This window comes from Doryrhamphus excisus, linkage group LG1 (genome assembly GCF_037039965.1).
Source record: "Doryrhamphus excisus strain RoL-2023G ecotype Guam linkage group LG1, RoL_Dexc_Guam_v1.1, whole genome shotgun sequence".
NCBI lineage: Eukaryota > Metazoa > Chordata > Actinopteri > Syngnathiformes > Syngnathidae > Doryrhamphus > Doryrhamphus excisus.
In genome coordinates this window covers 6,957,597-7,527,309 of record NC_136357.1, presented here as the reverse complement: position 1 = coordinate 7,527,309, position 569,713 = coordinate 6,957,597, and the positions used below count along the sequence as shown (strand labels likewise).

General features: G+C 41.1%; 39 protein-coding genes, 1 long non-coding RNA gene, 1 other non-coding gene and 1 pseudogene across 75 annotated transcripts; 21 read left to right on the top strand and 21 right to left on the bottom strand.

Moving 5' to 3' along the window:
* Positions 1-2,795: 2,795 nt before the first annotated feature.
* Positions 2,796-11,344, bottom strand: kif23 (kinesin family member 23). Of its 2 annotated transcripts, XM_058076161.2 has the most exons (23): positions 11,203-11,344; positions 10,940-11,006; positions 10,733-10,861; positions 10,416-10,521; positions 10,156-10,292; positions 9,971-10,083; positions 9,413-9,583; positions 9,243-9,287; positions 7,311-7,423; positions 6,990-7,111; positions 6,811-6,907; positions 6,654-6,733; positions 6,459-6,578; positions 6,095-6,254; positions 5,197-5,358; positions 4,954-5,120; positions 4,697-4,870; positions 4,412-4,621; positions 3,825-4,058; positions 3,654-3,742; positions 3,492-3,564; positions 3,063-3,133; positions 2,796-2,968 (listed from the first exon to the last, which is right to left on the bottom strand). In XM_058076161.2, the coding sequence occupies exons 1-23, from the start codon at positions 11,214-11,216 to the stop codon at positions 2,953-2,955; spliced, it is 2,670 nt and encodes an 889-aa protein (XP_057932144.2). In that variant the 5' UTR covers positions 11,217-11,344; the 3' UTR covers positions 2,796-2,952. The 2 variants fall into 2 exon arrangements, with proteins under 2 accessions (XP_057932144.2, XP_057932145.2); XM_058076162.2 differs by lacking the exon at positions 9,243-9,287.
* On the bottom strand, positions 7,185-7,270 carry LOC131131743 (Z30 small nucleolar RNA). The gene has a single exon (XR_009130247.1). It is a non-coding gene; the product is annotated as a Z30 small nucleolar RNA (small nucleolar RNA).
* Positions 11,345-11,599: 255 nt separating the features above from the next.
* ddb2 (damage-specific DNA binding protein 2) lies at positions 11,600-14,981 on the top strand. 2 transcript variants are annotated; one of them, XM_058076165.2, is made up of 11 exons: positions 11,600-11,814; positions 11,900-12,028; positions 12,104-12,213; positions 12,428-12,619; positions 12,699-12,844; positions 13,295-13,394; positions 13,480-13,657; positions 13,809-13,954; positions 14,024-14,179; positions 14,490-14,535; positions 14,618-14,981. In XM_058076165.2, the coding sequence occupies exons 2-11, from the start codon at positions 11,902-11,904 to the stop codon at positions 14,851-14,853; spliced, it is 1,437 nt and encodes a 478-aa protein (XP_057932148.2). In that variant the 5' UTR covers positions 11,600-11,814; positions 11,900-11,901; the 3' UTR covers positions 14,854-14,981. The 2 variants fall into 2 exon arrangements, with proteins under 2 accessions (XP_057932148.2, XP_057932146.2); XM_058076163.2 differs by lacking the exon at positions 12,699-12,844 and adding an exon at positions 13,037-13,203 and having other exon boundaries at positions 11,604-11,814.
* Positions 14,982-16,071: 1,090 nt separating this feature from the next.
* On the top strand, positions 16,072-19,545 carry LOC131131449 (zinc-binding protein A33-like). The gene is made up of 6 exons (XM_058076166.2): positions 16,072-16,547; positions 16,609-16,704; positions 16,782-17,012; positions 17,086-17,108; positions 17,196-17,314; positions 18,649-19,545. The coding sequence occupies exons 1-6, from the start codon at positions 16,158-16,160 to the stop codon at positions 19,206-19,208; spliced, it is 1,419 nt and encodes a 472-aa protein (XP_057932149.2). The 5' UTR covers positions 16,072-16,157; the 3' UTR covers positions 19,209-19,545.
* Positions 19,546-20,228: 683 nt separating this feature from the next.
* Positions 20,229-24,874, top strand: chid1 (chitinase domain containing 1). The gene is made up of 12 exons (XM_058075959.2): positions 20,229-20,583; positions 20,662-20,805; positions 22,227-22,359; positions 22,466-22,510; positions 22,582-22,688; positions 22,761-22,822; positions 22,892-22,981; positions 23,054-23,155; positions 23,600-23,749; positions 23,833-23,913; positions 23,978-24,020; positions 24,155-24,874. Exons 1-12 carry the CDS (start codon positions 20,476-20,478, stop codon positions 24,251-24,253), a joined length of 1,164 nt encoding a protein of 387 aa, XP_057931942.2. The 5' UTR covers positions 20,229-20,475; the 3' UTR covers positions 24,254-24,874.
* On the bottom strand, positions 24,393-26,236 carry gatd1 (glutamine amidotransferase class 1 domain containing 1). Its single transcript, XM_058075963.2, has 7 exons — positions 26,075-26,236; positions 25,912-25,988; positions 25,501-25,606; positions 25,323-25,430; positions 25,154-25,245; positions 24,715-24,808; positions 24,393-24,645 (listed from the first exon to the last, which is right to left on the bottom strand). The coding sequence occupies exons 1-7, from the start codon at positions 26,121-26,123 to the stop codon at positions 24,530-24,532; spliced, it is 642 nt and encodes a 213-aa protein (XP_057931946.1). The 5' UTR covers positions 26,124-26,236; the 3' UTR covers positions 24,393-24,529.
* Positions 26,237-26,342: 106 nt separating this feature from the next.
* Positions 26,343-29,838, bottom strand: cd151 (CD151 molecule). Its single transcript, XM_058075961.2, has 9 exons — positions 29,689-29,838; positions 28,907-28,991; positions 28,508-28,699; positions 27,954-28,028; positions 27,691-27,711; positions 27,362-27,466; positions 27,118-27,267; positions 26,954-27,040; positions 26,343-26,863 (listed from the first exon to the last, which is right to left on the bottom strand). The coding sequence occupies exons 2-9, from the start codon at positions 28,988-28,990 to the stop codon at positions 26,804-26,806; spliced, it is 774 nt and encodes a 257-aa protein (XP_057931944.2). The 5' UTR covers position 28,991; positions 29,689-29,838; the 3' UTR covers positions 26,343-26,803.
* A 262-nt stretch (positions 29,839-30,100) lies between these two features.
* Positions 30,101-38,567, bottom strand: cracr2b (calcium release activated channel regulator 2B). Of its 2 annotated transcripts, none has more exons than XM_058075957.2 (18): positions 38,490-38,567; positions 36,907-37,209; positions 36,734-36,845; positions 36,287-36,434; positions 35,747-35,893; positions 35,570-35,660; positions 35,411-35,506; positions 35,151-35,338; positions 33,705-33,776; positions 33,525-33,579; positions 32,753-32,832; positions 32,549-32,663; positions 32,323-32,449; positions 32,171-32,252; positions 31,984-32,098; positions 30,761-30,871; positions 30,602-30,678; positions 30,101-30,250 (listed from the first exon to the last, which is right to left on the bottom strand). In XM_058075957.2, the coding sequence occupies exons 2-18, from the start codon at positions 37,162-37,164 to the stop codon at positions 30,166-30,168; spliced, it is 1,959 nt and encodes a 652-aa protein (XP_057931940.2). In that variant the 5' UTR covers positions 37,165-37,209; positions 38,490-38,567; the 3' UTR covers positions 30,101-30,165. The 2 variants fall into 2 exon arrangements, with proteins under 2 accessions (XP_057931940.2, XP_057931941.2); XM_058075958.2 differs by having other exon boundaries at positions 36,907-37,172.
* Positions 38,568-38,828: 261 nt separating this feature from the next.
* tmem138 (transmembrane protein 138) lies at positions 38,829-41,638 on the top strand. The gene is made up of 5 exons (XM_058075477.2): positions 38,829-38,971; positions 39,424-39,825; positions 40,730-40,901; positions 40,976-41,051; positions 41,127-41,638. Exons 2-5 carry the CDS (start codon positions 39,698-39,700, stop codon positions 41,237-41,239), a joined length of 489 nt encoding a protein of 162 aa, XP_057931460.1. The 5' UTR covers positions 38,829-38,971; positions 39,424-39,697; the 3' UTR covers positions 41,240-41,638.
* Positions 41,639-42,109: 471 nt separating this feature from the next.
* tmem258 (transmembrane protein 258) lies at positions 42,110-44,334 on the bottom strand. Its single transcript, XM_058075478.2, has 4 exons — positions 44,196-44,334; positions 43,824-43,933; positions 42,312-42,440; positions 42,110-42,238 (listed from the first exon to the last, which is right to left on the bottom strand). The coding sequence occupies exons 1-3, from the start codon at positions 44,196-44,198 to the stop codon at positions 42,314-42,316; spliced, it is 240 nt and encodes a 79-aa protein (XP_057931461.1). The 5' UTR covers positions 44,199-44,334; the 3' UTR covers positions 42,110-42,238; positions 42,312-42,313.
* Positions 44,335-44,559: 225 nt separating this feature from the next.
* Positions 44,560-66,054, bottom strand: myrf (myelin regulatory factor). Of its 7 annotated transcripts, XM_078789104.1 has the most exons (28): positions 65,574-66,054; positions 60,438-60,481; positions 55,856-55,946; positions 55,443-55,712; positions 55,150-55,211; positions 54,022-54,244; positions 53,844-53,944; positions 53,575-53,689; positions 52,363-52,558; positions 52,194-52,279; positions 51,955-52,065; positions 51,774-51,879; positions 51,150-51,350; positions 50,907-51,015; positions 50,671-50,780; positions 49,781-49,941; positions 49,618-49,690; positions 49,433-49,515; positions 49,275-49,343; positions 49,100-49,183; positions 48,879-48,946; positions 48,731-48,805; positions 48,422-48,646; positions 48,204-48,294; positions 48,021-48,083; positions 46,666-46,771; positions 46,493-46,567; positions 44,560-46,225 (listed from the first exon to the last, which is right to left on the bottom strand). In XM_078789104.1, exons 2-28 carry the CDS (start codon positions 60,454-60,456, stop codon positions 46,145-46,147), a joined length of 3,054 nt encoding a protein of 1,017 aa, XP_078645230.1. In that variant the 5' UTR covers positions 60,457-60,481; positions 65,574-66,054; the 3' UTR covers positions 44,560-46,144. The 7 variants fall into 7 exon arrangements, with proteins under 7 accessions (XP_078645230.1, XP_078645220.1, XP_078645226.1 ...); XM_078789094.1 differs by lacking the exon at positions 60,438-60,481; XM_078789100.1 differs by lacking the exon at positions 60,438-60,481 and having other exon boundaries at positions 51,789-51,879.
* A 5,263-nt stretch (positions 66,055-71,317) lies between these two features.
* On the top strand, positions 71,318-92,556 carry eps8l2 (EPS8 signaling adaptor L2). 3 transcript variants are annotated; one of them, XM_058075948.2, is made up of 21 exons: positions 71,318-71,526; positions 76,413-76,463; positions 76,893-76,939; positions 83,148-83,212; positions 83,992-84,153; positions 84,389-84,538; positions 84,711-84,790; positions 84,855-84,961; positions 85,509-85,579; positions 86,478-86,604; positions 87,572-87,660; positions 87,747-87,821; positions 88,707-88,855; positions 88,944-89,112; positions 89,225-89,259; positions 89,348-89,453; positions 89,571-89,690; positions 90,483-90,558; positions 90,638-90,809; positions 90,893-91,025; positions 91,547-92,556. In XM_058075948.2, the coding sequence occupies exons 2-21, from the start codon at positions 76,429-76,431 to the stop codon at positions 91,622-91,624; spliced, it is 2,046 nt and encodes a 681-aa protein (XP_057931931.2). In that variant the 5' UTR covers positions 71,318-71,526; positions 76,413-76,428; the 3' UTR covers positions 91,625-92,556. The 3 variants fall into 3 exon arrangements, with proteins under 3 accessions (XP_057931931.2, XP_057931930.2, XP_057931934.2); XM_058075947.2 differs by lacking the exons at positions 71,318-71,526; positions 76,413-76,463 and having other exon boundaries at positions 76,701-76,939; XM_058075951.2 differs by lacking the exons at positions 71,318-71,526; positions 76,413-76,463; positions 76,893-76,939 and adding an exon at positions 83,004-83,071.
* A 200-nt stretch (positions 92,557-92,756) lies between these two features.
* Positions 92,757-97,947, bottom strand: fads2 (fatty acid desaturase 2). The gene is made up of 12 exons (XM_078789091.1): positions 97,759-97,947; positions 97,577-97,687; positions 96,783-96,980; positions 96,409-96,510; positions 96,223-96,348; positions 95,815-95,875; positions 95,665-95,741; positions 94,354-94,451; positions 93,534-93,630; positions 93,384-93,463; positions 93,194-93,319; positions 92,757-93,121 (listed from the first exon to the last, which is right to left on the bottom strand). The coding sequence occupies exons 1-12, from the start codon at positions 97,945-97,947 to the stop codon at positions 93,070-93,072; spliced, it is 1,317 nt and encodes a 438-aa protein (XP_078645217.1). The 3' UTR covers positions 92,757-93,069.
* Positions 97,948-100,581: 2,634 nt separating this feature from the next.
* Positions 100,582-102,661, top strand: lrrc10b (leucine rich repeat containing 10B). Its single transcript, XM_058075953.2, has one exon. The coding sequence runs from the start codon at positions 101,225-101,227 to the stop codon at positions 102,347-102,349; it is 1,125 nt and encodes a 374-aa protein (XP_057931936.2). The 5' UTR covers positions 100,582-101,224; the 3' UTR covers positions 102,350-102,661.
* An 18,650-nt stretch (positions 102,662-121,311) lies between these two features.
* On the bottom strand, positions 121,312-220,108 carry syt7a (synaptotagmin VIIa). Of its 3 annotated transcripts, XM_058075952.2 has the most exons (13): positions 219,830-220,108; positions 174,483-174,586; positions 162,313-162,392; positions 159,968-160,102; positions 154,811-154,978; positions 152,607-153,026; positions 147,165-147,296; positions 131,839-131,941; positions 129,776-130,043; positions 128,307-128,476; positions 127,935-128,049; positions 125,857-126,056; positions 121,312-124,228 (listed from the first exon to the last, which is right to left on the bottom strand). In XM_058075952.2, the coding sequence occupies exons 1-13, from the start codon at positions 219,861-219,863 to the stop codon at positions 124,124-124,126; spliced, it is 2,034 nt and encodes a 677-aa protein (XP_057931935.2). In that variant the 5' UTR covers positions 219,864-220,108; the 3' UTR covers positions 121,312-124,123. The 3 variants fall into 3 exon arrangements, with proteins under 3 accessions (XP_057931935.2, XP_078645213.1, XP_078645207.1); XM_078789087.1 differs by lacking the exon at positions 154,811-154,978; XM_078789081.1 differs by lacking the exons at positions 154,811-154,978; positions 159,968-160,102; positions 162,313-162,392; positions 174,483-174,586; positions 219,830-220,108 and having other exon boundaries at positions 152,607-154,564.
* Positions 220,109-227,668: 7,560 nt separating this feature from the next.
* On the bottom strand, positions 227,669-246,355 carry slc25a22a (solute carrier family 25 member 22a). Its single transcript, XM_058075562.2, has 12 exons — positions 246,193-246,355; positions 242,737-242,859; positions 238,930-239,128; positions 238,703-238,828; positions 238,569-238,624; positions 237,712-237,802; positions 237,097-237,151; positions 235,560-235,620; positions 234,321-234,465; positions 234,088-234,242; positions 233,931-234,006; positions 227,669-233,019 (listed from the first exon to the last, which is right to left on the bottom strand). Exons 3-12 carry the CDS (start codon positions 238,947-238,949, stop codon positions 232,866-232,868), a joined length of 939 nt encoding a protein of 312 aa, XP_057931545.2. The 5' UTR covers positions 238,950-239,128; positions 242,737-242,859; positions 246,193-246,355; the 3' UTR covers positions 227,669-232,865.
* Positions 246,356-248,271: 1,916 nt separating this feature from the next.
* Positions 248,272-256,998, bottom strand: pidd1 (p53-induced death domain protein 1). 2 transcript variants are annotated; one of them, XM_078789072.1, is made up of 16 exons: positions 256,812-256,998; positions 256,065-256,682; positions 254,919-255,332; positions 254,697-254,849; positions 254,560-254,608; positions 254,275-254,476; positions 254,046-254,189; positions 253,807-253,980; positions 253,582-253,729; positions 252,420-252,555; positions 252,176-252,326; positions 251,813-251,936; positions 251,559-251,674; positions 250,542-250,649; positions 249,805-250,001; positions 248,272-248,614 (listed from the first exon to the last, which is right to left on the bottom strand). In XM_078789072.1, the coding sequence occupies exons 2-16, from the start codon at positions 256,660-256,662 to the stop codon at positions 248,392-248,394; spliced, it is 2,937 nt and encodes a 978-aa protein (XP_078645198.1). In that variant the 5' UTR covers positions 256,663-256,682; positions 256,812-256,998; the 3' UTR covers positions 248,272-248,391. The 2 variants fall into 2 exon arrangements, with proteins under 2 accessions (XP_078645198.1, XP_078645196.1); XM_078789070.1 differs by having other exon boundaries at positions 256,065-256,998.
* Positions 256,999-259,611: 2,613 nt separating this feature from the next.
* pnpla2 (patatin-like phospholipase domain containing 2) lies at positions 259,612-267,857 on the top strand. Of its 2 annotated transcripts, XM_058076311.2 has the most exons (10): positions 259,612-260,162; positions 261,802-262,034; positions 262,107-262,172; positions 265,197-265,406; positions 265,509-265,569; positions 265,725-265,886; positions 266,060-266,192; positions 266,272-266,394; positions 267,175-267,326; positions 267,417-267,857. In XM_058076311.2, exons 1-10 carry the CDS (start codon positions 259,976-259,978, stop codon positions 267,542-267,544), a joined length of 1,455 nt encoding a protein of 484 aa, XP_057932294.1. In that variant the 5' UTR covers positions 259,612-259,975; the 3' UTR covers positions 267,545-267,857. The 2 variants fall into 2 exon arrangements, with proteins under 2 accessions (XP_057932294.1, XP_057932293.1); XM_058076310.2 differs by having other exon boundaries at positions 259,613-260,162; positions 267,175-267,857.
* Positions 267,858-269,850: 1,993 nt separating this feature from the next.
* LOC131131352 (protein phosphatase 1 regulatory subunit 12A) lies at positions 269,851-287,603 on the top strand. 3 transcript variants are annotated; one of them, XM_058076001.2, is made up of 25 exons: positions 269,852-270,219; positions 275,103-275,233; positions 275,402-275,520; positions 276,145-276,301; positions 276,375-276,519; positions 276,602-276,676; positions 276,795-276,874; positions 279,253-279,458; positions 279,562-279,671; positions 279,737-279,931; positions 280,757-280,839; positions 280,920-281,009; positions 281,127-281,228; positions 282,141-282,221; positions 282,302-282,392; positions 282,478-282,600; positions 282,687-282,789; positions 282,857-282,960; positions 283,038-283,097; positions 283,183-283,205; positions 283,293-283,341; positions 283,420-283,524; positions 284,697-284,747; positions 285,421-285,471; positions 287,062-287,603. In XM_058076001.2, exons 1-25 carry the CDS (start codon positions 269,944-269,946, stop codon positions 287,146-287,148), a joined length of 2,697 nt encoding a protein of 898 aa, XP_057931984.2. In that variant the 5' UTR covers positions 269,852-269,943; the 3' UTR covers positions 287,149-287,603. The 3 variants fall into 3 exon arrangements, with proteins under 3 accessions (XP_057931986.2, XP_057931985.2, XP_057931984.2); XM_058076003.2 differs by lacking the exon at positions 280,920-281,009 and having other exon boundaries at positions 269,851-270,219; XM_058076002.2 differs by lacking the exon at positions 285,421-285,471 and having other exon boundaries at positions 269,851-270,219.
* Positions 287,604-291,022: 3,419 nt separating this feature from the next.
* pgghg (protein-glucosylgalactosylhydroxylysine glucosidase) lies at positions 291,023-298,949 on the top strand. Of its 2 annotated transcripts, XM_078789076.1 has the most exons (15): positions 291,023-291,086; positions 291,215-291,255; positions 291,992-292,259; positions 293,398-293,608; positions 293,684-294,119; positions 294,201-294,320; positions 295,152-295,283; positions 295,354-295,465; positions 296,409-296,481; positions 296,555-296,691; positions 296,763-296,896; positions 297,794-297,889; positions 297,978-298,075; positions 298,137-298,363; positions 298,733-298,949. In XM_078789076.1, exons 1-15 carry the CDS (start codon positions 291,038-291,040, stop codon positions 298,807-298,809), a joined length of 2,211 nt encoding a protein of 736 aa, XP_078645202.1. In that variant the 5' UTR covers positions 291,023-291,037; the 3' UTR covers positions 298,810-298,949. The 2 variants fall into 2 exon arrangements, with proteins under 2 accessions (XP_078645202.1, XP_057931527.2); XM_058075544.2 differs by lacking the exons at positions 291,023-291,086; positions 291,215-291,255 and adding an exon at positions 291,437-291,679.
* Positions 298,950-299,422: 473 nt separating this feature from the next.
* On the top strand, positions 299,423-312,039 carry LOC131131070 (inner centromere protein A-like). Of its 3 annotated transcripts, none has more exons than XM_058075397.2 (21): positions 299,423-299,577; positions 300,554-300,723; positions 301,585-301,695; positions 301,806-302,383; positions 303,747-303,786; positions 303,872-303,938; positions 304,009-304,144; positions 304,384-304,423; positions 305,104-305,188; positions 305,274-305,414; positions 305,908-305,925; positions 307,605-307,714; positions 307,804-307,924; positions 308,002-308,112; positions 308,370-308,527; positions 308,781-308,901; positions 309,512-309,607; positions 309,818-309,853; positions 310,085-310,147; positions 310,932-311,082; positions 311,780-312,039. In XM_058075397.2, the coding sequence occupies exons 2-21, from the start codon at positions 300,584-300,586 to the stop codon at positions 311,953-311,955; spliced, it is 2,499 nt and encodes an 832-aa protein (XP_057931380.2). In that variant the 5' UTR covers positions 299,423-299,577; positions 300,554-300,583; the 3' UTR covers positions 311,956-312,039. The 3 variants fall into 3 exon arrangements, with proteins under 3 accessions (XP_057931380.2, XP_057931379.2, XP_057931381.2); XM_058075396.2 differs by having other exon boundaries at positions 301,806-302,392; XM_058075398.2 differs by lacking the exon at positions 305,908-305,925 and having other exon boundaries at positions 301,806-302,392.
* A 1,130-nt stretch (positions 312,040-313,169) lies between these two features.
* LOC131130943 (inner centromere protein B-like) lies at positions 313,170-319,893 on the top strand (annotated as a pseudogene). Its single transcript, XR_013627021.1, has 18 exons — positions 313,170-313,234; positions 314,089-314,250; positions 314,987-315,094; positions 315,219-315,724; positions 315,788-315,827; positions 315,925-315,976; positions 316,060-316,162; positions 316,245-316,275; positions 316,834-316,894; positions 316,999-317,139; positions 317,264-317,281; positions 317,670-317,779; positions 317,865-317,985; positions 318,055-318,165; positions 318,242-318,360; positions 318,832-318,937; positions 319,022-319,367; positions 319,501-319,893. The product of XR_013627021.1 is annotated as an inner centromere protein B-like (transcript).
* A 349-nt stretch (positions 319,894-320,242) lies between these two features.
* On the top strand, positions 320,243-324,169 carry fth1b (ferritin, heavy polypeptide 1b). 2 transcript variants are annotated; one of them, XM_058075182.2, is made up of 5 exons: positions 320,243-320,405; positions 321,730-321,844; positions 322,474-322,620; positions 322,833-322,958; positions 323,231-324,169. In XM_058075182.2, exons 2-5 carry the CDS (start codon positions 321,743-321,745, stop codon positions 323,396-323,398), a joined length of 543 nt encoding a protein of 180 aa, XP_057931165.2. In that variant the 5' UTR covers positions 320,243-320,405; positions 321,730-321,742; the 3' UTR covers positions 323,399-324,169. The 2 variants fall into 2 exon arrangements, with proteins under 2 accessions (XP_057931165.2, XP_057931166.2); XM_058075183.2 differs by having other exon boundaries at positions 320,267-320,391.
* On the bottom strand, positions 324,028-332,586 carry best1 (bestrophin 1). Its single transcript, XM_058075130.2, has 10 exons — positions 332,483-332,586; positions 332,101-332,358; positions 330,500-330,594; positions 328,671-328,904; positions 328,048-328,202; positions 327,894-327,971; positions 327,639-327,791; positions 327,493-327,573; positions 327,270-327,421; positions 324,028-325,461 (listed from the first exon to the last, which is right to left on the bottom strand). The coding sequence occupies exons 2-10, from the start codon at positions 332,250-332,252 to the stop codon at positions 324,408-324,410; spliced, it is 2,154 nt and encodes a 717-aa protein (XP_057931113.2). The 5' UTR covers positions 332,253-332,358; positions 332,483-332,586; the 3' UTR covers positions 324,028-324,407.
* Positions 332,587-332,850: 264 nt separating this feature from the next.
* rab3il1 (RAB3A interacting protein (rabin3)-like 1) lies at positions 332,851-339,766 on the top strand. 2 transcript variants are annotated; one of them, XM_078789025.1, is made up of 11 exons: positions 332,852-333,498; positions 335,500-335,683; positions 335,761-335,856; positions 335,939-336,016; positions 336,862-337,098; positions 337,491-337,619; positions 337,698-337,810; positions 338,536-338,559; positions 339,169-339,268; positions 339,347-339,413; positions 339,488-339,766. In XM_078789025.1, exons 1-11 carry the CDS (start codon positions 333,278-333,280, stop codon positions 339,565-339,567), a joined length of 1,329 nt encoding a protein of 442 aa, XP_078645151.1. In that variant the 5' UTR covers positions 332,852-333,277; the 3' UTR covers positions 339,568-339,766. The 2 variants fall into 2 exon arrangements, with proteins under 2 accessions (XP_078645155.1, XP_078645151.1); XM_078789029.1 differs by lacking the exon at positions 338,536-338,559 and having other exon boundaries at positions 332,851-333,498.
* A 1,781-nt stretch (positions 339,767-341,547) lies between these two features.
* Positions 341,548-349,090, bottom strand: epx (eosinophil peroxidase). Its single transcript, XM_078792916.1, is given in 17 exon segments — positions 341,548-341,608; positions 344,107-344,203; positions 344,396-344,479; positions 344,573-344,804; positions 344,807-345,026; positions 345,089-345,326; positions 345,401-345,571; positions 345,688-345,946; positions 346,078-346,238; positions 346,299-346,641; positions 346,715-346,921; positions 347,000-347,129; positions 347,593-347,725; positions 348,539-348,723; positions 348,795-348,879; positions 348,954-349,011; positions 349,073-349,090. Coding segments are annotated over 17 exon segments (2,682 nt in total).
* A 1,594-nt stretch (positions 349,091-350,684) lies between these two features.
* Positions 350,685-362,022, bottom strand: hps5 (HPS5 biogenesis of lysosomal organelles complex 2 subunit 2). The gene is made up of 23 exons (XM_058075115.2): positions 361,879-362,022; positions 360,544-360,670; positions 360,360-360,470; positions 360,232-360,296; positions 359,952-360,144; positions 359,725-359,855; positions 358,595-358,813; positions 358,445-358,516; positions 358,243-358,331; positions 357,987-358,165; positions 357,758-357,916; positions 357,460-357,619; positions 356,932-357,049; positions 356,455-356,601; positions 356,302-356,370; positions 354,655-355,181; positions 353,426-353,546; positions 353,208-353,357; positions 353,012-353,131; positions 352,781-352,894; positions 352,584-352,690; positions 351,127-351,412; positions 350,685-350,988 (listed from the first exon to the last, which is right to left on the bottom strand). The coding sequence occupies exons 2-23, from the start codon at positions 360,646-360,648 to the stop codon at positions 350,928-350,930; spliced, it is 3,303 nt and encodes a 1,100-aa protein (XP_057931098.2). The 5' UTR covers positions 360,649-360,670; positions 361,879-362,022; the 3' UTR covers positions 350,685-350,927.
* Positions 362,023-362,594: 572 nt separating this feature from the next.
* gtf2h1 (general transcription factor IIH, polypeptide 1) lies at positions 362,595-368,284 on the bottom strand. Of its 3 annotated transcripts, none has more exons than XM_058075148.2 (15): positions 368,182-368,284; positions 366,994-367,162; positions 366,722-366,914; positions 366,455-366,620; positions 366,274-366,367; positions 366,037-366,186; positions 365,711-365,790; positions 365,304-365,437; positions 365,149-365,230; positions 364,979-365,067; positions 364,772-364,889; positions 364,506-364,596; positions 363,597-363,712; positions 363,380-363,472; positions 362,595-363,222 (listed from the first exon to the last, which is right to left on the bottom strand). In XM_058075148.2, exons 2-15 carry the CDS (start codon positions 367,145-367,147, stop codon positions 363,136-363,138), a joined length of 1,647 nt encoding a protein of 548 aa, XP_057931131.1. In that variant the 5' UTR covers positions 367,148-367,162; positions 368,182-368,284; the 3' UTR covers positions 362,595-363,135. The 3 variants fall into 3 exon arrangements, with proteins under 3 accessions (XP_057931131.1, XP_057931130.1, XP_057931129.1); XM_058075147.2 differs by lacking the exon at positions 368,182-368,284 and adding an exon at positions 367,525-367,738; XM_058075146.2 differs by lacking the exon at positions 368,182-368,284 and adding an exon at positions 367,530-367,737.
* LOC131130973 (uncharacterized) lies at positions 362,951-383,830 on the top strand. 2 transcript variants are annotated; one of them, XR_013627003.1, is made up of 4 exons: positions 362,951-363,248; positions 371,016-371,195; positions 374,159-374,287; positions 383,769-383,830. It is a non-coding gene; the product is annotated as an uncharacterized LOC131130973 (long non-coding RNA). The 2 variants fall into 2 exon arrangements; XR_013627001.1 differs by lacking the exon at positions 362,951-363,248 and adding an exon at positions 368,516-368,674.
* On the bottom strand, positions 369,271-392,465 carry LOC131130933 (uncharacterized). Its single transcript, XM_058075107.2, has 46 exons — positions 392,257-392,465; positions 392,056-392,170; positions 391,026-391,098; positions 390,851-390,951; positions 390,565-390,772; positions 390,170-390,298; positions 389,146-389,263; positions 388,920-389,058; positions 388,056-388,160; positions 387,910-387,979; positions 387,690-387,827; positions 387,443-387,607; positions 386,605-386,699; positions 385,790-385,916; positions 385,431-385,686; positions 385,287-385,336; positions 385,058-385,158; positions 384,374-384,525; positions 384,159-384,297; positions 383,974-384,081; positions 383,720-383,899; positions 383,028-383,267; positions 382,748-382,904; positions 382,535-382,663; positions 382,257-382,407; positions 382,117-382,160; positions 381,795-381,980; positions 376,097-381,703; positions 375,675-375,898; positions 375,331-375,502; positions 375,010-375,254; positions 374,684-374,867; positions 374,402-374,603; positions 374,141-374,319; positions 373,330-373,399; positions 373,096-373,235; positions 372,988-373,019; positions 372,689-372,857; positions 371,753-371,857; positions 371,623-371,663; positions 371,435-371,557; positions 371,219-371,317; positions 371,014-371,142; positions 370,819-370,858; positions 369,656-369,779; positions 369,271-369,567 (listed from the first exon to the last, which is right to left on the bottom strand). The coding sequence occupies exons 1-46, from the start codon at positions 392,316-392,318 to the stop codon at positions 369,399-369,401; spliced, it is 11,592 nt and encodes a 3,863-aa protein (XP_057931090.2). The 5' UTR covers positions 392,319-392,465; the 3' UTR covers positions 369,271-369,398.
* Positions 392,466-396,073: 3,608 nt separating this feature from the next.
* Positions 396,074-397,676, bottom strand: LOC131130931 (intestinal mucin-like protein). The gene is made up of 6 exons (XM_078789012.1): positions 397,641-397,676; positions 397,285-397,407; positions 396,692-396,790; positions 396,448-396,576; positions 396,333-396,372; positions 396,074-396,239 (listed from the first exon to the last, which is right to left on the bottom strand). Exons 2-6 carry the CDS (start codon positions 397,396-397,398, stop codon positions 396,112-396,114), a joined length of 510 nt encoding a protein of 169 aa, XP_078645138.1. The 5' UTR covers positions 397,399-397,407; positions 397,641-397,676; the 3' UTR covers positions 396,074-396,111.
* On the bottom strand, positions 397,400-420,914 carry muc2.1 (mucin 2.1). Its single transcript, XM_078792876.1, has 50 exons — positions 420,806-420,914; positions 420,431-420,521; positions 420,221-420,354; positions 419,918-420,134; positions 419,062-419,217; positions 418,969-418,977; positions 418,239-418,353; positions 418,016-418,166; positions 417,823-417,936; positions 417,669-417,738; positions 417,446-417,583; positions 416,736-416,900; positions 416,543-416,637; positions 416,250-416,376; positions 414,984-415,239; positions 414,813-414,865; positions 414,631-414,734; positions 414,373-414,524; positions 413,806-413,944; positions 413,561-413,671; positions 413,275-413,454; positions 412,871-413,110; positions 412,637-412,793; positions 412,348-412,476; positions 411,159-412,175; positions 410,230-411,101; positions 409,245-409,965; positions 409,065-409,166; positions 408,585-408,806; positions 408,285-408,386; positions 407,688-408,068; positions 406,848-407,069; positions 405,987-406,790; positions 405,087-405,710; positions 404,667-405,026; positions 403,767-404,390; positions 402,639-403,706; positions 401,586-402,560; positions 401,335-401,495; positions 401,056-401,230; positions 400,723-400,970; positions 400,396-400,579; positions 400,051-400,261; positions 399,797-399,972; positions 398,849-398,918; positions 398,320-398,420; positions 398,212-398,243; positions 397,962-398,139; positions 397,768-397,872; positions 397,400-397,407 (listed from the first exon to the last, which is right to left on the bottom strand). Exons 1-50 carry the CDS (start codon positions 420,911-420,913, stop codon positions 397,400-397,402), a joined length of 12,954 nt encoding a protein of 4,317 aa, XP_078649002.1. The 5' UTR covers position 420,914.
* Positions 420,915-425,067: 4,153 nt separating this feature from the next.
* saal1 (serum amyloid A-like 1) lies at positions 425,068-429,590 on the top strand. The gene is made up of 13 exons (XM_058075155.2): positions 425,068-425,187; positions 425,539-425,720; positions 425,836-425,937; positions 426,443-426,526; positions 426,606-426,685; positions 426,771-426,830; positions 426,915-427,030; positions 427,550-427,712; positions 428,043-428,125; positions 428,228-428,413; positions 428,538-428,698; positions 428,797-428,889; positions 429,334-429,590. Exons 1-13 carry the CDS (start codon positions 425,184-425,186, stop codon positions 429,409-429,411), a joined length of 1,392 nt encoding a protein of 463 aa, XP_057931138.2. The 5' UTR covers positions 425,068-425,183; the 3' UTR covers positions 429,412-429,590.
* Positions 429,591-435,321: 5,731 nt separating this feature from the next.
* On the top strand, positions 435,322-444,819 carry tph1a (tryptophan hydroxylase 1 (tryptophan 5-monooxygenase) a). Its single transcript, XM_058075151.2, has 11 exons — positions 435,322-436,504; positions 438,498-438,629; positions 438,774-438,957; positions 439,035-439,135; positions 439,221-439,288; positions 440,546-440,742; positions 440,813-440,948; positions 441,037-441,163; positions 441,238-441,333; positions 443,082-443,215; positions 443,301-444,819. Exons 1-11 carry the CDS (start codon positions 436,415-436,417, stop codon positions 443,473-443,475), a joined length of 1,440 nt encoding a protein of 479 aa, XP_057931134.1. The 5' UTR covers positions 435,322-436,414; the 3' UTR covers positions 443,476-444,819.
* A 153-nt stretch (positions 444,820-444,972) lies between these two features.
* Positions 444,973-453,241, top strand: sergef (secretion regulating guanine nucleotide exchange factor). Its single transcript, XM_058075161.2, has 11 exons — positions 444,973-445,038; positions 445,292-445,430; positions 445,978-446,130; positions 446,324-446,418; positions 447,609-447,669; positions 447,762-447,875; positions 447,951-448,013; positions 448,248-448,406; positions 448,475-448,626; positions 449,700-449,736; positions 451,634-453,241. Exons 1-11 carry the CDS (start codon positions 444,997-444,999, stop codon positions 451,840-451,842), a joined length of 1,224 nt encoding a protein of 407 aa, XP_057931144.2. The 5' UTR covers positions 444,973-444,996; the 3' UTR covers positions 451,843-453,241.
* On the bottom strand, positions 452,556-468,024 carry kcnc1b (potassium voltage-gated channel, Shaw-related subfamily, member 1b). Of its 3 annotated transcripts, none has more exons than XM_058075143.2 (4): positions 466,793-468,009; positions 460,644-461,559; positions 459,241-459,414; positions 452,556-456,010 (listed from the first exon to the last, which is right to left on the bottom strand). In XM_058075143.2, exons 1-4 carry the CDS (start codon positions 467,354-467,356, stop codon positions 455,901-455,903), a joined length of 1,764 nt encoding a protein of 587 aa, XP_057931126.2. In that variant the 5' UTR covers positions 467,357-468,009; the 3' UTR covers positions 452,556-455,900. The 3 variants fall into 3 exon arrangements, with proteins under 3 accessions (XP_057931126.2, XP_057931125.1, XP_057931127.1); XM_058075142.2 differs by lacking the exon at positions 452,556-456,010 and adding an exon at positions 456,439-458,318 and having other exon boundaries at positions 466,793-468,012; XM_058075144.2 differs by lacking the exons at positions 452,556-456,010; positions 459,241-459,414 and adding an exon at positions 456,439-458,343 and having other exon boundaries at positions 460,666-461,559; positions 466,793-468,024.
* LOC131130966 (CD81 antigen-like) lies at positions 458,367-480,365 on the top strand. Of its 2 annotated transcripts, none has more exons than XM_058075180.2 (8): positions 458,367-458,584; positions 470,560-470,674; positions 476,581-476,678; positions 476,859-476,933; positions 476,997-477,110; positions 478,785-478,883; positions 479,708-479,791; positions 479,861-480,365. In XM_058075180.2, exons 3-8 carry the CDS (start codon positions 476,613-476,615, stop codon positions 479,924-479,926), a joined length of 504 nt encoding a protein of 167 aa, XP_057931163.1. In that variant the 5' UTR covers positions 458,367-458,584; positions 470,560-470,674; positions 476,581-476,612; the 3' UTR covers positions 479,927-480,365. The 2 variants fall into 2 exon arrangements, with proteins under 2 accessions (XP_057931163.1, XP_057931162.1); XM_058075179.2 differs by lacking the exon at positions 458,367-458,584 and adding an exon at positions 469,356-469,511.
* Positions 480,366-483,585: 3,220 nt separating this feature from the next.
* Positions 483,586-503,041, top strand: pkp3a (plakophilin 3a). 2 transcript variants are annotated; one of them, XM_058075123.2, is made up of 14 exons: positions 483,586-483,724; positions 486,128-486,305; positions 490,946-491,037; positions 491,480-492,237; positions 493,310-493,433; positions 493,838-494,042; positions 495,217-495,391; positions 496,235-496,352; positions 496,443-496,607; positions 497,174-497,356; positions 497,443-497,596; positions 499,513-499,708; positions 499,810-499,897; positions 501,769-503,041. In XM_058075123.2, exons 1-14 carry the CDS (start codon positions 483,722-483,724, stop codon positions 501,808-501,810), a joined length of 2,481 nt encoding a protein of 826 aa, XP_057931106.2. In that variant the 5' UTR covers positions 483,586-483,721; the 3' UTR covers positions 501,811-503,041. The 2 variants fall into 2 exon arrangements, with proteins under 2 accessions (XP_057931106.2, XP_057931105.2); XM_058075122.2 differs by lacking the exon at positions 483,586-483,724 and having other exon boundaries at positions 485,974-486,305.
* Positions 503,042-503,460: 419 nt separating this feature from the next.
* sigirr (single immunoglobulin and toll-interleukin 1 receptor (TIR) domain) lies at positions 503,461-510,601 on the bottom strand. The gene is made up of 10 exons (XM_058075149.2): positions 510,362-510,601; positions 509,298-509,579; positions 508,801-509,002; positions 508,605-508,732; positions 506,944-507,084; positions 506,721-506,864; positions 505,296-505,398; positions 505,054-505,207; positions 504,101-504,278; positions 503,461-503,793 (listed from the first exon to the last, which is right to left on the bottom strand). Exons 1-10 carry the CDS (start codon positions 510,429-510,431, stop codon positions 503,621-503,623), a joined length of 1,575 nt encoding a protein of 524 aa, XP_057931132.2. The 5' UTR covers positions 510,432-510,601; the 3' UTR covers positions 503,461-503,620.
* Positions 510,602-511,103: 502 nt separating this feature from the next.
* Positions 511,104-527,183, bottom strand: LOC131130942 (anoctamin-9). 4 transcript variants are annotated; one of them, XM_058075124.2, is made up of 24 exons: positions 526,777-527,183; positions 524,642-524,716; positions 523,010-523,138; positions 522,771-522,907; positions 521,837-521,886; positions 521,699-521,757; positions 521,050-521,129; positions 519,614-519,748; positions 519,437-519,530; positions 519,306-519,366; positions 517,988-518,070; positions 517,788-517,892; positions 517,550-517,714; positions 517,422-517,458; positions 515,392-515,503; positions 514,698-514,755; positions 514,540-514,637; positions 514,250-514,437; positions 514,018-514,170; positions 513,573-513,720; positions 513,369-513,491; positions 513,010-513,103; positions 512,777-512,889; positions 511,104-511,614 (listed from the first exon to the last, which is right to left on the bottom strand). In XM_058075124.2, the coding sequence occupies exons 1-24, from the start codon at positions 526,795-526,797 to the stop codon at positions 511,590-511,592; spliced, it is 2,343 nt and encodes a 780-aa protein (XP_057931107.2). In that variant the 5' UTR covers positions 526,798-527,183; the 3' UTR covers positions 511,104-511,589. The 4 variants fall into 4 exon arrangements, with proteins under 4 accessions (XP_057931107.2, XP_057931108.2, XP_057931110.2 ...); XM_058075125.2 differs by having other exon boundaries at positions 523,010-523,132; XM_058075127.2 differs by lacking the exon at positions 524,642-524,716.
* Positions 527,184-531,865: 4,682 nt separating this feature from the next.
* ano5a (anoctamin 5a) lies at positions 531,866-549,804 on the top strand. Of its 2 annotated transcripts, XM_078788879.1 has the most exons (20): positions 531,866-532,211; positions 533,231-533,277; positions 538,671-538,769; positions 539,842-539,910; positions 540,003-540,281; positions 541,011-541,127; positions 541,260-541,376; positions 541,455-541,588; positions 541,691-541,796; positions 541,913-541,973; positions 542,689-542,840; positions 544,016-544,090; positions 544,321-544,534; positions 544,610-544,788; positions 544,861-544,958; positions 545,118-545,248; positions 546,075-546,280; positions 546,613-546,803; positions 546,908-547,013; positions 548,450-549,804. In XM_078788879.1, the coding sequence occupies exons 1-20, from the start codon at positions 532,148-532,150 to the stop codon at positions 548,615-548,617; spliced, it is 2,613 nt and encodes an 870-aa protein (XP_078645005.1). In that variant the 5' UTR covers positions 531,866-532,147; the 3' UTR covers positions 548,618-549,804. The 2 variants fall into 2 exon arrangements, with proteins under 2 accessions (XP_078645005.1, XP_078645009.1); XM_078788883.1 differs by lacking the exons at positions 531,866-532,211; positions 533,231-533,277 and adding an exon at positions 537,494-537,657.
* A 1,590-nt stretch (positions 549,805-551,394) lies between these two features.
* slc17a6a (solute carrier family 17 member 6a) lies at positions 551,395-567,751 on the top strand. Its single transcript, XM_058075145.2, has 12 exons — positions 551,395-551,934; positions 552,926-553,181; positions 553,283-553,401; positions 556,869-556,983; positions 558,940-559,027; positions 559,165-559,251; positions 560,624-560,766; positions 560,841-560,990; positions 562,545-562,677; positions 562,751-562,861; positions 562,936-563,063; positions 564,624-567,751. Exons 1-12 carry the CDS (start codon positions 551,849-551,851, stop codon positions 564,951-564,953), a joined length of 1,746 nt encoding a protein of 581 aa, XP_057931128.1. The 5' UTR covers positions 551,395-551,848; the 3' UTR covers positions 564,954-567,751.
* Positions 567,752-569,713: the final 1,962 nt, after the last annotated feature.

Below are 569,713 nucleotides of genomic sequence, written 5' to 3'. Positions count from 1 at the left end.
TTGGTGATGAGGAACTTAGTTCTTAGTTTAGTTGCTGGGGACATTTAAGTAAAGTTCGGCTCTTCAAAACAATATGAGGATTGAGCCACGTCTGAGTAGCATGGGGGGGGAGTGTCCCGCCTATAAAGGGCACCCATCAGCCACACATACTGTATCCTGACTTGATGAGTGCTAATAAATAGGATATTTTTGGCACCCCATAGAAAATGCCACCCCAGGCAATTGCCCATATGGCCCATCGCTAGAACTGCCACTGAGTACGGCCTACGTAACACACACACACGCATTACTTGTTTGTTGTCAGCTAATGATAGCAATTTGGCAAAGTTTAGCAACTAACATTACACTATGTATTCAGTGATGGCGATCATAGCAACATACTGTAAATGTGAATTGCTGAGACTGCTGTATGTACTTATTCAAGGTTAACAGTAGGGTGCATTTTCCGTACACATTTTCTGAGTTGGGGTTGAAAAGGTGGAGATGCAACGCAGATGGTTTGAGACTGTCTGAGACACTAATCAATTCAATTTGACTTTATTAATACAGCGCCAAATCACAACATCGTTATAGTTATCTCATGGCACTTTACACATGAAGGTCACAAATGAAGACAGAGAACCAACTGAAAGCCCAGTTTGTTCAAGTGCAAAGTTTACCCTCATGAGTCTGGATAATTCCTGGGAGGTTTGGAGTGGGCTGAATGACAATTGTCTGTCAGCGCTCATTTTCCATTGTCATGTTTTTGTAGATTATTGAGCTGGCGGGCAGCCACAGCCTTGACAAGCCACGATGTAGACACCGCTCAAAGTTCTGCTCTCATGCACTATTTACACATTTCCGCACTAATTGACTTTCATTGTTGAGGATTGTTATCTCTGCCACTGAACCGCTGAATGCTCATCGTGAATTCTGGTGGGGTCGTGGTTGAGGTTCTTGCTCCAGCAAGTCCTTTAAATCGTTATGAAATCGTTAGGCGGCAGCTTATGATAGCAAGAGCATCCCTGGATGTGCAGCCAAGTTTAACGTAACTGAATAACACAGTTATTGAAAGTCATCTTCACTTTTCACTGCTTGATTTAGCACTGAGCCATCAATAATAAGTTGCCAGCCGCACACTTTGTGGAAAAATAAAGTTTAATGACTGTTTACTATATATGCAGAAAAGGAGTCACCGTCAATTACGTGTATCTGAAACGCAGTTCTCTACAGAAACAGCTTTACTGTTGAAATATGGCAGGTGCAACGTCATTGTTTTTGTTCATAGTAGCAAAGTATTTTTATTAAATGAATGGCTGAAATATCCTACTACATTTTGTTTGCTAAAATTCCACATTTTGGTTACTGGAATTCTACATCTTGTTACTGTATTTTGAACAGCACCTGCAACTTTTATATTTATATTGTTATTCCTCGTTTTATTTTTATCCTTTCTTTATTCTTATTTTTACTTTAGACAAAATGCACCGTGGAGTTGCACTCAAATTTCATTGTATGCAATACAATGACAATAAAGGCGATTCCGATTCTCACTTTTTGGGGAATCTGGAGACAGTTGACCAACTTGGCATTAAATACTGAAAACTATTTTGTCAAGTACTATTTTACTAGTACGCAGGGGCGTCAAATGGCAGCTCATGAAGTGATTGATGATGAAGTGACTCATGACTGAAAGTACCCCCGCCTGTGTGGCAATGGCTTTTTTTTTTTGACAGCAGATCACAATGCCCGAATGACTTCTTCCAGAGGAATAACATCACTCTTTTGGACTGGGCTTCCTTTCCCCAATCTATCCAGCTAACTTTGGGAAAGCGGTGCGGTTCAGCCCGCTGTTTTCACCAGTCAATCACAGCAGTATTTTAAGTGTGTGTGTGTGTGTGTGTGTGTGTGTGTGTGTGTGTGTGTGTGTGTGTGTGTGTGTGTGTGTGCTTATTGCAGACCCCCGTGTGCAGCTCTCACCGATTCTCCTCAAGAGTCTCTTTTGAAAATTGTAATGCTGATTAGGGGCACAAACGTAATAACATTTCTATGATGCTCATGCCACTTGGCTTGGAGGGTTTGCAAACCATAATAGTGCGGTGCAGCACCACATCGAGCCGCCTGGTCAAAAAGCAAATCACTCAGAATCTCATAGGAGTGAATTTAATGGCTGCTGGTTGCTCTCGGCTCTTGACCTTCGCCAAGAGGCTCTGTGTTAGTCACTCTTCAGTGCCTTCCAATTGAAACTCAGCCAGATGAGATTTCAACTGTCTCTAGAACACTGGAATGAGCTTCATCACATGCTCACACAATGCTTTTTGTTTAAATCAGTAGACCAGCATTTGATACAGGTGTATCAGTGATGATTGATATTCAGATCAATAGTTATGGTAAACATAAGTCTACTACCCATTTCATACATCTACTTTATCTGAAGGTATATATTAAGCTGTATTAAAGAGAACACATTATGTGCTTATTACAACTATTGCAAAATCTCAGAAATGGTGTACTAAGCCCCATATACCAAACCTGCTTTGTCCCCAATAATGTGTGGTCTTGTGCTGCCATCCGGTGGTTTGTTGGTGTACTGCACCAGGCAGTGTGACATGACAAAAGACAAGCTAGTGTCTAAGGAATTTTCTTCCTGAATACACAATTTATCAATGCCAGATTAAATGGATTTTTTCAGAACTACTCCAGCCAAAAAACAAAACAAAAAAAAACGATACATATGTGGTAGACAATATTGCAGAACAATTACGCTCCTTCAGAATGTTTACATCTAATGTACACACATTCCGTTGGATCATACACAACATAAAATATTTTTTATAAAACAGCTTTGGCGTGATTTGAGGGTACACACTTGCATATTTAAAAGCATCAACAATTGTTAAATATCATACGAAAAACAGATAAAGTTGGACTATTGCACAACAGTCAGGTGAAAAAAAAGAGCGCCTGCCGTGTTCAGGGTTTCCTGCGCCTGAAAATATAATATGAAAGTATAAATTGGTTGGTCTTTCAGTTCTGTATTTACACAAAAAAAACAAAACAACAACATATAAAGAACATCTTACTTGGTGATGCAATGATGTTCCAAACTAGGTCCCAAGGTGGTACCAGCCCTCATCTCCATGGCTACAGAGCACTGTAGAGAAATGACACATTGAGGCCCAAATGTGCAATGAAACCACTATTTATAGATCATTCTAAATGAGGTTGTCAGCCGGAGGTAATTACTGTACCTGCAAAACTAACCTTACGCTTTATAAAGCTAAATATTTACTTCCCCTGCTGGGCTCAGACACTCAGATGATAAATTTGTGAGAAAAATGTTTGCAGTAAATCAGATACGGGTAGCTCTCTGCTGCAATAAAAAGTGTGCTCACATCGTGCAGCTTTTTCTTGTCCAGGTGCTATAATATATAGTATGGTGTACAATGACATTCAGCACAAACTGGTTACAACACATTAATTAAGAATGAATCTGATTGTCATTATCATACCCTTGTCTCCACATCAGTAACAGCTCCATCTTGATGGTCTCCGCTAGTGCCTTCTGAAGACTTCCTCTTACGCCTTTGGAGACACATTTCAAGTGACGCCTTGTTAAAACCTCATAACATTCAGTGATTTAAGTTCAGTAGTTGAGAATTGACAAGAGATACCCTGGGGCTGCAGTGAGCTGCTGTTTGAGAATCTCGATGTCAGTGAATTGGACGGCTTGTCCTCCTCCTCTGGTCTTCATCACTTCGCCCTAAACGTAACATAAACATGTAGCGGTCAACACACGTGGAAATTATGGAAGTGAGTATCTGCTTTGGTAGGAGATATGTTACCTTAACAAGTTTGGTCTGTATCTCCCCATCGGAGGCGATCTCCTGATGCGTTAACACGTAGCGATCACACTTTGACAGCACCTTCTCGCTGGGGGCTGACACTTGGATGGCGTTGGGAATGACGGGCTGCAGCACCGTTCCCAAGTCCAGGCTCGAGGCAGGCTTGTGGTCCACCCACTTCTCTCCACCAGCTGAGCGGGATCGTCGATGCAAGGGACGAACCGGTGTTGATGTCTAGTTCGATCACAAAGATATGCAGAAACATGCACGGGTGAGTTTGTTTCATTCTGAGAACGGGTTCCCAAATTGTGGCCTGGGTTCCATTTGGAGCCCAACGCTCATTCTTTTATTGGCTCTTGACACAGGTTGAAATAAAATTTTACAAAAAACTGCAAAATTTTGAAAATCAACTTCCAACATAAAAGGCTGCAATGTTGGTACACATTACTTTGCCTTTAAACACACTTAAGTTCTCGATTGGATTCAGGTTAGGACTCTGACTTGGCCCTCTCATTCTGAGTAGTTTCAGTTAGTTTCATTTATGCCCACTAGTGGTTTAATATAAGAGTATTGACATCATTGCGTACCGGAACAGGTGAGGGCGAGGCGGATCTCTTTGCAGGTGTAGGGAGGCGCTCCTCTCTCGAAGGCCTCTTGGGTTGTGTCTGACGGGGTGGAGGATCAGGGCGACCTGGCGTCTTGCTCTCAGTCACGATGGCTTTAAGCTGCTTCAGCTTCTCGTCCTTCACCCACAGTTTGTTTTGCATCTGCTGCTGCATCGCATTCACACGGCGCACCTGCAAAAAGGGAGAGGGGTTGCCAACATGGTAGTACTCACTTTTCCAACTTAGCTTTCAAGGAGAGATACTCACGCATTCTTTTTCCCACTTGTGCTGCGTGTCTGTGACTGCGCCGTGCATGCGCTGCTCCATGCGTCTCTTCTCAGACAGCTCCCTCTGCAGCCTTTGTTCTCTCGTTTCCAGCTCATGCTGCAGGGAACGCTTGTCGTCCTCGTATATTTTGGTGGTTTTCTGAAGGATGTCGATCTAGGGTGGAAATGTGAAGGATACTTTAAGAAACATCAAAGTCTCAGCCACAAATTCCGGACAAAGTTTGGACATAAACGCACCTTGTGTTCAAGCATCTTTGTTTTTTTCTCCAGTCTCACAATCTCTGCCTTGTTGTTTTGAATAATGTTATCCCTCTCCAAGAGTTTGCCGTTCTGCTCATGAATGTAATTCTCCTTGGAATTAGCATTGCTGTCAAGCTCATTGAGCAGTGATGTCATCGTGTTGGCTAAAAGACAAAAAATAAATAAAAGCGGGGTCAAGAAGGCTCTCGATAAAGAGAAAGACCGAAAGTGAGCAGGTACCTGCTTTGTTGTAGTCTTCTAACATGGTCTGTCTGATTCTTTGTCTATTCTGTAGAGCTTCAATCAGCCTGGGCAGGGTGATATCATCATGAGCGTCTGTAACCTCAGACGTTGGGAGTGGAGGGAAGCTATGTACCGCCGGGCGTAATGCAACAGGTACATCTATGGGAAAAAAAACATGACAAACATAGGTGTTTATATTGTGCGACATAAATATGACCTCAATTTGCACTTTTGATGCTTAGCAGTATCTTCTATGTGCTAGCATGTCAACTGTTAGCCAGTATGTTAATATTAAACTGCAGACATTGATGTGGTATTATGTAAAATCACTTACAGCTGCTGCTTTCTGTACCAAATGCAATCCTGCCAGTTGCTACCATGCTAACTTATCTTACTCAGGTCAAATTGCATCTATTTACATTGCATTATGTAACAACACTATGGAACTGCTTTTGTACTGTCGAATTATTTTGGTCAATATCCTTGGATTCAATTGCATACACATTTACGTGGCATGATGTAAAATCATTATAGAACTGCACTTTTACTTTTGCATTTTAGCATGTTGCATATCACACTGACATTTTGCAGTTTAACAACCACCGATTGTAACAAGAGAAGTTCCAACCTTATCACAATATATGTACTACACTGGTTGTTAGCATGTTAGCTGCTGGTATTGTTCTCATTTCCATTTTTTTTAATAATTACAAGACAAATCCAGAATGCCGCCATGTCATTCACTCCGACGTTAGCAACCAGGAGCAGGCCCATTCGAAATTTCCCCAATCTTCTAGTTCAGGTAGTGTATATGGAGTTTATCTACAGATTTAATGTCAGTATAGCAGTACGCTCATGTAAAGGCTGTACATGTCATGCATTTACAAAAAGCTACCTCTGTATACCGGACCGCCACGTTCCTCCAACTTGCGTGACAGCTCATCTTTAAAGGCCTGGTTTCTGTGGCGACGGCCTGGCGTGAACCCGCAAATGGGCCTGTCCACTGGCCGAGCCACTTCCACTTCCTGTGTCATCTCTGCGAAGCGCATCACCAGCTGTACAATGACAGAAAATTCAGTGTTTCTCAAGGAGGAACTCACATTGTAATTAGAGCCTGACCGATATGGGATTTTTGGAGTATATACTAGTAACATTATTGGAGTATATTATTGGGTATATTTTCACCAATATTGATTAATCTAATTAACCTGATGTATGGGCCAGGCTCCAATTCTAATGTTAGCAGACGTAATGCTCACCAAAGTTTCTTCGTAGTCTTCAGCTTTTGGGTTAACGCAGACAATCATTTTGACTTTGCCTTCTCCGTCAAAGTAGTTTTTGAAAAGATGTGTGACTTTAGAGTCTCTGTACGGAACCATCTATAACAGAAATATTAAACAGTCAGTCACATTGTGGACTAAAGTGTATAAGTTAAAGTACCGAGAAAAACAAACCCGATTTGTGCCGCACATCTGGTTCTCTCGAAGGATCTCGATACACGTCCGCAGGTTCAGCAGGGACTGATTGATGTTTCCTGCAAGGCAACATGCTATTAGATGCTACATGAATTAAAGTAAGAGTAAGTGTAAAAAAAGAGGTCACATTCCCAACCTGCTTCGCGTATACGAGTACCCTCCGCCCCTGTCCTGCCTGTTCGCTCGCTTCCTGCCAAGTCCACTAGACAAAGCTGACTGACAGCCACCTGGTTCTTCTCATTCAAACAAGTTGGAATTAAAAATGAAACCAGTTATTAATCCAGTCCTGCAAATGTTGCCTTAGTTTCAACTCACTTGTAGGATGTTATCCCCATCTGCATCCAGAGGGGCCTGAGCCAGTTTGATGATGAACACGCCGTGGGAGCGGCTTGATTCTAGATTTAGTCGGGTGTTGGCCACCTTTCTCCTCTTCTGTCCTGGAATGACATCAACCAACATACTCTTTACAAATAGAGATAACATAACCTAAAATGACATGAAAAACATGGTCTGCTCAGAGAGAAGATTAAGTGAAGTCATTTCTTGGTCAGAGGCGAGCAATACCAAGTCAGTCAAATCTAAGCTCATCAGCGCAGGAAGGACTAAACTTTACATTTATATATTTCCACAACTCACCTCTCCAAAATACTTGAAAAGCCTCCTCTGCAGACTTGACTTCCACCTCCATACAACCAGCAACGTACATGTTGTGGTTCTGATCCTCTCTGAGAATTCTAGACTGGGGTGGCCTACATTATGGAACAAAAACTGTTAAACTCTAAATACACCAGATTTCATTTGACGTTTAGTTGAGGGCAGGCATGTCATAAATTATTACACCAAGGGCTGCAAAGTGACTGGCAACATCAACTAGGATGCCATCACTGGAGTCATATACAGTTCATCCGGAAAGTATTCACAGCGCTTCACTTTTTCTACATTTTGTCATGTTACAGCCTCATTCCAAACTGAATTAAATTAATCTCTTACCTCAAAATACTCCATTATGACAATGTGAAAAAGGTTTTGTGTTTGAATGTTGTTATGTTATGTTATGTTTTGAATTTATTAAAAATAGAAAACAAAAAAAATCACATTTACATAAGTATTCACAGCCTTTGCTTAATACTTTGTTGATCCAACTTTGGCAGCAATTACAGCCTCAAGTCTTTTTGAATATGATCCCACAAGTTTAGCACACCTATCTTTAGGCAGTTTTGCCCATTCTTCTTTGCAATAAGTCTCAAGCTCCATCAGGTTGGATGGGAGACGTCTGTGCACAGCCATTTTCAGATCTCTCCAGAGATGTTCCATCGGATTCAAGTCTGGACTCTGGCTGGGCCACTCCAGGACATTCACGGAGTGGTTCTGAAGCCAATCTTTTGAGATCTTGGCTGTGTGCTAATGTCTACTGTCTATATGGTCAAGGTACATGACCAGTCTACTGAGGTCAAGAGCGCTCTGGAGCAGGTTTTCATCCAGGATATCTCTATATATTGCTGTATTCATTTTTCCTTCTATCCTGACTAGTCTGCCAGTTCCTGCTGCAGAAAAACATCCCCACAACACGATGCTGCCACCACCATGCTTCACTGTAGGGATGGTATTGGCCTGGTGATGAGCAGTGCCTGGTTTCCTCCAAACATGGCGCCTGGCATTCACACCAAAGAGTTCAATCTTTGTCTCATCAGACCAGAGAATTTTGTTTCTCATGGTCTGAGAGTCATTCAGGTGCTTTTTGGCAAATTCCAGACAGGCTGCCATGTTCCTTTTACTAAGGAGTGGCTTTCGTCTGGCCACTCTACCATACAGGCCTGATTGGTGGATTGCTGCAGAGATGGTTGTCCTTCTGGAAGGCTCTCCTCTCTCCACAGAGGAACGCTGGAGCTCTGACAGAGTGACCATCGGGGCCTTGGTCACCTCCCTGACTAAGGCCCTTCTTCCCCAATCGCTCAGTTTAGAAGGCCGGCCAGCTCTAGGAAGAGTCCTGGTGGTTCCAAACGTCTTCTATTTACGAATAATGGAGGCCACTGTGCTCATTGGGACCTTCAAAGCAGCAGAAATTTTTCTGTATCCTTCCCCAGATTTGTGCCTCAAGACAATCCTGTCTCGCAGGTCTACAGACAGTTCTTTTGACTTCATGCTTGGTGTTTGTGCTCTGACATGCACAGTCAACTGTGGGACCTTATATAGACAGTTATTTCCAAATCATGTCCAATCAACTGAATTTACTGCAGGTGGACTCCACTTAAGCTGTAGAAAGATCTCAAGGATGATCAGTGGAAAAAAGATGCACCTGAGCTCAATTTTGAGCTTCATGGCAAAGGCTGTGAATACTTATGTAAATGTGATTTTTTTGTTTTCTATTTTTAATAAATTCAAAACGTGTAAAAAAAAACAAAACCTTTTTTCACATTGTCATAATGGAGTATTTTGTGTAGAATTTTGAGGTAAGAGATTAATTTAATTCAGTTTGGAATGAGGCTGTAACATGACAAAATGTAGAAAAAGTGAAGCGCTGTGAATACTTTCCGGATGCACTGTATAAGGTGCTCACTGGTCACGTACATGAAGTCAGTATTCTGGCGCACAGGTGTACCCCCACCATTCCACCTAGTAAGACGAAAACAGAATAACTTGATTTCCAACTACTCTGAAAATTTATTTCTAGAGCAAATATCTAAAAGTTTAGATTATTACATATACGTATCTAATAACTTTTAAGTCCGGGTACTTACTTTGGTCTGATTGCATCCTCCTGATTTTCTTCCAGAAGATCATAGATATAATTGTTGTAGATTTCAATGTATGACACGAAGACACTGTAGCTGCTGTCCTCGTCCACCTCGTCCGCTTTACAGGCCTCTTCCGATGTAATCATATCAGCAATTTCTGGATCAATCTTCTGTCTAAAGTCCAAGTACAAATTTGTACATTAATTTACATAGAAGCAGGTTTTAATTCAACTCAATTGATTTATATAGTGCCAAATCACAACAGCAGTTACAGTATCTCATGGCACTTTACATATGAAGGTCACAAATGAACCCCCACATGAGCAAGCACTTGGCAATGGCAACAAGGAAAAACTCCCTCTGGGGAAGAAACCTAGGACAGAACCCAGAGTCTGCGGGGCCGGCGTCTGTCTCAATTAAAAGTCCTCAACTTGCTTCTATTGTCACTCTATACTCAAAATTAAATTAACTTGACCTTGCGAGGGTGGGGGTCGGGTGGGGTTACGTCCACAATGTAATGACAGGGAAATTGTTCTCTGAATGGAGAACAATTATATGTACCTGGCTGATGAGGCTGATTTTGAAACACATGAATTGTCTCTCCTTTGGCGCTCCAGCAGGGCATCAACTTCATTCTGGACCTCTATGCCATTTTTATCATCTGTCCTGAAAACCTAAAGAATCAGAATGATATTTATTTTATATTCACTGTCATCATGTTTGCAAAAGCAGCCGATGTTGCTTACATATCGTTTGGCCTGGTAGGGCCCAATGCTGTTAAAAATCATGTCAAGGGAGCGAGGCAGAAGTCCACCCAGGCCAGGAGAGCCAGTCATGGTGAAAGTCTTACCACTTCCTGTCACTCCATATGTAAAGAGTAGGCCTGCAATAACAAGTAAAGACGATCAACTGCTACATTCACGTCAACATTGGATCGAACCTAAAAGGTAACATCAACAAATAGAGAAAAGCGAATTAAAAATGTGAAGATAACCACTGTCCTTACCATTTTTTCCACGGATGAGGTCATCAACGAGAGGTCTGGCAACACTCTCAAACAGCTCAGGTTGAGATACTAATACTCCAAATACTTTCTTGAAAGAGTACTGAGTCTGTTGGTCAAAGAAGATTGAACACATATTTATGTAAACTCCAAAGGAGGCAGGTTATAAACCCCAACTCATTCAATTGTGAAGCTACTAAAGTCAACTGATTTCTCCTACTTTGAAGTTCAATGTTTACCATGATCAGAAATTCAGAATTATATAGAGTTTGATTTCCGCAGTTAAACCAGATAGGCTACCCCTGACTGCAATATCTCACCTCTTTGTATTCTCCATTACGGTTTGTTTTGAAGCCTTCAGGCGCATGTAGTTGTATGGTGGTAGTGCTGATCACATCAATGCAACATTCTTCATTTTCTGCTCCGAGAGGTCGCACACGGCAGTATACCTTCGGTGAAATAAAACATGGTTGCTTCAGTACCACGGAGCTCGAACGTTAAAGACAAACTACCTAAGTAACACTTACCCCAACTGGGTCTTTCTCGTTGCTAGAGTTTTTTTTCGGCGGCAGACGGTGGGGCCTTTTGCCTTTGCTGAAATAATAATTTTCAAAAAATGAACATCATTGCTAGTCAGCAAAGGAAAACAAAGTCAGATGCTAGTTAGTTAACCGGCGGGCAACAGCAACTAAAGTGGCGAACCTCCACTATATTTAATACCATGCAAGTTACCAACATTACTTTTCTCTGAGAAAATACAATTGAAATCAATTCATTAATCTTTACTTACGCGTGTCTGATCATTTTGGCTTGTACCCTCGGTTTAACGTTCTTATTTTTTTGCCGTTTCTCCCTCTCCTGTGTTCAAACAAGAGGACGGTTTCAAAATGTGCCGGCCAATCGGAGTAATGTGTTTCAATGACGCATTTCCGCTTCCTGTTTGGGCAATTACGTCACCAGACAGCGCCACAGAGTAACATTTCCCGAATTGTTAACGTAAATATATTTCCACGTAAAAGTTTTCACTAAAATCTGGTTGAGATTTCACCAAGCTTGACTCATACTGTTTTATATAATATTGGTTGTACGTGTTTAATTATGAGTGAGTAAATAAATAAATGAAGTTAGTTCATAAAATTGATGAACGTATTGTTTTTTTTACTATCAATTTGGTTGGTAATACATTGCGTTCATGACCTTTTCTAGAGAAACCTTCACTGTGTTATGCTTATAACAGCAACCGACATTTATTTGTTCATGGTTCCACACTGCCATCTATCGTTCAAACACGGAAGCGTACATGTTACAAAACAGCCATTGGAGTGAAGTGACATGTGAGTGCTGTTATGCAAACGCCTCTGGTTTCCTCTTAAATTTCCACGCCGAGCGCTAACCATCACAGGTGAGCCGTCAGTGGTCATGTGTACAAAATGCGCCATGTTGTGTTTGTGATCGTGTTAAATTAACGTCTTTTTTTTTAACCGTAGACATGAAAAGCAGACCGTCGAAGTCGCACGCCCCTGAATCCAGAAAAGCTCAGGTGAAGAAACGGCCTGGAGAGAACTCTGGTGCAACTCTTTCCAAAAAATTACGAGACAAGAAAGATGCAGAAACAGGTTTGGGACGCCGTTGAGCAGGCCAGGTATTGGTGGACTGTGAGTAACGTGTTTTTTTGGGGTTTTTTTTTGCAGGTTCAGCAGTCAAGTCCACAGCATTCCAGAGTAAAAGAACACATGGAAGCATATTGCACTACATCTACAAAAACACCCTGGGACAAAGTCTGCACTCTCAGATGAGACAGGTGTGACAGCTATTTACATGGAATGCAACTATGTTACTTTTCTTACAAATTCTTTGAAGTCTTTGCCATATTAAGTCAATGCTCTCATTAAGTGTTTGTTGTTCTATTGACCTGATCTGATTTCAGATCAGATTTCAGTCTTGCCTGTCTGCAACTGTACTCCCACAACAGAGTGGAAAATCTCTAACATCCTATTCTCGTTTCTTCGTTTCAGTGTCTCCAGGAGCCATTTGTTCGCTCTCTGTCATCATACCGTTTCTGCGCAGCCACCAGCCCCTTTGACCGCAGAATCACTTCCTTGGAGTGGCATCCCATTCATTCCACCACGCTGGCTGTGGCATCCAAAGGTGGCGACATTAACCTCTGGGACTATGAGCTCCCTGCCAGAAAGATGTTCATACAAGGGGTAAGCAATATTATTGGAATTATTACTTTTATTATCAGACCGTGTATGATTGACAGCCTGCTGCTCGTTCTCTGCTCAGATGGGCGCTGGAGACTCAGTTACCGATATGAAGTTTAACCCATTAAACCCCACTCAGCTTTTCACTTCATCTATGGGGGGTACCACAGTACTCCGTGATTTCAGTGGAAGGACTCTAACAGTGTTTGCCTTCCCAGACGCAATAAAGTAAGGACACAGTCCCGAGGTTGTCGGTCTGATCTGTCAATCATCAGTCTTCTTCTAAGGTGGTCCTTACGGGTTTAATTAAGACTTCATTGATTATAATTAGAGAACATTTATGAATAAGGGTCAATCCAATCATTCTCCTTTTTAATAACAAGTACCCAATGAAAGGTCTGCATGTGTTTGTGTGCACAGAATGGTGCTGGTGACTTCATTGGAGGGATGAAGTTTTGCCCCATGGACCACTCCAGACTTTATGTGGCCTCTGGTGAGGGAACACTGACCATGCAGAGCTTTGAGGGCCACCCAGCCACCGTTCTATCTAAAACCAGCGACTGTGGCCACGACCACCACAATGTTTGGTGAGGAAAAGTTGCAAAGAAGACTGATGAGAGACGTTCGAGCTTGTGTGTATTTGTCAATACCTCATACATCGCAATGTTGTCCTTCCAGTTACTGGTACTGCTGTGTAGATGTGTCCATCAGCAGACAGATGCTTGTGACCGGAGACAATGTTGGACAGCTCTTACTTGTGGGTTTGGACGGTCAAAAGGTGCATGGTCCTTTTTAACATTAGAATACAGTATGTGTCATCAGAATTAGTTAGTATTAACACATTATTATTGTCAATATTTCAGATTTTCAGTGACAAGTTACACAAAGCCAAAGTCAGCCATGCTGAATTCAACCCTCGCTGTGATTGGCTGCTGGCAACGGCGTCGGTGGACCACACGGTGAAGCTATGGGACCTGAGGAACATGAAGGACAAGAAGAGCTTCCTCCATGATATGCCTCACCAAAAGGCCGTCAACTCAGGTGTCGCTCTCACTTCTTACACCATTAATGGACAGATTCTGTTTTTTTTTCCACTGTTTGTAAGAGGATGAGAAATTAATACCTGGTTTACATTGCATCTGGTTCCACTACATTGTGAGGTGATGATTCAGTTTCTGTTGTATCTTCACAGCCTATTTTAATCCCCTGGACGGGTCCAAGTTGCTCACAACTGATCAGTACGACCAGATTCGTGTCTATTCGTCCTGTGATTGGTCCAAACCTCAGCACATCATCCAGCATCCACACAGACAGTTCCAGCATCTCACACCCATCAAGGTTGTTTGACACAGCACAGTGGCATCAACTCAGATGTTAGCACTAAGCCAACTTGTTTTGTCTTTGCAGGCCACATGGCATCCTGTCTATGACCTCATAGTGGTGGGTCGTTACCCTGACGACAGGGTTTTCCTCGGAGACCAGAGGACTATTGACATCTTTGATTCCAACACAGCGGAGCTTGTGTGTCAGCTGCAGGATCCCACAGTGGCTGGAATCAAATCTGTGAGTAAAGGATACATTTACGTACATGACATTTGACATCACATCAGTTATATTATTTACAGATGTGGAATTTTATCATTCAAGTTTTTATACACTAAAGCAGGGGTCCTTACCTACCGGGCCATGGCCTGGTACCGGCCACATTAGTTGTGGGGATGAACTCTGAATGCTCACTAACCGATTTTAGTTTTGTGAAGAATATTTGACAGCGATAGGCCTTTTGTGTACATAGAAACTTTTCTACAAGGGACTAAAACAAAAGTGTTGCATTTGTTGTTGATTGTATGATGTTGGAAATCTGTCTTCACAGATTAACAAATTTAATCCAATGGGAGAAGTAATTGGCTCTGGAACGGGTGAGTAGATCAAAGTAACAAAACAGTTTGAGTGTCTTGCTGGCTTAAGGCTCTTCCAAACCATCCTTTTTTTGACTGACAGGTGTAACAGTGTTAATTTGGGACAGAAATAAGGTCTTAAAAGACGGGCAAACAGATCAAGAGGAAACATCAACCTCGGCGGAGAGTTCCAGGAGTCAACGTCGTGGTCAGCAGCGACCTGCCAGGAACAGGAGAGCTGCTGGTGTGGATGCCAAGGTCAGGAAAAAACTGCTTTCTCTGGAGGACACTGAGACAAAAAACAAGACAAAGAGAACCAAGCAGTCGAGAAATCACTGAACTCAACTTGTGTATAGTTTTTTGTTCTTTACTATTGTGTGTCTGACTTCAAAGCACTTAAGATTATTACAGTTTTGCATATATTGTTTTTTGTACTTGAATTGTAATAAAAATGTTCTTGTCGTTAATTATTGAATATGACGATTTAAGATATTGAGTGACAACCTTTCTGGTCCAGTACTTATAAGTTTATGTCTGCCTGTAACGACTTGCCGTTCTATTTGGCATGTAAAATATGCAACACCCGTTTTGCAGGTTCTAATATGACCTTAAGTGTGATTTGTGAAAATCATTGTAGTATGAGTGTGACGATCCAACTATGACCACTACACACTTTTGGCTTGTCTTGGGTACAAAACAGTGTGATTGCCTCTAGTCAGGCTGTAAGACTAGTCTGCAAGCACAGAGGGATAGTTTGCATTTCTACATAACTGCAATGCTCTGATGGAACTATTCCTCATGCTCATCACTTCCTCTTGCTCGTTATCTGAATGGATAGAGAAGGATTTCGTTGGCGCTGGAAAAAGCATGTTCTTTGTATGAGATATTTACATAACCAACAGTCATTTTGATAAAACTACAGTATAAACCTTGGGACAAAAATCTGGTTTCAATCAATGCAACTGAAAACAACTGTGAAGTCCACATAAGGAGACAACAGGGGCATCCATGTTGGTGTTTACAGAAAAGCCACACACACTGACCAAGGCATACAACACAAAACGTTATCAGAACCCTACAACACAGAGCCGATAATCTTCCCACCGGCCAAAAAGAAAGCATAAGCACCAGAGGAATTCCCTCAAAACCTGTGGTTACCCCTGCTAGTCGTTTGTAAAAAAGTGCATCTTTGGATGTGGATGAGGAAGAACAGAATAGCAGATCCTGTATGTCTCAGGTCTATCTGAGAAACCGAGAAGCATTGTTAATAAGTCTACCAGTACCAGTACACTTCTGGTTTAGTAGGGTTGGTTATCAAGTCGCAAGGGATCGTTTACATTTTTAATTTCAATTCCTAGTTCCGACGCTCATTTCACTGACCAAATAAATCCAAAGAAGAGGCCAGCGAGCACCAGTGAAGGGGGACGACTATTTCATTTCCATGACAAATTAAAGTAAACATGCTTCACAAGCAGGCTGTCTTTCATGTGCATGACAGGAAAATGTGCATTCAACCAGTCTTACAAGTTTGCCAGCATTTACTGTAGCTGCTGCGAGTGTGGTGGAACGAAGCGTGAGCACTCATTACACCGGAAGAGCAGGACAAAGCAACACTTGGCACATTCACCATTTTCTTCAATCTGATGGCAGCACATGTATTCAGCAGAGAGGACCTCATTTGTCCACAGTGTACTGGAATCTACTGCTTCCCCGTTCTCCTCCAGTGTGGACATAATGTTTGTAAAGTTTGCCTGCAGACGTTCTGGGAATGGAAAGGATGTCAAGAATGTCCAGTGTGTTCTGTCGTGTCTGTTCCCAAAAGGCCTCCAATTAATTTACCACTGAAGATCGCCGCGGACCAGTACCACTTGGAACAAAGCAGGAATAGCGGAGAACTTTGCAAAATACACAAAGAGAAGCTGAGTATTTTCTGTCAGAATGATGAAGAACCCATCTGTCTGCTGTGCCAAACTTCTAAACAGCATAAAATCCACAAGTGCTGCCCATTGGAGGAAGCCGCCAAGCAGAAAAAGGTACCAATTCTATCAGTCTTAACAGTGACTTCCAAAGACTAATATAGTGTGAATATGCCAGGGAAATATTGCAGTCAGGCTGGAGTTGCTGAAAAAAAAGCTCCAGACTCTGACCAAGACAAAAGAAACCTGGGAAGGAACCCGAAAATTCATCCAGGTTGAAATGAAAACATGAAATGATGTTTTTTTATGTGTGTGTGGTCATGTGTCTAAGCAGCTGTGCTAACCTTCCAGAGCCAAGCAGAAGCAAACCACAGAGCCATCAAGGAGGAGTTTCAGAGGTTGCACTTGTTCCTTTTTGAGGAAGAAAACTCCAGACTTCAGGTACTCAAACAGGAGGAAGATGTGAAAGTAAAAGTGATGAGTCTCAAGCTGGAGTACATGGAGAAGCAGATCAAGAACCTTTCTTCTACCATCAGTGATATTGAGACAAAACTCCAAGGCGCTGATTTACCCTTCTTGATGGTACACGACACAAAAACCTTCTTTGAATCTTAAATCTGGTTCTACTTTTGATTCATATTGTCTTTGTGTGTAGGATTACAAAGAAAAAAAGAAAAAGTAAGTGTTGCGGTCCAAGTTTTCATGACAACATTGGTATAGTCCCACGTGAAAGCAACACTGTGATCATCGGCAATGCGTTTGTAGGCTTAAATGCAACATTGGGGAGCCAGAAATTATACGAGACATCCTGATTAACTCTGCAAGTCATCTGGGATCCCTCAAGTTTAAAGTGTGGAGGAAGATGGAGGGCGTTGTCAAAAGTGGTGAGTGGACACGACACAGTTCATATTTGGGGTTGAGGTTGAGGTGAGGTTTAGCGTTGGGGTTTAGGATCCGGTTGGGGTTCAGCTTTTGGTTAGGGTTGGTTTAGGTTTATGGGTTAGGGTAGATATTGATTGGGGTTTTGGTTAGGATTAGAGATGTGGTTGGGGTTAAGGGTGGTATTTAGTGTTAGAGTTCAGGGTTTGGTTTTGGGATCGGGTTGGGTTTGATTTAGGGCTTTAGATTTGGTTTGGGAGTTAAATGTGTGTTTGGGTTGGTGCAGGGTTTTGATTAGGGTTTTAGTTAAAGCTACGGTTGGGGTTAGGGGTTGGGCTTAGTGTTAGGATTCAGGTTTTGGTTTTGGGATCAGGTTGGGTTTGATTTAGGGCTTTAGATTTTGTTTGGGAGTTAAATGTGTGTTTGGGTTGGTGCAGGGTTTTGATTAGGGTTTTAGTTAAAGCTACGGTTGGGGATGTGGTTGGGGTTAGGGGTTGGGCTTAGTGTTAGGATTCAGGTTTTGGTTTTGGGATCAGGTTGGGTTTGATTTAGGGCTTTAGATTTTGTTTGGGAGTTAAATGTGTGTTTGGGTTGGTGCAGGGTTTTGATTAGGGTTTTAGTTAAAGCTACGGTTGGGGATGTGGTTGGGATTAGGGGTTGGGTTTGGTGTTAGGATTCAGGTTTTGGTTTTGGGATCAGGTTGGGTTTGATTTAGGGCTTTAGATTTTGTTTGGGAGTTAAATGTGTGTTTGGGTTGGTGTAGGGTTTTGATTAGGGTTTTAGGTGAGGCTACAGTTGGGGATGTGGTTGGGTTTAGTGTTAGGATTCAGGTTTTGGTTTTGGGATCAGGTTGGGTTTTATTTCGGGCTTTAGATTTTGTTTGGGAGTTAAATGTGTGTTTAGGTTGGTGTAGGGTTTTGATTAGGGTTTTAGGTGAGGCTACGGTTGGGGATGTGGTTGGGTTTAGTGTTAGGATTCAGGTTTTGGTTTCGGGATCGGGTTGGGTTTGATTTCAGGCTTTAGATTTTGTTTGGGAGTTGAATGTATGTTAGGGTTGGGGTAGGGTTTTAGTTAAAGCTACGGTTGGGGATGTGGTTCGGGGTTAAGGGTTGGGTTTTCGTTAGGTTTCTGGTTTAGAGTTAGGGTTATGGTTTAAATTAGGGTTTAGATTAAAGTTAGGGTTAGAATAAGGGCTTGGGCTAGGGTGGGCTTAGTGTTAGTATTATGGTAGACCAGTCCAAGGTGTACCCCCGTAGGGGACAGGCTCCAACTCACCCGTGACCCTGAACAGGATGAGAAGTCAAACTTGAAAGAATGAACTGATGTATATCTCTTCCAGTTCCCATCACGTTGGATCCAAATACGGCCCACGCCAACTTGGAGCTCTCAGATGAGCTGAGCTGTGTGCAGTACAGCAGCCAGCAGACGCTCCCTAACAACCCAGAACGCTGCACAGGTAGTGTATGCGTCCTGGGAGCCACCGGTTTTGTTTCTGGAAAACACAGCTGGACTGTAGATGTAACGCGGGGTAGAGACTGGTATATCGGGGTGGCCCGGGAGTCCATCCAAAGGAAGGGAGCTTTGTTCCTCGAGCCTTCTGAAGGCGTCTGGATCATTGGTGGGAGTACGGGGGATGCCATGTGGGCTCAGACCTCGCCTAGGACCAAGCTGGACTTGAAGCAGAAGCTTGAGAGGATTACTGTGGAGCTAGACTACGACAAAGGGAAAATAGCTTTCATCAATGCTGCAGATTCAAAGATGATCTACACATTTAAAGACAAGTTCACCGAGAGAATCTTCCCTTACTTTCACCCTGGCATCTACGAGGAGGGCAGTGGCTCCTACCCCCTCGCCATTTGTCCGCAGACCATCTCTGTGACCGTCACAGACCACAAGTGAAGAACTATTAACTTATGTTGATACCAAAGCACTTGCCAGCTCTTTTGCACTAGTTATTTTTCCTAGTTGTTACAAAACTCTCTTTTGTTGTCAACTTGTGTGACAACATACAACATACATGTTGTAGATCTGGAAAAGAGCGTTCATTTGTCAGTTGCCGCTAGTACAATGCTGTAAATCATGCCCGACATGTTCAATCACTTCACATGCTTGTGGTTTATTTTTGTCTTATCTTGTCACTACTTGTGTTCCACAATGGAAACTAATAAAAATCCATCAGCTGTCTGTTGTTAACAACTTTGCAACACATCGGATGTTGTTCTTCAGAATAAAATGTTTTTGTACATAAGGGAGTTGGGGTTGGTTGACAATTTCAAGGTGCTATTTTTAGCTACAGTTTTTATTGGAGCAAGAATAGAATAGAACAGACCACCCCCAAAAGTTTTGGAGGGGTTTGTTTTTAGAATGGGGTCATGTGCTATATCTCAGCCAATCAACCAAGAGAGCTAATTATCATAATGCAAAAGTTATACAGAATTATAATGGAAGAAAATTACGTCATATTTATATTCATTTTCTACCGCTTATCATCACAAGGGTCCCGGGGGTGCTGGAGCCTATCCCAGCTGTCTTCCGGCGAGAGGCGAGTACACCCTGGACTGGTGGCCAGCCAATCACAGGGCACATATAGACAAACAACCATTCACACTCACATTCATACCTATGGACAATTTGGAGTCGCCAATTAACCTAGCATGTTTTTGGAATGTGGGAGAAAACCGGAGTCCCCGGAGAAAACCCACGCATGCACGGGGAGAACATGCAAACTCCACACAGAGAATCGAACCCCAATCTCATCATACTTATATAATTAACAAAATGGTAACTAATGATCAAGTCACAAAGTGTTTTAAAAATACAACTATTTTATTATAATTATTTGGGACTACAACTTTGAATTTAATTGAGTAGTCTGTCTTGACACTACCTTTATTTTGAAAATAATACAATGCGGAAGTAGCCGAGCTGCAAGACACGTTGTTATTGAAGCTCCCCTTACAATACACAAAAATTCATTATTGCTGACAATTCGTTGCTGTTATTTGTTGTAGTTACTTGAATTAATTTGTCGTTACTGGTTCTTTTGACGTGACGAATGCAACCGGAAATGTTATTTCGGTTGTGAGACTTAAGCTAACACGAGTTAACTGAGGCGTTCTTTTCCCCGCCAATGTGTTGATTATTTTGCTTATTTTTTGGTTTGGCAATGACAACAACGGTATTTGTGTTGTTCGCTGTGGTGTGCTGCTGCCGCTCGGTAACTTGTACTCTGTCTAAAACGGATGCAAAGAGATCTAGCAAAGTGGAGACTCAGGTGAGCAACTCTTACTTTGACAGTCTACCTGCCAAAAGGTGAAATAAGTATGTTATGTATTTACAACGTGTTGTCCAGGCATCCCCAGCACAAGTGTCAGTGTTGGAGAGAGGACTAGTGCTGTCAGAGGTCCACTGGAAGGATATTGTGAAGGAAGAGAAGAGATACTGGTCTCACATCAAGAGAACTTTCCCTGGAGCAGTTCTTGGCTATGTTACGCCTGTAAGTCTCATTCATTACTACTGATGCTGTTGTTCAACTGGCCCCATTGGTAGATGTGAGGTTGGGATTTGCAGTGGCAGTGAACTGCACTGCATCACATTGTAATACTTTGGCTGCCTAGTTATATGCACATCTAACAAATTTGTGTCACTATTTGTGTCACTCATTTCAGAAGTGAAACCTTTTATGCAAGTTTGATGATTATGACTAACAAGACAGTTAGCCAGAAAGCGATGGGTCAGGGCAGATCCTATGAAGCTATGAAGTTGTATTAAAGGGGACCTATTATGCTCATTTTTCATTCATAGACTCTTATAGAGCAGCTACACATGACAACCACACAGAAAGCTTTTTAGATCTTACAGAATCTACACCTATTCCAACTGTATTACCTTATATTTTCAAAACAGCCTGTTTTAATTTATTCCATCCACTGCCGGCCTCCAGGCACACCCACTCTGCTGTGATTGGTCACACTGTGCTAACATGTAGTAAATTTGATCATTATTTTGTAAATTAGGAGTGTTTAATTTAGATTTTTTGTAGAGCAACGTGGTTATTGTTTTAACAAAAAGGGACACAAAAAACAGCAAGAAAACAAGTAAAAAGGTGTTTTTGTGCAAGTAAGACTGTTTTTTTGTTTGTTAAAAAATAAAACAGCTTGACTGAAAACACAATTTGACTTAAAACATAATTTTACTACTCTACTACTACACTACTCTGGGATCTTTCTCAGCACATCCAGCAAAACTGAGGCAAACCTTCTTTGTTCTGTGTCCACGTATGAAACTGAGAATCTCTTGCTCGTCTGCCATTTTTTTTCCCGTGTCTCCATCCGTCTAGTTCGAAAAATGTGGAGGTGCACGGAGCAGATGTTTTAACTGCCATAGTGAAATTCTTGCCCTCTTTCATCTTAATGTTTTCATCTTAGGTTGAATCATTTGGTTTCAAAGTCCTTCAAATTGCCACAAACATGATAAGGAGAGCATAGTATCACATTAGTAATATCATGTTTTGCTAGAAGTCATATGCGGCGATTATGTTTTGAGCTGACAAATCTTAAACAAGTTTGATCACATGTAGAATTACTACAGCTTCTGTTTGGACATTAACACAGCACAGCTGTTGAACTGTTGAGAGTGACGATGAGTGACGCTGGGAACGCCAAGGTCGGTTGGATTGCAAGGTTTAAAGAGTGTGTTAAGTATTTAACATCTGGTTCCAATCCTGCCTATAGAGCACTACCACTTCCATATAACATGTATTACCATCATCATAGTAGTGAAGCCATAGTTCAGTGAGATTGGCTCCCGGCTGCCCTCTTCTCGCAAGACACCGTTTTAAAGAGAAATATTGTCACCCATATTGTGACACCCCAAATGACTACTACACTGTGGTCCACTGTGTTTTTTTCCCCCCAGTGGAACTCTCACGGTTATGATGTTGCCAAGCTGTTTGGGCCCAAGTTAACTTCTGTATCTCCAGTGTGGCTTCAGCTTCGCCGGCGAGGAACTGAGATCTTTGAGGTGACGGGCCTCCACGACCATGACCTAGGTAGACCACTCGGAAATAATTTGTGTGGTTTGTCTTTCCACTACACTTCAAAGTCACATAAAAATGGACAAATCAAATCAGGCTGATGATACATGTGTCTTTCCAGGCTGGGTCAAAGCTGTCCGCAAGACCAACAAAAAAGTCAAGATGGGTGAGTTGATGTAGTCACATGACCCGGTATTTGTTTTCCCAGATTAAAAAAAAACTGCCATATGTTGTCAGTGCCAAGGCTGCTGTTTGATGACTGGTCCTACCAGGACTACATGAGCGTGCTGGCCAGTGAAGATGAGATTGAGGAGCTGGGAAGTGAACTTGTGCAAGTTGGAAAGGTAAAGTGGACTAGGACTTCTACCCAATACTTGAGGATACTGAACTTGTGTAATTATTTTGTTGTGCTACAGACTGAGAGATTTGATGGTTTCACATTGGAGCTATGGAGCCAGTTGGCGGGCAACAAAAGAAAGTAAGTCACTGTGGAGGGTTTGTATTTTATCCTGATCGACATGCTACAGTAGTGTGACGTGTCCCACAGGGAGCTGATCCATTTGGTAAAACACATATGTGAAATGTTGAAAGCCAAGAAATTAGACTGCATCCTCGTCATTCCTCCTGCTGTGACAAGGTGAGTGAAGAGGAACTCTGAGTAACACCAGTAAAGTTAGTGTCTTCACTTTTGATTTCCTGTCCTCATCAGCATTGGGCAGCCTGGTATGTTTGGAAGGGAGGATTTTGAGCAACTTGCTCCTGTCGTGGATGGCTTTAGTCTCATGACTTATGACTACTCCAGTGGTGCCAGGTAAAGAGACAAACACAAGCTTATTTTTCCACATTATGTAGCAGTTGACCAATTAGATAGCTCTAAAAGCCCACAAAACCACAAAGATAGATTCGGAACATTTACAATGGGATTCTACATTTTAAATTATGCTTAAGCTAACATTATGGCCTTTGACCCTACATGCATACATATACACATTTAGCTCAAATCTCATAACATTTGACTATATCACTTTTTTGCATAATAAAACTGTTTATTACAGTATAGTTGTAGTGGTCAAAAACTGCATTTTGCCCCTTTCATGTAGTTAAATACTACAACTACATTGTTTGTATATTTTTGTGTTTGTTGTATATGGAGCGTTTAATAGCACAAAAAAAAAAAAAAATGGAGTTTATTTTGAAGAAAGTGAAAGATGTTGCTGACTGTTAATGTTGACGCATTGTGGGTGTTTGTTGCCAGGCCGGGCCCGAGCGCCCCTCTACCCTGGGTCAAAGACTGTGTCCTCCAGCTAGCACCCAACACAAAGTGGAGGTCAAAGATCCTGCTTGGACTCAACTTGTACGGCTTGGACTTTGTCAATCAGGGGACCGAACCAATCCTCGGGGGGAGGTAAGTCAACAATTGCTGGATTCCTTTTTTTATTCTTGACATATTAGTGGATGAAAGCATCACACTTGGCTATGTGTGGGCAGGTATATAGACATTTTACGTGAACACCGGCCAAAACTCCTGTGGGATGAATATTCTGCTGAACATTACTTCACATACAAGAGGTAAAGATGGACACGATCATACTTTCAATGGGATTATTACAATTATGTCCTATCTTCATTTCAGGAGCAATGGGGTTAAGCATGTGGTTTACTATCCATCATTGAAGGTAAATCTTTTACTATGAAAATGTGTTTTAATCATTCATAGTTTATCACATAGGCAACACATTTAAAAGGCTAGTTGTCCCATTATTCATTGGTGATGAAGGGAAATGCATGTTTCTTTACTTCCATTTTCTAGTCACTGCACCTGAGGATTTCTCTGGCAAAGGAACTGGGTACTGGTATCTCCCTATGGGAACTGGGACAAGGCCTGGACTACTTCTATGACCTGCTATGAGGACTTTGAATCATCTGCACATGGACATGTGCATGATCATTTTGCACTACAAAGACAAGTGCTGTATGGACTGATTTGGTTTTTGAAGTGGCATGAACTCTAAAATGAGCCATTAACAGGATTTAAGTAATGTTTGACGTGCTAAGAAATTACTTACTGGCAAAGAAAGGTACTTTTGTTTTTTCATGGTTGACAATACACTTGTGTGGTTCTGTCTAAATGCAGTACATCTTTAGATTTGTTCAAGATGAATGGAATTGTGAAACAACTACTAGCTTACTTTGCACTAGTGAGCAGAATTAAATTGTTGACAGCGAGCCAGGTGGACTGCATGTTCTGTCCGGTGATCAGGTGTCTGTCTGTGACAACGTGCACGGCATCTTCTTGGCTCGCTGAGGAACAAAGAGGGCATTAGTTTGACAAATAAAGTTCCTGTCAGGGCATCTGCTCATCACGCTCACCTGTGTATGAGCCACCGCTGTCTTTCACAAAGTCTTCCACAATCAGAGGCAGGTTTGCAAAGTCAGACAGCCGCACCAGTTCAAACACTGACGGCTTTGACATATTAAAAAATTTCAGGATTTGGCAAGCTTTCCATTGGAAATAGTCACAGGTGGACACAAATCTGACTCATATTCATTGGTAACAACAAATCAGATATATTTATACCACTAACACTGAACACTTACGTCACTGGTCGTTGTCATGGGGTTGAATTGTGGCCTAAATAGTCCTGCTGTAGCATACAGTATTTTACAAATATCTACATGTGATGGAGGGTTGCCAGCTGTGCACCAGGAAGTAGTTGGAAACGCAACCAAATTTCTACTAAAATGTAAACTATTTTCCAGAATGCAGTTGCCCACTTCCCCTCATGGCGTACAGTGAAGTGAAACATACCCCAGTCAAACTGTAGCCATTGAAGATCCACCTGTGACCCTCTGTGGCACAACAGAGTGCAGACACTCCCTGTCCCACTGCACACACAGGCTCTGCACACAACACAATCTGTATACATACACTGTACACACACGGATTGTGACACACTTTTACAAGACTCTTCACTGACTTTGCTGGGAGATGAAGTGTGACAGAATACGGTGCAGAGAGCCGCTATGTGCCAGGTCATTGGGCGCTCCAGGGCAGTCGGGGATGAGCAGAGCCTGGTAGCGGGCCCCTGGACGAGGTCATGGGGACACAATGACATGGCAGGCAAGAAAAGCAAACACACCGTGAAGGCTTCTCACCATCAATAGATTCAAGTTTGGCAGGAGTAGCATAGGGCTTTATGTTGAAGTCCTGCACCCATCTCGACGTGCTTTCATCAACGCCACAAAATTCTATAGGCTTCCCCTGTCAATAGACACAATCAGCTTTGTGTCATGTGTTTTTTAATAGAAGGAAATGCCACCACAATATATATATATATATATATATATATATATTTTAATGTGACCCAGCATATAACAAATGTTATAAATTAAGAACGCCAAAGTAATAGTGTGCATACAAAAATATATTTCCCCCCTTCAACACTTCTAAAGCCACTAATGTAAATGATGAATGAATGGTAGACACGTTATGTATTTTCTCCCTCAAATACGTTTTATATACAGTAGCCGTTTTCCACGTATTTTGTTGAACTGTAAGAGTCTTACCGCAGGCGTGGCAGTCTGGAGGTTAAAGACGGAGGCGCAAAGACTGAAGCACTGATGGAGAGACTTTGCTGACACCCCTACAATAAACAAAAACACGTTAGCAACATTTGCATACATGGTTAAACGTTAACAGAATGTTTTTGTCATACGTCCAACAACGCACCCTGAGAAGAAGCGCTCAACACAATCAAACAAGTCGGCTTTGCAGACATTTTTATTTCAATAATTAGCTTGGGAAGTTAAAATTGGAATAAAATGTTGGAAACAAACCGGAAGTTGTAAAGGGGAAGTGTGGTCACCTGACGACAACATCCGCCTGACGGATTTTCATAATAAAGGTACTTAAACTTACCAGAATGACGAATAGGGTAGAAGTTAATTTATCTCGGTCAGCAGGGGGTGCAAATGAGACGAATACGCGTAATCTTCGAAACATTTATTGTCAAATGTGATTTTTCGTCAACAAGACAATCGACTGGCTTTATGTTGTGGCTTGTGTGTACATAATATTTACTGCATGACATGCATGCACTGTAACATGCACGGTCAACAATAAACTGCAAATATATTTAATTGGCAGGCCAACATTCAAATTCTAAATGTATACTTTATTATATAGCATTTATTAAACCACACAACACAAGAACAGTACTTTGAAAATATTGCCACACCATGCTAATGCATTTGTCTGCTTCAACAGCATTATCTTTGACATGACAAGACTGTAGGAAAAATGATGACATTTAGTTAAGTGCTGCCCAGCAGCATAACAGAATCTCATGTATGGGTATTGTATTGACTTAAAAGTCCAGCAGGGTTTAATTATGCGAACTGAATGCACTTAAGTCTCAAACCACACATTTAGTAATGCCACTTAAAGAACAGTCCAACATCAGTATGGCTCATCTTTCAAGCTTTGATAAAGGCAGCAAGTAAACATCATCCCAAATAGCTGAAATTGAAAAGATATAAAGTGTTAGTTGAATACAACAGGACATTGGTCATATTGCATAAAAATGTCTATTCTGCTGAGGAACTTTACCTGTAAAAAGGCAATCCCAATGCCCAATGCACCCAGAATGTAGAGCTGACACAGAATGAAGTCCTCTAATTTCACGATGCAGCCTCCCTGGCAGCACAAACACAGTAACAACATTCCAGTCATGTTGAAATGTACATTTGGAGCACATCTGTGTGCACCTCCACCTTGTAAATATTGGAAGGATGGTCTCTGCGGCCACAGAGGCTGCTGGGAGTCTTGCAGCAGCTGTCAGGAATGAGTTGCTCGTCCTGTGCTTCCTGGATCCAAACACTGTCTCTCCAGTCTGAGGAGCTGTTACTTCCACAGCACTGGAACTGAGTGGAAAGAACTCACACGGATGATTGACTTTGAATGGAAATTGAGCTTACTCCAAATGTGAGACTGTTCAGATTGCATTGTAATGCAAACCTCCTGATGGAGCTTGTCCACAACATGTGTGACACTGTCTTCTCCAGGTTGTTGGTATTTCTGCTGCATGGTCACCTTCAGATTCTGTCTCAGCTCCTCGTCCAACTGTGAAGCAGACACAGAATATGAGCGCACACTCCTCCACAATATAAAATGCTTGTATCATCACATTCCTTTTCTGTAATCATTGTACCATGACTTCAAAATTCCACATTAAAACAGGATGACTAAGCTCATCAAAGTATTTTCAAATGACTTGACAGAATTCAGGTACTACAGGCATTTCATATCCTGGAACAGAGCATGTTGATATAAAGTTGAAAAATTACCTGATGGCAGAAAGGGAAACACTGGAGCAAAAAAAGGGGGGGGGGGAAGACATGAGTGAGAAGGATGCAACATCAAGCCCAATGCAGATATACATAAACAGACATGCCATCAGTCTTTAACAGGCACCTTCATTCATTTATGGTCTCATTTAAAATAAACACGGACAGGGGTGGAGGTGGCGAAAACATGCATGAAGGAAACAAAGTGGCATATAAATCTAAGTTGGCAGGAAGTTAAGACTAGAATTAAAAGGGTCTTGCACCTCTTGGTAGATGATAAACGCCATGACACCTGCAATGATTTCCAGCAGGAAAACGCACAGTAACAAGACCAAGTACTGAAAGACAGATACAAAATATAAACAAATAGAGCTGTCAATCATAAGGTATATGCATTTAAAATCAGTAGTAATAGTAGAGATAAAATAGCTAAGCACTTTCAAGCCAACAGGAAGTTGTTCATCTGTTGCCATGGTAATAAGGTCACCAAGGTCGCTCACATTAACTTCTATATTACAGCACATGTATCCTCTGGCTGCGTCTGCATGTCTGCTGCACACGGCCGCTTGTGATTCTCCTCATTCCTCTGACATTAGTCAAACTCTAAATGTAAACTCCTAAAGACACACGCTGCTCCACTCAGCCTGTCATAGGTACAGTTACAGCCGGCCAGTCGCAGTGAGTTACAGGGAGACACAAGGTCACAGAGGATCAACTTTCAATCCCCACTAGACTCGTTTGTAAACAGGATTTGGAACAGCCCTGTCCTTCTTTTTATGCAACTGTGAGTGAAATTATTTTTCACATGCAGTCTCACCACAATCAAAAGACTCTTGGTCTCACTCATGGTGGCACAGCATCCAATGATGCCAGTCACGATCACAATGACTCCAGCAGCAATCAGGATGTAAGCAGACGTTGAGTAGAAGCTGGAGTTCAGTAGACTGATGTAGTCGCTCTTCTCCACTAGAGTCCACACACCCACGGCCAGCACTGCACCCCCAGCCAGCTAAAAGAAGGCACCCAATTCAAATGTTTGGTTTTCAACAATATCAAGCTGAGACCAAATGAATATCTTACTGTAGCTTTAGTGGCTAAAGGACAGAAAATATTTAGCTTATGTAAGCCCAGTGTGCATTTTATGTCTCATCACTTTTATCTGCATCATCTCGAGCAAAACATGCATTTACTAAAGGAACCATTGAGATCAACTTACCCAAAAAAGAATGTTAAATATAAAGAGCACATACTTCAGACAGATTGTCCCACAGGCGTTGGTGTTTTCACGACTAGCTTCCATTCTAAAATAAACATGGAGAGGTGAGTGCCCTATGTTGCTATACAGTTTGATAGTAACTGGATTTGCAGACATTGAAAAGGCTTTGGAGTCATGGATTTAGAGTGGAGATTCATGGAGAAACACAGAATACCGTATTTTGTAGTCATTGTATTTAACAATCATGTTTAGAATAAAATTATTAGTAATAGTATTTTGATGGCCCATGTCTCTTCTGATCTGGTAATGCTCCTGCACGAAAATGAAATGGAAATATGAAGTAGATGTCATCCGACACATGCTACCAGTCTAGAATACTACTAGTCTGGAAGGTATTCGCCTTGAGTAAATATGAACAGTGATGCCTCCCAGTGTGCAAACATTAGACAAAGATACTTAACAGCTTGTGTCACGTGACATGCAGCAAATGTGCCTGTCAACCTAAATATTACTTTCAGTATTTGATTTTTAATGGAATTGAGGCATGAATGAAATGTTGGTGCTGAGCATCATGTAAGACTGTCACATTTTAGACATAACTTATCTATGGGATGACAACTTAAAACTATAATCCTATAAATACAAATACATAGAAAATGTGCTTTTCCTGACAAAGGTGCAAGCAGTGGTCAAAGCAAAACACTTGCCCGTTGGAGTTATTTTTAACTATTGTGTCATGGAAAAAAGTGCTCCAGCTTTCAAGCGAAGCCAAACACTCGTACCTGATTCAGGATCACAGTGGCAATGTCTTTCAGGATCAGCCCACAGCCCACTTGTGGAGGTAGTACTTGGAGGTCTTGTTGACAAATCTGTAACACAGTAGTGTGTCCTCTTGGAGCTGCTCGCCCAACCAAACGCTTTGCTAAAGTGCGTGTCTGCCCCCCACTGGTGTCTCTCTCACACACACGATGGCTTCAGGTGGCCACAATGTGTGGGGAACCTGGAGGAAATCTTCAGGAAATACACAATGACAAGAGGTGGGAACAACTACGTATATTTAAGTGAATCAGTGCACAAAGAGGTTTACAGTAAACCCACCTTTGATCAACCAGAAAAATACACAATAGGTGCGAGTCATGGAAAGAAAGTGCTGCTGGACCTCATTTTAACCTGTAGCTCAAACTCAACTTACAACTGTCCCATCTAACAAACTGCAAGGCCACCAAATTATGCCCTTCAAAATGGTTTTCCTTTGGTGATCATGCACAGCAACCTCTTCGTGCAGCACACTGTACCAGGGAAAGTGTGTGCTCACACTGTCGATCAAGCTGGGCAACCAAAGTCCTGAAAAAAAAATGGCTATATTAGGTATAAATGCACAATAAAAGTAACAATAAAATAATAATGCCCGGTCTAGTGGCTGTGTAGAATTGCACTGCATCCTTCTGAGAGACATTTCCAATACTTGTGAGTGTACATATACACCTAATGTTGTGACTGATAAGTGTGTGCAGAAAAAATGCTCAACTGTGATGAAACCACTGAAAGAGGCCTACTGATAAAATAAATGAAAATTACAATCTGAATCAAAGTGTCTTAAAAAAACGAAAAAAGCAATGTCACATAACAAATGACCTCAGAGCCTCTAAGAAATATTGGCTATTGTAGTAGGAACAAATATAAATGAGTCCATACTGAGCCAGGTGAGTCATCAGCTCCTCTATATTGTATCCAGTTTTGGCACTGCACTCGTAAAACAAAGCCTGGTGCTGCTGCTTGGACCAAAGGAAAACAGATTATACTTCATTTGCTTAGCAGAGGCAGAAAGTTCTTAAATGATGAATTGGACCTCACCTGTGCTAACTTCTCCCCATCTCTTGTTATCACTTTCCTACTTTCCTGAGTGTCAGCCAGGTCCACCTTGTTTCCAAGCAGCATCAGCACTGCACCATCGCACATCTTCTCCTGAGACACAGATTACTCTACTTACACTAATGCAGGGGTGGACGAACAACTGCTCGAAGGCCAAATTCGGCTCGTATTTAACCATTTTAGTCCCATGACGTCCAAAGACCTCTTTTCACAATGTAACGTTGACTGCCAAAGATGTCTGTGTGAATTTCAGACTTGGAAGTAAACAACTGTTCAGATGTTTGAAGTGGGTCTTCAAAGTTCAGCAAAAATGCCAAAAAACTGGCCGTATGGAGCTCTCTTCTTTGAAAATGTCTGGCACCGAATAAGTGAATATAAAAGTTCTAACATACAAGCTGGCAACATGACTTTCAAGTTAGGGTTTAAGTAGCTACCTCACCCACAGTGCCAAATAAACACAAGTCAACACATTTGTGAGACAATTTAACCTACCCACTGCACTGTATGGGAAGTTAAAAAGGAGGGACTTTCACACACGCTTTAACTCATTCCCTACCAAAAATGTAGTTATGTTTTTTTCAACCCAAACCCGAAGACATATTTATATATCTTTTTTGTCATGAGAGGCAAAAAATGGTGATGATGCAACTGTACAATACAATAAAAAGCATTGAGCTCTGCAGCCTGGGCCAGCTTACGCATTGAAGGGACATTTTACTATTTTTACAGCCAGCTCAGTTCCAAATGTAAAAATTGTAAATAGTTCATTTTATATTTGTAAATACATTGCTATTTCCTTGTAAAAGATTGTTTGCTATAGTGGTTTAGATATTTTGGCTAAATATACATGCCTAAATGTGTGTGAGTGAAATATATATATATATATTTTTTTTTTTAAAAAGCTGTTTTTTTCCCTTTTTTTAACAAAAAAAACATAATATTTTGCCAAAACTTACCTATGTTCTACTGCTGATTACTATAGAACAGAAAAAGGTACAAACAATTTTTTTTTTCTGATGCAAGCCTAATCATTCATTTGGCAGGTAACCTCTTTATATAGCCGTAGAACCCAATATTCTGTGTGCCTTGAAAATAATAAAAAATGGTCTGCCTGCCCCTGCTCTAAAGTGTGAGAGTTGAAGACCAATGATAGCTATGTCAAGGAGAATGGTGAAGTATGGCTGGTTTTGCATCCACCTACTCACTTCCACTGAGTCCATCCACCCTCTCACAGCGGTGAAGGAGGCTGCACAAGTGATGTCATACACAACCAAAACGGCATCGGCCTTGCGGTAGTACTGTTCTGTGATGCTGCGAAACCTGCAAACGTGTGGGATAAGTAAAGAGGGTCATATGTTGAGAAGTAGCAGACTTAACGGGCAGCGGACTGACCTCTCTTGGCCTGCAGTATCCCATAACTGGAGGGTGATGGAGGTGGAACCCAGAGTGATGGTCTTCATCTGGAAGTCTATACCTAGGAGCAAACAAGCTCATAAACAAGCACGAGACGTGTTACAGGTGGTAAAAGGTTGATAAAAGCTTACCAGCAGTAGCGCTCATAGGACTGTAGAAATGTCCTGTGCAATAGTGCTGGATGAAGGAGCTCTTGCCCACCCCTGTGCTACCCAAGAATACCACCTTGAACACCTGTTGAGGACTCACAAGTCTGCTCTAAAAAGTAACATGTCCTTGCTGTAAGGAAGGTGTTTGGACTCACTGCTGCGTCTGATTCAGATAATAATACATTTGATGGTGCATTATTTTTCCTACCTGTCCAACTTTCTCACAACTGTCTCTACATGATGGCTGGCAACTCTGAGATGTGTTTGATTTAATTGCTTTTTTCTCTTTGACCTGGTCCAACCCATCACATGAGCATGCGTGTCTTCAGCACAGACAAGCCAGTACACAAAATGAGTTATTTCTGCCTCAGAAGGCTGTGAAGACAGTGGATGTAGACTGGCTTACACAAACCTTTTCAATGGCTTGTCTTGTAGAAAGTAGTGCCCTATGACTGACCCTCTCTTCTGCAAAGTCTGTGCCATATTCGGACTCTGAAAAATGGTTTGGTGGGAAGTGAGAAAGAGGGAATTAGCTGTAATATAATGTGAAATATTAGTTAACACCATCAACACACGCTGGCAGCTTTACCAATACAGTCCTCTACAATATATAATACACAATATGTATTCTACTGTGTGTACATAAAAAAAGAACCCAGTGCTCAGGAGTGACATTTATTCTGTGGTACAAATAACTTCACAGCATAAACACACTCGCTTCATTTTATCTGATGCAGGGCAGTACAAGATGGTTATTAACAAGTGATGTTTTATGCCATTTTGTGAGCATTTCCGGCATGGTTGTTTGTTGTGGTGAACTGCCCTGATTTTTACCCCACAAACAGCACAAGGAATGGAGATGTAATAAAGGGACTTAATGCCTTGAATTGAGATACGGCTTTCTGTCTTTGCAAGAAGCCCCAATGTTTAGAATAACATAAACCCCTCAAGGCAATCCTTCAGTTCAACCATTGCATCCACACACGCACAAGATGCTGACTGAGTTCCATCAGTAACAAGATGCCGTATAAAGAATCATGGCCAGGAGGTGGGAAGGAAGCAATGTACTGTTCTCCAGACTTAGCTTAGGGAGGATAAATGTGCTGTGTCCATGCGGTGTAGAAGTCTGCACTGAGGTCATAGGTTAGCGGCAGAGGAGGAAGGAGCGGCCGTCTGTGACTAACCCTCTTTTTTGTCAGCTGGGCATCTTTCTCGTCTCGCAGGGTTTTATTCATATCTCTACAGATGGAAGGAACAGTGGTTACTGGGTCACACAAAGTAAATGCTCGGTTTTGATCAGCATAGTCAAAACAAATTTGTATTATGTTCATTACTGTGGTTGGAGTTTGTAGTGATGAACTTGCCTCAACAACTCCAGCTGTCTCAAGAGACTTTCCTTCTCTTTCTGCATGTTTCTTGACACTTTCATCACGTTTCTGTGGTGAAACAAGAGATTATTAAAAATCACTGTACTGTAGTGTACAGACTGAACTGAAATCAGCGAAATGCAACAAAATGGAGAGCAGTGATGCAAACAAGCGTGATCAACAGTCATATTACATGCAGAGTATGACAAATGTTGTACATGTTGGCAGGTCTGCACTAAAATGAAAGTCAGCTGGCATAGGTTCCAGCTTACCTGAGGTCCTCATGTGGACAGAAAAAGATCCAATGTAATATCAATACAAGCAATATAATATCCAAGTGAAAGCCCTAGTCATTTATCCACAATAAGATTATATTGACAATGCAGTCTACAAAAAAAACCCTAAATCTTTAACTTCAAATTACTTAAAAAAAACGCATCATTCTCTTGTTTGCACCTGCTAAAATGTCTGCAGTGGCAAACCCTACCTACGTACATGTCTGCTGTCATGTAGGGTTGCCAACACCCGTATTGAGCTGACAGGGTGCACTTTGTACTGTATTGCCACAAGAATCAACACTAGTCTGTGTTGATTCTAGTCAACACTGTTCATTCCTTCTCAGTTTGACACAGTCTATGCCAATCGAAGCCAGTGTGTATGATCATTCCCTAATCAAACCTATTGCTGTGCGGCTTTTCTTGTATCTTTGTTTACACGCTTTGCCTAGCCGTCACTGGTGTCAGTGAGTTATCTGCCACCCTCTCACCTCACCCTCTGACTCCAAAACATTTTACCACAGTGACAGTTTGTTTTTAAAACAAACAAACAGAGCTCATGTTTGTGGGGTACTAACTTTTTGATGTGTCACTGAACAATTTTGCTCTCTTGTATTTATACTAAATACTGCATGTCTTGTCCTCAAAGCACCATTTGTACGTATGTCGTTGTTTCATGAACATAAACAGTGTGTCCAGCCTTATGACAGGGATCTCCCGGCTCACCAGTGGATTTTCAGTAGTTCACAAAAGCGTCAAAATATTTGCTTCAACTTTTAGTAGATTTTGTTTAATTATAACTGTTGAATTGTCATTTTATAAAATTCACCACAAAATAGCATGACACCAATGGCCATACCCAGTGGAGATTGTTGATTGCTTGTTTCACAAAAATAAAAAAGGCAAAAAACCCAAACTATTCACCCAAAGTCTTTTTTTTTTTTTTTTTAATAATTACACCCATTTACGAGGGGTCCTTGGAATTTTATAACGGCGCGCCCTGGCTCATAGCACCACGATACATAACCGGTATCGGTTTTGGCCTCACTCAAGGATGACCCGTATCGCAATCTGACTCAGCAGCATGAAACCCTGATCTGAGCATGCCTAGTTTGGATTGAATGATTCATTTCGCACTTCAAATAAACCTAAAGGAGGTGCATCTTACTGCTGTCTGGCCACTTGCTCCTTGGCGGCACTGAGCTGCAGCTGGGCCAGCTGCCCCAAAGCGGCCTGTAGCTGCTCTCTGCTGCTCTCCGCCTGCTCCTGGAGCTGCTTGTTGAGACTGCGCAGCTGCTGGTTCTTCTCCCTCATGTTTACCTGCTCATAGATCAGCTGCTGCATTCTGTTGTCCAGCTTTAAGAGAAGAAAGGTTCTGGTGGCTCCCTTGTTATGTTGACATTCTAAAGCAGTAACATCCTTACACACCTCTTTCTGTCTGCTCAGCATGATCTCCAATTCTTCATCCCGCATCTTCAACTCCTCTTCAACCTGTAAGCCTCTCTTCTTTTGTTTGATGCTCTCCTATGTACATTTAATTAGTAAGATCACCGTCTTAACATTCAAACTAATAATGCACGTCTGTACCTGAGCAAGGCGTTTGTCTTGTTCTTCACGGATTTGGTTGTCCATTTCTTCATATATGGACCTAACAACTTGGTTATGTTCACTCTCGCGTCTAAAAAGCAACAAAGTGGAATTGATTTCAAAACTCGCCTCAATGTTTGGGCCCACTGACCAGAATAAAGCAAGTAGGTTTGCTACCTGAGCAGAGCTTGTTCTAGATTGTCTCTCTCTCTCATGGAGTCTTGCAAATGGGTCACGGCATGGAGCAGGATGCCTTCCAGGAGACTCAGCAGATCTGGACGGTCTCTCTGAAGTTCACACCAGAGAGAACAGAGCTCCTGCTGACTGGCACACAACAGCAAAACACAGTCAAATTTCATAACCATATTCTGTAGAAGAATACTAAGGAAACCTGATAAAAAAATTTTTTTGAGCAGAGCAATGCACTTGTCATAAGGCAGCCGTATTTATAGACTGTGGGACATGGACCTTTTTTTTTTTTATTTTACATAGGAGGAAATGTGCATTCTACATTAATTCCTGCTTGAAATATATATCGTTTCAATAAAGTGATTGTTGACCACCTCTTTTTCATTCTCTCAATGTTGGAGTTGATATCAACACAAAAACATCACAATCTGCAATCATGTTTTTGCAGCAACAATGTACAATAGATTCTTCAAGCAATAGATATGTTACTGCATTTGTGCAGATGTTTCTTAGCAGCAAACATCTCACCTGTCAAATAGTTTGTTTGCGCCAAGCTCATGGAGTATGTTTGTGAGTCTAATTGCGGCCGAATCCTCAGACCAGTCCACCTGATCTCTGTCCTTGTGTGTAAAGTCTTGATTTTGCTCCGTCATGTCATACTGCCCCATCAGCTCACCTGCATAGTGAATATTTAAGAGTTGTTAAAAGACATATTTCACCATTACATGTGCAGTTCTGTGAAGAAAAGAAGGATACCCCATGTGCTTGTCAGTCCCCTAAAGGTGTGCAGTGAATTTTGTGGTGATTCAGTCTGACTTATGGTGTGTATTTTTTTAGAAGCAATAGTACAGACAACACATATTATGTACATATTATGCCAAATGTTCACCCCTTTGTGAAAATACAGCTCAGGAGTAAAGGGATTAGACCAAGGGGTGTGCTTTTTCCACAGGACTGTATGTGCAGTATGATCACCAAGTCCTGTGCTGAACTCCACCGGTGTAAGGAACCCATTGCTCTCACGGTCCAGACTCTCAAACACCGTCTCCAGCTGTTCGGGCGACAGAGGCAACTCCATCTGCAGCCTCTGTGGAAGGGATGTGAAAATCAAAGACCTTAACTTGTATACTACCAAACCAGCTACTCACCTGCATGTCCCGCTTTGTGATGAAGCCTTTCCCTTCTTTGTCACAGAGCACAAACAGCTCCTTCGCCTTGCTCATGGTCTCTGCCTGCGGACTTGATGCTCTCGCTTCCTTTCTAGTGGTGGGTGAGCCCAGCGGGCTACGACCTCTGCCTGGTCTGGGGCTCCCGGCCGACAGCCCCTGAGGTCGTGGGCTTACAGGTACTGCCTCGCCACTCCCGAGACTTTCAAGCACCTCACCATCCTTCAGCCACTTAGACATCGTAGGAGCTGTGCTGCGACAGAGACGAAGGAGCAGGGACTGAATCTTTAAAAGTGAATAGAAAAGTACACACCTGTGTATCAACAGACAGCTCGCTTTTGGCTACAACATCCCTCAGGGTTCCTCCCTTGTCAAACAAGAACAACAAACTCTGCTGGGACTGTAGACATTATCTCCAGCTGCTCTGTCAAAACACAGCCACGTCTGCATTGGAAACGTTAAAGCATACACTATGACATTTTATACTAGCTCAAGTTTAGTGTACTGGTTCAAAGTTAGGAATTTATTTCTCTCCATCAAATACCACAAAGGCATAATTACTGGACTTGGGAACACATGTTTATAATATCTATCCAGGTTTATTGAAAGACGAAAATAAATATTCCGCATATATGATCAATGCACCAGGATGTGTAGAGAATAAGGCCCGGGACGCAGTCATGTGAGGTTTGTGTGTTCTTCTTGGGCAGACAACCAGGAGTGAGGATATGCAAATATTCTGTGTCCTCTTATTTGCATTATGAGAGCTACCACAATTGCTGGAAAATTGTCCTCCAAAAAACACAGGTAAATTATGTCACTCTTTCTTTTAGCTCTGAGTGATTTATGACCGTGAGACTCCATACAGTGTTAAAACAATGAAGATAATGGGTGACATTTAAAGTAAAGCAGAAAACACTACCTTACCCAGCTACCAAGCTTCTACAAACTCTACAATGTTTCCAGATCCATTTAAAATATATATCTATAGAGTGGCTACTGATAAAGCTCTGGGGAGATGATCTATGGAGTCTTCAGAACTTCCTCCTGGGTAGGAGGTAGGAGGTAAGCGGAATTCCAGCGTGAAAACTTATGTCAACAATATACTGGAGCGTGTTTATGTTTAGGGCAAAGGTGAAAAACGCTTAAATAGCCAAACATATTTTAATGAGTGTTTTCTCCCAGAAAGGGAAAGTGAAGAAAGAGGTTCCAACTTATGATGGCAAAAAAAAAGCCTTACCCAAAATATGACTGTACACATTTACGGACAGCTCTAGCAAAGGAATGTTATAAAATTATAGCGTAAGCTTAGGTTGTACAATTCTATACAAATGTTATACAAATATGTCGAGTCTTAAAACAAAACAACAGTCATTTTGGTAACGTTAGCTAACTTAGCTAACCAATGTAACGCAACATAATGTAGCAATTAAAATTATTCATAAACAGAAGCAAATACGCTTTATTCATGATGGCGAACATCAGTTCTTTTGTGAAACAAATCATACACGAAAGTTATAACAATTCACATTAGTCAAGTTAAAAAAGTTTCAATGAAAACATACCTTGGCTGCGTTGGCCGCAGGTGTCCCCTACCTTTGATCACTTCTCAGCAGTCCAGTCAAGTACTGACTGCAGCCGCTTGATGGCAGTGAAGATCATTTCTACGGAGCTTTACCGTAAAGCCTAGTATAGTATGCAGCAGGAAATTCGTGCAAGTACTAGTGAGTTTTTAACGCTGCTCTTTAATGTTATTTAAGATTATATTAAAAAAAATAAAAACAAACCACAAACGTTACTTACGATATGCTTGTATCTACGAGGTGAAATTCGTATGTGAAAATTTACAGGAACTACTATAGTGTTCATTATAGTAAAAGGCGCCGTTACCATGGAGGATACGGAAATGCATGCATGGCTTACTGCTAGAGAGCATTTAGGCGCTTCAAGTGGGTATTGTCTCCAAATAATCGCGGATCACAAGGCGTTTGCTGTTTTCCCCCCCGCTTTTCGAGTCTCCTTTTTGTTTCCCAAATGCTTTATATCGGTAAGTACTTGAAGTACATTAGGTGTCTTCCGTTACGTTAGAAAAGACAAATATAACAACATAAGAGCTTGTTGTAGTAGTAAACATGTCTGGGCGGAATTCCTGGAAGTTACCACACCGGTGTGGATGTCTGCCAAACTACCGATTGTTATGGAGATAAAATGTATATTTTCAGACCATTATTTGTCTCTTGACGACAGACATCGCAAAGGGTAGACATTATTAAAATACAGTTAACGGTAAAGTATGGCGAGTACTACAAATCAAGTCCATTTCGGTAAAATCTACAATTCCGAGGACGGGACTTGTGTAACATTCTGAGTACGTTGACTATATAATGCTGGCTCTCCTTTCCGTGATCTAGCATCCAGTGGCATCTGGATGCAGGTACAAAATCACAGTTTGTCCTCTGAGAAAGCACAGACTCACAATTACTTTGTGTTTTCTTGCAGGTCATTCACTATAAGGAGAAATTCAATCAAAGATGCCACATGTAAACAGCTGCTGTGATTTCTTGGACTTCCTGCAATCATCATAAAATATCTCATCCTCGAGGAGCTAACACAGGATGTTTCTGAACAGAGATGTCACTGGACTACCAGATTGCTGCAAGAATACAGTATTTTTGGAAGAATACGACAGGACCTAACCATGTGAATTAATGGATGCTCGTAGGCCATCACCATCGAGAAGCTTTTGTGTATAACAGTACAAAAGTATTGAAAGATGCTGCAGACCGGCAACTACTCGCTGGTGCTGCTGATCCAGCTGACACTACTGGCCTTTGACCTTTTCGTCAACTCCTTTAGTGAACTGTTGAGAGGAGCGGCCGTCATCCAGCTTGTGCTCTTCATGTAAGTTATTTGCTTGTATGAAAGCATGTTACTCAGAGGTTTAATGAGTATAGCTAAAGACTAAGGCCTGCCTGTGTATGGGCAAAATGAGTACTCATGTGTGTACATGAATCCCATTTCAGCAATCATTTCAATATATCTTTTCAAGGGACAATACTACAGAAATGTAATTTGTATATACTGTACCTTAGAGTAGTCGGTGTACAGCTTGTATAGCATATAGATTTACTATGGAGCGAAAATGACACAACACAGCTATTATCATCTAAATAGCTGGCACCACAAGTGAGTACACATATTCATATTGTCAATATATTTTTAAAAAATTGTCTGAGCACCATTGTTATCAATTAGTGCTCAATTAGGTTGAGGTTTATTTATTTGTTTGTTTTATTATTCAATTTATTACAAATTATTTAAATTATTTGTGCAATTTACTGTTTACGCTGTACATTGTTGTTCATATTTGATGTCATCTATTCACCACATTATTGTTAATTATTATTATACGGGAGCCAGGCAAAGACATTTTGTTGGCAATTTCACTGCTGTTATTGTGCAATGACAATAAAGAAAGTCTATCTATCTATCTATCTATCTATCTATCTTATCTATCTTATCTATCCATCTAATCTCCTTTCTCAGCAAGGCAGTTGTCAGTTGTTTGGTCTTAAGTTGGAAAATATCGATGCAGCCCAGCTTCCCAAGGGATTGTGCTCTTCTTCAGAATGTACATTTTGGAATTTATGTTTACTTCAATGATCCCCTGCTGCCAACCCTGAAATATCCAAGTTACTTTATTCTATAGTATTGTACCTTGAGAATATATGCTGTCATAAAAATGGTTGCTGAAATGTGAGGGTTGTACTCACTTTTGCGAGATGCTGTATGCTCTTGTTTGCAGCATCCAGGACATCGCCATCTTGTTCAACGTGATCATCGTCCTCCTGATGATGTTCAACACCTACGTGTTCCAGGTGGGCCTGATGTCGCTGCTGTTGGAGCGCTTCAGGGCTCTGCTTTTGTTCTCCGCGCTGTACCTAACCCTCAGTATCTGCCTCCATAGCTGGGTGATGGTATGTCATACAACATGTATATGCAACAATGGCGTTGTACACCGTGTTTACTGAAGTGCTTCCTTTTTTGATAGAATCTAAGATGGAGAGAATCTAATCGCTTTGTTTGGACAGACGGCCTTCAAGCTCTGTTTGTGTTCCAGAGGACAGGTAATTAGCATCAATAGTATGTTTCTTTCCAGCTCAAGTATTTGCTTTATTCAGCAAATATATTTCTGCTTACAGTGGCAGTGTTGTATTACTACTTCTACAAACGCACAGCAGAGTACATGGGAGACCCAAGGCTCTATGTGGACTCTCTTTGGCTGCGTGATGCCTTTGCCAAAGCTCGTCAGTAGTTTCACAGCTATTGAGCAACAACTGCAGCCCTGCTGTTGGTGAACATTTATGTAGCGGATTCCTCTCTACACTGAACATAATTTCATGCTTTTGTTCTTTATTCATAAAGTGATCATCTTGTTAAAGACACTCGTATGTCAGAAGAGGAACAGGGAATCACAACTTAAGCCCATTTATGGCAGCTTCCTGTTTTTAAACCGATGGCATGACTAGAGGAGTGCACCACACTATTTGTTTACTGTTGCCAAGTGGGCAGTCGCTTTAAAGCTTTCCAAGGACGGGTAAACTAGGCTGGCATATTGTATTAATCAGGATTGAGCCTGGTAATCTATGAGGCCTTTGTAGTACACTCTACACAGTGATGCTGTATGACATTCAAGTGCTGTCAAGATTTAAGATGAATGTTTAACTGTTTTAGTACATATAGAACACAATGTTATGTTTGATGTTGTGTTTGTCATGCCGATGGAGATCCCTGTTGGTTCATTAAGCCTTAAGGCTTTGTAGTGGTTTACATGACGCCAACAAATGATTACGATGAAGTCCATTCACCTGTTTCAGTTCATGCTTTTTTTTTTTTTTAATTAAACTATCCTCCAATCCTGTTGTAATCCATCACTAGGCTACTCTGCATTACCTTAAGAGACAAGGTGAAACAGACTGCTCTATTTATAACACAAAGATTAATCAGGGGATTGGAGGTTTTAGACGCCACTAGCGCAACAAACCATAAATAGCTGTCTGAGTGTTAGAAATAACCTTCTCGGCACAGGTTAAGTTGCTGTGCACTTTCACGCCTGGTTCTTGGAGCTGCACTAACATAACCATAATTACAAACACTGCATCTCCCATGCTGAACAAACGAAAAGTTGTACAAACCCGCCATTTATTGTGAAAACAATTCAAAATATTGTCAGTGCATCCAATCATGCTTGAGAAGCCAGTTACGTGTGTGTATGTCTGTCCCACTGGAATGCGTCATCTTTAAAGTCATCTACCTGAAATGACATCAGAAACAATTAAGCTGCAACCAAACATAAATCCTGATGAGGTTTTCATCTATAAACATACCTTCATACGTAGATGCCAACCCACAGGAGCAAGAAGAGCACACCGAAGCCCATAAAAAGCGAAGCCACCAGTGAGATGAGCAACTCCTTGTAGACGTCTCTGGTGTATTTGGTTGAAGTTACCTCATAGCTGATGAGGAGTCAAGGCTGAACTCATTTAAAAACATACAACCATAACTATAGATCCCACCAGGGATGCTACGATCGATTGGCCACTGCGTGAAAAAGCATGTGATCGATATATGCTGATAAATGCCTTTCAACGCTGATCACACAAGCCGTTGACCTGTTACTCGTACTATTGCAGCCTGTAGCAATGCCTGAATGTAGTGTAGCCTCTTTCCCTAACGTCTTAAATAGCATTTTCCTTGCGCTTTCTTCATCACGTCTGCCATGTGGAACTTACCTGCCAAAACATGTCACACAAATCTTGTGTTGAGGAGCTTTGATTTAATACAGAATTGAAGGACACTTGGAGTATGATGAATTTTAGGAGTCAGTCTCCTTCAAGAATGCATTTCATCCACCACAAGTTTCACGATCTATATGCAGTCATTGAAAAAAAATATTAGACAAGCCTTATTTCTTCAATTTTTCTTTTATGTTCTCTTTAATGCCTAGCACAACTAATAGATACATTTGTTTTGACAAATATGACAACAAAAAATAGCTTGTAAGAGCGTAATTTAAAAGGCATGTATATCTAGCCATTTCCATGGTTTTCAAAATCACTTAAATTCTTACATCAATAGTTATGGCATTGTACTGCAAAAAAACCCCGTGTTTTTAGGTACTCCATGTTGTCGTTCATTGTATTCTTCAGGTTGCATACTTGTAGTAGTGCCAGCCATTACAATTTACAAGAAATTGAAGAAATAAGACTGGTTTAACATTTTTTTCCATGGCTGTATGTTCTCTTTTAAGTCAAATATGAAATATTACAATAAGATCATTTCACTGTTTCTTTTTTCAAATCACATAACCAATAACAGGGGTGCAGCCGGGAATTCTGGGCCCCATGAAACTATGATTAGTAATGGCCTATTTTTTGTGGAATTGTCCTGACTTTTTCCTTTTTATGACACCCCTGGCCAACAGCAGCCATCATACATAAATTGAATTATAATCGCTGTGATTGGAATAGTAGGTATTGGTTCATGGATGATCAGAATCGGCAGCATAAAACCCTGATCAGAGCATCCCTAGTTCTTACTTAGAGAGGACATTTTGAAATGAAGTCATGAAATATGTATCCGCAGCAAGCAAAACATTGCAACCTTTCTTCTTTTATTTGACACATTAAGTAGCAAATGTATCATAGTTCCTGTAAATCTTCATTAAAATTCAAACTTTTGACTATTGGTGGTAATGTTAGGGGAAGGTATTTTTATATGAGTTGGAGTGCATATTCTTGCAGGCATTATACTGGGAAGAGAATCAATCTCCGGTATGATTTTTTTCTGTCACACTTACTCCGTGTATAGTATTTTAAACAAGTGTTTTGTAAGGATACACGAAGAACCAAGCGGTGAAGAACATGCCGATGGCCAACAAGACCACTGTGAGGTGGGGGAACACAGCCGGGTTCACCGGGCTGGTGTATCTTGTCATCGCCTCAAGTTCCTGCAGCAAAAACATCACACGAATGTTATAATTTACATTACATGCACATGCATTTGTTATCAATCGACCAGTTTGTGTTTACTATTCATTGGGTTGTAATACATGAGAGTTTGACACGAGAGGCTAACGTCGCTATGCTAGCTAATCAGCATCTCTTTTCTAAATAGATAATACAGAGATAATACAGCTACTATGTGGTTTGGCGGTGTAATTTGCAGTTATTGCAAACACATATTTGAAGAATAAAAAGCAGAAAATATACCATTTCGAGTGAAGCGGAGCTGCTACCTCTAAGGTCTACGATGGTAAAGCCACGTACTGCCTCGCTCTTCCGGGTTTAAGTGACATAGACTGAACTTCGAAAAAATGTACGCCCTCGGTTTCGTCTTTCAGGTTTCTCCGATTGCGATTGAGTATGCCGTATATCGTTTTTGTTAACAAAAGAGGCCAAAACTTAAAATTTTAGCATAATACAAGTCCTTCATCGTCAAAGAAATATCGGTCTAGATGTATTTCAGCGAGAGCGTTTTATAGTACCTGAGAAATAGTCCTCAGGGCAAAAGCATAAATGGCTACTTTCCTTTGCTGTCACCTGCTGGCCAAAATGAAGACACACATCCTTCTTGCACCACACTTATTTATTTAATGACTTAATTGTTTTTATACAGTATTACACCTCTGGAAGTGTGAGGACAAAGTGGACTCCAAATTAAATGTAGTGAAATTCAAGCATGAGTGTTATGGTATTTTGACTTTATATTTTAGAAATGAACAGAATGTTTTCATACGTCATACACTTTTCATGAATAGCTAAATGTTAATATATTATTGATACAAAAACACAACCTATAAAAACAACAGGATAAAAACGAGCATCAGCTTTAAACACAATGCTACTACACAACTATGTAATTACTATATGTAAGTATATTTCTATACAGTTCTACCAGAGGATGTGAAGTAGATGGACAGAGCAGAAAGGGCTTATATGTATACATACATACATATATATTTATATATATGTGTGTGTGCGTGTATTTATATATGTATATATACACACACATATACAGTGTGAAAAGTGCGACAGTGGTTCAATTTATGTTAGTAGGTGCATTATAAATAAATAAGCAAGAATACTATGCAGCCTGTATGTAACAGTTATGGTAAAGCAGCTTTGAGTCTTATTATGATATTTTATATACATTTTTTTCTGATGGCTGTCTTTCCTATGTAATGAAATTGCGAAACATATGTATGGGCAACAAAAACACAACTGAGAACAAGACAAGAAATCAAAAAACTAACAGTATATTCAACAATACATCACATGCTGTATATTAAAATCATGACATGACTGCATATTATTTATTATAACATTGGAGGACAAATCTTTCAAACAGTGTTGTTATTCACAAGTCTGGAGTGTGAAATGAAACTCCCTTGCAGCTTTATGATTCATTATTTTAAAAAGTGAGTTTCAAGGTGAGGCAGCAATGAGTTGCAATGGATAATTAGGGAGCAAATGATTGGAAAAGCAACTTTCTTATTCACCTTACCAGCATAAGCAAAATACAGTGTAAGCTATTCCAGTGTTTTCTTGAAATATTGTCAGTGTTGGACATAATGCATTATATTCCCTTATGGGATTTCCAGTTATTACTTGTTTATTCATCCAGTCTGTAAATCTGTAGAAATGCACATGACTTGGCCCCGCCACAGGAATATGTAGTATTGTATTTGTAACAGGGATGCTCTGATCGATCGGCCACCGAGCAGTTTTGGGCGATTTACATGAAAAACCCCACAATCGGCATATGCTGTGTTGCAATAGAGGCCAAGAAAGTACCAGTGTGGACCATTGAGTACCTGCAACAATGAACTTGACTCCAGTGTATGATTGGGTTCATGTTTTGAAGTGACAGTAGATTGTATAATATGATGGGCCTATTTCTTCATGAGTAATGTCAAGTCACAAACATTATTTCACAATGGCATTCAACTCAACACAGTTTACAGTGATCAAAAAAATGTTCAGTGACAAACAACAGTGTGGACCACAGCAAAAACAGATGTCTTAAAGATAGCATATAGTTTGACATCACTTACTTTGAAAATAATGTATGATAAGGACACATAATGCACATTAAAGTGCACATCACCCCGAAAGGAGAGGATGTGGCTTGCTGTAAAGGCACAGGGGAGGCACTCTTCTCACATGCAGCTGCTTGCAATGACAAAGTGGTAGTCTGAGAAGGAGGATGTTTCTTTCTCAGTGGTGCAACTCATTTCATTCTGTTGGCGGGGTACAAAAATACAAATGAATACAAAAAAAAACATATTTTTCAAACCATTCTTCCATTTTCTTATCCTCACTAAGATCACATGGGTATGATGCAGCCTAATCCAACTGACTCCGGTGAGAGGTAGGGTACACCCTGGACTGGTCGCCACCCAATCACAGGGCACATATACAGTCAGCTGGGATAGGCTCCGGCAACCCCCCGTGACTCTAGTGAGGATAAGCGGCATAGAAAATGAATGGAAGTTAAGGGTACTTACAGAGGAGGAAACCCGAAAGTGATAGGTGATGTCCTGGAAGGACAACAGAGGCAAGGACCACAGGTGATCAGTCCCCTTGAAGAAGAAAGTCAACAGTCAGTGAAAAAGCAAAATAATATGCAGATCACAATTGTAATTGCAGAAAACAAATGTGTTTTGATTTTACAGGGTACCTTTGTTGACGTTCTTTGTTCACCATACAGTTCCGTTTCAGTATGATTTGGACATAGACGTCCTTTGGTGGTTGTACATTGTTGAACCCACACACTGTCTGTGGACCTGAAATTATGAAAATGATTTTATCAAGTTTGTTACCAATGGTATTTTTGTTTTTGGATAATTATTCGTTAAAAGTCAAAAGTGCTCACAATTCATATTGAACTAACGCCTTCTCCATCAGTGCCTCGTTTACATGATATACAGTTTCTTTGTCAGGGTTACTACAAAGACGCCCTTTCAGTTAGTGGCAGCTGACGACTGACTCAGTATTAGCCACCTATCTTCTCTTGTTTCATACTGCATCAAATAAAATGTTGTACGATTTTGTAAATGAAGGAAAACAGGAAGGACGAGAATGTGGAAGAGACCCAGGAACCAGGTAGAACATGAGAGATACTGGTCATGTTGAGTGACATGAGGAAGGAGAACTCTTTAAATAGCATGGAACCCCCCCTAAATGAATGACTTGTCCCCAGAAAGCAACATTTTAGAAGTGTAGAAAAAAAGCACAAGACAGCTCCGCTCATCGCTTATCTCCGTGGCTGTGCTGAATGCCCGCCAGATCGCCCCTCCCCCTCCCCGAGAGGCGTTCATTGATTGATTAAAATTACACTCGGCTGTGTTAAACCCTGTCGTGTGTTCTCTCCTCCCTCTTTGCCGCTTGCGCCGGTGGAAGCATGGGTGCGTGGCGCTGCGCCAGACTGCGCTGCTCATGCTGGCCACACCCTACGCCGCGCTTGGTCTACAAAATTAGAGCCCAATGACTTGATTGTTATACCGTTATACTATACTACTTTATTCTCGTAAAATTGCTTGTCTTTTGCCATTTTGTTGGTTGTGTTTGTTACTTTTCTTGTTTTATTGTGCTGGATTTTTAATATACGCAGAGGGTCGCAAGTCATTCCCAGTCTACATTTTGCCCCCCCGTGCTAAAAAAAAAAGTGGATGTTTTAAAAAAAAGAAAATGATGAAAAGGATCACATTATATCCCAAATCATGTGCAGCAGTGATGATTGCCTGTCCACGCACATGAACAATGTGATTGTGACCAGGCTCCACATACGATAACATGCAGGTATTACGACATGATGAATTGTGCAAATGTAACAAAGTAAAGTTCATTAATGTAACTTGTTAAGCATGCTTTAAACTATACTTACCATACCATACTATGCATACTGTACTCATCACTATATTGCTTTATGTATACGGAGAACACAGTACATATATGGGTCATATAAAGGTCATTTCAGACAACAGATGCTTGTACCATAGCTTTGTATATTGTGGGATTTGTTGATATACTCACATCATGTGCAAAGTAAGTTGCGAGAGCGAGGAATTTGTGTTTCCCTGCAGAGATATTGTGTAGCTAGAGTCGACACAGGAAAAAAAAGCAGCATCACTACACAAGATCTCCATTTGAACTCTCAAAACACAGAAATAACTCATGCTTATAATAATAACACTAAAATGATTTGTATGTCTGCACCTGCAGCTCTTGGAGGGTTTGCAATGTTGTGTTGTGATTTCTTGGTCTGTCTCCACAATATGAAGACGAGTCAGAGATGGAGTTGATCTTCCTGTTGTGAAAGGTGAGAAAAGTTGCGATGAGAGTGTCCGCACTCCCAGCATTGTGATGTATAGCTTTGTTTATGACTTTGTTTGCTTGCTGGGCTTGTGTCTACCGTGATATGCATGTCCATTTACCTTTTAAATATATACTTCGCTGTCTGCGTGGTGTTGGCTGCTGACCACCAGGGAGACGATTGGGTGTTTCTGCCCCATCAAGATCTGTTGATGCAGGCCTTTTGGACTTGGCAAAGTACAGTGGAGCTGACGTGTGACTGAGACGGTTTCTGTTGCGTCCATCCTTGTCCATTATTCTGGACTTGGCCTTCTTATTAATGGTCCCTGGTGTGGGAACCAGGTTATCTGAGGAAATTATGTTAGCAATCTCATTGTTGTGTCTAGTGTGTGTTTATGGGAAAATATCAGATACATATATGGCTTGCCTACCTGCTGTAGATTGGTTGGTATTTAATGTCACAATTGTAGATGATTGGTTATTCAAAGTTATGGTTGAGCAGCAAGCTGTCAATGACACCATTTACATTACAGTATTAAGTATTCCCACAACAAATATTTATTTTCAAATATTGTTTACCTGGCGCAGGAGTTGTGGGCAATGGAGCAAATGGACTCTTGTGTGAGGATCCCAATGCAGCTCTGGACCTGCACCATTCACATTAAATGAGACAACACTTTAAACCAAACTTGGGTTTATCATAACAACAGTTTGAAGAACCATGTGGCAATCAAAGATGTGATTAAAAAGATGGCTCAGAAAGTCAGACAAATAGCAGGAAAGAGAGGCATGTGCCGTACCATGAACATGCAGATGGACAGAAAGTAACAGTGGCAGTGATGAAGGGCATCCAAGAGATGTAGAGACCACACGGGTGAACAAAGCTACAGCACAGTTCATGCAGTAAGGAGAAAAATGATTAAAAAGAGAAGAGAATTTGCACCGGAAAGTTTGTTTCTGAAACGCAGGACATACCCATCTTTCTCTATGACATCTTCTCGATGGTGAAGAGTCAGTACATAAAGAATGGACATGGAAATGACACTGTGGAAGGAGGAAAAAAGTCATGAAAATGTAAAAAATGGATGATAAAAATAAAATAAAAATAAAAATGGATATGGACATTGTCTAACCTGAAAGTCATGACAATGACGAGGGCCAGAATGGTCCCCTGCATGAACCTCTGACTGATACAGCCTTGGTCTGAAAGTGAGCTCTGTGGCAGGACACATACAGAAAAATAAACATGCTGCTGTTCGGCCTCATGTACTATATTGTTTGCATGGCACACAATAAATGAGTTCACATCACAGCAGACCTTGCCCCCAGGTTTGACTGTCTTCTTCTTCAGTGGTCCACTTCCTGTCCTGCTAAAATAACTTCCTGACTGGCTACAGAGATAAGAACACATGGCTGATCAAATGTTGTATTCTTAAACACATCATAATAAAAACTCCTCCATGCAACAATTCTGCCCTTACCTGACAGTGCCTCCACTCACTGTGCTCTTCATGCTGTCAAGACGACGCAGCTTGGCCAGTTTGCGGCTCCAGCGCTCTAGTTCGTCAATTCGAGTCTCCAGGTTGTCGGTCAGCTTGCACAGTTCTTTTACTGCTCCCACATTCTCCATGAAGATACGCTCCTTCAGTGAGCATGCAGAATATTATTAGGATTTTTTAATTGTTTACAATTATCAGCATTTATGGGTGTTTTTCTACACTGTGTTTTGTCCCTCAGTAGTTGGTGGTTCATGTTTTTTATAGTGTTTTCAATAATAGTGAAACAACAACTTGTTGACTGCAATAATCACAGTTATCTTAAAATTAATATCATAATTTCTCCTCTTCTTCTTTTTCTTTCAGCTTTTCCTTTCAGGGATCATCCTCCTTTATTACATCCATAAACCTCGTCTTTGGCCTTCGTCTGCGCCTCCTACCTCGCAGCTTTAAACGCAGCATCCTTCTACCAATATATTCACTATCTCTCCTCTGGACATGTCCCAACCATCTCAGTCTGGCCTCTCTGACTTTATCTCCAAGGCCTCTAAACATGTAATGTCCCTCTGATGTACTCGTTCTTGATCCTATCCATCCTGGTCACTCCCAATGAGAACCTAAGCATCCGCATCTTTGCTACCTCCTGTTCTGCTTCCTGTCTTTTACTTCTCCTCTGTTCTTTGCTAACTTGTCCAATCTTTGAGACACTTTTTCCAGAGAGTCGCTGTTTGGTGCCACATGCTGGTCTTCATATACAAATCTCTAGATCCCAAATATAAGGCAATACATCTTTCAGACTTTATTCAAGGACAATAACAACATCTTATATCAGTATGGTAATAATATGAAAAACAAAAATCATTTGTGTTGGTTACCTTGTTAACGACCAAAAGGTTAGGAATGGTTTCACCGTTGGCGCACACCACATCTCCCCCCTCCTTGACTGCTTCAGGTAAGATTTGCTGGACCTCCTGAGCGATCACTCCTGAAGAACAGTGTGACATAAAGTTATGTACACATCTCCAATGTGGATGACCACAAAAGAGAAATTAGGACAGTAAAAGTGATATCAAGAAAGTGGCAAATGAGATGAGTGACAGATGTCTATTACCGGTCTCTGCGGTGTTCTCTATGCCGACGGTGGCAGCAAATTCAGGCTTATATTGATAATGGACCAGCCTCATCTGAGAAATCCGTTTCAAATTGTCTGTGGTGTCCACCTACATGCACCACACAAATGAATGACACACAAGCAGATGCCAATATGACCAAAACAGATGAAAATGACTAAATTAAGAATGATGAAGAGCGGCTATCATTTGAATGACATGATGGCAAACACACACATCCTAACCTCTTGCACATTCTCTTTGGCTCGGATGTCAGACGGATGCACCAGGGAGCCCATGACTTTGACGTTGCCATGGACAACGAGGGCCTCGTCGGGCCGGTCTGTGTTGACGCCAACTCTCCCGTGATGGTACACTGAATCGGGTAATTGGCCTCTCTGCCACAGCACCTCGTTGTCACTTTCAAACTGGCCTGGGTTGGATGCCTGTGACCGCCAGACATGGAAGAAGTGCAAAGACGCTGTTGCAGCTTTTAAAATCAAAGTCTAAATATGCACACAAGTTTTGGCACACGGCTAATAATCAACAGGTTAACCAATCAGGGCCTTCCCCTGAATCTTCCCAAGACAATCCTATGCTTCAATCTTTGTGGGGATAGTTTGGGGAAGAACCCTCTCTGTTCATAAAGAAGAACCTCAATCCCATCATTTGGGATGATCTCATGTTTTTGTATTGGCGCCCCCGATACTTGTGTCCATATACACAAATCATTTACTATATAATTAATTGAAATTTGGTATTAAATGTTGTTTATTTATTTGTCTAAGAGAGAAACCGTCAAAGACAGAAAGACAAGAGAAAGGTGTAACATTCGCAACTGATAAGATTGCTGTAGGAGGCAGACAGACATGGCTGGACGTTACCCTGACGATGATCCTCTCAGACACATGAGCAGCCACAGTGTAGCTCTGACTGTGGGACTGAGCGTGCAGCGCCACCACCAGCATGAAATACCTGCCAGGACAAAATCAGCAGCTTCAATTAGCATGAATGCAGAACTAAATTGCCATGTGTGTGCACGTGTTTCACCTCTGGTCAGGGTTGGGTTTGCCCTTCTTTCTCATGTTGTTTGCTGTGGTTTCACTAAAGTGGAGTCGCCCCACTGTGACCTTTGTGACCTGCTCTGGGGGCAACGTGACCCTGGAGGGAGAGGAAATTCATGAAGACATCATATTGGAACACATTATTTATTATCTCTGTCAATGTTATGCGTTGAATTTAATGAATTGATCATTGATAATTGTTAATGCAAAGACTTCCACACTCACAACACTGGCTTGAAAGGTCTCTTGCTGCGATCCGACTGCGACTGCTCCACACTGATGGACTGGTTCATGGCCTCCACCTTGCAATCCAAAACGACCACAACAACACACTAAATAAACATACTGTGGGGGCCCCCATGACAGGACATCATCAATCCCTACGGTCCCTCACTTTTACTCCGTTGAGTTTGAGATAGAAGCAGTCGATGGGCTGCAGGCCTTCACTTGTCTTGACATACTTGGGGTCCCCCAGCATGCCTACGTATACTGTCACCTGGAAGTGGTTCTTCTTCTGGCATACAAATGCATCATCAGCCAAGGAGAAGTTGAAGCCTTTGTCAGCATCGACCCGGTAGGTTGGCATGGGACTAAAGACAAGAGAAGGTGGCATTTAATGGAGACATATTGTATTATCGACAGTGTTGTGCATGAACAAGTTCAAAAGACCATGTCTGTTGAACACATTCATTTTTCGAACGATGTTGAACTGAACGTCTTTGTAAATAAACAACATGTTATTGCATATTTTACTAGTTTCAATTGACTTCCTGATTCCGACTCAAACGGCCAACTTAATTTACTCCACACTTACATGACCATTAAGAAGTGTTCATTCAAATAAAAATCATTTACCTCTTCAATTAATTAATTTTCTACCGCTTATCCTCACGAGGGGGTGCTGGAGCCTATCCCAGCTGTCTCTGGGCAAGCAGCGGGTACACCTTGGACTGGTCGCCAGCCAATCACAGGGCACATATAGACAAACAACCATTCACACTCACATTCATACCTATGGACAATTTGGAGTCGCCAATTAACCTAGCATGTTTTTGGAATGTGGGAGGAAACCGGAGTACCCGGAAAAAACCCATGCATGCACGGGGAGAACATGCAAACTCCACACAGAGATGGCCATGGGTGGAATTGAACTCGGGTCTCCTAGCTGTGAGACCTGCGCACTAACCACTCGGTTATTTTATTATTTAAAAATAATAAGATCCCACTGTATTGTCAATCCTTAAACTACGTACGACATCTTTTCCCTTGTGTTGACGTTTCCTATTGAAAGGTCTGGTGAAGTCATCTTTACTCATTACTCTCTGTTTCCAACATTGACTACGTACATGCGCATTCTTTTCTCCCTTCACCCTCCTCCTCCTCACCTAGATTTTCTTAGCCGAAACCCTGGACTTGATCACTCCCCCTCACAGCTCACCTCTGAGGAATTTATATTGTAAACCTCTGCAACCTTTCCACATCAATTCTGTGGTTGAATTAACTTCCTAAACAATTATTACTCTTTTCATTTTTAGCTCTTGGGGAACTGCCTTTAGTTTTTACAGTGGGCCTTAAATAAAGATTTGCCAAAACACGTTCCACCCACAGCTCTTTGCAGTTTGCGTCATAAAGTGGCGTCCACTTGTTCTGCTGGTGAGGTTGCCACTTGATGCACTGATAGTTGGGGTCCAAGTAGCCATTGTCTGCATCCTGCATCAAGCCTGTAATAAACCAATAAAATATAAGGATTTAAGCACAGATGCTAAAACCAGCGGACTGCTCAAACTACACTGTTTTGTCTTTGTGCAGAGTTAAAAATGAAGAATGGGCGAGTTAATGGGTAGAGGTGAGGAAGACAGAAGGATGCCTGCCTACCTGGTTCTTGTTTGATGATACCTGTGAGGATTTGGGAATTGAGGGTGCTGTTTGGTGAGTCGGAGTGCTTCCTCTTTTTGGCCTGGTGAACAGGAATCCCGCTGTTGAAGCAAATACAAACATAAATGACATCCAATCATACAGTAAAGGAACAAAACATCTTTTCATCGTCACTCACTCTTGCCCCTGCGGATGCTGCAGGAGCTGGTGGAGCATCTGTGTCTGCTGCAGGTCTCCACCTGCACTTGTGGCGGGACCGATGGGATACTGGGATATTATTGGCTCAGGCTTCAGGTACATGTCCCGGTGCATGCTGGGATAGTGGCCATGTGGTGGAAGGGGTGGCGTTGGTGTCATGTGACACATGTTTTCCGGTGTCATGGTCCTTATCATGTTGGGATCTAAAAGACAATGTTTAATGAATTAATTCAGATAATTGATTTATTGATTAGGAAGCACAGTGACACAGTAACTCAGACGTGAACATTATATGAATTGAATCCCAACAGTCGATTATCCCCATTTTGTAGTGTGTTTCTTGGCTGCAGTGTCAGTCATCCATGGCGTATCCGACATGATAAAGTGAAAAAAAGCTTCTCCTCTCATTCCGTGTGGACATGGTAAGCTTTCAGCTTACTTTCTTACTTTGTCCTTCTTTCCCACTCTGCTACGAGCAAGACGTGTAATGGTGTATTCCCAGAAATAGTGACACACTGACTTTTGGTATTGATATTATGGTATATTGTTGTTTCTAATCACTTTGAAACAATAAAATCTTCACTCTGTGAGGAAACACTTAAAATAAAGCTTTGAAAGTTTATGCTTCTTCTGGCTAATCAATGACAGAGCCTGTGTCTAGTGTCTTGAATATCGATTTAGTTGCACTAAATTTTTGTCTTTGTCTTTAAACTCTGCTGAATACAGTAAAGTGATGAGTAACACATTTATTGATTTTAGTGCGAACCTCAGGGTTTTCCTGTGTGAAAAAACATCAGCATTTCCGAGTATTATATGCATTCTTGCCATGCCTTCTTACAATCATATAATCAATTAGGAGATAAACGATGCTACTTTTAGAGGTTTAAATTTAAATTCTGAGCATATTCTGCTGTAAATATTGTACCCCATATAACTCATTAAAATTTATATCAGTACAGTGTCAGTGCACTTTGCTTTACATTATGTACAAAACTTTCACGAGTCCTTTTCCTGGCAAAGCAAGCATGAATATACATATTGTTTGTGTTTTCTGTCTTACCAGTTTCTGTTTTGTAACTGGCCATTAAAGATGATTGTGTTGACTCACCATTCACCTGCTGAGGAGAGTACGGCTCTGAGCTTGAGTCTGGGGGAGACTCAGGTAGTGTTCTAAAGAAAGAAAAAGAACAGACACACTGTATGCTAGACCGGCAAGTTTTTCAGTTTTTTGTATAAGATTGTGGGTTCCTTTTGGTAGACTGATCTGTATATCTGTTATTTGTATAAAAGAAGCTTATGCATGAATGACTACAGTACTAAGGCAAAGTCCTGCATCATTACCCTTGACTTTTGTCTTAACAAGTGTCTGCTTTTGACTCCACTCATCTCCAGTGTGCTCACCCAGGGACGTAATGGCCTCTGTGCTCAGGCTTGACGTGAGCCTGTTGCTGGTGGTGTTGCTGCTGACCCAGGCAGGGGTAGCTATGTCGGAGGCTCAGGGATGGACCTGGAGGGTACGCGTTTGGACAATTAGGGGGTCCAGGCGGAGGGGCTCCCTGGCGAAGGGGAATAGGAGGGCTCACTCCACACACCAACCCCCCTGAGGAAGACACTCCTGCTTGGGGAGATGAGTAATTTGGTCCTGGGGTGCTGTGGACCTCTGAGAAGCAGCTGGGAGACGGAAGAGAAGAAAAAACAAGGGGGGTTGGGGATTAGCCTTATCAGAAAAAACAAATTCCTTTGTAACAACATGATCTGCATCGGCAGCGTGTGTTGTTTTGACGTTGCTGGGTTGGTGTGTAGTCTCTACTGACATGTCAGTGCTATCGTCCTCCTTGCTGATGTACTCTTCCAGGATACTGGTGTCGATGTTGGCTGGCTCCAGAGAACTGGTAATATCATGACCTGGGATAAAGGGGGAGGGGGTCAGACAGGGAAGACAGAGAGCATCTGGCAATTAATAACAGGAATGTTTCAGCAAGTCCATACACACTCCAGTTTCCACATAATCTCACTGTAAATAATAAGGAACCCAGTTTATTTTCCTGCAAATCACAAATTAATTGATTACGTTGCATGTTCCATGTTTTTCAAAATAGATAATTGTGTGTGTAAAAGAAAAGCGATGATTTGCTTACTGGGAAAGAAAAAGTTAAAGATTACATGCATGACCAACTGTCTAACTATGTTAGTAGTAACGTTTACCAACGGTTACACTGCTACTACCACTTGACTGCATTCACATTTCCTTAAATATCTTATACCGTAAAAAACATATATCATGTCACCTAATAATTCCGTGCTCCCCCTGAGTTCAGGTTCTTTTTTTCACCCTTTGTGAGCCAAAGCCTCCCAAATCCTGAACACATGACCTCACTAAATCTTTAAAACAAGCTTATTCCTATATTTACATCAACTGCACACAGAAACATTCAGGTATAGGCTAAATATGAGAGCCAGAGTGAGGATTTATGATGCTATTTTCATTCTGTGAAAGAGCATTTGGGAGTTTAGCTTGACTGCATGTGTGTGTGTGACCTGGTATACACTGGATGGGCAACAACCGAGATTCCATTTTCCTTTTCGTACACACGCATTTTATGATAGATAAAGCATTTCCTTGGGAGGAGTTGCATGGAATTTGTGTGTTAACATCAGAAAAATGCTATTTATTCCTCATTATATCCTCCACAAATTCTGTTCTTCTTGTTTGAATTCAAGATAAAAATGCCTCTCAACAACAGAACAGTAATGTTTAAGTTAAAGTTAAGCTCAAACCAGCCGTCAAAAGCCAGACCACATGTATGTAACCAGATTAGAGACACTGCATTTTATTGTGCCACATCAATCTTCACATTGCAATGTCCTCAGCAACCTTTAACATGTTTACACTGTCGTCAGTGGATGGAAGCAGATGGTAAATGTCTCTTTCTAATGCGTGCCAGTGCAGCTGGAGAAAAGCAGTATGGTTCCCCTTGAAATAAGTTCCAGATGTGCACCCCACCCACAACAGCCGTAAATCTAAAGTGGCAGGCCTGATAACGAAATGCTGAAGGGAGAGGAGAGGCTGGATGGATGGATGGAGGGTAGGGATGAGAATGGGGGCAAGGAAGTCAACATACAAGTACGACAACGTCCAAGGATGGAATGATAAGAAATGAGAAACAAAGGACAACTGCAAAGGGAGGATGAAACAGGACTTGAGTTGTCGCTATCTTTACGTTCACATTCATGCTCAAGTCCAGAGTGGAAGAACTGAGGATGTCTCCAAAAGCTACTATTTAGCTGTCATTAAACATGTCACAATGATGAGGACTGTGGCAAGTGTAATTGACAAAGGTATGTAATTAACTGCTTTGTAATTAGTCCAAGCGTTCAGATACATCAAAATGAATTCACTGCAAATCCATAGTGTTGATGCTGAACACTTTCTGCAATGACACAAATAAACTAACAGTACTCTGAAACAAACTTGCGTGTTGTGTTTTGTAACAACCATACATTATGCAACTACTGCAAATCTACTTATCTGAAGAAAAAAAAAAAAACTACAGTCTCATACAGCAATGGCTTATAATAGGGAGAATAGTGTGGCAACCCGATATCTTGCCAGGATGCTTCTTTGGGTGAAAGGCAGAGTGGGCATCACTCAATCACAAGGCACATAAACAGGAGACACTGACATTCACACCTATGGACAATCTTCAAAAAGGGGGTTCAACCTGGCTATGAGACAGATGTGCTAACCACATACGTCACTATACTGCGGACACACAACAAACATTGTTCGATTCTGCCAAATTCTTCACCAACTAATATTTATTAACAGTAAGACTTGATGGACAACATGATTTCATTAGCGTCTAAATCCAATCCCCCAATGAGTCAAGTTGAAAAGATGCAATGTATGCGTGAGTTTGCCACTGCTCTGTGTTTATTCTCAGTCCAGCTGTGTCCAGCAAGAAACAGTGAAATTATTGTCAGACTCACTTCGATACAGACTGGTCTTTTCATTGAATGGAGGGGGTGGGTGTGGATGTATATGTGGATGACTGCGTGTGTGTGTGTGTGTGTTATGACAGTTTTTCAAAGCCTGGCTGTCAGCAGAGCATTAATCTAAATTACACACAAACATTAAGAGTGTGTGTGTACATAAGATCATAGACACACATTCCTATTTTCCTTCCTCCTTTTGTACAATATATGGTGGAACCTCTGCGGTCAAACACCCCTGAGGCAATACATTCACAATTCTGTGAATACTACAGTGAATGTTTGAATGGATGGATGGATGACTTCATAGGAGACTTCAGCATACCTCGCGAGACCTTCACTTCAATGCGAGATCAGCAATCAGCGTAGAATGAATATACTCAATGAGGAGACAAGGGGTGTCCAAACTGGGGCATTTTTGTCCCACAGCTCAATTTGTATTGGCCCCAACATTAGACATTATGAAGAAGGATATTATGTATCATCTTACATATGGTATTATGTAAGAATTTGAGTCAAGGTCTACAACCATGCTTCCATTTGTTGTGGAGCCACCTCCATCTCCCTCAAAAGCAGCAAGCAGTGGTACCTGGCTTGGGTCATTCTTCCTAGCTGTTGGAGAAGGCCTTTCTCTAAGCAACGTCTACATAATCCACACTGTTTCCCTGTTGTAATTCCAGTAATCAATCATACACTATATGAACTTGTGTCCACCTTGTTGCAAGTTTTGAGGCCAGATTTCAAGAAAGTTGCAGCCCTAGTCCACACACAGGGTGCCAACATGCAACTTGCAATGACGATACGGTACCAGTCCTATTTCGTTTTCATACACACACATGTCATTTAAGCTTTAAATTCAGCAAATTCATCAATTAGCTAGTTTCAAGTGTTTGTCAAATACACAGAATTAATGATACAGGAGCTCAATTAGGTCCTTCAAAATACAATCTAAACCTAAATAGTCTACTTAATTATTGGAGACCTTGATAACTATTAATGACATTTCCAGGATAAAGTGTAAACAAAGTAAACAATGGCGTCAAAAAGGGTTTCCTCCCTTCCTGATTGTTTTTTTTTTGCACGTTTGTCACACTTAAATGATTCAGATAATCAAACAAATGAAAATATTAGTCAATGATAAACAACTGAACACAAAATGCAACTTTTTATTCAGAAGTGGGAGAAAAAAACTAAAACCTACAGGGCCCTGAGTGAAAAAGTGATTGACCCCAGGCGTGTTGGTCACCCTTAGCAGCAACAACTGCAATCAAGCGTTAAAACTTGCAAGGAGTTTCTTTTGGCCCACTCATCTTTTCAGAATTGTTGTAATTCAGCCACATTGGCAGGTTTTCCAGCATTAACCTCCTTTTTAAGGTCAAGCCACAGCATCTCAATAGGATTCAGGTCAGGAGTTTGACTAGGCCACTTCAAAGTCTTCATTTTGTTTTTCTTCCGCCATTCAGAGGTGGACTTGCTGGTGTGTTTGGGATCATTGCCCTGCTACAGAACCCAAGTTGGTTGTCACAAACAAATGGCCGGACATTCTCCTACAGGATAGTTTGGTATACAGCAGAGTCCGTGTTTCCATTTATCACAGCAACCACCATATTTTACCGTTGTAATGTAATGGGACACACACCTTCCAAAAGTATGGTAAAGTTTGTCTCTTCCTGGGGTATCTGGCGATCAAGATGTTTCTCGCAAAATTGCCTTTAATGTTCTTTTTGTTCAGCAGTTGTTTTCGTCACAGGACTCTCCCACGCAGGAAATTTGTCTTTCTTATAATGGAGTCATGAACACTGACCTTAATTGAAGCTTAAGCTTCTTCGCGTGTTGCTGTGGGGTCTTTTGTGACCTGTTGTATGGATTTTTTTTCTCATTTAATAATAAAATGTTTTATTTTAAAAAATGTGTTCAGTTGGGTTGTCACTGACTAATATTTACATTTGTTTTATTATCTGAAACATTTAAGTGTGACAAATAAGCCAAAAAAAAATCAGGAAACCTGTATCTAAGCAAATACAAGTGTCGAGTATAGATGAAGATACTACCCAAAGCCATTGAACATGTGCGGGTACAATATGTATTTTTTCGGAGAATGTACATTCTTCGAAGACAAATTAAGAATCAGTTTCTGTATTTGTTTTAGGATATTAAAAGGCTCTGAATCACCAGAATTAGTTGCCATAACCAACACATTTGAACAGAAACAGACATAAACTCTGCATTTTCTGTAAATATGCATAATATAAAAATACTTCTAACCTACATCACAAGTGTTAGACAAGTCTGCTATATCTCCTGAGAATTCTGTTTCCTACACAAACACACAGACAATCAAGAGGAGAAAGCCTCTCATTGTGCAGAGAGCACTCAATCACACAAGGCAAGCAAACAGAGTACCTGGGCGTAGCCAAAGCATGTTGATGTCCTTGAGATGCAAACACCTGAAAAAGAAGATGAGAAGAACAAATCCACTCTGTTTTCACATGATTCACTAATGAAGCAAGAAGACTTTCTCCAGCAGACTCCAGAGCCACTCAAAGACCAAAGTGTGTATGTGCGATGCTACGTGTGCACGCCTTGTGCAAAACATTGTGTGTATGTGTGTGCGTGTGAATTGCTTTGGGGGGGTGTTATAATGAGGATTATTCCCCCGGTCATGAGAAAGGGCTGTACCAGGCTACCACACACAGCCCTTGTCGCTCACAAGCACTGGTCGCGCTGGTGGACCTGGCTCAGGAGATTAGTGACAAGGCTGGGGCCGAGACACGCAGCTAGCTTTGAAAAATTTTTTGAAATACTGCAAATAAGAGAGTGAGTGCAAGACAGACAAAAAAAAAAACAAGGGAAACCGAACATTTTAAAAAGAGAAACAAGGTTTGGTCGAATTAGGATGTTTTTGAAAGTGTACTTTTTTCATTCATTCTTGGTTTGGGAAGAGATTAAGCAAAAACTATAAAAAAAAAATTTCCATACAACTTTGGGTAGGGTGCCACGTACATATGAGGTTTCTAATAAAGGATCGAATAAAAAAAGATGCACTCCACTTGCATTGGGGTCCATGTGGGGCAGTGACAAACAACACTCAGCAGATGGAGCTGCAGAAGAATAGTGTATTCGCAAGGCAGGATGATGCTTCTGCGTAGTTATTCTGCCGTCTCCTCCAAAGGCGATCTTTTTGATTCATCGGGTTTGAGCGTGTAGTGTGCAAATCTCTGCCGAAATGCTAGGAGTGGTGTTTTCTTTTGTTTTGGTGGCTTTAAAAACAGCTTTTTGGAGGAGCAAGCCAGTGTGTGCTGGCACCTTGGTGCAGGAGCATACACAAGGTTTTATGTGCCATAAATCTTTAACATGTCAGGTAAACATGTTCAGAATAGTTTTTTTTCTGTGTTCTACCGACTGTTATTTTACAACTATACTATTATTTTACAACTACACTAGCATGAAGTTCAAATGTGACTGCAATGTTAGAACTGCAGCTCACCTAGCTATCTAGCGTTGCTAGCATTTGTGTCCCGCTCCTTAATGTTACGTTGTTGTATGTGATATATGGCAGCTATTACTTTGTACAACGGGCTGCATGGTGGACAAGTGGTTAGCGCGCAGGCCTCACAGCTAGGAGACTGGTGTTCAATTCCAGCCTCGGCCATCTCTGTGTGGAGTTTGCATGTTCTCCCCGTGCATGTGTGGGTTTTCTCCGGGTACTCCGGTTTCCTCCCACATTCCAAAAACATGGTAGGCTAATTGGCGACTCCAAATTGTCCATAGGTATGAATGTGAATGGTTGTTTGTCTATATGTGCCCTGTGATTGGCTGGCGACCAGTCCAGGGTGTACCCCGCCTCTTGTCCGAAGACAGCTGGAATAGGTTCCAGCACCCCCGCGACCTTCGTGAGGATAAGCGGTAGAAAATGAATGAATGAATACTTTGTACAACTGCAGAGGTAGATTGTACGGTATACTTACCCAACATAGTAGACATAATAAGAACAAATGTATTTAAGACTATATAAGATTCATGATTGTGTTTTGCAAGGGGAACTGAGTGAGGGCGGACAGGAAGTGACGTTAAGTGTGACGTGACTCTATATGTAAAAAGGGTACAGTAGAGCTTCTTGGAGCAACACGCTCCAAAACAGACACAGCTCATTAGCATTAAAGCTACAGTCTAAATTCCAGCATCAAGGCGAGACTTTGACATTGCGTTCATTCATATTCAAATAGTATAGTTTGATTCAAGTAGTCTAAAAATCATTGTATACACGCCCATAGAGGCAATCGGGTCAGCTAGGCCTGCCAACAAGGTGTCCCTTATTTGGTTTTCAGGGATTTGGAAACCCTACACACACACCACACACACAAGGATACATACTATATAGTCACTGGCTGAGGATGACTCCACTGGCCCTCATGACAAAGGTGAACAATGAAAAGTGAGCCCCGCAAGCCTGGGTGCTCTCAAACAATACATTCCTCTTAAAGCAAATCACCACTGAACCAGTAAATCACAGACCACTGGCAAGCATTTGGCTTTTAATCAACCTTTCCAACCATGATTCACAATCGTCTTGGGAGTACAGCGGCACTTAATAGGAATTTTGATACAGAGACATAAGTAATGAGCTGTAATATTTTTTCTCTGGACTAAAGACCAAGACAATGATATACACACCGCTATAGATGTCAGTGCTCATCAGTTGGTCTGATGTGAAACACTTTATCCGTATAACATAAAAGTTGTGATAATTCATGGTGAGAGATTTTTTTTTCTGAATGCCAACTGCAAGCCTTTCATTCAACTATTGGCACATCCGTGTTTCTGGGTGGAGAAATGACATGAACATCACTGATTACTGACCATGAAGTGCATTTCTGTGTAACAACAGACAGACAATTCATACAGTAGAGAGTAGACAAGTAGACCAAGTGATGGTGTAGTTCAAAGAAGCCTTGCACCCTTGAGCAATTCAATGCTTTACTTAATTAAACCCTGGGACTTTTTTTTTTTTTAGACTTGTTCGACTAGTTTTACTCAGCATCTACAAAGTCTACATGGATGATCTGCATACCAGACTTGCTAATTGTACATGTGAAAATGCACATAGTATATATGCTATTGAGTAAGTGTACATTTATGCTTAAAAGTATGGAAGAAAATACGGTACTTTGCAGCGTTTTCTTCCCACCACAGAGTCCGTTTGTTTGCTCACTGAAACTAAAAGACATTTATTTTTTTCTTTGACATAATGAAAGATAGTTAAGCAGATTTGAAAAAGATGTTCTGCTTTATTTTTTTCATGCTGCTGCACCTCCCAGGGAACATCTGTCTTATACTCTGAAAACCACTGAGCAAGAAAATACAGTATGAAAAATGTTAAAATTTTTTAACCAGAGATCATGGTTATTGCGCTAAAATTACAGTGTACGACTAGTAGAAACAGTCATGACTCTGTAAATGAAATCCACATGTGGATGGTCTACTTCAATCAATTGGTCAGTTTACTTAGAAGGGATTGTTCCTTGAGATGAATCAACACAGCAGCAATAAATGTCACTAACCTTAGTGTGTGTCTGTGTGAGTGTGAGCAACTGTTTATTGTCTAAGTGAGTCAGAGATGAGAAGGTCAAGTTATGGTAAAGGAAGGGGGTGTTCCAGTGGAGATTTGCTTGGCGTTCTCCCAACGGGTGAGTCTCTCAGCACTGTGAGTCTGCTCTGTCTCACCTCCTCACCCTATCTGCACACTGTTACTCTAATGGAGGCAGAGGGAGCGACAGCCAACGCTGAGGAGAAACACCAGTCTCACCTCATTGTGTTTTAACAAGCACTGACGCTATGCCTGGAATGCATGCTGTGCATTAGGGTGATGTATACATATTGCAGTAATCCTATTAAAACATAGCTTACCAGTGAGATCCATCACTGAGATGGGTCAAAGTGTGCTACTGGATAAAGGCCACTAACTGAAGTATTATGCAAAACAAAAGTACAGTACAATGCTACAAAAGTGGAGCAACAGAGTCAATACAGCAAAATAATTGACAGGATTTATGCGACTACAAAATTCAAACTAAACAAAAATACAGTATGTTTTTTGTATATTAGGCGTTATGTCAACACAAGCATGGGAAAACCTCAGATATACGACCACAATGTGTACGACAAATACATATCTCGAACTGTATCGATTATGAAAAATTATGGTCTCAGGGGAAGTTGCCAACGTTACTCACCTTTTACTTACTATATTTGGCCTCTGACCGATGTTGATATCACTTATGTTTCTGTATAACAGCAGGTTGTGGCTTACCTGCCTTTTGGGCATGTGGATCATTTTAGGTGTTGTAAATATAAACACAGTGATAATAGATATGCGTCACTTGACGTTCATGTAACTAGACAGTTAAACTAACTGGAAAATCTGAAATTTAAACATTAAATCAAGTCACAGCAATTCCTAGGTACTATGCAAATAAGGCGGCAGGTACTATGCAAATAATTAAAGTCTTATTAGAAGCTCGAACATCATTACCACAGCATTGCTTTTAGGTCCATGAGCCTGACACGAAAAAAAAAAAAAATATCAAGAATTTGCCATTTCACCATCTTCAAAATCATGAGCAATTCTTCAAAGCCAACATCTGACACAGTGCAGCACAATGCATCAAAAACAAGCGCCTACTATTTACTTTTCATGGCCAAGCTGACATTTCAGTGCAAGCAAGCGTGGCTGACATAAAACCAAAGAGTGAGAACATATCTTTTACTCCCAAAGCAAGAATGTAAACACACTAAATTCCTGTCAAAATGACACAGAAAACTCTTGACAGTCAAGGATGGTTGTGTATATAAGTTTACATTATGTCACAAGCGTAGAGTGTGTCTTTATGTGCACTTGACTTCTTTTGGGGGACACTTGACACTGACTTTCTCTTAAGTAGTGAGCTGTGATTGTATGTGTACCAAGGCAGTCAGATTTATGTGACAAAATGTGTTTTCTTGCATATTTGTTGAAAGCAAAACATCAGTGCCGTGCACCTGCTATATAACAAAAACACTTACAGCACAAAAATGCCTTCATACACTCATTTGTGTTTTCAAACAAATTCCAGGGATCAAAAGTGCACTTCAACAACATTTTACACATAGAACATTATAACTAAATGAGAATCCTGCACAGCTCCTGTCCCATGCAGTACCTTTGCAACACACACCATTTATCTTCTTAACTTGAATCCCAACAATTTCCAACACTCAAGCTCACCCTCCTCCATCCCGTTTCCCTCCTAAGAGTTTAACTTGATCTGTTACCCATCACTAGCACTTTTGCACTGCTGCTGCTGCACCCTTGAACCCCTCCAGCATTCTTGCATTTTTGGGGTTTTATATGAAAAAGTCAGCTGCATGGACACAATAAAATGTAGACATTGTGAAAAATAACTAGTTCGTTTTAAAATCCAAAACGTTTGCATTAGAAATCTGTTTTTAATGTTTAACAGTTTTGATTTAACACAATAATTTACGAGTGAGACGGCTTACCTTCAAAAAATCTCTGTAAAGCTTCGGTTTCATCTACCACGTCCATCCTAGCGGGTCCCACATAAAAAATCCATTAAAACTTTCCCCCTGGTCCGAACGACGGCAATTCGGATAGGGGAAACTTTCACAGACGCATCACAAGTGTTTACTGGCTGAAAGTACAATTTTTAGCTACAAATCAGGTCCTTCATGTGGTCAGATTTTCTTAATTCGAACGCAACCCTATGGTCAAACTCAGCTAGAGACGCGAAGGTATGCTAACATTCAAATTCGCTTCTTTTTTTTAAAAACAAAACAAAAACAAATCCACGTGCGCGGCATAAATTAATTTCATTTCAGGTCCCAAAAGCCATTTTCACCCCCAACCACATAAATATTGAATATAGTGGGGGGAAAGATGTCAAATTGTCAGCGTAAAAGCTACTTCCACGTCAGTGAAGTTCGCTGCCCTCCTCTCGCCTCTCCTTCTCGGGTAGGATGTGTGGGGAGAGGTCGGAGGAGAGGAGCTGAGGAGGCAGGTGAGGGATGGGCTGCTAACAGACCCCGGACAGGGGGAAAAAAAAGAAAAGTACACGTTCAATGTATATGAAATGATCATTTTGAATCTTCATGACTACCAGATTTACAGATCTCATTGTTTAATCATACCACAAAAACACGTTGTATTAATTGAGTTAATAAAGGGTAGTGATTGGTATAAAACATCTACTGTATATCATAATCATGCTGAATATATTTCAAGAAGACCACAATAAAATTATACAGTGTAAATTGGAAATACATCAAAAATGTATGCTATTTCATACACTGCAATAAATGCATCCATTTGTTTTCTATGCCGCTTATCCTCACAAGGGTTGCTAGGTAGATCATTAATTTATCACATATTTTATACAAGAATATATTTGTGTTTCTTGCGCCTTGAGTTGTGTTTTTTTAAAGGCACTATTTTGTGCTCTAGAACTGATGTAATGTGAATTATTACTACAGGTACTGTGTGGGATCAATAAAGTTCTTATCTTAACCATCTGAGAAAATCAAATACATCTTGTATTTGTAACTGTTCCTGAAATATATTGGTTTGTGTGTGAATTTATAAACGAGCGGCATTCACTTAAAGTTACATCTCGATGTACATGTTTCCATACACATGGACGCTGCAATTTTTGGGAAATATTTGGTCATGGGGCTGCACGGTGAACGAGTGGTTAGCGCGCAGGCCACACATCTTGGGGACTGGAGTTCGATTCCACCCTCGGCCATCTCTGTGTGAAGTTTGCATGTTCTCCCCGTGCATGTGTGGGTTTTCTCCGGGTACTCCGGTTTCCTCCCACATTCCAAAAACATGCTAGGTTAATTGTCTATAGGTATGAATGTGAGTGTGAATGGTTGTTTGTCTATATGTGCCCTGTGATTGGCTGGCAACCAGTCCAGGGTGTGCCCCGCCTCTCGTCCGAAGGCTGATATCAGGCCGATAATAACAAAATGATGTCTCAAAATAAACATTTTTATCATTTTGTAATTATAGTTTTACATGCACAAAACAATTCTAAATGCATATACATTACAAAGGAAGGGGCTAAATGAACATTCAAGGTTACAGACTCCAAAATAGTTAGTTCTTGAATTTAATTTAGTTTTTCACTTTCTCCTTCTTCTTTATCAAAATGCTGGCTGTTTCATTGGCTCTATTTTGGGTTACAGTATCGAGGGAATGAACAACTCATGCCAAAACAGGAGGTTGAGCCTCCTGCCACATCGTGTAAAGAATCATGTCTTCAATGAAGGTAAAAGTAGCCTTTTGATTAGAGTCTAGAATGGATTCATAACGCTAACCAAGTGTGGATGCCGCTACAGAACACACTTATTTGTCACATCTGTTGTTTATACTTGGAGAGTATGCACTGAAATGTACCTCAATGCCCCGCCTCTCCAAAACCTAAATGGAATGTCATTGCTAGGCATAATTTTCTGCTTAACTATTTCAATATGACTTGTGAGAAGGGTAAGAAAAAACACTTGTAGCATTATTAGTATTGATGCATGGATTTACCCTGTTATTTTAAAGTTTTAAACTAGTGTGTGATACTTCCATTTTTGCATTTGCTATGTTTGGCTTTGCAAAAAAAAAAAGTTTGTCTTTGCTAGCACTATTGTAAGTAATTGTGTAGTACTGATCGTACTTTTCATTCATTAATTTTGTACCGCTTATCCTCACGAGGGTCGCGGGGGTGCTGGAGCCTATCCCAGCTGTCTTTGGGCAAGAGGCGGGGTACACCCTCGACTGGTCGCCAGCCAATCACAGGGCACATATAGACAAACAACCATTCACACTCACATTCATACCTATGGACAATTTGGAGTCGCCAATTAACCTAGCATGTTTTTGGAATGTGGGAGGAAACCGGAGCATCCGGAGAAAACCCACAGATGCACGGGGAGAACATGCAAACTCCACACAGAGATGGCCGAGGGTGGGCCGATCGTACTTGTTTTAGTATTATTCTGTGTGGCCCATATGGCCTTGACTTTATTGTCCTTTGCATTTTGTTTATTTTTGTCTCAGCTTCATCTTTTTGCCAGTGATACCTTTTGTTCCACTGTTAACAGTTCCATTTTTCCTTTTTTTTCTTTTGTCTGTCTTTGGCTTGGGGGTCTAGAGATTATCAGTTGGTGATATTTTCCCACCCAATGAGAAGGATTTATATTGCTCCAAGAGAACGTTCTCATTGTTTAATAATGTACTTTTTACTATCCTTTTCAAGTTGTGTTAAGCAAGTTCAACTGACTTATGTTGTAAATTTTTCCACCCGTCACATCTGGAGGAGGGCATGCACAAGACTTTAACTGTTACTGCAAGTTACGTTTCAGCAGTGAATTCATTGGTTTCACTAGATAAGAATGTGTTGTAATAAAAAGTCACTATTCTTTTATCTATTTTCATGATTTAAAACATATCTGTGGAGCCTCCACATAAGCTTACATCATCAGGAGTGTTTTGCATTAAGGCTTCCCGGGTGGGGGGGGGGGGTGATTTAAAGGGAATGATCCATTTCTCTCACTCTTATCAGCAACACTCCCACCCCCTCATAACAATGCCACTGTGTGTCGCCCCCACAGCCTGGACACCCACCTCCCCCTTTGCCACATGTGAGATGCTGTTGTGTTGTCCTGTCCCCCCCCCCCACAGCTGGAGCATCTCCCTCTGCACCCCCTCTTCACTGCTTTTCCTCCATTCAGAGCAAACAACGCCTTCGTTCTTGCAGCTACACTATGCAGATTGTTTGAGAGGACAAGCGAGACAGAGAGCCAGATAGATGCTGAGGGGGACAATGAAACAGCTGGCCATGTTAAGACAGTTCATTTAGCTATTCTATATCTCTTATCTTATATAACCACATATGCATATGTGGGTATATAGGTGACTTATATACAAAAAAAATTTATCATGGGAGAAGTAAAAGGTCTTTTAAATAGCTGCAAAATGTGTGGACGCCATAGCAGCAGTTTTATCACAATTAGATGAGCCTTCATTAAACGATGCTGAGAGAAATATTCAACTTGCAAATGTAATTTCTAATTTTATTTATTGTAAATACACCACGGACAAACTTAAGGGGACCAAGGGTATGATGTCTATCACAGAGGTGAAAAAGGAAGAATACCAAGACCACTATTAAATTCAAGAAGGAAGTCATCGCAAAGTCTGAGAATGGCGTCTACGTTGCCAATTATGCCAGGATGATGTTTTCTAAGCCCTCATCAACAATAAGTAGAACATATCGATAAGAATAACAATAAAAACAACATGCAAACCCCCCACAGAGCTGCTCAAGCACAGATTTGTACCCAGGTCTTCCCGATCGCCTGACTGTGTGGCCAGCATGCTAACTACTAACCATGCAGACGTTTATTCCCTTACTTTTACATAATCTTATACATATAAAACTATCATTACTGTCTAGAAAATGTGTTTTTACATTTTTGGAATGGAATGGATTAATTGGATTTCCAATAGGGAAAACTTGCCTTGGTTAAAGTCAGTTTTGGTTAAAGTCAGTTTTTGGTTACCTTCTGTAACGGATTAACGATGCTAACCAAGGGACAACTGTATTAAGAAACTGTGAAAATTATTATTATTAATAATTATTATTTTGGGGAAACTATGTGTGTAGGGATGAGCCAGATACTCCTTATAAATGAGTATCCGTTACAGATTGTGCATTTTTGCTGGATATGAGTTTGAAACTAGTACATTTCGTCATTATCCGTATTCGTGTTTAAAGCCACAGAGCAGCTCAGCAGTGCCTCATTCATGTGCAATTGTGAAGTTGAAAACTGCTCAGCGTTTGTCACAATGCCTCCACTTTATTAGGTTTTCTTGGTGTATGGAAAATGTGATGCATGCCACTTTAAATATCACACGCAAAAGGTTGAATCGCAAATGTATTCTTCTTGTTGAAGACATTTGGGCTATAATCCAAGACGCTTTTTCAGTTCTAAATTTAAACAACTCATTCATTCATTCATTTTCTACCGCTTATCTTCACGAGGGTCGTGGGGGATGCTGGAGCCTATCCCAGCTGTCTTCGGGCGAGATGCGGGGTACACCCTGGACTGGTCGCCAGCCAATCACATATAGATATAACATGTAGACAAACAACCATTCACACTCAGATTAATTCACAAATTCTAGATAGGACCGCTTGAAAGCAGCTTAAGGAAGCCATCCACTTCAAACTTGAAAGGCCCTCCCTCAACAGGAGTAGGTTTACGCCATCATCTATCATTTGCTTATAAATGTCCTGACACCTTTACACCGAATTGTTGTTTTGCCATCGGCCAGGCGAACAACCTACTGCTATGCAAGATGGTGGTTGACATGGATGAGTACTGACACACTTCCTCCAATAGAGGGTGTCGTTGCTTTGATTGAGACTGGAGTAGTACTTCCACAGAGGACCGAATATTTATTAGGATGTGGTTACGGTTAAGTATTTTATTACTATATTTCATTACGTATTTTAACAAAATGTAGCTCCTATTGGCATGTCACATAATACAATATATATTTATATAAATATCACACAGTATATGTGATGTTGCCATTCATTTGTGTAAAGTGTTACTCAACACTAATTACTCAGGTATTTCCTGTAGGTTACTTATGTTGTAAGACTCTTTCCAACCACCATTCCTCAAACAGGTGATTTCTCAGGTCTGACAGCTTCAGTTAATGATCAAACCCTCATGGTAAAGTTTCCATAGCAACCGCCATTAAAACAAATCACATATCAGGAATTCAACAGCCAAGCATACATGTCAGAGTTTTGTTTAGACAAGACTTTCATCACATTCTCCCCCCACCCCCCCTTTTACCTGGCCCCTCACTGCTGGTATGAACACAATGTATGAGAGTAGATGGCCTAAAGGTTCAGCATTTTACAAAAAGACCACAGGAACTGCACTTTTTGTGAGACTGAAACATGCTCAAATGTATGCACCGTGCGTCAAATCAATAGCTTATGGAGGATGTATTATATCGATAACTGGAATATGCCAGGCTGCTTATATGGAACAGGTAAGGAAGCTGTCATGCAAATTTACCATGAAACCTGTGGCTAGCTGATGCACTGTGACCCCCCCCCCCCCTCCCTCTGTCAAGTGTGTATGAAGCTCCTCCCCTCACATATTGAGTTACCTGGGAGGCATCTGTCACTCACCTGCTCCCACACTCCCTCCTCGGCAATTGCTCCTGGGAACCAGCAACAATTCTCCGTGTCTGTGTGTGGTGCTAAGGCAGCAACAGGAACACTCGCAGGTTTGGGATTAAACTCTCCGATACAAACTTCTGCACCATTCCTGGTGCGGGTGTCTGCTGATCCGTGGCAGGTTGATGCTTCTGTCCCGCCCATGTTGGTCACCTTGAGCATCCTGTGCGGAAAACACCAAAGTAAGTTTCTTTCTTTGTACATACATACTTCTTCTGCTATCTCCATGGTGGCTTATTTGGTAATTATTTGCAACATATATTTTAATTTTAAAAATATGAGAAAGATTCTCAGAGTACATTAGAGTACATTGAAATGATAAAACTGTCAAGTAATACCATTAAAGTGTCAATATACATAACTCTGCATTATCTTTTTAAAGCTAAACTTTCTTGATAAAACTCTCAGATGTTCCTTGTGAAGAAATGACATATTTCTATGTAATCATTCTGAAATTACACAGATATCCACTTAGTTTTGTTGTGTATTGTATCGGCTATCCATAGAGTTAGGTTGCTCCACTTTAAATATGGACAGGAAGTGTTTTACAGCTTCTATATCATTTGCCTGAATAACCTCATAATGTGCTACACATTAACAGTGAAATGATAAACACTGATTTGCTAATTTGTTTAAATCCCAGCACAGGATTGTACTCCACTGATGACAAATGTAAAAAAATAGGCTGTGTTGTGTTGTGTTTGAGAATACAGTTGTTATGAATCCAACAGCACCAGCTGGGATAAGTTTGCATGCAAAGATATAAAACCAGATAAGTCTTATCTCTCCGAAAAGGCTTAGTCAGGTACCGCGGGTAAAGTCCACATTGCTCAAGCTTATAATTTCTCCAGAGATATTGTATAAGCAGTCCATGTTAACACTTTGTCCGCACGCTGTTTTGATACATCAAATCTTTGAGCTATTGTGTTACCACGGTAACAATCAGTCCAACTTGACACATGAGGTCATTGGTAAATAGTATTACAGCCTGGATTATTTAACTATTAATGCACTAAACAAGCGCATCCTGAACAGGTCATGCATATTCAATGTTGTATTGCAGCTATGGAGCGCTATTTAATGCAAGTGGCGTCCAAAGTGCAGCCTAGGGGCCATTTGTAGTCATTTGTGGTCATTTGTGGTCATTTGTGGTCATTTGTTACCTCCGAGGTTATGTTTTTGTCGGCATTCTGTTTCTCTGTTTGTGTTCAAAATACCAAAAGTTCTCAATGGATTTGGATTAAATTTTCAGGAATTGTTGGAAATGGGGGTCGAGTGGTTAACGCGCAGGCCACACAGTTGAGTTTGCATGTTCTCCCTGTGCATGCGTGGGTTTTCTCCGGGTACTCCGGTTTCCTCCCACATTCCAAAAACATGCTAAGTTAATTGGCGACTCCAAATTGTCCATAGGTATGAATGTGAGTGTGAATGGTTGTTTGTCTATATGTGCCCTGTGATTGGCTGGCGTCCAGTCCAGGGTGTACCCCTCCTCTCGCCTGAAGACAGCTCGGATAGGCTCCAGCACCTCCGCCACCCTCCTGATGACAAGCAGTAGAAAATGAATGAATGAATTAATGTTGGAAATGGCATATGAAAGAACTGATGACATTTTGGGGGTGATACCAAATTCCAAATTTTCCCAAAATTCACCCTTTTCCCTAAAACTAATTGCCTGCCACATTTCTCAACACTCAACACTTTCAGGACATTCAGGATAACTATATTTATTACTACCTACTGTATATTTAGCATAGTACAATTTCTAGCCATTGTCATAGCTAGACACTTGCCACTATTATGTTAGGTGTGCCTAGCATGCCAACGTTAGCAATTAAAATATGTAGATAAAATAAATATTCATAATATGGGTGGAACTAAGGTGGTTTCTGCTTTTCTACTAGTTTAATTCATAGATATGATGTGGATAAACTCGAATCAATTAAAGTCAAATTGCTAACTCGAAAATACACTCTAAGTGACACAATTCTCAATGATCATAATTGTGGTAGGATAGTGTAGGTTGCATCTTGAGGGGGGCAGAAACTGAACCAGATTATGTTAAAGCTAATCCAACATTTGAGCAAATCAGAGGCCACTTGAGTGATACAACAGCCGCAGACATGAAACGCAACAAGAAAAGGCTCGCCTTAGCGACGGGGCTGCGAGACAGTTGTCTAACATCATTCCCGCAGATTTGAATATGAAAACATTCAGTAGCTTTTGAAAAGGGTGCAATGGAGACACATGAGCACTCAGATGGCTTTTTTGTGCAAATACAGATATGATTACCTCTGTGGCTGGCATTGTTAAACCAAAATCACCTTGGGTTTTGTCGAGGGGAATAGTGCAGAGGACCTCTTGACAACACCTGACACCTAAGCTGTCCTCCTCCACCTTCACCTCCCCTCCGAAACCTGGCATTGTGCCTGGGGCGGGAACAAAAGAGCTAAGAGACATAGAGAGATAAGGTGACTAACGTAAATAAAGTAACTTTGCTTTAATAAAAAATAGTGATTTTCTGGGGGTAAGGAGCTACTTTAGAGCAAAGTGTTCTCAGAAATGTAGGTTGCGGCAGTGAAAGTTTGGCTTTGTTCTTTGTGTGCTTTGTATAATCTGTCATCCACACAATGCGGCCATGTGAATGGCGGCCATCTTTTAATGGGAAATGTTTAATGGGGAATGTTTGCATGGCACAGGACCAAATATTTCAATTACTTCACAAGTAGGTAAGTCAACTTCACAGGTAACAGAGGTTCAAAATTATACAGTCAATTTGGCAATTCATTTTGTGAAATAATTGAAGTAAGTATGAGGTTCTGTTCTCATATTAGCTTGAGAAAAAAAATTGCTACATCAATGTAATTTCTCACACGTGTCACAATGGAAGTATTGTCTATTTTGTTTTATGGACGTCCTAGTTTGTTTGTTTGTTAACAGCAAGGGTACTTATTAAGAATACTATGTCTTTTGTTGCATATTTCACATAGTATTTTAATACTAAAATGAACCCTGTACATTTTATCCTGTCTTGTTAACTTACACTAAACAATTCAGAAGTGTACAGTGCACAACAAAGACAAAACAATAGCATTGACGCGCTGTACAATAAAATTGACTCTTATTGAACTTGGTAATAGTAATGGTTTTATTTCATTTCAATCAATCATCAATGATTGATTGATTGATTTCATTTGAACATGCATCAGATTACAATTGAGTGATCACATAATCAGTTCACAGTTCCACATGTCGAAAAGGAGTAGGAAGAAGCAAAGCTTATTAAATCCTACCCCTCCATCTGTTACTTTTACAATCGGTAACTGTTACATTTGTTCACTTCCTGCATTCAAATTTGCTTATGAAGCGACTATTATTGCACTTTTCCACAATGAACAACAGTGTTGCATTCATCAAATATGTTTACTAAACTACCAGCATGACAACGCTACAGATCTTTGTAAAATTCATCAAAGAAACAACAACGAAGACCAAAAACGGCCATGATCATGACCATGACATCAGAGCATCATCATCACTGCATTACCTGTTGTGTCTGATGTAGTGGTGCAGTGCATTTTCAAAGTCAGTGTCAAAGAGAAACAAACAACCCGTTTTGTTGTGTAACAGCTCGTTAGGGTCCACGGTGAGAGGAGCCTGTGTGTGTGCTGGTATGTGTTATGTAACATCATGAGGGCAAGCCTTGACAGACAACGTGGAGGCTCCACGCTCAGCGTTTACTTCTCTCATTTCCTACTCCTGTTAATCACCCTGATTTGTCTACTCGGGGGCCATAATTGTCAACAATTCGGCTGACTGGATATGAAACCAAATGAAAATAATAAATGTGTTTATAGTTGTACTGTTTGCAATTTAGGAGACAGCAGGCTGACGTTCCTGCTGTCTGCTATTGTGACAGATGTGTCCCCTTAACTATACAAACTGCACAAGCGGTTCTGGAGCTGGGTCAGCTCAGAGGGAGAACAGACTTTTTTAGCAGATGACACCTTACATTTTTACGACATGTTTGGGAACAGAAGGGGGATATCAGATTCAAAGATTTGCAAGAATACATATTTATATTGATGGAAAAACCTGTTTGTTCCTTCATCCAATTTTTTCTGCAAAAATCGACAATGCACTTTTTAATCCGGTGCGCCTTATGTGGCACTGAGTTCCAAAATATGCTACTTGAGTAAGCACTCCGCTTGATTGTGGGACCATTCTCCATTGACACAGAGATGCAATATGTACTTTGCAGCGATAAACCAATTAGAAAACAATACGTAATATGTGCAGTACATATGCAATGCCATCATTGCTGCACAGCCACCTGACTACAAGACTGACTCCGACAATGATGAGAGGGAACCCGGAAACTCTGTTTTGCGTCCATAGGCTTTTTTTGTGGACTGTTTAGTGGTGGTTCCTACACTAAGGTGGGTCGAGTGGTTAGCGCGCAGACCTCACAGCTAGGAGACCAGGGTTCAATTCCACATTCCAAAAACATGCTAGGTTAATTGGCGACTCCAAATTGTCCATAGGTATGAATGTGAGTGTGAATGGTTGTTTGTCTATATGTGCCCTGTGATTGGCTGGCGACCAGTCCAGGGTGTACCCCGCCTCTCGCCCGAAGACAGCTGGGATAGGCTCCAGCACCCCCGCGACCCTCGTGAGGAAAAAGCGGTAGAAAATGAATGAATGAATGAAAGTTGAAGGTGTTGCCGAACAGTTCAGGAAGTAAGAAGAACCATTTTGTTACAGTTTTTTTTAAATAAAGTATTCTTTACACCTTAGACTCCTTTCAACCGTATGTTTTAGCATGTGCCTTAAACTACATTGCACCTTGTGAATGTGTTAAGTACAGCAATAGACCCTATTGAGAAACATTATGGATAGTTTTATGATGTGCACATCATAAGGGTTTTGCAGGGGGAGGAGTGCACCATTGGAATGTATGCTGGTGCCTCAACACAGAGCATCAATCCGATTTTCGAGACTACACAAATGCATGTCAAGTATGAAAAATGTCATGTATCCAACTTCTCATCATGTCCCTGTACTTCTTCAGGTGGATGTCTTGAACCATGAATGTCTTGGGATCTCCAACAAGGCAATCCAAGTGAGTGTGGTTCACATTCCGGCCTCTCCTTACATATTTACCTTTCCCTCCGTTAGCTCTTTAGTGCAGGTGACTGTCACAGCAGCCCCAGAATCACTAACCCAGTATGTACAAGGTGGTGCAGGTCATGGACCTTGGGCACAGAGCGCCTCTGTTGAGAATTATTTGCTTTGCCTCGGCTCTTGGCTCCAGCTTCCCACCAGGGCCCTCCCTCCTCCTCATCCCCCCTCTCTCCCTTTTCCACTCTCCCTCTTGCTTCCTGGCTGGTCCATATGGTCGGAATCTCAGGCTAATCTCACGGACACTCTCCATATATGTCACTAATGTTTTGTGGTCTTGAGCTTATGAAGAAGTAAAAGTGTAGTAGTTTGAGTGGGGCAAGATGAAGGGAATGCAGCGTAATCCTGTCTCCTCTTCTTGCCATTGCAGTGGAGTGGCTAGATCGGACAGCAAGATCAGCGCCAAAGCCCTCTTTGGTAAGTGATAGCATTCTTTACCTCCACCAAGGCACCTATAATTGGGTTTGACTTGTTTGTATGAAATGTACCGTTTTTGATGTATTTTATATATAAACCTGTATTTTATATGTTTTTTTTCCCTTTAATCTTTTAAATTTTTGGTGACAACTCCATTTAGTCACACATACATTCATTTTCTACCGCTTATCCTGTTAAGTGTCAAAGTTGAGCTGAAGTCTATCAGAGCTGACTATGAGCGAGAGGCAGGGGTACAACCTAGACCAGGGGTGGGCAAACTACAGCCCGGGGGTCACAACCTGGCATCATGGCTTGGGCCAAACTTTTGATGGTTTAAGTAGTTGTTTTATTATTATTGTTATTTGATATGGTCTGCTGTTTTAAAAGTGCTCCTGAAAAAGGGACCCAAGCACATATAGCAGATTGCATGACACTTTTACAGATGCAATCGTTCCTAGACTGATCACCAGCCAATCACATGGCACATATAGACAACCATGCACATTCACATTAATACCTGGGCATAACAGGTTATGAATTGTGTTAAATAAATTATATTACATATCCTCTTCTGTTTGGGTTCAACTTGACCCCCAGTCCAGATGGTCGACATTCCATCAGCGATTTCACAAGAGTCAAATGTTTACTTTGGTGGAATTTATACTTTACAGTATTTCAGGAGTGATTCATTAATGGCCTCTTTATAATTCTTGCTTTTATTCCACTACAGAGAATAAGTCTCAAAATCGTATTGGTCACCGTTTCTTTTCAAGAGAGTACTTGAATAAAAATAATTGTCCCATGCTATTATTAGCATGTGGTGTTTAGGAGATGTACTTTATGTCAGTAACACAATGCAGGCAATAATATCACGGGAGCACAAATTATATGCAGGAGTTGAATCACAACTTGCAAATGCAAATGACTTTTGCAGGAAATCTGTCGCTGACATTAAGGTGCGTGTTATTGTAACCTCAGTGTTGCTGTGCGACAATAACATTTGTTTCCATGCATGCTGGAAATGACTTGTTGTTGATTATAGAGTTGGTAGCTGGGGCCTACCCCAGCTGACTTTGGACTTTTCACTGATAACCAGTCAATCACAGCGCACATACAACCTTTTACAGTCATGGCTGGAAGTTTTGACAATGCCTCATATTAATTTCCACAAAAGTCTACTGCCTCAGTTTTGATCATGGAAATTTTATACTCCATATATAAAGACTGACAAAATGAATGGCCCTCTTAGTCATGAAGATAATGTTAATCCCCAAAACACTATTTCCACTGCATTTCAGTCCTGCCACAAAAGTTGATTATCTGGTTGCAAGTGCATCTGTTTGCGCAGTGAGGCAAATACTTTTGTAACATGGCCTAGTATCAGGAAGGACGGCAAAAAAAACACTTCTCTCCAGGAAAAACATCAGTGACAGACTAGTATTGACAAAATGTCCAGGGTATGAGCTCCTGAAGACTGGGGTGAAGTCATTTTTTTCTGGTGAATGCCATTTCTGATCGTTTGGGGCATCCGGAAAAAAGTAGAGTGCTACCATCAGTCCTGTGTGATGCCAAGAATAAACCGTCTTAGAGTCATAATCACCACCTAGATTAATAGAAAAATTGCCCAAAATGTCTTGTTATGATGGCAATAAGGCGTCTATTCCAAGCTTAAGTGTGTCTGTCTATATAGTGGCTGTTATTTGGCATTAGCAGAGTGTTCCTGTTTTTAAAGTCTGCTTGGAACAGGGTGGGGATGCCCACGTCCTGCAGGTGAATAAAAGCCTCATTGAAAAAGGGGAAAAGACGAGGCAGACTCTGCCTCTTTCTCACCTCTCTTTCAGCCCACTCCGCCTCAGACTTTTGCTCACTGTGGTCCCTGCCAGCACTGCCCCTCCACACTGTGGATAAAGAGGAGTGTTGTACTGCACATGACTGGGAAACATGCCCCATTTCATAACATGACAATTTATTTCCATGCTTGGCCTTTCTAAATTTAGAGTGTTGTCTATGACCGTAATACTGGCATGCAAGATGCTCCCACACCGTTTGGCTGCACCTTGCCATCTGTTAAGGCACTAAGTCATCCAAAAATCCACAGAATGTGTAAGTGTGGTGATGAGGTATGTTGTTGTCCTTTGGAGCTTGTGTGGCAGATGGTTGCCACAACATTCTGTCTGCAGGAAGAGAGCAGCATGCCTGTCCTATTGTGTATTATCAACAACAGCGTATATTCACCTGCTGTTATACACAAAGTGCAAAGTTCTAGTTTCAGTTTGTTGTATGCAAAACTTGACACAGCAATGCAAATGATGCTTTATCACTCACCCCTTGTGGGACAGAGCAAGGAGGCAGATACAAGCCAAGTATCTGCCATGCAGGATATTCACCTCTGGTCTGAAAGCTCTAAAACCTCCACAATGCACCCCAACAAAGACAGACATACCCCTTCGGCTGGCAGCACCTTGTCTTGCTGGTAAAACGCACATGGGTGTCCAAAGCGTGGCACAGGGGCCATCTGTGGAACGTGACTTATTGCAGAAATTCATTCATTTTCTACCGCTTATCCTCACAAAGGTCGCGGGGGGTGCTGGAGCCTATCCCGGTTGTCTTCGGCCGAGAGGCGGGGTACACCCCGGACTGGTCACCAGCCAATCACAGGGCACATATAGACAAACAACCATTCACACTCACATTCATACCTATGGACAATTTGGAGCCGCCAATTAACCTAGCATGTTTTTGGAATGTGGGAGGAAAACGGAGTACCCGGAGAAAACCCACGCATGCAAACTCCACACAGAGATGGCCGAGAGTGGGATTGAACTCTGGTCTCCTAGCTGTGGTCTGCACGCTAACCACTCGACCGCCGTGCAGCCCCTATTGCAGAAATAAAATAAGATAATAATAACAGCCTGTGACACAATACATGCCAATTCCACAACTTTACAGAGTGAAAGATGAAATATTAAAGTAAATATTGCATGTGGACATAACCACACATCAACACATCTTAATGTTGCTAAGCCATAAAAACAAAAGGCATCTGTTGCCACATCAGGTAATGTGGGTCACTGGGCTGCTTAAGCCATTGGATAGTGACATAAAATCGGAATCAAATCAAAAACAATCTCTGGCAGTTTATTTGCATTCAATAAATGTGGGCCACATCAGATTGATCCCAGCCAAAGTATCATTTTGATCATCTGCCCAGCAGCCATGTTTATCACCGGTCATTGACTGTTGGCTGCTGTGAGGATCCGTCCTTCTTCCCTGCTAAGTGGCTCTGTGAATTGATTGCCATAAACGGCATTAATAAGACATGGCGGCCAGCTCGACTTTCAGAAAGACATCTGATACTTTTCTTTCAACTGTGTTGAAGCAAGCAGGAAGGAATCAGCTGAGAGGGATTGGCAGGAGGTTAAATGCTGACGTCATTTGCACATGATGGCATGGACGTGAGTTGTCCCTTTCAGCTTTTGTTGACGTCACAGAGTCTGCAACAAGGTGTACTGTAGGGGTGTAATGGTACACCATAACCAGGGTTCGGTACCGATCTCCCTTTTAAGGTCACGGTTTGGGGTCATATTTGGAACAGTAGGAAGAAATTGCAAAAATTGGTAATAGTAATGGTAATGGTAATGGTTTTATTTCATTTGAACATGCATCAGATTACAATTGAATGCATCACATAATCAGTTCACAGTTTCACATGTCCAAAAGGAGTAGGAAGAAGCAAAGCTTATTAAATCCTACCCCTCCATCTGGTACTTTTACAATCAGTAGCTGTTACATTTGTTCACTTCCTGCTTTCCTAATATAGTTTAAGTTTTTTTTTATTAATTTATTTTTTTATTTTATATTTGTTATGTACCAAAGTACGAGTTGATTTGACCATACAGTGACATAATCGGGACCATAAGAACTGTCAATATAGTGATATATATAGCACATCATGACTGGTTCAAGACTCTTCATCCTTGTATTTAGCAAACACCAACTACTTAAACTGCTTAACGTTTGAGCTTTAATAATTTTTTTGTTATGTTTTTAATAAGTTATATAAGCTTTGTTTTATAGGTACAAATACATGTACCGTTACACCCCGACTGGAACCAAACACTTTTCGTGAAGCACCGATTTCGTGAAGTGTTGTTCAAACTCAGCCGCTTTGTGTCACATTCAACATAAAGTGCAGCATGTGCTGGGAATCGTGCGGTATCCAAGTGTTTGCTCTGCTGGGTGGGGAGAAAAGACATCTGGCACCGTGATCTTGATAGCAACATGCTCTCATTTAACTGTAATGGTTACCTGCAGGCTATTCACCTGGTAAATAGGTCAGCGAGCACACTGGCACGCTCATGTGCCACTTTAAAAACAATGCAGTCACATAAGCGCAACTCTTTTGGTTGTGGCTACGACACGAGACGTGGGAATTCTAATTTCACAACAATAATTAGGAAGGAACGTTTCTTTCTGATGATTTTAGGTTCTATTTTGATGCATAGAAATATGAGGCATTTTATTGCTGGAATTAAAGTGCGTAGTGTGTATGACAAGGATATTCATTTGTTTTGCTCATGTTCTATGTTTTTTGTTCACTTTTTGTTTTTGCCATTACTATTACATTGCTATTAAATGAAAAGATACAAAACCTGCTCAGCTAACTTCAGTTCTATTTTAAGGCAAAATAAATAGTTTTTCATTCCTATGGCAAAAGAGTGAACAGAGTCTGGGACTCCCCAAAATAACCTACCCTAACCATGAACGGAGGTTCACTGTGCCATAGCACTGGTTTAAAACATTTTTCTCTTTACCAGTGAGAACCTCTGACGTATACTATTGTATTCTGTAGAATGTTAACTTAACTCATTGGCATAATGTACTGTATACACTAATATACCTGTACAAACAGTATGCTAGTACCTTTAAACCTCGGTTTTCGGACGGCCAAACATTGGTTGAATACCCAAACAAAGCATCCACATGTTGGTCACTCAGAATGGGTTGTTGTTCTTTTACAGATGAGACACTATAGACAGATTTTAGACCAATGATTATTATGGTAATGGTAATGGTAATGGTTTAATTTCATTTGAACATGCATCAGATTACAATTGAATGCATCACATAATCAGTTCACAGTTCCACATGTCCAAAAGGAGTAGGAAGAAGCAAAGCTTATTAAATCCTACCCCTCCATCTGGTACTTTTACAATCAGTAACTGTTACATTTGTTCACTTCCTGCTTTCCTAATATAGTTTTTTTTTGTCATGTATCAAAGTACAAGGTGATATGACCATACAATGACATAATGGGTACCATAGTAAGTGTCAATATAGTGATATGTATATATAGCACATAATGACTGGTTCAAGACTCTTCATCCTTGTATTTAGCAAACATGGAGTATGGTAGTTTATTTGTTCATGGAACGTACACAGAACAATGAACAACGTATTTGTCCAGCCAATCATAGGGAACATATATTTTTCCTCCAAATAAGCACAGTGTGCCGTTTCCTAATGGTGCGCTCAAGTGCTGTTCTTTTATAGTGGTCCACATGATCATTAGATGTGCCACCTCTATCTGGGGCATTGCAAGGTGTAGCACTTTATTGTTGGCATTAATAACATGCCTGTGATGATAACAATGAGGAAGCTTGCGCCGTGCCGCTGTTGTGTAGTGACCATCAGTGATCTCTGACTCCGCCATAAAACCCTTCCTGTTTTTGAATGCTTTAATGGAGCACTGATGTCGGCTTGAACAACATGATATAAAGTGTGAGGGCATATCAGGTTACACCACTCTTTGATAGCACATTTAATAATTAACTTGTCTGATGTGCATTTCACAACTCCTTTGGGAGTTGACTTTTTGTAGAAAATAAGTCTTTTAATTGGTTTAGTTATATGAAATAATTAATACTGAATTGTTACAAAATGATATTGTTTGAAACATGTGATGTCCCTACCGAAAGTGATCTTCACATTTTCCATTAAGTGTACATGACAAAAATAAATATTCACAGAGTGGGTGTTCTTCCTTATTGCCCTGCTGGTCTTCTCCGCCCACACACTTGCGTCTTTTCTTCATTCATTCTATTGCAGATTGGTGCAACATGTGGTACCCAGGCAAGTGTTGTTGTTATTAATGTTACTGTAATTAATGTTATTTTTTTACATGGATTTTTATTCTTTTTTTTTACAGAGCAGAGGAAAAAGTATTCCAACTCCAATTTTATTATGCATGAGACGTCCCAGTATCATGTTGAGGTAAGACCACCTGTGTTTGTGTTGAATTTAAAGGGACTGAAGTTAAGAGAGGGTCAACAATTTTATATCACGATTGAGGCTTTATAAATATCACAAAGGACGGACAGTTACTGCCCGGTACTATATATGACTGATGAAACTAAGGATGCAAAATATGATGTTTTTATGCTGTACTTGAATGGGTTGTTTACTATATGTTTTTTTCTATATTGTATATTAGATATTTATAATTTAGATTTTTATATATATATTTTACAACAATATTTTTATATGCATTTGTGGACCTTGTAAGTGTTTAGGCTTTTAGATGTTTAAGACATTTTAGATGTTGTGTTGTTGGTATTGTCGCACACTGTCGACACCATTGCTTGCAATATTTTCCGATCATTCAAGTCTAGAAAAATATAATTCATAGATTAATATATATTTTTTAAATGAAACATATATTTTATATATTTCATGTCATGCAGCCATCCAGATCTATAATCTGCTATATTTTATACATTGATATTCTCTTTGTATTTATTTGTGGATAATGACTCTCACTGTGGTTAGCTTAAGTCCCAAAGCTGGAGAAATGGCTTCATAACCTTTTCCAGACCGATAGATGTAAATTAAGTTAATAATAAATGTTTCATTTAAAAACTGCATTTTATTTTCAGCCATGTTGTCACTGACGAATATTTCAAATAGTTTGATGATCTGATTTAACAGTGACAAACTAAATGAAGAAATCACGCCATTGTATGTTTCTTCTACACTACCCTTTCTGTCCTCAGCATCTCTCCACCTTTATCATGGACAAGACCGAGTCCATCGTTACTGTGGACGACGCCATCAAGAAACTTGCCCTTCTTGATTCAAAAGACAAAATTTGGACCCAGGAAATGCTCCTGCAAGTCACTGATAAGGCAGTCAGGTTGCTGGACTGTGATACACAGGTGGAGCATGGTTACATAAAGTGCAATTAAGAAGTTAATGAACACTATGTGCGTTGTAAATGAGAAAATATACTGATGTATGTAATAGCTATGAAGCCACGAGTACTGTAATTGATATGCTGTCGTACATCCTTATTATATATTTATGGCCACGTTTCAATGTGTGTTTCTAATAAATCTCTTTGTAAACAAGGGGTGTTTAGAATATTCCAACAAATCTCTTTTCTCTCTACAGGAAGAGCTGGAAAACTTCCCCCTTACTACAATCCAAATGTGTCAGGCCGTGCTGAATCAGACACGATACCCCTCCGTGTTGCTACTGGTGTGTCAGGACAAAGAGCAGCACAAGCCTGACATTCACTTTTTCCACTGTGACCAGGTGGAGGTGGGTGTTGCCTTGAATGCGTCACCATTTGCATCCTTTATTATCTGTGCCAAACGAAGGGGCCAGTGCTGAAAACATGACATTTCTTTCTTTCTTTCTTTCTAAATTGTTGGTCTATGCTGACTGCAATGTTTAAAAATAATTAGCTCCACTGTGTTTCTCTCTGACCTAGGCTGAATTGGTTCATGCAGATATAGACAGTGCCCTCGGAGACAACAAATATGGCAAGAAAATGAGGCTGCAGACACTCAAGTGAGAGACACGCACATAGAGCTATAACGTATCAGAAGGTCTTCACGTTTTCTTCCTCCTCCAGAATTAACCAGGAGAAAATGAAGAGTCACAGAGAGACCATCCTTCCCCAGTCGCCCCATAAGGGCCCCCCTCTTGCGAAGGGACGCGTTGCTGCTCCAAACCCACAAGGTGAGACTAAAGGATCTATACTATAATGGTCTAAATATACATGTTTAAATAAAATGTATGAATAGTATGAAATAGGATGAATGGTGTTTATGTATGAACAAGCTTGATGTGAATTACTGTAGCATGAAGCTTGATAGTATATTTTTATAAACAGGTTTGCACCAGATCTTGTTTGTATCTGTGTTTTGAGGTTACAATGAATGTTAGATGTATTTGATGTTTTACAATACAACTGTAATGAATCAGATTTTAATTGAGCTTTTATTAAAGTTGAAAGTAGGTGATTCTAAACAGAAAAGCTACTAACAGCGTCTAATGTTTTGTTATGTTCGGTCATGTTTTCTGGTCTGAATGCTCCATCTAAACTAGTAAAGCACATCCTTCAAATGTATTTGACATTGTGTGCAAGTTAATTGTAGTTGGGTATAGACAAACCATACATGCACTACAATACATTGTATTGAATAACAACATGATTAGAGACCTTTCATTATGTATATTATGTATAATATAATTCATGAGTACTTGTTTTGGTTTTCGGGTGCAGACAGACGATCTTCTGGACACAATGACCCAGAGACGCATGAAAGGTTGGCCCAACGCATTGAGAAGGATGTGGTGAGTCTTTTCTCCATCACCAGGATGTTGTGGGCTTAAAAAAATGATTATAGAAATGCCTTAGTTCACTTACTCTCTTTTAACTCACAGTTACCTTTATGTGTCCCGACTTTTGATTCTTTGTTTATGTTTTACAATAAAGGAAGTGAGGACATAGGTGGACACATTTGATTGGACAATTGACATGAGTTTAGCACTACTCAAGGACAAATGATGATGATGATGATTGGCCAAAATTTGCAGGAAAGTTGCAGGGATTGAACAAAATTGAGGGGTTGCGCAAAAGAGATTGGTAGATTTTTGTGTGAATTGCTGTGATCACAATAGTAAATTCAATGCACCGGACACTCGAATAACTGTAAATTAATAATACAATAGATCGAGTGGTTAGCGCACAAGCCACACAGCTAGGAGACCCGAGTTCGATTCCACCCTCGGCCAACTCTGTGGAGTTTGCATGTTCTCCCCGTGCATGCATGGGATTTTTACGGGCACTCCGGTTTCCTCCCACATTCCAAAAACATGCTAGGTTAATTGGCGACTCCAAATTGTCCATAGGTATGAATGTGAGTGTGAATGGTTGTTTGTCTATATGTGCCATGTGATTGGCTGGCCACCAGTCCAGGGTGTACCCCGCCTCTCGTGCCACGACAGCTGGGATAGACTCCAGCACCCCGACGACCCTCGTGAGGATAAGCAGTAGAAAATGAATGAATGAATGTTGCATTCACAAAGACAACAATGATCAGTTTTGATTGACTAAGCGGTATTCATTATTTATTATTATTATTATTATTGTGGTTGTCGTTAGCAGTGGTGTATAGCTGTACTACATCAAATTGTTTTGTACATTTTTTCACAAGTGTCTCCATCACTTCATCATCATCCTCTTCTGTAGCAAATCCTCAACTGTGCCCTGGATGATATTGAGATTTTTGTGGCGCGGGTGCAAAAAGCAGCTGAAGCCTTTTCCCAGCTCAACCAGCGCAACAAGAGTAAGAAGAATAAGAAGAAAGGACCAGCAGGTCTGTCTCCCTTTCTTCTTCTGTGGCGACAACAATGAAGTGACAATATGTCTGATATTGCTCACGCTGCCATGTTTGTATCTCTTTGTGTTCTGGGACCGTCATCCAGTGATGTATGTGATGGTGGGAAACACCAGAATGGCTTTTGTCTGAAAATGCTCTGTTTTCATTGAGGGGGGTATTATTATTACTCATTGTTGGTAAATTTCCATTGGGGAGGACCTGATGTGTACAGTGTATTTTAAACATTTTGTACACAAATTGGTGCAAAAAGGCAAAAAGGTGCAATGTAATAATAATACCTTACCACGCTGAGTAATGTTTTAACTCTCTGACAGTAGCATATTTTGTCATAAGACCTTGTTTTCTGCATGCCTCATCAGTGACCCACTAATATTTGATGTTATTTGAACACATCAATTTGTACCAACATTGCAAAGCAAGACACATATGCTGCACAATGTCATTTTCTCTACTCTGGAGCATCATGGATTTGTCGATTTTAAAGATTTTGTGGGGGACCAAAATGAGTTGAAAGTGGAACATTTTAAAGATTTTTTTGTGGGGTGTAATTGAATTGAAAGTGGATATTATTGATGAACAGATTACTCTTGTCTGGGATAGGTGTAGCTCACTTGTGACCCAAAATGAGGACAAGTGGTAGAATAGATCGTAAACTCCTCATATTCAAACAATATTTCTGTATCCCTGCATGATAGGCTCCAAGTTGAGAAATCTTGATTGTGGCACATTCTTGCTTGTGTTACCAGCAGCCAACAATAGTAAAGCTAAGTACTTAGTATTACTCACAGGTTACTGGAGAGACCTAAGCTTTAGCAGAGATGGTAACACGGTGTTTAGGTTCATGTGGTTTCCTTCAACAATGTAACTTTAACCCTTCCCCGAGACTGCTGGTAACACTGTATTGAAGTGTTCATTGTTTGTGGTCTTCTGTGCTTGTTCACAGAGGGCATGTTGACCCTGCGAGCCAAGCCCCCCACTGAGGAAGAGTTCATTGATAGCCTGCAGAAACTCAAGCTAGCCTTCAACCTCTTGGTGAGATATCACAACTCCTAAGCCACCCTCCCTTTTCTCCTCATGACCTCTAGTGCTCATTGGCTCTGTTACTGGATCCCCTGCAGGCCAAACTGAAGAAACACATCCAGAACCCAAGTGCATCAGAGTTGGTACATTTCCTCTTTGGCCCTTTGGAACTGGTAAGAACTACACATCTATGTTGATACTATTCCATGCTATTCTTTAGAAGAATACATTTTTAAAATCCTGGCACCACCAACTCCTCCCCAAACCGCAGCAATAGTTAACACACAGGTGCAGCTGCACTTACATAACATTGGTTTCTCAAGCTGCAACCACACCTTGCTGGATAGAAGCAGGCTGCAGTGATTGACGGTGTCAGCAGTTTGAAGCTGAATATACTCAAGCAGTGTTTTGCCAACTGGTCTGGCTGCAGGACTCACCATCACCCACGACACAAATTGTGGGATTTTTTCTTGTCATATCTAATATTTAATGAAAAAACTGTACAGTTTGAATTAGGGTGGTGCAAAATAAGTAAATGGGTCAAGTTTAATATCATTTCAAATATAATTTCATGATCAAGGCTGCACGTTGGACAAGTGGTTAGCACGCCCGACTCACAACTAGGAGATCCGAGATCAATTCCACCCTCTGCCATTTCTGTGTGGTTATCTCCGGTTTCCTCCCACATTCCAAAAACATGCTAGGTTAATTGGCGACTCCAAATTGTCCATAGGTATGAATGTGAGTGTGAATGGTTGTTTGGCTATATGTGCCCTGTGATTGGCTGGCGACCAGTCCAGGGTGTACCCCGCCTCTCGCCTGAAGACAGCTGGGATAGGCTCCAGCAGCCCCCGCGACCCTCGTGAGGATAAGCGGTAGAAAATGAATGAATTAATATCTTACAATACTAATCAATTACGGAATAATAAAGAAATATCTGGGAAAGGCTGCCAGATTGGGAAAATTGTCATTTGACTGTACAACAAATATATTTAATGTTCTAAAAACAAAACGACACATTTGAACACTAATAATAATCCATTTACCTGAGTGTACAGGTGCTGCAAAGTTGTGGAAGTCCTGAGCTGGCGCGTTCGATCATCTCTCCCCACCTCTCCAAAGACGCTGTTGACTTCTTGCGCGGTCACCTGACCCCAAAAGAAGCCACCATCTTTGAGCTTCTTGGGGAAGGCTGGACCAAACCAAGGTTTTTAGTCAATATTGTACTCATGTTTAATAAATATGTATGTTTAGTCACGTTTAGAATAAACATTCTTGTTTATTCACTCATTCAGAGCTGAATGGCCGAGGGATCAGTGTGCTCCTCCTTACTATCCCAAGTTCCGCAATGGTTGGGAACCTCCAGCTGAGCTCTTCAAGTCGGCCCCATGGGAAACAGAGGGTCCCAATGGGCCTCTGGGTTCCCCCATCAGCCCTGACTACAGGAAGCACTCAGCTGAAGATGTAAGAATACAAGAGTGGATTATGGGTGAATGCATGGGATGTAATGAATGAATATGGGAATACAATCTTAAATGTACATCTAAAAGTGATAACAATTTATTTGGTTTTGCAGTTTTATGGAACACATTCCTCAAACTCATCCAATGGGTAAGAAATGAAGTCCTTTACAGATTTCATAAATGTAAACCAACATAGGCGAGGCAACTAATGTACAGTACATCTTATCTCTCAATAGATCATATAATGGGATGCCCCCCACCCGAAAATATGCCAAAATCCGCTACCACTTTGTAGCGCGGAATGCCAACGAGCTGTCAGTGCTGCAGGATGAAATTCTAGAGGTAATAATGGTGGCATTTCCACATTGTGCATGTCTACATAGAACCACTGTAATTATACAATGTCGGCACTGTTTCTGTCAGGCAGCATAGCTAAATTGTGAGAGGTGTGTCTCTCAGGTGATAGAGGATGACAAACAGTGGTGGAAACTACGGAATCGTAGCGGCCAAGCAGGCTACGTCCCCTACAACATCCTGGATGTTGTCAAGATAGAAGAGCCTGATGGCATTTACAGCCAGGTAACTTGGAACAAACACACCTGAACCTGTATTTATTGCTCATATTCCATTTGCTTAGAACTTTTTATTGCCTGTAAAATGTAGCATTCGGTGCATCTAATGAGGTACGATCTAATGAGATCCAATGCAGCCGTTGTATGAACTGTCACTGTAAAAGTGGTGCTAATTATAATTATTATGTTGATTATTGTGGTGTACAATGGCACTGCATTATATTGACAGATGTTTCCATTATTTTGCCACTCATAACCGAATAAGATAACCAAGATATTACAAAGATCTTCTACCGTAAGAAGGATCTTGTGACTGTATACACAACAGCAAATCACAGTAACATTCATTCATTAATTAATTTTCTACCGCTTTTCCTCACGAGGGTCGCGGGGATGCTGGAGCCTATCCCAGCTGTCTTCGGGCGAGAGGCGGGGTACACCATGGACAGCCAATCACAGGGCACATATAGACAAACAACCATTCACACTCACATTCATACCTATGGACAATTAACCTAGCATGTTTTTGGAATGTGGGAGGAAACCGGAGTACCTGGAGAAAACCCACGCATGCACGGGGAGAACATGCAAACTCCACACAGAGATGGCCGAGGGTGGAATTGAACCCTGGTCTTCTAGCTGTGAGGTCTGCGCGCTAACCACTCGACCACCGTGCCGCCTCATAGTAACATGTTTATGGATTTTGCAACATGACTGCACATGTATTTAGCACATATTTCAGACCATCAGAGTAGCACCAAATCAGTAGTTAATGAAGCAAAATGATGTCTATTTGCAGCATGGCTATAGTGCATCATCCCCAGGTTCCCTCAGCCCAAGTGATAGTTTCAGCAAAGGTCGACACAAAGACAAAAGTGAGTAATGTCCCAAAATTCAATTTGACTTAAACCAACAGACACTCATGTCTTCCGTATGTGTCCCTACATGTTTCAGTGATGGATGAGGTCAACAATGAGCTTCTCATGATGATCACCGCTAACAAAAGCCAGCCACCCACCAGGAAGTTTCGTGTGGAGCGAGCAGCCGCCAGTCAAGTGCCACTCACCTACAACTCCAGTCCAGAACAAGTCAAGACTTGGCTCAGCGAAAAGGGATTTTCTAAGCCGTACGTCTTCTGCAGCACTCGTGCAACACGAAAACTTAACAATGTTTTAAATTACTCTTACCTTGTTGACCATCCGAAAACAGGACAGTGGAATGTTTGGGCATCCTGACTGGAGCTCAGCTCTTTTCTCTCAACAAAGATGAGCTGAAGGCGGTGTGTGGTGACGAAGGTGGTCGCGTCTACTGTCAGATCACTGTGCAGAAAACACAAATAGAGGTCAGTCATTGAAATCCGGGCGTAGCCTTTAGCCATAGCCAAAAAATACCACACTATTTCATTCATCCATCCATCCATTTTCTGCACCGCTTAATCTCTTGAGGGTCACAGGTATGCTGGAGCCTATCCCAGCTGTCTTCGGGCGAGAGGCGGGGTACACCCTGGATTGGTCGCCAGCCAATCACAGGGCACATATAGACAAACAACCATTCACACTCACATTCATACCTATGGACAATACTAATGTAATTAAAAATATACAACTGGCTATCCAATTATAAGCTGTTTCCTAAAAATATCTTTTTACAAAATAATGTTGTTTTGATCATTGGTGAGGTAGTGAGTGCTATGCTGAAACAAGATGTTTTTAATTTCAGAGTAATTACACAGTAATTGCACAGTAATTTGCTGTTTCCTCTTGTGGAGCATAATCCTAACGACAGTAGCTCTAAGATACAGAATGATTTTGTGGATGACAGTATTTTGCTCCATTACTTAACTGTGTTGTGGCATCTTTGCAGAAGACGAATGGGGACTCTGAGCTTCAGGAGATCATGAAACGCAGACAGGAGCGTATTGACTCAGGCAGCACAGACTGAAGCTTCACAACATCCTCCCTTACAATTTCATAATCAATCTGCTGCATTAGGACATACATAACAGAGCATATTCACATGTTGTACACATTTTAATTGTATATTTATTTTCTATCTCTCAATGTGGATGTATTCAAACTAATTTGTTGTCGCTAATGTTTCAATGTGTGTGGACAAACAAATGTCTTATGTACAGTTTTATGTGTGTGTGTGTGTGTGTGTGTGTGTGGGACATGCATGTGCAGTACAGTATGTGATTGTAGAAGCATTGTGGTCCATGTTGATGCTTTTTTTGTCCATATCGCTAATGGTACAGTTTACTTTGAACATGCAAACAATTTACATAGCAGTACATCACGTTTACACTTGCACAATTCAACATGTCTGAGAAGTAATATTGCAGCTGTTAAGTAAATAGGAGCTTGTTGCATAATTTGTGCCAGGATGTTTGACATTTTCTGCGATGTAGCCAATGATTTGAATATTAGTGTTTACAGTGGGAATACATGAAACACTGCTAACAGAAATATTATCATCCTTCTTATTATTATTATCCCTTTTGACAACCTGACTTAGTGTTGACTAAGGATGTATTATGTCTATGTTGTCCAAGTGTTGCAGAGTGGACAGGAAGGGTCAGGGTTGCCACAATTACCCTTTTTGTTTTTTGTGAAAGTTAAAATACGGGAAATTTACAGGAAATTAATAAAGCGGTAAACCAAGCGTTGACAGGTGTGACCCAAATTCAAGTCCATAATCACAGAGAAATGTACAACAATTCTGAATGGAGTGTAAAATCTTGTGAAATTGTGGTTATCATTGTTGTGTTGTATTTAGGGAACCAAAATATCAAAATACATTTTCCCAAAACTGGACTAAAATGGACTGTACATATGATGCAAAATGACCTGATTAAAAGTTGGTAAATGTGTGATACCAAATAGTAGTCTTCATGTTTTTCACTGAATAAATAGTATAACTAAAGGTAGACAAAATGCATTTAAGAGACTAACAATAATGACACACATTTAACACTAAACAGTATTTAAAATAATTTTCAAACCACCTTGTTATATTATTTACAAACAATTAGTGGCATTATGTTGTTTGTGTCTCCAACTCGAATCAGTCAGTCACATAAGCTGCAAATAACAGCAAAACAAGTATATGAAAAGCTCGGGATGAAAAACAGAGTCCATTATATTCATTCAAAATACATTAGTGGGCTGCAATATTACATTGATTGTTGATTACATATAGTGACGAAATTGTCACATTCAATTGTTGTTCCATGGAGTAGGACAGGAGGAGTAATGCTAAGCATGTGCAACTTGTTAGCTGTCTTTGTTGGTATGGACAGCAAAAACAATGTGATTTGACCAGAACAGTAATAATAATTTACAATGAACAAATCAATCAATCACATATCCTTAAATGCAAGAATACAATCATTTATAAAGATACGCGTCAAGCCAGAGTTCCCCCGATGTTTTCAATGACCTGGAAAAAGAAGTTTTTTCTATCATTAATTATTATTTAGAAAATGCACGTGGGAATTAGTATCAGACTTACTTGATGACATCAGCCAGGCCTTGCCTCAGGGACTTCACTTGGTAAGGAATCTTGTGTTTTTTACAGAGAGCATGCACCAGCGGCGCCACCCGGTGGAAGTTGTGACGCGGCATTGTTGGGAAAAGACTTGCAACATAGAAAAGACACTTCATTCAATCCTTTTAATGAATATATACCTTGTATGACTCACTGGTGTTCAATCTGGAAGTTGAGATGTCCACTGAACCAGTCATTGAAGAAGGACTTCTCGATGTTGCAGGTGGCTTGTAGCTACATCCCATAAGAAACATGATGAGCATGATGCAGCAAGTGGAGGTGATGTTGATTTCTCAGCAGGTACCTGCATGGTGAGCCAGTCCTGATGCTTCTCATGGTCGATATCCATTGGCAGGTGATTCATCTGAGTCACCCACACAAACCAGTGGCTCTCCAGAAACCTGTCAAACACAGAAACACAGCTCAAGTATTTTACTATGTCATACAATCCAGATTTTAGTGCATTTTATTTTACATGAATGAATGAATGAATGAACCTATTCTAGGCAAATAAACGCCTAGTTCAGACTACAAATTGGGAGGTGAGCAGTAGTGGCCTCTGCAGGCAAATGTGGTAATTACAGGACCCAGGCTATTATTACTGTTCCAAAATTCGGGCCTCGGGTATGCTGGAGCCTATCCCAGCTGTCTTTGGGCAAGAGGTGGGGTACACCCCAGACTGGTCGCCAGCCAATCACAGGACACATATAGACAAACAACCATTCACACTCACATTCATACCTATGGACAATTTGGAGTCGCTAATTAACCTAACATGGTTTTGAAATGTGGGAGGAAACCGGAGTACCCGGAGAAAACCCACGGATGCACTGGGAGAACATGCAAATTCCACACAGAAATGCCCAAGCGCAGAATCTAAGTGTTTAAGATGAATAATGACATTTGAAGAGCTGTCATGTAAGGCCTTGTCAGCACAGTATGTTGCTTTTGCTAGCTACTAAATAGTTTTCTTAATGTAATTAAAGCTTCCTTTAGGAGAGCTTCAGGCTTCAATACTACTGATGATTTAAAGTCATGGCACCCAGTGGCTACAGTACATTAACTGGCCATAAAACAAGTCCTTTTAAAAAGCGTGACCCTCATTGAGTGACTAAATCACTTACCTGACAAAGATGATGAGCACTATTGAGCCCAGAAGACCATAAAGGGGAACATAACAGCTGAAGTAGCGAAGGTAGTAAGACACTGACCAAGCCATATCCTGAACGAAAAGGAAAGCTGCTTAATGTGATGGTTACAAGGCTCATTGACACTTATTATATATAACCATTATGAAATATTATATTATGCATTTAAAGCAATACAGGACAATGCAGTATTATTGTAGTTTAGCAATGTTACTTGCCAAGGTCTGTGAGTCCATCACAGCTTTTGTCTTGACTCATTGTTAAAGCAATGGGGACCGAAGGCATTATTGTCCGTGTTAAAATCTGCTCTAACTTCATTAATATTTATAGTTTATAATAGTGTGCTAAGAAGTTAACTACCGTTCTAAAATGCTAAATAAAATGCTAACTTGCTAATTACAGTTCTAGAGAGCTAAAATCCTTGCTAGCTAGCTAGTTGACATTGTTTAGCTAACTGATAATTCACATTCTAAAAAGTGAACTTGTATGCTAATTTCCCAACATTGTAAATTGGGTTCTTATGTGTTATATAACATGGTAATTAGCTAGGGTGACCATTGTATCCTTGTTCAAACATATTGGTCCTTTCGTCACATTTCTATGTATCTATTTCTATGTATTTTCCTCCTCCTTCCTTCCCCCTTTCCATAATGGCGCCCCACAGCCGCACCTTGATGATGCACAACGTTTTGTCAACATTGTGGGTGTTGTTGGGGATCAAACTTGCAGACACTCAGCATTTCCGAGTCAGAAAGGTAGTGAACAAACATTTATGTAAATTTGAATGCATTCTGTACAGCATAGGAAGGCACAGAAGAGCTGACAATGATCTACAGTCCCTTATCCAATCAGGATGCACAACACAATGTGTAGGTTCTCCCTTAACCAATCAGGACGCAGATACAACACATGGGTTCACCCTTCACTGGTGGGCTAACTAACAAACATGCCAACTAACTACAACACTTATGAACTAACTACATAGCTAAGCTGCTAATAGGCTATTGTTCTAACGAGCCAATAAACAAAACATGCTAATGAGCCAACTAACTACCGTGCTAATGGGCCAAATAAGTAACCAACAAATGCTAATGACCTTTTTAACTAAAATGCTTGTGAAAGTGAAATAAGGTGCTAATGTAATTTAATAATGTGAAAATCACTCCACCAATGAGCTAATTAACTCATCAATGTGCTAATACGTGAACTAATATTCTCATGAGGTAAGTAAAAGATCCTAATGACTCTAGAAAATATAAGAGAAATGAATGAGAATGAGTATCTTACCACCCAGTCACGTCGAGATATCATACCACGGATTATTTGAATGTGGAAATAAACTGGAATTAACAGTGGCGGTCCAACTAAAAAACACAAAAACTTGTCATTGGTTCATTCTTGACTATGATAGTTATTGGAAAGAATACAAAAGCATACCCAGAAAAAAGTAATGATGCTGATGGTTGTAGGGCATACGTTTGATCTTTTTGGTGCCATACTGTGGAAGACAAGAGTGTTCAGTTAGGATGGTAAATGATAAAGGTGTGGTACTCTATTTGGAGTGTATGTTAAGGTGTGTTTCGGTATTAAGCCTGTATGTTAATGTGTTACTGCATACCAGGGGTGCCCATTACCTTGATTGGGATTGAGGCCCATTGTGTGTCCCCTCCTGATTCATCGTGTGAACACCCCTACTGTATATGGATATTATGTTAAAGTGCACTACTGTATAAGGATTGTGTGTTAAGGAGCGTTACTGTATATAGGCTGTATGGGAAGGTGCATTACTGTCTACTGACTGTATGTTAAGGTGTTTTCTATATATGATCTGTACGTTGAGCATGCCTCCACAGGCTGGGTGGCTCCAACAACAAAGATGCGCAGCATGTTGACATCAGGGTCCTTGCTAAAGACGTTGGGTTTAGCATGATGCTGGAAATGTCGATGATTCCACCAGTTTGCAGAAGCTCCCTAATGCAAAAAAAAGTATTTGATTTCACTTCATTGGATTTGTAAGAACAGATGTGTTACCTTTAAGTGTCCAATGAGAAACTTGTGGGCGATACGATTCCATGTGGACTTTTTGAATACAGACAGGTGACCAAAATCATGCTGCAACCACCCTGCCTGGGACTTAAAGTGGAAATAATAAAGACAAAATTAAGTGTTGCATAAAAAAAGTAATTTGAAAAAAATTACAATTTCAATCAAACTTAAGTGGTCTAACTTTCGGACATGTGCCAACATGTGATGTATCTGTCAGAAAAATAAAAGCACGGCCAACACAGTATGGGTGCATGTTTTGACATACATTCACCATTTTATGTGCAGCGATGCACCATGGTGTGTGCTAATGTATTCACATGAATATACATTAATCAGTAAGATCACATTCCTCCTCTCACCTGTGCAATTGCCAATAAGACAGCACAGAACAGTGTTAGGGGCCAACGGGTGCCCCAGAACCACACCAGCATCCAGGCCAGGATCTCCAGCAGTAGGATGTGAACCAGGTGGGCTAGGAAGAAGACGGGCTGGGCTCGAAACAGACCTTGGTACTCTGCTTGAGCACGTAAAGCCTGGAAGTCCTTTATGACTGTAGCCTAAGAGAATGGAGCACAGAATACTGTACAGATGCATTATTCCGAAGTTACCGCTGCTTAACATCAGTTTATCTTTCTGTTCCCGTACTGTCAAAGCATTAATTCTGCCTAGCAACAAGTGAACAGTAACCAGCAACAATAAATGAGCACTTCTGTTGATCTACTTTTCCTGTACTTGCTATGCCCCTTTTCCACTGCAAGGTACCAGTGGGCCTGAAGGCATCAGTGGGAAGGAGACATGTTAACAACAGTAGTGAAGGAGAACAAATGTCTACTGTATTTACATTTCAGACATGCTAAGAGGTTTATTTTATTCAAGAGGAGACAGAGAGGGAAGCCACATCAAAGTAGAGACTGTGGAGTGTACCGCGGCAGCTTGGAAAAGAAAAGAAGTGTACCATGCAGTGGAAATAGGGCATAGGTTGATAAATGACTGATTTGGTGTTTGTGTCGTTCCTCTTCTATATTAGAACAGCACAGGGAAAAATAGGTCAACAGGTAAGCTAGTGTCACCAAAAAGTGCTAATTAATAATGCAGCAGATTTGTATGTGTTTGTTGTGTTGTAATAATTCTAAAAGTCAAAGATAATTCCTACATTTTTCTGTCTGTCCTGACTGGGCTCTGTCTCCACCAGCTCTCCAACCAGCAGTGGCTTCAGAAAGCGTTGCACAAACTTCTTATCGGAATGAAAAGCAGTGAATGCATCCTGGACACGGGGGGCGTAAACAATGAGAAGATCGTTAATCGGAAATCAAGATATGAGCAAAGCATGTGTACCGTTGCATCCTCTCCAGCATAATGGTGGATGACCTGAAAACCTCCAGGGTGCCGCCTGGCCCACTGTGTGATGTTGTAAACCTTTCGATCAATGACCAACCACTGATCATTCCTGCTGCAGTGTCTCTGGATCTCCTCCCAGGTGTAAACCCTCTTCCCCATCTCCGTCAGCTGGCCACTCATCCTCATTGTCTCTACACAAAACAGCTCAAGTCAACACTCTAAAAAGCCAAATATTCCAAGAAAAAGAAGCAACAAGGAGCTTGCTTGACTTGTTGCTGTGCGCACTAGTTTGTAACATAAGTGAAGAAGGACAAAGAATAGAACAGGCACACAAATAATTCATGCAGAATTGGATATGCAGGTTGGTGATCAGTCGTCTGTGACAAAATGACTAGAAATGCATCTGAAAGCTCTTCTTAATGGATTAAAGGGCACCTATTATGGTCTGCTTTTTCCACTTTTCTGACCTATAGTAAATGCAGTCAGAGCAAACGATGCCAAAGTTTCAGATAATGAGGTTTGCACATTTGGAAGGGAGCCTTGAAATAAGTTTTAGAGAGTTTTTCCTAACACTGACTCCCTGTGACATCACAAGAAGCCCAACTTCTTTATGTGGGCATGCTCTGTAGGCCAGATATGCGCTAGAACTGCCCTCCTGACAGATCTTCTTTGCTCTGGCTCCCAGGATAATCTGAGGCAAGCTCAGGCAGAAGTGGTTGGAGTTGGTGATTCTCAAAAAGAAAAAAATATTTTCATCTGTTTTTGTGAACACAAAGGTGAAATACCGCAAAACTGTTGCTGAAGCCAGAAGCAGTGCGCTCTCGCTGGGAAAGGTGCATTCATTTCAGACACACTATGCCGCTCTGAGTCCGCAGAGGTGTGGAGAACCGCAGCGATGGCCAGGAGACGCCAACTGTGCTCACCGGAAAGGTGCATTAATGTATGTCAAACTTGTACAAACTAAAGTACTTGGGAGTATGACCAATCACAGCGGAGTGGGCATGCTCAGAAGCGGGTCGTGGGTGGAATAAATTAAAACAGACCGTTTTGGAAATCCTAAGGAGATACAGCTGAAATAGGTGGAAGATTCTGGAAGATCTAGAAAGTTTTCTGTGCGGTTTATTGTGTGTGCCACAACTCAATTCAAAGGGCCGAATAATGAGCATAATAGGTCCCCTTTCGCTTAAAAACCATTGATGCAGTGCAGCGCTACACTGCTCACAGTGAAGTGAAGTTAATACTTTTCCAACAATATCAAGATAAACACCATTGTTTTTGTAAAGGCATCATTGTGAGGGTGTAACTTCAGTCATTTCTTTATGTGTAGATAAGAATAAGATCGGATTGTGCCTTTTAGGATTTATGTTAAATAAAGAGCTACGACTTCAAAATAGAGATTGCAATACCGTCTTGTACCAGCAGGAAGTGCAAACGAGCAGCTCAAGCAAACAACTTGTCCTCACGTGACCCTAAAGAACAACATGGTAGCTTTCTCTCATTAATCATTGAAAAAGTAGAACTACCCCTAATATATTAGATGTATATATTTTGGAAATAGCATAAGATACGACATGTTCCACTATTGTGTCATCGCATTACAGTCTGGGTCATTCATTCGCCTCATCAGTCGCAATCACCAGCCTCTCCACCTCTCCTGTCTGTCTAAAGTCAAATGTCCACTGTGTCATTTCAGGGTCGTTTCAAAGTAGTGCAGAAATGTGCAGATCAGCCTTTTGGTCTGCAGCATATCAGCCAGGATTATCCTCAAGCAGCCATGAGGCCTGTCAACCCCCTTCTCCTTGTTTGCATCTAAAGACAGGCCCAATGACCCCAGCAGGTTTGAAATGCTTTTTATTTTAAGTCCTAACTCATTTTCACAGTAATCTGAAACATATCACATTGTACAAAGGTCTCAGTCCGTCACTATAGCTTTTATGGGCTTTTACACAAGAGCCATTGTGACATCATAACACAGCACAAGAGCTCTTAGCAAGGACTTCATTCAATTTAGGTTTTATAAAGATGACAGCATGCAGTTGTCTATTTCATATATTATAATTTTTCTTTAATTGTGTAACATATCTGACAATAAAAACGTAAAGAATAAATGGACGTCACATAATGTTTTCTGATTGTATTCAAATGAACATAGTGAAAATGATTATATATGGTCATGATTCATAAATTTGATGATGTCCCACAAACTTTTGCACTGCATTGTATTTGTGCGCCTGCTTTGTGTCTCAGCTGAAAGTCAAACACGGTTTTTAACTGGTCAATAAAAACCTGTGGAAAAAAAGCACAAGGCATCTTTGGAGGTCTTTTTTCTAACCCAACTATTGCTATACTACTATATGTTATATACTGCTGCATGAGCATATATGTGTATATATATGTCAACCCATAATATATGTAAATTGATTAAATATTTAATCATGATTAATCACGTTTTGTCCTGAGTTGATAAATTTACAATTAATCACAGAAAGAAAAAAAGTTTTTATCTATAATAAGTATGGATGTAAATCTCTTTGTGGTCAATGATTCGATACATTAATTGGTCATTTAATTAGGTACACCTGTACAATCTGGTGGGATCGAAGAGCTATACCAAAGTGCCTGTCTTTTGTAAAGTAGAAATAACAGTAATAAGAAATGATTATTAGTATTGTTAAAAGGTGAGGGAGGGAAAAGAGTTTTTGGAATGAGAAGACACTCCAGTACATCCACACACATACTGTATCCACTCACACTTGACCATGTGATGTGATGCCACATGTTCCAGTTACACAGGGAGGAGGGAGGGGGGAGGCAGCAGTTTGAATGTAAACCTCCTCACTGATGGCGACACCCAGACAACATCGGAACTACAGAGTCAGTACGCTTTGTACTGTTGCTAAAATGTGTATTAGTTCTTCCATCGGGGATCAGACCTTTGAAAGGACCTGGTCCTCTTTCTAATGGCAACTGCATTAACTTCCTTTACGTGCTTTTTTTTTTTTTTGCTGCAGGCCAAGTCATCCAGCAGAGCACACGTAGGGCTCATCATCCAGAGAAGAGCAGGAAGATGGAAATGAGTGACAATTTACCAGGCTAAAGGGCCAGTTTTGTACCTGCCTTAATGGAGCATGTGGATCATGGGACCTTAACCTTAACCACAGAGGAATGCAAAGAGAAGAGAGAAGGGTAAGAACTGCAAAAAGTCAACGCAAAGTTGAGCTCTATACAGTGGACTACCAGCATTACTGTTACTACTACTACTACTATTACTATTATTACTATTACTACTACTACTATTTGCACTATTCTACATTGTGCTAAATGGCTGCAGGATGGCGACGGTTATAGGCCTGAGGCATGATGTGTTTTGCAGCTGCAAGCTCAAAACAAGAGTCTAAGTTAGTCTGTCATCACATCACATGACTCTGCTCTGACTCAAGTCAAGGAGTCAGGGGGCCACAGCATGGGAAACTCCTCCGGGAAGGGCGAGGGAGACGAAGAGGAAGAGGAGATTATGCAAAAGAATAAGAAGAACCAAGATGAGGAAGTTGAAGAGGAGCTTCCGCTCGGTGTGGAGGAGTTGTTGGAGAGTGGGGATCCAGTGTTGGACCTCAGCTACCGTAGATTTAAGCGTTTACCTGCACGGGTTTATGGCCTGACGCACGTAGAGAAGCTCTACGTTTGTGGAAACAGCCTGCGCACTCTTCCTGAAAGCATCGCCCAGCTACAAGGCCTGCGGATCCTTGCCCTGGACTTCAACAAGATGGAGGATGTTCCTCTCGCCATCTGCCAGCTGGCCCACCTCACCCGCCTCTACCTGGGCAGCAACCGCCTCATGACGCTCCCGCCTGAGCTGAAGAACCTGCAGAGTCTGCGCTGTTTGTGGATGGAGAGCAACTACTTCCAGTGGTTCCCCAGAGAGCTGTATGAACTCCCCAACCTCAGGTCTCTGCAAATGGGAGACAACCGGCTCAAGACCTTGCCTCCTGACCTGACCCGCATGGAGACTCTGAGGGGACTGTGGCTCTATGGGAATCGCTTCCAAACCTTCCCAAAAGTCCTCCTAAGCATGGACAGCTTGGAAATCCTGGACCTGGACCGCAACAAGATAACCGAGTTCCCCAGCTTGAAGCGCCTCAGATCCCTTCGCCTCTTCTCCTATGACCACAATCCTGTCAAGGAGCCTCCTAAAGTGGGCGAGGAGGTGACAGTAGTTGGGGAAGGTGCTGCAGAGTTCTTGGAGGAGCGTGAGGCCAGGAAGGAGAGGCAACGGAAGGCTGAGGAGCAAGAGGCAGAGGAGTCAGCTATGGCGGGAGAGGAGCCCGTCATTCACGGCATCTTGAAGAACAGCAGCTCCAACCGACCATCAAGCGAGGTGGACCTCAAGGAAGAGGAAGACATTAGCGCCCCAATGGCAGAATACGATGGCGGTGAGTTGGAGTATGACGAAGAAGCGTTTGAGTATGAGACGGAAGAGCTGATCTGTGAGGGAGAGGGATTTGAGTATGAAGGAGAGGAGCTGGAGTATGACAGGGCTCACATGGACTATGAGTATGAGGAGGAGATGGAGTCCAAGGAAGAGGCATAACAGACTGAGATGATCTGCAGGCTGGTGGCCCACCAGATGCATTTATCTTATCTTTAACTCTGCTGCTAATTAAAAAATTCTCATTAACTGTGAAAATGAAAAGTTTCATCTCGGCCCTCTGTCAATCAGAGCAGGACTCGAAAAGAGTGTGTGTGGATATGTGTGTGTGTGAGTACAGTATTATTAAATTGCCACCCACCTGTTGAAGTCGGTGTATGTCATTCCTGGTAAAAGAAGGCTAACCACTAATCAATACACTTTGGGGAGGTATTGTTTTACATTACATTATTTAATTAATTTTATTGAAAAACCCTTAACAATCCAATTACAATGTTAAATACTTATATTATACTCATAATACTTCAATTAAACTGTATTGCTTTTGATGTGGTGTACTTGCATTTTATCATTACATTAATGAAAAATATGATAAGCACATCTCTAGCATATATATGTCATCATGTTTCGTATCTGTTTTATGTACCGAGTGGTGCAGCCATGTAAAAGTGCATGTTGGATTTAGAGATACAAAATATTTATGTCGTTCTAAACACACGAGTCACTTCCCAGTGTCAGCGTTGTGTAAGCAGTCCTGTGAGGCCGTCCAAACATTATTGGATGTTGTCTCATAACCATAAAAGGCTGGTCCACATGGAGGGATGGTTTCAAACATGAGATTTTGTATTTTAATCACTAAGCTGCACCTTCTTGTAGGTCACAGCCTTAGCTCCGTCATCAACTTTGTGTACTGTACTATGCCCACCCCCCCCCCCCCTCCACTTTGACGACACCCTTGTGTCCACACCTCCTCCACCTGTGTCTCTGAACGTGAACATGTCCTTCCTCTCATCTCAGCGAGTCATTATTCATGTAGGGCTCGAAGTGTAACGCAATCCTCGCATCTTTTTTCACTTCTCATTGAAAGAGTGAAATATTCATCCCCCACGCTGAAATATTCATGCAGCCGCATACTCTCATATGTCTGTCTTTCTTCGCCGCTAGTGTTCACGAGCACACTCAATCTGGTGATTTCTTTACGTCAGTTGCAATATTTAACATCCGAGGAGCACAACATGTTACACATTAAAGGGGAGGTGCATTTGTTTTTATTTTTGCCCATTATTCATACTCACACTACATGCGTCTAGCTATGACATTTTTTTTTGTTGGGTTGAGTCATAGTACTATATTGACACAAATATATGTTTGTTTGTTTTTTACTAGAAAAAAAGGTCTGAAAAGACAGGTCATCTAAGGTACATATATACAATAGGTGGCGCCCAAAATTGACTGGTTCCTGCCGGCCTGTGTCTGTCAGCAGCACAAAATAGATGCTTTCACTGTTGAGTCCCCAAATACCAAAAACCTCCCTCACAACGTCAGCAAAAAGTGGCTATATTTGTCACTAGTCAAAAATTGTTTGGAATGTCGCCAGATCTAATGACTAAATCGCCAAGTTGGCAGTTGATTAGGAGGGAACCCACAGCACAGCAGACAACACACAAATATAGAGCCATAACAGTCCTTATTTGCTATGGGAGAACCACCCCATTCTGTTCTGAATCCTGATTGGCTGCACACAATTGTCAACCAATCTCCTTTGTGCCGTCCCTAGCAAACTACCTTACCACATCAGCTACGTGCTAACCGCCAATGAGCAACAGAAGAAGCAGCTAAACCGCCTAAATTCGGTTCAAGGAGTAGGATGATGGCAGGAAGAATATGTTTAACAAGGATACAAAAACGCTATGGCCACACCAGGGCGAACCATGACCCAAGCAGTGAATATGGTCAGTAACTTCAAAACTTATTGTGTCCAATTGACTAAATTGACATTAAAATTCAAACGAAATTAGAACTGTTTAGTGCCTGTCTGAGACACGTGTATAAAGTGTGTTGTGAGGGGATGTACAGCCTTTAAACATTTATAATAATAGTGACCAAATTAATCTGGCTGCTTCACAGATTTCACTTATGGTATCCCCTGCGATAAACAAGGGAAGACTGTTAACAGTATATATATATATATTATTAGATCCACATGAATCCCTTATGTGTACAGACAGTACAAGTCTCTATTTGACTTTTGAGTGTATGATGTAACACCAGTGCATTTCTTTCACCCTCAGTATAGCGGGACGACACATGGCAGTAAAGAAAACACAAGCTCAGTCCGGGTTCAGCTAAACAGCCACAGACAGTCTGTGGGAATCTGTGTCTGTATTTCGTTTACCCTCCTCTCATCGGTCTGTATGTAGGTCAGTAAACACAAGCAAATGGCTCCCTTGCTTTACATTATTGTATGGCTGCATTCTGACCTGACAGCCCCACTGCACAATATAATGTCCTCAATTACAAGGATCATATTGTTATCATTTGTGACACAGCATAGGTTTGCTTTCTGTTGACTGTCCACCATAAGAGGATCATGAAGGTTGTTGGTGGGCAGTCCTGGCCTCTCAGTCATCACCACTGTCCCCTCTTGCTCAGCCATGTGAGACCACAGTAATGGAAACGTCACTAGAAACACTGATGGATGACAAAATCCTCAGCGCACACAACTAGGGCTGTAAGCACAAATATAAGAAGCAAACAATGTCTCCACGGCGTTCCTTTAAATTTAATGGAACACAACTCAACTGGAAGTTCTGAAAAGATGTGACTCGCAGTGGATAGTCAATAATGTAATGCTTCTCTTGTTAAATGAGTGCAGAAGAGGTTATGTGAACGCATTTCAGATACTCTGACTTGGGAATAATTGGAAAAAAAACATACAGTATCTCCCTGAACCATCTTAACAATATCCACTAGGTGCTATACACAATTACAAAGTAAAACCACAATAATAACCATACATTACATATCATGCATTAGATGAGTGATTGTGTCAAGGGATTCAACCAATATCTCAATGCATCGGTGCTAGCCTATTATACAAGGAGCGTCCTGCAATTTACGTCATCTTATAAAATTATAATTATGGGTGTCTCCAGCAACAAGATTAATTGAATTCAACAGGCAGTTCCGGAAAGCAACCACTGGAGGGCAGTGTGACGCCACAATGACAGTAATGAATACACTCTTGGTTATGTAAAAAAAAAAATGATGGATGGCTTGAAATTTACATTGACATCTTGATAAAAAACGTCCTGCAGAGATATGATGATAACTTCCACCTCTTTTAGCAGAAGAAAATGTCCAGACACCATCTGTATAGATGCATCTACATGCAAATCACATTATAATGTGAGACACCCGCTGGTGTTTTAAGGACTTAAATTCGAGGAAAAAAGAACAGTGAGCAGCTCAGCGTGATCGTTCAGACAATCTAATTCCCTCCTTCTTCCAAATTAATTCATCCAAGTAGAATACTCCTGAAACTATTACAGCGAGCTGCTTTAATGCTTCTGTGTGAAATCTAACATGGACAAATCACAGCATGACAACTTCACTGAGACTTGACTAGACAAGCAAGCCTCTGTGGCACAGTCTGACTTTGTTTCTCTATGACAGCCTGCTCATCCTTTGCATTCGTCCATCAGAAAATGTGACAGTGATTCTCACACCCATTCCACACCTATCTTTTCATTCTCCTTGGACTCCTTCCTCCTTGCATTTCCTTTTTTCCTCATGCAGCATCCTCACCTCTGTCACGTCACTTTTTTGCTCCTCTTCCTCCCTCCCATCTGTCCAAGGCTGCCAGTCTGCAGGGCCTATCTTTACCAAGCTGTTGCTTTCATTGCAGTCCCACTGCTTTTTTTTTTTTTTGGCTTGACATGCTGTCATGCCAAGACTGGAGCGTTTCATTATCCCCCAACCCCCCCCAAAAAATAACTTCAGGGAAACGCCTGCATCATTGAAAGTGACAGTCTCATTTCCTCCTTCTTTTCTCTTAAACACAATGTGCATATCACTGGCATATTTCTAATTATACCTTCATGTGGGTTCATATGACTGGAGTAGGGCAGGCAGATGAGTTGGGTTCCAGTTAAAGTCACAGCAGTGCTCTGGCACCTGCTGCTGTTACACGTGAATGTAGCCATCTGTATTTGCTGTGACTTGCATGGTGCATCCTTTCAATAAAAGCTAAAATAAATATCCATCAATATACACTCACTTGCCAAAACCTGTACAAGAAAACCACCACAACATATACCACTAGGTATCATAAAGGTACCAGAAAGAAAACACAAATAACTGTCAACATGGTTATTTGTGAATAAATAAATAGAATATAAGTCTTACGTGTTGACATAATTTGAACATGTTACATTACCTCCAAATTGTCCATAGGTATGAATGTGAGTGTGAATGGTTGTTTGTCTATATGTGCCCTGTGATTGGCTGGTGATCAGTCCAGGGTGTACACCGCCTCTCGCCCAAAGACAGCTGGGATAAGCTCCAGCACCCCCGCGACCCTCGTGAGGATAAGTGGTAGAAAATTAATGAATGAATGAATTAATGTTACATTAGTTGACTATTGGTAATGACTATTTTGTTGAAACAAAATGATTAAAATACATTTGGCATTACTTTGCATATCGCAGTATTTGTCTTATATTGTGTTTACAGTCGTCCCTCGTTTGGAGCAGTTAATTGGACCTGGCCACATGAAATTAATTTCTGCACTATAGGATTCAATGTTAATAAATGGAATACTTACACTAGTAGTGAGGGCATAGACTTTGTACGTTTTTTTAATCATTATCAGAGCCCTATTGACATGAACTAACACCCCTATAGTCACCTTTACACTCCTATTATTCATTGTTTACAACACATTGTAACTCTTATGCTGCAGGGACTCGAGACAGATGCTAGTTAGAAGACAGTTAGCTCGCTAGCTTATTAGCCTCATTTACATATTTCTTTGAAACTTACCACTTCCACACATGATTGGAGGAAATGGGTTTTGACTCTGTGATGTCGGACATGGCATGGCTGACTTCCTGCACTGTTAAAATAATGTAATGTAAGGTAAGGTAATATCTCAACTAATAGACCATAGTCTACCACAATATAGCAGTCATTTCTTAATCATTTGCTGAGAAAACACGATAATCCCGATATTGTGAAAGACGACTGATATGTGAAATGCATCCAGAGATGAGACCTGACAGTTTAAGGGAAGAGCTGCAGCCTATATTGCCATTAGTTAATGTTAATATCATTATCTCGTTATAAAGATGTGCTGGACAATATCGGTATATCTGAGTAAGAAAGCCAATGGCATCTCCAATCTTGAGATTCTGGCACACTGTGGGGAATACCCAATGATGATTTTGACGAATAATCCTATCACAACCAGACTTAAAGCTTGGCAAAGAACAACAATTAAAGCAATTACACTAGCTACCTGCCAGAGAAGACTAGTCTGCTATGATGCATTATCACAAATTGTGTTTCAATGCCAATGTAATCATATCATATACAAGTGTACCTAATGATGTGGGCAGTGAAAATGAGGGTGCAACAGTTTGCACTTGAGACAACAGCAAGATGGCTTCAAAGATGAGAAAGGGTGGGTGCTCTGTTCTAAAAATAGATGGAGGTGATGCAAGCGAGGCTCTCCTGTTGAGTAGCTAAGCGTTTTGGCTCGCCCGCAGCCGTTTGCTTTAGTTCAGAGAGGGATTGACGCTCGAACCCAGGCTCCAGCAGCCGTACCTTGTGTCCTGGCCCAGCTGTCGTGTCCGCAGAAGCTGGCTGTATTTGAGCCATGGGGTGGATGATATTTAAAGGAACATAAAGAGACAGCTGAGAAGACCCTGCTTTGTGTGTCAGCTCTCTGAGGCGCTTTCTCTCTGCCTCGCTGCACCACTGTTCACTCTCTTATCTCCTTCCTGCTTCATTTGGACTTCTACACTTTAATTGGCCAATCTGGCACATACAGCCTGGAGTCAAATACACTCCAATATTTTCTGCCAGCCCTGGAACGGAGTGAGAGCAATTCAACATGAAGGCCTCAGTGTGAGCTCAGTTGCAATGCAGTTCTACACCACTTCAAACCCCAAGTATATAATACATGTGCACCACATCATACATTCATAACTACAATAAAAAAAACAATTAATTAACACCTCTGTGACAAGTTGAAACAGTAATTCCTTCTTTATTGTGGTTAATTGGTTCCAGACCTATGAATTTCCATCTTAAAGTGGAATATTTTTGTGGTTATAACATAGAAAACCTGTTCATGACCTTCTAAATACAGTCTTAACATTATGAGAACCCTCTAGACACAAAATAACACACCCTATATACCCAATATAGTAGACCAGTGGTCAAACATCTTTGACATATTATTAAATATATTATGACATTATATTAAAAATAGCAGAACTGGAGGTAGCAGAGATGAGGATGCTGAGATTCTCATTGGGAGTGACCAGGATGGATAGGATCAGGAACAAGTACATCAGAGGGACATTACATGTTAGAGATAAAGTCAGAGAGGCCAGACTGAGATGGTTGGGACATGACCAGAGGAGAGATAGTGAATATATTGGTAGAAGGATGCTGCGTTTAGAGCTGCCAGGTAGGAGGCGTAGAGGAAGACCAAAGAGGAGGTTTATGGATGAAGTGGTTGGTAGTTGGTGTGAGAGAGACAGATGCAGACAGGGTTAGATGGAGGAGATTGATTTGCAGGGGTCGAAAAGCCCAAAGAGAAAGACGAAGAAGAAGAAGATGCCATAGACGCCCGACACTGCTCCCTATTTTGTGGAAAAATATGGACTAACAGTAGGGACATGACGCATTAACTAAAAATCCTACAAAAGTTTTCCGTGCCTGATTCCACATGTCTCGTTTCCGTGCGGTGTGTCAAGAACAACCCAAGCTTTAGTCTCAATCTGCATCACACATGATGTGTTCAAGGATCACCGAAGAAAGTGGTCGCAACGCCAGAAGAAGACACATTATTCATGAAAGCATAAATGTACTTCTGCATGCAACTAGTCAGTGCATCCAGTCAATAAACCAATGAGAAAAGTCACTAATTAGTCACAGCACCACATGGGAAGGCCAGCTCTAATTTAGAACACAATATCAATCATCTTAAAAAATCTTCAAGATTCAATGCACAACATCATCATCAAAATGATTTATTTGTTCATCTAACGCACATAGAACAATGATCAACTTCATGCTGTCACCTTTCTTCTGCACTGTACTACCGGCTGTGGCTATTCACATGAGGCGTTGGAGCGCAAATCTCAGTGTTCAGTGCTAATGTTGTCAAACCTTTTTACATTTGTTTTTACATACCACCTATGGCAATCTGCATAGCCTTTGGGGTACGCGGACCCCACTTTGGGAACCTAGGTTTTGGACATAATAATAGAAAACAAGCCATTTAAAACATAATGCTCGTGTGTATTTGTATAAATGTGTACTGGTGCTATGGGGAGCTGAGTGACGGGTGGACAGGAAGTGAGGGTTCAGAGTGGAGTTTTAGCTTGGCCTGATTTACAGCTACAATGATGAGAGGTTTTTATCAGGGATTATTACACCTGCTGTGTGATAATTCAAACCTGCAATCAAGGGCTGTTGTTCCATAATGGTGTGTCGGTCCTGAACGAACGAGTCAAAAGAACTAGTTCTTTTTTGTGAACGGAATGAACAAGATCACTGCCCCTAAAATACCAGTTCAGTCTGTTCAGTTGCAAATGCATTTTTGTGATTGGCTGGAGAGTCAGTTCACCGTTCCTTTTGCAGGGCGGGACTGTCTACGTGCTTGCCTGTCTTATCCTATCGTCGCGCCTTGCTCTGTGGGTGGGTGGGGTTAGCTGACTGAAAGACCGAGACGGAGAGATTGACCGACACTATCGGTGACCTCGTTCATTCCGTTCACAAAAAAGGACTAGTTGTTTTGACCCATTCATTCATGACCGACACATCACTATTCATCACGTGTTGTTACGCTGTTGAGTCGGAACGAACGTGAACATGAGTGAATGGACTGACCAATTGACCCGAAATGAACGGATCATTTTACTGAATGAACCAGAATGATCCAGTTCACTGAAATGAACGGTTTTGCCCACCACTATTGTTCCAGTCGTAAAATCTTTAATTCTTTTAAATGTCTTATATTTGTATTTTGTTAATTTTCAAGCCATTTTTATGCTTGAAAATGCTTCATTTAGATCAAATCCGATTGCGTCCTAAAACTTGTTTAACAGTACTCTGTATGCTATACTGAATGAATTTGTTTATTTTGTCAGACTTTTGTGCAAAAATGAGCTCTTAATTGTGACATAAAATATTCAAAAAGTATAATCAATGTCTCCAACATAATCATCACTCATAGAGCAAAGTTTATGATCATAATCATTACACACAAGCACCCGCCACAATAAATAACAAGCATGGGTGTAATTAAAATGCAATTAGTTGGACGTTACATTCAAAATAGCTCAACAGTATGAAAAACAACTCACCTCAGGCTCCTCCCTTTGAGATCATACGACTGTGGCAAGTCACATTTCTTGATTGGGGCACTTTCACTAGAAATAAAATGAAATTTAAAAAATGACTTCCAAACAGATTAGGAAGAGTCGAGGGGGATCCAGGCAGGAAATAAGACATTTAGATGTCAAAACAAGTATGTGAAGCTCCCACTAACTTGACAAGACTAAATCTTTTTCAATGACTTTCAGAGACATGTGCATTGGAGTGTAAATGCAGTGTGCTGGGTTGAACCTGAAACACACACATGCAGTACCAATGTGAGTATAAATGCGATACACATGAGCGGTATGAACAATGCATGAGCTCATTAAGCTACATGGGCAAATCTGACATCTTGTTTGGAAACAGAATGGAAAATTCCATCACAGTGTTACGGTCACTATGTCGCTGACTAATGTGTTGCTCGGAGCAACACGTTTTCTATTAGCCTCCAATGCAAAAACAAGGCCTGCGAGTGGCCATCGTTATCACTAACAAAGCACACGCTTAATCAGTGTTGACATTAGTTTGTAATTATTCATATGGTAGTGTTATTACCCTGCATGTTCAAGGAGGACCATTTTGACTAAGAGTTAAAAGACAGGCATGTCAATGTGCATGCCCTGTGATTGGCTGGAGACCAGTCCAGAGTGTATCCCGCCTCTCGCCTGACTTCAGCTGGTATAGGCTCCAGCATACCCCTGCGACTCTAGTGAGGGAAAGCTGCATAGAAAATGAATGTATGTCAATGTACTCTTGCTCACGTTTAACATGTGACAAAAATCGTATTAAAGCTCCTTAACAATGGGATTGACGTGCACATCCACAACGTTTATGTCTTTCGCAACATCCCTTGTGTTATTTGGCCCCCAACTCCTCCACTTCCTCCTTAGCTATAGCCAAACTCTGCCCTTCTTTGTCCCCTCAGCCTGTTCTTTGATGGTTTTCCCACACCCTGCTCCTCCTGTGCATCCGATGTCAGCATCCAATGTCACAAAGTAGGCGGACATGAAAGTTCTCCAGCCAACCTCTCAAAGCAGTCTTCCTCCAAGTCTGCATACTTTGCACTTGGCTGCTCATTTGCTCTCTATACCTTCTTCCCGACGACAGTGAGCTCAAGAACTATTTTAAAAAATATTTCTCTCCATGACCGATGTGTTTTTTAGTCGGTCTAACAATATCTCACATGAAGAGAACCTCATATTTCAGCCTCATATATCATATATACTATATATATATATACCTACTATAGCGAAGAGAGGCCTGCCATCAATGATTGGTGGTCCTCAGCTGATGACCAACATAAGAATGTGACAACAGCAGGTAGACCGTAAACCTGGATTTTCTTAAGTTAGCATCAGTGGGCACAAAATAAAATTAACAGTAAAGCTAATGTCAAAACATTTTTTGGAGTTTACCTTCATGAAAACCTTTAATGTTAAGCTGGTGAAACCATGTTTTTGTTGAATTGTATTCATTGTTGTGCTGAAAAGGATTTCTTTTTAAGTGAACTGCACAATAGATATAACAGTTTTTTTTACAAGTTTCCAGGTATGCAGTGCATAAAAAGGTTGGTCTATGGCTTTTATTTGTGTTGGCATGCAGACATGTTGTTTAGACCAAGGGTCAATTAAATATTAACACTGTATAGATTTAATTGATTTCATTAATTTGTTTTCAATAATAAATCAAATCCACTCACAGTTTAACGAGCTAAAAACTTCCTCCATTGAGACTGGCACCGCTTTTGTCTTCATTTTTACGTTTCAAAAACGTATCCATTGCTAGCTGTAGTTGTTGAATGTCTTCTTCCGATCTTCTGCGAGCTTGTTAAACAACTGACTGAGACATTACCACCACCATCTGGTCGGAAGCTGCACTGCAACTGAGCATCCCATGGATTACATACAGTAGCATAGCAGCTAGCCTATATATGGTGTCTACAGTTGATACTGGTGCAAAACTCAAAGTTCTTTTGCGGCCCTATAGGTGGCGCTTGAGGCCCAAGTTTAGTTAAGAATCACTGGTTTAGACAAGGTAACCAAAAAATACCATTAAATCAGGACAATTTACAACTATATTAGAAGACGCTGCTGTTTTAACAAAGCCAATGAATCCCAGCAGTCCAAAGTAGTAAAAATGATTCTTTAATGTGGAACAAAATCAGAGCTCAGCTCCATGGCTCAATCCGCCCATCACACTCTGTAACACTGATGGGAGGAGGAGAACGACAACAACCAGTAAGATCACAGTCTGCTCGGCCAAAAAACAGGAGAGGCTGAAAAAAAAAACATGGAACGCCAAACCAAAGTGCTACTGGGTTGTGACCTTCAGACGCCCCCACTCTTTGCTCCTTGATCCATGATGGGACACACAGCAAGCCGCCACTCTGCTTTCTCACTGGGCTCTTCCAAAGCTCTGCTTCCCTCTCCTATTTCCACCACCTCAGCACCGGAGGAAGCGTCGGTGAGGTCAGCATGCCGGCAGGTTTAGAGCAGCAGAGTAGCGTTTGTGAACGGACTCTGATTATAGTCGAGGTTTTCAGAGCAGGAGACGGAGGACGTCTGTGGAGGTTTCCCCAGTAAGAACCCGATGCTACGCTAACACAGGGACATCAACAGAAGCACTACACAGATATGTACAGAGCAACACATCAGAGCACTTCGTCGTAAATTGAGAGTGGGATAAAGGGATGGGTAATAATGGGTTCCACTACAAAGTATCCCACTAGAGAGCGGGAGCAATCTTTAAGGCTGTTCTTGCTACAAACCAGGTGACAAGCAGCTTCTGTGCTTGACCTTTTGAATATGGCTGCTTTTTCAGTTCGTGGAGGCTGTGCTGTGACGGCTGCTCTTCTTCTGTTTCTCAAGCATGACCACTTTTAAATGACAAATATGTGTCGACACATTTACATGCGTGGGCAGGCATCTTCAGGGATGAAATGATGCAATTCGATATTAAGCAGTAATCTCAAATTCTTAGTTTGCATTACTAATCCATGCACATAATAATATTATTTCATGGGTACCATTTACAATATCACTTGTAAATGCTTGACTAGTTCAAGATACTATTTTAAAATCCTGAGGTCGCTATTTAGCTTTGGCCATGTATAACGTGCAAAAATGAGACCCCATAGGAAATATCGTTAATAAGCTGCAGCCACTTTTAATGGACCAAGAAGTTATAGTTTATTAGCAAATACCATATTTTCTGGACTATAACTTTTTTAATAGTTTGCCTGGTCCTGTGACTTATAGTCTGGTGGACTTGAGTAACTTGAATTTTGTGCATTAAATAAACCAGAGAGCAGTGTATTATTTCATGTTTTAATGTTCATAATAATGGTAAACTTGTATTTAGAAAGTCATTTTCTATGCTCAAACTACAAAAATATTCAATTTATTAATGTAATCCGACTTAATCTGTTGCGGTCCTGTCTGGACTGCGGTAAACAAAGGATTGGAAAAATGCTGATTTAATGTTTCAGGCCTTTTTGTTGCGTTAACTTCATTTTTGGCTCTAAGATTTGTGCAAAATGTGGGCAAGGGTTGCCTTAAATTGCTTTACATTAAATAATGCATTTAACTGGTACAATTTGGTCCAACAAATGTTATATTTTTGGACAATTTTTTGGGTCTAAAAGTCCTAAAAAATTAAAAACTGACCTCTTGGAAGCACAGTTTTACGCATGTGGCCCTAGAGAGAAAGTGTTTTTTTTGTGCTTGATCCATGTCTGGTCCACAGAGCACTGCATGAAAAATAACAAGGTGGAAGAATAAGAGGCGCTAATGGACACGGAATCCCGGATAGATGAGGGAGCATGGATTACCGGTAAATTAGACTCTTGAGGTGTATGCATTACCGTCTGAATGGGACACTAAATGAACAATCCAGTGAAGGAAGTGGAAATCTATACGTGGTGGAGGATTAAAATGAAGCGTTGTAATGAAGCAGCCGAGTGGTCATGCAGGGGGGGGGGGCTTCTGTCAGCTTCTGTACCTGAACACACACCAAGTCACGTGACATCAGAGAAAGAAAGGGAAGGCGGGGCATCGCACAGAGAGCACTAGCACTAGCGTGGACGGACACACACCTAATACACACATCACTGCATTGGGTTCCAGTCTGCGTTCCACTGCACTCTCCTGGCTGCCAGAACCTTGCTGTGTCTTGTCAAGAAAAAGAGAAACGAAAAAAGAACCAACTAACAAACAGACAAAAAAGAACAACACATTTTGGATCCCACTGGCAAGAATAAAAAAAACCAATCAGAACCAAAACTTAGGATAGAAAAAGCGCCAGTGGCACCGAGTTACAGAGAGAATGTCAGTAACTGGCTTTTGAACAGCTCTACGCTTCTTCTTTTAGTCTACCAAGTATATACTAGGAACCTTACCAGGCAGCTAAAATCTATACAGTACTGTCTTCTTCATATATTTATATATATTTATACACTTTACAAAGTTGGCAAAAAAATACATACATAAATAAATACATGGAATTAGATTGTACACATCACAATTGTGTGTTTTGAAGTTGGAGCAGTCTTGGCAGAAGAGGTGAGAGAATATGGCGAGCTCAGAGAGGAGCTAAAGGATGAGGAGTGCTGGCCGGCACTAAAAGATCCCAAACGAGTCCGCAGGTTAAGTGATATTTTTGGGTTGGCAAATGATAAATTACCCATGCTAATTCCCCCACCTGATCACGCATGATGGCCGTGGACCACGGTTGCTCGAGACAAATCACATCCACCGGTAGAGTCGGAGATAAGTACTCCGAGGGCAGAGGATTTGGAGTAAAAGATTATTTTTAGAGCATCGATAAATGAGTGTTTTCTGTCGGGCCCGGCCCCCTCGGGATGCCAGTTATGGGATGGCATTACAAATGAAGGTAGGAGTGTATCCGCTGTCCTTCCTGCAGGCTGCTGGAGTAACTGTAGCAGTTCTGTGGTGGGGGGGGGGGGGGTCAGTATGAAAATGAAATGTGAAACCATCAAGGCATGGACATACAGTAAATATAAGGCCATAGAGACATGGAAGAGGGAGTGGAGGCGTGGGAATACGTAAATACCAGCCAGACTGTGAGAAAGGCACAGGGCATGTTTTGGATACAGTGGAACCTTGAAGGTCCAAAACAATCTAGTCCTGGTTGCTAGTTAACCTTCCATTGGTTTTTTTTTTAATTACATTTTTAATTTTAATGTAATTTTTTAAAATAGGTTTTAATACAAATGGATACAACCTGTTGTAGTAATACTGGCACCACCATGAAGACTTCTCTTAGCTGTACTGCCAGTTTTAATTACATAAAAATAATAATATAAAGAAAATTCAAGGATAAAAAATTAACAACTATTAAAAATAAAACTATTAAACCTTTGGCGAGATGTGACAAAAGTGTACTGTGTCTTCTTCTACTATTCATGTTGCTTTGTTTGTACTGATCAGCCTGGACAGAAGTACCACTTTTGCTACTATGTTGCCACAACATATTTCTGTGTATTCATTTTGTTTTGTCATACTTGTGTAACATTTTTTAACACAAAGAATTGCATGTTTTCTAACTGTATGACCTTAAAGTCATTCCATTTTGGAGCGTTCGAAATGTCAGTTCTTTCATTTACTATTAAAGCATCTGAATTATGTTCAGCAGGGGCGTCCAAAGTATTTACACTCACATACTGAAACAGGATGCCAGGGCCACTTTGCTATTTTATAAACCAACACATGTACGTAGATGTGCTAAAAAATATGCTTTATATATTTTAGAGAAAGACGTATTTTGATATAGATGAAAAAATGTATTACTATGAATTTTGCTTTTTCCCCATTTTTACTGTTGTAAAATATTTATAGCAAATTTCTTTTGGTAATATTACAACTTTATTCCCATAATATTTTGACTTTATTCTCATTCTCGTTTACAATGGTTAATTGGTTCCAGGCCCGACCACGTTAAAAGAATTTCCGTGATATTTGAATGTTAATGTGCAATGTTAATAAATGAAATATTTTTTATAGTTACAACATAGAAAACCTATTTATGACTTTGTAAATACAGTTTTTAATATTTTAGAGACCTGTAGACATGAAAAAACACTCCTAAAAACAATCCTATTAATTATTGTTTATGCCACACTGCAACTGGTGCAAGGACTCGACACTGACGCTAGCTCTCAAGCTAACCAGTTAGCCTCTAATTTAGTTCTTCTAAAATTTACCACTTCCACACAGGAGGGGAGTCTTTTTTTCCCACTCTATCATGTTAGACATGTCATGGCTGACTTCAAGCAGTGTTAAGGTAATATAATGTAAGGTAATGGCATTAAGTGAATTAATTCATAAATTTCTGCTTTTTTCTTGTTAAATTACATTTTTAGATTGTACAGTGGGGCAATTAAAAAAACAGCTGTGGGCCACACTTTGGACACCCCTGCAATAAAGCTTTCTGTCTTTTTGTCTGTTCATGCACTAACCAACATGAGCTCCTTTTGTGATGAACTCCCAGCAGCCAATTGTGCTTCATCATGAGTGGAAAACAAGGCTGAAACCCATGTAAGCGAATAGTCTAGTAAATGTAGAGTTCAAGGCACCCCCACCCCACCTCCGCGTATGGCCTCAAGCCTGGCTCCAAAATTCGGCGGCATCATCTATGTCAGAGTGGGGTCAATCCTGTCCAACACAATGGCATTACAGTAAATCCCAAAGCCCATAAGACGACAGGCAGAGGCGTCGCCAAAAAGACGGGGACAGACTCCTTTTTGATGCTTCTCATGAAAATACATACACTTCTGTGCAATTTGTGCCACAGACTATTTCCTTGAAGAATGAAAGAGGGTGAGGGAAGGGGGGCGGAGGGGAGTAAAGCTACGTGGCAGTGTTGCTACAGTGGGCCCAGGATGTGTTGGCCAGCGCTCCTTTCCCTTTTTAATCCTTCTCTGACCTCACAACCCCTCCGACAAAATACAGCGGACATCAAAAGCCCTTATTCAAGAAGGGCGGTTATAATCAGCATTGTCAACATCACCACTGTTATCATGAATGTCGTTTTCTTCATCATTTCAAGTGATAAAGGAAAACCTGTTGCACAACAAATGTTCATTTCCACCAACGATATTTACATAAAGTTCTCAAAAACTGAAAGATTTTCTTATCACATTTGTAAAGAAATAAACCCAACACAAGAACACCAAAGCACACACATACCGACCAACAATCAGATGTAAACAAAAGAAAAATAAACATATTCATTATTGTTCTTCATATTTGTTACAATTCAAATAATGCTTACTTGAACCCTGATTGGGAGAAGTCACACCGGTTTTGAACAAAGGGTGAGTTTGGGGGGTGGAGACAATGTCTGCCTGTGCAAGGTGAAGCTCACAAAGTGACAAAGGTCACCCAAACCAGTAACAACAACAACAACTGGGCTGATTCAGCCATTACACTGTGATTCAGCAGAATACAAGCTCCCCAATGAGATCACGACAACCCAATTTCCATCCACACACGTTCAGCACAGCGTAGCTTTAATTTAATATTGCACAACTGCAGCAGAGCAGGCACCTTTCCAAAGAAGTGAGTCAGTGACGCCCCATCCATCAAGGGAAAACCTGCGTTATACAATAAGGAAGGACACGCTATGACAAGGACAAACAATATTATCCGGCATGGATAACTTTCTTACTCAGCCAATGAAGAGTTAAATTGGTCCCTCCTTTACTTGTTTACCTGTGTAACAAAAGTGTGACACTGTATAGATGTCATTTTCTTACATATGAAGTTTGCAATTGTGTACTAAAAGATTTATATGTGTGCTCGCAGCAATGCTAATGTCTTTGTGTGAGAACAGGTTGCATAAATCAGTGGTTCTCAATTATTTTCTGTCATGCACCAAAGTGTTTTTATCCCCCATGTCTGATTTGTAAATAGAAAATGTTTGATCCCAATATTGTAGCCAATATGTGAAATTTTACAGTATTTGATGCATATCATTATATACAGGCACATCTCAATGAATTACAATATTTTTGAAAGCTAATGCATTTCAGTAGTTCAATTCAAAAATAAAACTCTTATTCTGTAGATAACACAGAGAGTATAAATATTTCAAGAGTATATTTCTCAATAATTATGATGATTATGACAATTATGATGATTATCCTGACTCCGTAGTCAGGAAAACGACAAAAGAAACAAAGTTTAACTGTGATAAGTGAATCTCTGCTAAGTAGGATTCCTGATTTATAAATTAAATACTAATTCCAATTACTCATATAACCCAAAATCAAAAATAAGACATAATATAGACTCATGTTAGCATTGGGACAGTTCCTTGTTGCTGTCGGGTTCTTTTACTTCCTGTGGTGGCTATTCAATGTAACATAATGGAACATTACTGACTCCTAGTGACCAGTGTAGAGTACTACACATCAAAAGGACTTAATGTATTTTCTGAATGCCTGGTTTATGTTAGTTAAAAGTAAATACATTTTGCTTAAATATGCATATTTTCTGACTAATAATAGATCCTAGTAAACCACAAAACAGCGATCAATTATTAATTTATAATTAATATACATTTGGAAAAAACCTGATAGAGTATATGATATTCATATGAAATATCATATACAATTGGAGTGTACCCAGTGGGATACACTGTAGTTGTCTATGTCTGTGTATTGCTGGTTTACAAATTATGCTTCACTGCAAGTATAATTAAAAGATATTTTTTGGCACCATGATCATTCCTATCCAATTTACTAACAACCTAATTATTTTATTTGGAACAAGAAGAAACCTAACCCAAAATAAAACTATGGAGTAAGGTACTGTGATACTTAGCTACTACTACCTCTACTCCAACCACCTGCATCTCCGCCTAGCAACAGAGTCGTGATGAAGGAAACAACTGAGCATGTGGACCGAGTGGCTACCAAAAAATAAATAAATAACAATAAAAAATGTGAGCATCTGCAACATTGCTGTGCAATATTCATGAGCTCTGTGTTTGTTGAAGGTCGTTGCTGACAGTTTTGGTGCCAACAAATCTCTCAGTAAAGAGGCACGAGACAGGTGGTGGTTGAATAAAATTCTGCTTTCTCTTTTATTCTGTTTAACTTAGCCTTCACTGTATTGGTGTTTGTTTTCCGGCTGTTGGCAAGGAGACGGTGTTTGTTACACAATTTTTTTTAGATAATCATATGAAAGTGCAGATGAAAAAGCAAACCTTATTTAAATGTTTATTCGCTATTTGACCTTGAGCGCGACCGTTCATGTGGTTTACACTAGATGTAATCACGGAAATATCATAGCAGATCATTATCATAAACTGTCTTGGCTCGAGGGGTAGTTTAGTTCAAACGAAGGTTATACAGCGGAGCGCTGATATTGCGTATTTGCATTTGGGACAATAAAAGCACTCAGTGGTGTTTTGTTTTAAATGTGCCACCAAGCAACCTGTCTGCCTCCAAGCTTGCTTGCACCAGCAGCAGAAACATGCCTGCTGTTACTAAGAATAACACCATTATTCTGCCAGTTTACTGGGTCAAGTGAGGTGATACGGCCCTCCTTGAGCACCATGTAATCATGATGAAAGGAATCATCATTTTGGGACTATTCTCCGCAATTGTATCCCTTCACAGTATCTTCATTGTTACTAATGAGGACGCACTGGGTTTTTTGGGGTTTTTTTTTTCGCTTGTGAGTGTTGCCTCAGCAAACCCGCAGTGTGATTCCATGCTAGCTGAGAAACACACTTGAGTATTAATCTTTTTTTTTGTATAGATCATCACCTGGTAATTATGTTATCCTGGACGTGGGTTCACAAAGGCCAACTTGCCTCTTGCATTAGGATGACGTGAGCCTCTCTACCTGATGCATGCGTGCCAAGGTATGTGCAATACAAAAAAAAAGGAATGACTGAATCCAAATGGCGGCACGGTGGTTGAGTGGAGACCAGGGTTCAATTCCACCCTCGGCCATCTCTGTGTGGAGTTTGCATGTTCTCCCCGTGCATGCGTGGGTTTTCTCCGGGTACTCCGGTTTCCTCCCACATTCCAAAAACATGCTAGGTTAATTGGCGACTCCAAATTGTATAGGTATGAATGTGAGTGTGAATGGTTGTTTGTCTATATGTGCCCTGTGATTGGCTGGTGACCAGTCCAGGGTGTACTGTGTGTACGTACTCTCGCCCGAAGACAGCTGGGATAGGCTCCAGCACCCCGCAACCCTCGTGAGGAAAAGCGGAAGAAAATGAATGAATGAATGAAAAAAAATTGACTCTGTGCTGTATCGTTCTGAGCAATCAAACACCCAAACAAAGCACCCTACACAGAAAGCAACATACTTGTAAATAAAGAATTTCAACATGAACTCGTTCAGATTATGAGAGAATCACAGGGCACATATAGACAAACAACCATTCACACTCACATTCATACCTATGGACAATTTGGAGTCGCCAATTAACCTAGCATGTTTTTGGAATGTGGGAGGAAACCGGAGTACCCGGAGTAAACTCCATACAGAGATGGCCGAGGGTGGAATCGTAGCTAAACTTAAGAAGGCAAAAATGTACCACTTCCACATGGGATGGGAGGATAAAATTTTTTCACTCTATCATGCCAGTCATGCCATGGCTGACTTCATGCAGTATTAAGGTAGCGTAAGGTAATGTCTCAATGTTGTGTGTTATTACCCCCATGACAAAAATACTACATACGTATCGCTTATATTTCAATATGTTTTGACTAATAATATACGGAGCGATCATTTACTTTGTGGAAAAAACGCGATATAGTAAGGGATGACAGTACATGCTCTCTCACACCTGCTCTCTCTCCTCCAGACACCAACAAGTGGACCTGTCAGATTTGCCTGGTTGGCCACGTCTAGAAATTACAGCTGATAAGCGGCACGTCACACTCGCCAGCTGACCCTTCTGAAGACTGCAGACGTAAAATTTCCACTCAACCTACCTTAAAAAAGAAATTGAACATTCATTTTACAAGAAGCCAAATCAAGCTTAACATAATCCAACTACAACTGTGACATAAAAACTATGCTCAAACCTATCATTAATAATGAAATAACAGTTTCTGTAGTCAAACTGAACAGCTGACAGGACCATGCCTCAGGGGACTTTCACGACTGAAATTTAAGTGCAGTGCTTTTGAGCAAGTAGCTCCTAAAAAACTGTGATGCTGTCAATGTGATGCTGTTTGATTTACTGTGAGGGAATTTCAGCTGACAAACAAAGCAGCCGCTAAAACAACCGCGCTGGTCGGCAGCACCCGGGGAAATGATTATCTGCTTGTACAATATCTCACAGTCACAGATCAGTCCTACTTCAAAAATCACACCCACAGAGTGTGAAACACAGCGATACAGTATGTGGAGAGACATCAAATTCTCTATTATCCTGGGTCACAACCAAAGCTAAAATCCACTCCATATTGGATGCTTGCAGCATCGGGAAGAACATATAGAAGCTGTCAGTCACTCAGCTGCTTCTCTGATCATGCTTTACACTTTGTGTCATAACAATGCCAGCTTGGCAAGCCTCCATGTGACACGCAAAGCTCTCCTTTCTGCCAACAGGAATCCACCACACACATGCCGGTGAACATGCACAGAAAAAAACAAGAGGCACAAAAAGAGGAGGATGAGAGCCCTTCATGCGTCCTCTGTGTTGTCCTCTTCATCTCGACACCCTCAAGTCACAAAGCAGAGGAAGCCTCACACCCCAATCTCCCCTTTCATACATTTCTCCCTTCATAATCATCATCAAAACCATCCTTAAGGTTATTATTGTTAATACAGTTCGAAAAAGTGCAGATAGAACTTCCCCGCGCCCTTGTTAAGAAGGCAGGGCAGTAGAGGATGGGGAAAAGATGGCAGTAAGAAGATAGAAAGAGAAAAGAGAAGACTGCTGCGTCAGAGTTGTGTTGCTCCTGTATGCACATCTGTCTCTGTCTCTCTCTCTCACACACACACACACACACACACACACATATATATAGACAAACACAGCATACAGTACTTGCACCGGCAGACACACATTAATACAGATGTGCCACAGAGAAAAGAGGTTGAGAAGATGGAGAGGTTCTCTGAGATCTTCAGCACAACATGGCAAAACAAGAGCACAGGGCAGCACTAAGAATTCATAGGCTCAATACACAAATAGAAGTGAGCGCGCATGACGGACCGCATGCACACAAAACAGCACAAACTTTGCGTTGCCTTTGTCGCAAGAAGATTTGAAATCGCTTCCCTCCGTTGTTGTGAAAAATGACATCATCGTAATGTCTTGGGTTTTGAGTTGTTGTTTTTTGTTGTTTTTTTTCCCTTCAGTCTTCTTTTTTCTCTCTCCATGTCAATTCCTTTTTCATTTGTCTGGAAAAAATCAGGAGCGATCCATCTGGTGAGTTTGTTGTGTTCCTGCTTTCCCAGCTTCAGAAAGTTCAGTACATATACAGTATATCTTTTAACCTCTATTGTTGTTGGAGCTACAGCACAGCACCCACAGCACACGGACAACAGGTGGAGGGGGAGGCAAGGGTAAGGTTGCTGGGGGGAACGGAAATTCGGATGGGTCCACTATAATATGCCAGAGGGTGAGAAAGAGGGAACGATAAAGAGGACATGAGCGAATAGACGGGGAACGAGGAGATCATCAACAGTATCTTGACTTGAGCTGGTTTCTTCACAAACCAAGTATTGATTGCTTTCTGCGACTTCCGCCAAACTTAAGTTAAAAGGAAGCAGCAACATAATGGAAGATATAGCACACTGGAGACAGTGGTGGGGAGGGAATAGTACGCATTTGTATGGAGGGGTTCTGCCAATCTACAGCCTAATATACTAATGTGTTTATGTACTAGTACATACAGTACACACTGTATAGAATTGTGTACCTGGAATTATTATTATACACTAGGATTATATGTCACTTAATTAACATTCCCTGTGATTCCACGGGACTGGCACCTTCAGTGGGTCAGGCTGCAGTGCAGTTCAGGGCCGAGAAGGTCCACGCATAGAAACAAGAAGCCCCCACAAAGTGCAAAGGGACGTACGGGCAGTTAAAAATAAGAGAGAAGCGGCGAGACATAGAAATGTATATGAGAAGAGGAACAAGATGAGCTGGCGGGAACAAGAAAAAAAAAAAGTTTAAAGGTTTACGAGAGCAGATGGCTAATTGTACCCGTGTTTCGCAGCCTGGCAGCAAGTCAGTCTTGTGCATAAGGATGGGATTGGAAGGGAGAGGGAGGACGGGGGGGGAAAGAAGGGCGGCCATGAAGGAAGGTAGGCGGTGACATCAGGCCTTGAGAGCGTGCCACTGGGCCACGTTGGTGCGCGGCCGAGCTAGCATGTCTTTCCAGTGCTTCACCTCCGCTGGTCCACTCTTCCACGACAGGTAAATCTGACAAGATGAAGCACAATAATAAGCACATTGTTAAATTAAAACCTCTCCGGTATTGATTGTTTTTCTCACTCCGATATCAGTTATAGAATAACTTCTCAGTTATGACCGGGACTTTATAGGAAGTACTGTTCAACACCTGGTACCGTGCACACAACAGGGAAGAAAGCTGTAATGCTATGAAATAGACCAAGCTCTATCACAGGCTGCATAATAGATGGGCTTTAAAATGTATTTTGACGCTAAAGCCATACTTGACTGTCAGCACGGCTCTATTCCCCTATGGCGATAGTAGAAGTTTTGCACCGACAGCTTTCTGCACGAAAGCCTTTCTAACATTAAAGACTTCAGGATGTCAAGTGCAGTTTAAAGTATAAATAGCTACAAAATCCATTTAGTGAGTATAGTTCATGGCGGATGAAGGGGTTAACTACAGGTCTTATTCAGGACTTAATATTTCAGTTTTGTGTCATAGTTTGGTCAGTCTCTTTTTACTACACAGGTGGTCAAAATTACATTTATAATGTTTATAATTACCTTTATTATGAGAGGAGGGCTGCAGTGGTTAGTGTGCAGGCCACACAGCTAGAAGACCCAAGTTCGATTCCACCTTTGGGTATCTCAAAAGCAACATACTGTGCTGACAAGGCCTTACATGACAGCTCTTCAAATGTCATTATTCATCTTAAACACTTAGATTCTGCGCTTGGGCATCTCTGTGTGGAATTTGCATGTTCTCCCTGTACGTGTGTGGGTTTTCTCCGGGTACTCCGGTTTCCTCCCACATTCCAAAAACATGCTAGGTTAATTGGCGACTCCAAATTGTCCATAGGTATGAATGTGAGTGTGAATGGTTGTTTGTCTATATGTGCCCTGTGATTGGCTGGCAACCAGTCCAGCCTCTCGCCCGAAAACAGCTGGGATAGGTTCCAGCACGCCTGTGACCCTCGTGAGGATAAGTGGTATAAAATGAATGAATGAATGAACTAATGGTATATTTGTGTGGAAAAAATGTAATGATGACAATAAAAACAGCTCATAAGAGTTTAATTTAAAAATTCACATGTAACCATTTCCATGGTTTTCTTGACAATAACCAAAATCGATGTTCTTCCATCAATAGCGATGGCATTATACTCCCAAAAAACTGAAGAAGTTGGTTGAATATTTTTTTCTCTACCCAGCTAAAGTCCAACTAAGTACCTAACTAAACAGCTCCAGCTCCAGTTTTACCATGAATAGTAAAAACCAGTCAAAGGACTTGAAATCATTTACATGATACATGCAAATGTGGCTTAATACTAAATTCCTACGGTGACATGTGCTCTAGAAAAGTCAGCCTATTTATTTATCATTAAAAAGGCATAGAGCGCGGCGGAAAAAGTGCAGTGAGTAAATGTGTTATATTAATTAAAACGAAGAGATTTTCAATTAAAATAACCACTGATGCCTGATGATATGTGTCTATGTTATGTATGGAGTGTAAATATGGATGAGAGACAGTGTCATTAATCATTGGATGTATTCATATTTGCATCTAACCCGAGATGAACGCCTGAAGGGGACTTGTAGGTGGCAACATTTGCAAAGAGCAACAACAAAAAAAAAAGCCTCCACCCAAACGTTACCTTGCCGATAACATCATTGCGGCTGAGTCTGTCCTTGTCCATGACAGTGATGATGATGGTAGTCTCCCTCAGCACATGGGCGGGTACATCGAAGGGGAAGGACTCGTTGAAGACGGGATTGAGACAGCGCTTCATCGTCACCGTCTTTTTCTTTTCTACACGTCTGTCTTTGTGCATCAGCCACACCTTCACGTAGGGATCTACAATGAGAATAAAAAAAGGTTGCTTGTGAGCAATGATCAAGCTGAATAGTCCGGACCGGACTAAATAGAATACTTTGTGTACAGCAGTGTACTGCAACAAATATGACAATGCAAGGTCATTTTTGGACGGGCGTAGGACAGTTTTGCAGTTACCCTCAATCGCTGATGAAAAGGGATGGGAGGGGTGCCGTTGGCGGGATAGATACAGTTTGAGCACAAGGTCAACTTATTCCCCGAGCATGGGGGACATAACATATAAACAAGTGAATTTATGGATATAAAAACTGGGAGCGGTCATACTAATAACACATGTATACGTACTCTGACAAGACATTTTGGACGTGTGTCACATTACATCTGGCATAAAAGTATCACCACATTTCACTAAAAGAAAAATATGATGGTGGTAGTATGATGGTCTGGGGTGGCTGTTTTCCTGCCTCACCACCGAATAATTGATAAATGGAACATTGCGGTCTAAAGAGACAAAAGTTGAACTTTTTGGAAGGTGTGTGTCCCATTACATCTGGCATAAAAGTAACACCACATCATACCAACAGTAAAATATGGTGGTGGTAGTGTGATGGTCTGGGGCTGTTTTGCTGCTTCAGGACATGGAAGACGTGCTGGGATAAATGGAACCATGAATTCTGCCCCCTCACGTTAAATCCTGAGGGAGAATGTCCAGCCATCTGTTGGTGACTTCAAGCTGAAGCCAACTTGGGTTGCAAGTCCACCACTGAACGGCTGAAGAAACACAAAATGAAGACCTTGGAGTGTCCTAGTCAAGGTTCAGACCTGAATCCGATTGAGATACTATGGCATGACCTTAAAAAGCAGTTCATGCTCCTACTCTACTGTGATTGATCACACTCCAGAGGACTTCCAAACTACTGCCGAACCCCACTTTTTAATATTGTCGGTACAGGAATTGATAATAAATGAATAAAGCCTTTGGAAAGCTACTTGAAAAGTGGTTAGGAGACCTCTGATTTACCGTGTATGAACTCAAACAGTGGTAACATAGGTTTTCTACAACATCGGTAGTGGAAATGTGGTCAGTACATTTTTTTGCAGGACTACGCTTATCTGCAAAAACTGCTCCCACCTCATTGGTGGAAACATTGTATTGGGATTGGGTAGTACGAGCATAAAGGTCACTATAATGGAGTTATTTCATGTCCAGAATGCTCTAATAACCTTAAAACTACAAAAATAACTATGAAATAATTACAAAAACCTATGAAATAAGAAAACATTCAATGTATAATTTATTTTCACTTTTTTAGGGTCAGGCGTTGGCTGGAGCCTTTCTCTACAACACTGACTGGTCACAAGTCAATTACAAGACATACAGTATAGAAACCACCATTCACACTCACATTCACTTGATCTATAGGTCATTTAGAGTCTCCAACTAACCTAACATGCAAAAAAAAAAGTTTCCGGGAAGAAAATTGACAGCAACAGTCGTAATTCGTTATAAGGTAACTGTGTTGTTCTGTTTAAAAAAGAAAAAGAAACCTTTTCCACAGTGAGGCTTGATACTTTGAAAACTAGCATTAGACTGACCTGACCCAATTTTAGCTGGGATGCTGAGAGTCCTCTTAAGTATACAAGAGAGACAAAGACCAAGGGAGCAAGGTAAGACGCTTGATGTAATGTCACCTTGCAATGTAGCTATCTATGTCATAACCCTGCTCAGAAGTCAGGCGGCACGTGTCCTTTGAACAGAGCGGGTCAATGAATGTTTAAATATGGAGCTGGCGCGTGGCACAATGTCACATAGGATGCAAAGTCGCAAAAGACACTGCAGACTGCTGAGCAAGGTTTAGCAAGAGAAGAGGAAAACACCAAGCAATGAGAAAACGTTACCTGAGGTGCCCCCGATATCCATGGCTTTGAGATTACGAGCTTTGATGATGTTCACAGTGATGGTGTTGGCAGTGGGATTATAGCACAGAGACACCAGCAAGTCCCCTCGTCTCCCCTGAGGACACACACACACACACAAATACACAATGTGGCATGAATCATCTGAGCTAATATCATATTTCACTAGAAAATATCAAATTTCAGATTGCTCACTATCATGTAATCTTAAATCATTGCTCTAATTCCTGATGTAGAACACAACAAGACCAAACCATTTGGTCAAGCCAAAATTACTTCAGTGAAAAACTGCAATTAAAACATTGCAATTGATTCATCATCATGCACCCCAGTGGTTGTCCCTCCCCCTCTTACACTGCCATCACTGCAGGGCTTGAGCTCCTTCCAGAAGGTCTTTATCTGGCCCAATTCCACCTTATTAAGGGGGATTGAGACCTCTCCAATAGGGTCATTCCTGCTGAAGCGGTCATAGTCCAACACCTGAAGGTAGAGTGTGCGCTCTCTCACCTTCTCATAGGGGAAACCTAAAATGGAGGCAAAATGAGATAAAGCGAGTGTATTTCTTACAGTACAGTTACTTTTTCATAACGTAGCAAAAGAGATACTTTAATTTTTCAAGTGCAAAAATGTTCATTTTGCGCCGTGACTCAACTTTGTCATTGCCACACATTCAGTTCCATTAAAAGGCGGTTCAGCAACACTTCACTCAAATTGCTTGAAAGTGAATCTAAATAGATTTTACAGTGATGCCAAGCACCCATAATGAGGATCATAGCACTTTAGTAGGCAAAGAAAAAAAACAATACTGCTTCAACAAGGCATTTCAACATGGCAGCTCAGTTTGATAAGTGGCAAATAAGGCAATACCACACCAGCTCCAACAGATGGCGCTGTGGTGAAATAAGCTTTTACTTTAATGATTTCATTTTAACTTGTGTATAAACAATTGTGTCATGTATCCATCCATTTTCTGTACCGCTTATCCTGACAAGGGTCACAGAGAATGCTGGAGCCTATCCCAGCTGGACACCCTGGATTGTTCACCAGCCAATCACAGGGCACATATAGACAAACAACCATTCACACTCACATTCATACCTATGGACAATTTGGAGTCGCCAATTAACCTAGCATGTTTTTGGAATGTGGGAGGAAACCGGAATACCCAAAGAAAACCCACGCATGCACAGGGAGAACATGCAATCTCCACACAGAGATGCCCGAACGGGGAATCAAATCTGGGTCTCCTAGCTGTGTGGCCTGCTCACTAACACAATGGTGTCATAATCCTTATAGAGGTAGTTTTCAAGGGTTTTCCCAAGTGTGTGAATTTCCATGTGTCTTCTCCCTGATGAATGATGTAGCATGCCGTCTGCATCAAGTTGCCATGGAAACAGCATAGTGACAGGTCTTTTTCCATACAAACCACTATTTGCATCCTATTGCTAACTTAGATACCACAATTTTGATCAAATATGTATTTGATTACCACCCTCGGCCATCTCTGTGTGGAGTTTGCATGTTCTCCCCGTGCGTGTGTGGGTTTTCTCCGGGTACTCCGGTTTCCTCCCACATTCCAAAAACATGCTAGGTTAATTGGCGACTCCAAATTGTCCATAGGTATGAATGTGAGTATGAATGGTTGTTTGTCTATATGTGCCTTGTGATTGGCTGGCCACCAGTCCAGCCCGAAGACAGTTGGGATAGACTCCAGCACCCCCAATGTATTTAATTAAGCTTGTTTGTCATCCTACTTGACAAGCCACTCTTGATCAAATGGATCTATACTCCTTTATACTACTATATACAAAAATGACACAAACCTTCAAACAAGAAGGTTTCATTCCAGTGGGGGTTGAGGTTCTTCCTCTTGACCTTGGTCTCCAGTTTGTGCTTCTTATCAGGCAGCAGGTATATTTTAACAAAGGGATCTGAGGTACCAGAGAAGTCCTTGGCTGGTAATTCCTGGCCCCTGAGAACTTTCACCGTAAGGGTTGTGTTCTGGAAGCTGTAGCCTATGCTGAACTGGATGCGGCCCAGCTTCTCACTGATAGGCCCCTCTCCGTCGTCATCCTCTGAACCTGGAGACAACTACAGGGACAAGGAGCGGAGTGAAATGAAAAACGAAGACATGCTACAGCAGCAGAAAAGTTCAGGCACAGGGCAAACGCTCAGTGGTGTAAGTATGTGTATGCCTGACCTGCACAAAGTGTGCAAGGAGGAGGATTTAGCTGCAGTTGTCTCACGTTGCACTAAATCAGCAGCTCAAAGTCAGGGATTGGTGTGACATTAAGCGGACTGACATAGTTTAATTTCCTTACTAATGTTCTTAAGGGACAGGAGGTGCTCAGATTAAAGATAGGGGAGCTTCTGGACAACCATTCTCTTTCACAGACTGCTTTATCGCTGCTGTGTACTAAAAGGCTACTATCTGATAGAATGCAGTAGATTGGAAGAGAGAGCAAAGAGAAACAGTGAATTTCATTGGCTGCACAAAGACAACGGAAGAGGGTGGCCCTGCTCAAGGTTGCCGTTTAACAATTTTAGCATTCTTTATGGTCACTTCTTTTCTTTCGGTGGCTTCAATTTTAGTGCCGTTATACATCAATTTTCTACTTTCCTTCACTCGCAAATATCAGAGCGGAGTCTTTGTTGAGGCCATGCCTTCGCTAATGGCTTTTTTCTACAGAAAAGCTAGGATGCCTCTACTGTAATTCAGTCCAGACAAATAAGTGACTTTTCAATCTGATACCAGGCGCTTCCTTTAAATGTAACCAGCTTTTATTGACGTATCTTATCTAAATGGAACATCAGACCTTTCCTGACAACATACTTGGTAATAGATTTGACTCATAACTCCATGTAAGCAACTAGAGTGGGGCTTCGGTTTTCGTAGGATTCTGTTTTTGGATAAAATTATTGTTAAAAATATATTTCATCCTTCTTCTATTGCTTCTAGTGCCAAACAAAGCATCCCCACATTGGTGACTCAAGTCTCTGTAAAGAACAGTTCTTTTACAGTTGGGGCACTATAGACAGATTCCGGCCAGCGAATCATTTAATCATGTCTATTACTCTGCACTGATTATGCATTCAAGCGCACTGCGTGTTTTGTGTGCATTTTCGGCCGCACAATAACCACCCAAAATGACAAAGAAAGTAGCAAGTAGTTGGTAGAAAGTAGTTAGAATGTGATTCCTGATTCCTGTTGGAATGGATTAATAACAAAAACTGAGGTTCCACTCTATATGGTAAAGTATAATCTAACATTGAGATTTCCCTTGACACTGAACAGACCGACAGTCGATCGTGGTTTTATATCTAATAGTGATACACTATTAGATTCATTCATTTTCTACCGCTTATCCTCACAAAGGTTGCAGGATTGCTGGAGCCTATCCCAGCTCTCTTTGGGCGAGAGGCAGGGGTACACCCTGGACTGGTCGCCAGCCAATCACAGGGCACATATAGACAAACAACCATTCACACTCACATTCATACCTATGGACAATTTGGAATCACCAATTAACCTAGCATGTTTTTGGAATGTGGGAGGAAACTGGAGTACCCGGAGAAAACCCACGCATTCACGGGGAGAACATGCAAAATCCACACAGAGATGGCCGAGGGTGGAATTGAACCCTCGGCTCCTAGCTGTGAGGTCTGCACGCTAACCACTCGACCGCCGCCCCGCCCTCAGTTACTATTCAATTGACTCTAATTTACTCAAAAAGGCTTATTATCCAACTCGAGCATGTAAACCTTCTGAGAGCCTAAAGGTACACGACTATATCAGCAAGCTGCTGCTGTAAGACCATACAAAGGGCTTTATTTGGATGAGTAGACCGTAACAATGTTCTTTGTGTGCCGTGAGCGTTGCGCTTACCATCACCATGTCTCCAGTTAGAGAGTTGGCCAGGTCAGCAACGGAGGAGTGGCCGTCAGCATCAGGGGGTTGGCCTTTGGGGCTGTTGGCTGGCTTGTTGCCCCTGGAAGCACAAACACACATTGACCAAAAGAACAAGACACAACCTCGTCTCCAGAAAGACAGAATGTCTGAGCACACGGGGGGAGTCCAACCTCCACCTGTTTGGCACATGAAAACTGCCTATCAGGAACATCCAACTGAGTCCAAGTTTGCTTTTACTGTAGATAGATGCCATTTCAAAAAAAGGTGGCTGTGCTTTCTCTAAGCTTTGTACGAGCAGAGCCAAATCAGATCTGCCAAGAAATCCACAGATAAACAGCAGGTGCTAGAACTAAGGATATTTGATGCAGGGGGTTGTGTCTGATGGAACTTGGAATCTGAAATGTATGTAAATATGTCCAGTGTGGCAAACATCCATGTCTCTACAAGAAATTCACCTCCAGTAACATAAAACAGAACCACTATATTTAAATTCATTAGCCAACCATGAATTCCCTGGGTGGACACTGACAAGACACCCACATATATATATACATATATATTACATAAAGGCAACAAGACATTACAAAGAACACAATGGACAAACATGTATAGCAACACATACAAAACGAGACATTGAACAGGACAGTGGACATTTTGTGTAGTGTCTAATTAATCTACTAAGAGTTTGCATCACCATGAACAAAAACATGAACAAAATCGTTAAAGTTTTGTTCCTTCACATGAGAATTTTTGAGAATAATGCGGGCTAAACATTGTGTCAGAAATACGTCAATGTTCAAATAAAACAATGCGTACTGAATGAAAGTAGAAAAAGACAATAAAATGAATATATGGGATGAAATAAAGCATGTAATAGAATAAGACAATCCAAAAGTCCTGGCCAGTGCAATATGACACATTAGAAATACTCCATACACGGACAGGTTGAACATCAAAACACTGTTAGGCAGTAAATGAGCAATAGAGAATAGAAAAAGCACAGAGAAAAATGACAAGAGTGAAATCAACCAAGAAGATGCTGAATGTTACAGACACAAACTTGACAGAAATCATAAAGATTACTAATACGATAGAAGGTCCAACAAGTAATGTAAGAAAGAGGAAAGCAAGCAAGGAACCATTTATCTGTATAGAAGAGATAACAAGTATTAATAGCATGAACACTGAGGTCACAAGAAAAAAAAAAACAAAACCAAAAGAGTGAAAGAGATTGTTACAAACAACAGCACATTAGATAGAAAAAAAAGAGAGCTGCAAGAAAAAGATAGGGAATGAAGGAAGGAAATAAGGAAGGAAGGAAAGCCTGGAAACACAAGAGAGGCTTAGTTTGGTCAGTCTGATAAGTATCAAAGAAGAAGATATAAAAATAAAGAGTTCTGAACACACAGTCTAACAGTAGACAAAGAGAGAAGAGAACCGTGAAGAAAAGAAAATATAATTGATTACCAGCAAAAAATAGATCAACATAAATTATAATGGGATCGTATAAAAGGGAGATGAATTGTAGTTATACTAAAAACAAAATGAGACATACTTTGGAAAGAACATGACGATTGCACATTTAGAGTGTTACAAAAGAGGGTGTTGCTTGAGATGAAGTAATGCCAACTTTACAATCTAAACCTGATTTCCCAAACATTTGGCAACACTCTAAAAGTGAGGACTGGGATCACAAGGGCCAAAGCACAAACGGGCATTGGCTACATGTGCATATATAAGACATATGCAAGTAGGTGTCACTCAAAGAGTGACAGGGCAATGCCTTGGACAGGCAGGAAACAAGGAGCCCATAAACAAGTCTGTCTGTCTGGCCAGCTTCTGTCACGTTTTTTTTTCTATTGATGTTTCATGGATTTTTGGAATGCCAAATTTTGAGATGAGTACATTATTATTTTATTTTTTTGCTGAGGACATGGACAGAACTGTGGGGAATATACTGACAAAAAGACAGACAGAAAAAGCGAGCAAACGGGACAAGCAAACAATCACAATCACTTCGACCAGCAAAGGAATTTGGGAGTAAAATGTGGGGGGGAGGAGGGACGTCATCAATTAGTGTTCCATTTTCAGGGGCCTCTTTTTGTCTTTTAAACTGCAGGCAAGGCGGCTCAAGATTTAAAACAAACTGTTCAAAGGAGCTCTGAAACATAAGGTGTAACTTCAACTTCAAGGGACCTCCCTCCTCCTCCAACTCCCAAGTATCGATGGGGGGGGGGGAGTGAACATCTTTAATTATTCATTCTCCTTCATGCTTCACTCAGGGGTTCATTGCATTCTCAGGTAAGAGCTCCTGCAGCCATTGGAATGGCTTTCCTACCAGGACTGCTCTATTGCACCTCATGTGGTCCTCCGCTGCTGGGATGTCTTCTGATTCTTTTAACAAAGCGGCACATTTGCACCAGAAGATACTTTAATCCCTCCATGAATCCATGAATGTGGATTGGTTTCATTCATTCATTCATTCATTCATTCATTTTCTACCGCTTTTCCTCACAAGGGTCGCGGGGGCTGCTGGAGCCTATCCCAGCTGTCTTTGGGCCAGAGGCGGGGTACACCCTGGACTGATTGCCAGCCAATCACAGGGCACATATAGACAAACAACCATTCACACTCACATTCATACCTATGGACAATTTGGAGTCGCCAATTAACCTAGCATGTTTTTGGAATGTGGGAGGAAACCGGAGTACCCGGAGAAAACCCACATATGCACGGGGAGAACATGCAAACTCCACACAGAGATGGCCAAGGGTGGAATTGAACCCTGGTCTCCTAGCTGTGAGGTCTGCGCGCTAACCACTAGACCTCCGTGCCGCTGGATTGGTTTCATGTTTATCTAAAAAAAAAAAACATTTTGGTGCTATTGCAATCTTGACTAGAAGTTCTTGAAGCCTGCATTTGCCTACAGTATCCAGTAGGAGGCAGAGCTGACTTGAATTCATATCAGATTCTTCTGCAGCTCAGAAAGTGGGCTGTTGGCATAGCAACGGCTTTTTAGAAACATAGATCATACATATTGGGATTTAGGGTATGTGAGGGAGTGGGTGCGAGGGCAGGTGTGTTAAAAGAGGTGTAACAAACAGGCAAACACAATGAGAACATGAGAGTTTAGGATATATGACAGGTACGGGTGAGAGCCTCGCAGACGCACACATTGACATGAACACACATATGGAGGCAGGCGGGGCCACTGTGGGTTTCACCGTCCTGTGATACTATCCTGTTTTGTTACCTGACCGAGGGGCAGCAGCTCGAAGAGAGGGGTGGGGGGGGATTTGAGAGGGGGAAAGACACTCCACTTCAAGGCTGGAGAGAGACGCGAGAAAGAAAGCCCTTTTCCCCCCACCCACCACCCCAACCCCTGCAAACAAGACACACTCAAACATGCCTGAGACCATGGGATGATGTATTTCTATCTCATAGCCGCCCCCAACTCATCTATGCTTCTTTAGAGGCCAAGTGTACGCTCCCTAGGATCACACACACACACACACACACACACACACACAGTCACAGAAATGCTTACATAACTCATTCACATGAAACACATGAACGTTCAGTCAGTCATCCCTGCTGTTTGACCCCCTCCCCAACCCTTCACTCCACCCCCCCTAACCAAAACTGTGACGCTTTCACTGTTAACTAATTGCTCCCTGCATGTTGCGGCTGGAAACGTGACTTAAATAGCAACATTTGCTGAAAGAAGAGAAGAGGCAGTAAATGTCGTGTTGCCTTCAGTGTCTTTGCCTCAGCCACAAAGCACCAGACTGGAAAACACGGGGAAGGAGTTACTAATCATTTTGAAGGTCCTAAAAGCTGTTTCAAAAAATCGCTCTTGTCGATTTCACTCCTGTCGCTATGGCAAATATGATTAGGTTGTCCGAAGCTAATTGTCCAGCCAATCGATAATGTTACAGAGCCACACCTCTTTATTGCATCCCAATATGCTCTGTAATTTTCCATTTGAAGCCAAAGAGCTCCATTAAAATCACCAGTTTTATTCTTCCACCCTCGGCCATCTCTGTGTGGAGTTTGCATGTTCTCCCCGTGCATGCGTGGGTTTTCTCCGGGTACTCCGGTTTCCTCCCACATTCCAAAAACATGCTAGGTTAATTGGCGACTCCAAATTGTCCATAGGTATGAATGTGAGTGTGAATGGTTGTTTGTCTATATGTGCCCTGTGATTGGCTGGCGACTAGTTCAGGGTGTACCCCGTTTCTCGCCCGAAGACAGCTGGGATAGGCTCCAGCACCCCCGTGACCCTCGTGAGGAAAAGCGGTAGAAAATGAATGAATGAATGAATAGTAACTGGGCTGCACAGCGACCGAGTGGCGACTCCAAATTGTCCATAGGTATGAATGTGAGTGTGAATGGTTGTTTGTCTATATGTGCCCTGTGATTGGCTGGCGACTAGTTCAGGATGTACCCCGCCTCTCGCCCGAAGACAGCTGGGATAGGCTCCAGCACCCCCGCGACCCTTGTGAGGAAAAAGCGGTAGAAAATGAATGAATGAATGAATGAATGTTTTATTCTTGTAGGGATTTCTCAAACATAGACTGATCACAACATGTTTTTTAATAAAAAGTCTATTAAAATTACAATCACGAAGCCACCGAATGTTCTGAATGCAGATTCAAATGGGGAGGGGGGGAGGGGGGGTGACTCTGAGGTGTAAGCAGCAGCAAATGAGCCACCTGTTCCGAGAGCAGGATGCAGTTGAATCCCATCTTAAAACCCTTAATAGCTCATCTCTCCTTCCATTTATTTGAGGAGCACATGTGTACCAGCGTGTACCTGCTGCCTCCAGTGCTGCTGTCAGGCCCCACATAATGCATGGATGTGCAGAGGACACAGAGTACACTCTCCATTTGTTCTATATTGGAAGATGGACTTTACCCCACTCCTCGCTTGACACACAGTATGAATAGATGGATGGATGGATGGAAGAATACAACCCCCACCCTACAACCCATACTTTTGTGATCCTACTTTACTTAGCCAGTAATTATAATGCACATTCCTCTAAGATGCACGGTGGACATGGCGAGGGGATTCCTCAGAGGCTACCTTCACTAGACCCTCTAAAGAGGCGACAGATTAGTTAGGCCCCAAAGCTCCATGCCACAGGAGGGATATCGTGTCGGAGTAGCAGAGCAAAGCCTAATTAATTCACGCTGATGTTCAAGCAAACAGGCAGGTCACACGATTTGGGACCACTGGGATGAAAATACCCAATGTATCATCCTGATAATGACCCACCACTGGATGAAATAACGCTTTGGTGTTAAATAGATACGGTTTCCTCCCACATTCCAAAAACATGCTAGGTTAATTGGCGACTCCAAATTGTCCATAGGTATGAATGTGAGTGTGGATGGTTGTTTGTCTATATGTGCCCTGTGATTGGCTGGCGACCAGTCCAGGGTGTACCCCGCCTTTCGCCCCAAGACAGCTGGGATAGGCTCCAGCACCCCCCTGCAACCCTCGTGGAGATAAGTGATTGAAAATGAATGAAGTTTAGCTACATATCCAGAAGTCCTTGGGAGCGCATGGTAGTGTGACCAATCACAACAGAGTGGGCGTACCTAGAGGAGGACCAGGGCAATTATTATTATTAACTTTTCGGATTTCGACTTTACATCTTTATGTGAAAGGGGGCTGGGATAGGCTCCAGCATGCCCGCGACCCCCGTGAGGATAAGTAGTAGAAATGAATGAATGAATGAATTATTATTAACTTTTCGGATTTCGACTTTACGTCTTCATCTGAAAGGGGGTGAAAACAGCTGGGATAGGCTCCAGCATGCCCGCGACCCTCGTGAGGATAAGTAGTAGAAATTAATGAATGAATGAATGAATTATTATTATTAACTTTTCAGATTTTGACTTTACGTCTTCATCTGAAAGAGGGCGAAAACAGCTGCGATAGGCTCCAGCATGCCCGCGACCCTCATGAGGATAAGTAGTAGAAATTAATGAATTAATGAATTAATTATTATTATTAACTTTTCAGATTTCGACTTTACGTCTTCATCTAAAAAAGGGCAAAAACAGCTGGGATAGGCTCCAGCATGCCCGCGACCCTCGTGAAGATAAGTAGTAGAAATGAATGAATGAATGAATGAATTATTATTATTAACTTTTCAGATTTTGACTTTACGTCTTCATCTGAAAGAGGGCGAAAACAGCTGGGATAGGCTCCAGCATGCCTGCAACCCTCGTGAGGATAAGTAGTAGAAATGAATGAATGAATGAATGAATTAATTAATTATTATTATTAACTTTTCGAATTTCGACTTTACGTCTTCATCTGAAAGGGGGCGGAAACAGCTGGGATAGGCTCCAGCATGCCCGCGACCCTCATGAGGATAAGTAGTAGAAATTAATGAATTAATGAATTAATTATTATTATTAACTTTTCAGATTTCGACTTTACGTCTTCATCTAAAAAAGGGCAAAAACAGCTGGGATAGGCTCCAGCATGCCCGCGACCCTCGTGAAGATAAGTAGTAGAAATGAATGAATGAATGAATGAATTATTATTATTAACTTTTCAGATTTTGACTTTACGTCTTCATCTGAAAGAGGGCGAAAACAGCTGGGATAGGCTCCAGCATGCCTGCAACCCTCGTGAGGATAAGTAGTAGAAATGAATGAATGAATGAATGAATGAATTAATTATTATTATTAACTTTTCGAATTTCGACTTTACGTCTTCATCTGAAAGGGGGCGGAAACAGCTGGGATAGGCTCCAGCATGCCTGCGACCCTCATGAGGATAAGCAGAAAATGGATGGGTATTAAATACAATTATATTTTTTAATACTTTTAAGCTGAAGGTCATAACCTCCATGTCTGATTTTGCCTTTCACACGCAGCCACTAAATAAGCATCGCAATCATCTCATAAAATATGAAGCAATATTATAGCCCACTTGGCTATATGGACAGACACTCCCGCATGAGAGTGCACGCCATCTTTCAAGCTAGGAAATTTGCATCTATCTATTAATATCTCCCACATGTATTCTAAAACAAGCACCAACTCTACTGGCTAACACAAAATGATGCAACATCCATGGATGAATAATTGAAAGGCCACAGGCAAGTGGATTGAATGTTAATGTGGCACAAGTATACATCCCGCCTCCTCTGTTGTGAGCCTCTGTCTTCATTGGGTGGCCGGGTTGCTGCTCACACGGAGATCTAGATTCAAAGCTCTTGGGGAACGGGGCTTCTCTTTATAGCAACACTGAAGGAGCGTGTACTGTATAGGTTCACTGAATCGGAACAGAATTGTGTGAGTGAGGACCAATGAGGCATTAACAAGCCACTCTAACATTCTAATTAAGCTTCCTGAAATCCGTAGCCTATGGATGCCTGGGACGAACGCATCTCAGTGCACTTGGCCCCAATCTGAGCAATAAAAGATGTTGTAATCTGACTCAACCTGTCTGCACGAAAAGGGGCGTATGCTGGGGTATGTGGAAAGAGCATACAGCAGGCATATACCTGCTCTGCACCAGTAAGATTCTGCAAGACACACGAAAACCACCCATAAAACCGTTTTTTAGAGGTGGGTCTAATTCTTCAGTCTCAAAAGTAACAAATAGAGTCTTTTCACGAGGACTGGAAGGGGAAATAAAGGGCAAAACAAGGAAAAAACTGCACTAGTTCAGTAAGTAACAATTATTGTAACTCTTATATTATCTAAAAAACTTTGCATGTTCTCCCCGTGCATGCGTGGGTTTTCTCCGGGTACTCCGGTTTCCTCCCACATTCCAAAAACATTCTAGGTTAACATTCTAGGTATGAATGTGAGTGTGAATGGTTGTTTGTCTATATGTGCCCTGTGATTGGCTGGTGACCAGTCCAGGGTGTACCCCGCCTCTTGCCCCAAAAGACAGCTGGGATAGGCTCCAGCACTCCCCGCGACCGTTGCGAGGATAAGCGGTACAAAATGAATGAATGAATTATTATTAACTTTTCGGATTTTGACTTTGCATCTCCACGTGAAAGGGGGCGTTTAACATCATATTATTTTATTTCCGCTGAAATATGAAGTGATCCCAGCCAGTGTAAATTATCATGCGGCGTTATTCGGAGTTCCCAAAAGATTATGACTGCTAAAAGCAACACTTGCTTTTTTGTACTGATTATTATAAAAACTATCCCCTACTAGACTTTTCATTTAGCAACGCTCAACATTGCACAACTTTGACATATATGGTTACCATAGCTTCATAGTGTGTGTTTTGTGGTGACTTAAATGACTTTAAAAGTGTTTCAATGCAGTCGATTGATGCCTCAGAGTGTTTATTCCTCCAGATAATATTCTAATATAAGAAGATTAACGGCCTGAATACTCACAAAACGACATTAATAATTAATATTTCATATTGCATTTTATTTCGAGTGCCCTAGTGCTTTCTAGTGTTATAAATAAACGGACGCCATCTCCGAATGTGTTACACAGTGAATGTTTGTCCCACAACCATTCCTCCCCTTCTCCTACGTGCAACCTATATTCCAATGCCCCTTGTGTATCTCAAGCATGCTAACTTCAAACTGTTTATCTACCAGAGCTCCATCTCATAAATTCATGGTCATGTGGAAAGCTTTTATGGCGTTTTTTATCGTGTGATCGCACATACACAAGGTCAGTGACAGTGCCTAATGAATAAAGCTGCGTATATGGCCTTCTTATGGCCAGTGGGGATGATGCTGTGTTTGTTCGGCTCGTTTTCAAGCTCAGCAAAGGAACAATTAAGCATTAGCCCACTGCTGAAGGGCAAGTAGAAGGCCCATATGGTATCTGACCCTTTGATACTTCACATACATGAACACTTAATCACGACGCAAGGTCAAGAGTGTCGAGGAAAAAAAATCCATCTTGAGATCAAATACAGATCAATTAGTAAGTACATTTGAATCTGAAACTGAATTAAATGATCAGTGCTGGTCATATGGAGGTGGTGTCTTATGTGGATACAATTGGGTTGGAAAGGTAATCAAATATGTACTTTGTTCTTGTCATCCCAAATTTATGAGGTGAAGAGTGTGTTTCAATACTGTAATCCTGTTAAGTATATTATACTGTTAAGTACAGTAAAGTCTCGTTATATCGATATTCTTGGGAGTCGGAAAAAATACCGATATAACCGAACTATCCATATATCCGATCCTGCGCCGAACTGCATTAAAAGTGGGCAATAATGCACTTGACATTGTTCTATAGTATAGAACAATGTCGAGCAGCTTAAATCAATCTTTGCTTAAGGATTTCAATACCAAAAAAGAACACGGCGAACGGCTGCTTCCAGTCAACTTTATTTTTCACACTTCCACCACCAGAGCACAGCACACACACCGATTCCCGCACTTCCTGGTTCACAGGTCATGCTCAACCCGTCCCACATAGCTGGCCAAACACATGCCTGTATAGAATCTATACACACGAGAGAAACCACAAACGCAGTTGGTTCTTCTGTTGCAGGCATGTGTTTGGCCAGCTATGTGGGGCGGGTTGAGCATGACCTGTGAACCAGGAAGTGCGGGAATCGGTGTGTGTGCTGTGCTCTGGTGGTGGAAGTGTGAAAAACAAAGCTGTTCGCCGTGTTCTTTTTTGGTATTGAAATCCTTAAGCAAAGATTGATTTAAGCTGCTTTTGTATCGATATAAGCAGACCAAATTGGCTGGCGGGAGATGAAAAGGGCATCGTAGTAACCGGATTATCATAATAACCGGGTATCGTACTAACGGAACTAATTATATCATAAAAGACTAGAAATTTGCCAGGAAATGAAAATAGTATCGTAATAAGTAGTAATTCGTTATAACCGATATCGATATAACGAGACTTTACTGTATGTTATACTGTTAAGTGTATATGGATAAGAGATGGACACGTGAAGAGAATGTTTGATCTCCATACACAGGATGTTATGAAGGTGAAATGAATAAAAGCATGAGGCGTGAGGCTGCTTCCAGATGATAATAAACTGTAGGAAAATTTCAGTAGACATTTTAAATGGTTCCTCTGACATTGCATCCTTGCAGGTCACTATGTTATTAGATTTGACGTGGCAGTTATCGGTGAGCATTGTGTTCCTCACTAACTACTCTGTCAAAGTAGTTTTATGGACAAGGAGGGCATCACTGTAGCACACTGCTAATTTTACTTCACTGTGTGCATTTTAAAATTCAACAATACTCAATGAGAAATATGATTGTTTCATTGCCGAAAAATCAAACACATTAAAATATTAGTCAATCATAACACAACTGAACACAAAATTCTGTTTTAAAATTACACTTATTATGGGGGGAAAAAAAATCCTGTGTGAACAAGTGATTGACCCCATAGCAGCAACAACTGCAATCAAGCATTTGCAATAACTTGCACTCTCTTACTTTCTTACAGCGCTGTGGAGAAATTCTGCCCCACTCATCTTTGCAGAATTGTTGTAATTCAGTCACATTTTAGGGTTTTCCAACATGAAATGCCTTTTGAAGGTCATACCACAGCATCTCAATAGGATCCAGGTCAGGACTTGGTCTCGGTTGTTTTGTTTTTCTTTTGCTTCTTCTTCTTTTTGGGTCATTGTCCTGCTGCAGAACCAAAGTTGGTTTCAGCTTAAAGTCACCAACAGATGGCCGGACATTCTCCTTCAGGATTTAACGTGAGGGAGCAGAATTCATGGTTCCATTTTCCACTCTTCCAGGTCCTGAGGCAGCCAACCAGCCCCAGACCATCACACTACCACCACCATATTTTACTGTTGGTATGATGTGGTGTTACTTTTACACCAGATGTAATGGGACACACACCTTCCAAAAAGTTCAACTTTTGTCTCTTTAGACAACAGAGTATCTTCTCAAAGGTCTTGAGGATCGTCAAGATGTTTTCTGGCAAAACTCAGACAAAACTTCTTTTTGTTCTTTTTGGTCAGCAGTGGTTTTTGTCATAGAGCTCTACTATGCAAGCTGTTTTTGCCCAGTGTCCTTTTTTATGGTGGATTCATGAACACTGACCTTGACTGAGACATGTGAGGCCTGCAGTTCTTTGGATGTTGTTGTGGGGTCTTTTGTGACCTCTTGGCTGAGTCATTACTGTGCAGTTGGGATCATTTTGATTGGCCAGTTACTCCTGGGAAGGTTTACCACTGTTCCATGTTGTCACCATTTCTGTATAAAGGCTCTCACTGCGGTATGCTGCAGTCCCAAAACTTTAGAAATGACTTCATGACCTTTTACAGACTGATAGATATCAATTAATATAAGTTAAGTTGTGTTTTAATGGGGGTCAATCACTTTTGCAAACAGCGTCGTGCCAATTTTAATAATAAAAAGTTAAAAACTGCATTTTCTGTTCGGTTGTTTTGTCATTGACTAACTTAAAAATAAACACGTTTGCTAATCTGATACATTTCATTGTGACAAACTGGCAAAAAAATTAGATAACACTATTTCACACCGCGGTATTGTAAAAAAAAATTCCCCAAGACCAGGGATCTTGGGCTCAAAAAGGTTAGTGACAACTACTTTAGCTTGTAATTTGTCAACAGACATACAAAACAATAGGTGGCTCAAGTGGAATTAGTTAACAGCGCTGGTGGGGGATGGACAGGTGCTCAGCAAAAAGGTTAAGTCTTTCAAGTCTTTCATTATAGCTAAATACTACTTTACCTTTTTTTTATTATATTTCCAAGAAATTACATGAACCTTAGGTTAATCTACAAAAATAACACAGTGAACTCAATCACAGCTAATCGAGGTGAGCAGTTGTGGCTGTGCGCTGGACCGAGCAGCCTTGCAGCACCCGCCTGTTGTTGAGCCTATTAGTGAATTTCACAAGCCATTAAATGAGGTTTCCAGGTGAGCACAAAAACTGGACAAGCCAGACATAATATGCAGGAAACGGTCGAAAGGGGTAATTCTCTGAATTTCTTTGAATTCGCTGAATTTCATCCTGGGCAACTGAGGTAGTTTTTGATGTTCATAAAAGATGTTTTCTTCCACAAAGGACACTTTCATACTAGAATTAACCCAACAAGGTACGTAAACATGGCTCTTTGATGACTAATACATGACGATTCGTGTGTGATTTTTTCTTGACAAGATTAGACTGGACGGAAATATTAGTTGGGTGGTCTATCTCAGTGGTCCTCAAACACTTTTCGGTCCAGAGTGCTAGCATAAGCAAATCGCGCATAGCGGAGTTAACTTGAGGTTGCGCACCAACAAATATGCACATTATCAAAACTTACTTTTATGCATTCCCACATAGTATCAGCATTTGGGACCAAATATGAGGTGAAAGAAAAACAGGAAAAATATAATATAGTGGTTTATTAGCACACGCACTAGCTTCAAGCGCCATCGAACAAACTGGGACGGGTCAACAAACATGCATTTTCTGCATTTACATAAAATTCTATGTAGTTATTTACAACTTTATATACTTTAAATTGTATTTTTTTTTAATCATTGCACATGAAAGTTTCACCACACATTGGTGGTTGCATGACAATTCAGCTTATTGTGTGGGTATTATGTTTTTTTTAAGGTATGATATACATTTACTACATTTGATTGTGACTTTTACAGTTGTACTTTGTATACAGAAAGAGTAACTGTATCCCGTCTTGGTTTTGCACGGGGAGAACATGCATTTCAATATTTATTGACATAAATTGTTTTGTAATTTAAAAAAAATGTAAGTAAAACTGACTAAAACGTTTTTTAGTTTTCTGTGATTACAGTAAATCTGGATTAAAACTATCGTGCATAGAAATGACTAAAATGTGACTAAAACAAGAAACCTTTGCACTTCTAATACAATACCTGTATTGCAGTCTTAAATATCTAATAATGTTAGAAACGGCTTGATGGAGTCATATTACTCAAATACATCATGTAAAAATAGTCTGCAACAAAAGGTAGAAAAATGAGAAAAGGTCACCCATTTACTTGATTATGCATATGAGATACGTATACAGTAGATTAATCCACATGGTAGTGGCACTTTGGCATAATATAGTGGAGCACGATTCAATGACGCAATTACCCACCACCGAGAGAGCCTTGCTCTTTTCTGTCACAGCTAATATTTTTTTGCCATTCTGTGGGATTTTGCTGTGTGATGCCGCTTTATATGCGCAACGAGGTTGGTTGTATTAAACTTCCCCGGTTCTGTGCCACCATAGGAAACTTGTACACTCCTTGCTACTTTGTTAGCATGTTAGCAAACACGGTCGTTGTGGTCACATCGCTGCTGGATAGACGTGCTAGGGTGGGTTTTTAATTTTTTTTACATAAACGCAACCCCCGCCCCCCTCACAATTAGGGGTGTTTTGACCACCCGCCACATCCCCCTCCTGCTACCCTAAACATGGTTAAGCAAAGCATCTGTGAAGTATATGCTGTAAATGCTGCGCAGATTAAAGTTATGATTGCCATCTCCTGATGTAAAGTATTAAGTAAGTTAAGTTGTATTAAGTTGTTAAATTCAGTAATGTTGCTTGTCATAATTTTGCGACTTTCGCACTTGGTTAATTGAATATTTTTGTAGTTAGAGCCCAGAAAACCTGTTCATGAGCTTCTAAATATGGGTTTTTACCATTATTAGAGCCCTGAGGACATGAAATAGCACCCCTATATTCACATTAATACTCCTAGTACATAATATAGTAGATGTGAAAAGTAATAATAAGGCATAATTACTAAGGTTGGACAACATCTAAATCTGAAAGATTTGGGTTCTCTTCCTTGTTTCGATTCCAGTTTCTAAAGATTCTCGATTACGATGCTTTTAAGACGCAGGGTCATAAAAGGTGATAAAATCTGATGTGTCTTATAAACAAAACAAAAGGCATTCAAGGTGTTCCCATCCTAATTAATGCATGTGTACTTCTTGTACTTCATCAATGTTACCTCTGTAGCAGATGTTGTGTGTGTATTCAGCCAACAGCACATCAGTACCACTGAAAATTATTTTACAGAATGTAAATTATTTAATATCAGAGAACACAAAAAAAACAACATGATATTCCTGTCCGGTTTTTGTGTCCTTTTTTTTCTCCCCAATATCCATAATTAATCATCTATCCAAAAGGACCAAACGTGATCCAAGGTCCACTACGACTCAGTAATGTAACAATTACAAGCATGGAATTTCCATTAAACCTACAACTTCAAAATATGGAGAATGAGAAGTGAAGATAAAATTAGGACCTCGGAGGGGGAAACCGAGTGTGTCACCAATGCCAAGCGTTGTATAAAAATAGAATTCCAAGGTGGTACAAAGCACCACCGCATTCTATGACTGTCGTGCACAACACCAACACGGTGCTCTTTGATTGGCTTGTTTCACAAGAAAGAACCACTGTTGTCATTTGTAATTCACACCCCCCAAAACTCCTCATCAGAATGTAAACCCAATTATTTTGGGAGATGAGTGTAATGGATCCTAATAAATGAGCGGATTTTTTTTTTTTTGGCTTCGAGTGAGTAAGGTGGCAGGCGAGGAAAAAAGTTTATTTTTAGCAGTATATTTATGTAAGCGACGAACACGTTGTGGAATAATGAGAAGGCTCTGTGGGCCCTTGGTGGAGCTACAGAGACGGGACTCTCTGAGCAGCAGAGGATGATTGAAGGCAGCTAATGAGCATGAGGAGAAAAAAAAAGACAGGAGTAGAAGAGACCAGAATAATAAAAGCATGAAAATACAAAGGGAATGGGATAACTAAGGTGGGTAGATGGCAGGAGTGAAATGACAAACAAAAAAGGGATGGAAACAGTGGAGAAGAATGTCATTGTGGTGCACAGGAGATGATTAGATGATTATCATCACCAGATAAAAAAGGATCTACAGCTTGAGAACACAAGTTTATTTGATTTAGCAAAATGTGTGTGTGTGGGGGACGACGCATAGCGCACCAGTGGGTTCAAATGATTGCGATGCTGTGATGTATGATTTCATTAATGCTTTTATAGCTAACATCCAAATAGCCTTTTTAGCTATTTCGAAATTGCAGACATTTTTTTCCCTACATGTGGTCATCTATCGTTAACTCTTTTTATGTCATTTCAGCTACAGTCTTTATCACAAAGCATTTAAGTGTTGTGACTCACCGCTAAAGCAAACGACTTTTCTCGAACTTGCTGCAAAAATCCTCCCTAAGCTTGTTCTACGATATCATACCCATCCCATCTTTTCATTTAACACTCTCCCTAACACACACACACACACACACAAGCACTCCCATACATTATCTGGTACCTCTTCTCAAGGGGGGGCTCTTGACTGGCTGCTGGGGCTGCCTGCGCTGTTTCTTGCAGGTCAGGGATATTGGCAAAGTCGTCTTGCTCGGCCACACCGATGGCCAAAGACAGGACCACCAGCTTTCCTTCACTGGCTCCCCAAAAAACAAAGTTTTAGTTAAGAGAAAGACACAAAAATGGGAAGAGAAACAGAAAGGAGAGAATCAAAGGGGAAAGAAATCGAGCACAAAAAAGGAGCGGTGCGGATGGGGAAAAAGAGAAAGAAATAAATTAGAGGTCATTTAAATAGAGAACAAACAGCAACAATATGATAGGACACTTCAGAATCTCACGAGAAGGAAGAGGAAACCATCAGAAAGAAAATGCTCATTAATAGAAACAACACCAGAGAACAGTCACGCTTTGTCCAGAGAAGGATATTTAAAACTAACTTGAAATGAGACCAAATTCCAAACTAAAAAGTTGATGCTGGATTAAAATGCTGTACTGTGGGGAACAATGAACAATAATTTAATCATCCATCCATTTTCTATACCGCTTATCCTCACGGGTTGCAGGCGTGCTGGAGCCTATCCCAGCTATCTTCAAGCGAGAGGCGGGTACACCCTGGACTGGTCGCCAGCCAATGACAGGGCATCCATCCCCAGAGGGGCATCATCCATCCATACATTTTCTGTATCGCTTATCCTGACAAGGGTCACAGAGAATGCTGGAGCCTATCCCAGCTGGACACCCTAGACTGGTCGCCAGCCAATCACAGGGCACATATAGACAAACAACCATTCACACTCACATTCATACCTATGGACAATTTGGAGTCGGCAATTAACCTAGCATGTTTTTGGAATGTGGGAGGAAACCGGAGTACCCGGAGAAAACCCACACATGCACGGGGAGAACATGCAAACTCCACACAGAGGGTGGAATTGAACCCTGGTCTCCCAGCTGTGAGGTCTGCGCGCTAACAACTCCACTGCCATGCAGCCCATATTAACCTATCATTGGCATATTTATCCAATATTTGTTCTCCATTTTCTGATTGAGTGATGTGATTTGACCAATTACCTTCACTAACAATATGGGAAAAGGTGGGAATCCATCCTGATTGTCCCTAATCTCCGATGGTTACATTTGAAAGGAAGTTGGAAGCCAATACTACTGATGGGATGCGGCCCAATAATCCTCAAGTTGTTTTAGGTTTCTTGTTGTACTTAGTTGGACGTTATTAGGTTACCAAGAGCTTCTCATATTTGGGAAATAAGCCACCAAAGAATATGGGATGAAATTATAACCCCACATTTACAATCTACTGGGATGACAGATTAGGTGGGGAACTACTCTTATACGTACAAAAATATAAATACAGCAAGAAATGATTAAACAGAGCTTAATCATTCCGCAAGGAAAGCTCAGAATTGAATGTAAGAATAAAAATTGCAAAGCAAAAGGGGATATATTTCTACATCCTGACAGTACCATATATTCTAAGCGGGGGTACAGTAGCGACGTCATATGCTTAAGCTATAGAAGCATCGGGGGGGGGGGGGTGTGACAGGCGGTCGGGAGCGATGAGGAGGCGGGAGGTTTTAAGACGAAGGGGATAGGGATTTGTGGGATTTGTGGAGGGAAGTGTGCCTGAATAGTAAAGCCCGAGTGTGAGAAGTGCAGCATGGCGGGTGAGAGAGCAGTGACCCAGAAACGGTGGCACACTGCGAGCACCTCTCAACACGGTGTCACTCAAATAGAAACAATTAGTCCAGATCCTGGTAATGAGGCTTAATTCAATATTAACTCAGGAGAAGTTAGACATTGGCCATGTTGGGTGCATGAGGTGTTTGGCAGTGATGTGTTCCTGCACCCTCATCTTACTTTTCACACTGTAAAACATTTTTTCAATGTGCTAAATGTCATATTCATGATTTAGTTTTCTTTAAATAGTTCATATCTCTGAAGTAAGTTGCCACTACCTCATGTAAGTCATGACCTCCACTAAGAAGGTCATTTACTTCAGTGTTTATGTCAGGGGGATCAGCGGAAAGGAAACAAATAAACATTTTTTGGCCTTCACGTTCACTTGCAAATATCCTTAAAAATAAGCTTCTGGAAGGCCGTTATAGGCTTCATAGGACGCCGCTGCTGTTTGGACTGGACTTAATATATTGTGTAATACAAGTGTAAAGGGGGCTGCACGGTGGAAGAGTGGTTAGTGTGCAGACCTCACAGCTAGGAGACCATGGTTCAATTCCACCCTCGGCCATGTCTGTGTGGAGTTTGCATGTTCTCCCTGTGCATGCGTGGGTTTTCTCCGGGTACTCCGGTTTCCTCCCACATTCCAAAAACATGCTAGGTTAATTGGCGACTCCAAATTGTCCATAGGTATGAATGTGAGTGTGAATGGTTGTTTGTCTATATGTGCCCTGTGATTGGCTGTTGACCAGTCCAGGGTGTACCCCGCCTCGCCTGAAGACACCTGGGATAGGCTCCAGCACCCCCCGCGACCCTCGTGAGGATAAGCGGTTGAAAATGAATGAATGAATGAATGAATAGGTTAATATAGCACATTCTGTTGACCAAACAGGGTTAGCTGTTAGCAATCTCAGTTAGCATTGTTTTTGAGAGGTTATTGAAATAAAAAATGTCTATTCTCTGCCAATTTTTAAATATACTGGTTCCCTTTTTGGCGGCACGGAGCTCGAGTGGTTAGCACGCAGACCTCACAGCTAGGAGACCAGGGTTCGATTCCACCCTCGGCCATGTCTGTGTGGAGTTAGCATGTTCTCCCCGTGTATGCGTGGGGGTTTTCTCTGGGTACTCCGGTTTCCTCCCACATTCCAAAAACCTGCTAGGTTAATTAGCGACTCCAAATTGTCCATAGCTATGAATGTATGAATATGAGTGTGAATGGTTGTTTGTCTATATGTGCCAAACAGGGTTAGCTGTTAGCAATCTCAGTTAGCATTGTTTTTGAGAGGTTTTTCGAATAAAAAATGTCTATTCTCTGCCAATTTTTAAATATACTGGTTCCCTCTTTTCTCATCACATGTTAATAAGGGATTTACACTGCATAGAATATTGGTAAAAGACTTAAAGTCGATATTGTGTGAACCAAGGGAAATGAAGGGAGTGTGGAAACAGAACAGACATTAATAACAAACACACAAACAAAAAATTCATACTTCATGCCAAAAAGCAACCCTGGAGATCAATTTGGTAAAACCGCTCAAAGACTAGATATCTGCGACAAGACATTGACAGTTTCACACAGCAATGATTCAGTGGGATTGTAAAATTGTCACTTTGAGATTAAGTATCTCGAACGGCAGCGCTCTGTCATCAATCCTGCGAGGTGTTGCTGTTGCAGAGAAATGACAACAACAATGACCTCTCACTCATATTCATAATGATGAGAGCTACAGTTGACTATAATGGGCTGTTCACCCGATGACCTTGCTGCTTGCATGTGCTACAATGCTAATGCTCAGTGAGCTGGAGGCATTAGTACAGCTGTGTCGCTCACGTATGCCCGCAGAAGCTTAAAACTCACATAAAAAAAAAGAGGCAAGATAATGTTAAAACAGCCATTGTAGCATTGGAATCAGGGCAGAGGCACATAAAAGACATGCTGTACCTTGGCAGTGTCCTTCCTCAATCCTTCATCACCCCTCCTGCCCCATGTGAGTCTATCCTCTTATGGCCTGAAGCAACAATATATTGGAGATGTAATGGTGCTGCTGACATAAGATCAATTCTTCAGCTGCTTAACCCTTGCTCTTATACTGATGCACCGTGACACACGACCTGTGTGATACGCACATGCAAGACACATGTCTATCAGTCCGGGTGCGATGCTCAAAATAAAATATAAATTAGGCTTACTAGTGTGCCTCCTAAGCAGGACGTTGAATAGTTATTCCAGGGGACGATACAGAAATAACATCATGTAACTGAGTGGGACTGTATGAATCCAACAAGACATTCTCCATGACACCTCATGAATATTGTCAACTTGTAGCACTGCACTGTGAACACAATTGCACGAGACAGGCTGAATTGCATCCAAACAGATGTTACGGTTTAGCAGAGCATATAGCATAAACAACTTATCACGGAATAAGATAGCAATAGCTAAAACCACCCTGGCAGTCCCAAAGCTTGCGATGACATTTAAATTAAAAGCTAGGAAAGAATTTTGTGACAGATAAAAAGCAATAGCACGTCATCTTACCGATAAGGCAGCGTGCATTCATGGGCAATTGTGTATTATTTTATTAATCCCTCATTTTCAACTGTGCTAAAGGTGCTGAGCCTATCCCGGCTGGCAAGGTACACCCTGGACTGGTGGCCAGCCAATCACAGGGCACATATAGACAAACAACCATTCACACTCAAATTGGCGTACCCCCATTTGGGAACCTAGGATCTATTGTTAGCCATTTGAATGTCATCTATCTTGTTTTAATGACATCTTTCTGTAAGCTTTGTTACAAATATATTCTAAGTCACTATGACGCTGTTGCACAGTTCCGCCATAAGGGGGCCACGTCCTGGTTGGTTGGTTAGGGAAGCCACACACAGCAGAGAAGAAGCCAACTACTTCCTATGCCGCATCGATCGCTGAGCTGTACATCAACGTCGCCGCCATTTTGAATGTGTCAAGGCTGTATACCTCTATATCACCTCCTTTCATGGTTTGAGATTGTGGCAGTTATTAGTTACTATTATGTTGCTTACTAATTACTCTATCAAAGTTATTTTACGGACAGACAAAAACGCTCTTATTTAAGGTAGGTTGAGCTTGGTTCATTCATTTACCCTGGATGTCTCAAATCTCAATCCTACTTTTGTCGGAACGAAAGTAAAAGCATCTTGATAAAACAACAATAAATACTTTGTATAAAAAAGCCAATACAGTATATGAGTCAATATAGTTACATCATTTTAAAAACCTGTTAAAAGTTGGATGTAAATTCATTGGCTTACTGTATCGACTGAAATGTGTTGACACTTATTTTGAAAGAGTAATAACCCATGTGACTAGCAAGAGCCAATGTGTTGGATGTAACTTAAAATACACACAAACACTTAGAGCATTATTGTTATATTTTCATGTGTAATATAATATGTATATATGTATGTGTTACAGGTGCTTGTGGCGTTCAGTGTGGCAACATATTTACGTCACGTTATGGTATACGTGCGTTAAATACCGCTAGATTCGGTATCGATACGATATGTTTGCATATCACTTACTGCGTGTAAAGATGTAATATCCTTCTCTGGACAAGTTAAATTAAAGTAATACCGGAACGCAGATACTGTCAAAATGAAAAACAGATTAGTAAGTAATTAAATATAATACATGCATATAATCCTTGAGAATGACATGCAAATATATGCACCAAACAGGCAATACTCCACAAACATACATGTACTAACTTACAGGAAGGATTTGACGTCCAAGCCACGATTCCGGATTTGGTCCATCATGTAATCCCAGCTGCCAGGATTGCCACGTGAGCGGCCTCCTGCACCTCCTCCCCTATAGCGAGAGGCACCCGCTCCTGCGGGGCCGCCCCGTGTGGCCCGTGGAGTAGCTCTTTTACCTGCACCCCCACCATCACCACCGCCATCACCACCTCCCTCTGCTCTCCCAGCAGCCCCGCCTCCCCCGGGCTGTCCAGGTGCTGTGTGTAATTGTCCCAAACTCTGGGATGTGGTGGGAGGATGGCCGAAACCAGAGCCCGGTGGGTGGATGAGGGGCTGCTGGAGACTCTGTTGGCGTAGCAACGTCCGTGGGCGGGCAGGGCCGGTGGGGATGTGCTCCAGGGTGGAAGTGTAGGATAAGACGGGATCCCCAAAGCTGGGAGGGCAGAGGAGCAGGGAAGAAGGAAAACGAGAAGATGGCCATGGCCGGCAGAAAGCAGGACGATGGGGAGGTAAGGAAGAAGTAGAGGAGGAGGCGTGGAGGAGGGCAACAGAACCATCAGAGTTGAGGCAAGGTGACACAGGGCAGGAGGGAGACAAGACAGAAACAGTCAGGTTGACATCAGGATGGATCGAAAGTTCATCCACACAGGAAGTTAATGTTAGCGAGGCGGAAGAGGAAGTAGGAGGAAAGGTGGTGGATGAGGACAAAGTAAAGGAGTCAGAGGGCGGAGCATGGGGAGTTGGAGACAAGAGGAAGAGGAGAGAGAAGGAGAGCAATGTAAGGCAGCAGCAGTAACAGCCGTAGCAGAAATAGCAGTAGAAGGTGCAGCTCAAGTGAGCTCCCTGTGACGCCTGCTGCTCGTACGCCGGCGTCTGCCAACCATGCGCCATCTGGCCGCTCGCCCTGCGTGCCTGTGTCACGTGCCAGTGCGTCTTGCGTGTCTGCGCGGCGTGAGCGTGTTGTTGTCTGCGTGGAGGAATGTTTCGAGGTGGCGGCGGTCGGGTACGCGCGGTCCGAACGGGCAACGTTTGGCTTGTGGCTTTGCAGATTCCATGCCTTCCCGGTGAGGTTTTTTTGCTCTGATGAGAGATCCCCATTTCCTCCACTCACTAAAAAAATTCTCATCTCTGACAGCCTGTCATCCTTTCTCTCTGAGTCTTTTTAGGTCTTTTAAACACATGCTACATCTCTAGAGACATCCGTTAGCCAACCAAGGCCTACAGTAGGTCTCCCTCCCTCTGTCAACTTCTCATTTTCCACTCCCCTTTTAAGATTGTCTTTATTGCTATGCTTCTCTTAATGAGTACACATAAAGCAGTGTGACACTTATTTATGTACACATCACAAGTATCACTCACATTGCAATCTTTTTAAAAAAAAACATACATTTTTGCCGCCGACTATGTATACCCTTCACTCTCCGCTGACTACATAACCCATATGACCAGAATTAGGTCATGAGAGAGCTATTGACATCAGTTTGCATTACTTCACCCGGCGTTATTTTGCAATTTTGGTCTTCAGTGTGCTGTTAATCATATTTAATGGGTAGACATTAAAGATAAAAAGGGGTAATAATGTCAGGTTGTGCTGAAATGAAACACAAGATTTAGAGACTTGGAGGAGTGGTTGTACATGGAGACAGAAAGATGGAGAGGATAACGGCAGAGGTTGATGGAGGAGAGTCGGAAAATGGGGTGTGAGACACAAACACAAGAGACACAGACTCTTATGGATGCTCAAAAATAGAAACCAATTACAGAGAAGGGGTAAAAAGGAACCATGAGGAGGAGGGGGGTTGGGGGGTTGGCGTGGAGTGACGAGCGTGAATGTGTTGTGGGGGAAGAAAATCAAAAGGTGCTAAAGGAAGGTGCAAAAAATCACGTCCAACTGAAAATTAACAACCTCATACCCGCTGAATATAGACTGTGGATGATGTCATACAGCACGGGAGATGGCACATTATTTCAGCCATGCGGTGTTATATTATTTTTATATTATTTTATGTGTATTCTCGTGCCAGTTTGGTCACATTGTGCTGTTGAGCTGCACGCTTGAGTCAGCTAGAGCTCCTACGGGACGGCACCTTGATCACCATGACATTGAGCCCAACCCCCCTCCTTGGAGATCTCCGCTCGCTTAGTCGGAACTCACTCAATGGATCTAAACATTGCTGCTGCTGATTTAAAAACTCTCTCCCCGAGTTCTGAACTCACTTGCTGGGTTTGAATCCTCCAGACTGCACGTGGCCCTGGACAGTCTGCCATCTCCCAGCCTTTGCTCCCTCCGTCATCATGCTCTTCATGCTGTCACTGCGATAAGGCCCACCCCCATCATCCCCATGTCCCGTCGCTGCACCTTTCTGACACCCCGACACTGCCCCACTAAGGGAGACAGACAGGGCGCAGAGGTATAGCAGCAGAGAGAGGGTACAGACAGGGACAGCAATGACAGGCAGGGGAAAAAAAGACCAGAGTGAGAGGAAGAGAGCGAGAGAGAGAGAGACGCACACAACATACACACAGGAAAAGAGGTTGAGCAACCACATGGCTAAGTAGGTGAGACATATTAGTGGAGTGCTTGAGGAGACAGCCTTCCAAGCCAAGGGAGCCAAGCAGGTAGATGAAAAGGTCTGGAGTCCAGTGCGTTCAAACACAGGGATGGAGAGCAGAGAGCAGGGAAGAGGAGAAGCATTTGCCTGTGAAAGGTGGAAAACCAAAAAGGTCCCTTTGTCTGGGCCTTCATTCACCACCAGCAGCAGCAGTGTGTGTGTGTGTGTGTGTGTGTGTGGACGCTGGTCGTTAAACTCTCATCCCGCCTTCATTTAGGTTTCGGGGGCTTGAGACGTGTATAAGACCATATGAGGCAGTTCTATGGTGGCAACACATCGCCATAGTTTGTAGTTGACTTCAAATAAACCACTCATTTGAGGAGCCACGGAAAGTGACATTTAGCTTAACAGCGTTCCAGTAAAACACTGATTACTTTTCTTTTTCTAGACAGGAAAATTATATTTTAACTTATGAGAGCTCTTATCTGAAAATGCTGTCTGCCTTGGTTAGATACCACACAAGGGTGCGAGCCCTTCCTGCTCTGATGCTGAAAGCAACACACACGCACGTTGGCCAACAATAGTGATTTAGCAAAGTTTGGCTACTAACATTAGCCATTCGGGATGTCACAAGACACTCAACTTACAAGACGGGACAATACACAAGATGCTAAATGATATAAGCATTGCTATATTCTTCCACCTATGCCAGGGGTCTCCAACACGCGACCCGCGGGCCAAATGTTTGAGGCCCCTGCCTTGATATGAAAGTTTAATGTTAGTGCGGCCCGCGCAAGTTTGATATGGATGCTGTATGGTATCATGTACCCAGAAAAAATTATTACGTTTGATTAATGTTCATGTTAAAGGTTAAATTACTGTTAATAGTTATCCTCCCTGTCCGTGTGGAAGTGGTAAGTTTTTGGCTATTTAAGTTTAAAGGAAATAACTTGAAGGCTACCGTTTAGGTCGCTAGCTCTCTAGTTTGCGAGTTAGCATGTGTCTCAAGACCCTGCAGTTGCGCAATATGTTGTAAATAAAAAGAGTATAAATGTGACTATAGTCGTGTTTTGTCATGTCTACAAGGCTGTAATAATGCTTTGTTAATTTTAATCTGAAAAAAAATAATTTGTCTACCCACCAACTATATGTGGTTTCTTAAGTTTTTATTATTTGCCATTTTATTATTATTATTATATTTATTTATTTATTACTGATTGATTTTCTTTATTCTTGATTTGTTTATTTATTTTTCATTTTATTTTGTGTAGAAAAATAAAAAGTAAGATATTTGAGAACAGTGGAATGTTTTATCAGAGCTTTTCTTGTAGAAAATTGGAACCAAAGCAAAGTTTTTTTTTATTTTTTTGTTTTTAATAAATGCGTTTTTTGGGGGGGGGAGGGTTTTTTTTTTTTTTTTTTTAAACCTGATTCGGCCCAGTCTCACCCAGACCCGAGCTGCAGTGTTTTGTTTATTTTATTTATTCAATGAGCCGCACAGATGCCCGTGTCACACTTTGGACACCCATGCATGCTTTTGCCAAGCAATGGAGGACCGTGTCCACACTCGGCCTTCTTGGCTTAAGTTGCATTTCGTTTCGGAGGGTTTTATGCAGCTGGCACACCTGCATTACATAGCGCTACAAAGGTGGAGGTCTACTCCAGCTCGCCTGGGCGAGGACACTTGACCGTTGATGCTTGTATGGAAGAAACACTTACTAAACATAGCAACCGTGCCACAAATTGTCAACTCTTCTACGTATGAGGTGTGTTATGAAGTCGGAGCTCATTCGAAGCCTCGTGGACGACGCTGGGAGCAGGTAAGTTGGATTACAAAGTCAAGCATTTGATGTTCGGTTCCAATAATGCCTTGCACGCTGCCACTGCTGTATTAGTGTTTTATCATTCATACAGCAGCAATGCCATAGTTCACAATCTGATCTGTTTCTCACTGCCCTGTTCTGTGGGAGATCTCCAAACGAGAAATCTGATCACATTTTAATCTCCTATAAGCTATAATTGAATGTATAGCCTACAAATTGTTATTATAGAGTTATTGTATATGTGCACGTCATGGACATTTACCAGTCTGTGGTGAGAGAAAGCCATATACGCCATTATATATTATATTGGTGAAATGATACTTTTTCGAAGTTTAACTTTGAATTGTGACAAATATCGACATGTATTTGTTCAATCTGTTCTTTTATACCATTACTAGTTATGTTTTAGTACACTTTGGGCCAAAAAAGAGATACATCAAAGACACTAAATGGACAAAAATATAGAGGTAGACCACATTCATTTTAAACCACTTGATGTGGTTACCCACTGAGATTCAGTGAGGTGTTAAATAGGAGCAAGAAGCCAGGTCATTTTTTCCCCCCTCAAAATACTCCAAGACCAAGTAAGTTATTATTAAGTGGAAGTGTTTTAGGACACAACATCAACTCAACCATAAGATGTCTCTAAGTGTGCTTACTTCAGTCTTGTATGTATTGTCGTCAATTCAAATTACAGCTCAACACTTTTTGGGAATTAAACATGTCCCATCTTTGAAAACAGGGATAATCAAAAACAGAGCACAGTAGTGCCCTCTGGTGACATGAATATATTTCATTAGCAAGCATGTAGAGGCTCAACATGCTGCGTTCAGGGTGGGAGTCGGGAAGGGGGGTGATATTTGTGTTGAGTCCCTAAGAAGGTCACCTTTCAGATTTGATTGTGACCTGACTGCGCAGATAGATAAGTCATCAATCATGACAGCAGCATGGATGACACTGTTGGAGCAACGGTTGACACAGCAGACACGAGGCCTCATTTATCGAGCTGAACGCAAAGGTGGACAAGGTCTTTACTTATACTAAAAGTAGGAACACATAAATAAACGGGGCCATAAATCAACACAAGTATTTACAGGAATGTGCAGGATAGTCAGACATCCCTTTATTGCCTGAGTTTCACTGGGAGTTAAAATGATTTATAAAAGAATCCTTATCCTTGACAGTTTCTTGCCTCTGATACACCAGATTGATAAGATGAAAGTATCATATACGGTAAATACATTCCACCAGTCTCACCGCGAACATTTGACTAATGATTCCTGTCAATTCAGAGATTTTTACGATTGTGTTTTTCGACGGTTAAATAAATATATGGAAAATATATGAAAAATGATAGTATTGACATTCAACTGCAGTAATCCCATAACGATGGAGACTGATCACACACAGCATGGTAGCTTATTTGATAAATGAGGCCCATGTCATAGCTGTCAAAGCTACTGATCTCATGAGAATCCTAAACAGGAAATGATTTTGCTGCCGTCCGCTTGAGGATCATATAAAGAGTCAAAAGGTCATCCCCCTGCCACCTCCTTATAATAACAAATTGCAATGCCTATATATTTTCCGGCACAATTTTGCACTGAAATTGTCCATTACTATGAGTGGACTAAAGAATAACTGGAGCATAAAGCAGCTTTATGGACAATAAATGCCAACCTTGAGGGTTATTTTTTTTTAAATATGAACTTTCAAAATACAAGCACTGCGGGCTTGTTTAAGGCTGCTTCACCAGAATCAGCAGCCATCATCTTCTGGTGGATTTTAAGACAGGAAGCCATGTACTGTATCCACCGCGCTCACCAGCATATTAACCGCTTCATCTCTCCAGGCCATTTAGCGCAAATTTCTTAACAGCTCAGCCTATTAAAGATGACCAGTCATAAGACAGTTTATCTGACAGATTCCTGGTTGCAGGATGTCTACGCTTACATCCCTCATACTGCCTGGAGGGGAGATAAGTGTGACCTTGCTGGAGCTTTTACTGAATTCAAGTGTTTTCTGAGTGAAAACATTACTTTTATTGCATCAGGTTAAAATGCCATATCTCTCATTGTGATAGACAGTAGATGGAGTTCAAGTGTTACTGTGTTAGTGTCGTTCACATTATAGATAGAATCAGAGGAAAGCCACAGATGAATGTCAACCACAAGTGAACACTGGCATCACACGGCAACCTGGTGTAACGGTCAACCCTCCAGAACAACAACAACACCACCACAACCACCACACCGAGGGAAAGAATTGGGGAGATACAGCAATTACAGAGATGGGTTAAAGTACTGTATATGCATCATCGTTTAGAGAGGAAAGCTACGAGGGTTGTCCGTCTCCATGGTTACACTCCATGGGAGAGAGGTGAGAAGTTAGAGGTCAGGAGTTAGTATGACCTGCAGGGCTGTAGGGAGTAGAGCGGGCATGGGAACATGTGCCTGGGTGTTCATTAAAAGGTGACAGGAAGTGAGGAGGAGCAGCCAAAAGGAGCCGGAGGGAGTTGCAAGGCTGTGCCGCTTTGCTCCACGGTAATAATGGAATGGCTGTCACGGGGGAGGCTGTAATGTGCATGTATGACATTTTACCCACTCACATTTCCAGAGCAGATTATTATGAGTAATCATTAGTAACCATTTATGCCCTCCGGTGTGGTTACATTGGGTGTGTATGTTTTTCTTGACGTTCTTATGGTTCATTAAAATCATAATCAAGAATGACACTTGAAATCCCCAGTTTGAATTCATTTCTACAATCGCTAAATATGACTGGGTATTCATGTGAAGAAAGTTCTCCTGACGATGTAATGGAAGTGTCGATTCGGTAAGTGGCGGTGATTGTGTAGCCAAAAGGGAAGGAAAGGTAAGAAGAAAGGAAAGGAAGGAAAGAGAAGGAAAATGAAAGGAAAGGAGTAGTGGTGCCCCTGTCTCATTACAGCCCTGCTCAAGGGGGAGGAGGACTCTTACCAGCCTTGGCCCGAGACTCACTTGAGTGTGAGGCGAGGATCTCCATATGGGGCATAGGGAGAAATGTTAAGTACGAACTCCTTTGGCGGATAGGAGCTCCACTTCTGCTGCACTGTGCTGCTGTCATTGTTATTCCAAAAGTCTCTGTCTAGATCACTGTGGCCAAAGAGAAAAACAGGTCAGAGCAACACAACTGTGGAAGTCCTCGACACCAACCAACCATTTGCAACAGGCGGGGCCCTCCGCTGGAGATGAAGCCGGGTGCTCGGTTTGAGAAAGAGAGTTGAGCTGCATGAAATGAGCGATTTTTTTTTTTCAGAGTCACCACAGCGTTTGAAGAAGATAGGTAGCAAGGAAAGAGTACAACAGCATGTGATGACGTTCTGTTCACGTAGCATGATGCTGCTAATGAAGCACAATCCGCTACCCACCCCATCCTTGGTGTAAAAAGAAGACATGAATGCATGAGTCACAAAGGTAGAGCGATAAATCACAGACAAAGTCAAAGTAGAGGAGGAAAAGGTGAGCTGGATCACTGATGTCATACGAGTCACAAAGCTACACAGCAAGAGACAAAGGCAACGCACAGAGAAGAGTTGGAAGCTGAGATGAACAACAGAGCACATCAATGCTGCTTGAGCTCGGAAGAAAGAGAGGAAAATGTAAAACATTAAGTCACTTGAGTCACAAAAAAACATTCACCTGACCATCTTTAAACCGTTAAATAAAAGGGAAAGAGTGACATTCAGAAAAAAAAGCAGCACAGAAAAAGAGAGTGGTGATGAGCAGGTTAAAAAACACATTTGTGGAATTAAGAATTGTACTTAGCGTTACAGAGATGACATTTCCCAGTAGTGACCTATTGCCTCATTTCATTACAGTAGAAAAGCAGCGTAAAATTCACTTTATACTCTGACAGCTGCCTGGAAAAAATGAATAATACCAACCTACCACACATTATCCCAACTTATCACATACTACAGTATTAATTGGCCCTGTACCCTAGAAACCGCCCATGAATGATACGGGAAAAGGCCGAAATGATACTGTGTCAAAGCCCAGGGCAGTGATACTGATAAAATATAGAGTTTAACCATGTCCAGTATCAGCCCCCGTAGCTGTCCACTCAGAGCGCGCTGCTCTGGTATCGTGCCCGTGAAACAACCAATCAGAGAACAGCGCACAAGTGCTTAGTGCCTAGTTCTTCTCCAGTCACCAAAAACCCCAAATTTGATTAATGAAACTTTAATTGTCAGACATTGATAAGATAAGACTGTTGATAAAATATTATTGTTGAAATATTTTTGCAATTGTTGTGTTTACACTGTTTAGATATAATTATAGGTTATCACCTATAATTATAATCAATTATAGGTTATTATAGGGGGCATGATACTGGGCCTGATACCAGACAAACCATGTGATGATCTTATTATCACATTCTATTTAATCATGAGCTTATTATCACGTACTATTTAATCAAAAGACCATTTTGTTTCCAGAAAATGTTCAGTTTATTACATGTATTATATCTAAAAAGTGTAAACACAACAATTGCAAAAATATTTCAACAATAATATTTTATCAACAGTCTTATCTTATCAATGTCTGACAATTAAAGTTCCATTAATCAAGTTTGGGTTTTTTGGTGACTGGAGAAGCACTAGGCACCAAGCACTCGTGCGCTGTTCTCTGATTGGTTGTTTCACGGGCACGATACCAGAGCAGCGCGCTCTGAGTGGACAGCTACGGGGGCTGATACTGGACATGGTTAAACTCTATATTTTATCAGTATCACTGCCCTGGGCTTTGACACAGTATCATTTCGGCCTTTTCCCGTATCATTCATGGGCGGTTTCTAGGGTACAGGGCCAATTAATGCTGTAGTATGTGATAATACATGTAATAAACTGAAAATTTTCTGGAAACAAATGGTCTTTTGATTAAATAGTATGTGATAATAAGCTCATGATTAAATAGTATGTGATAATAAGAATATCACCTTCGGTCTCGGGCTGATACTGGCACGCGGGGACATGATACTGGGTCTGATACCAGACAAACCATGTGATAACCTATAAATATCATAGGTGTGGCACACTCTCTGCACTTAGCAACAGTAGCCATAACATACTAAGCGCATGTAGCAGCACCAAGAAAAAAAAAAGCCTCCCAGTCAAGATGATGCACATGTAATCTATGATGATGAAATGGCTAAGATTTCATTCCACAGCCGCCTGAACAAACTCTTGGCCTTGTTTTCCGCCTGGTTTGTCCAATATTTACATTGAGAGCCTTAAAGCGTAACCAAATGACGTTCATTATCACCAGATTATTTAAGCCCAACCAGCTATAGAGGCACTTACTTGATGGCTTTCTTCTCCCCTCGCCCACGTGCTGAGTCTGGAGTGTCTGCCGTTTCCACTCCTGGCTTATTTCTCTTCCCCTAGAGCCAAGCGCATGGACGAGAAGACAGGAAAAAGCAGAGAATAATAAAAAGGTTAGCGTCAATTTGTCCATTTGAAGCGGTATTTTTGCTGGGCTGACAACAAGTATAGATGCCAAGCCTATTATATCAGGAACGCCGGTCCTTTACCTGATGGTCCCCTGATTATACTCATCACAGTCGAATCACATCTGCGCTGGAGTGCCATTTGTGGCTGTGATTATCAATTGCAACCACCCTGAAATTTACATGGCAATTCTATCTTTAACCCATTAACATTCCAACAGTCCAACATAGTCTCGTGACAAAACCAGGGTTTTACAGCGCTGATATCCGACTGATACACATCATTCCAATACAGTTATATACAATATAGTTCCAACTACAAATACATTCATTCATTCATTTTCTACCACTTGTCCTCACAAGGGTCGTGGTGGGGTGCTGGAGCCTATCCCAGCTGTCTTCGGGCAAGAGGCGGGGTACACCCAGGACTAATCGCCAGCCAATCACAGGGCACATATAGACAAACAACCATTCACACTCACATTCATACCTATAGACAATTTGGAGTCGCCAATTAACCTAGCATGTTTTTGGAATGTGGGAGGAAACCGGAGTACCCGGAGAAAACCCACGCATACACAGGGAGAACATGCAAACTCCACACAGAGATGGCCGAGGGTGGAATTGAACTCGGGTCTCCTCGCTGTGAGGCCTGTGTGCTAACCACTCGTCCAACTGCAAATTTATTTCCAACATAATTATGACCAAGGGTCTCCAAATGGCCCATCACTGGAACACCCGATTCAATCCTTGTGTAGAATTGTCACAGTTTTTAGTATTATTGTAACATTGGAGGGCTGCACGGCGGGGGAGTGGTTAGCGCACTGACCTCACAGCTAGGAGACCAGGGTTCAATTCCACCCTCGGCCATCTCTGTGTGGAGTTTGCATGTTCTCCCCGTGCATGCGTGGGTTTTCTCCGGGTACTCCGGTTTCCAAAAACATGCTAGGTTAATTGGTGACTCCAAATTGTCCATAGGTATGAATGTGAGTGTGAATGGTTGTTTGTCTATATGTGCCCTGTGATTGGCTGGCGACCAGTCCAGGGTGTACCAAGCCTCTCGCCCAAGACAGCTGGGACAGGCTCCAGCACCCCCGCGACCCTTGTGAGGAAAAGCGGTAGAAAATGAATGAATGAATGAATGAATGAATGTAACATTGGAAATGGGTTTAGGTCATGACCCAAGCCATAATTGTGTTTTCCAATCCATTCCTCCTAATGTGTTGATTTGAAGACATAGACATAGACACAGACAAGACATATACTGTATAGAATACGCAAATCTAAAAAAAATCCTTAATTTTCAACCCATCGCAGTAGCACTTACACTGATTCGGATAAATTCATCCTGTTAGCTTTCAAAAGAGCCCCAAACTTCAAATAGTTCAAGGACACCTTCTCATTTACTTTGGTGTGACTTTTTTTACGCATTTGGGTTTTAAAAAAAGTGCCGGAATACTTGGGGGCTATGGTAATTTTATGACCACTGGAGAAAAGACTCCTGCCCCATTCTACATTCCTCTTAATACGTTTTCAATGAGGTGATTGCCCGCGACCTGCAGGTGGTGGTCCCCCCGAGGGGAGGCAGCCTGCTCACTAACCACTTGTCCACCGTGCAGCCACTTACAGTATATTTTCTTTTTAAATTGTAATGTCGGCTTACTATTTCAAGCTATCAAGCAACCTGATTTGTACCACACACTTGCAATATACGTACAATGAACAAAAATAAAACATAATTTTGAAGATCTGGAGCTTTTTCTATGTACACAAGAGGCCTATATCTCAAATATTGTTCGCAAATGTGTCTAAATCTACTGTATGTTAGATTATGTTTGATGTTGTATGTTAGATTTTAAACACAAGTTGTTTTTCACAATGTATTTCATGGCAAAAGAAACGTGGAACATTAGGAACGTGTACCTACCAACACAAATGATTCTGATTCCAAACAGCTAGACCATGACTTGACGTAACCATGGCAATAATAGCGATTGAAAAGGCTTTAAAAAGTTAGGTCTGCTGGGTGCATTCTTCCAGAAAAGCTCATTGGTATTGAAGATGTTTCACCATCATCACAATGCAAGTAATCTCCATTGACACTTGGCAATAAGTGAGGCAAAGAGGAGATAAGTTAAAGGCCGCCCTGCCTCCTAAAATGAATGAATGCCCACCTGATCGCAATGCTCCGATACACAGAGGGTAAGCGAGAATTCTTCATCCTAGAAATTGAGTGGGAAGAACACACAGAAACATGCCACCATGGGGTGGCGTGTATGAGTTCATCTAAAGAAAGCTGCAGGCTTGGTGGGGGTGGAACATGGATCACCGCACTGGAGAACGACGGGTCTGCATGGACTGCGGCAACACTTACATCACAAGCCTAGTGATGCTGTGACTTTAAGGGAAGCTGCGACTCAATACACAAATAATGTAAACAAAGCAAATATTGTATAGATGTCAGGGCTGTAACGGTACTCTGTATTTGTAATATTCGGTTTGGTTGACATGAAGTGGACACAATGGGCTTGCCGAATACTATCCATCGTGCGTTTGCGCCTTCCGTTCCTCCAAGCTAGAAATCGACTGGAAACACTGGCAGTACTCAATACAGTGCTTATGTATGCATTTCTGTGATACATGCATCTATTTATGATTCATTCACTGTTCATAAATGAAAAGACTACATAGAAATGTAAATAGCTTCTAAGCCCACTTACAATAGTGCACCATGCAAACTGTTGGCTGGCTTAGATAATTCGATATCATTTCAAACTATAGCCCACATTTTGAATATTGCGGCTTTACCAGCCTTAGAACGGCTAAAAAGAAAACACTGGAAACAATAGAATGTTAGAGTGTTGATTGTTTATCATTAAATGAGCAGTTATGGAGGAGTACCTGCTGGAGTAACGACAGATCCCTAAACAGACAAAATGCGTACATCCAGAGGTACCCATGAGGCTGTCCAGAATACTGGCATTGGTTCCCTTTTAACGCAAGTATGCGTTCTACAACATCGGTTGTTCATTACTTGTTTTTTACTGGACTCTCAGTGTTCAAAAAACTCAGGTAGACCCACTGATTTTGATGAGAAATGGCTATTAGGAACTCCAGACTCGTTCAGCTTGTAATGTGTACCCTGCTCCCTGTATGCACACTCTATAATGCTACACAGACAACCGTTTTTGTTCCATGACTTACACAAAATAAACAGTTAGGACACTGATAAATTATTATTTACAGCTTGCTTTTCCGACACTTGGACACAACCAAGTAACTGTTGGTTACTGTAATAACGTATAATTTGTAGGCTAGTCCAGCTGCATACTAGCCCATGTTCACAAAACACATCCAGTGTGAAATGCCGTTGACAGATTTAAAATATTTTTCTTTTCCTGGGAGGGAATCAACCACTTCAACCACTTCTGCCTGATGCTTGCCTCGTTAGGAATTGTAAACAAAGCTTTACAAGCTAGCTTTCCCTTACACCCAAAGAAACACTTTAACACTGTGAAAGGAGAAGCAGAGCTTGGGGGAGGGCAGAGAGTGTATCTGGCCTACAGTGCATGCCCATATAAGGAAGCCCTGCACTCTATGACGTCACAGAAAGTCATTGTTAGAAAAAAGTGTTCAGAGCCATCCCAACCCTCACTTCCAAATGCGTGAACCTCTTTTCCTGAAGTTTTGGCATCGTTTAACACGAGAATACAACATTTTAACTACATTTACAGGTCAGAAAAGTGTGAAAAGCATAATAGGTCCCTTTTACGGCTTTAAAAATCTTGCAATCTTGCAAAACGTTCTTGAGATCTGGGACTTTAGCTTTTTTTTTGTTTACTATACTACCAAAAATGTTCAACAAATCCATAACCATAAGAGTATCAATGTCATAATATCATCAACATTAAAGATATACCTGTTTTGAGATCTATGTTGAGCTTTGCTATTAACATAAAACCCGAATGTGATCTAAATAAACACATAGATCGATGACTATGAATCCAATGTTGTGCAACCCCCATGGGATACATCAATCGAGCATGCCACCTACACAGTAATAACTATAATCTTTCATGTGTATTTACTGGGGGGAGGGAGGGGAATACTCATATCTGCCAGGCAAGCTTTCAAAAGAAACTCATGTATCATTCAATGGTGTTGTAAAAATTTCAGAAGATGAGTGAGAGTCTAGTGCAGGCAGAGAGATAAAAATAGATATCATATTTCTAAATAAGTCAATCAATCAATAAATGTGTCTGCCAAAGGGGAGGAAAAAATATAAGGGACAGCATAGGGCATGCGAGGGGTGGGACAGGTGCAAAGTGACAGAAGCAATGAGTGGCAGGAAGTGTCAAGTGTACCGATAGTGAAAATAAGCACAGACAAAAAACATGCAGCTGTGTGTACTAGCTTGAGTCCTGCGGCGCTCATTTCCACGTGTACATACACGCCTGATGCAACAGTTTGACAAAAGCCACCTTCCTCCAGCTTCAGATCGGGTAACAAACTCTTCTTTATTCACGGGAGATGAACAAATGCTGCGGGGATCCATCGCAATGAATATGACAAAGCTCTAACGACATGAGGCATAATACAGAAAAAATCAGCTCAGTGCACAAAATGAGGGTAGAAGCAAACCAAATGGAAGAGTGAGCAATTTCACCCTAATCCTCCACTCAAATACCCTTGAAAATACTTAAGTCTAATTTAAACATGCTGCTTTTTGGTCACACGACAAAGGAGTTTCACGATTACAATGCTGCTTTGGCTCTGAGGCACAAGTTCAAAATAGCTCCAACATGATGCAAGGGACCAATTATGATTGCAGCTGAAATTGCGGCTCCCCAGCGTGTTTTAATAACATGAGGTCACACGAAGTAGATGGAGACTGTTGATGCTGGACTTCCTGCGGTAATGCTGAGCTTTTTTTTTTTCTGAAGGTTCCAAATGAAAGAAACAAGCATTTTTTGTGCCTCAGTTGCCAGTGCACTGTCCTTGCAACACCCAGCTGTGTTTGTTTGAATTGGCAGGCATCATGAGTCCACATGCTCACTCGGTATTAACAACATCACACCATAATTAGAAATTAACGATCATTCTTCTTTAAGTTTCAGTCACAACAGGATTCATTCATTCATTCATTTTCTACCGCTTTTTCCTCACAGGGGTGCTGGAGCCTATCCCAGCTGTCTTTGGGCGAGAGGCGGGGTACACCCTGGACTGGTCGCCAGTCAATCACAGGGCACATATAGACAAACAACCATTCATGCCAACCATGCCAAAGTACTTAAAGTGAAACTGTGCAAAAATGTCAAAAGAGATTTCCATTAAAACAGCAGAGGGTTGGTTCATAGTCCAAGGAGGAAGCATTTTATGTTTTTGTGAGAATCTGGATAAAGATGTGGATACAAGATTTGTTTTTCATGTGGCATCAACATCAACAACATCCAGACTCACAAATGTGACCATTCCTGCATAACACTGTAGTCATGCTCTGCATGGTCATTCATTCATTCATTCTACTGCTTTTCCTCACGAAGGTCGCGGGGGGTGCTGGAGCCTATCCCAGCTGTCTTCGGGCGAGAGGCGGGGTACACCCTGGACCGGTCACCAGCCAATCACAGGGCACATATAGACAAACAACCATTCATACTCACATTCATACCTATGGACAATTTGGAGTCGCCAATTAACCTAGCATGTTTTTGGAATATGGGAGGAAACCGGAGTACCCGGAGAAAACCCACACATGCACGGGAGAACATGCAAACTCCACACAGAGATGGCCGAGGGTGGATCTGAACCCTGGTCTCCTCGCTGTGAGACCTAACCACTAGCGCACCGTGCCGCCCACAACAGGATTGTTAACCTGAATTAAGCAAACGGCTTCCGAATTACTCAAATCACTGACAACATTACAGTTTTAGATAATGGCTGGTTATTATAACACTCATGCCTTTATTTAAGCTCTGCTGTTATTGATGCCCACATGTATGTTGATTGGCCTCATTGTTTTCTTCCGCCTGCGACACCGAATATAAAATTATAGAACTCCAACAGGGCTGTAAATACGGTCAGGTCCAATCCCAGGCTAGACTCACAACAATGTCACAGATCAAACAGCACAGCGCTCACAGGAGCAGCGAGAGAGCGCCCGTGAATGTCAAACAGCCACTGGTGCTCCAACAGATGTTAGCAGCATCAACATTGATATCTAGAAATCCCACTCAACACCCACAACATGATCCCACCCCATGCAGAGAACCTGCAGCTCCACAACAAAAGGAGTTTACTATGCACTTGACTTCTATGGTTATGTTCCATAATACACCTTTGTCAGCAATTATAAAGAGAGTTTGGATTTGAATAATCAGGAGAATAAAACGAGAAAATGATACAGCGTTTTAATTTTAGATTAAATAGGTCTAAAAAACAAAGTGTCTAGTCAGACTTTAATGTCCCTCACTAGATTTAGTTCAGCGTACAACAAATATTTAACTACATTTGTGTGCCTTGGATCTATTCGCTTGCATCACATTGTATAGGAGATCATTGCTTTTTGTGTGCCTCAGTATCCTGAGGGTTCGGTTTCCGACAAAAATACCGCCAAAATTTTTGTCAAAGAAAGTCCTAACTAGGAATCCAATGCCCAAAAAAAGCATCCATGTGTTGGTGACTCAGTCCCTGTCAAGAATCAGTAGTGGTTCTTTTAAAGTAAGGACACAATAGACAGGTTCTGCCCAGGGAATCCTTTAATCATTTTTATTATTTGTGTAACTCCGTGTCTGTCTCCTTTCTTCCTGTCAGAGCAGGATCTACTGAGCATTCTGCTCCCTGAGCTGACAATACGGTTATTCAAGCACACTGCCTCACTCTTTGAGCATTAGAATCAATATTTCAGACAGTCTCTGTCTTTTTTTATTGCTCATGGTTGTAAAATAACCCACAATGAAGGAAAAGAAGGTTTCAAATTCTTGCATACTGCTGTGCGCGTGTGACATGACGCAGTGTGACGTGTTATGTCGTAAAGCGCGTGATTGCATCAGTTATGTGAGCGCACGGCCATTGTCTATGCATTCTTGGAGTGTGAGCACTTTGATAAAGAAGGTGAGAAACACTATTAATTCAAAAAGTCGTAGCAAATGACCTTGGTGGTTCGCTCCTGCCTGCATTGTTTGTATTGTTTTCTGGATGTAAAACTAGAATTGTTCTGTATTAGCATAGCATTAGCATGGTGTGTAAGTGGTTAGCATGCAGGCCTCACAGCTAGGAAACCCGAGTTCAAGTCCACCCTCAGCCATCTCTGGGTGGAGTTTGCATGTTCTCCGCGTGCATGCGTGGGTTTTCTCCGGGTACTCCGGTTTCCTCCCACATTCCAAAAACATGTTAGAGTCCAAATTGTCCATAGGTATGAATGTGAGTGTGAATGGTTGTTTGTCTATATGTGGCCTGTGATTGGCTGGCGACCAGTCCAGGGTGTACCCCGCCTCTCGCCCGAAGACAGCTGGGATAGGCTCCAGCACCCCCTCGACCATTGTGAGGATAAACGGTAGAAAATGAATGAATGTTCTGTATTAAAAGTGTTTGTGTTGTTTGTGTGTTTCTGGTTATTTAATATGGGGAAAATTATTTTCGTTTTCCCACAATTTGGTTTAAAATAGATTGATCATGAAAACCGAGGTGCCGCTGTACTTGTATGATGCTTTAGAATTTCAAGTTCAATGATGCCCGCATCCCTGGTCATCAAAAATATGTAACTCATTTTTACACTTGTTTGGTAATTACGGATGTAACATTACTTCAAATGTTACCTATATCGTAGCTAAGTAATATTTTATGAAGGGGCAGCTTGACCTTGGAACAGATTAATGAACTAATTCAATCGCAGTCTTTTTTCAAAAGCCGTCCCTCTCAGTTCTGGCCATTTTTGATGATTTTGACTGATTTTTCAAGGCACATTTGGGCTATATAGACATGGTATATACAAAAAGAAAGATGAGACTCTCATCTTTCATAGGATTTATTTTTATTATTCTTTTTCCCTTCTTTAGTAATCAGTAGGAGAACATAGGTAAGTTTCAAGAAAAAAAAACAGTTCTCAACTAAAAAAGAAGAAAATGTTTTTTTTTGTGAAAAAATAAATTACTTTAATTTTCACTTTTTCAATTGTTTTTAAATTAGCCAAAGTGTCTAAACAATGGTACCACAAAATAAAAATGTTATTTCACATTAAATTAATTTTTTAAACAATTTTTTTAAACAAACATAACTTGTTTAGTATAACAAGTGTAGATTTACCCTCAGTGCGCCTTTTCACTTCCTGGTTGCTGCGCAGCCTGTATTTGATTGGAAGAGACTTTCAGTGAAAGATGTATAAATACATCATTGGTAGCGAATGCGTTCATTCCATTATTTCGTATGTTTCCAAGTCCAGCAAGGCTACTCTGGGGTGAAAAATCAGACAGAAAACACCAGCCAAAACTGGTGCTGCCTTTAATTACAAGTTTAATACAATTGGTTTTTATACAAGCTTGTCATTTGAGTCTATAGTGGAAATATAGTAACAATGTCCAATATGGTGACTTCCAGACGGCAATATAAAGGAATGAGCAAGAAGGAGGTCACTCCACACAAAGATTTTAAAAATAAAACCTTTTGCACTGGTTGTCAAAGCTAAAACACCAAAAGCAACACTTAGTCCAAATGTCTTGTCTATTAACCTATGAATCATAAGCAAAAGTGGCATGGGCCTCCTCATTACTGACACGTGAAGCTGCAGGCAAACATTTGCTCTTATAAAAGCTGACGCCATCAAACAGACTTTTTTTCCAGAAAGAAAAGGAAGGTTTGAGACATGGACAAGCCGGTGGTATGCAAGAAAAAAAGAAACTTCCTCCCACATGAATATACAGCACATAGCTATAAAAAGCGTACATGGGAATCTGCTTCCTGCAAATAACAGTTTGCATTCTAATGCTGACTTCAGGGAATATAAGATTCCCAAAGAAAACAAGAGATCAAGGAAGTATGGATTGTATGGCTGCTAAACCATAATGAGTCACATGATGAAAATGATAATATTGTGTTAGACAGCTACTGCTCTGGTGGGGTTGCCATAAAGCGAGTTGTAGATGTTACCTAGCGTAAGAAGATGGACAGGAAGCCGCGGAGATGTTTAAACTATATTCCGACCAACTGAAACCATCATCACGGCGCCATGCCTCTTTTGCATCTTTTTATGAAGGGAAATTAAATAAAAGCGCTCAACAAAGGTAAAGTATCTACCACGCCATCGAGCGGGAATGTATCGCCACCATTGTGAAGAAGTGCCAGCATGCAATGCGGGTCTGAAAGCGGCATAAACTCCTCCACAATGCAACACAGTGACAGAGCCAAGTCGGCAGGACTTTGCACACTCCTTCGTCGCTTCGCAGCATCTCGCCTTCCGGGTAAAACCATGACAGTCTAACTCACCAAACACGCATTGGGTGTCCAACATGTGGCGCAGGGGCCATTTGTGGGATGTGACTCATTGCAGAAATGAAATAAAACGCGGACAAATACAGCAAAAGGCATAATGTAACCAGAAAAAAATAAAATGTTGATATTATTAACTAAAATGACAAGATAATATATCTTGATAATATAGAATAATATATAAGATAATATATAGCCTAAAAATCTCATATCAGGTGATATCTGGATCAGATCTCCCCTTCAGTGTGAACCGATGAATTTTCATCAAATACAATGCGCTGTACTGCTTAAACATTCTGTGGGGACGTAATAACATTCCACAACATCAGAGCTCACTGTCAGCCTACCCACTTCATGGAAATCGCGGACGGGTTAATATTCCACAAACTATTCTTACTTGCGACGTCTCAAAGTTCTAAAACATCATACAGCAATGTAATAAGTAAATAACAACAGACAAGACACTACCAACAAATAATGCAGAATAACGAACAACTAAACATGTCACTTATTATATTATTATAACTATTTACAGCAAAGTACACTGGCGCCGAGCGTACGGATGCCCTGTAAATGTACTTACTTTTATTAGCGCCTTTCTACAAAGAAATTTAAGAATTTAAGGGGGAGTTTCATTCCGCACAAATTTTTAAACCAGCAGACAGCACGTAAAGTAGGAAGAAAATTGGGATGCAAATAATAAGTTTAAAAGTACATTGTGTACTTCTTGTGAACCCATAATCCTGCAGCGGGAAACGCATAGCGGCATGGCATATCCGATATTAATACCCCTTCTCTGGCCACTGTGGGCGGCTTCTACCGGTCAACACTGTGGCTCTCCCCACCTCCGTGGACATACAGCGGGATAGCATATCCGACATTAATGCCCCTCGCCCAGCTGTACACTCTGATTCTGCCGTAGAAAGCCAGTACATCCAACCTGCAATGGATGTGAGTGGGCTGCCCAAGCCTCCTATGATGCCCACACAGGTACGCCCCCGATGTGTGAAACATAATTATAAATTCCCCAAAAACCACATGCACACGGTGCCTGTGAAAGAAGTAAACACTACAAACCTGGTGAAACGACTGAAGTACCATAACTTGTTTAAATTCAAGGAGTGTGGTTTTGTGTCACTTATAAACTTATTTATTTAACCTACAAATGTGTCAGATCATTTTGCCTGACCCTGTTTAATGAAGTAATACAAACAATAAGAAATGGAGACAAGATTAATAACGCCTACACTTAGTCTTAAATAACCTGTTTAATTGTGTATTCCCATTCATAACAGTTGCATTGGATTACCCTGCTTGTAAAGTCTTAAAAGTGCTTAATGTGCTTTCACACCAGTGGGAGGCTAACACTTTCTCAAGGAAAATGGTTGAAAGACGACATTGAGCTTAATCGACGTCTACGTTAGTCTCACCGCCGCCGTCATCATCGCCGCCGCCGCGTCACACAGACCGAGAAAGAAGCAAGGCGTGTGCACGCAGACGCTTGGCAGGGTCACACAAACAACATCCGTGCAGCCTTTGTTGTAATCCACTGCTGGTGACTGCAACTGCTGTCACAAGATGGAAATAAGATCCATTTACAGCAGAGCTCCCGGAGAGAGCCGTAGGGACTTTCCAAAGAGCTGGTGGCGAGACGCCCTCGCTCCACAACAGGAAATCAAGAGCCATTCCCTGCTCCATTTACTTCCAGGTTGAATATCTCATATAACGTGTTCCAGTGAAAGAAGCAAGCAAGAGGGAGCGACCGTGTGGTGCTGGGATCATTACCTTCCGGCTTTATATACGATATAATGGAGTAATCTAGTTACAATCCCATTACTGGTGTGTCTTTAATGCAAACATTATGTAGAGAAGCTTGTTGTTTGCAGAGCCTGCTGGGATGCCAAGTCGTGCCATCTGTGCACCAATAGGTTTCACAGCAGTGTGATGTTGAGCTGCAAGAACTGGAGCCAACGTTGAACAGGTGACCTTTGTTCATGTAAGGTGGGGGAGGCCCAGGCTGGAATGAGAACTCCCACACACACACACAAAAAAAAGGCCGCTGTGACGAACTAATCAGTGGTCGCCTCCCTTTTAATCAATCATATTTCATAGCATATAATCACAATGATGTGCCCTTAATAGAGGTCACCGTGGTCAGTCGGTGTTGTCTTCTTACCGAGGCTGTGTCAGCACACTTTGCTAATGTTGTATTCTCTGAATGAATTAGAGTCTCCAAGCTGCTGGGGTTTTTGGAAAGTGACGCAACACCGGTCCGTATTTCAGCTTCTCTAATATGTTTTCATTAATCACTGTCTAACAAGACAAGGATTTCACTTCAATATGCATGCGCATCTTGGGTTTCGGATTAGGGATTCCCATAAATGTTTGCACACATTGCTATTTTGTAAGATTAATTACCATTTTTATTTTTAAATTCACAGCACACAGTGACATTTAAAAGCCTCTGATTATGCACAAATGTGACTGGAAGCTACACTGTGTGTGTGTGTGTGTGTGTGTGTGTGTGTGTGTGTAGAAACTCACCAGCTTGCGTTGACACCAACCACAGACGCCACAAAGAGCCACTAGCCAAACAGCACACACTGTCACTGCTAGGGAGACCAGGAACACACTGAGGGACACCGAGCCTGGGCACACAAAGGAAGAACGAGTCAGTAAGGCCTTTAGAGCATTCATTAGTGGTGTGCCTAATGTTGTGGCCAGTGGGTGTGGCCAAGCATGGTGTCTTCTTCTGTGCGGTTTGTAGAGAGGCAATGCTTTGTGTAGGTACACATCAGATATGAGGTTAAAAAAATAGGAAGCTGAATGGTGGACAAGTGGTTAGCATGTAGGCCACACAGTCATGAGATTGGGAAGATCTGGGTTCGATTCTCCGTTTGGGCATGTTTGTTAGCATGTTCTCCCCGGGTACTCCAGTTTCCTCCCACATTCCAAAAAACATTCTAGGTTAATTGGCGACTCCAAATTGTCCATAGGTATGAATGTGAGTGTGAATGGTTGTTTGTCTATATGTGCCCTGTGATTGGCTGGCGACCATTACAGCTGGGATAGGCTCCACCACAAGAAAGTCCAGCAATGTCAGACTTCAAACGTCTTGTTATCAAACATTCATTCATTTTCTACCGCTTTTTCCTCACGAGGGTCGTGGGGGTGCTGGAGCCTATCCCAGCTGTCTTTGGGAGAGAGGCGGGGTACACCCATGGTATCAAACATGAGTAGCTAAACTTTGTCAAATCGCCGCACTGTAGAAAAAGTGGTTTGAATGTAGATCACACAGTCAGGAAATTGAGAACACCTGGGTTCGATTCTCCGAGTTTACATGTTCTACTCCGATTTCCTCCCACATTCCAAAAACATGCATGTTAGCTTAATTGGCAAGCAACCAGTCCAGGGTGTACCCCGCCTCTCGCCCACAGACAGCTGGGATAGGCTCCAGCATACCGGTGACCCTAGTGAGGATAAGCGGCATAGAAAATGGATGAACATACAGTTTTCAAAATAAAGGCTGTAAAATGGAACTCAACTGGAGTCTTTACTGAGAGCGTGTTATCTGTCTGCTGACCTAGCAAGTAAACACCAGTCATTTTAATAAACATCCATACATTTTCTATACCGCTTATCCTCAACCAGTCCTTTTTTTTTTAGCATGAGGCGTATGTTGTTTTTTCATTGTTGAGGGAGCTGATTTTGCACCACAGTAACCAATCAAACTTGCACTTATAGGTGTACCTAACATTGTGGTAACATGCGTTCTTGCTGAATAGTCCTGTCAAAAGGATTAAATAAATGTGTAAAACAACCATGCAGTTTTTTTTTCTTTCCAGGAAGCTGATTCTACACCGGTAGCCCATCTTGCCAGTCGGTGGCCTTGCAGTTCAGTTGCGTCTTCTCCCACTGGGTTTAATTGAAAAACAGGACCACACTGCTGCCATTTTTACATTCTGTCATAAGCAGCCGGGAAATACAATCTCATCCCGATACCCTCCCCCAACAGCGCAGCGCCAGAGCATTTCAATACCTTTCCAATAAGGACTGCAGTCAGGCATCACTCAGAGGTGCACGCATCACTGTCATGTGTCACAGCTTGTTAACTGACAGGCTGTAAGCGAAGGGGTGGGCATGGGGGGGGGGGGGGGACTGACAATACAACAGCCCTCATGATTAATGGGTATCAGTGCCCGGGGAGAGATGCTGCACCGGGAGAGAGTCCTAGAAGGAAAATTTCTTGTCACATGGGTCTCTGTGTGTGAGAAGACTCACAAACACACCTGAGTCACGCTGGTTTTAACAATAAGTGCATCCACCCCGGCGAGCCATTTAACCAGCTCAATGGCCTTTACTTAGAAAGACAAGGAACTAAAGCCTCATTGAGCTGTGATATTTGCACAGCAGGGGGCCATGCTAATGTATTCAGATTTGTGATTCCCTCCTAATATTTCTCATTCCCAGATCTCCGACCATAAGCAGGTGTCAGGATGCATTTCCAAGCCGCTGACTGACAACCGCCTTTACTTTGCCTCCAATAAGTAGATTTGTTTTCTCCCCAGTCGCTGTCTCCTCGCTTGTCACGGCTGGCCTTTTTATCCGGGGCTGTCCGTCATATCTTTGTCTTCTTTTTCCTTCTTCTCCTACACTCCGCCGTCTCCTCTGGGAAGAGATGAGCTCAGCAAGGAGGAGCAGCAGCGGCAGGTAAACATTTCTTCATATGGAAAATCAGGATGGGATAGCACAACCTTCCCTTGCCTTCCAGCTACTGCTTTGAGGTCAATGTGACACCTGAGGCCTCTTCAAGTTGGAACGAGTATGCACACACACACACACACACACACATAGGAAGAGCAGCTTGGGCAGCAAACAGCTTGATGATGACTCGACTTCTTGCACTGCACAATCCTCAAAAATCAGGTCACGACACAATTTGGTGAAGAAATATGAAATATATTAGGTCATAATTGGCAAAATTAGCGTTAGAAGTGAGTATGAAGGGAAGTAGTCATATACAAGCAGGCGTTAGATTTGTATTTTATCATGACCATGTAGTGGCTAGCGCGCAGACCTCACAGTTAGGAGACCGGGGTTCAATTCCACCCTTGGCCCGTGTTCTCCCTGTGCATGCGTGGGTTTTCTCTGGGTACTCCGGTTTCCTCCCACATTCCAAAAACATGCTAGGTTAATTGGCGACTCCAAATTGTCCATAGGTATGAATGTGAGTGTGAATGGTTGTTTGTCTATATGTGCCCTGTGATTGGCTGGCGACCAGTCCAGGGTGTACCCCGCCTCTCGCCCGAAGACAGCTGGGATAGGCTCCAGCACCCCCTGCAACCCTTGTGAGGAAAAGCAGTAGAAAATGAATGAATGAATGAATGAATGAATGAATGAATGACCATGTAGAGAATGACTACAGTTATGCAGGAATGGTCACATTTGTAAGCTAGATGTTGTTATTGATGCCAGATGAAAAACAAATCTTGTATCCACACATTTATCCAGATTCTCACAAAAACACTAAATGCTTCCTCCTTGGACTATGAATCATCCCTCTGCTGTTTTTAATGGAAATCTCTTTTGACATTTTTGCACAGTTTCACTTTAAGTACTTTGGCATCCATCCACATTCCAAAAACATACATCTTAGGTTAACTCTACAGCCAAAAAAGGTGTATAGGTTTGAATATGAGTGTGAATGGTTGTTGGGATATACAATCTATACAGTATGGGACAGACTCACGCTCATGGATGCTCTTAACAATATGACTTTTTTTTTCTTGCTAGCAGGCTTCTTGTCCATGAATGATGCTACTTTTATTTTACCACATCAGCAAAACATATGGACCAGCTAAGTGGTGTGACATTCAAAGACGTTGGTGAACACATGCATCTTAATCATAGAGACACTGGAGGTAAAAGCAAATTAAATAGCTACAAGGTGGAAAGTTCTGCTGCTGCCATGTGACGCTACTTGCAATGAAATTATATACTGTATGTTCTATGCATTCATGCAAGGCAGTGTTCAAGAGCAATTGGAGCACATGATAAATTAGGGATTACTTTCTTTAATAATTCCTTATTTTATTCGCTTCTATCCAATACGGGTTTCGGGATGAATCATCTTCTTGCTGCAGCCAACATATTGACTACATCCTCAACATCTCAATCATCCCACCCCGTAAGATTTTATGTCCAGACATCTGCCTGGCCTCCACTTGATTAATCTTGTTCCGATCGTAAAGATGTGGATATAAACCTTGCGAGCATGTTGCCCCTCTCACCCGCTCATATTTATCTGCACTCAAAGAGGCTCTTAATGGCAAAAGGCGCATTGGTGTCCTCCTGACCAGCAGAAGGTTGCACAGGGTTCATGTTTACCGTGCACTGAATGTCTCCACTCAAAGACGTAAGGAGTCTCCTCTCCCATATGCTGGGGGATGACTAACGATGAGTCCATTAGATGTACAACGTCAACATGAGGATCAAAGGTTCTTAAATAAGCAGCTCAACGTGGCTCACTGATAGAGGTTGCACCATTTCAGTGAACGTTCTTCCTAGATGTGTGACAAAATATCGACAGGGCCAATTACTGCGATATTTATCCTTATGATAGATTATTGTTTTATTATTAATTATTCTGAGAATATAGCAGTCACGATTTTGCCTGTCATGTAGAATTTGTCTCACTAGCACCCTCATTTAAATGCAAAATATAACATTTTGTTATGTTTCTAGATTTGACCTACTTCAGAGCCATGAGATGATGTGTTTTTTAAATGTTTACTGCTTGTCAGACACCTACAATAACATCTTCTTTGCTTATGTTGCAGTAAAACATTGCAATTTTTACTATTTTCGCATGGATGCTGGAGCCTATCCCAGCTGACTTCTGGCGAGAGGCAGGGTACACCCTGGACTGGTCGCTAGCCAATCACAGGGCACATATAGACAAACAACCATTCACACTCATGTGGGAGGAAATCGGAGTAGAACATGTAAACTCCACACAGAGATGCCCAAGCGGAGAATCGAACCCAGGTCTTCCCAATTTCCTGACTGTGTGGTCTACATGCTAACCACTCTTCTCCCGTGCGGTGATTGTACAAAGTTTAGCTACTCATGTTTGATAACAAGACAGGATGTCTGACATTGCTGGACTTTCTTGTGGTGGAGCCTATCCCAGCTGGACTGGTCGCCAGCCAATCACAGGGCACATATAGACAAACAACCATTCACACTCACATTCATACCTATGGACAATTTGGAGTCGGCAATTAACCTAGCATGCTTTTGGAATGTGGGAGGAAACCGGAGTACCCGGAGAAAACCTGTGTACGCACTTGTGGCCTGCGCGCTCACCACTCGTCCACCATGCGGCCCCCTATTGCTGTTTGTGCAGCAAAATATATGAAATTGTTTTTTATGTTTGTTTTTGATTGTGAGCCACGTATGGCAAATCATATCATGATTCTGCCTGAAGGACAAAGAAAAGTGTTGGTGGGACACTGTTTTATAGCCTGTGTCCGTTTATGGCATAAAATGTGGCAACCAAACAGGTTAGATTACAGCTCTCACTCATAAACACCTGCATCCTGGTGCCTGATTGTTAAAATATGATTTCATTTTTGCCTGGTGTGCAATAGAATAAAAAGAAGGAAATACACGCTGCGAAAATATGCAAATCCTCCACATTGGAGCAGCATCATTGCCTCCATCGAGGAGGATGTCTTTGGTTGTTTGTTTGGCAGCAGCAGGATTACGCAAACACTACCAAGCTCATTTTCATAAAACCTCATGATAAAGAGAAGCATATTCGAAGGAAAATGCACAAATACCACATTCTCATATGCAAAAATTTCCACAGGAGGACAGTATTTTTTTTACAGGCATATACCCGGACTCAACAGGTTGTGGTCCTAATTCGTGACCATTATCGGGTGGTACACGCCCTTGTTTGCCATTTATTTAATCTGCACAGATGGGACACGGTATGACTGATGAGCAAATGTAAGTCAAGCATTCTCATTATCCTTCATTTGTTGTTGGGCTGTTTTTGCTGTGCTGCTTGACTGATGTGATAAACCTCATAACAACACCATCAGTTATGCTTGATGGTAAATTTAATATTGTATGTTTCTATGATCATGTCAGATGCTAATAGCCACCCCCTGCATTAACCAAAGGAGCTAAATGATCATTTGCAGCTTTCACAGAACAGAGTACCATTTCAACAGTCTTAACGATTCTAAACCCGGACTACAAAAGGGAAATGAATTATTTCCTCATTGAGCATAAGTGACAAATGACTAGAGCAGGGGTCTCAAACTCAATTTACCTGGGGGCCACTGGAGCTAGGGTCTGGGCAAGGCTGGGCCGCATCAGGTTTTCCAAAAAAAAAAAAAACGCATTTATTAAAAACAGAAAAATATACAAACTTTTTCAGTGCTTTGGTTCCGATTTTCAATAAAAGCTCTGATAAAACATTCCACCGTTCTCAAATATCTTAATTTTTATTTTTCTGCACAAAATAAGATGAAAAATAAAGAAACAAATCAAGAATAAAGAAAATCAATCATTGGTGGGTAGACAAATTATTTTTTTCAGATTAAAATGAACAAAGCATTATTAGAGCCCTGTAGACATGACAAAACACGACTATAGTCACATTTATACTCTTTTTATTTACAACATATTGCGCAACCGCAGGGTCTTGAGACACATGCTAACTCGCAAACTAGAGAGCTAGCAACCTAAACGGTAGCCTTCAGGTTATTTCCTTTAAACTTAAATAGCCCAAAACTTACCACTTCCACACGGATAGGGAGGATAACTATTATCAGTTATTTAACCTTTAACATGAACATTAATCAAACGTAATATTTTTTTCTGTGTACATACCATACAGCATCCATACCAAACTTGCGCGGGCATTAAACTTTTAAACATTAAACTTTCATATCAAGGCAGGGGCCTCAAGCTACTGTCATGCGCGCCACATTTGGCCCGCGGGCCGCGTGTTTGAGACCCCTGAACTAGAGGTAGCCATTGAGCCATTTGATCAGAATTTTTAGAAGTCACACACCTCTTGGCACTGGTTTCAGTGTCCACTTCTTTCAAACACACATAAATCAAAAAATAAATGCATGCAAGTGCTTTATGCACAACATGCCAGATGTGTAGACATTAAAATTAAGATATCATATGAAAAGGTCCAACGACCAATAGCGCTACTACACCTGCAGATGAGGTGGCTCACATGCAGGGAGCTAAGCAATGCAGATAGGCACCAATTCACAAGGGTAAGTGACACTGCTAATTGGACAGGCTGATCTGGAGCGGTGTCCAGTCAGCAAAGCTGCCACAACGTGTGAGACAACATATCTTTATGGGTTAGGGCCAACGTCTCGGAGGTACTGTGGTCCATATGCCTAAAGGCATCTTTACATGTATACTGTAACTTGTCAAAACATCTGAAAATGCATATGAATATGAATGAATGTGCATGTCAGGACTGTAGTTGGCAATATCCTATTATAGATACAGTGTCCATGCACACAAACCCCTGGCACAATTGTATTAGGATGTGTTTATATATTTACCAGGTATACCTTTTGAGTGTTAAATTGCTGTGTGATGAGTTTAGTTTTATTCATAAGATCACACAGTTATATTGTTATACTGTTCTATCTACTAACCTGCAATTTGTTGACAAGTTTGTTGTGAGTGGACAAAGTCATTTCCCCATTGACTTCAGAGTGGCACAGTATTTAAACAATTAGTATTAGTTCTGAAGTGAAGGCGATGTCATGAGATTAGAATTCAGCCATAAATTAGCCGCACAGCTCAAAGTTTAAGAAAACAGTAGCAGTTTATAAACCGGAATTTACAGTATATCCAATTTCATATATGCAGTATTGCTCCTTTGAGCAATTTGTAATAGAAATGGTTGCTAAAATGTGAGGTGTATACTCATTTTTGTGGTTGTCAGGCTCCAAAATGACATTTTGTATCAGTTAAAAACAGCCTCTGCCCAGAGCAGAGATGAGGTTCAGCCCGGTGCAGATCTTTAGGTAGTCCTCAGGTGTCATGGTCATGTCTTCTGTGGCGGAATCTGAGCACAGTTTAAGAGAATGCTATTTACTGAGGATTTCCAAATCCTTCTGTCTGCCTTTGTGCTTTAATTAAATGTCGCATTTGGGAGCTTTTGTCTGACAGTTATCACGCAGCACAATAGAGAGTAAACTGCAATCATTTAAACGCATTCAAGCTAAACATTTCTCCTGTGCTCAGGTGCAGGAAATAATTTGTGCGAGAAGACCATAAAATGGATTCTAAGCGCTGAAACGTAGATAAAACGAATAATAGCTGCGTCCATGTGAATAATGTCATTGTGACTTCGAGAGCTGAGAGGACATTTCACACAGTGAGAACAGAACGGGCACGCCGGAAGGATTTTGAGATGTTTTGGACTCACATGAAAGCATTCATAGTGCGATGGAGGACAGATGATTGACTGGTGACTATGAAATGCCCTTCATGGACACATTCGTGTCTGTATGTGAACAAACACCCACTTAAATGTCATTTTAATAATCCTTAATATGTACCTGCCTGTTTATGTAAAGCTCTAATATTTAGACACAACCAAAATAAATATAACACATTTGATAAGCTTTTTTCTACAGACACCAAATTCATATTTCTGTCAAATGTTGTTCACAAATCTGTGCTCGTAAGCACTTCACCTTTGCCGAGATAACCCATGCACCTCACAGTTGTGGCATATCAAGATGCTGATTGGACAGCATGATTAGTACACAGACATGCCTTAGGGTGGCCACAATTAAAGGCCACGGCAAAACGTGCCAGTTTATCACACAGCAAAATACCACAGATGCGGTAATAGTTGAAGGAGCATGCAGTAAGCATGTTGACTGCAGGAATGCTTTCTATACCATAAGCGTTCTTCAAAAAGACATTTCACAGAATATCCAACCGCCCTCACAAACACAGACCACGTGTAAACACACTACCGGGACATTGTCACTTCCAAGATGGTGTTGACCAATCACAATCTGCTTGCATAACCAAAGGATTTCTGTCACAAACTGTCAGAAACCATCTCATCTGCATTGTCGTCATCCTCATCAGGTTCTCAAACTGAATGCAGTATGTTGTTGTGACCAACTTGAGTGGGCAGATGCTCACATTCGGTGGCGTCTGGCACTTTGGAGAGGTGTGTCGCTTTTTGCGGATGAATCCTGCTTTTCGCTGTACAGAACAAATGGCAGTCTCAATGAACACAGATGCGTTTTATTGATGGCATTTTGAATGCACAGAGATACCGTGGTGAGATCCTGAGGCCATCTGCAGCATGATAATGCACGGGCCTATGTTAAAAGGATCTGGAAACAATTCCTGGAACCTGAAAGCATCCCAATTCTTGCATGGCCAGCAGAGTGGACTAACGTTCCACAGGACATAATCAATAATTAGGTACTGACTAGTTTTCTAACATACACAACAGGAACCACTGCAGACAAGAAACACCTACAGAAATGAAGATAATAGATTTCTGGGAATAAATTAGTATAATTTCATGAAACAAATACTACAATTGAACTTTTGAAATGTACATTGGTGATGGTTAGTTCACTGGCCCTGACTGCACACCACTGCTTGATATGCCACACCTGTAAGGTGTATGGATTATTTCAGTAAAGGAGAAGTGGCCATAAATACAGATTTAGACATATTTGTGAACAATATTTGAAGTCAATATGCCTTTTTTCGCAGTTAATAAAAAAACAAAAAGCTATTTAGGTTCATTTTTGTTGTGTGTATTGAGCATATAAGATGTATATTTTGCATCACTGTCACCACACTCCCTGAGGAAAAAGCTCATCACTGTCAGTCTTCATGTTGAAAGCAACTCTTTAATTTTGTTGCGCAAACATTAAACTATTAGCGAATGACATTCTTGCACATTTAAATGCATTTAAATGAACCTGAAATACATTTCAGTCTGTGTTTCATTATCAAGTGAATGGTGAGCGACAAGATTCTGTCTGTATTTTCTCCACCATTGCACACACTCGTGATGAGAACTGCATGTTAGCTTTTGTCATTCTGCTGCAAAATGATCATTATGAGAAAAAAAACACCTTGATGGGTTCACTGAAGTCCTGAAGAATTGATGATGTACGTAAATAATTTCTGTAAGAGGAACAACCGGGGAAAATAAAATATTTCAGTTCATTTAAAAAACTGTAAAGCGCATGGCAAACCAACAGGGGTCACTATAAACCCCTAAGTCAAGTTCCTCAAAAAAGCATACTAATTAATTGAAGATAAGGTGAATAAAATAGACTTGTTATGTATTGGGAGTCTATGTTATGTCTAATATCTATTATATTAGATACTATGTGTGTAAAGATGACTGTAGGGGTGTTATTTTATGTCGAGAGGGCTCTAATAATGTTAAAAAAAGTATTTAGAGGTCATAAACAGGGTTTGATGCTCTAAATCAGGGGTCTCAAACACGCGGCCCGCGGGCCAAATGTGGCCCGTTGGACACTAGTTTGAGGCCCCCGCCTTGATATGAAAGTTTAATGTTTAATGATATGGATGCTGTATGGTATCATGTACCCAGAAAAAATTATTACGTTTGATTAATGTTCATGTGAAAGGTTAAATAACTGTTAATAGTTATCCTCTCTATCCGTGTGGAAGTGGTAAGTTATTTGGCTTTTTTAAGTTTAAAGGAAATAACTTGGAGGCTACCGTTTAGGTCGCTAGATCTCTAGTTTGCGAGTTAGCATGTGTCTCAAGACCCTGCAGTTGCGCAATATGTTGTAAATAAAGAGTATAAATGTGACTATAGTCGTGTTGTGTCATGTCTACAGGGCTCTAATAATGCTTTGTTAATTTTAATCGGAAAAAAATAATTTGTCTACCCACCAACTATATGTGGTTTCTTAAGTTTTTATTATTTGCTGTTTTATTATTATTATTATATTTATTTATTACTGATTGATTGATTTTCTTTATTCTTGATTTGTTTATTTCTCTTATCTTCTTATCTTATTTTGTGCAGAAAAATAAAATTAAGATATTTGAGAACAGTGGAATGTTTTATGAGCGGTTTTATTGTAGAAAATCGGAACCAAAGCACTGAAAAAGTTTGTATATTTTTCTGTTTTTAATAAATGCGTTTTTTGTTTTTTTTTTGTTTTGGAAAACCTGATGTGTCCCAGTCTCACCCAGACCCTAGCTCCAGTGGCCCCCAAGTAAATTGAGTTTGAGACCCCTGCTCTAAATACAAAAATATTTACGCATAAGGAATCTCACTTTGTGGAAATTCACTTACGGTTACAGTTGGGAATGGAACCAATTAACCACAACCAACGGGGGATTACTGTATAAGAACATTTTTCAGGTTACAGTTATCCAAAGAGTTTATTTACTAAAATGCATTGGTGTGTCCACATAATTCCATACAAAAAGAATCGACATTTTTAAACATTGCCACGCTCCATTAAGAAAAAGCTCATTTGAGCGCAGTATGTTGCACATCACCGGTCCGAGTTCTACCTATCAGGCGGTCGACTGTTGGCAGGTGGAGAGCACCTGCGGTTTAAAGCGACGGACCCCGGAGACTATATGAAGTGTTGCCTCATCTCTGTCCTCGTGTCCTCCCTGTGGCTCAGCTGCATCCGCCACACAGGCCGCATGGTTCACAGCAAGAGTAAGAGAGCCGCCGCCCACGTCCTGTCTGCTCTCAAATGAGGGATAAGATCCATCTCTGCTCCAGTGACAAGCTTGGCTGAAGTTAGATTGGCAAGACATCATGTGATGCATCACCTATCACGGCACCATCTTCTCGTTAGCACATCTGCTACAGATATCACAAAATCATTTATGATCATGCATGCTAAACACATAAGACTATGATCAAGCGGATAAAGAGCATATGCATTGCAGGGAATTATTATGGAAACATACATATTTGGGTCTCTGGGGTGCCTTCCCAAGTGTGAAATGCCACAACCAAGTAATTTATGCTAGCTACCTATGTCAGAAAATGTGTCTTTCAGGCATCTGTTTAGCCTCCAGACCAGGAAGAAGTGACAATTTTTTTAATGGGAAATATTGCAATATTGGGGCTGCACGGCAGTCGAGTGGTTAGCGCGCAGACCTCACAGCTAGGTGGCCAGGGTTCAATTCCACCCTCGGCCATCTCTGTGTGGAGTTTGCATGTTCTTGCATGTATGAATGTGAGTGTGAATGGTTGCTTGTCTATATGTGCCCTGTGATTGGCTGGTGACCAGTCCAGGGCGTACCCCCCTCTCGCCCGAAGACAGCTGGGATAGGCTCCAGCACCCCCGTGACCCTCGTGAGGATAAGTGGTAGAAAATGAATGAATGAATGAATGAGAAATTCAATAGTCGAGCACACATCTAACATAGCAAATATGCCTTTAAATGTAATTTTTCATGTTTTTTTCATGTTTTGGTGTCATGAACACTTCAAGTTTCTCCCATGTATCAAACAGCAAACGGATTAAGTAGACTGTAACACATCCATTGTCTGGATGGACCCTGATTAGGGTAGCGGGGGTATGCTGGAGCTTATCCCAACTGACTTTGGGCGAAGGTACCAGGGTGCCAGGGCAACTCCGTGGTTGCCAGCCAGACACACCATTCACACTCACATCCATACCTACAGACAACCGAACATGCATGGTTTTGGAGAACATGCAAACTCCACACAGAGATGCCCAAGCGGAGAATCGAACCCAGATGTCCTGACTGTGTGGCCAGTTGAGGTGGCTCGGGCATCTAGTCTGGATGCCTCCCGGATGGACGCCTCCCTGCTAAGGTGTTCCGGGAATGCCAAGCCGGGAGAAGACACCGGGGCAGACCTAGGACACGCTGGAGGGATTATGTCTCACAGCTGGCCATTGGTGTCCTCCCAGTGGAGCTGGAGGAGGTGACCGGGGATCGGGATGTTTAAGCTTCCCTACTGAGACTGCTGCCCCCGCGACCCGGACCCGGATAAATGGAGGAGAATTGAATGGATGGAATAGAAAGGAAGGTTATTTAAGGTACAAAAGACTCACCAGTCAGTCATTTACTTTACAAACTGGTTTCCATATTATAAGTCTGCACCTATACTTCATCAATAAACAATCCAACCGCAGCAAAACCGCATCAGAGCCCCATCGCCAAACACAACCCGTCACCAAATTTCCATGAAAATTGAGAGGTGTGATTAAAACCATTGTATTTCATCATTATCATCATCATCATCATTGTCATTACATTGTACATTTGGCAGAATATACATAACTAAGTAACTAAAACAACTTTAGTAAGCATATTGCTGCTTTCTCTCCCTGTCCTGTTCCTCTTCTGGCAACCACATTTTTTTCTTTGTGGGGGGCTGCTCAGAGCATTGTATATGAATGAGTTGCTTAATAGGCTGCAATAGCAACCCTTTGAGCAACCTTTACAGTTTGTGAGTCCTCCCCGGTGGAATGAACCATTATGCATTTTTGCACTGTGGGTAAAAAAAAATTAAAGAAATTCCAGACTGGTCAAAGTCTAAAAATATAACAGACAATGGCCCATATTAAAATATGTACATACAGTATAATATGTATGCACTGTATATATGAGGTGTGCATGGCAGACGAGTGGTTAGCACACAGGCCTCACAGCTAGAAGACCCGAGTTCAATTCCATCCTCTGCCATCTCTGTGTGGACTTTGCATGCGTGGGTTTTCTCCAGGTACTCCGGTTTCCTCCCACATTCCAAAAACATGCTAGGTTAATTGGCGACTCCAAATTGTCCATAGGTATGAATGTGAGTGTGAATGGTTGTTTGTCTATATGTGCCCTGTGATTGGCTGGCGACCAGTCCAGGGTGTACCCCGCCTCTCGCCCGAAGTCAGCTGGGATAGGCTCCAGCACCCCCGCGACCCTCGTGAGGAAAAAGCGGTAGAAAATGAATGAATGGTGTGTAGCAGTGTGCAGCATAACAGTCCTTCCATTCATTCATTTCCTCACAAGGGTCGCGGGGGTGCTGGAGCCTATCCCAGCTGGTGATGGTTATCTATACATCATATACACGGAAACATGGCTCCGACCAACACCAAACATTCAAACACAAGCGTGGGCATCAGTGGAGGAAAGGTGAGTGAAATGTCGACAGTGACTGTATGGAAGAAGCAAGGATCAACCCGCCAACCTTTCAGGACAGTCGCCCCTGTGTGACTAGTCTAGTGTGAATCAGACTAGTGTGAACACAACCTTCATAAAAAGATTGCGAAAAAAGGGTGGGAAAATAAAGAGTGTCTAGATTCCATTCTGCCTGAATAGGCTATAGCAATGATGTTTTGTTCACATTTATTTCCGTCTGTGGCATGTTTCAAAAAGGACTTTATAAAGTATGCATGGTCTTGATCTATCACATCATTTCTCAAAGTCTGAGCCTCTGGGAGACTGAATGAACAGGTCAACTTGAAATGGATAACTTTCATATGAAGACCGCTGGATATTTACGAACAACATCTAACGGAATGATTTGTTCTCCCATTGCTACGAGCCTTCATGAATGTTGCATTAATGAAAGATTACAGTCATTTATTCCACACCACTTCTTGTTATCCATCAGGATGGTAAATTAGATTCACAGTCATGATCATTGATTAAGCCTCTCATAGCTCCGTGTCGCCAGTGGAAACTCTCCTTGCTTTATTTCTCACTTTGAATTTCCTGAGTGTCACACCCGGGGCTGGTGGCTTTTCCAGAAAAACCTGATCGAGCCGGGGCGCAGACCTTTGGGATGCTACTCTGGCTTCACACGGTTACAAACAAGCCATTAGTCACTGGGCCCCCACTCATGCCCTTGACTTTATTGACTCAAGTCAGCGAGGTGGCTGTTGGTACTCAGGAGGTAGACAAGTGTCCATCTTGGTAATGAGTCTGTGAGCTGTAAACTAAGTCATCCATGACTAACATTATTCCACATTCAGGGGACATTAAATTGCCGGTGTAGCCTTATTCATTAGTGATGAACAGTGCAATAAAGTGGGACTGTTTTACTATTCTTTATCGGTTTCTACACTTTAGCTTTTTTTTTTAGTATGATCAACACAACAACATCTTTAGCCCTAGGCACCGTCACTTCTCAAGCTTTATTTTCACAGAGCACCTCTGCAGCTGGGATTGATGCTGTGTCTCAACACAGATATTTCTCATCTCCAATAGTGCCTGAGGTTTACCAGAGTACTGTTTTCTCAAAAGGAACATAGCCATGAATTGGACTAGGTACCCGTGTACTGGAACTTTCACAGTTGGAACCAGTGCAGCTAGTTCTTATGAAGGTGATCACAGGGAAGAAGAGTATTGCCTTAGTTTCATCCTAGTGTGAATATTCATCAGTGTGAAAGGACTCTCACTGTCAAGGGCAAGGGGATTATGAAACTTCATACACAGTATGACACCAATTCCTACTGTAGTTTGTATATTTTAGAAGTTATCATACAATGAAAGAAGAAAGAAACCAGCTATATTAGCGTTTAATTGGAATACTACTCCAGAATTGGCCAAAGCCCAAGTGCTGTATTGTAGTGATTGGATTGCAACAAAAAGCAATCCAAACATGTTCATATCTGGTAATGGTAATGGTTTTATTTCATTAGAAAGTTCCACATGTCCAAAAGGAGTAGGAAGAAGCAAAGCTTATTAAATCCTACCGCTCCATCTGGTACTTTTACAATCAGTAACTGTTACATTTGTTCACTTCCTGCTTTCCTAATATAGTTTAAGTTTTTGTAATTTTTTTTTTTTTAATAATTTTATTTTTGTCACGTACCAAAGTAGGAGGTGATATGACCATCCAATGACATAATGGGTACCATAGTAAGTGTCAATATAGTGATATATGTATATAGCACATCATGACTGGTTCAAGACTCTTCATCCTTGTATTTAGCAAACATCAACTGCTTGTATTGTTTCGCTCATCGTTGTGCATTGTTTGAGGGTCTTAATCTAATTAACAAATGAACATATGAGGTTTAATTCTTGAGGGTATAATAACATAATACAAGATGTTTTGTTCAAATGCATTGGGCTACGTATATGTTTTTGTGCTGTGGCTTGAGAGATTGTCCAGATAATCACCAAAGATATTTGCTCCATGTTTTAATTGACACTCTTCACTCGCTAGAATGTAAAACAAACATTCTTCATGTGGTCTGATAATGACTAACTTCATCCAAAATTGGATGGATGGGTTCGTTCTTTGTGGGGGTTTTCTCCATAATTCAACTAACATATACTGGTGGTTAAAAGTCGTGTTTTTGATCTGCATAGAAGAGTGGAGGTTTGCCCTGGAAAGGAGAGGAATGAAGATTAGCCGAGTATATACACAGAGTATATGTGTGTGAATGAGAGGGACCCAAGTGGAAGAGTGAGGTTACAAGGAGAAGAGATACAAAAGGTGGAGAATTTCAAGTAGTTGGGGTCACCAATTCAGAACAATGTAGATTGTGAAAAGGAGGTGAAGCAGCGTGTGCGGGCGGGATGGAACGGGTGGAGAAAAGTGTCAGGCGTGATATGTGATAGAATCGTTTCAGCCAAAATGAAAGGAAAGGTATACAAAACTGGTGAGAACAGCCATGTTGTTTGGTCTAGAGACAGTGCCACTGAGGAAAAGACAAGAAGCAGAACTGGAGGTAGCAGAAATGAGGATGCTGAGGTTCTCATTGGGAGTGACCAGGATGGATAGGATCAGGAACGAGTATATCAGAGGGACATTACATGTTTAGAGGCCTTGGAGATGGAGATGGTTGGGACATGTCCAGAGGAGAGATAGTGAATATATTGGTAGAAGGATGCTGAGTTTAGAGCTGTCAGGTAGGAGGAGGTTTATGGATGAAGTGAAGGAGGACATGAAGGTAGTTGGTGTAAGAGAGAGAGACAGATGCAAAAGACAGGGTTGGATGGAGGAGATTGATTTGCTGTGGCGACCCCTGAAGAGAAAAACCCCAAAGAGAAAGAAGCACTGGTAGTTAGAAATTATTACAAAACGAGATTTTTGTCTGTTTAAGAAGATTTCTACACTTTATTCTTGAATGTAGCTTGTGCCTCTGTCAGGTAAACATGCTCTAATCCATTTGTTACACTTTTGCTCTTGAATATGTCATTTTAAGAAGGCCAAAATAATGTATTAAACGCCGATATCTCCCTCAGGACAGACACACTTGCAGTGCCTTGTCACGCAAACGTTCAAAGTTTTACAGTCATTTAGTAAAGCATATTTGTTCCCCTTTTATCAAAACGTCATCCACGCTGACGCCCAGTATGCTAATAGTTTCTTCATCCCCTCACCATCTGTGTTGAGCTGTTTTCTTTGCAAATGATCACACGCTAATAAACACATTTTTCCGCTTGACATAGCTTAAGCGTGTTGACATGAGACCGTGCCGTGTGCTTAGAGATGTTAAGACACCCGAAAAAATGGAATTGAAGTGAAAAAGTGGGAGTAAAGGAAAAGGGGTGATTCTATGAAGGATAATTCTATTGAGGAGCATTTTGTGCATATGCATACAGGCCTACAGCTCCCATGTGTCCACATCATCAGCTCACTGCCGGTGACATAAAGCAAGACAAAGAGGTCTCAGGTGCTCCAGATGTATTATGTGGGTGGCATTATAAAATCCAATCCACGTCTATTATATTTGCCTAAGGATACGTGGCACTTGTATGCCATAACGGAATGCCTCTGTTTGTGTGTGCTTTCTTTTCATACTGTATGTCCAATCTCCCACTCTCCTTTTCACAGTCGGTCTTGTAGCTCCTTCAAAAGTGGGAAAACAATTATTGAGAGTGTAATTAAAATATGGGTAGGACAAGTGCAAGTGTAATTGAATGACAGCTAAATGACAGCTCATGAAGGCACCTTTTTGTAAAAAAAATACAAATAAAAATCTCATTACCTGCAAAAACAGAATTAACTTAACTAGACAACATTTGCAATAGTACGGCACAAGAAAAACACAGTGGTGAAGTAAAAAAAAAAAAAGACGCCTGTATTTTTTGAATGAAGGAAATAATTAAGATTCAACACAGCCTGGAGGCCTTCAGCTATGCTTAAAACTGTTTGTGAAATATTCTTCTAAAAATATTCTTACCTGTCTGTACCAAATAAAAAATAACTGTATTAACTTGGCTACAATACAGACCAGCCATTAAAAACCAAACCTCGTGCAACCTGTTGTCATCCCCCTTCAGTGTGTCTCTTTTTTATGCATGCCTCTCCTTTCATTGGTTTGTTGCTCCATCCAGCCGTCCTCATACAATTTATACACGGTGTGTACAATATAGTCTTCCCACTTTATCACAGTTTTTCAAGCATACAGTGGTATGAAAAAGTGTTTTTCCAGAAAGTCGTTTATCATACCTGAGTTCAAGTGGTGCTATAATGTAATTTCTAAAGCTTTGGGACTCCAGCAAACCACAGTAAGAGCCACTATCCACAAACGGCACAAACAAGGAATTATGGTGAATCTTCCCAGGAGTGGCCAGCCGAACTAAAATGACCCCCTTACATTTTAGTGAAATACAACGTGATGAAAATATACCCATTGAGCCCGAGCTAACTCCTGCTGGCATTCGGTTCATCTATCGCCTTGGTGCCTTCATTCATGTTCTCATCTGCTTGCTAACTGCTAGGACTCTGTGTAGCCTCCGCTTCCACGAAGAGGCTTAATAGTTGAAAGGATGCTCACTCTCGTTTGTGTTCTTTTCATATCGAGCCAATGTGCACAGACACATGCAGAGTGAAACCTCTTCTCATCCAGCCAGTATACCACAGGAAGATACAGCAGAGGTGCACACACTGTTTTTTTTCTTTAGCTTTTGATAAATTACCATATCCATTATTGTGACAGGCTTAGGTAATATTAATGTAAAGATGACTATATTGGTGGTATTTCATTGTTAAAGGACTCTAACACTGTTGAATCTTGCATTTGGAAGCCTGTAAACTGATTTTGTATGCCATAACTAAATAATGAGTCTTATACTTTGCACAAATTCACTTATCACGACCCAGCCATGAACCAATTGGCAATAAAAGAGGCATTACTGTAATTCTAAGAGGGGAAACATGGAGCGACGTTTGATGATGTGTTCAAAATAAAGCAATTTGCAGAAATAGAAGCTCAGCATTTGAAGCGATTAAAATGCACCTTTAGTACCCTTTCTCCTTTTTGGTTGCCAGATTGCAGCTATGCATTTGTCTGTGATTCAGTTGTTTGCTTACATAACCATAGTGCTCTCATACAGTACCTAACATCCTGTTTTTTCTTCACTTTGCAGTGCTAAACTGACATTAATAGTATGCTACACTGCAGCAAGTCTGTATTGCTGTTCTTAGCCTTTTCTCAATACAATTCCAACAAGCACAGTTGCTGTTCCTGAGAGATACACTGGAAGGTATAAAGTCAAAGTCAACGCCATACTATTTAGAATTGGAGCAGAATTTTAGGAAAAAATACAACATCAAAAGTCAAGCATCACAAGAAGCAACATAATATTGTACACATTGCACCAAATGAGTTCATTTGGAGTATAAAAGGATTAATTTGCCTTTTGAAAACCTGTTCCAAATGAGGGAAGGTTTGAGGAACATTTGAGGTGACATGCAGTAAAACCAGCTAAACCCAGTACAGTCATGTCTCGCTACATCACTGTTCGAGCGTTGCATCCGCACTCTAGTTCACTGTCCTTTTTGAAAAGATTATTTAATTCAGGGTTTCCCCTTGGATTTGTTGAAGCTGTGGTGGTGGGCTGCATGGGAGGGCGGACACGCTACTGCTGCATTGACAAAAAAATAAAATCTGACTTACGTATTGACTTGTTTTTTTAACTTTTATCACCAACAAGAACATTGTGAAACTGTTCATTTGCTGATATATTAACAAAATGACAATTTAAATATTTTTGTGATAGAAAATTAGAAAATTATAAATTCAGAGTAGCACAGATGTGACCAACTACGCTCTGACTACAAAAATGTTCCTATTTCATTCATTCATTTTCTACCTTACGAGGGTCGCGGGCGTGATGGAGCCTATCCCAGCTGTCTTCGGGCGAGAGGCGGTGTACACCCTGGACTGGTGGCCAGCCAATCACAGGGCACATATAGACAAACAACCATTCACACTCACATTAATACCTATAAACAATTTGGAGTCGCCAATTAACCTAGCATGTTTTTGGAATGTGGGAGGAAACACAGGGAGAACATGCAAACTCCCCACAGAGATGCACAAGGGTGGCATCGAACTCCGTGCTAACCAACCAATGTTCCATTTATTAATATTGAATCATTCATTCATTCATTCATTCATTAATTCATTCATTCATTTTCTACCGCTTATCCTCACGAGGGTCGCGGGCGTGCTGGAGCCTATCCCAGCTGTCTTCGGGCGAGAGGCGGTGTACACCCTGGACTAATGGCCAGCCAATCACAGGGCACATATAGACAAAACAACCATACACACTCACATTCATACCTATGGACAATTTGTAGTCGCCAATTAACCTAGCATGTTTTTGGAATGTGGGAGGAAACACAGGGAGAACATGCAAACTCCACACAGAGATGCCCGAGGGTGGAATCGAACTCCGTGCTAACCAACCAATGTTCCATTTATTAATATTGAATCATATGATGAACACGGGGCAACTGTGTTGCCATTTCATAATATACTGTAAACACTGTTAGAATTCCTCACAATCAACACACTTCTGCAGAATCGCTTCAATTACTTGGTAAAAACAAAGGAGCATCCCAGAAAAGATTGTGCTCAACTTCAGTCTCGTCTCTAACAGTCTGTGTCTAGTCTCATGTCATTGTGAGGTTTTTGAATGAACGCCCACTGAATTCTTGAGATAAAAACACGGCCTCTACTCTGTCCGTAAAATCTTCAAATAAGTGTTGACCGTGCGAACAAAGAGTGAGGATATGTACTAGTAAGGCGCTCTTTGATGTTACACTGGAAGGAGTAATAGTTGTGATCCTGTCTTTGTATGAGCAACAGGCTTCTTTATCACTATCATTTACACTGTCAAAGAGTGCAGAAGGAAAACAGAGTAACTCCCCAGCAGAGGCTGCATTATATTTGTTCAGAGGCTGCTGCTCACATTAGATGGAACAAAGCATCCCATCTCGCCAGTGACCACCTTTCTCCCCAGGTGACCTCTTTCATCAGCGGCGGTGCATTAACGGCAAACCTCCGGAATGGGGCTGCTGATCTTGTCCCCTTAAGCCGAGTATAGCAAAAAGGCTCTTGGGAAGACACTACATTGGCTGTGCGTCAGGAAGAGGTTGAAACGCGCCTCTGCTTTTAGACTCCTGCTGGACACACGGCACCAAAAATAACCCTCATTAGCATCAGTCAATGTCAATGGAAGGACAAATCAAAGTAATGAAATACATCATTTAGCATCAGCTCTACATGAAATGCTCGTCTTCTTCATTCAATAATACACATTTAGCAATTCATGATGCTGTTTAATATGCAGCAACAGAATGACGTTTTTGTTTTAGCTCCCAGCCAGCACTATATAAACATCATTTGCTCTCCATAAGCACACACATGCCCTCAACACTGCTGTCTGTTGCTTGACTGCCCATTGATGTGTTTGCTTGTAGAACTGTCAACAATTTACAGCGGCGTAACACCCAGCAGACTGAGACTTATTGACGACGACGCGCAGCTGCTCACTCTCAGCACGATGGAGACGGTGGCTCATGGGAAATATAGTTTTCCCCCCACTGGTCCATGTGGCTTTCATTCCGCCAAAGCGCAGACTGTAATTTTCCTTTTGCATTAAACTCAATTACACAACACCTGGAGATATTTTAGCCGTCTTAATTCTAATTCACAAGTATATTAACGCTCTTATAGAGCTGTGATTCTTGACACTCCCAATCACATGGCGTACGTGCATTACCTGCATCACCAAGAGGGATGTCACTGTTTGTCAAATCAACTAATAAGGCAGCACATTCTATCTGACAAGCAATCTGGCATGGAGTAAATGACACGTTTGGTGGCTTCCATTAGACAGTCACACACACACACAGACACCCACTCTGTGCTCTATCACCTACTTCAGACACCGACGCCACAAAATCAGGACAAGGATGTAATTTGGCTAACTACTGCAGACATAGCTGAGGCAGGCAAATAATAGGAGTGTGAGGCTAAGCTGAAGAGGATTTAACAGTGAGAAAGAGTGGAGAGATTTAAGTTATTAGCAGCGCTGATGTCTCTTTCACTGTTTTTCCACGATAGGATGACCATTAGGGAGGGGCAGTGGACTTAATTTCCTTGATTGACTATCAGGAAGATTAACAATGATGGGAGAATCATCCGAATAATGCTGCTTAAAGTTGTGACATGTAGTCTGCATTAATGTAGTTCAACTTTCCAAAGCTGGTGTCATGTTATTTAGGGACCAATGATTTCTGCTTTATCGGAATCACGGAATTGGCCAATAAAAACAAAATTGACTGTTTAATGCGAAATCTTGCTGCAATTGATGGAAGATGAGTGAATTTTGTCATCGTGAGGAGATGGAACATTCATGTGGGGGAGTACCAACCATGGGTTGGCCCCCATCTCAACCCTCATCATGTTGAAATGGCGATAAACACCGGCGAAAGGTGGCGAAACAGTAGCTTAGTTTAGCATGCTGGTGTGATTGTGTGTATGCGACTGGATGCCGGATGAGCATATGACCATTTTGAAGGTTCTCAGTGAAAGCATAGGACAAGCACATTTATTTATGCATCCGGTTCGTCTTAACCGAAAAGAGGCATTCTGTACACAATAAGAACACAATTTTTTCACTTTTCACAATCACTTTTCACAGCCTTGTTGATGACCACTGCTTTAGACCACAAATTAGTTCAGACAGATTGTCTCATGATAATCAATAAATCGATTAATCAAACAAGTGGTTAGCGCGCAATTCGATTCTCTGTGTGGAGTTTGCATGTTCTCCCCGAGCATGCGTGGGTTTTCTCCGGGTACTCCGGTTTCCTCCCACATTCCAAAAACATGCTGGGGTAATTGGCGACTCCAAATTGTATAGGTATGAATGTGAGTGTGAATGGTTGTTTGTCTATATGTGCCCTGTGATTGGCTGGCAACCACTCCAGGGTGTACCCCGCCTCTCGCCCGAAGACAGCTGGGATAGGCTCCAGCACACCTGCGAGCCTAATGAGGATGAGCAGTATAGAAAAGGAATGAATGATTAATCAAACGATAAATAAAAAGTTGAGAATTTTGCCAGCCTTGATAAACATCCAGGGTGTATCCCGCCTCTCGCCCGAAGACAGCTGGGATAGGCTCAAGCACCCCCGCGACCCATGTGAGGATAAGCGGTAGAAAATGAATGATAAACTAGGTAGTCAGTGACTGAATATAAACTGACTGAATCAACCAATGGTATACGTGTCTAGAGAGTAAATTGTCAGCCAATGACGTTTAGGTGGGATCCAAAGAGAAACACCAAACACATCACAGCAAAAAAAAATGTGGCTATATCCAGGTAAAAAATGATTGAGCACCCTCATATTTCCAACAAATGTATAATAACATAGTGCTGAGTGATGTTTTTCCATTGTTTACACCTTTTCCCTCTCATCTCTCTTGAGAGCGCACAGCACTGACCAGGGCACATGCATGCTAAATTACCCCAAACAATCTCACTGGTATTACACACATTATTTATTGAGATTGGATTGGAAAAACAAAGAGGCAGAACTAACCTGATCAAAGTTGATTTATTAACTGGCTTAGAGAGAGCTATAACTCCCTTCACGTGTCACGGCACAGATGGAAGAGGCGAGGAGTACCAAACGCTGAGATGCAGCCCCTCAGCCTCCTTCTCTGTGAGCTTTGTTAAATTACCAAAAGGACAAATGCGGCAGTTGTGCTATTTGTATGCAACCTGACCTTTAAGACGATTGAGGTGCTCTTGAGAGCACAACACTCTGTAGAAAAAGCTTACGGTACAGTTTTATTGTCTTTACTTTAAAGAGTGTTGCATTTGTTTGCGTAGGAATTTGTTTATAACATCATTAAAAAGTCAATCCTGCAAAATAGGGGGCCTTTAATCCACAGTACAGTAAAATAGGAAGTGTTTGTGTGTGTGTGTGTGTGCATGCCATGGTGGGAACTGTTGTAGCGTTCATAACCTGTGGATGCGGACTCTGGAGGATTGCTGACAGTCCTGGAGGTTTGGACCTGAGACAATGATGCAATGGGGGAGGAGCAGTCCACCACAAGGGACCCTGGTGCACATGTGCTTGTGGACTGGTGAAATGACAAGTGTCACTTCCACAGTATTTCTGGCTGATGTACTGTATGGTTGAATGGTTGAGTGGTTCCAAACAGATGATGTAATAATGTGTGTGTGGGGAGGGGGTTCACCCCCCCCCCATCTGGTCCAGTGAGATAATGCCAACCGTTTCTCAAAACACAGTCTCCTAAATAGGTTCAGGCGGGCCACAGTACCAAAAAAAAATTCAGAGAGACCTACTTGCATGTCCTATGTTCGCTGCAGGCTGACTGGGGGGGGCACGTGCGGTCGGATGTGCAAGCGACTTGAAGAAGACAGTGAGTGAACGAGCAAGTGCGGGCAAGCAGTTGCTCACGGCACTTTCACCGTGAAGCCAAAAAAAGGACAAGGCAGGACTTTCTCAATTGCTCACATCACTAATTTCCCCTTTGAAGAACATCCCTGCATGTTGTCAGCGATGCTTGCCAACTGGGTTACAGGTTGATGAAAGGCTGTGTCTTCATTGAGCTGCAAAGTCACAAGACTCCACTTCATCCTTTGATACTGCCGCCACCGAAACACAAATAACCATTTTATATTCCTAACCAGGCTGCATGGTGCACGAGTGATTAGCACGCAGGCTTCACAGCTAGGAGACGTGAGTTCAATTCCACCCTCGGCCATTTCTGTGTGGAGTTTGCATGTTTTCTCCGGGTACTCCGGTTTCCTCCCACATTCCAAAAACATGCTAGGTTAATTGGCGACTCCAAATTGTCCATCGGTATGAATGTGAGTGTGAATGGTTGTTTGTCTATATGTGCCCTGTGATTGGCTGGCGACCAGTCCAGCTGGGATAGGCTCCACGACAAGAAAGTCCAGCAATGTCAGACATCCTGTCTTTGGTCTCGGGCTGATAGTGACACTTGGGGGCATGATACCTGGCCTGATACCAGACAAACCATGTGATAACCTATAATTATCAACTTCATTCATTTTCTACCGCTTTTAACTCATGAGGGTCGCGGGGGTGCTGGAGCCTATCCCAGCTGTCTTTGGGCAAGAGGCGGGGTACACCCTGGACTGTTCGCCAGCCAATCACAGGGCACATATATAAACAAACAACCATTCACATTCATACCTATGGACAATTTGGAGTCGCCAATAAACCTAGCATGTTTGCATGTTTTTGGAATGCGGGAGGAAACCGGAGTACCCGGAGAAAACCCGGGGAGAACATGCAAACTCCACACAGAGATGGCCGAGGGTGGAATTGGGTGGAATAGAACCCTAGTCTCCTAGCTGTGAGGTCTGCGCGCTAACCACTAGACCGCCGTGCCGCCCTTATTATCAACTTTAAAAGGAATAAATAGTCAACCATGTGCAAAACATTTGTCGTAATTTAAATGTATCTAGCATTGATGTGATGACTGTAAGGTGTAAAAAGCAAGCTAATTCTCGTACTTGTGAAAATGCGCCCTTGAGGTGATCCTTGATGTGTGGGGGCGGGGTACCAAGACTGTGTGTGTTGCGGGGTCCTCTGCTGCCCCTGCGGATGCCTGACTGGAAATCAGCGGAAAATGCAGCGGAAAAATATATCGGCGAACGCACGCGCATATCGGCCGATACCGATTCAAGGAAAAAACACAAATATCGGCCCGATATATCGGCCGGCCGATGTATCGGTCGATCCTTACTCTGGAGTATAAGTCGCAGGAACCGCCAACCTATGAAAAAAAGTCCGGAAAATACGGTACTTGTAAGAATTAAGAGCTAACAATCGATAGCCAGTGTAGTTGGCTTGAACACTAAAAGACCATACATTTGTTTGATAAAATATGATACTCTACTGTATATAATATGTGCTAATATGATGACATCCTATTTAGTGATGCGGCAGCATGAAGGCAGATTGGGTGACAAATCACACCTGGCATGAGTACGTGTCTAAATGACTACATGGCATCCCGCCTTGTTCGCATGAGATAAAGCATGCAAGGAAGCAGCAGCTGCGGGTGAGAAGAAGCAGGCTTGTATTCAGTCATAGCGAGATGCTGCCTGGAACCTCCCTCATGGATACGCTCCAAAAGTTGTTGTCTGTCTAATTATTCCTTGTTAAATAATATCAAGTATTATGTCCCATTTTATTTCCAGTGAATATATTAATTCATGTTTGGAAAAACCACGATAGAGTAATGAGGGAGTGAAGTTCGAATCGCGATGTAGCGAGAGTGACAACTGTTTTGTCATGTTTGTGCACTGTTGAGAATGTCTGTTGACGGGTAAAACAAGATGGAAGCAAGAATAAACATTTTGTCTTATTTCTATAACCCAGATAGCTTCCAGGTTTTCCAGCAACTTTCAGGTGTGTTTCAGGCTGCCGTATCAATATGTTTCATTTAGGAGGGGAAGGGGGGGGTTAGTGTTTGTGATGACATTCCACCATGATTGAGCGGCCTACCGCAGGAATACTTCCCCATAAAACCATTTGGGTATGTGTGTGGGATGGCATCAGGTGTACACCCTCAAATGCACTACACATGGGTAGCAGGACGGGGGGGGCAGACGGAGGGACAGTTTATGGGGCACACAGTCCTTTGAAGCATGGCTTCTCTGAAGATCAGAGCGTTCTGCGTGCTCCCAGTGCCTACGCTCCCTTGGCCAGATAGAGTGGAGCACACCGGGTCTTAAAAAGATGATGAGGTTACGTTACCTGCATCAGAGTCATGTGGACAACCCGGAAAACACCATCCTAGCCTAGCCCCCAGGCTCACATGGAAAACATTCCGCAAGATTGAAATTCTTGTAGGTTCACACTAGCAGCTCCAACTGCAGCGGAACGGAAATAATCCCTCATTGGCACAATTTGGCTCGCGCCATTACATTCCAGTGGATTCCAATAGAATCAGTCAGGAAATGCACAAATTCTGTGATTTTTACTTAAGATACTGTTAGAAACTACTGAACTCACAGTTCAATGAACAAAAATTTATATTTATTTTATGTTATCACTATTCACAACTTGGCTCGCGCCATTACATTCCAGTGGATTCCAATAGAATCAGTCAGGAAATGCACAAATTCTGTGATTTTTACTTAAGATACTGTTAGAAACTACTGAACTCACAGTTCAATGAAGAAAAATTTATATTTATTTTATGATATCACTATTCACAACTTGGCTCGCGCCATTACATTCCAGTGGATTCCAATAGGCGGATTGTTTGTGACATTTGGTTCACATTGGTCAGGCAATTGCATCAAGTTTAAAAAAGATTTTAAACATTTTGCAATCCCTGATCTACATGTTATAGAACTACACTATACACAGAACTAGTGTGAAATTGCGGCTTTGTACTGAAATGTCCTTTTTTTCATCATAATCTGTCTTTACTGTTGTAACTGCACGTTTTTATAACCCTTTGTAGTGCACCATAAAGCTGTTGTGACAACAAAGTGGCAAAAAATGAAACATTTAGAATGAACTTTATGTAGCCAGTGTCTCTTTTTAAAATCAGTGTAAATCATCCCATAGAGTGGTTCTTTGAAAGAAAAACAGTGTGGCCCTATCACACAACAATGGTCACATGCATTCCAAGATAGTTCCACGCTACCAATGCTGCACACATAAATAAGCGGTGCTCTTACAGTGACTCACGTACAGCACCTCTAAAAAGCAAAAGAACTGCTACTATGCCATTACCAACTACAACTATTCAAATTTTTATTCAACGTTTCATTCTTATCTCTAATTAAGTGCTATTTCCCGATTATCTACTGCTCTATGTTTAAAATCAAAAGATATTCATGGTGAGAAATGGAGTTCTTTCCTGAAGAAAATGGGATAAATTCCCCTGAGGCAGTCATTTTAAAATCAGAGGGAAACCTTCAAACCCTCATTTGCATCTCTGCAGCTTCACCTGGCCCTTGTGTCCTCAAGCCGTACTTCCATTCTATCCACATTTTTTAAAAAAATCTTCCTTACTCTTCCCCTAAAGCCTGAACCTCTAAGTATGGCCAGGTTGGATAGTGCTCCAGCAATAGATGTTTTATAGTCTATGTCCAGTACATCAGACAAAGTGCTGTAGCAAACAGTGGCTAGTAAACAGAAGAAGACATATGGGAGGCTTTTATTGGGTTTTACAGGTAGTAGTAGTGGAGGAGGGGGGAAGGGCGGGAAAGAAATAGAGCAGACGCAAGAAGCTTTTTCTATGAACCTCCTCAAGGGATTTTGAAGTCACGCTTCTTTCTTGTGCTATTTTAATTCCGTACAAGACTTTTTTACAGTACAGTTCATCCGCCTCACAGCGAGGATGTTCGGGGTTCAAATCTCAGCTTCGTGTGGGGTTTTCCTCTATGCTGGCATGCTTCTCAATATGCAACTGGGGACTTCAAATTGACTATATAGTAGCCTCTTGGCCAAAGTCAGCTGGGATAGACTCCAGCTAACCATTAAATTATGTCATTGTATGGTCATATTACCTAGTACTTCGGTACGTGAAAAAAAAAACACACACAAAAAAAACGTAAATCATATTAGGAAAGCGGGGCGGCACGGCAGTCGAGTTAGTTGGTTAGCGCGCAGACCTCACAGCTAGGAGAGCAGGGTTCAATTCCACCCTCGGCCCTCTCTGTGTGGAGTTTGCAAGTTCTCCCTGTGCATTTGTGGGTTTTCTCCGGGTACTCCGGTTTCCTCCCACATTCCAAAAACATGCTAGGTTAATTGGTGACTCCAAATTGTCCATAGGTATGAATGTGAGTGTGAATGGTTGTTTGTCTATATGTGTCCTGTGATTGGCTGGCCACCAGCCCAGGGTGTACCCTGCCTAGGCTCCAGCACCCCCCGCGACCCTCGTGAGGAAAAAAGTGGTAGAAAATTAATGAATGAATATTAGGAAAGCAGGAAGTGAACAAATGTAGCAGTTACTGATTGTTAAAGTACCAGATGGAGGGGTAGGATTTAATAAGCTTTGCTTCTTCCTACTCCTTTTGGACATGCGGAACTGTGAACTGATTATGTGATGCATTCAATTGTAATCTGATGCATGTTCAAATGAAATAAAACCATTATTACCATTACCAAATACACTATGCGCCACATAGCTATTAATTACTATGTTTGCTTAAACATAAGCTGTGTTGTATAACCTTAGGTGATCTGTGTTTTAATATATACACCTTCCTCATGTCAATAGGGTCTGTGAAGCGTCTTTAATGAGCTTTATTAGAGAGGGCACGAGAGGGACGTAAGATTGTCGGGAAAAGCCGGCAGCCACATGCCTGTCAGTGCTCGGCTTCATCCAATGTGCAATGGGTTTGCCTCGCAGTCAGCTCAGTGTTCACCAAGGCTAACCGGGAGTATTAAAAAGATGTTTAAAAACAACCCCTTATTGTGGGTTATCGCCGTATGTTGTGTTTGGTTGTCACAGCTGCTGCCATGTGTCCATTTTACACAAGCTCATCCATATTTGTCTTGTCCTCACCTCCTCCGTCTGCTGCTCTGTAATTAAGCAAGTGTGTTTGAGAGGGCAGTGAACTCTTGAGACGAGAGAGGAACGGATATACTCCAGGGAGAGATGGTATGAGAATTTGATACGACATCATCCTATGCATGCATTATCCCTCTAGGATGGCTCAATTAACAAGTTAAAAGGCCTGTCGTTAAGACAGATCTGAATACCACCGATGGGCAAACAAAACACTTTCCCGATGTATAATCACATAGCAGACATCATAATTTATCAGCGTGAGTCTTATTTACTGTAGCACCCAGGAAGGAATATCACCACAGGCAGGATGATAGCATGACAATTATCATATACTGCAGTTCTTGTTTTTATTATGTAATCAACATGCTTTTTTTCGTGATGGTGACTGAGCCGAGCTGAATCACGGCTGCATTCTGGGAGCTCTCTGTTTGACCTGTGTGTTTGTTTTTGCGGACTGTGCAGCAGGATTGTGCCAGTGACCACACATCCAAGTGCATGGAACTCACAGCGGGACTATGGAGTCCAGATTTGACTTGTTTGTCCGCGCAAATGCAATCAGAGGGCATTTGACTGCCTTCCATCTCTGTGGGAAAACACACTTCAACAGCTAGTGACCAAACATTGAAATACCCAACAATGTCAAGACAATTTGGGGTGCATCTAATTCTGTGCCTTTTATGGGTTATCAATGGTGTTAACAGCCCCCTCCCAAGAATGACTGCCACAATAACTAAGAGGTACGGGTGTAAGCACATGTATTTGTATCTTGATAAAGATGCTGTGGTTCGGTACAGCTGCAAACTCACATGGTGCACATTACAGCTGACGGAAAGGGAGTGTAGATGGTGGGTAGTGATGTGCTTCCACAATATTGAATGATCAATATTATTCATTCATTCATTTTCTACCGCTCATCCTCACGAGGGTCGCGGGGGTGCTGGAGCCTATCCCAGCAGTCTTCGGGCGAGAGTTCGGGGTTCACCCTGGACTGGTCGCCAGCCAATCACAGGGCACATATAGACAAACAACCATTCACACTCACATTCATACCTACGAACAATTTGGAGTCGCCAATTGACCTAGCATGCTTCTGGAATGTGGGAGGAAGCCGGAGTACCCGCATGCACAGGGAGAACACAAACTTCACACAGAGATGGCCGAGGGTGGAATTGAACTCAGGTCTCCGCACTGTGAGGCCTGCGTGCCTGATGAATATTATCATTCATCCAATTCATTGTATTCTCAGGTTGTCTAGAAGACATTGTCTCTAATGCTCAAAGACTAGATAGGACAGCTCAAGACCAGCCTTTGGCAAGTAGGAGTTTTGGCCAGTGATAGCGTATCCGACATTAATGCGCCTTGCCATGCCATGGCGGGCAGCTTCTCCCGGCTAACACTGTGGACACTCCATAGACACACAGAGGCGTAGCGTATCCGACATTAATGCGCCTTGCCCGGCCATGGCGGGCGGCTTCTACCATTGTACACTCTGGTTCTACCAGTCATGATCGCCATAGGTGCTGTAGGAAGGCACGGTAGCCGCGGTGATGAGCTGGAGGAATGACATGAGTCCCTGAAAGTGTGCCACTGTGTTAAAATATTGTTCGATAACCATAAGTACCGAACTGTATTGAACGGTTTGATACAAATACACATATTGTTGCACCCCTGATGTACAGTATACTGTATATACATATGTAGTATATATATTCACAGCTCGTAATGTGTGTGGAATAGTGGCACAAAAGGGGCAATTTCAGCTTTGTGGCCCAAACCAATGCAAAATGCATTGCCTGGCCAATCTGTTATGTTTCAGCACGGTCCATGCCTGAGCTCATTCACTCACTCCCAGGCATGCACAATTGCTTGCCTCCAACTCATTGTGCTCCTCCAGATGCACAAATTGCCCATGCTGCCAAGGAAAACACAGGATGATACGCTTACAAAAGTTAGATGACTGATGGGCAATCAAAACCAATAAAAGTGATCATTCTTTGAAGTGGGAGGAAGCAAGAACAATAACAGTGTATTCCAACCATCAGCGATATGATTTTTTTTCTTTTGTTTTTTGTTTTTTTTTGGCTTAGTCATAACAAGCGCAATCACCCTCGTTCCCATGAGTCTGTTTCCCCCCCCCAGAGCAGATTTTAAATTTCCCAATCAGCCCAGTAAATGCACATTTCAGTTCAGAGACGTGACTGTGTATTTCTGTCCCTCCTGCATTGGCTCATTACTCCCCACTTGCTCCTCCTTCTCCTCTCCACCTCACTCACTCCATCTCCACATGGCACTCCATGCAGCCAGCAAAAGGCCAAAAGGACGATGGTTCAAAGCCTGAGATTTTCAAATGCATGTAAACCTGCAGGTTATGATCTGCTGGATAATGCCACCCAATTCACAAAAATGTCACATTTAGAAATATTCGATTTAGACGCAGGAGTGCAGGAGGAGGGAGCTCTGTTGAAGCCAACAGGCTACTGTATCTGCAATGGAAAATGCCGACAAGAAATAAGCAGTAACTCAGTAATATGGAGATACTCCATATAATCCATGGCATTAAAAAAAATCATTGTTTTTGAGTCTCGAATAGACTGCTTGTATCAGAGTGCCAATATCAGAGTTTAGGTGCAGGCCAATATAATTCAATACTCACTTTTTTTTCTTATATCAGACGGATATCCAATATCAATATGAAATCAGGACACCCCTACACCAAACTGAACTAAACCATACTACCTGACAAAAGATGTCTTATGTTTCAAGTCTCGCCTGGAACTCCGAAGACAGGGAAATTTGAACTTCCCTGTTCAAACATCTACCCTTGGGACCAGAACGTACATGAGTAGAAGAAAGTATGAAAAGATGCCGCTGTCTTCCATTGATTCCTGGATCACATTCCTCTGTTTTTGTTTGTATTGGCTTACGCTGTGTGCCCCTGTATGATGTCACACTGGTTACGTAATGGCTCGGGTTATCGCCATCCACATCATACACAAACATGGCTGCAAACACAAGTCAAATCAATGTTAACTAAAGTGGTAAACTACCGCTTTGTGGCTCTATATATAGCTTAATGAGGACAGGACTATTAAGTGAAAAATCCAAATAAATAGTAATAAATATAAAAAACGGTGCACAGGGGTGAAACAGTATATCTAAAGGCTGATGCAAGGACATACAAAGCATGCAACATTTGAACCACACATGGTGTTTAAAGCACATGGATGGATGCTGCTGACCCATCAGGTATTGTCACCACGGTCATGGAACAGTGAGTGGACTTAATCCCAGGAGAGGGTCTAGCTCGATAACGTGAGCAAAATGTCCCCTGCCCTGCTGGCCACCACCGAAGCAGGCTAATAGCGAGATGAGATGGAGCGAGGAGGGAAGAACGAGGGAGAAACGTTCATGCAGCCAAGCTGACGAGATGGCACTCACACAGCCCAATCTGTTAGTCGCACTACCTTGCCAGATACTGCAGTGGGAGTGTGGTGGGGGTCTTGCACAAAACCACACACACTTTAACAAACATCAAGTGATACAACACACAAAACCACAAATTGGAGTCCGAGCAGCACACTAAGTTTGGGAACAAACTGTACTAAAACACCACCAAAACATCTTCCGCCAGGATTTTCTTTTTCATGTCGTGCTTAATATGAATTGCTAAGTTCAATGACATCCGTTTGACTAAGATAAAGTTAGTTCCTGGATTTACAAAAGCACAGTTCCCTTTCTGCTGTTGCTGTTCATCTGTTCTTTCTTTTCAAGCCAAAAGTATCAAACCGCATGACTCTCCTTTGAAAGACGATGGAGCTTTCCAGTCAATTAAAGTTAAGACGACCTTTTGATGGATGAACGGCGTTGCGTCAATGCAGCCATTCACATCCAGCCAAGTGTCTCTCTTATATGTCACATCTCATGTCTCTTCCAACCACCCATCTTCTTGTCTATAAGGGTCACCCCCATCACAGCTTTTTAAGAATAGTCAAATTACAACTTTGAACTTGCAGCTGTATGAAATCATAGCATGGAAAATCATTAATTACTCCTCGGAATGGTAATGATGTCTGTCAACAGGATAATTTGCTGGGAGATTTAAACCGAGAGTGATTGTGTGACCACAAGAGGTTTCACGTGGATTAGTGATGCTGATTGCCTTTTATAGGATAACAGAGCACCAAAGGGGACAGTTCTCCAACAAGAAAAACCAGAACAAGAATACATTCAACAAAAGAGGAGCTGCTGGTGACCTTGAGGGTGGAGAGAGGAACCCGAAAAGGAGACCTTTCGACCTCCTGCAAATGAAGTCGTCATATGTTATGACAACTCCACACACCCCGGTTCTGCAACAGATAGCATCACATCAGTGACTGAGCAACATCAGATCTTTCACATCAGCCCCTTGGTGCTGTGAACCACTCACGCCATCTCTCCTGGGTGTGACATGCAAACAAGTCTAATGTGTTTGTGGAGGCAGCTATTACTGGCTCCTTGAATCAAGCCAGTAAGAAACAGCAAACACAAATTTAATAGAAAATACTATATAATGGGGCTGCACGGCGGAAGAGCGGTTAGCGCGCAGGCCTCATAGCTAGGGGAGTTCCATTCCACCCTCGGCCATCTCTGTGTGGAGTTTGCAAGTTCTCTAAAATATACATTGGGACTGAAACTATGCCCATAGAACTACACTTCCACAGCTACAATAATATAATATAATAATTAGAGGTAGCCAATATTTTTTGTACACTGAGAACTAAGCTCGGCACATGTTTTGTATAGAAATGTATTTTCTTTTTTAATAAAACTGGACTTGTGAATGGCGTATAGAAGGGTTTAGATTCTGTTCCACAGATGGCGCTAATGCACACAAAAACCACAGAAGAAGAAAAACACACAAAGAAGAACGCACCCTGACAACTTTCCGATTGAGCGGGTACAAGATACCTCAATCGGATTGGGGAAAGGAATATTCCACCCCTGTGAATCCGATTATATATTCATTCGGATTGGCACTTTTCTTTCGGAATGAGGTGTATACAAATGTTAGATTCTTTCCGTTTAAGCAAATAACCCGAATGGAATTGGAATATTTAGGTCCATGTAAACGTGGCTAATGATAACAAAATAACTTGTGCCGGTATAAATGATCAATGTAAACAAGCCAAGTTAATGACGGATATATAAGATGAATCAAGTGTTGTCATCGTGAGGAGAAGGACCATGGCACAAAATCATGATAAACACTGAACAATCCTCTCCCGACCTAAAGAGGTTGAAATGTTGGCTGGAACGTTGACTGGATCTCCTTTGGCAGAGTGAATGGAAGCTAGCTTTTGTGGTTGCATGTGCGCGACTCAGCCTCGATAAGTATATTTTCACCACGTTGTATTTTACAGCAGGCAGGTTCTGAGTGAAAAGGTATGAGAAGCCATAAATTCTCCATACACACACGGCACTGTCTCATCCGTGGCCGTCCTTCAAAATAAGATTGCCATTTGCCGCGTGTCTGCGCATACAAAACAAGAGCCAAAATAAAACAAAATATCTTCCATATGCAGTTGGAATTGCATGGGTGACTACATCTTCCTTAATCACAAGCAAAAGCATTTTGTACCAATGTGTGCAGAGGCTGACATCCCATTAGAAAAGTTTGCCAGATTGTTATAGATGTGCTTTACAAATTGAGTCAAGTGGATTCCATTATAGGCTACACAGCGGCCTAGTGGTTAGCAGGCCTCACAGCTAGGAGACACAAGTTCAATTTCACCCTCTGCCATCTCTGTGTGAAGTTTGCATGTTCTCTCCGTGCATGCGTGGGTTTTCTCCGGGTACTCCGGTTTCCTCCCACATTCCAAAATAACATGCTAGGTTAATTGGCGACTCCAAATTGTCCATAGGTATGAATGTGAGTGTGAATGGTTGTTTGTCTATATGTGCCCTGTGATTGGCTGGAGACCAGTCCAGGGTGTCCAGGGTGAATTAATGAATTCCATTACATGGCTTAGGAATGAGCCTTAAAAAAAAATCACCATTCTCATACTGTTAGTCCTTCAAATGCTGTATTGAATTCAAGCTAATGTGCCCCCCTTTTCGGGGATGAAACTTTTAAATGGTCCTCTAAAAGTGTTTCATTCAAGTGAATCATCACAAAACACTTTAAGGGAACTGACAAGATTGGCCGCCATCAAGCAAAAGTGAATGCATGCAAAGAGAATGCAGCTAGTCATAAATGGTGATCTCAACTCAAATCTACACCTGCGGAGCAACAGACATTAAATTGATGAAGATGGTGATGTGAGATGTGGCAGCAGAGGTCAACAATGGTAAAGAAAGCGACAGACAATGAAAGGGACTGCACAAGATTCCCAGTTCCAGGCGTTATTTAAATAAAACATATTTACTCACACGCTAAATACAAGGCATTAGAAAATGGTTACACATTCCAAAGGCATCCCAGTTGTACAACTAAAATGGTTGTTAAATATGACGGACGTGTTGTGGATCCACATTACAAGCTATTTTCATCTTTTACTCTTGCTTCATTTCTCCACCCTCCCTCCCCATCTCAGACTGAACCAATCCCTTTTTTCTGTCCTATGTAGGCCCCCTATTCCTGTACTTTTTCCTTTTTTACACACACACACACACACACACACATAGACACAAACACACAAGGCCTCCTCCCTCCTCCTCTATGTGACCTTGACTAGCTAGCACTCCAGGGCTCGTTCTTTGCTTCTCCCTCTCCCTCGTCCCTCCCTCCATCTTTACACACTCGCTCCCGCTCCATCGTCTGCCTCTCATCCGCTTCCTTTCTGTCACTCTCTCCCCAGTCAGCTGATGTTAAGAAGCACCCCCCCCCAACTTTCTCCATTCCCAAGACACACATGAGGAAGGGACAGAAGATGGCAGAAAAGGGAGTACAGAGAGAGTCCTCCTCCCTCCCCGCTCCTCTGCAATCAAGTCAGCAGTGAGAGTCAGCTGTAAAAATAACTCGCTCCGAAACCCCTTTATCAACAAGTCTTATTTCTTTTCTGAATGGACTCCCTGCGTCAACTTAATATGCGGGCAAAATACTGAAACATTTATATGATCTATTAAAAATCTCAAATACAGACCTATTTCACATAGTCCTATTTCAGGCTGCTTCGACATCAATTCTATCTTCTATGGCATTTTTATGAATCCAATTTTACCTCGTTACAAGCACGTTTTACATGAAATCAATATAACTTCCTGTTCCAATGATGGATGATGAGGTTCGGATCAGTATTTCTCTGCAGGTGTTCCGACAAAGGTGTCTAATTGGCTCCTTGGCGCCATTGTAGCCCAACTCCAAAATGTCTCTTGAGGTTCTCTCAATGGCTTAGCAAGCGAACATCCATCTGTATAATAAATTGGAGCCGTTTAACCATTCTGACTATGCATTCAAAGCTTAAATAAACCGACGTACTGAACTGATGGAAGGGGATCTCTTAAATGTCAGGGTGATTCAATGATTATACACTACCTGAATTTACACTATCCCTGTGCCAAATTCCTGGTGCCTTGCACGTGTGAAGGTCTCTGTAGCAATCTTGTTTGCAAATGTGAGACACAAACTCTATCTAATATATTTCCTTCAGCCTGCTGTTGTGTGAGATGACATTTTCTAGTGCACATCTGATATCAATACAGCAAATCGGACACGAACGAAGCAGCGTTAGGTAAACAAGGAGAGGTGAGGAAAAACAAAGTCGAGAATGTCTTCAGTAATATTGATACCTTCTTTTTTATTTCATTTAAGAGGTATATATATTCCTGCCTTGGGCGGCACGGCGGTCGAGTGGTTAGCGCGCAGACCTAACAGCTAGGAGGACTAGGGTTCGATTCCACCCTCGGGCATCTGTGTGTGGAGTTTGCATGTACTCCTGTTTCCTCCCACATTCCAAAAAACATGCTAGGTTAATTGGCGACTCCAAATTGTCCATAGGTATGAATGTGAGTGTGAATGGTTGTTTGTCTATATGTGCCCTGTGATTGGCTGGCGACCAGTCCCGCGACCCTCGTGCGAAAAAAGCGGTAGAAAATGAATGAATGAATATTCCGGCCTTATCTTACAATATTTATTACTACATATTTAGACTCAAAAGTCCAACCGTTAGCTTCTTAATGATGGAGCCCATTAGGGCCCATATGGCCAGAAGCCCTTACCCAAAATGTTGTTATGTTCATTAGCTTATCAAAGTGTCAGCTAGGGAAGGTCATAATAACCCATTAGTCCATCACCTCCTTAATGTTACGTTATTGTTCAGAATACAGGCCATGGTGTGGAATTAGTTGCTGAGTTATCACAAACTGCAAAGAGCAGAGACCCTGCTGATTCATTCGCAACTGCAGTAGAACCTCAACTCTCGACCCCTATAAGCCCATAAATGTACAGTTTACAGAAGTTGTAAGAGATAATATGTCTTAAAAGTTGTCCAAATTATGGGCTTGATCCAATGTTAAGCACTGTTACTTATTTCTATTCTGACCAGAATCTCAGCTGGTCAGTAAATGAGCAACTATGATTTGGATAACTTCTTTGACTAGAGCAAGCCGACTGTATTATATTGGATTATGTGTGTGTGTTGTTGTTGTTTGAACACCCGTTTTACATGACATTGTGCATTCATTCAATAATTCATTCATTCATTTTCTACCGCTTATCCTCACGAGGGTCGCGGGGGTGCTGGAGCCTATCCCAGCTGTCTTCGGGCAAGAGGCGGGGTACAGAGCGGGGTACACATATAGACAAACAACCATTCACGCCAATGGACAATTTGGAGTAGCCAATTAACCTAGCACACGGAGATGCCCGAGGGTGGAATCGAACCTGGATCTCCTAGCTGTGAGGCTTGCACGCTAACCACTCACCACCCTGCAGCCACAACATTGGACATGTATTTTATTATTAACAGTATATACCTAGCTATGTGAGCCACAGTGTTAGCATTATAGTCTCATTAGCCAAATATAGAAACACACTCTAGCCAATTTGTACAACTAAAATCATAACTGATATCAATTTCCCCATAGTCAAATTCCCATCCCTATTGTTAGATCCATTGTTAAGAAACTAAATCTGAATATAATCACAATTTGGTATTCCCATGTTGTTAAAGTCTCTCGGGAGAAAGGAATAATTAATATAAAAATGTATTCAATGTTTAATCAGGTAAGGGTGCTTCCGGTATCCGGAAGACGACCCTTGAGTAGCACTGACAGCACTTTTGCTAGTTTTGATCCAAGTTGAGTTGCTAGTTGAGTATGAAGTGTCCATTATCTGACTGGAATAGTTCAATGGTGTCCCAACTCTAAAAGAACCTCTACCTCCATCTTAATAGTATCTATAATATAAAAATACATACGACAATCAATAAAGCCTCATTTCCGAATCTCCACTCAAGTTTTCACCGCTGCGCCGTGCAGGGATAAATTGGAACGCCAATATACACGGTATCTTCAAGATGAAACACTCTAAATGCACAAAATAATCATTCAAACTTACTTATTTGTTGATATGATGCACAATGACATAGGAACAACTTTAGGAACATAGGGACAGGTCTCCTTCCTGCTGCGGTCTCGTCGCCATGTGAGGCATTCAAGTACACTCGTAATTTTTAGTGTTAGACGCTAATCGTTTTTTATTTTTATTCTCGTGTCCCCTATGGCAATTGACGTACCCGTGTGGGTACTATATCCCTAACTTTGGGAACCACTGACCTATGACCTAGACTTTGTCTCAATTTGCACAATTTCATACTTATAATTAGCATTTTGAGTGCGTACTTAGAAGTGCTCTTACAGTGTGCCCTCATTGATAGAATGCATATAGACATGCTATGTAAATCCTGTCAGGTTTCTAGCCTCTCCTGCTGACCAACATTACATTAACATAATGAGTGTCTTCATGAAAAGCTAAGGGATCAAGCAAATTAGAATAATGTATACTAATTAGACTGAGAATTCTCCACAAAACCTGTCAAAAGTGTATGCATTGGTCGACATGGTACTTGGTTTTAGCTCGAAATGGTTTTACAAAGCCAGCAAATCTATATGCCAAAAGGCAAAAATAATATAGTGTGTCGGAGGAGCTGTCTTAGTGCAGGTACCGCATGCCAAAAAGAAGTCATTTAGATCAGAACCCCTTGCTGGAGGCTTGGAACCAAGCCCATATCTATGGCTCGTGTCAACTTAAATCAACAAGAAACCTGACAGAATTAAAAATAAATCATATTCAACAGGTAGATAATGCAGGGTGCCATAGCACTCATCTAATAAAGCTAAAGTAATTTGTTCCCAAAAGCGCCACCACTGTCTGAGATAACAAAATGAAAGCCACAAAACAGTGTGGTGGACTGGCTTCTGCTGGAAAAAAACAAAAAAACAAATGGGAACAGAAGTCCTGCAGACTTTTCACAAGCAGGGAAGGTCTTATGATTGTTCTTGTGCTGGTAATGATTTCTCACACGCTGCTGAGTGAAGAAACGCAGACAAGAAATAAAAGTCACAAATAAATCCAGCCATTCATTAACCCAATTCATATGCTGTGTCCGACACTGTAAATGCCAGCATAAAAATTCATAAATAAGATCAGTTTCCATCAACTTGTTATGAACATTAATTTTAAATAGGGTTGGAAAACATGCTTAACTTGATTTATACCAGTTAAGTCATTCATTCATTCATTTTCTAGCACTTATCAGGCGTGCTGGAGCCTATCCTACCCTGGACTGGTCACCAGCCAATCACAGGGCACATATAGACTTTCAAACTAAATGTCTGACTGATTTACAGCCACCCTTATGTGGTGTCATTCAGCTCCCATTCATTACATTGATGAGACAATACACAGAAAACAACAATATGTTCGTAGATATAGCATTAAAAAAACTATTTCTACCATTACTGGAGACCTACAGACATGCTATAACACCCCTATAGTCATGTAGTTACTCTTTGTTTACAACACATTGGCTATGGTATCACTGGAGGGACAGTTCAGGTCAATTTATTTGTCTCCCTAGGGAGAAATTTGGTTTAGAGGCAGGGTACAGCTGCATACAACCAACATAGACATACAGTATATGACAGACATGGAAAAAAAAAACGACATAGTAAAACCATATACACAAGAAACAGACACCATATATCAAGCTACCGAGTTAACTGATTAGACTCCAAAATGTTTATTCTAAACTTAAGAAATGGTTTGAAGCGGAAAAACAAAGTAAGAAGCCAAAAAACATACCACTTCCACACAAAACGGGAGCCATCTTTGTCAGATCGAATCTAATGTAATATAATGTCATGTCTCATCAATGTAACATTACTGACGCCTAGTAACCAGATTGCTACGTATGACTTATCTTTCACTATTTTTTGACTAATTGTACTCCATAATCAACAATGAAACAGCAGCCATTTTTTTGTTAATTAATTTTCTGAAAACTGTGGTGCAGTGAGGGGCCGGTATTCAAAGCACAATGTAGCAAGAGGCGACCGTTTATTTATTTTTCATCCTACAGGGATGGCTTCATCTGTCTCATTGAGTTCACCCATCAGGCCCTAAGGCATTAACATACTGTATCCCATTGACAAACATTTAAAACAAGCTGCTAATAGCCCCCCGCTTAAGAGCTGTACTTAGATTTGTTGTCAGGCACCAATCTATCGCAAGTATTCTAAGAACACAATTACTAATGGTTGCTTTAAGGCAAACAAACCCTGCATTTTGAACATCAGCCAGTAGTCCAAATAGTTGTTGATTGTTTCCCAGTGGGAGTAAATAAGAAGCCATTAAGCTGTCAGACTATAGAGATAAGAATGTGCCACATTATGCTCAGATTCATTTATTTTATTATTAACACATCCTATGATATTTCACTTATATATTTGACCCTGTGTGGTTGTCAGGCTCACATATGATCACCGTCATTGTCCTCAATCCCCCTTTAATTCTCAGAAGGCTATAATCAATACGTCCCGAGCGGACCTTTCGCTGTCTCCATGCCACTCCACCTTGAGACGCAGGATGAATTTAAAAGAGCCGACAAGGGAAACACCCACAACATAAGAACGCCTTCTTAACTGAGTCAATTAGCCACATGTCAATCATGTATTGAGTCCCCGTGCCTTGGAAGAGGAGCCCCAACCTTGTCATAACCTTATTGCTTTAATTGGCAGCTAGAGTATTTGTTTTGGACTCCCTTGAAAAAAAATGATGGACTCTTTTAACAAAATCACACATAAACACTCCTAATTATCATCCATGGCTGAGGAAGAGGTGTTTAACCTTTTAGTTTGCACTTAAGGGTGCAAACTAAACTGAAATGATCATAAATGCATAATCACAAATTGTCCCGCTTGTTCTATCCTCTATCACATTTCTATTGGGAACGCTGCTGCTGAAGGTGTACCAGGAACGCAAGCATTCATTGTTTAAACTAAACCAAATTTCACACCAATTGGTTTCACATTTGTGTGGGGATGTCAGCAGGGGACCACCTGACCAACATTGTTATTGTTAAAGCCACAAAAGTGCGGTTATTGCATCCAGTGAAGTAAAGACATTTGGGTAGCTCTCAGTTTCCAAGTGAAAAAATAATGCCTTTTAAATTCTCATCCATATAAGTAGTTAGGAGTGCAAATTTATGAACCTACATACATAAATGTATGGCTCACATTTTTGTTATTAAGTGTGGATTTGTGAGTTGTGGCTTTATTTAGAATAAGATGAATAATAACTTTGTGCTGAGCCTTTTTCATGGCAGTGTTGTATTGTATTGAGCTGAATAGTTCTGCTATAGTGACGTAACAGCGCCTCTACTGGTTGCAGCTAAGTAGTGCACTCTATTTTGCCTGGAATACCATCCATTTTCCCATTTTCAGACAGGTATTTTGGAGCCTATCCCAGCTGTCTTGGGGCGAAAGGCGGGGTACACCCTGGACTGGTCACCAGCCAATCACAGGGCACAGAAGACAAACAACCATTCACACTCACATTCATACCTATGGACAATTTGGAGTCGCCAATTAACCTAGCATGTTTTTGGAGAAACCAACGCATGCACGCAGATTTGAACCCAGATATCCTCGATCCCCGGAATGTGTGCAACTTTTAAAATATGTCAAGAAGAAATTAATCAGAATTCTTAACAATCAATTAAATTATTATTATTTCCAATCCTGAGTCTTTGTTATTCAGCACCTTGAAATACTATGAGCTCCGAACTACAAAGGACTATGATGACGTTCCAGACTGCTGGGAAATATCACGGAAATATCCCACTTGGAGTTTACAAGATCTGACCATTTGTAGTCAAACGTAAACAAAAAAACGTAATGTGCTTTAAGTGCTTCCATGGATACCTCCATTGTTGTGTTACATCAGCTTATTGTGTTCAGTGTAATCAATGCGGCTGCACGGCGTTCGAGTGGTTAGCTAGGTTAGCACAGCTAGGAGACCCGAGTTCAATCCCATCGTCGGTTATTTCTGTGTGGAGTTTGCATGTTCTCCCCGTGCATGCGTGGGTTTTCTCCGGGTACTCCAACATTCCAAAAACATGCTAGGTTAATTGGCGACTCCAAATTGTCCATAGGTATGAATGTGAGTGTGAATGGTTGTTTGTCTATATGTGCCCTGTGATTGGCTGGCGACCAGTCCAGGGTGTACCCAGCCTCTCGCCCGAGAGTTGTACAAATTGGCAAGAGTGTGTTTCTATATTTGGCTAATTAGACTATAATGCTAACACTGTGGCTCACATAGCTAAGTATATACTGTTAATAATAAAATACATGTCCAATGTCGTGGCTGCAGGGTGGACGAGTGGTTAGAGTGGACGAGTGGTTAGCGTGCACGAGTGGTTAGCGTGCACGAGTGGTTAGCGTGCATGAATGGTTAGCGTGCAAGCCTCACAGCTCGGAGATCCAGGTTCGATTCCACCCTCGGGCATCTCCGTGTGCTAGGTTAATTGGCTACTCCAAATTGTCCATTGGTGTGAATGGTTGTTTGTCTATATGTGTACCCCGCTCCGTACCCCGCCTCTTGCCCGAAAACAGCTGGGATAGGCTCCAGCACGCCCCGCGACCTTGTGAGGATAAGTGGTCGAAAATGAATGAATGAAATCTATATAAAAAACTGTAAAGAAAAAAATGCTTGTTTTTTGTGTTTATATGAGCTGTTATTCTGAATGACACGCCATAAAAGACAGTGTTGACTTATGACTACAGATTAAAATATGTTATATAGACAAACACATTCTTCTTATGCCATTCATCCATCAACCGTGGTTTGGGGACGATCTCTTCATTCTGAAATCGCCATCTGACAAAGACATTTTGAACAAACTCCATTATGGCTGTGCCTCAGGTCGGATGAGTTTGGAGCGGAAGAAGATTTTAAACACCAGCCGCCTCTCTTAGACGCTACATCATTGACCTCTGACTCAAAAACCCACAATGCAACATTTTCTAGGAAGTAGTCCCATATAGTGCAGGATCTTTCATTCATTCATTCATTCATTTTCTACCGCTTTTTCCTCACAAGGGTCAGCTATCCCAGCTGTCTTTGGGCGAGAGGCGGGGTACACCCTGGACTGGTCGCCAGCCAATCACAGGGCACATATAGACAAACAACCATTCACACTCATACCTATGGACAATTTGGAGTCACCAATTAACCTAGCATGTTTTTGGAATGTGGGAGGAAACCGGAGTACCCGGAGAAAACCCACGCATGCACGGGGAGAACATGCAAACTCCACACAGAGATGGCCGAGGGTGGAATTGAACCCCGGTCTTAGCTGCGCTCTAACCACTCGACCGCCGTGCCGCCCCTCATAGTAACATGTTTAACTTAAAACATGCATACTTTTATTATACAAGAATGCTTTGGTTTTGCAGTAAAACTGGGCATATGGGCTACAATTTCAGAGTTTTTAGAGTCGTCAGTCTCCCAACCCGGAGGTTGAGGGTTCAATCCTCCGTCCTGCTGTGGTCATGTCGAAGTATCCTTGGGCAAGATACTGCGTCATCAGTAGGTAAATGTACATGTAAAACAGTGTATACAAGTAGTATACAAGTAAAAGACCATTCACCAGTTTACTTCCTGTAGGTGTAAGCATCACATGATCACAGAGGTCATGTTTAAAAGTGACCTTCCGTGGATTATTATGTAAAAAATGTCACATTTCCACACCTTCAGTATACCAAAATAGACCTCATCTTTCTTGCATCACGGCTTCCTGCACGTTCCGTGTACAGTACACTGCTGCTGTCCAGTGAAATGGACAAAAACAGCTCCTCCCACTCTGCCTCTTTGCTCTTTTTTTTACACCCTCCTTTCTCCTCGCCTTCCTCCTTTTGCTCCACGGCAGCAGCAGGTGTTATTAGAACCAGAAGATTCTGGACTGTAATTAGCATTATGTGCAGCATTCTAGCAACAGGGGCCACTAGTGGTGTGTGATGAGAGGAGAAATCACGCCTCAAAAACACGTGGGAGAGATTACTCAAATATGCCCCCCCCTTATTCCACCCTCCTTCCACTTCCACGCACACACACATAGTCCCGTCAACCACCAGGTCTGCTGCACTGTTATCTCCCTTCTAGTAAAACAAGATGCATTTGCAGTATCTTACAAGCTACAAAAAGCAGCACACTGTGGCTTCTATTGTTGTAAAAAAAGGGGGGGGACTGGGGGGATTTGACCTTGTGCAGTCCTGTCCTTAAATGTCCAATCACACGCACACATACACACACACTCCACAATAGGTTCACACGCACGTACGTATATAATGATAAGTACGGTGCCATATTACATAATAAGATCCCGCACTTTGGCGCCAACATGGTGTCAAAGGACGCCGAAGAGGATGCACGCCTTGCACGTCCCTCCTCTTGTTTGCACTCCGTCAGTCAGTCACCTCCACTATGGGAGCGCAAACACCTTGAAAGTGGCAACCTAGCCCACGATAGGAGAGTGCCACAGCTTACCTTTGCTATTGTTCTCCTCCCTGTTGAGATACATGGCTCTTCTTAGTTTAGCGGCACAGGCGATTGGTGAGGAGGAGGATGATGATGATGATGGTGATGGTCTTGGTGCTGATGCTGATGTTGTTGCCGAGCTCGCAAAAGGTGTCAGTGTACTCCTCAACTCCTCCTCCGGTGGAGTTGAAGCTGTTTTATTGTTGTCTTGCTCCTGCACTGCCTCTCGCTCTCTCTCTCTCTCTCGCTCTCCTCCTCAAAGTCAGTAGGTAGAAGCTGGAGACTCCCCCTATCTCTCCCCCTGTGTCTCTGTCTCTCTCTCTCTAGCTCTCCATCCTTCTTTCCTTACCGCTAATAACCAGCCTATGTATGTGTGTGTGTGTGTGTGTGTGTGTGTCTCACATGACAAAATAGAGAAGTGATGCTATATTTTTTGTCACATTCCCACAGTTGGTTTGCATTCATTTCCTATACATTGTGCAAGAGCTTCATGACAAAATGGTGAGAATTTGTTTGGTTTCATTAGCAGATCTTTATGACGTGCATTTCAATTACTATTGATGGAAACTATTTTGTTATGAGCGTTTGTCGTCTTGCTCAAGGGCACCTTGACAGTACACAGCAGGTGAGTATTTCTGCAGCAGGACCACCCTCTTTTTCACAACCAGTTTTTGGAAAAATTCATTCATTCATTTTCTACCGCTTATCCTAACGAGTGTCACAGTGGGTGCTGGAGCCTATCCCAGCCCCCCCTCCCCCTCCCGTGCATGTGTGGGTTGTCTCTTGAAACTGCGGTCATGCTAGGTAAATTGGCGACTCCAAATTGTCCATAGGTATGAATGTGAGTGTGAATGGTTGTTTGTCTATATGTGCCCTGTGATTGGCTGGCGACCAGTCCAGCTGGGATAGGCTCCACCACAAGAAAGTCCAGCAATGTCAGACATCCTGTCTTATTATCAAACATGAGTAGCTAAACTTTGTACAATCACCGCACGGGAGAACAGTGGTTAGCATGTAGGCCACACAGTCAGGAAATTGGGAAGACCTGGGTTTGATTCTCGGCTTGGGCATCTCTGTGTGGAGTTTACATGTTCTACTCCGATTTCCTCCCACATTCCAAAAACATGCATGTTAGCTTAATTGGCCGGCGACCAGTCCAGGGTGTACCCCGCCTCTCGCCCTAAGACAGCTGGGATAGGCTCCAGCACCCACCGCGACCTTCATGACGATAAGCGGTAGAAAATGAATGAATGTATAGGAGGCGCCACAAATGTCATTTACAGTCATGCAAAAAAATAGGACACCCAACTGGGTTCTTTTTATAGAACTAGGAAACAATTACACTGGAGTCCAGTGATTAATAATAACAGTGTAGGAATAGTCTACTGCAGGGGTGGGCAAAGTACAGCTCGGGTGCCAAATGCAGCCCGCCAAGCTTTTAAATCCGGCCCACAAGTTGCTTCCAAAATAAACTTTCAGAGTCAATGGAGACAATTTTTGATGGTTTAAGTAGATTTTCATATTTTGTGCAAAGAGCCACATTTCCACATGACATCCCCTCTTAGCAGCCATGACTGTTTGATTTGGAAAAGCATGCTGGACAGTACAATGCCACTAATGGGGAAAATAAAGGTGGCACCCATCTGCCCCACCTGCTGCATATCAATATCTCATCTTTACCCAGATGGCGCTCAGATGGCCTCACGTTCAAGACAGGCCGTCGTCGACCACTTTATTAAGATGGACCACAGATGAAAAGATCTCCAAGTATAATCAGCTGTGTAATCTGCTACTTCTTTGGTGCAAGGTGACATGACTGCTAATATTTTAGGGCCAAGTGAGCTAAGAAGGACATGGTATTGATTGAATCCCGCCAAATAACCATGGAAAGGTAATGGAAACATTGTCGTGCAATTATATATCTAACCCAGGGGTCTCAAACTCAATTTACCTGGGGGCCACTGGAGCTAGGGTCTGGGTGAGACTGGGTCGTATCAGGTTTTCCAAAAAAAAAAAAAAACGCATTTATTAAAAACAGAAAAATGAATAAACTTTGCTTTGGTTCCGATTTTCTACAAGAAAAGCTCTGATAAAATGTTCCACTGTTCTCAAATATCTTAATTTTTATTTTTCTACACAAAATAAGATGAAAAATAAATAAACAAATCAAGAATAAAGAAAATCAATCAATCAGTAATAAATAAATATAATAATAATAATAATAATAATAAAACGGCAAATAATAAAAACTTAAGAAACCACATATAGTTGGTGGGTAGACAAATTATTTTTTTCAGATTAAAATGAACAAAGCATTATTAGAGCCCTGTAGATATGACAAAACACAACTATAGTCACATTTATACTCTTTTTATTTACAACATATTGCGCAACTGCAGGGTCTTGAGACACATGCTAACTCGCAAACTAGAGAGCTAGCGACCTAAACGGTAGCCTTCAAGTTATTTCCTTTAAACTTAAATAGCCAAAAACTTACCACTTCCACATGGATAGGGAGGATAACTATTAACAGTTATTTAACCTTTAACATGAACATTAATCAAACGTAATCATTTTTTCTGGGTACATGATACCATACAGCATCCATATCAAACTTGCACATTAAACTTTCATATCAAGGCGGGGGCCTCAAACTAGTGTCCAGCGGGCCACATTTGGCCCGCGGGCCGCTTGTTTGAGACCCCTGATTTAGAGCATCAAACCCTGTTTATGACCTCTAAAGACTTTTTTTAACATTATCAGAGCCCTCTCGACACCCCTACAGTCATCTTTACACACATAGTATCTAATATAATAGATATTAGACATCAATAAGACATAACATAGACTCCCAATACATAACAAGTCTATTTTATTCACCGTATCTTCAATTAATTAGTGTGCTTTTTTGAGCAACTTGACTTAGGGGTTTATAGTGCCCCCTGATTCCAAAACAGATGGAATGAAAGCAAACCTTCACACTGCAGCATGTCTGCATCATGACATTTAAAAATAAAGGTTTTATGATGAATCCATGATATTAAAATGTGCATCTCATATAGGTGATATTTCCATGGTGTCCAGTGTGCTGTGTGTGTGTGTGTGTGTGTGTGTAAATACTGCAGCTTCTTCCTTACAAGGCTTTGCAAAGCTAATATTGCATTCAATCACGTTGCTCCTTTCTCTCTGATATTGCAGATTACGATTGAATAGGATATGAACAGAGCTGCACGGTATGGATGCAAATGCTTTTGATGATTTGAAAATAGCACAACTAACAGTGAGCTGGCGCCTTGTCAATAGAGATGAGAAGGTCGTTTGCGCCAAGTATCCCGCAGTGATTTCCATTTGATAATACATTGTTTTGCGGCGCTTGCTGTGCCTTTAGAGTGAGAATCCTCGGCTATTTGTAATGTGAATTCTCTGCAGAATAATTTCAACGCGTACGCATCCCCTTGCCACATTTTCCTCCAGCGTGATGGTGCCTGTCACTGGTGCAGCCATCTCCACTGCCCCTCTATAAATACCCACTTCTCTCCCGCCTCTCTAAAAACTTGATTCCCATTGATTTAGTGACCTATATAGCCATCAACACTAGCGCCTCCTTTTGCCTGTTGATGCTCTTTGTCTGTCTGCTCCTCTTCATTTTCGTTCATTTTCTCCTTTAAAACTCGTTAACTACCTCATACCCTCAAACTGCGCCGTCCGCAGTAATTGACACAATGTGACATCCACTTAGACCAGAATTTTCTCACCATTTAGGAGCTTCTTGTGTTTTAGCTCCAAGAATTGGGTCATTTATTTTGATTGTATTTACATAGCTCTTTTCCACACAATGTAATGTCTTTGCATGCTATTTTGCTCTTAAAGGGACCTGTTGTGCTGCTTTTCAGCTCTTTTTTATTGAGTTGTGGACTCTATAGAGCAGCTACACACAATAACCTTTCTAGACCTTCCAGAATCTGCACCTATTCCATCTGTATTTCCTTGTATTTACAAAATGGTCTGTTTTCATTTATTCCACTTACAGTCCACCTCTGGGCACGGCCACTCTGCTGTGATTAGTCACATTCCCAAGCACTCCTGAGGACTTCCGGACTACTGCCGAACCCCACTTTCTAATTTTGTCAGTATGGGAGTTGATAATATATTAATAAACTTTTTGGAGAGCTACTTAAAAAGGGGTTAGGTGCTACTGGTAGTTTATGAGGTACTGGTCAGAGCCCCCGACTTACCTTAACTCAACGATGTAACGTAGGTTTTCTACAACATCGGTAGTAGAAATGTGGTCATTACACATTTTTTGTAGGACTATGTGTGTTTAAAAAACGGAGTGTTGTGGGAAAAGGCTACTAGCAACTGCAGACATCGATGAGCTTGTAATTTGCACCCTGCTCCCTGTATATACACTCTACTTACACAAAATAAACACAGTTCGGAACACAGTTTGTTACTTACAACTTGTGTTTCTGAGTCTTCAACATGACCTAGTAATGTTGGAAAGGCATCGAACTTCAGCAACAGTTTGGCGGATAGTCCAGCTTCGCCAATGCAAAGCCTACAGCTTGTACCCGGGCATGCTCGTATGAGGAAGCCCGGCTAACTGTGACATCACAGTTAGTGGGCTATATGCAACCGAGTGTTCAGAGCCGTCCCAAACTTGTTTCAGGGCTCACTTCCGATTGCACAAACCTGATTATCTGAGACTGTGGTATGGTTTAACACGAGAATACAACATTCTAACAACATTTATAGGTCAGAGAAGTGGAAAATACATAATAGTTCGCCTTGAAAAATGTTGTCTGTGTCTGTGTTATCTACCTGTTGGGTGTCAATTTGCTGTGTGATGGTTACAGTGTTTGTTTGGTTTTTATGACACTGTGACTCAGACTGAGTAATGACTAATGACCTCCTGTTCGTTGACAAGTTAGTCACTTGGTTGAAATGTGATTCCCGACTTGGTACTCGATGTAGTACTCACTGCACTAATATTCACCAAGACTCTACCTCCAACTGCCTCCAGTTGAGTTGAGTTTGAGACCCTTACTTGAGACAAATCTGACCACAAAACATGCAAAATACACACCGGCTTTGTCTTACAGCCGTGCAGCGCTGATGGCACTGCATTTTTGATACGACACAATAGCAAGAAGACAAAATAAACAAAACAAAAATAAACTGGAAATTGAGTTAAGAGATGTTGCTGTCGGAAATACCAGGCTACAAAAAAAAGCTTGATAATAATGAATTACATGGGCTGCATGGTGACCAAGTGGTTAGCGCGCAGGGCATACAGCTAGGAGACCTGAGTTCGATTCCATTGCCATCTCTGTGTTTGCATGTTCTCCCCGTGCATGCATGGGTTTTCTCCGGCGACTCCAAATTGTCCATAGGTATGAATGTGAGTGTGAATGGTTGTTTGTCTATATGTGCCTTGTGATTGGCTAGCGACCAGTCCAGGGTGTACCCCGAATGTTGCCTGAAGACAGCTGGGATAGGCTCCAGCACCCCTTGTGCCCCTCTTGAGGATAAGGATTTGCATAGCGCTTATCAAGGCACCCAAAGCCTATAATTCATTCATTCCAAAATCCCACATTGGTGGTGGTAAACTACATCTGTATCCACAGCTGCCCTGGGATAGTATGATGGAAACATGGCTGCCACTTTATGCCTACAGTGCGGGCAGCACAAGATGGCTGTCGGGTCCTCAGCAGGGTGACGCAAAGTCATACCTAATGTTGAATATGGTGCAAACAGCAGGAGATTAATAATATATCACCCTCTGCCATAACATCACGTCTGCTGAATGTCGGATGGATTTACCGACCCTCCCAAAAAAACACTACACGGAAGCACATGTGCCAACATTGTGAGCATTAAACTGTGTTATCTAGTGCAACCTGCAGGGATGGGGAGCATAATCACTACTGGATGAGTACGATAGCAGGAGGAAGAGTGGGATGGGAGCAAATGAAGCTCAGCAATACACCTGTAGTGCAAATATGACGCCTCTCTCATCACAAGCTATTTCTCTCCCAGGTGGAACTGGAGCTCTAATACAGCACTACACTGACATCTGGTGGCGGTGCGGGTTACTTACATCATCAGCATCTAATGGTATCTGCAAACATTGTCAATTTATTGATGTAATCATTTTAACTTATGATTCATTAGTTCAGTCAAATTTGATTTATTTGAAACTAAACTGTTAAATGTAAAACACCACATGACTACACTAATTGATACCAATTTTTTATTTATATTATTTTTTTTATTATGTAACTGATTTTATAAACCTGATACTAATACGACATGTTTGGATGCGGTAACTCTTTTTTATTGGCATACTTTTAATATTTAAGCTCACTTTTCTCACAATTCAACAGTTGTTTTCTTTACATTTCAGAAAGAAAGTAAATTGTTGTTTTTTTATTTTTTTAAATTGAGCTAAATGGTAAATCTAAAACTAAATACTAAACCTAAATGTTTGAGTTAAATCTAAATAATGCATTTACATTTTAAATCTTAAATATAAATGATACAAATAAATCTTAAATTATCGACCAATCGAACTCGACCTATAGTGTTTCAAGATTTAAGGCATATTTATATTTAGCATGTAAATTTTTATTTTATACATAGTATATATACATATAACATTTGTATTTGTTTTTACCATTTATTAGCCATTTATTTGCATTATTTTTAACATTTAAATGTACACATATTAGATTTAAATGAAACATTTAGAGTTTACATTTTGTTTTAAATCTACCATTTATTTTTTTACTTTTTTTTTTACAAATGACTTGAAAGGACTTGAATGTCAGAAAAGTGACCTAAATATACAAATTATGAAGACATAAAAAGTGGGATTTCATTTTTTTTTTTACATTTTTGCATATGTTTGACATGCATGAAATGAAGAAAGCTGTAAAACATATTATATTATATTATATTGTAAAAGAGAGGCTACTGGTATAACCTCTAAGATAGTTTGAGACGGAAATGCTAATTTACTCCATGATTTTATCAGCCTTTTCTAGTTAAGGCAAGCTAAAGAAAAAAAACAAAAACAATAAATGCTCACAAGCCTGACATACATGTGCAATTTTGCAGTTTGCACATAAGTTATATACTGAATTATAGTGAATCTGTGCACCATGTCCAAGGACTTGCAAGGAATTTTGAAGGCTTTCCAACAGTAAATGTGTTGCAAAGCACATACAATATTTATGCAAATATGTGCTTACTACATTATGCAAAGTTATGCATACTCAAAATATTAATCTGAAACTGCTTTTTTTTTCATCTCAAAGTGCACCATGTGTTTTATTCTACTGTATACTAAAAGGGTGGTTATTTATGCCGTAAACACACCATTCTGTTTGATTATTTTAAAAGGGGTTGGAAAAAAAACCTGTAAATAAAATATAACCGTAAATTCATGCACATCTTTCATTTAATTACTTGTAAATATTTGCTGTCTACAATTGAAGCACATTTCAGTTTGAGATGCAGTATTACACATTAATCAGGAGAGGAATTTTCAGCACCTGAAGAATCCTTCCAAGTGACCACACAAAACAAAATGAAGGTCAGAAATACTTTTGACTGACAAGATATTTTCTTCCAGTTCGACCAATTATTTTAAATAACATGTATTAAAAACAGATACAGGTATAATATAATAAGCAAGCAGTCAAAGTCTTATTTTGTTGGCAGATGAGTTTACGTATTGGTCTTACTTTGCATTCATTCATTCATTTTTTACCGCTTTTCCTCACGAGAGTCGCCGGGGTGCTGGAGCCTATCCCAGCTGTCTTCGGGGCGAGAGGCGGGGTACACCCTGGACTGGTCACCAGCCAATCACAGGGCACATATAGACAAACAACCATTCACACTCACATTCATACCTATGGACAATTTGGAGTCGCCAATTAACCTAGCATGTTTTTGGAATGTGGGAGGAAACCGGAGTACCCGGAGAAAACCCACACATGCACGGGGAGAACATGCAAACTCCACACAGAGATGCCCAAGGGTGGAATTGAACCCTGGTCTCCTAGCTGTGAGGTCTGCGCGCTAACCACTCGACCGCCGTGCCGCCTGTCTCACTTTACAATCAGGTACAAAAAATTATTATAATAAAAATGATTAGTTGTAGTGAGTAGTGGTTAGGATTAGGGTTTAGTAGGTTTATTCTTCATTAACTACTCTCATGTAAAGCATTATTTAATATATCTCAGATTTTAGTCCATATTACTTAACATCTTACATCCAAGACAGAAACTGCCTAGTAAGAAAAACTGTCTTGCAAAACTGCATTTCTACTCTGAAATTGTAGCGGCAGTATAAAAAGAAGCGTGACCCTTACTGATTTCGGGACAGTCAGTTTATTGAACAGCAAATTGTGACATGGAACACAATATTTTTTTTTTTTCTTTTTTTTTTCCGATGGCATTGTAAACAATGCATAGGATGTACATGTGTGTGTATGTCATTCACTGCACAGAATTCTAAACACCCTGTAGGGTGAGAGGTGATGGGGGGATGGGGGGGTTGTTGTTTTAAAGTGCTGTCTAATGCAAAATTCCTCTCAGAGGAATTGGGCAAGAGGTCGTGAAGAGGGCTCGGGCTCCAAAAAAAAAGGCTCTGAAGGTCTCCGATCACATTGTTTAAACATTATTGTTATGCTGACAGACATGTTCTGTTGCTTGTGTGTGCGCTTTCTACTTATTGCATATCAGTGAGCTGGTTTGTGTGTCTGTGTGGTTTTTTTTTTAGGTGTAAAGCATAAATCTTTAGATTCATAAATAAATTATTCACTAAATAATACATCTTATAATATCTAAGTTACATTCTTATATCTGATTCATTTAGAATATGTAGGCAATATACATTTTGTGGATAACTGCATATAGTGCACACCATCACATGGGGTCTCTGTACGTTATAGAGACCGTCTACGATTTATATTAAATACATTTCCCATTGGAATCTGTGTCTGCACACTCTGGGGACAGTCGGACTGACCCCGTGTGTTATCTCATGTGCCTTAATCATCCGATGTGCTTTCCTTGGAAAAAAAAAAAAAAGACGGATGGCACAGGAGTGTGACAGACAGACAGACAGAAATAAGCAAAAAAAAAAAATGCTGACAATCAAAGAGAACAACTACACATCAGCTACACCACTACATCGTCTGGACACACGCACGTACTCCAAATTCACAACGTCAGCTAAATTCATAGCGGAGTAAAGCTAGTAAAGGAATTGCACAACATTGTCAAAGCGTCAAATAAAGCAGAGGAACAATTTCATACAATCATGACAATAATCATCAATAACGTTAAAAATAGATCACAGGAATAGCAAATGAAAACGATATTTGGAATGTTGAGAGGTTGATGACGATGAGCTTACATTACAGTCGGACATGCATTACAGGCGACCTTATGGCTTTTCACTGTAAGACTGCATGTGATTCAGCGGCTGTACAGTCTCCATCATAATGCCGAGCTAATGGAAGGAGCACCATTCAACACACACTGATCTTACGTTACGTCTACAGTATCAAGTCAGCAGGTCCTCATTGGCCTTTTGTCTGGGGGGGGTTCTTCATTTCACTTTTATTGGCTCGGAGCTTATTATATTTCTATCCCCATCATTGTTAAGATGCTTCATTTGCTCCAATCGAGACAACAGTGAGAATAAGAGCATTGGCCAAACTGCAGACTTGAACGCTAACTAAGAGGTAAATGGCACCTCCAAGCATATTAGCATGGCTCCAATGATGCTTGTTGCTATCCCCACATCATAACATAAAATCACCACACTATGAATAAGAGGACGGGGGGAGGTAGGTGTGCAAATAAGCCATCATGTACAAAACAAAAGCATAGACTCCATACCATCAGCATATGTACAATATACGTATAGTCAAGGTGGACACTTCAACAACACATACAAAATATACAGTGCCATACCACCCATAGAAAGGAACATTAATAAACACTTGTCACTCCCATAAATGAGTACACATTAAAAAGTCGCATCAAGTGTGAGCTATAAAGTGGAATGTAATTGGACAAAACCTTGATTTCCGGTTCGATAAACCAATGGCAGGGCTTTGGAGGTGTGATGCATACATGATATATTCTATATGTTTGTGTGGAAACTAAACAAACAAATGATTTGATTTTGGGAGTTTCTGATAAATGTTTGGCGTTAGCTCTTTGGGCACTGCCAGTGAATTCAAGTTGAGATACGTGATACGTTAAAATGGACTGAACCATATTGTAAACAATAATGTAAAACCGGCTTCCTCCATATGTATAGTTTACTGACATAATTACTTGATATGATAGTTACTTACATGTCACTGAGGTTTAAAACTACACTATATCACGTCTATAGTATATATACTCACATTCCAGCAGTCATTTTTGTTACATAGCATCTCAAGGGACAAGACTGTATAAATAAAACTTGAATGTACTTTAGAGTAGTCGTTATATAGCTTCTATACGTAGATTTACAACACACAGCTAATCATGATCTAGATCAGTGATTTTCAACAACTGTGCAGTGAGGAATTATTCATTCATTCATTTTCTACCGCTTTTTCCTCACGAAGGTCATGGGGGGTGCTGGAGCCTATCCCAGCTGTCTTTGGGGCGAAAGGCAGGGTACACCTCGGACTGGTCACCAGCCAATCACAGGGCACATATAGACAAACAACCATTCACACTCACATTCATACCTATGGACAATTTGGAGTCGCCAATTAACCTAGCATATTTTTGGAATGTGGGAGGAAACCGGAGTACCCGGAGAAAACCCACGCATGCACGGGGAGAACATGCAAACTCCACACAGAGATGGCCGTGGGTGGAATTGAACCCTAGTCTCCTAGCTGTGAGGTCTGCGCGCTAACCACTCGACCGCCGTGTCACTTTTTTTAATTAACATGTATTAATAATTTTCTGCAAATATTATGTCATTGTCGCGTGTCATTGGGGTAAAGACTGGCAGAGCAATGTAATATTCGTCCGTGTGGCAACACGTAGCTGATTGCCTCGTTCCTCTAATAGACTTAGTGATGCACGTGAGAGGTAGTGGTGACATGTTGTAACATTGTTGGTTAAATTAGTATGCGGATCAAAAGGATCTGCTGTGGCGAGTCCGTAATCAGGAAAAAAACTGAAAGAAGCAAATAATGTTGGTTATTGGTGTGCCGCAAAAATTTTTCCAACGTAAAAAAAACGTGCCTTGGCTCAAAAAAGGTTGAAAAACACTGATCTAGATTAGCTGCGGTATCAGGGAACGAAACATGAATTCCAACATGTACGATGTCATTCTGATGGAAAGCTACATCTCCCTCTTTTGGGAAACTGGATAAACATGATAACAAGTCCAAACACACGTCCAAATGCTTTGCTGAGGGACGTGAAGGTGCCTAAGCATGTCTCAACCCCTGAATCTAATTGAACATCTGTGGTGCATCCTCGAGTGGAAGGAAGGTGGAGGAGTACAAAGTGTCTAATATCCACCAGCTCTGTGATATCATCATGGAGGAGTGGAAAAGGATTGCATACCGAAGAGGATGACAGCGGTGCTAAATAGCACTGAATATTGACACAATTTGGACGTATTCATTGTGAATATTGTGTGTGTTGACAGTAAATATACGATATTTTCCAAGCTGTACACAAAGTACTCTTAGGTTATATTATAAGTTTCATTGCTGTAGTATTGTCCCTTGAGAAAATGTAATAAAATGTTAAAATGTGAGGGGGGGTACTCTTTTTATGAGCACTGCTAGAGCACAAAATGACATTTCATTGCTCTGCAGACCAACATGTTATCATCTGATATACTCTGAGACTGTGCATCATAGAAAAAACATCCTTCATCACCGATTAGTGACTGGCTATATGCCTGATTGTTAAATCAGTGTTTCATGGTGTGTCGAGAACAATGGTATCTTTCAGAGAAGCTGAACAATAAAAGTCACTGTGGAAGCTGAAAAAAAAACTGAGGTAATGAAAGTGATCTTATAGCGAAGGGGTGTGGCTTCTCACATTGGTCAAAGCAGGTGTGCTGGTATCACGTTAACACTTTCCCTGGATTTGCTCTGATATATATATATATATGCTCTACTTCTAACTACACTGCTCAAAACATAAAGGCAACACATACAAAAGTTGCCAGATAGTGAAGCTACTCTACACGCACCATGGCCAGAAGGTTGATACGTATGTGTCTCCCAGCACGGTTTCAAGAGTGTGGAAAAGATATCAAGAGACAGGCCAGTACATTATAGTAGCTGGAGGGGTATTGAAGGAGGTCAACAGGACAGCTACAGACAGTATCTGGTCCTGTATGCAACAATAAATACTCTATAAATTGACCATATTGTGTAAGGAGCTCATACAGGCACATGGAGGCCATACATACTATTATGAAGTTGGGTCAGCCTGTCATTAAATTGTTCCCTTTACATTTTGAGCAGTGTATAACGCAAGGAGTTTTGACAATATAGCATCATTATAAGAATCTATTAAATATCTAAGTACATTATGTGTGCTTTTAATTGATATATTTTCACTATTTTATTTTTAATGCATCGCTAGTCTATTTGATTCAGAGGGGAACGCTGTTTTTCTACATCCTCGGTTAAAAAGGAGCATCTAAGACTGCAGCAACCAAGGGCCATTTGTTGACCTTGAAATTTGGACATATAATCATCATAATATAAAATATCACATGTTAGAATTATAAAGCCGTACTCCTTCAAACCTAACCTGAAATTTGCAGCTTCATATCAAGATCGACATGCGCCGACACAGGCAGCTTGGCAGCGAACAAAGGCTCCGCCCTGCATGATTCGGACATTCAAGACATCAAATTAGAAATAAAATGTAGCACATGATTATTAAAAATACAAACGTCACGTTCAGTATGGATGAGATGATTCCTCACGCAGGTGGTGGTGTGATGCAATCTGGGCGGGAAAGGCTTTTCCAAAAGATATGCTTCTTTAGTTGTCTTTTTTAGGCAAGAAGCTGAGGAGAAACTCGCCCACGCCCAGGAAGTAGACCACCTGGGCGATGCCAAAGAGAGGTGCGATGACCAAGGCTCGACAGTAGGCCCCCTTCAGGAAGGCGGATGGACCCTCATTACGCATGATTTTCCTTGAGAGCACATAATGACATACATTAGATCAGGGGTCTCAAACTCAATTTACCTGGGGGCCACCGGAGCTAGGTTCTGGGTGAAGCCGGGCCGCATCAGGTTTTCAAAAAAAAAACAAAAAAAAACGCATTTATTAAAAATTGGAAAAAAAAATCAATTAAAAAAAACTATCTTCAATGCTTTTGCTTCTGCTATACTCACACTTTTTCAGTACTTTGTTTCCGGTTTTCCACACCAAAATATCTGATAAAACATTCCACTGTTCTCAAATATCTTAATTTTTATTTTTCTATACACAAAATAATATAAAAAAATAAATAAACAAATTAAGAATAAAGACAATAAATCAATCAATCAGTAATAAATAAGTAAAATAATAATAAAACAGCAAATAATGTAATAAACGTAAGAAACCACATACAGTTGGTCGAGAAATTATTTCTTTCAGATTCAAATGTACAGTATTAACAGTTATTTAACCTTTAACATGAACATTAATGAAACTTAATAATTTGACCCAATTAGCAAGTTAGCATCGTACTCAGTTCCATCTGGGAGCAGCGTCGTAACTTTAACATGTTTGATGAGATGCTTTATCGTTTTATTCCAAATCATTTCCTGCATTTATTTGTACCCAGCGTCATAAGCCTTTAGCTTCATTGCTAATCCAAAGCAAACAAAGCAAAACAGGGCGGGGTAACAGGGTAGGGTAACAGTATGGGCGGGGCAAAATCATGTTAATTGTGTCCGGTGTGCACACAGCTTTAAGCTGTCATTTCAACATTAAACTTTGGTATCAAGGTGGGGCCTCAAACTAGCGTGGGCCCGCGAGTTTGAGACCCCTGCATTAGATCATCTGGAATTGCGCTGACACAACATAGGCAGCCTCATAAAGACACAATGAGGTCACCTGATACAGTCGGTCACGCCACTGTATGTGTCCTCGGCGCTACCCCGGGTCAGAGACTGAAGTCTTGTCTTTATCACTGCAGCACACAAAAAAGTTCAAATCCGCGTTTGAAATCAGCACACATTGCATCAACATGGCACACAGACTCGCCGCTCACCGTCAACTGGGTTGACTGCGACCGCTGCTGTGCTGCCTGCTAAGCATCCCGATATGAAGGACACATAGAACGGAGCAGGTCCTTCTGCACCGCGCTTTCCCAGATTGTTCAGGTTAGCAAAAAGGGGGAAGTAGATGATAGAGAATGGAACATCCCTATAAGACAACGACAAAATACAGAGATAAATACACCGCATTACTAAAACTACCACCGGTTTATCAGCATTCATTTACCTGAGCAATGTGGCGCCAAGGCCCTTATATAATCCAGCAATTCCCTTTTCTCTCAGTAATTGTCTGGTGAGCTGCATGGCTGTTGGCGACTTGGTCTCCACCGTGCCTGCCGCCACTGTCTCTGGCATCAGCTTCCTCTGAGCCGCTGAGGAGTACAGAACAATCTGTTAATTATAGCTAGCCTAAATGCTCCAGTTAACACCTGAATTCAATTAACTGCAGAGTTTCATTTGTATTGTCCATGAAAATCAATATCCACTGATGTTCCTAATCAGACAAAAACACTGGCATTAACAGGTGTGGCTGTAGGCAACTACATATCTGATATATACTGTATTTTCCGGACTATAAGTCGCAATTTTTTTTCATAGGTTGGCTGTTCCTGCCACTTATACTCCAGAGCGGCTTATAAAAATGAAAAAACTGTTTATGTTACATAAACACTGAACACCTGTTTTGGTCAAGTAGTTTGTAAAATAAATTAGCCACAAAAAATGCGACTTATACTCCAGTGCGACTTATGTTTTTTTCTACCTAATTATGCATTTTTGGCCTTGTGCGACTTATAGTCCAGAAAATACATAATTTTATTAACTCCACAAGATGGCAGTAGCTGCATTTGAAGTATGAGTGGTCTGCATCCTGCAGCTTCTACCTCTGCATTTGCACAACACAGTTGTTGGTATGAGACCCGTGTATTATTACACTGCCAGCTGTATTAATGTTAGTTGAGCAGTTTGCTTCTTACACAATATCTTATCACAATAATGGTTCTGTTGCTGTTGTGTTGTGCAACATACATGATAATAAATGACCATGAGGGCAAAGAGAGCATTTTTCTTATACACTTTCTCATGTACTCTAAATCATATCATGCAAGTAAAAAAAACAGTCAGATATTTAGGTAAATAAATGCCCCAGCTATAATTAGAGTATTTACATTATGCACAAACTCTGACTAGAATTATCCCTCGATAAGAACAAAGTAACAGATCCCTTTATACGACAAAGAACCATATGTGGTAACTTAAAAAGAGTACTTCAATTTTTTTCTGTAAGTAAACAAAGAAGGTTAAAAAAATACATAAAATTAAAATGTAAAAAGTAAAGTAAAGCAAAAACCTTGGGGTTAAAATGTAGCATTTCCAAGCATGAGAGCCTTGTAAGTAGAATAAAGCGGTTGCAAACCCCCAGAAGACCACACGGTGCCACTGCACCATCATGTTTTGATTTGCTTACCAATACGTCCAGCATCCTGGAGCTGAATTTTCAACATCTCCATAGGAGTGGTGACAATAACCTTAAAGACAACAAAGTTTGCAATTAATAACCTTCATATTTACTGCCATTGTTTTGTGGGACACCAAGGGACACAGAGTACTGCGATGTAGTGTGCTTTGTCCAGTTTTAATTTACTGGCGGACATTTGTTAAATATCAGCCGTTGTTTGCCTGTGTAATCCTAGCAGCAGTAACTAGTTAACTGGATTAAGGGTGAGATGGTCATGTTCTCAGCAGCTATCCTAATCCAACGTCTGCTACATTTAATCTGATCATGTTCTTTGGGCTTGGTGCCCTTGCCCTGATTGACAACGGGCATTCATGTCTTAGAGCTGGGGTCACCAATGCTGTGCCCGCGGGCGCCCATGCGCCCACGTGGGCAATTTAAGGCGCCCGTGAGGCATCTTCTAAAAATAGCACTGGTCACAAATTATCATTGTTATTTTGTGCTTTAAATTTTGAATCAGAATTGCTTACATTAATGTATTTTTTTTAATCGTCTTATAACATCAAAAATTAAAACAAAAATATTTTATAACGAACTCTTACCTCAAGTCAAAGTTCATGTGTGCGCACGTGTCCGCTCACCGCTTTTCTGATATAGTGCAGCGGTGATGAGGAGTTAGCTTACTCGTGCAGTTTAGCCCCCAAAAACATGGCAGAAAAGCGAAAAAGGACTTACATTTTCCACAGTGATTGGGAGGAAGAATTTTTCTTTACGTATTTTGAAGAAAAATGTATGTGTCTTATTTGCGGGACGACTGTTGCAATACCAAAGCGGCACAATGTGGAGAGACACTTCATAACTTGTCACGAAAGCTTCAATTCGAGCTACCCACCCGGCAGCGCATTAAGGACGGAAAAGGTTTGTTTGTTAAAGGCAGCTTTGGACAAACAAAGGACTTTTTTCACTAGGCAGGTGAAAAAATCACAGTAAGGTGTTCCCTCTGACTTTCAAATATGTGAGCACATAAATAAATGTTTCTTGTTAAAAAATATGTTTTTGTTTCCATTATTGTGGAAAATAATTAACATTGATATGTGAGCAGTCGCTTCACATAGTGTTACTACTACTATTCCTTTTGTTCTGATTACTAAAAAGTGATCCGTGCAGTTTTGTCATTTTGGAAGTTCACCGCAAACAGGTCATGTAGCCCTTCATACTATCCGTGCTCACAAAGTAGCCCTCGGCCTCAAAAAGGTTGGTGACCCCTGTCTTAGAGTCACTCACTCACTGCATGTATTCGACACTCGCACAATGTGTCTCACCTAGGTGTGAAAATGGTTCTTTTGGGTCACACATTCAGATTCTAAAAACAATCACAAGCCTTACAACTCATTTACATATGGTTTGGCTAATTCTTGCTGCAGGCAAGGACAAATGAGGCCGAGGCTCTGTGGTTTGCACACAAGCAAATACCGGCAGCGCTAAAGGCAGCAGCAGATCCAGATGGGGAACAGGAGGATGCTATTAAGGCGCCACTTCACTTACTCACCTGGCATGTACCCGCCCCGCACCCAGCCAGCATCTCTTTCAACAGAGTGAGTTTTCTGCAGATAAAACATAAATAAACATTAAAAGGTGATCCAATTCAAGCGTGCAGTCATGAGAGAGTGTCAGATTTATTTAAAAACACACTTTCTAGCACCTGTGAATCTTTGTAAGCCAGCCGCAAAGGAGGATGAATAATTGACAGTCTGCTCGGCCAGACAAGTTAATCATTCATCTGCCTGGATGTTTGTCACCATAGAGATGGCAACAGATGCCCCAGGAGCCTTTATCTTATGGGGCCCCGTTCACAAGCATGGCTGGTGAATATGGTATACAAAACTGTGATGTGATCATTTTATACTGTAAATAGGATTATAGAGCGGATTAGCAGTGTCTTGAAGAGCGGTAACTCTATATCCGTAAACTACTAACTGTTGCCTTGTAATGTTTGGCAACTCGGTGGTGATACAAGAAGGGTGGGAGACTGTGCGAATACAGAGAGCTACTGTGTCAGGTTACATGTTAATAAAAGCGTTAATCACAGTGTGAATGAAAAGTGGAGGGTTTGTGTGTGTGTGTGAGGAGGGTCAGATAGCCTGTATGCATTTTAATCCGCTACCCATCCTTGGAGAGGTGATGCCTGAAGAAGTCATTGGCAGCCAATTTGATGGCTTTCTCTGGTGTGACGAGTGTTAGGTTCACCGCCGCTCCTGGGAAGAGACATACGGGGGAAAGTATAAAATATACAAGAAGCAGAGAAGGGTTGTTAGAATGTAGTATTCTTGTGTTGAATTATGCCAAAGTTTTAGATAATGAGGTTTGCACAATGTGAAAGTTAGCCCTCTGTGTTTCAGATAACTTTTTCTAAGACTGGCTGTTTGTGTCACAGGGAGCCGGGCTTCCTTATATGGGCATGCACTGTAGGCCAGATATCTCTCAGTCTGCCCTCCACACAGGTCTGCTTTGCTCTGCTTGCTGTTAGCTATAGTAATGGTAATGGTAATGGTTTTATTTTATTTGAACATGCATCAGATTACAATTGAATGCATCACATAATCAGTTCACAGTTCCACATGTCTAAAAGGAGTAGGAAGAAGCAGAGTTTATTAAATCCTACCCCTACATCTGGTACTTTTACAATCAGTAACTGTTTCATTTGTTCACTTCCTGCTTTCCATAATACAGTTTAAGTTTTTTGTTTTTTTTTTAATAATGTTATAATAGTTCCAAGGAACTCTTTCTACGAGACAAGCTCGGGCAGAAGTGGTTGGAGTTGGTGACTCCCAGCAAATATTTTAATTCGTCAACAGCATTTCACACAGGACTGTTTTTGTGAACATGAACGTGAAATATGCGCCAAACTGTTGCTGAAGCCAGAAACAGCACGCTCTTGCCGGGAAAGGCGCATTAATGTGTTTTACTCTTCTTCTTCCTGTTTTTATCCTTATCAAAATGTTTCTGAAGTTGAAGGCTTACCTCTATACATCCCAAAATATCCCTCTGACCGGATGGTCTTAATAAGGCAGTCTGACCTGAAATATAAAAACCAACAGATGTCAGTCATACACAAGGACAGCCAACTCTGGTCACATTGATCAGATCAGACATACATGCTGGTGTAAAGGCGAGATCCATTTTGCTGGTTTTGCAAGCGAGTCTTGGCCAGGTCGATGGGAAACACACAAGTGACTCCAATTAGGCCAGCGATCCCCCCATTGATCAATTTGGCAGGCAAACTAGATGAAAGTAGTCGGTGGAAAAAAAAAGACAAAAATCTGAGTTTGCAGCATAAAACAAGGCCAAAGTGCTGATGCATTCCGTGTACTACTTATCTTACCTAATTTGCTTGTCAGCCATTTATGTAAAGACCTGGCTTCTCACTGCTGTCAATGTCTTGTGTACTGTGGATGGTGTGGGAGTAGTCTTTTTATATTTTTTGTTGATTGTTAATAAGTGCCTTGCAGTCGGAATGAGATTATGTAGTTCTTTGAGATGATTTAGTCTGGTCCGTCTTCTTCAAATTGGGGGATATCTATCTGAAATGAAATATAGAAATATTGAAATACAATAAAAGCTTCAATCTTAATGCATAATCTAAAGCATGCAAAGATAGTTACAAGTAGAGCACCAGTATGATATATACTGTACATACAGACATTCATTTTTTACTGCTTTTCCTCACAAAGGTTGCGGAGGGGTGCTGGAGCCTATCCCAGCTGTCTTCGGGCGAGAGGCGGGGTACACCCTGGACTGGTCGCCAGCCAATCACAGGGCACATATACGTAGACAAACAACCATTCACACTCACAATTTGGACAATTTGGAGTCACCAATTAACCTAGCATGTTTTTGGAATGTGGGAGGAAAGCGGAGTACCCGGAGAAAACCCAAGCATGCACAGGGAGAACATGCAAACTCCACACAGAGATGGCCTAGAGTGGGATTGAACTCTGGTCTCCTAGCTGTGAGGTCTGCGCACTAACCACTCGACCACCGTGCTACATACAGACTGAGATCTGTATAAAATTACGTTCCCTTTTCTGGAGTGACTTAACATTTCAGAATTAGAGATGCCCAACATTGGGTTTCTTATCGATATTTATACGTTTACTGTACTGTCCATGAACCTTCCTGCACTGCTTCCTGCACACACCCCATCATTGTGAAAGTGGGCTCCAATAAAGGAAGCCAGGATGTCTACACTACTCGCTTAGACAAATAAATTGCAGCCAACATGAAATAGGCCTGATGTTGCCAAAATGCACCCTATTTTTGACACACTATGCCTGTGTGTGAAGATGCTTCCTCTTTCCACTTACAGTCTCTCCACCCCCTGCTTCCACCAATCACCAGCCACCTCCCTCTGCAGGAACTCCAGCCCGCCTCCTACTAGCAATGTCCCTCAGTCACGAGTCACGGTTCTCAAGCACGACTCACAACCTGAGTGGTGGGTTTCTCTGTGTACCCATCCACCCCTTTTATATTAGACCTTGGACAGATTGCACACAGCATGTGAGGATGTTTCCATTGCACAGCAACACGCTGTGGTTTGGTGTGTTTAGCTTGGACGACTTGGCCCAAAACTCCTCCAGAGGTGGAGGAAAGCAGAGAAACTTGTGAGCGAGGTCAGATGAGAACAGGAAGCTGCCTCTGTGGCCAATGTTGGCGAGGTGTTCATGCTCAGGAACTAAAAGCTATAATGTCATGTTTAAGTAAAAGACAAAGCAAGCGTTACGGATGCATGGCGTAACAACAACTACATCAACGCTATCATGTGACCTTGTAGATATTTAGACAAGTACATGGCTGTGTTTGGCTGCTCTTATTTGTTTTCATAACCGTTTCTTTCCAGTTAACTGCAAAATACTTTGCTTGCTTACTGATAGGCAGTAAACTTCTTTCCTCAGACCTTCAAAAAACCCTCAAGCCACAAAAAAAAAAAATTGGACACCCCTGCTTCAAAAGCTTTTCATTAAAGTTGAGTCCAACTATGTCAGCAACCAAACGTCACAGGAAATGCTCTTCTGCAAGATAAATTTTGGGGGGAGGTACACATCCCCCCACCAAAGAGAGTTTACAGGGGGTGCGAGCCAGTGTGACACACAGTACAATACAAAAGGATAATCCAGGTTTCATAGACTGAACTCGAAACTGAAACCAGCCAATTGCAATAAAATGCTAACCTAATGAGCACCAAAGTATGTAAGAGTATTCAATGTGCAAAAGTACAAAGTCCAAGTACAAAAACTGCACATATATGTGGTCTATTTCTTTGTACAAACTTGTACAATCTGAAAATTCTGTCCTTGCAAAGATGCTTGAATAATGTTTGTCATAGTGGTTGTTGTTTGCAGTGCCGTAGAAGTACACAGAGTCATACTGAAAGCTGTTTTTAATATGATTGCCTCGCTCATGTGGGTAAAAAAAAAGGCATTCAAAATATTCGACAAAGCTCTCATAATGATGCCGAGCAGTCCACCATTGCTTACTACCACCGCAATATTAAACATATTGTTTTTTCACTTTATTCTCACTATGCCACAATTTAGAGAGGTTCTGGTTGTATACACAGTACACAGTTGTACATGCCCAACAAACTAGCATCTCCAATCTTTTTACCCTGCCCTCAGCTTCCACTTGTCCACTGTAGTTCATCCAAATGCCACACCATTCTGTCTGCATCAGGACATTTATTTGACCTACAGTCTTTTCACATGCTTGAGCTGTCATGACAATCAGAGTCTGTGTGGAAACAAGTCGCCCTCAGTGTACAACGCCCACACTACTGTGTCATCACTCGTAGACCAAATCCCAGAGAAATTAGCTTTTGGAAGAAAATCGTCAGGTCACTGCAGCGAGGCTAGAATTACTTCCCATCAAATCATTCTCTATGTACATATACTTACTTAATTACATTGATTGAGGTATTCATTTAACAATGTGGTTAATTGTAGTCATCCCTTTAAGAGGTGTTGTCTAATCATTCAAATTATGTAGCTATAACAGAGGATATTAGATTACAACTACAATACTAAACATATTGTTAAATTAATACCTTAATGGCAAAACTGAGTATTACACATTTATTTCCAGGTTTGCAGTGGGACCATGTTATGTGAACTATAGTGCAGTGACCTCTAGATCCAGCAGATGGAGATGTAGTGAAAAAAGCTTTCTGTGTATGGCTGTTTGGCACTCACTTTTGTAATGTATGTACATTATCGTCACCTCCAGGACTGAAGTCTTAAAGACAGTATCTACAAGTACAAGCTGTTCAAACCTGGTAGAGGTCATACAAAGAGTTCAACCAGCCGACAAGCGTCACCACATACAGTCACATATATTTAGAGTTTGTCCCATGTATGCAGATAAGCACTGACGAGTAAACAATGACTTACAATGATTGTGAAACTGGTCTGTGCTGCAGAACCTTGAACTAACAATTTAACTCGGGCGCTTAAAGCAGCCATTGGACACGTTCAATAAAACCGGCGAGTGTGGCGGCCACTGACTCCGACTGATAACGGCTCTGTTTTGACCCTTGTTCATCATTGTACAATGGGGCCATAAATATTGCCTTGCTCACAAGCAGAACGGCAGGAAGCCAGCAAAACTACACACACACACACAGTTATAGGCACAGTGAGCAATCTAAACAATAACAAGGAACATTTAAAGGTGTAATAAAGAAGATTAAAAATCATGTCAATTGAAATTAATTAGATAGATTAGTTAATAATAAATAAATAAATGGCGCATATGGCGCATATATATATATATATATATATATATATATATATATATATATATATATAGTTATAGTATATAGTATAATGTTTGAAACAATCTAGTTTTCTAAAATTAGGTCATATTTTACTGTATTAACAAATGTTATTTTATGTTTATGTTTGTCCCTACATTTTCTGAGCCAAAAAGATTATGCATACTACGAAGTGCCCTTTATGATTCATTAATGGCTGCACAGATTAAAAAAAGTGTTGCCATAGCATTGCTGTGCTGTTTGATTTAATCAGCAGCACAAAAGAGCTAAAATAACCTTGTAAAAGCTGTAGAATCTGGATCCAAAATCACCTCAAGTTAATTTGCGAGTCAAATTCTTTCGATACATTCAAATCAAGAGTACCTTACGTGTCACGCCTCCTTGGCTGCCTCTCGGTCCTCATGTGGCAGACACAGTGGAATCGGTCCCTCACTGAGTGGCAATCGGTGAATGATTACAGAGACTGTGGTCGTCATCAGAGTGCACCTTGACACAAAAAGACAGGGGGAAAAAAAAATCACATGGTCCTCCGCACTAGTTTTGAGCTGACAGTTACAAAAAACGGAAACGATCAGCACTCATCACAGGAAGTGTTCTCACAAGTACATGAAAATCCTGTCGCAGATGTTTGGACATAGGCTGAGAACACACAAAGGAAACATCTCATAAAATGTGTTTACTTCCGCAAACCCATCTGGAGCCCTTATGTATGGAATAAAGAATGGCAGTGAAACTTGCAAATGGCAATATACTATTCAATACAAGGCTATACAATTCGGATAACACTAAAATTAATAGAGAACACTATGCCTCCAAAGTACACAAAACAGCTAAGACTGTTGGCATGCATGACATCACAAGACGTCAGCACATCTCACGAGACCTTGCTTGGGAAAACAAGGATTAACCGTAGCTATGTGCTTCTTAGGGGGTTTTGCAATACATATTACAAATACATATTACAAAATCCTGTGACGGCGGCACGGCGGACGAGTGGTTAGGGCACAGACCTCACAGCTAGGAGACCAGGGTTCAATTCCACCCTCGGCCATCTCTGTGTGGAGTTTGCATGTTCTCCCCGTGCATGCGTGGGTTTTCTCCGGGTACTCCGGTTTCCTCCCACATTCCAAAAACATGCTAGGTTAATTGGCGACTCCAAATTGTCCATAGGTATGAATGTGAGTGTGAATGGTTGTTTGTCTATATGTGCCCTGTGATTGGCTGGCCACCAGTCCAGGGTGTACCCCGCCTCTCGCCCGAAGACAGCTGGGATAGGCTCCAGCACCCCCGCGACCCTCGTGAGGAAAAAGCGGTAGAAAATGAATGAATGAATGAAAATCCTGTGACAATCCTGTGACAAAAGCTCAATTCATTCATTCATTCATTCATTTTCTACCGCTTATCCTCACAAGGGTCACGGGGGTGCTGGAGCCTATCCCAGCTGTCATCAGGCGAGAGGCGGGGTACACTCTGGACTGGTCGCCAGCCAATCACAGGGCACATATAGACAAACAACCATTCACACTCACATTCATACCTATGGACAATTTGGAGTTGCCAATTAACCTAGCATGTTCTTGGAATGTGGGAGGAAACCGGAGTACCCGAAAAAAAAACCCACACATGCACGGGGAGAACATGCAAACTCCACACAGAGATGACCGAGGGTGGAATTGAACTCGGGTGTCCAAGCTGTGAGGCCTGCACGCTAACCACTTGTCAGCTGTGCAGCCAGTGTGAAACTTGTTTTCCTTTATATTTGGCTTTTTGCAACACAAATCTGAAAGGAAGTACCAGTGCCAACAGGGGTGTGACTAGAAGAAGTGTGTCCAGGACTGTTGATGGCACTCTTCAATGTGAGGGGCATCGTTCAATGCAAGTTCTTGCCTGTTTGCATGTTCTCCCCGTGCATGCGTGGGTACGGGTACTCCGGTTTCCTCCCACATTCCAAATACATGCTAGGTTAATTGGCGACTCCAAATTGTCCATAGGTATGAATGTGAGTGTGAATGGTTGTTTGTCTATATGTCTATATGTGCCCTGTGATTGGCTGGCGACCAGTCCAGGGTGTACCCCGCCTCTCGCCCGGAGATAGCACCCCCGCAACCCTCATGAGGAAAAAGCAGTAGAAAATGAATGAATGAATGAATGCTTGACCATGGTACAGATTATGTCCATTATTTCCTAAAGGAATCATTGTTTTCACTTGCATCATAAACCTTTGTGTACTGCGTAGTATTACATTACTTATATCAGGGTTGTAATTTACCTTTAGGTGTTTATTCATTATTTATTTTGAACATTTGACAGGGCTACGCTTGAGTATATTTGCTGAGGCAGCTGGTAGTTATTACGCTTGTATTTTGTGGCGATTTGTGAAATGCAATCTATTTTTAGACAGCACTGCGGAAACAAGGGATGAACTTTGTGGTGTCACAGATAAACCTGATTACTATTCCCTCTTGCCATCAGCATGAGGATTATACAGTACCTACTCGTTCAAATCTCCCTTTGCTACTCGTTTTTAGTGAGAGCTGTGTGCAACCTGGCCACAACACTGCATTCCCTGCACAGGTGCTATGTGCTGCACAGTTAGACATTGTTCCAAGTCCCCTGCAATGAATCAGAAATAACATCATCAGACTCTGCAAAGACGTTGTGTTGCCTTTTTACTCCCTCTCCTGACAACACACATATCCCCTGTGGCTGTTTCATGTGCCTGTCCTTGCTTCCCTACAGCGTGGATGAGGAATAAGCAAGCCCGCCTCAGAAACAAAGACAACATGCAGCACTGGAGCATCTGGTTTCACTTTACAGATTACAGTAAAACCTTGAATGACCCTCAATGGTTTTCATACAGTAACAAAAGCATCTGTAGCAGGCACTGCTACAAGTCATTCCTAACGTGAACACATAGAACCGGGTGACATTTAAAGTCCTTGTCTGTGGGAATTTGGCCTCAAGGACTGCTGGATGCTGCACTTCCTGCATGCAGATTAGACAAATATCAAAAACACAATGTTATTTGCAACAGAGGGGAAAGTAAATATGGCAAAAGGAGCACAGGATGTCACCCTACACCAAGGATGACTTGGTTCATCAATAATTTCATAGCTGCAGGAATGCTTTTGCAGAGCCTGTATAGAAACACTTTTGGCCTAGCAAAACTAACAATTAGTGTAAGCCTACAAGTCTATCAGGGCTGACTAAATTGACATACTATAACATATTATTACCGATTCTTGAGGTTCGTCAGCAGTAATAGACAACGTTCAATTGTGAGCATCTGTGAAAAAGGAGGCGTGATCACCCTCCACTATACTACCAAGCTCCCTCCACACGTACACACATTTGAATGACGGCTGATGGGGCGCGAAAGCCGGCATTAAGACAACCATGGCGCCCCGGTCGAGATATGCATTGTATTGTAACACACATTTATCACATAGAGGGCTCTAACACCTGTTCTACTGTACCGGTAATTGCTAGTGTGAGGGAAAATTATACCAATACCGCGAATGAACCGTTATGATAATTGATATGTATGATTTTCCTCTTAAATATCATCAATGAGGACTCTCGTCGCTATTAAAATTGCATAAATGTCACATAACACAACACAGGGTCTCGCCGGTTCCAGCAAAAGCTTAGCTAGCTCTCTCACGTCGAGCTCACTGCCCCATTCATATGACGCACTCACGTCATCTCTATGAATATATTAAATACACACAGGTATATATTCAGGGTAATGTCAATCTTTGTAGCTCATATAGTAGCCACATACAGGAAAAAAAGACACGCATACTGTTGACTACATACCACAAATAGCTGCTCCAGTTATCCCCCTCACTCTTCCTGTCCAGTTAGTGTAGATGAGGTGAAATCAAAGCCGCTCCACTGTGAGTGTTTTAGGCTTGCAGAGAGCTGCTAAGCACCGGTTTTACTAGCATCAGAAGAGGAGGTGGTAGTGAAGGTTGACTGGGATGGAGGGAGGTAGGGAGGGAGGGAGGGAGGGAGCCAGCGAAGCTGACAGACGATCAAGGATGAGTTGAATTTAGAAAGGAGTCCTCTAGTGGTTTAAAGGGGAAGTACATACATTGCAAAAGCACAAGGTGTAGGGATGGGGGATGGGACAGGCAGCCGCTACTATGACCTTGAACAGCCATACATATTTACTGTAGTGCAGGGATCAGCAAGAATAAAAAGTCTTTCAAACAGCAAGGTGAATGTTGCTGTTTTTTTAGCTAAATATCTGATTCGCAGATATGGTTTTGTGGTGACTCAATGTGTGTATTGAATTATCATTTGAAAATGGCTACTTTGTGAATATAATTCAAAATGGCAAATTTCTGCAGAGAGAGGTATCACAGAATTGTAGAGGTGGTTAAGACATCACAGCATATCATAGCAAAATTCCCAAAAAACATACCCCCAAGTGATTTGGCTGCACTGAAAATGATTCAACCCTCATTCCCTGTATTTGCAAAGTTTATAAACCTGCAGAGGGCTGCATGGCGGCCCAGTGTGTAGTGCGCAGAAATCACAGCTCGGAGACCAGGGTTCAATTCCACCCTCTGCCATCTGTGTGTGGAGTTTGCATGTTCTCCCTGTGCATGCATGGGTTTACTCCGGGATTTCCTCCCACATTCCAAAAACATGCTAGGTTAATTGGTGACTCCAAATTGTCCATAGGTATGAATGTGAGTGTGAATGGTTGTTTGTCTATATGTGCCCTGTGATTGGCTGGCGACCAGTCCAGGGTGTACCCCGCCTCGCGCTCGAAGATGGCTGGGACCCCCGCAAACCTCATGAGGATAAGCGGTAGAAAATGAATGAATGAATAAACCTGCAGAAGTTTGCCATAAACCATCCATACATTTCCCTATAGAGTCATGAGTGAGTGATGTCTTATGCCAGGTGACTGCGTTGAAAGATGTAAAGATGCTCCGACCGCCACCAATTTTTTATTTTTTTTGTATAGTATATTTTTCATAAACATTTCTAATTAACCATCTATGGAATTTTTGTATTAAGTACAATTATTATTATTTTTTTGTGAGTAAATTAACGCAAAGCATCCATTTCTATACCGCTTATCCTCACGAGGGTCGCCGGCATGCTGGAGCCTATCCCAGCTGTCTTCAGGCGAGAGGCGGGGTACACCATTGACTGGTCGCCAGCCAATCACAGGGCACATATAGACAAACAACCATTCACACTCACATTCATACCTATGGACAATTTGGAGTTAGTTGCCAATTATTAACCTAACATGCATGCTTATGGAATGTGGGTGGAAGCGGTAGTAACCACGCACACACGGGGAGAACATGCAAAACGTGATGTAGCGAGGGAGCAATAATCGAAACACAATATTATGAGGGGCAACTAAATGTAATTTACAATAGGGGTTGAATAATTTCGAGGGCAACTGGATTATATTTTCTTTGCATAATCTTGTCTTGCATACTACAGTGCTTGTGGTGCTTTAAGATTATGGCTGCACATTTGGTTGATTCAATTGACGGTAATCAGTTAAGTGAAACAATAATAAGAAGTAACTATTGAACAATGCTAAGGGTGAGTAAACACCCTCTCCTGCACTTGTGGTACAATAGTTAAACCTGTGCGGAAGAGCAACAGCTGCTAGTGTTTGCTCGGCTGCTTAACCTTACCCTGACTGCTCATAGTGAATGAAACCTGCGGGGGGAGTTCAATCAAGAGTCAAATTATAAGAAGTGTTCAGGCAATGTGGTTGAATGAACACATGGATAAGTATCAGTCAATATTGTTAAAAGTGACACTTTTTATTCTGTAAAAAATGGTAGTGTATTGCTTATATCGGGGTGATTTGAAATGGGCTTCAATTGATGCATATTGAAATAAACTGAATATCCGGTTCCGTATCTGCAGAGGATGTTTGTGTAAATGAAATGATTAATATTCTAAAGCACTTTAAAATAGGGCAGTCACGTGTCAGCAACCTGCACACAGCGTGGGTTTCTCTCCTGCTGGCTTTCACAGAGGGGGCTGCTCCTCCGCCTCCAGGCCCACTCTCCTCAGCGACTCAGTGTACTTTTGTCTTCCCAGACAGACTATGTCCTCGATCTCATCTGCAATGTCTCTCCTGCCGCTCTCGATCATGGCAGCCGTCAAACGTGACACAGCCCCTGGCCCGGCGTTCATCTGTCTTTGGGCCCAGAGGAACAGCATGTCCAGCACCAGAGCCCCAAGATTGTCCCTGGCGAGAAGAATACAATGTTACAATTCACGACATAAGGGGAGTAAAGACCCAAACTAGCTGTGATATTAAACCCTCAGTAAATAAAGCATATAAAAAAACATTTTAAAGTCTGTATAAATGTGCTTGATAAGCAACATCAGATTGAGATTTACCAATGATGGAAAATGTATTTTGTAAATATTGTTCACATTAAATCTACAAGCAACAAAGGCATCAAATAAAATCACAATAATACTCAGTGTTTCATTAAATGTATTCTTGATTCTCCAATATAAAAATAACACCGTAACAGGGTTGTTTCTTTTGCTTGTACGGCTTGCAGGATGTGTCATGCAAGCAGGAGGAGCAGGGGGAGGGCCAGATGAGCATCAGCATGTACTGTATGTGTAATCCCCTGCAATGCCCCAGATAGTTTAGCGGCATCTGACAGGGCAGATTAAAACAATCAGAATTCTCTACCATATGTAGCAGTCACGTCACATCTCACTCTCACATCTTGCAACGTGATCGCTGCACTAACAAATGCAAGCCACTGTTAAATCGGTTACATTTTCATGTACTATAAATAAAATATTTTTATTATTGCATGACACTTTTAAACACATTTTTTGTATACATGTGGTTTGCATGCATACAGTAAATATATACACCCCAAATTTAAGACAACCTATGACGCTTTTGCAAACAAATGTGTAGCATTGATTAGTTCACTGCTGCTGCTGACCCTTAAGGCACTGATTGAGACACTCCAATCGCACAAATCGCACTCAAACAGTATTTGGTCAAATGTCCTGTTTTCCCAGGAAATGTGCTGTTTTTTTATGATGAATAAAGTGATGAAAACGTCACTCCTGGTTTTCATTGTTTTTAAATTGACCACATAACATAATCCCTGAAAGGCTGCTGTATTTACTAATACAGTATACTTCATGTTATATTATATATTTTTTACATTTTTGTAATAGAGAAGAGACATTATTGCTACCATTATTTAATCCAGAGATCCCAGACTCATCAAATAAAACTCAAACTGAAATTTCCCTTAAATTTAAGGTTAGAATTTTAACAAAAGCACACATTGTGTATACAATACTAGCCAGCAATTATGTCAAATAAACCAAAAAGCTGAGTTTTTACAATATTTCTCCATCCATAGTGATTGAACACGTTTGTTTGCTCACACTGACCTGTATTTGAATTGGATGCGGTCTAATTCCTGGTAGCTTAAACGCAGATTGATGCCAATAATGCGCCAATCTTGTCCAATCTGGAGCGAGATGGCGAGTAGGTTGGTTTCTGTCAAATAGCCGCTCTCAGGGTCACCCAAGTTCAGAGGAGGAAGCTGGCTTTCTTCCATGATGTACTTGTTCTTCGAATTGAGGGCCTACCAGTAGATCAGAGAGTAAGCATTACAGTTTGTACGTATATAGTGTACTGTGTTTGACAGTTAGTGTATTCAGTGAAATAGAATCTAACAAACTGTAAATTGTCTACAGGATTAAAAAAAATATTATATTTAGTTTATTATTGTAGTTATAATTTGCAATGGTGTAGTTTTAAAAAACATTAAAAAACTGCTGATGTTACATAAACACTGAACAACTTTTCTGCTTATGTTTATTTTTTGTGTAGCTGAATAACCATTGTGTTAGCATATCTTATATTAAGCCTGTTCTCTATTATTTTATTGTTAGAACTTGCCTTCCAAGAGGACGTAATGTCTATTTTGGTCAAGTAGTTTGTAAAATAAATTACCCGCAAAAAATGCGACTTATACTCCAGTGCGACTTATGTATTTGCATTTTTGGCCTTGTGCGACTTATACTCCGGAGCAAGTTATAGTCCAGAAAATACTATATATTCCAAAAAAACATGTATATTGTATAGCATTAGATCATGACAAAATACAACATATTGAACTGACAGGAAGACTTAGCGGCAAAGTTGCAAGCCACTGGCTGTCCTGTCCTTTCCTCGTCCTCGCTACTTCCTCTGGCAAATGACTGGGAATCTCCCCTCTGTAGAAAGAGACCTGTAAAAGAAGAAGGCACATTCCCAGGCAGGATGATGTTTGAACAGTAAGCGAATCTCTTATTCAAAAGATTAATATAGGAAATGCCTCTTAAACTAGAACTTCTTCTTAAATGTAGAGTGAACAGATTGAAAAGTACAGTGAATCAGTAAGAATGATGTATAATTAATTATTGCAAATAATTATTCAGTTGGTTTGTTTTTCTGTTAATGTACAAGATTGATGGCACAATTTAGCCTCGACTTGCGTGCATTCACTTGTTAGTGTACAATATGGCATGCATCTTGTATTGTTAGCATCCTATTAGCTAGCTCAACAACATTTAAAGTTTTGGGCTTTCTGGAACTGATGAATTTGTTATGGGAAAAAATGTAAAAAAAAAAATGTATTCAGTTAACATCCATTTCGGTTAGAGTTGGCCCTTCTGGAACAAATTAATGACCTTAACCAAGGTTCCACTGTAGTTTTACCAGTTCATTATATTTACCCATTTTTGTATTGTTAATGTTGTTTTTAAATCAAAAACATCCTTCCTTGTTAGCATCTTATTAGCTAGCTCAACAACATTTAAAGTTTTGGCCTTTCTGGAACTGATTAATTTCTTATGGGAAAAAATGTATTCAGTTAACATCCATTTCGGATGACCTTAACCAAGGTTCCACTGTATTACCAGTTCATTATATTTACCCATTTTTGTCTCTCATAAGTTTAACCTTAACCACACATGACACTATGATTAATAGTTAAATTAATAATACCCATCCCTTGATGTCAACCACAACTGTTAATCTAAATCTGGGTATTTCAAAATCTGCCTAATGTATATTATTGTGTAGATTTTCAGTAACCCTCTTGGATGATGTAGTACAGAAGTGGAATAGTTGTATTACTATGCAGGGGTTGTCTTACTTGTCCCCTCACTGGCCCCTGGAGGCCCCGAGCAGGAGAGATGTAAACTTCCTTCATATTCTTCAGGCTGGAGTAAAACACAAAACACAGTCTCCCCCCGACACAGTCTGGTCTGTCTGGTTAGAACAGGAAATCATCTTCTCAACACTGCTTATAAAACCAATTTCACATAAATCGTTTCAAAACAGCACATTGTAAAACTTAAATAACTAAATATTGATTTGTGATAAAGCTTATAAAATAAGACTTCCGACCTGTGCAGATATCTAAGCCTCTCTCAAAGCCAGCAAAGAACTGCTCCCCTTCGAGTAGGTCACACAGATCTGAAGGCTGGGGTCCATCATACTGCTCTGACAGTGACTGGACTCTGTCATCCACCTAGGAAGAAAACATTACAAACAGTCGTTACGAGGACTGATCCCCAAGATGACGTAAGAAAGACACTTTGTGTCTTCAACTACAAAACCAGTGTTTCCCACAAGTCAGTCAGCTGTTTAGTGGCATATGCCAATCACGTGATTTTGATAGAGATTGTTTTCATCAGCAATTACCAGTCCAATAGGCAACACTGGAGCTGTAATCAACTGTCAAGTGCACATACAAACAAAATGTCCAACCTTGTTTGTCGGTAAACACTGTAGCAGGACTTGTGAAAGATCGTTTTTCCGCTGGAGGACCAGGAACTGAACTTTGAACTGTTTTAGCTTTTGGTATACCTTTCTAACCATGCCGCTAACACATCTCTGAGTCCTGTACCACAGCCAGTACCTAAAAGTCAAAGCAAAAGGTTAAGTAGCTATACTACTGTGTTATACAGTAGCTGCACAATATTTGATGCATATGCAAGTTGGGGAAACTTACCAGGAGAAATGTTGAATGTAGAATATTGCATACAAATGGGTGACAGAGAGAGACACTTGAGAGGTGATGTCTGTCCAGGTTTGGGCATTGGGGTCTCCGTGCAGCAGATATAAACACGACTGATCAACTGTGTGACCTACACAGACACAAAATAATTATTCTAATGAAACTTGTGTTATCTACACAACTATCACACACAATATGAGATTGTAACAAAAAGTAGGTTACACACTTCAGATGCAGGATTTCGTCTGGACTCCAAAGAACAAAAAGTAATCAGCACAGCAAATTACTACACATTCATTCATTCATTCATTCATTTTCTACCGCTTTTTCCTCACGAGGGTCGCGGGGGTGCTGGAGCCCATCCCAGCTGTCTTTGGGCGAGAGGCGGGGTACACCCTGGACTGGTCAAATTACTACACTATTTGAGGATAAAAGAATCTAAACATGTTAAACAGGAGTTGCTAAATACGCAATGTGGAATATGTCCAGACTCACTCACACACACACACACACACACACACACAGAAACACAAGGAGAACATTCAAACTCCACATAAAGATGCCTGAAGTGAGATTCAAACCCATTATCACCTGGTTATAGGGCAGATATGTGAACCACATGATCCACTGTGGTGCCCAAATCCAGGTTTTTTTTTATGTGCTACCATAGAACTACTAAATGAGGAATAAAGGAGACAAACACCAAAGAAGAACAAGGCGTGCCGATGAGTGTGAAAATAGAGCAGTATTGGAGTTCCTCATGTTTCGAAGTAATACAGAAAATGAGAGGAAATGTTTACTTTGAGAGTCGATTTCAGCCTGCACACCTACATTTTCTTGTTTTTTTTCTGCGCAGAAAATAAAGTTAGCCTGGAACCCTGCTGATGTGAGATAATTCAAACTTGCATTAAAAGCCTGTTGTTCCGGTGTAATGATGATTTGTTCCACCTACCACAACTGCGTATGCATATGCAAAAACAGTTGCCCCTGATTTCCTTTCCAAAATTTTGTCCGATCCAAAAACGATACTTTCTGCAAATACACCTAACATGTCTGGTAAAGTTATATATTCAAAGTCATTAGGTAAACAGTAAGCAGTAAAATAACAGATTTTGTTGCAGACATGAACAATAATAAATAACAGAACAGCTCGTACCTGTAACCCCAGGCGGAAGTGGGATCTGCACTTTGATTGGTTGCAGGAAATCCATGCTGGGAGTCTGTGAGAGGCAGAGGAGCGGGCTGACACTCGCCTGTGGATCGCCACAAAGCGCCTGTACCTCTGATACAGACACTGGCAGCACCTACAAACAGTTTGACCGACATTATAAAAAAAAAAACACTGACACGTAATGTAAATGGTACACTACATTATGGCTACCTGTAACGTTATAGCACGTGTTTGGCTGGTGGAGTCTGGAGGGATGTGAAGCTTGACACCGGGATCAGCGCTGGACACCAAAAGGGCTCCTGCTGGTGTAACTGACCAGCTGTCAATCACTGGACGGGCCACCACAATAAACCAAGAGAATTGGCTCACAGAGCAGCAGGCCAGCTGCAGGAACACAACACATTTAAGTCATACTATTGCTAATATGATTTGGATTTTTTTTTTTTTACCCTGGCTGGACGTCCATAGGGCTGAATACTCTCATTTCCTTTCTTGAGGACAGTGGGCAAAGTGCTCCAGGTTTTTCCATCATACTTCCTCACAACCACCTCCCTCCCTTTTTTGCGGTGGTGTGGCACACACACCTCAACAGGCTGCTTAAGAGATTATCAATAATTACAACAAAAAAAAATGAAATCTTTGTTTTTTTATGGCTGAATTCCAATCAATACATGGCACCTTAAGAAATGTAATCCCATGAGGACGAAGTTCTAGTGGACGGCTGAGGAGCACATCATGCTCCTCGAGTAGCACCCACTTTTTTTGTGCTTTCCTCTCGACCCACTCCAGTGTTATGGGTTTATGCAGGCACCCCGGGGGGAACAGCAGCTCCGCCCCCCCTGGGAGAAACACATGACATCCAGCAGACGTAACGCTAAAACTGAGTAGTAAAAGGAGTGTGTTTATCTTCAGATGTTAAAAGGAATCATAACATAATTACACAAAAACATTCCCAAGCAGTACCTGTGCTGGTTAAACAGAAGATGCAAATCTGGAATATTTGATGTTGCATCTGTTGAGGAGATTGTGAATGTCAATAAAACATCTGCTCACAATACAATAATGCTTGAGGCGCTATTAAAGCATGTTTCTGTGCTCACCACATATGGGGAGAAGAGGTGGAGGAGTTGGCGGTCGCCCCAAAGGATTGTCACGAACATCCATTTTCAGCAGAGGCAGTTTATTCAGGCAAGGCGGAATTAAGCGAAGTTCATTGCTGAAGATGATAAGTTCCCTCAGGGAGTGGAGACAACCTAGGCACAACAAGTGTTTCCTTTAATTTGTGTTTTCTATTGCCCCACAAATTCATTACTATCTCTTACCCATGGTCTCCGGTAGCCACTTCAGCTTGTTGTGGGACAGTTCCACAGTAACGAGCCCTCCCAAATAACCAATTTCATTTGGCAGCTCCTTGAGGAGGTTACGTGAAACATCCAGTGACTGTAGCTTTTTCAGATCGCCTAAACTCGCAGGGAGGGAAACCAGCTTGTTCCCAGAGAGGGAGAGGTAGGTGAGAGTGGACAAATGGCCAATATCAGGGGGCAGCTCTAACAGGCGGTTGTAACACAGGAGCAAAGCGGACAGCGCAGGTAAGCTGAGAAGACACGATGGAAATATGGAGAGCTGGTTGAAGGACAGATCCACATGGACCAGAAGAGAGAGTGAAGAGAGGGATGTGGGTAGAGAGGTGAGCAGGCCCATGAAGGGGGTTCCTTGTGAGTCATAAAAACGATGACCTTAAAATAGAAAGAGAAAATACAGTTAGATGCAAAAAAACAGAGAAACATACCAGATGCTACAATTGTATCATATTGACAGATATTCCTATTGTGACTGCCAGTGTTTCCCATACATTCAGATTTCACACGCACATACTATAAGTGACTTGGTTATGTCTGTTCATTGATTAGATGTACAATAACGTGTCCATTATATTTCAAATCAGCACACACTTACACATTAAACGTATTTGAATAGGTGCATGTGTTTGATTCACCCACAACACAAGATAATTGTGATGTGTTTACAGTCAAGCATGACAGTGGTAGCGCCATGCTTTGATGCTGCACGAGTGCTGCCACCACTGGGGAGCTGCGGTTCATAAACAAAAACATGAATTCCAAGAATTCCAATTCCACTGTGACATTCTGAAGCTGAGTATGAACATCCTGCCATGGGAAACAGGACCGCCTGATAGTTTTCCCACATGCAAGAATTCCATGCCCAAGAGTGTTAAAGGAAATAAGAACAATGTAGAGGCACAATTTGGACATGTGGCTCACTTGTTTTGCCAGCCACTCAAACAATAATGGCTGTGTCGAGTCATTTTCAGTAAATCTACTGCTTTAGAGCACTGCTATTTCTGTAATGTTAGTCATTTGAGAAGATATGATAAAATGCTAGCACTCGAGTTTTGAATCGAGATTGGAAGTAATACATGAGTAACAACAAAAGTGTACAGGAAGTACCTCGAATGGCTAGTGAGCGGAGATCTTTCAAATGTGGGAGGACATCGAGTGCACCATTCAATGCAGTTTTATCCTCAGAGCCAAGTTTCAAGTACTGTATCCCTCTAAGGTGATCCGGAATGGAGCCCCATAGCCGTGGCAGTACAGATGCCCCACTTCGGTAAACATCCAGGGTCAGCCTAGTATCTGTCAACACAGCTGAGAGCTCCACAATGGGGGGTAATGTTGGTGTCAGACACATCACAGAAGAAGAGGATGAGGAGGAAACACCAGCATGATGATGGATGGGGGTATTTGAGGAGGAAAGGCTGGATATGAATGGATTACAGATGTCCATGAAGCTGGAAGGGGACACAGAGCCATCATCCCTCTCATCACTATGGCTCTGTTCTTCAGTGGTTGTCCCTGATTCCACCTGTTTTTTGTAAAGTCCTTCCCAGTCATTATCTAAAATGTCAGGTGCTTCACGTCTGGATGTAGTCTTTGATATTGGTGGTGTCGTTCCACCATGTTCTTCCTCCAATCTGCAAGCCCCTAAATTCAGTATGTTTGCTCCATCTTCCTCGCTGGTGTTATCTTCCTCGTCGTTTTTCTCCATTAAAAACACACTTTACGTCACTTAAGAGTAAGCAAAGTTGTGTTATCGGCTTCATTTGTCTGCGCGCGGAATAAGTCTGTACATGTTTATTGTCATTGAAAGTTACACCATATTATCTTATTTGATCGATCGCCATTGACAGTACTCACCGTGTTAACGCAAATGATCGTCATTAATAGATCTGATATTAAATACCACGACTCGTCTTGAATGTAGGGTGTTGTTATATTACAAATTCTAAAATAATCTTTATCTTACGAAACCAACTAGTCCCGGTTCAGACTTCCGCAAATCTACTTGACGTCATGAGTGTTTGCTCGTTTCGTTTGCCGTATACTGCCGGTAGGGTGTAAAACGTGGATTGCTGATTAAAAGCAGGGAGCTCCACCCGTTTGGCTTTTGTTGTATTAATAACAAACGTCTCTTTGCGGACGCCGCGAAAGTTTCAACTCAAGGCGGGATTTATGGAACAGTATGGAGTTTGGGTATTGCTATCGGTCAGTGGGTGGAGCTGTTTACTGCTCCTTGACGTTTATGCTTTGTGCCGAGTATGACAACTGTAGTTTATCCTGTGCAGGGACGCCGTATGGGGATGGGGGGATGTTGAGACAATTCCAAAAGGAGATAATTATTTACTGCAAGCAATTAAAGTGAAATAGGCTGTCCGTCAGCTGATCAAAAGTTTAGACCATAGCCTGTAAAGTCAAAATCTGAGAAAAAGGTTCAGCATTGCTACTGAGGTTAGATGCATTGGAAGTTTCCCAAAGATGAAGTTATGGAATAAAGTCACGTGGTAAACCCAGTGGCTCAGGAGAGCACCAAACATGATACATTGAAAGGTGGAAACAATTTTTATTTTCTGATAAAAGCACATTTTAACCTCGACATTCTGATGGCTTCCAACATTACCGGCAAAACAGATCCCACCTGAGGTGTTTTCCACAAAGCACAGTGGAGGGGGCACCATCATGATTGTGGTGCTTTTTCCTTCAACGGAACAATAGAGCTTTAGATTGTGCAGGGGCGTCAAACGGCAGATGGCTATGTGGAGATGTTACAGGAGGTAACATGCCCTTGTGACGAGGACTTCTTCTTCCAGAGGAATAACGTGTTCCCCTGACCTAAATCAAAATGAAAACATTTGGGAGTGGATGGTAAGGGACGTTTACAAAAACATACATCAGTTTCAGACAGTGGATGCCCTCCATGACGCCATCTTGACCACCTCGAGCAACATTCCCATAAGCCTCCTGGAAATATTGAAAAAGAAACACGTCAAAAGTGCCACCTAGTGGTCATTACGAGGTACTGAATTATTTTGCTATTCATTCACTCATTCATTCATTTTCTACCACTTTTTCTCACAAGGGACGCGGGGGTGCTGGAGCCTATCCCAGCTGTCTTTGGGCGAGAGGCGGGGTACACCCTGGACTGGTGGCCAGCCAATCACAGGGCACATATAGACAAACAACCATTCACACTCACATTCATACCTATGGACAATTTGGAGTCACCAATTAACCTAGCATGTTTTTGGAAACCGGAGTACCCGGAGAAAGCCCACGCATGCATGGGGAGAACATGCAAACTCCACACAGAGAGGTGTGGAATTGAACCCTGGTCTCCTCGCTGGGAAGTCTGCACGAACCACTCGACCGTGGTGCCGCCCTATTTTGCTATTCATTCATTCATTTTCTACCTCTTATCCTCACGAGGGTTGCAGGAGTGCTGGAGCCTATCCCAGCTGTGTTCAGGCAGAGTTCACACTCACATTCTTTTGCCATAAAATATTGAAATATTAACATATTTCAAATATAAAATTAATTGCATTTTTTAAAATATATCAACGTTGTGCAATGTTGTGCGGTCATAAATGAAAAGACTAGGAGGGTTTGTATAATACCCATCCATCCATCCTTTTTCTATGCCGCTTACCCTCACTAGGGTCACGGGGGTATGCTGGGGCCTATCCCAGCTAGTTAGTATAATAAGCGTTAATTTTTGCATTTACATGCTCAGCATTATTTGGCCAGTGGTCCTCTCTTGCTCTATTGGTGACAACAGTGATGCTATTTGGCAGTGTTTGGAAACTCAATAATTACTTGCTCATTTTTTGTAAAATACACCAGCTGGGATGGCTACATTTTTGAGCGGAAGTCGAATAATATGATACGCCGCCTGTTATGTGAAGTATTTTAAATTCCCAATGTCTTCAAATCCATGAATTAACTGGGTGAGATCAAATCAACTGCCACTGTGTGAATCAGATGGTAGTATTCTTTTAGGCCCTTCTAATCTTGCTTTGACTGTCAACAATCAATACACACAAGACACACTTTTTTTTTTGCTTTACTGTACCCTGAACATGTTGCACAAGAAAATATCATCTCTGGGGAATCATGTTCTAACTTGGATCACCACACAACAACATTAAAAAGGAACATTCCACATGAAATTATTTTGGTGTGTTTCACTTAGATGTGAGGGATTCGTAAAAAAACAACAACACACAATTTAGGAACAACATCTCCTATGTTTCCACTCCACTTGCCAAGTGACATTTGTGCATTGTGTTGATGTTTTCCCAACTCCTCGTCAGAGCGTTGCCAAGACAACAAAGCAGAACCTCTACTTGATTTATGTGCAGAAGTTTATTGAAATCAATATGTTTAAAGGAAGTAGTTACTTAGGTACTCAAACTAAATACATTCTTCAAAATTAACCACTAAAACGAAGGCATGAAACTAAACTATTTCTAAAAACAGTTAGTAAACAACACCGGTTAATATTAAGCACTGCACGTGACATTTGTTAGTCGTCTCCAATCGTGTTCAGCAGAGTTCCAGTATCGCGGCATGTGATTGGTCGCCATTCCAACCACGTCTATTTTCATTGGTCAATGAGCTTTGCGGCGTCAATCATGAGTGGACACACGAGTTATTTGTAAACCCGCCCTACTCGGGCATAAAAACGTAACTAATGCTCGACAACACTATAGTTTCTGGGGTAAACTACCGTGTCTTAGACATTTCGCTCGGCGTATTTAAAGTAAAGTATCCGTTTCGTCAAATTTTCTGTCGCTGTTTTTCAATAATGCTAGTTTAGCGCTGTAATATGGGACAAAGGTCGGGGTAACTAGAAAGCGCTGTCAACTTAAACACAGCATGTAAACAGCCACTAGTAATATCAGGAGCGGTACGTAGACCTTGAAAGTAGATTGTTTTTTTTTCATCTTATTCATTTCCCAAGACCAGGGAGGGAACATTGTTTTCTCGCTGGCCGACGACCTTCGACCTTCCTGTCATCGAGCGGCATGTTCCCTTTAGATTCGCCATGGAATCTCTCATTCGCAGGTTGCGGCTTCCTTGGCATTTACCATGTTGGTGTCGCCAGCTGTCTGCTGGAGCAGGCTCCTTTCCTAGTGCACAACGCCAAGCACATCTATGGGGCTTCAGCCGGAGCCCTCACCGCCACTGCTCTGGTCTCTGGCGTGTGTCTAGGTATGTCACTTTCATCACAAGTACACTCTACTGTGGGAAGATCATCCTTACACAACAGCTAATTTATTGAAAGTGGGAGCCCTGCCTGTAAAAACAATTCTAAATGCTGCAAAAGAACAAAGAATGACGAATGTGTATGTAATTGTTATAGACACTAAAAAGTGAGCTAAAATCTGAAAATAAAAAAAAGAGTGAGGCAGGCACAGCAGCTAAAAACAACGACATATTTTTCAAAACTGCTAAGGTAACTTTATTTGTGTTCAAAGGTAAATTGATTGATTTTTAGTTCCTATAGTGAGACAGTAAACAGGGTCTGGGATGAGCAGACAACTCCATAAATCAGTTTTTTGGGGTGTAGTGAAGCATTCTCTAACAGGACCATTATTTTTCTTAAGCTTCTACACCTCCCCTAAAATTTTCTTGCACCTCACCACTGTTTTAGACTATTTAAATGATACCTGTTTACATGGGGAAATGCCTGTTTAGAAAGTGATGGTAAACAGGAAGCACTTATGTAATGTTCTTGTAACCCCTGACCACAAGTGTGATGTTCAGAGGCAATGGTCACGCTGAATGAATATTAGACAATGTGCAGCCTTTGTGTGTCCGGAAGAGTGAAATACAGTGGAACCTTTTGAGGTTAAACACAATCTGTTCTGGGGTGTTAGCTGACCTCCAAATTGTTCAGATTTAGATCATTTTTTTCCCAATAACAAATACCGATAGTATAAATCACAGAATCGGTTTCATAGTCAAACTCATTCCACCATAAAACCATTATTAACGGTACAATTACAGCTCTTCAGTAACTACAGTAACATTTTCTTAACATCATACAACTGTAGCCATGAACATACATTTGTATAATACCCAAAATATGAAATAAGACAAATTAAAATCTGGAACTTATTTATTATTAGCAACACTGTCAATGTAAGAACTGTAAACACACTAATGAATAAGAGAATGCAAACTGTAAACGCACTGATAAATAAGAAAAGACAAACTGTAAGCACACTGACTGCATTGGAAAGTGATAATTCAGAGGCTATTATGAGGTTAAAAAGACTTATTCATGAATACATCTTTATAATATCCATGATAATATAATGAATATTGACTTTAGTGGTAATGTATGAGTCCCTGTAAATCCTGCATGGAAGTGAAGTGGGATGCGATGTAGCTTATATTAGTGATGGACATGGGAGTTAACACTTGCATGTCCATGTTAAAACACTTTGAAATAGTTTTAGATAATGGTGGACATGTGAATTAACAGCTGCATTTATTGTTGTTTATTTCAAAGAAATGCAACTTACATGATGTTAAAACACGGTAATAAGTCTTAGATAATGGTGTGCATGTGAATTACCAGTTGCATTTATTGTGTGTTTACTTCAAAGAGATGCAACTTACGCCATATTAAATGTCGTAATAGTCTCTCTTAAGTGTCATGGTATATTGTTTTGCAAAGTCACATCTTACCATGGCGTAAAAAAGTTCACTTTTTACTTCTAGTAACAAATTCAGGAATGTTTACATTTAACGTCTGTCTTTTTTTTTTTCAAATAGTGTTTGTTTTTTTGGTTGTCAATAATCTGTTTTGCATACATTGTGACTTTTCACATCGCATTCACAGGAGAAGCTGGTGCCAGTATCATTGAGGTTGCCAAGGAAGCAAGGAAGCGCTTCCTCGGCCCCATGCACCCTTCCTTCAACATGGTGAAGATCGTACGGTTTATGTTACGACGCACTTTGCCTGTGGACTCTCACCATCTTGCCAATGGAAGGCTGGGAATCTCCTTGACTAGAGTAACAGATGGAGAAAATGTCCTTGTGTCTCACTTCAACAGCAATGAGGAGATTGTGCAGGTATTATAGCAGTAAATGTCCTCCATATGCAATGTAATGGTTTTGTTGGTAATACCCACCTGTGTTCTCTAGGCATGTGTGTGCAGTGCCTACATCCCGGTGTATTGTGGCCTTATTCCTCCCACACTCCAAGGAGTGGTGAGTGGTACTTTTTTTGTTTGCATGACAACAGTAGAAGATTTAAAATAAATTCAGTATGTTCACTTTGAGTGAATTTGCAAATGTTTCGGCCATTTTATATTGTGTTGTGTATAGAGCAGCTACACACAGCACAGAAAGCTTTCTAGATCTTCCAGAATCTGTACCTATTCCAGCTGGATTTCTTTAGATTTTGTGCTTCCCATGAAAACAGTCTCTTTTAATTTATCCCCCTCAACCCCCCACGGCCCGCCTCCAGGCATGCCCACTCTGCTGTGGTTGGTCACACTCCTAAGTGCTCACAAGGACTTCCAGATAGATGCCAAACCCAACTTTTAAGGAGTTGATAAACTGTATACGAGTTGATAATAAACAGCCAATTATCTTTTTAAAATGACTTCTTTTAACATACAGCTATATGTGTTGGATCCTAAATCCGATCCGGAAGTAGACACTGGACAGTTTGTAGTTTCTCAGGAAACATAAATAGCTTTAACATTTTAGCATTTTCTACCAGTACTACCAGTATTAAAAAAAATGCTAGTAGACCCACTGATTGTGGTGGGAAATGGCTATTAGAAACTCCAGACTCGGCTAGCTTGTAATTTGTACTCTGCTACCTGTATGCACACTCTATAATGCTTCCGAGACAACCAATTTTGTTCCATGATACTTAAAATACACAAAGTAAACACAGTACAGACACTGATAAGTTGTTACTTACTGCTTGCTCTTCTGACTCACCAACACGACCAAGTAACGTTGGAAAGGCGTCGGCTTCAGCAACAGTTTGTCGGCTAGTCCAGCTGCACACTGGCCGATGTTCATGAAACAGTCCAATGTGAAATGCCATTGACACATTTACATGTTTTTCTTTTGCTGGGAGGGAATCAGGAACTCCAGCCACTTCTGCTTGATGTTTGCCTCGTTAAGAATTGTATGTAATGTAACTTTCCGGAAGAAACACCGGAAGAAACACTTCCTGGGAGACATTGTTAATAACACTGTAAACAGAGAAGCAGAGCTTGGAGGTGTGCGGAGAGCTTATCTGTCCTACAGCGCCCGGGGCTCTGTGATACAGAGTGCCAGTGGTAGAAAAAACAAACCTCATTATATGAAACTTTGGCATTATTTAACACAGGAATACAACATTGTAGCAACCATTTGGAAAAGTGGAAAAAATAGAATAGGTCCCCTGTCCTTTTTGGCTGTCATCCATTACTTAGGAAAATTGTCATTGTGAATATTATATGTGCTCCAGTTTCTCACTAACGGGCAAAGTTGAACTTCTAGTAGTACACAGCAATGAGGTTCTGCAAAATGTTATTGTGTAATAGCAGCCTCCAACACCCGTCCCTCTGTGGCCTTTGTGATGGATTTTCAAAAGCTTGCATGTGCTTGTGTGTACACATAGCTTGTGATCAAAATATTAGAGTGGCAGCGCCAGATGTGACTGTGTGTTGGCTCAGACTTATCGGGTGTTCTGTCCTAGCCTGCTAGCAAACAAAAAAAGAAAACAACCTTTCGTAATTGTTTTTTTAACATTTGAAACCAAACCTGGTTCACACTTTGAGTTCTGATTACTATATTGGAAAACAACGGTGTTGTGCACTTGAAAATCAGCCAAAAGTTTAAAAAAATACACCCCCATATGACCATTGACCCCATCCTCTGTAGCCTTCTTAGATTTCATATCTTTCTAACTCAATAGATAGCTTATTGCGACAGAACAATGAGAATTTTTTTTTTCCTGAACAAGAGCTGGGAAGGAACATGTATTGACCTGACCTTTGACCTTAACCTTCTCAGCCATCCTCTGTCTTTTGGAAAATTGGAAAATAAATATATCACAGTTATCCCTATAATGGTTGTGCTCAAAATGCTTTGGAAAACTTGCTTCCATACATGTCATACAGATATCCGCAACGTTTTATCATAACTTGCAGGAAGTTAGTTGCTAAATCCTGCCTGCTAAGATGTTTTAGTTCATGTCAGACATGTTTTTTCCACCATAAGTTTTGCATGGACTTGCCCCACATCCTTTGAAGGCTTGGTCAAACTTTGGGGTTTAATAACAGCACCACGATGTGAAGTGTTTGTTAGAGAAATACTAGTACAGGCAACAAAGTAGAGGTGCATATTTGGTCAAATGTAGTGTTAACTTAACCACAATCATTATATAAAATAATTTTCAGGCGGTAACAATTGCTTTAAACACAATAGAGTAGTAGAAGTAAATATTTGGTATTGGAAAACAATTGCATTCAGTTCTAACGAGGCATTACTGGTGACTAATAGTCGGGTCCATACCACCTGCTCATTGCATCAGCAGGTCAGTTTTATAATATTTATTACGTTACCATGTCTACATGACCATATGTTTTAGTCCTCTAGACCAGTGTTTTTCAACCTTTTTTGAGCCACGGCACGTTTTTTACGTTGGAAAAATTTTGCGGCACACCAATAACCAACATTATTTGCTTCTTTCAGCTTTTTCCTGATTACGGACTCGCCACAGCAAAACCTTTTGATCTGCATACTAATTTAACCAACAATGTTACAACATGTCACCACTACCTCTCACGTGCATCACTAAGTCTATTAGAGGAACGAGGCAATCAGCTACGTGTTGCCACACGGACGAATATTACATTGCTCTGCCAGTCTTTACACCAATGACACGCGACAATGACATAATATTTGCAGAAAATTATTAATGCATGTTAATTAAAAAAGTGATATTGAATAATTCCTCACGGCACACTTGTGTGCCGCGGCACAGTTGTTGAAAATCGCTGCTATAGACATAAGACTTTCTTTATTGTCATTGCACAATAACACAGCAGTGAAATTGCCAACGAAATGTCGTTGCCTGGCTCCCGTGTAATAATAAATAATAATGTGGAGAATAAATAGATGACATCAAATATGAACAACAATGTCCAGCGTAAACAGTAATTTGTACAAATTTCTACCATATTCTGTCTGCCGATACAAACTGTGGCTCTCTTTTTTTCCATCCAGCGCTATGTCGACGGCGGAATCTCTGACAACTTGCCTCACTATGAGCTGAAAAACACAATCACTGTGTCCCCGTTCTCTGGAGAGAGTGACATCTGCCCGCGAGATACCTCCACCAACATACACGAGCTCCGCTTCACCAACACCAGCATCCAGTTCACTCTCACCAACCTTTACAGAATTTCCCGGGCACTTTTCCCACCAGATCCAATGGTATGTCTCCTTTCCTGCTTGATATGTACACATTTCGTGGACTCATTGATTGACTCAGATGAACTGCAGTGAACTTAATGAATGATTTTTTGTCGTGACTAGGTTATGAAAGCCATGTGTAAACAAGGATATAATGACGCACTACACTTCCTAAAGAAGAATGGCAAGTTATGTTTGTTATTCAGCGTGGCTACACAGCGTGACGACTTATTATTGTTACAATGTGGGCTGAGCAAATATAAGCTAGTTGAATCGTAAAAAAAAAATCCTTTATTAATGGAGATAAAACACTAACATATTTGTTTTTTTATGCTGCAGGATTGCTCAATTTCTATGGCCCCCACATAGACCGAGCCCTGCATGCAAACAGGGAAGAGCATGATGATCATGCTAATGGTGGATTGGAGAAAAAGTCAATGACCGTTCATCCCTCAATAGAAGAGCAGATCATTGTTCACCTTCCACCCACTCTGCACAAAGGTGTATAAGCATAATATAAACTGGTATTTTAACACAATGCAACCTGCCATTTCAAATGAGCTATAAATAGCATTATCACATCACTATTGAGTGTTATAAGGCATAATAGACCTTAAATCCCAAAAAATATGAAGTTCTTTCGTCAATGTATGCTTCTTTGCCTCCCCCTGCAGCCCTGATTGAGGCCTGCACAGAGAGAAGAAGTCTGGTGCAGTCGCTAAGCAACCTGCTTCCTGTCAGGATGGCATCTGCTATGATGCTTCCCTACACTCTCCCTCTGGAGTCTGCTTTGTCCTTGACTCTCAGGTACTGTTGGATTGCTGTATTATGTGTATTTACAAGCCACTATGTTGTTTTAATATGATCAGATTTTTTTTATACATAGGCTTTTGGAGTGGCTGCCAGATGTGCAAGAAGATGTCAGCTGGATTCGAGAGCAGTTACTGAAAGTTCTTCATCATGTTCTGCGTCAGGCCTCCAAAAGCATCACCCAGCGTGTTTATGCTCGGTAAGCAACTGTGAATTCACACATACCACTTACAGTTTCTGTGTTTTCAGAAATATAAATGGATAGTCCTTTCTGTAATGTTATTCACATCAACCCAACATACCTGCTCAAGTACCAGCTTGTCAAGAAAGGAGAATATTTTTAACTTGTTGGGTGATATAATAATTGCCACATGTCTTCCTTTCAAGTGGAAGAAGTTGCAGCACTCCTTTTGTTGAGGCTTTGATGTTGTACATCAATTTTAATACATCCCAAATCAGATGTTTCATGTTTAAATGATCAATTTCATAACATTTTTTTTGTTGGAAAACATTCAAACCGAGAATAGCATTAGCAGTAGAGTACAGAGATATATCAAACCTGAACTGTTGTGGAAAAATGGTGAAGCACAGATTTGGTCCAACCATATTGTGACAAGCAGCACTTTCTGCAATCAGTAGTGTATGCTTTGACAAGAATGTGGCAGTCAGTAGATGGCAATGAATGGCACTCAAATTTAATAGATCCTTGTTTGAATGGCTGTGTCACTTCTGCTTGGCAACAGATTGCAAAAATGAATAGCTTTTATTTACTGTGTAGAGGTAATTACATTCAGTAGAACAGGGAATACATGGAACAAAATATAGGCCTGACTGGTGGAATGCTCCACGAAAACCCATGTCTGAAAAAAAGGTAAACATAATTGGTAACATACAGGTGCTACTTACAAGAGGCTTTTCTGAGTCATGTAATGTTCCCAGAACACGTCTGCACAACTGATAATGCTAATATGTACTCTAGATTTTCCTGCCATCTGGAGCTGCACCACTACCAATCCCTCCCTTCCCAGTTCCGCTCCACCAGCCTGTTTGCCACCTGGATGGGTAGCGGCAGTCTTTCAGTCCAGGACATCTTCACGCGTCTAGACCAGTACAAGAGACAGCTGCTCTCCGGTGCATTTTGCATAAACATGGATCTGGAAGGATCCTTCAAAGCTGGGCCCATGTTAACAGATGACGAATCTGCTCTGTTCCTCCCTGCAGAAAGCTTCCCATTGCACAAAGGTGGTCTTAACCTTCCACCGGCTGCCGACTCCAAAGACGCTATGCAGCACTGCGATTCAGACTTATTAAATGTAGAATCAGATGAAACAAGTTACTATCAGTTTTAAATATGTTTAAAAAGCTGAGAGTGGAAGCTTCCTTGTAGAGGCCTTTTTTTAAGACAATTGTAAATGGTAATAATTTACCATTGCATGCAATAATGTATTCAAATGCATACATTTTATGTAAGCCCTTAGTAGCTAAAAAAAGTCAAAAGATGAAGCACATCAGAAAGTTTTGAGGCAAGTGTGTACATGTGTAAATCCTGAAGAGTAATACTCAGTAAACAAGCATGTACTCTTAATTTGGTATGGCTGAAGCAGGTGAGTGTTATGTTTTTGTGGAATGTGGTTATACTTGATTGGAGTTTGGCCTTATGCATGAAAATATATAGTACTGGAACAAGTGGATGATTTTAAAGCTTGTAGTATATGTGCATTGGTTAGAGATTTGAAACACTTTAAGAGTGCAGGAAGGAAACTCTGAGCCAATCGCTCACTATTGCAAATAGTTACTCCATACATTTGAAACAAGTGCCAATGCAGTATTATGAACTTGATACACTGTCTTTTGTCTCAGGTATGCATGTACTGTGTGTGGATGTCTTTGTGGTTATTTTTATACGTGTGTGTATAAATACTAATCATGTTTTCTCAGCATCTTGAGGTACTTACAGCTTTTAAAAACAGAGCTTGCTCTGTCTGACTTTTAAGAACTTCTTTAACCAAAGAATCAGTGTGTCTATAATGCAGTGGACTGATTCACTGTTATTTACAGTGATAATTAATCTATATATCTATTGTCTTGGCCTTTTACTTTGCGTTATTAGAAACCGCAACTATGTGGCCTTAAACTCTATGTTCTAATTGTCAAATGCATTTAATGTGTAATGAAATGGATACAGGGAATAACATTTTTTGTGACCAACAAATAAACTGGTGTTTAATACAAACTGTTATGGTGGCATTGCACTTTATCCAGATAAGCTGTAAGATATCATACAAATGTTATATTTATTTTATATTTAGCGCAGCCCTACACGCTAAATATAGCGACCATCTTGCTAAATTGTCAACACCGATGTCTTCACCAGTTCGGTATTCAGCCAAATGTAATACACGTTAATAGAACCACTTGGTACTTAGGAGCGCAGACAAGTCAGAACATTTATGTATGTTGATCTGACAAATATTAAGTAACTTTGATCATATGTATAATTACTACAGCTTATACTCGGAGCAATAACTGCCCTAAGTGTACAACTGTGATGATAAAAACAGCCTCACATGACTCACTGATGCTGACATTGGGGGTGACGAGGTAGGTTGGATTACAAGGTTTAAAGTGTGCACTTAATGTGCAGTTCCAATAATACCTTTCACACTGCCATTTCCATATTACGTGTATTATCATTATAGCGGCAATTCCATAGTTCAGTCTGCTTCTCTTGTGACAGTTTTTCTCAAAATTTGAAATCTTGTCATGTTTTAATCTCGGTCACACCTAGAATGATATACTAAACTATGTAAACATAATACTTTAAGCACAAAATATGTATCTGAAAAAAGCTGTTAGAAAAGCACATTGATAAGCCATATCTGAGAAGGTTCCACAAAGTGATTCTATCACCCTAACTAACGGTTATATAATTGACACCACATATGTATCTGTTGTGCTATCTTGCATGAGCAGTTAAACCATGAGTCATTGATAAGCTGAGGGAATCATGGTGACATTCTGGTGTCAGGCTGTTGTTTGGGAATGGACCCTGTAGTATACAACTGTTGTAAATACAGCACACTCCTCTAAGTCACAATTTATTTATAGTGGCTTTATGATAGTGGCTTCTAGGAAGTGGCACCCCCTGACTGTGACCACAGAATTAGGGTCACCAGCATTAACTTTAGACAGAAATGTAGGATTTAATGGGCTGCAGTTTGTACATGGTGCAAGCCACACAAACACAATAGTACTTTTATACATTATTCATCATTTTCTTTCCCTATTTTAAAATGGTAACTTGGTAAGCTACATGTTGAACACAGGAAGTGAACAAATAACCGTATCAGTAGGGTAAGATTTACGTCATGACATTTTTTTGTGAGGCTCTGTCTTTCGCCTTGTGCGTTAACATCTGGCGACTACGAGATAGTAACAATTTTATGGGACCTAACATGGTTTCACACACACACAACTGCAGTGGACTTTATTTATCCATTCATTCAGGCCAAGTTAAGGCACTCCCAAGTTAAAAACAAAACAAAACAAAATACATCATTTTCCGAGGGACATTGAATGCAGCACCAGAGCTGCCACTCAGCCAGACATTTGTCGTGAAGTTTCCCACTTTATTTTATAGCATCTGTCCACTAGGGGGCGCAGCCCGGGTGAGGCTCACAATCCAATCGTTCATCCACACTCGTCTCCCGCACCATGAACTGAATGTGTCCGGGACAGATCAGGGAAGATGGCGGCCACTGACCAGTCCCGGTCCGAAGCTGCCAAACAACGACGGCAGGATCAGCTCCAGCGATGGCTGGGCTCGGAGACCGACCGGACAGACCCGCAGGCTCGGCATACGGCGGACGGCTCGGGGTCTCGTCGGGCGAGGGTCCGTTTCGCTCAGGGAGCCGTGTTTATGGCCGCCTGCTCCGCCGGGGACCAGGAGGAGGTGGCGGCGCTTCTCCGGCAGGGAGCTGACATCAACCACGCCAACATTGACGGCCTGACAGCTCTCCACCAGGTCGGAAGTCATTTTCTATATTATTCAACTTAAACCAATGTCACCGTTTGCGGCTCAAAAGAGTGCACAGCTGAGCTAATCTAAACATTTCCGTTAGCTTCTAGTGGCGCTTAAAGTTGGAGCACATCACTTTGTTCTCTTTGTGTTGTTGTTGTTTTTGTTTTTTTAAACAAGTCGTCATTAGCAGAACCATATGTGGCTTGTTTGGACACATTATTACACACTGTGTCGGTTAGTGTCACATTTGTTGCTAACAAGAGAGGAGACTTTTTTGACATGACAAAAAGGTCTAACAATACAACCCCCATTATCCCAATTGACACAGCGAGCTCTTCTAGAACACATCCAATTATTCTGCTTAAACACACATACTGCTTTGTTGTTCTATTCTTGAGTCGGACTGGATATATTCACAGTTATATAAGCCTTAAGCAATGCATTAGTTCCCCTCCTACTACCGTGCATCATGTCGTAAACAGATCATTTGACTAATAAAGTTTGCACTGCTTGAGTTCAGCTTTTAAAATAGCTACTTAAGTATCTGCACACGCTAAAGCAGGGCTACTCAACCGGTGGCCCGTGGACAAAGTCTGGCCAGTGAATTACATCAGACCGGGCTTCAGTTCAGTTCAAAAGGTGGGAGTGGCACGAACAGATTTTTTTAAAAACGTAAGAATAAAAATGTGACAAACATTCTGCATCTTAAAAATTGTACTATAAAAAATTATAAATTTATATATAAAAATTGTATATTTTTGGCCTGTGTTTTTGCAGCACATAGAGGATCCTTGGCTAGCATTTTTGCAGTTGGTTCTAAAAAAACAGCAGAGGAGTCATGTCATATAAAGTGGATTAGGAAAAGTGGACTAGGATAGCGGAAGAGTCCTGCCATACAGATGCTGGGGTCCCCAACTACCGGTCCGTTTGTGGGGCTGAACCGGGCCGTGGAGTTTGCATGTTCTCCTTGTGTGTGTGGGGGTTTTCTCCGGGTACTCCGGCTTCATCCCACATTCCAAAAACATTAATGTTAGGTTAATTGGCGGCTCCAAATTGTCCATGCGAGGGACGACTGTACCCTTTACAATCAGCAGGTTCCTCCTGTCATATAGTAGATTTTGGATCTTGTCACATTGAAGATCTTAGACTAGGGTTTTTGCAGCACATCCTTAAGGACAGCAGTAGTGTGTGCCTGTTCCATAGAAGATCTTGGATTAACACTTTGGTAGACTACAAAAAAATGTATAAATATACAGGGTCAGGCAAAACGATCTGACACATTTGTATGTTAAATAAAACTCAAATAAAGTAAAGGAACAAAAAAGTGTTTTTATATTGAAAAGTAAATATAATGCCATTATGTTTTAAAAAATAAATCAGTTCTGCCGGTGCAAGGTCGGCTGGTTGATTATTGTTTTGATGCAGATCCAGTAGCTCTGAAGTTGGTAACCCATAACAAGATGGTGTTTCGAGCTGGTACGGGATCATGTCTACCAAGATTGAAGTGCAAACGGAACGCTCGTCGCGTACAGATTTGTTCGTTTTGTTTTCATGGCAGCAACTGGAAAAGAAACAAAAAACAATGGCATTATAAAGAAACAAAGCAAAATGGCACTATATGAAAATTTTTTGTTTCTTTACTTTATTTGACTTTTATTTAACCGATCATTTTGCCCAACACTGTGTAAACATAGTTATTCTGTTTTAGGTTAACACTGTAACTGTGACTTTATTAATAGGGGTGGGGGTGGGTGGAGGTTTGCTCCCAGGACATTTTAATAGAATATTTTCTGGCCTACTTGCACACAGTGATGTCATGATCAGAGTTAAAAGTGGTGTTCCTGCCCCCCCCCCAATATACTTGTACGGTGCAGCTGCTGTGTCCACTTTGTGTTCCAACAATTTTCTGCAAACGTGCTCTCTTTTGGTTGAGTCACTTACATCACCCAATGTGGTCCCCTCTTTTCACCATCCCTTTTCTCCTAGTGTTGCTCATCAGTTCCCGTGGCGACCGGAATTAAATATACTTCATACTTTCCGTCCTCTCCATTAAAAAAAAAAAAAAAGCCTTATGTCTTCACCACCACAATTTCTCTCCTTTGCCACCCCTCCTCCAACCTCTCCCCCTCTTGCCAATTCCCCATGGAGGGGACTTTTGGGAGTTCAAGATGAGGAAATGGAAAACTTTTCTCAAACAGCAGGAGCTGCTGTTGTCAAAGGCGCGTTCCACAATGAGTCACTTGATGAGCGAGGGAAGGAGTCTGCTGGGAGGCTGTGTTGCCCTTCTTGTAGCATCCAGGGTGCCACAAGTACCCTCTGTTCATTCATCCAGCCTGTTACTCACTCACTCACTCGGCTGCCTTTGGAGCTACCCCATATAGTTGTATAGCAGACCTTATTGGAAGTATAAATAAAGAAGGAGACTTGTGGGGGCAACTTTGAGAATAGTTGATTTCTAATCCTAAAAGCAAAGCTTCTTAGATGGCGTAAGATGGCTTGACGGACATGATTGTGTGTGGCTCTAGACAAGCTGCGAAAGAGCAAGAGTGCAACAGCGGTTATTTTTTTTAAGTTAATACACATGTTGGACTGTTTCCTTATTCCTTTGAGTGCTGACAACACATGGAGTTCAACTAAAGTCAGCCTGTAAGCTGCTTAGCTGAGGCTGCAGGGAGTGTTGTCACACACAACACAGAACTGGTGACATTAAATATGATAAATGTTACTAAGATGTATATAAAGTTATAAAGCTAACAATTTTGAACCCAAATTGTATTAATCACTCCTCATAAATTACCCTAATTTCCGGACTATAGAGCGCACCTGATTATAAGCCTCACCGACTACATTTTTAGAGGAAAACCGATTTTGTACATACACAAGCCTCACCTGTATATAAGCCGCATGTGCCCACATTAAAACATGTAAACATATTTACAAAGAAAGACGTCTTTTATTACCTCTGAAAGCTTTTTTTCATCTTTTTACATTGCTCCAGTTCTTCCCGCTGCCGTTTCCAGCGTCTCACCATAGATTCGTTTATGCCAAGTTTACGTGCAGCAGCTTTGTTTCCTTCTTTATCGGACAGCTCGATTGCTTTTAGATTGAAAGCTGCTTGAAAGTTTGGGGAAAAAAGTAGTGGCTTATAGTCCGGAATTTACGGTAATAAAGTGTATTTTATTGGAATAACTCAGTGGAATTAAACTGTGCTGTGGGTTGTTCACTCATGCTATATGCCATCCTCTTCCGGCACAGCCATATGCTGATAGATTCATGTTAGTCTGTGCAAGCCACTAATGAGTGACAGCCATTAAAGAAAAACTGCTCTTTTCTGACCTATAAAAGTATTTCGAATGTTGTATTCTCATGCTAAACGATGCCAAAGTTTCAAATAATGAGGTATACGCATTTGGAAGTGAGCCCTGAAGAAGTTAGGGATGGCCCAAAACACTCAGGTTTTAAAAGGCGTTGTAAAACTGCCCCATTTGTGATGTCACAGAGGGGCGGAGTTCCTTATATGGTTCATAGTCAGGAAGCATATGACCAATCACAGCGGAGTGGGGAGTTACTGTTTTTTTAGAGGTGTCAAATTTGTGAAGTGAAACCTCTTCCTGCCTGGTTGGAGGCGAAAGACGGGGGAAACAGATAATCATGCATATGGCAATATATTGATTCATTTATTATGTGATTAATTCATTAATTTATCATCCCAGGTCTAGTGCCTGTGTTTTAATCATGCAAGATGTTGTGACACCGCTACTGTTTTCTCATTGTTGCTGAGTATAACGTCTAATGAAAAATTAGGTACGCCTCTAAAATATAATGCATTCCAGTTCTACACCACACCAGCATTTTCTTATGCAGTTGGTATACTGGACTTTGCTGTTGTGGCTGGCGTGAGTATAGTGTTATGTGAAACGGTTACGTTGTGTAAACAGCATTTCTAAAGATGGGGCAATGTACGTGGTGTCCCACAAAACATTGACACCATTTCAACTATGAACGTCTGAGTAACTGCATGCCCTAAACAAACATAATTAAATAGGATTCATGTTGAAAAATAAAATGTTCATTTATCAAGCTTTCAACAACATATTCAAATGACTACAGCTTTTATAACCAATTTCACAAAGCTATGCAAATGTTCAAGAAAGGCAAAAATGCCTTCTTATTGCTAATGAATGGAATTCTTCGCCACAAAAAAAGTAAAACATTAAACTTAATTTATCACCCTGGCCGGCTGCACAAGTGGTTAGCACGCAGGCCTCACAGCTAGGAGACCCGAGTTCAATTCCACCCTCGGCCATCTCTGTGTGGAGTTTGCATGTTCTCCCCGTGCATGCGTGGGTTTTCTCCGGGTACTCCGGTTTCCTCCCACATTCCAAAAACATGCTAGGTTAATTGGCGACTCCAAATTGTCCATAGGTATGAATGTGAGTGTGAATGGTTGTTTGTCCATATGTGCCCTGTGATTGGCTGGCGACCAGTCCAGGGTGTACCCCACCTCTTGCCCGAAGACAGCTGGGATAGGCTCCAGAACCCCCTGCTACGCTCATGAGGATAAGCATGAATGATTTGTTTGACCAAGTTTTTATTAGCTTTGAACATGTACAAGTACAGACGGATAAATGTATACATAAATTAATCTCTAGTAGTCTGCCGCTCCATCCCGAAAAAATATACGTTTTATACAGTTTTTTTTTGCAGCCTGCTTAAGGAAGTAGACACAACAAGTTGACGCAGAACTGTTTTTGCTCCTGTTTTTAAAATATCTGTAAATGTTGCCCTTAAACAACAAACCTAAACAATGTAGGCCTCTTGACTAAACAACACCCATAGGATTCTTCATAACAAATGCATTGTGTGGTTGCGGTGTCCTCCGGCAGGCCTGCATTGACGAGAATGCTGAGATGGTGCAGTTTCTGGTAGAGAGCGGGAGCAACGTCAACATGGGCGACAATGAGGGCTGGAACCCCCTGCATGCGGCGGCATCCTGCGGCTTCATCCAGATTGCAAAGTGAGTTTTGGGTCACCGCCCCACACACACACACACACACACACACACATATTTCTTCTCTAATTGTTGGACTTGTAATTCCTTGCATGAATTGCCTCCCAGCAATTAGTTCATATGTATGTTACGCATTGCTGAAGGTTTGCATGTTTTTTTGGGTTATTTTTTAAGGTACTTGATAGAACATGGTGCTCACGTTGGAGCAGTGAACAGCGAAGGGGACCTTCCTCTGGATGTGGCCACAGAGGACGCTATGGAGAGACTGCTCAAGGGCGAAATTAAAAAGCAAGGTGATTAATATGTGACATGAGTCCATTAATTTATAATGATGTGACAGTAAAAGTATACATTCACAAAAAGTCAGGAGAATAATGCATTACATTCTTTGTCCACACACCAGTGCTGAATGTTTGTTTACACAGACTTGTGAAATGTGACAATGTGATGTTTTCTCTCAGTTGGGTAGACCTTTTAGGTTGAAAAGTAGTGCTTTCTACCATTTTAAAATTAAGTATTGTCTCAGGCCAGTCTGGCAGGATAGCGTCCACAAGCAACCTTACCATTTCAGTAAGACTACGGCTTGGTTGTTACAGAATTTAATAGGAGCTTAATGGTCAAGGATGTGGACCAGAAATAAGTAATTCATTAATTTATGGGAGTGCGTATGTAAGAAAAAGAATGTACATCATTAATAATATTCTTGGGTGCCTACTACTATATGTCACTGTTGACTGCTCTCAGCAACACTCAATAAATACAAAATTCCACCAACCCACATAAGGTTTCTATCATAGTTGCATCAACACATTTAACAGTGTTTGTACCTGTTTTTGGTTAATAACGTCATTTATTTTTCAAGAGCAGTATTTGTCTTGTCATATTCATTTACATATGTGCTCATGTTCACATTGCAGGAATCAATGTGGACCAGGCCCGAAAGGAGGAGGAGAGGATCATGCTCCAGGACGCCATGGCAGTGCTTGAAGCTGGTGGCACTCTGACGCCTCACCCGAACACCAAGGCAACAGCTCTGCACGTGGCGGCCGCCAAAGGATACATTGAAGTTCTAAAGTGAGAATCAGATTGCGCAGGTCAAACCAATCCATTTAATTCTGAACTCCTTGACTGTATATTTTATCTTTAGGGTGCTATTACAATGCGGGATGGATGTGGACAGTCGGGACGTGGATGGTTGGACGCCTCTGCATGCCGGGGCTCACTGGGGGCAGGAAGAGGTGTGCACGCTACTAATGGACCACATGTGTGACATGACTGCCATCAACAATGTGGTGAGCTGGAGGCTGACAGTGTTTCCTTGGCATATTGTTTGTGACCGTATGAAGCCCTTGCATACTGTGAATGTCCTTGTAGGGCCAAACACCTTTAGATGTTGCAGACGAGAACCTCGTGGACATGCTGGAGGAGCTGCAGAAGAAGCAGAATGCTGTGAGTGTGCCCCCTTGCACCGGTTACACAACTCTTGTTCAGTCTGATTGCCTGACATGACTGATAGTACGGGAGCCTTGAATGTTCTGTGTTTATGTGTGTTTGTATTCCTCTTCAGTTACGTACCGAGAAAGAAAAACAGACTCCTGTCATCGAAACCAGCCTGCAAATCTCTACGGTACCAGTTCGCACACGAAGGTCAGTGCCAATTGTCTATTGGCTTGTCGGTGACTTGCATTTGTGTGGGCATAAACCTGAAGCAGGAGTGGCCCAACTTTTCCCACTGAGGATCACATACTAAAAATGAGAGGATGCAAGGGCCACTTTGATATTTGTAAACCAACACATGTAGATATGCTAAGAAGTTAGAGAGATTTAACCCTTTATAGGGCAAGTAACCATATATGGTAACTTGTGCATGGTTTAAAAAACAGGGTTTCCCCATGTCTCAGCAAGGCAACATAGTCATGTGACTTTCTCATGCCAATCAGCCAAGATCAGACAATGTCACACAAAGTGACATCATGGGCTGTGATCAATCAGGAGTGAGCCAGAGAGTATCAAACTTCCTTCTTCATTCGGAAGTCGGAAATTGCAATTTTCTGACGCTTGGGGCCCAACACTCTCGGCCCAAACATAAAAACTAGCTAAGTTGATCACAGTCACTCTAACTACAGTACCTCTATTGATGTCACCTTGTGCAGTTTGACCTGTCCCTTTACCATACCCTAAAAGGGCAAGGAACCGTATATGGTAACTTTTTTGATCTTGATTTGCACCCAAAACCTGAAACTTTTTTAAAAAGTAAAAAGAAAAAAACATTCAAGGATTCAATTTTTTCATTTCTAAGTATTTCAGTGAGTGCCCTATAAAGGGTTAAAAGAAAAAAACAGCACCCCAGCTTTGCTTTCTTTTTGCCCATTTTTCTTAATTTCCAAGCTGGAGCCTATTCCAGCTGTTTTCAGACTGGTCGCCATATAGACTTTTGGAATGTGGGAGAAAACCACACACGTTTTGTAGTTAAATATTTTTAGAACGTGACAAATGGCCCTCGGGGACGTGCCTTAGACAGCTCTGGCCTTCCGTGAACCCAAGTAACCGTTCTCTTTGTGTTAGTGTACTCACAGAACAATATTAGGTGGACCCGCACAATAAATAAAAATCCAGTGTAATAGCTCATAGCTCTCCCAATGCGGAGATAATAACACTTAATTAATTTATTTGAACACTATGGTTTTTAATTTGGTTGTAATTTGCATTGACAGTTGTAGCTAATATTTTGCCTTGCCCAAAAAGTAACCATTATTTGATGCATTATGTCAGTTCTTCTTCTTCGTTGGAAATAACATTAATAAAAAAAAATAACTCTTTGTCAATCAAGAACTGGGCATTGTGATCTAATTTGACTGTACCTAATGAAATGTTCGTTAGTGTAAAGTGATAAATATGATTCATTTCAGTGAGAAAATTGTATCATTATCATAAGTTATTATGCAATTCTAAACTGTTTCACCTACTGACCTTTGAAAAGCATTGAAGAAAAATATGCTGACAGTAGGTTTGACAGTGCTCTCCCATGATGGTGTTGTTTGGTTGAGTCAGGTCGGATCTTGTGAACAGGTTGAACTCGCTTTGTTGTCATGGCCTTTTGATGTGTGTAGCAGCAAGTTACTGAAAAGAAAATACACAAAGGCATCACCCCACGCATTGGGCAGTTTATCAGGAACATTTGAACACGTGAATTCACGTGAATTGTATCAAAATGTCTTTTTTTAGTATGGAAGTACATTCCAAATACAATCACATTGTGTGACATCTCATGATTAGCAAAGTGAATAAATGCAATATTTGAGTGCAAAAGTTGCTTACTTACAGTTCAGGCGACCTAAATTTGTGTGAAAAGTGAATAACAAGATAACAATTTAGCCCATATTGAGGTTAGGGGCCTGTATTTGCCGATACTGATACAATGCAGATTCCAAAGCTCTGTTTGTTGTAATATGCAACCGCAGCAAAAGAATATCAGTGAATGTAGCACACAAGCGCTCAGCCTGACAGTTGGACAGAACTCTTACAGAACTCTTGACATCCTACATAACTTCTGGATTGCTACATTACATGTTATAATTATTGTATAGGTTTGTAGATCAAGAAAAACCTTCCCTCCACTCTTAATTGTTCCCCTTGGTCCCTTGGTGGACATGTAGAACTGCGAATTGTACTATACGATGTACTGTATGAATGTCAAATGTCGATGAACATAATTGTAATTGTTGATTTTATATGAGGCCATAATAAATTCCTCTTGGGCATTCCTCATAGGTAATTGAATGTAAAAGACATTCTACAATCACGCTCATATTCTCTACACGTGTGAAAAAAGTGTCTTTGTAATAGCATTGTTTTTGACAATAGCTCTTGGATTGGATTTTAGTGTACTTTATGTTTGACATCCCAGTTCCACACTCCCACTAATGTGTTGATTGGCAAGAGATCCTCATTATTGGCTACACATGGCACTGATCAGCTCACTCCATGTCACCTGTGTCTCCACCCTACCTGGCCCTGCCCCTTAGGACCTCCATCTCGCGTATGAGCAGTAGGGACAAAATCTGCCTCCATGAGCGGGAGAAGCACCCTCCTCCCGCCCTGCAGAGCAGCCCGGCCGAGGACGAGGAGGACGAAGGCCAGACTGCACGGAGTCAGTCTCAAAGTCAGCCCAAAGCCTCGAGCAGCTCTAGCTCGGAGGAGGAGAGCGAATCGGAGAGTGATGCTGAATCTGGTGAGAGAGTCTGTCTGCCTGCCTCTGAGGGGAGACGTGTTTATGACTTGATGATATCTTGATATTTAAATATTTATAATCCCTGACTTTTGCATGGCTGCAGAGAAAGCAAAGAACCGAGAGATGATCAACAACTTGAACAACAAACGCAACACCAGCAGCCTTCTCCCTACCTCCATGCCAGCAAGCACTCCTGCAAGCCAAGTTAAAAAGGTAATATCAGGCTGTCTTTGCCGCATCACAAAACAACAATTATTCTATATTGTTCTGGTCAACAGGAACCAAGCAAACCCCCAGTGACAGAGGCACCAGGCTCCTGGAGGACATCACTGAGGAAGGCAGGCAGCTCTGTCACTCTGGGCTCAGCAGGACTGGCTGACTCCAGCCCAGACCAGAACAAGCCCGCACAGTCAGGCCTGGGGATGACCCGCTCTGCCTCTAGTCCTCGTCTCAGCTCTGAAGCCGACCCCAAGGTACTTAACACTTGCATAATTACCGTAATTTCTGGTGTATAAGCTGCTACTTTTTTCTCCCACTTTGAACACTGTGACTTATACTTCAACTTCAAAGTGTGTGACAAAGGAATTATGAGGCTGTTCAATTCCGCCACTGAATATGAGGAAGATGATCACAGTTGTAGGAGACAGGTTTTAAGTCGGTGCATGGGTGTATAGGGCGTGGTCACGTGGGCACAGGTGGGTGTGTGCGCTTATGCACACGGAAGCCATAAATGGCACGAACTTGCTTGTACAGGAGGAAGGAGAGAGAGAGAGAGAGAGAGAGAGAGAGAGAGAGAGAGGAAAGGCTGGAAGCCATATTTTTTGTTGACGTTTTTGGCACACGTTGTAGTACACAGTCTACCTCTGTTTGTTCACGTTCCTTATACTGCTGCACGCCATCTTCCATTTCACTGGGAAGTGTCTGCTATCCCAGTATGGTCTGATCATTATCGAAACTCATCACAATAAATCTGCACCACACCAAGTCCTGTATAGTGTCTCTGGTTAAGGGTGTCATCCCGATGGAGCACCCATGCCGAGCCTAGGAAGGAAGCTACAACAAGTAGGCTACTGCTTAACCAATCATATTACGTATATTGTTTGGGGGTGTATTTAATTCATTTTAAATTATATAAATCCATATCATTCTGTGTACTACATATCCCATGTTGCAATGTGGACACCTGCACCTTTATAGACTGGTGTGGCCCGCATTTGTGCAAATCTTTATCTTTAGCTTATATATATTCCGGAATGTACGGTAAATGAAATGACAATGCTCTAACCCTTCATTGACAGGAACCAAGACTCGCTCGGGTGCCTCCTATTCCCACTAGGAGACTCTTCAGTATTCCAGACAGCAACCCTGACAACTCAAACAGGTGGGCTTCTGCTCTCGTACTTCCTGCACCACTGACTAACCTGCTTTTCTCACCGCACTCCTTATCACGTTGTCTGTCAGCTGGCTTAGTCGTAGCTCGTCTTACACGCGCCGCCTTCACAGCCAATCAGGGAATGACTTCACTAGCTCCAATCCGTCTTTGCCTCACAGGTCAGTCACGGCACAGCCATGCCCAGCCTGCATTGTTGTTTGTGCTTGTTTTTTAGCTGTGCATTTGTACCTCCTGTTTAACAAGGTGTTACAGTACATCTCGCTTTGTATCGTCAGCTCTTCTTACGGAAAGAGGCCGGATGCCACCAACATCAACTCGAGTAGCACAGGAACAAGCTCATCTGGACTCAGTCGCCTAAACACCGCCTTGGCAGAGAGGTGTGTAATTATTTTGACTGCATGAACACATTTTTAATTAGTCATGTCTCTGTGAAAATTATGACATTGCAGTCCAAAAGTCTTACTGTGGGTGTTTTGCGGAGTCATAACGTCTATTCACTAAAGACCGCACATGAGCGAGGAAAAATGTTGGCCTAGTAGTAGTGCTAGTGGTGGGCTGATCGATCCAAACATATCAATATTGGCACTTACCTTGGAGTTGTTCATGTTATCATGTTGCCATGCATCCCAGTTCTTGAATCAGGATCTGTTACGGAATGTCACAGTACATATTAGAATTCACGTTGCTCGACACTGCCAGCAACACTCCTGCAACCCCAGACCATAACACCACCACCATACTATACTATGGTACTATACCATACTATACCATACTATAGACAAAATGATCTCTCACTGGTGTTGCCATAGTTGTTGCTCTACAGTCTGTACACTACTTAATTTCTATAGTACTGTCTCTTGATGAAGCTGCACGGCGGTCGTGTGGTTAGTGTGCAGACCTCACAGGAAACCAGGGTTCGATTCCACCCTCGGCCATCTCTGTGTGGAGTTTGCATGTTCTCTCCGTACTCGAGTTTCCTCCCACATTCCAAAAACATGCTAGGTTAATTGGCCACTCCAAATTGTCCATAGGTATGAATGTGAGTGTGAATGGTTATTTGTCTATATGTGCCCTGTGATTGGCTGGCGACCAGTCCAGGGTGTACCCCGCCTCTCGCCCGAAGACAGCTGGGATAGGCTCCAGCACCCCCCGCGACCCTCGTGAGGAAAAGCGGTAGAAAATGAATGAATGTCCCTTGATGGAAATGCTTGCTGAAATGTGACTGCTGAGACACTGTAGTTGAACTATGTTGCTCCTTAATGTGATGACCTTATATCTTTCTCCTGAAGACTTCCTCAGGAACAAACAGATCCGTCCCCATCTGTTACCAGCACAACTCCTCCTGAATCGGAGGCCAAGCAGAGACGCAAGTGAGTCACCACAACGGTCTGTCAAAACGATGGCTGCTTCGTGTTGCATTATATATTAAGCTGTGATTTGGTACATTTAGGTCCTACTTGACACCTGTTCGAGATGAAGAGGCAGAGGCACAGAGGAAAGCTCGCTCGCGGCATGCCCGGCAGTCTCGACGCTCCACTCAGGTACATTACAGCCCAGACGGTCAACTCTAGAAGTGACAAAAGATCCAGTTATGGAGTCTGTTGAATATCTCGCTTTAATTTGAAGGGGGTGACGCTGACAGATCTGCAGGAAGCTGAGAAGACCATGAAGCTTGACAACAAAGGGAGAGAAAAGAAGGAAGAAGACGAGAAGGAGAAAGAATCGAAGTCTAAAAAGGGAGAGGAAGGGGTGAGGTCTTCGGTTCCAGATGTAGGCTTCTGCTTTTTCATATAACGTGACAAGATCTCACTTTGCTGCCGGAACTTTGTCTGAAGGAAGTGAGCTGGAGGTCTCGAATAGCCAGCCTGCAGAAGTCTGACCTGCTGGGTCTCACACAGCCCGCTGGCACCCCGCGGCCTCAGACCACCGATAGGAGAGGTAGACGTCATCAGTTGTCTTGTTGTTGAAGTACTCTTTGAAACTATAGCATTTGGCTTCCTTCCAGTAACTGAGGTCAGCGTCGGGGAGAACGAGACTGAACGATGGGCCCAAGAGCGAAGGGAGAGGAGACAAGCCCGAGCCAGAAGGAAGGCTCAGAGGAGCGGGGAGGTATGCTAACCTTAGACTTCGAAAAGCTACAGCAGCTTTAAAGGGTTTGATTGAAAAACACCGCATGTCATCTTCAGCCTGATGACAACGATCCCAGCGGAGAGGAAGAGTTCTCGAGCAGCCGGCTGGATCCACAGGTGCATGGGCTTTATTTGTGCTCTCAACGGACCTGTAACCAAAGCTACTGCTCATAACTTGTCCGCTTGTCTCCTCTGTTTACAGTCAGACCAGCACTCGGGTTCCAGGTATGACTCATACTTCTGACATGTTTCCTGTTCCTGTCAGCGCTACAATAGATGTGTCTCTGACTTCCACTCTCCTCATCCACTTAGGCCCAGTGCACCCTGTAATGAGGGAGGGGAAAGCAAGGATTTCAAAAAGGTAGTAGGCTGCACTGATGTTTTTTTCCCTACTTGATCTTCTTGTTTTGATATGTACCTTTTTATGCTCATGTTCTAGCTCTTTGAGGAGGTGACAAGAGAAAACAGCCAGCTTCAGTCTCAGCTGCAGGACACACAGAGGATTGTCAGTAAGACCAGGCTGGACCTAGAAAAGGCCACCCAGGTGACGACACACATATATGGGAAATTCACTAAAGGCGCAAATACGTCACCCGTCATCAATTTTCTTCCACCATGGTTCATTATAGGAAAATAAATGACGCAGCTCTGATGCAAGATCTCATGTCACAAGATTTTGCGAGATTAAAATGTGACAAGAGCTTAAACAAAATCTCTCGCTAACATAATCACACGGTAAAAGAAAATTTACTCTATCATTTTGCCGGGCTCCATATATTGCCATGCACATACGTGTCTGTTTTCCTCATATCTCGTACCAAACAGGCAGGAAGAGAGTTCACTCTGTGCATTGGTAGTTAGCACAACGGTGTTCCATAGAACAGCGTCGAACAGAGACCTATTGTCAGTCACATAGTCGCTATTTTTTCCAGCTTCGGGAGGCGCAATGTAAGGTAACGGTAAAGTTAGGAGGGGGAGTGGGGAGGCAGGGGTGCCAAAGGCCACAGCGTATTTCTTACAAGCAAAATTGGTTTATCAGTTGTCTCTCTTCCTTTTTGCCATGAACTGTTTATATTCAGTAACATGATTGTGTTGAAAAATGCTGTGTAACATTTTTCAACATGTGTAACACTTTTCCTGCAGTGTTTGCACTTCACTACTTTTTGGTTGAGGTCATCCCCTTCAGAGCCAAATGTGTTCAAACAACTGACACAGAATTCCTTTTGGGAACAAGCCGCTTGCTTTGTACTATCGACTCCATAGACTTTACGAATGTGCCTCGGTTTGATTGTTTCTGCGTAGTGTAGCAGTCTGTGGATGGGATTGTGTAAGGCGTTTACTACTTTTGTAGTACTATACTCTGGCAGACCTGATACTTTGCGTCCCCTGGCGGCTCGTCATGTAACTACAACTAAAAAAAAAAAAGCTACAGGGCAGTTTTACGTTGATCCGGTGTACGGTGTTTATATTACGTTATAGTCTTAGCGATTTATTTAATCGCAGAAAATGTTGACAATAATAGTGTTTAGCGTCAATTAATGGGACAAACATTTCAAAATGTGTCATTGAATTGAATTTGAAGTAACCTTTTTAAATTGGGACTGTTTTCACACGAGCCTATTTCAACCTATAAGTTGAATGTTTGGCCAACCAGTGGCCCATGGGCTGGACTTTGGATACCCCTCACTTATACTGTGACATTGTTGTGTTCCACAGAGACAGGAGCGCTTCACTGACTGTTCAGCCATGCTGGACCTCGAGCGAAAGGTATAGAAACCTCCCATTTAGTTCTCACCTGTTTTGGGTTTGGGCTTCTCGCAGCCTCACTACCGCCACATCCCTCCTCACTGTTTACTTGCTTCAACCTCCATAAAGGGATAGTTTTTGATTTTTTTTTCTCCAACAGTGTAGTGCATAAACTGTGACTTTCAACCCCTCTGTCCAAACAGTAGACAGATTTCTGGTCGTTTTTTTGTGTTGAGGAAAGTAGTTCCGGCTAGTTGGTGGGGTTATTTTAGTGAAGCGTTTTGCTTTTCAAAACAATATGCGTTCAAAAGAGTAATACATTTGCATCAAAAAACAAACAGTTTTCCACAAAGCATTCAGACCTCACAATAGATCAACATCTTCATTCTGGGATCGATTGAGAGGTCTGCATTTTTTATGGAAAACTGTTTTGAGAAGCAAAACGCTTTACAAAAGTGACCCAACCAACTAGCCGGAACTACTTTCCTTAACATTGAAAACCGACTAACTCTGCTCAAGAGACCAAGTGGTGGAAAAGTTTCTGTTTATACACTACACCGCTGATGGGGGGGGTGTCATATGACTTCATGTCGCCAAAATCTGAACTATCCCTTTTAAACTACGTCACTTCACTTCCCCCCGCTCTCCACTTCACATCATCACCACCCCCACCTTCCTGTTCCTCTAATGCTAGGACCGAAGGATGCTGGAACGGCGTATGGCGGAGCTGGAGGAGGAGCTGAAGGTGAGAACTGATGGTCCCTTTGTGGCACACTTTGCATGCTGCTGCTTGATTAGCTTTGCTTTAGCGTGTGAAGTTCAGCAGCACAGTGTTGGGCATGATTTTGACATGCTTTGATAATACAGAGCGTTTTTTTTTTTTTTGGTATGGTACTTTGAAAGCGCCTAAACATGCACATGTATTGATTGTGCAGACAGATATTTTCCATCATGACAACCACACACACACACACACACACATGATCCAAATACAAGAGCTGTTGCAGAGGCTGCAAAATGTATTCCAAGTCCTTAACGGATGTTAAATACATTAGTGAACACGTTGTTGGTATCTTTGATAACTATTAAATTAACGTAGTTCATAGACTCTGTCTTACTTATTTCACACTGGCCCATGGCCACAACTCATGTCCAAGTTTTCCATCTCTGTAAACGTGATTTCCAGCAGCATTCCAGTGTGCGTTTTCCTGGTCAAAGGTTGAAATGTTCCAGTTTTCTGGAATGCATCACTAATCCAATCATCCAACAAAACCCAAGACTTAAATTAAATACCCAAAGGAACATAAACTTTATTAAAATACAGTGGAACCTTGGTTAGTATTAATTCCTCACAGAAGGTCAAACTATGAAACGGAACTGAACAATATTTTTTCCTTTAGAAATGTGTAAAAAAAAAAAAATTAAAGCATAATAGGTCCTCCATAAAGGGAGCCTTTTGTATTGAGTTGTGGACTCCTATAGAGCAGCTGCACACAATAACCCACACAGAAAGCTTTTCCTGCCCCTATTCCAGCTTTATTTCCTTGGATTTGTACTTCCTGCCAAAATGGTCTGTTTTAATTTATTCCACCCGTGGCCCGCCTCCGGTCATGCCCACTCCCCTGTGATTGGTCACACGCCCCAAAGTGCTTCCTGACTACGAATAAACCGTGACAACCTCACCTGCACGAGGAAGAGCACTCACTGTGGGACACACTTTTAGTGGCGCTGTTGGTGCGGTGGAGCTCAGAAACCGGACGTGAGTGCGCCACGTGGATGCACAGTGTGTCTGAAATTAATGTACCTTTCCTGGCGAGAGCGCGATATTTCATGTTCATGTTCACACACACAGTCCCGTGTGAAATGGCATTGACAGATCTAAATAGTTTTCTCTTGCTGGGAATCACCAAATACAATAACTTCTGGCTGAGCTTGTTTGGTAAACTGAGTAGCAGAGCTTGGAGAAGGGCAGAGAGCTTATATATAAGGAAGTCCGCCCCTTTGTGATGTCACAAAGGGGCAGTTTTATCACGCTTTTTGAAACCTAGCGTTTTGAGCCACCCCAAACTTCTTTCAGGGCTCACTTCCAAATAGGCAAACCTCATTATCTGAAACTTTGGCATCATTTAACACAAGAATATGACATTCTAACTACCTTTTTTATAGGTCAGAAAAGTGGAAAAAGCATAATAAGTCCCCATTAAAGACGTAGTTACGACTTGCAAAACATTGACTTTCTCCCATCTCTGATGGAAAAACTGACGAGATACTGAAGCTTTGGTTAAAGAAATGAACTATTTTCAATATTTTAATAAATGTAATGTTTCACCGCCAGGTTCTGGTTGACCTGAGAGCAGACAACCAGCGTCTTAAAGATGAGAATGGAGCACTGATCCGTGTCATCAGCAAACTCTCCAAATAGATCCAGAGGGACCCGAGACACAAAAAGCAGGGACGCCCTCCTCCTCTTCATCCATTCTTCCACACACACATTCCTCCAAATGCCAAAGAGCAAGAGGAGGAGGGGGGGCAGCTGAACCTCCTGCTTCCATGAGCACTACAGCCTGACTTGGATTGTGACGCCGCTCAAAAAGCTGGAGTGGCTTTTGTGTTGCCTTGTTTGTCATAGGAAGTATTTTTGGTGACGGCCCGGTCCCACACAAGTCAAAGTGCCCACATGTACCACAACTGTGCATCAGGGGGAGGGGAATGCACACTCTTTTTAAAGTCCTTAATCTGCCACTCGGTATTTATTTTTGTGAACACATTTGCATCACATATTCACAAGTTTGTCACAATGGCCGGCCATCCTGAACTTGTCATCAAGCAGGAACGGGGGTTTTTTTTGGTTTTGTTTTCCACATGCAAGTGTTTGAACCCACCTACCTCTCCACCTATGCACCCCTTTTTTTACTCCTACATATGTTTTATTTTCGTGACCACACATACACTCCATGACGTTAAAAATAAAATGGGTGCAGGTCAAGGCACTTTATTCTCTGCAAAGCAATTAAAAGTATGCAAAAAGAGCCTGATCAGAACTTTCTTCCTGCTGCTCGTCTGAAAGCAAGTAGTGGGAGAAGCTAAAGGTCAAGGTCATGCACAATTTTTAAAAGATGCTGTCCAGTTGAAGTCTATTAAGCTATGAATTTTTTATCATTGATAAAAAAAAATAGAAATGTCATAGTTTTTCAATGTAAATTCCTCTCTTGCAAGAGAGCATGGCTATGTATATTGTGTACAAATATTTGTCTAATACCCTTTTTTGAAGTTAATGTAGCCTGCCTTCACTTCTTCTTTTTCTAATATATTAAATGGATGTCTGCACCCTAAATTACAAGTTTGTAGTGCCTTGTTTGGATTGGGTGTATTGTTAGGACTCTTCTGAAGTCTGGAATTCAATCTCAGTAATTTGTGGTTGTTTACTGCGGCCTCAACTACGCTACTTTTGTTTCCGTGCTTCTTCATTCTTGTTTTACTCTTTTGAGTCGACTTCCATCATTTGGGAAGAAAAAACGCACACAGGCATGCTTTTAAAATGTGCGGTCTTTAGTGCTTGATATGTGCCGGATGACTACACAAGGTGTCTTACGCTTAAGTGCATGAAGATCCATCTGTTTGTCTCGTCTGCGTTGAGCCCCATGAGCCGCTCTCCTGCAGGGGAGACAACAAGCTGAGCGCCTAATAAGGAAGGCCAGGCCGGCCAAGGCGCTTTCTCTGTAAATATCCCTAAGGTCTGAGAAAGGGAGGAAGAGGGAAGTGGATGGCTCGCAGCCTTATATGGACAAAGCATTGCTTTTCCCAGGGTTTGCGGCTCTGACCTCCTTTGGCTTGATGCCAATATGCTACACAAACTGCTTCCCGGCGCCACCAAGAGGTGCAACTCCTGTAAGCCTCCAGCTTACCTTTGCAGAATCTTACACCACAAGTACATTGACAAAAGGTTGAAAACTCCCGTTTCATTACAGTCACTTGAAAGCATCATACATACATACTATGATCATCAGTTGGGGATTTGAAGGAAAAAGACTACCTTCCAGCAGCCCGCAGGTAAGTAAAGATTGAGACCCCTGCTCGAAAACAAAGTGATTCCAGAAGACTTCAGGGGGAAGCGCAGCAGCTTGAGAAAAGTAAAGAAAAACATCCTGAAGACAGAAAATAGGTCCCATAAAATCTGATTTGGGTAGTAGATGAGGCCTGAGCTGGACTGCTAAACTTTTCTTTTGCTACTCTGTGATGCCATCACAGAAGGGTACCAGTGATGATAACCATAGAACACAAAAATAACTTTAACAGGGTCCTGCTTCTCCATCCAAAACAGCAGTGTGTTTGCAGTGTGCCTTCAAATGGTACTCACCATTTTGCTTTAATTTAGTTTTATTGTACAATTGCAACCTTCACTTTACATGTTTGGAACAGTCCAAATGTTACTTGGACAACTTGGAAGTCACAGAAATTATTGTTTTCTTAGTTTGGAGGTTCCCGTTTTTATCAAATATTCAAATTAATATTAAAGTGTTGGTGACGCCATGCACTGTACAGGTACACATGATACTAAAAATTTTTTATATAACATTTATTTTTACTTTTTTTGCACTGTTCAGACTTTGATGATAATTAAAAATAATTCAATTATGAGAAAGAAATAGCCATATGTTCTATTAAAATTGTGTCCGCTAAATCCCACTATTTCCAACAATCACATCCAAAACTAAATAAAGAAAGTTGTCTGCAACTTTTCCAAATGTCCCTTTGCCTTCATAAGTCTGCAGTACAGAGGATTCAGTACATTTGTTTGTTCAATAGTGGAATATACAGTCCTTGGTTGGAATGAAGGCGGAAGGTCATTTCAACAACATGATTTAGCTTGGAGAACGGCGTAGTACCCTTCTGGAAATTCTAGAGTGCCAGTATCGTATAAACATTCTGACTGTAACCTGTGCAGTATTCTCCCTCTTTGATTAATAGTAAATATGTCATCATATGATCAAGCTCAATATAGAGTGCTGAAATGGTCTTCGAAAAAGGTCAACATACTTTCTGACTATTTGTGTTGATCCTGTCCTTGCTGTGTTTTGACCTTTACATTAGTGTTCAAAGCCTATTTCTACTTTTGTGTACTTTTCTGTTATCAATACTATACAATACTCTGAAATGTTCAAGTGGTGAGTGCAATAAAATATGTGAACATAGTAGTTCTGTTTGGAATTAACCCTAAAACAGCACAACACTCCCTCATCTACTGTACAACTCTGAAAATTCTCCAATATTTTTTGGAAAAATAATGCCTCTAACCACGGGTGGGTAAACTTGTTGACTCACGGGTCACACTGGGTTAAAAAAATGTGATGAAGAACGACATACTTGCTCACGGTGCAACACATAAATCAGCCACCAAATGCCCGCAAGGCATGCTGGGTAGAACTATGAACAATCAAACATTGGATATCAAGAGTACTCCTGTTTGGGAGTGTATCACAAGGTACCCGGCATGCCTTGCGGCGGGAATATATGAGTGTTTTTTTTTAAATTATTATTATTAATTTTTATTATGGGGTAGTTAGCACGCGAGCCTCACAGCTAAAAGACCTGAGTTCAATTCCACCCTCGGCCATCTCTGTGTGGAGTTTGCATGTTCTCCCCATGCATGCGTGTGTTTTCTCCGGTTTCCTCCCACATTCCAAAAACATGCTAGGTTAATTGGTGACTCCAAATTGTCCATAGGTATGAATGTGAGTGTGAATGGTTGTTTGTCTATATGTGCCCTGTGATTGGCTGGCCACCAGTCCAGGGTGTACCCCACCTTTCGCCCGAAGACAGCTGAGATACGCTCCAGCACCCCAGGATAATGAATGAATGAATGAATGAATAAACTTACCACTTCCACACAGAAAGAGAGAATAACTTTTTTCCACTCAATGATGTCAGACACCATGCAGTGAATCAATGAATGAATGAATGAATGATTTTTTATTATTTAAAATATATAAAGATAGGCGTATAACATCAGGCTTTTGGCCTTCAAGTTGCTATGGAAAGCCTGGCCTCCGATATCTGTCAAAATAAAAAAAATTGCTAGCATGATGAATAAGGTTTTATGATGGAACTCTATTTCCATTATTTTTATCTGATGTTTTAGTAGAGTCTTAAAGAGCTTGGTAACACCAGTGCATGCTTTACTTTGCCAAACTCACAACTAGTCAACTAACCTTTCTGAGTAAATGACACTTTACTTTACCGGCTCCATCTTCTACGGAAAGTCCGTGCCACGTTTATTCGCCGACCTGAAACCAGTTCCAAATGTGAGCTGCATGGACTACGGTCCACTTTGGACTAGTTTCGATTCGTGGGATTTATTTGGTATCCTTTTAAATGATTTTTTAAAAATAGATATAAACCACTTTCAAGGGTTTTTGGAACTTCTACGACTGTCACTGACCATCATCATTGTGGCATATGCGCAATCTTCTTCCTTCTTTTTCTTCCAGGTCACGTGAGAAATATTCCCTCCCTAACAGACCCGGGCAAAGTAAGGATGAAATCAGTATTTTTATCTGACTATTTTTATCAGTATTTTACTACTACAACACAGTATTATCATTCTCCAATTCAGCACATAACTGCCTCTCAGTCAGTATATGCTGTCACGTTTAAGTTCCTACCTATTTTCGTTTTTGGTTCCTACCTAGCTGCATGTAAGTTAATGGGGCAGCACCAATGAGCAGTGAAGAACAACATGTCGTTGCACATTAGAGCAGTGTTTTTCAACCTTTTTTGAGCCACGTTACGTTTTTTTTTTTACGTTGCGGCACACCACTAACCAATATTATTTGCTTCTTTCAACGTTTTCCTGATTAAGGACTAGCCACAGCAGATCCAACAATGTTACTACAAAATATCACCATTACCTCTCACGTGCATCACTAAGTCTATTAGAGGAACGAGGCAATCAGCTACGTGTTGCCACACGGACGAATATTACATTGCTCTGCTAGTCTTTACACCAATGACACGCAGCAATGACGTGATATTTGCAGGAAATTATTAATACCTGTTAATTAAAAAAAAGTGATATTGAATACACTTGTTGAAAATCACTGCATTCGAGGGAGTTACACAGCATTTTGAATGATTGTGATCTTATGCATAATGCTTTGTGACACAAAAGTACACAACGTAAAACTATTATTTGACCTCACTGTATTCGTGTTTTTATCTCAGCCCCATACCACGTTCATAATGATAATCCTTATGCGTCAATTCAGACATCCCCTCCAGACGCCCTCCTCCTCCCCATGTCGACTGACCCTTACACCTTCTCCAGCGACTCTCTCCCCAGTGACCTACGCTTCCTTCCTCCGCTGGCCAACGGCCTCTTAGGATGGAGGGTGTACAACAACGTCTTCCACATGGGAAGGGTGTACAACGGGGAAGGAGGGGAGTGTCACCGTGCGGACGTCCCATGTCCTCTGGCCGTGACGGTTGAGATGGAGGAAGGCGGTCAAGACACCTATAGCCTGGACACCCACACTGGTAGTCACTTTTGGGTTTTCGCTTCTTAAAGTCTTCTTAAAGTGGAACAAATAGTGAAACAACAGAAAGGGGACTCATTGGTAGTATTGTTAATAGCATTAGCATTGTAGTCCAGTGGCTAAAAAACTTATGGCAACTTTAGGTACTAGGTATGCGCTTGATTTGATCAAATAATTGTTATTTTCTATTATTTTAAGATATCATTTTATATTAATGTTTTCCGTTTTCAGTGTGTGTCTGCATTTGGATATAAAAGCAGCTAAAAACAAAAATTAAAATCGAGTGGTTAGCGCGCAGACCTCACAGCTGGGTGACCCGAGTTCAATCCCACCCTCGGCCTTCTCTGTGTGGAGTTTGCATGTTCTCCCTGTGCATGCATGGATTTACTCCGGGTACTCCGGTTTCCTCCCGCATTCCAAAAACATGCTAGGTTAATTGGCGACTCCAAATTGTCCATAGGTATGAATGTGAGTGTGAATGGTTGTTTGTCTATATGTGCCCTGTGATTGGCTGGCCACCAGTCCAGGGTGTACCCCGCCTTTTGCCCGAAGACAGCTGGGATAGGCTCCAACACACCCCGCGACCCTCATGAAGATGAGCAGTAGAAAATGAATGAATGAAAAATTAATGCCATTAAATAGTCATCCTACTTAAAAAAGGGGAGCCATTGACATCCATCCATTTTCTATACCGCTAATCCTCTTATCAGCTGGAGCCTATCCCAGCTGTCTTCGGGCGAGAGGCGGGGTACACCCTGGACTTGTCGCCAGCCAATCACAGGGCACATATAGACAAACAACCATTCACACTCACATTCATACCTATGGACAATTTGGAGTTGCTAATTAACCTAGCATGTTTTTGGAATGTGGGAGGAAACCGGAGTACCCGGAGGAAACCCACACATGCACGGGGAGAACATGCAATCAAACCTGGGGGGGAATCCAGAGGAACTGTTCCCGTCAAAAATATAAATAATATGAATATGAAATATAAATAAATGAATGAAAATATCCCTTAATTATAACAATATCCTAACATACCACCAACAAACTCTTTGTATTCATTTCATTTGAAGCAATACAGTTGTGTTGATGTTTACTGTATGTGAAACAGACTCCATGTTTTGCTTGTGCAGGTGTTTTCTCACACACCCTGACCTCGGCCAGCGCCACAGTCTCGCAGTCTTTTTACTCACACCGCTACTACTCCAACCTGATGGTGATGGAGATTCTCTTGGTGCGCAATGTGACCTCAGAAGCGCCGCTCACAGTCAACCTGGTCACTTCCTTCACCCCTCAGAGCAAAGACATTGATTTTCAGTCTGGGCCTGATTACAAAGGTGGAAGGTGAGTTCCTCCTCAAAAATAGGAATAATGTTTGTCATAGTGTTCTCTGTAGGGTTTATTTTTTTTCAATTTTAGATACATCCAAGGTCAGACGCATACTGCAGAGTTCCCAGAAGGTCCCCGGCCTATGGTTCACCTCATCTGGACCCCCATTCCCTCCACACTGACGTTGCCACCAGAGCGTAGCCGGCATCGCTGGTGCTTCATTGTGGCTGTGGCTGACTCTTTAAATCTCGCTCAGGCTCATTTTGATGAGGGCCTGGAACTGATGGCGACAGGTGACCTGCGTCCTTCTCATGAGAAGGCTTGGCAGGAGCTGTGGCTGCATAGCAAGGTGGATGTAGTGGGGTCAGAGCGCCTCTTGAAGGCTGTCATTGGTTCTATGTTCTACCTCCTTAGTGCCTTCCCCTCCATACATGACACCTCCAGCTCTTTTGGTGGAGTCAGTCCAGGTGGACTATCAAATGGCGGCGAGGGTCAGGATTATTGGGGCCATGCCTTCTGGGACCAGGTAGTAATGATGCCTCTGTAAACTACTTTTCATTCTCAAATCTGACATGGCTCCTCATGGTGATATGATGTAACACCACAGGAGGTTTGGATATACCCCACTGTGGCTTTATTCTACCCAAAGCTGGCCCGAGCTGTGCTGGAGTACAGGGTGCAGACTCTTGATGGTGCTAAATACAATGCACAAAGGCAGGGTTTCAAGGTAGGATGGCACACTGATTATCATAATCCTCTTTCACACGAAGATCCACTGCAAAATAGGCGCATCAGATCCACAACAGACTATCCCGCATTTATACACTTGTGCATTTCAAACAGAAACATTGTTGTGTTCACTTTCATACTACCTCACAGAATCCTGCGATCAAATATTTATATGTATGAGGATATCCACACTCTGTATGGAGTTTGCATGTTCTTCCCGTGGGTTTTCTCTGGATACTCCGGTTTCCTCCCACATTCCAAAAACATGCTAGGTTAATTGGCGACTCCAAATTGTCCATAGGTATGAATGTGAGTGTGAATGGTTGTTTGTCTATATGTGCCCTGTGATTGGCTGGCAACCAGTCCATGGTGTACCCCGCCTCTCGTCCGAAGACAGCTGGGATAGGCTCAAGCACCCCAGCATGAATGAATGAACATCAAGTGGCATAAAGTGAGTCTCGGGTGTTAATGATACTCCATTCCTGGTATTGCAGCATACTCTCACACAGGCACTGTCCCATCCATGTTATGCTACCCCGAAAATGCAAAAATCCAGAATAGGATAGGAGCAGAGTGATAGGTGGAAATCAGAACAGCATAAGATGTATAACAAAACATAAAAATACAATCATAACGTTATACTGTATATGACATCAGATCTAAACATAGTTAGATTTAACTGAGCTTTGCTTTTTTCTTGGCTTTTATCTCCAATGCCACTGTAAAAGGGTATACAAATGGACGCATTTTGACACTGGAACAGATTATTGTTTCATTTGTTAAATGTGTGCGGCTACTGTGACATGAACCTTCTATTCTCTAAACACAGGGGCTGAAGTTTCCATGGGAGAGTGCTGTGACAGGGAGGGAGATGTGCCCTGATGACATTTACGGACAACAAGAGATTCACATCAATGGAGACGTCGCACTTGCCTTTCAGAATTATTACTACCTCACTGAGGTTTGAACCACCGTGCATCATGCATCTCCTCCTGCATTAGAGGTGATAATAACTCAGCTTCCCATTGCAGGACCTGACCATGTTCACTGATGGACGGGGCAGTCAGCTGGTATGGGGAGTGGCTGATTACTGGGTTTCCAGGGTAACCTGGAGCACAGAGGATCATAAGTATAATCTCTTCGGTAAAGACCACTATTAACAAAGAATTGATGACATTACTACTATTTGCTACTAACATGAGGTCTGGCAACTAACGCAACTAACTAGAATATGTCACATTTATGTAAACCAGGGGTCTCAAACTCAATTTACCTGGGGGCCACTGGCGCTAGGGTCTGGGTGAGGCTGGGCCGCATCAGGTTCTCCAAAAAAAAAAAAAAAACGCATTTATTAAAAACAGAAAAATGAATAAACTTTGCTTTGGTTCCGATTTTCTACAAGAAAAGCTCTGATAAAACATTCCACTGTTCTCAAATGTCGTACTTTTTATTTTTCTACACAAAATAAGATGAAAAATAAATAAACAAATCAAGAATAAAGAAAATCAATCAATCAGTAATAAATAAATATAATAATAATAATAAAACGGCAAATAATAAAAACTTAAGAAACCACATATAGTTGGTGGGTAGACAAATTATTTTTTTCAGATTAAAATGAACAAAGCATTATTAGAGCCCTGTAGACATGACAAAACACTACTATAGTCACATTTATACTCTTTATTTACAACATATTGCGCAACTGCAGGGTCTTGAGACACATGCTAACTCGCCAACTAGAGAGCTAGCGACCTAAACGGTAGCCTTCAAGTTATTTCCTTTAAACTTAAATAGCCAAAAACGTACCACTTCCACACGGATAGGGAGGATAACTATTAACAGTTATTTAACCTTTAACATGAACATTAATCAACCGTAATCATTTTTTCTAGGTACATGATACCATACATCATCCATATCAAACTTGCGCGGGCCGCACTAACATTAAACTTTCATATCAAGGCGGGGGCCTCAAACTAGTGGCCTGCGGGCCACATTTGGCCCACGGGCCGCGTGTTTGAGACGCCTGATGTAAACTAATGCTCGTAATGTATTCTGAAACATTAACTTCTGTGTGACTTAGGTGTCATGCCACCTGATGAGTACTACTACAACGTCAACAACTCTGTCTACACAAACACAGTGGCCAAATTTAGGTACTTAATGTTTGTGTAGTTTCCAACTAGTAGTACTTACTACCTGTGAGGCAATAACAGTCATTATTTTTAGTTTGCAGTTTGCTGTGGAATTAGCTGATCTTCTCAGACACCCTGCACCAAAGGAATGGCACGATGTGGCTGAAAACATCCAAATCCCCTTTGACCAACAATCTCTGTACCATCCTGAGTTTGAAGGCTATTCAAAAGGTATTTATTCAACCCTTCTAATCCAGTCTATATACAGTAGAGCATGATGTTGTTTTTCCACCTACTGGCAGGTTATCCAGTCAAACAGGCAGATGCTGTGATGCTGAGTTATCCTCTGGGTCTGGCCATGTCTCCTGAGATTAGAAGAAATGATCTTGAAGCTTATGAGCCAGCCACAGATCCTCATGGACCAGCCATGACTTGGGTAAAACTATCAGGATGTGGATTTGGGTATCATAAAAAGAGCAGAAACATCATATCCATACCTTTATACAATTGACTGATTGACTGAAAGTGATGGTGTATAGCAGGGGTCTCAGACTCAGTTTACCTGGGGGCCACTGGAGCTAGGGTCTGGGCAAGGCTGGGCCGCATCAGGTTTTCCAAAAAAAAAACACATTTATTAAAAACAGAAAAATATACAAACTTTTTCAGTGCTTTGGTTCCGATTTTTTACAATAAAAGCTCTGATAAAACATTCCATTGTTCTCACATATCTTAATTTTTATTTTTCTGCACAAAATAAGATGAAAAATAAATAAACAAATCAAGAATAAAGAAAATCAATTATTCAGTAATAAATAAATATAATAATAATAAAACGGCAAATAATAAAAACTTAAGAAACCACATATAGTTGGTGGGTAGACAAATTATTTTTTTCAGGTTAAAATGAACAAAGCATTATTAGAGCCCTGTAGACATGACAAAACACGACTATAGTCACATTTATACTCTTTTTATTTACAACATATTGCACAACTGCAGGGTCTTGAGACACATGCTAACTCGCAAACTAGAGAGCTAGCGACCTAAACGGTAGCCTTCAAGTTATTTCCTTTAAACTTAAATAGCCAAAAACGTACCACTTCCACACGGATAGGGAGGATAACTATTAACAGTTATTTAACCTTTAACATGAACATTAATCAAATGTACTAATTTTTCCTGGGTACATGATACCCTACAGCATCCATATCAAACTTGCGCGGGCCGCAAGGAAGGAAATCGTACCATTTTCTCTGCAATGAGAGAAAAAAACACCTATGAAACAGTTTGCTCTTCGCCATGTACAAAAAGAGATTCTATCTTCAATAATCAGGGCATGTTTGCGATTGGATGGCTGGAGCTGGGGGAGGCAGAGAAAGCGCAACGTTTACTTGACAAGTGCTTCAAAAACATCCAAGGACCTTTCCAGGTATCTTTCCGACACATTCATTACACTTATTACACTTAGCGTCCTCAATATCAACTGGATATTGAGGGAATATGTGGCGGTCTTTCAGGTATGGAGCGAGTCATCAGACGGCTCTGGTGCAGTCAACTTTCTCACTGGTATGGGAGGGTTCTTGCAAGCTGTGGTGTTTGGTTACACTGGCTTCAGGTGAGTGATCTGTCATCCACCTCTAATCAAATACGCCAATACAAATATATTTTATTTTTAGAGTTCAGAAGGAATGCCTGGCCTTCTCCCCACTACTTCCAAATAACCTGAGCGAGCTTTGCATTCGTGGAGTCAGCTACCTGGGCCAGGAGATGGACTGGCTCTTCAGGAAAGATGAGGTTTGCATCATACTGAGGGAGCAGGAATGCGGTGCGAGGTTTGCTAAGACAGCGTACGATCTGCAGGTGATCCTCAAGGCATCAGGGACTAAAATCCCTTTAACCCCAGGTAAAAAAAACTCACTGAAAACACACTAAATTTTATTGTATAAAACAAGTATTTCAGGATCCAGTGCCCTGCGATTGGCTGGTGACCAATCCAGGGTGTACCCCGCCTCTTGCCCAAAGACCACTGGGATAGGCTCCAGCATACCCGCGACCCTAGTGAGGATAAGCGGCATAGAAAATAGATGGATGGAATGTTAATTGTTTTTTTTCACTGCAAGCCATTAAGAATAGCCTGATATAGTAACAAACTACTTGGAACACTTTCATGTGACTTAATCATGTAATAATAGTGAAAAGTATGAAAAGTATTAATACTTGTCTTCAAGCGATGTATTGTCACATAATTCATTTATATCCTTTATATGTTCAGGGATTCCAGTAACTTTTCCTCGAGAACCTGGATTTGTTTGCAAACTTGAACCGTCGTCTTTCTGCTGGCCTTTGTGAAAGACGAACTGGACTTTCCCGATCACTACATGCACCCAATCAAATACTCCAATTGTCAATCATTTGTAAATAAACTTCACATACTTGAAACTAGGGCAATAAAAATAATTAATTACTGTACAGCAAATTACTGTCAAAAGAGACTGTGCTGGTATAATAAAAATATGAAATGAATGTGTGCTATTTTATTTACTTGTCAATTAAATACATTGATGTGCACGCAGATAGTGTATAAATATTGCAGAATATTGCTTAAATGTCCATATTAGCATACATTCGAGTCTTCAATAAAAAAAAATGTGTTCCTGTTTGTGTCGGAGAAGTAGGAGGAGTCAAGATTATACCGACCCACAGTAGATTTGTTCATTTAAATCTGGGCAACAAGCTAACCACGCCCTTCTTTTCAGTTTAGGTTCGTCCGAATTGTAGTTCCATGTCGGCTGTTGAATAATCCCCGCATCCTATACACGTTCTCCTGAGGTGTCCGCCCCTCTGGAGGAGCCCGATCCTGAAAGCAAACATGCTTTCCTGACGTCACTAAATCGCGCACTCTGGATTGGTGGATGCAGTTTTGAAAATTTAAACGGTTAGATTTTGTCGAGATTTTGTGTTGAGAGTTCATGTTGACGGCGAGGAGGTGTATGTACTCCGTGTATGTCATTTCATAGATTTTAACCTTATTTTCCCGTCCAATAAGAGCAGTCGTCATTTTTTAGCAATTTACGGCGTTGGATTCGTTGGCGTTGGTGACTCCGGTTTGATGTAAAGGTAAATAATCTGACTCTACTAGCACTATTAGCTTTATCTTAAGTTAGCTTCAGTAAAAAGAAGCCGTTACCGCCATCAGAAAAATTGCTCCTTAAAAATACTCATAATTTCCTCTAATGTTTGCTACTAACTTGGGTGGTGTATTGTGTATATATTTAAAAAAATATATAAGAACATTGCTGAATATGGCATAGACCATTGTTATGTATTAAATGTCTACTATGTGAAGACAATGGCAGCACGCGTGCATATCCACAAAGTAGGGAAATTAAATTTTCAGCCATAAAGAAAGATTAGGATTAAAACGTTTTACTGAGTTTGATGCTGTTCGTGTTTCAATCGGAAATTCCTGCTTGTTCTGTTAGTTTGGATGTTTGTGTGTCCATATTATATACTTTGTCAACAATGAAGTGACTTCCGGTGTTGTCATAGTGTAGAGTGTTGCCTTCAAACAAGTATTTACATTTAAATTGATTTTGTGTGTTGGCACACAAACTCTGGGGCCCATTAAACTAAGGATAAGGGTTTTAAGCAGTAATGTATTGGCTATCCTGGCTCAATTTATGATCCGGTTGCAAAGTGGTGCAAAGTTGGATACCAAGTTACCATTTTGTTTCAGATTTGAATAATGTTTCAGTCACAATGAATAATGATTATGATTATTCCACTGCCCACTACACATTGTTGTCACATTTAACTACACCCACAGTCTTAATTTTAACATTTGTCATCATTGGGGCTGCATCTAATGATTATTTTAACTGATTAATCGGTCCATTTTTTTTCCAATTAATCAATGAATTAAATGATTTTAAAAATCTGCCTCTTTATTCAGTAATAGAACATTTTAACTGACAGAATAAATAAGTGCACAAACACCAGGTTTCAGCTTGAATATCCATATAAAATGTTACACGATGGACCAAATAAATATGAATATGTCAATCATTCTATATTTCCCAAATGTCTGTTTCAGGGAGAGCTTTTAACTCAATCAGCTGCCACCATGAGCTCTGTACGATTGTCCATGCAGTCTCTCATGCAGATGTTCAATGAACGAAAAGAAGAATTTGTCCGTGACATCGATAATGTCCACATGGTATGGCTTGGGGAGATTCATCAGGAGGCCAACCACATGTTCTCTAGGTGGGTGATTTACATTATTCGCTGTTTGTTATTATGTCAGAGCTGCACGGTGATATAGTGGTTAGCACGTCGGCCACACAGTGAGGTTCAAATCGTGGTTGGACGTTCTGTGTGGAGTTTGCATGTTCTCCCTGCGCTTGTGTGGGTTTATGGAAGGTATTTTGGCTTCCCCACACATCCCAAAAACATGCATGTTAGTTTGAAACTTTAAATTGTTCATAGTTGCGTGAATGGATGTTTGTATATACTGTATGTGTCTCTGTAAGGGTGTAATGTTACACCGTGGGTGCACACACCTTTTTTAGCATGCAATTTACAAGTCGACATGCTCTATCTCTTCGATACGTACATTTAATTTATTCATTCTACAGTAACTTTGAAACTACTAATCACAAAATACTAATAACTAGTATTTAACATTCAAAGTTTCAGAGTAGTTAATGTCATCCATTAATTTTCTGTACCCCCATGCTGGAGCCTATCCCAGCTGTCTTCGGGTGAGAGGCGGGGTACACCCTGGACTGGTCACTAGCCAATTATAGACAAACAACCATTCACACCACACTCACATTCAATAATTTATAATTCAATTCAGTATGGCAATAAAGAGTTTCCATAGTTGTGCTCATAACCACAATCAAAATAGCTACATAGTGTTCATTAGAGACGCAGGTCATGTCGTCTAGTTAACGTTTACTATCATACATTATAGCTATACGAGAAATGATTATGCAAAAGGAAATGCAGCCAAAGTCAAGGCAATGTATTAAAAAGGTTTCACCAATGGGGACATTTTCCAATTAATCATAAAATATGATGATATTTCTTCAATATTCTAATAGCGCTGTTTTTAAATTTCAGGGATTTTAATACTGAGCCAGAGTTAATGCCCAAAACACCATCCCAAAAGAAGAATAGCCGCAGGAAGCGTGTGTCTATTGGTCGCCAGGAAGAGGGTCAAGCCAGGAGAAGGTTTGTTGTTCACTGCGGTGTTCATTTTTCCCCATACTTCTTAAAACCTGATTTATTGTTACTCTTGCAACACTGTTACTGCTATTGAAGCATTTTCTCTGGTGATACAGGTTCTCTAAGGGAAGACGGAGTAATGTTGGAAGTTCCTCTGTCAAGTCACTGAACTTCATTGCAGAAGAAGCAGCCTCTGTTGCTCAAAGCAGCGCGCGACCTCAACGCACTACTCGCAGAAACAAACAAACCAAGGCGGAAGTGGATGCGGACCAGCCACCTCCTGGAAGCTGTGACAGCGTAGAGGAGTGTAATAAAAAGCCAGAGCTGGTTGAGGTTGAAGATGTGGATATGGATACAAACAGTGACGTCAAACCAGACGAACCATGTGACCGAAGCGCGATCCCATCACCCAATGTTGTTGTCGTCATCCCTGCATCGGAGCGTTTGTCTGCAGAGCACGAAGAACAGCCCCAGTCTTCTCCTCCTGGCCGTGCAGCTGCTAAAATCGCCATTGCGGGCAACACCAGAAGCTCCCGACGGAGCTCTGTGAGGTGTTCCCTAAAGCTGCGTCACTCTCTGGCAGGCTTACGTCACAGTATGACGCAGGAGTCTCTGCGCCGTTCCTCGCGGCGCTCCATGATGAAGAGGAAAGAAGCTCGCTTGGGCAGCTCGTCATGTAGCAGCAACGTTGATGGTGAGAATGGTAAGGGGGGTGACATCTTATGAAGTGTTCAAAACATAATTTCCCAATTTCTTAGTTTTTGCATATTTGTCACACTTGTGTGACAAATGTTTTAGATTATCAAACCAATTTAAATATTAGCTTTTAAATGACAGTTTTTATTATTGAAGAAGACAATTTAAAAGCTATGTGAAAAAGTGATTGCCCCCTAAACCTAATAACTGATTGGGCCACACTTAGCAGCAACAACTGCAATCAAGCATTTGTGATAACTTGTAGGGAGTCTCTTACAGTGCTGTGCAGGTATTTGGCCCACTTATTTTTGCTGAATTGTTGTAAGGTTCTTTTTAAGGCCATTCTCACGCATCTCACAGCAGACATTCTCCTCCAAGACAGCAGAATTCATAGTTGCATTTATCATAACAAGTCTTCCAGGTCCTAAAGTAGCAAAAACAGCCCCAGACCATCACACTACCACCACCATATTTTGGTTAGTATGATGTTCTTTTTCCTGAAATGCAGCTTTACTCTTATTGCAGATGTACTGGGGCACACACCTTTCAAAAAGTTAAACTTTTGTCTTGTTAGACCACATAATATTTTCCCAAAGGTCTTTGGGATCTTCAGGATGTCTTCTGGTACAATTGATGCAAACCTTAATGTTGTTTTTGTTCAGCAGTGTTTTTCATGCTGGAACTCTGCCACACAGGCCGTTTTTGCCTAGTGTCTTTTCTTTTGGTGGAGTCCTGAACACTGACCTTAACTGAAGCACCAGGAGCTTGTTGTTGTGGGGTCTATTGTGACCTCTTGGTTTAGTCACCGCACTCCTCGGGTAATTTTGGTTGGCCGGCCACTCAGAGGAACTTTAACCACTTTTCCATGTTTTTTCCATTTGTGGATAATGGTGCTCACTGTGTTTCACAGCTTTAGAAATGGCTTTATAACCTTTTCCAGATGGATAGATCTCAATCTGAAGTTATTTTTTAACAGTTGAGGCAATCAATTTCACACATGGCCATGTAGATTTGTTAGTTTTTAGTTTTAAGTTTTGCATTCAGTTGTGTTGTGATTGATGAATATTTAAATTAGTTTGATGATCTGAAACATTTAAGCATGACAAAATAATAAATGAAGAAGGAGAGAGCAGCACTTTTTCACAACACTGAATTAAATGATTCTCTGTTTGTATTTGCCTTGTGATTGACTTGTGACCAACCAAAGGTGTCTGCCACCTCTCACCCAAAGTCAACTGGGCTGAATAGGACAAACACTGTAGAAAATTGATGAACGCATTTCAAAACATCAAGACTTCATATCAGTCAGTGTAAAAAATGTAATATATGTTTGTTACATTGTTTTTTTTTCCTAATTGTAGGAGATATTTCAAATGATTCTGTGGAAGAGACTGCAGAAGTGTGAGTACTAAAATATTTTCCTTGCAGAGCCCTAAAACGTAAATTTTAAACACACACAAACATATATATATATATATATACACAGAGAATCCGAACCTGTAATGGCCGAGCCAGAAGTTACAGTGGCTGACAATTTGAGGCATTCTCGTCAGGTAACGGGTCTTATTTATACGCTTCATCTCCGGTGGCCATTTGTCTTATGTCTTAACTTGTGTCACGCAGGCGCATATGCAGGATACCCAGAGTGTACAACCATCTCTGGTACGCATTACTCGTTCTGTGGCTGCTAACTCCCCCAAACTGGCCCCTCCACCGCTGTTTATTACCCCTGACAGGAGCGCTCTGGTGAAGAGAACAGGTATTTGCTCGTGTTTTTAAAATGTTGTTCGGTGTCCAGCTACATGGTTCCCACATGCCTGCTGTTCACTTGTGGCGGTGTGTTCTGGGGGAGGGGGCTAGCTGATGTAATTGTCAAATTTGGATAATGGCCATTGGGACTGGGCAACTTCCTCCAGTGATGATACTTTCAGAGATGTAGTTTGCCTTCATGGAGACAAAGATTAGTAAGATTAATAACTTTTGCCTTTTTTGTTTCAGTTGTCACTGACAAGCAACAGACTCCACAGACAAGCTTGAGGTGAGTTGCACATACGAGACTGTGTGTTGTTAAATACATTCACTATAATACAACTATTTATAACAAACAAAGGCTGTGTCCATACCATGGATGCTAGTATTAAGACAATCAGATTCAAATCGCCAAATAAGTCATGTGTGTCTACCACTGCAAGAAATTAGCGCTCCAGACTGACTAAACAGTTGCATTGTGCAACTACATTTTTCATATACACATGCACGCATGATAAACATTGATGCATAGATTATGCTGTTTGACAAATTTCAATTGAATCCGACTTAAGGGTGTCAAACTTTGGGGTTTCCATTACAGCACCAACATGTGATGTAGTTGTCAGGAAAAACAATACCACAAGCAACACAGTAGGACTGCATGTTTTGATATTTTGTACACAGCCATTCAGAAATAGACTGGAGTGGGATGTCATCATTTTTTCCCTGTCATGTGACAGTCGTACGGTTTAGTCGTAAGCAGGAACCCACAAATTTTGCCTTTAAGAGCCTTCATTGGTTTCATTCATTAATTCTCCACCGCTTATTCTCATGAGGGTCGCAGGGGTGTAATCACAGAGCACATATAGACAAACAACCATTCACACTCACATTCATACCTATGGACAATTTGGAGTCACCAATTAACCTAGCATGTTTTTGGAATAAAATATTTGCTGTTTTTTATAGGTTAAGTCAGAGCATCAAACGCAAAGCACCAGATACTGTGGATGAAGGTCCAAAAAGGTCCTCTCCTCCCAAGAAGAGTCATAGTGTAAGTCAAATAAATAGAAAACACACAAATGGTTGTTGCTGTGAAAAGGGGCTGTTCTTGAATTCATTTTTCCCACCCTAAACAGGTTACGAGACCCAATATGAGGTCTTTCCTCCACACTGTGCAGAAGAATCAGAGGCTGATGATGACTCCAAATTCCTTCAGTCGTAATACTGTCGTGAAGTCCTTCATTAAGCACAATACACCCCTCAAAATTGATCCTAAGGTCAGTTTTACTCCCCACCGATGCAAACCTACCAACAGTCATTTATACACTTCTGAACAGTGGAACCTCTGAAATCAACTTGATTATATATTTAGATCATGAAACTATCGTACTAAATGAAATTAAATAAAATTAGAAATGATCTGTTCCAGGGTCAAACTGTCACCACAGAGACTGGCTGACTTTCTGCATTTCAAAAAGAGAATGGCCTACTTTATTTTAGTGGCTATTTTTTAATTTTTAGATTTTTTTTTAATGTGCATTTTTATTTTAACTTGACACGCATCTTTGGCTTTATCAGGATATATGTATTGGGATATGAGTTTTGGCCCATATGGCCCATCCTTAGTTAAAATCTGATTTGTACAATTTTAAGGAAGCTTGATTTCAGAAGGTCCACAGTACTTTTTATTAATGATAATGATTATGTAATGAATGGAAACATATTTTTTATTATTTTGTATCTATTGTTTGTGTTTAATCTGTTCTCCAGTTGAGCACGCCTATAGTGGTAAGTGTCTCAGCACTGTGTGTTTGGTGATCTCTTGTCATTGGGTAGCTTGACCTACTGTGTCTCCTTTGACACTTAACTAATGTCCCCCCCTTTCCGCTGCTAACATTTACACACACAGACTCCTTCATTTGTCTGTTCTGATCGGGCAATGTCTTTGCAGCATCCACACATGAGGTGTTTTGCACACTTATCTCTAACTCCACTTGTTGGCTTATGTTATCTTCTAGGACACATATGCTCATTTTCTGTGGCTTCTCAGCATAGCAGCCCCCAGCCCTTACAATATGATGACAATCCCACCTGTTTATTTCAATAAAGTTGAGCTAGTCAGTGTTTTTTATCCCAATTTTGCTATGATGACATTCAATTGTGGAGTGACAGCCCTCCATAGCCTTCTACTACTACTACTACTACTACTACTGCAGAGTTTTACCACAATGATTCTCAGCCAATGATTAAACTTTCTGAGATGACTGTTCAATTTAAATGGTACCTCACCTGAGCAACAGCCATCGTGAAATTAGTAGAAATTCCATTGCTTAGTCTGCATAGAAACTGCATCCAAGAGGTCACAAAAGACCTCACAACAAAAACAACAACAGAACTGCAGGCCTCATTTGCCTCATTTAAGGTCAGTTTTCATGACTTTTGATCTTGATGATCCCCAGGACCTTTGGCAAAATACTCGGTGGTCTGACCAGAAAAGGTTGAACTCTTTGGAAGGTTTGTGTCCCTGCTGTAAAAGTAAAGCCACTACCACTTGACTGCTGCAGAGTACTGTGCCCCAGTCTGATGCCGCAATCCTCATGTGAAAAAGCTTGACACTGCCCCCAATGATGCCTGTGATCCACTCAACCGCTAACTACCTATCCAGAGACCGCAGCGTATGAGCATCAAATCCCAACACCCATTTGCCACACATACCAAGGAATTGCTCAGGACTACACCAGCTGACACAAGCAAAACTTCCTGGCAACAGAACATTCCAGTCTCTACCACTACATAGAGGACACTACAGATGTTTTTGTTGAGCACCTACCCTGAAAACAATGGACAACCCTCAATCTCCTGAGGATGAGTGTGGGACTTTTTGGAGAATCAATGCATCAGTTTCAAACTGTTGACCACGTCTTCAACAGGCAAGACATAGAGGCATAAACACAACATTATATTGACAGTAAAATGTGGTGGTGGTAGTGTGATGGACTGGGGATGTTTTGCTGCTTCATGACCTGGAAGACTTGATATGATAGTGGAACCATGAATTCTGTTTACTAAAAAATCCTGAAGGAGAATGTCCGGCCATTTGTTTGTGATGTTGTACATAGCAATGGGCCACATGAGACGGGGTAATAATAATCAGGGAAGCTGCACCAGCGGGAGCAGTCTTGTTAATTTGCTTCAAGACAACTGGCCACAACACCTCATGACACTGACCTGAAGGCATTGGCGAGATCTAGATAACCAAAACACCCATATAGATCTGTCTTTTGCCTCTTGGCCGTTTGTACCTGGTGCCAGGTGATATCTGCCATGGTTCAGTATGAGCGTCATATGCTGGTTATCATCTAGGCTTACTTCAGGAGCTGAATGCATCAATATATTTTAAATTCATTTGCCGCATCCCTCAATGTTTTCTTGTATTTTTCCATTAAACTTATATTTTGCTTTCACAGGCTAAAGAGCGTCAAAAGTTGGAGGCACTTAAAAAGAAGCAGGAACAAGAAGAGGAACGGATGAGGAAAATGGAGGAGGAGAAGAAAAAGAAACAAGAGGAATTCAAAAGGTTGATGCTCCCATGAAATACTCGGACCCGTCTTCAGTTTGAAGTAATATCTAGTTGCTGTTTTAAATAGCTTTACATTTGCTCAACAGGAAGAGGGACGAGAGGCTAAGAAAGGTGTTCGAGGCCAAAGTGAAAGAAGAGCTGAGGGAAGAAGAAAAGAAAAAGAAGGTTGAACAAAAAATGGCCAATATTGATGAGAAAAATGATAAGGTAAGCATTTTTAAGTTTTTCAAGTGAAATGAAAACGTGTTGTGCCAATTTTCAATATTGATGGTCCATGAATGCAGCGTCAGGCTGAAGAAAAGGCCAAAAAGAAAATTGCCACGAAACGTCTGGAGGAACTTGAGCAGAAACGCAAGCTGGAAGAAGAAACTAGGAGAAAGAAGATTCAGCAAGCAGTAAGAAAAGCGTCCATTTGTTTTACTGTGACTCTTTCTGAGTTATATAAATTTTTTATATTGTTATATAAAATTTTAAAACCAGTTGGAAAAAACTTCATCATCCACGATCTTTATAGGAGACATGAACATATGTCTCTCTTCTGTGCATTCTAAAAATATAACAATGGATATTAAAAAAGACAGTGATAAGAATGCCCGTAATGAGATTTATTTACATATGTTTTTTAAAGCGTATTATATGCTTTTGATTTTAGGAGGAGGAAAAGCGTCAGCAAGAGTTGCTGGCTAAGAAGGCCAAGGAGGAGGAATTGAAAGCTCGGAAACTGGCGGAAGCCCGCAGAGCATTGGAGCTGAAGAGGGAACAGGAACGTGAGAGAGAGCTGGAGAGAGAACGACAAGCTGCTGCTGAAAGGTGAGACACCGGACGCAATGGACGGAGTACTTGATGGAGGTGATATCGAGCTTGGATCATAACATTGCGGAATTGCAGTGCATGACAACGAGATTCTGACTTGCAAGTGCAAGTCTGTGCAAGGCATCTGTTCATCTTGAGAGCTGTCCTTTTACTCAGATTCCAGTCTGCAGAGATCATTCTATGTGTGTAGCTTTCCTGGTACAGCGAAACTTATATTGGTATCTATGTTTGATCTGATGTTTGTTTTTAGGGAGCGAGCTGAAAGAGAGAAGGCTCTCGCTCTGCAAGTAGAACTGGAGAGAGCAGCTCGAGAGAAGGAGATGAGAGAAGCGGAGGAGAAAAGAAAAGCACTTGAGGAAAAAAGAATACAGGTGAGGAGACCTGGGCCATTCAACCCTAATGCAGGAAACATCACAGAATAACATGCAACACAATTCATAATATAAATAAAATAGAATGATTCAAAGTGATGCCTAAGTTAAACCCATAGCATGCTTGCTCACCTTTGACTACTATATTTGTGTGTCTGTGCAACAAAGACATCATTTTATGAATGCACCAGCATTATCCTTCCGAAACTTGTGACAAAGCTACACCTGTACCTTCAAAAATTTAACCTTGTGTCAACAGCAACGTGGACCACAGGGTTGTGATTCGGGTCTCGACGGTCACCAAATCTCGAGCATCGATGGGAACTGAGATAAACATTGTGGTTTTCTCAGGATGGTTAATTTTTTTTAAATTTATTTTCAATTCCTAGTTTTGATGCCGGTTGCAAAGAAATAGCCGCAACAGCAAAGAAGCCAGCAAACACAGACGAAGAAGCAACTAAAAACCTGGCTTAACTAGTGTTTTGACAGAGAATTGCAACATTACACGCTCACCTGACTCCAAAGGTCGCACATGCATAACAGGATGAAGATGACACTATCAAATGGGGGATGAGAGATTAACAAAGCCTTTGTATCCCCCCCCCCCCAGGAGGAACAGAAAAGGTTAGCTGCAGAGGAGAAAGCTGCTGAAGAACGAGAAGCTGCTGTTGCTGCAGCTGCTGCTCAACAGGCTGCCAATGCAAAGGTAACTAACATACTAATTGGCCTATATGATGACTTATTTTGAGAAAAGACAAGGTACTTAGAAAAACAACTTTTTATACCCCAATGAATGGACAACTGTCTATTGGTAATTGTGTATGGTCAATGGGGCATATTATTATGTTTATTCTGTTGCTTGAGTTGTCTTCATAACTGATTCATAACCTTTTTCCTTTACCTGTCATTTTTAAAGACTGCTGCTGCCCTGAATGTGACCATGGATATTGAGGTAACTTGAATCACATTTCCATTAAAATCATAAACAAAGCCTTAGATACTATAAATTAAACATTCTATGCAATATTAGAGGTTAACTTTACAATCCAGATGGTACATTTTTCTGGAAATATGCAAACATTTTTGGGAGTGGACTTTAATCTCGTTACACAATATTATGCGTTCTAACAAGTTTAAAAGGACATGTTAATGGTTTGACATATTTGCCTTTTTGTTTTTTCAGAATTCTGTAAGGACCACACCTACAGGAAAAGGGGTTAACCTTAACGTTACTGTGGATATTGAGGTAAATGTGGAAAATTTAGTGTACATTATACATAAATACTCGCGAGACATGGGACTGTATGATAACAATCAGTTTTATATTTTACAACTCTAAAAGGTGTCATTTTTAAATATCTTTATTGAAAATCTAAGCCAAGTCAAACCATATAGTATAACACATTAAAAGTGGAACATGCATACACAAAAATAAATGAATTTGTTCTTAAGTCAATAAAATGCAGCTTCAATGCAGTCTATTGTTGCTAATTGTCACAACACAAATGTTCTTAAAAAGTACATGCAAGTACAGTAAATGCAATGAAGAATGTCACGACATAAATAATTGTAAAAATTATAATACTGTTAAGGTTATTTCATAGTGGCAGGTCAGACTTTTCAGCAAACTTCTGTTTCTAGGCCATGTAATTGGCAGTTGCCAACTGTTAAGCCGTTGTTGTTCAATGGAAAGTAAACGGTTTATACCACTTATCCTCAACACACTTGGCAACCTTTGACGTGATTAATATGTCAACTGACTACATTGGCGAGTGCCGCCGTGCCGGTGCTGCTCAGTGCTATCAACACAGCACATGCCTGTGGTTTCAACACAAGAAATAACACGGGACAGGACCCAAGTATTTCCACACAGTGGACCTGCTGGACCTGCACTTTCTGTCATATTGTAGGAATGTTATTCCGCACAATTGTGGTTTTTCATGTCGTGGTATAACTTGAAACCGGTAACCAACCCATGCCTAATACCAGATTTTGATCTTCACAAAGTGTGTTTTTATCTTCCTGTACAGAAGTCACCACAGTCATACTCCATCACTCCAAAGGGTGGCAAAACGATGCCTTTGTCTAAAAACCCAGAAGACTATGGGATGGACCAAAACAGTGACGATTCTACTGATGACGAGTCTGCTCCAAGAAAGCCTATTCCGTCTTGGGCAGAAGGTATGTTTTACTCGAGCTTGCCCATTACTTTTACCACTAGATAGGGACTAATAACACGTTGCAGGGTATCTGTAAAACTCCAGATTTTCCCTTTTTGTTTATGAAATAAAATGGTATCCATACAACATTGTATTAAAAAAAGAAAAGAAAATGCATCCACCCACATAAAACCACATTAGCTGATAACACTGGTGAAAATAGAAAGAACCGTGACATTCGGAAATTACCACGACATTCCATCTCAAAGTTCACCCACCAGCTGGCAGTACGTCCCGTGTTTCCGGGTGTCGGAACCTGTTCAGAGGAAGATGCCTGGGATGTGGAATGGTTATTTGAGGGGAAAATGGCCGACCTCAAATTGCTTATTGGCCTCTGCTGTTTAACATGAAGCAGTATTTGGGCTTGCAAAAAGCGCTTAAACAATAGCTACAACCAACACAGTTCTGAAGGCATCCATTTTGTTTTTGATTGTGTGTGTGTGTGTGACATCACAGCATTTGCGATTTGGAAACGTAACGCTCATTTATTTGCGTCCACACCCAAACACGTAACCGTTTTTTTTTCTCCAAATCTACATTTTGACCGTAGGTTTTGAAAACATTTTGGGGTTTTTTAGTGCCAGATTTATGGAAAAATAACATCATGTTAGGAGATGCCATCAATTAATTGTATACATTGGTTATTGTCATCCTTCCAGGTCACAATCTACAGCAGATAATTATGAAACAGTACTACAGTCCTCCTGACTTGGACTCTTTCTTTGGAACAATTGAGGCACCAAAGCTGGAGAACATCTTTTACAAGAGCAAACCTCGCTACTTTAAACGCACCAGCTCTGCTGTGTGGCACTCGCCTCCCATTGGAAAAAAGTAACGCGTGCGCTGATGTAGTGATGCCGTGCTGTACAAATTGTTTGTTTTAAATTGTCTTTCCAATAAAAATGTTTTGTGAGCTGTTTTTACAATGTTACCGTAAATGTATGCCTTGAATGTTTGAAGATGCGAACCGTTTAGTATCTTGTAACTATAAAATCTGTGCAGTCTAATGATATAAAAGGACAACTCATAACTGCACGTATGGGAACCACTTATTCTGCCTATGAAGTATTCTGAAAAATACTCCCAAAAACCATCAACAATGCTCTATTGGCACTTACCCCAGAACACAGCAGCCATGTCAGCCAACATCAGGTATTGAGAGTAGGGCTGGGAATCTCAGGGTGTGGTCATATTTTTTATCAGACACGTCTTCCATACTGCAAAGTGGCCGTTTTCTCATTCATGCTATAAAAGCCAAAGTGAGTCCACACTTTTGATTTTAACCATGCAAGCTGAGCTTTCCATTTAACTTCTTTGGTTTCTGTTCTGATGAGGAACTCCTGATCCTAGATGACTTGTAAAATGGCACACCCCTAATTGGGAGTGATGTCGGCTCCCAGCATGCATTGTGGTATTTTGTACTCGCCTGCTGCAAGATACCAGTCGGCTCGGCGCAAATGGCCCGTGGGCCACAAGTTTGAGAGCCCTGTTTTGACATTCCTTGCCTTGTTTTATTATAGACTGTTCAACAATAATGCCTTTGTTCAGCTTGATTAAATGAGCCTTTAAAATAGCTTTGGTCATTTTTTTGTAAAGTCTGATCATGTATTGTTCATTAATTCCCATCCTGACTATTATCAATGACTGACAAGATAAATGTTAAAACAACTTTCTTGTCTTCTGGCGCAACTTTCTTATTTCTTGGTTTCAATTTGAGCCACCACATAGTAACTCTTCCCTAACCTCTAATTTTTAGGTTCGCCCGATTTGTTATAACGAGTTATAACGTTAAACCCACGTGGGGCAGGGCATGTTCGTATCGTTTCCCATTGAGATTACCGCCCTTCTGGAATGACCGGGTACATACAGCAAACGCATTTCTCTGACATCAGACTTCATTTCTGCCTCATGATTGGTCGAGGAGGTGTTGTCAAAAGTTGAACAGTTTCAGCGGGTCACAGTAGCAGTAGACCAACGACGAAGGTGAGACGTTAGCACACCTACGTTTTGAATATTTTGACATAATTTGTAAAAATATTAACTTAACTAATTATTTGTTGTACAGAACAAAGTGCCGAGTGCGACTGCAACTGACACCAGTGACATATTTAAAGGTTTGTGATTTTTTTTTTTTACACTTTTTTCCATTAACTAGTCCGTGATAAAGTAACCAGTGTAAAAGGTTCAAATGTTATACACTATCATGTATAACTTAACATTACCAGTGTCAGCTTCAATAAGGTTACCATATACTGGAACTACATTCAAGCATTTTGCTCATGGTAACCAAAGACATGCCAATATCATGTATACGGACAGATTAATTCATATTTTAAGTCGCATAAATTGTTATCACAGGCCTTTATATTTAGTACAATGACTACCATTCAATCAGTATCGTTAAAGGAAAGTGCCATTATTGTGTAATAAACGTTCCAAGCAATATATTACATTAAGAGTCATGCAAATGTAAAGAGAGCAACTAAACTATAGCACCCTTTGAATATGGAGAGGCGAAAGGGAGGTGTCACTATGAGTATAAGCCTTCTAGCTTGTGATAGCTCTTGTATTGCTTGGAGTGAGCAGCTAGACTCCATCCATCCATTTTCTATGCTGCTTATCCGGGTATGCTGGAGCCTATCCCAGCAGTCTTGGCGGACCTCGGTCCCGATACGGACCCAGCGAAGGCCCTTGACGGACCTGTGTTCTATTAAAGTGAATGATAATAAATAAAGGCTATGACGTCACTCAAAATGAGACAGTGAAATCATTTTACATAACATTACCTCCCAGTATGAAAATTCTACTAGAGTCATAAGGTAAACAAAAATAGGTTTTTGTAAGTCTAAAATTATGTCACAGATGTGATGTTTACCAATTTTGTTAGAATTGTGACACATTGTCGGTGTATTTGTGGATTTCAAAGTAAATAACCATTGTTATATGTTCTTACTCCATGTCTGTCCAGAGATAAATCCCAGAAGGCCACCATGAGCTCCGTACTGTCGTCTGTGCAGTCCTTCATTCAGATGTTTGATGCAAAAAAGGGACAATTTATTCGTGACATTGACAATATCCACATGGTTTGGCTTGAGGAGATCCAACAAGAGGCCAACCACATGTTCTCAAGGTAAGTGTGTTTCTTTTTTTAAATTGCATTTTACAAAGAAAACAGGGGCGGCACGGCGGTCGCGTGGTTAGCGCGCAGATCTCACAGCTAGGAGACCACGGTTCAATTCCACCCTCGGCCATCTCTGTGTGGAGTTTGCATGTTCTCCCCGTGCATGCGTGGGTTTTCTCCGGGTACTCCGGTTTCCTCCCACATTCCAAAAACATGCTAGGTTAATTGGTGACTCCAAATTGTCCATAGGTATGAATGTGAGTGTGAATGGTTGTTTGTCTATATGTGCCCTGTGATTGGCTGGATGAATGTGAGTGTGAATGGTTGTTTGTCCATATGTGCCCTGTGATTGGCTGGAGACCAGTCCAGGGTGTACCCCGCCTCTCGCCCAAAAACAGCTGGGATAGGCTCCAGCACCCCTGCGACCCTTGTGAGGAAAAGCAGTAGAAAATGAATGAATGAAAGAAAACAGGACCAAATTTCAAATAAATAATAAAAAGGTTTCACTGTACAAACAATGAATGAACACAAGAGACTTATTTTTTTTAACTTAAATGAAACTGCAATGATTTAATATACAATATATATATACAAAATAAGGTTCTTACTTTTGCTGTGGAAAATGCATTAATGCATTAAATGCATTAATGAACTAAATTTGAATTAAAGACCCCTGTTCTGAAGAATTGTGTCATCTTATTATATTATAGTATAGCTTTTTATTAATGCTGCCTTTCAATTTCAGAGATTTTAATGCAGAGCCAGAGTTAATGCCCAAAACACCATCACAGAAGAAATGTCGCAGGAAGCGTGTTTCTGTTGGGCGCCAGGAAGGAGGTCAAGCCGGGAGAAGGTTTGTTGTTCACTACATTTAGTATAAATTCTCTTTTTGTCTCCTTATTTCTTAAAACCTGACATAATGCGACTCATATTATATTGTTTATATTACATTTAAATCCTTTCCTTTGGCCATGCAGGTCCTCTAAGGGAAGGCTCGGTAGTCTTAGTGGTTCCTCTGTCAAGACACTGAACTTCATTGCTGAAGATGCTATTTCAGAAGTTTCTGTAACTGAAAGCAACATACAGATTAAACACATTTCTCTACTCCAAGAGGATGTGAACCGGGCACAGCCAGTTGAGGATGAAGGTGGGGCTACAAATAGTGAAGTCAAACCAGACCAGACAAGTCACACAAGAGATTCTCCAGTGAATATCCCATCACCTAATATTGAAAGCATCCCTGCGTCTGCTGAGCAGGCAATAAAGTCCTATCCTGGACGAACAGCTGCTAAAATTGCCATAGCGGGAAACACCAGAAGCTCACGACGGACCTCTGTGAGGTGTTCCCTTAAGGTGCGTCATTCACTGGCGGACATGCGTCACAGTATGAAGCAGGAGTCTTTACGTCGTGCCTCGCGACAATCCATGATGAAGAGGAAGGCGGCTCGCAAGGGGAACTCATCGTGTAGCAGCATTGCTGATGGTGAGACATTATATTTCCTTGAATATTCTATGTTTGATTCTTACGGTGTTTATTTCATTGTAGCTGAGGCTTCCTTTGAGTCTGTGGGAGAGACTGATGAAGTGTGAGTATTGATGTTGCCTGAATACAGTTTTTAGCTTTCAACTTCAGTGTGTGTTTGGGTTGGACTAACAACCCTGTATTTGAATTGGCTCGTACAGTGTGTCAGGACCTGTGACTGCAGATCCACAAGTCGCAGAAGTTGACAGTCAGGTAGTAAAATATTGTTACAGGTTTGTTTGGTCATACACTTGCTAATATTTCCTAAACTGTTTCTAACATGTATGTATATTCAGCCTTCTGGTGGACATATTACTTGTTCTATGGATGCCAGCGAATCCAAAGTGGCCGCACCTTCACTGCCTACCCCGAAGAGGAGCACTCAGGGCAGGAAAATAGGTACCTGCTACTAACGTCATATTTTTGTTCATATATAATTGGTTGGTATTTGGTGTTACAATTCTTTGCGTTTATGTTTCAGTTGTCACTGGCAAGCAACAGGCTTTCCGGGGGTGAGTTTTGTACCGTTTATGCTAACCTGCTAATTATTTATTTCACCAGAGAGAGTAAGATTACTCATCTGCACGTAGCTTAGTCATAGAGGGTCATTGCAAGTATTTAGAGCAACACATATTTCCAGGTGCTGCACAGTAGACAAGTGGTTAGCACGCAGGCCTCACAGCTAGGACCCCCAAGTTCAATTCCACCCTCGGCCATCTCTGTGTGGAGTTTGCATGTTCTCCCCGTGCATGTGTGGGTTTCCTCCCACATTCCAGAAACATGCTAGGTTAATTGGTGACTCCAAATTGTCCATAGGTATGAATGTGAGTGTGAATGGTTGTTTGTCTATATGTGCCCTGTGATTGGCTGGCGACCAGTCCAGGGTGTACCGCCTCTCACCTAAAGACAGCTGGGATAGGCTCCAGCACGCCCACGACCCTCGCGAGGATAAGCTGTAGAAAATGAACGAATGACTAAACATACAGGTGGTCATAACATAATTATACACTTTTCTTTATTTGTTGTGCACTTTTTTGTTTTTCAAAAATGTTTTCCTTTGTTTCTCTAAGGTCAATCAAGGACATCAAAAGTGAAGCCTCAGATACCGTGGAGCACAGTCCTATTCAGAGTGTAAGATGCACAGATAACTTCATGGATAAGTTTGTTAAATTCTATGTTATATACGTATATAAATATCTGTTATAACAGAGTACTATTTGTTTGTTTTTAAACAGGCATACAAACCATATATGAGATCATTCCTTCACACTGTGCAGAAGAATCAAATGCTGATGATGTCTCCAAGTACCTTTAGTCGTAATACCGTCATCAAGTCCTTCTTTAAGCACTCCACTCCATTGAAGGTTAATCCTCAGGTCAGTTTTACACCATCGAGCTTTTGATAAGCTCGTACAGAGCCGCTGTGGTCATCCATCATTGAAATGTTCTGTTGCTCAGCCAACCATGTCATTTGTTTCCCCCTCACTTCCCGTCTCCCAGTGGAGCATATCTATAGTGGTAAGTGTTGTGAGTGTACTGTGTGATGGTGGTCATTTTGTATCCGCCTCCACTTGTGAGCATGACCTGCACATATACGTATATCCCCAACCGCATGAAGGCATCTTCTTGTAGGATGTTAAGGTTCATTTTCATTTGCGTCTTAAAGCAGCAAACTCACCTCTTGACCTCAAAGTACTGGAATTTGATCATAAATTTGTCGCACTATGTGGATTAAAATCTTGTAAAATGTCTCAAATTCGATTCAGAAATGTGTTAAAAATGAATTATTGTTACTTTTATTTAAAACTAATTCATAAACTTCAGTCTTGCTTGTCAACCCACAAATAAAACCCACAATTTGTAATGGCACAAACTCCATATTTAGCTGACTTCTTTGCTTTCACAGACCAGAGAACGTCAAAAGCTGGAGGCCCTTAAAAAGAAGCAGGAACAAGAAGAGGAACGATTGAGGAAAATACTGGAAGAGAAAAAAAAGAAACAAGAGGAATCTAAAAGGTCAACGCTCAAACCTATACAAGATTATACAGCTTGATGTTTGAGTGATGAACAGTTGTTATTATATTGCTCTTCACTGGTGTAGGAAGAAGGAGGAGAAGCTTCGGAAGGTGCTTGAGGCCAAAGTAAAAGAAGAGCAGAGAGAAGAAGAAAAGAAAAAGAAGATTGAGCTAAAAATGGCTCAGATGGATGAGAAAAATGACAAGGTATACAGCAATATGACATGGCTGTCAAGATGAAATGTATTTATCTCCTGTTTTACGTCATGAATGCAGCGTCAGGCTGAGGAGAAGGCCAAAAAGAGAACTGCCATTAAACGTCAGGACGAGCTTGAGCAGAAAAACAAACTGGAAGAAGAAACCAGAAGGAAGAAAATTAAACAAGCGGTATCTTGTTGTATTTTTGGTTACTTAGGACTGTCTGCTGTTCCTGACCTGGATTATTCTGTGTTTGCAACTTTAGGATGAGGAGGAGCAATTAAAAGCTAAGGAGCTGGCAGATGCTTGCAGACTGTTGGAGCTGAAGAGGGACCAGGAGCATGGGAGAGAGCTGGAGAGAGAACGACAAGCTGCTGCTGAAAGGTTACCATCATTTTTGTTTAAACCAGGGGTTCTCAATTATATTCTTAATTATACTATTTGGGCTGCACGGTGGACTAGTGGTTAGCGCGCAGACCTCCCAGGTAGGAGACCAGGGTTCAATTCCACCCTCGGCTATCTCTGTGTGGAGTTTGCATGTTCTCCCCGTGCACGCGTGGGTTTTCTCCGGGTACTCCGGTTTCCTCCCACATTCCAAAAACATGCTAGGTTAATTGGCCACTCCAAATTGTCCATAGGTATGAATGTGAGTGTGAATGGTTGTTTGTCTATATGTGCCCTGTGATTGGATGGTGACCAGTACAGAGTGTACCCAGCCTCTCGCCCGAAGACAGCTAGGATAGGCTCCAATGAATAAATGATATCATTTGAAAAGCACTGGCTTAAGCTAACATAATCATCTCAGCACAGTTATCAGTCAATATAAATATGATGTCTTTAATGTCACGTATGAAGAGAGAAGGCTCTTGCTCTGCAACGGGAACTGGAGAGAGCAGCTCGAGAGAAGGAGAGAAGAGAACTGGAGGAGAAAAGAAAAGCTGAAGAGGAAAAACTAAAAGAGGTGAGGAGACGACTGGCTTTTTATCCAGAATCATTTTGTACCATTCCATTCCCGACTGTACTGTTGTGTGTTTTGTTCTACCAGGAGAAGCAGAGGTTAGCTGCAGAGGAGAAAGCTGCTAAAGAAAGAGAAGCTGCCATGCAGATGGAAACTGCTGTTTATCAACAGGCTGCAAACGCACAAGTGAATAAAGACATCATTATGGCATAGATATGATGCATCTGTCGACAGATCATATACCGTAATATAAATGTGTGAATTGTTGTTCTTTCTGGGCAGAAATCACTTCAAGCAAACGCCATAATTCCAGAGGTTGGCAATACAACAACATTGTCCAAAAATCCTGAAGACTACGGCATGGACCTAAACAGCGACGATTCTACTGATGATGAATCCACTCCAAGAAAGCCTATTCCATCTTGGGCAGAAGGTATGCATGAAGTATAGTGTAACATATACTCTGATAAACTCCATGAACAGCTTTTTTATATCATTTACATGACTGAAACAGAAAAAATACAATTGTTCGAAGACACGATCATTTGTATGTGTTCTCTTTTCAGGTCACAATCTACAGCAGATAATTATGAAGCAGTACTTCAATCCCCCTGATTTAGACTCTTTCTTTGGAATAATTGAGCCACCAGAACTGGAGAGCATCTTTTACAAGAACAAACCTCGCTACTTTACGCGTACCAGCTCTGCTGTGTGGCACTCACCTCCCATTGGACCAAAGTAGCTAGTGCACAATTATACACATAATTATATAATGCTGTATACTTAGGTTTGGGTTTTTTTATTTTTTTGGACACTTTACTTCCAGAAGACAACTGGTTTGAAAATGGTTTCTACCAATATCTCATTTATTGATGGTTTGTGAAATAGTCATAAATTAAGTGTGTATGAACTGATTATATGTTACTGTAACACTGGGACTGTGTGTGGGAGTTATGGATTGGTGCAATAAAAATAAAAAAAATATTGAGATATTATGGCTTTCACACCATCTGTTGTAATAATATTAGCACAGTTACCACAAAGACGCAGTAGGTGTAGTTGATGACTAAACGAATCTTTTAAGAAATAACGTAACAAGTAGTTCGTTTGTTTACACTTCACACTGCTGCACGGCGCCGCCATTTTGATAGTTCAAGTACAGGGGGCGTTCCAGTTCTGTTTTAAATGAATACCATAATTATTTCGTGAAAGCACAACACTTCTTCATAATTAGGTACAACTTCCAATTATAATAACATGAAACGTTTTCTTCAATTTTCTTAAGACGTTATTTAAGATTGACTCCTCCCCTGGACTCTATCCGTCACCACCATACGTATGTAGTGGTGCGTCTCGCTTGAGTAGAACAATCTTTGTGCTAGCTAACACTATTACGTTACCAGATAGCAGGTGAGCAGCATCGTCCTCAAACTACTCACAAAGGACCTCCAATTACAGTAAGCACAACGAGGTATGTTTAATGTGATTTTCAACCTGTTCGTCTCAGGATATTTTAAGCCAGGTCGATGTATATAAACGTGTTTTCGCGGACTAACCGTCACAACTCAGGATCTTATCTAACGAGGTTGAATGACGTTGCTAGCACAATCATTAGTAGTACTATGGCGGTGATACCCAATATTAGCCACCAACTGTTTGAATTTCGTATTCCAACTGGAGATGGGGTTTATTATGTTTTTATTGATTCCCACCTTATTATGGTTATTATGGTATGCCCCTTAACGGTTATTTTGGTAATTAAGTAGTACAAAACAATATACTGTAAATGTGTCATTACTTGTGGTCGAGTCATGGATCACACATCTTTAACAAATTCATTCACATCGATCGATTGGATATGCTCATTCAAACGACTTGACAAGTTCAAATCAAGGTCACCTATAAAAGTTAGTGTAGTGTAGGTTCAACAGGAAATTTCACCCGTAAGCTGAATATTCCAAAGATTTTTGTGAGTAGCGTAAGTGTACATTAAATACACAGTGGTGTGGAAAAAGTGTTTGCCCCCTTTCTGATTTCTTTTTTTTTTTTTGCATGTATGTTGCATCAATGACAGTTTTTCAATGAAACGTTTTATTATTAAGGGAGAGAAAAATATCCTAACCTAATAACTCGTTGTGCCACCCTTAGCGGAAACAACTCCAATCAAAGGTTTGATAACTTGCAATGAGTGGCCCACTAAACTTTGCAGAATTGTTGTCATTCAGCTACATTGGAGGGGTTTTCCAGCATGAAGTGCATTTTTAAGGTCATGCCACAGCATCTCCATAGGATTCAAGTCAGGAGTTTGACGAGGCCATTCCAAAGTCTTTATTTAGGTTTTCTTCAGCCATTCAGAGGTGGACTTGCTGATGTGTTTGGGATCATTATCCTGCAGCAGAACCCAAGTTGGTTTCAGGTTGAGGTCACAAACAGATGGCTGTACCTTTTTTTTTGGAAGACGGCAGAATTTAGGGGGGGGCAATCACATTTTCACACCTTAGGTCTATAAAGTGCCATTCACATAAATGTGTTGTCTAGTGTTTTAAAAGCCCATTCATTGAATTGAGCAGCCACTTAAGTGGCAGTCTGATGCTGGCAGGTGATGATTAAGGTGGGATATTTTCATCTGCAGGTGTCGAAGACTTGACTTGAAGTGTTCTTGTGGTACTTGGGCCATTTCAAGTGTACACCACGCATTTGTTGCGTTAACATGACTCTCTGCATTTTTAGTAACCGATAACTAATGTTAGACAAGCCTTAACTATCTTCTTTCTTTTGTTCTTTTATTTTTTTAGGACAAATACAGAAATGGCTTCCCAAATCCGCCAAAACTTTCACCAGGACTGCGAGGCTGCCATTAACAGACAGATAAATCTTGAGCTTTATGCCTCTTATGTTTATCTCTCGATGGTAAGATATTTATCAAGCAGTATACAGTCGTCCCTCGTTTAGCGCGGTTCGAGATCCGAATGTAATAAGAACATTTCCGCAAAGTAGGATTTGTCTTAATAAAATAAATATTTTCATAAGTAGAGCATAGATAACTTGTTTATGACTTTCTAAATATGGTTTATCCCATTATTGGAGCCCTGTAGACATGAAATAACATCCCTATAGTCACCTTTACACCCATGTTATTCTTATTTTTTTTACTCCACAGCCTGCACAATGATGATGGACCGTCTTCATGATCACTGTAAGGATAATAGAGATGGCCCCAGCTTTAAGCATTAGTATGCAACCGAGCTAAGTAGTTAGCTTCCAATTTATTTACTCTAAATTTAAAGTGTTTCAAACGGAGTGGGGAAGAAGGACAAAAAAAGAAGGCAAAAAGTACCAGTTCCACACTGGATGCGAGCAGAATTGTTTTTGCTATGTCATGTTGGACATGCCAGAATACTACACATGACTTTTAAATATTTGTTGACGAATAATCGTATCCAATTGCGTGAAGTAGTGACATTTGAACCGCGAAGTGACGAGGGACGGCGGTAAATATATTTTTCAACAGTGAGCAATGATTTTCCTCTCTTTATTAGGCATATTATTTTGAAAGGGATGATAAAGCCCTACCAAATTTTGCCAAGTTCTTTGCGGCCCAGTCCAAAGAGGAGCGCGAGCACGCCGAGAAGCTGTTGACTTTCCAGAACAAGAGGGGAGGCAGGATTTTTCTACAGGATGTCAAGGTAATTTGAGATACTGCTATCTTGTAGAGTTGAAAAAATAAACTACATTGGGGGCGCGGGGGTTTGTTACTCCCAGGAGCAACTTTGAATGCCAATTTAGGAGCTAATTGTTTTTGTAGACAATGCATCCAGTGAATAGAGTACACACACTCTTACTAAATGTACTCGACAAATGTGAGGAAATGCCAATAATGTGTCTTTGTGTTTATAAGAAACCTGACCGAGATGAATGGGGTAGTGGCATGGAGGCTTTGGAGTGTGCCTTGCAGCTGGAGAAAAGTGTAAACCAATCTCTGCTGGAGCTACAGGAAATGGGCGCGCAGCACAACGATCCTCATGTATGTCTCACATTTACTTATATTTAGCTTGCCCTGTTAATACTTTGTATTATGGATCTGTGATGGGAATAGGTGTTTAATTTATCAGTAACAATTCAATTGTTGTTTGGAATTGTTACTGATGCAATTCTTAATGATTATGAGCAATTAAGGCAAAATAGAGTGCACTACTTGGCTGTAACCGGCAGAAGGTGATTTAGTCTAAACTGCCCTTCCATGAACTACTTCACTAATTGTTGAATTTAAACATGAATTCTCTTTTCTCCCCGCAGCTATGTGACTTCATTGAGACCCACTATCTGGATGAGCAGGTCAAGTCCATCAAGCAGCTCGCTGACTGGATCTCAAACCTGCGGCGCATGGGCGCGCCACAGAATGGCATGGCTGAGTACCTCTTCGACAAACACACCATGGCTGAGGAGGCCAGCAGTCAAACATAGGCCGATGAGCTGCGGTATCGTCACTCACCTCTACATGCCCTTTGCCACGCCTTATTCAGAACGTCTGTTATTTGCAGAGCACAAAAGCCATATTTTTTTTTGTACTCGTGTGCCGTTTCTGATTCAATATTTTCTAATGTTGCCTTGTTTCACAAAGGATTGAAGCACATTCCGAATTGATCAAAATGAGCGTTTGCATCCATTCTAGTGTCACTGTCTGGTAAATTACAGTGAGAAAATGCTATGATCGTCCTGCTGACTTTTCTTTCTCAGAAATCATTGCGCACATTGAGAGAAAGAGCCACTAGATGGCAGCAGGTACCGTAATCTACCATATAATTGAAACATCTTGTTACAGTTGTACACAATCTAAAGTCAAATTTAATCATGACACCCACCACACGTCTCAACATAGTCACCATAAACATGAATATTGTTTGACTTTTATGTAGTAGTCATCAGGATACATGTATTTTATAACAAATATTCATTACTGGGCCTAATATTTTTGTGTTAAGCTAGCCAAAACAAATATATGGAACTGATTGACAAAACAATAGAAATTAAAAACACTGGAATTCTTTTAGCTAGGATTCTAATGTGTATTGTAAACCTCATAGTTCACTTTTTAAAGTAAATAATGCTACAGCTACTGTCGGGTGGGCGATGTACAATAAGATTGTTTTCTCTAAGTGAGCACTGTATACCAAAGCACAGTGGACATATTGTGTGATTGTATAAAAAAAAAAATAAAGCTGCAATAAAATCTAATTCAGGTTTTTAATGTTTTTATTGAAAAACAAAATACTGTTTTATTACGTGAGCAACAATTTTAAGGACGGTAGTTCAAATAATTCCCATATAAGTTCCATATGTTTGTTTCTTCCCCATATGTTGACACTGAAATCCTTTAAGGTGTTCTGGGCCTTAAAAGTAGGTTAATTGTTCTGTAAGTGCTCACTCGGAAGTGGAGATTAATTCCTACATGTGTGATGCAAACAGCTTTTTCTCAGTCCTGTTTCCTTCCTGTACACGCCTTGTTCCCGCTACCCTCCACCAGCACGCCCAGCAGGTCTCCTTCAGCCAATGAGATTCCAGAATCATTGGGGGAATTTGGTTGATTGGCTTCTTGTTGAGAAGGCGCTGAATTGGAAGCGGTCAGGTTATTCAGCCCGCCATTGCTTGCCTTTGCGTTGGCAGTGAAGTTGCAGTGGTTGCTAAAGCTACTCAGACTTGTGCCGTTACAAAGACCTACCGCTGTGCCAGCGCTGTTGCCGCTTGTCACGTTAATGCTACTGGAGCTGTTGTGATTACTTGGATTTGCTGGCCCGGGACGACAGGGAGGGGTGAAGGAGAACACCCTTTCTCCCCCGCTTCCCATCGTCCGAGCACTTAGAGGCCCAGGTTGGCTGTCAGCGGACGGCAAGGCGTCCAGCGTCAGGCACGGTGGTGGAGGCCGGCGTGACAGCAGGCCGTGCCCACGTCGGAGTTTTGATATCGGGCATAGCTCAGGCTGCGGGTCGGGGAAGGAGAAGGCCGGGGTAGTTGGTGTCTCGCCATCCTCACTCAGCCAGGGGAAAGCAGAGGATGGTGGCGGCGGGATGTGGTTGGGGGTGTCGGGCAACAGCTGTGAGCCCACCATAGGAGGAGCCAGGGAGGTGCAGCTGCGGTCCCACTCGTTCTGAGGTCGGCGAGCAGGTCTTGGTCGTGGCACGGCTGGGGGAATGCAATGAATGGGCGTCTGGGGGCAACTGTAGAAACCCGGCCTTTCATAAAGAGGCAGCCCAGAGAAGCTGTAGTCCCGTTCTTGCTCTGAGTTCAAGGGCTGGCGTGCTTGGTTGTGGATTGATGGAGCCTCTGGGTGTAAGTAAAGGGGGAAGCGATTTAGTGGCGCTCCAGGGCGGCGGCGCAGCAGAGAAACCCGAGAAGAGCGAGGGAAGTTGGGCGACTGAACACCAAGAAGGCGACCCAGGCCTCCAAGCAGCGGGGTGGAGTAGTTGGCTTCCTCATTTTCTTTAATCTGCTCCAAATTGGACTGAAACTCCATCTCCTCCTTAGGAACACTAGAGTACAACCACCATAAAGCGAACACATTGTTTACATACATTATAGCTGCATATTAACCTTATGTAGTAGTGTCAAAGTGTTTGCCCCCCTTCCCATTTGTCACGCTTTAATGTTTCAGATCATCAAACAAATTTAAATATGAGTCAATCACAACACAACTGAACACAAAATGCAGTTTTTAAATTCATTCATTCATTTTGGCGGGGTACACCCTGGACTGGTCGCCAGCCAATCACAGGGCACATATAGACAAACAACCATTCACACTCACATTCATACCTATGGACAATTTGGAGTCGCCAATTAACCTAGCATATTTTTGGAATGTGGGAGGAAACCGGAGTACCCGGAGAAAACCCACGCATGCACGGGGAGAACATGCAAACTCCACACACAAGGGTGGAATTGAACCCTGGTCTCCTAGCTGTGAGGTCTACGCGCTAACCACTTGTCCGCCATGCCGCCCCTGCAGTTTTTAAATGAAATCTTTGCCCCCCATTAAGACATAGAACTGTGGTTTAGCACACCTGAGTTCAATTTCTTTGGCCACACCTGTTCTTAATCAAGAAATCACCTAAGTAGAATCTGTCTGAGTAAAAGATCCTCACCAGCTAGACATCATGCTGAGATGATGCGACTTTACAGTAAGGTACACAAAGTTGCAGTAGTTAATGAGGAACGAACCTACCTAACCTACCTAGTAAATACTTTTTAATGTATGTGTTTCTCAGTGTAACATATTGTAAAGTGAGAGGAAAGCAATTGAGTCTGAAAAAATGGTTAAAAAGCCATTTCTAAAAGCTTTGGGACTCCAGCAAAACACAGTGAGAGCCATTATTCACCAATGGCAAAAACATGGAACTGTGGTGAACCTTCCCAGGAGTGACTGGACAACCAATATTACCCCAAGAGTGCAGCGATGACTAATTCAAGACGTCATTAAAGACCCCACAACAACATCCAATCCAAAGAACTGCAAGCGTCACATGCATCAGTTAAGTGTTCATGGCTCCACCGTAAAGAAGACGAAAACAGAAACAGCCTGCATGGCAGAGTTCCAAGACGAAAGACACTGCTGAACAAACAAAACAGTAAGGCTCATCTTACTTTTGCCAGATGTGGCCGAATTACAACAATTCTGCAAAGATGAGTGGGCTAAAATTCCTCCACAGCGCTTCAGGGACTCATTACAAGTTATTATAAATGCTTGATTGCAGTTGTTGCTGCTGGGGTGGCCCAACAAGTTATTCAGTTTAGGGGGCAATCACCTATCCTCACTGGGCTATGTTTGGATTTTTTCCCCTTATAATATTTCATTTAAAAACTGCATTGCTGTGTCATTTAATAATATTTAATTTATTTGATGATCCGGCGGTCGAGTGGTTAGCACGCAGACCTCACAGCTAGGAGACCAGGGTTCAATTCCACCCTCGGCCATCTCTGTGTGGAGTTTGCATGTTCTCCCCGTGCATGCGTGGGTTTTCTCCGGGTACTCCGGTTTCCTCCCACATTCCAAAAACATGCTAGGTTAATTGGCGACGCCAAATTGTCCATAGGTATGAATGTGAGTGTGAATGGTTGTTTGTCTATATGTGCCCTGTGATTGGCTGGCGACCAGTCCAGGGTGTACCCCGCCTCTCGTCCGAAGACAGCTGGGGTAGGCTCCAGCACCACCCGCGACCCTTGTGAGGGAAAGCGGTAGAAAATGAATGAATGATGATGTGAAACATTTAAGTGTGACAAACATGCAGAAAAATAAGAAATCAGGAAGAGTGCAAACCGTGTCACCCCATTATATGTGCACCTGATATCCAGTGCAGAACCCATGAAGGAAGGTTTGCAGTGGTCAGCGCTGGCAGTGGTGTAAGGGGGTCGAGGCTCGGACTCATTCCAGTACATATCTTTCTCAACCAGAGGCAGGCTGTCGTACATCTCGTCTACAGACAGCAGAGACACCTGGAACAATAAAACACATCTAGTGTAAACACAGCGCACTTTCACACCTAGGAAAAAACTGCATTAAAAACCTGTAAGTTGCGATCGACAAGCCAGTTGGTCTCAAAGTCGTCGTCATCTTCGCCAAAAGGATTTATGAGTTGCTCAGCCACCTGAAAACCAGGATCATGCAGACATGAGACATGGACCAATCATAAAACAGACATCATTCACCGACCTTCAGCCAACCAACGTAGAAGAAAAACTGCAACAACGTGAAGACTGGCAAGTAGAAGTCTAGGTCGTGACCTGGGTACCCTTGGGCTGGATCCAAGAACTGACGACCAATCAAACAAGCCAGGAAGAAGCTGTAGACCGCCACTGTTACCACCTAATCATCATACATTAGTCACACTTCAGAAGGTTCCACAAGGTTTTGGTTTTTAGTCCAAATTATTTCCATTCAATACTTCAAGAGGGGACATATTAGAACCTGGGTATAGACCAGAGGCAGGCTGATCCAGTCATATCCATACAGCTTCATGCACTTTGCCCTTAAACTGTTCAACTCCTGAAGACAGAAGAACAACGGTATTCTTTCAAAAGTGTTCCCAGATGGTTAATTTCGCATGTACATGAGGACCTACAGTGAGAATGGCTGTCAGAGCCACGTCGTTGTTGATACGACCCTCGGTCCGGGCCCTCAGAGCCAGACTGACGAACCACATGCAGGGAATCCAAAACTTATTATGAGGGGAAGGCAAGTCTTCGAGATGCCTCAGTTCCTCTGATGTCATCAAACCTGATGGGGACACATCATCTGCCATATACCAGGGCTGTCCAAGTTTAGACACCCATGCCATGTATGTACGTCCATGTGGACCAGTATTTACGTATCTGTTGCTTTAATTTTATAGTCTAGACCATTTTTAGATAGAGCAACTATTTTTTTCACATCCTTAGTTCTTAACCAAGAACTGACATGTTGAACTTCCAGTGACCATTCTGAGAGTGAAACCACCAAATTTAACACACCACTACAATTTTGTGAGCTTGCCAGTGTGTATTTATGTAAGTATTTAAGTAGTTTTTGCGTTTTTAGTCCTGGTCAGCAAGCAGCACCGGGACTTCTAATCTCAACACCAGATTACATCACCAGGTTGGAACAATTCTAACGGTACAATGAGTTCCAACACAACAAATGGAACCAACACCAACATGCCTGGATTTTGTTACCATGGAAACTGCTGTACTAGTTCTGACAGCATACCTGCCTGCACCAGATGCTCCATCGTGGGGAACCTCTTGTAGACGGCAGTGCTGACGGAGCGGTAGATGAGCACACCGGACAAGTTGGCGTAACGCATCAGAGTGCGCCTGGTCAGTCGAGAGGCCTCGTCTGCACCGCGGACGTGACCTCCAACTAATGCTGCCAGTCGGTCAGGCCAGGGGACGTTCTCGAACTGACCCCACCAACGGGATACCACCAAGGTCACGTAGAAACCTGGAAAAACCAACAAGAAAGTTGGCAACCTCATGGCACTATTGACTGTAAAGAGAGCAATAATATTGTGAATGAGTGGTGACTAATACAGGATTATCTTTTACACACAGGCGAGCTTGGTGGGATGTGGAATGAATGAAGTCCCGGAGCATTCACCGAGGGAACGCAACTGGAGCTCCGCTGCCCATGGAGAGCAGTTTGTCCAGTGTCCTGCTGTCTCTCACTGTCAAAAATTTCTCCCAGTGAATGTCGATAAATTGTTTGGCTTTCCTGGCTTTTTTATTATACAAATTTGGGCAATTTTGTAGCGTTGAAGGAGATGAAGCCTTTGAAAATGTTTTTTGATCCTAAAGCCGTTCTCTGATGGTCCCCGGACTGCACGCGACACAAGTAAGAACCTTAATTTGGGTGAAGGATCACAAACAATTAATCGGACATTCTGCGGGTCAGTGGTTAGCACGCAGGCCTCACAGCTAGGAGACCTGAGTTCGATTCCACTCTCGCCCATCTCTGTGTGGAGTTTGCATGTTCTGCTTGTGCATGCGTGGGTTTTCTCCGGGTACTCTGGTTTCCTCCCACATTCCAAAAACATGCTAGGTTAATTAACGACTCTCTTCATAGGTACTATGAATGTGAGTGTGAATGGTTGTTTGTCTACATGTGCCCTGTGATTGGCTGGCGACCAGTCCAGGGTGTACCCCGCCTCTTGCCTGAAGACAGCTGGGATAGGCTCCAGCACCCCCGCAGCAACCATACATTTCTCACCATTGTCCAATATTACATACATCTGTAATTGTCATTTATTTTCTGTCGTGCCCCCACTGGGGGACAGAAATGTTTTTGCGGCAACTCGATTTGAAATATTATCGAGGAACTGGTAATATTTATTTATCTGTACTGTACTGTACAAACTGAAACTAGTGAAATGCACCAAAAGGGAGAGCAGTGAAGCATACAAGCGTATTCAAGAGTCAAATTCCATGCCGAGTATGACAAAAAAAGGCCAGCATTGGTAGTCCAGCGAACGGCATCATGCCACGTCCATCATGTGAACATCTCCGGGCACTGTGTATGGTTGAGGCTAGTTTGAGCTACAGCAATATATCCGGGCGTATGGGCTGTTGCCAAGCCAAAATGAGAAACTTCCAACAACGAGCTCTGATGGAATCCCGATGGTTACCAGGGCGAGAGAGAGGGACAATTCCCGACCAGGGTCGCTACATCTGGTTGCAACACCCGAGTGAACAGTTTGGCCGGGCCACTTGTACAGCATGGGAAACACCCGGCAGGAACAACACCCAGATCAGCATCCCCATTGTGCGGTGACCCGGTATTGACAGTGACTTTGTGTTTGGCAGGTGCCATTTTCTTTTAGTTTTTTTTTTTTAATTATTCTTAAAACTATTTTTATTTCTGTATGCCAGTATCTTTAAACAAATGATTAATATGAGTAAAATCAAAATAAGCTTTTCGTTAAATAAATACATAATGCATCTTCCTACTCCTTCTCAGACTTCTTGAATCATCTTTTTTTTTTTTTTTTTTTACTTCTGCAGGTGTACCTAATGAAGTGTCCAGTGTGTCTCTCGGCTTACCAAGAACAAAGGAGACAGGTATGAGCTCTGCATAGCGGTCACAGTATAAGGACAACTTCTCAAACAGCCTCTTCTGCTCAACATTTAAGACAAACCTATGGTGAGAAAAACATTAAGGTAATACAACAGTCACAATATCACTCAACACCAAGAAGTCTTAACACACAGTTGCTCTCAAAATGATGTGACCCCCCCCCCAAAAAAAAATGTGTAGTACTGTAGTTGGTTGCAACCACATACAGTAAATAAATCTACTGTTCGTTCCAGAGATGTTGACGTCCACCAGGTATTTGTCAGGTATCGTCATCATCACCAGTTGCTTACATGTTAACATTCACAAACACACTATGGACAATTCAGAGCAAGTGTGTCCAAAGCGTTTTCCAACAAGGGCCACATACTGAAAAATTAAAGGATGCAAGGGCCAATTTGATATTTTGTAAAGCAATATGTAGATATGCTAAGGAGTTATACTGTATATACACAGTAGCCGAGTGATAACACAGTCGCTAGCGTTCGACTCTGTTTTACCGAGTAGTATGTAGGCCACACAGTCAGGAGATCGGGAAGACCTGGGTTCGATTCTTTGTGTGGAGTTTGCATTTTCTCTTCGTGTGTGTGTGTGGGGGGGGGTTTCTCCGGGTACTCCGGTTTCCTCCCACATTCCAAAAACATGCTAGGTTAATTGGCGACTCCAAATTGTCCATAGGTATGAATGTGAGTGTGAATGGTTGCTTGTCTATATGTGCCCTGTGATTGGCTGGCTCGGCCCTCGCCCTTAAGACATCAGGGATAGGCTCCAGCGTGCCCGAGACCCTAATAAAGATAGGTGGCATAGAAAATGGATGGATGGATATTTTACAAAAAAACCTCCATCTCCATGTCATATAGGTGAATCGTATTATTAGTATGAAATCTGTACTTTTCTCGTTTTTTCCATTTTTTGCCGCTGTTTTCTTTTGAATTTTCCAAATATTTCTACTTTTTCCTCAAATAATTGTTTTTGAATTTTCCCCTTTAATTTTGAATTAAATTAACATACATACTTAAACCCGTTGCCATTATGACTGGACCAAAAGTAAAGCTTTATCAAAATACACATATTTTACTTGAAATTACTATCAGATGAATTAACCAAGTAAATGTATTCAGTATTTCATGTGAATTAGACTGCAGACTGACATCAGACTGCTGAATGCCAAATAAGCCCCTCTACCAGCCCACACGCACACGCAATTTTTTTTTTATTATTTATTAAAAATGATTTAAATTATTTGTGCAATTTACTGTTTACGCTGTACATTGTTGTTCATATTTGATGACATCTATTTATTCTCCACATAGTTATTATTATTATACGGGAGCCAGGCAACGACATTTCGTTGGCAATTTCACTGCTGGGGTATTGTGCAATGACAATAAATCTATAATTAAGATGTATGCTTTTTAAGTGAGCAGATGTAGGGGCTATGTGTTCTGGTCAAATGTGTGTGGGAACCAGTGTTGTATTCACTAAGCATTATTGTCTTTTAAAAGTCAGACTTTTCAAATTAAAGTCTCATATCGGATCTCATTAGAGTCTGAAGAAATGTACAGTATACCTATAAACAACACTGAAGAAGTAGTAGAGGAGGGTGAAGATGATGAGCTCCCTGTAGAGGAGTTTGTAGATGCTGCCCTTCCAGCGTAGAAGCAGGTGGAAGAAAGTCCCCAGGCCTGCGTCCGCCACCCTGCGAGAGTAGGTCACTGTCATTGTTGCTGGTGCTGCTTCTTAAAGGCCAACTTCCTCGTTGACTGTGGCCTGACATGAAGTATGTATGTTGATTCCTCGTAAGCAATCGGCCTGCTCTGTCTGGCTTCTACAAATAAAAAAAAAAAGAATGGATGAAACAGCATAATATTGTAGCACTTGAGGTGTGCACTGATCATTTAAAGGTCTACAAAAGGTCACTACAGGTGAACAATACCGACTGTGTTACTTACCACTGAAAATGCTAATGCATGGCTGTCTGTGTGGAAGTTTGGAGGTGAGCGGTCAACCTCCACAGAGAGAATGTTGGAGGAAAAGAAATAGCAGGAAAAGAAAAAGGAGAACGAGGTGCTGCTATACCTCCGGTCACTTGATGACTTAATCTGTTTCAGCAACAAAGCTGCATTGTGAGGTACCGCAGGCCCCGTTAATCTGAACAAATCACACACTATCGAGCTAAACAGGTCCTTTAGTACAGTTTCTTCAATTATTTATGCTTTCAATGCCTAAAGGTGAAAACATATTTAATTAATGAATAGCATTTATGAATTTCCGGTCCAATTGAAAAACATGGTTATCTTTTCCTTTGAAAGTAATACTGTATTAGGAAAAGCCGAAATGGTGCTGTGGCGTCCTCTGTCGGCAGAAATGTGCACAGCTGCTGTCCAGAATGTAAGGTGTTAGTGATTAACCCTTGCTGTCTACTCAGACAAGCAACAGCAGGGGCGAAGTGCGGACAGAGTTCAACTTTTTAAACTCTTACAGATCAGTCACATTTGAATTACAAGCAAGTGGACATCGGTTTGGACCACTGTGGTGAGTATTTCCTGCTAAGTCTTTTAATCATATTTGAGGCAGAGAAAGCATGTTGCACCGTATTGTGTTCTTGTTTCCTGGAATGACCTGAGTAAGCAGTGAAGAATTCATTTTCTTCAGTAGTTGTCATTACTGTAACTGTTCTCTATTTCCAGGTGCCACCAACAAGCGAAGCTTTCTTCATATGCCTCCTTAAGAGAAACAACAACAACATGGATGCTTTTGAGGGAATTCACAGTGTTCAGATTTCCTCCTCTCCACCACCCGCAACCTCCTCCAGTCCGGCCTATGAAGTCCTTAAGGCAGGCAGGCGGGGAATAGCTGTGTATTCCTCTGCAGTGTTCTTTGGGACCCCTTCCAGCCAAGGAACACACTCCAAGACCTTGTCCAGCAGGAGAAGGGAGGCTGAGGATGAAGGCTGCGTCGTAGGAAGGTAAGCACAATAGCATGTCAGCATTAGGGATCGACTGATATGTTTTTTTTGGGCCGATGCCGATACAGATTTTTGTTCCATCATCCTTAGCCGATGGCCGATTTTTTGCAAATATTATATAATATAAATCATTCATTCATTCATTTTCTACCGCTTTTTCCTCACCCTGGACTGGTGGCCAGCCAATCACAGGGCACATATAGACAAACAACCATTCACACTCACATTCATACCTATGGACAATTTGGAGTCGCCAATTAACCTAGCATGTTTTTGGAATGTGGGAGGAAACCGCAGTACCCGGAGAAAACCCATGCATGCACGGGGAGAACATGCAAACTCCACACAGAGATGGCCGAGGGTGGAATTGAACCCTGGTCTCCTAGCTGTGAGGTCTGTGCGCTAACCACTCGACCGCCGTGCCGCCTCAAATCAATCAATCACTTTCAATTTATTTTGAATTCCTGGTTCCATCCCTGCTATTGGCTAAAAGGAACTATATCAGCTTAATGCATCATATATCACTGGTGAAACTTAGAGACAACTTCTTTAAGGATGAGTCGCATTTCATAGCAATTCCCATTGTACCAATTTCATTTAGACATTAAAATCTCTTGTCTGGCAGTCGTTTTTATATTGCCTTTAGGACATATGTCACCTACTGTCTACTAGTTGGCAGCTTGTAACTGAGATGAATCCAGACAGAGTGTAGTATGTTATTTGACTCTCACACATAATGATAGAGTTGTTGAGATATTAAACTTGGGGGAAGGACGTGAAAGAAAGTGTTAACGTAATTACTTAGCATTAAAGTGACTTGTGGTCACGTGGACACATGCCTGGATGCTGGTGAAAGGAGTGCTGTCACGTGACATGACACCCCAGGCAGAAACTGAGCATGAAGTGCTCGTTCCTCCGTTCATAAATGACTACTTTGGAGGGAAAACGGTGAAAGAAAAAAAAACGGAGTACAAAACAAAGCCACTTTGCCCACCAACTTAGTGTTTTTTTTTGTTAGCGCTGTGCTGCTGCTCCTGTGGTTGTTTACGTCAGCGTCCGCATTCCTTCGCGCCCTGTCTGCGGCACTGATTTAAAACTAATGTCCAGTCGAGTAAACTCACAGCTCGTCATTATTCGCCAACTCCACACCAACATCAGCTGGAGGACAAGCAGACGGTTGTGTTTTCTCTTGTGGACGCTGACAGGGTAAAGTTGTTACTCTTACTCGACATGACAGCTTCTCAGTATAAACTTGTTATAGCTTTGCTAGCTTAACGTCTGAATGCAGGTTAGCTCAGGGATACTTCAGCTTTAACTTTGTTAGCAGCTCCCGATGATAAGTATTTGTTATATTGTGTTGAATATTTCTCTCGGACTAGCAAGTAACCTTATCTTTACAGTAAACATAATACATTTTCTTTGCGGCTGTCTATAGAAACCAGATGTTTGATGTCACGTGAGGTCTGCTTGAAAGGAAGACCAGCCAAAGCCACAGCAAAGATCGATAATACAGTACTTATAATATACTTACAGTATGTCCAAAACTTTATTAAAACCTGGAATCAAAGCAACCTTGCATTCTTTGATGGACAGATTCTGGTTTTAGTGACATCTGGAAAACAAAAAATTGAAAACCATATTGGTGAGGCTATTGGCCAAGAGGGTCCCAATTTGCCCAGGAGCATTAAACATCTTAAACCTTGGAGCATCGGAAAAAAGTTCAAGGTCATGTGTATCACAGTCATGAACGTATCACCTACCATGCAGACATTTATTTCTCAAAACATATTTGTCGAAAAAGCATTCAGTTTAGGATTACACATTTTTATTTCTGTTTTTACCGTTATGAAATTTGAAGAACTAATGGGAAATGGATCTGGCAAAAGTATTCAACATTCCTAAACCCACTTCTCTACAATATTCGAGATAATGTGTTGAGAAAACTGACAAACAGTTTGAAGAGGGAACACCAATGGTTTGTTCACTTGTGATCCTGTTAAGATTAGTAGATCTGGATCCAGAGCCAGAGTCCAGGATGGAGGGAAGAGGCAACAGTGGGCCCAATTCAGGACTAGACCGTGGTATCCACTCCTGCTTGCGTAGCTCCTCGCTAGAAATTAGAGGGAAAGAAATTCAAGAAAAGGGCTCCGAGATCCTCAGCGAGCAACTGGATGCTGCAAAGAGGGTGCTGTAATTTAATACACACCGTATTGTGTTACGCAGATAATTTGGTGTTAAATGTGCCATTATCTCTTTTGTTAGGAACTGAAACTGAAAGATAAGGAGTGTGAGCGTCTGTCACAGGTCAGGAATCAGCTGGAACAAGAGCTGGAGGAACTGACTGCTAGTCTGTTTGAGGTCAGCATGAGTGAAATGAATATGAAGAAATAAATGCATGTATAAAACTGCTGGTTTAAATTTGTCATTAACCTCACATCAGGAAGCTCACAAGATGGTGCGGGAGGCGAATGTCAAACAAGCAGCATCAGAGAAACAACTGAAGGAGGCTCAGGGGAAGGTGTGTGATGTTTTCCTTTGATATTTTAGGAGATTTTGAGCATATTCATCCATCCATTTTTTGTACCGCTTATCCTCATTAGGGTCTTGGGGTCATGAGAGGCGGGGTACACCCTGGAAAAAACAATTTGAGGAAAAAGTGGAAATATTTGGAAAATTCAAAAGAAGCAGCAAATATTGGAAAAAATTGCAAAGTTCATACTAATAATATGCTTCACCTCTATGACATGGAGATGGAGTTTTTTCCATGATATATCCATCCATCTGTTTTCTATGCCTCTTATCCTCATTAGGGTTGCGGGTGTGCTGGAGCCTATCCCAGCTTTCTTCGTGCGAGAGGCCTGGCACACCCTGGACCGGTCGCCAGCCAATCACAGGGCACATATAGACAAACAACCATTCACACTCACATTCATACCTATGGACAATTTGGAGTCGCCAATTAACCTAGCATGTTTTTGGAATGTGGGAGGAAACCGGAGTACCCGGAGAAAACCTGTGCGTGTGTGGATTTTCACTGGGAACTCTGGAACAGAGGTTCAAACCCAGGTCTTCCCAATCTCCTGACTGTGTGGCCAAGATGCTAACCACTCGATCACCGTGCTGCTAGGGCACATTCAGTAAAACTAAAAAATGAAAATTTGGCAGGATTATTATTAGATTTATAGTTGGTCTCTGTTTTATTTGGATCTCAATATAAAAAATGGTGTATTGTGGCAGTTTTTACAAAAAATAAACATTCTAATTAAGTAGAGAAACTACAATCAAAATATCCCTTCATCCCTTTGCATTTTGGAATGCATGTCATTTCCAATTCTTTACTACGTTTCTGTAATTGTCGGTCAGATCGACGTCCTGCAGGCAGAAGTGACAGCACTCAAGTCTCTGGTGTTGACGTCCACGCCATCCTCCCCGAATCGCCAGTTGCACCCCCAGTTGCAGCTTCCAGTCACCAGGGGGGCACATAAAATGGTCGGAGGCCACATTCGCAACAAGAGTCTGAGCGGCAGCTTCCCGACCCCACCTGGAAAACCCGAATCGCCATCACGTGCTGTTCAGCCTATGGCCAAAGAGGACAGCGAGGTAAGTCATGGTATCATGATTTTACTTGCTTTTTTTCTTCCTGTTTTTCCCTTTTCTCAACTTTAATGTGGAGCTACTGGACTGAGCTTGTTTCCTTCCTTTTTGTCATAACTTCTTCTTTTTCTGTCCGGTTCTGCCCGTCTCTCAGCCTGCTGTTCCTGCTATCATCTTTTTGATTCTCTGCCTGGCCAGTCTTTCAGTGTGACCTTTGACTCTTATTATCAGGAGCAAAGGGATGGGGTAGGGGCTGACAGCAGACAGGTAACAGTTTCCCCTTCATCAGGCTCAGCCTCTTGGTTGTGTTTGCTTATAGACTGTGGATGGAGCCAAAATGACTCCCAAAGTGTAACTCCTAACAATCTGCAATTTGTGTTGATATCGTCTCTCTCCAGATGGACTCAGTTCTCTATGCAGAATTCCTGCTGTGGAAGGAACATCCAAGTCTAGATCGCTCGTCTGCCCTCATGAGTCGGATCTACAGAGAAGAAATAACACCCTGCCTCTCCTTTACACGATCAGAGGTTCCTAGCTTTTGAATCATAAGGGGCTTCATTTTCTGATTGTTGAAGTTTAATTTGTGTGACTGCTTTTGTCCACAGCTGTCCCAACTGGTGCAGAGTGCTGTGGAAAACAATTCTTTGACTATCGAGCCTGTGGCCATGTCAGCATTACCAATGGTTAAAGCCTCGGTGATAGAGTGTGGCGGCCCTAAGTGAGTTGTCTGTAACACCCACATTGTCCTTCTTTTCACGATTCACTACAGCTTAGGCAACACTAAAAATTCCTCATTTATGTGGAACCTCTTGAGGTCAAACAGTGTGATCGGAATGAGAGACCGTTGATTTGTTTCTTATTTATTTCCCTGTGACAAGTAATGGTTAAACATTCACCAACATAAAACCTTTATTAAATGAACAATGGCACTGTCAAACATTGATAACTGTCATGCATGTGTAAAATAAGGGCAACCACAGATAAGACATGTCTATATGTTTAACAACTAACAGTTTACTAAAATTAATCACAAAACAAAGATGCATTTGATTCAGGCGTCTCATGTTTTAATCTACACATATAAAAAGAAGGCATTTAACATCAAAAGATGTCCCTTAAGGGCTATGGGGATACTGTGGGTTGACTGCTTTGAATGTAAATTTGTTTGCTTCACAGAACTTCCAGTGTTTTTTCTCCTTCATTTAACACTGCCACAAAAAAAAACAAAGGAAAAAGCAAAATCTGACAATTAATTCTGTATTTCCACTTTTATATCTGCTCATATTTCCCTCTGTATTGTGGTCAAATTCCGAATTGTTCGACCTTTGGACATTTCACTGTTTGGGTTTCTTGCTGCTTTATCATGTGTCACCACCACCTGGGGGCTTTTATTAGCGGGCACTTTACCAATCACTGTCTCACTTCCAAATCTTGTGTTTCCAGCGGCTGTAGGGCAGCAGTAGAGACGTAAGTCCGATTGGGAATCTTTTTAACTTTCCACTCGTCCATATTTACTGCAGAATGAGATAATTTGTGCTGACTAGGCATGTCCCCATCCGATCTTCAAGACTGGAATCAGCGGCCGATCCGGTATATTTTTCAAGAATCCGAGATCGGGCTGATCCGGTTGCTGTATCATGTTCGTAACAAATGGCAAATTAAAAAAGTACATTTAGCAATACTTTTTTGCATTATTTAATGCTTCGAAAAGCTATTTTCATAACCATATTTAACTCCACAAATTCATGTTTATAACAAATGCTTATTAGTATTGGAAAATAAAGGATCGGTACTGGATGGGATGGGATTGGCAAGACTACAAAAAATTGGATCAGCTGGGAAGCCAAACATATGGACTGGGACATCCTTAGTGCTGACACAGCTCATTATATTGTCAAATATGTCAATAAATGCACCAGATACACGTGTCTGAACTCTAACCACGTACACATTTGCAGTCTGACTAACTGAACTTCCTGCACTTTTTCCTCGCCTCATGTTTCATCATTTCCAAACAGGATGTTATTATTGTGGCAGCAGATCTTTTAACAATGAACTGTTCTGATCTGCTTTTAGAAAATGTGCATTAAGTGGAGTGTCGCGACTGTGCAGACATCGCATTAAACTTGGTGACAAGGGGAGTTACTACTACATCTCCCCCTCTAGTCGAGCACGGGTACGTGTCTCTCTGAGCTCTATCTATCTTTTCAGTGATACCGCTGCCATTTTACGTCACCTCTTCTCACCTTTCCAGATCACGGCTGTGTGTAATTTTTTTACGTATATCCGCTACATTCAGCAGGGCCTGGTCAGGCACGATGGTAAGTAAGTTCATTCATAAAATCACATTTTATGCTTTGCCCTAATCTAATGTGTTGTTATTGTTGGAATCCAGCAGAGCAAATGTTCTGGGAGGTGATGCGTCTCCGCAGGGAGATGACTGTGGCCAAGTTGGGTTTCTACCTCACGGAGTAGTGTTGGGGGACCCGCTGGACCAGCTTGAGGAGCCAACCACAGCACGCCAGGCTTACAATGTGGTAATTAATAAGAGCTTTAACGCTGTAGTGGTCAACCAAGGAAATACCCTATCACAATAAGATAATGAAAGGTAAAGTTCCAAGACTTACATAAACATTGAATATATACTGTATATGTGTACATATGTACATATGTATGTATGTATGTATGTATGTGTCTATATATATATATATGTTGTGTGTGTATATATGTGTAGTAGATGTTTGTGTGTGTGTATATATATATATAGATATATATATGTACACACTTATATATTCTATGTTTATGTAAGACATTGTGTATATTATATATTTACAGTACACACACACATACATACACATTATATACAGTGTGTGTGTGTGTGTATATATATATATATATATTATATACACACACACATGCATACATACATAAAATCTATCTCCGGTCTTCCATGACAAGCTGTAGAGTGGAATTCAAGTTTTGTTAAATCAGGTTCATGACGTCGCTGAAAATCGTACAGGTAAACAAATGGTATAATGTATATTTTTATTCTGAAATAGGTGCCATATACATTCAAAAACTTTATACACATTACTTTGAGGTATCGCCAAGCTCGTCCATGACGGTTTGTGCCATCAGATGGCGTGGTCTGAATTTTGCAAGCTTGCACTTTGTTCTTGATTGATGCCTTTTTTAAGAAGCAGCAGCTGCAGTCTGATATTGGCTTGGCATTTTTTATTAGTCGTACGTACCGTCCTCCACAGTTTTGCACTTCTGAAATCAACACTTTTGTGTATGTACTATACTAGGGGCCAAATCTATACAATTCTGTGGATATTTACTGTGGTATGAAACAGATTTTCCTTTATAAATCAGGCAATTTGGGATCAGCCATTTCAGTTAAATATATCAGATAGCAGACGAACACAGTGATGGATGAGAAGTGAAATAAAGTTTCAGATTCACAGAAAGTGTGCAGTAATTATTTAAACAAAAGTAGGCAGGTGCATAAATTTGGCCACCCCAACAGAAATATGACATCAATATTTAGTAGATCCTCCTTTTGCAGAAATAAATACTTCCTACAGTTTCCAATAAGGGTCTGGATTGTGGTTGAAGTTATTTATGACCATTCTTCTTTCCAAAACAGATCCAGTTGAGTCAGGTTTGATGGTTTCCAAGCATGGACAGCCCACTTTAAATCACACTACAGATTTTCAATAATAGTTAGGTCTAGGGAGTGAGGTGGCCATTCCAGAACATTGTACTTGTTCCTCTGCATGAATGCCTTGGTAGAATTTTGAGCAGTATTTAGGATAGTTGTCATGGTGGAAGTATCCATCCCCAGCGCAACTTCAACTTTGAACCACTACCAAATGTTACTGTGGGCAGTAAGTGTTTGTCTTGGAATGCAGTGTTCTTTGTCTGCCATGCACCCCCCCCCCCACACTTTTGTTTAAGTAATTATTGCGCACTTTCTGTAAATCCTATAAACTTCATTTCACTTCTCATCTATGACTGTATTTGTCAGATATTTATCTGAAATTGCTGATCCAAACAACCAGTGACTTATAAAGGAAAATCTTAAAAATGACCTGAGGTGCCCAAACCTTTTCATACCACTGTAGGTGTAGAAATCTGTGTACTCACATAACAGGAAACATGCATATGCAGTCTTTCTGTTCTATGTAAACTCCACGTATGTATATTCCCATGTGTTTTTCCTTCATACACATTAATAATGCTGAAATTGTGTGCATATGAAAGTGCGCCACAGCCTTCACCTGCCCAGACATGGGCACGTATCCTGGAATCACAAAAATAAATGATAAATTCCATGCCTTGGAGCTAAGGGAACCGCAAAGGGGGCAATAAATAAACAAGATCCTGCTAACGGTATGAAAAATTTTAACATAAGCCTGCTGATTTTTATGAACTCACCATGCAGTTGCTGCATCAACCCAGGACACAGTTGCAGTGCTGCTGCAGCTGGCTGGTGGTCTGCGAATTGGCATTTCTTACGGCCAGATTGTGCAACACAACACAGATTGACAATTCTGAACATCTTTACTGGCTGGTAGAGATCTTATTTAATTACATCATAACAAAGTCAAATAAAACAAATCAAACTGAAATGTTTCTCATTTTGTCCTTTCACACTTAAAAGGACTGTATAGGCTATACATGGTCTGCCAGTAGGTACATTCTCCCTGTTTATGGATTTTTATAAATTTGGAAAAATACGTGGGAATAATGCGTACCAACGTGGATTTTTGTGCGTTTGAATAAATACATGGGAAGTGGCGTATGCGCACCTTTTATGTGCACACATGGTATTTGGCCCCAGGGGCCTTTATCTCTCCTTTTTGTCATAGCTCTAATGCTGATAAAAAATGGGTGACTTCTACTCTAGAAATGCATGCTGAAATATAAGATGCAAAACATTTTTTTCTGTTGTAGATACAGGAAAAGGTGGGGGCTTCTCTACTGTATGTGAATGTCCAACACAGTCCAAAGCCATATTATGGAATTTGCATTGGGTGTTTTATCTCATGGCATAGATTTATTAGCATTTTTAACCGTCATCTCAAAAAAACTGTACATTGAAGGTGAAAATGAAGAAATGTGGATACAGAAGTGCAATAAACTCTTCTTGGCCTCTTGGGCTTTGAGGTGTCCCAACTTTGATGTACTGACGATAACTCAAGGTCTGACAATGCCATGCTTTTCCTATTTGTCATTTCATAAATCGTGTTACTTCTTGGTAAATATTTTCCAGTGACCCTGACGTCAACACCGTGAATGGCCTGTGTACAGTGACATAAAACACAAAGACACACCCATGTTGTTTTACAGGTTTGTATAAAGGAATTCAACACCGGGATACTGAACAAACATTGAGGCCATATCCAACTCACAGGGCTTTATGGAATGAAAATGTGTTTTCGGAGCATTCGGACATTCCTGTAAGCCTGTGGTTTCCGGCTTGAAAATACCTTTCTAAGCTTGTTCATTCTACACAGAACTCACAATACAGCTTGTAGTAGACCTCAGTTTCAGTAAGTCATATTAATAATGTAGTACAGTGAGACGGGTTGGTGACATAATACACAGCGCAAAGGACAAAACATGACCTCGTCCTTTGATACTCATTTTGAACTGGAAATATCAACATGCTGGTTCTTGTTACGGTTTCCATTACATTCGCAATTATGACTTCGGACTCATCCGGACAATATCATCTAAGATTTGCAATTTGACTCGGATCTTGACATCATTGATGTGGGGCTTAAGTGGGATTGTGGTCTGACGACATGTAAATACTTGAGCTTTTCAGTGAATGTGTTGCGTTAAATGCGCCCCCATTCAAAGTATTCAATTTGTGATCGTTGTGATTGTGTAATTTTCAACAACATATTTTCTCTTTGAATCTGACTCATTGTATCTATTAACATCCAGTTACTGTGGGTTTAAGAACAAACAGTCGTGTGGATTACATAAATCCTATATCAGCACTTTCTTCCGACTTAAAGGAGACCCATTGTGCTTTTTCCAAATTTCTGAGTCTAATAGTTAGAATGTTTTATTTTTTACATCACAAAGGTGCAGTTTTACTGCGCCTTTTGAAACTTGAGCATTTTGAGCTATCCTAAACTTATTTAACAAGAAAATACAATAATCTAACTGCTTTTATAGGTTAGAAAAGTGGAATAATGAGGTTTGCACATTTGGAAGTCAGCCCTGAAAGAAGTTTGGGATGGATCAAAACACTCGGTTTCAGAAGGCGTGGTAAAACTGCACCTTTGTGATGTCACAGAGGAGCTGACCCCTCTATACGGGGTATACGGGCTATGTCTGTAAGCTAGATAAGCTCTTTGCGCTCCCCCAAGCTCTGCTCTCCCACCTCCTCCCCTCCCCCCTCCCATCGCCAAGCTGTTTGCTAGCATTGCTTCATAAGGGAAAGCCACATTTGTTTACAGTTCCAGAAAACAGACCATTTTCTGTGCTGGTTATTGTGTGTAGCTGCTCTACAGGAGTCCACAACTCAATACAAAGGGACAAAATATGAGCACAATAGTTCCCCTTTAAGTCTTATTACACTGGTCTTATTCCACAAAAATAAAAAAATCAAAATGTTTTAAATTCTGTTTTTCAAATTTTATGTACAGTATATTGTTACAAAGTGCTAATGAGGTGAAGGACTCAAAAGATTCAAGCCTATGACTTTAGACTTTACTCAACCTGACACAAGACTTGCCTGGGATCTCCACAGTTTTTACTTGAGATTGAGACTTGAGACTTAAATTGATTCACAACTCAGACTGCCACCTCCGTCCACTACTAAAAAGAGCTTAATTCATTTCCCAACATTTTTTTAATTGTTTAAGTTTTCCCTTGGCAATGTCCTGCGCAGACAAGAGCATCTTTGCTGGGAAAATACCTGAAACAGACATTCTGTAATTTATATTGTTCTACATGTAGGCTTGGTGCACTTACTCAATTAGCGTGACTTACCCTTTAAAACGGCTAATTATGATCAGCAATCCGACGACACCACCTATCACGACTATGGTTGCAGTCACAACTGACACAGTGGATGGTTGGGAAAGCTCTGGGTCAGTGCACACAAACAGCAACAGTGTTCAAGTCTAGATTATTTAGAGTAGCAGCAATCTTGACTCAGTATTCACGCAACTGGTATTCTGCAACAAAAAAAAGCTAAATGCTAAACAACGCTTAGTAGCAGTGTCACTGATGTGTTTACATAAGATTGTGAGTATGGCAAGAACTGATTTGTACCAACCTGAGCAGGAAAAGGAACCTGGCAAGTTCAGACAATCCATATTTTGTGGACAAACAGTAATTTGTTGTTCACATTCATTGATATCTGCAACAAAAAGTTAAAGGCAGATTTATATTACAGTAAGAAATATACTTTTTGTACTTTCTTATCTGTTATTTAGAGTTGAGATATTCATGCCATGGCATGTGGGAGGCGGTGAGCTCCACTGCAGACTGTGGACATCACAGCTGATGGTTGGAGAACCTTGCAGCTTGAAACCAGGCTGACACTCGAACATGATCACAGGCTCGCACAGTAGAGAGTAGCCTGACTGAATTCTGGGTATGGGTCCACAGTGTGGATCTTGGGGAAAGGGTGAGACGCTTATCAAAGTCTGATGGACATCCCTGCGTCTTTATTTTATTTGTGTTTTTTCTTACCAGAGAGCGGTTCCTTCCACGGGCTGAGGTCGAGGTGGGGGATGAGGGGGCTGGAGCAGGCCAGCATGGTGCCAGGGTTCTCTGTGCGTGAGAATGGGTCTTTGGGTACGTGGGTGATGTGACTGTTGTCACAAATGATTCGGGATAGAGACACGGAATGGAGGTGTGTCCTCTGTGAGCTGGTGAATATTCCCTCCTTCTCCCACCAAAACCTTCACACAAGAGATTTGATGTATCATCAAACAGCGTTAAGTCGAAATTTGCTTCCTGGTACCTGTCTCCGTCTCTAAGCGCTTGGAACTGTCTGGCCAGCAGACAAGACAGCAGCGGTCCCACTCGACCACCGGGTAGAGCTGGTTCAGAGATGGCCCCCAACCACACATCAATGTTATGGGGTGTCCCATACAGTTGCTGGAACTTGTGAGCTAGTGTCGGGTTACTGAGAATTTCTGCAAGTTCGGCTGTTGTGTTGGGAACAGAGAGCCCACAGAACTTCCGCCATGAACTGTAGCCTGGTAGGGATCAGATGAAGGTCATTTACAGCTTCTGCAGAAAATGAAGACTGTGTTGAAGAAAAAGTCGGTACCTGGTAGGCCATGGTCCCGGCCCCTCTGAAGGTTGAGGGCCCCCAGGTCCAGAGGCATCCCTCCTTGAGCCTGAAATAAACGCTCAGTTAGCTCCGCCACCATCATCTGACCTGGGGTCTGTAGCTTTGCAGGAGACAACAAAAGGCCACGCAGGACGGGATCTATACCACCTGATGACAACAACCAAGAGAACATTAAAACGGGGATGGTGGACAGTATTAGGATACTCCATACGCCTCACAAAAATCCAACCTGATAAGATAAAAGAGTAAGCACCATAGCTTACCCTCTTGGACAACCCTCCACGAGGCAAACAGGGAATGATGCAGAGGAAGTGATGGATGCTGGGAGTTAGGGGTGTACCCTGGCCCCAGTCTGGACACAATCGGCTGCACGGTAACGTGAGCAAAGCGGAAAGCGGCAGTGGCAAATACGTTGGCTATGCTGGGATCCGTGTTATTGTCGTAACCCTTGTAGGGCGGCATATGCTTGGACATGGCGGTCTCTCCGAGGACACGTGGCAGGTAATGATCCCATGTTATGATCTGGAAAGCAGGAGACTTAAGTCAGAGTTATCAATCCCATAAGCACATACATCATAGACATTTCTGTCAGTTCGCATACACACATGAATGTCACAATTCACATAGACCGAGGCTAAAGAGTCGGATCATGCCTGGTGCGTGGCTCCTATGATCTTTCGGGCCTCCTGATAGAGCGTGTCTGGACTCCAGTGGGGGTTGAGTCTGTGAAGTCTTTTGACCAGACTGTTGTGTTCTCGCAGAAAGAGCGTGTGCAAGACCACCATGCCCAGGTGCTCATTTGCTCTTGAATCACCTGGCAAACATCAACATGAGCGTCGTTGAGTCAAAGAGGACATGAATGGACAAGACTCACCAGCCTGGAAGCAAGAAGTGTCGTTGTGTTGAGGCGTTGATTGCTCTCGAGGGCCGCAGGGGTCCAAGTGAACCTGCTGGCGTGGCAGGAAGGGCATGTAGGCCAGCTCCCCGTCTGAATGCTGTGAGTTACAGGCCATTGAGCCAAGAAGTGACGAGTGGTCACGTAGCGCCGCCGCCTGGCTGTCGGAGCTGCCATACACCATACTGGCATCCACAAAGGAGGTGATAGCGTTAAGCTGCTCACGGCGCTGATGGAGGAGAATACTATCCACGCAGCTTGGAGCAGAGCGGAAGAAAGGCATGCAACTCTGCGTGCCATGCCGGGGATCGGACTGTGGAATCTGAGGAGAACCTACATGCTAAAATAATGTATCCAATACAAGAACCGCATCATAAAGAATCACGACAAAACACCTGAATGGGGAAACAGGGTGTTTCTCGGCTGCAAGTGCGGGTGCAGTCTACTCCGGTCCGGAAGGCTGTTGTGCTGGTGCTCTGGGGGGTCAGCACCAAGTCGTGGTCTATCCACTGGCCCCATTCGACCAGCAGGTGGGACAGAGTAGAGTCTAGTGAGATGTTGTCATTTTGTGTGAACAGAACCTCCTGAGACACCAGGCGGACCTAAACAGACAACAAAGGAGAGGAGGTCTTTAGAGGTGTGGATAAGAGGGGGGTGGAAGTCCATTACTGGGCTCTTACATGAGGCAGGCTAAAGTTGTGGTACGTATGGTCTGGGTCCCAGCCTCTGGGGGTCCCCCACATGTCTTCATACTCTGGAGGCAGCCAGCGAGAATATGGAATGTTTGCAGAACCCCATCTGGGATGTTGTCTGAGAAATAGGCACAACCAAAATATGGATTCTAAAACGTAATGGTAATGGTTTTATTTCATTTATTTCATTTGAACATGCATCAGATTACAATTGAATGCATCACATAATCAGTTCACAGTTCCACATGTCCAAAAGGAGTAGGAAGAAGCAAAGCTTATTAAATCCTACCCCTCCATCTGGTACTTTTACAATCAGTAACTGTTACATTTGTTCACTTCCTGCTTTCCTAATATAGTTTATAGTTTAAGTTTTTTTTATTTAATTTTATTTTTGTCACGTACTGAAGTACAAGGTGACATGACCATACAATGACCGATTATGTCATTGTACGGTCATATCACCGCGTACTTCGGTAAAATGTATTTTATATAAAGAGTAGTATTTCACTAGCAAGGTCAATGTATGTGAACTGGAGACATTTCAGTGTGTGTCTAACTTAATGAGACTACTCAGAGCTGACCTGTTGTTGCATTGTCCACTAAAGGACCTGTAGCGCTCAGACAGACATCCAGTGGGACAGTGGGGTGTGTGCAACAGAGCCAAGCAGCCAGTGGCCTGCAGTAGAGTCTTGACTTCTGCTTCACTCAGCAGATCTTGAGGGGAAATAGTAGGATTTAACATAATAAATGTGAAGTCGTAAGTAAGTGAGATTTAACATTCATAAATTCAAAATTTTGTGACAACATAGACTTGTTTGACTTTACCATTAGAGCCCCATAGACTATTATCTACCATATTATTCTTTGTTTAAACCACATTGCTAATGTGCAGGCTACAGTATCACTGCACGGACACAAGAGACAATTATGGATTCAACCATTATCTGACTAGTCAGCCTCGCATTTATTTGTTGTATTCTAATCTTAAGAAATAGTTTAAAATGAAGGGGGAAGAAAACCCCCCCAAAAAAACTTACCACTTCTACAATAAAAAGGAGAACTTATTTTCATTCTATCATGCCATGGCTGAATCCATGCAGTGTGACAGTAATCTAATGTCATGTCTCAATAATGGAACATCACTGACATTTAGTGGCCAGAATTAGTCTTTGTTTACACCATAGTCAATCACCACAGAGCGATTATTTATAAATTCATATTGCTTGGGCCGACTATATGTATGTATATAGTAGACAAGGCCTCCTGGCTCGTAAAACGCCTTAGATCTTGAGGGGAAATACACTTCTTTCATCATAGTCATTTCATACTTTGCTCCTCTTATGTAGCTGAATAATGTAACTCAGTGGTTCTCAATTATTTTTCATAAAGCCTTCAACAGGGAGAGAACTGCATAATTCAAAAACAGACCTGCCAACTTTGAAGAAATTTAAGTAGTATTTAGTGTAGTACTCCCTACCACTGTAAACTACAACCACAGTATTATATGGAGTGTGTGACGAGTAAAACGTTGAATACCGTGATTGCCGGGCTGATTCATAGTGTGAGTGTAGACCATTTCCCTTATCAGCTCCACTGTGTTGTCCAGCAGCTCTGCAGCCCGAATGTGAGTCTTGGTTCTGGTCTCTGTCTGTTTGAACTGAGCCAACAGATCCGTCGGTCTCAGAGCACCGTCAGACAGAGACTTTGTCATCCTACAAAATGACACAATGTATTGAAGAAAATAAACACCCTTTATTGGGTGTTGTCATGATGCAGTGTGAACCTTTGGCTGGTGTGAGCATAGGCAGCATCCGTCAGCTCAATGGCCCTGTGAAGAGCCTCCTCCATAAACGCTGATCCCACATACACTGTTAAAGAATCATGAAAAAAAAAACACTTTATTAAGGTTGGCCCTCGCTGCTTTATTGAGTCGTGGTCTTACCTGAAGTGTTGTCCAATAGCGCACGCTCAAGAAAGGGCAAAAGCAGGAGGAAGGTCACCTGCAAGAAGACATTTAAAGAATTTTTACAAATCTGTCAGATTTATCCAAACAAAACTCACAAAGTGAACCGTGTCCATCTTGATGGCTGAAACATAGAATTCCCTCAGTGCCAACAGTTTTAATCAGACTTGTTGTATCTCAGTGCTGTGCTGACTGAGGCTCATGGTCAACGCCAGCAGGTGTATAAATGCATGTGTGTGTGTGTGTGTGTGTGGCCATTTATACACCAACAGGTATGTGCAGAATCCCCTTATCAGCCCTGCTGGTGACAGGAAGGCAACATCAAACACAGACCTAGCTGTTTTGACCTCATAACTTTTCATTTAATTTATTAATTTATTTCCCACCCGATGAAAATCAATGTCATGATTGGATGATTCCAAAATGGTGTCAATTGTTCATTGCGTGTTTGTAGAAATAAGACAAAAAGAGTTAAAGAGACATTGAACGAGATTGCCACTGTGCTGGGTTTGAAGGAAGGAATTGTGCCAAATAGAACCCAGGAATGAGGATAAAAGGTCGGTTATTGTGCAAAAAACTTCACTGACTCATACAGTTATTTTTTTTTTTTTTACTGAATCCCCAATTGACTCCTTTGATGCTGCAGGTGTGTGATAGCATCACAGGAGTCATCATTCTTGTGTCGTTAACTTGTTATTAATGTAGACACACGTTAGATCCATCTACTGCAGGGGTTTTCAATGTGTGAGGCGGGACTCCCCTGTCAGCGGAGATGCGGCAGCTTGGGAAAAATACAATTAAAAGCATCTTTTCAAACCTACTGAGCTAACTTCAATTAGGCTAAATCGATTCATCCCAATATCATCATTTAAAAAGCTATGAGGAATCACATGTTTTTAGCCTAATTTAAGCCATATACCATGATGCTGTGAGTTACATCACATGTACAGTTCATTGATTTGCATTTGCTTTTGTCGGCTGCCTCTTGGCCAGCTCGGTGTACTCGCGGGGGGTGCTGGAGCCTATCCCAGCTGTCTTCGGGCGAGAGGCGGGGTACACCCTGGACTGGACGCCAGCCAATCACAGGGCACATATAGACAAACAACCATTCACACTCACATTCATACTTATGGACAATTTGGAGTCGCCAGTTAACCTAGCATGTTTTTGGAACGTGGGAGGAAACCGGAGTACCCAAAGAAAACCCACGCATGCACGGGGAGAACATGCAAACTCCACACAGAGATAGCCGAGGGTGGAATTGAACCCTGGTCTCCAAGCTGTGAGGTCTGTGCGCTAACCACTCGTTCGCCGTGCAGCCCCAAATAAATCAAGTTTAATAAGTTCTCAAATTCTGACATACAAACAATGAAGGAACTGGAAATGAAGTTACTAGATGCTAGTACCCACTAATTATTGAAAGCTGAGAAGCTCCTTGTAGCATGTATGATCAATACATGTAGAAATTCAAGGTCAATAGCAGGCCGTACAGCTACAACTCATCTGGGAGCCACCTGGTGGCCGTTTTTATTGTTCTGTACTCATTGCAAACATTCATTCATTCATTCATTTTCTACCGCTTTTCCTCACGAGGGTTACATAAATATTACAGGAGCTTCATTGCTCCATAGGCATTGACCCAAAAAAAGTATGTGACCAAACAACTGGTTGTAAGAAGTTCAAAATGAACCTCAGCAATGCACCAGCAGTAAATTAATACATTTTTATTGAAATAACACCTGGTTAAACATTTTTGACCATTTGTTTTGCAAACACAGTCTTAAATGCAGCCTTGACATCAGTATTCACCAACTGTACATTCAGGGATAAGGAAAACTGTGCAAAATATGAGCAGTTAATACTGTTTATACTTTTAAGGGTGAGTACCTTCATTAAAATAAACGCACAGCTTTATTTGAAAGTAAGATGCCGCCATTATCTTCATGGCTGCGGTCAAGCATGTTGAGACCACAAGAAGCGATCACAGCGCTCAAGCATCGTCAGAATGGTGGCTCTGTAAAAGAAGATACAAGTGACATACTGTAAGTATCTGGGATTATCTGATTAATTGAAGTTTTTATGTCAGATGTAAACGTCAACATCTATTCCATCCACACCAGATACAAGATCTCCCCAGGCAGGCCTGACTCACCGCTGCCTCTTCTCAGCAACCTTGAGCAGCTCACACACCAGTTGGGAATGAGGAGAAAGCACCAGGTGTACTCCACACTCCTCCAGGACAGCCATTGCTCTCTCCGGTCCGACTGAGCGGGCCAGGCGCAGGGTCAGGTTCTCTGGGCTGACTTTTCTGCTGCAGTCAGCAGAACCGTTGGATAACGTGCCTCCATTGACACCAGCGAGCTGCTCTACTGCACAGCTGCTGTCCTGAGCCAACTGGATAAGGAGCCTCCACTCGTCCAAGTTCTGAGGTGGCACACCTGGGTATGAATATAGAACCGAGCTTAAAGTCATCACTACTATTAATGCTGAGGAACATTTACTGAATAATTGCATTTTCCATAGTAATCCTTTTGACAAAAACTTTGTTGCAATGGAAGAGGCCATTATATTTTGGTGAGAATCTGGATAAAGGTGACCATATATCAATGGAATCATACATCATGGCACCCTCTGTCATTCCCAATGAAGCAGGAAGTAGCCTGCTTATTAACACAAATACTTTGTAAGTATTTTGTAGGCTACTGTGAGTAATGATATACATCTCCAATTTGTAATTTATTATTTACATTATACAGTCAGCCCTTGTTTATCGCGGTAAATTGTTTCCAGACCAACCACGATAAGTTAATTTCCATGAAGTAGGATTTAACATTAATAAATTCAACATTTTGTGACAACATAGACTTGTTTGACTTTACCATTAGAGCCCCATAGACTATATAATCCACGATATTATACTTTGTTTAAACCACATTGCTAATGTGCAGGCTACAGGATCACTGCACGGACACAAGAGACAACTATGGATTTAACCATTATCTGACTGGTCAGCCTCTCATCTATTTGTTGTATTCCAGCAGCATCTTAAGAAAGAGTTTAAAACGAAGGGGGAAGAAGTACAAAAAAGCCCCCCCAAAACTTACCACTTCCACAATAAAAAGGAGAACTTATTTTCATTCTATCATGCCATGGCTGAATCCATGCAGTGTGGCAGTAATCTAATGTCATGTCTCAATAATGGAACATTACTGACATCTAGTGGCCAGAATAATTAGTCTTTGTTTACACCATAGTCAATTACCACAGAGCGATCGTTTATGAATTAATTTTTGAAAAATAACAAGGAAATTGTGATATTGCTTGGGCCGACTGTATGTGTATATATAGTAGACAAAGGCCTCCTGGCTCATAAAACGCCTTACCTTTCATAAACCTGGTAGTTTTGAGTAAATAAACGTTCCTATTTCCTCCATGATCATCTTTGTAAATAGGCAGGGTTGTGTCTAATACTGAATATTGCCAATGCTCTCAATTTGGTGGAATTCCAAGGAGGCAGAAGTCAGTAAAATATAATGACGTGTTCGGAAAATGACTAGACATCACTTGTGTTGGGAATTTCTCCCAAGAAATGGTGAAAAAACAACCTACCTTCAGGTTCCTCCAGCAGGCTGATGTCATCCAGCTGACAAATAGTCGCGAAAGCTTCAGAGCGACGCTGCATCTCACAACAGAGATAGAGATATCCAGTCCAGTACCTGCACACACACACACACACACACACACACACACACACACATTACATGCATTATGCCAACCTTTGTATAGAACAAGGATAAATGAAGTACCCATGACGACGGCAGGTTTCTGCCATCTTCTGCTTAGATGACAAATCAGTAGGGAGTCGTATCAGGAGGGACAGGAGGCGTCCATAACCCCAACGGAAGCAATGGGAGTTCCACCTGTAACAGACATTATACAGCAAATCACTTCACTTTGAAGCGCTGTGGCACAGCCCTGCATCATACTGAGAGATGTTTCTAATATTTTGTCCCTCTCATTTGCATGTGCGAGCAGACCTGGGCTGTCCATCAGGTGTTAGCGTATCGCAGCTTTGAGGAGCATCATGGGTAAGTGCCAGTTCTAGCCACTCCTGCCGCAGTGATTCTGGGTCAAGAAGAGACTGCAGGAATGACAACCTAGGAAGAAATCGTTCATTTAAAAATGTTCTACAATTCAATTTTTTAATGTAGAGAAGTGTTAAGATGGGTTTACTTATGCTCCTCGGCTTGAGACAGCACCAAGTTATCCAAGTAGGCCAGGAAGTGGCTTCTATGAGCCATCCTCATCACATCTGTAGGCGTTATAGTGGGATAGAACTGGGAAAAGGAGCGTACGGCCGCCTCCCCTTGCTTTTCATACAATCTAGATGGCAACAAGGTTATATAAATGACTGTACATAACTTGTGCATTGTGCTGGTATATCTTCTGACCTGTGTAAGTGAGCTAGGAGATAGGGGGCACTCCAGGGCTGCAGTTCTCTCAGATAGCGTAGTGATTTTTGTAAATCTCCTCTCTCAATGACTTCCGCCACTTTGCTGGACTTGGTGACATCTATGGAAACATTACGTTGTGAAATTCCACACTGAATTACTCTATTTGTACAATTTTAAAAATTAATGTAATTTACAAGGAACCATATTGATAAATTGAGGGAAAATGGATGCAAGACAATTACTTATAAATACATAATTCAACTTATAGATGATCAGTACATTCATTCATTTTCTACTGCTTTTCCTCACGAGGGTCGCGGGGGGTGCTGGAGCCTATCCCAGCTGTCTTCGGGCGAGAGGCGGGGTACACCCTGGACTGGTCGCCAGCCAATCACAGGGCAATGATCAGTACAAATATATTGATATATTTTATACAGTCATGTTTCTTCAGTGTCTTGTTCATATTAATACCTGGTACAACTAAAGAGGTACCTTTGTTTGAATAAATATAACGATGGCAACAAAAATAGCTCACAAGAGTTACATTTTGTGGCAGTAAAATGTTATAGTTATGAAAGAAATTAAGTGAAACTCTACTATGGATTTAACCATTATCTGACTAGTCAGCCTCTCATTTATTTGTTGTATTCTAATCTTAAGAAAGAGTTTAAAATGAAGGGGGAAGAAGTACGAAAAAGTCCCCCCAAAAAATTACCACTTCCACAATAAAAAGGAGAACTTATTTTAATTCTATCATGACATGTCTGATCCACCCTCGGCCATCTCTGTGTGGAGTTTGCATGTTCTCCCCGTGCATGCGTGGGTTTTCTCCGGGTACTCCGGGTACGGTTTCCTCCCACATTCCAAAAACATGCTAGGTTAATTGGCCACTCCAAATTGTCCATAGGTATGAATGTGAGTGTGAATGGTTGTTTGTCTAAATGTGCCCTGTGATTGGCCGGCGACCAGTCCAGGGTGTACCCCGCCTCATGGAAGTTTCAAGCGCTTAAATTAAACTTCTATGATCTATTTTTGTTATCATAATGTCTGTCCAAACAAATTAGTTGTATCAGGCATTAAAATGGATCAATAAACGGAACAAACAAGGGTGATCTAATAAATGTAGGTTATGATCTTGTAATGTATTACAACTTTCCAAGGAATAAATGACTGGCCTCGGAATATGAAAATGTGCGAAAAAGGTAAAACTACAAGAAGTTACTGACCTAGCATGGCTTCAATGAAGGAGGCGTGCACCTCCTGCTGCTCCTGGTAACAGAGCAGACACATGCGTCTAATTCGCTCCTGGTCCAGCAGGAAGAAGTAGCGACGCAGGAAGGTTGTGCAGCTCAACGCTTGCTGGTTTGCCTGCTTTCTGAAACAGCTCACTTCTGCGTAAAGTGTGGCTAGCTGGGTGAGATGAGCCAGGAGATCAGATGGTAAAGTTTTGGGTGACACCACTCGCACAGGCTCTAGACCAGTCTCGCTGTCTACGGTCAGACGACTGTCACGCTCCACCTCGGGAATCTCAGTCTTCTCCTCTGGAGAGCTTACTGCGGTTTCTTCTGAGGATTCCTCTGGTTTGTGTTCCTCTGTGTCTTGCCCTGCTGCGTCCACATCTGAAGGACCTCCAGCAGCTGACTCTGCGAGCTCAGCGGGCCTGAGGACTCTCTCCAGCACCTTCAACCACTTTTGTAGAGTTTCTCCCAGGAAATCTGGATCCAGCAGTACCAACGGATCTTGGGTCTGAGAACTGAGGGGCAAAACAAAGCTTCAAGTAGAGTACATGCCAAAGATTTCTGATCGATCAGACTACCATCAGTCATATTAAATCTAAATAAGAGTACAATATAATGGAAACACTATGCGACAGGGGTCTCAATCTCAATTTACTGGAGCCACTGGGGGCCACTGGAGCTAGGGTCTGGGTGAGACTGGGCCGCATCAGGTTTTCCAAAAAAAACGCATTTATTAAAAACAGAAATGAATAAACTTTGATTTAGTTCTGATTTTCTACAAGAAAAGCTCTGATAAAACATTCCACTGTTCTCAAATATCTTAATTTTTATTTTTCTACACAAAATAAGATGAAAAATAAACAAATCAAGAATAAAGAAAATCAATCAATTAGTAATAAATAAATATAATAATAATAAAACAGCAAATAATAAAAACTTAAGAAACCACATATAGTTGGTGGGTAGACAAATTATTTTTTCAGATTAAAATGAACAAAGCATTATTAGAGCCCTGTAGACATGACAAAACACGACTATAGTCACATTTATACTCTTTTTATTTACAACATATTGCGCAACTGCAGGGTCTTGAGACACATGCTAACTCGCAAACTAGAGAGCTAGCGACCTAACCGGTAGCCTTCAAGTTATTTCCTTTAAACTTAAATAGCCAAAAACTTACCACTTCCACACGGATAGGGAGGATAACTATTAACAGTTATTTAACCTTTAACATGAACATTAATCAAACGTAGTAATTTTTTCTGGGTACATGATACCATACAGCATCCATATCAAACTTACGCAGGCTGCACTAACATTAAACTTTCATATCAAGGCGGGGGCCTCAAACTAGTGTCCTGCAGGCCACATTTGGCCCGCGGGCCACGTGTTTGAGACCCCTGCTATACGACATAGTAGCAAGCAATAGAGGGAGACCTTCATACCCAACCACAGTGGTTTGCCGCCTCAGGGCATTTCAAACAGGAAGTAAATGTAACAAAATTAAGTGCACTAATGTTAAAGATAGGTTCAAAACCCTTTTGACAATATAATAATAATATAGAACAACAACATATATAATACATATTGGGAATTTTCCAGTGAGTTAACAGTACGATTCTATGTACTTACATTGCTTGCTCTGTGGCCGACTGAAGCTCCACTAAGTCGCACTCTGTATTGGACATTTCTACATAAACCCTGTGATGACAAGTTGATTGTCACTGGTTCAATCACAGCACCAAAAATCATACGAGTTTGTAGTAGAATCGTCTGTGTACTCACTCAATATCTGCTTCCTCTGAGAACGGAGCAGAGGTGGCACACATGTCAGCCTGTGCACTCTCTCTCAAGTCGGGTCGCTGCCAGAGCTCGGAGTTCATCTGGAGCGTATTGATCTTCTCAGTGGTCTTCTTAACAAAACTAGAAACACTTGAGACCAAATAAAAAAAAAATGAAAACTTTGATGAGCTTTCGCCACAAACAAGCTGGAGTCGTGGCAAATGGATGTGGTGCTGGGAAATGAAAGGTGCCAATGTACTGTACAAACAGATGAATGATGCAGAAAACAAAACTTGTGTGTGGGTCTTCACTAGAAAGGGGAACTTAAAAAGGCTTCATCCAACCTCAAGTTAGTTATCGTTTCGGTTCGTTGTTTTGAGTAAAAGACCAAAAATAATCACATTTGCATCCACATTTAAGAGGACACAATACAGCTGCCGAGCCACTCTCTTCCGTTTGTGGTGAAGTGGGTGGGTTCACCTGTCTTTGACGGCCTGCAGTGCAATGCGAGGGGGTTTGGGGCGGAATGACAGGGGCAGATGGAATTGCAGGCCTTGCTCAGATCGCTCAGCTTCCATACGTTCGTTGCTCTGTGGCTCTGGATGGAAAAGGGGGAGGGGGACGCCAGAGAAGAAACACAAAAATGGATGGAACGCTGGTAGTACATGATGGAATAGGGAAACAACTTGCAAGTAGCTGCGGTATTGGCAACAGAGAGGAAGATGATGATGAGAAATAATTGTGCAATGGAAATAAAAGTGAACACAGATGGTGATATGTGTGTGTGTAGGATATAATGACACAGACAAGAGATTTGATATTAACAGGGCGGTATAGGGGAATATTTATTAGACTTTTTAATTATTACATTTATCATTTTCAGCTGTGAAAGCTTAATGACTTTTCTTAAATGTATATAAACCACTCAATTGGTATTAAAACCATTCCATTTGTATAATAAGTACAGAAATAAGAATTGAGAAGCATGTTTCTATGTCTACCACATACCATGCTCCACTTGATCATCTTCTTGTGCAAAGCTGAATTCCTTGAGTCGCTCCTCCTCTGACATGGACTGATTAATGAGGGAGCTCGTTTCTTCATCTGACTGGCTCCCTCTGCGACTGATCACTCGGTAGATACCACAGTCCAGGACATTGAAGCTCTCCTGTCATTTGAAAAAATGAAAATTAGGTTAGTGTCAGGACTGTGTTTGAAGAAAACAGCTCACCGTTTTAATTGCAACAAGTTCAAATGCGTTGTGTAAAATTTTGTAACATACGCTCGTTCAAATATTTTGGCTTACGTGTGAAGAGATGCTGCTTCTTCGGCTGCTGGAGGTCGAGTCCAGGGGTTCAAGCTTAGCGATCACATCTTCGAGTTGACCAATCAACTCGTGATGCGTGCTGGAACTGAGTTGAGAGCGAAGGTGTTCCAGACGGTCGACGGGAACTGACTTTCTGGCCTGAATTGAACAAAAGAGAGTGTTAGGGTTCAGGTAAGACATCTGACATATTTAATAACAGGAACCATACCCGACTGATGCTGATGGTGTGCTGGAACATACAGCAGACACAAGCTGCGAGAGGCCAGGATTCCCGACGGAGAAGCCGCTCAACACATCGTTCCACAGACAACAGGGACAGGTGGGACAGACGACCGCTACCATGGAGGCAGAAGAGCTCATTGCGGTACACAGCGACATCGAGCACATCTACATCACCCACCAGGAAACAGGATTCAGACTGTAAATCATCAGGTTTGGTCTTTGTGGGTAACAATGTCAATCACCTTTGACTTCTGTCCATAGAAGAACCTGACCGTTATGAGGTGTGAAGATATAAATGGCTGAATCAGTCCAGCTCAGCAAGTTTTGGTCTCTGTAGGAATACATGCACAGATGGGTAAGTGATACAGGTAATGTTATGTTATGTTATGAATCACTTTGAAAATGAAACACCTTGTTTAAATGTGCAATTGAAAGTAACCTTACCCAAAATACAGTAGTTTGGGGAAGGCGATTGACTGGGGGCTCCTTTGTCCTGGATTGTATTGTGGCTCATTTCTGCAAGTAACAGAGGGTACATAAGGTATTTAGGATTCCCCTTAAATAGAAGTAATAAAATAACCATTAAGGTAGTACCTGAATGTGATGAGAGGTAAAGGGGGGCAGGCCAGCACCTGTTTGAACTGATGGGTGCTTAGAACCTCGCCATTAAAACTGGCTTCCCATATTCGAGACCCTGGCCGGGCGCAGTACAGCAGAGGGGGCTGGCCCACCAACAACCCTTTGTTTTGGGGGAAAAAACAAGCTCCATATTCTCCATCACGCTCCTTGTTGCCAACACGCCAAAACTTCTCCCTGAGCACAGAACAATTATCTTAGTAAAGGCAGACAATGCTGTACAGCTCTTATTATGCCCTATTATGCAAACTGGACATTTTAATGATGTTAGAACAGTAATATGTGTCCCTATGTAACAGGTGTCAGCCAGTGCGGCTGTATAGAAGTCCGTTGGTAAACCTCAAATTCCTAGCACCTTAACAGTCGCACTGGACATTGAGTTGACAGCTACTATCTCGATGCCGAGCGCTCTCGACTCTGACTGTGCAGACACTGGTTTACAGTTACACCCTACAACCTGTTTGTGAGCATAGATATGGGAAAAAATTTATCATCTTCCTCACTTGTTTTGAGGAAAGTGCTCAGTCGCTTTTGAATTTTCATTAATGCGTAAAAGAGGCTTTGCTACACATAAAAAAATAAAACAAATAAATGAAATAAATTTAAAAAAGAAAGCAGGAAGTGGACAAATGTAACAGTTACTGATTGTAAAAGCACCAGATGGAGGGGTAGGATTTAATAAGTTTTGCTTCTTCCTCCTCCTTTTGGACAAGTGGAACTGTGAACTGATTATGTGATGCATTCAATTGTAATCTGATGCATGTTCAAATGAAATAAAACCATTACCATCTTAGAATAAATCCTGGAGCTCTGCCAACTAACAGTCAGCTACACACGCCGGAGCTGGTGTCGCTGACTGTGATGTTAGCACTGTAACTCACATGGCTATGCTATTGTTTGTGTCAGCATTGCTAACATTACAGTCACATTTGAACAGCAAATATTACATTGTTGCATATGATATATGGCATCTATTACTTTGGACAAGACATATTGAAAATTGTTTAAAAATACTATAATATGGGCCCTTTTAAAATCGGCCAGCCATTTTCTTACAACCACCGGAGAGCTGCCTGGCCTGAACTCACCTCTCTGTATCACAGAGGTAACAACGACTCAGAGAAGACACCAGCAGTCGACCCTCCTGGAAGCCGAGCTGAACTACTTTGGAATCGACTGTGGTGACGGTTTGAACAGGAAAGATAACAAATCCTGAACCCTGTACAATAAAACAATATTTACACATGCAATCATAATAATAATAATAATTAACAATGAGTGTATTATCAGCAAAGCAAGATACTGTGTTGAATACCTTTCCCAGCTTAGAGGATCCTGCACGGAGGTAAGAGACTTTGCCTGCTGAGTCTCCCACAAAAACCCTGAGCGCATTGGTGTCCCAACAAAGTGCAGTGATGGCCTGGCCCCTATGCTCCCCGGACACACTCACTCTCTCTGGACGACCACGGCGCTCCAGCTGCAGCTCCCACACCACCACCAGACCCTGACTGGACCACAAAGAGTCACCAGTGTGAGTCATAACCAAAAGACATGACAAATGGTACAATGCTTTTCATGTAATGTACAACTTTTACCTCGTTGCAACAGCGATAAAGTCTTCATCATGTGGACAACACGACACCCGGATAATAGAACCTTCCTAAAAGGCAGCACAGGTAATGAATTTCAAAAGCATTCTTATTTAGTAGTAACAATCAATTACCTTATGAGTAAGTATAAGTCTTTGTTTCCAGCCTTCTCTCTGAATGAGATGTAATCCTCCGGCCGATGTTCCTAATGCCAGCCACTTTCTAGATACCGCCAAGCATGTGCACTAAACCATAACAGTTAATAACCATATTAGATTACACAAATGAGTCAAGACACATGATGGTGATAATATGTACCTTGAGCCTGCCAGAGTCTAAGCGTAGAGTGGAGAGAAGCGGGTCGAGGCAGTCAAACTCTGCCAAGACATGACTGTGGACCTCTGGCACAACTGCTATCTGCATCGTCCCTTCAAACTATCCGCACCTGGATTAGATTGAGAACGACAAGAGAGGATTTCATTGTCATGGTTAGGCTTGGTCACATACAAGGGTTTATTACATTGTTACAGCATCACCTGACTCTCAGTCGGGTTCTTACGCTCTCAAATTGGCCAGACATGACTATGGTTATCTGAGCTGAACAGCTGAATTGTGAGTGAAGACATGGATTCTATGCCAGCCTATCCCAGCTGACTTTAGGCAAGAGGCGGGGTACACCCTCGACTGGTCGCCAGCCAATCACAGGGCACATATAGACAAACAACCATTCACACTCTCATTCATACCTATGGACAATCCTGTAAATTGGGGAACTTTTTGCATCACAGATTTACATCTGATGTTATTGTGTTTGGATTTTATTTTAAAAAGACATGACCATGTTTTTTCCCCCCATACAAACCCACAGGCATTGCCAAACTGATATGGATATGTGGATGTGTGGAACAACAACATGGCCGAAGTTAGGAGGAAAAAGCACCTACGCCAGTGTGGAGGTGAGATACAACAATTCAATGGACTAGTAGTATACCATCAGGAAAAAAACAATCAAAACGAGAACTGTATTAGTGAGCGTCGCTAATATGTCAAAGGAGTGTATCAAAGTGTAGTAAGAGTGTCACGTGACATAGTGGCCAGTACCAGGAAGTACGTCCAATCTGTTTGCTAGCAGTGACATCACACCATTGAACTGTACCGTTACAGCTACTCTGTTTAGTTTTGCATTAGTATTAATAATAATAATGATAACAATGTCACAAACTCGTGGTTTCCTCATTGACCAATTGCATTCGGTTATTTGGTGGACCAAAATTAACTAGAAAGATTCCTGCCGCTTTCATAAAAGGGGCGCGTCGGTCACGGGACAGGTCTGCTGACTGATGATAAAAATTTGTGTTTAAACTAAACAACAGCTAAACACTTCGAGCTAACAACCCTCTTCAGCCCAACTCGTGTATGTAGAATTGTGTATATTGTTTCACTTTTGCCAATAGTAGCATCCGTGATAAGACGTTAGCAAGTATGCTAGGTGTTTTCGTTCATTCATCCTTCAAAACAAACAGAAGGAATGACCTGTGACGGCACACACACACACACACACACACACACATCATTAAATCTTACAAACGTTCACTAATTTGCCGACTCGCATTGTTGATGTGTTACTTTTTTCCCCCGAAAAAAACGACTTACCGTGGGAGCTGCAGCTGAGCAGGTCAGCAAACCTCAGCTGGCACACACTTCCTGAAAGAGTGCTAACTGAGCAGAATGTTTTGCTCTTAAAGCAGTAGTTAGCAATCATTTTTCGGTCATGCACCCCCTGTTGGACAGAAGTTTTGGAGAATATATTGAGAAACTGATAAAAACTCGTAAATCCGCTGTACGAGTTTTTGGCACCAGTATTCTGCATAGATGAACTTGAGCCATTGTTCTGGCATATTTACTACCGTAACGCTTTTACTCTGACACCCCCACCTGTACATTAACATGTACATTAAAGCACATCATCACTGGTACTAATCATGTGGCACGCTAAAAACGTAAATTTGTAGATATCTCAATATATTTGCTCCCTCAATAATTCTGTAAATAATGCTATGGTTCTATTAAACTAAAGTAGAGCTGATGTTTTTCACTGCCAGTGTCATTGTTACTGTTGTACCAACCCACCCAAACAAATTCCTCATATTGTGTGATATATGCAGTGCTAATCAAATAATTACCTGATTACACTGTGCACCCCGTGGGGAGCCCGCCCCACTGTTTGAGAATCACTTTTTATAGGCAGGGATGTCAAGACCAACCTATTAGAGATCATGTTTATTAAGTACCGCAATCCTCCCTCAAACGAATGCATGAATTCAAACCTGCATGCATGCACTTTCGCCAGGTAGCAGCTTGAAACAATACACGTTTTACCTCTTTAATTGAGAAACATTTGTGTATACAGTGCAGATAGAACCAAAACTGTGACAGTGTGAATTGTGCCTCACACTTACACACATACCAATACACTCCAGTGCCATGTCTTTAGAATATTGCTAAATCCACTAACTGGGGAACACTTTTCCACATATTGTCCCATGCCCAGAGGGGGCTCCCTGTATGTCTGAGTTCTCTGCACTGATAAAACACATTGGCAGTCCTTTGCTTGTCATCCTGAGAGCCGTCATGATTTTCATGAGAAATGTGGTCATGTTGTACCTTTATGAAAAGTCCCATTATTGAAACCAATCTCTCCTATGTTGAAAGAACATGAGTAAGAAACAAGTTTTTGTGACTAAAATGTCACATGTGTCTCCTAAACGCAGCAGCATTCATCAATGTCCTCATCATGAGCTCCTGTGAACCCATCTGGCTGTGATCAGCGGTCTCAGCACGCGGGGATGACCTCTATAGGACACGTTATCCACTTTCTTCATTGTCCTCTCCTTGATAAACCAGGAGGCCTCAGGTTTTTCTCATCATGCGACGTGTTTGCCAGACATGGAACTTGCTGTACGCTGCCTGCAACATCTGTTCCAAGTGTGCGGTGAGCTGTAGGGATGTTAGCAAAACAAGAGGTAAGGAGGTCAATCTTGGCTGTTAATGTAAAATCTACGTAAACAAAAATTACTATCCATGTAGTGTAGTGGCTGTAGTGTTTTACAGTGTGGAAATACACCAAGCAGATTGTGTTTAAATCATTACTTACATTTTTATTCAAGTACTGACGCTGAATCTTCTCTTGAAAAGGACAAAGCTTGGTGGTCTGAAATCTCTCGAGGTTAGACTTCATTTTAATTAACTGGACAAAACAAATTAGACATTCAGTTTTGAAACTCAAAGGTTTGCTAAAGAGTTAAATGTCAACACAAACCATTGACTGCTGCTGAGAGACTTACAGTAAAGTTACTAAAAATATGAATCACCTTATCCTCCAAAAATGGTGAGTTCACGGGAAAACAGGACCAGAAATGTCTTAACAATTCTCCAGCAGCTGAGTAAAGATGTTTCAACTCCCCTTGAACATCAGATGGTACCATCTCTGGGAACAACATAAATGGAAAAGGTACACAATTGAGAGCAATTTGGGAAAGATCCAAAACATTGGAATAGGAGTAAACATAAACTACAGTGGGTAGGCCTGTCACAATAACAAATTCTGCTGGGTATTTATCCTATAAGTTATTCCCGATACACACTATTATGGTCAACATTATTTTGAGACCATTCTTTCATTTAAGTATAATATATGGCATAATAATGCGAGTAATCCACATTAAATGCAAAAAATATTAATTTCTCAAGCGTATTTAATATTGTTGTTGGAATGTCAAAAGCTTTCATATAAAGTAAACAAGCGTTACATATTAAACAAATAAAAGCGACATACTGTATCAATCACAATATTTCCGACTGTGTGAATACTGCCCCACCACCCCCAAAAAGAGAGAAAAAAAAAAAACAGAAATACTATTACGGTGAATATATGATGTTTACAGTGTGTCACAGCAGACGTCAGTTCATTTGCATATACACTTCCTTGGTTTGATTTTAGCAACATTGTGTGTGGAATACACGGTTTACATGTACAATATACATAAACTCTTATTTACTATATATATATATATATAGCCAATAAATACAGTAAATATTTTCTATATTTGTAATATGAGGTAGATCTTTGAGACTCGGTCATTTTAAAAGTCGTTCTCAGGCTGAAAAAGTGTGAGCACCCCTACGTAGCATGCCTCTCCCCACTTATTGTACGGTTAATGGATTACCGATATTATATATTATCATCGTGACAGGCCTAACAGTGGGTTTTTGAGACGTACGATTAATGGCTTGCTGCGCTCCTGTCTGCATTAGCACTCCACCCGGAGAAAGCGCTGCAATGGCTGTAGTTGCTGCTGCACTGGTCAACACCTGCACAGTGTAATTGAGGCGAGAAAATTCAATGAAAATCATTCATTTGTCGTTGCCCCAAAGTCACAGTGAAAGTGAAATTAGATTCAGAGAACTGCTCTTGAAACTCTCCCATCCGCTATAACTGAAAACTAAACAACAGATGCAAATACAAATACAATGTCCTCGAGCAAACCTGAGTGAGATTGGGTGTGTAATTAGCCATCTCATGTCGGATGTGGTTGACAGAGTTTATGATGTCTTGGCTCGTTGCGTACTTTTGGGACTGGAGAGGCACAGGACCATGAGCATACCTATAGATAGTTCATTTAGAGAAGAAATGATGTATAGTTGAATAACCCAAACAGTTGCGTTCACAATTAAAAATATGTTAACACAGTACCTGTCTGACTTTTTTAGGTTTAATGCAACCGTTTTTGGTCCGTCTTCCCTTTGCAAATCTTCATACTCTATGGCTTCTTGTAATTTCACCTACAAAAATTACCGAAAGAGAGAAAGTGAATATGTGCTGTATCTCTTACCGCGCCATCTCGAACAACAGAGCATTTTTACCTTCTTGATGGGAGGCTGAAAGAGGTCAGAATCCCGTGAGTTTCCATCAGTGCTGCTTGTCTCACTACCTTGGTCAGCCTCCCTTTAAAAGAAAAAACTGAATTAAGCACATTGACATCGATTTATATCTTCGTCAATCACTTTCGGTTGTGTACCCTTTTCGTGAGCCTGCCGCCAGCACCATGGCACTGTGATGGTTGAAGCGCTTTATGATGGCATAGTTGCTGCTCTCTTTCACGGATCTGTTACAATTAGAAGTGGAGGGCGGTGGTGTGCTCACACCATAACCCTACAACAAAGAAAATACTAAATTAATTCCTAATAACTCCAGACTAACATTTCTGGGGGGAAAAAAAAGGCTTCTACAGTTGCCCAAAATTTTGGTGTCGGAATAGCCTTCTTGCGTGTTTAATCCATGTGTCTAGTTGTGTACTACTGCTGAAAAGCCAACTTAATCGGACGACATTCGGCCACTCCAAATATGTATCGCAGTAAAAATACAAACTATGTAACGTGTCTATGTAACACACACACATTCCGGATATCTCAGAGAAAGTCTCACCTCATCCAAGGATTTGTCTTCTAGCGACTGCAGGTCAACCAGGGGGTTCTTAACTCCTTGCACCACCATTGACTTTAACCCTACACAAGTGACAACAGTCTTAAAAACATATCCATATCTCAGCTAAAAGCAGCAAAATACAAACTATGAGATAATTTCTTTGTTTCACACTATATTATCGTTGTGAGCCATGTATCCCGAATCGTATCGGATTGTGAGGTACCCTGATACATGATGTGTCCCAGCCTCACTCAGACGCTACCTCCAGCATCCCCCAAGTAAATTGAGTTTGAGACCCCGGATGTAAATGATATAAAGGTTTCTACCCTTTTCGTCCTGCTTGGCACACTCGGTGAAGATGTCCTGCGTTCCAGTATTGATGCGATCTCGGTGAAAATACTGCGACTGGAAGAAGCGAGTCCAGAACTCCTTCTCCGTCAAGTTATGAGGCACATTTTCACAATACTTCTGTTTCACTGCAACAACAAGGCTAGTTAATAAAAAAAAAACAGATTGTGATGGAAAACAAGGAACATTTATAGAAAGTATGAAGCCACATGAACCTGCAGGATAGGTTCTGAAGATAGATTCAATAATGTCGGCCGTCAGATTATATCTCAAACCGTTGCAGCCATCTGTCTGAGGCCGGATGTCTGCCTGTAAAGAACAAGTTCTATGTGATTCAAATGTGTCTACATAAAGTACAGGGTGGTATTTTAATGTAAAAACATACAATCAACTCACCAAAAACGCTCCAGAAATGCCGACTTCCTGTTTATTGTTACATACTGCAGGGTCTGTGTTGTTTAGGCCTCCTAATCGGTTAGCCCAGAATTCCTCAGCACTGATCACTTGGCTTACCACTAAATCTTTATATAACTGAAAAAGCACTGGATCTTCTTGAAGCATCCTACAGGTGAACAATCAATAATATTTTACTTATAACAGCTTTCTACAATGGCAAAATGTATTTATAATGGCAGTATTATGGTTTGATGTCTAGAAGGTTACCTGTTTTTTTCCTCTAGTTCCTTGTTAGCTTTCTTCTTAAATTTGGGCAGAAGCTGCTGCAGCAGTTCTTTGGCAGCCTCCCGGTCTTTCAGCGCGGTGCTCTCGTTTGAAAAGTGGAATGTGGTACTCTCGCCTGAGTGAAGGACTAACTGGAGCTGAACTTTAGCTTTGCCATCTGGGCTGATCTTCTGACCTACAACAGAACACAAGTGACTCTTTTAAATTGAGCAAACACCGTCTTTGTATTGTTATGTTGACAAGAGGTCCCTTACAACGTATATCTGCGTAAAGGTGGCTGACAGTGAAGCGGTCCTTGCCCTCTGGGCCCCAGGCTATGCGTTCAGCCATCAGATAAAGTGTGCCATCCTGTTTCTTCTGGCGAACCTTTTTTAACACCAGCAGCACCTCCTCCGACAGTGACGCCATGGCTCGGAAGTGTAACTGAGAAAGCAAAGAAAATGCATTAATAGTGAATCTGTAATAGTAAATCCTGAAAATTAGGCTAATGAGTAATTAACATGAATGTCATTACAAAATATACACCGATTGTCATCTGTGCAATATGATGAATGCATTATTACTTTCAATGGACGACACGTCGTTTTAAATGTATGTCTTCCTTCGACCAAACACATTTATTTACCGCTTTCTCTTGTTTTGCATTCTATATAAGAAGACCGCATTGACCTTATTGAGTCGCTGAATTTTGCAATAATTAATCATGTCAACTCAGCTAACCAGCGTCACGTTAGCTAGCGGTAACACTGAAGAAGAGAAGCTTGAAGCAAGGGGAGAAAACTTACTTTACCTTAAAAAAATGATGAATACCGAGACTAAATCCTCACTTTTCTTCAACACATTGCCCCAAAATTAACACATCGTAGGCACTGGATCCAAATAAACGAGCCATCTGACACAAAATAGAGACTACTCTAATACTGAACAGACATACTTCAGCACCGACATAGCTGGCTGATAGTGTGCTACACTTAAAATGTCCGACGGGATAATACCATGGGACGTGAGTTCCGACCAAAAGTATTGTTGCAATACAACAAAGGACACATACTGCGTACATGTACAGTATATAGCACGTAAAGTATCCCCAAATCGTATTGTACTTCTTTTTGATTACTTTTTAAATATTTATTGAACAGCAATGTACACAATCCGAGACCCTATTTAGTTGGCAAAATACAAAAACATTTTTAAGGATATTCGGGTTTTGTGTATAATTTCAGGATGAACCAAAACTGCACAAGCGGTCAACTTAATTTAACTATCTCTAAACCTTTGAGTGCTGTTCAAATGTTCAATATTTCAGTTTTTTTTTTGCACAATTTACTGGTCTATGACAAGGAGTTGAATGGTAAAATTCAAAACAGTTGTTAATCGACCAATGTATTTGCTGGTTTTGAAAGAATTGTCATTTAAACAATATTATCTATCGTGCAATTCACATTTTGACACGACGAGACCAAGACGACGCCCTGTGTTGGTTCCTGCCTGACAGTGTGTTTATGTTCCCTTTTTAGTTTAGTTTCTCATTGGATGCTCTTATTTTTGTATTCACTTCCTGTCTTGCCTTATTTCCGTTTTCCTGCTTTTCCTATCTCCCACACCTGTTTCTAATTTCACTCCCGTCTATTTAGTTCAGGTGTGTGTTCCTTCCGTTATTGGTTCATTGTCAGTAGTTTGGTTTGGCCAGTTGCTGTTTCTTTGCTGCTGTATAGCAAACTATTATTTTTTTTTATCATTAACTATATATTTTTTAATTTTGTAACATTTTGATAATTATACATCTGTATATTGAGAAACCTGCTTAGTGTGTGTCCCAGTTAACACGTTTTTCAGTTAGCTGTGAACATTTCCAGCAAAATGTTGCCCTTTTGCACACATTTTTGGATTAGTGTACAGTATGGTGCACACCTTGGCGTAGTATGAGTACACCGTGTGAGTGTAACTGTGTACTTCATGTACTTTTATCACCAAATTGTTTGGTTAGAAGCCTGATAATATACGGAAACAAGAACCATAAGTCAGCTCTGCTGTTGTTTTGTTGCTTTAATATTTAAATGAATATGTAGCTGGTTGTGAAGTGTCTTCAGTAGAATACTATATAAATATAGTATGTATATATATACTAGGGCTGTCAATCAATTAAAATATTTAATCGCAATTAATTATTTTGTCCGGTTAACTCAGAATTAATCACATTTAATCACAAATAAGTTTTTATCTATACCAAGGCACTGCAGCTTTATGTTCCCATGTTTTTGTAGCATGTTTGCGCTTTCAAAGGAAAATAAAACTTTTACAATATATGAATTTGATATGCAAACAAGACAACATTTTTTCCAAGCACAATCTGACCTAATTAATTTCATTCACATAAGCTATTTGTGAAACCAAACCAAATGAGCATCTAAAAGTGAAGTTATCATTTATTATTAATTGGATAAGTGACAAGACTTTTGTCAGTCACTGCATGAATCTAGACAGTTTTTGACATATTTGACATTGAGCAGTAGAAATAAGACATGGTACACTGCAATAGGAAAATGTTTATTGAAATAAAAGTGTTTTTCCCCCTCTCCTAAGAATGTATAACCCAAGCCATATCAGTAGTAAAACGACAATTCATTCATTGTGAAGACTTAGGCCTCCGCAATAGCCTTTAGTTTTGTGTACATCGTGCCACTTGACAGCCACATTTTTCAATTGAGATGTAGGAGTGCTTAATCTTGCTGCCATTAGAGCAAATCATCTCCACTTCCTTCTGCCTGGTAGTTGTTTCTTGACAACAGGAGCAAGAGTGCGTCAGGCGGTTGCTTTCTGCAGAGTACCTGAACAGACAGAAAATTTCACACATTATCAATGTTGCTCAGGATTACTTTTCAAAATGTACCTCTGACTCAAAACCCAAAATCTCACATTGATGTTGATGTGCCACAGGATCCCTCGCAGGTCGTCATTTCTACTGGCACTACCGACTTGCAATTATTTATATGCAAGTAGGTGGTGTTTCTATTCAGTTTACAGCTGGAACGAGGAGTACCTGGGAGTGACATTTAAGACATTCAACTTGATGCAGAAAAATGATTAATCATATACTGAGAGACAGATGCATAGATACAGTATCTGGAAACTATGTACAGTAAATTGCCATCTTGAATTCAGGGGGAACAGTGTGGTTTTTGTCCTGGTTGGGGAACCGTGCACCGTGATTTGCTTATCTACTTTTATGGACAGAATTTGTAGGCACAACCAGAGCATTGAAGGGATCCAGTTTGGTGGCTGCAGGATTGGGTCTCTGTTTTCTGCAGAAGATACAGTTATGCTAGCTTCATCGGGCCATGATCTTCAACTCTTACTGGATTGTTTTGCAAGTCCAAGTTGTCCAGGGACTACTACTTGGGACTGTCCCATGTGGAGGAGTTTAAGTACTTTGGGATGGAACGACAGGTCGACAGGTGGATTGATGCGGCATTTGTAATGATGCAGACTCTGCATTAGTCCGTTGTGATGAAGAGGGAGCTAAGTTGAAAGGGAAAATCCTCAATTTACCGGTTCATCTACGTTCTTACCCTCACCTATGGTCATGAGCATTGGTAGCGGGTTCGATTGCCCGCTCGGGCATCTCTGTGTGGAGCTTGCATGTTCTCCCCGTGCGTCTGTTTTCTCCGGGTACTCCGGTTTCCTCCCACATTTCAAAAACATGCTAGGTTAATTGGCGACTCCAAATTGTCCGTAGGTATGAGTGTGAGTGTGAATGGTTGTTTGTCTATATGTGCCCTGTGATTGGCTGGCGACCAGTCCAGGGTGTGCCCAGCCTTTCCCCGCCTGCGACCCTCGTGATAGAAAATTAATGAAGTATGTTTTTGCATACATAGAAACAATTTAAAATAACTAACAAGATTTTTTAAATGATCATTTTAATTAAGTATGATGATAGTACTTGGATATGTGAAAACTTCACGCAATGTCAATTAGGCGTAATTGGCTTGTGAAAAACCTTAAAGAACTCAAAAATTAATAATAATAATAATCCCAACAAAAACCAAAGTGTCAATTGAATGTGTCTTAATGATACTTACAGGTTTTGCAACAACCGTTGATGTCGCTTTGTTCTGTTCCCTATGACATAAATGTGAAATAATAAACAATAAAGCAAAATGAAATATTCAGTGTACTTGAGCATACGCTTTTGTAGTTCCATTTATATCTACTTCATACAGTACAATATTCTTTCTTAAATCAGTACAAAAAGTAAAAAAATGTTGTGTACTCACAGGAATGCAGTTCTCCGGATCAAAGTCAGGACATTGGGTTTGGTTCACGGAAGTGATGACCTCATCTTTCACCTTGTAGCAGTCATACCTGGTACAGTTATCATTTGGTGGCCACCAAGACTGAGAAGGCTGTTGGAACAAGAAGGAGAGACCCGTCATCAGGCTGCACCGTTTCCAACAATGTAAGTGATTAAATTGCAAGTACCTTAATAATGACTGGAACAAAGCCTGGGTGCTCAATAAGGCAGCTCGTCTTTTTACATATGCCACAACATTCTCCAGGTTGAGTCTGATACTCAGAGTCCTGTTTAAAAAAATATCATATGGATTGTAAAGACTGAACCCGAATAATAATACACTACTTTTCAAATTCACATTGCTTTATATTTCAGTTAATTACATGAGAATTTCATAAATGTACCTCCGGACACTGAACGAAGCACATTTTCTGATGACATTCAATGACATTCAGCTTGCTGGTTGGATTTTGAGCCTCAGTACAAAAGCAAGTTGCACATGCGTCTTTGGAAAAGTGCATTCCAGGCTGCAAAGAAAAAAACAATCACAACTTTTATAACTTTTAAATCATTTTGAATTTTGAAAACTTACCTTGTACTCGGTGTCATTGAAGACGCAAACACCTTTGGGAACTACATGGAAAACATAATCATGGCAGTCACACGGCAGAGTTTTAAGTCTTCTTTTTATATAATAATTCATATGTACAGTAGGAACTTACCACAATCATAGGAGGGGCAGCAGCTATCATTTGAGACTTGAATCAGCAACCCAAATCCCACTGGACACATTTCAAGTGGCTGTGGACACCGGTTTTTATCACATTCTGTGGGATACATTCAAATGTACGCCGTTTAACCATACAACTCAATCAACATTACAAGTTGGTCATTTTATATATAAAAGTAAACTTAAAGTAAAAACGTAGTAGGGCAGGGACGAGGTATTTTTTGCGTCAAACTACACGTGATTGCATCGCTACTCAGAATCAAAAAATGGTGTCAAAGTATCGGGGGAGAAGAAAATATCTCGCAATACGATGTCAAAAGTATGGAAGTACTTTACACTTAAAGGTAATGATTCGGTAGTCTGTGACCTGTGCAAAATGGAGATGGCGTACCATGAAAGCAGTACTGCGATGCACCAGCAACCGGGTGTTTTTTGCGCAAGTTTTATTTATTGAAAGAAAGTTTGATTATTTTTGTTATTGTAGGATGCCATTGTGAACTTTATCGTTGTATTGCTCAATACAATTCATTTTTGGACATATGAAAATTGAAAATATATTGAAAAGAAGAAATTAGTGTTTTATTCATGGAGATAAATTAGCATAAATTGCTATATAGGTCAAATTATGGGGGTCGAATCGAAATCGAATCAAATCTGATTTAAAAATTAATCGTTATAGTTTAGATTCTAGATTCTAGATTAATCGGTTACAATAATAATCGTGTAACCCAGCCCTAGTTGTAAGTTTGCATGTTCTCCCCGTGCGTGGGTACTCCAGTTTCCTCCCACATTCCAAAAACATGCTAGGTTAATTGGCGACTCCAAATTGTCCATAGGTATGAATGTGAGTGTGAATGGTTGTTTGTCTATATGTGCCCTGTGATTGGCTGATTTACCAGTCTCTTGTGTGGGCCATTCTCCAACTCACCACAGGCCGGCGTCTCACAACAGTCTACCGTACGGTTCACCAACACCTCGCCCTCTTTGTCACATACTATGGATGGTTGCCGGGGACACACGCGAGGCTCACATTGCACACTCAGCGTGTCTTCATCACAGACACACTGTTGGCAGCCGCTCTGCCACATGTCACCAAACTAGGAGGGAGGGGTAAAACACAGGTTGATCATGAATACACAGAATACAAGTCACCTTAGTTGAGACAATGATGAACGCTGTATATGTAATACTGTAATGTAATACTGTATACAGTATTGATTTCAGCACCTGTTTCGGTTGGCCATCGGGTCCGGTGCAACCTGTGGGAAGGAGAAGTCCTCTTTAGTGTTTTAAAGAATTAAAATCACATAAAATGAGATAAATAGTTTGTCTTACAAGATGAGACGCAGAGGTCGGAGCTTGAACTGAACAAGGTTGTGCCAGGTGGACAGAAACATCCCTCCACAAATATCTTACAGTCAGATTTCTGGTTGTTGTTTTCTCCTTGGCATTGCTGTGAATACTTGTCATTATACCTACAAATGGCCAGAATTGATAGTAGGAAATATACATATCGTTAATATAACTCTTAAAGTACTATGTCCTACTGATATGCAGTCATGTGATTACCTTGCATTGCAAGTTGGTACAACAATCGGCCCACAAGGTTTGTAGACTTTATTTGCAGGACATTTATATTCTAGAACAAACAAAAGGGGTTGATTCATAAAAATAAACAAATATATATTTTTCCATTAATAATACAATGATCCCTACTGAGATTGATTGGTTCTACATTCCTTATTTATAAATTTAACAGTTTCATAGTTAGAGCATAGAAAACCTGTTTAAGACTTTCTAAATATATATATTTTAAAACCATTATTAGTCATTTTTACATTTGTATTACCCCATATAGTAGATATAAGTGTGTGTTGCAATAAATGTCTTTCAGACATGTGCAAGGCAGGAAGTGGCGCCAGGGCTTCAGAGATGAGTTTTGAACTTTTCTTGCCGCCAAACTCAATTTTTGCCGCCGTTACGGGCCACCACAAGCCAGTTGGGAGGCAGTTTGAGCCACTGCACGCCACTAAGCACCTTATTGGTGACACTAGGCACCACAACAAATTGCATTAGCGCTCACTGGCACCAACTGCATTAAAGTAACAATAATGACACATAGGATACTACATGTCATTTACAGCTTCTTTGAATGCCTCATTTAGCAAATTTTATGCTTGAATATTTGTGACCAATAATAGGCCCTATTCAACCTCAAAACAGCATGATCTTTTAATTAATAGATTTTTCAAAAACTGAGATTCAAACCACAGCGTGACTGTAATAACTACCACAGTGAGAAATCACATGACTTTACTTCCCTATAGTTACCAAATATGGTTACAGCATATTCAAATATAATAATAATAAATCATCTTACCGCATTTTCCTTTTGCAGCACCCCTCCAGTCGACACAGACAGATGCCTCGGCACACATCATCGCGTACGCCTCCAGACTGGAGCATCCCACGGTGGAGTTTGGCATCTGGCAGACATCAAATTTGCAGGCCTTGTAAAAGGATTCCGGTGAGATGACTTTGTGGCATTCCTCAAACACCCTTGTAGCAGAAAATGAAGCAATAATTAGTCCGATCCGTGTGGGATAGTACATATCATGGATGTCATACGGGGCTCAATTACTTGCTGATTAAAATGTCGCAAATTTCCGGTTTGCAGAGAGGTTGTGTCGGTGTTGGAACCGGTGTCGTTGGAGGAGGCGGATTATTGCAATATGGTTTGTTTTTATCTGGCACGTGCCACTCATGAGCCATCTCGGGGCAAGAGGGGGAAATGTCACCGCTAGGCAATCGGCAGTCGTTCTTTCTGTGATTGTCACATGTTCCTGGTGGAAGAAGATATGAACCGTAACATGGAAAATTATGTATTATTGTTAGTTTGATAGCAAATAGACAATCAGCTCACCACACTGTCCCTCTGTGTTATTGCCGAACTGGGAAAATGGTAAATCAACGCTGAATAAAAGGCCCTTGAACATCACAACTGCTTCAATCGCAGGGATTCTCAGAAGCAGTTCTATTGAAGTACTTGTGATGATAAAGTCCTTGTTGGAATACGTTGGGGTGACTTCCTTGCCATTGACATACACCTGCACAGGTTGCATTGGTTAGAGTCTGCATATCCAATGTGATGCTTTAATCTATATTTTTTTCAGTGTCGTCTTATATTCAGGTCAACATATACATGGTAATCGTGATATCCAATTAATGAATAATAATAATGAAATGTACCATGTTGACTGTCTTTGGGATCCTCTCCTGTGTGAGAATGACTTCATAGTTCTTGTAATACACAATCAAGCTGTTAGCACAAGTCACTGTTCCTGTAGCGTCACAGTTCTCATTGTCAATAAGGATTTTCAAATTGTGCTTAGGAACGATCTCTTTAACCAGAACATAGGTGCAGTTTTTCTGAAAGCTGTAGTATTGGCCATCAAACGTGACATAGTGTGGATCTCCCCATCCGGTGCAAACACCTGCAATATAAGTGAGACTCATCAAATTGGCTGTTATTATTCTTTTGTGTTTGAATTTGTTTAAATTTGTACTCACATTTGCATTCGTATTGGAAACAGCAACCATCTTCATCATAAACCCTAACTGGTGGGTGGCCATTTTCACAAACTGGAATGGTTACTGGATCGCACGGCACGTGGTGTGTCAGCACTTTTCCATCATCACACATTTCAAAGGTGCACTTGCTTGAACTCCAAGTCTCACCATGCTGAGGAGAACAAAACCACATACAGTATTTGGAAAACTACTATAGGAATTTGTTTTGGAACTGTGACGGACTTGCTAACCATACTGAGATGCTTATTGGAGGTACTAATTGACATTGATTTACTAAAACATAAGTATGAAAAAAACTCTTCATGGTTGTACAAGTTATATACCTTCCTTGGTGGGACAAGGTAGGAACAGTCTTTCGGGGGAGCTGCTGTAGTGACTGTTGTTGACATAACTCGTGTTGTTACTACAGGCGTTGTTGAGGTGGTGGTAGGACTTGGTGGAGTGGTTGGCTGACATAGTCCTATATACTTGTCAACATGGCAAGTCATATTGCAATATGCTGTAAAACACCAGCCTGCTTCGTCTGTCTTATTGTAAATCGTAGACCCTGAAGAAAAAAAAGAGAAGTCTTCAGAGAAGTTGTGCTTTTTATGGTTGTACGTAAGCTGGAGACGACTTTTAGGTGTGAGAGGTATACCCTGGACTGGTCAAGCACATAGAAACTAGCATTCGTATTCAATATAAAAATATACATTATACATACAGTATGTTTCATAAATGAGGCAACGGGAAGATCACTATTTACCTGGATAGAAAATGTGACCCAAATATTGGCAGAAGCACTGAGTGGTTCTGCCTGCTGTTGAAGACTGAGAGGTTGTCAAAGGCTCTTCTGTCGCCTCTGCGGTTGTCTCTGCGGTTGTCTCTGCGGTTGTTTTGATTGCATTCTTTGTGGTCACTGGGGAAGTAAACTTTTGTGTAGTTGTGGCGACAGTAGTACTAATCCTTTCTGTTGTGATTATGATTGTGGTCTCTGACTTTTCTGTGGTTGTGGCTGCAGCAGTGCTGGGTTTTTCTGTTGTTATTGTAGGTGTTGTTGCTTTCTCAGTTGTAACTGTGGTAGGATTTGTTGGAATGGTTGTCGGTATGGATGGCTTTTCTGTGGTTGTTGTTATAGTGGTGGGCTCTTCCGTAAATGTTGTTTTAATAGGTTTTTCTGTTGTAGTTTGGGCCTCTGTTGTAGATGTGACCATGGGTTCTGTTGATGGTGCAATTGTAACAACCGTATTTGTGACAACTTCAGGTGTAGTGGTGATGGGTTTTCCAGTTGTAACTGCAGTAGTGGTGGGACTTTCTGTTGTTGTTGTTTTCGGCATTGTTGTGACTATCTTTTCTGTTGTTACTATGGTGGGCTTTTCTGTAGCTTCCGTGGTCAGTTTTTCTGTTGTTTTGGCTGTAGTGCTTGGCTGTTCTGTAGTCACTGTGGTTATTTTTTCTGTGACTTTTGTTGTAGTGGCGGTAGTACCAATGGTTTCGGAGGCTGTGGTTGTTTCTACTACTGTGGTGGTAGTGGTTGGTCTTTCTGTAGAGGTGGGATTTTCTGTGACAGTGGTTGGTCTTTCTGTTGTTGCAGCAATGGTGCTTATTTTTTCTGTAGATGCTGTGGTGGGCTTTTCTGTAACTGCAACAGTTGAGGTGTGTTGCTCTGTTACTGTGCTTGGAAATTCTGTAACTGTTGTTGGTTTTTCTGTAGTTGTAGTAGGTTGTTCAGTGGCTTGGGGGGTTGTGACAGCCACAGTTGTGGGCTTTTCTGTGTTTACAGCGACAGTAGTACTGGCCTTTTGTGTAACTATGGTTGTAGGTTTTTCTGTAACTGTGGTGGTTGTTGTTGGTACTTCTGTAGCTGTGGTGGGTTTTTCAGTCGGTATAATAGTTGTTTTGGCACTAGTTGTAGGCTTTTCTGTGGTTGTGGCTGCAGTAGTGCTGGGTTTTTCTGTTGTTATTGTATGTGTTGTTACTTTCTCAGTTGTAACTGTGGTAGGATTTGTTGGAATGGTTGTTGGAATGGATGGCTTTTCTGTGGTTGTTGTTATAGTCGTGGGCTCTTCTGTAAATGTTGTGAGTTGGGGGGTTGTTTTAATAGGTTTTTCTGTTGTAGTTTGGGCCTCTGTTGTAGATGTGACCATGGGTTCTGTTGATGGTGCAATTGTAACAACCGTATTTGTGACAACTTCAGGTGTAGTGGTGATGGGTTTTCCAGTTGTAACTGCAGTAGTGGTGGGACTTTCTGTTGTTGTTGTTTTCGGCATTGTTGTGACTATCTTTTCTGTTGTTACTATGGTGGGCTTTTCTGTAGCTTCCGTGGTCAGTTTTTCTGTCGTTTTGGCTGTTGTGCTTGGCTGTTCTGTATTCGCTGTGGTTATTTTTTCTGTGACTTTTGTTGTAGTGGCGGTAGTACCAATGGTTTCGGAGGCTGTGGTTGTTTCTACTACTGTGGTGGTAGTGGTTGGTCTTTCTGTAGTTGTGGGATTTTCTGTGACAGTGGTTGGTCTTTCTGTTGTTGCAGCCACGGTGCTTATTTTTTCTGTAGATGCTGTGGTGGGCTTTTCTGTAACTGCAACAGTTGAAGTGTGTTGCTCTGTTACTGTGCTTGGAAACTCTGTAACTGTTGTTGGTTTTCCTGTAGTTGTAGTAGGTTGTTCAGTGGCTTGGGGGGTTGTGACAGCCACAGTTGTGGGCTTTTCTGTGGTTACGGCAACAGTAGTACTGGCCTTTTGTGTAACTATGGTTGTAGGTTTTTCTGTAACTGTGGTTGTTGTTGTTGGTACTTCTGTAGCTGTGGTGGGTTTTTCAGTCGGTATAATAGTTGTTTTGGCATTAGTTGTAGGCTTTTCTGTGGTTGTGGCTGCAGTAGTGCTGGGGTTTTCCGTTGTTATTGTATGTGTTGTTACTTTCTCAGTTGTAACTGTGGTAGGATTTGTTGGAATGGTTGTTGGTATGGATGGCTTTTCTGTGGTTGTTGTTATAGTCGTGGGCTCTTCCGTAACTGTTGTGAGTTGGGGGGTTGTTTTAATAGGTTTTTCTGTTGTAGTTTGGGCCTCTGTTGTAGATGTGACCATGGGTTCTGTTGATGGTGCGATTGTAACAACCGTATATGTGACAACTTCAGGTGTAGTGGTGATGGGTTTTCCAGTTGTAACTGCAGTAGTGGTGGGACTTTCTGTGGTTGTTGTTTTCGGCATTGTTGTGACTATCTTTTCTGTTGTTACTATGGTGGGCTTTTCTGTAGCTTCCGTGGTCAGTTTTTCGGTTGTTTTGGCTGTAGTGCTTGGCTGTTCTGTATTCGCTGTGGTTATTTTTTCTGTGACTTTTGTTGTAGTGGCGGTAGTTCCAATGGTTTCGGAGGCTGTGGTTGTTTCTACGACTGTGGTGGTAGTGGTTGGTCTTTCGGTAGTTGTGGGATTTTCTGTGACAGTGGTTGGTCTTTCTGTTGTTGCAGCCACGGTGCTTATTTTTTCTGTAGATGCTGTGGTGGGCTTTTCTGTAACTGCAACAGTTGAAGTGTGTTGCTCTGTTACTGTGATTGTAAATTCTGTAACTGTTGTTGGTTTTTCTGTAGTTGTAGTAGGTTGTTCAGTGGCTCGGGGGGTTGTGACAGCCACAGTTGTGGGCTTTTCTGTGGTTGTGGCTGCAGTAGTGCTGGGTTTTTCTGTTGTTATTGTATGTGTTGTTACTTTCTCAGTTGTAACTGTGGTAGGATTTGTTGGAATGGTTGTTGGGATGGATGGCTTTTCTGTGGTTGTTGTTATAGTCGTGGGCTCTTCCGTAACTGTTGTGAGTTGGGGGGTTGTTTTAATAGGTTTTTCTGTTGTAGTTTGGGCCTCTGTTGTAGATGTGACCATGGGTTCTGTTGATGGTGCGATTGTAACAACCGTATATGTGACAACTTCAGGTGTAGTGGTGATGGGTTTTCCAGTTGTAACTGCAGTAGTGGTGGGACTTTCTGTGGTTGTTGTTTTCGGCATTGTTGTGACTATCTTTTCTGTTGTTACTATGGTGGGCTTTTCTGTAGCTTCCGTGGTCAGTTTTTCTGTCGTTTTGGCTGTTGTGCTTGGCTGTTCTGTATTCGCTGTGGTTATTTTTTCTGTGACTTTTGTTGTAGTGGCGGTAGTTCCAATGGTTTCGGAGGCTGTGGTTGTTTCTACGACTGTGGTGGTAGTGGTTGGTCTTTCTGTAGTTGTGGGATTTTCTGTGACAGTGGTTGGTCTTTCTGTTGTTGCAGCCACGGTGCTTATTTTTTCTGTAGATGCTGTGGTGGGCTTTTCTGTAACTGCAACAGTTGAAGTGTGTTGCTCTGTTACTGTGGTTGTAATTTCTGTAACTGTTGTTGTTTTTTCTGTAGTTGTAGTAGGTTGTTCAGTGGCTCGGGGGGTTGTGACAGCCACAGTTGTGGGCTTTTCTGTGGTTGTGGCTGCAGTAGTGCTGGGTTTTTCTGTTGTTATTGTATGTGTTGTTACTTTCTCAGTTGTAACTGTGGTAGGATTTGTTGGAATGGTTGTTGGTATGGATGGCTTTTCTGTGGTTGTTGTTATAGTCGTGGGCTCTTCCGTAACTGTTGTGAGTTGGATGGTTGTTTTAATAGGTTTTTCTGTTGTAGTTTGGGCCTCTGTTGTAGATGTGACCATGGGTTCTGTTGATGGTGCGATTGTAACAACCGTATATGTGACAACTTCAGGTGTAGTGGTGATGGGTTTTCCAGTTGTAACTGCAGTCGTGGTGGGACTTTCTGTGGTTGTTGTTTTCGGCATTGTTGTGACTATCTTTTCTGTTGTTACTATGGTGGGCTTTTCTGTAGCTTCCGTGGTCAGTTTTTCTGTTGTTTTGGCTGTAGTGCTTGGCTGTTCTGTATTCACTGTGGTTATTTTTTCTGTGACTTTTGTGGTAGTGGCGGTAGTACCAATGGTTTCGGAGGCTGTGGTTGTTTCTACTACTGTGGTGGTAGTGGTTGGTCTTTCTGTAGTTGTGGGATTTTCTGTGACAGTGGTTGGTCTTTCTGTTGTTGCCGCAATGGTGCTTATTTTTTCTGTAGATGCTGTGGTGGGCTTTTCTGTAACTTCAACAGTTGAGGTGTGTTGCTCTGTTACTGTGGTTGTAAATTCTGTAACTGTTGTTGGTTTTTCTGTAGTTGTAGTAGGTTGTTCAGTGGCTTGGGGGGTTGTGACAGCCACAGTTGTGGGCTTTTCTGTGGTTGTGGCTGCAGCAGTGCTGGGTTTTTCTGTTGTTATTGTATGTGTTGTTATTTTCTCAGTTGTAACTGTGGTAGGATTTGTTGGAATGGTTGTTGGGATGGATGGCTTTTCTGTGGTTGTTGTTATAGTCGTGGGCTCTTCTGTAAATGTTGTTTTAATAGGTTTTTCTGTTGTAGTTTGGGCCTCTGTTGTAGATGTGACCATGGGTTCTGTTGATGGTGCGATTGTAACAACCGTATATGTGACAACTTCAGGTGTAGTGGTGATGGGTTTTCCAGTTGTAACTGCAGTAGTGGTGGGACTTTCTGTGGTTGTTGTTTTCGGCATTGTTGTAGGTTTTTCTGTAACTGTGGTTGTTGTTGTTGGTACTTCTGTAGCTGTGGTGGGTTTTTCAGTCGGTATAATAGTTGTTTTGGCAGTAGTCATAGGCTTTTCTGTGGTTGTGGCTGCAGTAGTTCTGGGTTTTTCTGTTGTCATGGCACGTGTTGTTGATTTTTCTGTTGTAACAGTGGTTGGGTTTGTTGGAATGGTCGTTGGCGTGGATGGCTTTTCTGTGGTTGTTGGTGCAGTTGTGCTGGGCTTTTCTGTCGTCATTATGGGTGTTGTTGCACTTGTAGTTATAGCTTTGGTTGTCGTGGCACAATCATTAATGCAACATTTGACTTGTATCTCATAGTCATAACAAATTGGAGGGATGCCTTGGTCTTTGTTATGACAGATCAATCCATCTGTTGGGTTACATCTAACTTTCTGATCTAGTTCGTCCAAAGATAGATCTGGGTATTGCGTTGCTCTGCATTCTATTTGAAGTGGTTGTTTACATTCACTCAGATTTGGATCGGTTATGTTTTCAATCGGCTCATATTCTCCACCATTTGGAGAAAAGTCAGGGTAATGGTTGTTGATCCAAGGTGATGTGTAACAAACAAGACAGTCAGATGGGGTTGTTGTTGGCGTTTCTGTGGTTGTCGTGGTTTGGACATTTTCCGTTGTAATTGTGGTTGGGTTTGTTAGAATGGTTGTTGGTATGGATGGCATTTCTGTGGTTGTTGTTATGGTGGTGGGTTCTTCTGTGAACGTTGTGGGTTCGAGGGTTGTTTTGATGGGGTTTTCACTTGTTGTCGTTTCTTTCACTGTGGTTTCTGCTGTGGAAGTTGGTCCTTCTGTGATTACCACATTAGAAAAATAGTCAGTTTCTTATTTTTAAAGGTAAACATTAGATGTTTAGAAATCTAGTTCATAGTTGACTCCTACCTGTTGTCACAAACACAAATTCAGTTGTCGTCGGCTGCTGTGTCGTTGAACTGCAAGGCCTAACCACTCTTGTGATATTTCCATGTTCACCGCAATAAGCAGTAATACAGGTTCCAGCTCCATCGTGAATATCATATACAACTTCTCCGTACTTGTATATTTTCCCTTTGTATGTGCAAGTGCAAGCTGCAAAACATATGAATAACATTTTACGAATCCATGGCATTTTAAAGGACAAAATTAAAAAAAAAAGTAGTTTTAAACAGTATAAACAGCCAATAATGAACAATAATAGAGCCATCTTTTGGTGAAGTGTTTTTACCTTTGGCATCATAAACACATTCCCTTTTTGTTGAAATACATTTACTGAAAAGCAAAAAAAAGACAACCAAAATGAATTTTTTTTTTTTTAAAAAAAGGACTTGATTTTATCAAATAACTTTTGGATGAAAAGAATCCTACCATGTCTGACAGTTTTCCGTCTGAGGCATTATCTCTCCTTCTGTATAATGCTTCCCGTCATCATCATAGCATCCGCAGTCTTCCCTTGACACACACTTCATTGTTTCCTCTTCCAAATATGGTTGTTGGGGTGGACACCGTGGATAACAGCCTTAAAGACATGTAAGATATGTAATGGTAAACGGTACAAGCAAGGACCTTTAAAGGTAAAAACCAGGAAAACCTCAGGTAAACACAATTGTTTTAACTACTGATGATATTGATTGTTATTCTCATACCTTCTAATGGTGGGATTTGGGTATAGCATTCTCCTGAGGGATTTCTGCATGTCTTCGTGCATGGCTTTCCACAAGGCTCGTAGTGCCATTCACACACATCATTGGGATTGTAGTAATCACAGTATACAGCTAACAAAAGAAAATGTCATTGCAAATGAATGAACACAGGTTAAATTTGAATTCATTCTCCAGAAACATAAATGAAACACTTACGACAGATAGTGGGTGTTCTCCAATCTATGCAAGTTTGAGCCTTATTACAGGCGGCTGCATAGGCTGCCACAGTCGAGCAGAAGCAGTCACAATCTCCTCCAGTATTGCAGGCGCATGTGTCTCTTACACAGGCATCATAATAAGGCTGCGGATCCACCTTGAAAAAAAATCAATATGCAAGTTAATACTGTTTGATTTATAACCCCAAATGCATTATAGCATTATATTGAATTGGAGTGTTTAAGGTTCAAGTATTCATAAATGCAATGAAGTGGATTACCTTTGAATGACAAGGACCAAACACTTCACTCTTGATAATGCTACAGTGTTTCAGAGCCCATGCTTGCCTGTGCGAGTACAGCACGCAGGGATTTTTTAGTGCATTTGTATTGGGACAGCTTGGTGACACTTTCCAGCTGTTTCCGAACTTAAAGGCGTCCACCACAAGCTCTTTGTTTCTGGTGGAAAAATCATTCTTGATGCTTCCGTCGAAATTTCCACATAGCCCACAAACTTTTCCCTGGAATTTAATACGATAGAGTCAAGTTAAAAACATCAATACTGATAGAAATGACATTTACAGTTGAGAAGTTTCATGGAAAATGGATGTCATTTTATATTTTGGTCATTGATGAGTTATTTGAATCATTCTTTTTCACAACATACATCTTACATTATTTATCCAAAAACTGCACAAGTTTGAAATTTGAATACATTCTCGGAATTACTTAATTGTTCCTTAGCTAGCTGAATGGTGTAATCTTATTGGATTTCTGTGTGATGTTTCATTGGATTAGTTTGATTCGCTTAGAGTTTGTTTTGGTTAGAGTGGAACATATTAATGACACTAACCAAGTTTGTACTGTATTATCGAAGTGTTCAAATAAATCATTCACAAAGTACACAAAATTAGTAAGACATCCTGTGACTGCATGCAAGCATATGACTGGAATGGTATACTGGTTCTCTCACCTTGAATGTGGAGCTCAGTTTGATCATGAGTGTCGTCTTCCTATTCCAGATGAGAACAAGACCATTCTTTGCCTCAATGACAACATACATCCCGATAGAGTGGACTTTATAAGGTATGTCTATCCCTTTGTTTTGTTTGATAACTTTGACGTTTTCCTCTTTAAGGATAATTTCAGTGTTCTGAAAAAAAGCAGTAAAAAGTAGTTAGTAACGTCCCTACAATATTATTTTTACATTATAATAGAATGGTGTACCCCTAAGAAGAGCTTGACAGCAATGGAGCAGACGTTATCGCTTGTCCCACAGGGAATGCTTTCAGTCAGGACCCTAAAGGTGCCCTCCTTACCGTCACCGCAGTAATCCTAGATAAAAATAGATTTTAGTAGTTATTTTTGATAAAGCACAAAGATATACAACAGACAGTAAACACACCACATACCTGACTAAAGACGTAATCACAGTCCCCGTTGAAAGAAAATTTCTTCTCATCGAAGGTGATGTAATGGCCTTCTCCATATATTGTACAGCTTCCATCACACTGCCGATCGGTACATTGCCATTGTCTGCTTTTGCAAGTGCTGTTGTCACGTAATAAAGAGTCACACAGAATATACTAATAATTCCCAGAGGTCACAGCAACAAAGATGTGCTCACCAGGTGTTGCAGTCCACATTAACAGTCTGTCCAGGCTTGTAGGATTGTCCATTGTACGTGCAGGGACATTGAGACTCTTTAATACAGCCTCCTTTACCATCAGACAACAGACCATCAGGACAGACGCAGCCTGAGACACAATGCGAGCTGACCTGTACAGTGTCACAACAACGTTTTAGTACACTTGTACATCGCTCCCTCACTGTGTTGTGTTTTTTCAAATGTAATTCATTAAAACAACTGCAGTTTCATGGTTGACTATGATGTATTATTACATATGGAGTCAGCCATGGATGCAGAGTCCGACATGACAGTGAAAAAAAGTTATCTCACATTATGTGTGGAAGTGGTACATTTTGGCTAGTATGGATTTTTTGACATGCAGTGTAGTGTATTAATGGTGACTTGCTAGGTTAATAAGCGACTCCAAATTGTCCATAGGTATGAATGTGAGTGTGCATGGTTGTTTGTCTATATGTGCCCTGTGATTGGCTGGCGACCAGTCCACCCCGCCTCTCACACGAAGACAGCTGGGATAGGCTCCAGCACCCCCGCGACCCTCGTGAGGATAAGCGGTAGAAAATGAATGAATTGTTAGAGCCCCCTACACAAAACATAACACCCCTATAATCACCTTTACACTCATTATAGTAGTTCTAAATCCATCTATTTATTCAGTCTTACACATTCTGTGTCCAGAGTCTGGCAGGTTTTTTGGCACTCTGACCCCGTGTCGCCTGGTTTTGCGCTTGAGCAGTTGAAGAAAACCATTGGTGCCCTGCAGGCTGATCACAGTGAATGAATGCGTTAGAAAAGACATAAGAAAATATACTTTTCAAATGAGTAATGATAATAAAAAAAGTTAAACCTAATGTATTTTTAAGACTAAACCTCTATGGTTCTTTTTACATACTTTCAGTTGTGTGGTTTCCTGCACAGATTAGTTTTCCACTCCGGCAGGAACTGAAAAGCAACAAAAAGATGGGCTAAAATGTATATTTTATCCTTTAAAAGGGTTTCCATGAATAATAACGTTGATCCACTACCAAATGCTCACCATATTTGTCCGTGTGCCCTGACAGTCTGCTTGGGCCGCACCACCATGTCCCCTATGTAGCAGGAGCACAGGGCCGCCGCCACGCACACCCCCTTCTCGTTGAGGTAGGTGCCCTCAGCACAGCCGCAGCCATCCACCGGCGTAAAATCAACCTCACAAGTTAAATCCGATTGGCTCAGAGAGCGGCATGTGCGGCCACAGCTTGTCATGTCGTAGTCAAATACCAAATTTGACGGGCAGGTTGTTGTGTATTTTTCTGTTAAAAAAACAGCATGCAACTGTTAGTCTTGAATGAAATTAGAATGGATAATGCTGATCCATTGGATAATGGATAATGGATTTTTTTGGGTGAAACCTACTGCACACCACTTCCCGCCATCCATTTAAGGAGATACCAGCAGCGGCACATGCGTGAACGTAGGAGGACATGGCAGCACACATGCAATCCTCGCTGTTTTCGCAGGCACACGTGTCATAGATACAGGACTGTGGAGAGAATGCATTTGTTAGGAGAGTGGTTAGCACGCAAGGAGACCTGGGTTCGATTCTTGCATGTTCTCCCCGTGTGTGTGTATGTGGTTTTCCTCCCTCATTCCAAAAACACGCATGCTAGGTTAACTGGCGACTCCATAGGTATGAATGTGGGTGTGAATGGTTGTTTCTCTATATGTATGTGCCCTGTGATTGGCTGGCAACCAATCCAGGGTGTACCCCACCTCTCGCCCGATGACAGCCGGGATATCTGTGATTTGTATCTACGGTGCATAGCAAAGATGGGCATAATAATCAATTAATTGATCATTACGAAATCTGTTGATTGATGTTTGTGTTGGGGAGCAATTGAGTGCACTACTTTGCTTTAACCAGTAGGGGCACTGTTGATTCAATCTCAACTAATTTGCTATCTAAAGATGAACATGGTCAATGGGAAATTGATCACTATCCGTGCAGACGTCTACTCTGGTTCAACCCCTCTACTTAGTCCAACAGTGTCATGGAATCAGGAGTTCAGAACATTTACATTTTAGTATATTCATCAAAAGTCAATCAAGATTCTACAGTATAAAACCTAGTCTGATGCCTATCCATCTTATGTGGTTTTCACTGGGGATTTCACATTGAGGGCTGGGGAGGAAAAAAAAATTCTTGTCAAGGATGTAACACAAGTTCTTACAGTAACGTATTCTTCTGGGTTTATCTCGGAATGGCACTTGGAAAACACTCCTGATGTGTTGGTCAGCAATGAGCACCAGTGGTTGGCATACTTCTCTGAAAAACACAAACATGTCAAATTGGTGGCATTAGATTGGAAGCAATTTGGAACAACATTAGTAGATCCATTAAAGCTGTCATAAAACATCAATATTACAATGTATTGTATTGGACCACCAGCATGAGATGAATAGCTCTCACAAAACTTATCATGGACAACACTGGCCATAGGGTTTGCTTCTTCTTTGACTTTTTGCAATAATTTCCAGCACCTTTCATCAGAATTTTTGTCATTTGTTATGAATGATAGCATCAAGTATTCTATTGTTTTGTATTAAGCCATGGGATGTTTTCATGTGTCTTTAAAGCTCTGAAAAAAATGTTTTTAACGTATAACAAATAACAACTAACTAATAATTAAATTAAATTAAATTAAATTAAATTAAATTAAATTAATCAGAAAGGCAGGAAGTGAACAAATGTAACAGTTACTGATTGCAAAAGTACCAGATGCAGGGGTAGGATTTAATAAGCTTTGCTTCTTCCTACTCCTTTTGGACATGTGGAACTGTGAACTGATTATGTGATGCATTCAATTGTAATCTGATGTATGTTCAAATGAAATTAAACCATTACCATTACCATCATACTATGACTGTTATTCAAAATCTTAAATTTGAAAAAGAAAAGAGAGCTCAACCAGTGTTCCGTCATACTGTATGTTTGACCTCAGAGGTTCCACAGTATTCTTGCATTATAGTTTTGCATCATGAACTTCACAGCAATGAGAAAGAACCTACCCTTATCGACACTCAGCAGGCAGGGGTCACCGAGTGTATTGGTGACATCTGGACATCCTCCTTTAGCCCTCCATGAGTTGGCAAATGTAGCAGCTGTCCCTTCAATCATTCCGCATACGGTTTTGAAGTCATCGACTTCAACGTTGTTAAAATCCCCACAAAGACCTGCACAGAGAGAGAGAGACAGATACACTAAATATGAAAGTATACAAGGTCATACAGTATATACACCAAAACCACTACTCACCATGGAGTTTGCCTCTATGAGACAGACCGGCTTTGATGTAAACCTGCATGATGGGCGTGAGCTGGATTTCAAGGTGAAGCCCGTAGACGGTGTGGATCACAATGTAAAACGTGGATGGGCTGAAGATCGTTATGTCATCTGTAGGCAAAACAAACCATTATTCATCATGGAATAAAAGTCAAATGATTGTCACGAAAAGACAAAAAAAAAAAGCACTGACCCATGAAGAGAGGTAGCTGAGAGGTGAGCTTGTTGACAAAAACGTGCCCGCTTGCTTCCACAACAATCACCTGCATTAAATGTATTAAATATGATGTGAGTCACATCCTATAAAACCATATCTCTTCTCTTATGTGCCAACCTTACCGTGGATTTTGACAGCACTAGAGCGACTGCATTCAGGCAGGTTGATTTGTCCGATTTCTCACATTTGACAATTTCACCCAGGACAACGAAAGTCCCATTCACCTGCTGTAGGGGACAAAATGTATAATATTCATATTGCAGTTAGGTTGCAGTGTAGCTTTTTTGACTGATTTGAAGTTGATTTTAAACACTTATAATGTTTGTTTTTAAGGAAATTCATGGTACTGTTCCATTTTAGGGATGCGCAGTGATTGAGTGGTTAGGGGTTTGGCCACACAGCTAGGGGACCAGGGTTCGATTCCTCTGTGTGGAGTTTGCATGTTCTCCCCGTGCATGTGTGGGTTTTCTCCGGGTACTCCGGTTTCCTCCCACATTCCAAAAACATGCTAGGTTAATTGGTGACTCCAAATTGTCCATAGGTATGAATGTGAGTGTGAATGGTTGTTTGTCTATATGTGCCCTGTGATTGGCAGATTGACCAGTCCAGGGTGTACCTGGACTCCAGCAAGCCCGCGACCCTCGTGAGGATAAGCGGTAGAAAGCTAATGTTGTTGTTTTTGGATTGTGGGAGGAAACTGGAGTACCGGGAGAAAACCCATGCATGCACGGGGAGAACATGAAAACTCCACACAGATTTGGCAGAGGGTGGAATTGAACCCTGGTCTCCTAGCTGTGAGGTCTACGTGCTAACCACTTGTCCACCGTGCAACCTCAAAAAAATGTGTGTCATTGAATTTAATTGAAAAATTGTAATCATAATTTTTTTAAATTAGGTAAGTTTTACTTGTTTTCCTACTCATATGACAATGAGGAATGTTAAACCAATAAGAGGAATTGAGTAGTTAAATAGTTCAAATCCCTTACCCTTGTAATAACATAGGAGCAGTCGCCATGGAAAGTGTATGTTTTATCATCATAGGTGGAGATATGGGAGCCTCCCAGCATGGAACAGACCCCAGGGCAGTCCTTGTCGCTACACCTCCATTCACCCTGAGTACAAGTGCTGCCAAAACATTTTAGTCAGCTTCAAAAAATAATAATTCACAGTGTTGCTGTAAATGTACGAAGGAAACGAGTGTGAAGTCATCACCATGTCTGACAGGCCCTGGAGTAGGATTCACCAGGTTTGTATGGCTGGCCATTGTGGATGCAGGAGCACTGGTCCGCAGGCAGACATCCATTATCACCGATGTCATCCAAAAGGGTCCCTTCAGAGATTTACCAATAAAATACTTCTTAAACCAAAATATTTATCTGTAATCATATTTTAAAGTCAGTCATATAATCACAACTAAATTGCAGTGAAATGCAAATTAGGATGGCTCTGAATGCTTGGTTTCAGAGAGTTTTTTCTAACACCGTCTCTTTCTGACATCACAGGATGCTGAACGTGAGTACAAACTGTAGCCCGCGCCCCTCAAGTAGCTCTCCAAAGTTTTCATTCATTTATCATTCATTCATTCATTCATTCATTCATTCATTTTCTAACGCTTTTCCTCACGAGGGTCGTGGGGGGTGCTGGAGCCTATCCCAGCTGTCTTCGGGCGAGAGGCGGGGTACACCCTGGACTGGTCGCCAGCCAATCACAGGGCACATATAGACAAACAACCATTCACACTCACATTCATACCTATGGACAATTTGGAGTCGCCAATTAACCTAGCATGTTTTTGGAATGTGGGAGGAAACCGGAGTACCCGGAGAAAACCCACGCATGCACGGGAAGAACATGCAAACTCCACACAGAGATGGCCGGGGGTGGAATTGAACCCTGGTCTCCTAGCTGTGAGGTCTGTGCGCTAACCACTCGACCGGCCATTCATTTATCATCGACTCCTATACCGTCAAAATTAGAAAGCAGGATTCGGCAGTAGACCGGAAGTCTTCAGGAACGCTTGTGAGTGTGACCAATCACAGCGGAATGAGTGGAATCAATTAAAAAAACACAGTTTTTGGAAATCCAAGGAAATATGGCTGGAATAGGTGCAGATTCTGGAAGATCTAGAAAGCTTTCTGTGCTGGTTATTGTGTGCAGCTGCTCTATAGGAGTCCCCAACTCATTAAAATTAGCATAAAAGGTTCCCATTTTAGTTTTGATGTTGATTTCAACCTACCTGGAGGACAGAAGCATCCGTCGATGCAATGATCTTCACACACTTCACTCCTCTGTGGGTTGCTGCACGTGTTTGTGCAGGGGCTCCCACACTCTTTGTAGACCATGTTAAGTGGACATTTTTTTTTCGCTATTGGGCATAAAAGAGAGACAAGTGATTTAATGTTCTATACAGTTCAGTTTTCTATACAGCTCGTTATCAATAGGGTTACTGTTGCATATGCAAGCTGACTTTGGGTGGGTTTACCACACAACCACCTATGGACAAACAGCCATTCCCACTCACATTCACACCTATGGACTATTTCGAATTAACCGAACATGCACGTTTTTGCACTGTTGGAGGAAGCCAATGAAAACCTACAAAAACATGAGATCCTAGACTTCTTTCCTTACCGCACAAATGTGCATTCCATTCCTGTGGCTCCCCTCCTGCATGAGCGCATTGACGCGAGTACTCTGACATGGTGGAACACAAACAGGGAGTGGAACCGTTACAGTTGCACAAGTCCTTCATGCATGCTTCCACAAAAGCATCCCTGTCAATTAGGTCTTGACAACTGAGGAAGGCGGGTCCTGACACGGCGGTCTCACAGATGGATCTCTGAAAGGGGGCACAACGATATTTGTAACTTGTGTTAAACTAATATTAATTTAACGCTACCCTTACGGTGAATACCACCTGAGTTTTGGAGCAGGTCTGTGGGAAAGGAGACAAGTTTTCATCACAGTTTTCAGTTGGACTGTCGGCTTTCCATGCTTCCCCGACATCCTCAATTTCTCCTATTTTTTAGAAGAAGGAGATACATTTGTAGTACATTTCAATACAGATATTGTGAAGCAAGGCTTGAACCTACCCTCAATCTGATCTCCATTGAAGTCACCACACAAGCCACAAGTCTGATTCTTGTATTTCGCATCCAACTCAACCTGGAAATCGCAATGGTGAGAATGGTGGTGAGAACATAACAATGATAAGAAATTTGACCAGTGTTTTTTGCCACAATATTGGTAATGGTAATGGTTTAATTTCATTTGAACGTGCATCAGATTACAATTGAATGCATCACATAATCAGTTCACAGTTCCACATGTCCAAAAGGAGTAGGAAGAAGCAAAGCTTATTAAATCCTACCCCTCCATCTGGTACTTTTACAATCAGTAACTGTTTCATTTGTTCACTTCCTGCTTTCCATAATACAGTTTAAGGTTTTTTTTTTAAAATGCACCTCCGAAGTACTCGGTGATATGACCATCCAATGACATAACGGGTACCATAGTAAGTGTCAATATAGTGATATATATAGCACATCATGACTGGTTCAAGACTCTTCATCCTTGTATTTAGCAAACATCAACTGCTTGTATTGTTTCTTGAATTGGCTCATCGTTGTGCATTGTTTGAGGGTCTTACTCAATCCATTCCATAGTTTGATTCCACATACTGAAATGCTATGGCTTTTTAACGTAGTCCTAGCATATAAGTGTTTCAAATGTAGTTCTTCCCTGAGATCATATTTCTCCTCTCTTGTAGAGAAGTATTGGATGACATTTTTAGCTAATTGGTTATTTTTAGCCTTATGCATTATTTTAGCTGTTTGAAGATGAACTATATCCGTAAGTATTAAGTATTTGTGATTTTAGAAATTTTGTTCTCTGTAGGCGGCATGATGAATTATCCTTACTGACCTTTTTTGGAGTACATTTAGCGAGTGAAGATTACTTTATTGCATTATTGCCACATATTTCCACAGAGTAAGTAAGATATTGTGTCTTAGGTTTTACATTTCATGTTGTTTTTGGTATAGATGCTGTCTCTTCTATTATGAGCATGACATAATAGTGCTACTTAAGTGAAACATATTGAGTGAATGTGGCTGAACCCACCCAGAGAGTGTCTTGTTCGTTCCACATGACAATCACACCCATTGTTGCCTCCACTTTAACGTATGAGAAGGTTCTCTCGATTGAGATGCCAACCTGGCTGAACGGCAGCGCCACCCTAGGTAGAAATAAGTCATAACAATAACGTGTCCATTGATGGTAGCCACGTCAAATGTACTCTACGAGTTTGAGTAACAGACTCACGGCTTGTCATTGACCATGATGGAGGAGCTGGACAGTTCCACCACCACTCCATTGAGCCTCATGGCCACCCGCTTTATGGCGGTGATCCCACCTGTCTCTTGGCGTTGCAGCTGGATGTTGAAATCCTCATAGCTGCTTTTACAGTTGGATGCAAGCAGATAGTTGCAATTGGAGCGAAGCTGGAAGAACTCTCTGTCGAATGTTCTGAAATGGTAGTTTCCCCATGTGCTGCAGAACTGGTCATCATGGGAGGCTTTCAATTCTGTTCCAGGTGAGGGGAAAAAAAGGGACTGTTTGAAATAAAGAGTGAAGCTACTTGCTAAGATGGAAATGTTTAAACTGGCATTACCTGTAAATACTGGTAATTTAGTGACTGCCTGAACCGTACCTTGAAAGAGAGGAAAAATATTTATTGTCTCCATTTAGTAGTCAGTAAAAGCCACACATTCAAAACATTATATATATATATATATATATATATATATATATATCCTGATTAAAATCTGCATTTTTTATTTATTTAGGAGACAACGCTTACCCCCCCACAAAAAATCTACATTTTATAAGTGTAAACTCCCTCCCATCCCCTCATCCCATCAAACATCCAATCACTGTTAGTATGCAAATGAGCCAACACGCAGCGCAGACTTTGTGGAAACAGAGAAAGTGACCCATTAGACAACTAATAATTATCAACAACTAAAAACAAAGATTAATATAACATTGGTTGTTAAAATCTGGCTGCAGGATATAATTTTTATTGTGCATTGTGGCCTCTGATGTGCAGTCCAGTGGGCCTTGTGCATTTAAAGGCAATGAGAAGCATTCATTTGATTGGTTCAGATTACATTCGGCTGTGTTAAACCCTTTCATGCCTTCTCTCCTCCCTCTTTGCCACTTGTGCTGGTGGGAGGGGTGGAAAAATTGCAAAGTGCGCCGGCAACACCTTGTTGGCGCAGCGCAGGCGCAGCACAGGCCAGGTGCGCCCCGAAATAAAACGAAAATAAAATTTGTTGATCGATACCAATGCTGCTTAATCTTGTCAGAAGACTAAGAGAAAAGCGTAAATGACAATCAAGTGCTATTCCAAAATATTTGTATGTTTTCACAGCTGCCACTATTAATAATTTTTGCTTTTTGTACGCAACAACAACCTCCTTTGTTTTTTTACGCATTCATTTCTAGCTGGCTGTCCCAACACCATGCTTCTAGGCACCATACCCCGTTCACCGAAAGGTGATTTCTTTCGAAAATCTTCCAGCTTGCTTGCCCTCGGCTTTTTAGGTATAACATTTACATATATACTTACTCATACTTACATACATATTTACTTATATAACATATAACATTATTGTTATTTATAGCAGAGGACAACCTAAATAATGCAATCATACTCTGAAGTGTATATTTTGATAGCATTTTTAACACGTATACGTCACTACCGGCAAGTCAGAAATGTATTAATTAATAAAAAATAATTTTCTTTGTTTTTTGGGGCATTCGGGACTACATCAGCGGTGTAATTGCACTTGATTCAATGTCCTGGGAATAAAAGGAACTGGATGAATGAGAATATTCACAGGCAACAATTTTTTTTTGTAAGATATATTTTTGCATATAGGCATGCATCCCAGCGAGAGGTGCTTTCTAATATATAATTGATAATAATTAATAATAATTGACCTGGATCAAAAAGTGATCTCAGTATAATGCACATATACATACCGCTGGTTGCAGCAGACAGTCCAAAGCAGAGGCTGATCCACGGGACTGCCCATTCAAGTGCCATCCTGTATGTTGTACGGGAACCGACTGGTCCCTAGTGATCAATGCCATGTAATATAGTTCATCTGTTTGCAGTTAAGGAGGGGTAACATTATGAGACATTGTGGTTTTAGTCTGAATTTGATCACACCCATGAAGCGGCTATGCTATAACAACACGTCATGTCCTATTCTGATTGACGCATCACCGATGCTCACCAATCCTTTAACATCACCGTACATCCTCCTGTATGTAAGTGAAATAAACATTTGAAATGGTAGTGCCGTATGTATAGCTGAGGCCGATGTGGGAATGTATGGGATCCTTACGGTGCTCCTTTGTTTGTGTCCTTCCTGGTTACAAGGATGGAGATGTATTGGTATTTAAACAAGAAGAGTATGCTGTTCTCATTCAACCAGAACTTTTTAAGCAGTGGGCTGTTCCTCTTTGTGTAGTGAGGTGTTCGTGTCTTAATAAGGCTTCTGTGTAAATCACTGAACCATACATTGACTCAATATTAGCCAAAGACTTACGGGACGAGGTATCACTAGTATCATCAAGCATGCAGCCACGCGAGATCAACTACAGAATACAGTAGAACATCCAAAGTTGAACTCCTAAAACTACAATTTCAACTTTAATCTAAATGTTCTAGTCGGAAAAAACACGGCCATGACTCAAAATGTCAGCAAGACTCCAGCGATGGCAGTGATTATTATATAATCTCAAAGGACAGTATTATAGTATACATGTAAGATGGATATCGTAATCAGTGTACAGCTTCAAGAGCAGGACAGTCATCCCTCGCAATATCATAATTCGATTATTTCTCCCTTGCAAGACAGCAGTTTTTCAGAAATTCATTAATTAGTAAATGACTGCTGTTTTGTGGTAGACAATGGTGTAATATTCTGGTCACTCAGTAGCTGTAATGACGCAAAACAGATATTACCTTACATTATATTACCTTAACACTGCATGATGTCCGACACAATAGAGTGAAAAAAAGTTATTCTCCCTTTCTGTGTGGAAGTGGTAAGTTTAGATGAAATTGATTTGAGGCTAACTGGTTACATCGTTAGCTTGCCGTCTCAAGTCATTGCAGCATTGTGTAAACAATTGTGTAAACAATAAATAGGAGCATGAACATGATTATAGGGGTGTTATTTCCTGTTTACAAGCACTAGTGATGTTAAATACTGTATTTAGAAAGTCCTAAACAGGTTTTCTATGCTCTAATTCATTCATTTTCTATCGCTTCACGAGGGTCGCGGGGGGTGCTGGAGCCTATCCCAGCTGTCTTCAGGTGAGACGCGGGGTCCACCCTGGACTGGTCGCCAGCCAATCACAGCGCACATATAGACAAACAACCATTCACACTCACATTCATACCTATGGACAATTTGGAGTGGCCAATTAACCTAGCATGTTTTTGGAATGTTGGAGGAAACCGGAGTACCCGGAGAAAACCCACACATGCACGGGGAGAACATGCAGAGGCGGAGGAATCGAACTCGGGTCTCCTAGCTGTGAGGCCTTTGGGCTAACCACTCATCCACCGTGCAGCCCCTACTGGAAATTGTACCTCCAAAAAGGACAAATAGATCTAAATCTAAATCAAAATAGTTCCCTTGCCGTTTACACACAGAATAGTGTTGGGAGAAAAGATATTATCAACAAGACACATGAGTTGCTGTGCTTTTATTCAAGGAAATGCAGATAAAGATTTTTTTGAGACCATTTTTGGCTCAAAGGGCATGGAAGAGGGTTTTCTAGCATCCATAAATGTGATTTTAAAATCACAAAAGAGTAAAGCTTCTCCTCCTCCTAGCGGGAGCTCCCGCAGGTCTGGTGCAGTCGCTGAGAGTGCAACTACACTCATCCACGTGAATGTAGGAGTAAGGAAGCACATCTCCGTTCAGACACAGCAAGTCAACAGTGCGATTGCTGTACCGGACGCCCTTACAGCAGGAGCACGTTGGCTGCACAGCGGACGCCTCCTCTGAGTATCTGTAGGAGGAGAGGCGGGACTCAAAATAAATATGTACGTATATGAAAAAAAAAAATTCAGTGACCAAGTTGCGTGTAAACCTACTTTGTGTAAGTGTTGCAGGAACCTTCACAATATGGAATGTCTACCTCCTCTACAGACTGACAGTTCTTGTGAGTGATGTACTTTTTGGTGGCCACCGGCTTGCATGCCTTCTCCCGCTCCACACCTTTTTTTTAAAAAAGAGAATCACAATAGTTTTTGTTTACTGATGTTGCCACCAGGAAAACAAACAATAAACAAAAAATAAACAAATACTCACAGATTTTACAACAGCCATTTGCTGCAGTTTGAATTGTATCCTAAATGAAGGAAACATAACAAAATTTCCGTCATTGTCAGCTCTTTTCCAGGAAGTGGTCGTAGGATAAACTCACAGGGTGGCAATTGCTTTGTTGGAATGGTGGACACAAAATACGCGTGCCGACGGCTGTTAATGTCTCATTACTTTTTACACAGGTGTAATGCTCACACCTATCATCTGGTGGTGACCACGTATCTCCTTGCTGGAGGCAAGCACATACATTGTACATCGTGATTACGCAACTTCATATTGCTTTTTATATAGCTATAAAAGGAAATATAATACAAAAAAATGAAAGTCAGAGACATCTAACTCACCTTCAGGAGCTGCTCAGCTCCGTGAATGTTTAAGATGCAGTGTGTCTGAATACATCTTCCACAGCAGTCATTTTTCTCGACTTTAACGTAGTTGTAACCCTAAGAAAAAGAATGTATGATTGTTATAAGCCTTTGTTGTACTTATATACTTATACTTTTGTCAACATTAACAGTTAAAGGTTTGTTTTTATTGAGTGAATGGGTATGTTTACTCTGTTTACTCTCTCAGTGAAGAGACCAAAAGTTTCAATTTTCCTTTTAATATACGTAACTGAAGTTATTTTTTGCTAAATTAGCTTAGCTCAGATATAAAAAAAAAAAAATCCTTGTTCGAAATCTTCTGGTTCTTTCCTCCTACCAGGATCCTTTGGAATCCTGGTTGTATTTCCTTGTAATTATCCAATCATGAGAGGGATGTATAAAACAATACAAATATCATATATTCATAACCATCTCCAAATCGTACACATAGTAAAATATTTTTTGACACTTTCCTTTGTCATTTGTAGCCAGTCAACAACAAGCAGATTATTTTACATATGAATTAAAAAGAGCAAATTTGAGGTAAGTTGGCTACATTTATTTTAGCTTACCTGTTCACATTGTTCTTGACATTGCTGCATCTTGCAGGTTATTATTAATAAACCAGTTAGGGGGTCCACATCGTTGGTACAAATACAATCCTGACATGGAACCACAGGGACCATATCACCGGGCTACAAAATAAAGAAAGAGATCATGATTTCTGATGCAGCAGGGATTATGAAATAATATTTAATAATATATATAATAAAATAAAATAAATAAATGGAAAATAAAAATATTTAAAAAATATATTTAAAAAAAATTAAAATATATATTTTTCATTAAAAGAAATAATATATAATAATATTATATATTAATAATATAAATAATATTAATATTTATTTTGGAAAATTGAATCAATTACCTGGTATACAGTGTCTTTGTGGACACAAACCCTTTTTGGTTCTAGAATGAGCATATTCCAATGTTTACCATGGGGTTATAGAATGATGAGGTGATGAAAATGTAAAACGATGAAACTAGGAGCTCACCACATGTGTGTTCTGGACAGCATTTCCCCTCAGGCACACGGACAACTACAGTATATCCAACTGGACACACCATGTCGATGACTGGACACGTGTTGCTGTGACATCCTGTGGACACGATGGACAAAATGATGCCTTAGATCACCTGTACTATAATCAGACGAGAAGTAAATGTCCAGCGGCGCCACACATCTTACGACAAACTAAGATGGCACAGCAAGGGTCTGCCGGATTGGTCTCGTTGACAGTGACGAAGCCTGGACCTGTGCAGTTGGCTACAGGTAATGATGGGCACACCTTAGGCACGCATGTGATGGCCTTGGTGGTCTCCTCGCAAATGCAGTTTTGGCATTTGTACTCAAACCTTTCATCAAACTGACAAAGACGGTACATTGAATGACTGAAATAATCACATCGTGATTTGAACTACGCCACGAACCGACTCACCTCACGAGGAATACCGTCAGGATCAAGACATCCTGTTGGGATATGAGCAAAGCCCATGAGACTTGATTTATTAGTAGCGGTGAATTAGTGGGTAAAAGATAAGCTTACCACACTTATCAACACATATGCCTGATTCTTTGTTGAAGAGCTTTGTTCCCTCAGGACAAAAGCATCCTTCAGTCACGAAGTCCAGCGTTGGTACATTAGGACTGCACAAAAGAATGAGTCAATATCAATACTGCTTCCTTATGGTCTGAGCACACTGACTCTTATATAAATAAATACATTTATGGGGATCACAATAGATAAAAATATGAACTGGAAACCTCATATTACAAATATACAACATAAGGTGGCCAAAAATATTTAAATATTGAATATTAATATTCTTCCTACTCCTTTTGGACATGTGGAACTGTGAACTGATTATATGATGCATTCAATGGTAATCTGATGCATGTTCAAATGAAATTAAACCAATACCATTACCATTACTCTTGCCATAATGTGATTGGACAAGCCGACAAAAATGGACCAAAAGAGCCGTCTCTTTAAGGCAGCTGAGCTTAAAGAACTGGCTCCCTTACAACTAATGCACAGTAACCTAAAAACAAAGTACACCTCGATTGTATTTTACCTGTCTTCACACGTTGGCGGTTCAACAGGACCACATGGTTTGTAGACTTTGTCAGATGGACAGTCACTTTCTGGATGTGAAGAACATACAATTCAATTCAACATGGCTAGTTCTCTTTCATGGTGTATATCAAGGTAGCAAACTACTTCCACCAAGGGGAGGATGTGCGTTCAATGAAGCTACTTATTTACATTAAATGTGTCTATGAAACGATATGAGCTTTGAGTATTACATGACAAAAAATAGTGATATCCAACTCAATGCAGTTGCCCCTCGTTTATCACACTTAATTGGTTCCAGATTTGACCGCGATATAGGATTCAATGTTAAATGGAATATTTTCATCCTTTCATAGCACATAGAAAACCTGTTTATGACTTTATAAATGTTTTCTTAACAACATTAGAGCCCTGTAGACATGAAATAACACTCATGTACTCACCTCCTATTAGTCATTGTTTACACCAACTCTTATGCTGCAGGGACTCAAGACGGCCGCAAGCTAACTAGCAAGCTAACTAGCAAGCTAACTAGCAAGCTAACTAGCAAGCTAACTAGCAAGCTAACTAGCAAGCTAACTAGTTAGCCTTGAATGTATTTTTTTAAAAAGCCAAAAACTTACCACTTCCACACAGAACTTCACTTTTTTTTAACTTCATGTAGTATTAAGGTAATGTAATATAAGGTAGTGTCCATGACACAGCGACCATTCATTAATTAATTTCTGAAAAAACGCTAAAGACTGATAATCAAACTGCGATATTGTGAGGGACGACTGTATCTCATTAATTATGATTTTTTTTTTTTACAATACACTAAAGGCCAATGCAAATGAGCTGTAGACCAAAAAAACGACCCTGGGGGTGTACTTTTTGGTCACACATCGTAAACTATGAAATGTGCCAAAAAGCTCTTGTTACACTACAAACAAACTGGGTTGATTTTTACCACAGTGGGTGGTATGATTCCTCCAGTGGAGACAAACACCGGCCTGAACACAAGCGGCAGCGTAGGTCTGCAAACTTGTGCATTCTATCGCTGGGTTGGACACATGGCAACTGTCAAAAACACAGCCTTGAAAGTAATTGTCTGGATCCACAAATGGATGGCACTCTTCAAAGACACTGCGGAAGAAAATCCAGAGTCAAAAAATGATAGCAAAAAGACTATTACAAAGACATCTAACCACAACAATGATTTACCTGCTCAGAAGCAGATCACAGTCAGAGTCCGGCTTGCACGGAGTCAATGTGGGTGGGGGTTCCGGTGTACCGGTTGGGATCACAGATGGTATCTGGCAGTTTGGTTGATAAATGTCTTGTGCAGGCCAAAAGTCAGCCATTATGCCACAGTTTTGCACTAACTGGCCGCCAGGCAACATGCAGTCATCTGCTTTGTTGTTGTTGCATGTTCCTGATGGCAGACACAATTATTATACAAATGATGCCATGCCAGTGATGAACACCAGGGGTGCCATTGTAATATTTTACAGAACCATTGGGGAATTATGGTAATGAGTAGATCATTCACTTGAATAAAAGGCTTACCACATTGGCCTTGAGTGTTGCTGCCAAAATATTTATACGGTAGATTGACTGTAAAATCACTCAGTCCAAAAGTAATCGTTGCTTCCAAAGGCACAATCTCCACAACCATGGTTATGCCAGAATAGAAGATCTTAATTCCGTTTTGTATATAGGGAATTTGCAAGCGTTTTTCATCTTTGAATGCCTAAGAAGATCAAATATAAACAGGGTTAATAAAAAACAGTTTGTAAAAATGGGCTAGGTGTCAAAAAACAATTAATATGATCATGTATCAATTAAAATTACACTCCTAGAAAATGTTGATTCAAAAACATTTTTTTTAATTACCTCCAGCTCTGCTGCTCCAACAAGATTTTGACTCTTGAGGACAATCACCTCTGAGATATAGGATATAATTAATGATCGCGGACAGGAAACATGTTTACTAGGATCGCAGTAGATGTTGTCAATATAAATCTTCAAGTAATGTCTTGGTTTCATCTCCTCCATAAGGACATAAGTACAATTTCCTTGATAGTTGTAGTACATTCCGTCAAATGTAATATAATGAGGATCTCCCCAGCCTTTACATTCACCTGAAAATAAAGAAGAACATGTAAAAATTGTATACAAATAAGAACAAAAATCTAGTGACGGATCAATTAGTCAGAAATTGCTTACAGTCACAAGCGTACTGATGGCAGCAGTGGTCTTTATCAGAAACAAGAACAGGTTTCTTTCCATTGGAACAAGTGATATTCTTTAAGGGTGGGCATTCATAGGGAATTATTTCTATTGTGTTATTTTCAATGCATCTAGCCATAGTGCAGTTACATAACAAGAAGGTCTCATTTTGCTGAAAAAAATAAGAAAAACAATTTAACAACCTGTATAACAAATCTCCTTCACACTATATGAGAATAAGATCTGAATATGTCCAAGATAAATGACAGTTCTTACTGCGACTTCCCAGTCTGGGCAGGTCGGAACAGAGGGTGTAGGTTTTGGCAAGGGTGTGGTCCAGCAAGCTTCAGTCTTATTGTTAATCTCACAAATATCTGAACATATCATAGTGAGACATATCCCGGATCCAATGTGTTCCATGTCTAGAATGACTTCCCCTTGAAAAAGATGTCAAAGACGTTAATAAACAAAAACATAATATGACAGTTGATTGTATAAAGACTGTTTGATCAAAATTATGATCTTACCTGGTTTATAATGCTTGCCATTTATAACACAGAAGCATACTGTAGTTTGACCTGAAGTAGTAGGACCTTCAGTTGTTGTTGGTGTGGTACTAGATTTTGTTGTAGTAGTGGGACCTTCAGTTGTTGTGGTGGGTCCTCCTGATGTTGTTGTAGATTTTATTGTGGTAGTGGGACCTTCAGTTGGTGTTGGTGTCGTACTAGATTTTATTGTTGTAGTGGGACCTTCTGTTGTCGTTGTATGTCCTGCTGGTGTCGTTGTCGATTTTGTTGTCGTAGTGGGACCTTCAGTTGTTGTGGTCGGTCCTGTTGGTGTGGAAGTAGATTTGGTTGTAGTCGTGGTACCTCCAGTTGTTGTGATGGGTCCTGCTGGTGTGGTAGTAGATTTTATTGTGGTACTGGGACCTTCAGTTGTTGTTGTAGGTCCGGCTGGTGTGGTTGTCGATTTTGTTGTAGTCGTGGGACCTTCAGTTGTTGTTGTAGGTCCTGCTGGTGTGGTTGTAGATTCTGTGGTCATAGTGGGACCTTCAGTTGTCGTGGTGGGTCCTGCTGATGTGGTAGAAGATTGTGTTGTGGGACCTTCAGTTGTTGTTGTAGGTCCAGCGGGTGTGGTTGTCCAATTAATTGTAGTCGTGGGACCTTCAGTTGTTGAGGTGGGTCTGGCTGGTGTAGTTGTAGATTCTGTGGTCGTAGTGGGACCTTCAGTTGTTGTGGTGGGTCCTGCTGATGTTGTAGATTTTATTGTGGTAGTGGGACCTTCAGTTGTTGTTGTAGGTCCGGCTGGTGTGGTTGTAGATTCTGTGGTCGTAGTGGGACCTTCAGTTGTCGTGGTGAGTCCTGCTGATGTGGAAGTCGATTGTGTTGTAGTTGTGGGACCTTCAGTTGTTGTTGTAGGTCCAGCGGGTGTGGTTGTCCAATTAATTGTAGTCGTGGGACCTTCAGTTGTTGTTGTAGGTCCTGCTGGTGTGGTTGTAGATTCTGTGGTTGTAGTGGGACCTTCAGTTGTTGTGGTGGGTGCTGCTGATGTGGTAGTAGATTGTGTTGTCGTAGTGGGACCTTCAGTTGTTGTAGGTCTGGCTGGTGTGGTAGTATATTGCGTTGTAGTTGTGGGACCTACAGTTGTTGTGGTGGGTCCTGCTGGTGTGGTAGTAGATTTTGTTGTCGTAGTGGGACCTTCAGTTGTTGTGGTGAGTCCTCCTGATGTTGTAGATTTTATTGTGGTAGTGGGACCTTCAGTTGTTGTTGTAGGTCCGGCTGATGTGGTTGTTGATTTTGTTGTAGTCGTGGGACCTTCAGTTGTTGTGGTGGGTTGTCCTGATGTTGTAGATTTTATTGTGGTAGTGGGACCTTCAGTTGTTGTAGGTCCGGCTGGTGTGGTTGTCAATTTTGTTGTAGTCGTGGGACCTTCAGTTGTCGTTGTAGGCAATGCTGGTGTTGTTGTAGATTCTGTGGTGGTAGTGGGACCTTCAGTAGTTGTGGAGGGTTTTGCTGTTGTGGTGGTAGATTTTGTTGTAGTTGTAGGACCTTCAGTTGTCGTTGTAGGTCCGGCTGGTGTGGTTGTCGATTTTGTTGTAGTCGTGGGACCTTCAGTTGTCGTGGTGGGTCCAGCTGATGTGGTAGTAGATTTAGTTGTCGTAGTGGGACCCTCTGTTGTTGTAGTAGGTCCGGCTGGTGTGGTTGTCGATTCTGTAGTCGTAGTGGGACCTTCACTTGTTGTAGAGGGTGTTGCTGGTGTGGTGGTAGATTTCTTTGTCGTAGTTGGACCTTCAGTTGTCGTTGTAGTTCCGGCTGGTGTGGTTGTCGATTTTGTTGTAGTCGTGGGACCTTCAGTTGTCGTGGTGGGTCCAGCTGATGTGGTAGTAGATTTAGTTGTCGTAGTGGGACCCTCTGTTGTTGTAGTAGGTCCGGCTGGTGTGGTTGTCGATTCTGTAGTCGTAGTGGGACCTTCACTTGTTGTAGAGGGTGTTGCTGGTGTGGTGGTAGATTTCTTTGTCGTAGTTGGACCTTCAGTTGTCGTTGTAGGTCCGGCTGGTGTGGTTGTCGATTTTGTTGTAGTCGTAGGACCTTCAGTAGTTGTTGTAGGTCCTGCTGGCGTGGTTGTAGATTCTGTGGTCGTGGTGGGACCTTCAGTTGTTGTGGTGGGTCCAGCTGATGTGGTAGTAGATTGTGTTGTTGTTGGGGGACCTTCAGTAGTTGTGGAGGGTTTTGCTGTTGTGGTGGTAGATTTTGTTGTAGTTGTCGGACCTTCAGTTGTTGTGGTGGGTCTGGTTGTTGTGCTTGTAGACCTAGTTGTCGTAGTGGGACCCTCTGTGGTTGTCGTAGGTCCTGCTGATGTGGTTGTAGATTCTGTGGTCGTGGTGGGACCTTCAGTTGTTGTTGTGGGTCCTGCTGATGTGGTAGTAGATTGTGTTGTAGTTGTGGGACCTTCAGTCGTTGTGGTGGGTCCGGCTGATGTGGTAGTAGATTTAGTTGTCGTAGTGGGACCCTCTGTTGTTGTAGTAGGTCCTGCTGGTGGGGTTGTAGATTCTGTAGTCGTAGTGGGACCTTCACTTGTTGTAGAAGGTGTTGCTGGTGTGGTGGTAGAGTTCTTTGTCGTAGTTGGACCTTCAGTTGTCGTTGTAGGTCCGGCTGGTGTGGTTGTCGATTTTGTTGTAGTCGTGGGACCCTCTTTTGTTGTAGTAGGTCCTGCTGATGTGGTAGTAGATTGTGTTGTAGTTGTGGGACCTACAGTTGTTGTGGCGGGTCTGGCTGTTGTGGTTGTAGATTCTGTGGTTGTGGTGGGACCTTCAGGTGTTGTTGTGGGTCCTGCTGATGTGGTAGTAGATTGTGTTGTAGTTGTGGGACCTTCAGTTGTTGTGGTGGGTCCGGCTGATGTGGTAGTAGATTTAGTTGTCGTAGTGGGACCCTCTGTGGTTGTCGTAAGTCCTGCTGATGTGGTTGTAGATTCTGTGGTCGTGGTGGGACCTTCACTTGTTGTCGTGGGTCCTGCTGATGTGGTGGTAGATTGTGTTGTAGTTGTGGGACCTTCAGTTGTTGTGGTGGGTCCGGCTGATGTGGTAGTAGATTTAGTTGTTGTAGTGAGACCCTCTGTTGTTGTAGTAGGTCCTGCTGGTGGGGTTGTAGATTCTGTAGTTGTAGTGGGACCTTCACTTGTTGTAGAGGGTGTTGCTGGTGTGGTGGTAAATTTCTTTGTCGTAGTTGGACCTTCAGTTGTCGTTGTAGGTCCGGCTGGTGTGGTTGTCGATTTTGTTGTAGTCGTGGGACCTTCAGTTGTTGTTGTAGGTCCTGCTGGTGTGGTTGTAGATTGTGTTGTTGTTGTGGGACCTTCAGTAGTTGTGGAGGGTTTTGCTGTAGTGGTTGTCGACTTAGTTGTCGTAGTGGGACCCTCTGTTGTTGTAGTAGGTCCTGCTGATGTGGTTGTAGATTCTGTGGTCGTGGTGGGACCTTCAGTTGTTGTGGTGGGTCCAGCTGATGTGGTAGTAGATTGTGTTGTTGTTGGGGGACCTTCAGTAGTTGTGGAGGGTTTTGCTGTTGTGGTGGTAGATTTTGTTGTAGTTGTCGGACCTTCAGTTGTTGTGGTGGGTCTGGTTGTTGTGCTTGTAGACCTAGTTGTCGTAGTGGGACCCTCTGTGGTTGTCGTAGGTCCTGCTGATGTGGTTGTAGATTCTGTGGTCGTGGTGGGACCTTCAGTTGTTGTTGTGGGTCCTGCTGATGTGGTAGTAGATTGTGTTGTAGTTGTGGGACCTTCAGTCGTTGTGGTGGGTCCGGCTGATGTGGTAGTAGATTTAGTTGTCGTAGTGGGACCCTCTGTTGTTGTAGTAGGTCCTGCTGGTGGGGTTGTAGATTCTGTAGTCGTAGTGGGACCTTCACTTGTTGTAGAAGGTGTTGCTGGTGTGGTGGTAGAGTTCTTTGTCGTAGTTGGACCTTCAGTTGTCGTTGTAGGTCCGGCTGGTGTGGTTGTCGATTTTGTTGTAGTCGTGGGACCCTCTTTTGTTGTAGTAGGTCCTGCTGATGTGGTAGTAGATTGTGTTGTAGTTGTGGGACCTACAGTTGTTGTGGCGGGTCTGGCTGTTGTGGTTGTAGATTCTGTGGTTGTGGTGGGACCTTCAGGTGTTGTTGTGGGTCCTGCTGATGTGGTAGTAGATTGTGTTGTAGTTGTGGGACCTTCAGTTGTTGTGGTGGGTCCGGCTGATGTGGTAGTAGATTTAGTTGTCGTAGTGGGACCCTCTGTGGTTGTCGTAAGTCCTGCTGATGTGGTTGTAGATTCTGTGGTCGTGGTGGGACCTTCACTTGTTGTCGTGGGTCCTGCTGATGTGGTGGTAGATTGTGTTGTAGTTGTGGGACCTTCAGTTGTTGTGGTGGGTCCGGCTGATGTGGTAGTAGATTTAGTTGTTGTAGTGAGACCCTCTGTTGTTGTAGTAGGTCCTGCTGGTGGGGTTGTAGATTCTGTAGTTGTAGTGGGACCTTCACTTGTTGTAGAGGGTGTTGCTGGTGTGGTGGTAAATTTCTTTGTCGTAGTTGGACCTTCAGTTGTCGTTGTAGGTCCGGCTGGTGTGGTTGTCGATTTTGTTGTAGTCGTGGGACCTTCAGTTGTTGTTGTAGGTCCTGCTGGTGTGGTTGTAGATTGTGTTGTTGTTGTGGGACCTTCAGTAGTTGTGGAGGGTTTTGCTGTAGTGGTTGTCGACTTAGTTGTCGTAGTGGGACCCTCTGTTGTTGTAGTAGGTCCTGCTGATGTGGTAGTAGATTGTGTTGTAGTTGTGGGACCTACAGTTGTTGTGGTGGGTCTAGCTGTTGTGGTTGTAGACTTAGTTGTCGTAGTGGGACCCTCTGTGGTTGTAGTAGGTCCTGCTGATGTGGTTGTAGATTCTGTGGTCGTGGTGGGACCTTCAGTTGTTGTGGTGGGTCCTGCTGATGTGGTAGTAGATTGTGTTGTAGTTGTGGGACCTTCAGTCGTTGTTGTAGGTCCGGCGTGTGTGGTTGTTGATTTAGTTGTTGTTGTGGGACTTTCAGTTGTTGTGGTGAGTCCTGCTGGTGTTGTTGTAGATTCTGTGGTGGTAGTGGGACCTTCAGTTGTTGTGGAGGGTTTTGCTGTTGTGGTGGTAGATTTTGTTGTAGTTGTCGGACCTTCAGTTGTTGTGGTTGGTCCTGCTGTAGTGGTTGTCGACTTAGTTGTCGTAGTGGGACCCTCTGTTGTTGTAGTAGGTCCTGCTGATGTGGTAGTAGATTGTGTTGTAGTTGTGGGACCTTCAGTTGTTGTAGTGGGACCCTCTGTTGTTGTAGTAGGTCCTGCTGGTGGGGTTGTAGATTCTGTAGTCGTAGTGGGACCTTCACTTGTTGTAGAGGGTGTTGCTGGCGTGGTGGTAGATTTCTTTGTCGTAGTTGGACCTTCGGTTGTCGTTGTAGGTCCGGCTGGTGTGGTTGTCGATTTTGTTGTAGTCGTGGGACCTTCAGTTGTTGTTGTAGGTCCTGCTGGTGTGGTTGTCGATTCTGTAGTCGTGGTGGGACCTTCAGTTGTTGTGGTGGGTCCTGCTGATGTGGTAGTAGATTGTGTTGTTGTTGTAGGACCTTCAGTAGTTGTGGAGGGTTTTGCTGTTGTGGTGGTAGATTTTGTTGTAGTGGCCGGACCTTCAGTTGTTGTGGTGGATCCTGCTGTAGTGGTTGTCAACTTAGTTGTCGTGGTGGGACCTTCAGTTGTTGTCGTTGGTCCTGCTGATGTGGTAGTAGATTGTGTTGTAGTTGTGGGACCTTCAGTTGTTGTGGTGGGTCCGGCTGATGTGGTAGTAGATTTAGTTGTTGTAGTGGGACCCTCTGTGGTTGTCGTAGGTCCTGCTGATGTGGTTGTAGATTCTGTGGTCGTGGTGGGTCCTTCAGTTGTTGTCGTGGGTCCTGCTGATGTGGTAGTAGATTGTGTTGTAGTTGTGGGACCTTCAGTTGTTGTGGTGGGTCCGGCTGATGTGGTAGTAGATTTAGTTGTCGTAGTGGGACCTTCAGTTGTTGTTGTAGGTCCTGCTGGTGTGGTTGTAGATTCTGTAGTCATGGTGGGACCTTCAGTTGTTGTGGTGGGTCCTGCTGATGTGGTAGTAGATTGTGTTGTTGTTGTGGGACTTTCAGTTGTTGTGGTGGGTCCTGCTGGTGTTGTAGATTCTGTGGTGGTAGTGGGACCTTCAGTTGTTGTGGAGGGTTTTGCTGTTGTGGTGGTCGATTTTGTTGTAGTTGTGGGACCTTCAGTTGTTGTTGTAGGTCCTGCTGTAGTGGTTGTCGACTTAGTTGTCGTAGTGGGACCCTCTGTTGTTGTAGTAGGTCCTGCTGATGTGGTAGTAGATTGTGTTGTAGTTGTGGGACCTTCACTTGTTGTGGTGGGTCCGGCTGATGTGGTAGTAGATTTAGTTGTCGTAGTGGGACCCTCTGTGGTTGTCGTAGGTCCTGCTGATGTGGTTGTAGATTCTGTGGTCGTGGTGGGTCCTTCAGTTGTTGTCGTGGGTCCTGCTGATGTGGTAGTAGATTGTGTTGTAGTTGTGGGACCTTCAGTTGTTGTGGTGGGTCCGGCTGATGTGGTAGTAGATTTAGTTGTCGTAGTGGGACCTTCAGTTGTTGTTGTAGGTCCTGCTGTAGTGGTTGTCGACTTAGTTGTCATAGTGGGACCCTCTGTTGTTGTAGTACGTCCTGCTGATGTGGTAGTAGATTGTGTTGTAGTTGTGGGACCTTCAGTTGTTGTGGGGGGTCCGGCTGATGTGGTAGTAGATTTAGTTGTCGTAGTGGGACCCTCTGTGGTTGTCGTAGGTCCTGCTGATGTGGTTGTAGATTCTGTGGTCGTGGTGGGACCTTCAGTTGTTGTCGTGGGTCCTGCTGATGTGGTAGTAGATTGTGTTGTAGTTGTGGGACCTTCAGTTGTTGTGGTGGGTCCTGCTGATGTGGTAGTAGATTTAGTTGTCGTAGTGGGAACCTCAGTGGTTGTCGTAGGTCCTGCTGATGTGGTTATAGATTCTGTGGTCGTGGTGGGACCTTCAGTTGTTGTGGTGGGTCCGGCTGATGTGGTAGTAGATTTAGTTGTTGTAGTGGGACCCTCTGTTGTTGTAGTAGGTCCTGCTGGTGGGGTTGTAGATTCTGTAGTCGTAGTGGGACCTTGACTTGTTGTAGAGGGTGTTGCTGGTGTGGTGGTAGATTTCTTTGTCGTAGTTGGACCTTCAGTTGTCGTTGTAGGTCCTGCTGGTGTGGTTGTAGATTCTGTAGTTGTGGTGGGACCTTCAGTTGTTGTGGTGGGTCCTGCTGTTGTTGTTGTAGATTCTGTGGTGGTAGTGGGACCTTCAGTTGTTGTGGAGGGTTTTGCTGTTGTGGTGGTCGATTTTGTTGTAGTTGTGGAACCTTCAGTTGTTGTTGTAGGTCCTGCTGTAGTGGTTGTCGACTTAGTTGTCATAGTGGGACCCTCTGTTGTTGTAGTAGGTCCTGCTGATGTGGTAGTAGATTGTGTTGTAGTTGTGGGACCTTCAGTTGTTGTGGGGGGTCCGGCTGATGTGGTAGTAGATTTAGTTGTCGTAGTGGGACCCTCTGTGGTTGTCGTAGGTCCTGCTGATGTGGTTGTAGATTCTGTGGTCGTGGTGGGACCTTCAGTTGTTGTCGTGGGTCCTGCTGATGTGGTAGTAGATTGTGTTGTAGTTGTGGGACCTTCAGTTGTTGTGGTGGGTCCGGCTGATGTGGTAATAGATTTAGTTGTCGTAGTGGGAACCTCAGTGGTTGTCGTAGGTCCTGCTGATGTGGTTATAGATTCTGTGGTCGTGGTGGGACCTTCAGTTGTTGTGGTGGGTCCGGCTGATGTGGTAGTAGATTTAGTTGTTGTAGTGGGACCCTCTGTTGTTGTAGTAGGTCCTGCTGGTGGGGTTGTAGATTGTGTAGTCGTAGTGGGACCTTGACTTGTTGTAGAGGGTGTTGCTGGTGTGGTGGTAGATTTCTTTGTCGTAGTTGGACCTTCAGTTGTCGTTGTAGGTCCGGCTGTTGTGGTGGTAGATTTTGTTGTAGTTGTCGGACCTTCAGTTGTTGTGGTGGGTCCTGCTGTAGTGGTTGTCGACTTAGTTGTCGTAGTGGGACCCTCTGTGGTTGTCGTAGGTCCTGCTGATGTGGTTGTAGATTCTGTGGTCGTGGTGGGACCTTCAGTTGTTGTTGTAGGTCCGGCGTGTGTGGTTGTCAATTTAGTTGTTGTTGTGGGACTTTCAGTTGTTGTGGTGGGTCCTGCTGGTGTTGTTGTAGATTCTGTGGTGGTAGCGGGACCTTCAGTTGTTGTGGAGGGTTTTGCTGTTGTGGTGGTCGATTTTGTTGTAGTCGTGGGACCTTCAGTTGTTGTTGTAGGTCCTGCTGATGTGGTAGTAGATTTAGTTGTCGTAGTGGGACCCTCTGTGGTTGTCGTAGGTCCTGCTGATGTGGTAGTAGATTGTGTTGTAGTTGTGGGACCTTCAGTTGTTGTGGTGGGTCCGGCTGATGTGGTAGTAGATTTAGTTGTCGTAGTGGGACCCTCTGTGGTTGTCGTAGGTCCTGCTGATGTGGTTGTAGATTCTGTGGTCGTGGTGGGACCTTCAGTTGTTGTTGTGGGTCCTGTTGATGTGGTAGTAGATTGTGTTGTAGTTGTGGGACCTTCAGTTGTTGTGGTGGGTCCGGCTGATGTGGTAGTAGATTTAGTTGTTGTAGTGGGACCCTCTGTTGTTGTAGTAGGTCCTGCTGGTGGGGTTGTAGATTCTGTTGTCGTAGTGGGACCTTCACTTGTTGTAGAGGGTGTTGCTGGTGTGGTGGTAGATTTCTTTGTCGTAGTTGGACCTTCAGTTGTCGTTGTAGGTCCGGCTGGTGTGGTTGTAGATTGTGTTGTTGTTGTGGGACCTTCAGTAGTTGTGGAGGGTTTTGCTGTTGTGGTGGTAGATTTTGTTGTAGTTGTCGGACCTTCAGTTGTTGTGGTGGGTCCTGCTGTAGTGGTTGTCGACTTAGTTGTCGTAGTGGGACCCTCTGTGGTTGTCGTAGTTCCTGCTGATGTGGTAGTAGATTGTGTTGTAGTTGTGGGACCTACAGTTGTTGTGGTGGGTCTGGCTGTTGTGGTTGTAGACTTAGTTGTCGTAGTGGGACCCTCTGTGGTTGTAGTAGGTCCTGCTGATGTGGTTGTAGATTCTGTGGTCGTGGTGGGACCTTCAGTTGTTGTGGTGGGTCCTGCTGATGTGGTAGTAGATTGTGTTGTAGTTGTGGGACCTTCAGTCGTTGTTGTAGGTCCGGCGTGTGTGGTTGTCGATTTAGTTGTTGTTGTGGGACTTTCAGTCGTTGTGGTGGGTCCTGCTGGTGTAGTTGTAGATCCTGTGGTGGTAGTGGGACCTTCAGTTGTTGTGGAGGGTTTTGCTGTTGTTGTGGTATATTTTGTTGTAGTTGTAGGACCTTCAGTTGTTGTGGTGGGTCCTCCTGATGTTGTAGATTTTATTGTGGTAGTGGGACCTTCAGTTGTTGTGGTGGGACCTCCTGATGTTGTTGTAGATTTTATTGTGGTAGTAGGACCTTCAGTTGTCGTTGTAGGTCCTGCTGGTGTTGTAGATTCTGTGGTGGTAGTGGGACCTTCAGTTGTTGTAGAGGGTTTTGCCGGTGTGGTGGTAGATTTTGTTGTAGTTGTCTGACCCTCAGTTGTGACAGTTTCTGCTGACAAGGTAGTTGACATGGAGGTGGTGGTTGTATGTCTTTCAGTTGTCGTAGGGAGTCCGGATGGTGTTGTAGTGTTGCTAACAACAGGACCAGTACCTGGGCTTTCTGTGGTTCCAGTTACAGGTTCCTCAAATGTTGTGGAAATTGTGGTAGATGATATTGTGGTTTTTGGGCCATGAGTCGTAGAGGTGGGTCCTGATGATGATGAAGTAAATTTTGTGGTTGTTCCCGCAGTTGTAGTTGGAGGTGTTGTTGGGGGTATTGTCGATTTCGTTGTAGTGGTGGACACTCCTTCAGTCGTGTTTTGGGGTTGTTCTGTTCCAGTAACACATATTGTGGTGGTTGAGCTTGCAATAGGTGTTGTTGTTAATGGTTTGGGGGTTGTGCTTGGGACTTCAGTTGTTGTGGGCGGCTCTGTTGGTTGGGATGTTGATTTTGTTGTGGTTTTTCCTTCAGTTGTCGTTGGAGGCTCCGTTTGTGGTGTGGTTGATTTTGTGGTTGTGGTTGGCTCCCTACTTGTAGTTTCTGTCTGAGGTGTAGACTTTTCAGTGGTCGTGACAGGTACTGTTGATAAAGTAGTTGATTGTGTTGTTGTAGTTAATTCCTCAGTGGTAGTAGGAGGTCCTGTTGGTGAGACTGTAGGTTTTGTGTAGGTGGTAGTTGGTCCTTCAATGGTAGTAGAAGATTCAGTCACAGGACTTGAAGTTGTTATCGGAGGCACTGTTGTAGTGGAGCAGGTTTCATTTCCAAATATCACTGTTGCATTTATACATATTGCATAATAGCACATTCCCAGGTTGTCAGTCACATTGTAAATAACTTCATATTCATCATATCTTGTCCCGTTGTAAAAGCAACCTTCACATTCCTCGACACATATCTGGTGTTCCTCGTCAAATATGGGCTTATCTTCCGGGCACACAGGGTAACAACCTGGAAAAATAATATCCAAACCATCTTCATTTGATTATGAAAGTGAAAGCTATTTCTATAAAGATTACATGTGCAGTTGAAATGAAGGGAAAACATGAGCAGTACCAACATGCAACTTCACTGCATCATCTAATTCTCTGGCATATTTCTAAAGATTGCTGTTGATTCTTACCCTCCAGTTGGGGTAAGGGGTTGCTACAAATTCCCTCCAGATTTAAGCAGGTCTTGTAACATGGTTGATGACATGGGTTGTAATGCCACCTGCATTCATGTGGGTTGTTATAGTAATCACAGAAGGCAGCTAGGAGGAAAACAAACATACAGCATATTTTTAAATATTGTAAATACTGACCTAAAGTGGGAATTAAATCATTACTTTTTGTTTCTCATGTAAAAATAACAAATATAAAAGGGGTGTTTAGAGTCAGTACTTTGAACAATTTGACATTTTTTGCACTTACGACAGATATCTGGTGTTCTCCATGCCACACACACACCGGCTTCATTGCAAGCCTGAGCATAAGCTGCAACTGCAGTACAAAAACATTCACAGTCGCCTCCGGTGTCACAGGCACATGAGTCTTTCACACAGTTCTCATAATAAGGCTGTGGATTCACCTGGTCACAAAAATCACATTCCCAATTAGAAATATATCGGAACGCCGAATGATAATCTTGCCAAAATTAGTCATTACCTTATTGTGACATTCTTTGAATGTTTCTCCATTTATAATGCCGCACATCATTTTGGCCCAGTGATGTCGGTTTGGTGTTGCGACACAAGGATCGGGGCTTGCTTCCACATTTGGGCAACTGCTGCTGGTTTTCCAGCTGTTGGCAAATTCTAAAACACTGCTCACTAGAAGCTGGTCCTGAGTAGTGAAGTCATTCCGTCCGTTGCCATCAAAATCTCCACACAGGCCACATACTTCTCCCTTTGCAGCCAAATAAATAACTCACTGAATTAATTTGCACAATTGTTCTATTTCAGATTAGTACTCAACAGGTAGTACCATCTATTGTGTATCGTAGAATAATATAAAACATGGATATTATTCATTCTAACTAGAAGCTTGATAGTAATTAAAATGTAACTTACACCGTGTTGACGTTCCAAGAGGATGCGGACAGTTGTTTTGCGATCCCACATGACCGCGAGTCCAATAGCAGATTCTACGACCAGATACATGCCAACCTTCCTTATTGTGTACTTCATCTGACTGCCTTGTCCTAGGTCCACCTCTTCATATTTTCCTTTTGATAGTTTAATTTCCATTCGCTGCAACATTAAGGAAATATATGTTTATGTAGATTTGTTTGTTATACAGTATGCACAGTATGTACAGTGCATTGAGTGCATATAGTAAATGCTACATGCTTCTTACCCCCAACTGGATTCGGACAGTTTTTGAGCATGTGGTACCCGTAGAGCCACATGGTACATTCTCTGTAATGACTCCAATGTTGTCCTCTGCTGTTTTATTGTCACATTTGTTCTAAAGAGAGAGAGTCATAAAAAGGAAACCTTGTCAATATTCTTTTTGGTTCTTGTTCATTTTGTCTTTTGAAAAACATTGATGTTATGATGATTATTTCAACATCTATATTTGTTATATTAACCTCTACTCACCTTGACTGCAACATAGCTGCAGTGTCCTTGAAACGCATATGTTCGCTGATCAAATGTACTGTAATGGCCACTTCCATAAATAATGCATGTTCCTGAGCATTTGTCCTCTGTGCAATTCCATTTTCCGCTTTTGCAAGTGCTGGGTTAGAAACCGCAAACATAAATGCTATTAATGTTGTGATTAAAGGTGCCTTGAATAGGTGGGGGGTGGGATGGGGGGGGGGGTAATGTTCAAATAGCTGGTCCTCTTTCTGCTGTGCCATTACAAGCCACGCCCCACACACAGTAGTTATGCTATGATAGCACTTTGGCAAAGTTTAGCTGACAAATTTTGTATTATTATTATTATTATTATTTGGGCCTGCAGAAAACATTTACAAACTTCAAATTGTGACAATTACAGACTTTCTGATGTATGTTCCTTTCAAACAACAATGGTAACATGCTCGCCAGTGATGTTCTTCTCATATCTTTTGGTTTAAAAAAGTGTCATTTGGAGCTGAAGAGGGACAGCAACTTAATTGTAAATTAAATAAATCAATTATTATAAATTAAATAAGCCCATACCACATGTTGCAGTGATTAGGAATTTGTGTTCCAGAGGCATAGAGTTGTCCATTATGCTGACATGGGCAATCCGATTTTTCCACACAGAAACCTTTGCCATCGTCAAAACGGCCAACAGGACACTGACATCCGGACTCGCACTCGCTGGAGTCCTACAAAGAAAGATAACTGCAGTGAAACAGTGTTTTTCCCTCGCTGTGTGGGTAAACTTATGCATGACGGTATTAAAAGAAAACAAAAAAAAAACCAATAACTCACACATTCATCATTATCCAGATTTAAACAAGAAGGTGCACATTGGACTCCGAGTTCTCCTGAGCCAGCATTCGAGCAGTTGAAGAACACTTTGTGAGGAGGGCATGCTGCAACATGCAGATTGAAAGATTTGTATTGAAGATCTTCAACCAAATGATTTTATCATGTGAATGAATCAAACATACTTGATGAGCGTGCTCTCCAAGAGTGGCAATGAAGCACCCCATTCCTGCACACACTATATAAAGACATAAATGATTTAAAATATAACAGAGGCAAAATAACAAAATAAGCAATTTAGTGGCTGTGTACATGTAGAGATGACAATATATATTTAATTGATTTAACCAACTAACCAGTGCTCATCCTTAATGTTGATGGACTTCCCAGGCTTGATAATAGCCTCATTGTGATGACATGGACATTTCTCTTTGGGGATGCAGACGTTATATTCATTAAGGTATTGACCCTCAGGGCAGGAGCAGCCATCCACAGGAAGGAAGTCAGAGGAGCAGGTCTGCAGTGTTGAACTTAATGATCTACAAGTCAGCTCACAGCGTTGATGTTTGTATGAGAAGATCTGAGATGCTGGACAGGTCTTGGTGTATTTGTCTGTTTAGTGAAGAAGCAAAAAGGTTGCTTTACGGGCTGCCTTCCCAGAACAAACATCTCCAAGAAATATTGTCATGGAAACTGCACTAAATTGGAAAGAAGCTGAGGGAAAGTATGGTCAGATCCTTGTCATTAGCTGGATTATAATTCTCCACAAATAGAGCAGACAAAGCTAGGAAATAGGAGTTCCAGTACATACTTTACATTGGCTCTACAGATCTACTGGAACTGGGGCTGTATAGCAAGGGTGGGCAAACTACGGCCCGGGGACCACATGCAGCCCACCAAGCGTTTGAATCCGGCCCGCCAGTTGCTTTCTAAGTATTTCAACTTTTAACATACAAACTGGCAACATGACTCGCAAGTCGGATGTCTTATTTAGTAAAAAAAAAAAACAATAAAATGGAAAATTAAATGACATAGTTTGATGTGGTCTGATGTTTAAAGTGCTCCTGAAAAAAGAAACATGAGAACATACAGTTGATAGTATAACACTTTTACAGATAAAATTATACAAATCATTTATTCATTCATTCATTTTCTACTGCTTATCCTTATGAGGGTCACAGGGGTGCTGGAGCCTATCCCAGCTGTCTTGGGGCGAGAGGCAGGGTACACCCTGGACTGGTCGCCAGCCAATCACAGGGCACATATAGACAAACAACCATTCACACTCACATTCATACCTATGGACAATTTGGAGTCAATTAACCTAGCATGTTTTTGGAATGTGGGAGGAAACCGGAGTACCCGGAGAAAACCCACGCATGCACGGGAAGAACCAAACTCCACACAGAGATGGCCGAGGGTGGGATTGAACTCGGGTCTCCTAGCCGTGAGGTCTGCACGCTAACCACATGACCACCGTGCAGCCTCCTAGACAAATCATTCAAGGAAATTTATAAGCATAAAATAGTGTGTGTGTTAAATATATGTTAACTCAATGCGGCCCACGAGTCAAAATATTTGCCCACCTCTGCTGTATAGTGTATCAAACTACAAGTCCATACCGCAAACATTTGCCCTCCAGTCCGTCAAGAAGACTCCATTAGAAGCACAAGCTCGGGCGTAGGAAGAGAAGACAGCGCACAGACAGTCTTCACTCTTGTCACAATTGCAGCTGGCGTAAGTGCAGCGCTATAGAAAACACACAGTGCGAAGCCATGTTGCCATTGTCAAAACTCGCACAGGGTAGCAAATCAAATTGAAGATTGATTTGACCCATGCCGGGCTCAAGTGTACCTCTTGATGGAATTCCAACCCCATTCACCTGCATGGGTTCAAATAAAGGACTTGACTGTACCTTGTAGTAAACATCAGGGTCCACGGATGAATGGCATTGTCCAAAGGTGCTATTCGGACGTAACAGCAAGGCGCACCAATGTTTGGCGTACAACTCTGAAAATATATGAAAAACAACAACACTTCTCATGATCACAAATAGGTTCAAATACAACTAATTGTCATACACACGCTATTTGTGTGTGTTTGTCTACCGTTTTCAATGCTAAGAGAACAGGGGTCATCAAGTCTCTCCCTCGTGTCTCGACACATGAGGTTGGCCTTCCAGGTGTTACCAAACGTTGTCGCCGTTCCTTCAACAATGCCCTGAGGTGTCTTAAAGTCATCATACAAGGCAAGGTTGTAGTTGCCACATAAACCTGTTGAAATAAATTAATTTAAATGTAATAACATCCAGAACATCCATAAAGAACGACACAGTATTACATATAATATAAGTGATGCAGCAGTTGCACAAAACCGCATGTATCAATGTCATTACTGTAAAATTGTACCTTTCTGACTGTAGAATCAATGCTGTGCAATAATTTATTTGTAATAAATGATTAAAAAATTTTATATCATTATTCAGATTATAGACATAGACATAGACTTTCTTTATTGTAATTGCACAATAACACAGCAGTGAAATTGCCAACAAAATGTCATTGCCTGGCTCCCGTGTAATAATAAAAAATAAAAAATAAAAAATAAAAAATAAAAAATAAAAAATAAAATACAAAATAAAAAATAAATAATAATGTGGAGAATAAATAGATGACATCAAATATGAACAATGTACAGCGTAAACAGTAATTTGTGCAAATATTTATTTTGCAAATAGTATTTAAGAATCAAGACAAACTGTAATATTCATGTTCAGAGCGGACATGATTTTCAAAACTTGAACAAATGTAAAACTCACCACGCGTCTTCCCCTTGTAACTCTGCTCCAGCCTGACATAAATTTGCATGAGAGGCACATGCTGGATTTGAATTTGCAAGCCAAAAGATGTATCGAGCAAAATGTGAAAAGACGACGCGTGGAATATGTTGATGTCCCCTTTTAAGTAAACACAAAAACAAACAACAGTCAATAGTGTCATTTAATGACAAAATAAAGATGAGTTTTGGATTGTTTGATCTACCTGTTTGGTACGGCAAAGTGATGGATTGTTGGTTCTGTTTTACCGTCCCATCAGAAATGAACATCAGTACCTGAACACAAAGACAATTCCGGTATTTATTTCAATGATGCAGACAACAGCATACATAATTCTTAACTGACAGGCTTCAACTTACATTGTTTCTGTCATTGTTAAGAAGGATTTTCACGGCCTTGAGACAAGTGTCAAACTCTTGGTTTGTACAAGCTGCCAATTGGACCTGAATGGTAAACTTTGGACTTGATGCATCCTGGAAAATAAATTCACATTTAAATGCGATTAATTTCATATCAACATATTCTCTGCAAGTGATGTCATTCTTCATTCACCTTGCTGTCCACTTTGGCTAGCGTGTAAAAACAATCTCCATGGAACGTGTAAGATTTCCCATCAAAGGTGGTTACATGTGAGCCCTCTTCCACTGCACATGTCGCTGGTGTCTCCAAATACTCACAAGACCATCTGCCCTGAAAACACGTACTGGGATAACAAAATGAATTTAAACACACAATCCAGACAAATACATGATACAGTGTGGAATATTTCAGTTACCATTTCTCCTTGTCGTGTTGGTAGCCCTCGCTGGAGTTGTAGATTCTATCGCGCTTGCACTGGCATTCAGATAGAGCGATGCATCCTCTCAATGAAATATCATCAAATACAGTTCCTAAAGAGTATATGAATTAGGGAAATATAATACAACAACATACAACATGGGTATGAATGTCATATTCATTTGAAGAATTATGCGCTCAAGTTTGTAATGTTCTCTAATTCAAAGAGTCAGAATTATCATACATAGAATACATAACAGGGTTTTCCGAAGTGTAGTTTGGGAGGCATTTGCGGCCTCTGGTTCATATTTTATTGTCCCATGGCACGTTGTACAAATTAAATCAAACAAAATAACCCTGCAAAAAAAAAAAATGTAAAAACAAGAAAAAGCTTACATTTTGATACAGCGGGCTCTAATTTTGTGGCACAGCCCACGCGTTAGTAATTTGGTCCAGTGCATCACTGCGCCGAGATGGGCGTGGTGGCGCACCAGGGGAGGAGTCTACATTTTCAGCTTGGCGTAGTGACAATTTTGTGACAAAACAGCCTGCCAAAGGTGCGAGGACCTGGTCTATTTAGGCGCAGGCGAAGCGCAGCCTGCCTAAGGGTAAATTGGCTGAAAGGCAGACAGTGCAGACACGTCCCCAAAACCTCACAGGCAGATTTTTTGAAGTGTCACGCACATTTCAGTGGAAAAACCAATGACAGCAACCACTATTTAATGTACTGTAAGCGCCTGAAGCAGCATGAATGATAAACATTAATAATTCTGCATAGGTACATTTAAATTTCTTACAAAACTATATTTCTTTCTGTGTACAAATTGTGTCCAGATGTGCACAGGACTGACCGGGAGGACAAAAGCAGCCGTCCATTTTGTGGTCCTCACACAGTGAACTTGTGTCCAGGTGCGTGCACGTGTCCATGCACGGAGAACCGCTCTCCTCATACACCATGTTGTATGGGCACTGCTTGGCTGTAAAAGAGAGAAAGCATGGTGGTTTAATGCAATTTATCGCACAGTACTTGAAATGACTGCATTTTAAAACTGACTTTAAAATTAATAATTACATGTTTAATAATAATATATTAGAAGATTTGAAAGTAAAAGCAGATTAAACAGTAAGACATAGTGTAGTTTTGCTGTTATGAAGTATATTTAAGTGGTTGGTTCTCCAATATCTTTCATATAAAAATGTAACTATTCTTCTTCTTTCTCTTTGGGCTTTTCCCTTCAGGGGTCGCCACAACTCAATCTCCTCCATCCAACCCTGTCTTCTCTCACACCAACTACCCTCATGTCCTCCTTTACTTCATCCATAAACCTCCTCTCTTTGGTCTTCCTCTACGCCTCCTACCTGGCAGCTCTAAACACAGCATCCTTCTACCAATATATTCACTATCTCTCCTCTGGACATGTCTGAACCATCTCAGTCTGGCCTCTCTGACTTTATCTCCAAGGCCTCTAACACGTAATGTCCCTCTGATGTACTCCTTGCTGATCCTATCCATCCTGGTCACTCCCAATGCGAACCTCAGCATCCTCATCTCTGCTACCTCCAGTTCTGTTCCCTGTCTTTTCCTCAGTGGCACTGTCTCTAGACCAAACAACACAGTTTTGTATACCTTCCCTATGTAACTATTAGGGAATCAAATAAAAGGAAGTAAAACATTACCACAGAATTGTGGTGTCCTCCAATTGGGAGGCTGTCCACCAGCGTGGGAACACTGTCGAGAGAACTCGGAAAGTGTGCTGCAGACACAAAAGTCATTTGTACGGTTGTTGCAGCCACACATGTCCTGAACACAAGCTTTCACGTATGGAGCAGGGTCAATAAGTTGGGTGCAGGGGGTCCAGGACTCTGAAAGAAGCATTTGGGTACAGATGGTTTTCTAAAAGATTTAAAAAAAAAAAGATGAGTTAGTTGTGTGTCGAAAGGTATGTCGCTATTGATAACACAAGGCAACAGAAAACTCACAAACTCTTCACACGACTCTACGAGCGGTACATCATCAAGCGGTTCGCCATACTCCTCAAATGGGTCTTCACAGTCTTCATTTAGATGATGAACTTTTTGATTGTTGCCGAATTCAATGTGGCTAAGTACTCGCTCTGAAAATTAAAAAATTAATTTAGTCAAATTTACAAAGACCTTAGATTGTCCGGATGTATTGTTTTATAAACCAACCATTGTTAATCAACTCATTGTAGACAGGAACACCATTGTAGTCACCACAGAGTCCACAAGTGCGATTAGCATAGTCGCGATCAACCTCCAACTACAAACACAAGAGGGGAAAAAATAATCCCTCCGATGGTTGCAGCAGTTTGCAGGACATATTTAGATTATTTCTAACTGCACAATGATACATATTTCTCTCAGCTATGTAAAATAAATACAACATGGACCCGAATAAAAGTATTTTTTCATGAGAAAATAGTCTTATTATCGTATATTATAATCAAAAGGCTTGTGATGTACTGAAAACATTTTCTACAGGAAATATTTAATTATATTCAGAAGTAGATGATATAAAAATCAGTTAGACAGCAGCATCTTTACCATGACAGCATCATCACCATTCCACATGACAACAAGGCCAACTTTCGACTGCAGTTTGATGTAGACCCCATTATTTTCCACTTGTACTCCACCATTATAGTATGGCATTGAGACCCTAAAAGAGATGACAATTCAAAAATGGGAAATATCAGAATACTGCAAATTATTTTGGGGTCTTTACTTACGGTTGGTTATTAACAGTGACCACTTCCTTTGTGAGATGGAAGGCAAGGTCATTGATGGAGACCACCACATAGCGGAGAGTTGGGTTCCCATCATTCTGCTCCCTCCTTATATGCACTGAGAACTCCTGCATGGACATGTGGCAGTCTGAAGCCAGGTTATATTCGCACGAGCCGGAGAAGTGGTAAACATCGCCGTCAAACGTCTTGAAGTGTTCTCTGCCCCATGTGCTGCAGATGCTGCTGACATGGTTGCGAACTAATCCAAATGGGGGAAAAATGCAGTAAGAATATGTTGTAATTTTCAATCATAACAAGGTGTTTTGTTGATCTTACCAAGTCTAGCATGAACGTCAGTGACAACAAACAAAATAAGGAAAAACAAGCCCATGTGTTTACGCCTCATGACTGCCACAGTGGACCTCCTATCACCAAGGCAGGTAATAAGACACTGAAACTTCTCCGTAGTTCTTTATATGTCCACTCCACAATTTAATCACACCTTCTTGGAGGGATGTTTTATTGCCACCACATGGAAAACGTGTTGAATGGATGTCTGACGCCTTTAGCTAGGCCAATATAACGATACCTACATCCTCCTTCTGACATCACTGAGTAAATATGCTCGCAGATCAATACAGAGATTTTGGCTGGGGATATACGTGAAATCGTGGTTGGATTGACCCTCTATCAGTCGCCTTTAATAATAAATATGATAATAAACATACATGAGTTCACAATTAAGGCTTTATTATCAAGTACAGTGGCTATTGAAAGTGAACACACCCCTCATGTATTTCTGAATGACCTTTCAGCCTTCATGCCATCACACCTTTTCCTGCATGCTGATGTATTGTTTTTTCAAAAGGTGGTTAGACAGTCAATATTGCAGTCGATTTTGAGCCCTAACCTTCAGATGTCTGTTAAAAAGCTGAAGCTAAAGAGTAAATGGCCCCAAGTGTACATCAAAGCAACAAAATATGACTTCAACCCAAAAAAATTTTTGTCTTGGAACGGCCCAGCTAGAGACCAGACCTAAATTCAATAGAAGGTCTGTGGGCTGACAAGAACTGCTGCTGCAATCGCACACATTTGGAGCACTTTGCAATGAAAACTTGTGGTGGCCAAACTATGATGTGCCATGCTGATAGATCATTATGCTAACAGATTAGTTTCATTTCAATTCAAATAGTTTCTGAGGTCTGTCAAAGTTAGTGCCTTAATAATGTGTTAAAATTACTTGCTTGGCCAAAGTATTTGATTTAGAAGAAGCCGTGGTTAGCATGCAGGCCACACAGTAAGGAGATCGGATTCGATAGGGTTGGAGCTGGTTTCGATGGTTCGCTTCTCCGCACGGCCATCTCTGTGTGGAGTTTGCATGTTCTCCCCGTGCATGCGTGGGTTTTCTCCGGGTACTCCGGTTTCCTCCCACATTCCAAAAACATGCTAGGTTAATTGGTTAATTGTTAACTCCAAATTGTCCATAGGTATGAATGTGAGTGTGAATGGTTGTTTGTCTATATGTGCCCTGTGATTGGCTGGTGATCAGTCCAGGGTGTACCCTGGGATAGGCTCTGGCTTACTTGTGACCATAGTGAGTATAAGAGGCTGAGAAAATGGATGGATGGATGGATTACAGGAATTCAATATATGTAATGCAACAGATGTGGAACATAAGAGGGGGAATCATTATGAAAAAATAATTAAAAAATAACACATGAAATATAAAAATGCATTGCAATAGAAGTGAAAGGAGGGAAGTCGTATCCATGATCAAGTTAAATTAAACCATTACCATTAAACTGTGCCATGCAATTGGCTGGCGACCAGTCCAGGGTGTACCCTGCCTCTCGCCTGAAGAAACCTTGGATAGGCTCCAGCATACCCGCAACTCTAGTGAGGATAAGCGCCATACAAAATCAATGGATGGCCATTAGCGTTAAACCATTTAAGACAATACTAAAGTGAAAATAGAACTTAAGGAAGTTTGAGTGCAGGTTAACGAGGAAAAAACAAATAAACTCTTCATTCATTTTCTGCCGCTTATCCTCACGAGGGTCGCGGGGGTGCTGGAGCCTATCCCAGCTGTCTTCAGGCGAGAGGCGGGGTACACCCTGGGCTGGTGGCCAGCCAATCACAGGGCACATATAGACAAACAACCATTCACACTCACATTCATATCTATGGACAATTTGGAGTCGCCAATTAACCTAGCATGTTTTTGGAATGTGGGAGGAAACGGGAGAAAACTCACGTATGCACGGGGAGAATATGCAAACTCCACATAGAGATGGCCGAGGGTGGATTCGAACTTGGGTCTCCTAGCTGTGTGGCATTTGCACTAACCACTCATCCCAAATCAACTAATCTTGAAAAAAAATTTTGATCACACGTTTCTTAGAAAGCTCCTTTTAACAAGGATGAGTTCACTTTCTTTATCCACTGCACTATTCCTTATCCAGAATGACCTCAGCAAGTAGCCTGTGTCAGCTCATCTGCCACCTGTCTCATCTCTGATTGACAGAAAGGTCACTTAGAAGTCAAATATGCAAGAATAACTAATGTTCTTACATTTTGCACATTTTAGAAATCAAATTAATGCTTTGGTGTCATTAAATTAAAACGATGTGTCTGCTATATAGAGTATACCCAAGAGATGGATGCTGGATGCATGCATCTATTTATTATTCAATATTTTTTATTCTATATAATTAATTATTAATTATTCAGATGATGCTCAAACTAACTTGATACTTACTTTGTATGTCCCGTCACGCACACTAACGTGATAAAATGTTTATTCATGTGTTTTATCAGTGATTAGTTCTTAAAAACAAACAGTTATGATGCATGTTCCCAAATAGTGATCTAGTGGAAGCTCCTCCAAGTGCAAACAGGGTTTGGCAACACTCCTACCCCTGGACAGCTGCAGGATGAAGCGTTTATTGTGTTGACTAAGGGAGGACAGTAGAGTCGCCAAATTAGCCGACGATCGTTTTGATTAGCGGGTGGACAAATTCGTGACTTTGCATATCTTGTTGATTTAATTAAGATAAACTTTTAAAACTGGTTTCCTGTTCAACAAAACTGTACTTGAAACCACTTAAGTAACAACACACAAAAGTGTTTTCTCTGACGTGACACCTACTTATTAAATGTTACTTAGCAGTCATAGCCCAATTGCAGAGAACAAATGGTACATATTTGGTTTAAAATAAGTAAGTTTACCACCTTACAAAAATATAAACAGTCCAGAAATTTCATTGTAGGTTTGTTGTAGATTGACAGGCTAAGCAAACAGAATGTTTCCACATCCATGTTTGCCAGTTGAGATAGTTTTGCTGGGTCATATTCAGCATTTCTCTGCCTTCAAATACAGTCACAGAGTCAAAATGACGCCAAAGAGTTCAATTTTGGTCTCATCAGACTATATTACATTCTCTCAAGACTTAAGTCATTCAGGTATTCATTAGTCAGACCAATATTTAAGGGCATTTTCTTAAGATGGTGGACTATAGGAGCATTGTGGGATCTCAATGCCAATGGTTTTCTTGGTGATTTTGTACCATCTAATTGAGATAATTAACCAGCTTTTCCTCTGTGATTGTGATCTGATCTTTCAATTGCATACATCATTGTTTCATAATTGCCATAATGGCCGTCGTTTCTGTGCAGTACATGTATTAGCACATGTTGCACTCAGGGGGCCCCTAAAAGCCGCGGCCCAAGGCAAATGCCTGGTTTGCCCGTTTGCACGCCCCTATCATGTACTCTGTAGTTATAGTCTGACTTACACATATACATACATACGAAAACTCGATACAAAAGAACCACTCGTATTGAAGATTACAGTAACTGTAAGTGTATATCGTCAGCCTACTCACAGTTTTTTTCGAATGGGTGCCAGTTGAGTAGTACATTTATCATACGAAAACTCATTATATACTGGGAGAAACTGTCTAAGACAAAAAAAAATCTGATACATGAAGTAACGAAACGTAGTCGTCTCATTGATAAAGCCCACATTCTGCAAACTCCCTGCAGGGGGCGACAAACCACATGACAACACACCCGGAGACGACACGAAGAAGACGGTGTTCGGACAAGTACGCATGCGCATTTATGCGCATTAGGTGAAAATGATTTGAAATGTTTTCTACAGTCTGTCAGCTCTGCTTCGCCAAAGAACGGTAAAAATGGGTGAGTCTACTACTGAAGATGACAAACATGCACCGGAGACACCGATCGTTGCAAATTATTGTTTAGCTCCTAGCTAAAGTTGCCACTTGAATGATGCGTTCAATACAAATTTCCATATTGGCGTCGCCTATTATCTTATTGTCTATAATCCACTTAGTCTAAGGTCACGTATTATTTATTTCTGTCTTGATAATGTTCATGAAACATGGAAATGCTACTACTACCTTTGTTTTATCTCACTGTAACATAAATAGTATGGACAACATTGTTCAGTAGTGCTTCAGCCTACTTGTAGGTATATGAGTAAGTATATGAAAGGATATGACGTTTACTCAACTGTTTTTATGTCAGATGGTAGCGTGGATGGTGCTGAAGAAGAGCCAAAGAAGACAGGTCATTCTCCAGAAATGGAGCGTAACCCATCACCTCCTCCAGATGAAGCCAATGGAGATGAGGCAGAAGATACAGACGCCATAGGAGACACAGTTTACAGCAAGCACTGGCTTTTCAGCACTCTGACTCGCCTCATTCAGGTTGGCAAACCATTGTTGCTTAAGTGTGATTGTACAGTATATGCTGTATAATTACCGTGCAATTTAGGCTCTTATGTGTATCGCACACCAGATTAACAAAACATGTGTCCTGCAGATGGTCACACGGCCTTCAGTAGAGGAATCAGAAGGTCAAATGGAGCTCAGTGATGATGATGAAGAAGATCTATGTCGTGTTTGGGATATGGCCATGGATAGGGTGGGTGCATTTCTCTTAATAATACATTCATTTTTTCATACTGCTTATCCTCACGAGGGTCGCGGGGGGTGCTGGAGCCTATCTCAGCTGTCTTCAGGCAAGATTCGGGGTACACCCTGGACTGGTCACAGCCAATCACAGTGCACATATAGACAAACAACCATTCACACTCACATTCATACCTATGGACAATTTGGAGTCGCCAATTAACCTAGCATGTTTTTGGAATGTGGAAGGAAACCGGAGTACCCGGAGAAAACCCACACATGCACGGGGAGAACATGCAAACTCCACACAGAGATGGCAGAGGTTGGAATTGAACTCAGGTCTCCTAGCTTTGAGGCCTGCATGCTAACACTCTTCCACCGTGCAGCCCTCTCTTAATAATAATAATAATTATTATTATTATTATAATAAGATTTGAATGCCTGGCATTCGTTTAGCATTCCACTTAGTGCTGTTGTGTAACGTACTGATATATTATCATGCTACCAACTGTGTGCAGGATGTTGCAGGTTTACTACAAGAATTTAAAGCACCAGACATCCTTCTTGGTGTGATAGCCAAATCTGGTTGTCCACGTCTCACAGTAAGTTCACCTTTTTCTACTCTGTAATGTATATTGTTTTACCAGAGCCTACAAGATTTATTATTTGATTTTTCCTTAGGAAATTTGCGTTGGAATACTTGGGAATATTGCTTGTTTTCCTGACACCTGCCTAACTCTCAGCCAGAATGAAGACTTGTGGTAAACAATAAACTATTTATTGTGGCTGCCTGTTCAAAGTTGTCTTAATCCTGTCTTTTAAATGCAATTCTCCCTTTGTCCACAGCGCTGTGCTGTTGCTTCTGTTCGGAGATAACGATCCACCAACCCTTCTGGAGACAAGCAGGTAACATGATGCATCTTCTATAAAGGTCTCTGACAGGCATACTATTTAGCAAATTCTTCATCTTCTCTTATTATTTGTTTTCAGGTTGATTCTGACCTGTGTGTCTCAAAAAGATGTCAGTTCCCTTTGGCTTCAGCGAATACGACAGCAGAAGCCTCTTCGTTCCAATCTCCTTTTCATCATGTGCAGTTCAACCAATAGTACTTTTATTTTTACTCACTTATACATACGTTGCATTAAACTGATGGCTATTCACTTGTCACATCAGTATATAAATATCGCTTTAAATGAGGCTCCATCTTCAATATTTCACTAAATAAACAATTAAATATGTTTATCCTCATATGACTCACAAGCAACGTTGCAGGATCAGTAAATGAAACATATTTTAAATTAGATGATGAAATGTAGTTTGAGCCAAATACTAAGTTGATTTTGACAGTAGTACTGTACTACTTTTAATGGAAATGTAGTTTGTATTTAATCTGATCACACAAACAATCCAATCAACAGGAGTGAAAATTCCTCTTGCTCAGTTTGCTAATGCTTGCTAATGCGCTGTTTTGTAGTGTATCTAATATTGTGCCTGGTGAATGTACAGTCTAGTTTAAGTGTAAACGGCGTCAGATGTGCCATAATGCGATGCAGTTATACAACATTTAGTCCTTGTCAGCAACTCTTTGATGACGTCAATGTCTTTTTATTTATTTTTTCAACAGCGGACCTGCTTGAGAAAGTGGGAGAGCTTGTTGACAAGCTGTTTGACCTTGATGAGGAACTGATGAAAAGTTGGATCGCAGCTGAGCCAAGCGAGGAGAGTGATGATGGTGACAGCTGTCTGGACTTAGCCTCATGCCTTTTTGAAGCTGCCAAGCAGCTTAGGTAGGACTCTCCAGCTGAAAGTCTGAGAAATGTGACCTGTGCTTGTTTTGTTCGAAAACTTATGAGCTAAACCATACATCTGCACATTGAGATACTGTAAAATGGAGAGATTTAGTCTTGGAAATATGCTTAGTGTTGAATAACACTGACAGAGAGGCATTAAATTAACATTATTTTCATGTAGACCTGTACTGAATAAAATTATACATTTATGATGTACCTAAAACTGTAGATTATAAATGCACGGACAGGATCATATTCAATAAGTGCCTTACATTTGCTGAAAAATGACTACAAAATAATCCTGTTCTTGTATATGAATGATCGCAGATCAGAGAATCCAAATGGCTTGGAGGTTTATCTTCACATTCTGCACCTCTTAACCACAGTAAATGAGGGCATTCAGATGTTTGGTAAATATAATCAATACTGTCATCATTACTGGTGAAATAATGCAGGGTACAGTACTGAACAAAGAAGCAATAAAGTGTGTTGTCCTGTTTTGTTTCCTGCAGCTTCAAGTGATGGAGCAGGAAAAGCAATATGGAATTTTGTATTTGAGGTTATATCCGAAGACTTGTGTCAGCTCAATGATCTTGCAGTTGTTCTGCATGAAAGGAAAGGCACATTGCTGCAGGCATTTTCTGTTTTACAAGCTCTCTACAGATGCCAGGAGCAGTGGAGAAGCAAAGATGATTCAAGTAAGTGCTCTAGATGACTGGTAATTGTTTGGTTAGTACAGTTGAACCTCTAAAGTTGATGCTTAAAAGCATTAGATTTGTTTTAATCTGTTCATCAGTCATCTGTTCCATCTTTTCCCTTAAGATGTACCTCTTTTCGGCACCATTTTGCGGGTGATTCAGTGTCTCCAGAGTGACTACACAGATGAGTCTTCTAGTAAGGAAGGTGCACAAGATGAGCAGCTTCAGACTTTGGAAGAGATCACAACTGAATTTCTCTCTGACGTTTGCTCTCGGACTACAAAGGTAAAGACTTCCTTTTTTTTTTTTTAAATACACTACTTAGTGTAAAAAATGTAAATCAAAGAAATGACTAATTATTATGTGTGTTTTATATTTTGCAGGACACAGTAGCAGCTTGGGTAAAGGAAGGTTACCTGACAGAGAAGAGTTGTCTAACAGCTTTTGGCTGTTTACTTCCCAACTGCAAGACTTCAGTAAGTGAACCTCTCACGCAACCAGATACTTTGAAGAAATGAAGCAGCCATTTCAACAAGGCCCTACACTTCCTCAGTGGCCATGATCAATAACTAGTAGTAGTTCTCATAGGAGTAATAGCAGCATTTCTTGCAACATTTTATTTCATTGATATCCAAATTGTCCATAGGTATGAATGTGAGTGTGAATGGTTGTTTGTCTATATGTGCCCTGTGATTGGCTGGCGACCAGTCCAGGGTGTAACTCGCCTCTCGCCCGAAGAGAGCTGGGATAGGCTCCAGCACCCCCGCGACCCTCGTGAGGACAAGCGGAAAATGAATATCCTGTGCCACTGAGGTCACTAAATATTTGTGTCAGATGAAAGGTTCAATGCTGAAGATGAGCAGGTTATGTGGAAAATAAACTCCAAAACATTTCCACACCTCTTCTTTTCTCTTGTGTAGTTTGAACACCTGCTGCTAATGTTGTCCGAAACCGATCCAGAATTGGCTGACAAGGTGAAGAAATCATTTCCTGTGTGATGGCCAGCGGAGGTCAGTGCTCTACTCTCCCTGGAAGGGTCGCACCTTTTTATTTTTTATGGTAATAACATCATTCAGAATGCCATTGTCGGCAAACAGACAATATTGTTTTTAGTTTTTATTTCTAGGTTGTTGAAGGTTATTTTTGTATTTTTTAATTAAAGATGATGTCTTTTTCATTAATTTGTGCTTTAGTCTTTTTTTTTTAAATTACGTTTAAAAGTATAACTGGAAAAAATAACAGTTAGTGATATTCCTGTAACCAGAATGTAATGTAATGCGTCCAAAGTATAAAACTGAACAACATTATCTTGGTAATGGAATAGTTTTTGATATAACATGATAAAGATATCATTAGATCCTGCAGATATACCTTATAATGTTATTGACGTAACAAGTAAATGTATTTGACCCATTTTAGATGAGGTTGCAGTCAGTCACATGTCTGTAAAACTTTTAACGAACACGTGAACCATCACCCTACAGCCTTTTGAACTTCTGTTGTGTTTTTATTTTCTTCACATATGAGATGAAACTCAGTGAGTCACCCCTCCAAGCGTATGAGTAATGGCGCTAACGCTGATGGCAACATCAAGTGTTTACCCGAGGGTGACAGTCACTCAGTAAGGACAATAAAATTAGATGAAAGGCTTAAGCCTGGCAACAATGAGCTCATTTGCTTTCCAAATGCAGCATTTTACCCACTCACAGGCCAGCCTGCGTATTACCAGCGAGCTTACGAAGGCTCTGTGAATATAGCAGCTTTTTAATTAAAGGTTGGATTGATATGGAGAACACTCTTTCTAATGGAAATCTGGAGATGGTGAGCATGTAAGCATCGACACAGCTCACCCTGGCTTTTAAATGCAGTTCTGTCTTGGGTACAAGCAGTACCTTAACTAAGGTTGTGATATGCATCAATAACTACGCTCTTGGTTGTAGAAGCATACAATGATTCAGATAGAAAACATGTGTGGCCTTTTAAAAAAAATGGCTGACAGCCTGTGACTTGCATCTAGCGGGTGCTCGTCCTTCAGGCGCTGCTCCTGGGCGAGTCACGTCACCCAGATGAGAGTGAAGCGCAGATGTTCCTGCTGCCCTGCCAAACTTGATCACCGACCTGTCAGTGTTGAGCGCCGTGTGATATGATCCGACGCCGTGCCTGCAACATCGCGAGCCGATCCTCGTGACGCTGCCACGTTCCGCAAAAAAAATCATGCTGAGACACGTCAGGTTTGCTGATGCTGATGCGTCTTGTCAGTTATTATTACCTTTTTCCCATCCGCTGACGTTATTTGCAATGGCCTGACATTTCGGTGAAATGTGTTCTATTTTTATGTTTTTTTTATGTTTACATTTAGCAGTGACCTTTAGTTTTCACTGCATGGTTAATTGGAGACCCTCAATTGTCTGTGTGTGAATGTGAGTGTGAATGGTTGTTTGTCTATATGTGCCCTGTGATTGGCTGGCGACCAGTCCAGGGTGTACCCTACCTCTCGCCTGAAGTCAATATTCCCAAACACGTATTTTAGCATTGCAATAATCTGACACTGTGCATGCACTCTCAATTTAGAGAGTCAGTGGGGTCGTCCTGTAAAAAAAAATATTTTTTCATAGGATATCGAGTGTATTTTCATTCATATACATACTTGTTCTATCAGATAAATACTGACTCAAACAAATGCTAAGTCCAACGTTAAGCCTTTCTAACTCATGAATCAGAGCTTCAGGACAAGATAAAGGGTATATAGGCTATTAATTCACTTTAATATGTATCTGCAGATAAACCTTCATTGTGTCCATGTATCTGTCTATCATGTCTGTTTATCCATTTACTTGTTTTTGCTGCTTCTTCTTTCTCTTTGGGGTTTTGCCTTCAGGGGTCGCCACAGCAAATCAAAATCCTCCATCCCATCTGTCTCTTTCACACCAACTACCCTCATGTCCTCTTTCACTACATCCATAAACCTCCTCTTTGGTCTTCCTCTACGCCTCCTACCTGGCAGCTCTAAACACATCATCCTTCTACCAATATATTCACTATCTCTCCTCTGGACATGTCCCAACCATCTCTGACTTTATTTCTAACTTGTAATGTCCCTTTAATGTACTTTGTTCCTGATCCTATCCATCCTGGTCACTCCCAATGAGAACCTCAGCATCCTCATCTCTGCTACCTCCAGTTCTGCTTCCTGTCTTTTCTTCAGTGGCACTGTCTCTAGACCAAACAACATGGCTGGTCTCTCCACAGTTTTGTAAAACACTTGTTTTTGCTCCCATCCTTTATTAGCTGAACCCAAACTGAATCTCAAACCTCTTCTACATATACAAAAGTCCATCCATCCACCCATAGATGTGGCATATAAAGATGCTGATTAGACAGCATCATATTATTGCACACCTGTGCCTTAGTTTAATAAATTAAAGGTTGTGCCAAACATCCCTATTGAAATAGATAAGAAATAAAACACTGGGAAATGTACAGCATGATAATTCACTTAAACTAATACTTTCTGGCTATGCCAATTTAAACTGAGTAATGTCTTTGATGCAGCTGTAATTGGAACTAATTAGACTGTAGATTACTGGTTATATGTTCAATATTTAAAGTCAAATTGATCGATTCTTGCATTTTTAGCACATGACTGAAGAAGTCCAAGGGGTCGTTTGTGGGTGCCTCAAAGGGGTCATAGAACGTCCAATCATTTACATAAAAGAAAGCACAAAAAATCCTGACAAAATCCAATGACAGCAAGATAAAGTAACGGGAAGGAGTGATAATGAAGGGATGAAGAAAGCATTGTGTGCCGTCATGTGTCCTTTGATTCCAAGGCCCGGCCGGTCTATTCACAAGCACCTGGTGAAAGTGGGCTCATAAAGAAACATGACCCTGTTGTATGCAATCAAAGCCTGGTTCAGCTTGTTTCCTGCCTTCTCTGGCTTTCTGTCTCTTGTCAGCTATAACAATGTGGCTCAAATGACGCAGATGTTTGGATTGGTATTCACTTCCTTTTTGTTGTACGACCTTAACAACCATTGAAGAACAAGAAATGGCGGAATAAGAAAATTTTAATTTTGAATTCCTAAGCATTCACACAATAATTATATATAATATATAGCCACTGTTATACACTATTATGTAATCATTCATGGAATAATGAATTGTGTGTGTGTGTTTCCACTGTGGCAGGTGTTTTTTTTTCCATCCTTGTCTACACTGTTTGTCACCAAGTAACATATACTCTGTTTGCTGTGCAAAGAAAGAATTGGAGCCAATTAAAGCGACGTGGTATACTGTGGCAGGAAGTGCACGTAGGCAGATCATTCACTGCTCTCATTAGTTGGTTGTTCAAACACGAGCCTCCAGAACATGTGAAAGAGCAGAATTCTATACAACATGAAGGACTTGTCAAGGACCTTGGATTTTAATGAATACTAATACTTTCCTATAGCAGAGGTGATAACTTTGACTCTATATATATGAAGTCCAATGCTGTCATACTTAGGCACGATATAACAGATTTATGAATCTAAATTGTTTAAAATTAATTTGCTGATGTCTAATTACTATTTTAGTGTTCTTTATTTGCTGTTTGCAGAATGTCAGTATTACAGGGAACTATTTTTAATATTTTTCCTGTCTCATAAATTGTGCCATTCTTTTAAATGGACTTTACTGAGTTGTCAATTCAAACTTAATGAGTTTTTCTCCCCATATACAAAATGCGTATGTATTTTTAACCATTGACTCTATTTTAATGCATTTTCTGTACAAATTGAAAACTTAACCTCCTGCGTAATTAAAAACATTACGATCAGCAGCACCAGCATCTTACTAGATGTGCTGTGATCTTGCATTTAGTGAATTGTTAGTGTATTATAGGGATTTTTCTTTCATGTCCTTTGACAGATAGTGAGATTTAAATGTCTAAGTGTTGGGCAGCACCCCGAGTAAGATTAGCCAGCCAAATCTCCTGCAGCTTGATGCTCAGACATGGAGTAAATCCTACTTGATTGAAGTGAACAGAACTGGGACAGACTCGCACTCAGACACTGTAGTCTGTAGAAAATACCGTTAATCTGGAATTAGCGTCTAATGATTGTAAAAACTTGAACAATCATGTTGGAGTGAGTGTTCTCATATTATTTGGTGACAAAAGTGGTCTTGTTGCTAATGAGGCAGCTCTTTTGCCATAAGTAGGTTATGTGTCATTATTGTGTTGTGTGGGCCTGGTCAGGGTACTTTATACCCTTATTGGAGATTATATGATTATATAATATAATATATGAGATTATATGAACATGAGGTCATTATCGTTATTATATTTATTGTGGAGTGTGCAACAAAATTGTCCATAGGTATGAATGTGAGTGTGAATGGTTGTTTGTCTATATGTGCCCTGTGATTGGCTGGCGACCAGTCCAGGGTGTACCCCGCCTCTTGCCCAAAGACAGCTGGGATAGGCTCCAGCACCCCCTGCGACCCTCGTGAGGATAAGCGGTAGAAAATGAATGAATTAATGAATAATATAATATATGAGATTATATGAACATGATGTCTCTATCGTTATTATATTTTTTGTGGAGTGTACAAAAAAATTGTCCATAGGTATGAATGTGAGTGTGAATGGTTGTTTGTCTATATGTGCCCTGTGATTGGCTGGCGACCAGTCCAGGGTGTACCCTGCCTCTCGCCCGAAGACAGCTGGGATAGGCTCCAGCATACCCCTACAACCCTAGTCAGGGTAAGCGGCATAGAAAATGGATGGATGGACATACAAAAACCAGGGGGGTTGCCAGAGCCTATCCCAGCTGACTTTGGGTGAGTTTGGACCGGTTGCCAGCCAATCACAGTGCACAGATACACAAACTATGTATACAAAACACAGCACATGATTACACTCTGGATGGATGCTTAAAAAAATTGTCGCATCTTTGTAACTAATGTGTTAATTAGATTTACATTAATTAGGGTGTAATACGTTTTGCCTCATTTACATTCTACAGTCTGAAGTGTAATCACAATCAACTTTATTGATCACACACATCAGGGGTACATTGGCTGCAAACATCCACTTTGCTACGTTTATCACCTTTTCTTTATTAAACTAGCTAAACCTAATCAATTGTAGGTCCTTATATGCTTTGTATTTAAAGATTAAAAAGGTCTATGTATCAGATTTGGATTATAAGTGAGAAAATTGAACATTACAACCTTTTCCTCATAAATTTGCTACTTTTCCCCCAGTGTGACCTAAATCCTTCTTTGTAATGCTGCTGCCCAATACAGTAATGAGAAGTTATGGGTACAAATGCCCAACAATGCCGCCCACCCATCCGTTTTCATAATTAGAACAATGTGCAGTGAAATGCTTTGAAAACCTATGTAGTAGCAAATATTATTCTAACTGTATTAGGCTAAAAAAAAACATAAAATCTAATATTTTATATAAAAAAAATTACAGATTAATATGTATTAATGCACATGTATAATGCTCAAATACGACATACAGTATCAAAATAAACCTATGACACATTAATAAATAATAGTTAAGGAATTCTAAAATGGTTTTATTTACTTTTGCAAGGTCATTAGTCTTTCTGTGTTATAATTTGTCAATAGCTATATAATATGAACACATTTATGATCATCTTACACATCAGACCTGTTTTCACATTTGCGAATGAAATAATGCAAATAATATTTTATATAAAAAATGACAGATTAATATGTATTAATGCACATGTATAATGTTCAAATACAACATACAGTATCAAAATAAACCTATAACACATTAATAAATAATAGTTAAGGAATTCTAAAAATGGTTTTATTTAGTTTTACAAGGTCATTAGTCTTTGTGTTATAATTTGTTAATAGCTATATAATATGAACACATTTATGATCATCTTACACATCAGACCTGTTTTCACATTTGCAAATGAAATAATGCAAATAAGCAAGCTAATATGTAATTTTAATTACTATGAAATATGTCATTGCTGTGTGCAGACAATGAATATCCTGTCTCATAATTATTTCCGAAATGTACAAAGACTTTAAGGGTCCACCGTTGTCTCCAATGTTTTGCATTATTGCTGGAAAATGACTACGCCTTTTTTGTGTGCACTAAGCACTGGTCTGGGTTCAGCTTCCAACCGGAGGAAGTTGGCCTCACTGCTTCCTTGATTGTGTAAGCACCTGTGTCTGTCACGGGTGCCACAGGACCGGACCACCTGAGACAGGCAGCATGTGCTTCAGCCACATGTACCACACATCAAAGTCCTCATCTCATCTTCCTATAGCGGCCATGTTGTCTTAAGTATCTTAAATTGTGCACTCCTTTTAATTGTGTTTGCAGAGGCAACCTCGGCCTTTTTCCACTGATTGTCTTGATCTTATTAAACAGCTCAGGGTGTTAAAGAAAGCAAAAACACGCAGATTATTGGTGTCATGTGCACCCAAACCCAGAGGTGCTTACAGTGCAGAGCAATGGATTTTCAAAGGGAGGCATGCTGGGATCACAGTACAATGAAGGCAGGTGGGCCACACTTAAATCCTCTTAAACGTTGACCTCCTCTTAGTCTGAAGGTGTCAACATACGACAGCAATGAAATATAACATAATGGTGTTATTATACATCTTAAACATGTTTGATCACATTGTTTTAACTTTAAAATAATTATAATTCAGAAATGCATAAATCGCATACAGTCATTTTTTTTCTCCACTTTCTGATTGGTTGCAAACCCATTTTTTTTAATGCTTTTTTTCTCCCCCCTACCCAAATTACATGAGTGATGCTCCTGTTTTTTCATTTGCTGTTGTCCCTCAGATTATTGCTCTCCAAAGACCCCTCCTCTCTCGCTCTATGGTTAAATAGCCGAGCATCCTGTTTCACAGGGTTAGACAGCCCACTTTGCATAGAAGGGGGGGTTGCTTAAAAAGATAATCCATCACCTGCAGCATCTGAATTGAAAAGGCATAGGCTGCGCTTTTAAAATGTACTCTAACAGGATCGATGGACCTCGAAGGGGTAGATCTTTTGACTCCATGAACATTGGCTTTGAAGAGAAACTACTGAACAACGAGGTGAGATATGAATATTGCCTTAGTGATGTGAAATGAGGCTGTGTGTAAGATGGAGTAGATGCCTGGTCACATTGGGGGGGGGGGGATCTAGATCATGGGTGTCCATCTTTCATCACTATCAGACCTAGAGTACTTTGACAAAATGAAAAAAGAGGTGAACTATCTGTTTTATTTATACATATAACTGGCAACCTTTACATTGTACTTTATTTACAAAGCAAAAAATCCACTCAAACTGTGCGGCCATTCTTGTTATTTGTCATTAAAAATAGGAATTGAACAGTCTTAAAAGTACTAACAGTTGAAGCAAATATTATCTATACTGAGATACCATGTCATTTTTATGTCTTTTAGTAAAATGTTAGTAATCTATAATCATTTGAATAAGTTATTAATATATACTTAAATGTTGACATGGAAAAAGAGTGAGATACTGTTTGATATTAAGGGTTAAAATGTGCACCGCATGCTAAGATCTGAGCCCACTCGGGGCGGGGAGGTATAATAATAGGCTTTCCTGCACCCTAAATTGTGTTAGTTGTTGTTGTAAGTTGATTCGAGAAACAGAGACAAGTTCATCGTCGTCAAATCGACACGTAAAAGAGCTGACCCCCAGGCGACCTGGTCCAGTGATGCTTTCAGGGGCTCTACTGGCACGGATCCACCAAAAGCTGCTTTCACGGGTTGTTGGTGGTACTCTTGAGAAGAGAAACATGGTAGGGGCTAATTATTCTTGTGGAAAAAAAAATTAATTATTGCATTAATTATAAATGATTAATTTAGAATAGTTATTGTGATCCTAACTGTATTTATAATTAAAGCTGGATCACAGTCTTATTGAGTAGGATTATAATGCATTTGCCACTCGCGTGCACATACATGGCTCAACGTGAGGCCGCCATCTAGGGTGCTGGAATGGACGTCTCGTGACGCTAATCTCTGCGTCTGTCTCGAGCATTGACATACTTATCACCTGTGATTATCTGCGTGCATGTAAACACTTTGACTATACATGTTATTTGTTTTTTATTATAAACACAAATAACTATTACCAGCATTCTGTGTGTGTGTGGGCTCCATCTTCCTGAGATGTTCATTGGATTTTTGGATGGTTAAATAGTCTTAAGTGATGACTAGTTGGGCATTGGCGTCATCACCTGCCCTTGAGCTATGGTTCACTCAAGAGGAAGGCATTGAATGATTGAGTCAGGCTATTGTACACTCAAAAAATAAACATTTAGCCTCAACAAAAAAAATCAACGCAACAGTTTCTGTTAGTCTTTCTTAGTTATGACACCTTAATTTGAAATTTCTTTGAACCAACAAACAATATTGCATTGCACAAATTAGCTTTTCCTCTTCACTCAAAGCTTATTTTAAGTAATGCTTACTGAATAATTGTTGTCATAAGGACAAGTTTTTAAGTTTGTAACTCAAAGAAATATAATAAGTCAACTGACTTAATCATTTTATTCAAAGTAGTTTAATTTGTTGTCTACTTAATTATAATTACAATGCACAACTTTTAGTAGCAGTAACTTAATATATATATACTATATATATATGTGTGTGTGTGTGTATATATATATTATGTTACCAAGCTAATTTTATTAAGTCATGGCAACCTGAATTTTGTTTTAAGCTTACCAACAATAAAATTTGAGTGTATATGACATTCTAAATTAATTTCATGTAATAGCCAACATTATTATTTGAACATAACTTAAAAAATAAAGTTAGCAACTTAGAAATTTTATCTAAATCAATTAATTACATTTTTTACATTGCATTCATGTATAAAATCAAGTGGTGTCAACAGATACTCTGAATTACTTTTTAAAGTGTAGCAAATTGTTTGGATGTTACGGAAGTTTCCCATAACTTTGTATAGATGTACAAAAACTACAATATATGTACAGGCGGTTCATCTTCTCACAGCCTCTACTGTCATACTGTATGTGTACACTTCATTATGAATAATTACTGCTTTCAGATAAACAAATCAACTTTCACGAAAATAGAAGAAAACACTGAGAAGAATTTGCCCGAGAAAGGCAGAGCAACAATTATCTTTTCCCTCAAGAATGAAGTTGGAGGACTTGTAAAGGCGCTGAAACTCTTCCAAGTATGAACCCGCAATTCAGATTTTTACTCTTGTTTGTGACAATGTACATTATTTGTCATGCAGTTTGTTGACAATACATAAGATAATGATATTTTTTACCGGCATGAAGGTCACCTTACAAGTGATTCTTGTATTCTGTTGCAGGAAAACCATGTCAACCTTGTGCACATTGAATCCAGGAAATCAAAAAGGCGCAACTCAGAGTTTGAAATATTTGTTGACTGCGACAGCAACCACGAACAACTCAATGAAATCATCCAGCTGTTACAAAAGCATGTGAACGTGGTGGACATGGAGCCTCCAGATAACTCCTGTCTGCAGGAGGAAGGTAGAAAAACATTTAAGAAGCTAAAGGAATGCAGATGTTGTTTATGTTTTTTCTGATCCACACGACTCTCTTCCCAGATATGCATAATGTACCTTGGTTCCCAAAGAAAATATCTGACCTGGACAAGTGTGCTAATCGTGTCCTGATGTATGGTTTGGAGTTGGATGCTGATCATCCGGTATGAAAGGACAAATTCATCTACAGTATTTACACTTTCTATTTCAATGTATTCTCATATATTCTCGTGTATTTCACTCCATTAGGGTTTTAAGGACAATGTCTACCGCAAAAGAAGGAAGTACTTTGCAGATCTTGCGATGTCCTACAAACAGTAAGCCTTTGAAGCACATTTTAAGGAGGTGGAACGTAACAAATTACGTTTACAGTACAGTCGTCTTTTCTTTATTGTGGTTAATTGCTTCAAGACCTAATGGTGATCAGTGAATTTCTGCAAAGTAGTATTCAATGTTAATCAATAGAATATTTTTCCAGTTATGGCATTGAGAAACAGTTAACAATCTTCTAAATACATTTTAAACATATTTCATGTCCTCAAGACATGAAATAACACTTTTATATTTGCATTACCCAATATGGTATAAATAATCAGAGAAAATCAGACGCATTAAACAAGTAACATAACATACTCACACATTCCTTGCTGTTTTTTTCTTGAAAGCGTGCTTCCTTGCAGTTTTAAATGACTTATATTACCCAATACAGTATATAGAATAAGAATAAATAAGACATCCATCCAACCAGTTTCCCTGCCGTTTATCCTCATGAGGGTCGTGGGTATGCTGGAGCCTATCCCAGCTGTCTTTAGGCAAAAGGCGGGGTACACCCTGGACCGGTCACCAGCCAATCACAGGGCACATATAGACAAACAACCATTCACACTCACATTCATACCTATGGACAATTTGGAGTCGCCAATTAACCTAGCATGTTTTTGTGAATTTTCCCGGAGAAATGCAAATTCCAGACAGAGATGACCAAACGGAGATTCAAGGTCTTTTCGATCTCCTGACTGTGTGGCTAGCATGCTAACTACGCACCATGCGGCCTCACCATGCGGCCTAATTAATAAATCCAGCGCCTGTCTTACCAAACACTGACACCTAGTGGCCAATGTAGAATACAGTATTACATTTGCACTTACAATGCGTCTTCTGGCTTGTACAGGTTTTTTTTTCATTTTAGTTCATTTAGTTACATCATTTATGCTTTAAAATTCTTGATTTAGTCCAAGAATATTTGGCCTAAATATATGCATATTTTGTTTTGCAAATTAGAAGCCGTATTCAATGACAAAACAGTGATAGTTTATGAATAGCTTTTTTTTTTAAATAAATTCTTGTTCTGATGGCCTATCTTTATCAGATTTTAGTTTACATGCTATAACACTTCAGAATTGCTCTCACATATAAAATGTTTGGTTAGGAATCATTTTAATACCAGTATGTATTAGTTGGAGGTACATTTTTAGACTTGTAATTGTACTGTGGTACAGTATTTTAGTACTATTTCCACCTTTTTCATTTGGGGTGTTTGCATGTTATTAAAGGGATTTTCCTGTTTTCTGCAGTGGTGAGGCAATTCCTCGCATTGAGTTCACAGAGGAGGAAGTGAAGACATGGGGTGTTGTGTACAGGGAGCTCAACAAGTTGTACCCCAGCCATGCCTGTAGGGAATACCTCAAGAACCTGCCCCTGCTGTCCAAATACTGTGAATGTCGAGAAGACAACATCCCCCAACTCGAAGATGTCTCTCGCTTTCTCAGGGGTAAGGTTTCATTGCAAGCGGGAATGTCATCATTATGTTTTTCAAATATAATTTCAAACTCTTTCTGCAGAACGCACCGGGTTTACCATCAGACCCGTGGCTGGTTACCTGTCCCCTCGTGACTTCCTGGCCGGTTTGGCCTTTCGTGTTTTCCACTGCACTCAGTACGTGCGGCACAGCTCTGACCCCTTATACACCCCTGAGCCGTGAGTATTAGACAGCATTGAAATGAGGAAAAAGAAAGCCACCATTCATAGAAAATTGCTGTTTCAAGCACTGTTGCTCTTTATCCAGGGACACGTGCCATGAGCTGCTGGGTCACGTCCCCTTGCTGGCGGAGCCCAGTTTTGCACAGTTTTCTCAGGAAATCGGACTGGCGTCACTCGGTGCTTCAGACGACTCTGTTCAGAAACTGGCCACAGTGAGTTGCCCTGCTGAAGCAATTCCATTCAAGTCATGCTTTCTTATTAAATGAACATGCTTTTTGTCTGTCAGTGCTATTTCTTCACAGTTGAGTTCGGCCTATGCAAGCAAGAAGGACAACTACGAGCATATGGGGCAGGGTTGCTATCATCCATCAGTGAGCTTAAGGTAAAAATGATGACATTGACATCATACCTTACGAAAGGCCCGATAATTCTTATTTCATTCAGCACAACAGTGGACACTGCCAAAGATACCCACCTTATATATACCTTTTAGTTATATATGTTTCAATGTATTTATGATGAGTGCTACATATATATATATATATATATATATATATATATATATCTTGTGTAACTTAGCATTTTTCGGGTTACTTGTTTCGACTTCTGGTTGTCATTCACATAGTACAGGCGAGTGTTGTCCAGTGTTTTGGTTGTATTAGCTGCCATTTGGCTGATGTTGCACCGTGAGCTCGAAAGCTCATCATACGGAGTATGTTCAAGCGTTCGCTCTTCGAATGCCGTTTAACATGCTACAATGAAATAGTTTTTGTTGCATTTGTTGGCAGACATGATTGTTTTTGTTTTGGCACGTCCGTGCAGTGTGAATTATATTGGGAGAAGGATGCTACACAAGACATTAACACTGCACGCACAGACCGCTGCAGGGTGCAATAGTATGAGAAACTGGTTGATACTACTAATATTTATATATAAATAATATAATGAATGAATGAATAATATGAAAACAGGCTGCACGGTGGGCGAGTGGTTAGCGCACAGATCTCACAGCTAGGAGACCGGGGTTAAATTCCAGCCTCGGCCATCTCTGTGTGGAGTTTGCATGTTCTCCCCGTGCATGCGTGGGTTTTCTCCGGGTACTCCGGTTTCCTCCCACATTCCAAAAACATGCTAGGTTAATTGGCGACTCCAAATTGTCCATAGGTATGAATGTGAGTGTGAATGGTTGTTTGTCTATATGTGCCCTGTGATTGGCTGGCCACCAGTCCAGGGTGTACCCGGCCTCTCGCCCGAAGACAGCTGGGATAGGCTCCAGCACCCTCTGCGACCCTTGTGAGGAAAAGCGGTAGAAAATGAATGAATGAATGAATAACATGAAAACTGTATTCTGACTGTATTTCAACCAAATGTATCACATTTTAGAATTAGATTTTACCAACAGATAAAGCTCTACAAGTGAAGTCATTGTCAGAACAATTGTTTTAGCCAATTAGACTACAGATAATAAAAGTAAAACTGTATGCAAAAGCTCTTATTAGAACGATTATGAAAACGAAATATCCTCAATATCTTGTTTATCATCAAATGTTTGGAAACAACCATACGACTAGGGATGATGCTGACCGTTGGTAGTATCATAATTTGTGTAGCTGATATGTTACAGTTGGCCTTAAAGAATGCCAGGATTTTCACATACTGGCAAATGAGCCAAAATATGTACTTATGTAGATGTTTTTTATAGCAAACAAAAAGTCTATAATAATGTTGTATATGACAATGCTTCTTCTTAAAAATAACATGGATCAGATTCAATCACTCATTCATTCATTTTCTACTGCTTCTTCCTCATGAGGGTCGTGGGGGCTGCGGGGTACACCCTGGACTGGTCACCAGCCAATCACAGGGCACATATAGACAAACAACCATTCACACTCACATTCATACCTATGGACAATTTGGAGTCGCCAATTAACCTAGCATGTTTTTGGAACATGGGAGGAAACCGGAGTACCCGGAGAAAACCCACGCATGCACAAGGAAAACATGCAAACTCCACACAGAGATGGCAGAGGGTGGAATTGAACCCTGGTCTCCTAGCTGTGAGGTCTAACAGCCTAACATGGATCAGATTCAATCAAACATATTAAATTGTACTGTTCTGTCTTCCAGCATGCACTCTCTGGTAAAGCAAGAATAACGCCATTTGACCCAAAAGTAACATCCAAACAAGAATGCATCATTACAACCTTTCAGGATGTTTACTTTGTGTCAGACAGCTTCGAGGAGGCCAAAATCAAGATGAGGTAAGCTTTATCGCATTTCAGCTATGCTAATGCTACTATATATGCTGTATTTATAGTCAGTCTTACTAATACAATCTTATTTCAGGGAATTTGCCAAGACCATCAAGCGTCCCTTCACAGTACGATACAACCCCTACACCCAGAGTGTGGATGTGCTTAAAGACACTCCCAGTATCAACAGCGTCGTCGAGGAGCTCCGACATGAGCTCGACATTGTGGGTGACGCCCTGAGCCGCCTCAACAAGCAGCTGGGTGTCTGACCCTCCAAAATCCCACAGTCAGTCAATGTGTCCCCCGTCGAGCTGCTGTAGAGATGCTGCCTGCGTATCGGCCCTTTGTCATTATGATGAATGTGCACTGATTTTGGCAAAAACACCCTTGTATCCCCCCCCCCCCTTGCATGGCACAGGCTAATATGATGTACAGTAGCACTAATTGCTATGATATCAGTGAACTGCACAAACCCAAAGAGCATTCTGTTTTCACCTAATCGGCTTACTGTATATCCTGCAAACTGTCTGTGAGCTTTTGTACCAAAAATCCCCTTTTACTCCTATTCTTAACCCTCCTGTTGTATATGATGATGTGATATTTTTTTTCTATTTTGTTTCATGGTCAATTTAATCTTCCATACTTCAGTGATTATATATAAAATGTACCTTTTGTCTTATGTGACTGTAACCTGTTGCTTTCTGTGTGTTGTTGAAAGGAATAATTCCAGTGATATTATAAAAGTATTTTGGTGGTTTATGATAATAGACCCGTGCACACTTGCCTACATTATTTCACACTAATAATTTTAAATGCCTCCAATGAAATATAACACCTAGAAGTACACCGAGAATGTAAATATTTTTCTACCAAACAAAATATAGCCATAATGAGTAAGCTATGTACACAAATATAAAATAATAAATTGTTTATTGTGTCAAAAATGTTGCCTTACTGAGTTATAATGTATAAAAGGCAATATTTATTTAAATAGTCATATTTAAGGCCATTTGATAATTAATAATACCTTTTTATTTGTATAGCGCTTTTCAAAATACTCAAAGACACTTTACAGAAGAATGGAGTTGAAAAAAGGCCATTAATAATAATAATAATAATAATAATAAGTAATAATAATTCATATTAATAATTAATGGTAATATTAATGTTAATAATTAATATTAATAATTAGTATTAATAATTAATAATATTAATAATAGTTAATAGTAATAGAGTACATTTATAATGCACTTTCCATTCTTCAGAGTCACAAAGTGCTTCACAGGAAAAACAAATAAAAATGAAAACTCAAGAGAAAAATAAAAACAAGCATTAAAAACGTGAGGCCAAAATAAAACCACAAGTATTAAAAACATTTATGGAAAGGAAGATGACAATGCCACCCTGTGAGTTTCCAGGGTTTCCCAGGGTTTTGTAGGCCTATGTAATATTATGGAAATTACTGCTTTCTGTATGTTATATTCAATACATGGTTTTAAAAATCAGGGTTAAAGTAGTGTTTTGGAGTAAATTCACGAGTGTGTGTGTATGCCTGACCTGTCATTGAAACAACAATTGCTTTAATTTGCTGGATTAAATACATTAGTCCTCCATTTCCAGTCCATAATTGGTTATATCAATAATTTAAAAAATGATTTTGACACTAATAGTGCCATTTGTACGCATTTTAGGTCATTTATTTCAGTCGCAACTATTGCAGAAGCCGCTTTAAACCCGACAGATTTTCACGACAGTGACGCGAACCAACCGACCGCAGTCATTTACGGCCCATGGAAACCAACCGGAGGTTGGAGTTTTGTTTACTCGCGTGGGTAAGAAGTTTGTGTCCTCACATTTATTGGATTAATCTGAAGTTAATTATGTTTTCCTCTTAGGTTTCATGCTTTCGATAACTTAAATGAATCTTGTGTTAGCTTAATATTAAATAGTTAGCTTGCTGAACTAGTTGCAGCTTCCAATTCCGACGCGGCGAAGAACTACCATCATATTCAAACATGTTATGTATATGTTTACGCATATATATAAATCTCACGACTGACAGTAAGTTACGAACATGTTTGTCAGGGGGCTAACAGTTACGGGCAGCATGGGCAAGGAGATGAGGAGGACCAGGCTGTCCCACGACTCTCGAACACGGCTCCTCTCCACGGAAGGACGGTCAGGACTGTCAATGGTGGCGGGGGACACACCGTGGTTCTCACCGGTACGTCACAGTTGTTTTAAAAACCATGTAAAAATGTAATTAAAATGTATTAACTAAAGCTTCTCCCTGCCAACAAATACGCTCAGCTCGATGTGACGTTGTTTGAATTGTCGGACTTCCCCTCCAGGCCAAACTAAATACTGCATGCTTTGACTAGCTGAGGAATCGCAATTTCACCAAATTATAGTCCACCTGGAACCACAAAAACTGTTTTACCACTAAATTGAAGGAAAAAAAACATGTATAGTTTCCTTAAGCATATTTTCATATTTATTTTTCTGTCTTCCTTGCAGAGTGACTAACCCCACTTATTTCCACCAGACAATTAGTCATGTTTCTTAAGCCTTTGCCACCATTAATGTCAATAAAAGTGTTATAACACATCGATTAGGTCCAGTTCCAGTGCCACTCTCCATATCGTTTCAGTTGCCATTGTTCCTTAGTGACAATGGAATCTCATGACTCACTTGTTCTAATGAGGACAAGTAGTATAGAAAAAGAATGAATGGATAAATGAGATGTTTTATTACAACGTTATTTTGTGCAGATGATGGAGAGGCGTTTGCATGTGGGCAAAATCACAGAGGCCAGCTGGGACTCGGTCACACTACCAACTGCTCAACACTTCAGCACTGCTCGGGCCTGAATCAGAGGGTCACAAATGTTTCCTGCGGATGGGATTTTACTCTTCTTCTCACTGGTGATTAACATTTACCATTTTACTCGAGACACACTGGACTCCTTTTTACTTATTTTTTTTATGTTTTCTACTAAAGATTAAGTCAGAATTACTTACTACTACTACCTTGAAAACTGTCAATAATTTGCTGAATATTTATTCATTTGACAGCCCTAATATATAAATGTATTGTTATTTTTCTTGTTACACACAGATAGTGGCAAATTGTTATCCTGTGGCTCCAATGTGTTTGGACAGCTTGGTATTGGTCACACGGTGAAACAGTCTGCAGAGCTGGTGCTTGTTCAGGTGAGACATAATGGATGCAACGCAATAAAGTTTTTCTGTAGCTCAACAGTGGCTTGTAATCTTTATTACATGCTTGCCTGTGCTCTTCTAAACCATCTGCCCACAGTGGGGGGGGGCGTAACATTCCCTTTACAGCCCCTCCCTTTGGAACTCACTTCCGCCACACATCTGTGACACTGCTTATTATATGACTGAAACATTTAAATGACCGTACTATTATCTTCAATTTGCATGTCGAAAATTACGTTAAAAAAGGAATTGCTTTGGACAAAATGAATGAAGATTGGATTTGGCAATGTAGACTAGTGGTTCAGAACTGGTTTGACTGTGGGATCCAGAATCACACTGTACTGACAAGTGCTGTGCACTGGTACAAAATAATTTAATGAACATTGAAGGAACTGTACATTTTTTATCAATAGGATAACTTAAAATTATTTGACTAAAAAGTCTGTAAAAGTCTTCATTACATGTGCCATGTACTGAACATGTTTAATCAGAGCAAATTGACTTGGAGTTGGATGAGAGATTAAATATCAGAAAGTCAAGAGGGTCTATTTAATGCCGCTCTTCAGCTATCCGGGAGGTACATTTCATAACAGAAAGAGCATTGCTACTGTACACCATCCCCAAGCCCGGGCCAATAGTTAAAACTGATAATTAATCACCTCTCTGTCCATTCTACTGTCACACCTCGGTGTTTGCATTGTGGGCAGAATTCTCCCATGCAGACAATTGTCTTTATTGTGCTCTTGGAGCGCCCGTGTCCCTCTTCTGCTCACTCTATCCCTCTAAAGCATGACATAGTCGCCCACACACCAGTCACACACACCTTGTGGTGTTGTAGCAAGCGAATAGCACACAAAACAATGCAAGGTGCATTCACAGATATCGGGTTATTTTTGTGACCCACCAGTCGAGAATCAGCAATGTAAACTATACCCATCCCTAATAAATGTACTAACTAACAAAACTGATGATTTTTATGTATTTATTTATTTAATTTTTTGTTGATTTTATTATTCTCAGAATAATGCAATGCAGTTATAGAACACTGAAAAGTACAAACCAAACAAATAATGTTTCTATCTTGTAAAGGCAGAATATATCATGGTTTGGTTAATTTGGTTATGTAGGTGTCCATTACGTCATAACCTTTAAGTATGATGATGATTATTTTTTGTTGTCAGGGTCTAAAGGAGCGTGTGGTCAGTGTAGCAGCAGGCCTCAGGCACTCACTTGCAGTCACAGGTACGTATGTACTGTATCTACAGGAAATACACTTCTCGTATTTTAAGTTGTCAGTGAATCCTGCACAACCTCATCCTCCATTCTGCTTCCAGACTCGAAATGTGTCTACCAGTGGGGGACAGGTCTCTACCGTCTTGCCAAAAGAGCACTCAGTCCCGACCCTGTTCCATCACACCTCAACACCAATGTTCCTTCACTGGTGCCAGGTTAGCAACTTTATTTTGACAAATACAGTATGAATGGGTGATGGTGATTAATTGGATTGTTTGGCTGTGTTGCAGGAATGGATCAGAAGATGGCACACTTTGTCACTGCAGGCTCAGCTCACTGCGTGTGTCTTACAGGTATCGCTCGTAGCATCGGGTGAAGAATAGAATATAGACCTTCAGAGTACATTAAACATCTAATACTTTTGAAATATTTTTCTTCACACAAGGTTTTATAGTTTGTGCTTATGAGCTGTTCATGCGCAACGTTGTCATACATCTCTTGATTCCGTCCTGTAATTAGTGGATTGGTGGCTCCTGATTACTGCTCTGCCAGATGAAGACTAATGGTCCTTCTGTTGTTACATACAGGAGACGGTGATTTATTTTTGTGGGGAAGTAACAAACATGGCCAGATCACTGCCACAGAGTCTTTCTTGTGCACTCCTACTCAACTGAAGTGCTCATCATTTGGTAGAGAGAAAGTAGTCAATGTGTGGAGTGGCTGGACTCACCTTGCTGCGCAAACAGGTAAAAACACTCCAACCTGTCCATGCCTGTCACATCTGCCGTAAATGACCAAAATAACATCTTTGCAGTGAGTGGGAGAGTGTTCACGTGGGGCAGAGGGGATTATGGACAGCTGGGCCGACCACTGACAAGTCCTCTGAATCGTGAGCACCAGTCTGCAGATGGTGAAAGCCAGACTCTCCTCCCTGCAGAGGTTAAAAGCCTCTGTGGAGCAACACAGGTGAGACTAATTTAATAGTAGCGGCTATAAGAAGGACAGGATTACATGTTAGGGTAAGCAACCTTTAAGGTAGTTTTAATCATGTGATACCTGGTAATTCCAGCAGGAGGAGCTGCTCACCCATAAATGGCAAAAGAAGGCAGCTGAAAGTAGTTTAGTATGAGGAGCACCACAGTTCACCTAGTGAGAGTGAGGCCCCTTCATGAAATACATCATCGTCTGTGCAATAAAAAAGCATGCACAATTTCCATTATCACCCAACCATTAATATCTTACCTACTCAGAGGTTTCTTCTCCCATCGGGGCCATTGTGGAAAATCATCAAAGGCCTGCAGCAGTTAACCTATAGTCTATATGGTGGCTGTATGAAAGGAGATGGTTGCTAATAAAGCAGATGTCAGGGACGGCCAAGGTCGAGGTGCAGATCATTCTTATCCAACATGCAGCAGTTGTTGCTGCAGCAGTGGCATATGTCAACGTGCCGTCACCTTGCGTGCGTAAAGGTAAAGGTGAAGATGGATTTGCTGAGTGGACAATGAATCTCCTTGCCTGCTCAGCCATGGTAGTCTCTCAGGACCTGGACTGTGTTGCGTGCACAACGCAGAGTCAATGTTTAGTTAGCTGTCATATTTTTTATGACGCATATGAGCATAACAGGTGGAGCAAATAATAACCTGTCATAGGGCTCAGATGCCACTTTTTTATGCTGAAACTGAAAAGGAAAGTAAGCAGCCCTATTAGAGACGAAGTATCTACATTATACTTTTATTGCATCAGCCAAAATATAGCAAAGCACTTAGACCTCTATGCGTAAGATTTATACATTGCTGGTCTGTGTCATTTTACAATTTCTGCAGTGGTGGAAAAATATTATTACACTTACACTTGTCCTGCTCATGAACTCCACGTGCAGCCCAGCAGCATTACTGACAAGCTGCTATTTTTGTCCCTAATTTGTAATCTTTTTGAGGTGAAACCATCAACAAATAAATTTGCTGTGCTTTTGGTGAACACATGTTTAGTGTAGGCTAACAGCATGAATTGTAAAGTTGTCTTTTTTTCCCCCCCTGCAGATTGCATGTGGATCTGAGCATAACCTTGCCATTGTTGGTAAGCAGTGTCCTTTAAGATATATTTCAAGATCTGAATTGATGGCTAATATTGTCCAATATATTACAGTAAAAATATAAGTATGAAAAAGTTATCCTTCTGGTAGCTTCAGAAGATTTCTGAGGTCAACTCATTGCTCTGTGGCCTTTGCAGAAGGAAGTAATTACAGCTCGCTAAGATGGGCGGGGGGATCACTGACAGATGCAATTATGCTAACAGGCCTGTAAATGAGCTGAATTAACCACACACAGATTTACTGGTGTGTTTTTCCAGTTGAATGTTTGAGAGCAATGTCCCTTTTCATCCGCATAAGCCCAATGACATTGTCACGAATTCCTGGACGAAAACCAACAAACCCTTTTTGAGCATTTGCACTTCCTCATCAAATATACAAAGCTACTTTTCTTCCATGCCAACTTGCAAGGTTAAACAAAAGAAGTCAAAATTTTCTCACATTAAAGTTTGAAAACTGGCCCAGTTCTTACAACAGCATGATTATAAATACTTCAGAGGAAGATGAAACAAAAGCAGATGCAGGCACATCTATAAACTTAATTGTGGACCTGTCATCAATGAGGAAGTAGTGAACAGGGACGCTCTGTCACAACTGTCACTGCTTACAAATATGTCGAGGAATGAGAAGGCAAGAACATGTAAAGGCAGCGCGCAAGTGAACCTCTCGCAGCCCAGTCTGCTGTGCCTCCCTCGTTTTTCCTCCTGCCGTGCCCACTTAGCACGGCGGCAGTGGCGGCGGCAGGAGCAATGAAATAGCAAAACAGGATTGGAAACGGAGACCTGAGTGCTGCTATTTCTGGTGCCGAAGTAGGTCAGGCGGAACGGTACCGAGAGCACTGCATGCTGTTTCTGGTATCTGCCTGCTTTACCTCTGCACATTTGCACCTGAGGAAGTGCTCCTCACCCTTATGGGGGTCAGATCGATGAGAGCTGCTCTGAATGTGATACTTTGTGTTCTTGACAAAAGAGTTTTCCCGTTCTCAGGCCTAATTGTCTGACAAGTCACAACAGCGGTAGTGTTAATTATTTGGGACATTTTAAGCAATCGATTAAGAAACCATTAAAAACAGGACGTGTTTGCAAGGGAAATGGCTTTTGGTTTTAGCGTCTTGATTTCAATTCCTTTTTTGTTGTCCAGAAAGTGCAGCACTTTGTTGCCATGGAAACACTGATGTGCGGTATACTCCTGTCAGTGGGTCCATGAATAAAGCACAGCGGCCAAATAAGGCTCCCTCTCCCCTGGTGAACATAATGCTTCAAAACAGGAAATTCATTTATAGATTAGCACTGACATCTTACTCAATCCGGTCCATCATTATGAAGGCTTTGTTGCATGTTTGTAATGCATTCACCATTGCTGGCAGAGTGTCACACTGACATAAGCTTGCTGGCATGACATCTTGGTCTCCTCGCTAGCAAAAGCATATGTTTCGGTATCTACGTCCAAGTCTTTGACACCTCGCAATTACCAGAGCACAGAAGAAGAAGAGTCTAAATGAAATGGATGAAAAGACAAAAGCAGGAAAGACACACAACAGCCAGATAGGGAAAGCTCGAGGATGTGTTACCCTTGAGAAAGCAAGCTCGCTTCTGTTGCCATGGCGATGGAGCCTGTTAGGTAACTGTGTTGCCATGGCACGTGTCTCCTCAGTGATGCAGCCCTGACCACACCCACTAACAAGCTCTCCAGCTGTGAAGAGCAAGGAAGCTTTATTGCTGTCCGACTGTCAAAGTCACTGTGTGTATTTTCAGATGTCCTTTCTTTTCTTTGCAACACACCCACCACCCCAAGACTGCTAATATTAGCTCACACGTTTAGGAGAGGGCTTCGCAGTGCTGTGTTCTCTCGGCTCCACTGACCCATGACCCCTCTCCTCCTCAGGGGGGCATTTGCTTTCCTGGGGCTGGAACGAACACGGAATGAGTGGAGATGGTTCACTGGCTGACGTCTTGGAGCCGCAGCTCCTTCCCGGTATCACACCTTTTCTCATTGGCTGCGGGGCAGGACATTCTATGGCAGTGTGCGCGGGAAAGACGTCTAAAGACCACTCTGCACACATTCCACTGACATTGGACACAGCATGCAACTAAGTCTAGAGCAGAATTTCTAAAATGGAATTATGTTATGAATGAACACACATTTGACTGATTTACCTTTCTGCTTAGCACCTGTTGAGGAGTATTATGCAACAACTTTCACCATCCAATCGGCCACGGTATCTTTTGGTAGTTAAGTGGCGAAAGCCTGTGTATGTCATAAATACCTAGATATGTGCGGATGTGACTTATTTCTGGTGTGGACAGAGGCCATCACTTCTGTGGCCTGTCCATCACTTTGATTGCCATAATGGTGGGCAATAGTTTTACAGGACATGGTCATCCCTACACCTCCCGCCATGTTGGCCCGCCTGAATGACGGAAGTCGTTAAGGCTGCTGCCGCAACTCCGTCTTCCCATGTCAGAGCTTTTATGACCGTGATCTTGAACGTTGGGAGGCGCTGATGCCCATACTTCATAGCAGCTATGTGTGTCACAGTGTGATTTACGGATTACACATAAATATTTCTTTACCATAACTTGTCACGTGTACTTAAAGAATGTCATATTGGCACCTCTTTTTGATTCAGTCAATTAATTCCTGGCCCATCTTGCATATTTATGAGCTGTGTAGGCATCGGCAGTGCAGTACCTGGGCTACATGTGCAGGTCAAGGGCAGTGGGCGGGATTAGCATTGCGCATGCTTAATGCTTGAATTATATGTACGGTATGTATTTATTCTTCTTTTATTTAAAACTCACTGAAGCAATTATAACATACTTTTCATAACATCGGCACTAATGATAATGATGTTAAATTAAAGTTTTTTTTTACCAAGAAAAATAAACCTCTTGAAAATGTTCATCTCTGTGTTTGTTAAATTTTATTTAACACTATTTAATGGACAGGTCTGAACTGTATTGTTCAGAAAAGACACCAAAAAATCCCTAATCAACAAACCAGTCAAAACTACCACCAAACACCCTACTAAGAGAACTAGCCACAAAATGGACAGTGTTCAAAACACACGCACTCACTCTTAAATGTCACTAAAAGTCACACATTTAGTTGCCTCTCATATGTTGTACCTGTTTTAATGACTTTTTTTTATAGTATTTGATATTGTGTCAGTGACTAGCACACAGTTCCCAGTGGTTCGTTGGCAGTGTGTTTGCAGTTGTTTGTTAAAAAAAGTTGGTCCCTTTCACACTAACTTTTCCACACAAACAGTCAAAGCTGCACTTGGCAGCAACATGGCTATCATGGATGTTTTCTACTCATAATGCTCAGTGACTGCCTTTTCTTTTGGAACCACACTGGGGTTCTTTAACAATAGATGTAAAATTGACATCCTGTAAAATGCCAGATTTATGCGTGACAAAAAATACACCAGCATTGCAATTTTTACTTTTAACTACTGCTACAACTTAATTACTTACTCAATTGAAAAACTATGTGTAATTATGAAACAAATATCTCTCTTCACCACTCCATTTGATGGCAGTATAATTTTGGGGTTATTCATCCAAATCATTCATTCATTTTCTACCGCTTATCCTCACCAGGGTCGCGGGGGTGCTGGAGCCTATCCCAGCTGTCTTTTGGCGAGACAGACACATATAGGCAAACAACCATTCACACTCACATTCATACCTACGGACAATTTGGAGTCACCAATTAACCTAGCATGTTTTTAGAAACCGGAATACCCGGAGAAAACCCACACATGCACGGGGAGAACATGCAAACTCCACTGGCAGAGATGGCCGAGGGTGGAATTGAACCCTGGTCTCCAAGCCGTGAGGTCTGCGCGCAAACCACTAGACCGCCATGCAGCCTCATTCAAATCAATAAAATGAAATTGATGTATTGAATACCACAACACATACTATTGAAAATCTAGCTGAAGAGACCATGTACATGGCGATGCCCTCAAAATCTGACAGATTTGTGGCATTCCTGTAAAGATAAAGCTATTCCAAAGTCAAAACGTGACGTGCGAATAGTCTCCTAATTAGGCATTCCATCCAAGGCATTCCCAGGCCAGCTGTGAGCCATAATCCCTCCAGCGTGTTCTCTGTCTGCCCTGAGGCCTTCTCCCAGTTGGGCATGCCCAGAACACCTCACCAGGGAGGCATCCGGACTAGTTGCCCAAGCCACAACAATGGTCTCCTCTTGATGTGAAGGAGCAGCGGCTCTATTCTTAGGGTGAGACCAGCTACCCTACGGAGGAAAGTCATTTCAGCCACTCTTATCCATGATCTTGTTCTTTCGGTCACGATCCAAAGCTCATAACCAAAGTTGAGGGTGGGAACGTAGATCAACCGTTAAATTGAGAGCTCTGCCTTCCGGCTCAACTCTCTCTTCACCACGATGGTCCGGTACAGCGACATCACGCTCCAATGTCCAAAGACCCCGAGATACTTCAACTTGGGACAGGACCACACTCCCACCAGGAGGGTGCAATCCACCCCTTTTCAACTGTGAACCATGAAGTTCTTAGTTGAGAACCGAGTCTCATCTCAAGCTTCACACTCGGATTCAAACTGCTCCAGTAAACGCTGAAGGGCACAGCTCGATGAGGCCTTTGGTAGAACATCGTCTGAAGAGCTAGAGATGAGATCCTAAGGACTCCAAACAGGACTCCCTCAACACTGTGCCTGGAAATTCTGTCCATTAAAAATTAGGAACAGAATTGGTGAGAAAGGCCAGCCTTGGCGGTGACCAACGTTTACTAGAAACAGACTCGACTTACTGCTGGCAATGCAAACCAAACTCCTGCTCTGGTCATACAAGGACCGAATGGCACGTCGTGGCACACCAACGATCCCGTACGCCCGTAGCACTCCCCACAGGAACCCACCAGTTCCGCCACATTTTAAGCTTTTATCATTAACTGCATCTGGTTTTTTGGTGTATATTTTAACATAGAAACCTGGCATTTTACTTTGTCAACTTATATCCACTATATCTGTGTGCCTTTTGTACACTGTGTTGCTGGTTGTCTATCGAAAGTCTGTTGGTAACTGACTGACTGACTCATTTAGAGTTTCGGAATTTCTACAGTGGAACCTCGGTTTTCGTACGCCCTGTTTTTTGTATGATTTGCAGGTTTTCACTGAAAATTATTGCCATAAATATTTCTGTTTTGGTGCACTCTCAAACTGTGCGCCTAACAACCTAGGTTGTTATATAATTCTGTTATGTTTTATAGCAGTTTTTGGGTGTAGACTTTTTATGTCTGAGATGGTAAATTAAAGGGATCTGAATGGACTCCTTGGATTGACATTGTTTCTTATGGGAAAACTAGATTTGGTTTCCGTGTGGCCTTCTGCAAACCGATCAATGACGAAAAGCGAGGCTCTGCTGTATTTATTTCGTTGTCCTAGACTACTGTTTTTAGAAATGTGCATAAAAGAGGCACTTGTCCAGTATTGTGTGTACAGTGTTTTGGCATCAGTCATTTTGCGCTTAAGGAGATAATAATATTGCAAGTTCTACTTGATTGTCAACTGAAAAAAGCACTGCTAAGCGATACTTCTTAACTATGGGGGCAATTAAAAAAACTTCACCTAGTTAAAATATGTTAAGCCTACTGTATTACTACTTAGTGTATGAGTTCATAACAGCACATTTGACCACTGAATACCTCATTGACACAAAGTAATACTGGTGTTCAAGTATTTTTTTGTGGATGCTCAAAACATCAAAAGAATGTTAAAAGTTCAGTGGTGCAAAAAAGTGCAAAAGTCTCCAAAGAGGTGAGCATGAGAGTGCAAAAAGTGTTTCCAGCTGTTTGACGTTGACTTAAAATCGAAGCAACCTTTTTTTTTTTTCTTATGACACAACACACAAATATTTGATGATCACTCAAAAACATTGGTACACACAACTTCAGCACACACAAAAAAAGCATATTTACAACACCAAAAATATAGGCACACAAATTACATCACAGTAACCAGTCACAGATACTGAGCTACATAAGGCTTTGACAACAAAACGTCCTCAGTGCTACATCTATGCTGAGCTAGTGTAGTGATGTACAGGTTGCCACTGTCACACCCATTTAAAAGTACTAAATAATACACACAACAATGCTACAGCACTATCAGGTAGGTGACGGGCCATTATGGGTCATACACATAGTGGTTGGTACACCATGGTTCATAACACAAACTGACTCAGTTGGTTCTCTTCTCCGGTGCTGTCGCTGGGTCTCTATAAACATATAAAAAAAAAACAATAACAAAAATAAATTATTACACCAAGTATGTTTTATGTAGGAATTGATGGTAATGGCTGATACCTCTGCAGGGCAGGGAGGTGGAATGAGACTTGAAGGGTTAAATAAAATGTGCTCCGTTAGTCTCTCATGGTAAAGGCAGGTTTACCATGTGTTTTCCCATGCGTATGGCCAAGGCGTCAGACAAACACGATTGTCTGGTTGGACTCGGAGTCTGTTAATAAACATGCCCGGTCATGCGGCCTTTCAGGGGTTGAGATCCACATTTCAGTCATCGTCATGCGGATGTTTTATGTCATGCTCTCACCGTCACCGTTATTCTTGAATACCCAATACACAAGTATCAACACAAAGGGAAAGATGTGTATGCATGTGCTGTTGAATAAAAATGGAGTCTAAACACTCATTGAGTATAAAATTTATTTCATGCAAGGACTTATATTTACATATTTGATTTGAATACTTTTCTGTTGCATAAATGTAAAATACATGCATTTACCTTTCCCCAAGAAGACCCACATCTCATCTTGTTTTGTATGTTTTTTTTCCACCTGCATTTCTTCACATCAAATCTTCACAATTTTTTTTCTGAATATATATATATATATATATATATATAAAACGTCCATTAATCACCACAAGAGACATGACTTGAAATGTAAAACTATTCGGAATGAATATACTCATGTACTTAAATCTTATAGAAATTTGTGACATTTGTGATTAGTCAACATAAAATCTGTTAAAGTGCCTTGAAAAAAATTGTGCATAATTATCGGGACAGTATCAATACAGCAGTATTGATATTTATGAATCATGAATACAGGCTGAAACTTGATATATATTATATATTTCTTAGATTGGCCCTTGGTTTATATTTTGTGCTTCGTTATACAAAAATGTTTTCGATTAATCTTAGTCTGTAACAACCAAAAGGTGCGATGACCTTTTATAAAAAGAAGTCATGAGCAGCTTTTAAATGCACTGATGCTACAACAGTGTTGTATTGTGTCAAAATATTTTTCTTTAACATGACCGCCCCTGATTTGAAGGCACAATTGTTTGTAATTCTTGTCTAAACGTCTGCATCTTAGCCATAATAGCAGTTGCAGCCGACTACTGTTAAAAAAATTCTAACTACCAGTGGATTATAGTTGTTAAAAAATAAAAATATATGTCTTTACCAGCATAAGTTGGCTTTGTGCCAACTAGTTCAAGTTCAATGTTTTTTTTTTAAATTGGCCCCAGTCAAATGAATACATGAAAGTATGAATAAATATATGAATTTGGGGAAAGGCAAAGAATGGCAGCTACATAAAAATCTCTGCTGTGACTGAGTCTCTTATAAAGCTGTCTCAAATATGCATAAAAATGGCAAAGCGTAGATGCTTTTGAGAAGAAAACGTTTTTACATGTACTGCAATACAGTTAGCTTCTTGTCGAACATAATTTCTCATGCACTTCATGCAAAGGAACAAACAAGTTTAGTTCTGTTGACATTAGTTATATTCATCACTAGCATCATAGGAATTGTCATCATCTCCATAGTGTATTTCAATGCATCATCTTGCTGCAATCCCCCCCCCTAACCCATGTCCCGTTTTTATGTGGCCACTCTGATAACATTGGCAGGTTTGCTCTTTCAGAATTCGAACGTCTGTACTTTGCAACATACATAGCACTTAAGAGGAGTTCCCTTAACAGCTGGCAATGGTACATGTTGGATATGTGTTTTAAATGTCCAGCATATTATTACATCTTATGAAAGTTTCTTCTTTCACAGAATTGTCAAAAGCAGATGAGATTAGAAAAATTATGAGATCAAAAGCAACAGAGCAACAGGCAATGACGTCAACATAGGGAAAAAGAGGTGCGGGTTAGCCTGAAGTAGAACAGTGCTTTGTCTGAAAGTGAGGAGACCCATGCACGAGTGGCATCTCACCGATGTGACTTCTAGTCTATAAGGATATGATGACACCCCCAAGGAGAACACTTGGGAAGCGTTAGAAACAGTTGAGATACAATTTTCCAGGAAAAGGAAAATAAAAATGAGAAAGCAGAAAGCAAAGGCAAAACCAAAACAGGAAATATACGAGGAAGTGGACCGGCCTTCCAATGGCATTGTATCTGCTACTCAACCATGCTACATAATGGATGGGATGGGAGAATGTGAGTGCTGCATTAGACAGGGTGGGCTGCAGGGCAGGGCGGACACTGAGGACACTCCAGAGGCATCCCCGCTCATGCCAGACATGCTGTTAAGGCTCCAAGGCTTTTCATAACCTTCAGTTGAAAAACAGAGAACGTTCTGAGTACACTGCAGCACTGGATCCATGACATGACTGTTTTTTTTTTGTTTGTTTTTTTTTTTTTGTGCTCCTCGTCGGTAATACTACACCTGTTGCTTTCTTGTTTTTGTCTCCAAAGAAACAGGTCAACACAGACTTCAGACATGTCAGATTTTCTCCATGCATTGAGTGCATCCGGAGTACAAGAGCATGCACCGGGTGGTACTGGAATGGTTTGGAGTAGAACACTAGGCACCGAAGGTAGGGAATGTCGTCATGTAGCTACTGCTGGAAAATTCACTGCTACAAAATCATGTAGCATTCTTCGGAATGTTTTGTGTAAACAATATAATAATAATAATAGTAGTCAGGCTTGGGCCGGCTTAAAAATCCAAATTGTGTTATACTCCTTCACCATACTGATAGCACCCATCAGCAAGACACTTCATGCACCATTATGGCCAAGAGCAATGTAATCAAAGTCAGGATCCCATGTAATAATTATCATTAAAGCACATATACATACATAGTACACACTTAGCACATCAATATATACTTAAGCATGTAAGACAACATATATAAATCTTCAAAATAGTTTTTTTTTTCTTACTGGTAAATAAATAGGGGTATTACATTATGCATGGTATCAAAAAATATATTATGATGTGACATTTGTGGTGATTGTGCTTGGCCTTAACTTGGAATATGTACAATTCCCGAGAGAATGATTGAAGAGAAGCAGCTGCTGTGAAGATGTGTGGCATTATGAGGTTTGCAGTTGTGTGTTTTTTCTGAGTGTGTTCCTCTGAGGTGTAACACTCATGGGGAAAAATATGGAGGAGAAAAATGGAGCGTGTCCCTGTCTATAGCGTGTCAGTATCTTACGGGGGCCTGTGATTGGCTGTTACTGTACATACCCCTCCTCACTCTGCCCCCTGTGTGGTTGGGCCGCTCGGCCGTGGTGACCAGGAAGCAAGGCCGCTCTCTTTCGCTGGGGCTGAAGATTTCCTCTGGAGATATGGCCTGGTCTATGTGAGGGCAGTCTTCATTGGCAAGGGCGGCGTTGGCAGCCTCACCGTTCAGCTTGGAATCTGTCAAAAACAAACAAACAAAAAGAGAACATACGATGGAAACAAATCTGGAGTTATATACCAGCATTTTTAATATCTAAAGTTGTATATTTACTTGGGATTTTTCAACTGGGGCTTTATGCTGTCGATAGCAATCCCGATAATCCATGAGCAAAATAATCGAAATACCAAATACCAATACCGATCACATACATGCAGTGTAAATGTTTACATAAATGTACTACTTGCTATATTAGGGGTCAGCAAGGTTTTTTCTTGTGAGACCTACTTTCACAAAATGAAAATAGCTACTCATTTTTATTTTCATAGCTTATTTCAAGCCAAACAAAGCAAATATGGGTGTTTTATCAGAACATTAACAAAATCCTGGTATTCACAACTCACCTTTTGTATTTCACAATGCATTTCTTTCAAGATTATTTCCTGAAAACCTGAATGAAAAGCAAGTTTGCCCGCCTCTGCTGGGCCCCTCCAGCCCAATCCGCTGCCTTCTGAACCGCAGATGCAGCTGACTCCCTCTTCTGTGCCCTGGGCATCCCAGAGAGGAGACAAAATATGCCCACACTTGCAAGTACAGCAGTTTGGGACCAGGGCTTTAGATCACATTGTGAGCCTCAAACTCACTGTGCCCAAATGCAGCACCATTTCAAACCGCGACCCCGGTGAGATATTTTTTGAGGCACGTTTTGCAGGGTGCAAAACTTATATCGCTCTCACAAAGACAGGAAGTCCCACACACGGCAGACTTGCTTATTCTGAATGCTGCAGATGGGGCGGAGCTGGTCGGCAGAGTATGGGCCGATATCGATACTGGGCTTTTTCACTGATGTCAGCCTATGTCAATCTATCAGCGCACCCCTAGTATTTACCAAGTGCATGGGGTATTTCATGATTGTTTGTTAGTTACCATAATGTCCTCATATAGTGGCTATCTCTTTAAAAGGTGCTGTTTCCCAATTAGTTGCCCGCCCCCCCTTCCATTCAGAGTGTGATATGCTTTAATTCGATTAATAAATTAAAATAAATTAAAATACATGTATTTTCTTGATCATTTGCTGGGATAGTCTGCTGTTGAATCTCATGCCTGACTCATCAGCTGACTGAAGTGTGGGAACAGATAAACAGGGAAACAGCTGAATCGTGATGTGTGTTTCTTCAGGCCGTCAAACCAACAATGAATCACCAAGATATCGGAATGTATCAGTTATATTTAAAGTGATTTGTCCTACCTTGAAACTTTATCTCAAAAACGTCGTCGTGGGCGATAGGGCTCTGATGTTGTGAGCTGATACTTGATTTACAGAAGTTTGGAGAACCAGGTTGGGGCGCCCGTGGGATGTGCCTGTTTTTTTTCTTTGGTAGTTTCTGTTTTGCCATGGCCAGGGAGTAATACATTCCAAAGTTGTTGACAATCACAGGGACTGGCATGGCGATGGTCAGGACACCTGCCAAGGCGCACAAGGCTCCCACCAGCATACCGGAGGTGGTCTGCGGGTACATGTCGCCATAGCCAAGGGTCGTCATGGTCACCACAGCCCACCAGAATCCGATCGGGATGTTCTTGAACTGCGTGTGCTCACTGGCTCTAGGGTCGTTGGGGTTAGCGCCGATGCGTTCTGCATAATATATCATAGTGGCAAAGATTAGGACACCCAGGGCGAGGAAGATGATGAGGAGAAGGAACTCGTTGGTGCTGGCTCTCAGTGTGTGACCCAGCACCCTCAGTCCTACAAAGTGGCGAGTGAGCTTGAAGATACGCAGGATCCTTACAAAACGGACCACTCTCAGGAAACCCAATACATCCTTAGCTGCCTTAGAAGAGAGCCCGCTGAGGCCCACCTCCAGGTAGAAAGGCAGGATGGCCACAAAGTCGATGATGTTCAGGGCGTTACGTATGAAGTCAAATTTGTTTGGGCAGAAAGTTATTCGCATTAGGAACTCAAAAGTGAACCACACCACGCAAACGCCTTCAATGTAGGTGAGGTAGGGTGCCGTCTCGGGCTCCTGGTAGGTGTGCTCCACCGTGATGTTGTCCACCAGTTCCACCTCAGTGCGGTTGATGATGGGGTTGAAAGCCTCGTGGGTTTCCAGACAGAACGTGGTGATTGACACCAGGATAAAGAACAGCGAGGCCAGAGCCACCCACTGGTCGGTGTGAAGAAGGCAATGCATGGGTGGGGGGGGGATGAAATGAAGGAGTGAAAAAGGACAAAGAGGAGAGTGAGCACAGTAATACACATAATGTAGTTAAGCCCAAGCAGCCTTTCTTAGCCATGCAATTTCATCTGAGACAACGGCCTCGGCTTTAACAGTGACAGTTGTGTGCTCTGCGTCTTGATTCCAAAGTACCATTAAAACGGGAACAATCAATGAGAACTCAACGCTCTCCCCTCCTCTTTTCTCTCTGGTCTATCTCAAGGTCATGACTTTCATAGAAAATTACCGAAGCAGCAGCAACAGCATTAATTTCGCCTCCTGTGACCACATGTAAAACTGGGGCTCTTCCCTTTAGGACCATTTTTATAGCAGGTCTTTCCTCACTCAAGGTCACATTGACCAGATGATCATCTCTTGGGAATCATAGGAGGCTGAGACTCATTAAGAAGAGGTCCCTTTTTTTTATGAGAAACCTGATGGCTGTAGAGTACTTTGCTTTTTCATAGGCATTGATCCAGTGATCGCATTTCATCACATTTAGCCAGATATTTCTGATTCTTACATGGGTGTAACTGATACAGTATGCTCTTCTGGGTATTGATTGGAACCATGTCCTTGTGCTCTCCTCTGATCATACTGGATTACAGTATGTGTTACCACGCCTGCAAGTGGGGAAAAAAGCTGGAAATGTGCCACGAGCAGATCAAAGTCAAAGCTCAGAGAAAAAAGGCTGGGGGAAAATGTGTTATCACTCTCCGTATGAACTCGCCTAATGTGTATCAATTTGGATCCAGTGAGTGAACGTGAGCTCTCAGGCTAAAACACAGCCTTGTAAAGAGGCTAGGTAGAGTAATGAATGAATCGGGGAGGTCCATTCATGCAAGCTGAGATGGAAAACAGGCCCTCATTATGACATGTCATCAATGATAATTCTTTGAATTGTGCTGAGGAAATCGCTGCCATTTATGAACCCCTGCTTCCTATCCATGTAAACCAGGGGTCTCAAACACAACAATGTGGCCCGCAGGACACTAGTGTGAGGCCCCCGCCTTGATATGAAAGTTTAATGTTAGTGCGGCCCGCGCAAGTTTGATATGGATGCTGTATGGTATCATGTACCCAGAAAAAAAATATTACGTTTGATTAATGTTCATGTTAAAGGTTAAATAACTGTTAATAGTTATCCTCCCTATGCGTGTGGAAGTGGTATGTTTTTGGCTATTTAAGTTCAAAGGAAATAACTTGAAGGCTACCGTTTAGGTCACTAGCTCTCTTGTTTGCGAGTTAGCATGTGTCTCAAGACCCTGCAGTTGCGCAATATGTTGTAAATAAAAAGAGTATAAATGTGACTATAGTCGTGTTTTGTCATGTCTACAGGGCTCTAATAATGCTTTGTTAATTTTAATCTGAAAAAAAATATTTGTCTACCCACCAACTATATGTGGTTTCTTAAGTTTTTATTATTTGCCGTTTTATTATTATTATAATATTTATTACTGATTGATTGATTTTCTTTATTCTTGATTTGTTTATTTATTTTTCATCTTATTTTGTGTAGAAAAATAAAAAGTAAGATATTTGAGAACAGTGGAATGTTTTATAAGAGCTTTTCTTGTAGAAAATCGGAACCAAAGCAAAGTTTATTCATTTTTCTGTTTTTAATAAATACGTTTTTTGTTTTTAAAACCTGATATGACCCAGTCTCACCCAGACCCTAGCTCCAGTGGTCCCCAAGTAAATTGAGTTTGAGACCCCTGATGTAAACCCTGTTGTTTTTTCTTCAGTGACACAACATCACTGTTTACGATATTGTTATCAAACTAAACATAGGTGCTCTCATACCTGGATGTATCTGACTTCATTTAGATAATAGATATTTAGATCAAATTCCCATAACTGAAAACAAACAAAAAAAATCCTTCTTCCCAGTGTACTCAAACTCATATTTCTCAGTGTCAGTACCTCTAAGACAGATTCTGACTGCAGGGGATAAAAGAGAAGATTTTTACCTTTCAAAAGAGCTCAAAGCAATATCTGTAATCCACATCAAAGACTGTTTACATTAACTTTGGGTATGACTCTTTTAGGGTTTTTTTTAGAAGTCCAACAATCCCAGAATGCTAAGAAGGGGTTATTCAATCAATTCCACACAATTGACAGGATTGATTATTTTGCCCACCAAAATGAAATACGGACAACTTGGCACTATATTACGCCTCTGCAAGCCGTGTGCACGTACACAAACTCGCACAACCACGCATTCAGAGAGCACTGCAGCAACAAACACACGTAACAGAGCTGCTGAAATATAACAAAAGATTCTACTACATTTTCTCATAATATTAAATATTATTTTCATCTAATTCATCTGAACAACATCAAAATAATCTCAAAAATCACATTTAATTCACATGATAACCTCTAACCTCTCTATTGTCTATATTTAAAAGTCAAATTCATGATCAAGCATATAATCATCCAGGTATAAAATGGCACACTAATGAGCCCGGTCATGTTCAGTTTGATTACAAACATTGAGGTACTAACACTGTGCGTGGCAATTGTGTTGTTGTGTTGTATTGCATAACACTGTGGTATGTTCCGCCCCCTCTATATAGTGCGTTATGTGCAAAATAACACCCAGCAATACAATCACAGTACGATACATTACAAAACTACAACCTCAACAAAGCAATTGAAGCCATGCAGCCAAGTGATAATGTGATTGCTTTCGTTTTTCTAATGCCCTTGTTTGCATAACTTCAATCACGGTAGTCAGAAATGGCGCACAACTTAATAAGAATTATTAGCGTTGTCCATCTTTAAAGCATCTTTGTCTTTTAGGCTACCAAACCACCAAGTTGTAACATGTGGAAGTGATTTAGCCATGTGAATAGACTGAGTCGTTATTGATTCATACGTGTAAATTGGAGCCCCAAGCTGTTATTTATGGTCATTATGAGTTCACCGAGCATTAGCATGATGAAGCCTAGTCCTTGTGAATAACAGTAGGACTTGTTTGGGCCTGTGAACAATCGCACTGCCTACTGCATGATACAGTATGTCTCAGTGACACTTAGGGACAGTGTGAGCATTGTGGGCGTGTGTGATAGGTGAACATGATGTGATCCTTATTGGTTTACTCTCTCTGTTGCTTCTGCTGATGTGCTGTGACAAGTCTTTTTCCACTGATATATCCACTGTGAATAGAGTCTGTAATTAACTCTGGGGCTCACTTCTAATTAATTTTCTTGCTTGTCTTAGTGGAGCTTTGTCAGTCCTCGCTCTGCTTTTGTCGAAACGAGAAGACGTTGTGCACATCCCTGAAGGTGACACTTGAAAGAAGATGCCTATGTGGCTTTAAAGTGCTGTGTTTGCTATAAGAGTGAGAAGTTGCCAGTAGAGTTGGCTCTTGCTGGACGGGGTGGCCTGATCCTGATAATCAGGATGCTGCAGCTGCTAAAGCAGCATGCAGCACAGCATGCTTCAGAGGGGGAACACTTGTGGAAAAAAAAACCCAAACATCTGAAGGTGTAAAGTCATTGTCAGTGTTTAGAGGGTAGCTTTATTCAAATGGGGGAAAAAAAGGCCAAAAGCAAGCACCAAAAATGTACGATAACCTCCAACAACAACCTGGTTTTGTCTGGAAGCTGGCCACTCAAATGTTGCTGGTGCCAAAGACCTGCTTTCCTAATGTGTTGTTGACCCATTTAGCCCATCTACCCAGGGATCCTTGTACCCTGGAAATATCAATCTGATATCCTAAGCTGCACAAACCGGTGGACAAGTGGTTAGCATGTATGCCACTCTTTTTGGCATCTCTTTTTGGAGTTTGCATATTTTCCCTTGTGCATGTTTTTCCCGGTTTCCGACAAAAATTCTAATAACATACATGTTAGGTTATCTGGCGACTCCATATTAACACTAAATTGTATAAATATGAGCATGTGCACTGCGACTGACCTTTCACCTCAGGTCAGCTGGGGTAGGCTCCAGCATACTAAAACGGCATAGAAAATGGATGGATTTTCATAGTGTATTTGTATTTGATTTGTATGCCGAGTTTTTTTTAACAGTCTAGTTTGGAGTTGCCCCCCCCTTCTTCACCCCCCCTTCATGCGAATTTCCCCACTGAGGGACGAATAAAGGCATATCTTATCTTATCTTATAGTGTAGCCATTCAGTTGCTTGCCTAAATATACTTTATGTTCAACTATGATGAAAATCAACACTATTGTTTTCAAATCAGAATTGTAATGGGGTGGCAGAATAGTGTTCTGATCTCCTGTTTCTATACTGAGCATATTGAGTCTTTGTGGCTGGATCTTAACTTCCAATAGCTAACATGCATTCATTCATTCATTTTCTACTGTTTTTCCTCACGAGGGTCGCGGGGGGTGTTGGAGCCTATCCCAGCTGTCTTAGGTACACCCTGGACTGGTGGCCAGCCAATCACAGGGCACATATAAACAAACAACCATTCACACTCACATTCATACCTATATGGACTATATTTGGAGTCGCCAATTAACCTAGCATGTTTTTGGAATGTGGGAGGAAACCGGAGTACCCGCAGAAAACCCACGCATGCATGGGGAGAACATGCAAACTCCACACAGAGATGGCCGAGGGTGGAATTGAACCCTGGTCTAATAGCTAACATGATGCTATTTTTTTAGACCACAAACTAGTAGTCTGAATCAACTACACCTCTGCTGGTTGCCACCTGAACTAGGAATAATCATCCATTCGGTCCATAACTGTCCATCCAATACCTCCATCACTGCAGATTTGTTTTTGTAGAGTTGTATTTAACATCTAGAGGGTGTGAGTAATATATTTTGGCACTAGCTCTATGGCATATTGAGATTGAGTGCTTTCAATTCTGCCTAGCAACAAGTGGCTGCAATATGACCATGTAAGAGACTGATTATCCCCTAGATAGCTTTGTTATCATTTCACTTTTAAATGTATCTGTGTGATTTATGATATTGCTCTTGGAATTTTAGAATGTGAAATAGCTAAATGTTATTCAAAAAATAAAAAACACTGGTTAGATTTGTTTATAATGATGCTTTTAACAACTTTGGTTGATTTGATCCGACGATGGGGGACGCGTGGGAGATCAATTTCAAGGTCACGGATGGTCTTAGAAGCACATCATTAGCCACTCACAACTTAATGAGTGGAGATCGAACGGGTGAAAAGCGAATAAGCTCACCCTTGCATATTTGGAGGAGTAAGGGTCCTCAAAGAGAGCCCAAACACGCTTCTGCCACCGGCTCCACAAGCTGCCACTCCGGGTGTCTGGAGAGTCACCGTGGGCCAGTCTCCTCGTCATCTCATCCACATCGTCCTCACCATGCTCCTGCTCGGGCTCGGCGTCGTCGTTCCCCAGGTCCAATAGTCCCCCCCCGCCGAAACTATCAAGGGCCTCCTCCGCCTCCCGGTGCTGGCGATAGGTCATCCAGCAGCAGGGCTCCACGTCCGTCTCGTCGATGCCCCAGAACGCCAGTTCCTCCTCGTAGAGGGGGCCGCACACATCAGCCGGGCAGTGCAGCTTACCTGTCCTGTAGTAGTTGAGGATGTGCGCGAAGACGCCGGGGTGGCGGTCGAAAAAAAACTCCTCGATCTTGGCGTCATAGTCAAAGTGGTTGGGCGCGTCAGGCTCCGCCAGCCACGACAGGCGAGTGCCAGGTAGGGTGCGAAGGGTGCTGCGGTACGTCTGGTGACGGATCCCTCCCACGTTGATCACAATGCGATCCTTGTCGTCGCTCAGGCCCATCTCGTCCCTTAGGCATCGCTCACAGAAGTTCCTCTCATCGTAGCGAAGGTGAGTGCGAGCGCGGGGAAGCGGCGCGCCGAGCCACCTGTCGTCCCCCACCAATGAAACCAGCAAGAATTAAAAAAAAATCACCACAGCTCGACGAGCATTTGGCTGTGCACTTTGGTGCTAAAAAAAAAGCCTAGTGATGAGGACGTACTGCCGGGCTGGATGCGAAATCCAAAATGAACGCAGCCAATGGCATCACATGGATAACGGACGTCACATCATCACCAAAATCCAAAGAGGAGGAGAAAAAACAACAAATCCGTCTAATCTAACTCATCTAATTCACCGTTTAATAAATCAAAAGAGCCTCTCGATTACTTTGACTGCAAGGTGACTGCTGATGGTCCTCCTTGGTGTTCGATCCCTCCTCCAGACGCACCTCCTTCACACCGACGCACAGCCTGCAGCTCTTTGTCTCAGCAACACTTCTCTCCTCCCCAACTGAGGCATTTTGGACACAAAGACGCAAAGATCCAGCCACTTTTAGCCATCCATGATTGTATGTGTGTGTGTGTGTGTTAGGGGCTGTGTATTAATCTTAAAGGAAAAAAGACAAATCCAAAATGTTCTCACTCACATCAGATGGAGCATGCCCAGTGATGCAACCTTGTAATGCTATCCTATTACCACCGATTTGCCTCCCTTCCTCTTTCACTTAAGAGTCATGCACAGCTGCTTGCGTGGAGAAGGTGTGTGCAATGTGCATGCATTCGCAAGATCCGCCCCCATTGGTAAAACAACAACAATGGAACACAATGAATGAAAACAATGAAGGAGTTTATACTGATGGATCATGCACATCAATCGCCACACATTAATTTGTACTCCTCAGTGCATTATAGTCTTTTTTAAAAAAATATGAATTAGTCCGATATATACAGTACTGTATTCATTGTGCAGCGCAGTATACAAATGAGACGTTGCTTGTGTAGAATCTGCCACCAGAGGGCGATATTGTGCATTAAAACGAGGAGAATAGTACTTTTTGTTTATCTGAAAAGCAGGTATACTTGATTAGGAATACTTGATTAGGTACAGGTGCATAATATAAGAAGATCCAACGCCATTGATACAATTTCTTGACTGTAAAAAGAGAAACCTGCTTAATTTTCTTTATTTATCAATACATACTTGTATTTTTTGTGTGTTTTGCAATGCTGTTTTGATTGATGACAGTAGGAAGTTATTATCAGAGGTCTGTATGGTGCAGTGCAGTTCCAACACCATTGTTAAATTGCAGTCAAAACTGAAATATTGGCAGAATTGTATTTATTTTTTTGTATAGGATATCTTTGCTGATGCATGTGTGCCTTATGATGTGGTGCAAAGGGGGAAAAACACAATACTGATATACCATTGACAAAATATGATGCAGTTATAAACCACTGCAAAGAGAAAGATAATAATAAACATATTGTTAAATGAATGAAGTGTATGGAAAATAATCCAACCAAACAGGTTTAAACATAATTTACTGACTGGGTTTAACACAAATTCTAAGATATTTTGGGTTTTATGACAGCAGGCTGCTTCCTGGTTCACACAGGAAGAAAAACAGATAGGGGGGTGCCATCATGAATCTGGGGGGTGGTTTGTTCCTTTGATGTTATAGTGACTAAACCATAAGTAAATTACAATTTTCAGTCCTTTTATCCAGATCCTCATTAAAATTAAATTGATTCTACCTTGACACACGTGCTGTCACTTTTATAAAGTTTGGTGGAAATCATCTTTCTATTTTTACAGTTATTCTGATTAATGTGTCTGGCCTTTTTTACTGTGTCAAATGACCACTGCTAAAAAGTTCATCCAAAATGAACGAAGTCTTTTATACAATACCGTGTGTTTAGCAAAGTAGGGATCAATCGTGGGGACGGACTGGGGGCCGTGGCATTCCCCTCCTGGTGGGCAGTTCTCTGTCTCAGTTTTCACTCTTTATTATAAAGGAGGAGTTTTCAGCCGAGAGGCTCTTAATACCTCCACCGGCAGAGACTGTGATCCTGGACTAGAGAAAGGAAGACAAGACAAAAAAACCACCAACATGGCGTTGACAGGCTGCACGCAATGCATTAAATATATGTTATTCTTCTTTAATTTTATTTTCTGGGTAAGTTTTTTTTCTATTCATTTTTACTTGAGTAATATTTTGGTTCCAAAATATTTTGTGGCACTTTTTGAATAGCTTGATTTATGATTAGTTGCAGTGAGTTCCCGGGCCTGCTTTACTGTGATTGTAGAGCAGCATCAATTGAGGAGGCAGCGCACACGTAATGTGGCTCTCACCCTTTACCAACAGCTATTTTCTGCATGGTCAAACAACAGTGTGGGATAGCTGAAAGAAGAAGTGTGTGTGGGGGGGGCGTTTCAGAATGTGTGGGCTTCAATCTTACCATGGGATTAGGTTTTATTTTCCTTTTGGTGAACATTTACCGCTTCACAGCTTATAGTCTTCACCCACAGAATAAACAGTAAAAAGTGAGACTAAGGGAGATTTTTTTTTGGAGGGGTGTGACTTTAAACCTTTTACAAGCTTGGAAAACATATTTCACAAACACTTTGCAATGATCACTTGTATATTTCCACAGGCTTTTTGTAGTTTTTTACGTTTTTTTTTTTTTTTTTTTGAAGACAAACGGCATATCCTGGACACATGAGTGTTTCCTCTGTTGGTTTTGCCCTGTCATTGTGAAAAACTGCCATTTTTCAAGTGTAGCATTCGGCTTCCTGTCTCTTAGAGAACAATGGAGTGCAGTCATGGCGTTGAATGTGTGGATGACGTTGTATAAATAAAGAAAAACTAGTACAAAAATACAACTATAATGAGTAAGCGTGATAATATATACTATTAAATCTCTGCCCACGCTCCAGTTTTGTCCAATTGTATGCAACTGAGAAGAAGTTGAACTAGAAGTTCTAGAGTTGGCTTTTTGAGGCCATGGACTGAGTCGTAGGTCACTGCTGTGTCAGGATGTCCTCTCATCACTTCCCGTAAAGGCCAGCGTTCAGTTCACAGCCTCCTAGAGGATCTGGACACACTAAAACTTCACAAATTTCATCTTATGTTTTATGATTTATTCACATGTTTTGTGTTGCTCCTTACGAGTTGTGCAAAATACTATCATATTGTATTGATAGTATTCTTTTCTTCCTCGCAGCTGGCTGGAGGAGTGATTTTAGGTGTGGCCTTGTGGCTCCGTCATGACAGTCAAACAAGCAACCTCCTCATTCTTCAATTTGAAGGCCACCAAGCACCGGGCACCTTCTACATCAGTGAGTCAAGAGAATACACTTCCATTCATCCATCCATCCATTTTCTGTAGTGCTTATCCTCACTAAGGTTGCGGGTATGCTGGAGCCTATCCCAGCTGTCTTCGGGTGAGAGGCGGGGTACACACTGGACTGGTCGCCAGCCAATCACAGGGCACATAAACAAACAACCATTCACACTCACATTCATACCTATGGACAATTTGGAGTCGCCAATTAACCTAGCATGTTTTTGGAATGTGGGAGGAAACCGGAGTACCCGGAGAAAACCCACGCATGCATGGGGAAAACATGCAAACTCCACACAGAGATGGCCGAGGGGGGGCGGGAATCAAACCCTGTTCTGAGAAAATAATGTTTTTTTTTTAATTGTTCTCAGAATTACTGACTACTAAAATGGTACACTTACACGGTCTCTACTCCTTCATCAACCTTTATCAGGGGTGGAAAGCCTATAAAAATGGCAGGGTGACTTTCTGATTGAAAAGTTATGAAAACAAATTTAGTATTATTTTGTCTAAATGTTTATTTTTATGGCTGTAGTTTGCTTGGTGTAGAACTGCACTGCATCAGTTTTTTTGGTGAGCATGTTTAGCTATGTAAGACTGACATCATTCAAAGTTATATCACTTGCATCGTATTCCAAGATGTAGATGTAATTAATGTAAGTATGCATCTATCTCCAAAGTGAGGCTTAAATATTTAATAGTAGGAAGAAAAAACAATGATGCTAGAGAGGAAAAGTTAGCTTGAGCATATAGAAAGTAGTATTGATTATCCTTATTAAATCACATCGTATTGTATTTTTAAATTGTATCCACCCCTTTTTAAATTGCTCATTCCATGCATCCTGTGTCAGCTTATACTTTTATGTTTAGAATTGATTTAACAAATGTACACAAGTAGGTATACATATGCTGACAGAAAATAATTGACAATCACTGATTTTGGAATGTACCCGGATAAAACCTGTATGTGAGTATATTCCACAAATAAACACAGCAATGACCTCTAAGAAAAGACCAGGAAACAGGACCTACGTAGATCCTTAGCATGATATTTTTAGCCATCTATCAGTCTGACACTGCAAAGATAAAGCATCCATACCCGGGCAACAAACTCCATCAAAAAATGATGAGGCTCCAATGCTCCATTGAGAGAGCAGATGTTCTCACCAGATGTTGTGGCTAGTGTGGGCACTGAGCAACGGGCGTGTGAGCACGGTACAAAAATAATAGCCAACATGTATTTGAACATTGTATTGCTTCCTTTACAGAATCTCACCTAAATTCCAATTTCAGGAATGTGCTCCTCAGGCTGGGTCAACGCTAGAACTAACAGCATCCATCATGTTTCCATCACTGGTCCCAAAGCCTACAAATCATGATACAATTTAAACATTTCCATCCTTGTTGTGGCAGTCAACCCATTCATTTGTGTTTGGCCTTGTCGCTGCTCTCCCAAACTTACCCCATCTTTAAGTATAAGGAGTGATTGCCGGCTTTTTTTTTTTTATAAAGGGAAGGGCCACTAGTGATTTTAAGGAGGCCCACCCATGTAAGATCAAGGGAATGTTTCTTTCTTTTGCCCTCCCTTAAACATACGCTCCAGCGTAATTCAACTAACCGTGGACATCTGCACATTAACCCTCAAATTAGAGCTTAGCCTGGATGTTTTTAGCACGCTGGCATACCAAAGTGGTATTTATGTAAGGCTCAAAATACATATTGTCCAAACTCTGAGGCTGTACTTGAGTGGATGTTGCTGGTTTTCACTGACTTAGTTTACACTGAGAAAAGTAAGGGACACAAAACAAACATTAATGTGTGGGCAGACATTTTGGAGCACACCTGAGTTTGGCTGTACTTTTGAGCAATGTAGAGGGCCTTTTTCAGAATTATATTTAAGAGTAAAAAGGGGTCTGGGTTTGAATCTAGGATCGGACTTTGCATGTTCTACCCCGTTGCTGCGTGTGTACTCTGATTTACTCCCAAAAGTGCATGTTAGGAGACTGGAAATTGTCCATAGGTATGAATGTGAGTGTGAATGCTTGTTTGTTTATATGTGCCCTGTGATTGACACTGGCCAGTCCACGGTGACCCCGCCCCTCAGCTGACATTGGTTTCAGCTCCCCTGTGAGTCTGCACAGGCTAAACGGTACCAAGGTGCACCAGCCACTTCAGAAGGCTGCGTACCGTACTATCTCATACCGCCTCATGTGTTTTTATTACTTCCAATATATCTTCCTGCAGCAAATGGGCAATAAATAGTTTACATGATTTTTAATAAAACTTCACTATAGGGATATACATAACTAGCTCCGATCAGGGTTTTATGCTGCAGATTCTGACACAGATCATCCATGAATGAGATCGGTCAATACCAATCACATATATTAACAGTTTATTATAATATGTTGTGTTTAAATCTAGCTCACGAGCGAGCTAGCTGCCGCGATTGTGAGATGCAAAACCTCATTAGTGTTGATTCTCGTGGCAGTATGGGATCAAGTCCGTCCCTAATCATGTCAGTACGGGTGTTGGTAATGGTAATGGTTTTATTTCATTTGAACATGCATCAGATTACAATTGAATGCATCACATAATCAGTTCACAGTTCCACATGTCCAAAAGGAGTAGGAAGAAGCAAAGCTTATTAAATCCTACCCCTCCATCTGATACTTTTACAATCAGTAACTGTTACATTTGTTCACTTCCTGCTTTCCATAATACAGTTTAATTTTTTTTTTTTTTTTTTTTGTCCCGTACCGAAGTACTCGGTGATATGAGCATCCAATGACATAATGGGTACCATAGTAAGTGTCAATATAGTGATATATATAGCACATCATGACTGGTTCAAGACTCTTCATCCTTGTATTTAGCAAACATCAACTGCTTGTATTGTTTCTTGAATTGGCAATCCTACGTGACACAGCAGAGATGGACATTCGTGTTATGTTTATGTTGTCGGTATATATCAATAACATGTTTTTTATGGAAATCGGCCAATACACTGGCCAGTCGATCGGAGCATCCCACGATATAACATTTTAGCAGGTAGTTCAACAGAATGGCTTTCATTTCTTCCTAGTCAGGAATGTGTTGCTAGGCAGAAAAAATCATTTGTTTCCTGTATCAAGTCAGTGAAAAAAATTTGCATATGTCAGCCACGCCCACAAGGCTGTTTGAATGTCACACTCAAGGCTGATTATGCTGTATGGTTGGACAGAGAGCCTGCAGGAGCAGGAAGTCAGACAATGTTTCCAAATTTATTCCAACCCCTCAATGCAGAGTCATCACTGCCCTTTTCTGTTCGAACATGACTGTGCCCCCAGTCCACAAATTAAAGCCCATAAGGGCATGATTGGATGAGTTTGATGTGGAAATACTGACCTTATCAAACACATAAAAAATGCGATTGAAAAGTCAAACTATCATGTAAATGCTCAATTTAACATTGAACAACATGCTGTGAATGTGATGCAGCAGCTGCAATACACTGGAGCATAGATGCTACTGTGTAGTTTTTTACACACAGCTTTCTAGATCTCCCAGCACCTGCACCTATTCAGCTATATTTCCTTGGATTTACAAAACGGTCTGTTTTACTATATTACACACACAGCCCGCCCACTCCGCTGTGTTTGTCCCCACTCAGCTTGTACCTGGGCATGCCCATATAAGGAAGTCACCAGCTGGATGTAGCTGACTTAAAGTGACTTAAAAAAATCTCTCTAAAACCTAGCGTTCATAGCGATCCCAAACTTCTTTCCATTGAGAAAACAAAAGTAAAACAGCCAAGTACAATTTGTGCACCACGCATGTCTCACGGGACATCACTAATATTTCAACACCAGAAAATTGATAAAACATTTGCATAAACATCAATTATGCAGACGTTTTACGGTCAACTGGTGCTGAAAATAAACACAAGCTGCGACAACAGCCATTCAGTCCGCAGCTGTATTGCAACATCAGCCATCAACATCAGCCATCTCAGCAGTCACCGCAACTACATTTCTTTGTACAACTTAAGTGTGGAGAGCAAGAGGCTCTTCAGCACAGCTTCCATTATCATCCATGAAATGAGGAGCAGGCTGACAGCTGAGAAGGCTGAAGTGTTAATCGTCTTGAAGAATAATCTACACCTCATGTTGAAGTGACGAAATTCATGTTAAATTAGTGAGAAGCTGGGGGGGGTGGTACTGTTTTCTGTTGTAAATGTTCAAGTAGATATGCTATTATAAATTCAAATTATTTGTGTCATTGATGGAAATGCCTCATTGAGTGTGACTCAGATTTACATTTTATTGAGTTGTGAACTCCTATAGAACATCTACACACAATAACCTGCATAGAAAAGCTTTTTTAGATCTTTCAGCATCTGTACCTATTCAGCTGTATTTCCTTGGATTTCCAAAACGGTCTGTTTTAATGTATTATACACACTCCGCTATTATTGTCCCCACTCAGCTTGTACCTGGGCATGCCCATATAAGGAAGTCTGGATGTAGCTGACTTAAAGTGACTTAAAAAAATCTCTCTAAAACCTAGCGTTCAGAGCCATCCAAAATTTCTTTCAGGGCTCACTTTCAAATGTGCAAATCTCATTTTATGAAACTTTGGCATCGTTTAGCACGATAATATAACATTATAACAACATTTATAGGTCAGAGAAGTGGAAAAAGCATAATAGGTCCTCTTTAATTTAATTTAAAAGGCATTGCCTGGTCTGGTGCCCAATCAAAAATGCTATGTGCGTTTTATAGCAGCAGTATTGCATAACCCAACAGAGTCATGTTGTGGGCAATTTAATGTGTTCCTTCATAGTAGCAGAAGATATGTTGTACAGTTTTTAAAGTGTATATTAAATACACGCATACAAATATATTATTATGTCCTTTTTTATTTTTTAGTTTTATTTTACAATATCTTTTCCTGGGCCTTGCTTATTTTTCAGTAGCTGAGCCTGTGAATTTCTTTCAGGATCAATAGGAGTTTATCTGTCTAATCTAATAAGAACAAATGTACCATTCGGAATAGCCTCTCATTCCCAGAGCTTTTACTGACACTGGCTCAGACACGCCTCTTGAATGATTAATCTGCACATCATATATCATCTTGCCCTAAGTAAGACTCGGACCGTTCTGACAGACAGCAGGGACTTGACTTTGCAGCCCTTTTTTGTGGCTAGTGGTTGAGAGAAGAAGAGAGACATCCAAGAGGGGCTTTTAGCTGCTGTTCACCTCCTTGCCATCCTCCCCCGCACCCCCCTCTCGCCTATAGAGATTACACTGAGAGACGGAAAATAAATGAACTTCCCCGGTGCCGTCTCAATGGCCTTCAATCCTCAAAGGGTGTTGTCATAGTAATGGAAGGGAATAGAAATAATGGCTGCTTTGCCACATTGCCAGGTTACCAGGCCTGCTAGCTGTGCTCGCTATAACAAAAACATCAGGGTCCTGAAAGAGAGTGTCAGGGAGGAGGAGGAGGTGTGCAGACACAACAGGCTTTAGTTTATGCTTTTGTTTTGCTTATTCATTCATTCATTTTCTACCGCTTTTTCCTCACGAGGGTCGCGGGGGTGCTGGAGCCTATCCCAGCTGTCTTCGGGGCGAGAGGCGGGGTACACCCTGGACTGGTCGCCAGCCAATCACAGGGCACATATAGACAAACAACCATTCACACTCACATTCATACCTATGGACAATTTGGAGTCGCTAATTAACCTAGCATGTTTTTGGAATGTGGGAGGAAACCGGAGAACATCCAGGAAGTCCATTACCAAACTTGTATTCGGCTCAATGAATGGGCAACAGTCTTCCTGTCAATGCTGCCCCCTGGTGGAGCAGCACAATCATTACGTCATGTACTGTATGGTCATTTCATGTCCTTTTGTACTGCCAGGTGTCTACATACTGATAGCTGTTGGGGCTGTGATGATGCTGGTGGGCTTCCTCGGCTGTTACGGAGCCATTCAGGAATCCCAATGCCTGTTGGGGACGGTGAGAGTTTGGGCCTTATATATTGATTATTAAACGTTTCTTGGTCTCGTAATTGTTCTTTAATGGTAATTCCCAAATCCCATATCAGTAACTTATGGCCATGCTAGTCCATATAAAGTATATATATATATCAATTCATTTGCCAAAGTTCAGGTATGCATCCGTGTTTTCTCTCTGCAGTTCTTCTTCTTTTTGGTAATCCTCTTTGCCTGTGAAGTGGCTGCCGCCATTTGGGGTTTCATGAACAGAGACACGGTGAGGCGGTTTTAAGTGATATGTATAATATCGATATTGTCTTAATATCCCATGTCGCTGCAGATCTCTAAAGAACTGATCAACTTCTACGACTCAGCGTACATCAAGGCTGTCGATGTGTCAGGCTCCCCCAGTAAGGATGCAGCCATCAAGGTGCTAGATGTTTTTCACACCACGGTAAGTCAAATTCTTACTGCGCTTGTGTTCATAGTCATAGACAGGATAGCATTATAAGACGCAGTGTGGACTATCAAAGAGGTACATAGTATATACAGTGGTGGGAAAAACTGGCATCAAACTAATTTCAATATTAGTTAATAACCAAAATAATGCAGTTTTTAAAGGATTTTTTTAATTATTAAGGGAGAAACAAAAATTTGCGTTGAAAAGGTTACAAAGCCATTTCAAATGCTTTGGGACTCCAGAGAACCACAGAGCCATTATCCACAAGGTTGTGGATAATGGGGAAAACATGGAACAATGAACCTTCCCAGGAGTGATCAGCCAACCAAAATTACCCCAAGAGTGCAGGGAGGTCACTATGTCAAGAGGTCACAAAAGACCCCACAACAACATCCAAAGAACTGCAGGCCTCATTACTTGGCTCATTTAAGGTCAGTGTTCATGATTCCACCATAGGAAAGACACTGGGCAAAAATAGCCTGTATGGCAGCGTTCCAAGAGAACATTAAGGCTCATCTCAATTTTGCCAGAGAACATCTTGATGATCCCCAAGACCTTTGGGAAAATACCCTGTGGTCTGACGAGACAAAAGTTGTTGATTTTGAAAGCTCCTGGCATAAAAGTAACACCGCATTTAAGAAAAAGAACATCACAACAACAATAAAATATGGTGGTGGTAGTATGATGGTCTGAAATGATCTGAAACATTTAAGCATGACAAACAATCACTTTTTCACCCCACTGTAAGACACTATATCTTTTTCAGGACCTGGAAATATAATTCATTCATTCATTCATTTTCTACTGCTTATCCTCACGAGGGCCGCGTGCTGGAGCCTATCCGAGCTGTCTTCGCTATAGACAAACGACCATTCACACTCACATTCAATTCACGCCAATTAAACTAGCATGTTTTTGGAATGTGGGAGGAAATCGGAGTACCCGGAGAAAACCCATGCAAACAAGATGGCCAAGGGTGCAATTGAACTTGGTTCTCCTAGCTGTGATGCCTCTGTGCTAACCACTCGACCACCGTGCAGCCATTGTGTGCTTTCATTTAACAAAAATATATAAAACATACACAAGTAAATTCATTCATTAATTTTCTGCCACTTATCCTCACGAGGGTTGCGGGGGGGGGGGGTGCTGGAGTCTATCCCAGCTGTCTTCGGGCGAGAGGCGGGGTACACCCTGGACTGGTGGAGTCGCCAATTAACCTAGCATGTTTTTGGAGTGTGGGAGGAAACCGGAGTACCCGGAGAAAACCCACGCATGCACGGGGAGAACATGCAAACTCCACACAGAAATGGCCAAGGGTGGGATGGAGGAAAAATAATGTTTAAATAAATAATGTTTAATGTTTAAAATGATAATGTCAAATATGTCATGTTCTGCACAGCTTCACTGATCACCATTATCTTAAAATTGGCTCGGGGATAAGTCGTTTGGCGCCACCTGTTGGTTCATATGTAGAAATCTTTCTGATTTTTTTTCTCCCCTTACATTTGACCAATATGCTAATTTAGCAGTGTCTATTATTGTGGTTGTAGTGGTAGACTGCATCATACTTGTTTGATTGTGTAAGTGTACTAATGTGGCCAGTGAATGTACAGTACTTAGATTTATGTATTCAGATCAATGATTAAGTGTTCTGGGCCTTCAATCCAGCTCGACTGCTGTGGCAAAGGCGATGATACGGCTCTCTTCAAACAAGTTGCCAGCACTTTGTGTCCCAGAAAGTCGCCCGAAGATTTCCTGAGGTCTCAGGTAATAATGTTTCTTTTTATTTATTGGTTTTGTAGCTTTTTCCATGAAATTATTATTATTTTTTTATCCCAATTTTAAGTTTGTTTGTCTATCATATTACATTTTAGAAGTGCAATAACAAATAAGGGAATACCTTTTAAATTACATTATAGTGTTAATTCTGACATTATTACATTGCATTTTCATCTAATGTTAATTAAAATTACATTTCTGGGTGGTGAATGTAGTGTAAACTACCATTGTGTGTGGGGTTCACTGTTAACAGTTATAATTCACATAATATAAAAATACATATATATGTCAAAAAATAATAAAAAAATTAAAATGAAAAATGTTTCAAATAATATGAATTATGAATATGAATTTTAGTCATTTTTGTAGTTTCATCCAATTGGTGGAATTTTTCTTAACATGACAGAAAATGAAGTTTAATGACAAGCAGCTTTCTGCACGGTTGCCAAATGCAGGTCAGGGAGGCGGGGTACACCCTGGGTTGGTCGCCAGCCAATCACAGGACACATATAGACAAACACTCACGTTCATATCTACCGTATGGGCAATTTAGAGTCTGTACTTCACCATTAACATGTTTAAAAGCCAGAGTACAATATACAAAAATACAATACTGTAGTGCAAGTATGTAAAATAATAAAACTTAATAACTTTACCATTAAAGCCAATAAAAATAGGAAGATAGGACACAATCAGCGACTGAGCACTTGTGTCACACCGTATAATCTTCGGGTGAATAATCTGATGGATGACTCAGATATGCTGCTTTAAAGGTCAAACGTGTGATTCATTGTCTGTTGCCTTCCTAACAGAGCTGTCACGACAAACTGATCGAACTCTTCTCAGAGAAGCTCTACCTGATTGGTCTGGCCGCACTCGTGGTAGCCGTCATTATGGTGAGCATGCTAAAGACGACCAATTTGACAAATATTGTTTTAATAAACATGTGTTTCTTCTTCTATTAGATCTTTGAGATGATCTTCACCATGGTGCTCTGCTGTGGGATCCGTAACAGCGCAGCAGCCTACTGAGGCCGCACAGTGACAAGTACCATGACTCTTTAATGGACTTATTTTTTATTTAATGCCGTCTCTGTTTTTATCATTACGACACAGCATGATGGATATTCCTTTTTAAAAAAAATAGACTTCAGATACAATATGTGTTGTTTTTTATGCTACCTTTCATCAGCCCTATTGTCTATTTATCATAGGACACAAGAACCTTCTCTAGTCATAGTACTAGTTATCTGAATGAACTAATACTGTTTTTATAGATGTATAAATTGTACATACAGTGTGCACGTCTCCTGTTAGTGACAAGTAGAGTACTAGTACTACTACTAGTGTTACATCACTCAACCAGCAGGGTTTCAACCTGCAGTCATATTCTTTTATTATCACTACTTTGCTCTCTTTAATAAAATAAGTCTTCATGCTGTATCAAGTGTTGTCTTCTTGAACAGTTACACAACTATACACCTATTAAAAATCAACAACAATAAAGCTTTCGGCTTTCTCTTCTGTGCACCTACAGTAGCCCGGGATGTCACAGGTTTGATTCCCAGTGGAGATGCCTGTGGTTTAGGCATGTTTAGTGTTGCTTGGTGTTACATGTCTGATGCATGGTAAATGGTTGCGTTGACGACACTTTCCTGTTGTAAAATTGCGTGAGAAGGTTTACACGTCACTTCCCATGACTATGGCGCACCTACAGCAACATAAAATTAGATATATTACTCAAAACAACGGTTTCTGTGGTACACAACCAAACAATGACATTTGTTTTTTAAATTAGGTAGTAACAAAAACTTTTGATCAACTTTAGTTTACTTAAATTTTTTTTTATTAATTTCCTCTCTCATTTTTTTTAGGTGAAGTTAACATATTCCCTATGATTGTGCCTCACAGCTACCTGTCACTACCATTTTGGCCAGCAGAGGTCGTCGCTGTACCTGCTGCAAAAGCTCTAATTTGCCTTTTTGGTCTACTGTATTGTATTTGTGAAATACTATTTACTAGTACTTTAAAGTACTGATTTATAAACTTCTGTTTCAGAGTGCAGTGTGGAACGATTCAATAAAATAATATAATAATAATCAGCTTTTATAAAAGGTCACAGAGGTATTAATTTAACAGTTGTTGTGTGGGGGAGAACTACCAGAAATGTTCCTGTGTTAAGTCAATGTATTTCAAATTGTGTCCATTTTCAGATGTCTACAAATATAATATAGTATAATTTTTATAAAAAAAACATTACATAATATACCACTGATGATTTTAAGTGAAGTGTTTAGTTTTTAACACAGTTTATCAGTATTGTGTTCTCCGTTTGTGAGACGGTTATGAGTGGATTACTATCACCTTATTTGAAAACTGACAGCAGTTGCCAGGCAACCAGTGCAGACATCAGAGTGTTATTGCTGTGTGCCAAGAACTATTCTGGCACGGTAGCCACAACCCCCACCTTAAAAACAACTTTGTGCTTATAAATCATAGAACCTTAGAGAGGAGAGGCCTTTGGCAGATTATGAGACTGTATGATACTGATACACATTTCAGCAACCATGTTATACTTTAGAGTAGTCAGTGTACAGCTTTATAGCAGTATAGATTTACCATTCATTGAAAGTGACTCGTTTTGTTTAAATAGCTGGCAACACAAATAAATACCAAGATAATTTTATTGTCTACAGTTAAGCATGCCCATGGTAGCCTCATGGTCTGGGGCTGCACGAGTGCTGCCGGCAATAGGGAGCTGCGGTTCTTTGAGGGAAACATGAATTCCAAGATGTGCAGTGACATTCTAGATCAGGGGTCTCAAACACGCGGCCCGCGGTCCAAATATGGCCCGCAGGACACTAGTTTGAGGCCCCCGCCTTAATATGAAAGTTTAATGTTAGTGCGGCCCGCGCAAGTTTGATATGGATGCTGTATGGTATCATGTACCCAGAAAAAATTATTACGTTTGATTAATGTTCATGTTAAAGGTTAAATAACTGTTAATAGTTATCCTCCCTATCCGTGTGGAAGTGGTAAGTTTTTGGCTATTTAAGTTTAAAGGAAATAACTTGAAGGCTACCGTTTAGGTCGCTAGCTCTCTTGTTTATGAGTTAGCATGTGTCGCAAGACCCTGCAGTTGCGCAATATGTTGTAAATAAAAAGAGTATAAATGTGACTATAGTCGTGTTTTGTCATGTCTACAGGGCTCTAATAATGCTTTGTTCATTTTAATCTGAAAAAAATAATTTGTCTACCCACCAACTATATGTGGTTTTATGTGGTTTTATGTGGTTATATTTATTTATTACTGATTGATTGATTTTCTTTATTCTTGATTTGTTTATATATTTTTCATCTTATTTTGTGAAGAAAATTAAAAAGTAAGATATTTGAGAACAGTGGAATTTTTTATCAGAGCTTTTCTTGTAGAAAATTGGAACCAAAGCAAAGTTTAAATAATATTTTTTTTAAATAAATGCTCCAGTGGCCCCCAAGTAAATTGAGTTTGAGACCCCTGGTCTACAGTTAAGCATGCCGATGGTAGCGTCATGGTCTTGGACTGCACGAGTGCTGCCGGCAATAGGTAGCTGCGGTTAGGGTTAGGGTTACATTAGGGAAACATGAATTCCAAGATGTGCTGTGACATTCTAGATCAGCGGTCGGCAACCTTTACTATGAAAAGAGCCATTTTACCCAATGCCCACTGAAGAAAAATAGCCTGGAGCCGCAAAACATATAGTATGTTTAAAACAACATTGGAGGGAATTTGGGGGTATCAAAGTAGTTCAGATAAGAAAAGACGAGTTGGAGTACTCTTGCTAGTTTTGGAGATAAACTTACATAAATGGATGTGTAAAGTACTGTAAACGTAAAAACAAGTTCCCATGCCGCTGTTTTTAAATTATCTCGAATTTATTTTTTAGATTTGTAGGTAAGTATTACTTGTTTTTCTTCATGTACTGAACTGGATAGCAGTCAGAACTCACTCAGGATGCATTCATGGTCTCAGACAAAGTTGGATTTTTTAAAACTCATTACAAAAGACGTGCATTTTCCCCACTCGGGTGTTAAAAATATTCAAGCATCGCAAAGGGAGCCACAATAAAGAGTCTGAAGAGCCACATGCGGCTCTGGAGCCGCAGGTTGCTGACCCCTGTTCTAGATGATACACACAGCATCTACACAGTAGATCAGTAGATCATAGTAGTAGATCTACTCAGTAGATCTACACACACATGCACAGCATGATACACAGTATGAAGGATCTGTCAGAAGGAGCTTATCACTCTGTTACAGTCATGCTTCCATATCACCCCCAATCTTGCTTGAGTGACAAATGGTGATGAGGTCATGCTTGGCAAAATTCAGCCATTCACTAACTCTCCACTGGGTTGAGATGTTGAGCAATTCATCGCCAAATGTTGGGAAACACTTCCACATCAATAGCAAGTGACGAAAACACTCGAAATAAAAGCAGCATATTCAGCAGAAGAATTCAGAATCCCACCTCACTTCTCATAAAGTCTTCCCACGGCTTGCGGAGTAGCATCATCACATTCATTTTTACTTCACACTTCTCCTTTCTGTCATCTACCCTCTGGCAGTACCACACCCTGCAGTGTCACCAACTCTTCCTTGACTCATTTCTCTTGTTTGGTGCCAGTATTTACACGCAGTGAGAATTCAAATGTTTAGGGCGGTGACAGTTAACACAAACTAGAACACTTAATACTCTGTGGAAAAAAAAAAATCCCATCATATCTAATCACCTGCTTAGGAAGAAGGGAGTGCAAAACATCCCGAAACAGCTGAGCTTCACTGGCAATGGTAGGTCAGCTTTTTATAAATGACTACTTACGGCTTAGACGTGTATGTTTTAGTCATCATTGTTGTGAAATTTTACTGTGAAACTTGAAAAAATGCTAACTTCTGCAGTAGCCGGAGGAATGACGCTACTTATTAATACGCTTCTCCATTCAGTCCCTTCAAATACATTCAATTTATGAATTATAACTCCATAAAAAGGTTGTATAGTGTACCATACTGCGTGATATGAAAACTATTTATCATCATTCAATAATGTACTAATAATAATTCATCATACCTTTCTTCAGTGACTGGCTGAGAGACATCACATGGTTTTTTTCATGAGACGTCCGGCGTCCAATTTCAGTTAATATTTACAGTGTTATTTTCATCCCAAATATATGGTTGTTTTTTTTAGCTTACATCTAGGAGTGCGTCAATATATTTCATTTAAGTACATTCAAGTACATAACTGAGCATATACAGACAGGCGTGTGGTTAAAAAAAAACAACTCTCACTCTTGGGAGCTGTTAAAGCATGGAATCATAGTAACACACTCTGATAAAAACTTGGGTGTGGAGTCACCTAACGACTGTGCCACACCTTGTACAGGTTCTCCATTAACACATTACAAAATGATAACATAAAAATGGGACAAAATGCGTCAAGATGTCTTTCGTTGTGTGTCTGCACTCTTAATATTGCACACTTAAGCAAAAATACACTTCTTACCTCAAGTTTAATTCAAAAGTTATTTTAAGAAACTGTTAGATATTCATGATAATACAATAAATACAATCCTGATATGTTTATCACGAATTTACCGTCATGCACGCGTCTAAATTTGAAGTTTCAAATTCAAATGTGACACATGTTGAGCCGGTTTAACGGGCAGGACTGTCTGGTCCCTCCCTATGCACTGTTAATGTGTATTCAGGCAGGATGTCATACTTCCTCACCTACCGTAACCTCATGGTAACTTATGGTCATGGGGTCAAATAGATGACGTTTGCCTTTAAGTGACTGCCTTCAATATCTTCAATCAAACCTTCCATCAAAAACATTCAATCTTTTTCAGGACCTGGAAAAATAATTCATGCATTCATTCATTTTCTACCGCTTATCCTCACAACGGGCGCGGGGGTGCTGGAGCCTATCCCAGCTGTCTCCGTGCGAGAGGCGGCGTACACCCTGGACTGGTCGCCAGCCAATCACAGGGCACATATAGACAAACAACCATTCACACTCACATTCATACCTATGGACAATTTGGAGTCGCTAATTAACCTAGCATGTTTTTGGAATGTGGGAGGAAACCGGAGTACCCGGAGAAAACCCACACATGCACGGGGAGAACATGCAAACTCCACACAGAGATGCCCGAGGGCGGAATCGAACTCGGGTCTACTGGCTGTGTGGCCTACATGCTAACCACTCGATCACTGTCTAGTACAGTTGGTCATCAAATTATTGGAAGTTTTGTGAAAGCAGTGCTTTCCCAGTTATTTTCTGTATGCCCCCCCCCCACTTCCACCCCAGGGAAATATTTTTTTGTCCCCTCCTGATTTGAAATACTAGAGAAATTGATATACACACTGAATTTGAAACTGAAAACAGGAAAATGCAACAAAATAGAGAGCATACGAGCGTATTCAAGAGTCAAATTTCATGTTTTACAATTTACATAATAATTACATCATTTACATAATACAAATATGTACATTTTAATTAAAATGAAGCCCCCCCAGTTCCCCACCACCCACTATTTGAGAAGCACTGCTATAATGACGTGACTTTATTTGAACCAAAACAAATAATGCTGTACACCATGCTGTTTTCAAGCTGTACAATAACTACAGTATATCCACATGTATTAATGATACACTGCATATATAGTTGATATATGATATATATATGGGGAAAAAAAAACATCTGAATATATATATTTGTGACCTGATCTTTTTTGTCTAAATCACATCTATTTTCTAGACCCCATTGTCACGTGTGAGCCGGAGCCTACCATCCCACCATGTATACTACCCTAACCTGCATGTTTAAGACTGTGGGAGGAAGTAATACAGGACTGTATTGTAGTGGACCTAAAGTGTACCTAATGCTTCGTTTATCGAGTATGTAGCAAACGTAATGAAGTGAGACGATAAAAGTGTCGACATGGTAACGTTACGTAAGAACACAGCCCACCTGAGCGTGTCAGGTAGACTGTCACGGAGTGTCGAAGCCCCGCCCCCTTCCAAAGAGCACCTCTGTACGGTTGCAGAGCCTCAGTGCGCTTCCACAAAAACACTCTTCGACATCCGCCGAGAGAGGCGCTACTTGGCTCTTCACTTTTTCTGGCTTTCTTTTCCCTTTTATCCACAATGAGCACCGCGGCTTCAGAGACCGTGTTTCTTTCTGCTCTACAGCCCAATAACTCGGTCACCACCTATGGCCTCCCATCCGACAACCAGCTCGGGAGCGGCGCCTCGGTCTCGGACGAGGTGTCCAGGGTCCGGCGAGTCCAGCAGCAGGTTCAAATGCGGCTAGCAGAGAAGTCCACACTTCCGCGTCAGAATGGCTCCACTTCTGCCTACGCCATGTCAGGTATGTAATAAACTAGTCCTTCTTACTTTAACCTTTTGTCGAACCTCAAATATACATACTACATACTTGTGAAGGTACACCTTGTTATTTGTGTTAATTTGTTATTTTAGCTAGTGGTGAAACTTATAAAATAACACAGGTTAGCAACAAGTGATCATTGTTGGTGCAATTAAATGGCCACCGGTGAGACCCTTTATTTTGGTCGGATGACGTCACAGTAGACCATTTTAAGCAAGTAAATAAACACACTGAACTAAAAAGGTGCCAACACAAAATTCTAAATTTTGTTATTGAAATGACTATTTATTTATTTATTTTTTTAAATGACTACGTAATATGAGTTGTGGTAATGTTTTAATTTTATTTGAACATGTACACAAGCTACAATGGAATACAACACATAGTTCATTTACGTATTAGAGACTGAGAAATTAAGGAAAATGTTGAAAAGTATGCGGTAGTATATGATGGCATGTTGACAAAAGTGGGAAAACCTGGTCCCTACGTCTTTATCCAAATTCTCACATATTGAAAAGGTGTGGAGAAATCATATCACCAACATCCTCCCACTTGACTGCTTACCATGGTTTGTTAGGGTCACAGAGGTGGCGAGAGGTGGCGTGTACCCTAAACTGGTCACAAAAGTAAAAAAAACAAACAAAAAAAAAAACGATAAAAACATTTCTATAAGTAAGTTAAGTAAGTTTTAAAAAGAAACAAACACGGCACAATCAATAATACACAACTTTTATAAATTCCTGATGCAGAAGAATTGCATATTTTCATAGACTGGACTATAAACACTGACTATTCCACTCAACCAAAGCTAATTATTTCAGTTAATTTATACTTTGTCTAATCAGTTGTGTATTACAGAAACTTCCCCTTAGCTGATCAGAAAAAATGTCCCTAAAATGACAACCGATAGACCAATAGAGCAGCTTTTTCACATTTTGAATTGCTTATCGTTGTCCACATGCTATCTCGTCCACTAACAATGGAATGTGTCCATTCCGCTTGCCTGCAGGTTCCTAACAGAACAACCCGATCTTGCGGCCCTCACATGTGAAAGGGTTAATGTGTAACAGGCTCCAACAAGTGTTGCTTTCATGAACGCTCTTGCGATAACAGACTGAGGTGCAAGCTTTTCTCTCTGCGTTGGGTTTAGTTTCTGCTATAGTCAGTCACTGGAGGAGAAGGTCGGACAGAGGTGACTTTGCCGTGAGAACCAGATGTTGCCTTAGCTTGTTTGTTAGCAAGCGTTCTGTTGGCATGAAGCTTGTACATGACAACGGCAGACTTGGTATCGTTACGTAAGCAATGAGTCTCCAAAAGGGAAGTGAGAGGTCTTGTTTGTTGACACCCCTGGAAATTACTTCTTATTTTTGCATCCCATCATTAAATTATTTTGAAAGTGAGTGACCTCTAGGTATCTTATGTAACCCTTTTAAGTAATGGATTGGTCAATGGTGGTTGAAGATTGTTTTTCCCACTCAGCCCCCAGGCAATGATTGTGTCAATGTCTTCTTTGACAGCCAACTCCATGTTCTCTGGTTCTCTGTAAGTGTCTTCTTTAATGGCTGGAATGCAGCAGCTCATGCGGCATGCTGCTTCTCTTATACCTTTGACTGGTTTGAGCCTAGATGCTTAACACTTCCAGTTCTACGTACGTCACGTCATTATTATTATACTCCCTATTCGCAACCTCCAGAAGAGTCAGCACATCAAGGAGACGCCCATTACTAAAAAGAGAGCTGTGTTTAAAACAGGAATTAGCAAGGAAAATCCTCCTGTGTTGCAGCTACAGGATAGTGCGGATGATCATATCTGGGGGAGGCAACATGGAGACGAAGCCCAATGTTGAGAAGGGAAGGTGGGACAAATTTACAAGAAAATAAAGAGAAGCCTGTGTGTGTGTGTGTGTGTGTGTGTGTGTGTGTGTGTGTGTGTGGTGTTGCAGGTGTGCTAGGGCGTTGCCTGGGGGCGGAAAAGGGCCGCATCAGTCATTCCTCTCTGTACAGACCGGTTTGTCATGCATTTGCTTGTGTGCACACGCGTGTTCTCGACATGTGAAGCATGACAATGGTCTGAAGGTCCATTTTGCTGACATAGGAAGTTTGGACATGAAGACATGAAGTAGAATTAGATATAGAGAACTGCATCAAGTGATACTATTACTTTAGACAAGAAAAGTAAAGACTGGAAGGCTTCATTATGGAACAGCGACATGGCGCCCAAGTAAACCATGCAACCTTGTAGCCATGCAACCACACTGATTGGTCAGCTTTTTTTAATACATAATTTCTGATATTTTGCCTTTATTGTGTTTCCCCTTTAAGTGTCATTCTTAAATCTGCCAAAACAAAGCCGTTTATAGTCACTAGACTCATAGGGTATGCTGGAGTCTATCCCAGCTGACTTCCAGCGAGAGGCGGGGTACACCCTTGACTGGTCGCCAGCCAATCACATGGCACATATAGACAAACAACCATTCACACTCACATTCATACCTATGGACAATTTGGAGTCGGCAATTAAATGGAGTAGTTGAAGTAGTAGTAGTCGTGTAGTAGTGAGTACTCTGTCGGAGAATAAAACTTTAACTTGTGTGTGACCGCCCTGCCTCAAGGTCTGACTTGCTGAATTTTATGTAAAGTGGAACCGGAACGTAAATGTTGCAACACTAAATGCCCTCAAGACATAACAATTCTTTGAAAGCGTTGGCTTTTAATGTTTTTACATTTTTGGTTTGGAGTGTGACTGTGGGAATGTTTGTGAAGTCAGAAGTCACTGAGAAAGGCAAATAAATTCTGTAGTATTTTTTTTAGCTTGATTTAAACTTTTAGTTCATTTGGAGCTCTTCATAATCCATACAAATATGCATGACTGTGTCCAGTCCTTTAACTTTATCTTCATAAAATACAGCACAAATGGGCATATAGGTATTCACACATAATGAGAAAATGGTGATTAATTGAAAACTTTGATTAATTTAATTAAAATTTGTAATCATTTGACGGCCCTAATAATCCCATTCATAAGTAATGTAGAGGTTAGGTTGTCCTCCGTTGACCCATATATTTGAATGAGGATATTGTTACCCATTGCTGCTGTCAGCTGAGACAGCTGTGGGAGAATGTTTTTTGTTTCGGATGTAAACTCCAAGTGAACGTCAAGGAGCGATAATAAGCTTTTGCCTGCACATTCACATTTGAATCCACATGGAGAAGAATTAGCCTTATTATATTCATAGTGTTTTGTTTTTAATATGATGTATGTTTTTTTCTTGCACAGCAATGGTGGCTCTGTGTGTGTCAAGTATTTTATTTTTACCACATCGTGATTTGAATTTTGCAGCTTCAATTCTGTCACAATTTTTCAAAAATATTTTAATGTTCAAATCATGCTGTAGGGCTGCACGGTGTACAAGTGGTTAGCATGTTGGCCACACAGTCAGGAGATCAGGAAGTTTGCATGTTTTCCTCATGTGTGCCCATTTACTATACATGTTTTATTTATGTCATGAATGTCTCTGATTATATCTACTATATTGGGTAGTATAAGTGGTTTTCTATATGCTCTAACTATGAAAATATTAAATTCATAAAGAAGGAATCTTACTTTACAGAAATTCCCTTATTATGGTCGGGTGTGAAACCAATTTACCGCAATAAACATGGGATTATTGTACATCATTTTTTTTTTAATCAGCCATAAACTACAGTTGTAGACATACTTAGTTGTAGTGTCTTCAGCGTAAACCACATAAATAAATGTCTAGTTCATTGTCAGTTTGTTTGTTTGTGTTGAAATAGAATATGAAAATAAATGAATATCTCTTGGTCGTTTTCATTTTGTAAAAGTAGCTCTCACAAGAAACAAGACCAGTGACCTAGACTGTGTATGTGTGTCTAATGAAGAGTCTGGAAATTACACATACACAAATATTTCAAAAATGCGTACATCCACTTTTGACCTCTTCAAGAAACACAGTCAGACACTGAGTCAGAGTTCATAAACAGCTTTGCTTGTAAAAAAAAAAAAAAAAAAAAAAAAGCGAAAATTCTAATGAACAGCAATAATGACGGGAAGTTAAACACGTGGGAGAGCACTTTTTGGGAAAAGCCTCCAGTTGTCTTTGTGGTTTTTCTGCTTTGACCTGTTTGGAAACTGTTATTCTTCCGCCTTTGTCGTTCTGTGATCTGACGTGTTTCTCAAGTTTTTACTCACTATGAGCTTTTTAAGAAATTTAAATAAGAAACTTAGTTTAGATAGAACTGTGACGTACACATTTTTAACCTCTTAACTTTCTACTTGAAAGTTTTGCTGAAAGACTTAAGAGACTTAATTATAAATAAATGTACTTGCATTTTTCCCATCTTCAAATCCAAACTCAAAACTCATCTGTTCAAACTAGCTTACTCTCTTTAACTGCGTCACATGGTCCCCCCCCCCCTTATTTATTGTATGTTCTTATTCATTGTTTGTTCTTTTATCTTGTATTTTATATTTGTGTTTTTATATCTTCTGTACAGCGACCTTGGGTGTCCTGAAAGGTGCTTTGAAATAAAATTTATTATTATTATTATTATTATAACAATATGTAACAATATGTCCTTGTTGTATTTCCTTAACTGCAGACTACGGTGGATCTTCCACTTTGAAGTATCAGACCTACAACCCCGGTTACAGCTCCAGGTCATCCTACATGTATACAGGCTCCAGAACCATGGTGAGTACGACCCCATTATGACCAGAACATCTTAACGTGCGAGTGGACCCTCTACTAGCATATGCAGTATTTCACAGTCTGCTGTGAAGGGATCAGCTCAGGGATTTCAAGTCCACCCTCTAGATTCCGACATTTTAGTATTTCAGCACAAGGTCACTGGATTTGTGCCACAGTTGTCAGGATTTCTAACATGCTGACATGGCATAATAGACACCTGTTTGCTACAACCGTAAACAGCTCTCATCATCAACTTTATATGACAGCTTAATTAACCTTTGATTGACCACTGGCTGTCACGTCTGTTATCATATTGGGAAATTGCCACTGTTGCCGAGCACTGAGTTACACACAGACGTTCTCCCACACATGCAGCACACACATCATATGAAGTAACACTCCCTCCACATTTAAGTGTAACACTGACTCCCTCCGTCATTTCCAGACTCCACAGATATCACAGAGGTCCTCCGGCTTTAGCTCTCTCTCAGCTGGCCCAGACATGGCCCAGCTCCATAGAATCAGTGTCGGTGGCGGAGGAGTTGGAGGTGGCGGCGGTTATTACAGAGAAGACGTCCACATGGGCACCTACCAAGGGAACCGGAACCAAATCCGCATGGAGCCGGACCTCGTCTCCATGCATGCAATGAGACAGCAGACACTGCCGTCAAATTCCTGGATGGCGGACGGCAGCGATGCCGCCAGCTTGATGTCCGACCGCGATGCCACCTTTAACCGCCAATATGTCCAGAGCAATGGCTACACCAGCCAGGTGAGGCAAGGGGGAAGCTCCATGACCTACCAGGCCCCCATGCGCCGATCACACAGCGGCACTATCTCACGTGGCACAGGAATGGCAGGAGGACAGATGGAGATGGTCCAGCAATCCTTCAAAGGCCCAGCGTATCGCACCCTCAACAGGATTAACAACCGAAACCGGATGAGCATGGGCTCCATGTCGGGGACCCTGCAGCGGCAGATGTCTAGCGGGTCCGCCATGTATGGAGGTGGAATGGACAAAGTGGACATGGGCTTCATAGGGCCAGGAGTGTCCTCCATTTCTCAGGGGAACTTGCATGCCATGCAGCAGCGTCAAAGTACCATTTCCCGGGCCGCGTCAATCAAAAGTATGCAGAGTGTGGGCCGGGGGGCTGACATATTCAACGGGCAGATGGGGGTCGGAAGCATGGGAAACCTCAGTGGGTAAGGTCATTTTTTTTATTTATAATGATGATAAACTGTCGTTTGTTGTGAGTTCTTAGTTGATGAATACTCATCTTATTAAAGGATTTGTAGAGAGAGTAGAGTAGAGCATCCAGAGTCCGTGTGCGTGTGTGTGTGTGTGTGTGTGTGTGTGAGAGAGAGAAAACAGTAACCACTATGGATTGTGACCTGGCTTCATAGCTGTAGGACTGGTTTTGGGTGTGGCAGCTCAATTTCAGGCCTTGTGTTTCACACATCCAACACGGTGAAGGGGGTTAGCCAAGTGGATTTACGGACATCTGTGAGTTTTGGTGGCAATTCATCAAACTGAGCTCTGCAAATATAAACACACATTATCTGTGTGTGATTAATGTGGCTGCAGTTTAAATTAAGCGAAGCATGAAGTTTTAATTATTAGCGTTTTAACTATTTTGTGCCACAGTTACGTTCAGCTCTCATGGTAATGGTAATTGTTTGGTTTATTTCAAACATACGTACATTTGAACATATTATTTGGAATATAACATGGTTACATTGAAGAACTTCATTTACAGTTACACAAATCAAGATGTGAGAAAATGAGTAGAAGAAGAAGAAAAGCTACCTACCCCTTCAATTAAAAATATTTTTTACTGTGTTCAATATGTACCCGTTTACTAGCTCTTTTAATATTAAGTAATAAAGTTTGTAGATAGTGTTCCGTTATATAAATAAATACATACATTGTCCAGAATAAATACAGACAGGATGTATGATAATGATACCTTAATTACTGTAAATATTATTAAACCTGAACTAACATTAACATTATAGAATTAATAGAATGAATGAATAATGAATACAGTACATACAGAGTGTATTATAGGTAATACTGGCATAGGTAAATATGTAATAGATGATAGTGGTTGCACATATAAGTACATTGTGTGAGTTTCTTATTAAGCCCATTCAATATACCGTATCGATGCCCTATACATATGCTAAAATATTTTGTATTGTGTGTGGATACAAATGTTTGAGATGGAAGTTTTCCCTGATGTTGTATTTCTTCTCTCTTGTACTCTTTAAACAGGATCACCTCCTTGGACATGGCCACAGCTGTACAGTACCTGAGAGAACCAGACCCCGATTTGCAAGTCCTGGGTGCAGCTTACATTCAGCACGAGTGTTACAACGACAGCGATGCCAAACATGAGGTACGACACAAACACGAGGCCTGTGTTTGGAATGCCTCAGGCTGCTTTCTCAGCACCTTGTTACTGAGGAACTTGAACCTTCAAAGTCTGCTTTTACCAGCTCACTTTTTGGCCAGAACCTTTTAGCTACTTGGAGCTTCTTGTTTAGTGGTGGGAGCCGGTTTATTCCGTTTCAGGAGGGGGATGCTGGAAAAAGCTCAAATGTGCTTCCAATCAGGCCAGTGAGTTGCCTCCTAGCCTAGCCTCTTTATTAAAACAAAACTGTTATTTTCAACTGTTCCTTTAAAGTTCATGTGCCCTAATATGCACATTACTAATTCATTCCAATTAATTGTTGTTTTGCAAATGTTTATATACTTTAAAAAGATATAATGTGGTGAAAAAGTTTTCATTCGTGTCTCAAGGTGCGTCAGTGCAAGGGCATCAGTGAGCTGGTGAAGCTGTTCAATGCCGAAAACCAGGAAGTGCAGCGCTATGCCACCGGTGCCACGCGCAACCTCATCTATGAGAACATGGAGAACAAGGTGGCCCTGATTGAGGAGGGGGGCATCCCCCAGCTGGTGGAGGCACTTAAGGAGCCAGACGACGAGCTCCAAAAGAACATCACCGGTAGGAATTTTCAGTCTTTAAAACGAGAACATGACACGACATGCAGCTCAATTTGTTTTTTTTCTTACCCTTTCTCCTCCCAAGTACCAATTAACTTGAGCAAAGACATTCAGATGCAAACCGGGTCTCTCTAATTTTTATTCCTCAGTCCATGTATGATGAGAAATAGCAAAAAAACAATTACACAAAAATGTGTATTTTTATCACTACAAAACATCAGCTCAGCTCACTGTGACTCCTTTACAGTCGCCCTCACTCTATCATGGTTTAAAAATGTATTAATAAATACTAATTTCTGGCCTAAATGGACTAAAATGCAAATACAAGGCAGAAGAAGCATTCAAAATGTGAATGTATTATACATTGGCCACTAGGTGTCAGTAATTGTTCAGTGAGACAGGCACTAGACGTGATTGTCTGACCAGGCAATTATTTCACAACAGGCACACTAACATAATAATCATAATATAATAACACGGGCGACTGTTGGGTCCATAACCCTCAACAAGCTCAAACTCAACTCTGAACCTCCAACTTGGTTTCCTGTCCTGTACACATCTGTCCGCCTGCCAGTACAGTCCCCAAGGGAACACATTTATTGTGACACTGCTCAAGCAACAGTTTTATTTACGTTTTAAATGGCTTATTTACTTATTTTGTCTCTCTCTCTATATATATATATAGTCTGTATTATACTATATTGGGTGTTACGAGTTTAAAGCAGCCATTACAATACTTTGATGAGACAATAGCCACCCCAGGAAGTACGCTGTCCAACAAAAAAGCAACAGGGATCTGTTAATGTGTGAGTCTCTTACCTATGTACTGTATGTATGTGAGTATCTCATTTTATCTAATATATCTTATTTTCTATATCTATATTGGGTAATACAAATGCAAAGGTGACTTTATGGTTGTTATTTTCACGTCTTGAGGGCTGTAATAATGTTAAAAACTGTATTTAGAAGACTGTAAACTGGTTTTCTACGCCATAACTAAGAAAATTTTAAATTTGATTGATATGGATTGATATTTTCGTCCTCCCATGATCATGTTGAAGTATCCTTAGGTGAGATACTGAACCCCCAGTGGTGGAAAAGCGCTCTCCATTTATGGTGGAACCAATTAACCATGACAAACCAGGGAACTTATTAGCATATTTGTGTTTGTGTAGGTATCTTGTGGAACCTTTCATCCAAAGACACCTTGAAGGAGAAGCTGGCCCGGGAGGTTCTTCCGGAACTGACAGACAGGATCCTCATCCCTCTGTCGACCAGCAATGAATCAGAAGGCATCAGGCAGTCGGCTTCCGAGGCCGAAATCTTCTACAACACCACCGGCTGTCTCAGGTACTCCTCACTCATCTGCCCCCTTTTTTTTGTTCATGTCCATCCCACTCCTTTGTTCCAATGTGTGTGTCTCTCTGTTTCATCATACTTTTCCTAAAACAACTAGCATTTGCATGAACCACTCCAGGCAAATGACTCTTGTTTTGTGTTTGACAAGGCTTGTTAGGCTTATTTCTACTGTGTTTGCGTCCAAACTGGTTGTTCAAATATAAATATGTGTACATATACAACAAACCAGACCATATATGTGCAGGAGAAAGTATCAGGGTCACAGTAAAAAGGCACAAATATTTACAAATAGAATTTGTAAAGGGGCTGCTCGGCGGACGAGTGGTTAGCACAAAGGCCTCATAGCGAGGAGACCCAAGTTCAATTCCACCCTCGGCCATCTCTGTGTGGAGTTTACATGTTCTCCCCGTGCATGCGTGGGTTTTCTCCGGGTACTCCGGTTTCCTCCCACATTCCAAAAACATGCTAGGTTAATTGGCGACTCCAAATTGTCCATAGCTATGAATGTGAGTGTGAATGGTTGTTTGTCTATATGTGCCCTGTGATTGGCTGGCGACCAGTCCAGGGCGTACCCCGCCTCTCGCCCGAAGACGGCTGGGATAGGCTCCAGCACCCCCACGACCCTCGTGAGGATAAGTGGTAGAAAATGAATGAATGAATTTTTAAAGCCATAGAATTATGAGAATAAAAAATTAATTTTATAAAAATGAATATAGTCTTATTTTAGTATCAAAAATCGTACTCTCGAAACCAGCCACAAATTCAGCACTGATCCAACGAGGATTGTGTAGTTCCTGACATTGTTCCTGACATCACCTCTCCCACATTTTGAAGGAATCTGAGCTCAGTGAATGAAAAGACTCGTCAGCAGATGAGACAAACTCCTGGCCTGGTGGACTCCTTGGTGACCTACATCAGAGCCTCGTTAGACGAGAACAAGGCGGAGGACAAGGTGAGACCAGATGACCTTTGAGCTACTTTTCCAATACCTTCTCCTTAAGATTGTGTGCGTTTATTTGCATGTGTGTGTTTTGCTCTTCAGGGGGTGGAGAATGCGGTGTGTGTGTTGAGGAACCTCTCCTACCAGCTCTACAGCGAGATACCGCCATCGGCTCTGCTTCGCCTGGAGGGGCCGAGCCGAGCTGAGGATTCTGGGAAGGGAGAGGCCATTGGATGCTTCACGCCTCAGAGCAGGAAGGCCAAAAATGTATGCACATTCTAACATTTCCTTTCAGCTTATTTGATAGGTTAAAGAAAAAATTAATAAAATAAAATAAAATAAAAAACTAATATAATAAATATAATTAATTATAATTAATTAATTTAAAAAATATATAATAAAAATATAATAAAATAAAATAAAAACGGAATGTAATCCCGTATCCCAAATGAAAAGTCTTCAGTGATTATTAACACAGTCTGTGTCTTTCCAATTAATTAATAAAAAAAAATATATATATATATAATAAAAATACAAAATATAAAAAATATAAAAAATATAAAAAATATAAAAAATGTAAAAAATATAAAATATATAAAAATATAATAAAATAAAAACTGAATATAATCCTGTGTCCCTAATGAAAAGTCTTCAGTGATTATTAACAAAGTCTGTGTCTTTCCAATTAATTAATTAAAAACAAATATATATAATAAAAATAAAAAAAATAAAAAATATAATAAAATAAAATAAAAACGGAATATAATCCCGTATCCCTAATGAAAAGTCTTCAGTGATTATTAACACAGTCTGTGTCTTTCCTGCCCACACAGAGCATGAACCAGGATGTCTCCACCTTCACCGAGGTGGCCCGGGTGCCAAAGGGGATGGAGTGGCTGTGGCACCCACAGATTGTGGGGATCTACAACCGGGTCCTGCAGCTGTGCGAGATCAACTCCACCACTCGTGAGGCAGCGGCGGGAGCGCTGCAGAACATCACGGCTGGAGACAAGAGGGTCAGCGTTCTACATCCTCCATCAACCTTAAAGAAAACAACTCCTCTTCGACTCATTGGCTTGAATGATCTCCTACGTTCCTGCAGTGGGCAGCAGTGCTGAGTCGCGTGGCCATGGACCAGGAGCGCATGTTGCCTGTTCTGCTAGACCTGTTGCGCACAAACAATGACCTCGAGCTGCGTTCCATCACAGGCTTCCTCCGGAATCTATCCCGTCATGCCAAGGACAAGAATTACATGGGTATGACTTTCTTCCTTTCTTTATTTACCTCTCTCTCTAATGTAAGGATACACAATGTCATATTTACACAATTTCATTTTTTGCATCAATGAATACCACCCTAACCAAAAATAATGTAAACCCATTCCAAATACCCCCAAAAATGATAGTTTTACATGCACAAAATAATGCAAACATAATTATATGATGGTACAACTGAACATTTAACATTATTTTTACCTGGTTTTGCAAAGAGGGAGGGAGAGTATAAGAGATTATGCTTGGAGCGCAAGCATAATCTTAGAAGAAGTACAGAAACAGAGTACAGAGTACAGAAACATTTTTTTTAAACTGTTTCTGTATTCATGCCACAAAAAATCCATGCAAAAGTCTGTCAAAGGCTTTCTACAGTCCAAAATAATGCCAAAAACATGTCATGAAATGAAGTAAAAGTTTAACATCATTTTATTTGTAGTCGACACCCTTGGACAAATAATATCATGACCTTAGTGCTGCTGTCAAATTTGAGTCATGTAAAATCCATAAAGCACAGCAAACACTCTATGTGCAAACAATGCGGGCGTCGCCTATTAAAGCGTGTCGGATTCACATCAATGGGTTAACTTGGAGCAAGTAGGGCAAGTATCCTTTCATTCATTCATTTTCTACCGCTTATCCTTACAAGGGTCGTGTGGTGCTGGAGCCTATCACAGCTGTCTTCGGGCGAGAGGCGGGGTACACCCTGGACTGGTCGCCAGCCAATCCCAGGGCACATATAGACAAACAACCATTCACACTCACATTCATACCTATGGACAATTTGGAGTCACCAATTAACCTAGCATGTTTTTGGAATGTGGGAGGAAACCCGGAAAAAACCCACGCATGCACGGGGAGAACATGCAAACTCCACACAGAGATGGCCGAGGCTGGAATTGAACTCAGATCTTCTTGCTGTGTGGCCTTCACGCTAACCACTCGTCCTAGGGGAAGTATCAAATAATGGAATTAATGGAACTAATGGTATTGCGTAGCGTCACATGGGACTGAATAATGCTTCCGGACACGGGAAGTGGTGGTGACAATGCATGCATACTATTGTAAACAATATTTGGTAAGGTGTAAATAAGTATAAATAAATGAAAAATATATTAAAAGCATACAATTTACACTATAAAATTAATGTATTATTACATAAAATACAATTGAACCCATCATTTCAATTTAAGAAGTGAAAATTTGGAGACAGTAGTAGAATTGAAAACATTTTTATTTTAATTATTTTCCTTTAATTTATTTAATAGAAATGTCCAGGCAAGCAGACTGTTGCTGTCCAATTAAAATATTTTTATGTATGAAATGTAATTTTTTTAATGTATAAATGAAAAATATTTCTTGAAAATAAATGATAAAAAGCGGCACAGCGATCGAGTGGTTAGCGTGCAGACCTCACAGCTAGGAGACCAGGGTTCAATTCCATCTCTGTGTGGAGTTTGCATGTTCTCCCCGTGCATGCGTGGGTTTTCTCCGGGTACTCCGGTTTCCTCCCACATTCCAAAAACATGCTAGGTTAATTGGCGACTCCAAATTGTCCATAGGTATGAATGTGAGTGTGAATGGTTGTTTGTCTACAGTATATGTGCCCTGTGATTGGCTGGCCACCAGTCCAGGGTGTACCCCGCCTCTCGCCCAAAGACAGCTGGGATAGGCTCCAGCACCCCCCGCGACCCTCGTGAGGAAAAAGCGGTAGAAAATGAATGAATGAATAAATGATAAAACAGTACATGTTGCCATTGGACAGCCATAAGTTGACGGTTCTTTGAATTGCTAATGTAGCTGCTGTTGTATGCTAATGCATTAGCATGAGGAAGACTGTACTAAATCTGGAATCCTGCTCGGCTAACAATTCCTGTTGTTCCTGTCGTTTCCTTGTGCAGCCACAAAGGTGGTCAACAACCTGGTGGCCAAGCTGCCTGCCGACGGCCACCAGAAGGAGCCGTCGAGCGACGTGGTGGTCAACATTTGTGGAATCCTCAACAATTTGGTGACGTGCAGCTCTGTCGCCGCTAGGGACGTGTGCTTCTTTGACGGCCTGCCCAAACTGGTCGGCATTAAGAATTTGCATGACTGCAGGTGAGGCAAAGCGAGGCGTGTAGTCTATATGGCTTAGAAGAACGGCATGACAGACAAGTGATGGTGCATCATGGGGGTTCTTTTTGTCATTTTTGTTGTAGTTCCGGAAAGATAAGAGCAGCCAAAGCAGCTGCCACAGTGCTCAGCAACATGTTCCAGTACAAGAAACTGCACAAAGACTACAAGCAGGTACGGAAACAATAAATACAGACATATTTCTTTTACCATATTGACTTTTATCAACCTTTTATCAACACTCATTTGACTTCAGTGAAGTATTTCGGAACTGATCACTGTGTCGTCCGGATATGGCGATCCTGTGCAGGTGTTGTTACACCAAGAGTTGGTCATGAGTGGTCCATTTAAGGAGATATGTTTAATATCGAAAATTCTTTACTATGGAGTAATGAGGCGTGACAACACTCGACAATCTGACAACCAAAATTGTGTTTTTAAAGTCATTCAGTATAAATTCAGGTCTGAATAAAATAGTAGGCGAGGGGCTGAGGATAAAATTCGGTCGTGGTCTACAAATCACAAACTACCAAGATAGTATCCACACTATATAAAAATTTAATGGAGGGAAAGGCGGCTATTCAAAACAAAACAAATATTACAGAAACTGAATGGTTGGGTATGATTATGACCCAAAATACCATCAATCATCTTGGATCTGGAGGGAGAATTGCTGGAAGAATATAATTAGATTTTTCATTACACCAGAAATTAAACAAAAATAACTTAAATTTACCCACCCATGCTGGCATCAGTGTGGTACAGTCAATGTCAACCATTCACATGTGTTTTGGTTCTGCCCAAATATCATTCATTTTTGGAAGAGGGTATGTAAAAACCATGGAGAGGATTTTGGGTTACAATGGGACTTTTTCATGTGAGACATTCTACCTGGGCCACCTGGTGGGAGACCTTGCATTAAGAGAAGATAGGTATTTATATAAAATCATGTTAGTAGCATCCCTGTGCATGTGTGGGTTTTCTCCGGGTACTCCGGTTTCCTCCCACATTCCAAAAACATGCTAGGTTAATTGGCGACTCCAAATTGTCCATAGGTATGAATGTGAGTGTGAATGGTTGTTTGTCTATATGTGCCCTGTGATTGGCTGGCGACCAGTCCAGGGTGTACCCTGCCTCTCGCCTGAAGACAGCTGGGATAGGCTCCAGCACCCCCGTGACCCTCGTGAGGAAAAAGCGGTAGAAAATGAGTGAATGAATGAATGTTGGTAGCAGGTAAAAAAGCTATTACCAAAAAATGGCTTAATCCAAGACCCCCCGGTACTGGAGGACTGGCTTTGTGTGATGTGAACACAATACATGACATGGAACTATGCAAATCAAATCAACTTTTTTTGTATAGCACTTTTCCTGCAAAGACATGCAACACAAAGTGCTTTACAGAATTAAAACAATTACCGCAATTAAAAGGAAAAAACTAAGAAACAAAAAAGTGCCCCCATTTTGTTTTGAGTGTGTTTGTATTGCTGTTGACGTTTTGCTTAAAATAAATAAAAATAAAGTATAAAAAAAAAATTTGGCCGTGGTATGAGGGTTAAAAAAACAGGGGCCTCCAAATCAAATACTGCATTGGGCCCCAATTTGGCCTGGGGCTAAGAAAGTGAGAGTGACAGGTATATTGTATGTCTTTCTCAGTAGTGCAAAAGTCATTCTCTGAAATTCTCCCATTCATTCCAACGGCAACCAGCACAAGACCATACATCATCACCACATACTGTATGTACACATGCACGTCTCGATCGGTCTGCCATATTCTGCAGCTTACGACTTGCCCCACCCAAGGGTGCAGCGTTCCACTCTTATGCGCAAGTCCTGACAGAGTGGAAAATGCCTTCATACAACGTGCACTTTACAATCAAACACAATCTGTGTTGTCTTGTTGATGAAAGTTTGTTTTTTTTTCTCCCCCTGAAGAAACTCAGCAGATGGGGCGCTCACACCAGATTTTGTGGCATCATATTTGGCTACTTAAATGACTTCTGTTCAATGTCTTTATTTCGATGTGCTCTCTTATGTTCCAATTACAGAAAGGGTTTACAAGACCAGACTTTGCAGACATGACCATCTAAAACGAAGGCAACCTCTCGTAGAAGGTTGATCAGTCCTGCACTCCACCAGCAACCATCGGAAGAAGTCTTCTCTCGATGACTGACTACCTTTTTAAACCATTCCAAGATTACAATAAAAAAAAAAATCTGATTGAAAGTTTGTTGGTGGGACGGCGATCGAGTGGTTAGCGTGCAGACCTCACAGCTAGGAGACCCAAGTTCAATTCCATGGCGTTTGCATGTTCTCCCCGTGCATGCGTGGGTTTTCTCCGGGTACTCCGGTTTCCTCCCACATTCCAAAAACATGCTAGGTTAATTGGTGACTCCAAATTGTCCATAGGTATGAATGTGAGTGTGAATGGTTGTTTGTCTATATGTGCCCTGTGATTGGCTGGCGACCAGTCCAGGGTGTACCTCGCCTCTCGCCGAAAGACAGCTGGGATAGGCTCCAGCACCCCCGCGACCCTTGTGAGGAAAAGCGGTAGAAAATGAATGAAAGTTTGTCATGATAACACTCAATAGATGTGAGAGTGGAAAATGGACTTGAGCATGTGTGACTTTTTGCTAACCAAAAATGGGAGTACTGTATTTTAGTGTTGTTAGTATGTCATCAGGGATGTTTTTGTACAAGCAGATGACAGTGTTTCTGCTGTGTAGATAAGCATTATCATAGAAAGTAATGTGCTACTTACACAGCATCTTTGTATATATTGCTTTTTGTTCTACTTATTCTACATATTTTATTTTATACACTGTAGCTTATAGCAATAATAATGTTTTGCAATGAGTAAAAAAAAAAATTATATCAAACTGAATGTAATCCAATGATAGATCATGCAGATTTGTCTGCTTGTTTATAGCTGTATTGGGATATTGGTGTGCCTTCAAAAGATGTTATTCCTTTTTAAGTCATGTGTGAAGTGTCATATTTCTTTTTAACATGACACTTTCAATTTTGAAAAAGGCTGTATCTGTGGAGAAAGAGAGAGAGAGAGTGTGTGTGTGTTATTATGAAACCAGTGGTGAAAGAATGCAGTCCTAACTAGTTTTCATGTTTGTTTTACTCATCTAAGTTTTTATTTTGTCATAATTTTGTTTTCTGCTATGATAAATTAGATTTTGCTCCAATGACATGCATTATTTCACAGCAATGTGTTAATGTTGTATTTTTAAAAAAGCTGCCCCCCCCCCCCTCCGTGTATGTGATATACATGCTGCTGTATCATCTGATTGAATAAAGAAACAGATCTAATATGTGAGGTGTACGTATTTGCTGCGGCTGTAACAGGCCGACACTAAAGTGCTGAAATGTGGACCACTCCCTGTTTACATACTTGCTCCTGCTCAGACAGGAACAATTCCAGCCCTTCCCTTGCTGCACCCTTTCTGTAGCCTCCCACTTCATAATGACTCTATGATGGCAGAGATCAGTAGGCAAATAACCGCCTATTTCAGGTAACTGTCTTATTTGTGTGGCCCCCACATGGCTCTATATGATATTTATGTCATAAAGAAATGTCAGAAACTGTCACCTTGGCCCTGCGGTCATGTTTGAGACCTGAAATTTGACTTTTGAACTCAATATTTTCATCGGATGTGTCACTTGTCTGCCCTCTGCTGGGCATTATATCCACACAAGCAAGTGCTGGAATGTAATGATTGACAACAAAACATCTGAAAATGTTATATTAACAGAGTCAGAAATACTCAAATGTTTGACTTGAAATATTGAATCAACAATCGTAAAAAACAAAACAAAAGGAAGGACATTTTGATTTAACCAACACATAAATAATAAACATTAAATCTAATGGTGGTCTTCATAAGAAGCTTAGATGTCCTCCTTAGTGACCAGGCAGTAAAAGTCTGAACGAGCTCCATAGTTGCGTGATCCCAGGTCTGACACGTCGATGTCGGTGGGCTTTGGTTCCCGTGTGTTGATGGAAGCAACTGGCAGCATGGGAGCCTTAGAGGTCATAGCTTTGTACACTGGGAGACGTATACCTGCAAGCCCATAAAACACAAGGGATTATACAGCCTTATTTTTTATGAGAATTATATTTTTATGTAATACTACAAGGTATACTTATATTTACTGGACTTTACCCTACACTAAAAATGTTGCATATTAGTCATTTCATTAGATATCCCTCGATAAGCTAATACAATTCAATATAAGAGCAGTACGATAAACTAATAATACTCTTGTTATAGTGACGTATTCTACACTTGTTGATTTATGAGTGCACAGATATTAATAGTATCTTACATATCTAGTATAAATTCATGATTTCTTGAGACTCTTCCTTACCCAAGTCTCCATTGGGGTCCGTGTCAGAGCGACAGTCCAGATAGTCAGGATCAAGGGTCAGCATGGGGTCTTTGTCATCCTGCAGGGCCGTCTGGGGGTCTCCTGCAGACTCACTGTGGAAAATCACCCTGCGAGGCATCGCTAAGGCCAATTCCTTCCAGAAGACGGAGGAGGGAGTCTGTTGACAACAAACAACATCATATTCATTCATTCATTTTTCAGCAACTAATTACTGAAAATTACTGAACTAAGTCATGACTAAGTCTGAACCAGTCATGATGTGCTATATATACATATCACTATATTGACACTTACTATGGTACCCATTATGTTATTGGATGGTCATATCACCTTGTACTTCGGTATGTAACAAAAAAAATCATAAATAAAAATAAAAATTAATAAAAATTCAATTAAAAAAAAACTTAAATTATATTAGGAAAGCAGGAAGTGAACAAATGTAACATTTACTGTAGTACCAGATGGAGGGGTAGGATTTAATAAGCTTTGCTTCTTCCTACTCCTTTTGGACATGTGGAACTGTGAACTGATTATGTGATGCATTCAATTGTAATCTGATGCATCTTCAAATGAAATTAAACCATTACCATTTACCATAATTGAGTATATCTTCTCTACAAGTGGCCTCCGCGTAACGTTGGCAATGACGTCACTCCAAGTGGCTTGGGGAAGTCAACAAGGACAACTCAAACTGCTATTGGAAAGCAGCCTTTGTTTAGCTAGCTAATGGAGCCTAACAAGGAAGGATGTTTTGTGATGAATATAAATACATTAAGAACAGAGTTGAACTCAGCTAATTTAGTAATAACATGGCAAAATATGCACCGAATTGTACGCTAACTGATAAATACATACGCATACATTTTCAACGCCAATTGGATAAAACGTGCCAACCAAGGTTCCACTGTAACTAATTAATGTGATTTTCTTACCACAGAGTTGTGCTTCCATGTGACGAAGGTGAGACTGTGTTGGTGCTCACTGAGCTGCTGCTTGATCTGAGGCCTCATGTGCTTCAGCTGACCGTCCAGCATGATGATGATGATGGGCTGCTTACACAGCTCCAATAAGTGTTGGAGGCCCTGTCTGAGAGAAACACACACACACACACACACACACGACCCGTGACATATGACCTGCACTGGGGGACTACAGTCTTAATAAAGGTGCTGACCTGAAGTGGCTTGTGCACCAGTCCTGTTCAAGGTACGCGTGAGACAGCAACACAACGAGACGACGAGAGCGACTTATGTTCATTAAAAGTTCAGCAGAAGGTTCTGGAAGCACATTTAGTCGTGTCACCAAACAAACCCTGAATGCAGTACAGTATAGGCTAATGTTTTCATTGGTGTGGCTTTGCTTGTCTGTCGGGAAAAACATATCTTTTAAAAATCATGGGTATGCATTTATGCAACGATATTGCATTCAATCTCAGGTAACAATCCACACATTGAACGCATTGCTAAGAAAAATAAACAAAATTGTTCTCAATCAGAAATCACTCCACACTCTTTATTGCTCTCTGGTTCTACCATATCTTACTTATTGTGTGGAAATATGGGGTAATAACTATAAAAGCAATCTTCACTCACTAAATGTACTCCAAAAAAGCTCAGTAAGGATAATTCATAATGCCGCCTACAGAGAACATACTAACTCCTTATTTCTAAAATCAGAAATATTTAAACTTGCTGATATAGTTCATCTTCAAACAGCTAAAATAATGCATAAGGCTAAAAATAACCAATTAGCTAAAAATGTCATCCAATACTTCTCTACAAGAGAGGAGAAATATGATCTCAGGGAAGAACTACATTTGAAACACTTATATGCTAGGACTACGTTAAAAAGCCATAGCATTTCAGTATGTGGAATCAAACTATGGAATGGATTGAGTAAGACCCTCAAACAATGCACAACGATGAGCCAATTCAAGAAACAATACAAGCAGTTGATGTTTGCTAAATACAAGGATGAAGAGTCTTGAACCAGTCATGATGTGCTATATATATCACTATATTGACACTTACTATGGTACCCGTTATGTCATTGGATGGTCATGTCACCTCATACTCTTCGGTACGTGATTAATTTTTTTTTTAATTAAAAAAAAACAAAAAACTTAAACTATATTAGGAAAGCAGGAAGTGAACAAATGTAACAGTTACTAATTGTAAAAGTACCAGATGGAGGGGTAGGATTTAATAAGCTTTGCTTCTTCCTACTCCTTTTGGACATGTGGAACTGTGAACTGATTATGTGATGCATTCAATTGTAATCTGATGCATGTTCAAATGAAATTAAACCATTACTATTACCATTCAATGTAAAAATACTCTGTTAACTGTATCCAATGTGTGTACATTTACACAAAGGTAGAAGCTGGAATATCAAACCAGATACAAGGATTATTTAAACACATGATGATCGGATGTCTAATTATTATTGTTCAATTATTATTGATCCAGTAGGAATTCTAAATCTGGATGAAGATGTCTTTTGGTAATAATAGTATTAATAGTAATAGTTAATAATAGTACATTGTACATGTACATTTATCCTTTGCAATCAGCACACTAGAGGTGATATGATGTATTACCTGATCCAGGCAGGATGTCATTATCGTTGAGGTGCACTTTAAATGCATATTTATTCTCCAGGTGAGGTTTGAGAATGAAGTTGATGAACTTCCTGTCGTAGTCATTGTTCACATAGGAGATGTAGGCATCATATAACTTCCCATCTAGACCAAAAAACACCCAAGGTTAAGGTTTAAATCCTCACATACGGACACGCTTCAGTGTTTTCAGCAGAACACTCACCGTTCATCTCGTAGTCTCCATAAGAGTTGCGGTACCACAGTTTGATGTTCAGGTGACACTTGGTGTACAAGAGAGCAGCCACAGCCAGCAGAGCGAGGAGAATGAAGGCCGCAGTGACAGCAGCAGTGTGATTGGGGTTGCCTGACAACAACAGAACCATGGAATTAAAACACATCAATGCTTGGATAAAGACAGGACATTTATACTCAGTCTTCATTAGTCTGTTGGTCATTTCCTGTTGTGTTTAAAAAATTTTGCCCATTTTACATTTTTAGAAACTGGAATATAAAAAACACATTGTTGTAAGTGCTGTGTAATGCATATTATTGTTAACGTGTTATTAACGCCTTAATGCAGTGCTTCTGAAATAGTGGACCCCGCCTCCCTGTGATGCGGTGAACTGTCGGGGGGAGGGGGCGTTAGAGCAGGGAGTTCTTTCAGTGTCACTGCAGACCTGGCAACATGTACAGTACACCTTTACCATACTCAACATGCAATTGCACTTTTGAATGCTTCACTGCTCTCCATTTTCCTGGTTTCAGTTTCAAGTTCAGTCTATACAGTACAGATAAATAAATTATTCATTCATTTTCTACCGCTTATCCTCATGAGAATTACGGGGGTGCTGGAGCCTATCCCAGCTATCTTTGGGCGAGAGGAGGGGTACACCCTGGACTGGTCGCCAGCCAATCACAGGGCAAACAACCATTCACACTCACATTCATACCTATGGACAATTTGGAGTTTGCAATTTGGGGAACATGCAAACTCCACACAGAGATGGCCGAGGGTGGAACTGAACTCGGGTCTCCTAGCTGTGAGGCCTGTGCGCTAACCGCTTTTTTACAGTGGTACTTTGGCATATGAGTGTCCCAACTAACAAGTGTCTATTTCGACAAGTGAGCCATTTCTCGGATGATTTTTGTTTGGAACATTTAGCGAGCAATTTGCTAGGATTAGCAGCACACTAGCTGGTCATCAACACATCAGCAAAACATACACACATTATAGCGACCTCATTTCTCTTATTTATTATGTATTGTCTAAAGCTACGTATGTCAGGAACAGCAAATTAAAAGCACAAGACCATTCATCAATACGAGCCTGGAATTGTTTTTCAGGGAAGTTGTGTACCACAAATGTGCACATTAGCACTCAGGTCATGAAATCCTACATTTTATGAATTCCCACATAGTATCAGCATTTGGGAGCAAATATGCGGTGAAAGAAAAAGGGTACAAATACAGTATATTAGTGTAGTTATGGGAATTTCTCTTGGAGGTGAATAAAGTACTATATCTATCTGTACAGTGTTTGAAAATTAACAAGGTGTGCTCAAGAACCGTCAAACAACGTGGGTCAAATCGCTGTTTGCATTACAGATTCAAAAACTGTGGGATTTCTAAATGGATATATATTTTTTAAAATAAAAATGGCTCTTATTTCCAAAATTGATATCCCTTTTACATTATATTTGATGTAGTTTTCTTGTTGTTGCATATCAAATTGTTTACCACAATGAGATACTATGAATAAAAACTATTTTATCAGTAATTCAATGTGATTAATTTCAAGTTAACTATGGAGAAAATGTGATTAATATTAAAATGAAATATTTTAGTAGATTGACAGCCCTATAAAAAAAGGTTTTGGTGTTTTACTTGAATTCTGTAGGTTGAAGTTAGAGGAAGAGTTCCGCACTGTACAGCTGTATGATCCAAAATCTTCCAACTTCTGAAGACGGACCACCAGCACGCTGCTCACCATCAGCTGACCCGTAGCAAGAAACCTGACATGAACATACTGTTACATTCACCTTAAACAATTGAAAAAAAGGCTGAATAACAACATTATTACCATGAGGAGTTGTTTTGCACAAGCAGGGAGCTGTTGCTGAGAGTTTGGCCATCCTTTGTCCACTGCAGTGTGGCGTCACATTGTTTGTCCGTCGGGTCCCAGGAGAGCAAGGCAGTGCAATTTAGATTCACAGTGGACCCAACCAAGTATTTGTTCTCAACCTCATTAGATTTGAATTCTGGAGCTTGGGAGCACATGGATGCTGTGGAAAGACAGTTATAATATCATGAGGTTATGTTAATATTTGTATATATTTGTACATTTGTAAATGGCCGTCTGAAGGCAGCCATTACTGTGATGTGAAGCTCAAAGAAAATGAGCTTGACATGACACCCCTGCTCTACACAATGCAGGCCTTCTGCTCTCAAGCCCAAAGGGTACATACTCTTAATTCCTCCCAGTAGAGGGAGCCCCAAACCTTCCTTTTCCTACATTGGAGTTATATTAAGTTTGAGATACACTACTCAGCATCAAATTGAGGTCATTTAGGTCCTTACCTTTAACTATGAGGTGTACTGTGTATGAGGCTGTGCTGTTGCCTGGTTGCAGACAAGTGTAATTTCCTGCGTCTCCCAAAGTGATGCTTACAAAGTCGAGGTAGGCAGTTCCCTGTTGGGTGTCCAGATGCTGACAGTTCTTTAGCCAGGCCACGTGGGCCCGGGGGTCATCCTGGGCATGTTGAGCTGACTCCAAAGAGCAGTTCAGCCGGTATGGCGGATCCTGCTGCCCTTCGTAGACTACGTGCTCCACAAAGCGTCCCTCGTCGACACATGCTTGGGCTTAAAATTCAACCACAGAGGGGTTACACACTGTCTGACTCCAATAATGCAATTTATAGATATTATATAAACAAGTAATGTATCTCAAAATGAAAACAGTCCAAAAACATTGGAATTCCGTAACCAAAAATTTGGCATTATCTCGTATGGGAATAATTATTTTGAAAAAGGTAGGTGAAAAAGGTTATCTTGTCCAATAAATTACACAAAGAAGCAACAGACTACGGACTAATCAACTGTATAATTTCACTTGTATAGCTTATTAAAAGTGCGACAGTATATGGTGGTTTCGTTTGAGTATACGTTCACAGGTAATCACAAATAGTTTAACAAAACATTAACATGCATGTCAACACACGGGCAACTTTACTGTGACACTGATTCTGGACCTGTTTAACAGGCTATATTGCGCATGCGCTGATTGTAATGTGGCCAAAACACCACAAATAACCTGTACAACTGGCCCTGTCAAATTCTGTTAAGATAGTTCTGTGTTTTCGACTATTTCTTGTTAATTTTAACAAATATCTAAATAAATATCACTCATACGAGTCCAAAGTCCTGCTCAAGTCCAATTGTTGCCAGGCAACAGCACGAGACTGATCGCTTGACCTCGAGCTCACTGGCCAGTGAGGAGGGACCTGATGACGCTATTTATGTTACTTTTAATGACAACTAGACATAAATAATTTATTGTGTTTACCTGTAGCGTTAGAATTTTCTCCATAAGGCCTGTTGATGTAAACTAAGTAAATAAATTGTGATTTCTTTTGCATTCTTACCGACAGCGAGGACAGAGTTGCTCCAGAAAGACGAGCTCATTAAAATAAAGGCGACAACAAAGGCAGCCATGTCGTCAGCAGCACAGTCCTCTTTAGGTGAGGTGAAAGTCTATATTTCAGCCCATAAACTTCTTCTATCTTCTCTAGCGTTATAGTAAAAGTGTATCGACTGGGTGACGAGCCAACTGCGCAGTCGTCGGCCACCTGCACCTGGAGAGACCTGAGGTACTCCTCCTATTGGCTGTGCTGCGGCACGTGATCTGAACCACGGGTTTCACCTGGTTTACACTGAAACATGGGCTGGGATGAGGAAGCTAATTATTGCATGGCATTGTAAAGTGAAACTAATTAGGAGACATATTAAAGAAAAAAGGTGTGAAAGCAAAGCAACCTACAGTACAATATCTACACATTTATAAGACATTAGCTTGGACTTGGATCATTATCTTGTTGTAGAATGAACCTGAATGTTTCTGAATTAGATCCATGATTACGATATTCCAGACAAATGCTAAAATGATTAATTAAGCAAGAGTGAGAACTCACTATTATATATGACCTGAATTAATTATCTTACTGATGCTAACCAATCAAATAACACAGATAAATAATAACATTGTTTGGGGGGGAGCTCAGACAAAAGTAGACTTACATGACATGCAATTTTGTTTTGTCAAAATTGTAAAATTTGGCATACATTTAAACACGTTTTAATGGTCACATTCAAAGACAACCATAAATATAAAGACATTTCTCTCTTTATCAATATAAAACATCACATTGCAAAACTTTTCTGCCTTCTGTCAGTCTTGCTGCAGTAATGGCGATAACCACTTTTCACAAAATAAGGCAACATTGTAAAACAATCAGTAGCAAATGTGCACCAGCTGTATAAATTACCATAAGGCTAGAACGACAAAAGTTACAAATATTGAGATCAATCAGAAAACGGAGTGCATTCTTAGAATAGAACACAAATAATCTCATGAAAGACAACAACATATGAATTCTTGCACACTTGTTTAGTCGAAGAATACATTATTCATATATATTCATATGACTGTATTCACAATAGTAAAAGTGAAAGAGTCGGAGGCCTCTATCTGAGCACTTCAAGGTGATTGATGGCTTGGAAGTGGACTCAACACTGTGATCGATGGGACACTTGAATGCGCAAGGCAACACTGGGTTCACATTCCATTCTGGGAAAATTCACTCCATTCAAGTGTCAGCGCTGGCTCTCATCAAATGATCTGTAATAAACAATTGGATATTAATGCGTTTTATTGTCATCGTGCAGGTACACACCCAATGGAATGCAGAGTATATTCATACTGTATACTATAAATGTGTAACAGTAAAATGTGCTGTCTGATGTTTAGGGTATGAGTGTTGAAATGTTCTACACTCAACAAAAATATAAACCTAACACTCGTTTTTGCTCCCATTTTTCATGAGCCGAACTACTTTTCAATGTATGCAAAAGGCCTCTATAGGTCATTACTCACAGTTTCATCTTACAAACAACATTAAACTCATCACATATGACCTAACACTTACACATTATACCACAGAAATATAGAAACATGTATCAATACGAGTTTATATGAAAAAAACAACATTTTAAAGCGTTCCCATAAGGCATTTCATTTGAGAAAACCATTTCAATGAAGAGCATAGAAAGCATAAAAAATGTTGCTGTAGTGTCGCTTGTACCAGAGGACCTGGAGCCTAAAGGAAAAAGAGGGCAGCTGACATCATTGCAGTGCCCCAATGAATGTGTTGTTCAGACGCAATGCCTTTTAGGAAAACCTTAAAATATTGGATTTGTTTTTGTTTTTTTTATTTAAAAGTCATACTAGTACATGTTTGCATACTTGTATATATACCTTCTGAGTATTGAGTTGCGGTGTGATGAATTTAGTGGTGTTAATAAAGTGCTCTTTGAACCAACAAAAATGTTGTGTTTATATTTTTGTTGAGTGTATATCCCACCCTCTTCCTGTTCAGCCATTGACGTTGATATCTTCTCTGAGACTCTGTACATGTATGCGTGTACGGCATGAAAACACTATTTTGTAACACATGCTAGTCAGTGGTGCCGTGAGTGTAATTTGGAGGAACTCTAGTACAATGCAAGTGGTCTTCAGGCGGAGAACCTGCACATGGTACAAGGCTAATTGTTGCAATGCTTTGCTGCAAATGAGTCATCACCAATTCTGTTATCTTTCATGTTAAAATATGTGCAGTGAAAAATGAGAATGTGATACATTTTGGAATGACAAAGCAGTTTGCTTTGGTGCTGGTGCACTCGCACTGTGCAGTGTCACAGTATTGGACTGGAAAACAAATAAGGGGGGTTTGGGTTTGAACTTCTTGCATAAAACAAATTGAACAAAATTGAGCGAATCTCACCTGAGTTCTTCTTTTAGCCTTTTGAGCTTATCAAAGAGTCTGTCATTTTTGACCCCCATGGGGGCGGCTGGGACAAACCAGGCTGCGATAAATTTGCATATGACCACAATGTGCTGCAAAAAGACATGACATGACGTCAACCAAACAAGATTTTTGCAGTATGATGTCAATGTAGCCGGGTGGTCTCCACTTTTAGATCCTCAATGTGGGAAACAATATTTAGTTAAGCTTACCTCAAACAGGATAACAAATGCAAAGCGCACAGCTAAAATAAGCCAGAATTGCGGAGTAAGGCTGTAGTCCACATTATCTCTGTAGTCTTTGTAGCTGTGAAAAGAAGGGCTAATGTTATCTCTCTAATCAGCATATTTTAAAGTTTGCCAACATAACAGAGGATTACAATATGGACCACACTTGGAAGAAAAGGTCACACAGTGTAGCAACCCATATACGTTTGCTTGTAGACACAATAACGACCAGGTTTAACAAAAAAAAAAAGGACATTTGAGTGTAGTGTAAACAATAACAGTGACTTACATGTCTGTTAATACTGTATGTGAAAGTGACTTAAGATATTTTCAAGAGAACAAACCTGCAAGAAGAGACATTCAATCCAGTAGGAGTGACCATCTGATGAGGTGAAAACTCCCGGCGTATTTCTGGTTTATCCATCGTTGCAACAGATAAAGAGTTGTTTATGTAGCCGACCATGCAACTTTGAGAAAAACAATTTAAAAGTATGTTATATAAAGAACCGTGATATATTTTCCATTGAAAAAGAGAACACATAGCTCACTCGATATCTGTAGTCGTGCCGTTGGAACACGGGCCGTAGAGGTAACGATATACCAATCGGGGGATAAAGTCTGAAGAAACACCGATGACCAGCCCGTTTGCAATGACGGCTAAGACTCCGATAGCCTCCAGCAAATTGATCCACACACCTGAGGAAAAGCCAACATTTGAACAACTATTCAATCCCTCTGATGCCAAGTGAAGACACCCGAATATAATATATGATCTGAATATGAGATGGCTCCCCCCCCCCTCCCACCATCAAAACAAGTCTGAAAAATCCGACAATGGAAAAAAAACCTGCGGTTAAAGTTGTGAATTTACAAAAATAAAGTCGTAATATTACTTGTCATACATATCAGAAGAAAAATAGAGCATATAGCTCTTCAGGAAGGAAGGAAACTTTCAGATTTCAATTTGCATATTAGCTCTCCAGTGACTCATACCAATGTCATTTGTCTTCTTGGGAATCAGTCTGCGTTCCAGCGTGACCATCTTAATAGCATCCAAGCGAATCTCAATAACGTTATTGATGAGGGCCAGCAGAGGAGCAAGTGGAAACGCTGCCACAAATATGGTGGTGAAGCTGAACTGGATTACTATAACAGAGCAAAGCAATATTAGTCCGAGCAGCCATGTAATGACTTTTTCTTGCATTCCTGTGAATAAAGTATGTACCCATCTCCAGGAACTCTTTGAAGAGGCTGAAAGAGTCCACGTTATTGAGGCGGTAGTTGCTGAGCCAATCTCGCAGCTTGCAGTTCTCGCACAGTTCTCCGTGTGTAGAGTCGTCTTTTAGGTAGCAGTAGGCACATTTCCTCCGAAGCTTGTGAGTTCTTTTCCTCTTCAACCACTTGCCAAACCACCTGATGTCAACAAGAAAAAAAACTGACTATTCTGGAAAAATTGTTCAAGAATGTATACTGGAAAATGTAGCGTGGTCAGAGAATAAAATGATTGATACTTACGGGCCGGTGAACTCAAATACATTGCTGATGGTTTGCTTGAGCACCATTATGATCGCCATTTGAATAAAGAGGTCTGTGAGACATCCGCTGGGGTGACACTACATAAAATACAGTGGTGAATGTAATGACAACTCTTATTGTCAATCATGTTTACTCACCTCTTCTAACCTCCATTTACTTGCAATGCGCACATAACCACCAGGATGACCATTTATCCTGTTTATTCAAAACATGACAATAAACATACAGTATAAGTTTCTGTGCACATTTAAAGGAAAACTGCACTTTTTTTGGATTTTTTTTTCATCCACAATCCTTATATGAGACATGACCAGACATCTTCCTCTTTTCTGTGCATTCTAAAGCGAGAAAAACAGTAGCCTGAAGCAGCTAACCATACATGCCTGCTTAGAAACTCACCTATTTCGACAATAAAGCCCTCTAAAAAATGGCAACAATGTTCCATTTACATAACGTGACCTGCATATTAACCAAGCTACAGTAGTAGGAGATAACATCGAAGAACTACTTTTAAGGCGTAGTGACACAGCGCCTCTTATAACGCCACTGGCTACTCCCGAGACATAGCATTGGCTATTGGATGTTCTGCTTCTGCATCGCCTACGAGAAAAGTTACTGCTTCATGTGTATAATCGAAAGTAGTAAAAAGTAGTTGTCAGAAGTAGTTTGGAAGGAGCATTCATTGCTATGCACTCTGTGAACTCAATGCACTCAGAAAAGAAAAGATGTGTTTTCATGTCTCACATAAGGATTGTAGAGAATGGGCAAAATTTCAAAAAGCGTGCAGTCTTCATTTAACACATGAAAATTGTGGCTTAAATTTTTTTTTACCTGCCGAGAAAGAAGGCTACGTAGAAGAGTGACGAAAAATAGGTGAAGAACTGAAAGGTGAACATCTTGACTGTGAAGCTCTTCTCCGTTGCAGCGAATGATCTGGTTTTCTCTGTAAAAGACACCATTTGTGTCAACAACCATGTAAAACACAACAGGGTTTTGATGATGGACATCAGTTTTCATCTGAATATAAGGCAGCCCCACTTTTTTTTTAAAAAAAAAAGGGTCCTTTCACAATTGACATGTTTGGAGTGTTTGTTTTAGTAAAGTGTGCAATCTACCAGGCTGCACGGGTGACGAGTAGTTAGCGCGCAGGCCTCACAGCTACGAGACCGGTGTTCAATTCCAGCCTTGGCCATCTCTGTGTGGAGTTGTTCTCCCCGCGCATGCGTGGGTTTTCTACGGGGACTTTCTATTTCCATTATTTTTTTATGTGAAAAATAAATTATACTATAAATAAATAAAATAATATAAAAACAGGGGATATAAATATGAATCTAAATATAATATAAATACCCTGGTGTGCATCAAACAAGCAAGTGATGGTATGGTGCAGTTCAACTGAGCCTAAATGTGAACACTATAATATATGTGTGTATATATATATATATATATATATATATATATATATATAAGAACATATGTCACAAGCACAGTCTTCCTTCTCTGCTCTCTCCATCTGCGGCACGTAGCAACAGACAATTGGTTTACATGTAGGTCAATATGGTACTTATCAGCTGTCATAAACACTTATCTGGAGTGTAAATCTAATGTCTATTTCCACTACTGATAAATCTGCGGGGAGTCTTTTTTTTTTTTTCAAAAATGTATTGCAGCCATCATCTCAGTGAGTGTCTCCCGTGGAGGACAGCTCCCTGGTACGTGGTGTCCTAGGTCCAACGTTCACTCGTAGCTATAAAACTAGGGTAATTGTTAGTTTGTGACCACACCTGACTGACACTTTGGCCATTTATCATTTTTATGCCACAGAGCAAACTGTGGCACATTTTGACACATAGTAGCCAAGGTAAATGGTTAAAAAACAAGAACAGCAACCCATGCATTTCAACTAATCAACCTCAGAATTGGAAGGTTTTTCCCAAATTTTGTGGTTATACAACAAGTCATCTGACTTCTGTTGGGGAGCGCTGTCCTATGGTTGTCCTTTTTCACATGACTGTATGTGTAATACTGCATCATGACCACTACAAGTTCTCAGTGCGTCAGCTGCCTGTTTGAATGACAGCCATCCTACTTGGACAGACACCAGTTGACTTGAGGCTGACTAAGTGACAGACTGCGTTGGTCACTTTACTGTTGTACTAGGCTATTTTTGTCTACCACCCTGTAAATTGATAAATTTGTATTATTTCTTATACATTTAAGGTGAAACCCTTGTTTTTCTTTATGCAGAAATGTGTGTGAAACATATTTGGCTGACATTTTGACATTAATGGCACACATCTTCTGATCCTAAAAACAATTACGTTGAAAACATACAGTACAAAATTCTTAACTTTGTTAACACTGTAGCTAGTTTTACATAGTAAATAAGACAGCTATATATAGTTTGATAGTGCAACCAATACAAAATAAAATTCAAGCAGACATAGTAGAGCAGTCGCTGCTTTTACAAAAATGGAAATTTCTGAGAGCTACTCATTTTTGTAGCTTATTTTAACCCAAACAAACTAATTACGCTTGTTTTACCGGAACATTAACACATTCTTGGTATCCACAACTCACAGTCTGTATTTCAGAATCCATTTCTTTCTAGCCTTCTCACATTATTAACTGAAAACCTGAATGAAAAGCAGGCTTTCGGACGCCTCATGTGGTCTACCTAGTGACCCCTATAGAGGGATAACGCCTCGGCCAAGGAAAGAGTACTGTAGCCTACTAAGTAAGAAACCAACAAAAGCCCCCCCCCCCAATACAATTTCTGCACTTTGATGAGTGACTTTAGTTTTTTAACAGTAAATCCAGTATCTATTTCCCATGTGGCACCAAAGAAAGACGGACTGTACCTATTTCGCAGAGTTTCATGGCCACGATCCTGTTGACCTGCAACCATAAAAATGAGGTCAAACTCTCAGAGAAAGAAAAAGAAGAAAACCGAGAAACATGCATTTTTTTTTTTTTTAGACTTTTGTACCCGTGTCATGACAGTGATGATCAAGTAATGGAGGACAGCACCCAGCATCATGGCGCCACTGTTGGAATGCGTACTCAGGAACTCCCATGATCCCTCAGCCAGTAGTACTGCTGCAATCACCCTGAACACCACCAATGCGTGTGTCAGACCGATGATCACCAGTATCTGTATAAACACAATGAAGTGGTCTGTCAATAACCAACAAAACTAACTCAACATCACTACCATGAGTACCCACCATGATTGTGACACAGATCAAAACAAGTGTGCTGCGCAGATAGGAGTGCTTGTACTTTTTGGGTTCACAGTTAACGTTGTTGACAATCTCCAAAATTAGTTCCTCCTAAAAAGGACACATTTACACACAAACACGTAAAAAAAAGACTTGCAGGATCATTAACTTAATATGAAAAATGCTGATATATATTTGATGCGTACCTCCTCCTCACACCAATCAGACACCTTCCATTCACACACATAGGATGTTCGATGTCGTTTCCAGAACTCCAAAAACAGTGTGGCTGTAATAAAAAAAAAAAAAAAAAAAAAGTTTTACAGTCGCATACCCCTTCATTGTACGCCCTATTCCTGTACGCTTAAAAAAACAGAAGCCTTTTTATCTTAATTAACTTGACATATTGAAGTTTGTAGCAATTCCAGGTCAACATTTTGTATTTTGCATTTTACATTTTGATAAAGTTTAACATGAACACTAATAAATAAATAAGTAATCATCCTGTTGGCATCCTTCCGTTTCGTGATAAAGCAGTATCCAAACTTCAAAAATACATACAGCCAACGATAAAGCCTCATTTTAGGGGGAATCCGCACTGACGGTGACAGGTTTTCACGGTTGCTCCGTGTTGTGAATGGAACGCCAATCTCAATTAAATCTTTGAGATGAAATTATTTCTTCATATGATGCACACATGGACAGCAATTACCAACTTCGTGCTATGTTTACTTTCTTCTCCGTTCTTGTTGTGCCAAGGGGCGTTCAGGCACACTCGTAATTCTGAGTGTTCCGTGACAACTGTTTTTCGTTTTTATTCACATACCGCCTATTACAATTGGCATACCCCAAGGCCTTAGCGCGTAGCAATTTTTTAATTTATCCAGATTTAATATGGTATTTCCTATTTTTTTTATTTTCTACAATTACTTGAATATTGTAATTTTTGTGTCATATATTTCTATAAAATCAAACTACTTCTAATTCATTTAAAACATTTACATATTAGGTATTAGGTGTGTTTTTTGCAGAAATATTTTAGTTATAACAACGTTTAGGTAAATTTCTAAACATCTTTTCGAATTATTATTGAAAATTTGACTAAATAAGATGCTATTGCAAAGTTAAGGAAAAAAGGCTTCAGCATCCGTGACCCACTTCTCTACCCACATTGCATTATCATCAAGAATGCACTTCCTTACAATGTACTCATCCCAGAGTACAAGAAAAATCAAGAAAGTACTCAATTGGGGATATGGAAATGCTTATAAATGGATGCTATACATTACTTTCTTTTCAAATCAATCCATGTTTGTCTCTATTGGCAGCGACAGAGTTGCTTTTTGGCAATGCTAATCTTTTTGAACTCCTCATAACGCTCCATAATAATTACTTGCTCATCTTGTGTAAAATACACCCACTTGGGTAGAACATGACGTCTAACGCCCCCCTTTTATGTGAACGCGCACCGAGCACAAAGCCAAGAAACACAAAAGAAAATGATATTAATGACGCTGAACTCACCCCACACTGCCATGAACATGGCAAAGAGAACGGTGCCATTATTATCAAACAGTAGGCTCACCTGTGGACAGGCAAAACCAGCAGTGAGCACGAAATGTTTTAAAACTTTACACACCACTGCGCCAACCTACCTTGGCGTATGTGCACGTGTCTGAGAGCAGCCACACTTTGCATCTCTTGTCACAAAGCGGGCACATGACTGTGTCGGCTTCACAGACCTCCTTACTACAAGACAACAAGCACTTTGGTTGTTCATTAAAAGCTTAAATGCTATCTTATTGGCCTGTGAAAGGTTACCATATTCTTACATGAGGGGTGACGTGTTGAAGAAGGCGAGGCCATACAGGAAGACAATGACCCCGATGAGAGCGGGAGGGATGAGCAGGTACGTGTACCAGCCCAGCCACAGGTAGTACAACGCCACCTTCTCCCCAAAGTAGTTTCTAACACACAAAAGGTGAAAACATAAACATAAAAGTTCTTCTACCTTGAGTTTGTACAATTCAACAGTCCAGTCCAACTTAGAAATAAATAATTGAATGATTATGTGCACCAGACAAGAGCTCAGTTTAGTAAGCATCACAGGATTAACTCTGCATGTGTTTCTTTGGCTTCATGCAACACTTACTTCAAAACAACAACCAGTCTGAAAAAGTGGAACATGAGAAGAATATATAGACTATATAGCGTTAAATGGTAAGAGGAGTGTCTTTACATTTGTGTGACCATTAAGTACATTAAAAAGAAAGACTGTACGCTTTCGTGAAAAAGGTTAACTTCCTTTTACACTTAAATGACAGTTAAGATTGTTACTTAATTGGCTTCTTTTTACACTTGTACATGAGGTAAAAGGCTACCCTGTGCATTTTATGCTGGCATTAGTTTTATACTGGAACAAATTATTTCTATTTTTCCATTTCACACATTTCTGCATAAAGAAAAACAAGGGTTTCACCTTAAATGTATAAGAAATAATACAAATTTATCAATTTATTTCCATTATTTTTTTATGTGAAAAATAAATTATGCAATAAAAATAAAAATAAAAATAAAAATAAAAATAAAAATAAAAATAAAAATAAAAATAAAAATAAAAATAAAAATAAAAATAAAAATAAAAATAAAAATAAAAATAAAAATAAAAATAAAAATAAAAATAAAAATAAAAATAAAAATATTCTCCCTGTGCATGTGTGGGTTTTCTCCGGGTACTCCAGAATGTGAATGTGAATGGTTGTTTGTCTATATGTGTCCTGTGATTGGCTGGCAACCAGTCCAGGGTGTACCCTGCCTCTCGCCTGAAGACAGCTGGGATAGGCTCCAGCATACCCACGACCCTCATGAGGATAAGTGGTATAGAAAATGGATGGATGGATTTAGGATCGGATTCATCCAGCAGCTTTCTTAGTGCTTTACAGTGAAAACCCATTAGTGGAGTCACAGCTTCCGTGGTGTAGATAGATGGAAATGTGGCTACCAATTCTTGCCAGCAGCCACTCCAACCACCAACAAACATTCATGCACCAGAGTGAGTTCCAATCTATATAAACATGAGGTGCCTTTTTTTTCTAAATAATCAAACCAAACAATGTGCAGGTCATGTGTGGAGGATGACATGCTCTCTGCTGTCAGAGGAACACTTGAAACCTACTTCACAGCAGTACGAAAATACTAAACGACATGGCAGCAAGGTCTGCAATTGTAGACAAGCAGAAGATAAAGGCTGCTGTGATGCAATTCAAACCTGACGGCAGTTATGGGTTGCCCTTGGAAACAAGCAGTCCATCGAGCCCAGCTCTCTGTCAGCTCTCGCTGTTTCTTTTTCTGCAAGGCACATTGACAACATGAAGAAAACGGAAAGCTTGCACAGCAACATTAATAAATACTGATTGTAGTTCTTTTTAATGCTTTTCCCCCCGAGAAATGTATTGTGAGATTGGGATTTTACTTCTCTTACAGTGAGTAGAAAAACCTGTTGACATGAAGACGTACAGCGTTGAAGCAATCAAAGCCTCACATTTAAAAATCATTGCATGACTCACAATTATACGTCACATTAATGACTCACAGCAACGCACTAGAGTCACTAGAGTGCTTTGTTTGGAAAGGCCTTAGCCAAGTTGTGCTTCACACCTCTCTACTGGAAAGGCAAACACTTTGGTGACCTGTGATACGCTGATATTTAACAGTGTCACTGTCTCCCTGTCTCTATTATGTTGAACTGGACTATTTGCATGCAACCAGTCTCTTTCCATGGGAAGATTTACCACAAAAGCTCCCGGTTATCCTGCTCTAACAATTTCAAAATGATGTTGACATGATTAATGCTGACCTGCTCGTTATCCAATATTATCCCTACACACCCTATGTTTCTTCTAATGATGGATTTTTACCTCATGTAGGCAGAACCTTGCCTCAAAAACCTTCATCTTCATGAGGTCTCGTAGACCCTCTAGGAAGATTAACAGTGCAATGCAGATTAGTTGTTCATATTGTTAACAAGGAGTGTGAGTGTATGAAGAGCCACTTACCTCCTGAATTAATAGGGGTGTGATTCAAGATGAAGTCTACAACCCTTATCCTGAAGGAGGAACATAGTATCTCAACAAGTGCAGTCACCAGTTCAAGATTACAATGAAACCTCTGAAGCCAATTGTCCCTAAAGCAGTACATATATTATGCTTCTAGATTTGCACCTCAAGAGTTTGAACCGCACGTAGATCACATAGATCACACAAGGCCACACGTAAAAGAACTGGCAGTTTGTTTTGTCTCTATATTAAAAAAAGAGTTGTCAAAAAAACAAGAAGAACAGCAACAGAAGTTATAAAATAAGCAAACTCATATTCAAAGCATAAATTGGTGACATTGGGTGTGTTGCTCATAGCCATTTTTGTTTGTTGCTAGTAGCAACAGTTCAGCAATCCCTCGTTTATCACAGTTTATTGATTCCAGACCCGACCATGATAAGTAAATTTCCATAAAGTAGGATTCATTTTTTCTTAGAGTAACATATATATATATTTAGCATTATTAAAGCCCTGGAGACATGAAATAACACCCCTACAATCACCTTTGCAGGCATATTACCCATTATAGTAGTGAAAATAAGAGTAAATACACCATAAATAAAACTTGTGCTTATATGTGTTGCGTGGAGGGGGTCGGCGTTTTAAAGCAGGTACCGGCCGATATCGATACGGTGCTTTTTCACTGATATCACCGATATCATCAGTCACCAATCGATTGGCACACCCTAAGTCAAAAGCCATAGGAAACCACGCAACAGCATGATTTATTAATAAATATGTCTTTGTAAAACCGTGACAGAGGAAAAAATGCAACATTTTAAGTGCAAAGTGGTGAGGAACGACTGTATTGTCAAAACACACTGATCCAGTCCTATACAGGCTGTGCTGTTCACGTATATCGATGATACAATGTGACAGTGACATACAGTTTTACCTGGTGCTGAGAGGCACGTGGTTCTGGTCTGAGCTCCAATTGCAGGCATCAGAAACTTTCAGCAGATATCTGTACTTCTCAAAAATCTCTTTCGGAGCTTGCATGCCAAAGAAGATCAGGTCATCATCTATGATTTTCTATCAGGGAACATTCAAGGAAAAGATGAATTAATGGTCTAAGACAAGTCTTATCTCAAGGACAAGGTTGTTGCAGACGCATCTGTTTAAAGCCACACTCACCGTGACTTTAAAATTCTTCTTTTTCAGTTCTTCAATAAATTCGTTTTGTTTCTTGATGGCCTCTCGGTCAAGGTGTTCCCTCGTTTTTGCCACCAGGACGTAGTCGTACGAGAGCGGCGTATTCTGTTTCTCCGAAACAAATACACAAACTTACTTTTTGGCAGGTTCAATTGATCATTTGTAATTAATATAAACACTTTTTTTTGGTGTACAACAGAGAATAAAGACAAATTACTGTACATTTATTTCCTTCTGGCCACAACTTTAGGTACACCTGCACGTTCAAACAGGATCGAATATTAAAAGAAAAAAGATAACATTGCTCAGTTGCTTAGACATACAAGGTGCATACAAACAACCAAAGTATTAAAAATACCTCTCAGTACAACGCAGTACAATTCCAGGCAAGCAAAATACAGGTACTACAGAATGTCGTTAAAGGGGACCTATTATGCTCATTTCCAGCCCTTTGTATTGAATTGGGGACTCCTACAGAGCAGCAACACACAATAACCGGCATAAAAAGCTTTCCAGATCTTCCAGAATCTGCACCTATTCCAGCTGTGTTTCCTTGGATTCCTGGCTTCTTGGTAAAACGGTCTGTGTTAATTTATTCCACCCACAGCCCGCTTCCAGGCACGCCCACTCCGCTGTGATTGGTCACACCCACAAGGGCTCCTGAGGACTTCTGTCATACACGTTTTTTTGATGGACTACCCTTTTTTTTTTTTTTTTACAAGCCTCGGGTAGAGCCACTGATTGAACTCCAGATATTGGCGAGCTTGTAATTTGTATGTATGCAGGCCACACTCACTCCACCCCCTGTGTGTGCACACTCTATAATGCTACACATACAGCCGCTTTTGTTCAATTACTTACACAAAATAAACACAGTTAGGACACTGATAATTGTTACTTACAGCTTGCTCTTCTGACTATTCAACATGACCAAGTAATGTTGGAAAGGCGTCAGGCTTCAGCAACAGTTTGGCGAAAAGCCCGGCTTCATATTGGCCCATGTTCACAAAACAGTTCCGTGTGAAATGCTGTTGACAGATGAAAATACTTTTCTCTTGCTGGCCAAGAATCATCAGCTCCAACTAATTCTGCCTGATGCTCGTTAGACCCAAATAAACATTTCCTGTTAGCCATTGCTAACAGAAAAAACAGCAGTGTCTTAGGGCATGCCCATGTAAGGAAGTCCAGATTGTATTGACGTCACAAAGCCCGGTTTTAGAAAAAAACTCTCTGAAACCGAGCGTTCAGAGCCATCCCAAACTTCTTTCAGGGATGACTTTCAGAAACTTATCTGAAACTTTGGCATCGTTTAGCAAGAGAATACATTTTAACAACATTCATAGGTCAGAAAAGTGGAAAAAGCATAATAAGTCCCCTTTACATTTTTTTATGAAGATCTATGTAATAGTGTCATTCCAAATTGAGCTTCTTTGTAATGGAAGAATTTTCAATACAGCTTCTGTATTGGATCTCTTAATAAAGTATAATGAAGGGCAAAAACACCTTAATATTTAATCACGAGTTCTTATAACTATTCATATCAAAATAGCATGGTTGAAGACTGAATACTTCTTTTTTGTTTAAATAATGAAATTGAACCTATCATTTACATACCACAGGAGGAAGTGACATCTGTTCACTGCCATTCTCTCTAACTACTCCCATTAATTCCAGTAGCTCAATGCTGGGCTGTCAAAAGAGAACAGTGACGAAGTGATGCAACACACAGTGGTCATTTCAGCATTTTTATAACATAACACAAAGTGTGAGTGACACAGTGGTTTTAGTTAATGTGTTGGTACTCACTGCTGATACAATGGAGAGAAAGATGGCTATCTAGTCAAGAATCCAGTCTAACTCTGCTGTGGGCGGGTGTGGGAGAGAATGTCACTGTGTCTGTGGTGAGTCAGAATCACCACAGACATAGTTAGGTTAATGTAATGTGACTGAGAAGCATGGCATGTGGTGTCATGTGCACTCACAACATGTCCACACTGTGCTGCATGTGTGCAGCATGTCATGAGTGTGGAGGTGACAACATGGTGTCACATCATTGGGTATGGCAACATGGTGCGTGGTTTTTTTCTCAGGGGACTCCGGTTTCCATCCCACATTCCAAAAACATGCTAGGTTCATTGGCGACTCCAAATTGTCCATAGGAGGATAAGCGGTAGAAAATGAATGAATGAATGTCTGATAAATACAGCTAGGAGACCCAGGTTAGATTCCACCCTCGGCCATCTCTGTGTGGAGTTTGCATGTTCTCCCCGTGCATGCGTGGGTTTTCTCCGGGTACTCCGGTTTCCTCCCACATTCCAAAAACATGCTAGGTTAATTGGTGACTCCAAATTGTCCATAGGTATGAATGTGAGTGTGAATGGTTGTTTGTCTACATATATGTGCCCTGTGATTGGCTGGCGACCAGGCGTCCGAAGACAGCTGGGATAGGCTCCAGCACCCCCATGACCCTCATGAGGATAAGCGTAGAAAATGAATGAATGAATGAAAATGATGTCTCAATATGCAACACAAATGAGTGGAAGGATAACCGTGTCTTGCCGACTGTCAAGTATGGTGGTGGTAGTGTCAGACTCTGGGCTGCATGAGTGCCGCTGGCACTGAGGAGCTGCGGTTTATTGAGTGAAACATGAATTCCAACATGTTCCCCTCTGTTACATGGTAGAAACACACCTCCAAGATGACTGTAAGAAGCTGAGTAGCACAAGATCTCCACCACTAAGACCATCATCAAGAAGTGCAAAAGGATTCCAGTAACGACCAGTGCAACCATTATTCCATACCCAAGAAGAGTATTCTAAATATTCCAAGCTGTAGACTGACTACTCTAAAGTATTCATTTCCATGATAACAACCCTTAAAATAGGAGCAAAAAAGTAAAATGCCTCCTGAAATGTGAGCTGTGTACTTAACTATACTCAAGTATTCAAGTATTCAGTCAAATAAGATCCAATACAGAGAGCTGTATGCTGTATTAAAACCATTACTTTGACAGAGACAACTATAACTGCATTGTCATTGACGACCATAACATATCCCACAGGGCATCCTTCATTTTTAAAAAAACAAAAAAACAAAAAAAAACAACCCAAAGTACAATAATAAGGTCTGCTTAAATAAAACTGGTAGTCTTTTGAGGAAAAAAAAAACACCTTCCATATTTGGAGAACGTTGGGTATTACAAACACACAAGGGTCATCCAAATTACATTCTGACCTGTGTTTTGAGCAAAAAAAACCAAAAACAAAAACATGTAACGGATGCTCTGACTACAGTTTTGAATGACAGCCAGAGTACTAATTTAACATATGGTTATTGTTGTTGTTCCAGTCCTGCAGAACTGCACACGGCAAAGCGGTTACATGTAACTGTAGCTACGTACATGAGGTAAAGTATTAGAAAATGCTTTCAGAATGATGCACCACTGCAAAACAACACCCACATAGTGTCAATCACAACTGAACATTATTGTCATTCTCCAGACACTATGTTACATACGTATGGCTTTTGTATTGGATCTCATTGGACTCTACTGAATATAAAAGTGTAGTTAATGGTGAGTCAGTTACCATTTAGTGGCCATGTGGATGTGTTGTGTGTCATGTTACGCACCTGGATGTGTTGTTTTGTGTACTAAATATAAAAAGAAACAGGCCTATATCTGAACACAACACCATGTGTAGCGCGTATGTTTATGTAATAGAACGGTAGGAGTTGGCGAATGTTCTTACCTGTCTCTTGTGACGAGACATGATCAGCACGCAGTGGATAACAGTAAGATTTAAAACAAAAAATGAAAAATACAAAACGTAAAAAAAGTCCCTGCCACCTCCCTAGCGACGATCCCACGTCCTCTTGGGGCCTGCTACGAGTTGCTTTGATCAGGCAGGTAACTTCCGTAGTCCTCCTTAGAACTAACGCGTCGTTGTTGCAAGGAATGTGTAGGAGCGACTCTACCTGTTGATGTCCCTACAATCAGCCACCTTCCTGGCTTCGTTACGATTTCAAAAAAAAAGCGTTAAAAACAAGCAATGTGGCGCGTTAGCTCATCAAAGTGAAGGTTTGTGTCGATGAAGCCTTCTCAGGTGCGATGGAATGGAATTTAGTGTTGCCTCCTCCTCCTCAAGTTATAAATGACTCACACTAGCCGCTAGATGGCAGCAAACGCAGCTTTTTATACCGCAGTCACTCAGCTACAATACCGAATGTGGCAAACGCTGTATAACCAAGTGTTAGATTATTAACATTAACATAATATATATATTAATTACAAAACTAATAACATCAAACACAAGAGCTGTCTGCAATTTAATTAGTAATAAATGTCACACTGACAGGAATATATGATGACCGCTCAAATTCCCATTTAAACACCTCTGTGAGTTTACATGTTCTCTCCTTGCTTTCATGGGTTTCCTTTGGTTACGTTAATTTAGGCTTTAAATCACCTCTCAGTGTGAATATGAATAATTTTTCTACATGCCCCCTGCGAGTCCAAGGTCCTATGGTGCCCAGCAGGGGTAAACATGCAGTAAAGTCAAAATGCTCCAAAACACAAAAAAAGCCTGAAACACATGCAGCAGGAAACTGCGGCAAAACCCAAACCCTCAAATAGTGGGGGTCATTCCGGGGTGTTATTGCGGACCGGCTTCGGGAGTGGGACCTCATTCTCTCGGGTTTGCCTGGGTGGGGTGCCAAGAGTGCGGATGGGTGGGGGTTCTCGGATGCGTGATGCATTGGAGTGGGTGAGCTTAAGGTTGTCGTCCCCATTTTCCACTTCCTCTCTCCCTTTGGGTGGCTGAGCTGGAATGGATGCAGAGTGGGTTGGGGGGAAGCAGTTCAGGTGTGGCCGATTTGGGAGTGGGGTGATGTTCCACTTAGAGCTGTCCAGGTTCTCCTTATGGGTGAGGGTGCTGTGCTGGAGGTCTGGGGTTGGCAAATGTTTTAGTCTTAGCAGGGTGGATAAGTGGTTGTGGGTAGGGCTGGTCTTGCCAGCTCTGGTGCTCTGGTGAGTCAAGACATCCAGTCTAATCAGACAGCAATAACAGAACTGACTGCACCAGTATCTGCACTGACACCTGACTAAAGCCCCCACCAAACCCGAAAGTGAGACACAAAGAGACCTTCAACCAAGCTCCATCAGTATACAAACAAGAGCTGACACGAATGGCGTTGTCCGCAGTCCTTAAACAGCAGGGAAAACTTTCACTGCTTTCTTTGTGGTCAGGTTGGACATCGAACTGTTGGCTGCCTAAGGATCCCATGGTCAGGAAATGGAGTGCAGTCACTGGAGAAGGACAATCAGTGGCTGAAATGATTGAAGCCAACTCTCTTTAAACTGAGAAACGAGATTCAGTGCAGAGCCAGAAGGGGACACAGTTCAATTGGGGCCAGCTAGAGTGTAACTATGTAGAAGGGTTAGAATTGCTCCAGAATGTGACCAACAATGACATCTTTCTCTCATGGAGACCACCGTTTGGCACCCTTCAGGACGTCGCAGATGGGAAACCTGTCATCTGTCCAATGCCAAACAAAGAACTGGGCCAAACTGCCCACAAAGACTCAAGCCTCCTCTGTCCAGTGTAGTCACAAAAAACACCTTGAAAGCCACCTTGAATCAGACTTGTAACGTCGCACGAGCGTAGCAGCGTGTCATACGCTTTCAAATGGCTTCTAATTTAAGCAGTCTGGCAATTCACACCAGCCGACACACACACACGTCTGACGCATGTCATGTTTTTACACGTCACAACGCTATTTTTGATGCGTTGACATGTAAATACAACAGCATCCTCGTAGGAGAAACACTGGTGTCAAAATAAAATTCTGCTTTTTAACAAAATAATAGCTTCAAAGACCCTGTGTTATGTAACCAGTACTCACTGCAATGAAGACGATGCATGACGAATGATTCATCTTTGATGTGGATTAATTTAACATTTTACATTACCCAAAATTGTCCATAGGTATATATGTAAGTGTGAATGCTTGTTTGCAATGTGATTGGCTGGTGACCAGTCCAGGGTGTACTCTGCCTCTCGCCTGAAGACAGCTGGGATAGGCTCCAGCACAGCCGCAACCCTCGTGAGGATAAGCGGTAAAAAATAAAAGAATGAATGACCCAAAACACCAGTTTGCCAAGAACAACATGGCATGGCGCTCAATATCAACAATTTTAGATATTGACGGTAAGTTAATTAAGTGTACATAATCAGTGTTGTTTTTAACAAAAAGAAATATGATTGAAGAATTAATTAAATTTGGAACCCTACCAGATAATTTTCAGATTTTATTTTATTATACTATTTATTATATCTACTAATATCTAATTATACTATTTATTTTATCTACTACTCGTAAAAAAAGTTATGGCAACTAGTTGTGTACATATAATGCATCTGCAGTTAAACATGACTTTCCCACTTGCTTTAAGAATGTCCAAGCAAACTTGCACTACATAACACTTTAACATTATCAGGAGTTTTTCCTTTACTGTCATACTGTACATGCACCATATTACACGCTCCCCTTTTTTTTCTTCAAACAGGTGGTCCTCCTTGCCTTGTTATTAGTGACAGCCATTAGACCCTGGCAGTGCACACCCAAGAAGACCCATATGTTGAGAACGGACAATATGAGACTTAAGAAAAAGTGGTGAAGAAAATGAGTGGCTATATTTCTGGGAATGCTGACACACCCATCAGAGAAGGCCAGCTTAATTACACAAATACGGGACTGTGGAAGCCACATAAAGAGACGACAAGAGGGCCCTGACTCTAAATTTAAACCAAAAGAAAACACGTGGGTGATGGCAGGAGAAGGGGAGGTTGGAGGGAGTGACTTTCCTAAACTGGAGGACGGAATGCAGAGTGGGAATCATAGTGGAAAAGAAGTCAACATAGTGGTGTATTCAATGAAATTAATCACTAAGCTGTTCATACAGGCCATTTGAAGCTAATGCTGAGGTTATGTTCATTAAATCACTTTTTGATGATGTGGTTTGTTTGACATGGAGCATTATGCAGCTACAAAAGCCACTAGAGGATGAATGATGATAAACCAATTACACCATTGCATTACTAAATGAACAACAATGTTGATATAGGAGTGATTACAATAACACATGAAAAGCCGCTGAAACTAGAGTATTTTCATTAAGTTGTTCAAACAGTATAAACTGCATGCTGTAAAAGTCACAAAATAAAATCTAACAATATGATTGTAAAATTGAACAAAACCAGTGTGTCAAAGCAGAGATTTTATTAGAATTATATTAACACTTTCAAGAAAAATACATTTGTTTCCAGCGTTTGTAGCGTTGCAGTGTTTTGCAAGCTCATAGTTCTCATGAACTCATTCAGTTCAGTTCACAAAGTATAAATATGAACAGTTTATTTTCATAGTTCACCATTTAAATTTTGAAGCACTTCTAATTTCAGTTCATTTCATGTTTTAGGTGAAAAGTGAGACTGACTGACCTTGTTTTTAAAAGAAAACATCCATCACCATGTAAAACTGTTGACTGTTTACAATTATGTATAGTGCTAGTGGGATTGTAGAACAATACTGAATATATAGTAAGAAACAAAAGCCACAACAAAGTAGAGTGTTTCATGCATTGACATCAATTGGTAAATATGTAGCTACATATCCGGAAGTCCTCGGGAGCGCTTGGGAGCGTGACCAATCACAGCGGAAGGGGCGTACCTAGAGAAGGGCCCAGGTATAAAGTAAATTAAACAGACTTTTGGATCGTAAGCAGGAAGTCAATGGAAATACTGCAGAAAGAGGTGCAGAATCTGGAAGATCTAGAAAGCTTTGTGTGTGGTTTAACGTGTGTAGCCGCTCTATAGGAGTCCACAACTCAATACAAAGTGTCGAAAATGATCATAATAGGTTCCCTTTAAGAATGGCTGGATTGTTATGCTAGTATGAGCAATGCTTCGTGTTCTAAGTTGTTTATTTACAAGTACATTGCATACAAACCTTCTTAATCAAGTCAAGTTTATTTATATAAAGGGCTTTACATGCTGGCAACAATCAACAACGTGACAAATGCATGGACTAGCATCAGTAGCACCTTCTTATAAAAATAAAAGTCTTCAATGAATGTCTTATTTTGAACTTGTTCATGCACAACACTGCATCTACTGTATACGTTGTATATACAGAATATATTTATTAGAAAATGAATGAATGAGTATACTGCATGTATTAGCACAAACAGGAGACGATTGATCTGTAAACAAATCGATACATCACCGTTACCAGGTTAGTATCTGTATCGGATTGAGAAAACAGTGATAAGATGGATATTTCTCAGTTATTTTCTGTTTATTTTCACAAATATGTATTTTTTGTTTTGTTGTTCAAATGTATTATATTTATGCAACACTAGCTAGCTTTGGAGGGGAAAGAAAATAACTTGAAGCTAATGATAGCTTTTGCTTTAGTTTAGTAATTTTGCAATATTAGCTTTTTTTTATGTAAACAATGTTTACAATAGTAAACGTTATCGACATCGACAATACTAACCCTGCATGTAGCTGGTATCGTATCGATAAGAAAATTAGCAGTATTGTAGTATCTTTACGCTGGAGTGACATGTGTTGTTTAGTCATGGCGATACATTACGTAGTGTCCGCGAAATAGGACGTAACAACTTTGAATAATGCAATATGTCATAAAGTGAGTCATTACACAAAAACAACGAAATATACAACTCGTCCAAATAAAAACGTGATTTAGTGGGGGTTGCAAGTACAACCAAACTCTTTAACAAGTGGAATATAGAGTAGTTTTATGCAAGATGTGCACCTTTATCTGTCATATCTAAATCCCAAGTTTCCCATCCGGGGCTGCTTTTAAGTTGTTTCTGGGCGCCACTCCCCTATCTGACGTCCCTCTGTGCTGTGGGGGCACGGAAGTTAGCAGACGGCGGTCACTGGGTGAGGGGGCCCCCACTAAGGAAGGCGGCAGAGTCACCCAAGACACCACACAAGGAGGGAGAGGGACCTCGAGTGACGGCGGGAGAGGAGGTCGTGGGGCTTGGGACAGCCAGTGGATTTACTGCGTCATTGTTTAACTGGCAAGGGAAGCAAAATGATGCTATTTCCTGGCAGCTCCGGAGGGTCCAGCTTGATTGAGATGAGCCCATCAGGCTCTGGTGAGTTAATTAAACATTTAGCACTTTGTTTGTTAGCATAGGGGGATGACTTTTTCTACAATTTCTACAAATTATATTTTAAACTATATTCTAGTCTTCAGTGTTTGACCAACTTTAAATCCACCTTCACCAACCACCCATAGCCAGCTAGTCTCATCTGACTGGAAACAATATCAGGCACTTCCGTCATCGTTTTATAATAGCCACTACTTGGTTCAGGCTTTATTTGAGCTCCATTAATCGTATGGAATGCTGTCTAAATCTGTACTTGAAAAACTGAAATGGAAAATAAAAGCATATTTGCTGCAATAACTCATGTCCAAAAGCAGGTGTAGCATCTGTAAACATGGCTTCCTGTTGTTGTGCTTATTTGTACAAATGCATGCTTTGCAGTTGCTTGTACGACATTGCTGGGTAAATGTGGTTAGAAAAAAAAGAAAGAAAATGAAACAGCTTTGTGGTATTTTCACTCTCAACTGCCTTCTGTTGAGGAAAGACTAGAGAGATGCTTGCATGCTGTTAAGGCTTTGTGCCAAATGCAGAAATAGGCTAAATTGTTTTGAAAAACTAACTCAAATGGCAGCAACCCACATCAAAATAAGTGTTAACAAACTCCAGTTCCACATATATGTGCATTGTAAAACATATGTGCATTGTAAAACATTGTCAAGTTCCAATTCTTATAGTTCACATGTAAGATGACTCGTCATATATTCAATTTGTTAAATCCCACAGTCATCTTTGACCGCCTGTCCTTTTCCCTCACTTTGCTTCTGAGTGACTGCATGACCCCATAACCGAGAGAAGCCCTGCCCCCCAACTCTAGTCCAAATATAGACCACAACATTGGCTGCTCCATTCACGTTATTATCACCTACAGCTCCACTTCAATTGCGTTGACCTGCCGCTTATATTCTTTATGCTCGTCTTATTCTTCTTTCACGCTGGTGAAAAAATATTCTTTTAACACTGTGTCTGACATTTCTATTTTTTGTGTGTCTCATGTTACTGTCTTGCAGATGGTGTGCCTGGCTACAACACAGAACCCTTCCAACGAGAACCAGGGGTAAAGACTTCATACAACTTCATAGTAAAATAACAAACGTATTGAGACATATCAGTTTACAGTATGCGTTAATCAGTTAGGAATTGGCAATACTTAATACTTAAAATGAATACATTTTTCACCATCGTATGCTTCCAACTTTGTGGAAAAAGTTGGGGGTCAAGCCATTTTTTTGTCCATAAATACATGATTGGATGAGTTTGGAGTGGAATTTAAACACCTTGAGATGACATGGCACCAATCGACCAAACAGGTTCGCCTTGATTAATGGACAAAAATCCTTAGTTCCTTTGTTTTCACTTTCAGTATGCGCCCCAATACTTGTGACTGAAGTAGAGCTGCAATGATGACTTGATGAATCTGTGATTCATCAATGATCCAATTAGTTGACATCTGTTTTGATATTTGATTAATCGTTGTTTTTAGGGATGCTGTGGTCAATCGGTCACCCATCAGAATTGTACATTTTCCATAAAAAAACATTGCCGCAAGAATCAAAACTAGTCTGTAAATCCTTGATGGCTTCAGTTTGAAAGCTACGCCAATCGACGCCAGTGTGTTTGATCACTCCCCTGTCAAACTTATTGCCTTTTTTTACGTGTTAACATTTTCAAGTGTAATTGAACAACTTCACTCAGTTGTTGCCATTATGTCTATCTTGTTAGACGACAAAGTTAAGAATGGGTTTGAAACTGAGTGAGGAGGAAGGACAAACAAAAGTACAAAAATGTACCACTTCCACACGAAATGGGAGGAGCACTTTTTTTTTTTAACTGCGGCATGTCAGACTCTGCATCCATGCCTTCAAACTAAAGTAATGTTAGGTGATGTCTCATCAATGTAACATTACTGATGCCTTGTGACCAGAATACTATATGACTTATCTTTCAATATTTTTCAACCATGAAACAGTGAACATTTGTTAATGAGGGAGTGATTTTCACACTACGATTTTGCGAGGGACGACTATACCGGTAGCTTTCGCCATTTACATTTTGTAAAAGTAACTTGACGGAGAAAAAAGGTTTGAGATCCCTGGGCTAGGGCCTAATTCCACGATTATTCAAAATGTCAATATTCAAATGAACGAAGAAAATAATTATTTGCAGCCCTACTATTTACATATTTACTATTTACACACTTGTATTGATCTTATATTGATTCAACAATATTTGGGCATCACAGTATGTGTAGCATGTGTAACTATCTCAAAATATTGTATTGTATTTGAAAAATGTAACCATGTAAAGCCAAATATGACACTATTTACAGCCCCCAACGGGTACTGTCATCGTTCTTCTTTTCTAGCATAATTCCTATGTCTTTCCCTCCCTCGTTGCAGTTTTTAAAACTGTTTTGGTGGCCATTTTATCAGAAAATGGACAAAATATGTCATTTGACTGTTGAGCCTGAAAAGAGGAGTCTAATACTATAATAATCATGGTTCGTTACATGCCTGGGTTTTTGGTTCAGTTCGGATAATATTTGGCAGAGTTAGGAAACAATACAAAATAGGAAACTTTAGAGCAAATTTTTTTTGCAAATATCTTCAATGATAAATAATACATTTTTAAATGAAAGATGGTCTGTACGAAGACACCGACCAGATTGAACAGCATGACTCACTGGCGACGCAACCTGATGGGAGAAGCAGAAAGACAAGATGACCAGACACATCTACGTAAATCATCTATCTTGGATGGAGTTTGACGTGTGAAATCATACAGTTTTGGCCATATGCTGCCTTTCATGGCTTTTTTTGCAACGTTCTCTGGGTTTTTAATTAGAGTTTTTTTTGTATAAAAATACATCATGTGTCCTCTTACCCCCCTTTTTAAAGTCTCATGACGTGTGTGTGGAGACCTGTGAGTCTCTCAACACCAGCATGGCCTCACTGGCCTCGTCTGACCGTAGCGACGGTTCTGAGATGGATCCTCACACCTTTGAACAAATCAGTTCTTTGACTGGGGTAAGACACCAGTCTAAGACACGGGTTCATACTGTGTCTCTGTCCATGATGTGTGCTGCATCCATGCTAGTATTTTTGAACTGAGCAACACACCGACATGCCTTAACTACACAGTAGTTGCTTGTTTGATTTGAAGTGTTGCTTTTTGACTTGAGCATGTTTTATTACATGTTGGTCATGGCATTGATCTCGAGTGGTTTTCTGTACAAAGCAAAAATTATAGGACTACTGTAAGGCTCACTCTCACTGTCCCTTCCACAGTTCGCAAGAAAGCGAGCGCTGTTCCTGAAGTTTCGTTCAAGGGTATGGCATGTAAAAAGCAAGCTTGTGATGTGATGCAACTTAATACGTACTGTCCCGTTTGCTGCCTACTAGCCTTTAATGTTGAGATGGATAGAATGTTAAGCTTTCTGTCACAGTCCAAATACCGTAAATGTGCATATTTGGATGGAACGGGTTTTCATAGTCGAATCTGAGTCGACGATCTCGAGAAACAGATCGTGTTTATAACTTTTTTCACCTCCCAAAAAAAGAGGCTAAAACGTTCATATAAGCAAAAAAACATGTTTGGTGAGCAACAACAGTACCTTAAATTATTCACTGACATAGAAACTAGACAAACAAACCCCCAGAACACAGTCGCTGTCGGCACACATCAGATAATTGCATATAGAATAGGGACTACTTGGCCTAAAATTTACTGTCGGGATATATAATGATGTTGTTGAAACAACCTATTTTAATAATATTCAATGATGAGCCAATGATGTTGGCTGTTGTCAATATTTTGTATCACAATTGGTTGTTTATCAGACATCATCCATCCATTTTCTACACCGCTTACCCTCAATAGGGGGTATGCTGGAGCCTATCCCAGCTGTCTTCAGGCGAGAGGCGGAGTACACCCTGGACTGGTGGCCAGCCAATCACAGGGCACATATTGACAAACAACCATTCACACTCACATTCATACCTATGGATAATTTGGAGTCACCAGTTAACCTAACATGTTTTTGGAATGTGGGAGGAAACCGGAGTACCCAGAGAAAAACCATACATGCACGCATTGGGAGAACATGCAAACTCCACAGAGAGAAGCCCGAGCGGGGAATCGAAACTGGGTCTCCTAGCGTATTATTTGTAAAAAAATCAAAAATAATAATGTAAGCTCGGCAGCAAAATATTAATCACTTGACATTTTGATATGTATTGACTGAGATTGATAGCCAAATCAGACTCCTTCAAACTGAATCATGAAACGGTCGACTATTCCCAGACACCCCTAGCTGATTGAGCATATTTTTTTAACTCATGTATCTTGAGAGCTCATTAAACTGCTTTGTTGTCACTAATAATGATATGCCTCATTGAGGAGGTGTTGCAGCATAATTAGAATTTACTACTTGATATTGGCTTGTGTGTGCGTGTTTGTATTCTGCTTGACAAATTTAGTTGTTTTAACTTTTGTTGTTTGAAAAATGCTGCCAGAAGCATGTCGCCCCAATTCTTTAGGCATATAAAGTATAGCACGTTTGGAGACAAAAACGTCAATTTGTCTAATTGAGTATAATTTATTGAAATGTTTCCAGGCTTATTCCTCTAAAATGTTACGTTTTGCGCATCCCTTTCAAACTACTAGTTTGTAGTGTTACACCATGTCTTACATGTGCCCTAACATAAACCGGACCAGAAAGGAAACAAGACATCACCCAGTAGTTTGAGGTTAGTGGTGGATGGACAGAACTCGAGCAGCTTAGCGCAGCACAAAGACATGCACTAATTTTTTAAGGCTGATCTGTAATCACAGCAAATTAGAGTTTCTGGAAAGCCCGGTTAAGGAAGGCCACCGCCCTCGCAAGGATCCAGTCCAGATGTTAATGTGGAAATTTAGGCGTTTAAGACTGTTAAAAGGTTAAATAACTTCACTAGCAATTTTTCTTTTTGTCTACAGGAATTGTCTGCAGTCATTAGATTGCTTTTAGACTCAGACTAAAGAGCTTCAACATGTCAGTCTTCAAAGTACATTATCCATAATGTAATTTCAGCTTAGCTTTAAGTGCTTGTTTTGCAGGCTGCTGCCATGCAGTGCAGATAGTCGTGGCTGTTATTGCACGACCTTGCTAGCAGCTACTATTTCCCATCAATTTGATGACATCATCTTGGGGGGGGGGATCCGTTATTAAGACACTCTGTTCTCTTCCCCCCTTCACCTGAACATTTTGCGGGACCTCTGAGAGTGTAAGGGCTCGTCCCAGGAGGTGCAGCAAATGCATGGAGTTGGTCTTGTGCAGGGAGAGTTGAAGGTAGAAATGCTTTAAGGGCTCCTTGCAGAAAGGCAGGGTGTGGTGGATCAGGAAGTCGGGGTTTTTTTTGCTGATGCATCCTAGCCATGAAGGGAGGTGGCCATGAAGGTAAAGTGCTTTTCCTCTCATCACAGTGTACAGGCAGACAGGGCCAACATTTCTTTTCTTGTGATGAAATGTGGTGGTGGTTGTGGTGGCTATTGTAATTGTAGCTAAATGTAGCTGCTGTGATGTTTAGTAGTGCAAGTGGTGCATGGTTATGTTTAGCCGCATGAACAAGCAGCATCGGCTGCTGGCAAGACATGCTTTTCTGTCCTCACTTGAAGCATTCCTTTGCTAGTTTGTTTCCTCCCTGCAAATCACTGCAGGACTGACGCTTGCTGATGCACATGACTGCTGGATACTCCACTGTAAATGATTCTGCATAGCTTTTGTATTCCATAGTATTAATTAACGACTCCAAATTGTCCATATCTTGCAAAAATCTAGTAACTTTGAAGAAATGTAGCTGCTTGGGCATTAACACAACAGCAGCTTTTGAACTCCAATGGAAAAACAGTCACACGTCCCGACTGAGTCAATGCCAAGTGCAGGTAGCATCGCAATCTTTATAGTGTGCGTAAACACTTAATGTGCGCCTCCAATCCAGCTCATCTGCCACTTCCACATTACGTGTATTATTCACAGTTTCGATACCATGGCTTCACAGTCTGATAGACTACTAGCTGCTCTCGACCTGCAAGATAGCGTTTTTCTAAATGACAGATATCAAGGTGGCAGATGCCACAAGGTGGCAGTGTTGACTTGTTTGTTTTTTTTTTACTTTTTTCTTTGTAATATTTTTTCCTTTTTGTTACAATAAAGAAGTGTGTGTTGCAGTTGATTGATGCCTTATTATGCTTATTATTCCTCCAGGAAATTTTGTTATATGAGAAGACTAACCGGCTGAGATTGATACTGGATTGACACACTGTATATGTTAGCTGACTTTGCCTTAATTAATATTTCAAAGTACACTGACTTTTTACTGACACTGTCTATGGGGTTGATTGCACCCAATGATCTGCTCATCCTGTGTGTGTTGTGCATGTTGTGACATTGTACTCTTTTTTTTGGTTTAGATTAACAAACAAGAGCAGAGCAAAGACTCAATATACTTTCGTGATGGAGTGCGCAGGATTGATTTCGTCTTGTCTTACACTGAAGATGAAAAGAAAACGGTAAGAAACAACATACCTGTTCTTTGTTCAAATTTAGCAGTATCCAAAGTAGAATAAAAAGTACATAAAAGAGTACATAAAAACAACTATAAAGGTAAAACCTAATTTTGTGGGGAACTCCGCCATGGTAAATGGTCTTTCACTTTCGCTTTTCCACCTCCAAGGCACTCAAAACACTTTTGACACTGTTAGCATATTTACCTACTGATGACATAGCATCAGGAACAACTGGGAGTTCAGTATCTCGACCAAGGATACTTTGACATGATCACGGTAGGACAAAGGCTCCAATTCCCAACATTCAGGTTGGGAGACAACCACTCCACCAACTGAGCCACAATGCCCAAACCCCGCCCTTGGAACACCACAAATACTCTTAATGTACAAAATAATCATCCAACTTATTTCTTTATGTGATGCACACAGCAATGAACATCATCATGCTCCGTTCTCCTGGTGCAGTGAGGCATTCAGGCGCACTCGTCGTATTTGTGACTATTGGGCACAAATTCCATCCACGTACTTCAATTAAAATACATATTGTTATTAAGTTATTTGATTTGTATTTTTTGTGTTTTTATTTTGTATTTTTGTATTTTTATTTTTGTTATTTTATTTTTTTATGTTTTTTCTCCACTGTAAAGCGTCTTTGAGTACTCTGAAAAGAGCTATACAAATAAAATTTATTATTATTATTAAAAGACAGCTTATCACTACATGTAATGGGACACGCTCTTTTTGGTACTGCTAATGCTAATGCTAATATTAGCGACATACCGTATCCTCCCCTCTTGCTGAAGAAAACCCTATGGAAGTAGTTACCTAACAAATAGTACACACAGCGAACAAGCAGGTAAATGGCTTGAAAAATGTCATTTAGACAACAATTCTTACAGTAACATTTTAAATTGATTCAGAATTATACTAAAATCTATTTTTTGATCCCTCCATTGCTCAATATTTTCCCTATATATTTGTTTATGAATTATGGGCATTGTGACGTTCTTCCTTGTAATATGTTCTAAGGGTGAACATTTGTATGTATGCACTGTAACCTTTTTTTTTCCTAAAGGACAAGAGGGAGGTTTTCCAGGCCAACCTCCGGAAACTTGGCTTGGAGCTGGAGGTGGAGGATAAATCTGTAAGAGCAAGTGTGGTCATTAATGTGCTTGTGTCTCAGAATAGAATAGAAATACTGATACACATGTATATCATATTTTGTCATAAAATCAGGAAGCACAGGATGGATTGACTTACTTTGTGAAGATCCACGCCCCATGGGAAGTGTTGACCACCTACGCAGATTTGTTGAAGATCAAGGTCCCTTTCAAGGCCATTGACATCCCAACCCAAAATGAGTGGAGATGGCTGGTCAACCCTTTTCGTCTTCCGAAGCATATCATGCATCCTGACCCTGACTTCTACACTGCTTCCTTCGACAAGAGCAAGTCTGACTTCTACCTCGTTGATGACAGAGACACGTTCTTTAATCCTTCCACACGCAACAGGATAGTAAGAATGTTTTTAAATCTTCTTTGAGACCTTTCAATGATAAAAAAACCCCAAAACAAAACATAACAGCCCAACAAGGCTGTCCATTGGGTTTAAAATGACAAGGTGTCGGGTCCTGCCTGTTGTTTGTGCTTAACTGCAATTCACAATACTCACCCTTTGGAGTCTGTAGAGGGAATACTGGATATTGAGATCACATGATTTGGACATTTGGACATATCTCCGGGTTGGGGATATCTCGTCCCAAGTGACCAAAGTGGTTTTTGGTGTTTGCATGGACGTGCGCAACCGGGTTATTGCTAATATTCCGGTTATGATAGGGTTTTTTGACTGCATGCAAATGTAGTCTATAGTCTATGTCTCTCAACTGGCCTGGGAACACCTTGGGAGTAGCTGGATGACATAGTCGAGGAGAGGGAAGTCGAGGCTTCCCTGCTTATGTTGCTGCCCCCCTTGACCCGACCTCAGATAAACACAAGATGGATGGATATTGTGGAGTACAAATGTATTAATAAAGATGACTATGAGGCCGATATTTCATGTCCAGAGGCTCCAATAATGTTCAAAACCAAAATTAGAAGATTGTAAGCAGATTTTCTATGCCATAATTAATATTGAAGAGTCACTTATTGTGAAGCAATTAATTGCGATAAGCGAGGGACAAAATTCTTTTTATTTTAAATGCATATGACTAGAGTGCTTTTCTTAAATCTGTTTCTTTCTGCCAAGGTGTACTACATCCTCTCTCGATGTTCTTATGTGATGGATGAAAGTGAGAAAGACAAAAGGGGCATCAAGAGGCTGCTTAACAACGGCACATACACTGGTGCCTTCCCATTACACGATGTAAGATGGAGTGGAGTTTTTGATTTTTTGACACATATTAAAGCTTCATTGGAATATCTTCTTACAGCAAAGTAAAATCATAATATTGTTGAAACCAATGATGAATCTGAAGTGCCATTTGTATGTGTGCAGTGCAGATACTGGACAAAATCTCACGATCCTGATTGCGAAAGCCAAAGATACGCACTCTACACACACTGGGCCGGATTCTTGTGTTTCTTCAAAGAGCAGCCCCTCAACCTCATCAGGGATAATGCAGCGCACAATATCAATATTTGACAAATTGTCATTTTTGGTTGACAACATTGTTCAATTTGTTTCTACAGGAAGTACTATGGTGAGAAGATTGGCATTTATTTTGCCTGGCTGGGGTTCTACACTGAGATGTTATTCATCGCTGCATTTGTGGGAACATTGTGTTTCTTGTACGGATTCTCCACAATTGAGAAGAATGAGTGGAGGTGAGTTTTCAACATAATTTATTACAAAGATAAAGCTTTGTTATTAATAACAGTGCTTGTGACTTGACCTGTTTAATTTAAAAAAGTGCAAATTTTACTTAGAAAGGAAATCTGCAATGAGGGAATCGGAGGTGAGATGGTGATGTGTCCGCTGTGTGATGAAAAATGTACTTACTGGAAGCTCAACGTTACCTGCACCTCCACATGGGTGAGACATTGTTTACGTTCATGCTCAAATTGGTGCTACATAAAAGTATGCAACACTTTTATGTCAATAATCAGTTCATTCACTCACAAATAATTCTGAAATGTATTTTCTTTCAGCAAGCGCACCTGTTTGACAATCCCGCAACTGTGTTTTTTGCCATATTCATGGGGATTTGGGGTGAGTGAATCAAATATCAGGACAATCTGGTGGTGCATTTTCTGAGCTGGGGCACCACCTAGTGGTACTTATGATAGACTGACGCTAAAGTTGAATAAGACATGTACTGTGCGGTAATGTAGTGTAGATACATGATAGTTTTTAAATCATGTGGTGGACTTCCACTGGTAGGCTCAGTGGCTTGATACTATGTGAAATTACTATGTGAAAACCCCTAATCTATGTCAGAAATGTTATGTTTACTATTGATTGTGTTGACTCATTTTACAGTAAACTATAACCTTTTGAAATAGTTATATCAAAACTGAATGTTTTCTTGAAAAAACTCTGATGCGGGCTGCATGGTGTATAAGTGGTTCACGTGCAGGCCTCACAGCTAGGGCACCCAAGTTCAATTCCACCCTCGGCCATCTCTTGTGTGAAGAGATGCGTGAGTTTTCTCCGGGTACTCCGGTTTCCTTCCACATTCCAAAAACATGCTAGGTTAATTGGCCACTCCAAATTGTCCATAGGTATGAATGTGAGTGTGAATGGTTGTTTGTCTATATGTGCCCTGTGATTGGCTGGGGACCAGTCCAGGTTGTACCCCGCCTCTCGCCCAAAGACAGCTGGGATAGGCTCCAGCACCCCCACGACCCTCATGAGGATTAGTGGTAGAAACACAGATTAATTATTCATTATTTTGGTATTGACAAATCTAATGTACTCTGTGCAGTGACATTGTTCTTGGAATTTTGGAAGCGGCGTCAGTCCCGTCTAGAGTACGAGTGGGATCTAGTGGACTTTGAGGAAGCGCAACAACAACAGCAGCTCCGTCCGGAGTATGAGAACCACTGCACCTTGCGCCAGATTAATCTCATCACTCAGGTGTTAATGTGCTCATGAAATATTTTTGTGATATAAATGTGTTGTCCTAGCAGTGTGAATATAGTGAAACCTTAACCAAATGTGGGTCAAATGTGCTAATTGTGTAGGCTATAGTTGTCAAGATACATGATCCAATTCAAATAAGTTGTTGAAAATGTTCTGTAAAGAGTAGGGCTGTCAAAGTTAACATTCATGACGGTGGTATTTTTTTTATGCGCGATTAATATTATATAGTTTTGAGAGTTGACTCTTTAGAGTGGGCAATGCTGTGGAAACTTGAGTGGCAAGTTTTGCAATTCTCAAAATCTAGTAATTGGAAAGTATTTCCAGCAGTGTTTGTGTTTTACGGTCAGGTGTACCGCGCGTAAGCAGTGGTCTGGAAGTGCCGAACGATTAATCGATTAATTATTGCAGCTCTAATCTAAGCAGCACCGCCAAAAGACGCTACGAAATGAAGATAATAGATGGTTGGGAATACATGAATACTATTTCATTGAACAAATGGAAGAATTTAAGTTGTTAATGTTAAGTCAGTTCTTCTGATAGCAGATAAGGCTTTGCTGGCCCTGACAGCTATATGATATAAGTCAAAAGGCTGTGTAGAGAGAAGTATTAATAAAGGTTAGGTGTGCAAAATGTGTGTTCCATAATGTTATATGCCGAAATAAAATGGAAGTTGTTGCATGCATACACATAAACGATATCTCTTAAGTCTTTGCAAACCCACTACTATTTTACTATTTTACTTACAGTGCCATTGATGTAATGTGGTGCTTTAATTTCCTTTGACCACTTCCTATCCACGTGTAGGAAACAGAGTGGGCCCTTGACAGGACTACTACAGATCTAATTGGGATATTATTTCTATGCTGGATCACTGTATTATTCTGGGTAAGGGTGGTGTTAAGTTTAGCTTGGAAAAGGTGCTCTTGTGTTGTAGTCTGTGTAAATATGGTGGATGTTTCTGGAAAGACAGTCACAAGTTTCTTTCATGCTTTATTACCATATATGTCTTTATAATTGGGCCCAGATTTAAATACCTGCCTGCTGTACAATGTAGGCCTGCCTCAAATCTAAAGTGAATGGCCATGAAAGGAAGCTTGTGGAGTTTCTCTTCAGGCTATAACAATAGATTGACTGACTTTTTTGTACGCTTCTGCTTGCTTGTGCTATAGGAAATGGAGCCTTACTTACCCATAACAAGTAAGCTTGCACGTACAATTGTGTCTGGAGTCACTATCCTGTTCTGGGTGAGCATTATTATCATTGATAAATGTATTTTACTATATTTCTTGTTCATTTTGTCATTAATCATGTGACCTGCATGTGATATCGGCTCATATATTGTCACACCTAAGCTCAGCTTGTCATTTACGTTTGTGTATATGGTTGTTGTCATGCATAACAACACTCACTACGTTTTTTTGCTGCATTTGTCCTGCAATTGCAATCTTTTCATGTCATGTCTCTTGTCTCCAAGCTCGCTCTAGTTACTGGCTGCATCATTGGAGTGATTGCGTACCGTCTGGCAGTATACGCCGCCTTTGCCAGTATCATGAAAGATACAAATGTAGATGGTACCATCGTGACCCCACAGCTGGCGACATCTGTCACTGCCTCCTGCATCAACTTTATAATCATCATGGTACTCAACATGATGTATGAAAAAGTGGCTGTTTGGATGACCGACCTTGGTGAGGCTCATAACAACTTTCAGTCTTTGGTGTTAGCCTGTTATGTGTATAAAATCATGTTTTTCCACCTACCAGAAATCCCAAAGACCCACATGGAGTATGAGAACAAGCTGACGTTTAAGATGTTCCTCTTCCAGTTTGTCAACTACTACTCCTCATGCTTCTATGTGGCTTTTTTTAAGGGCAAATTTGTAGGCTATCCTGGAGACTATGTTTACATGTTTGGTCAAGGGAGAAAACTCCGGAATGAAGAGGTACGATCTAGAACAGCACAATGAGGACATGGTTTCTTGTTTCTAACATTTCATGACTTTGTTTGCATTCAGTGTGAGCCTGGTGGCTGTTTGATGGAGTTAACTACCCAGCTGTTTGTAGTGATGACTGGTAAACAAGTGTGGGGCAACATCCAGGAGTCTCTGGTCCCGTAAGTACCCTGTTAACGCAGCCACAGATGATGTGTTCAAAACAATATGAAAAAACAATATAATATAAATATAAAAAATATATTATAAAAAATAATATAATATAATATAAACATACATCAAATACTCTCTCTACTCTGTTGTCCCCCTGCGTGTTTCAGGTGGTTAAAGAATTGGTGGAGCAGCAGAAGAGCCAAAAAACACCCAGAGAGTTTGTACACACGCTGGGAGCAAGATTTTGACCTGCAGGTCTTTGAACAACTGGGACTCTTTGAAGAGTATCTTGAAATGGGTAACCTATCCATTCCATAATCAGTCCACTAGATAATAGTCTGTTTCAGTCTGTTTTGTATGGGCACTATTTGGCCATGTACCCATTTTTACTGTATTTTATTGAAAGATAAATGGTCTGATCGGGAAGACATGATTCGATTCTCTGCTTGGCTTCTCTGTGTGGAGTTTGCATGGTTTCCTCCCACATTCCAAAAACATGCTAGGTTAATTGGCGACTCCAAATTGTCCATAGGTATGAATGTGAGTGTGACTGGTTGTTCGTCCATATGTGCCCTGTGATTGGCTGGCGACCAGTCCAGGGTGAGCGGCATAGAAAATGAATGGACATGATTACATATATGTGTATAAATTAACAGATCCTTTTTTGTAGTCCAACATTTGAATCACACTGTTGCATTAAATGACACCACATCATTCAAGTTGAATTCAAGGTTTGAGTGTATTTGTGGGATTTCCAAGCATATTTAAATGCAGCAAATTGTACTTTGGCTTTAAGAGTTACAAAGTGAGTGATATCCATTGGTTGTTGTTTTGTATTCCTGTACATTAAGACAACACATAGATGCATGAGAAAGATGTTGTGATGTTCCGAGTATCTGTGAAGGCATCTCAGGTTTGTGTAGTGACAATGAGGAAGTGTCCTTCCGGTGACATAGGGGCTGGAGAAATGGTTTATTATGCTTTTCATGTGTATAGGTGTAGTAGGTACATGGCTTCAGGTCAAATCTGTGAAGCGGTACACAACTGTAAAAACTTTGGGAACCACTGCTGTAGATTATGATATTCCTTCCTTAATCACCCTTTTTTTTCTTTGTGTGCTCCAGTGATCCAGTTTGGTTTCATCACTCTGTTTGTGGCCTCCTTTCCTCTGGCCCCCCTGCTGGCACTTTTGAACAACATCATTGAGATTAGAGTGGATGCCTGGAAGCTCACCACTCAGTTCAGACGCCCCGTGGCAGCCAAGGTTCACAGTATTGGCGCTTGGGATGAAATCCTCTGTGGGATCGCCATCCTCTCTGTTGTTAGCAATGTGAGTGGTGGATTAGATCCTTTTTTTTTTTTTTTTTAGATCTGCAAATATCTTTTCATGGGACAGATGACACTTGCAGGAAATGTAGTCTGTGTACATGTGCAGCAAAGCTGGCACTATGGAGGTGTACTCACCCACTGTATGTTGCCAGACTGTGTGTGTTAAGTTATTTTGAGGGGACTTTACATTGAAAAATCCAAAAATGTTAGGCGTGTACTCACTTTAGTGAGCTACTGTATCAGCCCAGTATGACACTACTCGCATGCACATACTGAGCTTGGTGACCATTAGAAAAATAGCTTTCCTTATGTCCTTGTTGTCGTGTTTTGCAGGCATTCATTATGGCCTTCACCTCTGACATGATCCCACGAATGGTATTCATGTATAGTTACTCTGATGATATGAGTTTGAAAGGCTACGTCAATCACAGCTTGTCTGTCTTCAAAATTGCAAACTTTAAACAACAAAACATGCCCGACAGCAGTTTGAACCCCATATGGTTTACAAACATCGATAGCTGCAGGTTTGTATTCATCTTTTCATTGTTTGTAATCCCATGGCTATTGATTTTTATTGTGGGACTTCAGAGTTGACTGAATGCTAATGCTCTGTTAATCAATTTTGCAGGTATCAGGACTACCGATATCCTCCTGGCCATGAGAAGGAGTATCAGCATACATTACATTTCTGGCATATTTTGGCAGCCAAAATGGCTTTCATTATAGTCATGGAGGTAAACCTGTCCTTACTACCTGTCCAACTGGCAACAACTCATCATCCGCAATCCTTATGTGAAACATGACATTTGTCTTTCTCTTTGCTGTGCGTTCTAGACAAAGAGAAACACCTAAAAAAACAGCTATCGTGTAGGGGCTAACAATGCACATAACGAGACAACATTTTGACCATAAAGGCCAAAAAACCCTCTAAAATATGCAAAAAATGTTCTATTTACATAACTGACCTATATATAAACCAAGCTACAGCTACTGACATTGCTTTTATACCAGCTAACACGAAGAACTATTTTTCTGCCGTAGTGACACCTCCTCGCGCCACCACCTAGAGATAGTAGGCACGCTCCAAAACAATGCGATCAATCAATCTCTACTGACTTGGAAACAAGAACAAGCATATTAACAACTATAAATATCAACCAAATTACCTGGAAAGTGCTAGCACACATTCCATGTTTACCTTGCACAGAAAGTTTTTTAGATTTTCCAGAATCTGCACCTATTCCAAAATGGTCTGGTTTTTTTTTATTCCATCCATGGCCTGACTCCAGGCACACCCACTCCGGCATGATTGGTCACACTCCCAAGCCTTCCCGATGACTTCCGGAATACTGCCGGCCCCACTTTCTAATTTAGTGGGTATAGTCTGAACAGCCGCATTGCTAATGGTGCATATGTGATAGTGACCAGTCAGTCTTGCCGGGATTTCCAGGAAGCTAATTCTGAAGGCCTTGAGCAGATTACATTGATTATGGCAACACATGGAATCTCAAAAAAAAGAAAAAAACACAACATAACATAACACTTATGCTACTGGAAGCACTGCAGCTAAAAAAAACACGACAAAGTGACAACAGTGTTGGATATAAAGTCATACAAGTTTGAAATGTAGATCAGTCCTTCCGGTAATGGTTAGGCCAGCAGAGAAGGCTTTGCTGGCCGCTGAATTGCACAAAATATGGCTGGTTGTACTTCAAACTTGTGTGTGGACTCTGCACGTTCTCCTTGTGCATGTGTAGGTTTTCTCCTGATACTCGGGCTCCTTCCCACATTAAATGGAGAATTGAATGGCGGACGAGTAGTTAGCAGCTGGCCTCACAACTAGGAAACCTGAGTTCAATTCCACCCTCGGCCATCTCTGTGTGGAGTTTGCATGTTCTCCCCGTGCATGCGTGGGTTTTCTCCGGGTACTACGGTTTCCTCCCGCATTCCAAAAACATGCTAGGTTAATTGGCGACTCCAAATTGTCCATAGGTATGAATGTGAGTGTGAATGGTTGTTTGTCTATATGTGCCCTGTGATTGGCTGGCGACCAGTCCAGGGTGGACCCCGCCTCTCGAATTGAATCGTGGATGGATCTTTATAGTATATAATCTTCCATCTTCATTTCATATAGCTGTCTCAACTCCAGCTGTGTCTTCTTCTTCTACAGCATATCGTCTTCTCGGTCAAGTTCATTGTGGCCTGGCTGATTCCCGACGTGCCCGCCGATGTGAAGATTCGAGTGAAGAGGGAGCGCTACCTGGTCCAGGAGTACCTCCACAGCTACGAAGTGGAGAAGCTGAGGAAGCAACTCGGCCAAACTGATAACACCCTCTAGCCTGCAGGCTCCCTGCCCCGACATGAGGTGCTGTCAGGGTGTTTCTAGCCCAGTTACTCACTCAGCTAGATACTATGTCATTGATGATTAGTTTACAGCTTATAAAAACCCGCCAAATTCAGTAGCTCATAAAATTTGAAAAATTGTCAATAAGTTCAATGTTGTATTTTATGGTATTGCTTCACACTTTAATTTGACTTTGCCTTAATCGAACCCCTGAAATCAAATACATTTTGCACCATATTCAGATTTATTGAGAATGGGGGAGCACGTGCCTGTTTTCTTCTATGTTGATTCTCGTTTTTGTTGTATGTCGCGTGTCATATATGGCACACAAAGCCTTTATGAAGGAGCATCCAGGTCCTGCTTTCAGTATCCTGAAACCTACAACACTTGAATATAACCTTTTTAGCATTCATGGCTGTTTATTCTATGCTGTAATTGTAGGGTTGACAATCATATTGTGCTGTAAGGAAGAAAATGCAGTTCAGGACTATTTATTTTGAGCAGATGCCTTTATTTATATCTCAAATGTAGTTTGATATATCTGTTTTCTCTGTCATGTGTGCTTTGTATGAATGACTCCAGTGTAAAAATCCCCAAATATTGCCAGTTTTTCTATTACATCGTTTTCACCCAGTGATCCGTCAGGATGCAACTAATCCGGCACAGTGTGGATGCAATTTTTTTTCGCCAAAGAAAAAAAAAATCACAGCAATGTTTCTGTATGAATAGGACAAATAAAAAGTTGCTCGCCCTTTTACTCAGCTGCTTCTCAACTTAACATTACAAACATTACACATCACCTGTGTATGTACAGGGAAGGAAAGATTAATGCTTTTTAAATTATTTTTGAATGCGCACAACGCACTTGAAGAAAACCGAGTGAAGCATGCCGGTCTTGCTGTTGTCATGACAACATAGCATCCAAGTGTTTTGTAGCAGCAATGTGACAAGTTCATGTTATGTTTTACTTATGAAAGGTATTTAATTTTATAAAGCTATGTATACATAATATTACAATTTTAAGTCTTATTTTTTGTTTGCTGGTAACATATTATCTGCCTGTTTCTTTTTATATTGTTACCAATTACCTATTTTCTGTTTTTCTAATTTAGTCATTTGGTTTTGTATTTTTCCATCACTTCCTAAATCTATGACAATAAAGTTTGGTTCAAGTTGTCAAGTCTCCCAAATGATGCACTGTCATTGTCCACTCTTGTTGAGGACATTGCTACACGTGAACATTCACACAACAGATGGCCCAAGAGGACGATAATTACTATTCAGTGTTTTGTCACACTAGTGGGTGTGGTTTACTCCCAAATATGTTGGCATCCTCTTACCTGGCACACAAACACATGGTAGCTTGGCAAGAGCTCACTAACTTCTCCAATCTGAGCATTGGGCCGCCATATTCCCACACCCATAGTTGCTGATCCACAGACGTCCACTTCGTAAGGTAAATGTACATCTGCACCCTGAACATTACAGATAATTGACTCAGGCTTGTAACAGCCTGCAGAGACCAATTAGGGGCAGGTGTGAGATTCAATACTGAGGTGTGGCTTTGCTAAGATAACTACAAATACTTGGTTGTTGACAACCACAATGTCACCCATTGGGCATCATTTTGACCTAAAAATGCATACATTTGTCAAAACGGAATGCTTACACAAATGGTCAATGACAAGACCGACTTGTGCCTCTGCAAAGAAGTCTTGGCTTGATGGTTTTCAATCAATAGTGCACACATTTGGACAGAAATGTGCTTGTGTAATATTCATTTTTTACCGCTTATCCCCACAAGGGTCGTGGGGGGTGCTGGAGCCTATCCCAGCTGTCTTCAGGCGAGAGGCGGGGTACACCCTGGATTGGTCACCAGCCAATCACAGGACACATATAGACAAACAACCATTCACACTCACATTCATACCTATGGACAATTTGGAGTCACCAATTAACCTAGCATGTTTTTGGAATGTGGGAGGAAACCGGAGTACCCGGAGAAAACCCACACATGCACAGGGAGAACATGCAAACTCCACACAGAGATAGCCGAGGGTGGAATTGAAATCGGGTCTCCTAGCTGTGAGGTCTGCGCGCTAACCACTCGATCACCGTGCAGCTGAGCAAGGACTTTGCCTTTTTAATAACAATTTCCACAAGCTGTTATAACAGGTGTTTCCAAACATTTTCCCACCGATGGCTGCATACTGAAAAATGAAAGGATGCTGGGGGGGGGGGGGGGCAATTTTTTATCAATTTTTTCATTCCGTAAAACAACTATAAAAAGTGTTTCATATAGTTGAAGACAGCTTTGTATGATTATTAGGTGCAGTATCAACATTTGAGCTGTTTCTTGCTACATTGTGCCTTTTTGTTGTGTTTTCACACTTTGGGGGCATGCACAAAAACATCTCTCGACCCACACTTTGGACACCACTGGCTTATTATAGTGAATGGTATGCACCTATTCCTGCAGTGTACAATGTAATGTATGATAAATTCTGCTTTTACATGATAATTTTTGCTGTGTTTTCACACTTTGGGGTCATGCACAAAAACGTCTCTCAACCCACACTTTGGACACCACTGGCTTATAGTGAATGGTATGCACCTATTCCTGCAGTGTACAATGTAATGTATGATAAATTCTGCTTTAACATGATAATAATGATCACACTGGACCTCATTTGGGTGTATATTTTACAATCAGATGAGGGTCTCGTTTCTCCTCTCTCTTCAGTTACGTAAGTGCAGGATGAGAATAGTGCCTGAAGAAACGAACATGAGGGGGCGGAGTTACAGACAGGTGGACCAGTGTGTCTCTGTCGGTGGTGCTGAAATCCATCCTTTCACTCTCAAACCTGGACCTCCTCCATCTCTTTTCACATTCTCCAAAATCCTTCCATGAGAACTTTACACGGTGGTATTTTTTAATATTGTTTTTTTTTTATTATCATCGAGTGGATCTTAAAGATGTCTGTTCGTGGATTAAGACTGCGCAAGGCAAAAGCGGACTTCACGGAGCGCCGCTTTGTGACTGTGGAAGCAGTCTTTTCACACTGAGAGTCTTCCTGCTGCATCTTCTACATCTGCTTCTTCCAAGCCTTATTGGATCTTTAAGACATTTTGGAGCTGAAAGAAACTTGAATTATTTGGATTATACGCAAAAATATGCACATATTTGCATTTCTTCAAGAATAGTGTACAGTGAGAATTTTGGATATGGAGGCTGGCAATGAGAAAGCCATCCCTACCTCTAAAGAGGGGTTAAAACAAATAGCAGGGAAGGCCCTTGGAAGTCTTTACAGGTAAGAACAATTCATATTTATGCAATTCTTTGTAAGGATTATTAAGAAATGTGTTCATAAAAAGGTACGGATTAATTCCCATGGAATACAAATCCAAGTGGGAAATATCTTTTATGGGTTAAATCTGCACACTGTGGTTCGAATATTTAAGGATCACATATTTCCCATGAGGATGCCCCCCCTCCCCCTGTAACCCTCAACCCCCCTCCCCGCCAACCCCCTTTTCTACCACCAGCAGCAGCTGTGCGTGTTTTTAATAATGAATGAAACACAAGCAGTCGTGACACAAAGTCTGCCGTGATATCTATTAGCGTCTGTATCATCTGTATCGATACCAAAAGAATGGATGCACCTTCCGTGGATTTGTTATAAACGAACAATCAGCACAGAACAGTATAATATACCTTTTATTGAGTGCGGAGTTCAAAATAAATGTGTATAAAAAAGATTATATTACCACAAATATGCTGCATATTTAATATTGCGCAAAAAAAGAAATAAACGCAGTTGATTGCGAGCTGCAAAATAAAAACGTGACTCAAAAGGTGTGGAAAAAAAAATTCGATTCAACCTTGCAGGCCCACTTTTCCATTACAGGCCTGCAAGTTTACACTTTAATTACTTCATTTTAAAATATATATTTTTTAGATTTATTCCAAAAGGAAACGGCACGTGAAAGCAGCATTTTTAGAGCAGATTTTAAAGAATATAGTTTTTTAAAAAAATGCAGTGATGGTGATGTTGCTGCAATGCGGTATGAAGGTCATTTCCTTTTCTTGAGGTGAAATGAATGCGATTTGGAATTAAAACGAAAAAATGTAGCTTTTTGTGTTTTTCTTATGTTTGTTTTCCTAAATTAAATGATTAAAGGAGTTAAATTGGTGCAAATTATGATTTGTTATATTTCACGCGGTTACACGAAGGTAAAAAAATGACAATGAGGATTTATTGCCAACACATTGCCGATGCATCATTTGTCTGGCCCACGCAGGCGGTTGGAAAAGCGGCAGCAGACAGGTGAGAACATCGAACTGACGGAGGATGGGCGGCCCCGGGCCGACCAGGGCCGCAGGGGGCCCCTGTGCGACTGTACGTGTTTCGGACTCCCTCGCAGGTACATCATCGCCGTGCTCAGTGGCCTCGGTTTCTGCATCTCCTTCGGCATCCGCTGCAATTTGGGCGTGGCCATCGTGAGCATGGTGAACAACCACACCGTCCACCAAAACGGGAAGATCATCATTTTAGAGGTGTGTGTCATATTCGGTACAAACCCCGCCCCAACCTCCACTTTGGAGGCAGGTGTTTGAAAATGCGTTCATATTTATTTTTCATTTTTATTTTTTGCCAGAAAGCAAAATTCAACTGGGACCCTGAGACTGTGGGGATGATTCATGGCTCCTTCTTCTGGGGCTACATCGTCACCCAAATTCCAGGAGGATATATTTCCTCCAGACTGGCTGCCAACAGGTAATTCAGCTCCAAAAAACATTGTACAGCATGAAGAACAACTATCAATATCCAAAACAAGAGCAATATCATAAGTAGGTATAGGTAGGTAGCGTCTGCCAATCACTGAAAATAATAAAAATGCTTTTAATAAATAAGACAATTATAAAAAAATAATAATTGTAAATATAAGATATGTGTTTTTTTTTAAAGCTGCTGCATTTAAAAATACATTTTATTGTGTATGTTTTATATATTTTTGTTAAATGAAAGGACACAATGGCTGCACAGTGGACGAGTGGTTAGCACAGAGGCCTGACAGCTAGAAGACCCAAGTTCAATTCCACCCTCGGCCATCTCTGTGTGGAGTTTGCATGGGTTCCGGTTTCCTCCCACATTCCAAAAACATGCTAGGTTAATTGGTGACTCCAAAGTGTCCATAGGTATGAATGTGAGTGTGAATGGTTGTTTGTCTATATGTGCCCTGTGATTGGCTGGCGACCAGTCCAGGGTGTACCCCGCCTCTCGCCCAAAGACAGCTGGGATAGGCTCCAGCACCCCCTGCGACCCTCATGAGGAAAAAGCGGTAGAACAAATGAATGAATGTTTTATGTATTTTTGTTAAATGAAAGGACACAATGGCTGCACGGTTGTCGAGTGGTTAGCACAGAGGCCTCACAGCTAGAAGACCCGAGTTCAATTCCACCCTTGGCCATCTCTGTGTGGAGTTTGCATTGGTTTTCTCTGGGTACTCCGGTTTCCTCCCACATTCCAAAAACATGCTAGGTTAATTGGCGACTCCAAATAGTCCATAGGTATGAATGTGAGTGTGAATGGTTGTTTGTCTATATGTGCCCTGTGATTGGCTGGCGACCAGTCCTCTCGCCCAAAGACAGCTGGGATAGGCTCCAGCACCCCCGCGACTCTCTGAGGATAAGCAGTAGAATATGAATGAATTAATGAAATAACAATAAAACAATAAAAATAACAATAAAATAATAAGAAAACACACCAAAGTGAACACCTCTCCTTAAAATTGTCTTTGTAAAAGCATCATTGTGGATTCAGCTTCTTGCATGGGATTGTGCAAGTGTACCCAATATTGCCTTTGTGAATGTCCTACAATAAAATGCGTACACATCAACCATGAGGACGTGAGGTCGAGTTGTAGAGGAAACCCACCCAACTCCCAGCTGATAGAATTTTTTGCTGATTCCCGCCAGGCGTGCCTCCTCATGTTAATGAGCTCCCATGGGAGACACCATGTCTAATCCTTTATGTTCACATGTCGGCATGGCGACCGCACCACAGCCAAAACCATGTGTGAAATGTGGCTGTGGGTAATAATTGTCGGATGATTTCCACCCTGCCCCGTGATTTCAAAGACTAATTCAATGAAGGGACAATTGGGAGAGAGCAACACGGACATTGGAGGATAAGAGATGAGATAAGCCTAAGTGTGGATGTAGGAGTGTCAAGATAATACAAAATGGAGTGTCTAGAAGTGACAGCAATGACGAGTACTGCTCATTTAAGCACATTTATCCCTTAGAAGAGTTAAATGTGGCTCAAATGTACATGCAACATCAAAATAGTGTGGAGTCTTCTGGAGTGGAGGATCTGAAATGAGATGCAAATGTTAGAAGGATATTGTGATGCCAAGTCAGCTGAGCCCACAGACGCCTTCTGCTCCAAACGCCACTGTGTGTGTGTGTGTGTGTCAGAAAGACAGCGAAAGAAAGACAATGTCTGATTTATGCTCTTAAACCAGGGGTGTCCAAACTATTTCCAGACAGGACCATGCAAAAAAAAAAGGAAGGATATGGGGGCCACTTTGATATATTTAAACCTTTTTTTGTCATCAATATGGTATGCTATGTCAACAAAACAACTATGTTACAGGGGACAAGGCTAATTTGTGTAATAAATAACACAATATCTAAAAAATAATTTAATTTTTTTTTTTAATTATTTACAGGCGCCCTGTGATTGGCTGGCGACCAGTCCAGGGTGTACCCCGCCTCTTGTCCCAAGACAGCTGGGATAGGCTCCAGCACCCCCGCAACCCTCGTGAGGAATTAATCATGATTAATCACCATGTCTCATTATGTCTGAAATATGCCCATTTTACTGTATTTTTTTCATTGAAAGAAAGACAAATTATATAAAAATTATACAGTAATTTTACAAGACTAAATTAATTATATTAACAAAAAAGTTGTAATCTACAAGCGGTAGAAAATGAGTCAATGAATGAATTACTGGCCGAAAATTATTTTAAATAATAAAATATTCCGAGGGCCCACCCTCGGCCATCTCTGTGTGGAGTTTGCATGTTCTCCCCGTGCATGCGTGGGTTTTCTCCGGGTACTCCGGTTTCCTCCCACATTCCAAAAACATGCTAGGTTAATTGGCGACTCCAAATTGTCCATAGGTATGAATGTGAGTGTGAATGGTTGTTTGTCTATATGTGCCCTGTGATTGGTTGGCGACCAGTCCAGGGTATATCCCGCCTCTTGCCCCGAAGACAGCTGGGATAGGCTCCAGCACCCCTGTGACCCTCATGTGGATAAGCGGTAGAAAATGAATCAATGAAAAATATTCAGAATGTTTGGCCCAATCTCCTCCATCCAACCCTGTCTTCTCTCACACAAACTACCCTCATGTCCTCCTTCACTACATCCATAAACCTCCTCTTTGGTCTTCCTCTAGGCGTCCTACCTGGCAGCATCCTTCTACCAATATATTCACTATCTCTCAACCATCTCAGTCTGGTCTCTCTGAGTTTATCTCCAAGGCCTCTAACATGTAATGTCCCTCTGATGTACTCATTCCTGATCCTATCCATCCTGGTCACTCCCAATGAGAACCTTAGCATCCTCATCTCTGAATGTATTATCATATACTGTATATACAAAATACATTAAGCGTGTGTAGAAAGCATAATAAATGCCATAACTGTCATGCAAGTGTAAAAAGAAGTTAATCGCAAACATAATGTTAAATGTTAAAACACCAAAAAACTTTGTTAGCAAGTGATTCTTTTAACACCCCTTGTTTGTCTGGTCCTTCTCTTGGAAATTCATTCATTCATTCATTCATTTTCTACCGCTTATCCTCACTAGAGTTGTGGGCATGCTGGAGCCTATCCCAGCTGTCTTCAGGCGGGGTACACTCGAGACTGGTCGCCAGCCAATCACAGGGCACATATAGACAAACAACCATTCACACTCACATTCATACCTATGGACAATTTGGAGTCACCAATTAACCTAGCATGTTTTGGGAATGTGGGAGGAAACCAGAGAAAACCCACGCATGCATGGGAAGAGCATACAAACTCCACACAGAGATGGCCAAGGGTGGAATTGAACGCTGGTCCCCTAGACGTGTATTTCTCCCTCAAATGTGGCTCCTCACCCTCCGAGTGTTTCACTGCAACTGTGCCACATTTGATGTGTTTGATGATGATGTTTTTGTTCATGCAGGGTTTTTGGGGCTGCCATTGTGCTGACATCTACCCTGAACATGTTCATCCCGTCTGCCGCCCGTGTGCACTACGGATGTGTCATCTTTGTGAGGATATTACAAGGCTTGGTGGAGGTACTGATGCAGGCTTTACCTATCACAGCTTGACCTTCAGCATAGCTCAAAAACACCTCATTATCACAAGTGTGAAAGCCGGGCACTGCCCCTGATGAGAGCGCTGACATTTTGTGCTTAATTATGTTTTTTTTTCTCCTCCTCTATTTGTCTCCATTATGGACGGATCCTCTTATGATAGTCCATACAGTTGTCAGAGTGGTCAATAAACACAGCGTGAATAGCAGGGCTCGTGCACTGCTCCAAAACACTCCATACAGCCGTCTCAATAGAAAGATTCACATGCTATTATAAACTGAAGGTTATGCTCTTTTGTTATTTTGTTTGGCTGCATACTGTCGCTTCAATGGCGCCTCGTGACCATGAGACAGAAACAGCGATACGCCACGCACATATTACTGCAAGAAAAATTAGCATATCAGCCTCTCTCCCTTTGCAAGCTGCAGCAATTTGTGTCTATCAATAGTTGATTGTATGCCACTTAGCGACTAATGAAGATTTAATGATTTTTTTTCATCAAGTGGCAGTTTGAATTTGCACTGACTCACACCTCACCTATTAGACTGCATTAGAGAGGGCAGCTACCGTTGTGTCGCTACAATTTGTTTCTTTGCACCCTTACATTGATGCAATATTGTATTTATTATCAGATTACATCCCTTACATACTTGCATTCATAATGTTTATATATACATTATTTATATATATATCCATCCTGTGTCACTTATCCTCATTAGTGTTCCGGTGGTATGCTGGAGCCTATCCCAGCTCCAGGGTACACCCTGGACTGGTCGCCAGCCAATCACAGGGCACATATAGACAAACAACCATTCACACTCACATTCATACCTATGGACAATTTGGAGTTGACATTAACCTTTTTTAGAAGGCGGGAGGAAACGGGAGTAACCAGAGACCACGCACACACGAAGAGAACATACCAATCCCGATAATCCATGAGTGAAATTAACCGATACTGATACCAATACCGATCACATACAGTAAAGTCTTGTTATATCGATATCGGTTAAAACGAATGACTACTTATTAAGATACTATTTTCATTTCCCGGCAAATTTCTAGTCTTTTATGATATAATTAGTTCCGTTAGTACGATTTAGTTCAGTTATTATGATAATCCGGTTACTACGATGCCCTTTTCATCTCCCGCCAGTCAATTTGGTCTGCTTATATCGATACAAAAGCAGCTTAAATCAATCTTTGCTTAAGGATTTCAATACCAAAAAAGAACACGGAGCCTGTATAGAATCTATACACACGAGAGAAACCACGAACGCAGTTGGTTCTTCTGTTGCAGGCATGTGTTTGGCCAGCTATGTGGGGCGGGTTGAGCATGACCTGTGAACCAGGAAGTGCGGGAATCGGTGTGTGTGCTGTGCTCTGGTGGTGGAAGTGTGAAAAATAAAGTTGACTGGAAGCAGCCGTTCGCCGTGTTCTTTTTTGGTATTGAAATCCTTAAGCAAAGATTGATTTAAGCTGCTCGACATTGTTCTATACTATAGAACAATGTCAAGTGCGTTATTGCCCACTTTTAATGCAGTTCGGCGCAGGATCGGATATATGGATAGTCCGGTTATATCGGTACTTTTTCCGACTCCCGTGAATATCGATATAACAAGACTTTACTGTACTAGGTTTTTTTTCTAATGACAAATGACAATAATACTTGGTTAAGAGTTTTTAGTAATATAGAACTGTATAGAATTTGTACATCACTACACACTACTGCAACAATAACGTTAAATTAATACCCCACTTTAACATTAATATAATTGGAAAGTTTGACTTGTTGAAACGACTGCTGTGTTATAGACTCTGTAGGTGTACCTAATAAAGTGTCCAGTGAGTGTTTGCACGTTGAAAATACCCCAAAATATATAATATACATACAGGAGCATGTTGAAGATGTTGAAAAGATTCCTCCTGCGTTTGCAGGGAGTGACTTATCCAGCCTGTCATGGGATCTGGAGTAAATGGGCTCCTCCACTGGAGCGAAGTCGTCTGGCAACCCTCTCTTTCTGTGGTACTTTTTTTTTTTTTACTCGTCTGTAAATGATCTCCAGTTGGATTGTAATTGTAAATACAATGTTGCTCTTAAATGTGTTAACGCCACCAGGCGAGGATCATATTCTGCTGGGTCATAGTGTTTGTCCTGTGTAGGGTCCTACGCTGGGGCTGTCATAGCCATGCCTCTGGCTGGAATCTTGGTCCAGTACACTGGGTGGTCGTCTGTCTTCTATGTGTATGGTAAGTAAACGTCTCATCTCGGGATCTCATTGTTGAACTTGCACACCACAGTGTCTTCAACGTGGAGACCAGTAACAAGAAATACAATGAATTTATGTCATTGCATACTGTAGGTGCTGTCTGTCATTCTTACTGTTCCACAACATTAATCGTCATTTTTGCAATGAAGATTATTATTAAGGGACAAAACAAATCCAAAACCTACATAACCTTGTGTGAAAAGTGATTACCCCCTAAACTTAAGAACTGGTAGGGCCACCCTTAGCATTTGTGGTAACTTGCAATGTGTCTCTCATAGCGCTGTGGAGGCATTTTGTTCCACTCATCTTTGCAGAATTGTTGTAGTTCAGCCACATTGGGAGGCTTTTCCAGCATGAACTGCCTTTTTAAGGCCATGCCACAACATCTCCATACGATTCAAGTCAGGACTTTGACTAGTCTTTCATTTTGTTTCTCATCAGCCATTCACAGATCGGCTTGCTAGTGTGTCTTGGATCATTGTCCTGCTGCAGAACCCAAGTTGGTTTCAGTTTGCGGTCACAAACAGATGGTCTTCGGGATTTTTTTTGGTAGACAGCAGAATTCATGGTTCCATTCATCACTTCATCATTTCATTCATCAAGTTTTCCTGGTCTTGAAGCAGCAAAACAGCCCAGGACAATCACACTACCACCACCACATTTTACTGCATGATGTTTTTTTTACTGAAATGCGGAGTTTCTTTGACGCCAGATGTAATGAGACACACGCCTTCCAAACAGTTCCACTTTTGAGGCAACTGAGGCAAGTTCTTGGATGTTGTTGTGGCCTCTTGGATGAGTCGTTGGGGTAATTTTGGTTGGTTCAACACATATTTTGTGGATAATTTCTAAAATAGTTTGTGGATAATTGCTCTCACTGTAGTTTGCTGAAGTCCCAGAGCTTTAGAAAGGGCTTTCAAAGGTTTCATTTGAAAACGGTTGTGTTGTCATCGACTAATACATGAATTAGTTTGATGATCTGAAACATTTAAGGGTGACAAAAAAAGAAATCCAGAAGGGGGCAGACACTTTTTCACACCACTGTACATGCCACATATTGCATACAACAACGTAACATTGAGGAGCGGGGTGGACACAAACGTTTGTGACACTAACATAGCTAACATTATGACGGGAATGTACCATTTTTAATTCTGGGGTCTAGCGAACCCTTCCATTGTTAGTCATCCCTTTTTTAAATACGGATTTGCACCAAAAGAGATTTCTCTTTGCACAAATTACAGATTGGTTGTTTTCTTGTCATCCTGATATTATAGTGTAGTATAAAGTGTATAAAGTACAAGAGACAATGAAACAATAATTGATGAGTTTGTACACATTCACTCTCACAGGAACCTTTGGCTTAATCTGGTACATGTTCTGGATCCTGGTCTCCTTCGAGAGTCCGGCCGAGCACCCGACCATTACTGAGGAGGAACGCCGTTACATCGAAGAGAGCATCGGTGAAAGCGCCCAGCTGATGGGAGCCATGGAGGTCAGCCCTCCAACATTCATTCATCCCTTCACAACATCAAGTTTCTTTATGAAAGATTATTTTATGTTTATCAGAAATTCAAGACCCCCTGGAGGAAGTTCTTCTCCTCCATGCCCGTCTATGCAATTATTGTGGCCAATTTCTGCAGAAGCTGGACGTTTTATCTGCTACTCATCAGTCAGCCCGCATACTTTGAAGAGGTGTTTGGCTTTGAAATAAGCAAGGTAAGTAAATCAAGTTGTACAAGTTGTAACGGTACAATGTGTATCGCTTCCATGTCACATGCACGCAGCATCAAATCACTCTGATTCTGTTCTGTTGTCAATTTCTGTTTCTGCAATGTACCCCCTTTCAAGGCAGAAAGTGCAGGTTTGAGCCCAAACCTAAAGTGCCAGCCTGAAACAGAAAGTCCAATTTAAGCCTAGTAGTCCTCCCCTAGCCTCTTGTCATGCATCCACTACAAAGCATTTTGTCTGTAATTATGGCTATTGGTGGCTGCACATTGGTCGAGTGGTTTGCGCGCAGGACCCACAGCTAGGACACCCAAGTTCGATTCCACCCTCGGCCATCTCTGTGTGGAGTTTGCATGTTCTCCCGGTGCATGCGTGGGTTTTCTCCGGGTACTCCGGTTTCCTCCCACATTCCAAAAACATGCTAGGTTAATTGGCGACTCCAAATTGTCCATAGGTATGAATGTGAGTGTGAATGGTTGTTTGTCTATATGTGCCCTGTGATTGGCTGGCGACCAGTCCAGAGTGTACCCTGCCCGAAGACAGCTGGGATAGGCTCCAGCACGCCCACAACTCTAGTGAGGATAAGAGGTAGAAAATGAATGAATGAATGAATGAATGAATGAATTTCCAAGAGAAGGACCAGACAAACAAGGGGTGTTAAAAGAATCACTTCCTAACAAAGTTTGTGATGCTTTAACATTTAACATTGTGTTTGTGATTAACTTCTTTTTACACTTGCATGACAGTTATGGCATTTATTATGCCTTCTACACACACTTAATATATTTTGTATATACAGTATATAATACATTGAGAGATGAGGATGCTGAGGTTCTCATTGGGAGTGACCAGGATGGATAGGATCAGGTTAATGCTAGGTTAACTGGCGACTCCAAATTGTCCATAGGTATGAATGTGAGTGTGATTGGTTGTTTGTCTATATGTGCCCTGTGATTGGCTGGCGAACAGTCCAAGGTGTACCCGCCCAAAGACAGCTGGGATAGGCTCCAGCACGTAGGATAAGCGGTAGAAAATGAATGAATGTATGAATATAGCTACTGGTGGTGCTAAGGAGAAGCCAGAGCATGGAGACCCACTTTGTCTTGCTAATGAAACATATCGGACAAAGTCAAGTGGATGAGACAAAGGCAGCGTGCTGAGTGGAGTAGTAAAAATAACCACCGACACTCAGAACATGCAATCTTCACAGGTATTAGCTGAGATTCCAATGCAGAACCGATGCTGCTAAAACTGAAACAATCAGGGTCAAATTTGGGGTTGAATTGCTTGTGAGATTTGTCATGTTCTGATCAGCGAATGTGTCATCTTCAAACGGAATCATCTTTTCTCCCTCGTGAGAGTGAAACATCAATCAAGCTTGCCTGGCAGTTGTGATTCTGGTTCAGTAGAAGAGTGTGTGATTACAGAGGGTGATATATGAGCCAGACGTTAGCCCAGAGTTGGTACACACACACACACACACACACAAACATGTGAATACACACTGACAGATTCATACTTGTCGCTTTCACATGTAATTCCCAGGTTGGACTCTTGTCAGCACTCCCCCACTTGGTCATGACCATCATAGTACCCTTAGGGGGCCAGTTGGCTGACTACCTGCGTACACACAACATCATGTCCACCACGATGGTTCGCAAGATCATGAACTGTGGAGGTGAGTTTGTGTGTATGTATGCAACACTAAAGTCAAAACAATGTGCAGCAGTTCACTTTGCATGTTTTTTTAGGTTTCGGTATGGAGGCCACACTCCTACTGGTAGTGGGTTACTCTCACAGTAAGGGGATGGCCATCTCCTTCTTGGTGCTGGCGGTGGGCTTTAGCGGCTTTGCAATATCAGGTGAGGCTTGAAAAAACTTTGTTTGTATTATACATGAAAACTGTCAACATCAACTTATGCTTTGTTGGGTGCAGGTTTCAATGTCAACCATTTAGACATCGCTCCACGCTATGCTAGCATCCTGATGGGCATCTCCAATGGAGTTGGCACCCTGTCAGGGATGGTGTGCCCTCTAATCGTGGGGGCCATGACGAAGAATAAGGTGAGTCATTGTTGTTCTTGTGATCAGAATACTCAATGTTTACTTTTGGAATGCTCAAAGTTCATGATGACCTCTTCTGTTGTACTTTTTGGGGGTTTTGAATCTGTTATTTCAGAAATTTTAAAAGTTAATATATATGTAACAAATCAATTGTTAAACTTTAATAATGATTTTTTTCTCGCCTGCCATTGGGAAGAAGGCTCTGCAGCATCCGCTGTAGAACAACCAGGTTTAGAGACAGCTACTTCCCCCCTGGCCATCAGACTGCTCAATGCCAAATAAGCCCCTCTACCTGCCCACACGCACAACCAAAACTTTAAATGATTATTATTTATTCAAAATTATTTAAATTATTTGTACAAATTACGGTTTACGCTGTACATTGTTGTTAATATTTGATGTAATTTATTTATTATTTATTATTTATTATTTATTATTTATTATTTATTATTTATTATTTATTATTTATTATTTATTATTTATTATTTATTATTTATTATTTATTATTTATTATTTATTATTTATTATTTATTATTTATTATTTATTATTTATTATTTATTATTTATTATTTATACCTTATTTATATTTAACAACATTTCGTTGGCAATTTCACGGCTGTGTTATTGTGCAATGACAATAAAGAAAGTCTATGTCTATGTTTTAAGCCCTTGCTGAAGTGTACACTATACACACAAAGCCGTTTCATCCTGGCCGCTTCCGTTTCCACATTATAGCATTATAAAGTTATCTAATAGCAATGTCTGTGACAGGAAACAATGGAATATACGCATAGGGGAATTGGGGCATATTTTTGTTGTTACAACCCAAATAATTACCTAGTCTGCATCATTTTTGTAGACACTCTAATTCACAGTTGTTGTCATCCCTCAATGTAAACACTGTGATACACATACACAACAGAGTGCAGCGTATTGCTGCATAACGCTGAACAACGCTGCTAGGAATTCGGTGAGGCCATGGAGCATGACTTTAGGAGGGTGCCTCAGAAAGGGGAAGGAGTTCCCGGTCTGTTTAGACTGTTTACAGTGGGGACCAGGGCTTACTGACCTCAATTGAAGATGTAGTCAATCGGTGGAAGGAATACTTCTCAATCCCACTGACGAACCTTCGGTAGAAGTATCTGGAGTGGTCAAAATGCTCCAGGGGGTGGACGAGTGTCGCTCTGAATTTCTCAATGGTCTAGATGTTGAGGGGCTGTCTTGGCTGACGCGTTTCTTCAACTTTGCGTGGAAGTGGGGAACAGTACCTTTGGATCGGTTTTTGTTGAACCTTTTGGAATGAATTAGTACCACTGTAATTCCACAACATTGAGGGAATGACTGTAGTACATGGGAAGGGACCGTTCTACCCCAAGACCTCTTGGTGGCTGCGTCACTGCCTTTTACTCAGCCCTCATGTTAGTGGACTAACAAGATCTGGACACAAAATTAACTAAATGGATTTAGAAGAGGTAAAAATAAACTCAAATAGTGCATTACTTTTTTGCACAAAATGTTGGGTATTATTTGAAAGGACCTAACTACTATTTCCAATCCCAGACCCGGGAGGAGTGGCAGTATGTCTTCCTGATTGCCTCCCTGGTGCATTACGGGGGCGTGGTCTTCTACGGGATCTTCGCCTCTGGAGAAAAACAACCATGGGCCGACCCGGAGGAGACCAGCGAGGAGAAGTGTGGCTTCATTGATGAGGACGAGCTGGCCGAAGAGACAGGTGACATCACGCAGGGTTACGGCGCTATGGGCGGCCCGGCTAAAAGCTATGGAGCCACGGCGCAGCTCAATGGAGGTTGGGTGCAGGACTGGGATAAGACGGAAGAGTATGTTCAGGAACCGGCTGGGAAGATGTACTCGGAGCGAGGCTACTCTTAAAGCAGATGTTTGCATAATCAACAATTGCACAATTTAACATTAGATAGATGAATCCATTCTGTGAATTCTAGTTGTAAGGCTGCTCTAGTGTCCAACAGCCGTTGTAAAGAAGATTCCATACATCCATCATCACATCTATATTCAGCGTAGAGAAGTTGCAATGCAAGCTGCAGGCATATGTTGTAAAGTTCTTTGGCGCGCAAACATCATCAATTTCTCAATTATTTTCTATCAGGGGACAGAAATGTTTTTGCTCCCCTGATTTGAAATACAATTGAGAAACTTATTTATCTGTACTGTACAAACGGAACTCAAAAAGCAGGAAAATGAAACAAGATGGCGTAAAAGTGTATTCAAGAGTCAAATGCATGCTGAGTACCTTACATGTAAGCAGGTGAAAGTACTCCCTGTCTCTCAGTTAATGCCCCCCAACCCCGGGTTGAGGGGAGAGGGTGGCCCGTCCCACTATTTGAGAAGCACTGGTTTACATTACACTGCAGTAGACCGTCACACAAGGTCTCTATCTCTGATTGCACTGAAATTAGTAGAAGAATTCTAAAAATCCGATTATATTGTGTTTTATGTACTGTATATACCTGTATACTGTTTCTGTGAGACTATCGTGGATTTGGGTCGTTGATCTGTGTGTATCATTGATATAAAAAGGCCATATTTTTCATGGACAGTACCTTTTCAGGGAGATGTCTGCTTGCAAAAAAAAAAAAAAAAAAAAAAGGTCTCCTCTTTATCCTCAAGCGAGGCCGGTAATACTCTCTAGGGCGAGTGAACCTTAGGGCGCGTTTACACTTGTCATGTTTGGGATGTTGGAAATGCTGTTCAATTGTCCGCTCTATCCATCTGTGTGACGAGTGCAATCTTTATAAGTATTTTTTAGAAGGAAATCCAAGCTTATTAATATAACTGAATATAAAAATAACCGGGCTGCACGGAGGTCGAGTGGTTAGCGCACAGATCTCGGTGTGGGGATCTCTGTGTGGAGTTTGCATGTTCTCCCCGTGCATGCGTGGGTTTTCTCCGGGTACTCCGGTTTCCTCCCACATTCCAAAAACATGCTAGGTTAATTGGCGACTCCAAATTGTCCATAGGTATGAATGTGAGTGTGAATGGTTGTTTGTCTATATGTGCCCTGTGATTGGCTGGCGACCAGTCCAGGGTGTACCCGGCCTCTCGCCCGAAGACAGCTGGGATAGGCTCCAGCATCCCCCGCAACCCTCGTGAGGATAAGCGGTAGAAAATTAATGAATGAATGAATGAATAAAAATAACCGGGCGACTCCAAATTGTCCATAGGTATGAATGTGAGTGTGAATGGTTGTTTGTCTATATGTGCCCTGTGATTGGCTGGCGACCAGTCCAGGGTGTAGCCGGCCTATCGCCCGAAGACAGCTGGGATAGGCTCCAGCATGCCCACAACCCTAGTGAGGATAAGTGGTAGAAAATGAATGAATTAATAAAAATAACTGGGCTGCACGGCGATCAAGTGGTTAGCGTGCAGACCTCACAGCTAGGAGATCAGGGTTCAATTCCACCCTCGGCCATCTCTGTGTGGAGTTTGCATGTTCTCCCTGTGCATGCGTGGGTTTTCTCCGGGTACTCCGGTTTCCTCCCACATTCCAAAAACATGCTAGGTTAATTGGCGACTCCAAATTGTCCATAGGTATGAATGTGAGTGTGAATGGTTGTTTGTCTATATGTGCCCTGTGATTGGCTGGCGACCAGTCCAGGGTGTACCCCGCCTCTCGCCCGAAGACAGCTGGGATAGGCTCCAGCACCCCCTGCAACCCTTGTGAGGATAAGCGGTAGAAAATGAATGAATGAATGAATAAAAATAACCAACCTGGAAGACTGCATTTTGGTTTAGAATATTTGAGTTATGTCACATAATAGTGTATGCGTGTCCCAATCAAATTCATATTTCTTTACTAGGCAAAAACATCAGTTTGAATCGCACCAAAATGTGCTCCACTTTTTAAAATTTCTGGTGCAAAACTGAATCGTACTGAACCACAAGTGTGAACGCAGCCTTACGATCGTGGTGTGTGTTTGTTGCATGACTTCGCTCTGATCAATGTTGAGATGCGGCATCGTCCTCATTCAGCATCTTGCTTGATAGATGAGAAAAGACCTCTCCAAAATCAGACGGCAATGTGAGACAAATCCAAAGCCTTCAAGTGGGCGGTGGTTCATCCAAGTTTGGTGTGCTCTGCAATAAATCCTGTGTAACGGCTGCTACCCACCACCATGTTCTGTTTTTGTAACGTAACACTTGCTTGCTGTATCTACCCGTTATTGTTTTGGAGTCATGTGATGCTCAACAATAAGATGTGTGTTTTTAAACATTTACTAGTTGTCCCGAGATTACAGCTTTTAGTGCTCATGGTGCCGACTTTTGACAGTGAGGAATGCAGTACTGTGTGTGGGCAACTACCTTGGTGTTTCCTGCTTGTTCTCACCCAAGCTACTTTTCATAAAAGGCTCTTCCACTTGAATTTATTTGCTATGCCCCCCCCCACCCACCCCAAATCCCCGCCCCGTATTTGCTGTATGAAATCTGCAAGAATGTTTAAAATATATGAATATTTAAGAATGTTGAAGATGACCAAAAGATATTATTATGGCGTTGTGCCTGAATTTGATGTATACAGATAAATGTGATTTTATGGATCAAATATTGTGTTGAACAAAGAGGTATGTTGATGTTGAAAAGTGATATATAAAAAAAATGCTCAATTTCTATAAAAATCCAACCCAAAGTGATGCTTCTGTCATCTGTGTAATCATTCTTCAGGTGTTTAGTAAGCAAACCGGTTAAGGACCTTTTCCAATCAGTGTGCTGCATCGCACATTCGCTCCACATTTCACATTAGTAAATCAATAGCCGAGGTCTCGGGGGTCCAAAAGGAGAGTATTGGAGTGTCCCTTGGTAATTGGTAAAAGGAGAGAGGAACAGCAATGTTAATGGGATGACTGGAGTTTACATCACAACAACAATCATTGTCTGTTGTATAATGTGGAAACAATCTGCTTTGAAATGTGAAATTATAGAACAAAAGTCAATTTTTAATTATTATCATAGCAGCCCTGCATCAAATTGTTGTCAGATGTGTTACTTAAGACAACATTTTTTGGTCCATTTAACTGCTGGACCCCTTTTTGCTAACCAAAACAGCAGCACCTATTGAGACACGTAATTATACTCATTATTATTATTATCATTATGCTCATTTTTCTGCCCTATGTATTGAGTTGTGGACTCCTATAAAGCAGCTACACACAATAACCATCACACAAACAACCTGCTTTGAAATTGAAATTATAGGACAAAATTGAATTTTTAATTATTATCATAGCGGCCATGCATCAAATTGTTGTCAGATGTGTTACTTAAGACAACATTTTTGGTCCATTAAACTGCTGGGCCCCTTTTTGCTAACCAAAACAGCAGCACCTATCGAGACAATTAATTATACTCATTATTATTATTATTATCATTATGCTCATTTTTCTGCCCTATGTATTGAGTTGTGGACTCCTATAAAGCAGCTACACACAATAACCATCACACAAACAACCTGCTTTGAAATTGAAATTATAGGACAAAATTGAATTTTTAATTATTATCATAGCGGCCATGCATCAAATTGTTGTCAGATGTGTTACTTAAGACAACATTTTTTGGTCCATTTAACTGCTGGGCCCCTTTTTGCTAACCAAAACAGCAGCACCTATTGAGACAATTAATTATACTCATTATTATTATTATTATTATTATTAACTTTTGTATTGAGTTGTGGACTCCTATAGAGCAGCTATAGACAATAACCATCACACAAAGCTTTATAGTTCTTCCAGAATCTGCACCTATTCAGCTGTATTTCTTTGGATTTTGTGGTTCCCGTGAAAACTGTTTTAATGTATTCCACCCACTCCGCTTTGGTTGGTCACACTCGTCGAGTGCATAAAAGGACTTCTGGTATACAAACAGTATAGGAGTGGATAATTAACGGCGATGTCGTTTTTGAACATACAGCCATATGTGTTGGATTCCAAATCTGATCCGCAAGTAGAGACTGAAAAGTCCAAAGTTTCTCAAGAAAAGAGGTTAATTTTATTTTAGCGTTAGGTTTTCTCTAATGTGATGACTGATTATGGTGGGAAACGGTTATGAGCCACCCCGCTGCCTGTATGGAAGTGCTTTGACTTACACAAAATAAACACAGTTAGGACACTCTTCTGACACTTCGACACAACTAAGTAACGTTGGAAAGGTGCAGACTTCAGCAAGTTTGTCGGCTAGTCCAGCTGCATATTGGCCCATACTTACAAAACAGTCCAATGTGAAATGGCGTTGACAGATTAAAATGCATTTCTTTTGCTGGTATGGAATCAGGAACTCCAACCACGTGTACCTGATGGTGGCGTCTTCAGGAATTGTAAACAGATGTAGCTCTCCCTTACGAGCCAAGTAAACAGAGGTGCAGATCTTGGGAGAGATTACAGCCATGCCCATATAAGGAAGTCCACTCCTCTGTGACATCACAAAGGGGCAGTTTTACCACGCCCTTTGAAACCAAGTGTTTTGAACCCATCCCAAGCTTCTTTCAGGGTTCACTTCCAAACCTCCAAACCTCATTATCTGAAACTTTGACATCATTTAACACAGAAATACAACATTCTAACTACATTTATGTCAGAAAAGTAGAAAAAACACAATTGGTCCTCTTTAAGTTGAAGTGTTAC

Bases quoted from the DNA above. Each gene is read 5' to 3' on its own strand.
- slc25a22a (XM_058075562.2), bottom strand. From the start codon at position 238,949: ATGGCTGACAAGCAAATTAG. The intron at 234,243-234,320 runs GTAAATGAATGC...GTTGTCTTATAG, and splicing joins CTTGGCGCCACATTGCTCAG to GGATGTTCCATTCTCTATCA. The intron at 233,020-233,930 runs GTGACCTCATTG...TGTGCTCTCAAG, and splicing joins GGCGTGACCGACTGTATCAG to GAAAATCATGCGTAATGAGG.
- hps5 (XM_058075115.2), bottom strand. From the start codon at position 360,648: ATGCAGATAGCAGTTGTGCCAGAGGTCCACAGTCATGTCTTGGCAGAG. The intron at 359,856-359,951 runs GTATTCAACACA...TTTATTGTACAG, and splicing joins GATCCTCTAAGCTGGGAAAG to GGTTCAGGATTTGTTATCTT. The intron at 358,166-358,242 runs GTGATTGACATT...TGGGTGATGTAG, and splicing joins TCTATGGACAGAAGTCAAAG to ATGTGCTCGATGTCGCTGTG.
- rab3il1 (XM_078789025.1), top strand. From the start codon at position 333,278: ATGGATGCTTTTGAGGGAATTCACAGTGTTCAGATTTCCTCCTCTCCA. The intron at 338,560-339,168 runs GTAAGTCCGATT...ATCTGCTTTTAG, and splicing joins TGTAGGGCAGCAGTAGAGAC to AAAATGTGCATTAAGTGGAG. The intron at 339,269-339,346 runs GTACGTGTCTCT...TCACCTTTCCAG, and splicing joins CCCCCTCTAGTCGAGCACGG to ATCACGGCTGTGTGTAATTT.
- kcnc1b (XM_058075142.2), bottom strand. From the start codon at position 467,356: ATGGGCCTGAGCGACGACAAGGATCGCATTGTGATCAACGTGGGAGGG. The intron at 459,415-460,643 runs GTAGGACAAATC...TGTTTTTGACAG, and splicing joins TTTTGAGATAAAGTTTCAAG to ATTCCAAGCTGAACGGTGAG. The intron at 458,319-459,240 runs GTATGTACAGTA...TTTCAACTGAAG, and splicing joins AGGGGGCAGAGTGAGGAGGG to GTTATGAAAAGCCTTGGAGC.
- LOC131131070 (XM_058075396.2), top strand. From the start codon at position 300,584: ATGAGCTCTGTACGATTGTCCATGCAGTCTCTCATGCAGATGTTCAAT. The intron at 301,696-301,805 runs GTTTGTTGTTCA...CTGGTGATACAG, and splicing joins GAGGGTCAAGCCAGGAGAAG to GTTCTCTAAGGGAAGACGGA. The intron at 307,715-307,803 runs GTTGATGCTCCC...TTTGCTCAACAG, and splicing joins AAACAAGAGGAATTCAAAAG to GAAGAGGGACGAGAGGCTAA.
- pgghg (XM_078789076.1), top strand. From the start codon at position 291,038: ATGGACTACGGTCCACTTTGGACTAGTTTCGATTCGTGGGATTTATTT. The intron at 294,120-294,200 runs GTAGTAATGATG...GTAACACCACAG, and splicing joins GCCATGCCTTCTGGGACCAG to GAGGTTTGGATATACCCCAC. The intron at 295,284-295,353 runs GTTTGAACCACC...TTCCCATTGCAG, and splicing joins ATTATTACTACCTCACTGAG to GACCTGACCATGTTCACTGA.
- slc17a6a (XM_058075145.2), top strand. From the start codon at position 551,849: ATGGAGGCTGGCAATGAGAAAGCCATCCCTACCTCTAAAGAGGGGTTA. The intron at 553,182-553,282 runs GTGTGTGTCATA...ATTTTTTGCCAG, and splicing joins GGAAGATCATCATTTTAGAG to AAAGCAAAATTCAACTGGGA. The intron at 562,678-562,750 runs GTGAGTTTGTGT...ATGTTTTTTTAG, and splicing joins CAAGATCATGAACTGTGGAG to GTTTCGGTATGGAGGCCACA.
- fads2 (XM_078789091.1), bottom strand. From the start codon at position 97,947: ATGAGGATGAGTGGCCAGCTGACGGAGATGGGGAAGAGGGTTTACACC. The intron at 95,742-95,814 runs GTATGCTTTTGT...TGTGTTTTTTAG, and splicing joins GCATCATTACTTTTTTCTGG to TTGGACCGCCACTGTTAATT. The intron at 93,464-93,533 runs GTACCTGCTGAG...TATGGGATGTAG, and splicing joins AGGACTGGCTCACCATGCAG to CTACAAGCCACCTGCAACAT.
- myrf (XM_078789094.1), bottom strand. From the start codon at position 65,619: ATGGACGTGGTAGATGAAACCGAAGCTTTACAGAGATTTTTTGAAG. The intron at 52,066-52,193 runs GTGAGTGTGGAA...CTCTCCCTCCAG, and splicing joins AGACCTTTCAAGCCAGTGTT to GGTCACGTTGCCCCCAGAGC. The intron at 48,647-48,730 runs GTAGGCAAGCCA...TAATTTCCTCAG, and splicing joins TACCAACCAATCTACAGCAG to ATAACCTGGTTCCCACACCA.
- pkp3a (XM_058075122.2), top strand. From the start codon at position 486,083: ATGAGCACCGCGGCTTCAGAGACCGTGTTTCTTTCTGCTCTACAGCCC. The intron at 493,434-493,837 runs GTACGACACAAA...TCGTGTCTCAAG, and splicing joins ACAGCGATGCCAAACATGAG to GTGCGTCAGTGCAAGGGCAT. The intron at 496,608-497,173 runs GTATGCACATTC...CTGCCCACACAG, and splicing joins AGAGCAGGAAGGCCAAAAAT to AGCATGAACCAGGATGTCTC.
- muc2.1 (XM_078792876.1), bottom strand. From the start codon at position 420,913: ATGCCATACTATAATGGTGGAGTACAAGTGGAAAATAATGGGGTCTAC. The intron at 417,739-417,822 runs GTAAGTTGAAGC...CTTTGTGTTCAG, and splicing joins TTAACAATGACAGAAACAAT to GTACTGATGTTCATTTCTGA. The intron at 411,102-411,158 runs GTCCCACTACCA...CGACAACTGAAG, and splicing joins ACCCTCTACAACAACTGAAG to GTCCTACTACCACAATAAAA.
- chid1 (XM_058075959.2), top strand. From the start codon at position 20,476: ATGACAACAACGGTATTTGTGTTGTTCGCTGTGGTGTGCTGCTGCCGC. The intron at 20,584-20,661 runs GTGAGCAACTCT...CGTGTTGTCCAG, and splicing joins CTAGCAAAGTGGAGACTCAG to GCATCCCCAGCACAAGTGTC. The intron at 22,982-23,053 runs GTGAGTGAAGAG...TGTCCTCATCAG, and splicing joins ATTCCTCCTGCTGTGACAAG to CATTGGGCAGCCTGGTATGT.
- LOC131131449 (XM_058076166.2), top strand. From the start codon at position 16,158: ATGGCAGCACATGTATTCAGCAGAGAGGACCTCATTTGTCCACAGTGT. The intron at 16,548-16,608 runs GTACCAATTCTA...TGAATATGCCAG, and splicing joins AAGCCGCCAAGCAGAAAAAG to GGAAATATTGCAGTCAGGCT. The intron at 17,013-17,085 runs GTACACGACACA...CTTTGTGTGTAG, and splicing joins CTGATTTACCCTTCTTGATG to GATTACAAAGAAAAAAAGAA.
- pnpla2 (XM_058076310.2), top strand. From the start codon at position 259,976: ATGTTCCCTTTAGATTCGCCATGGAATCTCTCATTCGCAGGTTGCGGC. The intron at 262,173-265,196 runs GTGAGTGGTACT...TTTTCCATCCAG, and splicing joins CTCCCACACTCCAAGGAGTG to CGCTATGTCGACGGCGGAAT. The intron at 266,395-267,174 runs GTAAGCAACTGT...TATGTACTCTAG, and splicing joins ACCCAGCGTGTTTATGCTCG to ATTTTCCTGCCATCTGGAGC.
- fth1b (XM_058075182.2), top strand. From the start codon at position 321,743: ATGGCTTCCCAAATCCGCCAAAACTTTCACCAGGACTGCGAGGCTGCC. The intron at 321,845-322,473 runs GTAAGATATTTA...TCTCTTTATTAG, and splicing joins CTTATGTTTATCTCTCGATG to GCATATTATTTTGAAAGGGA. The intron at 322,621-322,832 runs GTAATTTGAGAT...TGTGTTTATAAG, and splicing joins TTTTTCTACAGGATGTCAAG to AAACCTGACCGAGATGAATG.
- LOC131130933 (XM_058075107.2), bottom strand. From the start codon at position 392,318: ATGAGGCTCAATGGAGTGGTGGTGGAACTGTCCAGCTCCTCCATCATG. The intron at 374,320-374,401 runs GTAATTGAGCCC...TTCTGCTACAAG, and splicing joins TGCGACATTTTAATCAGCAA to GGTGTTTGAGGAATGCCACA. The intron at 371,558-371,622 runs GTAAGTTTTCAA...TTTTCTTTGCAG, and splicing joins TCAATGACACCGAGTACAAG to CCTGGAATGCACTTTTCCAA.
- LOC131130931 (XM_078789012.1), bottom strand. From the start codon at position 397,398: ATGGTCCCTGTGGTTCCATGTCAGGATTGTATTTGTACCAACGATGTG. The intron at 396,577-396,691 runs GTGAGTTAGATG...GCTTGCCTCCAG, and splicing joins GAGCTGAGCAGCTCCTGAAG to CAAGGAGATACGTGGTCACC. The intron at 396,240-396,332 runs GTGAGTATTTGT...TTTAAAAAAAAG, and splicing joins AAATGGCTGTTGTAAAATCT to GTGTGGAGCGGGAGAAGGCA.
- sergef (XM_058075161.2), top strand. From the start codon at position 444,997: ATGGAAACCAACCGGAGGTTGGAGTTTTGTTTACTCGCGTGG. The intron at 446,131-446,323 runs GTGATTAACATT...TGTTACACACAG, and splicing joins TTTTACTCTTCTTCTCACTG to ATAGTGGCAAATTGTTATCC. The intron at 447,876-447,950 runs GTTAGCAACTTT...GCTGTGTTGCAG, and splicing joins TGTTCCTTCACTGGTGCCAG to GAATGGATCAGAAGATGGCA.
- cd151 (XM_058075961.2), bottom strand. From the start codon at position 28,990: ATGGAAGCTAGTCGTGAAAACACCAACGCCTGTGGGACAATCTGTCTG. The intron at 27,467-27,690 runs GTAATTTTTCAA...TCTGCTTCACAG, and splicing joins GTTTCCCTTTCTGCCATCAG to TTGGACGAGGAGCTGAGACA. The intron at 26,864-26,953 runs GTAAAGTTCCTC...TTTCAATTTCAG, and splicing joins TTGGGATTGCCTTTTTACAG to CTATTTGGGATGATGTTTAC.
- tmem138 (XM_058075477.2), top strand. From the start codon at position 39,698: ATGCTGCAGACCGGCAACTACTCGCTGGTGCTGCTGATCCAGCTGACA. The intron at 40,902-40,975 runs GTATGTCATACA...CTTTTTTGATAG, and splicing joins GCCTCCATAGCTGGGTGATG to AATCTAAGATGGAGAGAATC. The intron at 41,052-41,126 runs GTAATTAGCATC...TTCTGCTTACAG, and splicing joins GTTTGTGTTCCAGAGGACAG to TGGCAGTGTTGTATTACTAC.
- LOC131131352 (XM_058076001.2), top strand. From the start codon at position 269,944: ATGGCGGCCACTGACCAGTCCCGGTCCGAAGCTGCCAAACAACGACGG. The intron at 275,521-276,144 runs GTGATTAATATG...TTCACATTGCAG, and splicing joins GGGCGAAATTAAAAAGCAAG to GAATCAATGTGGACCAGGCC. The intron at 285,472-287,061 runs GTGAGAACTGAT...TTTCACCGCCAG, and splicing joins AGCTGGAGGAGGAGCTGAAG to GTTCTGGTTGACCTGAGAGC.
- best1 (XM_058075130.2), bottom strand. From the start codon at position 332,252: ATGACAGTGACCTACTCTCGCAGGGTGGCGGACGCAGGCCTGGGGACT. The intron at 327,972-328,047 runs GTAGGTCCTCAT...TTCTGTCTTCAG, and splicing joins CTCTGACAGCCATTCTCACT to GAGTTGAACAGTTTAAGGGC. The intron at 327,792-327,893 runs GTTCTAATATGT...TATGATGATTAG, and splicing joins TGCCTCTGGTCTATACCCAG to GTGGTAACAGTGGCGGTCTA.
- pidd1 (XM_078789070.1), bottom strand. From the start codon at position 256,662: ATGGAGAAAAACGACGAGGAAGATAACACCAGCGAGGAAGATGGAGCA. The intron at 254,609-254,696 runs GTGAGCACAGAA...TCTCCTCAACAG, and splicing joins ACCTCTTCTCCCCATATGTG to ATGCAACATCAAATATTCCA. The intron at 253,981-254,045 runs GTAAAAAAAAAA...GTGTTCCTGCAG, and splicing joins CCTATGGACGTCCAGCCAGG to CTGGCCTGCTGCTCTGTGAG.
- ano5a (XM_078788879.1), top strand. From the start codon at position 532,148: ATGATGCTATTTCCTGGCAGCTCCGGAGGGTCCAGCTTGATTGAGATG. The intron at 540,282-541,010 runs GTAAGAATGTTT...CTTTCTGCCAAG, and splicing joins CTTCCACACGCAACAGGATA to GTGTACTACATCCTCTCTCG. The intron at 544,959-545,117 runs GTAAGTACCCTG...TGCGTGTTTCAG, and splicing joins ATCCAGGAGTCTCTGGTCCC to GTGGTTAAAGAATTGGTGGA.
- sigirr (XM_058075149.2), bottom strand. From the start codon at position 510,431: ATGGCTGCCTTTGTTGTCGCCTTTATTTTAATGAGCTCGTCTTTCTGG. The intron at 509,580-510,361 runs GTAAGAATGCAA...TTGAATTTTAAG, and splicing joins CAACTCTGTCCTCGCTGTCG to CCCAAGCATGTGTCGACGAG. The intron at 505,399-506,720 runs GTAATACATCAT...ATGTGCTTCCAG, and splicing joins TGACATCCTGCCTGGATCAG to AACCTTCTGCTGAACTTTTA.
- syt7a (XM_078789081.1), bottom strand. From the start codon at position 153,691: ATGGGGATCTCTCATCAGAGCAAAAAAACCTCACCGGGAAGGCATGGA. The intron at 131,942-147,164 runs GTACCAGATAAT...TTGTGCTTCCAG, and splicing joins GAGCCCCCCCTTGAGAAGAG to GGGCAACAAGCCAGCCAACA. The intron at 124,229-125,856 runs GTAACGTTTGGG...TCATCTTGTCAG, and splicing joins GCAATGATGTTATCGGCAAG to ATTTACCTGTCGTGGAAGAG.
- LOC131130942 (XM_058075124.2), bottom strand. From the start codon at position 526,797: ATGTCTCGTCACAAGAGACAG. The intron at 515,504-517,421 runs GTACAGTCCGTC...TGTCTTTTACAG, and splicing joins CATGAAACTCTGCGAAATAG to AGAAAACCAGATCATTCGCT. The intron at 511,615-512,776 runs GTGAGATTCGCT...TGTTTATTACAG, and splicing joins AGGCTAAAAGAAGAACTCAG to ATCATTTGATGAGAGCCAGC.
- eps8l2 (XM_058075947.2), top strand. From the start codon at position 76,846: ATGAAGGGAATGCAGCGTAATCCTGTCTCCTCTTCTTGCCATTGCAGT. The intron at 84,539-84,710 runs GTGGGTGTTGCC...TCTCTGACCTAG, and splicing joins TCCACTGTGACCAGGTGGAG to GCTGAATTGGTTCATGCAGA. The intron at 87,661-87,746 runs GTGAGATATCAC...GATCCCCTGCAG, and splicing joins AGCTAGCCTTCAACCTCTTG to GCCAAACTGAAGAAACACAT.
- gtf2h1 (XM_058075148.2), bottom strand. From the start codon at position 367,147: ATGGCGTCACTGTCGGAGGAGGTGCTGCTGGTGTTAAAAAAGGTTCGC. The intron at 365,231-365,303 runs GTACACAACCGA...TTTCTTTTAAAG, and splicing joins GCGGCAGGCTCACGAAAAGG to GGAGGCTGACCAAGGTAGTG. The intron at 363,223-363,379 runs GTAAGTAATGAT...ACATCCCTACAG, and splicing joins GTCAGTACTTGAATAAAAAT to CTCACCGCACACTTGGAACA.
- tmem258 (XM_058075478.2), bottom strand. The intron at 42,441-43,823 runs GTATCCTTACAA...ACTCCTCATCAG, and splicing joins TTCACCGCTTGGTTCTTCGT to CTATGAGGTAACTTCAACCA.
- gatd1 (XM_058075963.2), bottom strand. From the start codon at position 26,123: ATGTCTGCAAAGCCGACTTGTTTGATTGTGTTGAGCGCTTCTTCTCAG. The intron at 25,607-25,911 runs GTAAGACTCTTA...GTCTATTGACAG, and splicing joins TCCAGACTGCCACGCCTGCG to GGGAAGCCTATAGAATTTTG. The intron at 25,431-25,500 runs GTGAGAAGCCTT...GACCTCGTCCAG, and splicing joins CAAACTTGAATCTATTGATG to GGGCCCGCTACCAGGCTCTG.
- saal1 (XM_058075155.2), top strand. The intron at 425,938-426,442 runs GTGGGTGCATTT...AACTGTGTGCAG, and splicing joins GGGATATGGCCATGGATAGG to GATGTTGCAGGTTTACTACA. The intron at 427,031-427,549 runs GTACTTTTATTT...TTTTTTCAACAG, and splicing joins CATGTGCAGTTCAACCAATA to CGGACCTGCTTGAGAAAGTG.
- cracr2b (XM_058075957.2), bottom strand. From the start codon at position 37,164: ATGTCTAAGTGGCTGAAGGATGGTGAGGTGCTTGAAAGTCTCGGGAGT. The intron at 32,099-32,170 runs GTCAGTCCGCTG...ACACGTTTGCAG, and splicing joins GATACTGCAGGCCAAGAGAG to GTTTCGCAGCATCACAGAAC. The intron at 30,679-30,760 runs GTGAGGTCCAAT...TGGTCCAAGCAG, and splicing joins ATGGGGAGAAGTTAGCACAG to CAGCACCAGGCTTTGTTTTA.
- LOC131130966 (XM_058075179.2), top strand. From the start codon at position 469,446: ATGGCGTTGACAGGCTGCACGCAATGCATTAAATATATGTTATTCTTC. The intron at 478,884-479,707 runs GTAATAATGTTT...CCTTCCTAACAG, and splicing joins AAGATTTCCTGAGGTCTCAG to AGCTGTCACGACAAACTGAT. The intron at 479,792-479,860 runs GTGAGCATGCTA...TTCTTCTATTAG, and splicing joins TCGTGGTAGCCGTCATTATG to ATCTTTGAGATGATCTTCAC.
- kif23 (XM_058076161.2), bottom strand. The intron at 9,288-9,412 runs GTAAGTACCCGG...TCGTCTTACTAG, and splicing joins GAGGATGCAATCAGACCAAA to GTGGAATGGTGGGGGTACAC. The intron at 6,734-6,810 runs GTTGGGAATGTG...GTTGCCTTGCAG, and splicing joins TACTCGTATACGCGAAGCAG to GAAACATCAATCAGTCCCTG.
- ddb2 (XM_058076163.2), top strand. From the start codon at position 11,902: ATGAAAAGCAGACCGTCGAAGTCGCACGCCCCTGAATCCAGAAAAGCT. The intron at 13,204-13,294 runs GTGAGGAAAAGT...TTGTCCTTCCAG, and splicing joins CACGACCACCACAATGTTTG to TTACTGGTACTGCTGTGTAG. The intron at 14,536-14,617 runs GTGAGTAGATCA...TTTGACTGACAG, and splicing joins AGTAATTGGCTCTGGAACGG to GTGTAACAGTGTTAATTTGG.
- lrrc10b (XM_058075953.2), top strand. From the start codon at position 101,225: ATGGGAAACTCCTCCGGGAAGGGCGAGGGAGACGAAGAGGAAGAGGAG.
- tph1a (XM_058075151.2), top strand. From the start codon at position 436,415: ATGTACTCTAACAGGATCGATGGACCTCGAAGGGGTAGATCTTTTGAC. The intron at 436,505-438,497 runs GTGAGATATGAA...TACTGCTTTCAG, and splicing joins AGAAACTACTGAACAACGAG to ATAAACAAATCAACTTTCAC. The intron at 440,743-440,812 runs GTAAGGTTTCAT...CTCTTTCTGCAG, and splicing joins TGTCTCTCGCTTTCTCAGGG to AACGCACCGGGTTTACCATC.